General features: G+C 40.3%; 7 protein-coding genes and 1 long non-coding RNA gene across 20 annotated transcripts; 2 read left to right on the top strand and 6 right to left on the bottom strand.

Annotated features, from left to right (window-relative positions):
• Positions 1-446: 446 nt before the first annotated feature.
• On the bottom strand, positions 447-40,497 carry ARFGAP3 (ADP ribosylation factor GTPase activating protein 3). Of its 2 annotated transcripts, none has more exons than XM_054835829.1 (16): positions 40,226-40,497; positions 33,797-33,915; positions 32,513-32,585; positions 29,491-29,622; positions 27,368-27,451; positions 25,056-25,143; positions 24,597-24,653; positions 22,763-22,809; positions 20,461-20,606; positions 16,296-16,421; positions 15,593-15,715; positions 9,344-9,481; positions 8,021-8,144; positions 6,888-6,978; positions 2,923-3,044; positions 447-2,102 (listed from the first exon to the last, which is right to left on the bottom strand). In XM_054835829.1, exons 1-16 carry the CDS (start codon positions 40,292-40,294, stop codon positions 2,085-2,087), a joined length of 1,557 nt encoding a protein of 518 aa, XP_054691804.1. In that variant the 5' UTR covers positions 40,295-40,497; the 3' UTR covers positions 447-2,084. The 2 variants fall into 2 exon arrangements, with proteins under 2 accessions (XP_054691804.1, XP_054691813.1); XM_054835838.1 differs by lacking the exon at positions 40,226-40,497 and adding an exon at positions 40,009-40,142.
• Positions 40,498-50,099: 9,602 nt separating this feature from the next.
• PACSIN2 (protein kinase C and casein kinase substrate in neurons 2) lies at positions 50,100-123,595 on the bottom strand. Of its 5 annotated transcripts, none has more exons than XM_054829538.1 (11): positions 123,433-123,595; positions 89,018-89,129; positions 76,801-76,957; positions 75,825-76,060; positions 74,940-75,095; positions 73,745-73,920; positions 70,816-70,936; positions 68,563-68,687; positions 67,786-67,902; positions 66,633-66,829; positions 50,100-51,945 (listed from the first exon to the last, which is right to left on the bottom strand). In XM_054829538.1, exons 2-11 carry the CDS (start codon positions 89,075-89,077, stop codon positions 51,833-51,835), a joined length of 1,458 nt encoding a protein of 485 aa, XP_054685513.1. In that variant the 5' UTR covers positions 89,078-89,129; positions 123,433-123,595; the 3' UTR covers positions 50,100-51,832. The 5 variants fall into 5 exon arrangements, with proteins under 5 accessions (XP_054685513.1, XP_054685531.1, XP_054685505.1 ...); XM_054829556.1 differs by having other exon boundaries at positions 67,786-67,899; positions 123,433-123,568; XM_054829530.1 differs by lacking the exon at positions 123,433-123,595 and adding an exon at positions 122,695-122,818.
• Positions 123,596-127,546: 3,951 nt separating this feature from the next.
• TTLL1 (TTL family tubulin polyglutamylase complex subunit L1) lies at positions 127,547-156,653 on the bottom strand. 3 transcript variants are annotated; one of them, XM_054803198.1, is made up of 10 exons: positions 156,380-156,653; positions 148,569-148,701; positions 146,497-146,705; positions 144,531-144,711; positions 143,270-143,404; positions 142,993-143,101; positions 139,552-139,695; positions 137,704-137,790; positions 136,360-136,523; positions 127,547-134,795 (listed from the first exon to the last, which is right to left on the bottom strand). In XM_054803198.1, the coding sequence occupies exons 2-10, from the start codon at positions 148,679-148,681 to the stop codon at positions 134,666-134,668; spliced, it is 1,272 nt and encodes a 423-aa protein (XP_054659173.1). In that variant the 5' UTR covers positions 148,682-148,701; positions 156,380-156,653; the 3' UTR covers positions 127,547-134,665. The 3 variants fall into 3 exon arrangements, with proteins under 3 accessions (XP_054659173.1, XP_054659184.1, XP_054659190.1); XM_054803209.1 differs by lacking the exon at positions 156,380-156,653 and adding an exon at positions 153,279-153,400; XM_054803215.1 differs by lacking the exon at positions 156,380-156,653 and adding an exon at positions 147,199-147,361 and having other exon boundaries at positions 148,569-148,655.
• On the top strand, positions 152,351-155,827 carry LOC129196193 (uncharacterized). Of its 2 annotated transcripts, none has more exons than XR_008574093.1 (3): positions 152,351-152,652; positions 154,591-154,727; positions 155,515-155,827. It is a non-coding gene; the product is annotated as an uncharacterized LOC129196193 (long non-coding RNA). The 2 variants fall into 2 exon arrangements; XR_008574094.1 differs by lacking the exon at positions 152,351-152,652 and adding an exon at positions 153,533-154,009.
• Positions 156,654-170,021: 13,368 nt separating the features above from the next.
• MCAT (malonyl-CoA-acyl carrier protein transacylase) lies at positions 170,022-176,545 on the bottom strand. The gene is made up of 4 exons (XM_054828842.1): positions 175,966-176,545; positions 175,652-175,739; positions 175,153-175,370; positions 170,022-174,878 (listed from the first exon to the last, which is right to left on the bottom strand). Exons 1-4 carry the CDS (start codon positions 176,413-176,415, stop codon positions 174,456-174,458), a joined length of 1,179 nt encoding a protein of 392 aa, XP_054684817.1. The 5' UTR covers positions 176,416-176,545; the 3' UTR covers positions 170,022-174,455.
• On the top strand, positions 176,545-189,064 carry TSPO (translocator protein). The gene is made up of 4 exons (XM_054828880.1): positions 176,545-176,714; positions 183,883-184,083; positions 187,302-187,440; positions 188,330-189,064. The coding sequence occupies exons 2-4, from the start codon at positions 183,896-183,898 to the stop codon at positions 188,504-188,506; spliced, it is 504 nt and encodes a 167-aa protein (XP_054684855.1). The 5' UTR covers positions 176,545-176,714; positions 183,883-183,895; the 3' UTR covers positions 188,507-189,064.
• Positions 189,065-190,837: 1,773 nt separating this feature from the next.
• Positions 190,838-221,284, bottom strand: TTLL12 (tubulin tyrosine ligase like 12). 2 transcript variants are annotated; one of them, XM_054809694.1, is made up of 15 exons: positions 221,084-221,212; positions 220,358-220,481; positions 214,331-214,497; positions 212,086-212,284; positions 210,123-210,282; positions 209,343-209,476; positions 204,822-204,898; positions 199,640-199,756; positions 199,338-199,532; positions 197,405-197,516; positions 196,393-196,544; positions 196,227-196,308; positions 195,688-195,756; positions 193,313-193,451; positions 190,838-191,372 (listed from the first exon to the last, which is right to left on the bottom strand). In XM_054809694.1, exons 2-15 carry the CDS (start codon positions 220,397-220,399, stop codon positions 191,221-191,223), a joined length of 1,797 nt encoding a protein of 598 aa, XP_054665669.1. In that variant the 5' UTR covers positions 220,400-220,481; positions 221,084-221,212; the 3' UTR covers positions 190,838-191,220. The 2 variants fall into 2 exon arrangements, with proteins under 2 accessions (XP_054665669.1, XP_054665661.1); XM_054809686.1 differs by lacking the exon at positions 220,358-220,481 and having other exon boundaries at positions 221,084-221,284.
• A 6,117-nt stretch (positions 221,285-227,401) lies between these two features.
• SCUBE1 (signal peptide, CUB domain and EGF like domain containing 1) lies at positions 227,402-448,262 on the bottom strand. Of its 4 annotated transcripts, none has more exons than XM_054810335.1 (23): positions 448,090-448,262; positions 445,195-445,317; positions 413,865-413,993; positions 389,440-389,574; positions 337,820-337,945; positions 328,980-329,096; positions 326,012-326,101; positions 305,961-306,077; positions 284,934-285,056; positions 262,715-262,831; positions 258,045-258,167; positions 254,636-254,755; positions 253,050-253,142; positions 251,430-251,546; positions 248,903-249,061; positions 247,651-247,854; positions 246,079-246,240; positions 242,789-242,956; positions 241,738-241,899; positions 239,021-239,218; positions 236,403-236,555; positions 235,292-235,371; positions 227,402-234,159 (listed from the first exon to the last, which is right to left on the bottom strand). In XM_054810335.1, exons 1-23 carry the CDS (start codon positions 448,175-448,177, stop codon positions 234,007-234,009), a joined length of 3,057 nt encoding a protein of 1,018 aa, XP_054666310.1. In that variant the 5' UTR covers positions 448,178-448,262; the 3' UTR covers positions 227,402-234,006. The 4 variants fall into 4 exon arrangements, with proteins under 4 accessions (XP_054666310.1, XP_054666319.1, XP_054666336.1 ...); XM_054810344.1 differs by having other exon boundaries at positions 248,903-249,040; positions 448,090-448,249; XM_054810361.1 differs by lacking the exon at positions 326,012-326,101 and having other exon boundaries at positions 248,903-249,040.
• Positions 448,263-521,253: the final 72,991 nt, after the last annotated feature.

Below are 521,253 nucleotides of genomic sequence, written 5' to 3' on the forward strand. Positions count from 1 at the left end.
TCTTGTTATACTAGCAAAATCATCTCTATAGGGTGGGAAAGGAAAAAACAAAGCAAGTTGTTTATTGTAAAGCTCTACAAATTAAGCAGGAAAAATGCTTATCTTGTACTACTCTCAAAAAAGATCCTTTTCAGATTAATAAATCTAAACACAACAGTCACAAGAGAAAATTACCAGAACTGAGACTTAAATATAAGAGGCAGTCTAGAAATTAAAAAGCAAATACAGCTATACTATGTTATCTGTATTTCAATACAGTAGCTTATTTTTCTACCCCAGCCTTAGTGTTTTGATTTCTAAATCACTATTGCAATTTAATGAGAAAGCTAGTTTCACTAACTGAAATTAAAGGCTAATTTTACCAGATCATTCTAGAGACAGAATACAGATAGCAGTATTTAGAAAGCTGGAGACTGGTGTCTGCACACAGAAATTGAATTAAAAAATGAGTTCATATCAATTGTTTTTATTAGATATCAGCAGTTTACAAATTTGAATTAAGAAACAAGGTTACAGAAAGGAATTCGCTTGAGCTCATTCTTGGTTGTGAGGTTTTTTTCTTCAAGGTTATAATTGTTTTTATTCAGGATGTCATCAACGATAAATTCTAGACTGTCTAAAACACAGTCCCACTATATTTCCTCATTCAATATTTCATAATTTATCAAAACACTAAGATTGTTCTAAACATTTTTAACAAGTATTAACTGCTATATTAGGCCTTTAAATATTTTTATTTTGTCCTAGTTTCAGATGAAATAGAGTTAATTTCCTTTCTAGTAGCTGGTATAGTGCTGTGTTTTGGATTTAGGATGAGAATAACGTTGATAACACACTGATGGTTTTAGTTGTTGTTAAGCAGTCAAGGACTTTTCAGCTTCTCACACTGCCCTGCCAAGGAGAACGCAGGGGGCACTCAAGAAGCTGGGAGGGGACACAGCCAGGACAGCTGACCCCAGCTGACCTAAAGGACATTCCATACCATATGATGTCATGCTCAGCATGTAACTGGGGGAGTTGGCCAGGAGACAGGGCAGCTCAGGAACTAGCTTCGGCTAGTTCCAACTAGCATCAGCTTCAGTTGGTGAGCAATTGTGCTGTGCATCATTTGTTTTGTATTATCTATTATTATTATTGTCTTCCTTTTGTGTTCTGTTTAACTGTCTTTATCTCAACCCACAAGTTTCACCCTTTTTTTTTCCTTTTCGATTCTCTCCCCCAACCCACTGCAGGGTGGAGGGAGAGTGAGCGAATGGCTGTGTGGTTGTTTTAGCTGCCTGATGGGTTAAACCACAAAACCTTTTTTTTTCAATTTGCACACAATACAGATTTTTAAAAAGCACTTAAGGATTCTATATTGCAATTTTTTGTAACTTTCAAAACTAGGAATAAAAAGATTGCTCCCAAGACAAGATTAAATCCACTATTCAATATACCATGCGTCTTGTCTTCTCCATACCTCACATCTAAGCATACAATTTTCTAGCAGAAATATTGTTTTAAAACACTAATTCCCCATCATTTTAATGCACATCAATTTATGACTGCAAGAACTTCTACTTCCTGATAAGCGCAGGTTTAACTTAACTCTATATTTTGCTACAGTCCACTAAATACCACCTCAGCATATGCTTAATTTAAATTTTCTTCTCCACAGCTCGTAAAACAGTCAGAAGACAAGTTATGTCTGGTGAGTAAGGATGCCACTGCACAGAGGCTTCTGTTAGGAAGCCTCATTTCCAATGTATGCGTTCATCCTCCTTTCTCCTTCCTGCCTCACAGCCAAAACCAGTAATAAAATAAACTTCCAACATCTAACGTTAAGGTCGCTAAGAAATACAAGACTGTAAAGGAAAAAAAAAAAGCAATGTAACAAGTTGCTACAAGATTTCTGCTCTGTAAAGATGAAATAGCAGTAAGAAGAGGCTGAGCCAGAAAGCTGCACAAGTAAACAAATGTGCTTGGAACAATTAAAAACATCAACAGTCTTAAGGCAACCTTCATTCAAATCAGCAGTGTGATTACTTGTATATCTGAAGATAAATCCTTCTTTAGTGTACTTAATTATGTCGATATAAAAGACGTTATGAACCATATCGATCCTAGAAAAGTAAAAAAACAGCAGGCAGACATGAGTATGTTTTCCACTAAAAGAAATTAGTTTTACTTACATTTATAAAACAAGTAGTAGTTTAATTCTTAAAGAAAATTGACCAGTATTTCCAAGAACTGGAGTTTATGGTTAAACTCCAGGATAATCAGCCTGATTTTGAAATATCCAAGAGCTCTCACTGACCTCAAAAAGGAAATGCAAACTAACTGGAGCACGAAGCATGCTTTATACTATTGAGACCAAAATCTTAATTTTGTGCACAAACATGGATCAAAGGTGTCCTGCTTTTCAGCTGGGATAGAGTTAATTTTCACAAGAGGCTGGGAGGGGACACAGCCAGGACAGCTGTCCCAAACTAGCCAAAGGGATATACCATACCATATGATGTCATGCTCACTATATAAGGAGGGGGAGCTACAGTTGGTATTTACTGTCAAGGCAATTAAAAGCCAATACAAGAGTTGGGCTAGATGATGGCTGTAGGTCCCTTCCAACTGAACTGTTCCATTCTGAGTTATGAACCATTATTACTTTAAAAATAAAGTGACAGCAAGTAACTTCTATGATGGAATTTTTGTTTCAGTTGTAAGAAAAGAAATAAACTATATATTCTAAGGAAGGTGAGCTATCAGCTACAGATTTATTTTTGAAAAGATAGAGACCTACTGTCTATCATGAGAGGCCAACAAAGCTCAAAACCAAATTCATTCTCTTCTCCCTAAAGACAATTGGATGGCAAGATCCATGATACTAAATCCCTACAAAAAGACTTTAACTGATGTTTAATATATTGTAATATTTTTACTAACCTGTATAGACGTCATGACCCCATTAGCAAGTACAGAAAGTTTTCCAGCCACTGATTTCACTCCTTGTTTAAACTGAGCTATATCGGGAGCTGAAGGCAAGACATTTGTAATATTGTAGCTTCCTAAAAGGAGAACACACACACACACACAAGAAAAAAAATAGAATTTTATATTAAAAGCAGCCTTCCCCCCCCCCGAAGTACAATGTACTACTAGAAGCACTAAATAGGAATGTCTGACCAACACTGTAAAAAACACCAAGCATTGATCTCAAATTTCTTGAATGCATCCTCTTTTCAATTTTTTCAGTCATTCATCATTCCACTCAGAGTGTCAACTTCTACACTTTGTATTCCCAATTAATGTTTGGATAATATATGATTTATTCTGCACTTTCAATCTGCTGAAATGTTATTTGTCTTTTATCCTAAATAGTTGTTATTACCTTGCAATTTAAAGATGAATGCACTTCAGTGGTGGCTGAAGTGATGAACCCTATTTGTGTGCATGCAAAGGTATGCTTTGCATTCTGTATATACACGTGTATTTTGCATTACTACATCCAAGGCTTGTAAAATTCTATAGAAATTATAGTAAAAAAAAGTAAGTTTTAAAAGTTTTAAAACTCCAAAACAAAGCTGGCGATCCAGCTTTCCTTAAAGCCAATATAGTTCTGCCAGTAAGTGTTAGCTCTACTGCTATTATGAAAAGTATAAGCCTAAAGATAACAGAACTCAAAGATGTTTCAAAACTAACTGCATGATAAGTATTAACGTGCTAACAATTACAATCACCCACTCATTTGCAAAAAGAATTACTGGCATGCCTTAATATTAAATACCTGATACTGTAAAAGGCACAAATGGCAGTAAACCAGCATCACAGAACTATGGTATTGGGAATAAATGGGGCTCCTGAGAGGAAGCATCCCAAAGCAGACCATTTTCAAAATGGAGGTTGCAATCTGTAGCCTGAATTTAGGCATGTAACCGATAGTCATGACCAGTCGGGACACAACTGGTAACTTGTGAGCAGTTACTGAACCTCGGACGAGCTCGTCCAGCCACAGACTCCACAGTGCAGCTGCACACAGCATGTTGCTACACCCCGGCAGCCCTTTCTCCTCCTTTTTTTCTTTTTGAACAGGGGTGGAGGAGGAAGAGAGAGAGAACCTGTAGCTCCTCTTTTCACGGGAAATTAAAGGCACTTGCCTCATTAGCAGGCTGAGACAGACACTACTGTAGATAATTTGATTATCTAAGCTAAATGGCTGGTTCGTAGTGGCAGATGCATAGTCATGTTCAGAGCTTCCCACCCCGTTCTTTAAGACGGCTAGTAGCTGTTTCTACAACGCATGGGCACATTTGTTTATAGATTATTTTCAAAAATTCACTGTCACTGAGACAGCCCTATTGCTGAACGGTAATTCTGACTTCCTTACGATCTGTTCCACTTATCAAATGCTTCAGCGTTTTTGTCATTAAAGTCAGAGTCGTGGAAATAAAACTTGCAGATACAAATAAGCTGAGGAAAGCTCTAACCACTTCTCAGCCACACGAAATTTTCTCATGTTTTTCTGGTTATGTATGGCTGTCTGAAAAAATTCTTGTAAATGAGACAGAAAAGCAACTCCTTTTGTTGTGATTTCTTTCAAAAGCAGCATCTACGAGTCGGCCATCTGATGTGCCATTTTTCATAAGCAACAGGTCTGAAATAATGCGAAGTAAAAACATTTTCTTGCAGCCCCCTCTTTTTGTTAAATAGCTCCTACAGCATTCTGTACAAAAGCAAGTGTCCCAAAACCGTTCTACCCTAAAATCTCAGCAGTGCTTATAAAAACAACTTTAGATACAAAGGACATTTTATTCTGGCAAGGACCCCAGAACTACAGCAGCATTTTTATTGCCAGCCTCTGGTCTCCTGATTACCTTTATTTTATGGAACTAATGACGGCCTTGGCAATAGTTCAACACCAGACAAGCTATCGGTGCAGTAAAATTTCACCAAGAAGGGGCACAGTCAAAAGATCGTCTTTGGGGTGGGGGGGTGCAACAGAAAAACATGCAGGAAAGGAAGATTCTGTAGACCGAATATAGTCTGAATTTATAATATACAAACTAGTAATTCCTGGTGCATTTTTTCCTATTATTTTAGAGCAGTTAACTCACAAAATTTAGCAGAAGTTTAGTCTTTGTAATATAACTTTAAACTTACTGTTGGGTTACATGCCAGTCACAGAGTGTAACTAACCTCAAGTTGCAGGCAGGCATTTTACATTCCATTATTAATATCTCTGCATTCCCGCACAAGCCCCACGAACCTTTATGAGTAGTCAATGATGAATAATCATATGTGTAAAATTCACGTACGCATAGTTAACATTATATAATTGCCTGTACGTAGCCTTATTCAGAATATAGTGAGAATTTTATCACAGATCTATGTATGCGTACATAAAAAGGCACATTTATATAAATATATATATATGCACACACATATATATCACACAATTTGCCCCATCTTTAACTTATATTTGCCTTTTCCTATTTCATTGTCTTATTCATCATTACTGTGTAAAAACCCCACAAATTGCAAAAATTTAAAGGAAAAATTAATTCCGTATGAAATTATTTATATGCAAGAAAATTAAAAGAAAAAGGACAAAGAAAGTACTATTCAACAATAGCTAGGTAACAAAATAATATTTGTTATCACAATCCCATATATTACTGAAAACATCATTTACAAATTCATACAGAAACACCATTTCTTTGCTTATGCTCCATCATCTTTTTTAATCACAAGGATGACACCATGTTGCAAATATTCTTTCAAGTGGCTAAAGTAACTTATTGTGATTTCTGCTTTATGTCTCCTCCACTCCTTAATTTTTTTAATTTTTTTTTTTTTTTTACATTTCAGTTGACTAAAATCCAGTGTAAGTAACTGGTAACAAGAGGTATTTCTCTACTAGCCAGTGTATTCAAAACTTGCTTTCAGGGGATCAAAACTGAACAGTCACATGGCTTTTTTTTTCTTCCTACTTTTCCAAAGTAAAATCAGATGCTGAATACTGTTTGCTTTTCCAGCCTATTTATATAGTTACTCACAGATTTCGAGTTCTTCAACAATTCTTTTTTTTCATTTCTCTGCAAGTTACGGAATGAAACCCAACTGATCAGGTCAATAAAAAATTCCAGTATTTCTTACCTTTTCTATTTCACATTATTGCACTATCCAAAGCGAGTGCTGGAAAGAAAATGTCAGAGATTTCCAACAGCCTAAGGAGCTACTTTTCAGTCAATCTAATCTAATCTAATCTAATCTAATCTAATCTAATCTAATCCTTCTTCCTTTCTAATTTGATGAACTATACTCCCCAGTGTAAGGTGTTTCAACGTATCTTTTAAACAGATAAAGCAACTGCAGAATTTCCTTAATAATTTGGCAAGACCAGTGTTAGAAGCAGATATCGCAATGAATGGATGTGCCATGCAACCGATTACATGGGAATTTCAAGCCCACTAACATTTTATTCATGATTCCTTTTAAATTCAATATTATTATGACAGCTATTTTCACACATACAAGTTACTTATGGTAACTTAACAAAAAAAAAATCTGATAGTCAATTTAGGTGTTGTCTCATTTGTTTTTATAATCAAACACTACTGTTTTTCTTTGATAAAAATTATTTATGACAGTCTTTTATTTGCACCAAGTCACATTAAAAAACAGTATAAAATATTGAACTTACTGAACTGAAAATACAAACTTGTCTTTGTTGCTTTAAATAATGGCTACACGTGTCATGCTTGTTTGACCTAGTAGCAATACTAATGCATACTGCACTTTGCACACTTCTTGCAGAATTCAGCGACAGCTAGCTGATAGTGGAACTAAAAGGAGAGTACCAGAGCATTTCGCGCTGCATGCTACAGTTTCTCACTCTGTTCAACATGTACCTGCTGGTTGTTTTTTCTCAGCTTCAAACAAGTCAGCTGAACTTATAGAGGAGCTTCCAGAAAGTCTTTCTAGTCGAGCCCTTGCTTCATACTAGGAAAGAATTGAGAAGAAAAAGTGTTGTAACAGTATGCTGTCATCTTTCGAGGTCATGTCAGGTAATGCATGAGATTATAGATACAGTTTTAGAACATAGAAATCCAGCTGAAGTTGTCCATTCTGAAAGCTGTTCCCACTTTGTAGTTTTCACATGACTTACACAGTGTGAGTTTGTCATCATCTTAACTCATTTCTGAGTTGATTCAAGAGTGACATTTGCCACTGCAACACCAAGAGACCTACTCACTGTGAGCTACCCTAAAAAAGGGGATTGCTGAAAAGGCAGAGGAGAATGAACTACATAACCATTAAAAACAACTAAAAAATGTGAAATGCAGTGGTTGGGTAGGATAAGGAAAAAGCGCTGCAGTTAGCATCATGTTAACCCATCTAATCACATGATGCTTTTAATGCAACTTTTTCTGAGTTCCTTAGGAATGATAATTCATTGATGATATTTTTTACATTACCATTTACATTATTAATTTTTCATTAAAAATAGATATTTTTAAATGATTCCTCACCTCTGAAATGCAACATAATATTAACCTGTTTGTTATTCCTAGGCTGATTCAATTACATGTCATTTGTTCAGCCATTTATCTCCTTGCTTAGCCTTACACCAGCAATAATGGTTCCATGTAACAAATACAGAGGGGACAGCTGCTTTAACAATAGTTTGTTAGCATCAGTTTTGGTATTTAGAACAAAAGAAGTAAGCCTTCACCCAGCATCAGGCTGATTCTTTCAAAAATAAAGACTGCGGAATCATAGTCTACTGCTTCTATCAGAGAGCAATGAAGTTGGAGGTAAGGTCCTACTTGCCGCTGCAACTCCTTAGGAAATACAAGACTATCAGAGTTATGAGAGACTTGTACATGTCTATCAAACAAATACTCAAGTGGACGTAATTCTATAAGCTTACTAATTCTACGAATTTTAACTATGTATTGCCTTCTCTTTATACAAGAACACCGTGTTTATAGTCAAAGAATATTTTAATATTGAAAAATATTTATCACTGCTTTCTACTTACATCAGCATGATCTTGCCTTCCAAAATACATGTCTGATGAAATTGCTTTTACATTGCCAAATTTTTTTTGTGCCTCATCTGTGTTTAAAGGTGGCTCATATTCAGGCTTACGACGAGATGCAGGCCTAAAAGAAAAATAACTTTTATTTATATCACGGCAGAATGCAATAAATCAAGCAAGAAGCACTATCATCTTTGCTTTGTAAACCCCAGAATTATAATAGTAATTTGTTTAAATAAAAATTAAATCTGTATCAACTCAGGATAGAGAAATTGAGATAACTAAGTTGATATAGCAGCAAATAAAATTTCAGTGACAGTTTTCAAAGATGGTGAACATATAGTATTTCAAATTCATTAATGCTGTATCTTTATTTTCAGAGTTCATTTAGAAAGCAAGACAAAATTATGTCAACAAGGACAGAATATTTCTACAAAACCTCAAAAAACCCAAAACACAATGTCCGTGAAATTCAGATTTAAACGTAATAGTATAAAAAAGTTCAACATCCTTGAACTGTCACTAACTTCCACCTCAAACATACATATTCAACACTTCCCCCTCTCCCCTGCCCCCTTTTTTTTAAAAAAGAAAAAGTAAATGTATTCAAATAAAGAAGTAAGAGCATTTTGGACATGAACCCCTATTTTGTGTGATATGCATCACTGGTCACTTTTTAGGAAACAACAGAAACATGCTTGTGTTTAAAAAACAGTTGTACTTAAGTGCACAAATTGCATTTTACAGGTAAATGCAAAATACAGTGTTAAATAAGAAGCAGAAAACACCAACTGAGCACACAAACCTCCACATTCTTACATTTTTCACTTGATTACAAAGATAAAAACACAGCTGTCAAAGAAGAAATACATTCATTTTTAATCATCACAACAATTAGTCCTGTTGTTTCCAAGTATCTTCAATACCTTCATTCTGAAAGCTGAGTACCCTACAATTTCATTCATTTGGTAGCTGGGTTCTCTTTGGTTCATTAGGCAATAAACAAAGCAAGTAAAGCAAGTATGCTGTCAGAACAGTGCAAATATTTGAGTTTCTCTCCACATCTTTTGTCTAATTCTTTTCTTGCTGAAACACTTTGGAAATTACCTTCAGGATATATATTGTACAGCACTGAGCAAAAGAGACAGTGCTTAAAACGTAAACAGGAAATTCAGCTTACAAAAGAAATTCATCCAGGAAGTTCTTTGACTGCCAAGTTCTCCCTCTAGACTGAAAAAACCCCCTCTACTATGACCACGACTGAAATCATATTAACAAGCTTGGGCTTCCTGTACAAAAATCAGTTAAGTTTTCTTGGTATACCTCTCTGAAAATCCTTTACTTTTTGAAGTTAACATTATATCAACATCTCTACTATTATTTTCTTTCTTCCAAAAAGAATCTGAATTGTCATCCCATTTAGAGAAAGTGCTGCTCCTCAAATCTGAAGAATCATAGTACCTAAAATAAAAGAAGAAAAAAAAGTATTGAAAAAGTGGGAACTTTATATTGTTAGATAAATATTGCTATAGTAAGTGTTCACTAGCAAGTAAGTTTTCAGCACAATGATAGCTGTCAGTGAGTAATATGGATTTCATATTATGGGTTAGAAGCTTTATACAGTTGAATCCAATGGAGTTTTGGTTTTTTTACACACGTATTTGACTGCAAAGTGTGGCCTTTCTTTAGGCTGGATATGGTCATGAATAAGCAGTGGAATGCCTGAAAGATATGGTCCCACCAAAACAGGCAAAGTTCTCATTACTTCAAAGTCTTACATCATCTTTAGCGTGAGGCAAAGCACTGGGAAGAATATTGTGAAGATACCTGGCTGGTTTAAGAGCAACCCTAAGAAAACTTCAGGATGGACCCTGTGAGCAAGGCACCACGACAGCCCTACAAGGTAGTCTGCTCAGAAAGACCTGGTGCTCTTGACACTCCATGTTAAGATACCAGCTATGAAAATAAAGCAACCACAACTATCAAGGCACTTGGAACACCCCAGAGATCCAAGAGCACCTAAGCCATGGCGTCCAATTGTGCTGTGGTTCCACATGGGGTAAAGCTTTCTAACAAAGGGGCTGATAGTGGCTAATCTCACAGTTCCATCCAAGTCAATCTGTAAACTATGCAAGCAGAGAATCTCCTCCCATTTTCAGAGGCATCAACAAACATAGTTCAGAACAGTAAGGAAAGCCCTTGTCTCTGGTTCTGTATATTTCACACAAATATTAAGCACCTCTGAGTTTTGTAACATGTTTTATTAAAACTATGCCAAAGAACATATTTCTTAAAAGCGAGTCTTAATTTAATATGATAATCTTCTCTTGCATATCAAAACTGCAGGGAAAACACAAACAGAAAGAAAAGGGAAAAAAAAATGAAGCATGTTTGTCAGTTCTGGTGGTATGTTATCTTGACATTTTCCCCTTTGATTATCTAAACGTATATGGACAATACTTGAAAAAAACCCCAACTATTAAAATGCCAAAGATTAAGAATTTCCCCAACTATTAAAATGCCAAAGATTAAGAATTTGTGGTTAAATAAACTGTCTTAAAGTTTGGATATGACTAGGAAAGGGAGTAAGACGATCAAAACGACAGGAGGCTAGCAGAACAGAATCATTCAATAGAACAAGCATGGGATATTGAAGTCTGCATCCGTATTTTGTGAAAAGCACTCTTTAAAAAAAAGTTCTCCATGTTTGTGTTATGAATAGTCAGGACACTGTTTTCACAGTTTATGAGAAATGTGACACCTTCAGCAACAAAGTCTCCCTCCATTGCACATGGAAAACAGCAGGGACAGATCTGGAATGAACTTATACCAAAAAAAAAAAAAAAAAAGAGTTTCTCTCCTTCTCTCCTGAGGGACAAAAGGAAGTGCATTGAGTGCTCTCAGTGAAGACCTCACTGCAATGCAATCTTCATCTTCACAATCTCACCCCCCAGAGCAGATGCGACTCCCAGCAGATCCTTGAAGGTATTTCTTCCTGCTAAATGAGGCTTTTTACCCTCTCCACCTTTTAGATACAGGTGGAAAATCCAAAGGAAGAGTCATAGATATAAATTGAAAAGAAAGGAAAACCACAGAATACATTGTTTGGGGAACATTACTACACCAGTGCTATCTTTTACTGTTCCTGTGAGCTTAGGTTGTTTTCAGTGCAATACAACATGGAAAATAAATAAAAGGAAAGCAGAAACTCCCAGATGAGAGTGGTACAACACCAGAAAGTAGCTGGTCTTCCAAATTTCTTCATTCAGTTGCCTCTGTCCCTTGCATCAGCTTAGGAATATGGCAAGGCACTACATGCTTTCCTACAACCAGGGTCATTTTCTTTTGGCCTGACTTCTCAGTTTCTATGTTGTAAGTTCCTATGGTAGCAGAGTGTAGAAGCACACTACAAAACCTGCAAGGAAGCTACTAACTACACAGCAACACTATTATTCCTGCCCACCTAATGAAGAAGCCACAGCAATATTTAAAAGTTCCATATGGATGTGAATTAACAAACAAGGTGTGTGTGTGTATATATATATTTTTTTTTTAAGCTATCCTATCTCACAATGGCCATCAAAACCATGGGATAGGGCAGAGGCTACAAGAGCTGATCTGAATTACTTATTTTCTCTGTCCTTCCCTTTCAGATTTTCATAACTTTGCAAAATATTCTTCAGTACTTGGGTGGCGTGGAGAGAGAAAGAAAAACTGCATTTAATAGAAAATAAAATTTTACATTGTTATGTTCATAAAGATTCTATTAATCATAGCAATAAGAAAAAATAAAATCCAAGGATTTTGAGAGGGTTCAATTATATATCTAAACCTCGAGACATTTAGCTTGTTTAATTTACAGATACTTATCAGCACTCTAATATTCAGCATTATAAGATGATATTAAAGTTATCTCTATTTCAAAGTCACAGCTTGGAATAAAGGATAATAACCACCTTACAAACCCTACCAAGCCCAACGATCTGACTTTATATTTTCTTTAAAGAGAATGAATTTGTATACCAACTCCAGTTAGATTCTACTATTGCTATAAATAGACAAACAAGAACCAGGAACAGCTAGGTTACAATTTATCTTCTAATTATTGAACCAAAACACATAAAAAAGCCTCTTGCATAATTCATCCTTTGCCTGCTAGTAGGCTTATGAATAATTTGAGAGCAGTAACAGTTCTTTTCAAGGAACAAATAGAGAAGCACTGAAATGATACAGTTTATTTCACAAGACTGCCACCAGTTTACTTGGTACCACATTTGCATTTCTGCCACTAGTGATTACACTACAAAAAATGACACAAAAGCTTTTGTGTTTTTATTTGCCCGTCTACAAGTAATTAGGTACAATTTTTCATGTTTCTGTGGCACCAATCCAATAAAGGCAGTTTCTATCTATCAGTCCAGAAACAGCTGTTTCATTGCAATTAGCCACTGTAGGACTAATTACTTTTCTTCTCCCTCCCAACAGCAGTATTTTATGGTTTGCATTGCCTTTGTACTCTGATCAAAAAGTCATCAATTATTTTTTGCTTACATTTTATGTTCAAATACATAAAAGTCTATCAAATAAGACTGCAGACATCTACACAATACATAAGGAGGTGACTGGTGACAGCCAACATGGCTTCACTAAGGGCAAATCGTGCCTGACAAACTTGGTGGCCTTCTATGATGGGGTTACAGAATCGGTGGACAAGGGAAGGACAACTGACATCATCTACCTGGACTTGTGCAAGGCATTTGACACTGTCCCTCATGACATCCTTGTCTCTAAATTGGAGAGACATGGATTCCATGGATGGACCACTCGGTGGAGAAGGAATTGGCTGGATGGTGGCACTCAAAGAGTTGTGGTCAACAGCTCAATGTCCAAGTGGAGTATTGTGACGAGTGGCGTCCCTCAGGGGTCAGTAATGGGACAGGAACAGTTCAACATCTTTGTCAGCGACATGGACAGTGGGATCGAGTGAACCCTCAGCAAGTTTGCTGATGACACCAAGCTGTGTGGTGTGGCCGACACGCTGGAGGGAAGGGATGCCATCCAGAGGGACCTTGACAGGCTGGAGAGGTGGGCCCGTGCGAACCGCATGAAGTTCAAATAGGCCAAGTGCAAGGTCCTGCACGTGGGTCGGCACAATCCCAAGCACGACTATAGGCTGGGCGAGGAATGGATTGAGGGCAGCCCTGAGGAGAAGGACTTGGGGGTATTGATTGATGAGAAGCTCAACATGAGCTGGCAGTGTGCGCTTGCAGCCCAGAAAGCCAACCGTGTCCTGGGCTGCATCAAAAGCAGTGTGACCAGCAGGTCGAGGGAGGTGATCCTGCCCCTCTACTCCGCTCTCATGAGACCCCACCTGGAGTACTGCGTCCAGCTCTGGGGGCCCCAGTACAGGAGAGACATGGAGCTGTTGGAGCGAGTCCAGAGGAGGGCCACGAAGCTGATTGGAGGGACGGAGCACCTCTGCTATGAGGACAGGCTGAGAGAGTTGGGATTGTTCAGCCTGGAGAAGAGAAGGCTCTGGGGAGATCTAATTGTGGCTTACCAGTACCTGAAGGGGGCCTACAGGAAAGATGGTGAGGGACTGTTTATGAGGGAGTGTAGTGACAGGACAAGGGGTAATGGGTTTAAGCTGAAGGAGGGTCGATTTAGATTAGATGTTAGAAAGAAATTCTTTACTGTGAGGGTGGTGAGGCACTGGAACAGGTTGCCCAGAGAGGTTGTGGAGGCCCCATCCCTGGAAGTGTTCAAGGCCAGGGTGGATGGGGCTTTGGGCAACCTGGTCTAGCGGAGGGTGTCCCTGCTCATGGCAGGGGGGTTGGAACCAGATGATCTTTAAGGCCCCTTCCAACCCAAACCATTCTATGATTCTATGATGATTCCATGATCTGACACACAATACCTCAAAAAGATTTAATTTTTTGCAATTGGCATACACACAGTTAAAAGACATGCAACTGTAGTGTATCTATTATCAGACTTCGACACTTGTTAAATTGGAATTTGAAAGTTGAAGACAGTTGTATTGGGTTTGCGTGGCAAGGTTTTGGTAGCGGGGGGCTACAGGGGTGGCTTCCGTGAGAAGCTGCTAGAAGCTTCCCCCATGTCTGACGGAGCCATGCCAGCTGGCTACAAGACAGACCTGCTGCTGGCCAAGGCTGAGCCCATCAGCGATGGTGGTAGTACCTCTGGGATAACGTAGTTAAGAAGGGGGGAAAAACCTCTGTGCAACACCAAGAGCAATCACAGCCAGAGAGAGGAGTGAGAAGATGTGAGAGGAACAAGTCTGCAGACACCAAAGTCAGTGAAGAAGGAGGAGGAGGTGCTCCAGGCACCGGAGCAGAGATTCCCCTGCATCCCCTGGAGAAGACCATGGTGAGGCAGGCTGTCCCCCTGCAGCCCACGGAGGATGATGGTGGAGCAGATATCCACCTGCAACCCATGCCACCTGCAACCCATGGAGGGCCCCACGCCGGAGCAGGTGGATGTCTGAAGGAGTTTGTGACCCTGTGGGAAGCCCGCGCTGGAGCAGGCTCCTGGCAGGACCTGTGGCCCCGTGGGGGACCCATGCTGGAGCAGTCTGCTCCTGAAGGACTGCACCCCATCAAAGGGACCCATGCTGGAGCAGGTCGTGAAGAACTGCAGCCTGTGTGAAGAACTCCCATTGGAGAAGTTGGTGGAGGACTGTCTCCTGTGGGAGGGACCCCATGCTGGAGCAGGGGCAGAGTGTGAGGAGCCCTCCCCCTGAGGAGGAAGGAGCGGCAGGGACAACGTGTGATGAACTGACCACAACCCCCATTCCCCGTCCCCCTGTGCTGCTGGGAGGGAAGGAGGTAGAGAAATCGGGAGTGAACTTAAGCCCAAGCAGAAGGGAGGGGTGGGGGGAAGGCGTTTTCAGATGTGGTTTTACTTCTCATTACTCTGATTTGATTGGTAATAAATTAAATTAATTTTCTCCAAGTCAAGTCTGTTTTGCCGGTGACAGTAATTGGTGAGTAATCTCTCCCTGTCCTTATCTCGACCCATGAACCTTTTGTTAGACGTTCTCTCCCCTGTGCAGCTGAGGAGGGGAGCGATAGAGCAGCTTTGGTCAGCACCTGGCCTCCAGCCAGGGTCAACCCATCACAGAGAGTACCACAAGAAAGAAAAAACCAAAAAAAACCCCCAACACCAAAAATCCAAACCAAAATCGAACACAAGTCATTCTGACAAGAAATTCACTGGATTCAGTATACAGCAAACAAAAGCTCATATGGCAACTGTCTGTGCAAGTAGAGACTAGATGCTGAACAAGACAAAACCGGTAAACGTGTAATTCAGACTACCTTCTCCTCAGAAAAAGTAACTCCTCTTCTTTATAAATACATCTGTCATCAAGGTAAGGTCAACTATTTCACAACTTTTCTGATTCAGATGTCCCCTGAAAATATACTAGGTGTGTAAACATGTCCAATTGTCTTCTGTTTTGATCTTAAGTTCCAAATATATGGTGTATATTTGAATACGTAACTTGCATACACTTCTACCCCCACTCAAAATAGAAATCTTACGCATTACCTTGAAGTAGAAGAGAAATATGAATCTTCTGCATCGTCAGTGTACTTTTTCTTCGGCTTTGCAATGGCAGGTGTTTCCTGCTCTATTGTTTGCATATCTGAGGTTACTGAATGAGAAATGCCACTGGGGACAGGAAGAAAATAAGTATGTAAAGAGATGACAAAGCTCACACCCTAAAAAAAAGAAATAAAAGCCCAAATCTAGTTTCTGAAGCTTGCTGATAAAGCCCAAGCTATACAAAAATTTAAGAAGAAAGGAGGAATTAAAAAAAAAAAAAAAGCACCCTGGAAAACTCAACTGTAGTTCTCTGAAGTAGTGACAAGAGTTCTGAACAAACAGACCATTCCAACAGCTGGAAAACAGCAACGTGACTTTTTCAGAGTTTTGACTTGAAAAAGACTATAATTAGGTTGGTACTATGCACAGAAGGCATCCTGGCTACCATCCTCACAGCCAGCTAGCGAAGGAAGGCAAACACCCTACAGACATCCTGCGACTTAAGTTAACACCTCTCTGGCAGGTTAGGGCTTAAACCTATCAGAAGCAATCTTGCCCCTTCCCCCTGACAAATACTAGATGCTTTGATGATATTATTTAAGTTTCCATAACAGACTTCAGTATGTATTTTCATTTCCTAATTAAAATGAAGGATAACTGCATAAAGTCAGAGAATTTTAAATACAGTTTATAGAAATTCACATACCTTCTGTTGCTGCCAAACCCCATGCCAAGTCTCTCCAATTCATTTTTCTTCTTACCAGAGAGATTTAACTTTTCTTCTTTTGTTTTAATATCAAGATCTCTGTAGGCCAACCGCAAAGATGATACACTAGAACAAAACATACAGGTAACACATTACTGTAAAATGCCTCACTGAACGCCCAACCCAATAATATTGGTAGAAAATTAACAATATATGTTGTAGCACTGTATTTTCTATGTTCTGTGTTTACTGAAAATATTCATTATTAATTGGAATAAATTCCAACTATAAGGATGGGAGAAAGCCAGCGGAGAAGAGTGTCTAAATGGTACCCCAGTCTACGTATGAGCAGGTAGTCTTCTTCAAAACGAACATGAAACATGCTACTGCTAAAGTTCAGGAAACAGTTTTGCATCACCTTTAAGTCAACCTGAAAAAGTCTTTTTTCCGCAGTCCTTATTCCATGTGATACCCAAATAATTGTCAAAATTATCCAACTCTGACATGCTACAGTACTGCAGCATTCATGATAGAATACTAGTAACATTTTTCCCTAATGCACAGCCTGGCCCTGCTACGTCTCCCTCCCTTCACTCCTTTGTGCTCCTAGTGGTTTTAACACTGGCCATACATACACTCCTGAGAAGTGCTAGCAGTAGACCACACTTCTTTATCGGTGCTGCCAATTGGCCTTCCCTGTGGCCAAAAAGGTGTCTCAGAACATGGGAGGAGAGAGTCTTTGTACTCCCAAAATAGACTATATTCTGTATTACGGAAATTTCGAAGCATCCAAAACTTACTATTTTCTGCACAGTTGACAACACATTTTGTCATCGGAAACATCCTCACAATTCAGATATAGTAAGCTGTCTTTCTGAGATGCCATGAACCCTCCTACACCTCAAAGGAATCTTTACTATTTTCCAGTAATACCAGTGTAGTAGAGACAGTGGTTTTTAATCTTGATTACAGAATCGTAGAAATATTGCTTAAATTTAATTTCTTAGGTTAAAAGGGATACAAATAGTAATTTTAAGGAGCAACACAGCAATATTTTAATTCATAAGTTGTGACTGGCATAAAGTACAAATGAACACTATCAGAAAAAAGGTCAATGAGATTAAGGATGCTGCTGGTAGATGTCCTGCTGCAAGTAGAACGGAAGTACTTAAGTCTGAAAACCCTTGTAACTCTCCATCCATTCTGTGCAGAAGCAGGAATGAAAAGAAAAAAAGTTTTTGACCAAGCAGTATTTTCTTCTAGTGTTTTTCCAAACTATTTGATTACTGAAACAGGCTCTTCCTGGCTTGATTTCTTCTGGTCCCATACATACTGACTTAACTTCAACCAAGAGTACAAGATACCCCTACCAAAGATCATACCCTCCTGTCTTGCAGGAGATGAACTGGCTAGAATGAAAACGGCAGGGCCTCCGGTTGTCTTCCTTCACAGATAAGGGATGGAGGTACCAGACTGCTACAAGGAATGGGACATCACTCCTCCACTGACGAGGCATTTCAAAAAGGAGGAGAGCCATCTCAATCTTGTGATAAATTGGTATCCTTTGATTGGGGCTTTCAGAGGATTTGGAAACAACACTAAAAAAATCACTATGTCTTATGTTCAGATGCTTATAAAAAGTCAGATACAAGCCAGGGTGCATCTGTGGAATGACGTTTGAAACCAATAAATCACAAAAATGTATCTTCAAAGCACAGAGTATGTTCAGCGACATTTTAAATCAATTCTTACAGTTTAGAACCAACTGTTACACAGAAAATTGAAAATGTTCTCTAAAGTTCAATTCCAAACTGCTACTGATAAAACCTACCCAGCACTTTAAGTAGAAAGATTAGCAGCCCATCTTATGAAATCTGTTTTATGAACATCAAAAATCTTTGCTGTTGATTAAAACAAATAGGGATACTGATCAATTTTTTAAAAGTAACTCCAGTTATCTATTCTCTTGTCAGCACACAGCAGCAAATAAAGAAACTGTGTACCAATTATAAAAATCACATTTTAAGTTTTAAGTCTCAGGACTCTTTCTCCTTCTAAGTACTAGACTACAAAAGCATCGCTTCCAATCCCGCCACGGAACAAAGCCACATTGAATTAACTTACTAAAGCTCATTACTCAAGCTTTAAAATTAGAACCGCCACACAGATTAGCTGGAAGCAAATGAAATTTTAGAAGTATTCATCCTTCTTTAATTTTGGTATATACTGCCATCTACAGTTAAAAATCCAAAAAGTTAATCTCAAGAGAGATACTGTTATCTTGCCTCTACTGGGATCAGATCCATAAGCTGAAGCGTATGTTCACCCCTCATGTTCGCAGACATTTTTAGAAGCTTCTGGCCACTGCAGAAAGCTTGCAGAGAACTTATACAAAAGGTTGCCTTGGATCCATATAGATTTATACATTTGTGACACAAAAACTGAATCACTACTTGGGACTTTCTTCCAAACTGAATTATATCATTAAAGATAGTCTCATTAAGAAATAATAATAATTAACAATCATTTTTCTTGTTATTTAGGAGTCTGTTCCTCTGAGTCACTTTACCAGCAGTTTTTGGCAATCACTGAGAAGCATGACTTTGTAGTAAAAATACTTCAGGAAAAATGAATGATCCCCTTGTGATTAATATTTTTGATGCATACAAAATATCAATTTCTGCAGAGGCTACATAAAAGTGAACAAAAGGAGTAGGGAGCAGATTATAGACCAAAGAGCTTGGTACCATGAGCTCCAAGTGATCCTGTAATTATGTAGTAATTCAGAAAATTTCTCAATAGGTTATAAAAATGATGCATCTTAGCACTTAAGATGTGAAACTTTACAACAGTAAAAGTGTACACTAACCAACTCAATAGTCTAATTTTGATGACAACTAACAAAAAGTTAAAAACCAAAAACACGTAGCAGAGAAATGTAGTGCAAGGAACCAGGAACAGCACCCTTTGAGCTTCAGGGATGAGTCTCTATTAATTAAAATAGACTAACAGATTCGAGGCCTCAGGCAAAAATATTCAAAGGGTTTTGGTGAAAATGAAGGCAGCTCCCATATAAAACACCTGAAACTTAGCAGGCAATTCTAGCCATAATTAAACTATGCCCTGCCTTCGGCACAAAACCTCTTACCCAGTAAGTACAAATAAAGCTGAGTATGTGTATGTTCTCTATGCTCTTAGACTGTTTTAAATACTGTTCAGTTCACTACACCAAAACAAAATAAACCAGGTAACTAGCATGGGGTAAAGAAAGTTCAAGAGGCAAGAGTATTCTGTGGTAGTATTTAAATTTACCATATTTTAGATTAATTTCACATTTTATTCATATGTATCAGTAGAATTACTCATTTTCTGTGTTAAATAACACTAAGGTTATTTTTAAAGACAGCTTTGGGCTATTTCTATGATAAATTATCAACTGTAGAAATCTATACTTAATGGCCAAAAAAAGGGCAATGAGGGAATTACTGTTTGGCCCACCATCTATGTTCGGACTTTTTTTAAAAGCAAGAACTGAAGTTTTATTTGCATGAGCTAATCTCTGGTAGTATTTAAAATATTGTCCTGGTTTCGGCTGGGATAGAGTTAATTTTCTTCCTAGTAGCTGGTATAGTGCTGTGTGACAACACATTTATTTTGGTTGTTGCTAGGCAATGTTTACACCAAGTCAAGGACTTTTCGGCTTCTCATACTGCCCCACCAGCAAGGAGGCGGGGGGTGCACAAGAGGCTGGGAGGGGACACAGCCGGGACAGCTGACCCAAACTGGCCAAAGGGATATTCCATACCATATGACGTCATGCCCAGTACTTGGGGGGGCATGACTGCGGCTTGGGAACTAGCTGGATGTTGGTTAGCAGATGGCGAGCAATTGTGCTGTGCATCACTTCTTTCATCATCATCACCATTGTTATTATTATCTTCCTTTTCTGTCCTATTAAACTGTCTTTATCTCAACCTACCAGTTTTACCTTTTTTTCCCCCCTATTCTCCTCCCATCTCACTGCACAGAGGGAGAGAAGTGAGCAAATGGCTGTGTGGTTGTTTCAGCTGCGTCCTGGGTTAAACCACAACAAATGTTGACAATTACTTCATTAACATGAAATTAGGCTTCATGTTTTACCATTGTATATATAATTCGTACTTACAGTGGCTCTTCCTTCTCAGTTTTCTTACTGCTATGAAGATCCTCTTGTTCCTTCATTTTATCTACAGCTTGTGCTTGTTTTTCAATCTCGTTAAAGCTTTGGCTGCTCACTTTTTGTGCCCCCAAACCACCTTTTTTGGCACCGAGCTTGATTTATTGAAAAACAAAAAACAAAAGCCCCAACATTATAACTAAGACAATCACCTCAACTGACTTAACAGTCAACTTTGAAAGCAACAGCAAACACTATACTCTGTTTGGGAGCATATGCAAACAACAATGAAAATTTGGAGCAGAGAAAATATTTTTTCATGTTTTGTCTACATGCTTCTTCTACTAACTCCTACAAATTTCATTAGCTCTGCAATCAACCATCACAGGGTAATGAAATTATTATAAATTGTTCAGAGGTTGGCATGTTCAAATAAATATAATACATAGCATAACTTCAGTTTCTCAGTAATGATTTTGTTGCATAGGAATAACATAATAAAATTTGTTGCAATGGAACTATTTGCTGCTCATTCACTTAATTCACAATTTACATTTAGAACTGGCAAAGATTCTTGAATTAGTTCTCACTGGCCAGTGCTAGTGTGTTATCTGAAGTATTGATTTATTCATATTTTTAATAAACATGTGCATAGGTACTTACTGATTTATGGTAGGAGAGCAATATACAAGTTTTATATACATATGTATGCATGATTAGCCTTTGCATGTGACAAAGCATTGTAAACTTTTTTAGATAAACACATCAGCTGAGAGGTTCCAGTTTTGCACTCATTCCTTTAAAATCTATTTCTAGTTCATATTACTTCAATATAGGGATACATATTCTTTCATTCTGATTATCAGATTTAAAAAACACTTAATAGTACAAATAGGAATAGATACAATGATGCTGATTCGGATAGTGGCACAGCACCCAAACTGCTGTTCTTAGTCTCCTATGTGTTTAATTCCTCATCTGCAACACTGCAGCAATATTAATTTTCAGAATTCATTTATCTTAATCTTTTAATGCTTTAAAATCTCCATGTAAAAGCTCTGGCCTACGTACATACAGTTTTAGGTTCTGACACCACAGATCACAAACTGTATGTGCACCTGTGAATGCTGTTATGTTCTTCTTACTGTAAGGGAACATACCTGCGTGTACCACTTAGAGTAAGAAATTCCTCTTGCATATTAGGGCACTCTAGTGGGACTAAGAAATAATAGGTTTCAATCTAAATTCATCTGCTCCAATAAACCTTCAAAATCTTTTGCCTACAGTAGCCCAGACTTAAAAGAAGTGACTCCTTGTAACCTATCATCACCCCAATAGCCTAGTATTAGGGCTATTTTCTTGGGCCTCAAGAGCCATACATTCAAAACCTAGCTTTTCCTAGCTAACTTGAGTTAACCTGATGGTTCTTAGAACCATCATGCTGAGATACTCAACTCTCCTCATGCCTTCTTTACAGAGACCAGATGCCTAAGAAAGTGCTAAGACCCCATCCGGAAACAAGTCTGGAAACTATCTTGAAACTGTCTTAAATTGAATGCAGCTGCAAGTTACCTATAAATACAACCAATACCATACTGCTGTGTGGTATGAGATGAGAACTGCTCCAGAAATACAGATCTGAATGTCTCAAACTCACCTTGTATTGACAGATTATGCCACACATGCATATTTAGCCACTCAAAAGTGCTATTGGAACTCCCTCTGTTTTCAGGATTCGCTACAAAAAAGATCTCAGTGCCAACTAACTTAAGTGAAAGCCTGAAGAAACCCTGCCACCCAGTATCAGCAAGTGAGAAGAAAGGTTACAGGGCATCAGTGGAGTTGCAGGGACAATGGTTGTGAAAAGAACCGAAGTGGGATACAGACCTTGACATCAATATATGCTTTGACATTTTATTTTGCTCTTCTTTAAAAAATATCACCTGCTGTCCAGGTCCAGATAGCACAAAGAAAATATACATGTGGAAGTCTAGACAGTTCATTGAGCTATATACATGTAAATAGACTTAGAATCTATCTGAGGTCAGAAAACCACCCAGAGATCTGAAGCACTCTACTACATAAAACAGTAACCTGTTAGACAAATTCATCTCAACAATAATCCATTTTCAAACAGAGCATTGGCTGTTTTAATATAGAATTGTTTTTCAATTCCATTTTAGTTTCATAAATTGTTACCGATACAAGTACTGTTTAGTGCCAACTTACATGATATATTTCCATATTGCAATCTACATATTTCCAAATATCTACAATATAGTTAAAAATATGCATTATTTTATACACTTACCCCCTTCTTAGCTTGATTTGGCTTCTTTTTTATGAAGGTGGTGTTCTCTGCAAGGATTAAATGTACATTACTTGACATATAATTTTATTAATTCCAGAACTGCAGAAGATAATTTCCACAAAATCAACCTCAGAATAGTTTTTGGAATTTATTTTAATGCCTTGAAGTATTACAGTTTCTAAACTACAAGACTGAGATACTAAACTGAGTTACAGGGAACGGAGCTGTGAATATCTCCAAGAAAATGTGGGAAACTGCTTCTGCTTGAGGATATGGTATCTCTTGCAAATACACAATAGGAAAAAAATTACAGCTCAGTTTTCAGTTGTAGATACCTGCTAGTAAACAGAACAAGAATGCAGGACTTGCTATTCTGAATCAGACTAGAGGTCTACCTGATCCTGTACCATTTCCAAGATCGATTGTTTCCTGCCAGAAAGGTACTGGCTATGTTTAAACCCACCAATGATACAGATAAAACATACCTATATCATCATAAACAAAATCACAAGCATTATCAGAGATGACAACATACTCTTATCACTAGATTGAACAGCTTTGTTCAATTGCTTAAGTACAGTATTGGGAGTCTAGCTTTATACATAAAAGTTTGAAAGTTCTAGCCTTAATGTTTTGTATTAAATCTTGAAACACAGAAATGAACCTGCATTCTGCTCTGCATGAAGTCTGACACAACTCCTAATCTTGATATTTTTAATGAAACCCTAATAGGACTCCCTACATTCTGTACGGCACTGTATTGTGCCTTCTTGACGGGTACTCTGAGCCATGGTAAACCTCCCACAATCAAATGTTTTCAATCAATAACAACTATTGAATGCTTGTACATACAGAAAAACTGCTTTGAGCTGAAATTTAGTTGGAAACAGGCATACACAGAACAGAGATTCTTCACATAAGATAGAACTTGTGATGGCCAAAACAAACAAGAAAAGCACTTGTTTTATATGTGTTAAAGATACAAATGAGAAAATCAGGAAGGGTATGCAGTTAACTATTTTTCCTAGTCTCCAGCTGTCAAAAACCAAAAACCCGACAAAAACCCCAAAAGCCAACCAAGTGAATATAAAAACAGTGAAGACCATACCTTCCTGAAGTACTTAGTCCCAGCCACCACTTCTTTACTACCTCTATGCTGCTGAGTGTCAATACTCTCTATTCTCAGAAACGTGCTCTTGCAGGATGATCCTCAAAATGATAAATCACTGAGGTATTTAATTCTCTTCTATTTTCTTCTATTTTTTTAACTTACTTATAGTATGATACACTCTTCAGCGTTAAGTAAATTAAGACACTCGACATTGAAAATATTGTATTACAAATACAAGATTTTTCCAGTCTAAATTTTTATGTTCAGCTTTCTGAAAAGGGAGCAAAAACTACATCTAGATAGAAAGACTGACTTATTAGTACAAGATGTATTTGCTTAACATAAATAACAGGCCATTAATCACAGCACAATGCTCTTTTCCATCTGTGTGCTTTAAATGCAGAACTTAAAGCAATCTAACAGGAGGTCTAAAACATTAATGGTCACCTTTATTAGGTGTGATATCTGTAGCACTGAAATTCATCAGGTTGGCTAAGATAAGATAGATAAAACTAGAACAACACTGACTAAAATTAATTTCTTGGGAGGAGTACGCTGTTTAACAGAAGAAGTTGTAATACAAATTCATATCTTTCAAATAACCCATGCACACTGATACTAAACTAAGAATTCCACATCTCTTCCCAGTCATACATTCTCTGTACAAATGAACATTTAAGTACACTGTACTGGCTGCTACCTTCTGCTGCTTACACTCATTACCTAATGCAGCTTTTGGTGATGTACTTAGGCAATCAACACTTGGTCCATGTTCTGGTCCTAAAACATAATGAATAACAAGGGTAAGAATATTAGAAGGCTCTTTAGAATGCTTAAAATACCAAAACACAACTCACTGTACTCGGGGTACTGTTTGAGGCATATAGCGTAATGTGTTATTTCTATCACAGCTTTACCAGTTACTAAAAGAGCAGCAGGTATCCAAAGATTCATCGGAAGTCTTTTGAATCAAATTTTAATTTGGATTTCTATTAAACACTATTAAAGGAACATGCAGTCCTGCACATTCCAGCATAACCCTTCTAAAAAGTCCTTCCTCTCCAAAATTCTTCAGTTATTAGCATGGTTAGGTTATTTAACTATTAAAGTAGGGTAAAAAGAGCCTAAACAAAGAGACTACCAGAAAAATGCAGCTTCTTGTTAACAAAGAATCAGTCATACCTTCATAGCATTCTGGAATATTTTCTGAAGTTTTCTGCTGTAGAGAAACCGTCTCTGGCTCCGATAACACCCAGTCTGTATTCTTTGCCTTGAAAAAAATGACAAAATCAAAAGTGCACACAAGATGGAATACAGCAAATAAATACGAGCACTGAGCCAAAAGACTGCCTAAGCACCACTGATAAGTTAATATTGGATTCTTATGATTACCACTTGTAGGTTTAAACCCTGTTCTCAGAAGGGCAGTTACTAAAGTTACAAGAAATGCCTACCTTTATTAAAAGTGAGCTGGTTTCAAAACGCTCCTGAGAACCTGTATTTCCCGCCCAGAAATTTCAATATGTTTACCATCCAAAAAAATAATATGCATTTTAATTGTGCTTTAATTTATTGTATGCTGGCTATTAATTGTCTTTACTCATAACAGTAATGTAGTACAGGAAATGTGGATCATTTATTTACATATAATCACCCACAGCAAGCTCTTGCACTTCCAATTTTCTAACACTTAATTTAAGATTGTGAGCAGTCCTCCCACTTCCCTCAGAAACATCCTCCTCAACAGGCAGGTTTGTGACCTGGTCACAACAATATCAGCTTAGTATTGTTTTTTCCATCAGTGCTGTGCTACTGCCAGTTCATGCTTATTCTTCCCTAAAACCTCAATCTCAAAACTTCCTGAAATCTCTCTCAAAACATCCATACCCAAATAATCTCTTGCCCTGAGGTACATGGAGTGCTTGTCCCTAACCTCCTGCCTTTGCAGCTACCAATAAACTTTGCTGTGAAAATTTACTTTATCCTACCCATACATTCTATTAAGGGGGTTAGTATCAAGTTCCTGCTTCTCGTCCTCAACCACAAAAATATTTACAACACTTTTCTGCTTAAATTTCTCTTTAGCTTGCCTCAGTTTATGCTTTTCCCACTCAACTGCATGCGTTCCTCCAAGTTGCCTTTTGCAAACAGAAATACTCCATTTATTTTTCTGCTATCAGGAGAGATGATCTTCCGGTGAAGACACTAGACTAGAATTCACAATAACTGATTTTTTTGGTCTTTGCAATGAGCATTTCTGAGTAATACAGCAATGTTCCCAGACTGTAAAATGTAAAACTATTTCACTGTTTCAAAGATCTTGAAATTTATAAGACATTCAAATATTGGCTGCAGTAGAAGTTCCTAAATTAAAACAAATAAATAGCAATAGAATAAATAGAATTTCCCTTTAAAATGCACCATTTTTGAAACCTTACAAATACAACAACAAAGTTACATTTTGAAATGTCACAGCTGAATAACCAAAAGGAAAAAAAATTTTTTTCATTTAAATTACAGCTTTTTTCATCCTTAAGCATCTCATATACACTAGAAAGTCACAAAAAAAAGTGACGTCATTTTTTCTGTTCTTTACCCAGATGCAGATATCAGCAACTTGCATAGGTTTTTATTACCTGCTGCTAATGCACGTGCACGACCACAACATCACGACAGAAGAATTAACATGCACGTGAACTGGTGAAGAGTTTTCACAAGGGCTAATCTGATATATCCAAGCTGTTTGAATTCTTCTCTATCCCAAAATATGCCTCACGATCATATTTGTGTTTTAGGTGGTCACAGACTGCAACTGTACTAGAAGGCAATTCTGCTAGAACACTTAATATTGTTGCAATATTTAGGAATACTAGGTATACTAATAACTTATTTGCTCTAAGTTTAAGATCACAATTGCTGAAGTTGTTTTCACTGGTATTTTTCAAATACCAGACTCAAGAGAGTCTCTGAAACATTTATCTGTGAAACACACACAGCATCTATCACCTTGAGGAGGCAGGATCAAATAAACGACAACCAACAGTAGCAATAGCCTTCAGAAAGTTACTTTAACATTTTCAAAGAGGACGTAAGTGTTTAGGAGGAAGAAAAAAAAGCTTCTGCTTAGCAAATGTTTTAAGAACTGTTAAACTTTACTGATTAAACCCCAAAGTTATCACATAGTATATGTGTATATTTAAATCAGAGCACTTCCAAGGAAGGAATGAGTCCAAGTGGAATTGTATGCCTACAAAAAATATAGTACCATTCCACATTTAGCTACTATTTGGGTCATTCTAAATTACCACCTCGGAAAGTGGTTCATATCCAGGAAGAACTTTGAGACCTGCAGAAGGAAAAGCAGATAAATGTTAACTCACCAACCTACCCTTTCTCTGTAAGGTTTTCTTTCAGGGTTTAATCTTCATCATAGAGCACATAGTTAGCGTAAGTGTTTAGAAAGCTAACAAGAACCAAATAGACATAATCTATACCTTGGGAGAAACATGGGATGCAAAAAAGTCTTCCTCTTTGTTTTGAGGTGACACAGGTGGCATTCCACATCCGTCTGTCCACAGCTAGAATCAAAAGAGAGACAGAGAATCTTACAAGACAATTGCATGGATATATTTTTTGCAAATGCACTGATCTTAAAACTACTTTTTTTTTTCCCAGGTTAAAAACTTATTGATTTTTTTCCTGGTACATAACTTTTCCTTACAAATCTATGTGAGCTTCAATATATGAGATTCCTTTTTTTTTTTAAATTTCATACATCTTTGATGTGTTCTTTCACATTACCCACTCCCTTCCTTATAAAATGCTCAGTATAAGCTCTGCTATAGAAATACTGTCAATATTTAGTATCACTAGAGCTTTATAAGAAGTACATTTTTTCATATTCTCATATAAGGTAATTTCTCCAAAGCAAAAAAAAAAAAACCTGAAAATGTAACACTAGCAGCCATTGGAAACAGTTTTCAGAATGGTATCAGTGTGGTCTGGTACTCTGAAGAATTTTCCCACTTAGTCTCCAAGTCTCAAAGCCTCTGCTACAGCTAAAGCAGAGTTTTCAAGATGCTAACAGCTTTGAGCAATGCCTGATCTCAGGGCAGGCGGGAGGGCCCACAGTGCCGCAGATCATTCTTAGCATCGTGCAGGACAGGGCTATAACCTGTGATCTGCACTCCAAGGTTACTCATAGGCAAACCATTTTCATGGTTCTTTCTACTACGCGCAAAAGATACATGACGAAAAATAACGACCACTGTCCAAAAAGGTTACTGAATGTGCAACAAGCTTACCTCATCATTCAACAATCGACTTTATCAGTAAGTTAGAGAAGAAATTTTTTAAAATGTGACAAAGGAGGTGCTGGCTGGTATTACATCTAATTATCTGAATAATTTACTTCAGCAACTTAGATAGCACATAATCACTTAAGCTTGCAGTACATAACTCAAAAATGTATTTACTAAAATTTTTAAATAAGAAATACATAATTAATATCAAATAATTGGATGGAGTCTGTAACTGAAGCAAGATAATCACAGTTCTTTGAAGTGTCATTTGGAGAACTTACCATCAACTTAAATGCACATAGTATATTATATTTACCTGAGTATGTTTCACATCTAAACTGTTTAGTAAGTCAAAAGAAATAGTCTCTGAAGTTAGTGAATGATATTGTCTATATATTTATAATATAGAATTATTATAATCCATTAAATCTCATGCTATTTGATGCATAGATTAGAAAAAACCCCAAGCTTTCTTGCTTTTCTTTTAATTCCCACTCATCTGATCAACTTCAAATGAATGTCACAGACTTTAACAAGCTGAATTAAACAATCAAAACATGCTTTCTGTGTATGCAGAAGAGAATTGTTGTCAAACTTATTTAACACCTCAGCAAACTAATTCTGCATACTTTGCTAATAACTTCTTTCTGTCAGCAACCTAACAATGTTTTGACAGCATGCATGAACTGTTTCAGCATTTTTAATGGAGAACAGCAAGTTCAGGACATATCTAACTTGTTCATTTTTCAAATATTATTTTTGTAGGGAAAAAACCAAAACCACACATTTACCTGTTCAAATGAAATCCCACTTTAATCACAAATATTTTGTAGTTAATTCTATTAGCACTTTTACATTTTTACATATTGTACTTCTCAATAATAATTCAGTTCCAGACAAAGAAAAATAAAACCACTATATAGTTCATGGAGTGGTGCTGACATTTTTGTTATGCAATACCTCTAATATAATTTTGGAGCACATCTGCAAACAAAAGTTTCCATTTTGAAGAATACCTGGAGTTTCTGCCTAGATCTCCTATAAGTTACTGCAAATGTTAAAAATTAATGCTTTGAATAACCCAGAAATGATCCTGAAATACCCAGTTGAACTCTGTCTCAATATTCTTTTTCCAAACAGAAAAGGTAAGCTACAAATAGTTTACTCCCCAGCTTGCCTATTCACTGGAATGTGTATCAGTACCTCCGGAGGACAGATAATCTTTTGCATTACTAATTAGAAACTTAAAATTACTTAAAATGAAAGAAGATAGAGTTGTTCAGAAATCTTAACAAGATAGGATACACACTACTTACATCAGTACCATGCTTTCTTGTTGCCTGTGTTGCAAGAGATTTAATCTTCTCCTTGTAAAGCTGAGCACCACGACTGTTATATTTTGCATTGGTATCATTTGTTGTGCATCCATGTTGATGGAAAAAAGCAGACTACAAAGCAGAACACAGAAAATGCAATGAGAAACAGGTTTAAAAACTCATGCCATTTAACATAAAAATATATCCCCATGCAGCAAAATACTCTGCTCCTCTACCTAAATCTAAACTTTTAAATTACAAAGGCTATGTAGATCTTCAAAATAAAGAGAACTCCATCCTGGCAACCTCTTTACGTATAAATAGAACAACAGAAAAAACAAATTAGTGGGATGTTTTAAAAGCATATACAAATGCAAGCTTGCCATCATATACAAAGAATCCTAGTTTTGAAATTAAGTGTAGAAAGGAAGAGGTCAAATTGATTGCCAATACCTGTGCTTCAAAGGACATTCTTGATATTCTAAAAGGCATTGCTTGACTTCATCTCTAGCATGCTAGAGAGAACAATGCATGTTCAATAGCATCAAAATGACTGGATAAAAATGGTCTTCCTTCAAAAGAAAAGTGTGTGTATGCACATATATATGTACCCACATATATTTATACATTTATGTATTTATATAAATGTATAAATATATAAATTTAAAAAAATATTCTGATTTAGGATCTTAAACCAAAAGCAAATCAACAGATTTATATCAGAGTTCCACAAGTTGTCTGAAAGATAAAAAAAAAATTTAAAAAAATCATTTTCTCAGTACCTAGAATTGACCAGCAAATCATATCATACATTCTTGCACAGAAGAACATGTCAGACTATTACAGTAAAACATAACAAACAAGTTTCTGATAGGATCAGCAAGTCTAGATAACTTAAGGTTATGACCTCATATGCTGCAATTGCAAAGCATAAATCTAGTATACAAGTACCAGACTTCATATAAAAATTAAGCAACAACCATGCAGGAGAGAGATAATGCCAGTCAACAGCTGTGATTACAACAGAAAAAGCTGTAAACATCACAGATGTAAAAAAAAAAAAAGTGCATTTTTGTTTTAAATAGACACACCTATGAACTTGATACTCAGAGCTTTTTTTTGTAAACCCCAATCCAAATCATAGCAGAGATTTATTCTGGGGAAAAAAAAAAAAGGAACTAAGAACACTTCAGATTTCCTAGCTATCTGATACATAGCTACAAAGCTCAGGACTGCTGTTATCCAAGATTCATCATAATCAGGCAATTAGAGAGTACAAATGATTAAAGTTAATCCGAATTTGCTTCTAAAAAGTAGTTAGTAAAAGTAGAATTTGGCATTTAATTGGAACAAAAAGGGAAAATTTTTTAAATGCAATTAGGAGAAAAATGTTAATTTTACTTTTGAAAATGTCCAGACAGTTTACTAAACTGGTCTTTAAAGTTTCAGGTATTAATCTTCCTTGGTAATCCAAAACAGGCCATTGTGAATTTGAAGTATTTGAGAGGTGGCTATGGCTATATGACACCTCTTGGTACAATGTACGATAGGAAACAGTGACATCCAAGCAGAAAGATAAAACCTCATAAAATTAAATAATAAAGGTTTACTGTTATTCTTCTGGTAATATGCTTTCTAAGATTAACTGAAGTACTTTTCAAACTTTGCCATTTCTTCTTTCCAACTGCCTTAAACCCTTTGTATAACAAAGTTTATATAGTTAACCAAAGCTTTTAAGCCTTTGGCTAAGAAAGAAAATAGTTTTCATGCAAAATCTCCCTCTTCTGCGTAGTCAAAACCGTTATTTTTATGTACTAAGTGGCATAATAGCAACTCAATGAGCAAATTTATATAACAGAAGTATTTATACAGAAAAGTGTAACTTAGAAAGGATAAGCGGAAGAAAAAGAAGAAAAAGACACCAGGCAACTGCTCAGATCTGTAAGCCAGAGACAGTGACCTACTGAATGTCTAATTCAAAGAAAAAAGGTTGATTAGAAAATGCAGAAGTGGAAGATAATTAATAATGATCCTGAATTCATATTTTTTGGTATGGAAATGGGAAAAAATTAGAAAAAGCCAGCAGAATACTGAAGTGTTAAACTTAAGGAAAGCAAGAAAATTGTTAAGAAAAAGCCTATGCAAAGCAAGTTTGGGTGAAGTTTCGTAAAGAAACAACATTAAGGACAAAGCACAAATGAAGACAGATAAGGGGTAAGCATTCAGGAAATTAGAAGAAAAGTAGAAATTGCTTAGGGAAGTTGCATATTTCCACACTGGGTGGGTGGAAGCAATTTCAGTTATTGGTGGTCAATCTTTGAAAAAACATGGGAAAACAGACAAGATTCCGAAAGAGCTGACAAAGGAAAACACCCTCTTTTGAAAAGGAGATTGAGAACAATATAGCAGTCAACATAACTTCAATTTACAAAAATATTGTGTGACAAACTTATTTGTAAGTACATAACAAAAAAATCAACTAGAAAGTAACAGCCAATATGCATTGGCCCAAACCACTGCTATTTCCTCTCTGACAGTGTAGCACATCTTATCTTGACTTCACTTGTACCTCAGGCATAAGTCAGATCTTGACTTTGGTGTGACTTTTGACAGCGACATGATTTTTGGCATGATATTTTCATAAACCATGTAAGGAAATACGTCACAGGAAGATGCCCATTAGCTAGGTTTACAAGCTGTTGGAAAGCCATCTCTCAGCAGTTGTCAATGTTTCCCTGTTAAATTAGATACGTATTGACAAGGAATCTGATCTGGCCTTTTCAGTGGTTTTTCTTAATGGCTTAAAACATTTGCAGATTATACCAAGACAGAAAAGTTGCAAGTATGGAGGATGAAATCAGCATTCAAAGGAATTCTTAAAAACAAAAAGGGGGAAAAAAAAAAAAAGATAAATGGACTGGAAAAATAAAAATACCCCCAAGATATGAGCCAATAAGGACAGACAATAGCTTCCAAGCCTAACAAGCTTCAGTGTGCAAAGCGAATACTCAGGAGTACATACAGCATTTGCATTTCCTCCAACTTGCATGCATCTCAGCTGAAACCAAGACCAATTGGAATCCAGTTCTGTAGATCTAAACAGAAAGAAACATTTTTAATGTTAGATCCAAAGCCATTTAAAATCTCTCTACCTTTTTTTTTTGGTAAAGTGTTTCTCTACCCCCCCTTTTTTTTTGTAAAGTGAAAAACATGCATCTATAGAAAAAAAAATCTGCAGCAATGCACAATGTGCAAAACAAATTAGTAAAGCCATGTAGAACTGCCATGGTTTTTCAAAATGTAAAAGCTTGGGGGAAAAAAAAATGTACCCTCTGGCTGACAGGTTTTCCCTTTTAAAAAGCACCAGTAAGATACATTTTCTGGAGTCCCATTTGAACTCTGTCAACAGCAGATGTCACTTTGTCCGTTATATGTGATTGTCAATTCGAATGTCATATCACAACAAAAATTTGGGGCCTAGTGAGTATGAGAAGGAGAATCAATACTGTAATCATTAGGAAAGGATTCTTGAGAGGCCTCTTGTAATGCTCTTGTATACTGCAAAAAGCCATCAGAGGAAGAATTTTAGCTGATGGAAAATGGCTGCTTTTATCTGCAATCCATTCTTGGATGCATTCTTCTCACTCACTTCAAGCAGAGCCTTACATTTCAAATATGTAATTATTTATTAGGCCAGAAAGGCCCACAGGCCATCGGTTAGGCTACTCACCTGAAACGTGACCAGCTCAGGGTGCAGATTTACCGTACCAACTGATGGACTGAGCTGAACAGCTGCCAAAGGGGGTAGCCCTCTACACCACCCCAGTACCAGCATTCAGGAGACAACATAATGAACTACTTCAGGAAGCAAAGCTGGCAAAATGCTAGTGAGCCCTCTGAAATGGCTTGCTGGGGGTCAGGTTATCTTTATGATCAATACACTGTTACATTGTTGAGGATAATAAACTAATATTTACCTCGATCTTGATTTGGAGGAATGATAAAATACTTCAATGTGCTTATTCCATTCTTCATTTTTATCATCTTCGATGTAGAAACAGACTTGCCAACAAATGTGCAGTAACACAACAAGCAGGTAATGGGTGCAGGGTACAAGTTCTGCTGAACCCTACCTATTTACCTAATTCCTAAGCAGCTATCAGATACATCAAAGCCAATACAAACATTAAAAAGGGCTGAATTAGCAGTTGAGAGAAGAATGGGTTTTTCTTTCTGAGCAGGTATCTGAACAAACAAAAACATTAAAAGATGCAATTTTTACTATAAAAATACGCAAACTACTTACCGAATGAAACTCAAGTGAACACCAAGTGATCGATGGGTCCCTGAACAATCAATACAGAGAAAAACTCCATATGTTATGCTTGCCCAGCTAGGGTTCTTTGCTCCGCAGTCAAAACATACCTTAAAGAAAATAAAGATCAGTAACTGTACTTGAGCACAACCACATCTTATAGTTGTGTTATAGGTCATGCTAACACCCTTGCAGTGATCGAACTTAATTAACTCATCCTTACAGCATCTGATTACATGACAAATTCATATTATCCTAATTTTATGAATATAAAGAGGAGTTACACAATCGGCCCACGAGAGGACTACATGCTTTCCAGTTTTCCAACTATAGCCAGTGTACACAGGGACCACTGGTTGAGAAACTGTGTCAGAGAACCCACATCAGCCTAGTTCAAACACACATTCAACACAGTACTTCCAGCACTACTGAAATACCAAAGTGTTTAAGAAATATTTCTACAAGGGCAGACTTTCTTCATGATGTACCACTGAGTCTACTCTTCCCACACATGACTGCAGCTATCAGCAGCACTAATGACATCATTATCTACTTTCCTATATAGAATCCTTGGCCCTTACAGCAAGCCACTGAAGTCCAGCTCTATGAAGAAAGCACGCTGTGTACTGCTTAGCCGAGCGCTCTCTGCCAGACATGACTATTTGTATGATGTATCACATGTATTACTATATCAACCTTTTGACTGTCCATAACAAACTGGTTAAAAAGCAAACATGTCCACAATTACTGCATAGACAAAACCATTAATTTCTTATCCTCTGCCACCACATTAGATTCCTAACATTCAGCCAAAACTACAAGAGCTATCTGTGTCTACATCTCATATGCTTCGCAGGTCTGCAGACCACAACTTTCAAGTCCTGTTTCAATTATTCTGAATTTTGTGCTTCTTTGGCCAAGGAAAGCGAGAAGAAAAAATTTATCTGATACAAATCAATTTTCAAATGCAGGGAAGAACACAAATTTAAACAGAAACAGCTCCTCCTGGTTAATGCCACGTGCAAATGTCTATTCCTGTAGGAAAGCACTTCATTATCTGATCAATGCTTTTTCAGTGGGATTTACAAAGGCTGCGAAGATGGTCTTCTACTGTAAAAGCATCCATCTACAGGCATACTCAGTGGCATCTACTAAGAAATTACTCCACAGAGAGACATGCTTTTACACTCAAATCAATAGACTTTCAATCCGCAACTGTATCCTTTAACATTCTATAAATCTAATGCATACTCAGATAGCAAGTTCAAGCTATACACAGAAAGAAAAAGAAAAAATAGTTGCTTCCAAGTCAGCTGGGGACATACTGCACACCCTCCATGCAGGCCATAATGCTTCCAGCACCTCCTCATCAGGCTGCAAAAATAAAAGGTTAAGAAACCTCCTTGCTAGAAACTCCATCCAACTAAACAGAGATTTTTGTCTCTATTTTTTTGTACATACCCAGTCAAACAAGACCTGAGTTTGCACTCAAGTCAGCTCGCCTATTATCCACGCAAATTAATTTCAAGTACATATGCCCAGGAGCAGTTTGAGGCTAAACTCGTTTTAGTGTGGGTCTATTTAAGCTTGTACAGTCCAAATTTATCAGGCACAAGCAAAGTTCACCAGCAGATCCAGCATTTGCTCTTCCGACATAGGAACGTTTTGCGTCTAAGCTTCAGTCAAGCTCATGACCGGAAACACAAACAGAAAGCACAGAGGTCACAGTTTCTGCGTGTGCAAGTCCCCTCTTTCTCTCTCAACAGAGACTTAACGTTTATTAAGTCATTTATGTATCCCACTATTGTATATGGAAATGGGGTCATTCACTGACGTACAGCAGAAAGAAGAAATAAGACAAAGCTACACAGAATGAGTGACAAAAAGAAGGGTTAGAGGGAGGCCCTCAAACAAGCACAAATGGGAAAATGATAAGCAGGAAGTTAGGAAAAAAAGAGTAACTCTTCATATATACCATATTCTAAGAAAACATACAGCCTTAGTAGTCAGAACTCATTATATTTTTCCCAATTCTCTCCATTCTTTGAAGTAGTTCCTTAAAAAACAACATGAGCCTTGTCTTCATTTTAAATTGGCTATTTTCAGGCTTTTTCTTACATGGCCAAAAGGAGGATGGAGACAACAAAACAGGGGAGGATTCTGCTTGAAACCAAAGCTAACAGAACAGCCATAGTGTCACTTCTAATACAGGAGAGCAAAGCAGACTTACAGGCCTAAGTCTTGCGGAAATTCCCTGGAGCACAAACGGGAAATGAGAATCTTGAGTATCAGTGGGTGGTTAAAAAAACCAAAATTCCCGTGTTTTAAAAAGGTCAGTTATAAACATCCCTAAAGATTCTCCTCCCCTCCCCGGCACAATTATAAGCACTTCTTAATTTCACCATCTTAAAAGTCAATTGGCTAGCTGCCACAAAGCAGTATAGCTCAGTATCTTCACTCACACAGGACTCTCCATCAGCTGTTTACCAGACACCTGTGAAAATTATTTATATATATAAAAAACTGTATTTAGGATTGTGATGCAAGTAGGAACATCTCATTTTCTTGTGAAAGTAATGAAAGAACTGCCATTTCCATCATGTTATGCAACAGAAATAGAAGCATGTTTCATTAATGTTTAGACTCATTTTGCTTAGTTTTCTCAATTTTTGAAGTGCTTCCCACCACATACATTTTAACAAGAATTGGAGAAGAAAAATCAAAATCAACTTCAGAGCCACCCTGTGAAACTGTTTCCATTTCAAAAACAAATAAAGTATTATTTTCTGTACTGATTTAGGTACAACTAAAGTATCAAAATGATTATTTTAAAAAATCAATTTGAAGGATATGCTTAAATAATCTATTGCTTTTAAAATACACTTGCATTCTTTTTGCTTATTGTGTTAAAGCATTTCAGGATAGTGTAGACTCAGCAGCAGTCACTTTGGAAAAAAAAACAAAAAACAGCGAAAGTCCTAATTGACATGTTTGTACCAGGGCAAACACAAAGATTTGGGCATAATCCACAGCAAGCAGTCATTAAATCATACAACATCCACCTTGCACAAGATTCCTATGTTAATAAAAAAATATGGAATATATACTGTTATCGGATATGCAAATGTAATAGCATATAGCCTACAGAAATGTTAGTTTTGGCACTTCAGAAGAGGTGAGCAGGTTCAGCAAGCTCACTTAGTCCTGAGGTCACAGTTACATAGACACTTTCAACTTCCCATGCAGCTGGGCTACTGCCATGGCAGCCTTGTCTAGCGTGCAAGGCTACCATACAGCTGCATCAGCACTAAACCAGCTAGAACTCAGGAAGCAGTTTCACACTTCACAGAATTACAGAATGGTTTGGGTTGGAAGGAACCCTAATGATCATCTAATTCCAACCCCCCTGCCGTGGGCAGAGACACCCTCCGCTAGACCACATTGCCCAAAGCCCCATCCAACCTGGCCTTGAACACTTCCAGGGATGGGGCATCCACAACTTCTCTGGGCAACCTGTTCCAGTGCCTCACCACCCTCACAGTGAAGAATTTCTTCCTAATATCTAATCTAAACCTTCCCTCTTTTAGTTTAAAGCCACTTGGTTGAAGATGATCTAAATCCAAGCAGCTACTCTCTTAGTTACCAGCCACCGTATCCAGATATGCTTTTCTTCTTCTCTTGCATCAGCAATAATAATCACACTTGTGATTATGATTCCTACTGGAAGCCAGCACTGCACTGCTTTGACTCAGAGCAAAGGTAGGTCCAACTCACATCACAGCCACATGACCAGTAATGCCAATATAAGGGAGGGAATGGGAGTGTTTGCCACAGGAAGACAACAAGACTGCCTGTTTTGGAAGTGTCACAGTCTTAAAATGACTTCAGCAAGATATGACATACTACTACACTCTGCTCTGGGGCAACTCTCCCCCCCCAACAGACAGACAAACCACACCCATAATACACACTGTTATAACAAAACCGAACTGATAAACCACCACCACAACATGCACACTTAGTTTTCAGCCAGTTCAGATTCTTGATCTGGGTGTCCAAGCAGATATGTGACTACTATCATCAACACAAGAAAAAAAATAAAAAGAACCAGAGAGAAGGGAATGAAAAACTACCACTGTCAGCAGAATAGATTTATGCACCGCACAGCCTCAAAGTGCAAGTCTTCAAAACAGGTGAGCTTTACAGACACTCAAGTTAACAATACCAGATAGACTAAGGACTCTGAACATTTTTGTATGTACAAAATACATCCTACTGAATAATTGTAACATGCTTGTTAAATGTCAGCAGGCAGGTCTATATGAGGTAATATCCAAAGACACTACAAGAACTGGGAAAAAAGCTATTTCTCATGCTATACAAAGTAAAGGAAACTAAGATCAAATTACAGATATGTTAATTTCAAGACAATTAGTCAAATATCAGTTTAAACACACTATAATCCACAAATTAAACTGCACGTTTATTTAAATGAGAATTATTTTCCTAAGTTCATGTGCCCTAAGAATTACTGCAGAGCACCTAACACGGTGTAAAAATATACACGTGCTTATAGAAAGCAGTCAGTAAGCCCAGCTGCTGCACTGAAGAGATACCAGTTCTTCCCAATATGTATACATAAACACAATTAAAGCACATTACTAAGCTTTTAATACAGAACCTTTCCAATATTTGCACTTTCCCACATCTGTCTTTCCAAGCAGAAAAGCCCTATAAATAAAAGGAGCAGACTGCATAAGAACCACACAAGAGAAAGGAAACAAAACAAGACATAATCTAACACGACAGGATAACCTGATGGCAGCAACAACTTTTACTGAAGAAGACTGGTCCAATAAACGGGCATGGGAGACTTGTGAGATCTAAGCAGCTGACGTTTCCCGCTCTCTTTTCTTTCTGTCTTCACAGGTCAACAAGACCGGGCTTCACTGCAGTGTTACTATGAGTTCTCTGCATCTGAGCTACTTCTTTCAAACTGACCTAGTCTGAATGGCAGCACACGCTGTACCAATACTGCTTTGTCAACACTGGCACTAAATTTCTATGTAGCACCTGACATGACTGCAAGGAGAGACAGGTATGCCTGAGCAACCACAGGCACCACAACCACCTTATTAAGTCTAGCACAGTAACGACGAGTTCAGAACTGTTAGAGGCACTCCATCCTCGGGTTTGCCATCCTCACCAGCTATGGGCAGTAGCTTCCAATTCTCCTGTGATCCCAATACAGAAAAAGCATCACAACAGCGTTACAGAACTACTCAATCTCTTAAACATGGTGCCAGCGAATTCCAGGAGCCTGAAAAAGATCTTCTCCCTGACTCTCCCTGTTGTGACTAGGATCTTTCCTTGATGAACTTTTTACCCCATTGCAAAAGCAAGTTTTAGGAATGCTTGGGTTAGAAACTAGTTGGCGAGTGTTCATCTTTGAGCTACGCTTTCTGAGAAATCAGATGTGTGTCCATTGCCCATACAGTCTTCATGATTTGTGTTCAAAGCATAGAAATCAGTTTTGGACCGAAGACAGACCTCCAGACTCATGCTCCCAGAAAACAAAACCACGGTGTTTCCTCACAATTGTTTCCTAGTGTATTTTTCAGATACATTCACAGCACGTATCGTCATGCCAATACAACGGAGCAGACGCCACCAAAAAGCAGCACAGGAGCACACAGCTGCTGAAGGTAGTTCGGCCGCCCAATGCCATGTCACCTTGCAGCCTGAGGCACCTTTCCCAGTTCACAGCCAGCCACCACACACCTTCACATGTAACGGATACTAAAAAACCAACAGGGCTGTACAACTCTGACAAATTAAAATCGCCACGAGTCCAACGTGATGAGAAAACATCAAACTTTCATTGCGACAGAAGCAGCTGTGCCATAACAGGCTTTGCTACTTTGATTTAAAAAAGAAAGAAGGAAAGAAAAGAAAGAAAGAAGAATGAAAGAAAAACACATTCAACGCACTACGCTGTGGCTGGTTTAGAGCTTGCTTTTTATTTTTAGCTGAGGTGACGCTCCTTCCAGCAATCCTTAGACACCAGGTACCCGAGAGGAGCTGCGCTTCCCTAATTAAAGGCTTCACCCAAAACGCCCAGCGCGCCCCGCCAGCGGATCGCCCGCCGGGCCGACCGGAGGGCAGGCTGAGCTGCCCAGCCGACGGCGAGAACAGTTTCCCACCTTCCGGGACGGCCGCCCCCGGGTGCCGCTGCCGGCCTGGCCCTTCCCTCCTCTCACAGGGGCCCCCCGGCAGTGGGCAGCCGGGCCGGAGCTGGGGGGGCTCGGCGGGGCGTGGCGGGCCGCGGGCACTCCCCCTCCCCCGCGGCAGTGCGACGTGTCACAACGGCGGAGCGCAACCGTTGCCTTCCCCCCCCCCTCCCCGGCCCGGCGCCCTTACCTTGTTGGTGGGGACGGAGCGGAGTCGCTTGAAGATGGCGGCAATATCCTGCTTGCTGGGCTCGCACATAGCGCCGGGCGGCAGGTGGGAGCAAGGCGGGAGGGCTGCGAGGGAGAGCCGGTGCCGCTGCTGCCGCTGCCCGCTCGCACCGCCGGGACGTCCCACGCCGCCGCGGGACGCTCCGCTCCGCCCCGCCCGGGAGGTGGCCACGCAGCGCGCGCGCCCTGAGCCCAGCGGGGCGCGGCCTGCGATCGCCGCCGTGGCGCGAGGGGACGACTCTCCCCCGCCCGCCGCCTCCCGGTTGCCCTGGAGACGAGCGGCTCTGCTGCGTCAGCGCCTTCCGTTGGACACGCTAACCGTCACGGGAGGCGGGGGGGGGGAACCGGCGGAGCCGGGTGCCTGTGGCGGGAAAGGGGTGTGAGGCGGCCGGCTCGGGGCGGTGGGCGTTTCGCCATGAGAAGTCTCAGGCAAGGGCGGCGGAGGGGAGGGCATACCGCGGCGGCGACGGGGAGTGTGGGGCCCGGGAAGAAAAACGGTGGAAGAACACCAGCACCTGCTGCGTTCGCTGAATAGACTTGTTTCTGCTTTTGGGCTCAACAAGTAGGTTTCAAGCATTCTGTAAAAATTTTTCTTAAAACTATCGTTCCCTCTCTTTGCTTGCGTTAAAATACATAGCAGGGGACAAATGAGTCAGTGCCAAACCAGCAGAACAAAAAGATGACAGGTGTTAATTGCTTTTGAAAGCAGCATGTTCAGATCATAAATCTGAAGTCATAAAACCTCTCAGAACAGGGAAGAGAACAATAGAAATACAATCAGGAACTGTGTAACTTGCTGGCTTTCCTACTTCAAAAACCTTGAGTGTCTGAACCACACTGCACTGAATTTGGTTGCACGCAGCAAGCTTCTGTCACAGCTGTCTGCCTCACGCTCCGCCTTACAGGAGGGTTATTCACTTGGGGCATGAGGCTCAGCAAAGGCAGAGATGCCAGACTACCGAACACTTTTGCTGGAACACGGGCCAGGATGCTGCGGAGGTCCTGCAGGAGCCACCCCAGATCCCTCATGGCCAGCACTGAACTAAAGGTACTAAGTCCTTACGGGTGGCCCTTGCAAAACAGAACAAAGATAACTTTGTGGCTCTACCGAACTCAGCTCAGCCGTGGTAAGGTGATCCATAACAGGATCTTCAGATCATGGCATCTCAGCACACCAGGCTGTATCCCCTTCTCCCTTACTCTTCTGACATAGACAGGTAAGACTGCATAGTTATCTGTATGTGGAACAACCAGAGTTAAGACAAATTTCTATAATTCTACCATTTTCTTTCAGAAAAGTCTAGTTTGAAAGGCACCTCTGGAGGTTGTCTGCTCTAATCTTCTGTTAAAAACAGGACCATAGATCAAGTTATCAAGGTCCAAAATAGTCATGTTCAAGGATTTGCATGAAAATCCTGCTTTGGGCCCTCGGCCTCAACCCTGCATCACCTTCATGCCTCAAGTAGAAGAGGTTCACGGACTCCTAGAGCAGCTAACAACCCCATCTTCCTACCGGTCAGTGGCAAAGTTGTTCAAGGTGATGAGACCTGTTACTGCCTCAGTTCTGGCCACGCTGCATGAGACAGTCACGCGGTGAGCGGAGTCTTGAGTGCTGGTTCAGGGATTTCTGCTGGAGCACATGCTGTGTGCTGTCCCCATGCTGGGCCCTTAGCACTGCAACAGGCTGCTGTGACCCTGTTGTGACTTTCTGATCACTAGGAGTCAGTGACTAGTTATCCTGATGGGCAGCTGAACACATGAACATTTTACTCTTCTTATCAGAGTGTGGATATTTGCTGGCAGCAGACCTGCAACCTCTTTACTCCAGATTAACTTTGTTCAGTCTGGCACTATCACAGGTAGGGGGCCTGATCAAAGTATAGGATAGCTGTCCAAAAATCCATCTGTGTGCACATAGATGAGTAACATAGGGATGAAACAACATCTGAGCCTGTGGAGGCATAAGTTTTTGCCTATTTCATACCAACAAATATAATCACCCTCCTTCACAATCACTTGGGATCAAGAATGCGTAGGAAGAGACCTCCCTTTACAAGTGAAGTTTATGTTTAAGGAAGACATTGTCCATGTGGATGTAGGTGCTCCCTACAGCGCACTCCCTTCCAGAGATACTTGCTAAATCCCATCTGGCTGCATGAGGATTGCTGTCCCAGCCTGCAGCCACTGGCCTTACGGGGAGAAAGAGTTGCCAAATTTCCACAAAGTAAAAAGAGTCAGCTTTATAAGTACTATTAAAAAAAATTAAAAAAGCAGGAGGGGTACAATCTTGCCAGGTCATTGGAACAATTAACATCAGAAAAACAGGGTCATCCTGAAGATTGATCTGTCTGGCATGATCCTAGAAAAGGAAGAGCTTTATTGTCCCATACTTTCCCCAGTTGCACTGCTGCCTCCCCAGGCAAAGGCACACAGAGGCAGCTAGCTCCTGCCCACTGCAGCAACCTGGGAGACCCAAAGCATATCTTTGGCCAGTAACACCATAGGGGTGCTGGTTCTTCTGTCTTCTGCTGGCCTCCTGTTTCAGGAAGTGCTACCTCTCTGCCCCTGAGTTAGGATGTCAAAAAAACTGCTAGCTGTTCAGAGCCACCTTGCACACACAGCTCACGAGTCTCCATCCAGGAAGTAAGAAGTGTCTCAGCCCTTGACAGTGTTCAGAAACACACTGCACGTTCCCTCCCTGGTCTCACACAGCGCCTCTATCCTAAGGCCGTACTTTGCAATTCAACTATGTGGATGTGCACACTAGACAGATTCCTATTGCAGACTGCAAGCTCAGCTGATTGCTAGGAGATGAGTTCTAGATGAGACGGAAGAAAAGCATTTAGCACATGCTTATGAACCTGAGGGAGGTAAGCAGGTCCTGGAGGTAGTATTAGAGCAGCCTCTAGGCTGTGGGAGAAAGGTAATATAGCAAATGGAGGTAAGAGTGGAAGAAAGGGATGAACTGGTCCATCTGTCAGCAAAAAGGCAGTGCTCGTAATTCACTGGCACATCATGTAAATAAAAAAATTAAACACCCCCCCCCCCAAACTTACCTTCAAGGGTGCCTGTAGATTGGGCACTAGAACAGCCTCCACTTTGGCAAGCAGCTGTTATGTGCAATGCAGGGCCTTACCCAGTAGCAGACCAGCATTGTGAACAAGACTGGCTCCCCTGGCCTGACATTGCTTATGTTCTCAATGCTCAGCAGATTTTCATCTTGACAAAAAACTGTCCAAGGAGCACAGATTCCTTCCATGGCCCCATTATCCACAGCATATTGTGCTGCCATTTTCTGTGTCCATGAGAAAGAATGATGATGTGTTCAAGATACTTTGGAAATAGCCTCCATATCCTATTGTCCCCATAATGGTGATCTTGCCCAGTCCCGGGGGGAGAAGCAAACAGGAGTCTAAATAATGGCAGCCATCAGAATAAGCCCCAAAAGGTGATGAATGTTTCCAGAGAATAGGTGGGCCTCTTGTTCTTCAGCAAGTCTGTGGCTTGAGTGGATTGCAGAAAGAGGGAAGACACAGAGAGAAAATAGCAGCAGTGTTGGGAAAGCGAACCACAACTGCTGCTTAGCCAGTTATGCCTCAGTGTAATAATGTCATGTCTTGATAGTGGTTTCCAAGAATGTCCAAAATACACATCTTTCTATTACCAGTGCACACAGAACCATTTAAAAATTGCTTCCATGCCAGCTGGTCTGACAAAGGTATAACATGGAGGAAGACTGCTGTATGTGTACCCTCAGAAGCAAATGCCTGGCAAGTACAGCATTCCCCAGAAGGGCTGTATCACAAGCCCTCTAATCAGGTGCAAATGCAGAGTATGACACTGAGTGTTGCTGCTTCACAAATCAAAATCCAAGGGCTCTTATTCTTACTAACAACCCAGAATACAATTCCAATTTGATACGAAAAAAAGAAGATTTCAGAATGAGGAGAATAAAACATTGGAACAGTTTTCCCGGAGCAACTGAAATCTCTGTCCTTGGAGGTTTTTCAGGACCTGACCACACAAAGCCCTCAGCAACCTGCTTCTAGTTTAGTGTTGACTCTTTCAGCAGGAGGTTGGACTTGAGATGTCTTAAGTCCCCTCCTCTTTGAATGATTCTGTGTTAATACCCCCTTCTCTGCATACCCAGCCTAGGCCCGAAGCAGATGGGTTCTCCCTGTAAAACTTTCTTGACACTCATTTTTGGGTGCCAGAGCTACTCTGTAAGCTGATGCAGCATAAGCAAAGCAATCTGTTCCAATGCTTTCTCCTACTCTCACCTATCCAAATGCCACAACAAAAGTCTCAGACTCCTGGATCTTGCCAGACAGTCCCGCCAGGATGTATGAATACAAAGATAGATAAGGGTGATCTCTCCAGAACTGTCTGTTCACTAGGTCTTTGGCCAATTTGATAACCAGAGACAGGCACTTGCATCTGCATGGAGTTGTGTGGAATTACGGGTTCAGTGGCCACCTGCTGCCTCACGGCTCTAAAATATTTGCTGCCATTCCCAATCTTCAGAGCTTTTAGTTCTGTAAAATTCTAGTAGAGCCATTCTCCAGTTATTATCAAGCTTCTCATTGTTTGCTTTCTCCTCACATTGCTGCTGAGAAATGACGGAATACAGGTATAGTCCCAGGTCTTGCTAGCTAGATCATTACCCTCCCAGTGCCAGAGGTTCCCTTAGAGCCAGAGGATACGTATGAATTGTGCTTGATGTCCTTTGGAAAACTTGGTCACACTGAGCAAAACTTGGGGCTGCTCACACCTATATTATGCTTGATGAAAATGTTACCTCATCACAGTTGTAGCTCAAGGAGTTTTAGGCCATCCTCCCTCTGCAAATAACCTCAAAGACACAACATAGTCCCAGACATATATCATTCCAGTACAAATAAGCCATACAGAAAATCTGTTCTCTAGAAGGTCAAGCATCCAAATGCTTACTCCCACAAAATTGAAACAAAGTTTAGTAACTACATTAAAAACCAGTTCAACACATCAATAATACATTTTTACTTAGTACTAATGTATTGTTTGTACTGATAACATCAAGAAGCATAACCACTTCAAACAGGTGAGGTTTCTTGGAGCTTTGCACTCTTGAAAGTGGTCTACATCTCAACAACACGGCCCAGTACAAAGCCATAATGTTACTATACTGTAATTTACAGACAACCCCTCTACACACTCAAGACTCAGTTGGGCTTACATTAAGCCTGTTTGTATTAGCAATGCAAGGGACTTGCAAAGCTACAGCAAGAAATAGGTGGGGTTTGCAATGGGATGCTACATTTGCCACATGATAGCATTTCCATCTATGCCAGGGCAATCAAATTTCAGTGTTTTCTGCTTAGGCATTCTAGAAATATCTATCATAGTACTTCAAAATTGATACAGTTGTTTACCTCACAGGGTTGGAGATTTCATGGGTCATGTAGAAAGGTGATCTAGCTGAGGTAACAGGTGACTTGGATTTTCAAAAAGTTCACACTAATGTCCCTCATAAAAGCCGAAGTAAATTGCCATGTAAAAAAGGAAATGGTCATTTAATAAATTAGTTACTGACTACAGTAATAAAAAGTGGGAGGTTACCAGTGTGTCTCCCAGACAGATTCATGCTGGGACTTGTAGATTTGAATATTTATCTACAAAAAGGGCGAGTAGAAAGGCGGGAGTGTATTGATATTAAATTACTTATGATCACAGAAGTGGAAAAAAGCTGCAAAAGGATCTTGTACAGTACTGATTGACCAGATAAAGCAACAAGGGAATTTCAAAGTCAAATGCAAAATAAAAATACAGTCTGACCTCTCTAACGAGGTCAGAACTAGCTACTACTAAGAAAAAAACATTACTGGTTCTCTTTCTGGAATTGATCACAAGTTCTTTTCTGAACTACTTCATTTAGATCTGTATGAACAATAGTGTGGTGTTCAGTTCTTGCCAAAGCAGTGAACTGAATTTTCAAAGTTATGAGGAATTACATTTTTCTTATTTCATAGGACCAAAGACACAGATCATTGAAAGCCAAAAATAATATGGCTGAAGTATCACTATATGTTGTCCTGTTCCTACATGCTTTCCCAAGGCACCCACTACATACTGCTGGCACAAACCTCGCCTGACCTGAGAGGTTACACCTTCTCAAATGTGGACAGGTGCTCAGTAAAACTTTCAGATGTATGTAGGTACTCTCCCTTGAATGCAAGGTTCAAGAAGCACCTGAAGTATTTCAGAAATTTTGTGCTACATGGTTAATATAGTATCACACAGGAATCTGAATTTCTAACAGGAGAAAATAAGTAAAGCAAGCTGATGATACATACTGAACACTAGCAGGTAAACTGTGAGGTGTCAAACACACTGAAGGGATTGTCTACGGCAGTAATTGCCACACAACCCTTCTAGGTTCTGAAATTGATGTTTTAGTTCAAACAAAATGAGGAAGTAAAATTAGTCCAATAAAAGTGGGATTATCTTGTATTCTCTCATTCCAGGAACAGGATCTGCAGCTCTTCAAACTGACTATGAGGTATGCTTTCAGCCACAATTAGCAAGCTCCCCCTTCTTGTGAGGTGAATGAACAACTTTCTGCCAAACTGGACAGGTAAGAGAAAGATTAGGAAAATGATTATATAACCTTAAAGTTATTTTTAAAAATAACAGATGCAGCTCCAGGAGAACAGGAGGTATTGCTGCTGGACATCCAACCTTCAGTATACCATTATTTTTTCCCTTTTTTGTTTTACAGTAATATACAGCTAACAAATGTTATTTTAAAAATCACCAAAATCATATTAAATTAGTACAAAACCATGCCATTGTCATTTCCCAGTAGAAGCTTCAGTATTTCTCTTTATGTCCAATCATGAAGTCTACCTTAACTTTTGCTTTGCAAGTGTTATGAGTAAAGTCTAATTGGAGGAGGGAAGACATTAGAACAAAGAAAAATCAGCTCAGCCATGGTGAGAACAGTTTTAGTACATCAAACCAACTTCACAGACATCTCAACAAGAGATTACAGTAATGGATTGATTTATTACCCTGAGGGTATAGCTTTGGTTTTGGCATCTTGTATGTGTATTAGCAAGCATCTTATAAATCTTTTCATACTATAGCTTGCAAGTAAATTAAGAGGCAGTTTGGGGAAGTTGTGTTCAAAATTTTGCCATCAAGCTCTCATCCTCAGAAGTGACAAATTAAGAGGAATTTTAGTATTACTTTGGACTATGCATCAGGAACTGCTAATCCTCTGCACCTTCTCCAATAAAATAGCTTGTTATTTTCCTGAAAAGTTTCTCTTGCTATTCTATTTTAACTAGACGAATTCATCAGTGCTATCAATTACTGGAAATAAATACCAATATTACACTATTAAAAAAAAAAAGACAAAGCACCTAATTTGTTATCACTACAAATATCCAGATTAAAAAGTCAACAGCTTTTGTGAAACAAGGCGCTATGTGTTTTTAAAGCATTCAAGGAATACCATGCAAATGGCAAGTATTTTCATGCTGTAAGGTTGCAACATGGTCAAGGTTACAGCAATGTTCAGGTAGCTCAATCAGTACAATCAAATATACACTAGTAAGTTTTGAAACACACTATTTCCCTTCAGAATTTTAAAGGAAACAGAAGGGACAGGATAGGGAGAAATTACATTCTGAGCATCATAATACCTTGTAAATTTAATCCTGTGAAAGTAAGTATAGCTACCTAAACCCAGGATAAACTTAGAAGGAAAATTTCTCTACTGTTGCTCAACAGGCTTCATTACTTACTTTAACTAACTGTAGCAAGGCTTTTGACGCAGCCTCCCATCGCATCCTTACAGCCAAACTGGTGACTAAATGGACCAGATAGAAAATTGTCTGGCCTGTCAGGCTAAAAAGGTTGTGTTTGGGCATACAAAACCCAACTGACATCCTGAGGGACGGATACCAGGGCTGATATTACTTAATGCCTTTATAACCTGGGTGATGGGACAGAACATGCTCTCGACGAGCCTGCAGATGATACCAAATTAAGAGAGATCACAGAGGGCCGTTGCTCAGAGGGAGCTCAACTCTTGAGAAACAGGCTGATAGGAACCTCATGAACACCAAAGGCAAAGGCAGCGTCTTGTACCTGCACAGAGTTACTCCATCTCAACAGGACGGGCTGGATGCTGACAGGATAAAAAGCAGCTCTGCAGAAAAAGACCTGGGGATCTGAGTGAACACCATGAATCAGCAGCACGTCCTTGCAGCAAAGGCAGCCCCACAGCACACCAGGCTCTGTTAGCAAGAGTGTGGCCAGCAGGCTAAAGCTACATAATGGAAAAGCATAGAGAAGATGGTGCCAGACTGTTAAAGGTGCACAAGTGATGTGCAAGAAGAAACATGAGAAATTCTGATACTTATAAGGAAAAAAATTCCTCACAGGGAAAGTGATGAACCATTAAAACAGATTGCTCACAGAGGTGGTAGACTCTTCATCCTTGAAGATATTCAAGACTCAGCTGGACACACCCTGAACAACCTGCTCTAACTGGACTTGCTTTGAGGTCCTCTGCTGGGCTAGGTAGCCTCCAGAAGTCCCTTGTGTTCTCATTGTAAACTTGACTATGATGAGTATATTCAAATTCTATATACTAGATAATGAGATAAGATCCATGTTCCTAAAACAAAATTCTCAACTGAATTAATCTGTACAAAGTAAACAAAAATCTGTCCATTCAAAATGAGGATGAAACTAGGCATTTTCATTTGACCAAATCCAAGTCAGTTTCCCAAAGTTCTCACTGAAATTAAGCATATAGTAAGAGTTTCAAGCACTTAAAATGGCCTATTGTTTATACTTGTTTGTTAGCAAAACAACTTCTTTAAAATACTGTATTATTTTTTTAAATGTTTGATAAGTTTGCCATTAGCTTCTGCTACTATGATGGAAGACTTTGTACAGTTTTGGACACCCTTCCCATCTGCAGTAGTACTAGATCCCAATAAAGTTGAGCGAGTGCAGTGGAGGGACGTCAGGGGGATGGAGCACCTGCTCTGTGAGAAGAGGCTGAGGAACAGAGCCAGGATCCACCCAAGCACAGCAGAACAACACACAATCGTCATAAATTGCAATAAGGCAGGTTCTAACCACAAATAAAATGGAGGAAAAAATTATAATTAAGCATTGCAACAGTTCAGAGATGTTATGAAATCAGTCTTTGGCAGCTTTCCAGACTAGCTCAAAGGCCTGAGCAACCTGGTGTGAATGCAGAGTTGACTGTGCTTTAAAGAGGACACTGGACTAGATAGAGACTTCCCTTGATCCCTTCCACTTGGATTCTATGATGCCTTCACCAAACTGGACATCCAGCATTGAAAAAGAAAAAAAAAGGTACTTTATTTAGATTAAAAGATGCAGTATTGGTGGGGGAGACAAGAGAAAACTTTCAGCTAGCCATCACAAACACTACTGCATTAATCAGTGCCAGTCAACAAGAAAAGTCTCAAAAAGGCAGAAAAGATTCAGATATTATAAAAAAATTATCCAAGCTATATCAGGTTTGACTATACCACAGAAAGTAGCATCACAGTAAAGTTTGCATACCCATAAAAGACATGGTCTCCTCTTCTTCCACAAACATTTTGCTGGAATACCTTGCCAAGAGCCCCTGTGCACTGCACATCTCCTTTTTTGTTAACAGCACAATGCCACTAATATCATTCTCCTCTTTATGGCTCTTTTAGACAATGTAGATTTTGTCACCATTAATTGCAATGACATGTACAGATTATTTCCTTCATAAGACTATTTTCACATACATTGAAATAGTAAGAGGTGCATTCTGTGTATTTAAGAGATTAACAGATTTTATTGTTTTCTAAAATAGTTTTACAATACAGAGACCCAAGCCAGTAATTCCTGACAATTTTAGTAACCATCTTGTGGATGAACAATTATGTTGATAAATTTTCCTTGACAGACACATACATACATCCACTTCCTAAGCTTGCCCATTTTGATTCATTGAAAATGATGATTAAATATATCTAAGCTCAAAAAAGCAAACAATAAAGTCTAAGACTACCAACAGTGTTTTATAGTTACCTCAAAATAGATTTGTTAGCTTCATTACAGTGTAGCTTCCTAACATAGCATATCTACTTACCTGATACTTAAGGGTTTTAAAAAAAAAAAACAAAACACAAGTCTGCTGTAATTTTACAACCCAGTTTTAAATGTCACAAATGCATACTATTTGACACGATTACAGATGACCGAGTAGTAACTGCAAACAAACGTAGATTTTACAGTGTTCTGCTACAATAATCCATGTAAGGACTAAAGCTAGTTTATTTTTGACCCACAAATTTATCCACAAATATTGATTTTGAGTATGTTAGCGTATTTACTGTACTTCTGAAAATCTAGTCACAGAATACTTTGTCTATGGTACAGTAATGAATATGGCAGGAAAGCAGATTTAAATATACCTATAATTTAAACTCTTAAAACAGTCTAAATCTTATTGACATCAAAAGGCTTGATAAGTAATAGCCATGCTCTTTATGTTTTGGAATATCAAATTATATGTACATATACACAACATAGATAGGCTCTTAATAAAAAGCATTTAGTCTATTTTACAGTCTCTGTTCAAAAAATTAGTCTTCACAGATTTAACATTTCAAATCACCTAAAAATCATTAGCAGTTTAAAGGAGTTCATTTTTTTTCCCCTGCAAATGTGCGCTGGAAATAGCTACTATTCTGGGGGTTATGCGTAATTTATCTTTCTTTTGAGTGCCATTTAAGATCTAGCTGGAAAACTCTTTAGTTTAAGTGTCAAACCACATAAACAACATTCATAATAGAATCCCAACCCATGACACCTGCGGATATCCCTGCTACAAATAACCTTCTGTAACAGATATTTATTAAACACAGTATTTGTTTTACAACTTCAAGCCATGCTGACAACATAGAAAGATTACTACAACATGGAAAAAGTTTTCATTCAGTCAACTGGTGACTAAATCTATGTCATAATTTAAGTATTAATTGATAAATCCAAGCATACAAAAAGGTGCTTAGCTACATAGCATTTAAATAAAAAAATACTGCATCTTTCATACATTGCTAAGAACAAATAGAAAATTAACTATAATAATCTTTAAAATTCAAGTTGCAAGTTACTGAAGGTCACTTAAAATAACCGATTAAACAAAAGTGAGCATAAGCCACATACCTAGGGTAGGATGAGGCACAAGCATAGAAAATGCAAAAGTGTTTAGGAGTCACAATAGCAGACCATGTGGGAAGAAAAAGCTTAAAAAGTATTTTTCCTATCATACTATTTTTTCAACCTAACCCCTTTCTTTTGCATTGTGCACAAGTTGTGAAAACAACATCAAATTATTAGTTCAAACTTTTGTCTTTAAATCACCATGATTTCAGTATCAAGCTCTCACCTTTTCATTAAAATATATACACTCTATACATCATTCACCTTCCTCTTGCTTTAAATATATACTGTACAGGCCTACAGAGCTTTTGTAACACTTCTGTATTAACTTTGTCCTTTGTCACTGGATTGGTTCTACATAGTTTGCTGGGTATAAACCAACTTGTCCATTGTCCAGACGTCCTTTGCACCAACCCTGCTCATCTTCATTCTCCATTTTAGTTAACTCATCACCTGCAAAAAGAAGGAACATTGTTAAGTTGTCACCTTAGGCACAATAAAGAATGCAAACTTTTGAAGTTATATACAGTGTTGTTTCACTGTAAGATCAAAGGCTCCCTTGTGAACAAAAGACAGCTGTGGATAGTACAACTACCTCTAAACAAGCAGAATCATCCTACATTTTTGGCCAACAAAATGTCAGTGCAAGTGAAATAAATGTTTCATTAGGCATACTGTCAATATATACTCTTCTAAGAGTTTGTGGAACATAAGGAGGAAAATGCTACAAACATTAAGACACAGCAGTAAAATTCTCTTGAATTATACTTGCAGCTTTTCAGTATACCACTACTAAGTTGTGATGCAGGAAGATTCTTTTAAATCTTATACCTTACACTTTGTTACATATCTCTCTGACATGGTTTAGGCCCAGCCAGCAGCTGAACACCACGGGAGGCTCACTCACCCCTCCCCCGGCGGGATGGGGAGGAGAACAGAAAAACAACGGCAAAGCCTCGAGGGTTGGGGTAAGGGCAGTTTACTGGGACAGCAAGGGAGAGGGAAAACAATCGACAACAGTACTGATAACAGATATTCACAATGGGTGATAACAGAGAACAATTTACCGATCCCAGGAGACAACCTGACACTCAACCAGTCCAGAACCGGCCGAACCCCCCCTGCCCGACTAGCCCCCCTTGTCACATGGTATGGAATAGCCCCCGGCCAGCTTGGGCCACCTGTCCTGGCTCCTTGTGAAATTAACTCTATCCTTGCCAGAACCAGGATATCATCCACCCTTTATTCTATACCATCTACGTCATGCCCAGATTATTTCACAAACACCATTCTCTTACTCCATGGGCCATCGCTCTAAAGTGTACATCGAGTTCATTTAGTCCATGGCTTCGGGTTCCATCTGCCATTACGGGCTCTCAGGGCAGGAGCAATGGTGCATGCTGCTGGATTGTTGCACACTGCATCCAGAGTTTTCACGGCCGGTGTATCTGGTATGGTCCATGCTTGCAGTCTGGACGTCAAAGATGTGATGAAGTTCCTGGGCACCAGTTGAAGTCAGTTCCAGTTCCATCATCACGGCACTTTGTTCAGTTTCAAAGTCCATCCTTCATTAGTTTTGGGTGATTCTTATGGCCATACCATTGATACAGTATATAGCTATTAATATCATACAATTAAATTTATTAGCTATTTTCACCCAAAATCAAATCCCCTTGGGGTACACACCGGACTTCCCCATCCTTTCTCATCACCCACCAAGTGCACCCTGGTCCCTGAGCAAAAGCAATCCGGCAGATGGGCTTGCCTTTGCCTGAAGCAGGGATAACCCAAACTGTTTTTCCCAATATATTTTTCATGCGTACTGCAGGAACTTTATCCCCTTCTACTGGGCGTGGAAGTTTTGATTGGGCAGGGCCAGCTCGATTGGCAGATCCCCTAGTGTTAACTAACCAGGTGGCCTTTGCTAAATGGGTGTCCCAGTGTTTGAGGGTCCCACCACCCATTGCTCTCAGGGTAGTTTTTAGCAGTCCATTGTACCTTTCAATTTTCCCAGAGGCTGGTGCATGGTAGGGGATGTGATACACCCACTCAATACCATGCTCTTTGGCCCAGGTGTCTATGAGGTTGTTCCGAAAATGAGTCCCATTGTCTGACTCAGTTCTCTCTGGGGTGCCATGTCACCACAGGACTTGCTTTTCAAGACCCAGAATAGTGTTCCGGGCAGTGGCATGGGGCATAGGATATGTTTCCAGCCATCCAGTGGTTACTTCCACCATTGTAAGAACATAACGCTTGCCTTGGCAGCTTTGTGGGAGTGTGATGTAGTCGATTTGCCATGCTTCCCCATATTTATATGTCAACCATCATCCTCCATACCACACAGGCTTTACCCGCTTGGCTTGCTTGATTACAGTGCATGTTTCACATTGATAGATGACCTGTGAGATGGTGTCCATGCTCAAGTCCACCCCTTGATCACGGGCCCATCTATATGTTGCATCTCTTCCTTGATGGCCTGAGGTGTCATGGGCCCACCGAGCTATGAACAATTCACCCTTACACTGCCAGTCCAACTCCACCTGAGCCACTTCAATCTTGGCAGCCTGATCCACCTGCTGGTTGTTCTGATGTTCCTCAGTGGCCCAACTCTTGCATATGTGGGCATCTACATGACGTACCTTTACAACTAGCTTCTCTAGCCAGGCAGCAATATCTTGCCACAATGGGGCAGCCCAGATGGGTTTGCCTCTGCATTGCCAGTTGCTCTGCTTCCACTGCTGTAACCACCCCCACAGGGCATTGGCCACCATCCACAAGTCAGTATAGAGGTACAGTGTTGGCCACTTTTCTCTTTCAGCAATATCTAAAGCCAGCTGGATGGCTTTCACCTCTGCAAACTGGCTTGATTCACCTTGTCCTTCAGCAGCTTCTGCAACTCACCGTGTAGGACTCCATACAGCAGCCTTCCACCTTCGATGCTTTCCCACGATGCGACAGGACCCATCAGTGAAGAGGGCATATGGTTTCTCATCTTCTGTTAGTTTATTATACAGTGGGGCTTCTTCAGCATGTGTCACCTCCTCTTCTGGCAACATTCCGAAATCTTTCCCTTCTGGCCAGTCTGTGATTACTTCCAGAATTCCTGGACGGTTGGGACTTCCTATTCGAGCCCACTGTGTAATCCGTGCAACCCACTTAGTCCACGTAGCATCGGTTGCATGATGTGTAGAAGGAGCCCTCTCTCTGAACATCCAGCCCAGCACTGGCAGTCGGGGTGCCAAGAGGAGCTGTGCTTCAGTGCCAATCACCTCTGAAGCAGCTCAAACCCCTTCATAGGCTGCCAATATCTCCTTTTCTGTTGGAGTGTAGCAGGCCTCAGATCCTCTGTATCCCCAACTCCGAAAACCCAGGGGTCAACCTCGAGTCTCCCCTGGTGCTTTCTGCCAGAGACTCCAGGTAGGGCCATTCTCCCCGGCTGCGGTGTACAGCACATTTTTTACATCTGGTCCTGCCCGGACTGGCCCAAGAGCTACAGCATGAACTATTTCTTGTTTAATTTGTTCAAAAGCTTGTCATTGCTCAGGGCCCCATTTGAAATCATTCTTCCGGGTTACATGTGTGGTGGGTTGACCCTGGCTAGGGGCCAGGTGCCCACCAGAGCCGCTCTATGACTCCCCTCATTCACTAGACAGGGGAGAAAAAGTATAACGAAAAAGCTTGTGGGTTGAGATAAGGACAGGGAGAGATCACTCACTAATTATCATCACGAGCAAAACAGACTGAACTTAGGGAATTCATCTAATTTATTACTAAGCAAAACAGAGTAGAGGAATGAGAAATAAAATCAACTCTTAACACACCTCCCCCCACCCCTCCCATCTTCTTGGGCTCAACTTCACTCCCAGCTTCAACCTCCGCCCCGCTCAGCGGCACAGGGGGATGGGGAATGGGGGTTATGGTCAGTTCATCACACATTGTCTCTGCCGCTTCTTCATCCTCAGGGGGAGGGCTCCTCTCATCATTCCCCTGCTCCAGCATGGAGTCCCTCTCACAGGAGACAGTCCTTCACAAACTGCTCCAGCGTGGTCTCTTCCACGGGGTGCAGACCTTCAGGAGCAAACTGCTCCAGCGTGGGGTCTCTCCCACAGGGTCACAAGTCCTGCCAGCAAACCTGCCCTGGCGTGGGCTCCTCTCTCCACGGGTCCGCAGGTCCTGTCAGGAGCTTGCTCCAGCGTGGGCTTCCCACGGGCCACAGCCTCCTTCAGGTGCCTCCACCTGCTCCGGCGTGGGGTCCTCCACGGGCTGCAGGTGGAATCTCTACACCCCCTCATCCTTCCTCCATGGGCTGCAGGGGGACAGCCTGCCTCACCATGGTCTTCACCACGGGCTGCAGGGGGATCTCTGCTCCCGTGCCTGGAGCACCTCCTCCCCCTCCTTCTTCACTGACCTTGGTGTCTGCAGAGTTTCTTACATCTTCTCACTCCTCTCTCCGGCTGCAAAAGCTCTCTAAGTGTTTTTTTTCCTTCTTAAATATGTTATCACAGAGGCGCTGATTGGCTTGGCCTTGGCCAGCGGCAGGTCTGTCTTGGAGCCGGCTGGCATTGGCTCTGTCAGACACAGGGGAAGATTCTGGCAGCTTCTCACAGAAGCCACCCCTGTAGCCCCCCCGCTACCAAAACCCTGCCACGCAAACCCAACACAACGTGGTAGAGAGGGCTTACTATCAGACTGCAATTCTGAATGTGCATTCTCCAGAAACCCACACCACCTACGGAAGCCTGTCTCTCCTTTTTGTTGGTTGGTGGAGACATGGCTGCTATTTTGTTGATAATATCCATTGGGATCTGACGCCACCCATCATGCCACCTTATTCCTAAAAACTGGATTTCCTGCGCAGGCCCCTTCACCTTACTTCATTTTATGGCAAAGCCAGCCTGCAGCAGGATTTGGATTATTTTCTTCCCTTTCTCAGAAACTTCCTCTGCTGAGTTACCCCATACAATGATGTCATCAATGTATTGCAGGTGCTCTGGGGCTTCACCCTTTTCCAGTGCAGTCTGGATCAGTCCATGGCAAATGGTGGGGCTGTGTTTCCACCCCTGGGGCAGTCGATTCCAGGTGTACTGGACGCCCCTCCAAGTGAAGGCAAACTGTGGCCTGCACTCTGCTGCCAAAGGGATCGAGAAAAATGCATTAGCTATATCAATTGTGGCATACCATTTGGCTGCCTTTGACTCCAGTTCATATTGAAGTTCCAGCACGTCTGGCACAGCAGCAATCATCGGTGGTGTGACTTCATTCAGGCCACAATAGTCTACTGTCAGCCTCCACTCTCCATTGGACTTCCGCACTGGCCATATGGGGCTGTTAAAGGGTGAGTGGGTTCTGCTGATCACTCCCTGACCCTCCAAGTTGACGAATTAGCTTATGGATGGGAACCAGGGAGTCTCTGTTGGTGCGGTATTGCCTCCGGTGCACAGTTGTGGTAGCAATTGGCACCTGTTGCTCTTCAACCCTCAGCAACCCTACAACAGAAGGGTCCTCCGAGAGATCGGGCAAACTAGACAATGGTTCAATTTCCTCTGCTTCCAAGGCAGCTATTCCAAAAGCCCACTGGTAGCCTTTTGGGTCTTTGAAATACCCTTTCTGGAGGTAGTCTATGCCCAGGATGCACAGAGCCTCTGGCCCAGTCACAATGGGGTGCTTTTGCCACTCATTCCCAGTTAGACTTATTTCAGCCTCCAACAGAGTCAACTGTTGGGATCCCCCCATCACACCAGAAATAGATATTGGTTCCACCCCTTCATAGTTTGATGGCATTAGGCTACACTGTGCACCGGTGTCCACTAGGGCCTTGTGCTCCTGTGGGTCCAATGTGCCAGGCCATCAGATCCACACAGTCCAATACACTCCACTGTCCCTTTCCTCCACCTGGCTGGAAGCAGGGCCCCTCTTAATCCTGCTCATCATATTCACTACTCATCTCTTGCAGAAAGGACTAAGAAGTCCCTTCAAGAGGATCATAAGTGCGATCAGGCCTTTCACTTGGTCTGGGGGACTGCCCAGTGGAAACTAGAGCAGCATTCTTTCTGGAAGAGTCCCTTTTTACAGCTGTCTTGCCTTGTAGCTCATGTACACGTGCCCGCAGGGTTGAGGTAGGCTTCCCATCCCATTTCCTCATGTCTTCTCCGTGGTCACGCAGATAAAACCACAGGATACCTCGTGGTGTGTATGCTCCATATCCCCTCTCTGGAGCAGAAAAACACTTACTCCTAACAGCTGAAATACGGGTCTGTACAGGTGGGGAGTACGATATATCCTCTTTGAGTTGCCGGACGTCCTGGGACAGTTTCTCCACAGCCAAGACGAGGGAGGAAGAAAGGCTCTCTTCATATTGCCGGAGTCGGCCAGCCACTTCATCCACTGTGGGTGCCTCTTCACTTTTCCAGTCGATGACTGCCAGTGAGTTGGCGTACGATGATGGTACACTTCGCACAAATTTTCACCACATGGGTCAGGTACATCAGACTTCATCGGGGTCTGTGGGCAACTGTGCATTGTCTGGATCATAATAAACCATCTCCCACACAGCTAATTCCCTCAGATATTGGGTACCTCTCTCCATGGTGGTCCACTTGCCTGGCCGATATACGACATCTTCACTGAAAGGATACCTTTCCCTTACACTTGACAGGAGTCGCCTCCAGAGGCTGAGGGCCTGTGCCTTCTTCCCAATTGCCTTGTCAATGCCCCCTTCCCTAGACAAGGATCCTAGCTGCTTGACCTCCCTGCCCTCCAGTTCCAGGCTACTGGCCCCGTTATCCCAGCAGCGGAGCAGCCAGGTAATAATGTGCTCCCCTGGAAGGCGGCTGAAATCTTTCCGCATATCTCACAGCTCACTCAGGGACAGGGATCGGGTGATCACTTCTGGTTCTGACTCTTCTTCTTGTTCTTATGATGGTCCCGGTTCATCATCATCTCTCACTAAGCGAACCAATTTCTTTGTGTATTTCTATTTGTGTATAGGGGTGACTGATACTGGTATGGGTTGATCTTTTGGCTCGGCTACAGTGCCTGTTGCAGGGGCTTGGGTAGCTGCAGTGCCTGTGGGTCCGCTCTCTCCCTCTGGATGGTGCTGTCTACTATCAAGCAGTGTTTGATAGATTGTGGCCAGGGCCCAGCACAGCGCAGTAAGTTGTGTCTCTTTAGAATCCCCACAGCATTTTTCTTTCAAATATTCTACCATTTTATCAGGGTCTTGCAGCTGTTTGGGAGTGAAGCTCCAAACCATTGGGGGTGAAAAGGTCTCTAGATACCCGCCCATACTCTCCCACATGCCATGCCAGCCCTGACCATTCAGCCTTGGGGAAGATCCCTGGGTGGTATTCTTGAAACAATTTTTGCTACCCCTGAACAGGACTTGGAAAACATGCAGGAGACCTAGCAATAGGAATATACTGGCCTGAACATTCCAAGGGTATTCAAAATTCTCAAAAATTGTTGTAACCAACCAAAAGGGAAAAGGGGAGGTGAAAGAGTGGGAGAAGGTATCCCCCCCCCCCCGTCTTCCCCATAGATTGGGTGCAATTATTAATCAATTCTGAAAGATACTGACCGAGGTACAGGCATGACAGAAATGCTACATACAAGTACCAGCTCAGACTCATGACTGTCGATGATATCTTATAAGTCATTATCACACAATACAACAATATGAGAACAGGAACCCCTCTCCCAGAGGTGATAAACAGCACCACAGGGATTACACAGAGTAAACACAGGTTTACAAACCAGAGCCATGTGACCAAACAGAACATCATTATGACCAGCGACTGTTTCAATAACATTATAAATGCTTATAACAATTTTGTTTTAATACACTTGGGTCAGACTTGTCGTTATCACAACCCCTCGAGCCCCACGTTGGGCGCCAAAAGGACTGACATGGTTTAGGCCCAGCCAGCAGCTGAACACCACGGGAGGCTCGCTCACCCCTCCCCCGGTGGGATGGGGAGGAGAACAGAAAAACAACGGCAAAGCCTCGAGGGTTGGGGTAAGGGCAGTTTACTGGGACAGCAAGGGAGAGGGCAAATAATCGACAACAGTACTGATAACAGATATTCACAAGGGGTGATAACAAAGAACAATTTACGGATCCAACGACCGACCAGGCCTCAGCCTGTGCAGAAACCGCGCCGCCCCCCCCCCCGCCCCAGCCCGACTAGCCCCCCCTTTTATGGTGCACATGACATCACATGGTATGGAATAGCCCCCGGCCAGCTTGGGTCACCTGTCCTGGCTCCTTGTGAAATTAAGTCTATCCTTGCCAGAACCAGGACATTCTCTCTCATTTCCTCGTCTTTAAGACATAGAAGAATTGGGATTTAACTTTCCCTTTCATTGCTCTAGCTTTATACTGTTGGAAGCTGATGTTGTAGCTCCAGAAAAAAAATAACTAAGAATTTGCTTGATAACTTATACAACTGACACTGATTATCCATTCAGACATTTATGAACCATAACATAACCTTTACTTACGAACTATAACATAACCTCGTTTTGACTACTGTTTACATCTAATCTTCTACATCCTCAGGAAATACTTTGGCATTAGAGAGTTTGCAGACTCCAAGATGCTGTGTATGAGCAAATTAATGTCCACCTCAGCCAGGCAAAAAAGGCCAGACTAAGTAACTTATTTGTGTCAAATTATTTCCCCAGATAAAATTCATTTCTGTTTCCTCTTAGTTAGCAACAGAAAATACATGCAGAAGATACTAACCACTTAATATCATCCCAAATGGCTATAAATATACAGTCTTGTTATCATTTAGGAGAACAAAAACTAGCCTAGGGACTATCAATTCTTTGGTAGAAATGGACAAGCTTCATATTAAATCTTCTTCGATATATCTTCTATAGCTCCTTTGTTAGCTAAAAAACATTAAAGCCTCATCTCCTCTAGTTTGTAAGTTTACCAGATAACTAGTAAAAGAAGGTTATGAATGAATGTTTGGCACCATGGACTGTACTTAGCTTATAGAGATATTTTACATTTTTTTCCACCATTTCTAGCACTGCAGAATGAGAATGTACAACTTCAAGCTTTCCTGCCACTTCTATGGAGCGTATTTTAGTAAAGAGTGAAAACAATGACTATCAAAGCCACACTGTGTTAACAGTAATACAAGTGTAACTGCATTGGAGCTTAACAGCTAGGACTTGGGAACTCAGTGATCCTGGAGGTCTATGAAAGTATTACCACTTAAGTGTCATCAGCACAAACAGTTACAATGGAGACAGTCTTTAACAACTGCGATAAGGACAGCATATACAATAACATTTTGACAACATTGCATGGTCTACAGTTACTGTAGATATTTATTCTGAGCCATGACAGAGACACAGTACGGTGAGCTAGACATATGGTAGATGGTTGCATCCCATCCTGTTACACAATCATAAAACTTTCATAAGGTATGAATACACAAAGTTATTCTTCCTCTTTGGAAGCCTCCCACAGTTGTTTGCCAAGAAAAAAGACAGATGTATAAAGTGTTCTACTAATAAAAAGGAGTTGCATATATTAAAGTACATTTAACAGACCCTACACAGAGCATATATACTACAGCATGTACCTAGAAGTGATCACAAAAGCTTTGTAGGCAAATTCTTTGAATACCCAAGGAAATCTCATCTGAGAATATCCACGTACATTTAAACACATCCCTAAAACGCATTAATCCTCTGCTGACAGCTGCTTAGGAGTCTAGGCATAGTCTACATAGGAGTGAGTACATTTTAAATTGGCTCCTGCATGACCTGGTAAATTTTTTTCCTTAGTCTTTTTTATGTTCAGCGTAAACCTAGTCACACCAATACTTCTGCCTAAAACCTAAATAAGTTTGACTGCAGCCATTATATAATTCAGCTTCTGTAAGGGGATTGATAGCCTAGCACATGATCCCTTCCCTATGATTGATACAATCATGTAATTTGGTGTTAAAAACTACTTTAATGCTCTTCCTTCAAAGGTATTAAGCTATTTTTAAGTTAAGCCTACATACATCTCTTACAGTTCATACTTCCTGTACTTTATTTCTACAGACCTCACACTGAGAACCACTTGGTTCAACTAGTTTAATGCAAGTCACACAGCTGCTACTAAAGCACAGAATGCCTAACTTTGTATTTAACCATTACATCTGTGTGTATAAACATTGCATAGTTTTGCCACGGAAAGGCTCATGACTGTAAACCCTTGGAATGCTATCCTGTTGCTTGACAGCCACAATACATATATTTCAGGAGGATTAGCACACTTCCATTCCCCGCTGAGAAAAAAAGGAGCAGTTAAAGTCTAGAGAATGAAGAATAATTTTAGCTGCTGTGCATTCCAGAGAAAGCTCCAGATGTTTTGTTACTACTGTCCTTCTGTCGGGCACAATTCAGCAAAGTTAATGGACAAACCAACCCCTTTCTCCTTTCTGGAACCCTACAATACTTGTCTACAAAGATAAAGAATCAGATGCATAGAGTTTCACTACTACTACACCAACTTAAATGCCTCTATGCAAATGCACGTAGCATGGGGAATGAACAAGAAGAGTTAGAAACATGCATATGCCTGCAGGGCTATGATCTCACTGGCATCATGGAGATGTGGTGGGATGGCTCCTACGACTGGAGTGCTGGAAAGGAAGGATACAAGCTCTTTAGGAAGTACAGGCAGGGGAGATGAGGAGGAGGTGTCAATAACCAGCTGGAGTGCGTGGAGCTCTGCCTGGGGATGGATGAGGAGTTGATTGAGAGCTTATGGGTCAGGATTAAAGGGAGGGCAGGAACAGCTGACACCATAGTGGGTGTCTGCTACAGGCCACCCAACCAGGAAGACCAAGGGGATGAGGCCCTCTGTAGACTGATAGGAGCAGACTCACGTTCACAAGCCCTGGTCCTCATGGGGGACTTCACCCCAATACCTGTTGGAGGGACAAGACAGCAGGGCATAAGCAATCCAGGAGGTTCCTGGAATGTGTCAATGATAACTTCCTTCTCCAAGTGATAAAGGAGCCAATGAGGAGAGGTGCCATGCTAGACCTTGTTCTCACCAACAAGGAGGGGCTGGTAGGGGATGTGAAGCTCAAGGGTAGCCTTGGCCGCAGAGACCACAAAATGGTGGAGTTCAAGAACCTTAGGGTAGCGAGGAGGGTGCACAGCAAGCTCCCTACCCTGGGCTTCAGGAGAGCAGACTTTGGCCTCTTCAGGGATCTGCGTGGTACGATGCCACGGGACAAAGCCCTGGAGGGAAGAGGGGCCCAAGACAGCTGGCTAATATTCAAGGGTCACCTCCTCCAAGCTCAGGAGCGATGCATCCCAACAAAGAGGAAGTCAGGCAAAAATGCCAGGAGGCCCGCATGGATGGACAAGGACCTCCTGGGCAAACTCAAACACAAAAAGGAAGCCTATAGAGGCTGGAAGCAAGGGCAGGTAGCCCGGGAGGAATACAGAGAAACTGTCCAAGCAGCCAGGGATCAGGTTAGGAAAGCTAGAGCCCTGATAGAATTACATCTGGCCAGAGATGTCAAGGGTAACAAGAAAAGCTTCTATAGGTACATCAATGATAAAAGGAAGACTAGGGAAAATGTGGGCCCTCTCCAGAAGGAAACGGGTGACCTGGTTACCCAGGACATGGAGAAGGCTGAGGTATTCAACAGATTTTTTGCCTTAGTCTTCACCAGCAAGCGCTCTAGCCACACTGCCTAAGTTGCAGAAGACGAAGGCAGGGACTGGGAGAATGAAGAACTGCCCACTGTTGGAGAAGATCAGGTTTGAGACCATCTAAGAAACCTGAAAGTGCACAAGTCCATGGGACCTGATGAGGTCCATCCACGAGTCCTGAGGGAAGTGGCGGATGAAGTTGTGAAGCCACTCTCCATCCTATTTGAGAAGTCGTGGCACTCCAGTGAAGTTCCCACTGACTGGAAAAAGGGAAACATAACCCTCATTTTTAAGAAAGGAAAAAAGGAAGACCTGGGGAACTACTGGCTGATCAGTCTCACCTCTGTGCCTAGCAAGATCATGGAGCAGATCCTCCTGGAAACTATGCTAAAGCATACAGAAAATAAGGATCTGATTGGTGACGTGAAGCCAACGTGGCTTCACTAAGGGCAAATTGTGCATGACATTTTCTAGCCTACGGTGGGTTTACAGTGTTGGTGCATAAGGGAATAGCAACTGGTGTCATCTACCTGGACTTGTGCAAAGTATTTGACACTGTCTTCACACAACATCCTTGTCTCTAAATTGGAGAGACATGGATTCAATGGATGGACCACTCAGTGGATAAGGAATTGGCTGGGTGGTTGCACTCAAAGAGTTGTGGTCAATGGCTCCATGTCCAAGAGGAAATCAGAGATGAGTGGCGTTCCTCAGGGGTCAGTACTGGGACCAGTGCTGTTTAACATCTTTGTTGGCGACATGGACAGTGCGATCAAGTGCACCCTCAGCAAGTTTGCCAACAACACCAAGCTGTGTGGTGTGGTTGACATGCTGGAGGGAAGGGATGCCATCCAGAGGGACCTTGACAGGCTTGAGAGGTGGGCCCATATGAACCTTGAAGTTCAACAAGGCCAAGTGCAAGGTCCTGCACATGGGTCAGGGCTATCCCAAGTACAAATACAGGCTGGGCAAAGAATGAATTCAGAGCAGCCCTGAGGAGAAGGACTTGGGGGTGTTGGTGGACAAGAAGCTCAACATGAGCCAGCAATGTGCGCTTGCAGCCCAGAAAGCCAACCGTATCCTGGGCTGTGACTAGCAGGTCAAGTAAGGTGACTGTCCTCCTCTACTCTGCTCTCCTGAGATCCCCACCTGGAGTCCTGCATCCAGCTCTGGGGGCCCCTGCACAGGAAAGACATGGACCTGTTGGAGCAAGTCCAGAGGAGGGCCACAAAGACGATCAGAGGGCTGGAGCACCTCTCCTATGAAGACAGGCTGAGAGAGTTGGGGTTGTTCAGCCTGGAGAAGAGAAGGCTCCAGGGAGACCTTACTGTGGCCTTCTAGTACCTAAAGGGGGCCTACAAGAAAGCTGGAGAGGGACTGTTTACAAAGGCATGTAGTGATAGGACAAAGGGTAATGGCTTAAGCTGAAGGAGGGCAGATTTAGATTAGATATTAGGAAAAAATATTCACTATGAGGGTGGTGAGGCACTGGACCAGGTTGCCCAGAGAAGTTGTGGATGCCCCCATCCCTGGAAGCGTTCACGGCCAGAGTGGACGGGGCTTTGGGCAACCTGGTCTAGTGGAGGGTGTCCCTGCCCGAAGCAGGGGGGTTGGAACTAGATGATCTTGAAGGTCCCTTCCAAACCAAACCATTCTGTGATTCTATGAAAAAAAGGAGGGAGACGAGTGAAAGGTAGGAGCACCACCACCTGAGTTGCAGGGCTTTTTGGTTTAAAAAACACAAACTGCATTTAGAATGTGACCTGGAAATACACTGTTCTGAGCACCACCATTCTCCATAAGCAGAATGGAAGTCTAGCAGCTCTGTGATTAGCTACATCATTGACTTGTTTACTATATTAACTTTAAACCGTAACACCCATCTAAGACCCACTGTAGATGGTGTGGAAGTAGCATACTTCTTATGAACCTCAGCTGAAAGGGACGAAAAGTTTTCCTCAAACTTTCTTTCAAGACTTGAATCCTGTTTTTCCTCTACAACTAGGTCGGTCATTGTAAGAGAAGGGAGTAAATGACAATCAAATGGGAAAAGAGACAAGATCAATGAGATTGCCCATCTCATTTTCACAAACTGAAGTTCTGTATGCTTTTGCTAAACTACTCATGCAATCCTGTTCTGGAATTGCTAGTCGGTAAACTTCATGTGCAATTCTGGGCAAGACAGTAGAACAATTGGCTGAAATCAAAGCTGGAAAGGCATGGACAGGGTGTAGATTTCACCTTTCATCAGTAGAGGGTGCTGCCTCCGGGCTGGCCAGATTATGAAAAACTAAAGTCTCCTACTCTGGGGGCGGAGTAAACTGCCCAGGCACTCAGCACACAACGGCTGGTAGAACTGGCCCAGACAAACTGGAGGCAGCAGCACCCATGGCGTGCAGCTATCATACCCCTGTGCCAACTTCGTATGTGTGGAAACATACTGTGGCATGGGTCTCTCCTATCAGTTGCCTCTATTCTGTCCTCTCAACTCCTACAGCAGTGAGAAAAAAGAAACAGGGTTTATGGCTCAAGGGAAATACAACATCCTAAGAAGGGAGGTGTATAGTAAGTTTACCTTAATATAATGCAAGATGGAAAATAGTGTAGTGACAGGACAAGGGGTAATGGGTTCAAGCTGAAGGAGGGTCAGTTTAGATTAGATGTTAGAAAGAAATTCTTTACTGTGAGAGTGGTGAGGTACTGGAACAGGTTCCCCAGAGAGGTTGTGGAGGCCCCATCCCTGGAAGTGATTAAGACCAGGTTGGATGAGGCTTTGGGCAATGTGGTCTAGTGGAGGGTGTCCCTGCCTGCAGCAGGGGGGTTGGAACTAGATGATCTTTGAGGTCCCTTCCAACCCTAACCATTCTGTGATTCTGTGACAAAAACAGATAGAGTTACTGTGCTTAACATGAAGGGGAATGGAAAGAGAGAGGAAAAAAAGTTATCTGTCCATGGCTAAGTCTTCAACCTTAAAAAGTTAGCACTGTAGGAAGTTGGAGGCCAAAAAAGGGATGCTTCTAGTTTAAACAGGAAAAAAAATATCAGTTGATTAGATACTGTTTTAAGATTAGCTGCTGTAGTCTTCTCCTTTAAAAGAAGACAGCTTTCTGGGGTTGGCATTTCTAGACAGCTAAAAGCAGCACCTGTTACTGTCACCAGCTAAGAAAAGGAGATAGGATTATCAGTTCTGTAGCTCGTTTTGTTTAACAGAAGATAGTAAGAAAGGAATATCCCAAACAGATGCATCCCAACACATTCCAAAGAGATGAGAATTCAGTGCTTCCAAACAGAGGATACTAAGAAGTGCTATCAGGGGGGTAAGGGTTAGATAGGATCCTGTAAGTGGAGCTGTACATTCAGAGAAACAGGTGACTTCAGAAAATAAAAGCTGAAGAAAAAGCCTCCTCCTCCCCTCTTTTTCTCCTTTTGATAAATATTTTAAGTGAATGCTGTAAACTTACCAGCTTTAAAGCTGAGTTCATCTTGCTCTTGGCCCTCATAGTCATAGAGTGCACGTACTCTCACCTCCATAGCAGAAGAGGTATCTTCATCAAACGGATTGGTGTCTCCATTTGCATCAGTGGAAGAGAAGGGATTGTTGGACTCTTCATCAGACCAATCTGTAGGGTAGCTTTGGTTTTTTTCATAGCTGCTAACACTGAAAACAAATTTTAAAATTATTCTTTTCTGCTCTTAAAATAGGAGACTAGAAATACCACTAAGATATCAGTTCCCCTAATAAAGCTTAAACTCCGCTCTAAAGCCCAGTTTTCAAACTTTATTTCTGGTATCTTCTCACCTATCTTTAGCTGACAATGCCTTATTCAAAACAAAGAAACAAAATACATTTACAAAGTTAGAAAAAGGCAAAAGAAAAAACAAAGACAACCTCCCCACAAACTCCAAAAACTTCTCTATGAAGAAATCTATATAATCCATGGGATTATTTACTCTAGAAAGGTAAAAGGTATGCAGGTAGTAGATATGAGGAATTATCTCATTTAGGATAAGACATTTAAATTGTTTAAATTGCTTTGCAGAAACTTCCTCCCTAATCTCTATGCACCTTTACAATAGCTTTCATCACTTTTTGTATGTTGCAATCCACCAATAAAGAAACTTCATTACACTGCAACAACTTGATCATTTAAAGAAAAGTTCACTGTTAAGCATGCACATGCCATTTAAAAGAGTGCTATGACATCCCTAGTGTGTATACGGAAGTAACAGGCAGCTGTTTGAGAAGGTCCTAAATAAAAAGAAAACAGTCGTAAAAGCAGATTTATTCAGCGAGAACACACAGAGCAGTAAAGCTCCAGAAGCAGTTTCACTAGAAAAACACATCAGGTTTAACATTTTATAGGACTGGTAAAGGAAGGGAAAAAGCAACAGCAGTTCTGTTAGCAACTGCAGATAACCCCAGTAGTTTCAAACCAGAGATCAAGGCAACAGATATGGCATCTATTAGAAAAAACAAGTTAGGTTACAGTGTTGCTTACACAACCGCTTAAAACATGCACTGACCAGCATAGTGTTATAGAAACCAAAAATAGAAAACCCTGGATAGAGAAAGTGCAAGTGTGAAAACAATTAAAAAAACAACATTTCACCAACTTTTTGATCTTATTGTCCTCCTTTTCACTGACAGTACTCCCAGTATCTTCTTCATCTTCAAAGGGATTGTAACTTGATTGTACTGACTGCACTGTGTTACTCTGGACACTAAGACTGCTAATTTGGAAAAGAAAGAGCATTATGGTGACCCTATCTGTTTAAGAGTAGAACACGGTCACTGGTGACCCACTAAGCAGTTTCTTAGCAGACCCCTTCTCCAGCCAAAAAAACCAAACAAAAACCCAAACTTCTATCAAATGTAGCATAAGACCCAAGCAAGTTCGGGAAGTGTCACATACAATACAATCCTCCAGAACTAGAATATCCTTTGTGAAAGGTATTTTTTTTTCCTTACTGCCTGCAATAAAAGGCAGTGTGATTTTTCTGGCCAGTTTCACTCCTTTCGAAAGCAGCCAATGTTAACAGTTTTGTATTAATCACATCCAGAATTCTGAAGTTACTAAAAATTTTGCAAGCTAAGATTTCAAAGCATAATTGTAATTTCTAGAGATGGGATGATAGCAACAGACTAACCACCAGATTAGCTGCAGAACATTCAGTTTCTCATCAAGTTTGGTTTCTTTTAACTTCCAATGGAAAGAGAACTGTACAATGGAGAATAATTCCCAAAATATTTTGTAAGCTGCAGAAACACATCACTAGAAATGCTCACAGACAAATTAACATTTCGTTGGACAGTGACTTTTTGATCCCATAGAGCTTAGTGTACTTGGAGATAGCCCCTTCCAGTTAGTCTTTTTAGGCATAAAAAAATACCTGCTATGTTTGTTAGGCTGTGAGACTTGATCTCCTGTCTGATTAATACCAGTCAGTGTCACTCCATCAGAAGCCTTCTTCTTTTCTCTTCTACTGAGCGTGCGATTCAGATCTGCAGACCACTCCTATCAATGAATGCAAAATGTGATTGAGAAATTTAATTGAACAAGTAATTATCACATTTAATTTTCAGACTGAGTTATGGAACATACATCTATACATACAACAGTACAAATAATTATTAAAAAGATAAGTTACTCTAAATGTTTCAGTTATGGTTCTCATCTAGTTCCTACCCTAGCAATGCAGACAGATATCTGTGCTACTCACAAAATCCCAAGGTTACTGGTACTTCCCTGCTTAGCATTCTAAACACCTTGAAGACTTAAAATACCAGTCATCCAGCAGACAACTGGAGAAATCAAAGGACTTGGCCAGTGCAGCTCTTTAAAAGTTGTACTGAGAGGGCTCACTGTTTCAAATAATGCCAAGACATCTGGCTTTAAAAGGTAAACCTTACATTTAATGTAAAAAAGGTATTATAATCTAATTTAAGACAGGGCTTATTTCTCAAGAAGTGCTCCAAGAATGACCTACAAAGAAGCTCATTTTTAAATTCACTGTATATCACTTCTCCCGTCCCTAAAGATTTGAGACCTTAGGGTACTTCACTTTAGATTTAGTGAAATTTATTGTCCTTAAAAGCCATCCATAAGAGCTAAGGCTCAAATCAACACAGTTGTTGACAAGACTCATGATGTCATTTGTAAAGTATCCCCTCCTTGATGATTTGAACCATTCAGATACTTCAGAAGGCAGAGGGACAGGCATGATGAGACCTAAACACAACTTCTACCTATCAAGTCAAACTAAGCTGCATATTAATATAAAACAGGAACCAACGGAGAACAAAACTGGATGCAAGCAAATAGCCTATGCTGAGACATGTTTCATCTCAGAAACCTTAAAGGTAAAAAAAGAGTCAGGAGTAGTTTGCTATACACAAGATAGCACTTTAGATAAGGAAATGAAGATTTTGAGAGTTGCAATTACTATGGCTTATACACGTAGCACAGTCAGTCTTAAGTACTTCTGGCCAACCTTTCAGAGATCTCATTATTTTAACTTTGTACAAATACATATTGGATTTCTGAGTTACCATAGTTTAAAGACCACTGACCTAAGCATATTTGCAGTTTATAATGCAATTTCATATTCATTGGATCATGATTTTTTTTTTATTACTTACGTCATCCTTGTAGCATGTAAATGAGAAAAAACTTGATTAGAAAAATAGTAACAACAGTATTTAATCTGTTAATCATAATGCTTATGAAAAAGGATGGTTATTTCCACACACAGAAGTAACTTTAGTTCAGCGTTTCAGGCAAAGAAATTCAGTAGTACTATTATGAGTTTTGTTCTTCAAGCCTTCTAATCTAAAGTTACTCAATATTTTAAAAACAAGTGATATTTTCTATTATGGTTAATAAGGCAACAGTGAACACTCCAGAGTTGATGCTTCCACTCCATTAATTTAATGCCTAGAAATTATTGCAACTAAATGCATTATTCTGGTCAAACTCATCCCAATTCCAGCTATTCGATACTCTGGTAGCATGATCTACACAGATACATTTTGGTACTTGTTTCTTGTTAGCTATATTAGCAGAACACTACTTAAAAAATGTCCCTTCTTTTGAAGTTGGCATTCAGCAATAAAATTACCAACTGCTTAAAGCTGGAACTTTTTTAATATAACAGTATTGAAAAAACTAGTTGAGACATAAATACCAATTTTCAGGACTGACTGAAATATTTAGTTCAAACTTTTTCAAAGTCTTTGTTGCCTATGCTATAATTACCTGCTAACAGCAAGGAGTTTCAAATTGAAGTCTGACACCAAAGGGGAGAAGTAAAACATAGAGGATAACATATACAGGTGTCAGAGGTGTATCAACTAAACCAAGGCTTACTAATGACTTCAGTAGTGACTTTAGCTTAAAAAAAAAATCACTATATTCTGGTTTACTCCTTTTCTCTTTAAATAGGTGCCCAATATAATCACCTCCAAAAGCTGGGGATGAGGAAAGCCCAATGGAAATCAAGAAAAGAAAACTACCATGACTTGTAAAAACAAAAAAATTCAGTGCTGGAAGTCTGAATTTAAGTTACACCAGAAAGGAACATGATAAAAAGCAAAGAGGAAAAAATAGACAAAACAAGTCTGGGTTTTAAGTGCTCTGACCTTACCTCAAACTGAGGCCAGTTCATTGACATCCCTGGACCTTGATTAGCTCTAAACCACCGTAAGTCTTCAACAGCATCTGCTGTTTTGATATTCTGTTCCAGTTCACGGTAGATATTTTTGTAACTGCAAAACAAATTTGTCTTCAAATTTAATATAACATTTAGAAACATGGCAAATCCCCTAGTCAGATTTTTTTTTTTTTTTAAAAAAAGAGTATTTCAAAGTTCACAGTAGTATTGAAAAAAAAACTTACAGCAACACAGACTTTTTAACACTACGAGAGGCCTGTTAACTGCCGGTAAAAAAGGAAGAGTACTCCCAACAAGCAAGCTTGCTGAAAGTTCACAAAAACATAAAAGCCCTATTTGCCAGATTTTAGAATTAAGTTACATTACACAAGCTTCATAAATGGCTGTCATTAAATGGAGGATTTACATAGGAATGTATTTAAATTACTGAATGTCAGTCTTGGAAGTTTCTTGAATTTAAAAGCTTGTAGAGAAGACAGTAGAAACTGTTTTTGTGCTAAGTCCATAGAATTCTGTGAAAACTCGTGTGTTAATCCAATGAGAATTATAAGCCATTATAAAAATAAAAATCTCAAACCTGAAGCAGAGTTGAGTTAAATATTTTCTTATGCAGGTACAACATCTGCTAACTGCTTTTATTGTTTTAGGTACTCTCTCATTTTACTAACTGTGCTATTTCTACAAAATATCAAATACTATAAAAAAAAGAACCTTAATACTTTTACTTATCTCTTAGTCTACTTATTTTTTGTTGAAGTGGAGTTCTCATAAGTATGAAGTATTTTACAAGACAGAGATACAACTTGGATCCCCTGATCCTAGACCCCATACATGAGATATTCACTCTACAGACTGTGACTACAAATACAATTGCTTTATACAAAAAACCCCAATATGGTGCAATATGGAACACAGAATATAAAGAAGTCTTAACACAACAGCCACAAGGCTTAAAGTAGAAGACACAGAACTGCTAGTCTATATTCAAGCTAGAGAGAATTTGGGAAAATCTTTCCAGACCAAGTCACACAAAATTTAGAATTAGAATTCATTAATGCTACATTGTCAAGGAGTCAAAAACTTTCTCAAAATATACTTCCAAATTTCTCAATTCTATATATTACTTGACTGCTTTCACATGTATGCAGTGCATTTTTTTCCCACTTCAGTGGTTCTTTGAATGTATGTAAACAATAGAAAGGCATGTGTTTTGAGAAAAGGAGTAAGTAATTTTGAATGACTCACTAGCCATCAGTTAAATCAACAATAAACTGGAGATTATCTACATCTGTAGAAGACAGGGCAGTGTTATTTTCTGGACTGTGCTCCTCAGCATTAAAAGTCTTAAAGTTAAAAATCAGACTTCCTTTTAGGGTTTATTCTACATGTTTTATCTCTGTGTATTCAAAAAGACATGGATAAGGAAAAAGACAAACAGTTACAGTTGCTTTATCCTAATAGTTATTTTCTTTGTTTGCATCTTGTTAACATAACATAAGACACCACTCCTGAATGTCCTAAGTATCTTAAAAGGAAATCATTGACTCTTCACTTGGTCATCTTCTGTAGTCTTCCCCCAACCTTGCCCTTTGAGTCAACTATTTATCATTTATTTCAGTTCTGTAGTTTCTTTAAACCTGAATTCAAATGGGCAATCCTAACTATCTACTCAGAGTAAAAAGTACCTGTCTTCCACAGCAGTCCATAAGAACTCTGAGGCAATCCAAAATGATAATGAAGCCAAAATAAGTGATCTTGCCCTTACCTGTTTCTTGCTCTGTATTTGTTCTTGCCCCTATGTTACCTGTTTTGCTTATGCCAGCACTAACATTTGTATGACTGCACAGGAAGTCAATTTGGAACACTGATCAGGGTTAAAACCAAACTAGATTCTTCCTGCCTTATGTTACCTTGATCAGCTCCTTAATTCCACTGGTTGGACTACCATAACATTTTTGTCACTAGCAGAAGAGGGAACAGAAATGAGCAGCTAGCCAGGAGCACATTTTTCTCCTTTTAATTGAAGTGCTAAGCAGAGCGCACATGAAACTCTGCTATTACAAGTGGGATGTAAAATTCTACTAGTGTTACAGCATTTGCTGCAAGTATTCCAGTGTCTGTCTTCTCAAATGCAAAAGAAAAAAAACATTGTAACCACTGTCTTGCTGACATACCAAAGTAGCTTTGTATCAAAATGGCCTGTAGTAGTGGACAACATGCCACGTGGTCTGACAAAATAAGCTGCACGAGCTCTGGTTTGAGTTCTCTAGCAGAAGTTTAGATTTCTTGGAATGTAGTGAGGAGGGTCCAGGCACAAAGAACAAAGTACAAGGCATGCTTTATACATGCTACATATAGTATAACGAGCAGACTTTAAAATTAATATGGACAAGAGTTCAGCAACGGTCAACCAATGGATCTTTAATGTTTATCCCCTAGTCAAGGTAATTCCTTAAGACTGAGCTCTAATATTTTAACAATAAATGTGTTTATGCTACAACGTTCATGCTTAGTCTTATGCTAAGAAATTCTAGTCTGTTCTCCAATAAACGTGCAGGACACATAATACACCAAAACTCTCCTTTCCCAATCTTTGATTTAGCATTTTTTGATTCTAAGCTCTGAATCTTAATTAACACACATTTGATTATACAAATACAAAAAGAATGAGGGTTTCTTGGTTCATTTAACACTGTGTTAAATAAAACTAGCAAATGTTAGGGATAGATGCTAATTTGATCTTAGACAAAGCAAAGAATTGAGTTCTTTCACTTACACTTTAAACAAATTGAAGCAACACATTAGAAACAAATCCGATTCCAAACTCTGATCTACTTGAAGTATGGATTACTTTTCACTGAAAAGTATTAAGCATTAATTTTGAAGTCTTACACAGTTTTACCTTGCAAGATTAGACAAGTCAAGGTGTTTTTGAACTTCCAGTAACACTTCTCGAAAGAAACGTAAGCGTTTTTCCTCAAACTGCTGACACTGTTCAAATACCTGCTCCATGTTTTCCATATATTGAGGAGTAGCATTATCCAGTTCTTTCAGTGATTTTTCATACTTTTCTTTTGTCTGGGGGTGGAAAAACAAACCATTAGCAATATATTTTATTACTAACCTACATAACAAGCTTATCAGTGTAGTAATGGCCAATAGTTAGACCAGAAGTTCCCAAACCACATTCTTTTTTCATGACCACTGTACCTATCAACATGACAGTTATCTAACGAAACTGCAGAACAGCTACAATAAAGCTCTAAGCCTCTCCTCTGGCTTTTTAACAGAAACCACGACAATTGCCAATGTAATATACTAAAGATAAAAACCAAAGGAGCCACAGAGTAAATCAGAGCGGACAGTCTTTCAAGTTATAGGTCTCTTACTTAAAGATCTCCAAATAATTTCAAAGTGCTGTCTTTTCTCCTTCAGTAATTTACATAGTCCACTGAGAGTTATAACCAAAACCCCAAACATTATATACATCCCTGTGAACATGAATTGCACATGCTGTGAGCTCTGTTAACAGATAAAAATCTCAGACTATACAGTAATTTACGGAAGTAGTCCACAGACAGGAATTAAAAGATCCCACCCGATATAACACCAGCCTTCCAGATCACAGAACAGCATTCTCAAAGGGAAAAGATGATCTTGAAAAAAGTCACACAACAAAAGCCTCTTGGTAGCAGTTCACTAAAGAGATAAACCAAACTGGGCAATAGAATGGCATTTCCAAAAGTGTATTTACTTTTATTTAATGGATTATGACTACCAGTTTAGATGTCAGCAAGTTTTAAGCACCCATCTTGCAGCCTCTCAAGTGAAATAATGCTCACTACTAAATGAGTAAAACTTTGTCCTAGAAGTTCACTGTCTTATTCTGCTTTGTTCCCTGCTAAAAGTACTTACGTGGAATAGAGGCATTACGTTATTCATTCTTCACAGAAGAACTTAGTGATAACATATGCTTTGGAGAAAACTCTAAACTTTTGTATAGGACCATAACTGAAAGTGAGCTGCACTGTAGTCCGTGGCACATTCAGGAAGAAAAAAAAAAAGCTTAAATATGCATGTGTTAGCATACAGTATACCTTTAGTACATCCTGCTTGCTTCTCTCCACTTTGTCTTGTAATTTCTTAAGTTGTTCAGGATTTAGTGCTGGATCAGCTTTGCTGTTTGTTTCTCTGGATATAGCCAGTTTCTCCTCTTTGCAGGCTGCATGGTATGCTTTCTTTGCAGCTTCCACCTACAAAGCAGATTTGAATATTTGCATCTGGGACAGTTTATACAACAACCAACAACTGAATTTTTTAGCCTTATAATCATGTTGTAATGAAAAGAGTGTCAGGTTTTTGTTTCAGAATATTCTTTTTTCATTTTTTCTTTTTTTTTTAAGTTTTTTTTAATTTTTTCTTTTTTTTTTTTTTTTTTTCATTTAGGCCAAGGAATAAACAATACACAAGAATCAATAGAAGGAAATTATTGCAGTACTTAAGAATCAGCATTTTCTCACCATACAATAAATGTCAGCCATACAGCTTAGAGAAGTGTGGAACAGACTCAAGAAAAGGTTTACAGAAAGTCCCCAATAGAACGTTTTTTCCTCATGCCCATGTTCGCCTGCTCCCCGTCTACAAACCTGTTATTTAAGAATAATGTTACATGACAGGGAAAAAAATCCACAAACACTTTCCCCTGCTCATTCCTTTGAGCAATTCGTAACTTTCAAACACAGGAAATCAGATACTTTTAAAATGATAGCTTGAATTCCACTTTTGCCAGATTTTCACTGAAGTCACCAAGATTAGGAGAGACCAAGAGAAAAATACTTATTTTCAGAAGAGGACAGAAAGCAAGAGGTCTTTTTGAGAAAGGAGGGTCCAGCAGAGAGAATAGGGAGTTTACTCCCTTATAGAGATTTGAGACATTAATATATTGTAACACAGGATATCTAATACATAATCTACTGCTGTACCTCTTTCAGCTTTTTTGCCCAGGGTTTCTGAGCTTTCCTAAATCCATCTTCTGCTTCTTTGGTTTCCTTAAATCCTCCCATCATTTGCTTATGAAAGGCTTCCTTCTGCCAGTTCTTGATTTTTTCAAAGTCTTCATTCATCAGTGAACCTTTTACTTCTAGATGTAGTTCACTCACTTTTTCAGCTTCTGACATAAAAGCACACCAAGCCCTTTCTACTGTTCCATACTGTGGGCCTAAACACAACAGAAAGTGTCATTCTCAGTAACCATCACCCACATGGAACTTATATTCCCAAGAAACTACCTGAAGCTATTGACTTATATTCACTTGTAAACAGCAAAATTGATGCAAACCTAGAAAAGGGAACAGTTTCTTTTCAGATAAATTTAGATTATTACAAATTTTGACAACAGAAGAAATAATATTCAGTTAGTCTGGCCTCTTTCTCCCTGTACCGTGATTCTCAGTATTCCACATATTAGCTCCTCTTTGAACTGCCTTCAATTTCTCAACGTACTTTTTGAAGCATGGATAACCAGGAAAGGACAAACTAATTTCAGAATATATTAAAATGGTATCAGATTAGCCTTCCATTAGAACAATGCCTAGCTCTTTTATTACTAGTCTTTCCCCCACAACCACTGCCCCCTTATTATTCAGATACACTTTTCAAACTATGTTCTATACCATTAGTTACCTAGAAACAGCCAGTTCTCTAGAACTGACTCTATTTGAATACCTCAACACTGTAGGCAAGATTCATCTGCTTCAGTAAGAAACTACCAAAGGAGCAGGGCTTTGTTTTTAATCACAAAAAGCTTGATCATTTGTTACGTTACTGAGCCTTTTGCAAAGGCTCCATTATAGGCTAAAAAGTACAAAAATTCTACTTTGTACTTACCAAAACAAAGATATACAGAAATTTTTTTTCCATTTGAGAAAGTTTTCAGAGTTCAAAATCAGAATGTATTACCTTTTTCTACAAGCTGTTTCCACCTTTTTGCCCATTCTGTAAGCTGCTGAGCATAGACCTTCTCTATTCGTGCCCGTTCGTGAATACAATTCATAAGATCATTGCACAGTCTGTGACCATCATCAATTCGTTTTACTGTCCGCTTGTAATTTCCAACCTATAAAGAGAAAAATACTTAACTATTCCTGCTTGAAAGCTCTGAAAACAAGATAAATGTCTAATTAACACAAATACTGTTACCTAGGAGCAAGATAATCTACTAGCAGGAATTAATCAATTATAGCATAAGGTATTTTTCAATTAATCTTAAAACTTAACTGCAATACCACCACAAAGGCCACAAGGTCTCCTGTAAAAAACTTATTAAAAGTGAAAGCTTCATTATATTTTATTAGTCCTGCAATGTAATTATGGGCAGTCATCACAATTGTTCTACGTTATTATTGCTTGGTAATGTTTTAGATAATCAACATATTTAACACAAATACAGTATTCCCTCTTCCGTGTTTATTATTAAGTACCTAATGCCCTAGTTTTATGCTGTGTTTAATCTTTCAGGATTAATAAAACTGCAAAGACATGCAAAGGAGTATTGTAACATCTCTGTCAAGCGTAATATAGGGTTTTTTTTAAGAATGCAGTATGAAAAAAGTACAACCACTATATATACAGCAGAGACTGGATGTGCCTTTTGTTACAGCTGTGCTTCACTGCTGACAAACTAGATAGCAACTATTTCAAAAGTATACTGTAGCACTTAATGTGGGAAGATACTGACAACAATGACATGGAGTTCCCATACCTAGAATTAACTTGCAAATACTAAAGAAAAAACCAGTTACTTGACATACAAGCTACAAAAGGATATGGAGAAAAATGCACACTATACATCATGAAAATTCATTATATAATTAACATCTCCCCTTTCATTTTTGTGTACACACCAACATGGAATCATCAATCTAGATGACTGAAGGGGGGGGGGAAGCCTGATACTGCTCCCAGAGTAATATTTCCACTGATTTCAAGGTCATTCAGGTTGGCTTTTGTAAACATTAAACAAGAACTCTTAACAGAATTTGCACAGTCTATTAAATATCACAGTCGGTTTCTTATCTGCCCTAACCACCTGACTGAAAAATAAAGATTAGCAGTAAGGCAGTAGATTAAACATTCAAATACTTAAAGTATGTTTGTAATTTTTACATTTGAATCATATCCGATTCACCGCTTAAATACAGGAAGCCATCCAGCTTTTAGGCTTGCATTTGTTCAGAATTTTGTCAGCAGATGTACAGGCAAGCCATCTGCTTCAGGAAAAACTCAAAATATATACGGAAATACTCTTAAAAAGGGAAAAAAGCCTGTATTTAGTGCTGGAAAAATAAATGACTGCTGATAAATACAGACACATGTTAGGACTCCTCATCAAAACTGGGGAAAAAAATCAAAAACATCAATGACTGGACAAAACTGATTCCTTTAGACAGTATCCTGAAAACATTCATTTAGGCATGTTTTTGGTTTTGGACTAGATCCGTTTCAACAGATCAAAGAAATTTAGGTAGCATCTAAGAAAAGCGTTAGTTAGCAGTCAGCAATTTGTCTAAATCATGTAAAAAAGCACACGTGCACACACCCCCCGCACCTTTAAACATTAAGTCACAATATAATTGAAGATAAGAATCTACCAGCATCATGATGAAGCTGACACCAAAAATCAAGATAGTCAATGCATCCATGTCAAAACAGATTTCATTTATTAACAAGAAAGTATGAAAAATAACCTCTCATTTTCAGGAGAAATAGAAATTGAGAAGTAGGCAGTTTCAAACTAACACTGTACACTAAGATATATAATATACATATGTAATTAAAGTATTAAGAAAATTAAGTACCTCAGAGAATACTTTCTAAAGCCTTTGTAATGGAATGAAAAATCATCCATCTGCTCAAAATTATTCCAGCTGTAGGTTCACAGCCAAGCAGACTGTTAAAACAGGTTATGGTAGCTTGGCACAACTACTGAAGCCTTATATTAGCATCAATTTGTGTCTCCAGTTATGTACCCAGGGATTTATGTCTCTAGCACGAACACTTCCTTTCATAAATTTTCACTATTAAATTAGCATTTTAAATGCTAATATTAAATGGGAGCCGGCTGCCTCATGGTATTTTGAATGCTTTAATTTTGTGTTTCTGAGCAAATTCTAACCTCATGGTAGCATTTCATTGTTGCCAAATCTCAGGCAGGTATTCAGAGAACTGAGTTTACCTTACCTCTTGTGGTCCATTCATGATTATTGCATAAGGCTACCTTTAAAGAGCTACATGCAGACCACAGATAATTCACCCATGCTACTTCCTTCTCCACAGAAGGACTGAATGAACTAGCATCATAGTTTAGAACCAGTATAAACAACCACCAGGCCTACAAGGTTGTTGTTTTCTAGTATTGTATTCCAAAGAAAGCCTTTTATACTAGTATTTTCAAGGGAAAAAAACCTCACTTGATTTACGAAACAGTAGTTTTAAGTATATTAGACATCACATTCAAATTTCATGCCCTATGAGGAATGCTAGAATTTTGGAAATACAGCATTTTTCTGTGTTTCATGACACACAGAACATAATTTATATACTTGGCATTTAACATTCTAAAAACTTAGTGGTTTATTAAAAAAATGCATTTTAAGTCATAGACACTGCAATTACAAATTTTTTTGAGAAGTAGGATGTGCAGCCTGCCATAGGAGGAGGCAGACTCAGAGGTACGAAAGCACAAGGTTTTTAAACCGCAGAGCCAAGTGAAGGGAAAAGAGCTCTAGTCTTTATGCAGCCAAGGAACCACTAAGTTAACTGTAGATAAGTTGAAACAATTAAAAACCTATAAACACGCTAAAGACATCCTGAATGCTGGAGAAGAAAAACATGACTTAATACATTGTTTTATTCAAGACTATTTTCTCCAAGTCCTGAGGTAGACTGCAGACATGCAGCAAGACTTCCCCCTTACCAAGGAGTATTTGAGCTAAAACAAAAATGACAAAATTCTTTTATATGTAGCAACTAACCAGGAAAAAAAATTCCTGTGTTTCAGTCAGAGCCAGATTTACATAATGCCTTGCAATTCTCAGATTTCTCGATTAGCACTGTTCAGTACATGAATATATGATTTTGCTAGTTAGAATAACTTTCTGATCATTCTGAGCATTGGGGTATTCCCTGTTAGACAGACTGCAGACAACTACAACATGAAGTTATTAGTTTCCTTGTCCTACAAATGAAACATGTTTCAGAAAGGTAAATTGTAAAATTGTAAACTTTCTTACAGTTTCAAGAAGAATGAGAGATATTTAAAAACTATATCCTGCTTTTGTGATTTTAGCATCAACACTTCACCGATCTGAAAGAGGCATTTTATTACATGATACCAAATTCAGTTGCTATATACCCTTAGTTGCCAGAAACACTTCAAAAGGAAATAGCCCCAAGAATTTCTTCAAAATGCCACTATAGTGGTCACTTTCTTGATGCAATCAGTGAATTCTGTGGAAATTGTGATTCACAGTTTTGTGTCACACACACATCCCTTTTGTAAGTTGAGTAAACCAGTTTCCCCTTTTCCACTGCAAAAAATACTGAGCTTTGCTACTAATAAGTCTCAGTTGATCCTATTTTGCCTCATTTATCTTGCAGGCATTATAAGTGCCTTCAGATCTCCATTTTGCTTAGTCAAGAAAACATTTCTTCTCATTTTGATATTTCCTCTTATGCATGAACACAGTAATGTCACCTCAAATCCTCTGTCGAATCTAAGATTTAGAGAATCTGTAATAACGAGAGAAAAACCACACAAGCACACTGTGATGAGGTGTTTAGCATTGTATAGTTAGCAGTCCTGTCATCTCTCCTTTGTGACCACCAGTGTACTAACACAGCCAAGCACTGTCACTGATATGATCTTTAATGGGAATATTTAAGAGCTTACAGCCTCATTATTTTACAATTTCACAGCACTAAACACAAAGGGAGAGTCTTAAATTATCTAGGTTCCTTTACCTCAAGTAATAGACTTTTTTTTTTTTTTAGCATATTCATAGAGCAGGATGAAAGCCTATAAAGAGTTGAATACACTTTGCAGGTTTTTCTGGTACACTGAATGAAAAATACAGGTATTTTAATTTATTAGCAGCCCAGGTGGTGGCAAACGTTCAGCTATTGCTAAACTCCAGTCAGTTAATTCTAGTATATCATTATTGTAACCACAAATATTTCAGGAGTTTCAAATGCCTGAAGTAAGATTTTGTCAACTCTTTTTCCAAGCTTGCCTAGCTTATTCATAACTAGTCAAATGGTTCCAGTTCATAAAGGCTGAAGGAAAGTCACCATAGCATACAACAAGGGGTTTTTAATGGGCAAATACTCATAGGCAGGAAACACAATAATGAGCTTTGAAGGCTCATAGTCAAACCCATGCATAACGATGGCCAATATGGGGACAACACTTACTATTTCCAGCATTCCATTCAACCATGAGTACAATTTCTTTCCAACTATGTCAAACAGGAAGTTTCCAAACATTTCAACCACCATTACATCTGTAATACTGTGGGGTATTTTGCAAATAATTATCTTGGAGCATAATTAGCACATACACAGTCCAAATACCTATGAGCACTAGCTCTGTGTACTTAGATTTTGTAAGTTTACTCATATAAATTCACCACTGGTTGCAAGAAAAATCCTGAGGAAACTCTTAAACCCACAAAATCAAAAGCCAAACATACCAGTAAAGCAAACACCTGGCAATATAAATGGAGAACATTATGTTGCTCAATGTTAGAAGGAGGAAAAAAAAACGCATATAGGAGATATGACAGGAATCTACTATTGCAGAGTCCAAATATTTTTAAAATGAGAAAGCTACACAAAACAGCCTGCTTCACCATCAAAAAGCATTCATTGTGAAGTAACTGAAATCCCTCAGCATGGGAAGAACTTTTCAATAGTCAAGAGTGGGTTTTGGGAACTTTTCCCTGCATCCAACTCACGCTGCCTCAACAGACACTCATGTTAGCTGACAGTAGTAGGCATGAAGCACAGGTATCAGGAGCACTAAATGGGCAGGACCGAGACCATCTGAGCAGACAGCTTACAGTGCAGTTTGTGGGAGGTGTGTCCCAGATCAGCTGCCTCTGTTATGCAGTGTGGGGTTTGGGCCTTGCTTTGGGGCTTTGTTGTGGGTTTTTTTTGGTTTGAGTTTTCTGGGGTTTTTGTTTACTTGTTTGTTTGGGGGTGGGGTGGGAGGGGTGGGGGCAGGAAGGAATGGAAATGCATATGGTGGCCAAATTTGATTCATCCATACTACATAGGGGACCGACTTCCCATTTCTGAATAAGCTGAAAATCTTATCTTGCTAGTGGATCTCTCTGCAAATACTTTAGAATGCAATGAAAGCCATGTGCTGAGCACCTCAAAATGCACACCCGGTCCTGTCCTGCGAGAGAATCCAGTCACAGGCCTAAGTTCATACAGCTAATGCCAGTTGCTGGTTTAGCAGCTGTTCAGAATGACTATTTTTGTTTGGATAAGTAGGTGTTTTCACAGGGCAGTTAAACACCCCTGCAATAAGTGGAGAGGGTTCCATATTGCTGATGTTAGCAGAAAATAAGGGAGAGTAAGGACTCACATGTAGGGTATAAGTGGCACACAGCCTGAGAGGGACACATGGCTCATTAAAAATAAATGCTTCCACAGGCAGAGTAACTCTTCCTTTTGATGTCTTACCTTGCAAGATATGCACACACTTCTACTTTGATCTCTAGGAACGCTTACTCATCGTCTTTCTTGCCTTCACAGGTATTTAAGTGAACAATAGCATTGGTCTCATCTTGCTCAAGGCATTTTTCTTTTAATATAACCATGATTGTGATTAGCAAGCATAAGGCTGGAACTTAATTAACAAAATGCATCACAAAAATTGGCCTTCCATTTATTATTAATATACCAAATTCTTTCACATGCATTTCCACACTACTTCAAGGCCAATAAGGATCGTCCATTTCTTGTGTTTTATGAAGGCAGTACAATGTTGGAACCAACCAGTTTTGCCACAGTCTATTTTTGGATACAAGAAAGTGGCATGAATGATTACAACAAACTGAGATGTATTTACAGCAGTCATGCAAATGCTGAGAATTCATATGACAGAAGAGAAAGAAATACAAAGGGCTTCAAATTGCACATCAGGCTCCAAATTTTCCACTTTCCCTTGGAAAAAGTACGGCCATCCTGTTCCAGGCTATCAGCAATAACCTTTGCTTACCCAAAGCATGCTACCCTTGTCACCTAAGTAACACAGAGGAAGGAATTCCTTCTTGGAGCATATCAACAAGATTCCTCAGTCTTAAAAAAATTCCGCACCCAGAGACCGCCATGAGCTTAACCAGATACATCAAGGTAGAGTGAAGCTTGTTAGAAAGATGAATGAAAAAGAAGCTTCAATTTCTTCAGTAAATTAAGGCATTACAACTGAAATGTTGATGAAATCCTCCACTGTTATAGTGGCAATTATCTTTCAGAATGTTTTATTATTATTTTGCAATTCCTTGCTCTCTAAGCAAGCTTACATGAAAACATGTACAACATTCTCCATCTCCTAACGTACTTCTATGTGATAAACACCTGGACAAATTAGAGGAAAATGAAAGATCTGTTCTCCTGAAAAGGATTTATCATCCTGTTAGAAGACAAAAAACTTCTAGTAGTAGCTTGGGTTAACTAAATACTAAAAAAATTCCTTAATTTAGTTGCATAAGTTGCTGCTATTTCTATTTCATGCTAAAGACAGACATATATTTCTGAAACCCTAATTTCTTTCAGTTCTATCAGCTGTTCTGATAAAAGACACTACCTATGCCTAAGCCTTGTCCCACACACATTTTTTGACCGATATCTACAGTAAGTCAACATGAAGAACACAAGTCCAAACAGCAATTTCTCCAGTTCCCTTTCAACAAGACAACTATTTCCCAACCACAAATCTGTACCTGATAACAATATCTGTGTAGTAATAAAAAATACTAGTCTTTAAAGGAAAAAGATTACTATTCATATTGGATTTCAAGCATCAAGCTTGACTCTCAATGCCAGAACTGAAAGTTTCCATGAATAGTATTGAAATAACCTAATAAAAAAGCTTCATAGATGAAGTAACCTGCATTGAATTGCTCCATGGACAGCCTGAGTGTGTGCAACCAGACAAGGTTAGAGCAGTAAGTTCAGTACCATTCAATCATATAATGTAGACTCACATATTTAAATAAGATCATAGTGCTAGTAATCATCTTTGTAATAAGGAACCCTAGCAAAGGCAGTGACAGCTCCAAAAGAAAGCAAACACTTTGAGAGCCAGAAAAGTGATTAAGAACAAAGTGTTTTATTTCCTAAAGACAACACTGTACGAAATTTCTGTCAACAGCAATAGCAAAAACTTTGAAGTTGGTTTATCAACATTTTATTAAGTACAGTTCTTTTTATTAGCTCAACAGAACATCAACATTTCAGAAATATAAGTGGTTTAGTTTCAAAGATATGCAATGAGCAAGAAACAGTTTTCACAGTAAATTCTTCAGATAGGTCCCACACCCAGCCACCTCACTCTTTCCTAAATGTCTTTCAAGAAAAAAAAAAAGGGGCTTTGCAGCACACTCCAAAGGTAAATAAATTCGAGCTATTTTGGAGCATGAGGGAACAAACTCAAAAGCTCACCCTGCCAGACTGTCTCTTCTGTGCCATGGCCAAGTTTAAACACATTTACTGCTTTCAGCTGTGGCAGTAAAACATAGCAAGGTGGCTTTTAACAAACTGCAGGCTGTCTCTAAAAACAAAGAAAAAAAACCTATTGTGTAAAATACCTTAAAAACCTCTAATGAAAGGGTGCAAGTGACAATTCTGCAGTAACAATACAACTTCCAAATTGACTAAGAGTAATTTCCTGTTACCTGAGCCAAGAAGTACTGAGGCTGGCATTCTAGAGACACTGCATCTTTTCTAATCAAGTCAGACAAAACATTGATCAAAGTAGTTACCCATTTTGAGAAAGATTAAGACTAGAATTCAAAGTTGCAATCTTCAGAAACAAAAGAACCAATTCAGAACATATGGAAAAGGACAAGTTTTAGACTAAAATTCAGTCAAATTTAGTTTGGAAAGATGGCTGCAAATCAGAAGTACTTACCAAACAAGAGTTTAGGAACTGACAGGCTTGCTTTTAGTTTCTGCATGTCACTTAACACAGAAGAGTTATTCTTAAGTTAAATCTATTAAGACTTGCACAGGACTTCCTTTACTTTAGGTTTATGTTTTACCAACAGCAGAAGCCTGGCAAACCTCCTCCCACCTCTTACTCTTGATCACAAGGATAATTCCTGTCTTATTGTTTTGTCAGGCTTCTCTGTAGAAAGGCAAAGTTTAAAGTCAAATGGTACATTCTGCCAAGGCATTACTTGGCCTAAGCAAACTGCTGGATACCTTAATTATTCGCTTAGAGAGAAGTATATACAAACCAAATTACATTCCAGGCTAGTATCAGGCATGCATGTCAAAATGCAATTATTCTCACAGAAATGCAGAAGTGTAGAGTGCAGAGGTCAAGAAAACTATTCCTGGATGAAAGCAATCACTCAAAATATCCTGTATCAAGACTACACTGCAGCAGACAGCACAGCTTTAGGTACTTTACCACTTTTCCTTATGTTGTGCTTAAGTTCAAGAATTTTGTTCAGTCTGGGGATAAAAAAAACCCAACCAAACACCTTTCCTACCACATGATGCTACATGCAACTGTAAAGGCCGTCCACCAAAAGATAAGTTCCACATTATTCACATTTCTCACTATAATAGGGTATTGCAAAGACTGCCGGTCTTCTGAAAAGTTTAATACCCAGTAATAAGGAGTCATCCTATGATAAGTATCAGAGTGCAAAGAAACAGCAGTTTTTTGGCTAATATATTCTCTCAGCTATTTCCATTGGGAGAAAAGTTTATATAGATGTTTTTAAGACAGCTTTGTAAACATGTTTGCCTCAAACCACACCGATTCTAAGTTTACCAAGCATAGCATGCATGAAGGTTAAAATTCACTACAATGTCAATCCCTCCTGTTAATAGTTCAGCCTTACTATAAAACAATTTATCATCTATCTCTGAGTACTCTTTTTCATGCTTAGTTCAAAGTATCTTAACATATCCATAAAAGCTCAATCTCTGCAGAATGCCAGGGATGTCATACCACACATTTTTCAACTCTCCATGCAGTTACATAAACATTTAGGCATACCTACTACAGTCTTTCAGCTATACATACAGCACTTTTTGTTAACCTGCTGTATCTTTTAACTCGAACCAATTCTTTGTTGGTTTTTACCTTTTTTTTTTTAAACCACACCACCAATGTCAGTGGTGATATTTTAAGCACTAACCAACTGCAAAACTTTTACAGCCTCCCATTTCACTCAAATACAACTTAGTTTCAACATACTGAAATGTCAGACCATTAGTCACTTTGCTAAAATAATAACACAGCCTTTACATCCGTAGCAAGAACACAACCGTCTCTATTAATGTTTTTTAAAGAATCAGCATTTGTAGTCACAAAACCCCACTTGTCTGCTTCTCCTAAGAATCAAACAGCACAAAGCAGAGGAACAGCAAAACAAATAGTGTTTCCCACACAATTCAATACTCAAAACTACAAAATTCAGTGAAATATTCCCTTTTATATTGCTAAACTGTCAAAAGCTTAGTACAAGAAAATATAGGATTTTTAAAATTTTTATTTTTTTTAAACATAGTCATCAATTGCATGGAAAGTCCCATCTTGCTTTCAGAAAAATTGTTAATACTTTGAACATCCTTAAAGTCACTTCATTAACAAAGCCATTGACTTATCATTGGGATTCATTTTTTACTGCAGTCAAACCTTTGTTTCACTCCCTGGAGAGAGAGTATGAAAATGGTCTCTAGAATTTTTAATATACTCAACTCATTCCATGAGAATATAATTGCATCTTCAATTTTGAGATTACTTGTAACTGATTTTAAATGCTAATTTTCCCCTTTGAACAACTTGCACACCTGCTCTACTCAGCATTTGTCAACTATCAAAACATATTACTTTTTCAGCCTGAGGTACTCAAAGTTTCAGAAGAAAAATAAATTCATTATTCAACCTGAAATTTTACCTCTTGACCATTTTAACCTCACAACCTTTGTGGTTATACATCAAAAAAGAAAAAGAGCAGAGCAAAGAATTAAGCCTATAAGGAAAGAGACTGATTGCAATACTGAAGTCTAACTTTTTTTAATCCAAGGATAAATAAAGATATGCATTACACATTAGCCTACTGACATTGCTTATGAAACAGACCGCAGTTCTGACCTTTTGGAAGGAATACATAGAAAAGTCCAACGAAACAGATTAAGAAGTAGTGTTTACAAAATGATATAAAATAAGTCATCAATAGCATAAACACAAAGAACACCTCTAACCCACCTATAATGTGTCAAATACATTTAAGCTATGCTTTGTAAAGGTCTTAGCTTAGGCTAATTGCTATTTCCGATTATCTATCATCCTTTGATATTAATTACTGGAGTTCACATTTGTCCAAACATAATCATACTAGTTTACAGAATTCCCATTCTTATTCATTCATCTTTTATGCTTCCAGACACGATTACTTGATGGAAGACAACAGCTTGGTACAGAATAGCCAGCCAGAAGTCATGTTCTCCTGCCAAGTATAGGATGCCCAACACATTAAAAAAAAAAAAAAAATCCCCTTTGGTCCAGGATTCTTTTTTTCCTGACTGCCTCCTTATTTTGAGACTTCTACCAAGGAAGCTTGTCCAGAAAGTGGTCTCAGCATACAATAAAAAACACAGAATAATTGAGGTTGGAAGGAACCTCTGGAAATCATCTAGTCTAACACCCTGCTCCAAGCTGGTCTGATAGATCAGATAGCTCAGGACCGTGTCCCAGGTGACACCTCCGAGTAGAGGTCCCACATCCTCTCTGCAGTCACACTACAGAGTACCCCTACAACAAAAGGGGTTAAGACTTAGAATCCAGTAATTTTAAAACCATTTCTTTATAAATAGGATAGACATATTTAACATAATAGTAAATATATCTTGTCAAAAAGTGATAGCTGTCTGCTAAACAAGAATGTCACTGGTATTAGGTCTTTTATACGGTGTATCAAAAAAATAATGGGAGATGCAATATGCCCTCACCACCAACACAGGTTAGTGGTCTAGTAATGCTTTCATTTAAAAGGAAGCACATTGTTAGGTCACCAAAACCAAGCTGTCTTACCTAAGTGTCTGGTAACAGAAATATTCAGACATTTTCCCCCTAGCCATTTTCATGTTTGCCACAGTTGAAACTCAGAAGAGCTCCCAGTCACATGCTAGAAGTCTGCCCTATTGAACACAGTTCATCTGGACAGTGTACTTACCTCCAACTATGTCAGTATTGACACTGTAAAACCTTTCTTTTTCTTGCCAGAAACTTTTTTTTTTTTTGTAAAATGCTTTCTGATTTATCAAGTTTGCTCTCTTTAAAGCTTAATCAAATTATCAGAACATCTGAAAGTCATCTTCAGATTGGGGCAGCACACATTACTGATAATACAATGTGCTTTGTATTATCTTTCTGCATGTATGCTCTTACATAGAGATAAGCATAAGGTAACTTCTCTCAGAAAAGTTTATACTTATATCTAGACACAAACAGGAGACATGCAGTACATTCACACACTGTTCTTACATTTGTAATGTATGTACACTTACAGTAGCCTTTAACAGTTACTTTAGATTTAGCATTGATCATTCAACCTCCTTGGTAATTTTAAAAACTACTGACCCATACCCCTCTTCATCAATAAAAATTGACAAAGGTTCAATTCTGAATTGCATATCCTACCCAAATGTATGATCCTCAAGCTTGTTGCAGTTAAAAACCCTTGACAGAACTAGGTCAAAATTTAAAAGGTCATTTCTACCCTGAAGGCTATTTCTGCATATCACAATAACCAAAGGTGTCTTGTATTGCAGCTCTCTCCACAGTTTACAATGTACAAAAATCAGATTTTCTATAATAAGAGTAAAAAAAGAAAATCAAAATATTGTGATAAAACATTTGGGTTACCTCCCAGAAGCTATCACTAGAAACTTCTACTCCAACGGAATCATCGTATGAGCCAGACATTTCTGTGTATGAAGAGCTGGTAAAGTAGTCAGAGCTTAAACACCTTCAGAATCTGTAAAAAGATACAAGAAATTATTTATGAACATTATTAATGAAAAAACAGTTATCAAAAGAGAAATGAAGTTAGGTAACATCCTTCAATTTTTTTATATTTAGGGATGTCAAATAAAACCAAGAGGTAACCACATATGGCATGTAAATAAGTGTGTTTCGCAACAGAACACTGTTCTACCACACAAAGTTCTTGACTCTTGTCATGACATTTGTTGTCCAGAAGGTGTTCAATCCACCTGCCTCTATCAAATTTCACCAAACTATTGAATTTATCATAAAATTTCCTATTGCAATCAAAATAAAAGATTGAGTAGCATGATGCTTACTCAGTAAGTATTCCACTTCAAAGCATTCCATAAGAGACAATGAACTGACCTTTGCTACTGATACAATAACCTGCACTGCTTCCTATTCCTTTTTCACTGGAAAACTGCTATATAATGAAATCCACTGGAAATATTTAAAGCCAAAAACACTTGCTGATTTAAAGAAAAATAAATAAATCTTTTCAGAAGGAAAAAGTTTTATTTCTGTAAGAATTTTAGATTCAAATAATCTACTTGAAAGCTGAAGGCATCCACAAATGCAAAACAGAGCTTTCTCAGCAAGAATGTAAAGCAAAAACAAGGTGAAGAGCATTGCAGCTACAGAAGTCAAACACAGGAGACAAGACCAGCCACCTTCCTGAAAGTCTTAGCACTGTTTCTGATATTCAGACAGCCCCAGTTATCTTGCCCAGCCAGCTGTGACTAGATCTCTTACTGGGCTAGTAACTACCTGAGCTACTTGTTATTTTCTTGGCACTACTCATGTGCCTTTTAAAGCAGATGATAGATTCTAAATGATGGTATGATGCAGATATCTACTGTTGCACACACACCAAGTAAAAGGTTATAGGCTTGATGACAGAAGGTCTCCTTGAAGCTGACAGTTACTTTCCCTAGAAGTTGCAACTCCCACACCCAGTTTTACTGCATTTTATTTGTGACATGTTGCCATACTATTTCATTGTTTTCTTTTAGCAAAACAAACGGGGGAAAAAATCAACTCCAAATTCTGATCTTTATTAAAAGTCTGTCATTAACAATTCAGGCATTCTCACTTATACGGACACAGCTGCACGGAAGAAAAATATGATCTATACTCATCAAAGGAGATGACTGTTTATAAAGCACTCTGTATAAAAAATATTTAGGGTTACCCTAAGCTAACATTTAAGGTAAGTAATCAGAAACAGTACTGAGGCAAAAATTCAGGCACTTACATCCACAAATGTGGTTTGCGGGGTGGAGACCAAGAGGTAGGAGATGAAGAAAATGGCTCCCTCCCACAACACATACATGCAAATCCCTGCCTAATCTCTACAGATACTTCATCAAGTTCTCCTCTTTAGCTTTCTCCTATCAAGTTTGCCTACAACTACTGCCAAGGCAACATATGGGTAAATAGATTTTACCACCCCTTCTGGGATGAATACCTTTATCAGTAGACTATCAGGTGAAGCTCCCTCTCTCTTTTGACCTATGAATATTGCTTCCCTTCATGCAATAGGGCCACTTCAAAAGGGAGAGCAGAAAATGTCTACAAACCTGGCCTACCTTGCAACCTAGTGGTTATGACATGCTGCTGAGAGAAAAGGAATCGAAAGCCTCCAAGGACAAGCAGAATTCAACACTAGCTTACCATTTCTTTGATACTTTGAAAATAACTGTACCATAAGGGTAGGCATACGCCACTTGTTTGTAACAAAAACTAGCTACTGAAACAAAACAGTTGTTTGGACAGTTACAGCACAAACAGAACAAAGAACCACTGTGGCTGGTAAGACAAGCTGTTTCTCCTGAATAGTTTTTCATCCAATTCACATAAAGCTTAAATAACCTTAGCACTGAATACACAACTGAAAACTACAACAGGAACATCAATTATTAGATTTTTATTTTGAAAAGACAGCCAAAAATACAGGAAGGTTCTGCAAAATGGCAACAACTAGAAAGCAAGATGATATATTGAGACAAAGTATTTTTACATGTCAGTGTAACAATCTTCAACTTGTGTTATTAGTAATTACCAAAAAACCTGTGCTTTTATTGAACTAAGAGGGGAAAGTGCATTAAAACACTACAACTGTCAGTTTCTTAGCAGCACACTTTTACATGGAATGAGGTCTTTCCAGATAAATTTTGGCCCTTGCAATTCTTACAATACATCAAGGTAAGCAAAGATCACATTTGTAAGCGTTTATATTCTCTGATAGTCTGTCTTAGACAGCCATAAGCAGCACAAGGAGGAAGCAAAAGTACAATAAACTTGCAACTAGTTGGATAAACTCAAAAGAATAGTTTGACATTAAACAGCTTCTTCTAAGAGTTTGTTTGTTTTAAAGTTTTCACAAAAATATAAGGTTACACAGTGGTATCTTTAACCATAATTTCTGGTATTATTTTATCTGATCAAAGGGAGACCTAGAGTTTAAAGACAGCTTGTTAGATCAATAAACACTGCTAGCTAGATTCCGTTAACTGTTTGTGTCCTCTTGCCTTTTTCCCATTTAGGCAGCACTAATACTCGCACTACTCCGAAACCAAGTGATTGAAGCAAGTGTGTGACCCAGGCATGCCATGCAGAACAAGGGAAGGAGCAAGATTCGAAAGGTTCTCAGAAAGTATTATAGTTGGTTTTCTATAGTACACCAAGATCTTTCAACCGAAGTGTTTACTGCCATTTGGAAGAGATCAGGCAAACCACTCCAGAGTTCAGCATCTTGAAAAAAGAAACCCTTAGGCAAAAGTATACACTTAAAGTTTCAAGAAGTCACCCACCCCACCACCCCAAACCACACAAGAAGTATTTTCCCCCTCCAATTACAAAAAAAAGACAGTGAAAGTATTCTGAAGTAATACAGTCTCTGCTTAACTTTAACGAAATAGCCTAAATTATACCCATGCTGGAAATGTAATCTGAAAAGCTACATGAAAAAATTGGAAAAGCTGAAACAGAGGAACATTTTCTTAAATGAGGGAACAGGTCATGGGGACTTTTTTTAAACTTTTATTCCTCCTCCACTAAAACTACACAGTACACAGAGCTATCCTTTTTTTCCATAAAAGCATGAAAATGATCAGCACTCAGGAAATTCTGATGAATTTAAGGTTTTTATATGCCAAATACTACGCTGTGAGAAAGTATGAGCAAGCGTATTTAGGGAAATATTATGAAGTCATAGCAACAACTGGCACAGACAAACACTATTTGTACAGCACTACTTAAAAATAAACTGAATACTGAGATAGGAACATTAAGCAGTATGAGTCATGCTACCCTCATGAAACAGAATTATTACAGCAGCCAGTCCTTTAGCACATTTTTTGTTAGGGTTTGGTTCTCCCATCCTTCAAGTGATTTTACAGAGGTTTCATAATGAAAGTTCATTGCACTTTGATTTGCAGGGTCTTCCATTTCACTCTAAAAATTACATCTATGAACAACTAAGGCTGTCAATATGAACTCTGGGAAATTTAGATCAAAACAACAACAGAGATGAGTTCTCCACAGATTCTCTGCAAGTGATCACCTGCATCTCACAAAGCTGGGGGTTCTTTGGTCAGCTAAATTGTAAGCAGCAGAACCAATAACTTCATAGGAAAGCACGGTGCACACATCCAGTTCCTATATTCCCACAACAGTTTGGCTTCATCCACTCTGGCTTTTATCTTCTCATTCCACAACTCCAGGACCAACTCATTAGGAGTACCTACACTGCGTTTTTCTTGCTGAGCAAGTAGTAGCACAGTGCTCTAGCAGTTTCCACCCACCTTCACAGTGACTGGTAAACCAGCTCACCAAACAGGACAGATTATGACTGAGCTCACATGAAGATTTTCTTGAGCAGGCGCATCAGTTTAGGATTCTCCCATCCAGCTGCCAATTTTCACAAACCTGTTAAGAAATGTGTATCTCTATCTCTGCTCTTTAAACATTTGTGTCTGAAACTGGCCAATTGATTCAAAAATTATGGAAGCAGGAAGTTAGAGATGGCAAAGGAGATGGCCTTGTTTTCCTTAGAAGGCAGATTAAAGATCTTCACTGAATAGAAACCACATCTGGATCATGCTCTGTGCCTTTTCCTCAACATGTTCTTGGCCAACACAAATGAAATCTCCTAACTTTCATACTTCTCAGGCTATTTTCTTCCTCTGTGTCAAAGAACTTTGGAATTCCCATTAAAAAACAAAATGTCAATATTTTATTAATCAAGTCCAAAGGTCTTAAAACAAATTTTTACCTGTGTCACCATGGGCACGTAAACTACCAAAGACGAAGCAGCACAGAGAAAGCCTTACCAGTTCAGAACCCTTGTTGCCTTTTGTCATAAAAAGTCCCAGCACACATTAGCTAAGAAAATTTATATAGACTAAAAATAAACTAAAGTCTAACCGAAAAAAAGTAACTATATACTAAGTAGTACATCCTGTAATAGCTACAGAAATGGTGCGAACAAGCAAGGCTCAAGTTTCTTGACTTGGTTATTTTTAAGCAATTCTTGTAAATTAGGATACATTGGTCTTAGACACAATGAAACCAACCCATAAATAAATTAGACTTTTTTTAAAGCTTCCTCTTAGGGAACATGCTACCAACGCTATATGCTAAAGACCTTGAATTTCTTCTCTACTGCTAGTGCCCTACAACATGAAAAGAATTGCTATAAATATCCTGAAGGCTTGACACATGAGGATTTTAGAAAATATTAACGAGTACTGAGCAAGCAGACCTTCAGATACCGCACACAAAAACATCTGAATAGAGTATGTTGCCTCTGCTCTCAAGAAGTTGGTTTTGATGTTGTTACCTTGAAAGCAATTTATAAAAACCCTTGCTTCATTCATGTTGAAATACTTGGTTTTTTTTTTACTTCCTTTTTCTTCATGTGTCACGTGTTAGAGATTAGCACCACACATGACTTGCAAAAATCTATGCAACAAATGCAGACTTTTAAGATGCTAAAATAAACCAGCGAATCCTAAAGCTTCTCTTATGGTGTTTTCCAACAGGAAGAAGGAAAAAAAAAACCCAACAAAACACATTTAAAGAAACCCTTCAGTTTATCCCTCCAATAACTGATTAATTTGTTTGATGAACTCTTACAGTGAAAAATGTAGGGTTTGTTATGAACCTGTATGGAAGATGATGTTTATTTTGATTAGATACTTTGTTATAATTCAAAAAGATAGCATTAAAAAGAAAAAAAAAATCTTATTCAGGTCTCAGTGCTGCTTACTGAATCCTATGATGAGGAAGAATAGATTCCAAGTCTGATGTTCCAGCACAAAGAATGTCTGCAGACAAAACACTTTTTCAAATACTTGAAACATGAAGGCAATCCCACACAGCCTTGTCCTGCAAACCTGACCATCATTTCCCAATATGTACAATCCAGATGACAAACAGGAGACGACTCCTCATGCCTTACTTCAAGAACTTCACAGTTTCTAGAACAGAAAGAACTGACAGAAGTTCTTAGTGCCAACATGACATAATACTTATCTCTTCCAATTATTCTCTCATGTATGATAGGCTGCTTTAAAGCAAGGCCACCGGTAGTACTATAGGCTCTAAGTGACAAACTGGTCCGTAACAGAGAAAATCTCAGAATCACAGAATGACAGAATCATTCACAGCAGGGTCAGCCCTTTCTCACTCAGGGCTTTATACAGTCAGGTCTTGAAAACCTCCAGGGATGGAGACTGCACAACCTCTCTGTTTAGCTGTCTTCAAGATGAGAGACAAAGGAAAACAAATTATTCCATATTTAGAAAACCAAAAGATCTTTTCAGTCATTAATATTATCCTTGTGTTTTCTCTAAGGACTCTACAAAAGCAAGCTCAAAGACAGTCTACAAGCCTCTACTAGAGAAAAGCACCTGGTCACATTACCTTTTAAACTTATTTTTTGGACGACAAGATTTGTCACTATGGACCTGGCTCAGCAGGATTCCAAGTTTCATGACTAGGGAGCAAAATACTTATGTATGAGGATACCACTCAACTTGGATTAGCTGCTCATAAAAACTTTCAGTTACAGTATTTTTACCTGTTACTCACTGAAGTCTGAGGTTTTGTTCCACACAAAATAGCAAGAAAATGGGACTTCATTGTACAGAAGCAAACATGTCCCATGCTTTAAGTGCAAACCACTGTGGTTTGCTACCAAGTATAGCTACTATGAATATGCTGTATCTCGTATTCCCAGGTTAAATGAAGCAATTTAGACATTGCTTCCTTTTCTATTCTCTGCAAACAACTTACTCTTATAGAGTTCCCAGTTTCTTCAGGGTTGCAATTTGTTTACAAAAGGCAGGAAAAGAGTGACATAACTTCTTTAGCAATATTGTGAAATCATGTACCCAAACCTGTTAAGAATCACAGCTATTGACAGTGAAAAGTCAATAAATTAATACAAGAAGTAACTATAGGAAAAAAGGTTGCTTTTATTTACACATTCAAATGATACCAGGGAATACTAGCCTCCTGGATTCAGGGAACAAATGCATCAGACCATGATTATTCACTACTACTCAGTGCTGGGAAATGTTCTAATTGCAATCAGTAGATATGAGTGCATGTTGTTAAGGGAAGTCAGACCTTAGACTTTTGAAGGTAGAGTCTCAAATCAATAACTTTGAAGAATAAGAATTAGGCCAATCTATCAACTAGGGAGAATAGTACCCTCTTTCACAGAGATTTAAGAAAATCTCTTAGAGTCTGCCAAGAAAACAATTACAGCAACAAATATCAGAGAAAAGTCCATAAAAGGAAATTGAATCACTGCTTCCCAGGGAATTCAGCCTGTGTGTTAAAGTTAGCAGAGCCACACACCAAATGATGTTTGACAGAAGTTGACAGCAACCCATTTGGTGAACCCTATATCCTGAGCACCAAAGGAAGGTATCCAGGAAACGCACACCATTACAAACTGTGTAAGCGTATTTCCTACTATGCACGCTCCTCAGACTGGGAGCAGTATTTATTCTTATATTGTCTAGTTTGAATACTTGAGTATTTTGTCACCTAGACATTTTTCAGCTATCAAATAAAAAAGTGACATTAAATAGCAAGAAGCTACTAGCTTGTACTAGTCATTCATAACTGTAAGACTAATAAGAGATTCCTTGCACTTCTGTGGCACCCAGGCAGCAGGAAAAGGAGCAAGAAGTTGCCAGAAGCTGGTAAGAACAATGAGGGAGGGCGTGCAAGCTGCCAGGGCAAGAGAGATGGTGGTGGGAGCTGGGGAGAGGAGCTGCCTGACTTCAGCAAAGCTGGAGGATGGCAGAGCAAAGGGGCTTCTGCAGGTATGCAATTGCTTCTGCATCATGTCCCCTCCCTGGTCAATCAGAAGGTAGTGTTAAATGCCAGTTAAGTAAACCCCCTGAGTCAAGGCTGCTTAGTTCCTGACAACTTCCTCACTACTGGATTATAATCACCCATACTCATGTTTAAATGCTTTATGTGTAACATGCAGTAGAAAAACACTGAAAATAGCATTAATTCGCTGGCTAAATATGCAAGCAATTAACATACATTCAAGCCATAGTTCTAGCACACATCGGAAGATCACTAAAGCAGTTAAAATTTGCTTGATATTAACCACATGTAAAAAACCCACACAACTACAGTGAGAAGACTATCTCAAAATAAACTCTCCAGGCACATCAACACTGTGTGACTGAAATTTTACAACATATAAATGTCACAATGCATACTGTAATGAATAAGAACAGCTATTTTAGTAATTATATTTTTTAAAGTACGGTTTGAATATTTTATTAAATAAATGAAACAAAATTACTGGTTAACATTAATCATCTTTGATTAACACATGTATAGCACAGAAATGCATCTCTGAAGTGCGAGTCAATGATGCATTGTCAGACTCTTAGCCTCTGTATTATGTTTAATATATGCACAAGTGTTATCTCACTCTCACACTCTAAAGAAGATAGGCCCAAGTTATGAGCCACTGTTTCTGTCTGGTTTTATATTCAAAGACAATATAACTGAACCCTTCAAGCCTCTTGGGGAATTCTCTCTTGGAATCGCATGCCTTTACTGCAGGCATGAGTTGCAATGGCAGAGTGATGTAGCTGTCAGAGAGCTAGCTCTCATCTCCTATCCTTCTTCCTCTTAATTTGCTATTAGACACGCTGGATTTTTTGCAGATTCAAGACCTAGCTGTCCTTACAGGTTCCTACACACTGCCAGCCTCTCTCTGCATTTTTCCTACTAACCAGGAGATGCCTTAAATAGCAAAATACTGACTTTGGGGGAAAAAAAAAAATTATTCTCTTACGGGCCACTCTGTGTACAGGTATTATTTTAATTGTGCTTTTTTGTTTGTTTGTTTTAACCATTAGTTATTAATCACCTTCAGAGGCTTTGCAAAGATTTCTGATTTTAAGGTAAATGGACACTGACCACAGGAAATTATTAACGCTGCAAACTACAAGATTTAAATGGCATAGCTATATCAGCTAAGGACACAAAGTTGAAACACAGCCGCGCAGGGAGCTTTAAAATATTTGGATATACTTAAAGCAAACCTTAACATACTCAGATTATACTTTTTAGAGGTATGAGGATGATGCAGTAACCAGAATAAATCATACAAGGAAAAAAATATCCAGTTCTGCAGATACAAACTGCACCTGCATTTACAACACACTGCACAAAGCTGGATAGCACTGTTAAAATGCTCCTGCTGTACCCCAATCAAATATATGACCTCAGGCATGCCAACATTGTAAGTTTTTACTTTAAATCCCTAATACCAATCTGCATGGAAATTACCTCATCGCTAGGTTTTAGTTTTACAATATCCAAAGCTGTTAAAAGATTTCATTGTTTAACGTGCTTCTGTATTTAATCAAAAGTGTGATTTTTATCTTTTTTTAAGTGGTCACCACTACACAATGTTAAGTGGTTAAATTTGAAGGTGATTCCCATGCAAGTGTTCTGATAATTTTTCTGTGCCTTGAAAGTCAGGAATGGAAAAATCAATTGCAGAGAAGTTTGAGCAATTATGATTCATACCAAGAAAAATGCAAATGTCTATCTTCAGCTTTATTCAGGCAGACTTGTGAAGATTAAGTTCAGAGCTCTTAAAATTATTATTCCAGTGACAAAGTGTGCAATATTTTCTATTTTTCATTATAAACAGTTTTCAACTCCAGCAGCCTACCACTGAGCAAAACCTCCAGCTTTGCTCATTTAGTTCCACAAGTGGCTAGGTACTGCAGGAGAGATTTCAAACTACAGACTCAACAGTATTAATGTTTAAAAATGAAGACTTGTATTTCCCTAAGCCAAAATTTTACCATGCCAGAATTTCTGAAGTACTGTTTTGGCTTTTTTTTTCCTGCATTCTCTTTTCTCTGTAATGACCAATGAACTTCAGGTTACGGAGTATCAAGCATCATTCAAGTTACAGAAGAATGCCTGTATAGATTACATGGAGTGCTGAGCAGAGGCAAGGAGTCATCTTTTGCCTTTCCAACCTGGTATTGAAGTTATGCTTGTTGCTAAAGAACAGCTCCATGAATTTACATGTCATTAAAAGGAAAGTACATTACTATTGAAAGTGTTTCAACAAGGACAGACTTCCGTATGTACTCTTAACTAAAAATTGTGCATTTTCTTTTACTTTTTGGAAGACAGAGCACAAGATACTGTCTGAATACAAAATTATACTTATTGTGTCCTTAAGTAAGGAATACATCTCTCAAATTACTTAATACACTGTAAGGTACTTCCTCCTATTCCACTTTGTTAGGCCTATGCCGAAGGCCAAAACAGGGCCTTGAACACAGATGAAGACAGAAAACAGGTTCTGCAATACAGGAGCATTGCTACATTTCATTACAAGTTTTAAATGATGGAAAGGTTAAATATAGTAAGTTTCATCCATGCTATTTTATACTCTACGAAAACATTTGTGAACACCATCCTGTATTAAGAAAGGAAATATAAATAAAAAGCTAATCTACTTCATGAAGAGAAAGGATATGATAATCTGAGGATAATCATTTGAGGATATCATATGCTTATGAATACACACATCTCGGGAATGGGGGCTATCAGAGTAAGAAATATAATTAGAAAATAAGTTAAACAGACTGTCTAAAAGATCTGGAAGTCTCTCTCAAACACCTTCCAGATCATTTCCTATCTTTCAGAATCTACTGTAAAATATAGTTCTCACCTACATTTTTAGAGCTCCTTTAAAACAAGCAGTGTCAGAGAGCATTCTAGCTTTTACAGACTTAAAAATCAAGGTGTAAACTCAAATGTCTGCACAGTGTTAGAAAAGTGTGACAAATACAACAAAATAATTATGATTGCGTGTATACAGTTGCCACAAATTCTGTCAAAAGTATGAGAAGAATATGTAATACAAAATTAAGCTTCTATGAAATGTATTATATTCCTAGTACTTCCAAAACCAACAGTCATTTAAGATAAACTTTTATGATCTTGCCTAATATTTGAATTTTGAAATGATAATGCTTAAGTGTTTCTTCTCACAGAAAGCAACTCGTTTCAACAATTTTTTAAAACTTGATGGTATTAGTATTTACATCCAGAAAGAGAGACCAAAAGACCACTGTAGTTAAGAATTCAAAAACACGTCTGCTAAAAAGTTATTGAAATGTATCTTTTTAAAATACACACCCTGAAGTTTTCAAAGGATAAATACACCATTTAAAAAGTACTTTTCTGTTGTAGAGGTCAGCTTTAATTTTGTGTTAAAAAAACAATCACTAATGCCAAGCTATGACATGCATTTAAATTAACCTACAAGATAGCCATTAGGGGTTCAGAGCAAATTTATCTAGAACATCTAGCAACCAAAAAGCTTAATTTTCTTCTATAATTGCCCTCAATAGTGTATCTGATGCATTTACAGCATAAAAGGAACTGTGCAATTAATATGTATTAAACAGATATTATAATTTGTTTGATAAAGGATCTGATTTAACCCTTATTTAGCACTTGGGTTTTAGGCTAAAGTATTCAACATAGGCTTCTAAACTCTTGCATTACCATTAAATTTTTTAAGAATTCTTAAGATGAGGAGAAATCTGAACTCACTACAGGAATTAGCTGGAGCCAAAGGCTCAGCTATTTCCTTTCATCCCACTAGAGGTTAAAAACACCTCATCTGTTTGTACACTGTGCTCTAAAAATTAGTATCTTCAATTTAGAGTAGTTTTGATACACTATAGAGAGTTGTATCTTGTTTCCTGGATCAACAGCACTTCTTGGCAAATTAGTTCTCCCTATTGAAATCATTATTAGCAACATTTCCTTCAGGAGCCATCTGTAGAAGAAAAAGGCAAAATTAGTAAGACATCTGAAGCTGAAATCAAGGTGACCTTGATACAAGAAAAAACAAAGTAATTGCTAAGTCACATGAAAAGCCCCAAGCCATAAGCATTACGTCTTTACTTCTGTAAATTATAGAATACGTATCTTATCACAAACTCATTGTATATTTATCCATAACCATTGGAGGCAACTGTTCCCCAAATTCTCTCTCCAAATTTTCAGACTGATTTCTATATGACTGTTCTTAAAAACAAATGGAGACATTGTAAAATAATGGAATTTTAAAGTACTGTAATTGGGCTAAACCTCATTTTTTAAAAAAGCATCTCACAAGATTGTTTCATAATGAATAAGATGAAGACTGTATTACATTGTTTTGCACACAGACTAACTGATCCTGGCTTAAATCAATATTTAATTTTTGAAACAAACTTTGGAGGTGTGCTGTCCTGTTGAGTACTGAGTATGACCTGCAGATTCTTCAGGTAACAAGGGAAAATAGAGGGGAAAAAACCCACTTGAATAGTATCCTTCACTGACATTAGGTACAGAATCTAACTACAAAACATTAAAACAAATAAAATAATCTTCCAGTTCTGTTGAGATGCACAAAAGAGAATGAACTTAGGAGAACAATTTCACAGTAGACTTTTTGGTCACAACACACTCATGTTTTAGATTTCAACCCTTGCAACACTTTTTTATTATAGAAGAAATTTTCCATTCTAAAAGACTTACTTCTTGAATTTTAGATCCAGGAAAGGACTGTAAGGTACCTAGAGCCATAAGACCTAGGTATTATGCTATCTAGTATAATATTAAGTACTTGTCCTCTAAAAGAATCTTTAAGACTCATTTTCTTAAGAGCCTCAGGTCTTTCTGATCAAGGAAAAATCCACATTAACATTTTCTTCACTGCAGAAAAAAAAGCACATCAAGATTGGCTTTGAGTAAATTTTGCCAGAAAATCAACTGAAGAACTCAGGACCATTTGGCAATTAAAATAACTTGAAAGATCACAGAGTATTTTTTTAAGTCAGAGGCTTCCATTATTTAGGTTTGAGCGATTAAAATGTTAAAGTGCAGGAAAAACGTCAATTAGAAGTGTTCACTCTCTTCTAACGTTCACTTTCATAATTCCTGTAATGTCACCCACTGATTCACATGTCCTGTCAAAGTCTCCTAAAGTGAAATAAACCTTAATATTTTGGTATCTTCCCCAAATAAAGAAAATTGAGATAAATATGCCTTTAGGTTTGTTTCAAAGGAGCAAGAAAGGGGCACAAACCCACATGCCTTCAACTTGCAAATTACACATGGTAAGCATACAGTTAGCAAAGAATCTTTAAAATGCTCAGATACTAAAATAAAATAAAATAACCCTTTAGTTATTGGAATCAGATGGCTAGTTATATACAATCATAATGAAAACTTATTTTAACAAAATCTTAAGGTAAATACTTAAAGCATACACACTTAATATTTAGTTTAAGTAGAATTTCACAATGGTGCAAAACAAAGAATGGTGCAGAAGAATAGTACTGATGTATTCTCCAGCAGAGAAGACATGAAATGGCATTTACGGCTGCACTGACAAAGTAGCTGCTGAGAAAAGTGACATGTATACAACTGTTCTAAACCAGCATATAATTAAGAAGCAAAAATAAAACATTACAAGAAGCACTGCCTCAGACATCAAAACCTTCTGAAGATAAAAGGTGCCATGGCACTTATCTGACCACATAAATACCACAAAGCATGAACACTGCTGTACCTGAAAATAGAAAACTCCACAGAAGTACATAAACAAACAGTAATATAAAATAACCATTCTAGAAGGAGATGTGTGTTTTAGCAGACTGAGTCCAGAACCATTACTTCAAACATGATCAAACACACCCTCTTACATTCAAACACTGCAAAATATCACACTCACTTGGCAAAAAATACTTTCATATCAGCTATGACACAGTACAGTAAATTTTTGGTAGGAAAAAAAGCAACTATTAGAGTTGTTTGGCAAGTCATTCAATATACTGTTTGCAAAATACTTACCTTAAAAGACATGCCTTAACACACTTGCATTTTTTCCAAATATGGAGTTCAGTAATAGAACTGCAGAAACATCTGCAGTACCTGCACAGCTTTGCCTGACCTCCATTTCCACAAACACAATTCTCTCAGAGTATACTTCATCATTTCCTGTGGACTGATGAAAACCTTGTAGCTTAAGCTAAGGTTTTGGGTGGTTTTGTTTGGTTTTTTTTTTTTATTTCCCCCACACTGCAGCACTCAAACCAACACAAGACTTTCAGTCACATACATTTCTAATTAAAATAACTTGAAATGTGTGTGACTGAAAACCTTGGGTGGTTTGAGTGCTACAGTGTACATTTCTAATGGCTCTGTATAGCCGTAAAGTTGAATATTCAGGTTTACTACAATCTTTAGGAAAGACCACAAGTAGCTCATACTAAAGGAACATATTTCTAATCATGCTACTGGCTTTGGTGAACAGTATTTTTAAATACCTCAGTGAAACATGTAGGCAAATTTTGCAGATGTGTCACTTAGGAAGCAGCTGTGTTATTTTGGTGTTTCACAGTCAAAAGCAGTATTTTCCCATCTCAGGAAATATGGGTCTGTAATATTAATTAATGAAATACTGATGTGCATTGAATAGAAGCATGTCTAAACCCTTAAATTAAGGTGAAACAAGCTAGTCTTCCTGAATCTGAGGGTCACACTAAGGAGCTACTGTTGTTTACTTCAGGAGAGAACCAATTCAGAGACCTCATTTGAGCCAAATCTAGCCATGAGACTGTCTCCAACAGATACTTGTTTCCAAAGACTAAAGCACCGTTAGAAACTGTAAGTACTTGCATTAACAACATCTCAGCATACTTTACCTCCTATTATTCTTAGAGAGATACAGATGATTAATGCTTGGCAGAAACTAGTAAGACTGATTGGGGCAGGGGAAGCTGGTTGCACAGGTGGACCCAGACGAACCTGTGCTCTCTTCAAATATTAGTTAATTCCTCTCACTTTTTTGAGATGTAAATAAAATCAAGAAAAAAGGAAAATGGAAAGCGATTGTTTTCTTACCATGGGGAAAGCAAGAGAAAGCACAAACAAAAACAAGTCTTCCTATATAGCATCTCAGAAGGACATTACTGAAGATGACAGAGGAAAAGACTCCAAGACCTAGTAAAATAACTCAGTTTCTCAGATCACAATGCACTCATACTTAAAGCAGTGCAGAGGCACCATCTTTCCACACAGAATTCCTTAGGGCTGAACGGATTATTCTCTACTAGACAAAACCACCAGCTTTCTAGGATAGCTACTCAACACACATACAGTAACAGAAATATCCTATAACATCAGAAATGTTTTGCTAGTATAGCTTTTAAGGGACCAGCATAAGCTAGTACAGAACTGTACCCTACGACCCTTGGTAAAGCAGATATCAAATAACCACCACATAATTGTTGCATTAGTTCAACAATTATGTTCTACTCTAAACAGTAGTTTCAGTTATTACCAATTCTTTCTGCAGCCATTATCCCCTGTCATAGCCCTGCTGACAAAAAGCAGGTCAAATCATCATGCAACCTTGCTCAATTCTCAAAACACATTCAAGGGTAATTTAGTATGTCGGGAAAACACAATCAATGTAAAACTTGCTAATAAAGATAGCCTTACAACTTAAACGCAACATTTTCAGCTCTGATCACTGTCAGATAAACTTTATACATCACTTCAGCAGTGTCATTTCTGGAGCTAATACAGAACATATCAAACTCTGCAGGGTACAATTCATAAATGTAGAAAGAAAAAAACAGGCACACATAGCTTTGAGTATTCTTCCTTCCAGTAAGTTAAATAACCAATTATTCTTTGAGGAACAATAAAAGATCTGTTCAAGTGTTTCAAAACCAATGCTAACTGTAACAGTACAAACGAACATGTGACAATGTTTCATATATCAGATTAAATAAGATTAATTCAGATTTTAAAGTAAACTGAATCCAGCTTCTAAGGAACAGCTAGAAGCATTTAAATTGTTTGCTTGTGTTAAGGCAGGGAAGAAAGTTGCTTAATACTTAGTTTCATTAACATGGCCACTGAAAAAAGAAACTCTTGAATTCTGTTTAATCAGATTTTCAGCTCAGTAAATCTCAGGTAAACATTAGCAAGGACTCCTCGTGTTTCTACGCTATTTTCTGGTCCTGAAATGGTAATTACTGCAACAAGGACAGAAAACCTTTACTTACCACTTCGTAATCTGAACAACATGGGCTGCTGACCTAGTAGAATTAAATATCCTCTATAATCACTTTTTTTTTTTTTTTAGTGAATTTAATAAACTGCCTCCTTACCATGTACTAAACTCATTGGTTTAAGCTACCTGGAAGTATCACTCTCAAGTACTGAGGTCACAGATCTCATTTTATGGCTTTCCTTGTACACGTAATTTGACAAGCTAAGCAATAAGTAAGTTCAGGTTTTTTTGTGTGGTGGGTTTGTTTTCTTTTTCTTTTTAAAAATCACATACAGTACATTTAAATCTATTTTAACTCTAAGGCAATTGAAAATCTAAAGTTTTCAGTGTACAAAACAAGGTGCTGCTTTAAAACAGACATATGAGATCAATGTTAGGCAAACAAGGTGATGGAAGTTTTTCTTTGGTTCTCAAGGCTTCACTAATCTTATTAGGATTTAGAGAAAAAAACAAAAACAAAGTAGCCAGTCTTCTTTATGATTTTCAGAGATCTGGATACACGTTACTTGTTCTTAAATAGCTTTCAAACAAAAAATCACTCAAATGGAGAATCCCCAAATGTAGTAATGTGAAATGAATGTTTGATTTGGTCAACTAACCTCAGAAAAACTAGTCTTTTCTACCCCGCTCCCACTTTTCAGGAAAAGGAAAGCTTTTTATGCCATTTTCAATTAATGTTTGACTGAAGTAGAAGTAGGTCAGCCATCTACCCTACAATCTAAATTGGACTGAAGTTCAAGGAAACTGGGACAAGAGGCCCCATTACCTACCAGTTCTTGCACTTGCAATTACCATTGTGTTTTTTCAATTAATGAGGCTGTGCCATCACTGACTATGGAGCATTTAAACAGCAGACTTTAACCTGCATCTCAGCAACAATTAAATGAGAGATAAATAATACAAAGTTCAATCTAGTGCTCTCTGAAGATTAGAGTCAGAGACACCTTCGTGTTGAAAATTCAAGCATGCAAGACTACTTTTCAAATATATATGGTCCATGTCCAAAGTGGATCAAAGTGTTGAAGCAAAGTATTAGTAAGTAAGCACATAATACACAACTTCCTTTGTTCATCATGCATACTGCTGAGAAACTTGAGCATTTTAAATGGTTCCACAATGATTCTCAGAAACAGAATCAATTGCTACTAAAGGCAGAATTATACACCTCTCTTGCTTTGTGAACTAACTTCATCTAAATTCATGTGTCAGTAACCTCTACACTCATAAACTAGCAGTATGACAGTCATAACAGCTGAGAAAAGCAGGCACAAATAACTTCAGAATAAAGTGATCAAATTTCATAAGCTATTTAGCTTACTGCAAATCATTCTACACATTGTAATCAAAATGAAAAACTGCATAACATTAGACTCCAGAAAGTCTGGAGTCATTACATTCAAATGCAACATTACATTTTAAATTAAAATAGAATTCAATTGGTATTTTTGCATGATGCATAGTAACATGAATTAATCAGAATAGAAAGGGTTAGTATCATGGAATAAAATAATTGTGGAATTAAAATATCAAACTTGCACACACTCAAAAGGAATGGCTTAAGCCAAATTTCTATAATGTACTTTGTGCATAAATCGTACATATATACATAGGACATATATACATATAAAACCAGTCAGGAATGGAAAATAATTCTCCTCAATACCACAGAGTTTTTCTGCCCTTAGCCTAAAGCTATGTTTAACACATTGGGAATTTTCAGCAATCTTATAAAAGGTGCTACCAGGGCCCATCTCCAACTCAAGATTTTACTAACTCGTTAGTGATCTTGTGCTTATGAGTTTAGCTTGAATGTCTGAACAGATTACACACCATATTTCCTTGCGAAGTGCTGAATTTGTCCTCCAGGATTTGAATGCACTGTATTCGAGCTGACAGCTAGGATGGTATCACCATGCTTACTTCCAAGCAGGAGGGTGGGGGAGAGAATGACATATAGACAGAACTGCACCATGACACTATAAAGGCAGGGCTCTGTGTCACTGGTCACACTAATATCTCAGCCAATGTTCTAGAATAGTTTGTGGTTACTGAAATGAGTCACCTGTCTACATATGACTACAGTTACAAAGCCATATCTCCATGTGGCTCGTCAGTTAAAAGGTTGAGCAGCAAAGGAATCAAAAAAGAGAAAGATTGAATGGTTCAACAGCTGAAACAGCTGTAAGTTGAAAGCTTCAATTATGCAGAAATGCCTTAAAGGTGTCACTGAAAATAAGATTTTTATTTGACTAAATATTCCCAAGAATAAGAAAACCAAGCCATATACTTACTCAACAAATAATAAACTTCAAATTTAACTATCTTTAGCATATGGTAGTGCGAAGAATAAAAAGTATACAAGATTTTAAAATACTGCACAAAAAAGTTTAGACAAAGACAACAAAGAAAGTATCATAAAAATTTATATACAAAACTATGATTTTTACAAGTAACATATAATGATCTTGTTCATAATCATATTCTTTAATGTCATAGGTCAAGTCAAGAACATTTTGGCTGACAACACCTGTGAAACTTAACTACTGGCATTTTCCACTTCTGGTTCTGAAGGCTTAAAGCCTCAATGTAATTATCTGATATAAACAGCATTAGAAAAAGTAAGCCTGCATCTAGAAAGTCTCCTAAACCCTTTTCCTTTCTTGTTTCTGCACACCATTTTTCAATTTTCATGACTTCAGGATACAATGGCTTTACTGTAGGGACAGGCATTCTCCCTACCATAAATCAGAGACAAACGGTGATCTACCCAAATAGCAAAGCATACCAAAGCCAGGAGGCTTTAGATTGACAATAGCCCAACTAGACCCACAAAGCTAACATCAGCTCAAGTAATAAACAGCACACATTATAACACCTCAGTCATTCATTGTAAGCTTTCTTGGGAAGGCCGTAAGTTTTTCTAACCCACTAAGAGAATCCCTCCAGTAACTACACCTATGTTCTCGGTAACGTTTGTTTTTAATAGAGGCAGCTCAATAGCTGAAGAGTCATCATCACAAGTAACCTTCATACAATCAAGTCAGGGCTCAGACCACTATTGTTTTAGGAGCGCTCAACTGTCCTTACTCCTAAAGCTTAAGGGTACAAAGCACTCAAAAGAACAAAATAATTTCAAATATCTTTAAAAATATACTTTGGGGAATGTGTATTTTGATTTACTAAGATTATTTCACAACATGCAAAGATGTTTCACACATATGCATAATTCAAAACCAAAAACCATGAAAAAGCATGACAGAGACATGAGTCTAGCTATAAGATTTTTCTTGCCATTGAGTATTAGTAACCTCTGGTACAACTATCTGAAGGCTACACACACACACACACACACTCCTGTAGCAAAGTTTCTTTCTTTTTGTGAGAAGGAGGCTATCCTCACAGTAAAAGTAGGAATACCAATATTTCTGTTTAACTTGACGTACAGTTTATACCAAAAGACCTCGTACAACTGTCCATACCTGAAAGATAAAATAATAGCTGCTTCACTGAGGCAAAATGTCTGTATATTTGATGCATCACAGCTACTCAAAAACCCAGATATTACACTTAAAACATAATTGTATTTTACCACATCTAAAAAAACAGCATTAGTAAAGAAAGTGCTACATAAAGTATTCAAGAACTTAATAACCTTAAGTTGATTCCTTAGACAATATGCATTCTGTACCTTGCAATTTGTGAAACTGAAAATGAAATTACATTTGACTAACACCTTCAAACAAATTGCCTACCTCTTCGCTTCATAACTGCTACAAGAAATTTGAATATTCAGTATGTTTCATAGGAAGAGAAATAGTTTTATTACCTAGTTTACATTTGCCACAATATCTTAAAAAGCCTGTAGCCATAATTCCAACCCCAAATGCCAATTTGAAAACAAAACCAGCTAATGTTTCTTGATCCCCTCAAGGACTGATAACACTTTAGCACTGGAAAAACTTTGCTTGTCCAAGTCAAATGGAGCAATGAGCCAGTTAACTGTGACAGAGGACAGTCTACCAGATTTTGTTTTCAACAGGAAAGAAATCCCTTTCCTTTCAGCTTCCCAGAAAATCAAAGGTAAGATCTATTCACATACCTAATGCTAGATTTTTTGGGAAGTCAATGCAATAATTGATTAGATTGGCAAAAGATGAGGATTATAGTGAAGGGTCACAGTGATCCTGAAAACAAGATCAAAGTCCTTGGAGTTGATGAGGCTGGACTACACTATGTGTCAAGTAGGTCTTCAAAGAGTGTTCAATAGCCACACTTTGCTACAGTTATCAGATCCCATAAGAAATACTTCAGTGGAGTATTTGTCACTTTACAATGACCACAGAATCCCAGAACAGCTCAGGTTGGAAGGAACCTTGAAAGATCATCTAGTCCAACCCTTTGTGGAAAAGTGAGCCTATCTAGCACCCTGTCCAGTCGCATCTTGAAAACCTCCAGTGATGGGGACTCTGTAACTGGTATCCATCAATTCACAAGACATCTATCTTCAATCATTCAACTTTCAAAAGACAAAAACTAGATCACAATCACAAGAGCACCATTCTCAGTTGGTTACATTTCATTTGCTTACCTCTTACATACACACAACTGTAGTCCATTTTTCTTATGCTAAAGTAGAAGGATACACACTTGAATCTTGCAGCCAAAGCCATTAACTAATCCTTTACGAATTCTAATACCTGAAGGAAAAATTTCATAGTAACATAACATTTTACTGGTACAACACAGAAAATTTAAGCCATACCTAATAAATGATACAGGTTTTCCATTATAGTCCATTTTGCATAATGTACATTGAAAATACACAAGTAACTAATAGCTTGAAAGAACACTCATTTGGTACACACATACTCAACAAAATAGTCTTTGTCCTAGGCTTATTACATCCTGGTATAACTATCTGTTTCTTATCATATAAATATACTTCTATTGTAACATCCATTGGCATGAGGTTTGTCTTCTTTACTAACCCCCTCAGTATCTGCATTGTTATCTGTTACCTTCAGACAATTATTAAGTATTCAATTATCTGATCTTGTCCTTAATGCTGCTCTGAGAGCATATACATTAGAGCATATTAGAATTTGCAACGCAAAACACAAGAATGTGAAAAGAGTCAGTAATGATAAATGCCCAACTACATTCCTCAAAAAAGATACAGCTCTAAACCCAAAATATTTCAGTCTGGCATATTTACCACTGGCACCTAAAAACCCTTTCAAAGAAAGGCAACTATTCTTTCAGAAATGTATGTGCATTCTTATTTCTACACAAATTGAAGAATTCTAATGACACCAAACCAGTCTAAGTCTAGCCAACATTTTGTTAGAATATAGTATTCACCTGTACTTCAGCTTTGAGAGCTTTTTGTAAAAGAAGCTACAGTAGTTAACGCAAAAACCTTCTGTTGGTCTTCATTCTGAGGCTCCAAATAACAATACCTGGTACTAAATGGTATAATTTAGATTTGCAACAGAAGAAGTGTTACGTGATACCAGAAGAGTTCTAAGGGTTTTTCCATGCTCTCCCTGGCTGCTTGTATAGAATATATGATGAACTATATCCCTACAGTATTATCAAATAAAGAAGTTTCTAAAGATAGCCTTTGCAATGTAAAAATAGTGCAAAGAAGGCCATTTGAACAGGTTTACTGCCAACTCACAGCTTTGACTGAGTCCTAGCAAAATTATCATTGAAATTAGTTTTACTAACTCCATATGGTTCCAACTGACAGTCATAAATCAAAATGCAACACCACTCTCCATTTTCTAGTGTCTGGAAAAGGTAAAAGTCAATGGAAGCTAGCACCAAGTAATATAAGTAGGATAGGTAGAAAAGAGGAAAAAAAATCATACTAATATCACTGACAAAATAATCAGAATACAATGCTATAGAAAAGGTTCTTTTAGCTATGCAAAAAAATTCTGGCTCAAGGTTCAAGATATGCAAGTACAAATCCAGCACTGAAAGCTTATCCAAATTCTGAAAATCTCAACTCATCTTTTACAGTCCTCTAGTTACAGTATTTCAACAGTAATATTCCAAGAATCTATTCAACAGTTTCAGGATCTAGATGCAAGTTACCATCTGAATTCATTCACCTTAACACAGATAACCAGTAATTCTATGTTGAGTTTTAAATTCTAGACACAATCAGAAGAAATCCAATAACAAATTAAGTGGATTTTCAAGAAGGTAAGTTCTTGCTTGCTTCAATATTTAAGTTTCAGTAGGCTAGCTCTAGACAAAACTTTAAAGTTGTTCCATTTTCACTTCATGCATTTGACATATGTATGCCAAATCCCTACTTGCACTTGTCTTATGTCAAGATGAAGAAATTTTTTTTCCTTAAAACAGAAAAAAACATTCGTAAAGAATGTTAGCCAACTGGGAAGCAAGATTTAAAAATGTTTTTTTAAGCTTATGTGGTTAAATTTCCAGCATCCCTTTTGGTATTCATAGCTACATAAAGCAGTTAAGCACCTGAAATTGGGTGATGGTGAAATACACAAAAGACATGACTTGCATTCCTTCTTCTTTTAGGGCAGATACTATAGCCAGATTGAGATTTTTCACAGTACTCCAAATTTAAACAGGCACACTGACTCTGATGCAAACGCCTAGGTGCAATATGCTATTCCTTGCACTTTCCAATAATTCTCATGGGGCAGCATAGCTGCATAACTAGAGAAAGTAGCTCAAATTTAATTCAAAGATTTATGTAATACATTTTTCCTTGACAAATTCAAAACACATTTTTAGAGAAGCATATTTATAAAATCTTCAGGTTTAAAGAGCCAATTTGTACAACAGCTTTTCATGGTATTTTTTCCTACCTAATAAATTGCATTTCAGTGAGTATTCTAGCCAAATTAGATACTTTACACATCCCTGAATATTAATAATATCATAGAAACTTTATAACCTTCACAGTTTAACTACTAACATAATTCACAACTCAAGTAATCTCAAAAGATATACCAGTACAGCATTATCCATTCAAAACATGTAGTATTTTATCCATATGTATGAAATGTGAAAACACTACAAATGCAAAAAATACATAAAATGTGAACAATGAAAATACCTTCAGATGTACTTGAAAACATCAAAATGTGTTCAAGTTCTTAGCAGTTTTTACACCATTTCCAAGAAATCTTACTGCATCGCAAGGAAATAGAGAAAATCACTGTAGAACTAGTAATTTTGTTCAGCAATAAATCGGTAGGCATTACATGCTAACTTTAGCACAGTTTGTCCTTAATTACACAAAGGAAAGTGTTTCTGCAGTACTTAACATGTAGAAGCAAAGATGCTTCCTATCTAGCCTGTTTTGCAAGAAAGGGGAGGAGAGCAAAAGGGGCAGAAATATCAAAGATCTCCAATTGCAGTTTCAGTTTCTCTACAGGGCTAGTAAAAAAACCCCACTTAATTGCATCCTTAGAGAAAGTTAGACTACTTCATATTTTATTAGACTGATCAAAGTCTAAAGCAAAGAAGCTATAGGTTGTCTTGCATAACTCTAAAATAAATCCAGAATTAATGTATATTTGTTTTATCTGTTTGCATGTATCAATTACTGAACCGCTACCGACAGTGATTGAAATTGCACAGGACAGATTTTACTCATGATACCCATACAGCTCACGGGATTTACATTCTACCAGAAACTATGTAATAGCCTGATCTAAACCAAGTGCTAAAAATATAGTAATTAGATACAGACTAGACCCACCTATTGTTCTCTGATACAGGGATACTACAAGCCAAAGCAGAAGCAGCTGCTTATACGCTACTTTGGACAAAGGATTTCTTAGCCAAATTCAAACCAGTTTTAAGGTTCACCTACAGATCCTTAGAGGACAATCCCTATAGTTTTAAAGCTCCTCAAATTTGTGTTTAAGAACACACCTACCTCAATGAACAGACAAGACATTCATGATATCCAGTGAATGAACTTTCACCTTTCCCAATGCAGTGAAAAATTAAACTAAGAAAAGCACAAAGTGTTCTGCATACTGCTCAGTCTGCTTTCTTGGGAAGATGTTCTCTACTAGCCAATCTGTGCACCTGCTTCAAAAAAACATCAGGTGGAACAGTGCTTTGCTGAGAATAGCTAAGAAACCAGACCAGGCAGTATCATAGAACAAAATTAACAGGAGGATCCAACTAATTCTATTTGATTATTTTTGAGGCATGAAAAAAGCCCCACAAACAGAACAGGTTACAATAAGGTAGGGAAGTAGTTTTTCCAGTTTAGGAAATAAGAGAGCTGGCATGGTTTTTGTGCATACCTAGATTTTCCCCTGTTAAAGAAAAAAAAAATCTAAAAAACCCACTTGATTCTTTCCACAAGATTGACTCAATTTTGGAAATTAAATATTGAGTCAGAATTCAAAGCTATTGTTAAACCAGGCTTTGAAGAACTAAAGTGTTAAACAGGTTAACCTAAAGCTTCTGCTAGGAGTTTAAAAAAATTATTTAGCATTCACTTTTTTTTTTTTTTACAAATACAGCATTTCATTACATAAGAATATGTATCAGTGTTACACATTAGAAACATTTAAGTTACAACTGAATATTTTAGAAGTCAAAAGGCAAAGGCTTTTAGCTTAGAACTTGTTCAATTTTGAAAAGTATTTCAATTCTGTCTTCTAGTCATTCTACACTAAAATATTTAGGGGAAATTTAAGGGAAAAAATCAGCAAATCTATGAATTCAAGATAATTTGAAACATTACCTATTTATCCATGCATTTAAAATTGATAAGAAAAAAAACCAAAAACCCAAGAAACATAAGTTTAAATGCATGTTCAATTCCCTTCACTATAAATAGTTTAAGGGTACAGTCTCCAGGCAGTAAGTGTTAAATCTTACTCAGTTGTGTTTCAGCAGCTCACGTAGCACAGCTTCAGCTGCTAGGATGAGTAACACTGCTGCATTTATATACACTCAGTTTTCCTTACTTTATTACATCCTGATCATCTTTGGCATACATGGGATTATAAAAGCACTTATACAAAGACTACAACCAACATTCACTTTACAGGCTGACTTTATAGAAATTATTCACTGTACAGCTCATCTCAATACCTACTTTATTACGATATAAATTTGTTCCTCTGACAAAGATTGATCTGGTCTTCTCCCACATCCCTCCTGACCTATCCCTATGCCATCAATTCTATTCAGGAAGCCAGGTGCTAAGCTTTATCCAGCTGAAAAATACTCTGCCAAAAATAAAAAGTTGCTTGCTGGACCAGGAAACCAACTCCAGTCACAGCACAGCCACATAAATAGTGTCAACACAGAGCACGTAGCAAGAACAAACCAGGGAAAGAACCTGATTTCCCATATTAGTAGCAACACAGACTGTCACTGGTTTTGGAGTTACTTGCCTTATCACTGTTATCACTGTTAGTAGAAGTAGCAACAAGCTTCTGAGCTAGTTTAATGAGTTACAAGATGTTATGCTAATAAAAGAAACAAGCAAGTACACATACAACACAAAAGATACTATTCAGAAAGTCTGAGACCCTGAGAGACAGGCAAAAAGATATTTTCATTGTTTATGCGCAAGCAGTAGGCACACAAGAGAAACTAGATTTTTGCATTTGGGAACATAAATCAAGCCCATTTAACATCACTGAAACCTCACTGTACAAGTCACATGACTGAACAGTTTGTATGTGGTTATAACATAGGTAGAGAGGTCAAGAAAGGAGCGGTGCCACTTCTGCAGTAATATTCATTACTCGTTTGAATTATTAACAACTTTAAAGAATGCTAACACTCCACAGATACTCTGCAATGTCTTCCAATAGCTCATGCACCACATGGGCTCTAACTAGTGTCTACCCAAGACCACTAAAGTACACCTAACAACACAGAGCAGTCAGCTGCTGTGTGAAGGAGAATGCTACATTACTGTGGCCCCCTTTGGTCCCACTGACACGTTTCATGTTTCACTTTCCCAATTCTAAAATTGGCATGGAATTTAACATACTTATAGGTGACGATGCCCTAACTCGGAGCATGTTACATCCAATACAAAGGAACTCCATGTATACTGTACCTCAAAAGAGAATGGATGACAGAACTAAAAGAAGTTACTACCTGCATACCAGACCTGAGATGACTCAGCCCATTTCCAGCTTCAACTGAGAAGACTTAGATTTGACAATCTGATAAAAATATTACTTTATTACATAAGATTTATTTAATAGTGGTCCCCAAAACCACATTAGAAGAAAACAAAAGTAGCTACAGAAATAGCTATACCTGAAGTGGAAAAGGGGGAAGTTCATGGTAACAAATGTAACAAAACCTAGGAATGATGAAAGATGGCAGAAAGAACACAGAAATTGTTGAAGTGGTAGACCTCAAATATATTTAAAACTCCTTTATTGTCCTTATTATAACAATCTTAGTAACAACGTTATTCATAAGGTATCAACATTTTAATGTAGTAACAGAGGCAGAAGATCTATGAATGCTGACAAATAATCATATCTGAGTGATATGACTATCAGCTCTCAATTTAGAAATCAAAAGGGCTTAGCAGTCCAAACAAGCATGGCCAAATTAGTTTTTGTTCAAGAATTTTAAAATAGCATTCGGGAGGCTTTAAGTCATGAACTTTTAAGAAGTTTTGAATAATGGGGAAATTCCATCAGATTGGAGAAAAACTAATGTCACACAAGCATTTCAGAAGTGACATGGTTAGTTTACTAAAGACAAGTCAATTAAAATGGAACAAAATAGATTCCACTTGAGCATAACAAGTTGATTATTATTATTATATAGGTAAGAAGAAAAAGCAATATAACTAACTTCTTCATAGCATCCTCTTTTTATCACCATCCTGAGTGATAATGACTATGCTGAGGACATAGTTTCAACACAGCATTCAACTTGCTATCCCAAGGTATTTGGATTGAGACACAGAATTATATGAGCTCAGTCTGATACTACATTTATTTTAAGCTCTCAAAATACAGAGTCAAGAAATATTACAAAGCAGGATGTGTCCACCGAGTTACTGCTAAGCTATTTACCATTATTATCAGTGACGTCAAAAAAAGATCAGGAATCATGACTAATCTACTACACAGCCTATTTATGAAAAAGCCTGAGGAAACAGTAAGTAACAGAGAATCCAGTGCTGATAAACTTATTTGAATTGTTTGCTGAAATGAGCAAAAGCTAAAGATGCTAATTTGGAATTCACATTGGGCTGTACCAAGACAAAGTTTAATTTTCATATCTCAAAGATGGCCTGATATTTTAAGCATCAAGTTGGAAGAATTTGGAAATGGAAATGAATACTCACTTGAACGTGCTCAATTAATTGTAGGATGTAAACATGGTGCTGTGAGGTAGGCAGCTAGAAAGATATATTATCTGACTATACATCAGAGAGAGAGTACCCTGTTTCAGAAAGCAGGACTAATTAGTCAACTGGGCAACAAATAGGTTTATTGTGGACTGTACATCCATTCTGAAAAAAAATCTGCATCAAATCATGGCATGTATCAAACCAAAAGGCATAACTTCTCCAAGACAAACCTGCCACTGGCCAAGGCTGAGCCCATCTGCAACGGTGGTAGTGCCTGCAGCCCTAAAAGTTCCCTGAGCCAAAAACCCTGCTAGTAGAAAACAGAACGGCAGTAAAATATACTTAACTTGGTGTCAACCAATGGAAACACTAGTGGCCTACCATAATTGTGGACCAATACAAATAATCAATGAGACAGCAATACTCTTACCACAGGGCATAAGAGATTCTAAGAAATTTAATTACCCTGCCCAAAAGAGGAACAGCTAATCAATCGATTTCTCACTGTATTTGAACAACACAAGACTGGCAGAGTTCTTTATATGAAGCTCTCTCCTAACACACAAAAATTAAAGTTGTTTAAAGGAAATGGTTATCCAGTTTCAGTTCTCAGATGTGAAACAGAGTACTCACATTTGGAATGGAACCATCACCACAACCTGGAAAGAACTTGGGAATAATTCCCTTCAGTTACGTTCACCCTAGAGCTTAACCAAGCTGTTCAATGGCTCCTACAAGTTAGGCACAATTGTACGTTGACCAGATATTAGATTACTTAGACTGGTTAGATTATTTCAGGTAAATAACAAAAAAAAAGAGTTTTGAAACTTTTATCTGTAACTATTAAGGGACAGACATTGAAGAGTTTGGAAAAAATGCTTTTTAAAATGTTATTCAAGGACTGTGGAAGTAAGCATGCCTACAAGTTGATGTTGCATACATGTGGTTCCATTCATAGAATCACAAAATCGTTTAGGTTGGAAAAGACCTTTAAGATTATTGAGTCCAACCGTTAACCTAGCACTGCCAAGTTCACCACTAAACCATGTCCCTAAGCACCACATCTACACCTCTTAAATACCTCCAGGGATGGTGACTCCACCACTTCCCTGGGCAGCCTGTTCCAATGCTTGACAACACTTTCAGTGAGGAAATTTTTTCCAATATCCAATCTAAACCTCCCCTGGCACAACTTGAAGCCATTTCCTCTTGTCCTATCACTTGTTACTTGGGAGACCAACACCCACCTGGCTACAACCTCCTTTCAGGTAGTTGTAGAGGGTGAGAAGGTCTCCCCTCAGCCTCCTTTTCTCCAGTCTAAACAACCCCAGTTCCCTCAGGTGCTCCTCACAGGGCTTGTGCTCTAGACGCTTCACCAGCTTTGTTGCCCTTCTTTGGACACACTCCAGCACCTCAATGCCTGTCTTGTAGTGAGGAGTCCCAAACTGAACACAGTACTCGAGGTGCAGCCTCACCATTGCCGAGTACAGGGGGACGATCACTTCCCTAGTCCTGCTGGCCACACCATTTCTGACACAAGCCAGGATGTTGTTGGCCTTCTTGGCCACCTGGGCACACTGCTGGCTCATGTTCAGCCAGCTGTCGACCAACACCCCCAGGTCCTTTTCCACTGGGCACCTTTCCAGCTGCTCTTCCCCAAGCCTGTAGCGTTGCATGGGGTTGTTGTGACCCAAGTGCAAGACCTGGCACTGATCCTTGTTGAACCTCATACAACTGTCCTCGGCTCATTGATCCAGCCTGTCCAGATCCCTCTGTAGAGTCTTCCTACCCTCAAGCAGATCAACACTCCTGCACAATATGGTGGTGTCTTTAAATACAAGGAGTTACTTTAACATACCTAAACATGTTTGTTACAGATTTATCATTTCTCCTGACAAGAAAGCAGCGTTGTTCCACAGTGATCCAGGTATCTGTCAATTTGCCAAGGATCAGAGGCATAAGTCAAACTAAAAAGATGTCCTATTTGTCCTATGACTCGTGGCAGATCCTTTATTGAAATCTGTACCTCACATTATCCTTTTTTAAGAAGGACACATTAAGCATATTCACCCCACACCCTTTGACATATTAAGTGAAAAATTAAAAAAAACAAACACAAACTTAAAAGAACAGTGAAGTATGGCTGTGCATCTGCTACTGAGAATAAATAAATTTCTTATTTCAATATTCTCCTACCATTACTATGCTAAGTAAGAAGTTCTGTGCAAGTTGGTTTTGGAACCCAGAATCCTTGGCTATGCTCAGAAAGCAGAGTTTGAGATGCCAGGTACAAGAATTCTGCTAGTCCTTTCAGAGCTCAGTCAGTATACACCTTTTGTTGTTACAATCACCAGCTGACATGTGGGGAAGACTAACTTATTATCATACACAACAGTCAGATTTACGAGTCCTGTTTGTGCTACTCACAAAAGACACAATAAGGCAGAAAGAATATCACACTTCTGCAAAAAGACACTTCACAATGAAGATTACAGGAACACCAGTCATCCAGTTTTAATATTAGTAAACAACCCACTACTTTATAGTCAAAAGCTAAGAATTTGCAAGTACATCATGATTCAGCAATACATAATTCACAACAGGCATGAGAAAATATTTAAAATACATACTTGTGAACTCCTCTGAGTTCACATTGTCACTTAAAACCTCTGTGGCACTCACTCTCAGTGTGTCCACTGTGTTGCATCTATAAGTTTATGTCAAAAGACTACATAAAACCCAGCCTTTTTTGTTTCAGTAAAACTGAAATTAAATACTTAATACGATTTGACAGACTGTTCTTATCCTGATCATTTTTGCTGTTACATTGGAGTCTTGTTTGTTATTCACTGGTCTAGAGTATACAATAAAAGGGAAAGCAACTTGTTTAAAATTTTTGGTCTGTAAATGCCTTGGAATTAATTCTTAACTTCAAGCAGAGTCCTACACAAGCAAAAAGGGTTAATAACATGCATTGGCCCAAAACCAAACTGCAAGATACAGGTTTCCAACACTGTCAAAATATTTACAACATGTTGTGTAAGCCAGAACAGTTTTTAAATATTTGCATATTCTAAAAAGTTGAACCAAACGACATCACTTAAAGCCTTAGAGACATTTTCTTTTTGCTTCAGAGCTCATTACTGTGCAGTGTTACAGTATCCATGCTAGCTCTATCCCTATTTACTAATTAGGGCTGGGTACCTTCTCAAATATTGACACATCCTGTCCACCAAGATTCACAGGACTCTACCAATGCACACCAATTCACAGTGCCTCAAGCAGAATCACTCATGCTCCAAGAAGCACACATCAAGGTAGATTCTAGATCAACACCATCAGAGAAATTTTGACTGTTCCCTTGCCCCAGGCAAGGTACCTTGCAGGATAGCACATAAAGGAATGACATTCAAGTCTTGTGACAAATTCAACTATGACTGTAGACTGGGAACCAACCCTGGGATACAACAGCCTTTTTACTATTGACTTCAGGTTATTCTCCCAAGCCCAGTGAGCCAACTAGCCAGGTAACATTCATATTAAGTACACCATTCTATTCAACGACACACTCAGAGTACTTAGCTCAGTTTATCTCAGTACAGTTACATCACTGTTATTTCCTGCTTTCTTCCTTTTCATGTCCTGAGAACAATTCATTGTTACATTAAGCCAAGCAAAAAATCGGTAGCTAGGTTTAGTTGAAAGGAACAATGCCACTTCTTTAAGTTTTATGGCTTAAGTCAGAATTTTGAATTAAATCCTATGTTACAAAAAAATTGTTCGTTTCACAGACTAATCTTCAATTCAAGCATTAGAGACTTCATTCCAGGTCTCAGGCAACAAGTCATTAAATCTTATAATTTCCTTTAAAAAGCAGAGATCCCAAGAATGAACAAACCAACACTCCAATGTATTAGTTTACACACACGTCTAAACAAATCTGTTAAAAAAAGCCTTCAATCTGCATCTACCATTCTCCTGGCTTGTTGTATGAGAAGATGCAACTTTTTCCAGGACCTGCTGCTCCCACATTGAGAAAACCATGGACTGTCTCAGAAGCAGAAAGCTACCATTTAGCTAATCTGTATTACTCCCACAGATTCATACAAGCACAGGCAATTCTTGACTAGCAGCACTGCTAAGCATTTTATCCTTTGTCATTGCTGTGACAAGCACAGAAGTCTCTTATCCTGCGTTTACAGGCTACCAATTGAAGCCACAGTAACCTTTAGGCTCATTTTAACCACAAGCAGGGAAGCACAGAATTGACATAAGGACATCTTTAAGCAAGTAGCTCACTCGGCTCTAGAGAAGGAAAAGGTACCCATATGCTGTGTAAGCAGGCCGTGAGAACAATATTTCCTATGCCTAACACTAAATCATTGAAACATGTCACCTGGTAAAGATAACAGGTTCACAATACTGATTTTCAGACCAACATTCAATAAAAAAAAAGCAGACATCTACCCGTTAGAAAAATATATAATCTAGGTATTTTCTGAAAATATTAGTTACAAACATTCATAGATCAAAATGTTGCCCACAATATCACTGCACAGTAAGAAGGCCATGTTACTATAATACTATTTCAAATACTAAAAGAATAAGAAAAAAAAATAGAAAAAATACAATTAATATACACTACAAAGTAAAATGAAGTTTTGTTTACAGAGATGACTTGTGGAATATAGAAACTCTCTCATAAACCTATGACAGTTTAAAAAAGTTAAAGAACACTTAAGACCAGCTACAAAGACGCATACAGCTAACAGATCAACCACATGGACGCATACAGCTAACATCAAGCTCAGCAATCATAAAATGCCATCTAATTTGCCAGCTCGATATTAACTACTGCATCCACTTGCAGCACACTCTCTTCAAAATGAGAGAAAAAACATTCAGTAAAAAAAAAATATTCCAAAACAGTTTTGCCTAACAGCCATTAATAAACTATTTCATCGCTAACTACAATTGTGCTATGTAGCTTTCTTTAACACTGATATTGTTGCTTGATGTGTGGTATGCAGTTTAACCCCCAGGGCAGTTTTTAACGTTTATTCTAGTATGGCACTGCACAACACACAGACCCTGAGCCAAAAAAAATGACTCTAGAACTCTAAACTATGCACAGAGGGGAGTTTGGAGCACCTGAACACGGAACAGCCATGCCAAGGTTAACAATACAGAGGACAAGGTAGCATCTGCACTCCTCTCCTGCTTACCATACCTAAGCTGTTATATAGTATGATCAGAGATCTCTAAAATGATGCTGCATTGCGCTAATTAGACACAGCCCGTGTGCTAACACACGCTACTCTGTAAGCTGATTCAGTCATAACTGGCAGAATATAATCTACTATCTTTGAAGACAAATTGCAAGTTTGACAAAATATAATTTCAGGCAGGTACAGGTATGAAACAGCAAGCACATTAGCCCTTGGCGCTAATAATCTCAACAGTTAAACACACAATTAAGGAGTTTTGCCCTTCTGAAATACAGTTGGCAAATTGTTTTAGTTACCGCTCTCCTTTAAGCAGAAGTACAAGTCTTCCCCCCCCCCCTCCTCTCCCTCCCAAGAAAGCAATGAAGCAATGTTTTTATATTAGTCTTATCACAGACATATGAGAATGATCTTTTTGTTTCACTAAAACCAGAATGAAAACTCAGTTGCTTACATAATGCAGGCTTCACTATGACTATTATAGTAACGCACTGTTAATGTTTTTACCTTTGAAAAGTAGCGAAAAGGTTCTGTCTTTAGAGAAAGCCTGAACAAACTCTGGAATTAAATCCAAATTAGAAGAGGAGAAAAAAAATCCCCCCTGTAGCAAGAGAAAACAGTCTTACAGCAACCTTTCAAGCACCCTGTTTTGAGGTCCTGGAGTGCAACAGAAAAAACCAAAAATTTACAAAATTGTAAAGCTCATTTTTTACCCCAGTCTGGGTCATGTACAAACGATCAAACTTACCAAAAGAGGTACAGGAAATGTGAGCAGTGGTGTAGCTGTTTTAAATTATCCTAACTAATCTACAGTTTTAATCAAGAATGCCTACTGAGAAAACTGAACATTTAAAACTGCAGGATTACATTTCGTTTTCAAACGTTTGCCTTACAAAGGACAGCATATGTCACTCACACCGTTCTGGCTTCCCTTACTGCTAGGGCAAAAGGATGAAGCCTCAGAAGACTTGAGTCTATCAGATTCTGAGTCACTACAACCACAGACAGCCAAGCAGAAAGATGGATACAGCAAGCCAAGCAGACACTGTAGATACCCAGTCTTTTTCTAACCAGGTAGCCTCGATGCACATAAAGAGACTTCTGTCTCTCACACACTCGTTTCACTTTGGAACATGAGGAGATTCTTTCCGCAAGCCAAAAAAGGGAAAGTCAAGACAGAAGGCGGCAATGGCAAGACCAAGAAGCCCGACTTGGCTGGGTCACTACCGGTACTCAGGAGGCTGTGAGCCGTTTAAAACCTCACTCTCCCCCGTAGAAACACCTCCTCCCACCAAATCAGCATCGTTACCTGCCATCATCCAGGACGCCGGGATTTCAAAACCGGGAGGAAAACCCAATCGCTCAATTTTAGGTCCCCCTCCTCGCCCTCTTTTCCTTTTCTCGCTTCCCAAAATCAAAGCCGTCACCACTACCCAGTGGGTCACTAAACTTCCCCGAGCAGCGAGCTCTTCCCTCCTACAGGAACCGAGCCTCCCCACAGCCAGTGTCGTCATCCTTCGCAAGCCCCAGCCCTGCCCTTCCCCGCCAGGCGCCGTGCAAGGAGAGCTTCACCTTCCCCGCGCCCGCCGGAGAGGAAGCCCCGACACCACCGCGGGGCTCGCGGGCCAGCACCCCCCCAGCACACCCCCAACCCCCCCCGCTCCCTCACCAAGGCGCGCGCTCCTCTCGCGCCCACTGCCCCTCCGCGTCCCCGTGGCGCCTCGGTACTGTAACTCCCGTCCGCCCTCCCCTCCGTCCGCCCCCCGCCTCACCGCAGGGGCGCCGAGACCCCTCGGCACCCAACGGGGCCTTCACAGCACACCACCCGCCCCGCCTCGCGCAGCCCGACCACGCCACGGGGCACCGGCAGCACCGGCCGCCGCCAGCACAGGCGCGACGGCTCAACCAACCACTCTCCCTGCGCCGGCCGGTGGGACCCCGCCGCCTGCCAGCCCACGTCCCCCCGCAAAGGCTCCGACGGGGGTCTAAAGCCCGGCCTCCGACTCGAACCTCTCCCCGAAGCTGGGGCCCAAGGCGCCGCCCTCACCTGAAGCGCCGGGAACTGCCCGTCTCCTGTGCCCGCCGGCGGCGGCGAAGGAGGGAGGGGGCTGACGAGACAGCAAGAGAGCGCCGAGGAACGCGAGAGAAGACTCAACGCCCCACTCCCCGCCGCACTGACTACCACCCCCCGCGCCCGGCTGCGCCTGCCCGCCTCCCCCGCCCCTCCGATTGGCGGACGCCCAGCCGCCTCCCGATTGGGCGAGGGCGAAGGGCAGGCTCCCGAGTCGCCGCTGTCCATTGGCTCTTCGCGACTGCCAATTAACGCCGCTTCCTAGTCGATGACTGTAAGGGGCGGCGGGGGCGGGCAAGGGGTGGTGCGCGCGCCCGCGGCCGGTGCGAGCTCCCTAACGGCTGTCGGAGGCCGTTACCATCGAGTGCGCCTCGGGGTGGCCCGCGGCCCGTCCCCTCGCCGGTCCTGCGGGCCGAGCCCCCGGCTTGGGGAGAGATAGCTGTGCGAGAGGCTGCGGGCACTTCATGAGGGGGCTCTGGCTGCTGCAGCGCAGCGAGGTACCTGTCTGCTCCCGGTGGTGCCAGCGGCTGCCACCCCGCGCCTGCCGGGCAGCCTGCCCGCCCCGACCGGCTCGCCGAGAGGGCAGCCGCTGTGTACGTATAGATAGGTATATACGTGGTCGGAAACCGCTCACGATAACGCTGTGAAAGACAGCAGGGTGCGACGTGAATAAAAACACCGCGCTTATGTCTCGTTTCCATTGCGGGGGACCGTGAACGAGCAGAAGACTTCGTTTCCCGAAGCTGAATTTGACCGAGCCGATAGATCCTGCAAAGCGACAGGGACTTCTTAACGCCCGAAAGTGGCGAAGGCTTTAATTTCCCTTCTGATTCCGTGGCAGTCCCGCCGTGTAACGCAGTGCCCTCTAACACCACAATGCGGCAATGCTGGTGCTGCATTTATTACACTTATCCTCCGGCTCCTGTCTGTCAGCTGAAGCCGCGTCTTGCTGGAGGAGACAGCGCAGGACTTCGCGGGCTTGTCTGTCAGCTGCGTTTCAGACGGAGGTGGCTCAAGGACGGAGCCACCTTTAAAATAACATTGTTGATTTGGTTAAACCTCTGTACGCGGATGTACGCAATACTTGAATAGTATCACAGGCAGAACTGTTATTCCAGCCCTTGCCTATCTTTTAGACTTATTTGCTTTAGACCAAGGATTATTTCAAGCTCCCAGCAGCAGCCATCACGGTAACCTTATTTTGTCCCTTCAGCCTTTGCTTTCTCCACCAATTTCAGCATTTCCCTCCCATCTGCCCTTCTCATCATTGATCTGCCTCCAGCGTTGTCCCAGAGGACAGCCTGGTTTGAGGACAGCGAGAGCTCTGGATCATTGGGTAGGGCTACAAAACAGTCCTAAGAGTACTTTCCTCTTGGCCATGTTTCTTATGTAAGTCTGCATATAATAAGCATAGACGCCAAGTCTCCCTATACTCTTTCACTAAGTGTGTGACTCATTAACCTAAGGAGTTTTAAGTTCACGGGAATTTAGATTAGCTCAGTAGGACTGTGAGACCATAGCACTCGTGTAAATTTTACCTTCTGAAGAAATGTCCTTAAAACTTTGATTTGAATTAATTGCAATTAACATTACTGCAAAATTTGGTCAGGTTAGTAAGCTTTCTTGGATTTAACATTATTTCTCCCTTCCCTAATCTCCTCCTGTTCTCTCTCCTGTGTTGAAAGTTAAAAGTTGACATCTGAGAAGAGGAATCTTGATATTTATTGTTTCTTCTCTCACTTCTGACCACAGATGCGCTTTAGTTTTCTACACAGTCCGTCTCATTAACTATGAGCTCAAGCTTCTCATAAACCAGCTCTCTTTACAGATTACAAGTGATACATATAATCGTAAATACAGCTCTTTCTGTATGGACACGAATCAAGCTTCCGTTTTGCCTAGAGCATTGTCAAAGCTGGAAATCCTCCCTGCCAGAACACTTAGACTTTCTTCAACCTCAACATCAAAACAGTCATTCATCTCTTTGTATAGTCAAATAATGCTCAAACTTGTTCAAAGATTGAAGAAACAGAACAGGAATTCAGTGTAAATTATAGTGCTCCCTGGTAGAACTAAGTTCATACTGTGATGAAAGGGAATTCCATTTTGGCAGAGGACAGAAGTTCAACCTGCGGCCAGTGGTGGACTGACACAAAAAAAAACCCCCAACTATTCCATGCAGAGTCAATACCACCTTGTGCCCCAAAAATCACTTCACCATGCACAAAACCAGTGCCAGTCACATATATGCTACCGCCTGTGAAACTTGGGACTCGCATTCTTACATTAGGCCAGTACGGGGTAATGACTGAAAATGGAGCAAGAGGTACATATTCAGGCCCTGAGCCTGGTTCCAAAAACTACCAGTCTTTTAACATCAAGGAAAGTGGTGCCTTATTCTTCAAATCAGCTATTCCCATGCATGGACTTTGCTAGGCCTCTGTACTGCTTATATATTTTATATGTATTATATATCTATTACTTATTATTATATTACGTTATAATGTCCCACACAACATCCTTGTCTCTAAATTGGAGAGACATGGATTCCATGGATGGACCACTCGGTGGAGAAGGAATTGGCTGGGTGGTGGCACTCAAAGAGTTGTGGTCAACAGCTCAATGTCCAAGTGGAGTACTGTGACGAGTGGCGTCCCTCGGGGGTCAGTAACGGGACCGGAACTGTTCAACATCTTTGTCGACAACATGGACAGTGGGATTGAGTGCACCCTCAGCAAGTTTGCCGATGACACCAAGCTGTGTGGTGTGGCCGACACGCTGGAGGGAAGGGATGCCATCCGGAGGGACCTTGACAGGCTGGAGAGGTGTGCCCATGCGAACCGCATGAAGTTCAAATAGGCCAAGTGCAAGGTCCTGCACGTGGGTCGGCGCAATCCCAAGCACAACTATAGGCTGGGCGAGGAATGGATTGAAAGCAGCCCCGAGGAGAAGGACTTGGGGGTATTGATTGATGAGAAGCTCAACATGAGCTGGCAGTGTGTGCTTGCAGCCCAGAAAGCCAACCGTGTCCTGGGCTGCATCAAAAGAGGCGTGACCAGCAGGTCGAGGGAGGGGATCCTGCCCCTCTACTCCGCTCTGGTGAGACCCCACCTGGAGTACTGCGTCCAGCTCTGGGGGCCCCAGCACAGGAGAGACATGGAGCTGTTGGAGCGAGTCCAGAGGAGGGCCACGAAGCTGATCAGAGGGCTGGGGCACCTCTCCTGTGAGGACAGGCTGAGAGAGTTGGGGTTGTTCAGCCTGGAGAAGAGAAGGCTCTGGGGAGATCTAATTGTGGCTTACCAGTACCTGAAGGGGCCTACAGGAAAGATGGTGAGGGACTGTTTATCAGGGAGTGTAGTGACAGGACAAGGGGTAATGGGTTTAAGCTGAAGGAGGGTCGATTTAAATTAGATGTTAGAAAGAAATTCTTTACTGTTAGAGTGGTGAGGCACTGGAACAGGTTGCCCAGAGAGGTTGTGGAGGCCCCATCCCTGGAAGTGTTTAAGACCAGGTTGGATGGGGCTTTGGGCAACCTGGTCTAGTGGAGGATGTCCCTGCCCACAGCAGGGGGCTTGGAACGAGATGATCTTTGAGGTCCCTTCCAACCCAAACCATTCTATGATTCTATGATAATCTGTGTGTATACATTGTAAGTATTTTATTACTATATTTACAGATATATATTTACTATACTACACATTTTTAAATATATATATATAGGTATAGTAAATTTAGCCCTCATGCCACAGTGCAAAGGCAGCAGCATTGTTTTGGGAGTCCTCTTCATATGGAACTTTAGCTGGTTCTGCCTTCCAAGGGAATGGAGGGTGATCAGAGGGTGATCTGAAATGAGTACTTCATACAACATTTTTGTCCTAACAACTGGATTCAGATTTTAACACAACTTGAGAAATAACACTTGTGTTTTCCAACTTTTCACTTAAACATCTTTATAAATCTATTAACATCTTAATAAATGCCATGAAATTATAATTTTAAAGATAAAAAAGACAGGAATATTAATTGGAAAAAAAGAAAGTTTACCAAAAGACAATATATATGAACACTTTAATATTTGGAGGTTCCTCAAGGCACCACTTTAGGGAACAGTATTTGCAAGCTGCTGAGTATTATCTTCTGGTTGTTTCTTGTGCTTTTTACATTTAGATGAAAAATGCTCAGACTCCTTTGGAAGCCAATAAGTCAATAACAGCTATCAGAATTTTAAAAATACATATTTAATTGTAAAGTTTTTGCCCCTTTTCCAAGTGCACCATTTGAAACAATTCAGAAGCAACATTATTAGGGTCATCTTAGTCTACTTTTTGGATCAACACTATTGATCTTCCTGTGAATTACCTCTGCAGGCGAAAGAAGAATTTGTCTGCATTGGGGTTAATAGACATGCTGGTGCTTAATTTGACTTCCTTGTAGTAACACAGTTTAATGTATGTATAAATATATAGAGGCTTGAGGCCACATGCACTGAATAAATACATGTATGCACTTGAAAAAATGCTTGTAGAAATATACCTCTGTGGTTAACAAAGCACTATTTTTTTCAATTTATAAAATGTAAATTATCTTTATGCATATTCAAACACTAAGTTTTTCTTGTAGTGAATTAAGAGAGATTAGTGGTCTCATTATATCTATCATCAGTCATGCAACCTCCCAGCATGATGACCCTATTACGATGCCATAAATAATTTACTGATATAGTGAGTTATACTTTAACATATTCATCATTTTGATTTTAATATTTTGATATTTTTTCCTAAATATTAAAATTCAGTTGTTCTCTGAACATTTTCAGTTATATTCAGAATGTGACATCCTAGGAAAGATTATGTCAATCTTTTTTCTTTGAAGAAAGGCTAACAGTCTATGCAGCCTTGCTGGTGAGCATTTGATTTAGACTGTTAGGAACAGGACAGGAAGTTTCGGGGGAAAAAAAAAGAAAAAAAAAAGAAAAAATTCCTCTCTCATTTTAGATAAGTATCCCACGGTTATTTTTATTTTTAACACAATCTATTTTTAAATATACTTCTTGTGTCTTCTGCTGTCCTCAGAAATTCTGTGTGTCCTTTTAAGCACTAATACTTTCTCTGTCTCTTGGCTTCACTCAGTGAAAATTTTATTGGTGTTTCTTGACTCTTGCAATAATATTTCAGCATTCTCTTCAGAACATTTCTCTCTAAGAAAGCCCAAGTGTTATATAAATCTATTTACATTTTAAATCTAAATTTAAATCCTGAACCATATTTTGCCTGCAAACGTAATGCCATTAGTGATTATATATGCCAATGACACAGAAATTCAGAATATTAAATTTAATTCCACGCAAATCGATCAATCAATTCTACTATTTCATTGCCCAACTTTCACTAGGAAAGAACTTTATATATATGACGTGTTCTTGACTGAAATATCATTTATTATCTCTTTGTGTTTCACATTAATATTTTTGATTAGTGTTTCATACTGTCCAACCTCTTCTATTTCACAATTGTCTATGATTATCTCAGATGTGAATTATATGCTTTTAATAGGTACAAAATTTGAGAGTAATTAAGGCATAGAAGACTGTCAATGGTAAAGATATCCCTGTGTCATCATAACGATTGGAAAAGTTCTGGCTATGGACTGCTTCAAGTACAGAGGGTTTCTTTAAGCTTGCCTAAGCTTTGATGGCAGCTTAAAGTGGGAAAAAAATACATTCTAGCACAAACAACTTCCTACTATTCAGTGAAAAACAATCAGTTTTTCCAAGATACTAATTTATGTTCCTATTTCCTCCTAATAATTAAATTTTTAACAAAATTGTGGCTAAAGCCAGCTTTTCCCATCTATACACATTTAATTTATTTTCTGCAGAGAATACAGGAATACATTTTTTGTTTGTTTTTGTTAAGGAACCCTACAGGTTAGCATAACTAGCTATGGACACCAGTGTTATATTTTGATACCTATGCACCAGATGGCAGAGTCCTTCCCACTGACCTGAAGGCTTGAGTGAGCTATTTTAATAAAGCAGGCATAAAACATAAGTTGCCTCCTGTTTTTTCCACCCAAGTAAACTGAACAGTAACTGCTTCAGAAACAGCACTTGTTTGTAATGACAAGAGTAAAGCCCTTCCTTTACTACAGATAAATGAGCTCTGCCTGACATGTTCTGCTGCTGAAATGCAGGACTACATATCCTCTGTGAAATGTCTATTGTTTTGCTAAGTTTATAGCAGGAAGTGAATCAGGAGACAGGGACAGTTTAGGCAGAAGTTCTATTGTAAAGCCAACAGCAACAAAGTAGCTTTAGGGATAATACTGTTTCTTTTATTCTAATTAAATTCCTAAAGCCATATAAAGAACCTATTCTGTGGGAATCTTATTAATTCCTTCCATGTCAAGAATTAATAGGGAGAAAGGCTAGTGCCCAGGAAGCAAGCACCATTATTCAACTCTAGCAATAAGCTCCTTCTACACTGATGTCATTATAACAATTCCCATAGCTGTTTAGAGCTTGTCTATTTAATTCTTCATACAATACTGTCATTATGCCAGTGATCACTTGAGCATATGAAGAACAGTATTTTAGGACTGAGACGCACATTTATTTTAGCTCTGCCTGGCAAGTTATTACAATAGCCAAAGTCAGAACTTTTGAGAACTGTTATTTCTGATTTATTTTGCTCCACTGAAAGCCAAAACAGTTTCTTTATCCTCCCGTTAGATACATTTGGAGGATGATTGGCCTAGGGCCACGGTTAGTTACTCAGAACTAAGAGCTTGTCTGCTGGCAGTCACTCAGATTTAAGCCCATTTAAGCCCTCTCAAGTCAAAGGTAAAACAGTCTTTAATCTTTTGGAGAATTAGGCTCTGGCAAAACGAGCTACCTTACCTTTGAATGAGAGTGTCCACACAAGGTTTAACATCTTTTATTATACATGTTATCATCACACCTTTAGTCAGTTCCCCTTAATTCCTATAGTAGATGCATGGCCCAAGCGGTGTACACATCTCTCTAATCACCTCAGTTCTTACTGATAGCAGAGCGTGCCCCAGGCTGTTAACAGTTTGTATGCCACTTTGTACCATTAGTTCTGTCCTACTACAGCAATAGATTTAGTTAAGGATGCAGGAGTGAAAGGTTTAAGATTTTATCCCTGAGTAGGCAATTAAAGTTTTCATTTCCAGTTTCTCTTCCTCCTTACCAGATTTTCACCTTTACCTTTCAAGGCCATGTAGAAACAAGCATCTCAGAGGGTGACAGCCACATATTACCCTCCTCCCCCATCCCTATTAGAACTATTAGTTATAACTGCTTTTGTTTCCTTGTCATCCTCCTGAGTCTGCAGACAAGCTGCTTCATGCACAGAGCAAACTCTCATTCCAGCTAACACAGAACATGACCCGTTCCTTATTCAAATTCCTTCAAAGCAGCATTATATTTTTCAACAGGTCTTACACAGAAAAAATAAATATTACATAGCAATGGATGTTCCTAATTTTGAGTTTCTCAAGAACATTCCTTATGTACATGAGGCCTCAAGTTCTTCATCAAAAAGGAAGACTTCCTGCTTACTTACGGTTTTTGGGGGGTTGGTTTGTTACTGATAATCAGAAAGCCAATCTAAGTCATCTAGAATTTCACTTATTTCAGTTTTGTTCCTTAAAACTCCCTTTGCATATGTAGGTTTTTCATGTATTTGAAGTGAAAATATAGTTAGGCCTTCAAACTTCAACCTCTGCAAAAAAGCCTGTTGGAAAAGGAAATGAGGAGAAAGCAGCCTGATGTATCTAATCACTAGTCTATTGTTTTTAAAAAGAAAGTGGAATGGGAGCAGGAAGAGAGGGTCACTGTATCTGCAGTCTCTTTGACTTTTTGCTCTTTAAAGAAGAACATTGCATGACTGAATTCATGTTTGGGTCAGCAAGATAAACTGCTAGCAATACATTGGTTGGAGATTTAACTATGTAAAATGCAACATCAACATTTGAAAACTAAATTCTAGTTCTGAGATTAAGTACTACATAGCCAAGGATTCCTATCAGAGCTTTTTTTCTTTTTTTTCCCCATTTAGTAATATGTTAATGTTTTGATATTGTAGTAGTAATGACAATTTACTAGATATTTTACAGAGATATTTCATCCTCAAGTGTTTGAAATATGCTTTCCCAATTCTACAGTGGCCAGAGAGTAGGATTCACTTGTTCCAAATTGATAGCTCTGCTACAAAAGTATTTTCTGTATGAAATACTGCTCTGCAAATACTATATGTGAACAAAACATATCTGCTACACATTGGGACAGAAATCCTTATTCTTTGAAGGCAATAGGAAGCCTTCCACTGATTTAACATAATGACAATTTTTTGGAAGTTAGGACTGGAAGAGATGCATTGTTATACTGAGTAGTAAGAGCACAAACTCAAATGAGTTGACCCTTTCCAAGCCATTAGAAAACCCCCAAACAAATAAATAAGAATATTCAATTAGTAATATTACAGGTAGTGCCATTCCTTTTCTGTCTTGCCAATGTCTCTGTTCTGCAGGCCCTGGCTCAATTCGCTGCCTAGCTGTAAAGACACCATGGCCAACATAGAGTACTGCCTACAAACAAGAACAAAATTATGTAGATGCTACCATCAGTTTTGTTTCATTGTGAAATTACAGTGAAAAGTATCGCCTGGGTTAAGTTTCCAAAGCCTTCTACAGTAATAAATCCTAATAACTCAGGCATGTTTTTGCTTTCACATTAAGCCTTACCAAAAGGGAGACTAAAAGTCACTGCAGCTCATTTAGTATGTTATGACTTCTACATACTCAGAAAGAAACAGCGTGAAGTTGACTTTTTTAACAGGATCTGCATTTCTCAATACACTTCTTCCCAATAAAGTCCCACCAGTGTAGGCTGCATGAACAGGAAAGATAAAGGGAAGCAGTAATCATTCTGTTGTAGCCATCCTTGCTAGTGCTACTGTTACGATAGAACAAGACTACAACAGCATCCTTTGTCCAAGCTACTGAAGAAATTAATTACAAACAGTGGAAACAAAAGTGAGAGAAAGCTCCATGTTCCTTCTATCAGAGTATCCTTGTTGTGTTGCCTGTCTGTAAGAAATATAACCATACTACAAAATACTATTTACTACAGCCTCATAGTTCCTAAGGCTGTCACATACTTCCTACTAACAGGCAACTGGGGCTGGAAACATCTGCCCACTAAATATCACATCATTAAAACAACACTTAATATCTGACCACACATCTACTTAAGAGTAGCTTACCCGTCAGGGTTCAAATATACAAGCAAGACTCACACTTAGGAACTAAAAAAAAAACCAACCCAACAACAAACCATACACAAAACCCCAACCCCAAAAACTATGAGAACAGGAATTGAGATGAGCTTTACTATCATGCAGTAGTCATCTTTTCTTAGCCTTATTTCAAGAGCCAGCTTGAATATGCTTTTGTAGAGGCCAGTGAGAAGATTCAAGTCTGATGACCAGAGAATCAGTTGAATTTTGGTCTTTATTTTAATGGAATATACAAGATTGATCAAGATGAGGATTACACTTGGAGTGACTCATTCAGTCTACATATTTCACTCTTTACTGCAAGGATGAATCCCAGATCATGTGTAAGGATATTGGTCAGCCCAGCCCACATCTGCCCTCCCTCCCCAGCCCAAACTGCTCTTGCCGGATTGTATTGAGACCGAGAGTCATCAGCACTGACTGTCCCAAAAAACGCAATTTGTGAGCAGCTGCCCTCTTCTAGGAGGACGTACAACAGCAGGAAAAGGACTGACATTTTCTGTGGTGCAGGCGGCCTGCTTTACGCGTTTGAGAAACTCAGAACATTTGGCAGAGGTTAAGTTTACTTTGCATGTGCTTTAGTGGCCTGCCACATAGGAGGGCAAAACACGTAGCCTGCTGTGGCAGGCAGAGATTGAGTATTGCTGCGCTTGTGGCATCCAGATTAGAGTGTATTATGGTTACATGGGCATTTGCAACTCTCAGCCTCCTTCATCTTTCTCTCCACAATACTCCATCATCAAAAAACAAAAACAACCAAAAAAAAAGGGAGGAGGGGGAATGAGAATAAAGACAACCAGAACTGCACATTGACGTTTATAAATAACTGCCCCATAACTAGTGGAAATGCAAGTGGGAGCAACAGCCCGTCACAGACCCAACTAGTTTATTTATGCGCTATGCTGTTAGAAGACCGAAATACCTATTTTTAACTTTTGCTCTATACATTTTGGTAGCTAATCATCACAACTTTTGTTATCAGAGCTACCAGAAATAGCTTACCACGTGCAACAGTATTTTTGTTACAGTGCACACAAAATATACAGATATTCTATACATGCATAAATACACAGAGATTCTGATGCAAATAAGGATTTATCATCGGCTTCAAGCAATGAGATTTATTACAGTATGTAGTTGTTCTGTCTGTTTTTCCACAGACATGCATTATCTTGAAATAAAAATTAATGGCTAGTGAAATAATGCATCAATATACCATTTGAAACACTCAGTCCATGAAACTCTCTGTCTTTAAAGAGTTAGCAGCTACAAACACTTAAAGGAAATAAAATAAATTAAAATCCCCTCAGCATAGAAAGAGTTGCTTCCCAGTTTCTTAATACTGGTTATAAATCATTAGCTGCATTAACTGACAATAGCCTCCATGTATTGCTACTTTTTCTAGTTACTCTTCTTTTACTAGCAAAAATCTGAACCATCATTGCGACAACGTTAACCTCACTACCATCCTTGTACAGAATCCATCCCTCATTTATTATAGGGAGTTAGGGACAGGCTACTACAGGAAATAAATTCTATCCAGAATGGCAAGGGATTTCTTTCAGAATGCATATTTTGAGTTGTTGTCTTTATAAAGAAAGTTTTTAATCATTATTGAGAGAATATTAGTTCATACAAAGCATATATATATATAAAAAATAATTATATACACATACATACTACCTATTATTATTGTAATAATCATCAAGTCAGTATGTGTCTAGTACAGTTCCTGGGTTTAGAGTGTTTGTTTCATTTCTTTTCAAAGCCTGTATTGTCCTCTTTTAATATCTCCCACATGCAATGCAGAAAAATAGACGAATCTGTTCAAAACCTGCATTTTTATTCATGATGTCTTCCTACCAAGAGTGCAGCTGTTTTTTCAGTTATCACTTCCAGGTGGTGAGTACAGGCTTTCCCGAATCTCTTGCTCGATTTCCTTTTACTCCAGTAGATTGCCCAGAACGACTTCGCAAGTCACGATCAGGCCCATCGCTTTGTGCCATCTCTTCATCATATCTGAAAATAAGATAACCTGTTCAATGCCTTGTCCTGCTATTCACTACACAAACAAGAGTGGGTCCTCTCTATTCTATTTTGCTTAATATCTAGCACTGAAATTTAATACAAGCTGTTCTACACATGGGTTTACACATGCATTGTTTGATATGCAGCTATTATTCAACAAAATATACTACCACATGATGTTACAATACAGATCAACTGACATATCTTCAGCTGCTTTTTGAAAGAAACAAATCATTTGGCAGCTTTGGTTAAACTCCTGAGTTTGTGAAATTTCACGCTTGTGAAATTTCACGCTTGTGAAATTTCACGCGTACTTCTGTATTTCTCCTCACTACGTAGGTCTGTGGCTAAGCAGGAACGTCAGACTGCTGGCAGTTTTAATAAAGTCTTATGCTATTGCTTCAAACAGAGGATTGTTAGCTGCGGTGTTAAAAAACTCCACTGTTGCATCAGAGAACAGATTAGGGAAAGAATGAGGTGGACAAACAACAATGTGCTTAAATTAAATGCATTCAATGACACATATTTTGTAACACTTAACCACAGTGACAAGTAGTTCTTTAAATATCTAAGCATATTATGGCCTCAGATAACCTCAGTATAAACTTACCTTTCAGCTGCTATGCAAATTCCAAGCAGAAATTGGCTATAGATGCACAAGTGTAATTATCAAAAGATAATACTACAGTATTTTGTACAACAGTCATAATATATATTTAGTTACACTATTGTATAGGTATTTGCAGCTACCATGTATAGAACACTCACTAAAACTTAAATCATAATTCATCCAACTTGTACATATTTAACTGTCTTTCCTAGTATATAGAAAGAGTATTTAAGATCAGTATGAACGAGTGAATCAACTATGTACGTAACCGCATTCCTGACATACTGAACAATTGCACCACTAGTGCTAGAGAATCTATCTGAACATTTTCTCAAAAAATACAAGAAACCATATCATCAAAATGGTATTTAAATCAGTGTTCCTTGGCATAAGACCAATCAATCCTAGATGAGTCCTTCAAACACTCCAATATGAAGATCTCTGTCTCCTTCATTTCTCCCTCTGTAATACAGGTTGGGAAATTTAAAAAAAAAATATCTGACAACTCATTATTACTACACGCATGACTTACAGGAGTCAAGTGGCACCATTTCTATGAACTGTGAGAAAATTTGTATCATAAAGCTATTATACCCATTTAACTACCATCTATATATTACACTCAATACAATTAAAGTTCTACACATGTAGAAGACAAACACACTCTTTGCCTCTATCCCTTAAATCTAGCTGGAAGCTCAGAAGGTGCAGGCAGGGGCTTATCAGACAAGTAACATTGCCTGGAGATGAGGTGAGGCAACTCTGCTTTAATGCACTCTCACCTCCAATGCTGCTATTGCAGCTCCAAAAAAGTGATGTGGTACTTTGTGCCCATTTTTCACATCAGAATGAAGTTCACCTTATCTCTGTGGTCTACATTAGGCATCCAAAAAGTGAGGTGACTGAAACACATGTACATTTATATAGAACATTGATAAAACTTACAAGACTTCATAATTGCCAAGAACCTCTTTTGGTGGAGATTTATTCCATTTACAGTCTGGAATTTCCCCATTAGGCACAGCAATGTTAAGCGTGTCATTTATAAGATTATACTTCAAGATGCGATCGTTAGCAGTACTGGAAGTAAGAGAAGGGGAAGCATTAACCTACAAAAGGAAAAAAAAAAAAGCATCAATTCTTTTGAGTGGTATATAGTTCTCCAAACAGCATGTGTGATGACTATATGTACTATTTGAGAAATTAAGACTAAGTGTCTGAAAGCACATCTTTCAGTTCCTCAGACTGGAAGGAATCCCCCACTGGGTATTTTTCTTTTTACTTAAAGACAAAAACACCACACCACTAAGTGCAGCATCAGCCTAAAAATTTTTGTTGAAACTAGATTCCCCAGGGTTAATCAGACAAGACATAGGTTTTTGTTTAATTTTCTAAGCTTACATGGATATAAACCCCATAAATTTCAGTGCTTACAATTTGCCTGGTTCACTCCAACAGCTGTTATATACAGGAATCTGTGGGTTTCTTCTAGGTAAACAGCTTTTATTTATGTTCTTAATCTGAGTTCTCCTCTGTAAAACTGTGAGCTGGAGAAACATATATGTGCTCTCTATTCAAAGCACTACATTGCACCTTGTTTTAATTAGAACTGGGGTTCAATTAACATATCTGTTGTGTTCCACATTTATTATGGAGAAGTGGTATCAGAACAATCAGAACAACAGATTTTTTAGTATTTTCTTTTTATAAAGTCCATTTACCTTTGATCTTTCACTTCCAATTAGATTGACAAGGAAGAGGGATGGATAAAATTTATGTTGAACGTACAGACTCAAAATTAATACACTAAAGAGAAATTTATGGGGGGGGGGGGGAAGAGGGAGAAAGCCTTCCAAATATCCCAATTATCTTTTGTGTGCCCCTTTTATTTCATCTCAACCTGCAACAGTAAGGCCATGACAGCTTTTAAAACTTAAGTTCGATGTTATGCTCCATCAAGCCAATGCCAATTTTCCAGCTACTGATAGGAGTATCTAATAGGGCTGCTACATTCAGACTGCCTCTGCAGTGCAATTGTAAGAATACACTGGATTTAAAAGATAAAACAGAAAGCCTCAAACAAATGGAAACACCAAACAAACAGGAAACAAAAGCACATGCTAGCTTGGTGATTGCATGGCCTATTTTACTTCCAACATTTTTCTTAATCTACTTACCTGAATAACAAAAGATATTGTTTCAAAAGAGGAAATACTACATTGAAATCTACTTAGTTTTATTCTGTGAAATGAGAAGAAAGTGTTTTTCCTGTATTTTATATAACTTTACCTCAATTAGCCATGGTTTAAGCTTGTCATCAATGATAATGTCATATCCATAACACTCAAAGCAGTGTTTATCATTATTCATTACAGGCTAAAAAAAAAAAAAAGGACAATGTATGTATTAAAATCAACAGTTCAGTAAGTAACCTGATTACACGCTTTGTTTGCTAGAAATCACGTCATTACATTACAAATCTCCTACAACAGTTTTCAGTGTTGTAACTCTAATATAAGCTTGCTAAATAGTAAGTTCAAGATTGCCTCTTTTTTCCAAGCTATATTTCAATATTAATGATTGCATTAATGCCAAGTACTAAATTACATTAATTTTCCATTATGTTGTCATATTTTGCAAAAGTAATAACAATATTTAAAGCCTGCATGCATCAAGAGAAATCAGGAAGTTTTACAATTTACATAACACAGCTTCACATAATTGTGAATTCTTTAAACTTCAGAAAAAGGAGACATATTCAAAGATATTTCTTTTATTATGCTGCTGGAACTATGCAGACATCTGAGGTCAAGCAATTACCAGATACATTTAAAAATTATAATTAACTCAAGTCAACTATGAACCCAAAAGCCAATAGAGACCAAGGACCAAGTTGTCCTTAGATGCACATCCTCTAGAGAATCTGTAGTTTCCCAGCATCTGCTAAACATTTGCAGTATGCACAGTAAGAGTTTTCTTCTATGCAAATCTCATCAGATCTTTTAAGAAACCTTTGTAACAAGTTAGTGAGATGTTTTCCCCTAGACTAATAATGAAAGCTTTTCAGTTCTTCACGGAGTGAAAGGGGGAAAGAGGAACAAGCATCTCTCATTACATTTGCCGTTATCAAAGACAGAGGACCAAAACATTTCATGCTCAATAATTCTCAACGCTTTTTCTCTTCTCTTCTAAGGTTCTGCTAACATTTGGATTAAATCCCTTTTCTTGTCACATCTGGTTTCAAATATAATTGCACAGCAGAGGCTGAGTTGAGCCATGCTTCCCCACCTCCCACTGATCCTAGCTTCACGACATTGTCCCTCTTTCTCATGCTGATTCTGGCGTTCATCTGGTCCTTCAGTGAGGTGATTCAGCTTTTTACACTGGCAGAATACTAACCCATCAATAAAATGAGACAGTAATTGTCAGTTGGGTGAATGAGCTGATTCAGCTCATGGTGGTGCCAGGACCAACCCAAAAAGAGATGACGGGTCCATGCACTTGGTAACAGGACAGTCCGTGGCACCAGTAAGCTATTCAGTTACCCCAGCTGACCCACAGAGCGATACCTGCTCTCTAATGTAATCATGGAATATTACCCAAACACTAGAAAGTGACTCAAGCAGAAGACTGGTTGCTACTTTTTTTTTTTCCTCTTTTTTTAATAAGAGTTCATGATAACTGCATGACTCGTGTATAAAAGAGGTGAAAGTAAGTTATGTAACTCTGCTGAACTAATAGCCTTACGTTTTCTTTGATAACTTGTCCTCCAGAGCTATTTTTTCTTTGACACATTTGTTATTGCTGCAATGACATCACGCGCCTTGGCAGAGCTTAACGCTATTCACAAGGGCAGTATCAAGCCATATTAAATAGTTCACAGAGCCCTCAAGCAAAGAGAATCGTTCACTTCTTCAATATACACAGATAGCCCACCCACCCACTCACCCAAGATTCAAGTTTGCTCAGCTAAGAGAAATCAAGAAAGAACAGAATTGCAGAAATCAGCATCAAGACCGTCAATCAAATAGCAAGAAATAGATTTTAGGGGTTTTGATTGCAAACTCACTTTCATGGTTTATGAGAAGCCTGCAGCTGTAATGCTATCGCTGGCAGCATTCCAGGAACAGTACTCACCGCAACAGCCTTCAGTGACTGCACGATGATCCAGTGAATTTCATCAAACAATTTGTTTGTGACTTCCTTTCCACGGGTGCTCTCCAGATACAGGCGTAAGTTACTCACTGTCCACTTGCCTCCATGGATATGATTGTAATCATCCTGAAGAGTTAAGGAGTTAATTCAGTCTAAGATTTTGAAATTGTTCAGCAGTTTTGTTTCATTCACACAAAAAGCCCACTTATACTTCTATACAAGTATTGCTCTAAAAACCAACTAAGCAAATTGGTTTTACTCTATTTCACAGCTTTAAGACAACTTCGGCTTTACTTTGAACTGCCCTTTATATAAACAACTGTTTTTATTATAGCTGTACATGTTTATATCACACATTGCAAATCAAGTATTAAATCTTTCTTAGAAGAAAAAAACAACTAGTGCTTTGACAGTTTTATAGTAAAACTTAATTTATGATTTGGAAATACAAGTTTTAAAATGTGAAAAGAAAGAATTGAACTTTTTCATCCTTTGGGGATAAGGGAGAAATAATTAAGTGAGCAACAGCTAAATTTCACTGAAGTTAGCTGTTTTAAAATGCAGCACTTGAAAGCGCTTGTCTGTGTTTATTCATTTAAAATGTGACTTGTCTGTTCACCAAAATGCAAACACAGTATCTTCTTAATGGTGCTGCTGAAAACAGTTACATCCAAGAAGACAGTGAAATGACACCTGAATTATTTTTGAAGCTTAAATTTTCAAGTAATTCAGTATTTTGATATAGAAAACCCACTAAGTGCTACCGAAACAGAACGGGGGAGGGGGGGGGGGAAAGGAGGTTACATTCCATTTGTCTTTTCAGGGGCTATCAATGCTCTGCACTATATTCTCTTTAAACGGGAAGAGCAAACTAAGAGTATTCTTACTGATGGAAAGACACACATTCAGCTCTCAAATAACTCAGGAAAATTCTTCATCCCTTTATAAAGGTACTCACACCATTTTTAAGAATTAATGAATGTATGCCTGCTAAATTATAAAACACAGAATACATAGAGCAGAAAAAGTTCTCAGAGGAACAAAATCTGTCGCCCTCTAAGACAAGGTCAGAGAAGCCTCTATCTATTTTTAAGCTTTTTCTACAGCTCCCCCTAAGTAAATCTGGAAAACTGGACTGTACAAATAAAGATCTGAAACATGGTTCTCAGGACTTGCTGCATGGAAAAAATGTCTTGAGACCAGATTCCAGCAAGGGAACAGAGATCAAAGTTTCAACCCTCTTTGCATTTCAGAGCAAGTACTCCAATCAAAATAGATTGCAACTGGGTAGTGCTTTACGCAATCACAACTGTTTAATTAAAAATATTAAAATAAAATATTGCAGGCTACATAGAAGATCACTAACTGAAAATAATTAAGTAGAAGAATTAGTGTTGCTTTGTTTGTACTACACATGCAGTGAATAATGACTTAGAACTGCATTTGCCAGCACAAACATTAGGATGGGTATACTGACTTACCCTCCTTCCTTCATTTTCCCCTTTCCCTCTCCTCGATACTAACTTGTACACTTTTCAAATTAGGGATGCTTTCCCATGAGCTTGTAGGGTACAAACACACCAGAACTCTACAGTTCACGTAGGGCTTAGAGTAGAGATTAACAGCTAGAATTTAAAGAGTTTTTCCAGACCTCATCATAATTTTGATAAATTGCTTAACAGTTCAAATTAGGTTGTTCTTCTAAAACTGTACAGCCTAAGTGCCTCCAAAAGTGACAGGGTGGCTTTACATTAACAGAAGGACAGATAAGATGGACAGGGTGGCTTTACATTAAACTACTCTCATTTCTTTCTGCAAAACTCCACAGATATTAGTGGGTCAGAATTTATAAAATGTTTTCCAAATCCTCGAGTAATGACTCCACATTTTTAAGCTGCTACTTCTATACCCATTTCTGCTGTCCTTCCTTCTCTCAAAGTAAGCTCACCATTACTTTCACTTCTACTTTTATTTGGGAGAAATCTTGAAGGCCATTCTTTAACTGGTAGAAAAGATGAAAGGATGCATAATAATGGGATAGGCAACATATCACACGCCTCATCTCTTCACTGCTCCTGGCAACAGCACCGTTATTTATCCTCTAAGTTGTATGGAATCTGCTTTTACCACAAATAATTCTCAGTGTGCCCTGTCAAACCCTAACGTGTTTGAAGCACTTCACAAATCAGCACCTGAGCAAGAAAATGTTTGTAGTACTGAAAAATGCAACATTTTAACACTTACTCTGGTTTATAACTACTGCCGTAAGTGACATGTATAATTCACATTGTTGTTACAGCAATATCCAGATAAAAACAGTTCTGCTATGCTGCCCATCTTACAGAACAATAATAGACAGGGCACATTTAGCAAGGCTGCAATTTCAGATACATTATATGTATCTTGTGTGTGAATGTATGTGCATACACATATGAATATATAATGCATGAGTGTATGTGTGAGTGTATGTACCTACATGTTTATTTTCCGTACTCTTAAAATAAAACCTATGAAATTAGGAAGTGCAACAATAGAGTTTTAATTACTGTAACAGAGGCACCGCTTATAAATCACACACATCCGCTAAAAATGCAAAAGGGACAGTCATCATCATCAAGCGGATTCCCTGAAGAAACAAGGCTTGGAGAGTGATGGTGTATGCCCATCTGCTCACATCACCCCTGACCCACTGGCCTTTCTTCCCACTGGTGAACTTCAGCCTATTTTGACATAGGGAAGCGCTGTCAAAGCTATCACGTTTCCACATGTTTTATGAATGTCAATGGCAAATTACAGGACAGAATGGGTCTGCAGGCAGAACTACATCTTTGCCCATTCAAGATGAAGCCACCGTCTGGCCAGACATCAAACATTTATCTCCAAGCTCGCAACTGCACATTCCCTTCCTTACCCAGAGAAGGAAGGGGGGGGCAGAGCAAGGATGGGGGGGAAACATAGGAAGAAGCTGGAAAGTACTGTGATGAGTAAGTGCTGGAAATAGGAAAGCTGAATTAAGGGCATGGGAGAGAGAGGGGGAAAGGGAAACCAGGAAGGCGATATTAAAGTGCTATTATAAAATACAAATCCACAGGAACCAGGCTTCATTAATTCCACTGCTCCCAGAATCAATTGCTAAGTGAGCATATTAGCATTTAAATGACAGGAGGCCTGAAGAAAAGCCCTGCTTTCAACAACTGCAAGTCAATACTGAAGATATCACAGTCTATTACAGAGCTGCAACTCATTATCTTGCATACTTTTGATCTGCAGTCTTCTAAAATTTATTTATTTCTAAGTTCAAGTATTTTAATTGCGAGATGATGAAGAATATGACAAATAAAACCTTTTTATTCTAAGTTTTGGGGGCAATTTAAGAAAATGAGTCTTGCTGCAAAAGAGCACCTAAGAACTCAGTACACTTACCCCATGTTTCTGAATGGCAACATTTGTAAGATGTACAAACATGTTATCCAATTCACTTGTACTTGGTGTATATTTTACTGTGCAAAACCGGCAAAATCCAAGTTTATACCTTAAATGCAAAAAGTCATTAAAATGTGTTAAACCCCAATAAGAAATAAGGAAAAGAGCATCCTAGGATACCATGTACATGTTAAATTTCTTTGTGCAACAAGCACAACATTATTTTGACTACATTAAACACTCTCTCAAAACAAAATACAAATATATACAATCTTACATGTAGCATCTCAGTGGACGATAAGTAGATACTAAAACATATAGACGAAGATCAAATTTCTTTCCACCAATAAGTAATGGATTGTTGATATAGAGTGAAATCACATAGGCTTCTTTGGAAGACTGAGATACAAACCTGAAAAACACAAATCATGTTTCAGAATGTGACAATTGCAACGATATCATCTGATGAGTCATTGTCTTCTTTAGAAGCAGTCTGTAAACTTTGGAGTGACTGAAATCTTGCACCTTTTGCCAAGACAATGTATAAATTTGTAGTGGTTAATAATACACATTTGGCATCAGACGTTATATATAAAAAAAAAGTTAAAATACTAAACCAATAACCAAGATCAATTAACCATTTAAAATCAGTTTTGAAGTTAACAGGGTAGCTGATTGAGCCATTCAGAATGCAGCTCTACAAGCCACTTAGAGCTTGGCATAGTTCAGACAAGCAAAGAGTATGAATTACATTACCTTCATTAGTCAAGGTCTTATACTCCTAGAATGTTTGTATTTACACTTGGTGTGCAATTGCAAGCCACTGTGAAAAGCTAAGATAACTTTTAGATTGGGACATTCTTTAGATTCCAAGTCAAACAGGAAAAAAAAGAAGACAGGAAAAAAAAGAAGACAGGAAAAAAAAGAAGACAGGAAAAAAAGAAAAAGACTCAAGTGATATTCAGCCAGTCGCTTCATAACAGGAGAAAAGGTAACATTAGTTGTGTGATCAAAACTTTTACTAGTCAGAGAAAAACAGATTGCTAACCTGTTTCATCCATTTGGAAGTAGATTGCCAGCATGAGGTGTATTATTTTGTACTCCAAACGGATAATGTATTTCTTTCATATGAATGCATTCTTTCTTTGTACTAATTTAAAAAGTGATTTAATATATATTAAATAAGATAATTACTGAAATTGCTTAGGGAAAGGTTTTTCTCTTTCTTCCTGTTATTCAATACTATGAAGCAGAACAATTTTTTTTGTGCAACTTTTTCCCCAACAACACTGAAAGCATTTTTATAAAGAATAGTTAATTGAACAGTTCTTTCTACCTCCTCATACCAAAACAAATCGTATTAAAACCTGCTTGAAGGAGGAAGTCAGATAACAGCTGAGATTAAATGCAAAACTAACTATATAATGACAAAACACTAATAATGGAATACTTTTCTCATGCATCAGACAATTAGCATGTTGATGTGGTTCACCTGATTACAGAAAGTACAATAAAGAATTTGGCTTTTAAGAACTTACGAAGATGTTTTGCTATCTCGAGACCATTTTTTAATTTGGGAGAGTTTATTGATTAGAAAGATTCCTTTTCCTTGAGCTTTGCCACAAGGTTTCATAATCCAAGTGCTGGAAGGATTTTTTCTGAATTCTTCAACAAAGAGATTATAATCGGCAGGAAGCATAAAAGTAACAGGAACAAAATCTGAGTTAAGGGGGAAAAAAAAAAAAGGTGCACAATTAAGGACACTATATCTGATAAGGCTGTTGACACATATAGACTAAGAAAAAATTTCTGTCTTTTCAGTTTTCCAGTCTGGTATTATCCACCTTCATTAAGACTCATGTTGCTTTTTATCTCACTTGAATTCTAGCTTTAAGTTTTTACTTAAACAAACACTTGCAAAATACTGCATGCTGCTAACTTCAGATCAATTGATCTTAATTCACATGAATAAATTTTTTTCTTCTGTTTATATGCTATGAAATTAGAGTATTATATACCATTCCAACTTAACTTTATCAAGCTTTCTCAATTTCCTATGTCAGTTTTTACCATTCTGCTTACCACCCTATCATCCTCTGTGTGTCCAAAAATGTGAATGTTGATGTTGCTTCCTATTTGGATGTGATAATTTTTATTTCCATGTAACTTGCATTAGTCATTCTTATTTGCTCCCACAATTGGTGTTACCATGCTTACTGAAATCTAAAGAAAAGCATTTCTTGCTTTTTGCTATCAGATTATCTTCCTTCCATCCATACCAAAGTGCTTCTTTCTTACACAGATGAACAGTGCTTTCATTTCACTTTCCCAAGACGTAAATCAACTCAACATATCCCCATCACTCCAATACTTTCTGACCTCCAAAACAACTTTACTCTCCTCATTCCTGATCTATTATTGCTAGTTTCATTTTGGTTTTGTTTTTTTAATTTTATTTCCTAGCAGTCAATACTTGTCCTCCAACTTCCCCCAAATTTCTCCTCTGAAGAGTTTGTTCATTCATTTCTGACTAGAACCTTCCTGCAAAAGTTTATTTTAGTTTTTGCTCCAGTATAAGATTTCTAGATAATGTCTTTTTTTTCACTTTTGAATTAAAGAAACTCCAACCCTGTCTCATATGAAGTTCCAGAGCCCTTTGGTTTCACCTTTAATCTTAAGACAAAGTACCTTAATCTCCCATTTTTCCCTCTTCAAAATAATTTTTTAAAAACCCAAACAAAAAAACTTAACAAAAACCCAACCAACCCCTTCCCTCCCACAGACTCTCCTCTCAAACACAAAAAGCCTCATTACAAATCTATTTCTGTACCCTTACAATTTAAAAGTAATAATTTCATTATCACTTTATCTAATGTTGCTTCAGCTAGTGCTGCACTGTTAAATTCAGTCCTCTTTAAGGACCTTACTACTTACAAAACTAAGTCTAAATACAACTTCCATGGATACAAACTGGATTTCTTCTCCTCCTTGAATACTAGCGAGTACACAGTGGAAGAATTGGGCCTTAGTGCTGTGGTAATATGACATTGAAACAGAAATGTTCAATATTTCATTCCTGTTTCATTTCTAATTTCAAAGATCCTGAAAGAGTGGCATCCCCTCTGTTCCTCTCAATTTGTAAAATATTAGCCATTATCCTTCAAAGCAAGGTTTGTGAAAAGCTTAAAAAATGTAGTATTTCATATGAAATGTTCACTACTACTGTTTTCATTACTTTCCCAATTCTTGTGTTTCCTTATGCTCTAATGGCAGATTTGAGGGGAAGGAGAAGACGACAGGGAGAGAAGGCTGTTAGGTTTGCAGAAAGTAGCAAACAATTTTAGGATAAAGTGCACTTCATTTAATTGACAGGGACAGAGCATTTCAAGATAGTCACTTTAACACTTCAGAGGTTCACTGCTTTATGCACAAAAAAGCTAGTTCAATTCCAGGTTACTGACCACAGAGAAAAAAAGATTAATGCTGATAATGAAAACCACATACCCAAATAAATATATTTCCCATTTTCATCCTTTTCAGCAAGAGGACTTCCTTCTTTCTCAAGTTCTTTCCTATATCGCTTGATATTCTTTACCATCAAATCTTTTCTGGTTAGTTCATAATGGTTTGGGAAATGATTGACAATTTGGTCATCAGAGAGACGGTAACCAGTTTCCACACTGAAAACATTTCTGATTGTTTGGACGCTCATCCTGAAAGCAAAGACAGATACCAAATGATTTCTCCCAAGAAACACAACTCAGGAGGACAAAGTTGAAATTTTTTATTTGTTACATTCACTTCACCTTTTCTCTCTCATTTCTCTTTAAAGTGTAATATTTCGCTGCAGTGACAATCCAACATATCCTGAACCTCTGTTAGCAAAACCAATGAAATCCCGCCAGAGGTTTTACTGATCCCTCTACCAGTACTGAAATTGGGGCAGACAGTGAGGAAAGTGACAACTTGGCCCTACTGGACTCTGTTGATAGTCAGGTCAACCCCCAGCAGGGCCTAAAAATGACTGATATGCACTCAAATGCTACAGAAGCATCTTTCTAAATCCATTACTTTGCTCTCTGGAAACTCAGCTTTCCTCTTAAAAGCTACAAAACAACTTCCTACTGACTACTTTGCTATTCAGATTGCAAAGGACTTTGAGCATATGAATTGAAAACAGTGATTCAGAGATTTTGCTAAACACACCCGTAAACACCAGATCAGAGGGCTGCAGTGACAAAGTCATCAAATCAGTTATCTACTTCATTTTTCACATAAGATAGTAGCAGGGCCACGAATACGAAGACTTTTCTATAGTAGATGTCTCACGTTAGAAATTTAAGGATATTTTCTGAATGCCATCAATCTGCTACGTTGTGATTTCAGGATGAAAAAAACAAAAGCAAACAAGCAGTCACACAACAGTTTCCATGACTGCCCTTGTCCCCCACTGCCCCCAACTACATTCCAAAAGCATGAGCAGATTACTAGCTTCCTACCCATTTAGATAAGTGGTTCAGAAAGGGTACATTTGGCAGCATAAATTCCCATTCTGTCTTATTTGAAAGGGACAATACAAATTGTTTGGTTTACTTGAAGAGTATTGTTTCTGCCAATTAATAGATTACTGTATTCTAGGACAGCATTTCATGGTCTTATATTAGACAAATGCCAAATAAGAAGCTAGATTATTTACTCTCATCCTCCACCATTATCTTGATTTAATTTCACATTCATTCTCAGTATTGAAATGTTGAATAATTAGTCTGCATATAAATCATTATCACAAAGGAGAAGGAAAGTACAGTTCTCAAGGCCTTTATTACAGGAGCCTGCACTCTGGTAACAGGACAAGCCTCCGTCACATTGATAAAAGAGTATTTTTTCCATATATTGGAGCTGTGTACTCTTGGATTATTTTGCTTATGCTGTGTTGTCAGAAAATTTTGGGAAAAGACACATCCAAAGATTCCCTTCGGGCCTCAAATCTCTTTCAACAGTAGAGGAAAAATTCTCCCTACTGCCTACAAAAAAATTTTAATAAAATCAGATATCACATTTCAAAAACAAACAACACCCCCCAAAACAAACAAACAAACCCCCCAAAAACACACACACACACACCCCCCCAACCAAACAGACAAACAAGCAAAACCCCCCAAAATCACCAGCCTTTCCCCTGGGCTTTTTACAATTGGTATTCCCAGAAGTGATCGATATCTTGCTAGGTCAGTGACTTTCCACTCCCTGACGAAAACCTTTGGCAAACTGCAAAGATACACGACATCAGTAGCATGGGAATGGATCCATGCAGATGGGACTTTCTGCCCTAAGGAACACCAATGACTTTAGCAGACCTGCATGGATACAGGAATCTAGCAATACAAATCTGAACAGAAGACTAGCAACAGCATAAGACATTACAGGGGCAATGAAACAATGTTAGACTCTTAGGAGCACTGCAGTAAATTAATGCTAATTTGTGCATCTTTTGGTTTTAATATGTGTTTTGTCAAATAATTAATGGTATTAACATAATTCACAAATTTAGAAATTGGTATTTTTTATGTACTTACCAATAAAAATTCCAGTCTTCATTTTCTGCCACTTGAATCCAGCCTCTTTTTTCAAAGTTGTTTATTAGAACAGATTTTTCTATATCAGTTACCCACTTTACTTTTCCTGCCATTGTCCTAATGCAGAATCAACCTGTTAGTAAAGAAAAGTTTAAAGATGTGAAGTTGAAAACAGGAGAGAATACAAACCAGGAAAGTCAGAAGGGAAGAAAAGTAGCATCTAGAAAACACTAAGTAAGACAGAAGTAAATTAATTTAAAAATCAAGAAAAATAACATCATAGGTTCAGACTGAAACCCTGCATTTGTCAAGTGGACAACTACAAACAAGGACACTAGTTACAAGGATCTTTTGCACTCCCCAGCCAATCCACCTTTTATGAATAGGCACATAACTCATGTTTCCCCTTAAATACACTAATGATGGAAATCACCATTGTACACTTACTGGATAATGGTTACAGAACCAAGCATAGAACACAGACATTTTGTTATTTCTAACCAAGACTTATATGCATATAAGTTTTTTTGCTTTGTTTTGAAGTAGGAGAGTTCGAACAAAAATAAAATGATTCCAAGAGAAACCCTTACATGCCCTATCAAGAACCATGATTTGCTATGAAAGAAACCAAAGTAATGTTACCACCGTTGTGTTGTCTTCTCTGTATTTCATGCAGCCCTGGTTTTGCCTTCTGCTCTAGCTAGGGCAGGGGATAAACTGACATCATTAAACCCTTGACAGCAGGATTTCTCCAAACCTAAGGTTGCTAAAGCATTCCATGTAAGCTGCATTTCAATTCATGACACCTAGGTGTCACTTTCTACATCAGATCTCTCACTTGTCCACATCAGCCCTTTCTGTTTGGATCACACAATCATTCTGGTTGGAAGGGACCTCACCAGGTCTCTTGTCCAGCCTCCTGCTAAACACACGGTTAGCTATGAGGTCAGACCAGGTTGCGCAGAGCTTTATCCAGCTACATTTTGAAAACCTCCTCAGCTTCTCTGAGCATCCTGCCTCACTGTTTGACTGGCCTCATGAGGAAAAGGGTTTTTTCCCCATATATTCTGAACCTCTCTTCTTTCAGTTGATGCCTGTTGTCTCTCATCTTCCCACACTTCACCATGCTAAAGAGCCTAGGTCTGTCTTCTTTATAACCTCCTCATATGTACAGGCAGGCTGCTGTTTGGTGACCCCAGAGCCACTTCTTCTCCAGGCTGAAGTACCACAGTTGCCCAAGCTTCTCCTCACCAGACAAGTGCTTCAGCCCCTTCACCATCTTGGTAACACTCCACTCTACTTGCTCAAACTTATTGACATCTGTCTTGTTCCAGGGGGCTCAACTTCCTTTTGTCTGTCCTCTGATATATAGTGTTACATCCTTGCCCTTTTTGTTTGAGAGAGACAGCCAAGTCTAGCAAGGTGGGAATGCATGACAAATGCACTGAAGAAGGACAAGCCCAGCACCCACAATTGCTATCTCTCTGAAGGGCAGGCTGAAGCTTCTGACAGCAGCAGGCACTCACCTACTTGCACTCCCCTTTACAAGGGCTGTTTGGCAAGATCCCCTTCACACGGTGTCTCATATCGTGCATTAATGTAATACCAAGGAAGATGGGGGCAAAGAAATACAAACTGAAGCACGTCGTCCTTTGTGTATACATAGTCTAGAGCCAAAAGCCCACAATCCAGCTGATGTGGACAGAACACTACACTGTATACAACGAACAACATATTTACCCCATCTCTAAGTAAATGGTGAAGCCCAGCCTCCCAGGATCTAGGCCTGATTGATATACAACTATTAAGCAAGCTAACATATATTCATGAGCAAATGATAATAACTGATAAAGTCAAGGGTAGACAGCTCTCATAAGCAGTTTCAATGTTGCTGTTTAGTCTTTCTGCAGTTCATTCCACAAATTAGTTTTACAACCGCAACCTAGTGAATTTTCATAGTTACATTTCACAGATATCAACTGCAGAGAAGTGCTAATTCAGAAGAATATCTCTTTGGGCCAAAAGCAGATTCTTTGGCACACACCTCTCCCAGGAACAAAAACTGCCATGCAAGGGAGTGGGAGAGAGTGGAGTCACACACAGATGTGTAACACCATCTACTGTTCCCTCTACATATACTTTTCCATTGAAAAGTCAATTAAAACTTCAAATCAACTTTACTAATGCAATAATGTAATTAATACAAGTAAGTATTGAATGCAGTTAATGCAATTTCTGCAACTAAGATATTGGACTGGAATTCAAGGGGTCTTCAGTTTCCAGGACTAGATGTGGAGATGTACATCTGTCAGCAAGCTAACACCCCTTCGGTTTCTCTCTTCCTGGGAAGCAGACCCCATTATATAGTGCTCCCACTTTTTCCTTCCTAGACTATTTAAACTGCCAGACTCCAGAAGGCAGAAATATTTACTATTAGACTTTAATTTTAAAGAGTTTGAGACACACTTATTTTTATTCACATTGGTAAAACAAGTTGAAATCAAGCTTAAATAGACAGATAAAAAAAGAGTATATGCAGGCTCAGGGTCTTTTTGTGTGTGATTATACAACACCTAGTTCTACAAGGTCATGATCTTTCTCTAAGCCTTCCAGATACTACGAAAACAAAAATAAATGAATCAAAGGCATTCATTTATTTGTATTGAAGTATGTATGATTCACAGTCAGTGACTCACTAGTATCACACACCACCTTGTTGTGGTTTTAAATGTTCAGGGATTAGTCAGCTTGGAATAGAATTGTCCCTTCAAAAGGAAGTGCGTTAAATGCTACAATAGCACTAATGAAACACACCATAAAAATCTTCAAGAGGCCTTAAAAATCTGTCCTCCACATCTCCAAGCTACTCCGTTAGGTTTACCAACTTCCAATGCCAATGTTATACTGGCTGTGCCTCTGTCTTTATAGAGGCACATAGCTGCTGCCTGGCAAAGATTAAGAGACCGGGTGCGCTGTCACAAGCAGGGCTACTTTGCCAACGCTTCTAATGCTGCAACCTCATTTCTACCCTGGGATGCAACAGCTGCCACAGCATCCTTTCTATAGGATTCTTTATGAAGAGATTTCAATGCATGCTGCACATCCTAAGGCAAGGAACCCTGAAAAGATTGCATGTACTGATCCAGCAAGTCGATTTTGTGGTAGCAAGTGGGACTGTTCCATGACTAGTTGTGCTGTCTGACTTCCAGAGAATTGCACTGCTTGATTTCAGAAGCCAGAGACAATTCAACAGAAGTCTCACCCACAGGAAGGTGAGTTAAAACTAAACCAAAGCTAAAAATTGAAAATAACTTCTACTGCGAATAAAAAGAAAATTACAAGAATGTTATTCTTTTCCTGTTTTGGGAACTTCAGGCCTTACAGATCCATCCTGCTGCAGGAGGACTGAAAGGATAGCAATACAACAGCAGGCCGAAAAGTAGTCCTTGGTTTATGTGGCCAGATTGATCATCTCAGAAGATGTTTAACCAGCCTGTAAACATAATCTTCTGGTTTTGTGTAATTTAATTACTGAAACCCACAAACAAGAAGTCACAGAAATATAACTTACATTAAGCTGTACCAAAAACTTTCTTATTTTCCATAATACAATGTTAAAGCTACTTAGTTTTCCATAGGACTCCTCTAATCTGAAATTACGTATTCTTGACAATTTGATGAGATTGCACAAGATAACCACGCATACAAACTTCTGGTCAGCTGAGATCGTTAGCTTCAGTAAACATCAAAGAGCTACATAACACAGCCCTAGCCAGTGTATAGTAAGTCCTTCTCAGAGCAGCAGGCCTCCTACTCAGGAGACAAGAAGTACGTAGTACGGGCACAGCAGGCCTGACACTTCTCCAAAGCACTGCCTTTGCTGCACAGACTGGTCCCAGGGACAGCACATAAATGTAAAACGTGAAAGCCTGGCAGCAGCCTAATCCAAGGTGAGTGCTTCTTACCCTGGCACAAATTCACGAGGCTTTTGCATCATGGTGAGAACCAAAAGCATCCCGGTCATCATTACTACCGCTATGGAAGCTACTCATGCTGATTGCAGACCATCTTTTCACACGGCAAGGTAAGTGTAAGTAAGTGATGCCGATGTCTACAGCACCTGGTCTAACAAGCTCTATTTGCTTCTAACAGTGGAAAACGTTAATTGTGGCTCATTATTAAGTTTATTACTGGAAAATCCAGTTCGACTGATGTGGTCATGCCATCAGAGGGGACCGGGAGGGCCTGCCAGAGGGATGCCCAAAACATTAGGGACAGCAAGGAGCCGAGGACTGAAACAGCCTCATCGCTGAGCTGTCAGAAACCAGGAGCCCGGGGGAGCAAGAGATCACCAACCGCCCCAGAAGCAGACGCGGGCACGCCACTTAGTGGAGGCAGCCGAGCTCGGGCCTCCACCAACGCCTCACCAGCGGCGCGACCCGCCATGTCGCGACAGCCGCACGACCCCGGCTGGCTTTGCCACAGCCCTTCCCAGGCACCCTCCGACACTGGGCCCGCAGGGGAACCTGGGCGAGACGATTACCTCCCCCCTCCGTCTCCCAGGAAGGGTCGCGATCCCACAGGGATCTTCGGCTGTCGCGATAGCCCCGGGGTGGAAGGAGGCAGAGCGCCTCCTCCGACGGCAGAGGGCGGTTGGAGCCCGCACCGCGTGTGTGTATGGGACAACACAACCCACGCCCCCACGCTCACCTGCCGGCGGGAAGGACGGCCGCGACTCCCCCTCACACCCAGCCGTCCCCGCCGGCCGCTCCCATCGCCTCCGCCGGCGGCTCCGCTGCGCGGCCACAGCCAACCCCTCCCTCATCCTTTCCGGTGCCGCTCCCTAGCAACCGCGACGCGCCGGGGGCGGGACTTCCGGAGAGGAGGCTATAGCGGGGGGAGGGGGCTCGGTTGCCAAGGAGAGGCACAGCGGCCCCGCCTCGCGAGCGCCAGGGGCCATCTTGTGTTCGTAACGGGGAGGCCTGTGGTGTCTTTTCGCTGCTCAGGGCTGACAACCACGTCAGTCCAAACGCTCGGTAGCGGCGCTGCGAGGAAGGAGAGGTGCGGAGGGTGCGTGGAGAGGCCGAGGCCCAGCACAGGCCCTGAAGGGAAAGGGGTGTTCCCTTTAGGCCTGTGCCAGGCCCCGGCCTCACCTGCCTTTTTCCGTCACCCTCTGCATGCTGCGAGGCTTACAGGAGGGCCCTGAAACCTGCCCGACCTTTTCGCCATCATCCACTGTGCCTGGGGCGGTTTTGATCTTAAACTGCTGTGGCCTGGGCCTGCCCCATTGTCAGAAAAAAACATCCCTGATGAACATCTGATCATGAATAAATGGAGGTTTGCGGAAGGTCATAGCATGACAAAACAGATGTTCCCAGAATGCCTAAAACAACCCAGATCACTCAGATGGTGAAGCTGAAGTTCGTGTTCAGGCGCATCAGGTGCTATGAGTTTCATTGCTAAATGGCTGTAGGAATATCTTTTTTTGTACTGATACTGTTCTGAGGAAGTGTGTGAATTCTCCCCAAAATGATCAACAACTATATTAGAAGTTACGGCATTAGTGCCTGCGTAGAGAAGCCTGGTTTACACACACAAAATTCCTTCCAAAACAGATTATTTTAAGATACCTGACATATATTGAGGTTACTGACATTTTGTGATAGGCTCAATATAAAACAATAAGGTATTACATAATGAACTTCAGAGATTTGAAGAGTGCAGAAGAAAATAGAAGTAAAATAAATTATTAATTCAGTAAGACAAATTACTTATTAAAAAATAGATCTGTCAAGACAATAGCTGGAATATGCAGTTTGCAGTGTGTTGGCATACAGCAAATAACTGCTATGAATCTATATTCCCTAAGAGCCTTAATTCCCCAAATGTTCTAAATATAATAAATATGCTCTCTGATTTACCATATTGTCCTATGGTAATAGCCTCAGTTTCAAGGATGCAACTACAGAGAAACAGTTAAATTTAATAATTAATATAACTGGAGGTATTAAATATTCCCTAGTTTAACTACAAAAGGAGCCACAAAATGCAGTGTATCTTCCTTCAGTGACGTGTGATGGAAATTTCCTGGCACCACATTATCGCTGGCAACAGGAGACAGCATGGAGCAGCCTTCACAGCCGTCTTTCAACCAAGAAGGTACGTCTGCTGTGTGACAGCTGGCAACAAGAAAAGTGAACCTGAATCTTCTCCTTGCTATTAATCCTTTTTTGTCCCTGCATCCATCATACCTTGGGGGAAAGCTGAAAAAGTACTGCTTTTTAAATGTATTCAATAATTCATTAAGGACAGAAACAAGTTGTTTGGGTTTTTAATGTTAGAGTCTTTTAGCTTAATTCAGCAGTCCTTAATCGAAGTTGTAGTTCCATGGTATAAAAAGCTGTTGTTTTGCTGTCTCTGAAAATTACATTGACAGTATTACCTCACGGCTAATAATAGATGCTCTAGTTTTTAATATTAATGCATCTCCACTTTGTAACATTATTGTTGCAACAAGGTAAGTCGGGGAGAATTTGAGAACAGCTCAGTTATGCTTACTATTATTATATCAGGAAATGCTGTAGCAGCATCGGCGTGCTATCTTTGTGACAGAAATTGCTCCTATGATGACATTTGCGTATTTTATTTTAAGCTTGAGTCAACTCACTGAATCAAGCACGATTACCTGTATGTGCAAAATTAAGCCTGGTTTTGTGAAGGGTACTATTATTGATTTGAAGCGAAGTACATACAAAAATTGAAATATCAGAACTGGTAAATAGGACAAAATCTTGCAAGAAATGATATTACTGAGGTTAATTTCCCTTTTATTGTATTGCACTTTCGAGGCAATTTTCGTTAGCCTATTGCACGTGTAAATGTAAACACCATCCTCACAGCCCTTAGCATGAGTTGGACAACAAGCATTGTCATGTTCCTTTTACAGATGAGTAAACCTCATGTGCAGAGCTCGGAAGATGAGAGGAAAACATCCATGTTACAAGGAGGATTATTACACATAGCGCAAAAAAAGAAGTGCTAAGTGTATACACACACACAAGCACTTTTCTACATTTAAAAACTTAGATGCGAAAGTCTACGGACATCCCAGCTTCAGGTGGAGTGCTGTATCTGTTCCACTGTTCTGCTTCTCCTGGTGTTTACCTTCACTCACAGGGAGATGAAATCATACTATAAATAGAGGACAAAGTCCACTTTCAAGCATTACCCGATAAAGTCTCCTGTTTGACATGACAATAAAGTGTGGAGCAACAGGGGGTTTTGGTTCTTTAAAGCTCTTCTGCAGTAAACTGTGCTCTCTAGTGATGGGTGATACTGACTGAATCAGTCACCACACTGTTATCAACAGCACAAAAGAAAAACACTCTAAGTCCCATGACCTCACTAAACCTTTTGGGCAAGAGGTCAGTAGTGTTTGAGTAGATGGCTCGCTCTCTCTCTCTCTTTAACCCGTCAGTAACTCTGTGCTGGCAGTGTTGCCAGTGCTGCTCCTGCTTTCTGCCCTGCACCCTTCTTCCTCAGGTACCCTCAGGACAGTTGGGGATGTGTGCACCTCTCTGTTGTTTTTGCTAAGCTGAACAAACTAAGAGGAAAAGCTGCTCCTCCCTGCTCAAAAGCGAACACCACCACATTTCCAACATTTTAAAAGACTAAATTACAAAATGCATATTGAAACCCAAAGGGATTCTTGAGCAGCGTTGATCTCTGCCACCAAAACCACGCTGAAGCTCACAACCAGTGTGGGCTCCAGCACACTCAGGGTGCTGAAAAAAAAAACCGCGTGGGCCCACCTGCAGACAAGCGAAGCCGTTTGGAAAAGGGGTACTTCGGCACAAGGGGACTGCAGGGCCTGGCCGTGCCACTTGGCATCTCCACCAGTGCACGGAGCTCGTGCCGTGGTGGCCAGAGTCCCGTCACGTCCCATCACCGCGGCAGGGGCCATCCCACCGCGGTGGCTAGTGTCCCACCGTAGGGTCGCCCATCCACGGGACGATCCCGGCCTCGCCGGCTCCACCTTGGCGCGGACGGCGCCCCCAACCCCGCCGCCACAGCCGCGCCCGCCGGCGCCAGCCCGGCCCCGGGGGGGCGGCACGGCCCCGCTCCCCCCGAGGTGCTTCTCCTCCCACCGGCAGCGGCCGCCCGGGCCACCGAGCCCGACCCAGCGGGGGCGGCGGGTGTCCCCGGCGGGGCGGTGCGGGGCGCGGAGCGGAGCGGGGCGGGGCGGCGGGCGGACAATAGGGGCAGTCTGCGAGTGACGCCGTGGTGAGTGGCCGGCGCGGTGGCGCGATGGGGCCGGGGCGGGGCGGTGGGGACCCCCTTCTCCTGACGACGCCTGCCTCTGTGCCCGCAGGGCGGCGGTGGCTTGCAGCGCGGGGCGCCGAGCCGAGGTGAGCCGCGGAGTCCCGGCGGGAGAGGGGAGGCGCGGCGGCGCCTTTCCTTGAGGCGGGCGGGGAGGAGCGGGGGGAAACCGACCGGGCTCTCCCGGGCAGAGCCAGACCGCGGCCCCGGGGCGGTGCGGAGGGCGGCAGGAGGCCGGCGGTCCTGGGACCCGCCGCCTCACCTGCGCGCCTGGTCCCGAGGCGGGGATATCCCGGCCCCGTGGTTGGGTCCCGGCAGGTTTCCACAGGCAGCCCGCCCCCACGCACCTCCGGCGGGTCTGGCGCCGCAGCATCTTTGCGCTCGGGAGGGGGGAAATCGGTGTTTTAAAAAACACGCCGGACGGGGGTGAACACCGGGAACCGAGCGAGCGGCCGGAGCCGCCGGTCGCAGGCAGCGCCGTGCCCGCGGGGGGTGGGCACGGCCGGGGCCCGGGGCGGGAGGCGCCGCGGCGCTGAGCCGCGCGTCGGCAAGGAAGGACCTGTCCCGGCTGCTCAGCCTTCGGGAGGGACGTGGGTGCCCTCCCAAATGATGCTGTGGGGATCTGTGTGCTTTGTACTCAACTGCTATCTTCTAAGCAAATGAGGAGCGGAGTACGTGTACTTTCACTCTTAGCAAAGCAGGAAATAAGCTCTCAAAATAAGTCTAAGATGTGTAGCAAAATGTGCCACCGATAAACATTATTAGATGTTCCTGAATAACTCCTTTTCTATATCTGCATGCATTTACAACAATGCTACTGATAGTAGGAATGATGTGCGACAGCAGAGATGGATAAAGAAATCCGTAGGGCAGTAAATACTCAGTAATGTTTAAGTCATTTCACAGGAGTGATTGCACGAGCGTGATGAGTTCCGTGATTAAGCAGACTTCTAGGTGTTTAAATTGCAAAGTGAGTATAAGCCTGCGTCTGCTTCTCTAGGCTATATCAGAAAGATATACGTATAACAAGAAGATAGAATGGTCACCATTATCATTTTCTCTGACAGGTACATGGACAAAGTTATTTTGAGTTAATGTATTGTGGGTATGTGATTTTTTTTTTTTTAGCCATTCAATGCATGTCACTTGAATGGGAGTTAGGATTGAGTATAATGAAGAAGAAAATCAATGTTTAAGGTATTTGATCTCTTCAGATGTCAAAATGTCACTGCTGTAGAGACCCTGTCTCTCCGAAAGGAGAAATTTAAGAAAATTGCCTGCTTCACCTGGTCAGTAGGTGTCTGTGATGGCTCTTTTTAAGGACTTTTGTATCAATAGACCATTGACCTTAAGACCATTTAGAGAGGGCTAAGAAAAATTGAACGCGTTCACCTTGTGCAGGGTAACAGCCTGCTGGCCAAAGGAAGAGCTGGTGGTAGGATACCAACTGTGAGCTTGATCCTGCAGTTACCGAAGGGAGTAGTAAAACCCCTCCTAATGCAGTATGGATCTGAAACGAAACTAAGAAGCCAAATACTGAAATCAAAATTTATATGAGTAAGGGCTACAAATCTACAAAAAGGAAATCAATGAAGAACACATCGCATTTGAAGAAATACAGTGCTGTATCGGGGCAAAATGAATCCTGTGCATAAAACCTTCTTCGTTTGCTCTTCACAGTTGGTTTTATACATTTGATCTATTTAATAAGACAACTTATTTTTATTGTTGGTTACACTGTCTGCAAGATGTGTGAAATATACCTTACCAATGGTAACTTGGTGATTTTATTATGTAAAAATGCCACTAAAATATTGTGGTTGAACTAGATTTTTAAGTAGTAGTCATTTTATTGCAGTGCTTGTAACATTGTTCCTATTAGCATTTTACCCATACAGGAAGCCCAAGTAAAACTAAGAACAGCGTGGCATTTTAATTCTTTATACTGACATGCAGAAAAAGAAAGACAGCATAAATAGTGAGGTAAATTTGAGATCTTAGACTTAGAGTTACACTGTACCTGCAAATCAACAGTTTCTCTCATCTTCCCAGTCTGGTAAGTGGGATCTCAGAGGCACCTGTAGGAGAAGACCACCAAAGTTCATAGAAGATGCTGAGTTTTCTGACCACAAGTCCAATAAAGTGTCCTTGTTAAATGGGGAAGGATGCAGGTGCGAGGTGGCAATACACAACAGCATGCGTGCCGTGCTGCGCAGTGCTAAGGGGGCAGCCCGTAGCTTCCCAAATGTGCCAGCTTTTTAAGAATGTGAATGATCATGTTTAAATTAACAGTATTATTAGGTCTGTTGAAGATACGCATCTGCCAAAGTATTTTTCTAGATTATGACCTTGGTGATCAGCATCCTTTAATCCTGAATTTAATATCAAAGCATGAATTCCGTAATCTGCTTGCTGAGGGTGCCCGCAGGCTCATTGCAGGTACTTCAGCCTTCAAGTGGATGGGATGGTAGAACAAGGTCTCTTAAGTATATCAGATATTTTTTTTCCCCCAATTTGACTGAACGAGTGTTAATATTAGATTGAAGTATTCTAATTTTATTAGGTAACTGTATTAATAATTATGAGCATTGTGTCAACTTTTCTGACTACCAATAACAACTTTTCTATCTGCATCACTTATTTTAGGAGCTTTCAAAAATAAAAAAAAATCTAAGATACAAAATCTTAGAATAAATGTGAACAAAGAAACATTTTTCCATAGCTTTCATTCATGGATTACTGAACTATATACATTGTCATACAACTTGGCCATGCAATTCAAGTAACAATTTTAAACAAATTCTTTTTATTATAAAAGAATCTTGACCTTTTGGTGAGACTGAGAAGTGCAAAGGGCAGAAGATGTTTTGAAAAGGAAATGTAAATGTTAGAGCAGAAGCTTTCTGACTTAATCTAAACCTTAACTCTTTGTGAACAAGTAGAACAAAGGCGACATCCCTGAGATACGTAGTGCTGTCACAAAACAAAAATCTGAGTGTGGCAGAAAAAGTATTGGGGATTTTTTTATAATAGAAATGGCTAGTTTCAGTTTGGTATCAATATATTTTTCTCTTCAATGTTGTTAGTTTTTCCCATAAAACTTCTTGGGAATTGAATGTTTTCCTTTTAATAAAAGCAAAACCTCCTCCTTTCTCTGAGTATTTAGTTAGAAGCCATTGAAATAGGCTTGTGAGTGCTGAAGGAATCAGTAGACTCTTCAAGCAAAATGATACTTTGTAGGCTTATCAAATCATGGCTTTTTAATGCAGATATAACTGTACTATCTACTTTTTAAGGTGGAAACCTCTTGTTCTCTACACTTATACATTAAATGTCACAGTAAGGACCAGTGCTTTCTGAGTGCTCTAACAGACAACATGCAAATGCTGATGATGCATAAAAATCTTGAGAGATTCTCAAAGAATTTCAATTTCAGTGACTCAGAATTTCAATCAGGGCCCCTTAAACATTTTCAGCAGAGACTGAAATAGAATACCTGTGCGGGCTCTTTACTTCAAAAGGTTTCCTCCATTTAAAGTCTGCTCTATGCATTTCTTTCACTACCGAGGTTACAGGACTTGCTTAAGGAATACATTTTTTTATTTCTAAATATAATCAAACACTTCATTGCTATCCTGTTTTGAGGTAAAAGAGCCTGTGTTAAATTCCCAGTGAAGGCATGTTCTCATACTGACTTACTGAGCATAAAATACGTAAATGAAATACAATGTAAGAAGTAGAGAGTGTATTTTTTAGATTTACAGAAGTGTGCCTTTAATAGGTGTTTGAGGCAATATTAAGAAGTGTTTATCCGTAAACAGTCTCCAAGGTCATTGATGTTAAGCTGACTGGGAACACAGTATGAGACAAAGAATTAATTTATCTTTGCTCCTTGACCCGATACTGATTTAAGAGTTAATCCAGCAACCCGGCTTAACTAACCTCGCACTATTCAAAAAACGAATGACGATGACTTAACCTCTCATCCTTCTAAGAGAAACCGAGGTTGCCGATGGCTGCCTTGCGCCGCTTTGCCAGAGGCTGCGGTGGTTCAGGAGGTGGTTCAGGAGGCAGGCCTGCGGCAGCCCAGGGGTCCCTACGAGGGAAGGGGCAGAGAGATCCCGTAGCCACGGCTGCGGTTCCCACCCGGCTGCGGTTCCCACCGCCTGTGTGCTGCCCGTGGCTTACGGCTTCTGACTGGCAAGGGAGGAGGGTCAACAGCCGAGGGCAACCGCTGCTAATCTGACAGGGGTCATAGGAGGGCTCGGAACTTGAAGAAAACAAAACAAAAAAACAGCTGGGATTTAAAAGAGTGTATTCTTTCTCGCTGCGGCACCCTGGGTGCCCAGTATTCCCGTTGCTCTGAAACCTTAACTAGCTCTTAATCTTCGGTCATCTTATCAAAGACTTGTCCTTGTAAAACGGCATAGAGATTTGTATTTGCAACAGCGAGGATGATGTCATGTTTTCAAAGAGTTGGCTATGGATTGGAGGTATATATGCAAACAACCAAGCCTCTATTTGTTTTTCATTTAAATTTAGTTTGCATGGGCAGCTGGTAGAATCTGAAACAGTTTGAGATATGCTTTGATACCTTGGGGGTAAAGGACGAGGGTCCTATCTGGCATTCCATATTTATCTAGGTAGGTGCTGGGAATTTTGAGCCTGAACATTGGAATTAGATTGTCGGCAGTAGTTTTCTACTTTCGTAACCAGCTTTAAAATGTACTAAATCACATATTGTAATTATTAATAACTTTACCATGTCATATCTGCATAAAATACGTAAGATTGTATGCGTAAGACATAAAGTGCACATAAACTATACTAGAGATAAGTCATAAAGTACATAAAGATAATACATAAGCTATAATTGATGCATTCAGTGCATTATACTGAAGTATCATTGTGCCTGTCGCCTTGAAAAATATTACCATAGCAAATCTAATTGAACTGACAGCAACTAAATTTCAGGACCTTTTGTTTTCCCCAACTCACCTGCCGCATACTTGGTTTGGCAACGCGTTCCTTTTTCAAGAAGATTTTCTGTTCTCTTTTCCTAGGTAAAAAAAGACACAAAGAGAAAAAAAACTGACTATGCAAAGTAAAGATAGCATCAACATACTCTTTCTGCCAAAGATGCTTCATTATTCAATTGTAATTGTGTTCATAAAAAAGGCATCATTTCCATCATATAATTAGGCGTTTAGAGGGCCGGTTTTTAAATTTGGATCTAGGCCTCTATTCAGCAAAACATTAAGTATGTATTTAACTTGAAATACATTATTTATTCTGCTGAAGGCATTTCACCATTGAAACTAAGGTTTTAGCTTGCTTAGTCAAAGCCTTAGAGAAGAGCATGAGCTTTTTTGTCTGGCCTGTAGTTTGGAAACGATCCCTGTCGCTGGCATGGGATCCTTCTGCCGCCTCCTCAGGTGTCGCGAGGTTGCGGTCACTGCTCTCTAAATGACAAACCGTTACTTACGCACACGTACGACCTCTTGGTTTCTGTAAACCAAAATCAGTTTGCCTTTTCTTTCTGTATAAGTGAGAGAAGGAAAGCGTGAGATGAGTGGCAGAAGATCGACACATCCTGCTTTGGAGAACCGGGAGGAGTGTCATATACATCCTCTTGTCCAGCTCTGTACGGATTCAAACTTGAGAAATGAAACAGGTCCTTATTAATGCAGCTTTCATGTGCGTGTCTATATACCCCTCCATACCCTGATTTTAAAAAAGATGACAGAAATCCGTAAATAGCTTCAATTTGTTCCTTCCTTGCCAAGAAGGCAATCGCTGAGCTTTGCTTTGAAACTAAATTAGACCCATCTTGTACGTCTTCAAGACAGTAGCCCTACCAGACCGCCTTTGCCCCAAGACTATCCGTCCCGTAAAATACATTATAAATCCCCTTTTTGCTGGATTGCCCTCACTCGAACATTGAGACAAATTGGTGGGCAAAGCCAGCACACCAGGCTGCAGCTGAGTTGTGGAGAGCATGACCCAACAGCTACGACAGTTTCTTTTTTAGCCTGTGGGAGGAAGGTATTATCATAACAGGTGTGAGGTAGCATATGTTGCGCTTTGGGCTTTTGTCCTGGTATTGTATGGTTTGTTTACATCTCTGAGTTCTGTAGTGCGTTGACTTATTATAGGTCTTTTTCAGAACCCAGTTTTCATCTCTCACAGATATAGACGTTTCCATTGTGTGGCCCTGTGAATGTGAAACTAGCATCTAGTCTAGAAATAAGAAAAAAAAAAGGAGAGAATAAGAAAACACCTTTTTTTAGATTTTTTTTTTCACAATGCACGGTTGTAAAGGCTAAGAATAGTTAGTATACATGTGCAATAGACAGCTGACTTTTTATGCTGAGTTTTAATAAATTTTATCCGCTATAGTACTTGTTTTACTAGAAACCTTTAACGACTTTATAAGCTGTGAAGAAACACAATGAACACATTTCCATTTGTTTGAATCTCCCTGTGGGACCCACAGGCTACAGGAATACATCACTACATACCTAGATGTTTACTTTGTACGTGTGAGCACACGGTTGGGTTGGTTAACCTCAAAAAGTCCAACACTGCGTGCTTTGACTGTTTCTCTGTGTAGTCCGCCAAGACTGAACTGCATCCAAAGAACTCACACTTCAGCATCCCTGGGATCCTCCAGACCTTGCTCAACCATTCCCAATTTCCCATTCGTGGACCTTCAGGACCCCTTGGAGCTCCTGTCTGAGCTCTGGTGGAGTTCTCAAACCAGAAGCTGCCTTAGGTCGTCCAGTCCATACTGCAACAGCGTAATGTGTTGCATCAGACCTTGCACAAAAAGTGGACAGGGATGCACTTGTGGGAATCAGTGCATCAGCTGTTGACCACCACTACACCCGGTAGCTCACTGGTCTAGATGTTCCCCTGGGAAATAGAAGAGTTGGTACAAGTGCCTGCTCCGGTGAATATGGATTTATTTGAAGTGGAATGGCTTCACTATGGGGTACATAGGGAGCCTGGGCACCTGATGCAGAGCTACAAAGTCCTTGGGGTGACTGGGTATCTGGGAATCAGGTATGGTGCCGGAACGCCCAAAGTCCCTCTACGGACATTACCCTTTTTTGCCTGATTTTTGCTTGGACTGGGGAGAGCACTATACATCAATGCATAAAGGAAGTGTTTAAAACAGGACACGACATCTCTGGAAGCACATCTAGCACCTGAAACTCTCTTTTTTAAAATATGATTGTATTTAATTTTAACTCACCTGTAAAATATGTTCAGGTTCTGCTGCTCTTCCATACAAACCCATAGCTGCCCCCTCAGAAGAGCGAGCTGTGGTATTTCCCCTGACAGAGTCAGGTCACACAACTCCCTCATAGCCGTCGCAGTGAAATTCAGAAGGCCTGACCCCAGCTCCTCTTTGTCACTGCTAAACTACACAGCTCTTCAGAAATCTGGGTATATTTAAAATCCTAGATTATAAACGTCTATATGAGTAAAGCAGATATGCTACAAATAAAAGGAGAAAAACCCCAGAATATTAAACTATAAACTGTATGACACATGCTGTTATCTACCCAACAGAAACTAGTCCTTTGCATGCTTTTCCCCAGCCACATTAAACATCGGTAAGAGGAGCCTTCACTTCTGTAGCACCAAGTACATTTTCCTTTATTTAGTATCACATTTCTGTGTGTTTGCTTATGCAATAATGTATATACATTAATTATGAATAATTTAGCTTTGTGGAAAATGTAAATTTCATCTAACTATTGAAAGAATATCAAGGTTCCCTCAAGGCACAAAGGTCCCTACCTCATCCCGAGTATAAAACTTGAAGAAAAAGAGTTTACAGGACTGCAGAAATGTGGCAAACCAAATCCCCGCCAAGCAGCATTATGTCAGATACCATTTCCTTGGTTCAGCTCCATCTCTGAGAATGTTGAGAATGTTTTACTTGAATTTTATTCCTTTGACCTGCAGACAGCGTGCTTAAAAGGAGAAAGGAATCCAGCCGGGGGGGAAATCCCCTTCATTGTCGTCCAAGATCCATTGACAAAGGGGGTCAGTTCTGTAATGATGGAGCTGGGAAGCAGAGATCATAAAAGAGACATCCAAAAACATGCCAGATAAAAATGGAGTATCTTCAGAAAACGGTCATTAAGTTCATCATCTGGCACCCTTAAGACAACGGGCAGAGCCTCCCGCCGCCGCAAACATCCAAGGGTCAGAAGGAGTGTTACCTGTCCAAGGGCATGCGTGTAGCTTGAAATAATCCCCTTGCATAGCTCTGATGTCATTTCTCTTGATAAGCCAAATAAAACAATCGTAACGACTACAAAAACATCAGCTTTACTCCACGCTCTGCTGCTGGTGAACTGAAGCCCTTTAGTGCTTTCAGGAAAGTGTTATCCAAATACTGGCACCATTAGAGACGCACTGCTTGTGCTGAAACCCGTTAGTTTTGCTATTTATTTTGCCAAGAAGAGGACCACCTCCTGTGAGGTGCTTATGTGCTAGAGCCTGGCTACTGGTTGTAAATAACTTTTCCATTAGCGGAGCAGGCAGCTCCTCTGATTTTAGCGGTTCCCACTGTCCACTCTTCCATTTGGAAAGCTATTAGTCTGTTTTAATCATTGTTATATTCTATTTCTATGGTGAGCTGCTTATGGTGGCGGCCTCCAGCTGTAGATGATGCATAAACTCAGACCTAAATTAAAGACCTAGGAAAACCTGTTCAAGTTGTCTGTTTTAGGTACTTTGCTGCCCGGGGATCTCCATCTGTTGGAGTGATTTAATGCCAGGCAGGTCATTGCAAACAGCGAAGGAAAGCATCTTGTACTAAGTGAAACTACTGAGAAACTATACTTATCTACTTCAGTTATATTTATCTAGATTTTCCAATTTCTAGGCTGTTTTGAGCCAATATGAAGAAGCAGCAGCCATGTAAATGCTGCACGTTTGAATTGCTGTACATCTGTTGGGTCACTGAAACTTTCCTTTGATACTCTCAAAATAGTTATCTTAGCAACGCTCGCGCTCTGACTGGAGAAGTAAAAAGGGTAACTTTAAGAGCGCTGTAAACAATTTCCATCTAAACTGAAAAGATGCGTATTTGAAGAAGCCAGGGGGTTATCTCTCATGATTCGTTGCAGAATATGATGTCTCAAACGAGGAGAATCCCCAGGCACTTTGTCCTCTCCAGCTACCGCAATGGAGCACCAGAAGAGGAAACCTACAGTAACCTCCGAACAATCCCAGACACCACAGAGCAAATGGAGTTCAATATCAGGTATCACGCCGCATTAATACTCCTTCTGTCCTCCCCGGCCTCCCCCCTCAAAATACAAACCCTCAGACTTTCAAGAAGACTCTTTGCTAAGCCAAATAATCACAGTGGATACTGTTGGAAGTGGAATAGATGCAAGTGCAGATAACCTGTAGTGCTTAACAGTGACCATGCAAGATTATGCCGCATTAAATGTCTGTAAGTTTTTATCCTGCACAGGGACGCAGATGTGGCTCTTCATTAGAAACCCACCTGTTATAGCGAGCAGCTGAGGAAGCCATTTTTACATAATTCTCTAGGCGCCTCTCACAACAAACTGATAGTGCTGCTTTGGGTTTTTCTTAATCCTGTACATACATTTTTTCCAGTTCAAGAGTCAGGGACTGCCTTTTCCCCCATCCCTGAAAATTCCTTTCTGTGTGTTTTTTTTTGTTGGACTGACCAAGCCAACCCCAAGTTTTTTTAAGCAGATCTCTAGAATTAAGCTCTTAAGCCCACTTACTGTTCAGCATATCTCATAAACAGATCTCAGCAGAAATACAAGTTAAAATAAAATTGTGTAGTCATATTGTTTTTTCCTACCAAAAAAACCCCAAACCAAACCAACAGGATGTGTGCCTAAGAGAAGCTAAATTTCACTGGAAATTTTCATCAGTAAAGCGTCACCAGTTTTCAGCATTAACATGTGCCACAGGATCTGCACGCCCCAGGACCTCCCTAACAGCCTTTAGGTTTTGGTCAGGTCATACCCTGGCACCACCCGTTAGCTGGACCCCCGCGCTGCATCATGGAAACCATTGGAGTAAACCTGTTGGATGACAAAGTCAGCACTTACGCAATACAAAATATTCTGAGATGTCTGAAATCAAGGTTGTTTCAGTATTTTTGACTTTGAGAACTCCCTCCAAACCAGAATTCCATTGCCTTGTATAAAGAAATTGGGCACCTAAAACCCCAACATGTTTCTTCAAAAGTGCCAAATATGCAGCTTTTTATGAAAACATCAAAGCACTTCTGTGTGCCTATAGGCTTAAGATGTCTAATCAATGAAACCGTAAATAATGGGAAAAACCCCACCTTAACATTTTGCTTTTACATGCCCAGCTTAGTCCGACTGTTCGGGGAATAACTGTGCCTGATGTTTGCCGAGTGCTTTTTAGAGGGCTGCTGTTGCAGTGTTTTCCTCTAATGTTGCACACCCCGAATGCCTTTACAGCTCGGCTACCCAGGTTGGCCATCAGCTGGCCCTGATCGGGGATGAATTTAACAGGATGTACCACAGGAAGTTTGAAGATACACTGCTTCAGCTGGCACGTGGGTAAGTTACCTTACTGGCACCGTCAGTCTTCACATCCTTTTAAAAAATGTTATTAGATAGATAAACAGTGATGTTTTGTTAGATAAACAGTAACGTTTCGGTACACAAAGTAAAAAAAATTAATTGCTACTACTGCTGCTTCATACAGAACCTAAAAAACAAACTGCAGCTTGTTTTACAAGGAAGAGCTTTATAGTGTAAATTTTTTCCACAGACTATAGCCATTTACAGACAAAAGATTAAATAGTTTCTCGGTATTTGAAATTTCACCGTAGTTTTCTAGGTTAGACAGTACCTTAAAGCACCACCGAGCGATGAAAGGTCTGCAGCCTAGTAAGTGTGACGCTTCAGGGATTAACATGTTATTGCACGTCAAATAACCCACCCACGCACATACAATAAAACATGGCTGGACTGGTTTGAATTGCCTTTTATCTGCTGTGAGCTGACAGGGTCCTCACGGATAGTTACTAACTGCAGATGAACTGACACGCAGCGATGTCCTAACCCGAGGTACACCATCTGTGTCTGAAGCCCCAAGTACTCACGTGCGGCTCTACCTCTTCTCTCCCTGCTTCAGGGAGAGGACAGTCGCCTACTGCAGACTTACAGAGAGTGCAGTTCAATTACATCTATATTCCTGGACATAACACATAGTCCCATCATGTCCAGTAAAGCTGGATTCACGCTGCAGAGAGACCCTGTGGGATTGCTGTGTCCGTCCTGTATCACTGCCCCGAACTCTGAGGCGTTAGAGGTCAGCAGCTCTCGTTGGGTTGCGCTGGTCTAAGTATGAAACAAGAGCAAAGGCACAGCAATGCTGTTCCGGACCTCTGCTGCACGTCTCCTTGTGTGATGTTAGTGATCAATTAACTCTGGAACCAAATTACCTTTAGCTTTCAAAGCCCTACTAGGTCATCAGGTCTTCTTCCTAAATATTTAGAAAAATATACACATAGACTTTCAGGAAGGAATACACTGGAGCTTTGAGTTTCTTTTTGTAGTTTTCTAAACCTTGGTATTTGATTTGCCATTTTTTAGAATAAATTTACTATCCCCATGCTTTTATTTTCCACTTTGTTTTATTTTTTTTCATTTAATCATTAGGGTTGCTATCAGTGTTTTCCAGACATGGAATATTATTAAAAGTGTTATAAGAAGCTTTGGAAATATTTTGAACAATAACTGGACGAAGAGGATCATTGGTTATGGAAGCTGGGTATGCTCTCTCCCTTTTCTCCCACCTTTATGCTGACAAGTAGGTAACAGCAACACCTAACTCCCACGTAAGTGTCAATGAGTAAAGCACATAATGCAGCTCTAGGCTTGGGTTAATTCCTTAGTTTGTGGGTGTCCCCCCGTTGCCCCATTTTTTCTTTTTAGGCTGAAATTTGTCATTTACAGGCAGAATATGCCAAACACGTGCAAACAGATGCCCAAGTCCCACATAACCCCTGGGGGCTGCATGCAGAGGGAAGGTATAAGGGTCTACTCTGGGGGAGATAAGCAGGACTGCTACTGGTGGTGTTTTACCCTGTGCTCACCCCGGAGAAGAGAGAAGGATTATTTAGAGGCTGGACACGACCCTGTCATGGCAGCAGTCACCGAAGCCACCAGCAGAACTAGACCCCGACGCGCATTTCTGCAGAACTGGACTGTATTCTCCATTTCACACTGACCTCGCACGCGGGCGTTCTCGTTAGCTTTTCTGCACCATCTTTTTCCTGCTTCTTATTTCTAATTACCTTCCCTTTTCTTCCTGCAGATTTGCAAGCTTCCTTTCAGGTGCGTCTGCCAGAAGCTGGTGCCTGCAGCCTTGCTGGTTGTGGCCTTTTGGTGGGCCGTGAATTACAGACTGCAGAATTAACAGAGAATTACAGGAGGAGGTCATTGCTGGACTCTGACCAATATCATTAACACCCAGGTGGTGACAGTTGGTTTGTTTTTCAAATTTACACTGATAAAAATCTCTTTTATATTTAAAACCTAGGCTAGTGCTGGGTCACTGCTGTTTCATACCTTTTTTAAAAAAGAAAAATGTTTAAAATAAGGAGGTTGTTGCTGGATAACTGCCTGACTTGCTAGTTTTGAAATGTGACTCCAGGCGATTAGAAAGTCTGTCTTTTTTGTGTTTGTTTTAATACAATATAAACTGTCTATTTCATATAAACGAGTTTCTTAAAGAGATTCTGGATGTGGGGAAGACTGAAGGCATGCTGGACATCCTTTAAATTTTAACACTGTAAAAGCAATAGCGAAGATTAAAACCATGATACTTTTTTTAAAAATTAAATTGTTGCTTCAAATGTTTTGCAGTGTTATCTACTTTATTTTCCAAGATTGTGCTATCACATTAATAACAAAATGTATGAGACAAGATATTGTTATCTAAGACTACAGGACAGGCTTTTTTTGAATTTTATGTAGTAAAATTAGCCTATGAAATGATAGCTTATTGGAAAAAGAGTGGTTCAGAGGAGCTAGCAAGCAAATGGTTGGGTTGGTACTTGAGGGCCACTCAAGCCAAGCTAGTACTTTTCTAGAATTTTTCAAAAATTTACTAATAGATTTTATATTCTTCTGCCTCTTTTTGAAGTAAAACTTTGAGTTGCCTAGAAAAGAACAAGGATTTGATTCAATTTGGAAAAGTTGGGGGGTTTTTTATGACACATGCCTGTTTCAAAGGCACGTGCTGAGGGGGAAATAGACAATTAAGGGAAACTTGAGCACAGCTTACGGGATGGAGATTGTGTAGGTGTCACTCTTGCACACCCCACAGGCAGCTCTTAGGATGCAGTTGGGTTTCTTCTCTTTCGACAACACACCCCAACCGTACCAAGTTATTCTCTATAACTGGGTGCACCTTCCCTACTCTTTGCTGGTTTTCACTGTATGCAGTTACAGACTCTCTCTCAGCGAGAGAAAACGAAAGTGCATCTCTGTGGTTTGGGTATTCCCCTCAGCAGAGGGGATACCTGCTTCCTTGCCTAGTCAAGCGAGTACTACAGTTAGCGCACTTTTGAAACAGGAAAATAGAATATTTAATGGCCTAGTGATTTAAGCACTCATCTGAGAGGTTGGAGTTTCAAGTTTGAGTCCTTGCTTTAAATCAGACAAGGAATTTCAATCACTCTTTTCTTCAGTGGAGACAAATGCCAAACCCAGTCAAGCTTAAGTGGGTTGAGGAAAGTGCTTCCTCTTTCATGAATGCTTCCCAAATCCCATTATGATCCTAACTGCCCATCTCAAAAAATTCTTTTGGGGGGAACAAAAGAAAAAAAGAAAAGGTTCAACTACAGTATTTCATTCAACCTTTTCATATTAAATTACTTTGAAATACCTTTTATTAACTTGAAATGCACAGCAAAAAGAAAGTATGTGAACGTATGTAGAGGGTGATGGCTCCAGCATACCCCCAAAGTTCAAGCAGCAGCAGCAGCGCATGTTCTAGTGTCACCTTTTTTCAAAACGCCCTCGAGCCGATTTGCCCTTTAGCAGCAGGTAGGCAAGTTTTTCCTAGAAAAGCACAATTAGCACCTGGAACTTTAGTCTCCCTGAAGCCAGAAGGCTGAACTGCCCATGCAACCAAAAGCCAGGCCAAAGTTTCATCAGCAATTTGACTGCTCTGCTCAACTCTAACAGCAGCGTGATAGAAAATATGTTAAAGTTACTACTTGGTGAAGGGTAAAAATTCCTATCAAGAGGGTCTAATAAACAATCGATGCAAGTGTAACAGAAGTACCAGCTGCCAAAAAATTGATTCTTCCTGGCTGAATCACTTTAACACTACAAAATAATCTCAGTTGTTTCTAGATAAATAATTTTTATGCACAGGGAAGCAATGATAAACAGCAGACTGCCACACTGCCTGTTCTGTCTGAGAGCTGCATGGGATGACTCTGCTTTTTCACGCTCTTGCAATCAATAATGTAACATTTTGAATCACAAGAGAGGGGAAGTTCAGCCTCCAGCGTGCACAGACCAAAACAGAGTCTCAAGGAATATAAAATGCAATCACACCGGCGAAGCAAGCGAAACACACAGCAAACAGCATCTGCAACAAGAATTAGCACCAACTGGAGTACTGCAGCGAGCGGTAATGACCAGGCTCCCCTCTCACCTGCAGAGCTGAGCAAAGAGCCTCTTAGTTAAGGCTCTGCGCTGTGACTCAGGAGACCCACATTTAATTCTTTTTTTTTTTTTTTTTTTAACTGCACACTTCCTCATGTGACAGAGTTTACAGCACTTGATTTTTTCCCACATCCTGCTTCTGTTTGTTCCTAGGTGAGGGAACCGTGCCGACTTTTCACATCTTAAAACACTTACAGAAGCAGAAGGGATAGATGAGTAAGCACATAAAAGAAACACAGATAACAATACTAAGATCCAGGATTCTTAATTACTCTGCGTGCCGCACTCCGCCTGTAGCCACAGACAAGTTTTACAACACGAGACACCCTTCCGCTCATGTACAGCCATACACCAAAGTGACGTCATGCTACCAGGCGCTACAGGAAAGCAAGCCCCGAGCGCTCTCGATACAGAGGTACAATGACCTCCATCACGCTTTTTTACTCGATGTAAACTGCAACAGCAACACAAGAATACGATACCGCTTGGCTTCTGGGTTTGGAGACACGAGGCTCACTGGGGAGCAGCCTCAGCAACGCACGGCTTGCTACCTCGGCTTAGGCTCAAACGCCGCACAGAAGGAAAGCAAACACCTGCACAGTGGCTACAGTTCCTTCTTGTCACTAGTTAAACGGGGCCCACGAGGGTGGGATGCTCTTAGGATACAGACATCATCCCTTCAGCGCTCTGCACCTGATGAAGGTGCAAACGTTATCTACTATTCTGCATTTGCAAACAGAGATTTTTAGCAGGATTCTCCCGAAGAGCTTTTATTCCAGGCAAAGTGTGCAACAAAGTGGAATGCGGAAAGAAAATAATTAAATATATATTTATAGTAAGAACAATACAAATAGAAAACAGGTCTCAAAAATTTCCACCAAAAAAGTAAAATAATTAAAAAAAGTTCAGAAACTATAAAGCACTATGCTAAAACCAAAATTAGTGCCACCAACATGCCATGCTTAGTTCCAACTATCATAAAAGCCAATTTCAAAGTCACTAACATCACATTTGGTCTTAAAATACATAGTCAGAAACTTCTAACACAGCACACAATTCAGTGTTTAATAATACGACTGGCATTTGGTTGAGCTATTCTAACCATCTAGCGATGTCTTTAGTATTGCTTTACTAATTAATTAACACCTTACCTGTAACACAGGAGCCTTCACTGAAACAATTTTCTTCACAGTAATCCCACCTGCCTTAACTGGCAGCCTCTAATAGTCCAATGATTAAGCTGACAAATTCTTCTGTATTTTACTAATAGTTAGTGTTTACACATGCCAAAAGTAGAACTTGGACTGTAAAGGTAGGCTCAGCTGCCAATTTCAGTTCACAAAAGAACTGTTTAATAATATGCTCCACTAAGCAATCATAATTGAGGCTAGTATTTTTTAATTCACTTTCTCTTTCAGAAATGTGAAATTATGAAATGATTAATACTGTAATTGGAACTTACTCTGCATTTCATAACAAATTATTGAAGACATGCATGGTCATTTAAGTAATACATCCTAATTTTTTTCCTATACATCTGTTAAACATACTATTAAAATACCAAAAATGAAAAAAAAAAAAAAAAAAAAAAAAGAAGTGCTAGAGTTCATTTGAAGCTTCTGGTCACACTAGAATATGCACAATATAACCTCTCCCTGCTCGTTTGCACATGATTCCCTAGCAAACACTGGTGTCTCATATTTCCTAAAGCTTTCAGTACCCCTTACAGACAAAGGGCAAACAAAGCAAGAATACATTTTCCGTGCACCCTGCCCTCACGTGTCTCTCACAGGCAGCACAATGTTGTAACACAACAAAACACAGTCAAAAACATCAGAGACAACCAAAATACCGACATTCCAATCCTCCTCCCTGGCAGTCTGTTACCACAGGGTTCACCCTGTCCAAAGGTGTCCCCCAAAAGATCTTTCCAGAAAGCTTCCAGTGCTGCTGTTTTCTGCTCCGTCAAGAAAAGTCACGCAAAGGGACAACTCAGCCCACACAGCCTCAGAGGCCGGGTCCGGGACAGCACAAGCCCTGCACCTCTGGGGAGGTCAGGAATTTCGGCAAGCTGCTTCATGCAGCGAAACATTTCTTCTCCCTTTGGTAACTTGGCACAACTAAGGCAGAGGGAATGTTACTTCCATCCACGAGTGGACTACAGGCCAGTAATCATGCACTCCACAGCATTAAAAATATCAAGAAAAGCTTTATAGTTTATTTATAGTTTAACCTTAAGAAAATCATGTACCTAATAAGATCTTCTGCCTTACCCGGCTGCTACCTGGCAATACGGACACAAGATAAAAGAATTTTTTACACAGATGAACGTCCTACAAGTCAGCAAGTTAGCAAACAGGATCACCAATGTACCAAAAGCCGTACCAACCAGACGGCTTCACTAAACGCACCCTGCGCAGAGCCCTCCGTAACTCAGAGCCAACAGCCTGGTTCTACCCCTGTACCCCTGAAGAAGACCTCTGCACCAAGACAGCCAAAGCTACTGACTTCAACTTGAATCCACACCCCCAAAAAATAAAAATAAAAAAAAAAAAAAGAGAGGGGAAGTTGGTTGTAGGATTGAGGCCAAACAGGCAGCTATTTGGCACGTTTATTGGCAGTTTTGCAGTCTCAACACAGATGGAGGAGCCAGACTTTGCTTCCCCCTTCCACACCTGAGGCACATGGGGAAGGAAAACGTTCATTGTGATTATGCACACGGTGTTCTTTTCATCATGAGAAGCCGTGAGTGTTTAAGACTTCCTCTTTTGGGAGCACAGTTATTTTTAAATTAGGCAGAAAAAACAAGTTGCATGGATTTTTCACAAAAGGCTACTTAGGTCTCTGCTGCTTCCTCATCTTCCAGAGCATCTACATGGTTATACTGTTTCCAGGCCTTTAAATTACATTTTTTGAGAACGGCTCCTAGTTGCTTCCCGGGCCCCACTTCGTACGTGTAAGGAAATTCTGTTCCTTGCTTTCTTTCATATACAGAATGCATGGTCTGTTCCCACATAACAGGTGAAACCACCTGCTTCACTAACAGCTTCTGAATGTGCTTTGAGTGCATGTACTTTTTGCCATCAACATTGGAATAGACACAGAGCAGCGGTTTCTGAATCTCAATCGATTTTAGGACTTCAGCCAGTGGCTCTACTGCTGGTTCCATAAGTCTGGTATGAAAAGCCCCACTGACCGGAAGCATTTTTGTACGTGTAAAATAATATTTTCGGGCATTCTCCTGCAAAAACTCCAAAGCCTATAAAAGAGAGAGAGAAGTGAGAGTCTTGCACGGCAAACGTTTACTCAGACACCCCACAAGAACCACCTCACCAGACTTACCGCGGTAAAGGGATTTCTTTCCCTACCCAACAACTGAGCACACGCTGGAAAAAAAACCCCCACAGATCAAATACTTTTGTTTGGACAAACTAAGGCCACACAGGTTAACCTCCACACAGAACTGCAAAGTAGAAGTTTTAAAAAACGTAACGTTAAATTCAACCAAAGGGATAGTTATTCTGAAGCAATACCTGTAAGTGTCCTGCAATGACTCTGCTGTCTGGAAACAAATAGTTTGAAATTTCACATACGGGGTTTTCTATACCCAGCGATTCACAGTGTTTACGGGCTTCCAAACAGGCAAATTTGTAATTTGCCTCTCGCCGACCGATAACCGATAGCATTCCACTGGGGACAGCTTCCGACGCCTTTTGCATGGCTTCGGCACGCACTTTCACCGCGTACAGCGCTAAGGAGAAAAACAGAGATGCTCGGTAAATATAAACCCCGAGAAAACACCGTTAAAGGCACCTTGCATTTGCACGCAAAAAAGGGTGGCCGTTTAGTCTCATGAAACATCAAAGCTTTTAATGCCGTGTTACGCACGTTAAAGTGAACAGTGTAAGTAAAAAGTAAAATTTATTCTCTAAAAACAACAAGCGAGAAGAAAACAGTGGGAACAGGCGATGCTTTGGAAAAAAGCACGGGGGTGGGGATCCTACTAAGGGGTTCAGCACATTCCCCGGCCACCTTCGGCAAAGCCCAGGGCTCCAGCGAAGACCAGCGCCGCGAACTCCCCCACGCTGTACCCCGCCGCCGCCACGCAGCTCTCCACCACCTGCATGGAGACAGACCCGAGGCCAAACATCAGCCGGCTCCCGCGGGGGAGGCCCGACACGCCCCGTGTTCCCATCCCCCCGGGGGCCACCGAAGCCATGCGGGAAGCGCCTCGCAGCCGCCCAAGGGGGCCGAGGCCCGAAGCCAGGCCCGGCCTCACACCGAGGAGGCCGCACCGGCCCGGCCGGGTCTTCCTCCCCCAGTCCCCGCCGCGGCGCGCCCCTCACTTTAGGCTGCTGGTGGTTGAGCTTCTCCACGGCGGCCAGGGAGGCGACGAACACGGCGGGCTGGCAGTGCCGGGTGCGGTCCAGCTCGTCCTGCGGCCCCTCCAGGCAGAGGGAGAGCAGGTCGTAGCCCAGCACCTTCTCGGCCAGGCGGTACATGTCCCGCACGGCGGGATACCGCAGCAGCCCGCGGCCCATCCCCACGAACTGGCTGCCCTGCCCGGGGAAGAGCAGCACCGTGCCCTCCCGGGGGGACCGCCGCTCCCGCCTCGCCGCCGCCGCCGCCGCGACCGGCTCCTCGGCCCCCACCGAGCTCTGCAGCAGGTCGCTCAGGGTCGCCGCCCGGTCCCCACCGCCGGGGAGGGAGCTGCCCCGCCGCCGCGGTACGCCGTGGAGGCCGCCGCGCGCGCTGCAGCCACCAAGCCGCCATGTCGCCGCGGCCCAGCTGCCCATGACCGCCGCCCGGCCGCCTGCGCCGCCGCGCCCCGCGTTGCCACGGGAACCGGGCAGTCCCCGCCGACAACCGCCCCCCCGCCGGGCGCAGGGAGGGGGGGGATAGGGAGGAAGGTCGGCCAACCGGCCCCCGCGCTCGCCGCCCTGGGCCCAGCCCGCGCCGCTCCTCCCGCTCAGCGCCGGACGTCCCTCCTCGGGGCGGGCCCCGCCAGCGGGAGGGACCCGGGCGGCCCTGGGGGCGGGTGCTGCCGCCTCACGGCAGAGGAGGCGCGACGGGCGGCGGCAGCGCGGGAGCGGAGGTAACCCCGGTGCTGTCCTGTGCCCCCCTGCGGGACGGGACGGGACGGGACGGGACCGGACCGGACCGGACCGGACCGGAGAGCCCGTGGGGGGAGGCGCAGCCCCGCAGCGGCGCCTGGCAGAGCCGCCGGAGGGGCCGCTGCGGCCGGGCCCGGGGCCCACCCGTCCCCGCCTCACACCAGGCAGCCCTGCGTGGGTGCCGGTGGCTCCCGGAGCGGTGCCGCCGCCGGGACCCCGCCGCGCCTCCGGGCGGCCCTCGCCTCCCCCGGGGCCGGCCGGACCGCAGGGCGGAGCGCGGGCTGGCAGAGGAGTTCGAGGAGGGCGTCGTGTGGCGAGCGCGAAGCAGCTGGCGGCAGCCCCGTGTGCCCTGGCCAGCAGGTCCCTCGCGGGCAGGACGGGACAGGCCGCGGGCGCTGGATGGAGACACCGCCCGGGAGCACCCCGCGGCTCATGGGCAGAGAGGGTTTAGTCAGGCAAACGCTGACTGCTTTGCCATGCCGCCGTTTGGCATGGAAAGTGTTGTGGGTTTTTTGTGTTTTTTTTTTTTTTTTTTTTAAAAAAGGAACTAAACAAGGAAGTTTATTATTAATTCTGGTTTTGCCTATGAGTTTTCCAGTCGTTCACAGCTGTCCAGCTGTGCAAGCACGCAGCCTTGCAGCTCTCAGTCAGACACGGTGACTCAACAGGAGATGCACGCTGCTCGCTTACTCCTCTGGTCTCACACAGCAGATGCACACTGCTTGCTTACTCCTCTGGTCTCACGGGGACCAGCAGTTCTGCCATCTCACACAGTGCGCACTTACTCTGTGCACTCAGGTGAAGATTATTGCAGGCTGCTATTTAAGTAAAGGTATTTTCTTTCAGTGTCGCTGTAATTTGTTAATGGGACATTTCTTTAAGGGTGAAAGAAAGAGCTTGGGGTTTTTTTTTGTTCTGAATTTCCGAGTAATGCTTATAAATCAACATGAAATACACTTTGAGCATTCAATAGTAGGATTATTTAAAAAAAAAAAGTGAAAGTTGCCATGCCAAAGTTGCAGTTGTGCAATGACTTTGCATCACTTAAGGTTATGAAACAGTATCAAGCGGTGAGTCAGACTTCTACATGGAGCAGTTTCATAAATTAGATTGTATGAGTTTAACTCAGCAGAAGGAAAATGGATCAGAATAGCAAGAAATTCTGTTGACTTTTTATCCAGGCTGATTCAAAAGGATCAAGGTGAGCAGGTTTTGCTCCCTTTTCTGATCTCTATCCTATGCTGCTCCATAAGCAGCCTCCAGGTAAAATACCTGGACAAGCCAGTGAGCTTTTCAAGTTAGCTGAAATATATGGGCAGTAATAGAGGATATATATGACGTATGTATGACCACATCCCACTCTGTGGCTGCCTCTACCTGTAATGTAAGCGGTAATACCTCTTCTAAGCTGAGAGGAGACGCTGGGTGGCAAGCTGTCAGCTGGGCCGACTGAAGTAGGACCTCAGTGAAAACCCTGTGAGTAACTGCTGCTCTCATTGCCTTTAGCATGTGTGCTAAGAGCTTTTAGGCACCCTTACTATCAGCTGCCCCATAAGCCCTGACAGCAAGGGGCACCCCTTTTGTGTTAGGCCACCAGATTACAGTTCACCCTATCAGACACCTGTCAAAGCCCTGCGAAGATTCACAGTCGTGACCTGCACATTTGATGCTTTCAGAGGCAAAGCTCAGGGCAGAGTCCAGTTCCTGCAAAGCACGGCAGCAGCCGTGTAGTAACGCTGTGGCTGTGAGCATGCCTCAGCACTGCCATTTTATCTCTGGTTTGCTGTGAAGGGCGCAGACCACCTGTAAAGCGCTTGAGCATTACCAGCGGTGACACCTCATGAACGTCCCACTGCTATTAAAGCATCTCTCAGATGTGGTGCTTGTCACATTTTTACCTCGTTAAAAGAATACCCGGCAAGCTGAAAAGAGTCGCCCACACTAGGCAGCATTTAAACTGGAATACCCAAGAGAAGCTTAACTTTTTTTAAGAATAGATGTGGATGACACTTTCCAAGTGGGTGGACAATGAAGAAGAAAAACCTAGAGCAGGAGGTTGGGTAGCTGTTGGGAAGGAAGGCAGTCAAAGGGATATTTGATCTTTAAAGTACACTGTGTTCAGAGAATTTTATACAAACATATGTGGGGAAAATTAGAAGAGATTGAGCAGTAAATGGCAAATTATCACCTGGGAAGATTTTGTTCTAGCGTGCATTTCAGTTCGCAGTATGTGAATCTACAAGAAATCACAGATGTATTTGCACAACTTGTGCTCTGCCATTTGATAAGAAGTGTAACCTGGGCAGTGAGATTTGTTGCCTCTAAACCTGATGAATACACCTCATATTATTTCCTTAAATAAATACCATAATTTTTAGTTATAAATACATATTATAAACATATGCTATACTTATTTGTTAGATATTTATATTTTATTTCTATTATATACTATATACTGGTTTAAGTTTCTTTATTACTTGAGATTAGATAACAAAGACAACACTGCTTTTTTGTGGTAGCCGTACTCTGTGTCACAGACTGTGATACAACTTCTAGTGTTGCGGTTTCCCAGGAGTTAAAGCCACAATAGACATCAATACTTTATGAATATAAATTAAGTATGCACCCCTTAATTCTTCAGCTGTCTCAGGAAGAAGCCTTCTCCTCAGGGAAAAATCTGTATGCTGCCTCTTAGACCTGGGTAGAAACTTATCTGCCCTCAAAAAAATATACAGAAGAGGATGAGAGGGAGAGTATATACCTTGGGGGGACAACCCCCCCAACCTCCAGTACTTTCACAGCTTTGTGAATCTACGTCAAAACAGCGGGGACTAGAAAACCCAGAACTGCGTGGGTGATTCAACCCTGCTGAGAGACTTTCCTTCGTGTTTTTAATGCGATAGCTATAATTTAAGCCCCATGTGATTGGGTAGCTAGCACTAAGTTGCACAAGAAAGGGATTATTCAGAGGTTTATCAGAACAGAGATATAAGAAAATGCAATGAAAGTAGCCTGCCTGCCTGCCTTCCCCTTTTTCCTTCCCTTTCTTCCTGGGAGTGCCCAGGGAAGGGACCCACCTGCCTTTTGGGGACCTGCTTGAAGCAAGTAAGTGTTTTAGTTCATTTTTCATCAGGCGATTTTTCATCAGGCTGAAGCAAACCAGCTCCTCTGCCATGATATATTTAGACCCTGCCCCGGCATACCCCTTCCCTTTTTTTTGGGTGCACAATGTTTTTCTCCAGAAAGAGGAGGACACAGAAAGCTTCTGTTTGATTTCCTGCATGTTGTGCCACCACAGAGAAACAATGTGCAAAAAGATAGAAGCCCATTAGGCAGCAAGTTGCAGTATTGGGTCCTGTCCCCCTGCTTTATGTCTCCTGTTACTTTATGTAGCTGGAACCAGCTTTGGGCAAGCTGGATGTTTTGAATACCTAGAAAAAATATTTTAACAGCTTTGTAAAACAAGCTGGCCTGCTACAGCCCTCACTGCACTGCTGAAGCTGCCTGAAGTCAGACAAGGGCTAAATAGAAAATGGGCAGGATGATGAAGAAAATGTTGCAGGGCAGAGAGAAGAGGTAGAAACAGAAATAAACAAGTTAAGTGTATGTGTGGAGAAAAGATTTCCAACTGTGGTGGTTCTTACAGACAGATACCTGCCAGGCATGCTGCAGATACCATCCACAGACATCCAGGTTTCTTCAGTATGAAAATCAGGGTGCAAAAATATTGTGCAACCAGATCTCACTCTGAAGTGGGGCTGGGATATGATCGGGAACGTAGTAATTATTTCTAGGTTGTGTAATACAGATGCAGCCAGAGGGGCTGTGTTAGCAAGCCTGTGCTGTGTAAGTTATCAGCAAATAATTTCAGGATTGTCAACTATACACTAAAAGGAAGTCAGGGCTGATAATCCTTTATATATTCTGTGATTACTTTCAAAAAATGTACTGGGTGTTCTATAAACGTTGCACAGATCTAGTGCTGCAGAGCTAACCAAACAAGCACTGACCAAATGCACGGACTCTCCAGTGCATCCCTACCTTTTACTCTCTCACCAAAGACCTACACTACATAACCAGAGGAAGACAGACATGGCTTCTTCCAGACTCAGCTAGTGCTGCTCCCAGAGTTAGCTACTGCTTTTTATGGGAAACTGATACTAGTATTTAATTTATTGGGAATTAAAATACAGGAACTCCCACTGCTGATGGTCAGCTGTGGTCTACTAGGCCGAGCCTACCAGCACATTCTGGTCTTGCTGTATGGCTTCATTCCTCTTTCTCCTTGGTACTATGCAAGAGAGTATTTTGCCATGCTTGGGAAGTTCTGAGAAATACTATTGGTATAGTATATAACCAGTAGTAATAGTAGGCCAAAGACTGGGACACCAACATTCAATTCAAGCCAGTATGTTCAATATCTTCACTTCCATTTCTTCCCCTTTCCTGTTCCTGCACAATTGCACTTTCCCCCTTTGTGCCTTCCCCATACCTGATTTTCTCTCGTCAGTTAAGAATTACTTCAGCGTTCTTCCTCCAACATGCAGAGGGACAGATGCATAGCTACATCATTCATTGACTAATGACTGCAGCAGAGCAGTACTTTTCCAATTTGATAGCATTTAGCACATTCAGCTTGCAGAACAGTTTCAGACTTTCTTCCCTGGGGAGAAGCTGACAGAACTCCTGACAAAGTCCAGTTGCTTACTACCTGCAGGAAACCACCCTGATATTGTTATGTCCAAATAAAGCATAAACCCCTTTGGGTCCTTGCTTATCACTTAAAAAAAATAAATTAGCATTTGACAGCTGCAGTGGAGCTGCACAAATGGCCAGCACTTAACAGCATGTGTAGAGAACTAAGCCTAGGGTTCTCTCTGTAGGCAAAGCAAGAGTGACAGAGTTAAGAATTAGTGAGATCTTAGTAACTTTAAATTTCTAACATAACCTTTGGGAATTACTTATCTGAAGGCAACCAAAGAGAATCATTGTACTTGGAGCTCTTGTTCCCATTAGACCTTGTTGCTCCTGCACACAGAAATTCCTTCACGTCCCAGTAAAAGCAGAGCCTTTCATGCTGTCAGTAGGCGTGATAAGTAGTGTATACTGCACCTGACAGCCTGTTCCCTCAGGAAAGTAACAATACAGATCTAGGCGTAGGAGAACATGTTAACTCCTTTGCTCCATTTAAGCTGCTCCCTAGTAAATAGCAAGTAGAATCCATTAGGCAGGAAGTATGGCAGCAATGACTATAGCAATGAGCTATGCAGGGTTTTTTCTCCCTTCCTTGTTGTCTATCCTCCAGCCAGGAACTAACTGATACTATTCCAGCAGACAAGCACACTCGTTCTCCTACTCCTCCCCAACCTTAGTTCTGAATTCTTCCCTGTTTAGTTTTTCTTTCACTGTTCATTCTTTTGTTCTGTTTTTGACTTTGATTGTTACACCACTTTGCTGCCTTTTTTGTGTGCATTCCTATTCGTTGCCCTCCCACGATTCTCCCGAGGCATGCCCACAGCTCAGCAGCCTACATGCCCTTTCTTGTTTACTCCTTACAAACTTTTCTACTCCTGCGTGCTTTACCAGTCCCTCCACACTGTTTTGCCTTCAAAATTCTGCTCTGCTTCTATCACCAGGCTTTTTCTTGATCTCATGCAACCTGGCTTGTGGTCCCAGCCACTGAAATCCCTTCATTAAATCTGCATAACTGTACGGGCAGACCCTTGAGTACAGGGACAAAAACCATAATGCAAGAGAGGTCCCTTGCTGGCCAAGCTTATACCTGTTCTCCAAACACAAATCCACTGTACCAGCAGAACTGCGACAATGCAACGTCATCTGTGTGCCATTTCCTGTCAGTTTAATCACATCTGTTATGAGTGGGATTTCCTCTTCCCTGCTCCCTGCCTCCTCATCTCAACAGCCATAACTATAGCAATAAAAACTTTTAGACATAGGCCAAGACAACACCCAAGTCAATAAGGCACTTTTCTTTGACAAGCCTCTGAAATGCTGGTTGCTCTAAAACTTTATTTTCCCTCCTGGGGCTTCCACAGTTGCTCTTTCCCCACTGCTGCAATTTCTCCTATGATTCTTTCCTGCCACCTCCCCCTCTTGCATAACAGATGAACAGGAATTGGGTGTATTTGTCTACCATATATTTGAAAAGAATAACACCTTTCAGTTCTGCCCTTTTTTATCATACCTCTAATCTGTTTACATTTTAAGCAAGCTAAACACAGCTCTTCTGTAGCTTTTGGCGAGAAAGTCTGCAACGAAGCTTTTTCCTGATTACTTGTTTACCTTTTTTTACTGCCGCCTGTACTCTTAACTCTAGCAGTGCGGCCTACCAGAACAAGGCATTATTTAGTCTTACTTCTGTAGGCAAGTTAAGCAAGTTTAATCCAGTACACTTTATGGGCTTGGCAGCTAGGATTGCTGCAACTGATTGAATGCTTCATGAAGCCACCACAGGCATACTCCCCATTTGTCCACTGAGATCTCCTTTCTTGTTTAACAAGACAACGTATAAAGTACTTATCTTCTCATTGTCCTCCCTGGTGTTTATTTTCTGAGGCAGCTTCTTAAGTGTCTGCTACTAATTCACATCACTTTTACTAGCTATTGAGCATTCTTGGCACCCTTTGGAGGCTAAAAATGCAACGGAAGGTATATAATTATTTTGCTTGAGCACAAGGAAAGCACACACTCTTTTCTTAGCCTTGATTACGCCATTTCATTGAGTGAATGTAGGCTTTTTGGTGAATACAGAAATACATACTTTTTGTGCATTTTTTTTTTTCCCAAGTGCAGTTCATATAATATTGAACTGCTTTATTCCTCTGGCGTACTTATGGGTGAGGATATTTATGTAGGTAAAATTCAGTAATCTTAGTGCATAAAGCTGAGAGGGAAGTAAAGGCCTCACCCTCCAATGTAAACAATAGGTTCCTTTATGGGGGTGAGTATTGTCCAGCCAACCTGGTACAAGATCCATTAATTTCCACTGTGGTCTTTCTCAGTGACAAGACTAGGCTGTGGATCAGATCCTACACAGATGTATATTTTTAAAAACTGCTACAAATGGAAAATATGTGTAGCTGCATTTTAAAATTGCTCTGCCAATTGCCATGTTTGGGTTTGTTTCAGATTCACTGTCTCAATGGAAGTGGTACCAGCCTGGGTCCCAGCAGTGGGTTTCACACTCCTGCCCCATGCAGGAGGATTTTTAGGAAGCAAGGTAACCAGAAAGGAAATCCCAGTGTGGTATGAATCTCTACAGAAGCCATCCTGGTGTCCACCAAACTGGGTGTTTGCTCCTGTTTGGGGAACTCTCTATACATCTATGGGGTATGTTTTTCACGTTGCTTATTGTATAATGCTGGACCAGAGAACTATTATTGTATTCCTGTGGCTGTGTGTTTGTAAGAAACTGTGTCAAACTGCCTGTTTAACAGGTAAAAACATGTTTTGGGAGTTGTGTGTGGGTTTGATGGGACATTTTGTATGCACAAGCATCCACATCAAAAGTAGGAGTTTGAAAAGCTGCCATTAATTTGCTTTCCTCATTCATTCTGAGGGGAAGACCTGCTGAGCTGGCAGCAGTGGAACACGGCAGCACTGGGATTTCTTGTGTGTCCTCCAGTAGTTTTAGGAAAATTAAAAAAAAAAAGGGGGGGGGGGAGAATTAGGATAGAACTGTTCTAACAGCTCAACTAAAAGAAACCAAAATCAAAACATACATGACCTTTCAAATAAAACTGCCAGGCTGTTAAACCGTAAATGTTTCAAACATCTACTGTCTCCTTAACTAGTTTAAAATACCTGACAGCACAGCAGTTACTGTCAAATGAACAAGGAGTCACAAGGCCAAATACCATTCCCACAGGAACCTTAAAAGTTTAATAATACTGTATTTTGGCAGCTGTTGCTTTTAATAAGATGTAGCAAAAATATTTATAGAGGTAGGTTGTCTCAGGAGATTGGGCAGTTTTGATACTCCTCAAAGACTGCTCTAGAAGCTGTCCATGCAACGTTACGTGTCTTTATGTTAACTCTGGTGAGCTGTGCCACAGAGGAAAGAGCACTCTGCTCCTAGAGCCTCAACAGAGGTCAGTGCAGCCCTCAAGCATGTGTGGTGCTTTGTCCCTCTCCTGCACTTGGTCATTAAGAGCTAGCTACATACCAAGATTCAGCACCTTTTTTCCTAGCTATCAAATACACATTGTGCTAACCCCAATAGTAATAGTTTTTAGGCTGCAATATGCCTTTTATGGCTCACCCCTCCTATTTCTTCCATCATATCAGTACATTTTAAGTCATCTGTAGTTTGCATGTAGTGCTAGCTTAACTATAAAATTTTAAAAAGACCAAATCATTTCCAAGTTAACCTGCAGGATGACTATGTAATGTTATCTTAAATACCACACCACCTGTTGCAAAATACAGCAATGATGCAATGTCTGAAACTGTATCTGAATGCTAAATTGGCGCTCTCCCATTCTCTCATTTTGGTTTCATTTTCTTTCCAGAAAAGCTTTGTAATTTTTATAGCCTCACATACTGTCCCTCCTTTCCCATCCGTATTCTCTTTTCTTTGTCCTCTTATTAAAAATTGCTCTCTACTCTTGTATATTCCATGAGTTAGCATTTGAATCAGGTCATTACTGTCCTGTGAATAACAAAAATGCCTTTTATCAAAGGGACAAGAGCTGAGTGGCTTTCCCATGAAGGGCTTCCTTCAAGTTGACTGCACACTTTGTAATCCTTTTTCTGGATTCCTCATCATAAACCTGGATATCAAGTTAAATATTTTAAAAATCCAAATTGTGACAGGTTATCACTTTGATAAGATCAGAATCAGTGTATTCTCAAGTGGATGGTCCCAGTTATGTACTATACATGTAGCTCAGTGAAAAGATATTTATTACCAGGCCTTTTCTTCTGTAAGATGTGCACACACTCCTTGAACGATCAAGACATCTCATTCCTTTAGAATCTATTGAATATATTAAAAGCAAAAAATAACTAAAAGATTTAATAAGCTTACATGCCTTTCTTGACAGTTAGTTTCCTGGCTGATCTTGGTCTGAAGTCCAAGTTAGATGTATGAACAACTGTAAGGCCACACTGTGGCTCTGTAAATCACTTAGGAAGAGATTTGGGTCCTGATGCCTTTTACAAAGATAAACTGCTACATTTCTAATGCTTCCCCCCTCCCTTTTCTTTTTTCAGTAGTTTCTGCAATCGAACTGCCAAGATACCAAAGCTGCATTGTTCAGTCCTTATGAAAGTAATGGCCAAGAAACGAGCTTTGGTCACTAACTGGGTTAAACGAAAAAAAAATCCTCCTCGTACAACCTACAAATGAAGACAAACTCCTTGCAATTACTCCTATGGATGTTTGTCAGCTAAAAAAAATAAATAATGCTTACAAGTTGGTCTCCATCTTTGCTCTACTGCCAGCAGACATATGCATGAGCCCCCTGCTGTCCATCACAGTGCACAGTCCAGCTGACATTCCTACTGGGATGGAATCACTATTGTTACTAGTTCTGAAACAAGGGTATGATTCCAGGTGCTGGTATTTTATCCAAGGATTCTACTGTAGTCGCTTGGAACAGCTGTGCAGTCAGCCAGATTGAAATCTGGCTAATGTCTAAAGGGAAAAAAATCAAACAAGAGCAAAAGAAATAACCTTAGGTGATGAATGCTCCCTGTTCTAATCAGGCTTCTTCAGTGCAAAAATAAACCTTACGTTAGTAAATCTCCCAAATCCTGAGAATTCCTTTTTAGCAGCTTGGATTCTGGGATCCCTTCAGGGAACTGTTCTTCTGTGGCATTAAGAAGATTTGTTCAAAGTCTTCAAAATATTTTTGGCAGATCTTTCAGTAGCCAGGATCCTGCAGACAGGAAGGGTGCTGGATGCTCCTTGTGGTTAATTCTTTCCACAGAACTCCTAAAATCTTTGTTCTCCCCATCTTCACCCCCTTCCTTCTGAAAAGTGACTATAGGGTTCCTCCTGCTCCAACACCATCCATTTATCCCTATACTCACCTGTGTTTTGGGATGCCACTTAATTCCTACTTCTATATTCATTTAATCCATTTAAAGTTAGTGGGTTGTGGTTTTTGGTTGTGGTGAGGTTTTTTATGGTTGGTTGGTTTTTTTTTTTTTTTTTTTTAATTTATTGTTAAAGCACCATCTCCCAGTACCAAAATTAAGTTTCTTCACTATTTAGAGACTTACCTTTTACTGTTGCATCTTAGACTTGCTTCCATATGAACAATGCTTTCTCTTTAAGACTGAAATGCAGTAGGTCATCTGCTCCTCTGCCCCTAGGAGTCAGAAGGACCTCTGGCAGGACAGGGAATTTCTCTCTCTCCATATTGTTATCTGCAGTAGGGGACCAACCCTGTGCAGTCAGTCACTCTGCCAAGTAGTACCTGGATATCTACTTTTCCAAATGAATTTAGACCCTAGCACTGAAGCAATTCCATTTGATCAAGAACGTGCGGTTGCTTTCTAACCTAAAGTACTGAATTACACCTTGCATTTGCTTTCTCCAGATATGGCTCCTACCTGGTATGGAAGGAATTGGGGGGCTTCAGTGAAAAGTCAGTGGTTCCTCTGGGTCTGTATGCAGGGCAGCTGGCATTAAACTGGGCATGGACTCCAGTATTTTTTGGAGCTCACAAAATGGGATGGGTAAGTAGAAAAGTAAGTTTCTTAATCATTGGCTTCTGCTGTCATTTGCAAGGTGCTAAGATAAAAGTTTTGTGTCATTCTTTTCTCCCTGAAAATGAGCCTGAGTACAGAATATGGCTCGCAGAAGTTTTCTAAAATTCTATTTAATGCATCCTAGCAGCCACCTGAGAGAATTTACATATCTAGAACATCCTTAAATGTTTAGATTTCAAGAAGCTCTTTCTGCCACCCTTTGATAAGAGCTTTGTGTGACTAGAAAATGTAAACATTCATGCCTCACTAGAATTCCTAGGTATCTCTGGCAAACAGCAGTGACAAGAAGCTTATCATAACATTACTCATTAATTGGCACCCATTTTAGACAAGACATTTTCTGCAGTCTGAAGAGAAACAGCTTGCCTCAAAAATAAAAATCAATAATAAAAATAAGTATTTGCCTGGTTCTCTAAATATACATGCAGTGCTGTAACAGTGGAAGACTTTGCAATCCACCATTGATTCATTCATGCCACATCCCTTCAGGTGGCTTCTATGACACGAAAAGACTGGATAAGCTTACTTAGCTAAGTGACTTGCTCAAAGTCACACTGGGCTTGTAGTGAACGTGGCACTTCCTGCTACCAAAAAAAGAGGGTACGGGTGAGGGGGATTTTATTCTCCCTCTCCTGCTCCCAGCTGCAATGCCCTTTCCTGTGACTGTTGTATCATTTTATGAGACCATTCCACCCATAACTCAGCAGAAATCTATCTGGCTGGTTTTCTGAGAAGTAATTAACTCACACAGGGATCCAACAAGTGCCAGAGCTAAGTGGAAAGAGCCACACAAAGACTATCTAGTCAAGAAAATGCAACAAGTAAAACCAACACTAACCACCTTCCTGTGTTTCAGGGGTTGGTGACTCTCCTGCTTACGACTGGTATGGCAACAGCTACTACTGCTTCCTGGTATAACATCCACAAAACAGCAGCTTATTTGATGGTTCCTTATTTAGCTTGGCTAACCATGGCTTCTGCACTCAATTACCGTATCTGGAAAGACAATCGCAACAAGAAACAACCTGAATAAAGAGTTCTCAGCCAAAAAAACATTTTTTTTCCATAAGAATTTTCTAAATAAAGTTATGGCCTTAATTTTATTTTTAGCTAAACTACTTATACAACTAGTTTGCTAATTACAAGTTGACAAAGCAGTAGTTGTTTAAAACAAATATGCCTTTACTAGGCATACAAGGGTGTATGTGTGACTGGGTTTTATAGCAAACTAAAAGCGCTGATTAAAAAGTACTAGTTTTCTATATTACAGCATTATATTTTATATGACAACAGCATTTTAACTGTTACCAGAACTCCAACTTCATTATGTTGAGAGGAAAAAATCCAGTGATACATCAACACAGGTTCCAGAAAGCTGCTCCTAACAGTAACAGGCATGATTGTGGCCTGCATCTTTCATGGCTACCACTAGACACAGTGCTTTAATGCTATGATGTGTCTCACTACAGCTGCCAGATACTTATCTTCTGGTTATTGTACTCTGGAAACATTTAAGATTTATCTTGTTCACAATTTTGTAGCATTGTACAATCTAGCATCAGCTAAATGCATTAAACTACATGTAAACTTACTAACCTTGTTCCTCTGTTTTTATTGTTTTTTAAATGGTTTTGAGCAAAAAAATACTGAAGGCAATAGGATGCTATAGCCTTAAAGATAGCCCCTTCATCTCTTCTCACCATTGCAATGGGAAAGACAACAACGGGAAAGACAGACAACAACGGGAAAGACAGAGCAGCTGGACAGAGGGCCCAAATATTCAGCAGCCCCCTGCACACACCTGAGGCATCACCGGCAGCACTGGCCAAACAGCACTAACATACTTCACCTGGACCCTCAGTGTGATGCCAGTTCACCACTACACCTTGACAGTGAAGGTGGCAGCCAGGCCACAGGTGGGTCTGTTGCCCAGCAGGGCAGTACAGTTCACCATAGCTACCACTGTCTCCTACCTGCACCTTCTCTCTTTAGCTGCTTAGAAATTGAAACAGGGTTTCTCCTCTTCAGGGTTATGGTAGCTGGCACAGTAAGATCTGGGATGCTTAGTTCAACCAATTGCTTCCTATAAGATAAAACCATCTCTCGTCTCAGATCAACAACAGACTATTTTTGCCCACAGCTTGTGGTCCCACTGCACAAATCTGACTACTTTTAAAAAGTCATTCTTCTGGTTTGCTAAGCGTGACATCACTTTTTCTTTCGTGATGAGGGAAACCTTCCCCTTCACTCTAGATCCACAGGCACTTTGTTACATGTTTTCAGGTACTTGGAAGGCAGAAAATGCCTTTTACCTTCCTACAAGTGACAAATGCATCTGCTGTGCAGCACTGCATGTCCCCTTACATCCAGTTTCAAGCACCTGTTACTATATTCTGTATCACAGGCAAACATTTTCCCTGCATCAGAAGTAGTCACACCACCTATGTTAAGCACTTCATGTTTTTTTAACCACATTTAAGGAGTTCTGACTCATGACCAGGAGACCAATACAGCTGTCTGCACCACTTCTGGCTGTGCAATCCAGCTCCACCTGTGCAGTGACTGAATCTTCATAAGACACAGATGGTTTATTTCTCCAGCCTGTGTTCCACTCAGTAGAAAGAAGTAGGTTTCTGCAGACCAGTCTGAAATAGCCTAAAATATCCCTCTCCCTTCCTGATCATGAATTATCACATTGCATATCTGCAAAGCTTGAAGCAAGGTTTAGAACATTTATACAGTTTTACAACTATACTTTGCTCTCAAGTGGATCCTGATTGCTGCAACTAGCTTAAAAAATACCACCCACATAAAATACACCTGATAACAGACAGCAATATTTTTGCAACTTGTACATACAAACAACACAACACAAATACAGCCTAAAATTGCTAAATTTCAGCCAGTTACCCTGATTTGAGGAAGGAAGAGAGATTAGGACTGATTAATTTCAAACTGACACCCCACTCCCAAGTAAGTCTATCTTAGGTCATAAACTCTGGAGTCCAAATACTGCTTGGGGCTTCTAGCAGAGTTTCCCAGGTCCCTTTCATTCCTTCAGGCTTCTGCATTCCTGTGCTGCTCTAGACATTCCATCCTTCTCACTTCCTGCCTGCCCCCTTCTCAAAAATCTAGTTTCTTTAAGGGGCAAGTTAAGGATGACAGCCAGCAGTACAGGGTTCCTAAGTGCGGTGAGTTTTGTTTGCCTTTTTTTAAATGAAAAAGTGGGAAGAGCCATCAAATCTTCCATCTCATTACCCTAGTAGTTCACTGGACTTAAACAACATACTATGTTCCCATCAGAACATTTTAGATCTTTGTATAAGAGAAGTAGATAAGACAGACATATACAAACTCCAACATGGTTCAGTAAATTATAGTTTTAATGTTGACATAGGGAACTTATGGAATGTTTCCCAGCAAGCAAGCAATCAGGCTACCTGAGAAACAAGTCAACTGCTCCAGTTACTGTCCTATTTTGAGGTCTCCCATATTCCATAAACAAGACATTTGGTCAACACAAACTAATGATTTATAGAACTAAGCAAGACAAGGAAAATGCAGACAAAATGATTATCAATACAGTATAATGGTATATGCATATTCTTCTGATCTGGTTGTTGGTTTTTTTTTTCCTGGGTTACCAGTATAGGAAAATAGTTGCATCTGCAGCTCATAGAACTGAAATATAAATCTTGCTGTTAAGCATATCTGGGAAGGAAATTAATAGAATCAAGCCTCCTGTGGCTAGACAATGCACGTCACATGGCAGCTGTCTGTTTCATCCAGAAATAGGGTGCTGAAGACGTCATTAAAAAAGGTAGGGTGGTATTTGCAGGCTCTATCACAGTCAGGATTAAAGTTCACCTCCAAGATCTGAGGCTGCATTATTCTTTTCCCTGTAAAGGAGAACACAAACATTCCCTCTTAATACAAGCTCTATAGAGATCCTGAATCACTACCTGTCTTTAAGCTAGAAATTACAGGAAATGACTGGAAAAAGCCATCTCTTATGGCCCAAGCTGGCAATTTGGTAGGGTGTTTTTATTGCAGTGGGTTTGTTGTGGGGTTTTTTTTTTTCTTCTTCTTCTTCTGAGGGTCAGTGGTCTGTTCTACCATCACTATCCAGAGGACAATTATCCAATAGATTCTGCAATCACTGTGCTAATCCAATGCCTTATTTAGAGTGAGAATTTGCAGCAATTTAATATGATCTTCCTAATACAGCTGTCTTGCTTGACAGTCTGAAACATCTTCCAGAAAACTCTGCTCTTCCTTTCACATTTCAGTACAAACCTTCCTTTCTTAAAGCTCTTAGATATCTACCTTTCTAGTTCTAGCAGTCCTGTTCCTTTACACTACAGCCACTCCCACCTGCCACTTCATCTCACTCCTAGAAGGAAATCTGGAAGTTTAATTTTCTCTTAAAACTTCAACAGTACAGTTCAGAATCAAATGCATTCTGTACAAAGAGAAACAAAGGATTTTATTTCCTGTCTGGTGTTGAGATCGTAAGTGAGGGTACAAGTAGGTAAACCATACTCTGCTCTGCACAGAAGCAATTAACCTATTTGTCCACAGGCTGCCTACGGCATCTCAGCTGTGGACACCCATGCCCCCATCTCCAAAAGGCTAATGACCTGGGCAGCTCATGTTCAGCCAGGGCTGTGATATGAGGTTGGTCCTTTTACTACAACAGTTTTCCTCAAGCTAATAATAATAGTGAGTTGCTTTGCTTCTCCCATTCAAGACAACTCTCAGGTGAAAGAGCATTCAACATGGATGTAGCAGACCTAAATTCAAACTCTTGCTCTACCTGATCTGAACAGGAAAGGCTCAATTCTACACCTCCTTTTTCTCAATCATTTCCCTCCATGAAAGTGATTTGATATTTACAGAACCAGCCACTACAACAGCGGGCTAGGGACACCCACCCAACATACAACATTGAATCACTCCTCCAGCAAACCTGGGCACAGGCAATTAATTTCTTCTGTGTCCCAGGGACTACAATGTCACAAGAAAAGAGTACACTCAGTTCTGTTTAATACTCCCCAGCAGTCCTTCTTGCGTTGGTGCCCCTGCTGCTTTTCTACCTACAAGAAACACATCTGGGCTGAGCACACTTACAGAACATTTTTGAGCCTCCTAGTAAGATAATAAAGAATTCACCCTGTTTGGCAAATTTTGGTACCAGTCCTCCACAACTGGCTGGAAGAAAGGCTCCAGGTGGTTAGTGCTGTGGCACTAACCTGAAGCAGCTTCACATACATGTTCTTGCCGAGACTTGACAACAACTGAGTGACAGTCATGAGGACATCAATGGCACCGAAATGGTGAACGTGGTCCCTTCCTTGCTTTAATAAGTAATTGTGCATTGAAGACAGTGGGCCAAGCCTGGAAGCCACAGATAGTAAGATGTCTCTCTAAGGTTTTCATGGAGACAGGTATTTCAGACATTCTCTCACTGTAAATGGGAAAGAAAACTTGCTGCTGTCAGAGTGACTAGATTGCTGTACAGTTGGTTTTTTTTTTTTTGGGGGGGTGGTGGTAGGGTTTTGTTTGTGTTTTTTCAAACAGAGAATGGCAGTAGCAGGGACACAAGGGAAGCTAGGACTCAGCCAAGCACAGTTAACAGCTCCACCATTAGCGTTAACCAGCATGGCAGATGCTAACCCCACAGATCTGCAACTCCAGATATGCTTTGAGGTCAGCAGGAGGCACAGAGCACACAGCTCACACTGCTTGAAAAGCAGTAAGAGTTCAGACAGGAGAAATAAAGTTCTGAAAATGTCCACAAATATAAAGAATTCAACATTCAAAGAAATGAGCTTCTCACCATCTCTGCTGGTGTCCCATTTAAGCATCAAGTCAATGGCATATATCGCTCTGGATGACGGATAATCACAGATGCCAAGAGGCGCAGGTTTAGCTGAAGCAACTTGGAACAATTCAGCAAATGCCTTAAAAATACTTGCCTAATAACAGAAAAAGGTCTCAATGAGAAGCGAGAGTCTATAAGAGCAATAAACATTTTTAATCACTTTATTCATGCAGCTTTTTAAAAAGTGTGTATAAATTACACTAGCCAACAGATGAAAATCTGCACAGTATTAGCTTCAAAATGTGCATTTACACCTCAAGACAACACAGGGAAAGCACCGAGCACCTGGCAATATCCACGGACTTTTCTGGGGATCAAATCTGTACTACGAAAATCCTGAAAATAGGGCATTTAATATTAGAATTAACTCTCTACTCAGGCATTATGTACAATATTGCATTTATGGGCAGAGGAGGGAAAAAAAGAAAACCCAGGAGAGCTCTGTGAACACCAACGGTACAACTGTGATGTTCTGACTTGCCTGCCTATTAAGTTGTATTCTAACTTCATTTTGTTTTGCAATGAAAAAATCTTCTACCCACTTACACTCCTCTAAAAAGGGTGGTGGGGACATGGAGATTAAGAACCTGCTACATTGGTATGTCAAGAAACAATCAGATGTCCAACATGAAAGTGAAATAAACCAGAAAGAATATACAAGTGTGAATTTTAGCATTGAGTCTATACTGCAATGAACCATTCCTTCTGCAAATGAAAAGATGGTGTAATACTTCGCAGTCTGCACACAGGGCAACTTTGGGTAACCTACAGTACATATTTTGATGTGTCCCTTTTTCACCCCTGCTAGTCTCTTCCAGACTATTTTAAACCTAATGCTGCAAAACCCATCATACTTGAGTATCATTGACTGGATAGGAGGTTCTAGTTAAAACTGATGTAAATTGTTTATGGAAGTCAACCCAAAGTTGGGTAATTTATTCACTTTTGAAAGCATATGCACATATAAATGGTCAGCTACCATTCATTCTGCATCTTCTACCCCGATAGACATGGAAGAATGCAACAATTCAGTTTTGTGCATGTTTCTGAACCATCTCTTCACATTCAGCTTTTTCTTTCAAGCATGAGTTAAAGAAAAAAAAAATCAGCGAGAAGGCCATCATCAGCTGCCTTGCACATTTTATGGAACTATAGTATTTGGAGCCTCCTCTTTGCAGATAAAAGATGCCCTAGTATTAGGGAACCATCTACTTTCTCATGATAAGTCATTAATGCAACAACCAGGGACAGGGCTCTAGCCAGCTCACTAACACAGAGAAGCTGGGACAGCAGCTGGAAATTTTGCATTGCAGTCAAGATTTAATTTAACAAACAGGGGTTCTAACTCACTAGCTCAGAGACAGTACATTGGTGGAGAAAGGTCTTCAAGAAAAGGGAGACAACCAGCCTAACTTGTTTTCTTTTAAATATCCTACAGTATACAAACACAGCCTCTTCACCACCCAATCTGGCAGCATAACCCTTCCAGCATAGTACACCTGGAGCAGGGGCAGTGCTTATTTCTATCAGCCACTTGGGCACAGCTGGGCACATCCTTATTTTGTGAGTGAGCAGCAGTGCACTGCACAGCAAGCTAACCTGAAGCGTACAGGGAAATCTTGAAACTGACAGCTCTGCTTAAAATAGATAAATCAAAACCTGTGATGCCATTCCACTGAGATTACTATATACTGTAATTTCCTGTTTACTTTATTTTCCTACTTGTTCTGACAGCTCCTTATCTGGTGAAGTCATTTGGAACAAAGGAAGAAAGAGCCCAAATACTTCAGTGGTTCAGCTTTTCAGAATCAGAGTTAATATTCTGTTGAAGAGTAGTGAAGGCTTTGAAAACAACTTTTCCACAGTCATGTGAGCAACACCTGTAGTTATTAGCATGCTTTATATTCTGGACTTCCCTGTCTTTTCTCATGAAATACTAATTCTTCACAACCATTGGCTTAGATTATTGGCAACCTTCTGCCAAAAAGATGGAACTCCCAAGAAAAAAGATCCTGCTCCCAGGATCCTGAGGGTAGTCAGGACTGGCTTTATTACTAAGTCCAATATAAAGAATTCTCATAGTCTAATCATGAAATAAAATTCTCAAATGCTAACAACAACAAAATGTTTGAGGGGGAATTACGCTAAGTTACTAAATGCTTCTGAACTAAAGGTTAACATTTGCTGTCCTTTGTGGAACTGATACATAGGAAGTATGTCTTATGAATAAAAAACTCAACAAAAAACAGCACTGCTTTTGGAAAAGCTAGTTTGCTGAGTAAAAAAAGATCTATGAATATTTACAAAAGAAACATGAATTGCTGACTTACTTGTACCATTGTCCAAGGATATTCAGGATATTGTTTTTCAAACAGAGGAATAAATTCTTCACAGTGTACCTAAAACAGTTTAGCAACATCAAAGACTGTTTCAATTGGGAATGACTGAGCTATCACATGACAAAGAGAACGGATCATCAAGTACTTTTTTACCAATCATACAAACCCAGGCAGAGAACTAGAGAATTAGACAGTTCCTGAATACTTTTCTTGTTCCAGTATTTCTTGTCATAAAAGATTACACTGAAGTCTTTGACGATTATTAGCTGCCGTTTTAAAAGTTACTTTACTGATCTCTATCAATATGGGTTATATTTAGGATGTATGTTTGTATTACCTTACATAATCACAGATGACTGGGGTCCAGAGGGGGAAAAGTCTAGGAAAATATTTGCTCAGGGTACTTTCAACGCCCTCACTGCTTGTTTAAGTGGATGTGAAATAGGTTATTTAGCAACGGTCACAGAGGAGGCACTAGAAGATTTTCTAACAACAGAAAGGTGAGGGAATGTTTTGGACTGTTTTCTTACCTGTTTTAATGTTACACCGGGAACATAATTCATGACTGTGAAATGCTTCTCATAGTCATCCAAGTCATCAAGTGAAAATGCCCTAAGGAATAAAACAATTCCTTAGTTTCCAAGGTATCAGATTTAATTCTAAGCCCCTCCACACTAATGAGGAGAATGTAATTACCGATTTGAAAAGCGCAGCCAGAATACATCATAGGTATACAGCTTGAGTGGTTTTATGGACCGCAGCAATACAACATAACGGATGTCAAATTTAACCATCCCCACATCTTCTCGGTGAAACAAGACTGGATTCTCGATATATTTGCACACTACCTATAACAAAGGAAAAAACACCCACAGTAAACATAATTCAGCTGAAATGAAAACAAAGTGTCACTGGATCTTGATGACTTAAGGTATTCTTGTACACATTTCAGTTTTTCTTTAGAAACGCGCACGAATACACAATGTTGTTAGGCATACAGGTACCTTTTATCAAACTCTTTGATGTCAGGGTAAGGAAAGTGGGAGGCCAGAACATCCCCATTTTTCAAAATCACAAAATTAATTTTATTTATAATTTCGGTGACCTTATTTTTTTGAACTAGAAGTGTGAAGCAATTCTTTGTGCATTTCTCCATTCTCAAAGATACATGCAGTCCACCCACCAACAGAAATAAAGCTGAAGCGACACTCTGACATATGACCGCATATTGTAGACTGCCTATAAAAAGCTCCATAATTCATCTATTATTGGCAAAGACGGTACTTTGTGCCAATGAGCAAAGCTGTGGATCAGCAGTAACAGTCAATGAGGGGACAGAAGCAATAATGTTCCAAAATTTATTACCAATGCTAACTGTAGCTAATGTGTATTCATCTGCCAGCCTGAAAATTAGCATTAAAGCAGCAATGGACTGCAGTATTCATTACTGTCAGGGCAAGTTTTGGGGTTTTTGTTTGTTTGGGGTTTTTTGTTTTTAAAAAGAAAACACCAGGCTTGGAGTTCATCACTGCAACAAATGACCAATTCAAATCTGAATCAATTCTGAATTGATTGAAACTGTATGCTTATGGCCAGCATATAAATTTTGAAGAAAATAAACCTTCCTCCTTTGTATTTTTAGACCTTCTATGAAGGTACTTTTTTAAGCTCTCCCCTTTAAATCACATTCAAAACCATGCTCTCTAACCTTTGGGCTGCTTTCCCTATGCCTGATGATATTATTAAGGCTGTTGGTGATGTGCGTATCCAGGCTTCTGGCCAAGTTCCATGGCTTGCATATCCAGTGATTGTCTTCTCCTCTGAGAGGGGGAGAAAGAGAGAGAGAGAAGCCAACACCTGTAAGTATCCACCTCATTCATCTGTCAGAACATCCACTTGCCCTGATCTATGTAGTCCCTTGAATAAATATATTATAAAGCTATGGGCTACAGTGCAAGAAGTAAGGATTTTTGACTGACAGCTGGGAGCGGTAAGCCTGTGTAAAGGAGACAAAAGACAGCGGTAGCTTTCACTGATCTTTTCAGTTAGGATCTAGCATGCTTTCACTATTTCCTCCTTCTGCACCTGATTCCTTCCAAAGGGTGACAGAGCACTGGAAGAGGCTGCCCGGAAAGGCTGTGGAGTCTCTTTCTCTAGAGATATTCAAAACCTGCCTGGACACTATCCTCTGCAACCTGCTCTAGGTGATTCTGCTCTAGCAGAGGGGTTCGACTAGATGATCTCCAGAGGTCCCTTCCAACCCCTACCGTTCCGTGATTCTGTGAAAAGGAGAAAACAACCCATCAGCATGGCAGCATCATCACGAACACACACAGGTCACAGTGCGGAAATCATTCTGCCAGGAGCCCGAGAACATTTTGGCAGGGTATCGTGCAATTTTGCAAGTTGATTCCCTACTAACACCTCCAAATCATTCACATTAAATGACACCCTAACTCATCTCTTTGGGAAGCAATCACACAATATCTCCACAGTTCATATTGCAAGAACGGTTGGACTTGATGGTCTTAAAGGTCTTTTCCAACCAAAATGATTCTATAAAATGAAAGCACACCACCACCTTCTCACTGTCTTGTACCTAGTCACATCAAGTGGCAAAATGATTTGAATTATCCTTGAGGAAAAAGGGGAACATGCTGGCCTTTCAGTGTATCTTTCTGAGTAAGGGCAGCATGACACTTGATGTCTTCCTTTCCTTAATCTAGTAAAGCATCCTGAGCATCTTCTTGAGCTTCATGATAAACAGCATCAACTGAGCCAAAGTTAGCAGTGTTAACTTAAGAGGGTTTGTTTTGTTTATTTGAAAATTTGTATCTCCTCCATTCCCTACATACACATCGCATTCACAGCCAATCCTTGATATTAAAAAGGAATTAACACACCACACAGTAAGGGATACATGGTAGGAGCGCTCTCTCCTGGTTATGCCAGTCAATAACAGAAAATGTAGAGCAAAGAATGGCCAAATGAAATGCCTGGCAGGTGGCACCGCAAACAAGCCTCACCAAAGCAACCTTTCAACCAGAATACTCCATGCCAAGTGTAAGACATTATTCCACTAGTAGTACCTAATGCACTCTTACCAAAAGAAAATCTTAGTTTCCATCCACTCCAAGGCAGCTGCAACAGGATAAAGAGCGTGGATTTAAAACCCTAAAGCTCCACAACTGCTTTAGGCTAACACTAAAATTCAATTCTACTTTCACAACCTTATAGAACCCAACTACTTTAAATATTTTCCACCCCAGCTGAAGTGCAAGAACAACTGCTACTGGTCCCCCAGAAACTCCCTCCAACATTTGTTGCAAACACACTTCCATCCTTTGTATATCTGCTAAATACAAGAGGCAAGATCTTGACTAGACAAAAATCAACAGCCTTCAAATCTGTATTCAAATCATAGTGAAGTTTCTGTTTCAAAATGCATTGCTTAATTACTCTTACATTAAAGAAAATACCTAAATTTTACTTTCCAGGTAAAATTCATTTGAACATAAAGAGAGCAAGAGCAAATTCATGGTGATGTAACAGCTGCCAAGCCTAAAAATGCAGGCTAGTGGTCTTTGACAAAAGTGGGATCAAGAAAACGCAAAATGTAACAAAGTGGAAAAATGAGACACCTTCTGTCACGTTGCTGAAAGTAGCTAGTGAACTGAGGCAATTCTGTTTGGAGGTTAAAAGTACGAGGCAACCATCTCGGCCCATCTGGTCCTCCAGCTCGTCTAGAGATAGATGCCAGGCAGTCTTTGACAGTCAGGAGGTTCTCACACGGGAACTGATTCAGCATTACCTCAGGCCTTTCCTCACTTAGCTTCCTACAAAACAGAGAAGTTGTTGGGTGAAGGAGGCAGGCTGGGGAGGCCTTTGGGAACAGTCTTTATGGCAACAAAAGAATTTATATTATCAGGGGAATGATTGCAACCTATAATCTTTGAAGTGTGAGAAGTTGTAGAGGATGTCTGCTTCTCCCTCGTTGTCTGTGAATACAAAACGGGGATGCGTCAAGTTGTTGAGGACTTGCTGAATGTCTGTGAAAACCCTAGAGGAAGAAAAAGGCATATGAAAAAAATGTAAGTTTGGTTTCTGAAACTGATCAACTCTTGCTGGAACAGAAAAAAGCTTGGCTTCCTACCAGAATTACGCTTTACCAATACACACTATGCGTGACAATCTCTTCTTAACCTACAGAAATGTTTTAAATTCAAGTGGGATAGATTAAAAAAAAAAATCGTGTTCTGAGACAGAAATCTCAAGGATAGTTTAGCTCCTACAACTTTCACAAAAATAGCAATTCAGAAGACAGTGACTAAGTCCCTGACAGAGAAGCACTAACATGAATTCACTATTCTACATGAACAGTCCTTGAGTGAAAGAGACCTTACAAATGCCTTTGTTGCTGGAAGAGCCCTAAAAATCAACCTGCTGTCATTCATAAACCCAAAATTAATAGGAATTCTTGTCAGTCAATAACTCAGTAGCTTCAGACGACTATCTTCAGAACTTCACACGAACAGAAACATTTCCAAACAAACAAAACATATGAAAGTATGAACATCACTTATGTGCACGAAGTACACACAACTTTGAGGTTTAATATAAATCCCCTCCCAGTCCTCTTAAAAAAACCACACCAAAACCCAGCCCAAACCTGATATACATTACAGTACATAACCAATAACGAGGCAAGATGTTGCACATCTTCGGAAATTTCCCTCTCAAAATCAGTGGCTTGGCCATCTGACATGCTACAACTAGCAGATAGCAATATAGGTTATTTTGATGATTTTACAGTTTAAAGTGAGGTCACTTAATTCAGAATTCAGCATGACGACTCAAAATGCAAGACTGACATAGAAAACAGTTCTCATGGTAAGGGAACATTTGAACAGACTAAGCAACTGCTAATTTTTTTCCATAAGAAACCACTATATTCTTTCTCCTCTCCAGACCTATTCTTATCAGTTGTGTAACTTTCTTCTCCTCCTCTGCTACTAACCAACTGGAAGACGCATTCCCCTGAGAGAGACTTCTCTGTAATGATGAACTGTAAAAAGTAGCCCAGTCACATGACTTAATTGTAGATGAAGAGAGTCAGCCTGGCATCCCTGTTGAAAGAAGTCACCAATCTTTCCCCACTGTTGCAAGAGAGCAAAGTTAGTATCTTCACACAGCCCTGCTAGAATTTCTTTCTGCAATATGTGGTTTCTTGGCTTCTCCTTGTGAGTCTGCACACTAGGGGAAGGTACAATACCAAATTTGATGTACTAGATGCAGTATAAGTTCCACCAAACTCATTTCATATACAAGCTATCCAAACATCCACTGGTTTGGAGCAACTTTTAGTCCTTGCTGAAGGAAGAGGGAATCAAAGCGGTGACCTGAAGATAAAAGGCCTTACAATACTCTAACAGTCTTGAAGCTTCCAACATCCCCACACAAATATACACACAAGAACACACACAACACATGAAATACTAGAATTTAAGTTGCTCAAACAGTCCCAGATCAGTCCCTTACAAACACACCCTACAATACAAATTATCATCCCACAAAGACACTAGTCCTGTGTAGCTGGATCCAAACTTAGCTAATAGGTCTTAGTAGCAAGAGATCTACATAATAGACCCATGCTGCTTGTTAAATCCACTCAAATGGGATCAGCAATAGTTTTTTTCCTTCTTGTGATTAAGCCCCTTTAGCATGGTATGGAAATATTTTGCCAACACATTAGACAATTTTTTGTGGCAGAGTGCTGGAATGCTGGCCTTCAGGATTCCCAGCTTTTGCTCCAGGCTATGTGAGCAGTATCTGGTTTCCAGCTCAGGAAAAAGGGTGAAAGTAACACAGCCAAGTACAGAGTTTGGTACACCAATTCTCAAAAGCAATATGGTTGGATAAAACTTGTATAATGTTATATATTTGGAGTACAGCCACAGTTAGAATTGGGCTAAGGCTGTACAATCATTTGGTTAGTTATCTGCAAAAACACTCCCCTCCACCACCTTTTTATTCCATGTTTCCAAATATATTAGTTAACAATACACTCCCCCACTGCTGGCTGGGCACCAGCTACTTTTCTCAGTTGAAGAGTAGAGTGTTCCTTACACAAATTGAAGATTCATCTGAGATAGGTCACCTCCTTTTGCACATCCAAAAATCCATTTGCCCCACAGTGGCAATTCACTTAAACGCTCTATATAAGCTCTACACCACACAGAAATACAAGTAGTAACCTGCATTCAGGCACTCCAAACAGCAGACTTAAAGATAGATTCTGGTACTCCCCCCCCCGCCCTGCCCCAGTTAACTATTAAAAACAAAGAACCCCTTCCTAAAAAAATAATACTTCTCTTTCAAAAATTTCCCACTACAACACTGCTGCCTTTATAGATACACAGAAGATAACTATATATTATAGAAGATACCACTATCAAAGACTAATAGAAAGACTTTCATTTTTCCCCAGTAGCTTGCAGTTATACACAAGATTTCACGGAAGTGCTACTCACGTTAACAATAAAAAAGCCTTTTTTCTTAATCTTGAAGTCTTGCTAAGAAATTCGCGTGTCAGAGCACTCTGGATTACGTATCTTAAGACTTGCTTATACAATACAGAAATGCAGCACAAAAGAAATGGGAATTCAATCTATCTTTGCTAAATGCAGGAAGACTACTGAGATAAACTGGTGGATATTAAGATTAGAGGGAAAATAAGGCCATTCCACTCACTCCAAGTTAAGTTACACCATCCATTCTATACACAATCCTCTTACCATAAAAGTCTTGGGACAGTCAAAGGCTCAGGAAGACAGAAGATTTAATTTCAAGAATGAAGATTTCATAGAAACACTATATAAAAATTAACGTATTTCACTGCCAACACCTATCACTGAGTTTAGTGGTCAGATTCCCTTAGGTTCTTTAGTATATCCAGTATTAATGCACACATTTGAAAAAATCAGACCTCTGCACTGAAGAACACAGACTATGAGGGCAGGCACCTGACACATACTGTGCAATTTCCCCCCGCCCCTGTCATATAGAAGTCTAGTATGGATGTTATAAATTCTGGGATGAAAGATGATAGTATTTAGTGGAATTGTGCAAATAAGTTAAAACATGTTAGATGTTATTTAATTTACTCAAAGCATTTAAAGCTAAGAAGCAGTTATGAGAATCAACTCCCAAAGCACAGAGCTGACAAGACCAATCAAAACAGAGTTGTCATCTTATAGCAGCTCTTTGGGCATCTTTAAAAAAAATGACTGATGTAGCTGAAGAGAAGCATGAAAGAGAAGATCAAGAGAAAACGATGATCAAGCCCAATACATGAATTTTGTCTTTGAAACATTTAGTTCTTTTATCCACCTTTTTTTCAAGCCAGCAAATCAGCACAGCTGAAAAGAATGATCTCCCTAGGGCAACAGTTACTATTAATGCTACAAGACTTACTTGAACCTATAATTTTGCTATATCAAACTACATGTACTTGCTCCTCTGCTTTTCAGGATTCAGGATAAACATTTATTTTATCTTCCCATTCTCTTAGCTCTACCTGGAAACAAGATGACTGAGAATTTGTCCCAGGTTCTAAACTTTTCAACCTCATGCTATTAATTTCTTCTGAATCCCCTAAAACAGTGGCAATGTCTACCCAGCTTTACACATTCCCATCTGCCTGCCCATGGTGACATCCTTAAAACCTTTAAAGCTTTGAAAGAGGCCAAGAGCACTGGAAGACTGCAACTCCCACTAGGCCACCTGGACTCTGAAATGCTACCCTGCTCCTGAAGGAACTTGGGTAGATGAAATTCAGAACACTAGAAGGACCTTCCGGCCTCCTGTGGAGGCTAAGCTGCTCTCCTTTCTCCTCTCCAGAAAAGAGCTCAATAAAGATGACAACAGGAAAACCCTTAGGAGTGCATGGACAGGGTGTTGATGACATTCCTTAGAAGCAGAGCAGGAAGAATTTAGCATGTGTTTTCCCCTCTTCTTCCCTCCCTGCCTCCCTGATGTGAATGCCATTCACCTGAAATATGAGATGCAAAATAAAGAAGTAGCAATGAAAAGTCAGTCGACATTTCCCAACATCCTCACTGTTTCTTTCCATTTCTATTAGAAGGGCTCTACCTTTGACTCCCTTATCTGAAATAGAAGCAAGTACACTGGATGAAAAAATAGCTTTTTCTTATCCTCACAGCCTTTTAAGCAGAGATTTCAACTGCATAATGAAATCTAGACTATCACTGAGCAAGTTAACAAATGCCTCTCAACTCAAAGTTGACTTTGATTGTCAGTAGTTCTTCTCAAGTAAAGTTGATCTAGTGAATAACAAACCCCCTCAAAACAAGAAGCTGGGGCGTGAGTATACCTACCAAATATGTTTTAGCCTAACCTCATCCCTTAAGCAAATCGTTGCAAGCAAGAACTCAAATCCCAGTGTCAGACTACAAACACCCTGGAGTGCAACTCACAGCAATGCTACATAATATTGTTTTTCTGGAATAAAACTAGTAATAAGGCAGTCTAGCCACACAGTGCCACTGCTTTTGCTCACAAAAATCCCTTATCTTTGCACTGTTCTTCCAGCTTTCTTCTGAAATAGTTTCACACCATACACTCCATTTTTGTAGTAAGGCACATATCCAATTTAAAACATCTCAAGTTTTGACAAGATTCCTCTTTGGCAATCTCATCTGAACAAGGGGAATAGTCTGTTATATTCACACAGCACAGAGAAGCACACGTACCCCTACAGACATACATAGTATAATGCAGAAGTCTTTAGTCTTTCTTGTATACATTATACTCCTTAGCAAAAACAGTGTTACAACATTATACAACTTTTCTGTGGCCTAGAAGGTGGCACTTATTAAAAAAAAAATCTAAATTTATTTTTAGAAATTCTGTAAGCGACAAACCATTTACTCTGAAGAATCCAACAAGAACAACTAGTAAGTCAGAATCTTAAGCAAGTGGCCACATATAAACACACCTTCAACTTGCCTCTGTTGTTCAAAGCTGGAAAAGGGTGTTCAGCCTCAGCACACTGCAATTATTATACTTAATCTTGGTAAGAAAGCATTTTGTTTGCAGATACGTACTTGAAAACTTTGTCTTTGTCATAAACTGGTGGGTTTATTGCTATAGGCAGTTTTTCCTTGTTTTCTGCTAAAATAGCCTAAAAAAACCAAAACACACACAAAAAGTTAATACTAGGCAGAATATATGAACAGCCATAGGTAAAACTCCACAATATTGAGCAGGTATGAACAGCAGCTTAGCCCAAACTGAATCTTAAAATGTGCATAATCAGGTTTCTTAAGAGAAACAGGAAATTCCTGTTTCTTCTAAGCATTAAACAAAATATTAAATCACAGATGATCATATGCATTAAAAGAAAAAGTTACAGTATTTCCAACAAAATAGAAGATTGACCATTTCGTCATGATGATTTATTATAGATAACTAAAAAAATTATAGGAGGCTGGAACCTAATTCTGTGAAAATGAGCAAAATGCTTTTTGCAGTCTTCAGCAGTAAACACGCTTGAAAAAATCTCACTTCATCTTTTACAACACCTCTGACTTATAAAGGAAAAATACACATTTGGATCATTGCTGATACCCTGCCAAAGGAAGTAGCTCACAAACTCTGGGATGGGAGAAGTGCCTCTTGAGAAACCAAAGTAGCTGCTGTTCTGCAACAACTCCCTGAGTTTCAGCTGCTGCAGGCTGTCCTCATAATGTGTAGTGGTACGAAGTCTGCCCAGCCAAAGACCTATCTCTTCACCTTTAAGGCTGTTATAGGGAATACAATCATACATAACTGGTAAGTGTAAACAAAACCACAAGCATAATCAAGGATCTTAGACATCACCTCCTACAATAGATTGGACAATACGAAATACTCCTGCAGTCACCTAAGAAAGGGAGCCTGTACCTTTAAGAGGAGAAGACTACAATTCTCAGAGTTACCAAAACATTCATTATTGTCTTTTCTGCAACTCCAACACAGGGAGGTGTTGCAGAACAGCAATTACTCTACTTCTTCCATCCCAGACACTTCATTAGAAGCTGCCTCCCTTGACACTGGTTTCTGCAATCATTGCCCAATCATTACCCATAGTACCATTTAAGTTACAGCCTTTGTGGTCTGTGTTGGAGACCAGAATTAGGTAACAGAACAAAAACCAGGTAAAAGTTAAGCCACAATGTTGCTGTAACAACTCTGTGATTCTTTTAAGTAGAACACTGAAGTCTTCAGGTTTATTTAAAGGAAAGTTAGAATAAGAAATATAACATCCTTATCTGTAGTAAAAACCAATAACACAGCCCATTTAACAACACATGATTACTTGCACATCATAGTAAAGCAGTTGCAGAAATTGTGATACAGTGATAGCAGCAAATTATTTTGAAACAGTATGACTTGCATAAACATTTAGAAAAATTTTCACACGATTGTATTTCCCTGCGGAACTGCTAGGTCACATATTAATGCTGTAAACAGATCTCTGAAGTTGTACTTTTTGCGTGCACAGCTCTGTTTATGTGAAGACAGGAACTGGAAGTGTCAACAACATGGTATCTCTTTGTAGCCATCTCACTTGGTGTTTAAGTATGTGCTATGCCCTAAGCTATTCTTCACTAGTCCGTCACCAGTTAAGACTTTAATCTACAGCTAAATGTTCTAGAGTAAAAGAAAGCTCTGCTGGCTAGGTCTAGCATCAATATTTTGCTGTCATCTCTTCTCAATAGCTGAGTGGCATAAACACAGTAAAAGAAAAAAAATGATGCTTTGAGAAGACATTTTTAAGGTGGGGTGGTAAAGGATGACTCTGCTTGTCCAATCACAGTTCTTTAATTTGACCCGATCATCCCAAAACAGAATTAAAACACATGCAAAAAAACCTGCCTTATCTGAGATCCAGGCACTTTCACCAAGAGAATACCTGTAAGACATGAACTAGGGGTGCATTGCTGTTCCTCATCTATAAATGCGAAGTACATCTATCCTTCTTCTGAAAACGCAAAATCCCAACCAACCAATCTGACTTAGGTTACAAGACAGTCTACCTATTTTGAGTGTATACTTTTATTTGTCAGAAGGAGATTAACTTCATTTCTGACTAGATATTGTTAATCACAAGCTGGATCTAGCACTTTCTATCTATCCTCTATCATAGAATGGTTTGGGTTGGAAGGGACCTTAAAGATCATCTAGTTCCAACCCCTCCCGCCATGGGCAGGGACACCCTCCACTAGACCAGGTTGCCCAAAGCCCCATCCACCCTGGTCTTAATCACTTCCAGGGATGGGGCAGCCACAGCCTCTCTGGGCAACCTGTTCCAGTACCTCACCACCCTCACAGTAAAGAATTTCTTCCTAATAACTAATCTAAATTGACCCTCCTTCAGCTTAAACCCATTACCCCTTGTCCTGTCACTACACTCCCTGACCATCTCTCCTGTAGGCCCCTTCAAGTACTGGTAAGCCACAATTAGATCTCCCCAGAGCCTTCTCTTCTCCAGGCTGAACAATCCCAGCTCTCTCAGCCTGTCCTCATAGCAGAGGTGCCCCAGCCCTCCAGTCAGCTTCGTGGCCCTCCTCTGGACTCGCTCCAACAGCTCCATGTCTCTCCTGTACTGGGACCCCCAGGGCTGGACGCAGTACTCCAGGTGGGGTCTCATGAGAGCGGAGTAGAGGGGCAGGATCACCTCCCTCGACCTGCTGGTCACACTGCTTTTGATGCAGCCCAGGACACGGTTGGCTTTCTGGGCTGCAAGCGCACACTGCCGGCTCATGTTGAGCTTCTCATCAATCAATACCCCCAAGTCCTTCTCCTCAGGGCTGCCCTCAATCCATTCCTCGCCCAGCCTATAGTTGTGCTTGGGATTGTGCCAACCCACGTGCAGGACCTTGCACTTGGCCTATTTGAACTTCATGTGGTTCACACAGCCTGTTCTCAAGCCTGTCACGGTCCCTCTGGATGGCATCCCTTTCCTTCAGTGCGTCAACCACACCACACAGCTTGGTGTCATTGGCAAACTTGCTGAGGGCGCACTCGATTCCGCTGTCCATGTTGCCGACAAAGATGTTAGTGCCAGTCCCAGTACTGACCCCTGAGGAATGCCACTTGTCACTGTTCTCCACTTGGACATTGAGCTGTTGACCACAACTCTGAGTGCCACCACCCAGCCAATTCCTTCTCCACCGAGTGGTCCATCCATGGAATCCATGTCTCTCCGATTTAGAGACAAGGATGTCGTGCGGGACAGTGTCACATGCCTTGCACAAGTCCAGGTAGATGATGTCAGTTGCCCTTCCCTTATCCACCAACGCTGTAACCCCATCATAGAAGGCCACCAAGTTTGTCAGGCACGATTTGCTCTTAGTGAAGCCATGTTGGCTGTCACCAGTCACCTCCTTATTTTCCATGTGCCTGAGCATAGTCTCTAGGAGGGTCTGCTCCATAATCTTGCCAGGCACAGAGGTGAGACTGACTGGCCTGTACTTCCCTGGGTCTTCCTTTTTACCCTTCTTAAAAATGGGGGTTATGCTCCCCCTCTTCCAGTCGGGGGGAACTTCACTGGACTGCCAGGACTTCTCAAATATGATGGCGAGTGGCCTGGCCACTTCATCCACCAGTTCCCTCAAGACCCGCAGATGCGACTCATCAGGTCCCATGGACTTGTGCACCTTCAGGTTCCTTAGATGTTCTCGAACCTGATCTTCTCCTACAGTGGGCGGTTCTGCATTCTCCCAGTCCCTGCCTTCCGCAACCTGGGCAGTGCGGCTCAAGCATTTGCCAGTGAAGACTGAGGCAAAGAAGTTGAGTACCTCAGCCTTCTCCATATCCTGGGTAACCAGCTCGCCCGTTTAATTCCAGAGGGGACCCAGAATAAAACACATAAGAAACACATAGCTGGGGTATAGATTCATCTTTAGAAGCTGCACTTTGAATGCTGTTAGTGGCCAGTACAGCATCCTCATAGGCATCAGGTTTCTTCATTTTTGTTAAAAAGATAATCTCATGCAAACTTGCTTCATGAAAACATTAATTTCACATCCTTAAAAATATCACAAACTTTTAGTAGAAAGGCAAGCTCACAACAAAACAGACAAGTACTTTATAACAGAGCCATCAAATTAAAGATGTCTCTGCTCCGATATTTAATGGTTCTAAACCATGACATTGAGTAGCCAAGCTGAAAAATACAACCACTCCTAAAATACTAAAAGAAATCTCTCGAATTCAAGACTGACCAGAAATGTTACAATAATAAATCCAATCGGTAAGCCTATCAGACAATGTATCAATACCTAACTGGAAGATGAGTGCCTCATACCAAGTACCTTGTAGCATGCTTATTAAAAAAAGTGACACAATACCACAGTAACATATTAGAACTTATTTGCGTTACTTCAGTTTTTAAACAGTTGAATATTATATGTAAGACATTTCTTGTCTCACCGTGCTTTGAAATTAGTTTTTTTAATAGCTATACTCTGAATCAATCATTAAACCTTAAAAGAAGCAAAATCAGAACTCTTGCAATGTTTGTTAGACACAGTCTCCTCTTAAGAGACATAAAATATGTGATTAACTTGTTAAAATTATACCTGGTAATGCTCATCTGATGGCTCTGGTGTAAAACAGTTGACATCCAACACTTCAGTAGGCACCCATGGTAACAAAATACACTTCCTGATCAAACGATCTGTTTCTCCATAAGCATAATCACGAGTCACTTCATCTGCAGCAGAACAAGGAGAACCTTTAGGAACTGCCACTGAAAGTCTTCCTCTGGCATATCATACAAATCACAGTTGAACAGTTAATAATACCACAACTTTTGTGATTTAAATGTAAAATTAGAGATAAAGAACTAAATAAAAAAGGATATTATTCAGGGTGCAAAAATTAGTCTGAAACTATCTGACCTATGTCAGTTTAGACAGACAGCTGAACCCTTAACGCCTCCACACGATGGGGCCATAAGGTGGCCCCCAACCAAGATTACAGGAGTAAATCATTGGCCTGGCATTTCCCAACTTCCACTACTTGACTTCCTGATTCCAAGCTACAAACATGGACTTTCAAGGAATTTTTTTAAAACTCTCAGATGACTGAATCAGTAGTTTCACTGAGACAGTGATACAAGATTTAAGTTCTCTGTCAAACAAACATTAGCAACATTTTTGGACTGATAAAGGTCTCTCTCTGTCACATAAATTATGGAAATATCAGGCAGAAAACTTAAATTCGATAGCATTACAAATATGCAATCATTTTGGTCTTCACATATTTGTTCTACTGTGAAGTGCTCGATAATTTGTAAGAGTGTGGCCCATCTTCTATTGTGAGCGTTAAAAAAACCAACCACTCAGACACACACTTACCACCAGTTTCAAGGTCTCTCAAAGGCCAGAGAACAGTGTAAGCAATTTGTTGAGGCATATAAAACAGAGGTGCTGTTGCAAAACTAGGCTGATCTGAATGCTGAATGCGTGATCCAAATTCATCCATAATGTACCAGACAGGAACCTTCTCCTCCGCAGTCTGTACAATTAAAGAGAGTGAGACATCCTGCACATAGCAATTGCTAGAAAAGCACTGCAAGACAGAAGGCACTGGCAGCACCCCATACACCATTTCTCTCTTTCCTAATATAGCCAAGACTGCGAGCAGGTGCTAGGTACAGAGTAACACTCGCATCCCTGCAACTCCGAGGCTAAGCCAGCCTAGCTTCCAGCCACTGCTGGGAACAGCCTGTTCCCATCTCAACTGCACAGTCCCATCCTCTTTCTTACTACTGCTATTGCCTACCAGACCCACCTCCCCTGTACCAAACTAGCCAGTTCAGGGAGCTAAATCAGCAGAAGGCTGTTTGGTAGAATTATTTTTCCTTCAGTTTCTATCAAAATCAGTTGCTAAAAGGAGTTTGAAGTTTACAGCTTAAGAGTGAAGGACAGCAGGACCATCTCCTGCAACAACAGCTGGCTGTGAGAGTGCTGAGGTTGCATCATCAAAGCACCCCTTCCTGTAACACTTGTCATGATAAAATCCTGAATGAATGAAGTTTTAAACTGCTTTGTAGCACTACCGTTGCCTTTTTACAGAGGCAGAAATGGAGCATGGAGATTAGACTTAAGATATTCAAGCAATCCAGTGTCAGAAAGTGGAACAGAAGACTGGTTCAATTACAGGTTGAATTAATCGTCTTCTAGGAAATCACTTTTCAAGTAGTAACACAGATAATTCCACCTGACTCACAAGCCATTCATGACAAGAAGATGGGAAACAAAGACATAGGGTAGAAAGATTGAGAGATATGGTTCAGATCTGCCTTTTATTTAAAGAAAAAGAGAAAGCAGTCACAACAAATCCCTTTCTTGCAGATTTTTCAGGCCTGATACTACTGTGAGCTAAACTAATACCTTAATTGATAAAGATACCACTCCAGAGAACAACCTCAAGCCCCTGAGCTAATAGGTGCAGGTTGGTCATGCTCAGACTGCTCAGGGTTTAGCCCTGCCCATTCTGCACAGGGCTTAGCCCAAGGAGTTCACCTTTCTCCTCTTTAATCCAAAAGACTCACAATAGCCTAGAAGCTACTTTGCAGACCCTACAAAAGGGTTTTTAACTGAGCCATCAGGCTTGTATTCCCTCAGAAGTGGCATGTATGCACTTGAAGGCTCAAGACATGCTCGTACATTGCTGAAGGACTACATAGGGCAGAGGGACCAAACCTGGTGTGGCCTTATCCACACTACCTAAAAGTAGCAGCCCTTGGAGTAAGCCATGCCTAGAAACATTTATGCTCCACCTTTAAGCTAGCTGGTTTTCACCTGAGCTTGAGCTAACATTTACACAGTATGGACAATCAGTTGCCAAATACAAACCAGGAAGTTATTTGACAGTATAGATATATGCCTGGTATGTAAAACACTCTATACAGGTGAAGAAAACCTTGAACATAGCTGAGAAACACACAATTGTATGTCAGACAGTTGATTCATAAGAGGTTCTTTCCTTCTCTTTCTATGAGAAAGTTTGAGTAGAAAAACCCCACTAACATACAAACAGATCTCCCCCTTCTAGACCCCTTCTTCTGCAGTAGACTCTTCCCCTCTATATAAAACCCCCCTCAAAGTTCTCATCAGAAAGCTGGCAGCAAGCCGCCGGACATTTTAGCCCTACATGGCATTTGCTCTCCTTCCAAGGAGGAGTTTATTCTGAAATGCCTGTAAAGGACTTTCTTTTTATTGAAAATGTATCTTTGTTAATAGACATATATTGAAATGCCTTCATTCGGGATTGCTCAGAACGTTTTAGCACCCTAATTAGGCTTTAGAGTCTTACCCCTTGAGAAAGCTGGTAGGTCTGGTTGTACTTCCACATTTCCTGCAACACTTGCTCAATACTGCCCTCATCTGGGATCTCCCCATGGAAATCGATTCCCATGAGATTTGTCATTCTGTGCAGTAAACCAGGTACGTGAAGCAGCTGCTGGCGGGCATGTTCAACACGGTACGTCCAGGCGTGGTCAATGAGGAAAATGCTTAAAGAGAATTTTGGTAACATTACAACGTGGTTTTTTTTTTTTTTTTTTACATGCATATAGAGAAGTGTTCTGCAAATAAGAGCTATGTTTCCTTGTAGATGGTTTGGTAAGTCTTCACTTGTTCCCAAAGTCACTCCTAGAATACACATGGTGACATTACAGGTTAGGAACAACTTCCCAGCAATAACTTACACTGGTTTTGTTCTAGAAAGCTTATTTTGCATTAGTTAGTATTTCCATGAAAAGGGGGAGCGAACACAGAACAGGGCACTCAGTCTGTAAGACCAGTTCCTTTAAAGGCTGGAAACACAACAGTTTCTTCCCTTTTGATCATTATTACGTCCACTGTCACTGCATCAACCTGATACTCTTGCCTGAAGAAGGAAAACAATACATTATTTTGCAAAAGCATTTGAGGATCTTGTTAGCAATGAGCTCCATGACAACTACTGTCATCTGTAACACTAGGTGGATAGGTCTGATCATCAAAAGCCTGTGTCATTTGCTATTAAAAAAAGATGACATTTTAAGGGTTTTTTTATTGTTTCTCTTTGGGGTTTTTTTGGGGTGTTTCTCCCATGCCCCTAGTCTTTCTAGAAACAATGCATTGTTTTAAAAGAATTACCAATCTAACCCAAAACAAAATCATACACAACTGGCACAATTTCCTTTGACAAGTTTAATACTTGTTTAGGCTACATGATTTTTACAAAAAACACATTGTTATTCAAACAGAAGTCTTCTCCACATTTTGATTTTATCCTCTTAGAATTCAGACTTTTCTTAGTTCACTACTTGCTAAAAAAACCAAACCCAAACAAAAAATCCAACAACCCTGCCCAAACAAAGCCATCCCACCACCCATATTTCAGAAAATTAAAAACATGTCAGCTGTCACGCACACCAAGTATCCTTGAACAATTATTCTATCTCAGATTCCACATACAAAAGAAACCCCATTTAATTTTAAAATTAAAGGCCCCAAAGAATGCTAAAGGTCAAGCTCTTTAGAATTGTTAGCAAACAGGCGTGTTGGTGTTCTGCTCCTACATTCACACACATCTGAATGCTGCGTGGAAGCCCAAGATTATCATAAGAGCTGTTTTGAACTTTATAATTTAAGTGTGTTCTCAGATTTAGAAAGACAATGACTTAGGTTAAAGCAGGCATGTAAAGGCAGATACCTATGCTCTATGATGTTTTTACTCAATAAGGCTAAATTTAGATCTTTAGAATTTAGACTTTGTATGTTCACCTAAGACTTAAGAAGTACGAAAGCTCTGGCAAAGGAAGTTTTAAAGAACTGAGCAGAATTGCGTTTAGATCGCCAGCAGAGTTGACTTCATCTCACTGCCATTTATTAATATATGACAAATAGCCTGTTCTATGTTTGAAATCAATAAGAACACAAAAAGCTGTGTTGTAGCATTAAGTTGTTTCTTATGCAACTTTTTTCTAGTTTTATAGCTGCATACCAGTCTCATATTCATGAGAGATAAGCAGATTCTGAAGAAAGCCAACAGGAACTTGACATATTCATTTATGTATGCATGCAAAGCATGCAGTTACACTCGTGAATTGTATTTTAGCCAACTGGAGAAAATTTAATAGTCCATGGATCATTACTTTGAAGCTGCTTAGTACCTCCTTAGCCTGAGATTTGTGAAGGTCACAACTATTTCTTCAGGTGTCCCCGCCCCCCACGGGCACACAGTCTTACAGATACAAATTTTTTGTTTTATTTCTGCAGAATTATTTCAAGGTTACCTTTTCTGTATTTTCTCCCTCAGTTTACTAAAACTGATTTCTAAGCATCTTCCTGCATGGTTTAAAGGGAACAACGATAAGACACTTGCATTTCTAGTATCCTTTGCAAGATATGCCTCATAGTACACATTTTTCCTCAAATGGGCAGCTATGCCTTACAGTAAGAAAAGAGGATTTCTGAAAAGGATCAAACAAGTTTTAAAACAAACTGTCGGTATCATTTTAGGGTTTAAGACCACCCAAAGACTGAACACTAGTTCTGAAATCACTACTCACCTATTGGGATTGGAGGCTTGAAGCCCATTCTCATTTGTTACGATAACTTTGAAACAAGGTTCATTTCCAGGATTTGGTTTCTTTTTTAATTCTTCCATTTCTTCATCACCTTCTTCATCCACCTCTTCTACTTGCATTATCCCAAAGTAGTCACCAGCATCAAATACCTGAGATTGAAAGCATACAAAGTATCACGCACTTGGTTGAGGCAGTACTCTGATGTGCGTAAGACAACTCTGAAAGGCAGTTGTAGATAATTTTCACCAATCCTATAAAAATTGGCATTTTTAACTTAACAGCTAGATGAACAACAGCATTTATTCTTTCACATTTTAATACAGCTGTTTGTTTGGGAAGTTTCTTTAGCTAATATTGGCAAGAAGCTATGTTGGTTTCTTTGGTAGCAATAGGTCTACTGATAATCGTCTATTAGTTTAACTCCTCATAAAGATTTGTAGAAGCTGAAAACAGAATATCTTTGCTCAACTTTACTAAAATCAACAATTTAAGACCTGCAAAAATACAATCTCTTTTTATGGCGTGTAAAGCTTAAACTCTGACGTTACCCAGGCTCTGCATCTATACTGAAGTACATTAAGGCCCCTAAAGAAGGAAAAGAGCTTTTACCAATTGAGTTCTGAACCAGTTAAAAAAATCTCAGCACGTCTCCTCCTTCCTTCTTTCCCTGTGCAAGGAACTGCCCATGCTCACTCACCTCCAGATGAGTTGGGAGATTGCTTATACTGCTGCAAGTTAAAGTCTATATGCTTACCTCTACCAATGTGCTGAAATGGGTTTGTTTTCATCATTTTTGCCTACTCTGGACACAACACCTTCATCTAGAACCTACATAAATTAAGGAGGTCACTACACATGTTTCCCAAAATCCCAATTTTTTCTGCCCAAAATCTTGCCAAATGGTGGGCTTGCATGTTTCATGGAACCAAGACTCTGCTGACAACTTTTGTGATTTCCAAATGAATATATGCTTTTAAGAAGAAAAAACACATGTAAAGTCTCAGAAGAGAGACGTTCAAATCCTTTCAGACAGAGTTATTTTGCTATGTCGCTCACACATTACATAACAAACCAAGCAGGAGCAGACAAGTCATTTATCTCAATCCAACAGGAAGGGAGACAGGTCTAGAAGTGGGACCTCTAAAGTTATGGTTTAACATGTCAAGCCCAGGTGCACCTAGCATCTGATGCCGCATTATTAGAAATCATTACTTCTACACATTGACAACTTATGAGCTGTAAAATCCCAGTGGCAGCAACAACCTTTTATTTGTTTGAGTGTTCTTCAGGATAATTATTTCTGCTAAGCCCCAAAAAGAAGGTGAAAGAAATCAACTCCACACCTGTAAAGCAAGGCCACCTACACAAAGTAGATAGCTGCCCAAAGACAGCTAGCAAGGGAGGAAGGTGGTGGGAAAACAATACCCAGCATGATATCACAGATCAGATCCAAGTAGAGAAGTACCTGAAATTCCCCTCAGAGGATCAGAGGGTGGTATTTTCCTTTGGGCTCTGTGTGCGCACGTGCAAAAAGAAGATGCCAACAATGTGTTGGCTAACTCCACGTATACATTTTTCTTAAAGTGAAGAAAATTACATTGTCAACAACCTCACTGGAGATTAAAAATGCACCTTTTTTTAAAAAAAAATTAGGAACTGACTTACTATCACCCACTTCAGCGGCTATCAAAATACCTAGCAATTCTAATTTATTCCTAGTTTTCCAGTTTTGCTAGAAGAGGACGATTTTACTCAATAGTAAACAATATCACGACCTCTTGCTTTAACAATAGTAGCCACCAACATTTCTTCAAGTCTCTGCTCGGTTGCCTGTGCAATCTGTAGCCATTCTAAGCTGAGGTAACGGCAGGCGGTCCCAGCAAAAGGAAGAGTCCTTCCTTGTGCAGCAGTCAATGGCACTCACAATTGATTTTTCTCAGATCAGGTCCCAGCTGGATCAGCTCCCCGATCTGGCTCACCGCACAAGTCCTAATCCTGGCACGTGGCAGGCAGCAAAAAAAGTGCACCAGTGCACACATGTTCCACTCCTCCCTGAAGTAAGAAGTCACTACTGCTGCTGCTGGATCAAGAGCTATCCTCATCAAGCTTATTAGCTAGCAGAAGAAACCTCAGCTAAGTGACTGGAAGTCATTAGAAAATTCAAACTGTAAGTGTGATTCACTGGAGTCCACTTGACATCTGCTACAGTATGGCACTATGTATACTTTCTACACTTGACATTCTGTCTTAAGGAGTTTGTTAGAGTGGGGTTATGAGGTGAGCCAGCTGCTGACTCAGAGATTAGCCTTCACCTGCCACATGCTCCACCTGTTTACCAAACACCCATGATGAATGTTAGTATCAAGTTCTTCAACTAAGGGAAGCTGTTGGCTTTATATTTTATTAAATATCAACTCAAGACTTAAAAATGAAGGGACTCCCAATCCCCTAAGCCAAAGTTTTGATCTGTCCCTCCAACAGAGCATCAGCTGCATGAGATCACAGCAGTTGCATTTAGCAAAAATCTCTACTTTTAATACCTTTTCAGCAGAGGTTATCCTAAAGATAACTTGAAAAAGTGAATTAGGTGTATTTGTCATCTGAAGCAATTCACACTTGTTGAGCAGCAGCTCAAAACCACCTTAATCAGTGGCTTTCTGTGAGGTTTTTGTTGTTTTTTAAATTCATAATTGATGATGCAAACACTTCAGTAGTGAACTGATCAGTTTGGCAGAAGTGCCTTGTCGGCAGTGTGGACACAGCCTGTTGAGTGGGTGGATGACACTGCTGTCCTCCTCTCTTCCTCCCTCCCTTTGACAGAGTCTGTCATATTGTGAACCTACTAACACAGCAGCTCCATTAAAGGAATCTTAAGCTACTTAAGCAAAAAACAGCTGGATAAGATCGTGCCACCAATTTGAAAAGTATAACCTTTTGCTTGAAGCAGAATAGGGAGAACTCACATGAAGTACTCCACTAGAGTAAGTGATAACCTCTAGAAGTCAGCAAAGGGGTAGCAACACATTTCAGTGGCACAACTATTTGCAAGCAAAACAGGCTTGGGCAAAATCACTCCCTCTTCATATTCAGGTGCAGCTCCAACCTAACAAATCTAATGACACAGAGAATGTGATAACAAAGCAGGCACATGTCATGACAATTACCATGCACAGGCATCTTCAGCAAATTCCTTTTAGGCACATTGCAAACTGCTTTGAAGATAGCCTCTGAGCAACAGGCTGCCCTCCCTTACTCTGGAAAATAAAGTCTAGTAGTATTGATCATGCTTCATTCCTTCTCGTAATTAGTTAAAAGCCTCCATTTCTAACTGAGATGAAACTCTAAGCAGTCCTTTGCCAGTGATATGTCGGGGCCACGAAAATCTTGCTGCAATACACAGAAGCCTGCCATATAACTTAGCATAGGCGAGGAACAGAATAAAAAAAGATTATGAATAAAAGTAGATGCAAGCGCTGCATTTTTCTGCATATTTCCCAGGCTTATAAACCAGACTATACACAGTTTCTCCAGTAACATAAGAAACAACTACTATATTGGAAATATAATTGTAGGGTTTATAGTAAATTATTACACATGCATGTGTTTTGTTTTTCAAGTTTCTGCCAGAAACACAGAAAATGCAAAATAAATAAATAAAGGCAGGTTAATTGATCTAGCAGATATACTGTGTTTTGAATGAGCAATTTAATTCATAGTTATATAATGCTCTCAGAAGGAAACCTGCTCCAGCAGATCTCAAGGTAAATGAAAAAAAAACAAAACAACCCCACACTTCACTTCTCTCACAGGCATACACATAGGAAGGAGGGTGCAGTCACTCTGTATGTCGAAGCACGTGTCTGTGTTGGAAAACAGCTGCCTGGGCTGGCTCCTAGAGGTACTGATGTAAGAGATTTTTATCTGTGTTATGGATGCAAATTTTCCAAGTTCTATGCTAGAAAGTTTTAATCTTTGCAACAGGTTAGGACAAATGAAAAATTCCTCCCACCTTCACCTGTGAAACACGAAAACTCATGCTCCACGTTGCACTGACTTCCCCTCCCACAGTTTTTCTTTATTACTTAGACTCCCAAAACACTTTCATCCTTTCCCTTCACCTCCTTGCTTTCTTTACTGCTGCTCCTTCAGCCACTCCACATGGTCCAATTCTAAGTACTGTAGCTCTGTCTCTACCTCCTCAAGAGGTCATCCCAGTCCACAGAACTCCTCACAGTAATTTTCCCTGGACATCCCAAACATCTCTGCATCCTTTTGCCCTTCTTCTAGATAAAAGCCAGAAGCTGCAACAGTAGAGACAAGTACCATCAGCAGCCTAATTTATCTTCCTAATCACATTGAAATCATTAAATCTCTCTCTCCACATGCACTAGAACACTTAGTACCAAAGAGCATGCTCAGCCACCACTGCAAGAAAAATGAAATAGAAGGAACAGCCCGCCACCTTAGGGCACATGCTTTCTTCATCCTGCCTTTCTCCACCCTAGCCTCTGTAAAAAGATCAGGACCATAGGTCTCCTCTCACTCTACTGTCTTATCTTCTAAATTTCACACACCCCAAAGTTGGTAACATGGAAGGATATCAGCCACAGAACACAAATATTAAGCCTGCATTATGTCACAGCACAATTCCATAGTTTGCCAGCTACCTCTAGCTTCATAATACTGGCATATGGCAATGCAACAGCTTGCAACTTCGTGTTTCCTTACCAGCTTTATGCTGCCTTCTATTTCATCCTGTTCTAATACATCCCCTCTCACATCTTCCTATTTAAGCAGAGCAGTAGCTACTCCCTGTTCCAAGTCACTTGCACATATGCTTGTTGAGAAAGGTATAATACAACTGGAAATTTGTGACTGGGCATATACTTGAGTTATTATAGATTTATTTTCTCTGTAATACATATGTATTTCTGTTATTAGAAGTACCAGACACACAACAGTTAGAAAGCAGCAAGAACATATGCAGACCCTTCCTGACTGTATGTTCTATAAACACTCAGATTATATCATGACTTCCTATGCTTCCTTCCTGTCGCAACTTTGAAGTTGAGACAGGGAAAAGAAGCATTCAAGTAATTAGAAATTAGTTTAATTGTACAAGTGTGTTAAACTACAGTCTCCTCTCGTTCCCCCTGTCCAAACTTCTCATCTTGCTTGCTTCTCCACTGCTCATCATGCCCTCCTGCACCCCACCGCTAGTTTTCTCCCCATACCTTGAGGTTCATCAGATCTCTTTGTCGCCCCAGGACTTAAAGTTCACCTCATTGTTATTTCCTTCTCCAGGTAGACTCCTCCAGACTCCCTGGAGCACTCTCAAGTCTCCAGATGACTAGTTTCGGGTTGTGTCTCTTTCCTGCCTTAGTTCCTTGTTTCTTTATGCCAACAAACCCAAGACAGCTTTCCTCACCACTGAGGCTGGCTGCGTGTGTGCAAAATGAAAAAGACTCCTAAATTCAACTAGTGTCTTAACAAGCTCTTTGTCCAAAATAACTCCTTTTCTCAACTTTGTTTCTCTTCCCTTTCTTACCACAAAGCTCCAGGGAGCAAGCGGATAGTTGCTAAAAACATGGGTGAAAAGGGATTCTCCATCCTGGAGTGTGCCTGTGCCCCCATACTCACTCTAGTTCAGGGCCAGGTCCAGAGACTCCTGGTGTCAGCTTCACCTGAAACATATCCAGCCCCTGCAAAGGGATGGTCTCTATGCTGCCTGTGCAGGGCTACAACAGGGGAATTCAAAAACACTCACAAAGGGCAATGTCCCCAGATTTATGTCATTGCATAAATGTGGCAATTTTACGAAGGCTTACAACTTACACAAAATTTGGCCTGATAAAGTCACACAGCACCACCACTCTGAGATGTTCTACAAAGTAGTTCTTGCATTGTTATTATTTTAATCATTGCCAGAATGTTCTTCTACCATAATCCCCATTCTCTGAAAGAGCTGAACAGCTTCTACTCAGATAAGGAATAAATGAACAAACCAACCAGCCAAAAACACTCCCAGAAAACAGCCCGAGACTTGTGCATATGCAAGATGAGCCGACTGAGTTAGCTCTGCACAGTTATAAGTGACAGAGAACAGGGTAGACCAGTGTGGAAGTGAAGAGAACTGGGAAAAGAAAAAAAAAAAAAGAGAGATCATGTAAAGGCCAACCCAAACTATAGTGCATTAACATATGACAATGTCCTGATTTTAATACTACCACTGCAAACTCATCACCCCTCTCCAATATTGAATGTCCAGTTACCAGGATCCCCAAGCACTTTCCAGCTTTACGCTGACAACAATAAGATGAAATCAGATACACACGATACACCTAATCTCTTTTACAATCCTAAACTGCTGCTTCGGTAACACGACTGGCACGAAGCCTTTCCCAACCCTCCCCTGCTGAGCAACCTCTTGGCTCTCTTCTCCACTCGGGCTAGGAAATGGGGACCCGCTCCCCCCCACGGCTCGTGTGAGGAAAGCCTGCCCCCCGCACTTCCCTCACCATCGCGGGGGGGGGGGGGGCGCTGCTTCATACCCAGCTAGGGAAGGGAAGAGAGCGGACCCCACGCCCCACCACTGTCTCCTCACTGGAGGATGCCCCTTCGGCGAGAAACACCGCGGGGGGCGCCGGAAGGGATCCCCCAGCCCCACGTGGTGTTTCCCGCCGAAGGGGCTTCCCTCAGCGCTGTTCCCCGCGGCAACGGCCCGCGACCACCTACCTCGCCACGCAGTTTGCGGCACAGGCTCTCCCAGTAGCACGCCGGGACCCTCGACGCGCGGAGCGCGGCCCCATGCAGAGCCACGAAGGCCGCCAAATCTTCCTCACCATCTCCCGACATGGCCAGGCACCAGCACCGCCGCCTCCGCCACCCGCTCCCGCTGCCCGCCCCGGCGCAGACCAGAGCATGCCGGGCGGAGGCGGCCCCTAAGAGGGAGGGAGAGAAGGAGGGAGCTGCGCGCGCGTGGCGGGGCGTTGCCAGGGGCGGGGCTTCGCCGCGCTGAGGGGCGGTTGCGGCTGTCGGGGTTGACGGTTGAGGGGAGGTGTTGGTCGCCTCGGGGAGGCTCCGGCATCTTTCCAGTCACCCCCGAGGAGAAGGAGTGTGAGGGGGTTTTGGTCTGTTGAGCAGGCATGGGTTCTGCTTGTGCTTTGTTCCTTTCTTGCCCTTAGGCTTTAATAAAAGCACAACATTCGTGGCGCAGTGCTGGCCACAAGATTTTTGAGTTTCCCAGTGTTTTACAATGAAGGAGTCCTTTTGGGCCAGCCTCATCCACGGGAAATGCGCTCTTCAAGTTGTGTGTGCAGAGGAAAAACTAACACTGTGTGTGGTGCCAGTCGTTTTTTTAAATTAAAACTTAAAAAACCAAAACACCAACAACTTTGACAAGTGAATGTTAACATTAGGCTTCCTAAATATCTGTCAGTTTAAGAAGGAAGTGTGCTCTTCGCAGGCACCTGTAGCAGGAAGGTGGCTTCTCAGTATTTTTCTTGGGTTGTTTAGAAGACATTTCTAAGAAAATCCCTTCTCAGATTTTTTAGGAAATAGCCTAAACCAGTTTAACCTGAGGCTCCCTAAACATTGCTGGTAGCTTTGGTCTCAACTGAGGTATGGTTATAAAGCTACAAGAACAAAGCAAGGTGTCTGATGCTGGCAGGTGCTCCGATTGCAGGCTAGGGCTTTGCTGTACCTGCTATTGTGGCTAGCCAAGAGCTGCTGCTGGTGGGACAGCCTGCATTGCTCCTTCTGTGGGTTGTCTGCTCCAGGGACTATGGAAACTGCTTTTCCTGCCAGCCTATCCTCAAATCAAGCCAGGTTTGGCACCACTCTGGGAGGGACGTCCTACAGCCCTGCAAATAAAAGGCAGGTTCTAGAAATAGGAATTTAGGGTCAGTAGCTGGTGAAGAAAGACTCAAATTCACAGAGTGCAGTCACTGTAGAATGTACATGAATGCCACATAGAAGAAATACCTCTCCGCTCACTGCCCTGTCTTGTGTTGCTGGACTGGTATACTATGTAACTACCCCGAGCAGCAATCCCTCTTTCCACATAAGGACAGAGTTGCCAGGTGGAGGGTCTGTAAATTAAAGTGCTGCTAAAGAAAGTAGAGACATTAAAAATGATGCCTACGTGCTGTAACTATACATCACTGTTCTGCAGTCGAAGATCTAGCACGATCCTCAGGTTGGATATCTGAATAGTAAATGCAGGCAAATCTTCCTTTTTGCCTGAGGCTGTGTCTGTGTCACCACGTGCTGTGTTCCCACACTTCCCAGCGTAAAGGCTTTACTAGGATATCGCTAAGGAGACCTACCTGGTTAAACAGCAGAAGATCAAAAAATAGTTGTATTTCCAGTGTTCTTGACTGGGTTCCTGCTATGCTACACTGAGTCTGAGGATGTCTTTGCTAATATTGTGGTTTGGAAAAAGAGGATGGCTGTGGTGGTGATCTTGCACTAGTATTATAGAATATGGAGACTAGATCACTTACCAGTCCTCATGGGGACCTTGCTTACTGAAAAGGTTCCCAGTGCCACTCTTCCCTCATTTCTGTCTTTGCCATAGACTCAATACATGATGGCAAGTTATATATGCACACAACAGGATACAGTTCTACACAGCCTATATCGACTATAGCAAGTCACATGACTTGTTTTCTTGCATCGAATTTGTTCACTACACAAAATGTTGTCTCAAGCTGGGAGTGTTTACTACTGCTAATTTGAACTGGTTGTTTGTTTACTTCTTTTTTTGCCAGATGACTTTATAAACATGACAAAGTTCCCAGAAAATATGTAATAATAATTTTATAGTTGTCATGGTTTAACCTGGCAGGCAGCTAAAACAATGACACAGCTGTTTGCACCTTCCTCTCAGTGGGATGGGGGAGACAATCAGGGAAAAAACCCTAAAACTCGTGGGCTGAGACAAAGACAGTTTAATAGGACAGAAAAGGAAGATAATAATAATAATAATAACAACAACAACAAGTGATGCACAGCACAATTGCTCACCACCCACAGAACACCAATGCCCAGCTAGTTCCTGAATCATGGTCTAAACCCCCAGCCAGCTTCCCCCAAGTTATATATTGAGCATGATGTCATATGGTATGGAATATCCCTTTAACCAGTTTGGGTCAGATGTCCTGCCCAAGTTTCCTCCCAGCTTCTTGTTCACTCCCAGCCTCCTCACTGGTGGGACAGTATGAGAAGCTGAAGAGTCCTTGACGTAGTGTAAACATTGCCTGGCAACAACCAAAATACGTGTGTGTTATCAACATTATTCTCATCCTAAATCCAAAATACAGCACTATACTGGCTGCTAGGAAGAAAATTAACTCTATCCCAACCAAAACCAGCAGTTAAACTTTTTAATTACCTAAAAAAAAAAAAAGTCAATCTTTTTTCCCTAGACAGACCACATAAGAGAAGTGGGATGTATTTTCATTTCTTTCTTCAGTAGAGCCACAGTGATCATGTCCTGTCCAGAGGCAATGGGAATGTGATCCTGCTCCAACATGAGATTTACATAATTCTTGTTCTCACCAAGTGTAGGCAGGTGTTTTCTCAATGCTTGTTTGCACTTCCACCTCACTTTGGGTAGGAGTTCTGGCCACTGGCCATCTGTCTGTGGTTCCAGGCTGTTTGGGTGAGTTTGCAGGTCTGGGGGCAGGCTACACTGCTGCTGCTAAACTCTGAGTAATAATAAAACAGTCAGAATCACTGGGGTTAAGAGTAGATAAGACCTTGAGACGCAGAAGCAACCCAAAGTGAGCTGTTCTCTGACTTTGTCTAACAGTTACCTAATGCAGTCTTACTCAACTGCCGTCCTTGGCAGCCTACCCCACTTTTTTGCTGGTTTTCTACAGCAGGAGTAATTCTTGGAGCAGGGCGCAGAGTCCAGCACTCACCACTCTCCTGTCACCTCTTCAGCCGCCAGCTGCACAGTGAGGCTTTTGGGAGCGGTCCTTCCTACTCTGTGGCGTAGATCACCTGTGATGCCAGAGCCGTAGCCCAGAGATACCACTCTCAGCCTCTCATTATGAAAGCAGGTATTTGTGGATAATCTTTGTAAAGAAAAAGTTACCACAGTATATTACTCTGATTGTTTTCTTAGAAGAGTGACTAATTTACAGTGCCTGAACAATGCAGTCCTTACTCAGGCAAAGTGCTTGTTAAATTTAATGGGTTACATTACATAGGTATTTGCAGAGAATGCAAAAAATACTCAGTGAGGCTGAGCTTCCTAGCACTATCCTGGTCTAAAATAAGAGGACTTAATCTTCTGGCACTATCTGTAGGGGGCCAACTCATGCAGCCCTTGTGCCTCTCTGTCACAGCAGTCCTGATGACTTATCCACCACTACCTCGTTTAGTTCCTGCCCTGCAACAGCCTGTAGCAGGAATTTATCATGAGTTAGCATACATGAAGCAGCAGTTGCCCCCAACAAATACAACTAGAGTTTTACAAAGTTTTGTGAGTCTGGCAGTTTCTGGCTTTATTCCACACATTCATGGCTATCTGATACCAATAGATCTGATGTGCATTCCCTGCTTCATTTTCCTGTTGTTTCATGTTAGAACCTTTGGCAGCATGTCACGGAAACCTTCTTGCAAAGTGAGGTAGGAATGTAAGGGACAGAAGAAACTCTCAATATAATAATAAAAACGAGGTGAGGGCACATATTTCTGGTGCATTTTACAATAAGTGCTGTAATATGTTATCAAAGAAACCATTTGCTTTCAGATAAACAACTTTCTCAACGACAAAACTGGAACTTCTAAGCATGGAAAGCTGAGATGGGGACTTAGATGAGAGCAACATCATTTGCTGTAAATACTTTATCATAGCTGTATCTGTGAGCCTAAAAGCTCATAGATGGCTGTTATAAGAATGCAAAATGTATTCTTCAGCATCAAAATAGCAGTGATTGTGTGTAGGTTTTGCTTACCTGCTTTTGTGGATAGGTGTATTTTTGGGAAGTGTGCACATGAAGCTAACACGGCTGCAGTCTGCTTTTCTCCTGCCCCTGTGTGCATCTTGCTGCTGCTGTTGGGAGTTCAGGCCCAGCTACATAAAACAGAGGGAGAAAGAAAATGCACCCAGGCGGAGGAATGTCTCCTAAAAATGCCCTGGGAATTGTCTGGTCTGCAACTTACATTAAGATTTGAAGACCTGTTCCCAGCGATTCGCAGATGAATGCCCGTTTAGATGTTATTTTTAAGAGGCAAAAATGGCCATTTATGATGATTGTACAGGACAGACCCCTTCTGTGACAGCAGGAGTCAGTCAGTGTTGACGGCTGAATAGAAAGAAAAATAAGTCTATGATGACTCTGCCTTTACTTACCTGCTGAGTCACACTGGAGTGCTGTTCCTTAGGTCGTTATGTTTTGTGAGCTTGTTGGGAAGTCATGGAAAGATCTGAAATGAGAATGGGGCCCTCTGTGATTCCCGCTAGGCAATGCCTATTTCAGTAAACTAGAATCTTGTACTCAAATGTGCATTGTCACAACTTCTGAACTTTCAGTGGCTTTTGCCCTTGTATGCAGATACTTCATTACCAGTAATTAATTTGACTTCCAATGACCTTTAGGAACTTCAGAGTTCAGCTTTTCTCCACCTTTGATAGGACCTCACTTTTCCTACTACTCCTTTAAAGCTCTGAAGCTATGAAGATGGCTGAGCTCCATCTCACATGGTGCCGTCTCTAGTCTGATAAAAGTGATGCTGTATCTTCTTGGAGTGTAATGAGGATAACAACCCATGCTACCTAAGTGGATTGCTACTAGCTGAAAAAGGCAATAATTGATTTTTTGCAGCCAGTCAGAATGTAGCTGTGTCTCTCTTTATGCCTTTCAAACCTATCGGTGACATCAATAGTCACCAGTCATACTGGTAATATTTATATAATTTACAACATATATAAAAGCAGTGGAGCATACTGTCATACAATAAATGCTTTCTCTTAACAAGGTAAACTACTTACATGAGAGTATCAGCAGAATACTATGCACCGTGCTGGTATGTATATGAGGTCTCCTGCATATTCTACAGTAGGTAGCTGCTGTAGCATTAACAACGCTCTGCAGGCTATGCTCACCTCCTAACAAGCACTGCTTGCTGAGTGGCAAACCTGTTACCAGGTGTTATCAATGGAATTAGTAACATCTGTGCTTTTTGTCTGGTCTAGTGTGCTGTGTACCCTTAATGACAACTTGCACTTCTTAAACTGCAAAAGATGATTTAAATCAGATCTAACTGACCTATTGATGTCACTACAGATAGTCTATTTTCTGTCAGTCTGTTATCATTCATTTTCATCATTATCAGGAATTTCACATGGGCCACCGACTGTACAAATGCTACTTGCTTAGTAATCTTGGACTGCAATAGTGAAACCATCATTGTAAAATTCAGCAGCAAGGCGGGCTTGGGCAAATACACTTTTTCTACAGCAAGGCTACAGCGGGAAAGGACACTTTTGATCTCTAAGTCATCATTTTGGGTGCAAATGTAGTTTCCTCTCAACCTAGTCTTCAGTGGGACAAGCAGCAGGTGAGTTTGGAAGTCACCAGTCGTCTTGGCGGCTTGTGGTAGGATAGCCCATCAGGCCACCAGTGGAAAAGAGCTGCCGCCTCTTCTTTCTTTCTTTGAGGCAGTTTCTCAACAGGGGGACATGGGAAAGGGCATCTGCATGATATACACATAGTAACATCAGAGTTATTTTAAGAAATGGTTAGAGGTCCTGGAGGGGTGTTGGTGATGTGGTACTTTGCTGTAGCCAGGATTTCTTCTTACTCTGAAAAACTCTCCTTGAAGTGTATTTGGAAGGAACTTAACTCATTGTCCAGCACTCTCAAACTCCAGTTGTTCAATGAAAAAGCTCTCTGTTGCCTAAAGATTAAAGTTAAACCGAAATATGTAAACCTTATCAAAAAAGAGAAGTTCTTTTCTGATTCCTCTCTACATTACACAGGTATGTGGAGCCTTTTCCATGTACACAAATAAATGGCAGGCAGGTGTATCCATTCCATTTTACGTTTATTATGAAAGTGATTTTAACAAAAGTTTTATTACATGCTTCATTTTGAGCTTTGACATAGAAATCAAAGCTATTAATATACAGAGGCAAAAGGAAATGTATTTTCTTATAAGGTACATTTACAACAACATTTTCTACTACAAATCTGACAGTATTGTTAAAATATTGGTAAAGCTTAGACCACTGTATTTTATTTTCTAAGTATCAAATTTTGTACAGTTATTCACTATCTTTGCTCTAAACTATCATGGTACATTTCATATGGAAATAGCTGTTTGTACATAATTTACATTGGTAATAAAGCTCAGAAGTCGCAGCAGCATCTACAAGGGTTTAGTTCAAAATGTCACTTGTGCCCACTGATTTACATGGAACAAATTGGTACAGAAACGAGTATTACACATATAGGTATTTTCCCCTGAAATCTAGTCTACCAGAAATTCCTGCTTAACACATGATGGACATGATCATAGTGAACTTTATGCAGGTGAAACTACCACTGACCTCAGTGGCAGTTTTGCCTAGAAACAGCTCTATGATCTGATCCAAATCAAGGTTTTATCACTTCCACTGCTGCCTAGGTGCACAGAGATACCACACCTTTCCTTGTCTTTACACTGTATTTGGGCGTAATCTTTTGAATTCCCTTTTATTTCTGAATTTTGTGTTGTTTCTTATCCCAATAACGGAAGAAGAACTAGCATTAACTTTAAAACACACATCCTTTATATGTTATGAAGATGGTAAGCACTTCAGAATGAAGCTTGAGAGTCAATTCTATGAAAATTAGGAAGTTAAATTGCCTCAGAAAACTCTTCCTATGATGCCAGTGAGACTGCAGAAATTAACAGGAGCAGTAATCTGGAAGGATGAACCTGACTACTGACCACATCCACCTCAGTCTCCTAAAGTACCTTTTTACTCATCGTGTTGAGTATCTGCTGCTGTCAATGCAAATTAATGGTCTTTCTAAGGTATAAAACATAGAAAACAATATTTACAAAATAATTTTAAAGAAGTAACAAAAACTCTAAAAAAGATATTTTCACAATCATTAAAATAAAGTTTAATTAAGCAAAGCCACTTCTTTTTCTAGATATTGAGAAATTAAAATTGAATTGCAATTGTTTGTATATCTTTAAACTTGTTATCGCTGCTTTCTGAATACAGATGGTTTAAATTATTACATCTAAAGGTACTTCTGTACATTTTACTCTTGTATATTACACATTAATTTTATAGATTAAAAGCTTAGTGATGAAACAATAAATAAATGAAATAACAAACTGGAATTGTATATATTCAGATACATAGATAACAGTTTTTTGACATTAAAGGTTTACTTCCCAGTCTGTTTCTATTCAGATGAAAAACATTATGATAAAATGTGAGACTTTTCACTGAATCCAAGTCTCGTACTGAGGAATAAGTTTGTATAACCTTATGGAAATTTCCTTTCTTCCATAAATTCTTATGGGAGACAAAAGTGAGTCTTCCCCCCCTGCCCCCCCCAAGTGCTTACAACGGTCTCTCATTCTAGAAAACTATTTCATTAAATTCTCAAAGTATTGAGAGTCTATAGAATGTCTCCAGTTACTACCGTTCCTGTCAATCAGTGGTTTTAAACTATGAATAAAATGCAACTACTTGAACCCATGACACAGGTACAAGTAACTGTGTGTGTTGCTCATTCCCAGCATTAGAAAACAGAAAATCCAGACCTCTGAGGTGGCCAAGAATTTTGTCACTGGATTCAGTTGTTGAGGATTTCACTCCAGCTTCTTTTTTAAGAGCACTCAAAGGTATTTGGAGTCCAGACATGGGAACTGTCACAGAGCAGTTAGGTTTTGCCGGCAATGACCCATCAGCAGTTCCTGTATAAGAGCCCTGCCACTAGTTTTGCTCCTGATGTTTGTAACTTGTTTTCCGCAAGATTAAGACTGGGTTGTTTATAGGTAAGACTGACTTGAGAAATTTGAATCTGTTGGGCATGCTTACAAAAGGACAAGGGGTGGGGTTTGACTCTCCTCTTTGAATGTTTAATGTATGTAAGCATGTTTCTAGTTCATGTGGCATCATCCTTGCATTCTGCTTACAGGCAGAGGACTACAAGTGAGCTGTGTTCTTTCAAAATCAGCTGACAACTCAGAATGTGGAGACTCTGAAAACTCTGCGACCAAGCCTGTATTTCTTTAAGTTAGTCGAAAACTAAACTAAACTTAAACTAAACTAAACCTAGTCTACTACGTAAGCTAGTTTTAAGTAAGCTTGCTTACTTTTAAGTAAGCTTACCCTAGTATGAAGCTGATGTGTTGGAAAGATCAGTCTAAATCTTCAGTAGTTATAACACCCTGTGATTTAACTTTATTCCACAGGGTAGGCACAATGAGAAAATACAATTCTTTTGAAAAATTGGTCTTGAGGTAAAAATCTAATGTGTGATGGAGGAGGGAAGGCAGGGCAAGGAAATGGGCTGAAAGAAGACTTCAGCAGCTTTAAAACCAGTTTTGGTGAGCTAAATCTTCAAGCAGAATAAATCTTGCTATTTCAGGCAAGATGCAGGTGGCAATCTATTGAACACCGAATCCTGATGCTTCCTGTACTCAAATGACACATGCAAGAACCTTGCCCACAGCAATCACTAACACAACCTAAGGCTTGATTAGCAACTTCTGATTGTTGCAGTCTCCTGGACTGCAGCAGGTATGAAGGCAGTGATTTGGTGGCACATGGGAATGTTTAGGGATGAGTCACCACCACCTCACTAAAAATAAGTGCAGTATTTAAAGCAGGAGGAGAGGCTTAAAATGGTAAGTGCTACAGGTGCAGCTTTTCAGCATACAGGCATTTGCAAATTGAAAATAAAAAGCTCAGTTTGTGACATGGAATTGGGCAATCACAAATGGACACTTCTTCAGCCTTCCTGTAATAACGCATAAATATGTTGTTGCACCTATCCTGCATACAACATGTAATTCTGTAAGAACAGATACAGGGTTGCATTTATTGAATATGTTTAAATGCAGTATTTCATGTTTAGGGTAAGCCAAAATTTTATATTCTGCAATGTATTGATGAATTTCATGAAGCTGGTTTTCTTAGAGGTGGCCATATTTCTCCTTGATTTTTGATTCCCAAATGTGTCTAGGTCTTCTCCATAGAAGACGACATTCCTTGTTGTACTGTTACAATATAGTAGCAATATGTTCTCTGACTTCTGACAATGAAGACATCCTACACCAACATTAAAAAATGAAGAGCTGAGCTTACCTTCTATTTCGTGACTGACAGTTTCTGTAACTATAAATCTAGTGTGGAAGTCAAAACATTTTTAACTTTTAGAGCTGATGTAAAAATTCTGTGCTGTTGTACAAATCAGCTGAAATTGGTTCAGTCCTACATACCACTTGTCATTACTTATTTCATTAGAAATTTCCACGTCCAAGGGCATTTCTATGCAAAGCTGCAAACATTCAAACCTGATTAATTTTCTAAATATATCCCATATGAAACCCCTATATATTCAGAGGCATTTCACTGTATACTTTTGAAGGCTGAATTATTATCTTTCTTTCACTGCTCTCAGCAACACAAAGTCTGCATTTGCTATGGAAGTCCCCAAGCGCCTTGTCATGGCTCTGGGGAATATGAGCCAGAACACATTCTCTGGTTGTCTGTCAGGATGAACTAGACAAAACCTGGTTTTGTCTAATGTGGTTGTAAGTCAGGGCGAGTTGTACCAGAGCTAAATGCAGCTAGTCCCTTCTGTATTCACCTCTCACAGCTCTACCAAGGTCCCGCTAACAGTGGCCACAGCTGGGACACGTCCCTCTCGTAGTTGCTGTCTGGCACTGGATTCTCCATGTAGCTAAGAACATGTTATGGTGCTGCCAGTGGTTTCTGGACTCGTAAGGCAATTACTTACAGGGCTTGTCCTGCTTGGCACCAGTGTCATACAGTGGTATTATGTCCAAACATGTGGGTTGTTAAACAAAAATTTTAGCAAGGATTTTACTTAAACTAAACTCACTGCACAGCATCAGGTTCCAAAGTTCACTTACTGAAATTTGAAATACTGAAGATTGCTGTAAATTGTTCAGCAAATGAGGAAGTTATTTTTCTCCATATCTTTCATATATTTTCCTTCATATCTGTCAGTAGCTTGGCTGCAATCCTGACCCATTCTAATCATTCTGGATAACCTATCAGACTTTGAAATACTGTTTGGCTGAAGTAGTTTTTTAGCTATACACTTATACATGACTGAGTGCCTAAGAAGATTTTTGCTTTTTTAACATTTAATTTTTTTCTACAAATAACTCCTGTTAAGGAAAAAAATACATGTAACTTTTTTTTTCGTTCCGTTCCAAGGCATCCTTCAAATGTCCACCTTTAGTAACCCATAATGTGTATTTAATAAAAGTAGTTTCCACATCCTTGTGAAAAGTTAAACGGTCTTTAAAAAAAGTACTTTTATGGAGATGTTACATTTTGAAATAAGGGTTAATATATAAATATATATATTAAAGAGAAAGCTCATCAAAGACCTATGATCCATGAGTGAAAAAAAAGGAGTTGTTAGACCCTAAGTTGAAACTGTTCAGGCATAGAAAGAAAAAAAATTATATTCTTCAACAGAAAAGGAAGGAAGACAAGCAAAATTACAAGACGGCTAAATAGAAAAACTCAACAGACTACTTAAGGTGTTTCTTAGAAATAGAATATTCAACCACTTGTAGCCAACAGAAATCAACTTTGTAAATTTAAACAGTACCTGCTCAAAGACAAAAAAAAGTAAGAAGATAACCATAACCACCCTTAATATATGTCTTTGAGAGCATCCAAGGGTATGTTAAACTACAGTGTAGATATGCAAAAAAAAATGCAGTGAAGCAAAACTGTATGCTAGTCTTTTTCTGAAAGGAAGCTGGCGTGATAGTCAATTTCTCCATGTAATAAACTTGTAGGATCAAAAGGGAAAAATGATATACAAGAGAAAGGGACTTAAAAGTAAAGAGGCTGGAATACTAATAAAAAAGCTACTCTCTCATTGAAATTAGCTCTTGTGCCAGGAAACAGCAGGAAACAGAGAATTTATCATTATCTTAGCCCACCAGTACCTGTCACTCTGTGAGGAAGGCCTGGCCACGAGGCTAACGCTCTCTTGCAGACCATACAGTCCCCGTGGCCGATGGGCACTGCCCTTGCAAATTCGTGATAAAAGGGAGCGCCAGGTCTCTGAAGACTGCAGGGCCTGCCCTCCAACTCATCTGCAAAACCGTGTCCTGTTCACCCCCTCACTCCCCATAGAATCTGGGCCTGTGACACAGGTTATGTTCCCAGCATTTTAGAGATGGCAGGTCCAACAAAGATTCCTCCTTGGTGAGCTCCTCTCATGCGTGTCGTTCGCAGGGGTAACACTGTTCGTCTGCATGTGAGGGGTGCACAAGGAAGAGGCAATAGCTAGCCCTTTACTGGACAGCAGTTGCATCTTAACGGATGTTATTTTTCCTGGAATAATGTACGTTGAAATAGATTGTCCCAGAGGAAACCATTATCCAGTATTATAAAACTCCAAAAGGCTTCAGTTTGGTGTTAACGGAAGTGACAAGCACTTGGAGAAGTCATTTAATCATCTAAGCAAAGTTACAAATAGATATGAGTAAATAGGGTGTGTGGGTGTAAAGATTTAAGCATGAATAATATTTACAGTAACTAAAGATAACATTACTAATGTACCCACAAATAGAAGTATATATTTATATATTTATATATTGTACTTAATTAGATGCTCTATTAACGGAAAGAAAAACAAGACTACTACTGTTGTTGTTGTTCATTTCTCACCTATCCTATTGTAAATGACTTCAAAGGAACCAACTGGTGTACGGAAATCCAGAGCTAAATCTGTTTCAGTGAAGTAACTGACAGTGGCAAACCTCGAAGAAGTTTAGAAAAGGACAGATAAAAACATTAGGACATTAGGGCATGGGACTTAATCTTATGTAATTCATAAAACAAAATTATACATCTGCTTTTTTTTTTTCTTTCTTTTTTTCCCTTTTGATTTCTACTTGGACAGAGGTTCCACTAAGCCACAAATGAGCAATAACAAAATTTAGATCGTTTTGTTTACTTCTAAAGATTCAAATATAAACTTCAAGTGCAATTCAAAATCCAAATATTATTTATACTACATACTTCTTTCTACAACAGAATATATCTGCAGGTAGTTTAATTGGACTTGAATAGATTCCTTCTTTGCTTTGATGAAAGTTATTGTTGATGAACAATGAAAAGCTAGCAAGAATATTTTCTACATAATGTAATTTCAAATGGATAGTGAAGATACACTAGTGCAGACACAAATTTGGATCTTCAACTAGATGCACTCGGGGATGCACAATTTTTTTGGTAGCAAAAATTTCATTCAGAACATTGGCTTTTAATGATTATAAAACATTATAGGTATTCTTCAATATACAATTGAAAACAAAGACTGCAAAAAAGAGCCTTCAAATTAGCAAATGTTTCTACCATGGAGGAAAGACAATATTTGACAGGAACACAAAGTAATCAAAAATTGAATACCACTAGACTATTTGTATGGTCGTAGAAATCTGGAAACTTTTGATCGCAGTAGCTTTATAAATGATCTTGGAAACATCTCTTTTGACTCTTGTGCTGTGTACTTGAAATAGTTTTGTGGGTGTGCCAGTACATCAAAGAGAGCTTTAATCAGTTTCTTGTCCTATGGGAGAAAACATATATTAGATAAAAATAGGGTTTGGATTTAGTGTCTGCGCAGCTTTCAAAATTAATGATCAACAATCAGGGGGTTTTTTTGCAAAACTTGATTGTGGGTAAAGCAGGGTAAGGAAACTATTTCGTGTTGCTTTGAACTTTTATACTGATGAATTTTTCTACTGTGCTGGATGTTTTTCTGCAATTAGTGTTCCTGGAAGGTCCTGAACTGAGAGGGTAGCAGCTGGGTTAACCACAAGCCGGCTGCAGAAGTTAGGCATTAGAATTGCAAACTGCCTCTGACAGCCCTTCCAGCCTGTTTCATGCTGTCGTCCAGGGACTTCCCTCCACAAACAAGAGAGAAGGCTGGTCTTCAGTGATGCTGAGCTCTTTAAGGACCTTCTCCTCTACCTTGGTACAGTCTTGATTTAGAGCCTCAACTGAGCCTGTGCCTGACTGTATACACTGCAGCTGGGACCTGAGCACCCTCAAAGCTCTAGTGAGAGAATCCTGGTGGGGCTGGGGCAGGGATGGCCAGGGAGGCTGGCTGTTAATCAGTTCCTGTCCTTCCAAGCCGTACATTTACAGGGCTGAATTTTGCCTTTCTCAGTTTTAATGAGTTAGTTGTTATAGGTGGCAGCCCAGCAGCCTTCCTCCACAATTCTCTCCAATGTGTTACTTGTGCCTTTGGAAAACCATTTCATGGACAGCTTACAATGCTACATTATGGTTATGTCTTGTTGAGGCAGGACAGTGATTTAGGTAAATACATTTTTCAATGCACAGGAAATTCTAACTTAATGACTCATTTAAACACATGCCAGACTGAGGCTGAAGAAGGCTCATCATACAATAGGTTCTTCATTCTTGGCTGACTAATTTTTCTAACATACAATCATGTTAGCATACATTTTATTTAGTTCCTGATTCAGCAAAGGACGTATGCACGTGCTCAGCCCAGCTGAGCTACTGATTTTGTGCTACTCCAAATACCAGCATAAACCTCAGAAGACAGAGAATTTGGGGTCACATTAGAGGTTTAAATATTATGACCCTGTCAGGGTAATGGGAACTATCTTGGGAAAATATTTAGTAAAAGGAATTCTTGGTTATCCTCAGATAAAGCAGAATTTTCTTACCTTTAGAATTTCTTGATGATTTTCTGATGCATATAATCGTCCATCTCGAACAATATCTTCTATTAGTTGTTGGTAGTCCTCTGAAAAATAAAGATCAGTTGAGTGACAGTTTGTGACATCCTTTGGGAGGATAATAGCCAGACATTAGCTAGACCTTCTCTTCAAGACAGAGCTGAGACATTCAGTACCCAGTTAATTATTCAGTGTCTCAAGCTGCTGTAGTCTAATCACATTAAAATTCTGTACTGCTTTAGAACAGTAATTTTGATTTATCCATATAAATACTAACTTAGCCCCAGAAAACTACTCCCTCCAGATAATAATGCTTTATTATCTGCATTCTAGAGATGAAGAAACAGGACCAGGGATATGAAATAACTGCCAAAGTTTATACGTGAATTCAGCAGCACAGTCAGGAACAGATCCTCGCTTTCTGCCCTGAGAACAGCTCTCATTTTGATTCCTAAATGAACAACTTAATACAGATTTTCTCATCATTCACAAAATTGCACTGGTGTTTGGAAAAGAGGTGGACTAACAGCTGTCAAAGGTATCACAGAAAAGTCTTTGTTTCATTAGAACAGAAATCACCCCAAAGTCCAAAATACACTGTTTAATGCATAATTTATATGACAAGCCAGACATTTATGAAAGTGGTTACTGAAAGGATATTTCTTTTTGCATTATTGTTTTTCTCTGTTGGACTTGTGATTTTATTAATTTATAATTTTCAAAATTGAGTGGGTTACCAGTAGGACTTGATGAAGGGGCTTCCTAAAATGCACAGCAATTAATGGTATTCTCATTATGCATATGATAAATGCCAATTAAAAGGAGTCTCGTTGAATACAGTGGGATAAGGATTAAGTTTAAAGAATTCTGCGTAACTTGCTGTCCATCCTTAAAGTATTAGAAAAAGTAATAAAAATAAAATCAGGTATTATTTCAAAGTCTTTGCAACTGGTTTTAAACTAATTCACTGGACTAAAAATGAGTTACATCAAGTTTTTCCTCATTCTTCTCTCCCTGTAATCAGTGTAAGAGAGATTCTAAAGGACAATTTTCTGTAATTCAGATATAACACAAAGATGGAAAACAATCCCATTCTCACCATCGTAAGTCACATAGGGGACCTGAAATCCTTTGCCACTGTTTCCTTCATTTGACTTGAACTGAATCCAGAGCTTCCTCGATCTTGAGGTAAACGCAATAGGTCTCTCGTAGGTCTGACATGTTTCATATGTAGTAATTGAAGTAGGAGAAGCTACAAAGAAGTTTAAATAAAGCAATGTTCTTTATAAAATAACTTTTTACACCCTTCCTGATCTAGAGGTCAGAAATGTCACATTGACAAGACACTTCTCAGCTGATGTATTCCTGAGAGCAGAAGTTTTTTGTGGTAGAAGGGATGTAGTCTCTACCTGTCTATAAGGAGAAATAAGTTTTTCCACAAAGGTGAAACACAGCAAGAACCTTAAGTAGACAGTGAGGTGCTGCAGATAATTTTTGACATTTATAAAATTACTATCAATATTACTTATTCTGTGTACTATTCTAGCATTGAATTCCAGGGCCCCTGTATGCTGGGCCCAGATAGGTAAGAACAAGTCAGCTGCACCCCAGGCAGATGTGGTAACCAGCTCCTTACGTGCCCAGTTTGGGAAGTTCATCTGATAGCAATAAACCATCAGAATGTATTAACCTGGTGTAGTGATTCTGACCAAAAGACCATTGCACACCGAGAAGTTAGTGATCCACAGAACAGTTAACCTGGGTACGGCCAGGCCTGTGCTGTGCTGCATGTCCAGCGTGGCCTTCGGGCCTGCGTTGTGCTGCACAAATCCCACGGCTGCAGGCAGAGTAACCTCAGCCAGCTCACCATAACAAGAACAACTTGCAGGCAGCTCCCACCTGGTACTGCTGGTTATACTACTGTGTGGCCTTGCCTTTATCTAAAAGTGCAGCAAGAGGTGCTTATGAGAACTTTGTTTCTGTTTGACAGTAGACACGATAAATAGAGTTGTTTCCTTGTAAGAAAATCCTGTAACAGCTTGAATGACTGAAAGGGAAAAATCTCTTCTATGGATTGGGTCTGCCCAGCATGCTGTGTGTGGATTAGAGGCCCCTTCGATGCTACACTGCCTATAGTTCCCACCATCTAAAGGGATTTAAGATTATCCATACCATTTTCTCTTATAATGATAGCTTTAATTAACAAAATTTTAAATGATACCTTACAGAGTCTCAGTGCCTTTCTTACTGGGGTCATAATGGACCAGCACCTCTCAGTGCAAAACACCTCATTGTAGGTTTGAAAAGAAAATGCCATGTATCTATAATGAAACAGAGCTAATAGCTGGAAGCCAGAAAGACCCACATTTGCCCCTAAATAACAGATGGAGGGTGCAGGATGTCTTCAAATCATTATGAATGTATCATGAGGCTCCTCTAAATTGAAATGAATTTCGAACAAAAGGAAAAAATAGCTTCTTACCTAGTTAAAAAACCCCATTCCATAGTCACGGGATAATTAGGGAAAATAACAAGTGTAACTTAAAATCTGAACTTGCTAGGACTGATTCAACTTTCACCAATGTTAGCAAAAACAGACCTTTTGAACTGAATGGGATTTGGATTCTTGAAGTGCAAAAATGTGGATGTAACTGTGACTCTAGAACTGCCATTGTTTTTTCCACAGTAACGTTAGCAGCTGACCATAAATGAACTATGATAAATATTCGTAAGATCTACTCTTATGATGCCAAACATACAGCGATCACAAAGCATGACTCTGAAAAACTCCCCTCATTTTCCAGTGTTCTTGTTTTGGTACTGCTATTGGAACTGAAGCAGAAGTCAAACTTTTCCTTGATGTGCCTGGCTTTATTCACTGTTGGAACCACAGTTTGGGATTAGAAGGACAACTGATTTGTTGTGCTACAGTAACTGCTTTGCTTTTAAAAAAACTGATCTGGACAGATATAATTTCCTTCCATCTGTAATGAGCAGGTTTCTTCTTCTGATATATAGAGATGTCAACGGAAGCCCTCAAGGATAAAAAATTGAGAAACCTGTTTTAGCAAATAAAATACACTGTTTTAGCAAGTAAAATATGGTGTTTTAAACAAAGCTCCATATAAACAATTGCCTTTCCAGTTTGGAGATTTAGCAACAGTCCACCAGAAGCTGGATGCCTACATAGGACTGAAGGAGGAGTGCATCTCACTGGTGTCTGAAGTTCTTGAATTAACTTCATAATCAAATACACATGAAGTCTCCACTCCACATAAAATTGGGAAAACTCTGGATTTCTTGAGGGTGTCAGGTGTACCAACCTGTGTCACTGCACAGATTTAGCGATAATTGCGGCATATATATACTTGCAAAAGATGAGTGAGAGCACAGTATGTACAGATAACAGGAGATAGCTCTCCCACTATGACTTAGCATAGCTTTGTTGACTTCTAGAGTGGCAGTGATTTATCCCACGTGATAACTGGGCCAGACAGAAGCCCATTAACTGCTTTGTGATTCAGCTAAGACACTTGAATAATTAATATCACTGTTAATTGTTATTGGTACAGTGTTCTGTTTTACCTTGCTGTGCCAGTTCATTCAACGATCTTTTTAGAAACACTGGATAGATGAAGACAGTTGTCCCTTCAATATGAACTTTCCATTCAGTGAGTTTGCAATAAATATTTATATAACCCATGTCTAGCAACTTACCGCTTTTTCTCATTACTAAAACATCACCGCATTCATCTTCAATTGGGAGAAATATCTCGGGTACTACGATGAGTATTCTCCTCTTTGGGGGTGGATTTATATTCCAAATACATTCAACATTAGCTGGGTAGTCTCCAGGATAGTTGGGCGATTCAATGTAGCCAGTATAATCCCCAAGTTCTCCTCCACAGTGCTGGTCTGTGGAGAGACATAAAATAGCATTTGTGTTAGCTGATTAGCTAATTTGACGTGTTTTTCTAGATCTGCCAAGAGCAAGTCTAAACTCCTCCTTGTGGCTTTAGAAATGCATACATTCTCCAGCTGCCTCTTTGTTTAGCATGGAAAGCCTTTAAAGGAATACTTGATCTGCAGGGCTGCTCCAACTGATTTGCAAAACTGTGTTGGGTTTGCGTGGCAGGGTTTTGGTAGCGGGGGGGGGGGGGGGGCTACAGGGGCGGCTTCTGTGAGAAGCTGCTAGAAGCTCCCCCTGTGTCTGACAGAGCCAATGCCAGCCGGCTCTAAGACGGGCCCGCCGCTGGCCAAGGCCAAGCCAATCAGCGCCTCTGTGATAACATATTTAAGAAGAAGAAAAACACTTGGAGAGAGAGCTTTTGCAGCCGGAGAGAGGAGTGAGAAGATGTAAGAAACTCTGCAGACACCAAGGTCAGTGCAGATGGAGGGGGAGGAGGAGCTCCAGGTGCCGGAGCGGAGATCCCCCTGCAGCCCGTGGTGAAGGCCATGGTGAAGCAGGCTGTCCCCCTGCAGCCCATGGAGGAAGGATGAGGGGGTGTAGAGATTCCACCTGCAGCCCGTGGAGGACCCCACGCCGGAGCAGGTGGAGGCACCTGAAGGAGGCTGTGGCCCGTGGGAAGCCCACGCTGGAGCAAGTTCCTGGCCGGACTGGTGGACCCGTGAAGAGGGGAGCCCACGCCAGGGCAGGTTTGCTGGCAGGACTTGTGACCCCATGGGGGACCCCATGCTGGAGCAGTTTGCTCCTGAAGGTCTGCACCCCGTGAGAGGGACTCCATGCTGGAGCAGGGGAACGATGAGAGGAGTCCTCCCCCTGAGGATGAAGAAGTGGCAGAAACACTGTGAGATGAACTGACCGTAACCCCCATTCCCTGTCCCCCTGTGCCGCTGAGGGGGGGGAAGGTTGAAGCCGGGAGTGAAGTTGAGCCCGGGAAGATGGGAGGGGTGGGGGGAGGTGTTTTAAGAGTTGATTTTATTTTCTCATTCCTCTACTCTGTTTTGCCTAGTAATAAATTAGATGAATTCCCTCTCTAAGTTTGGTCTGTTTTGCTCGTGACAACAATTAGTGAGTGATCTCTCCCTGTCCTTATCTCGACCCACAAGCATTTCGTTATGCCTTTTCTCCCCTGTTTAGTGAATGAGGGGAGTGAGAGAGTGGCTCTGGTGGGCACCTGGCCCCCAGCCAGACTCAACCCACCACAAAAACCTTAATCTCCGGTGTATAAACCGATTCAACACTTCATTCAGGCTGCTTTAACATTTGATTAAGAAACGAACACAGCCAAGTAAACATGATCCCATTGTGGAGGTACTCACACAGTGGTTACCACTGAGACCATGCTGACATGCAGAAGGTATTCTGGTTTAACTTCACTTGTTTTTTAACCTGATTTAGCTGAATGAGTGTGATGATCCTAGTAGCCACCCTTATCTTGATTACAGATCTGCCTTGCTTTATCTTAGATTAAATCTCAATTGATGGATCAGTTTTACTTTCTTTCAAAACTCCTATTGAATTTGCCACAGAAGCCTGATTCAGTAAGTTACCTCAGCTTGATCTCTCCAGGCCTACTCACCCACATAAAAACTGAGATATATGTTAAAATATTTTGCTTAATCCAAGCCTCAAAGATTATGCAAGGTCAGAAATTGGCTGGAAAACAGGGAGTATCTAAGACAGCAAAGCAACAAGGATGGTTTTATTTTATAGGAAAATCATCAAACTTCTTCAAATTCCTTACAAATATCTAATTTACTCAAATCACATTAGAAATGATGAAGAGTTTCAAAGACACATAGCACATAATCAGAATAGAAACTTACAACAGACTTGCACATGAATAGTTAGTTTAGATGACATTACCTAATTATTATAGAGACTTTCTCTTAAATTAGCGTGGTAGAGGGGAAAAAAATTGCTTGCCTAAAGAATCAGTAGTCCACAAAAAATCAAATAAGATTGCGGTGGAATCCCTGGGGATATTTAAAATGGTAATAGAATATGAGGCTAAGTACTGCAAAAAAGCCTATGAGAAGATTTCACTGCCATGAGCAATTACGTGGCAATTGCAGCATGCATGACCGTATCTCCCAGTATTTTGTAAGTATTATAAAATGGCAGTTATTCTGATAGAAGATATTGTGCTCTAAAGAGACACAGAGGAATATGCATCACTGCAAGACAACTTACAGGATCTGGGAAACCAAAAACTCTGTAGTTTTAACTTGTAGCTGGTACTCTGCCAAATTACATTAAAACTAAAACTATCATATGCATCCAGTGGTACTTTTCCAGGTTTTCTTCTCATTGTTTTCCCAATTTTTACTATTCCCTCTGGCAGCAGATAAATGATAACTAGCAAATACAGAATTGAAGTCCAGCATGACAGACGGAACCTTCAAGTTGCAGTTCAGATCTGAAGATACACTTCATCTCCCAACTAACATAACTAATAAATGCAACTTACTTTTGCAGTGCGTAACATTAGTGGAGCCATCAAAATCTGTACTTGTGTTCCCAGGGCAGGTGATGCAGTAGTTTTGACCAAACTCAGGCTGGTATGTTCCCATAGGGCATCGGATACATCTGTGTGTTGTGGAATTGTAGTAGTGTCCAGGAGAACAATGAACTGTAAGGTATGAGGTGTATTATTTTCAGAAAGTAGCAAGCTTCAGTGCAGACAGAACTTTCCTCTACCCTGGACATACCTCATGATCCCCATTCTGCAATATACTTATTAGGCCATAAAAAGCAAAAAAGACACCAGCTCTCTGTATTTCCCATTACAGAGGACCTTCTAACTAGAATTATGTTCCAAAGAGTAGAGCTAAACCCTTACGAACTAGTAACACGTGCTACATGTCTCTCACTGTACTTAATACAGTGGTTTCCAATGAGTTTGTAAAAAATGGAAGCTGATCCATATCTGCCTCAACAATAAAAACGCCTTTCACAATAGCAGGAGAGAGGTTTCCATTAGTGTCTGTTTGCCAGGGCCAGCATGTCATTCCAGTAACTAAACCAAAAGGCATTTGGGCAGATTGCTTCTTCGTCATTTACGCTGCAAGTTGACGTTATGGAACACGCAACATGTTGCACGCTTACGGTTTCTGCCTAGACCATTAATAACCAATCCTTCATACGATTTCTGCAATGTTTAGTTCTTCTAATTTGGTAAATAAAAACATATAGGATGTGAAGGCTAAAGCACTGTCTAATGCAAGTTTGTCTTATTTCTTGCGATGCAGTGGGGCTGATTCACTTACCAGTTGCAGCGCTGACTCTGTACCTGCCTGTGGTAATTCCAAAGAAAACCATAAAGCCTGTTCAGTCTCCGCAACCTTGGGAGATCATTCCTAGTTTACAGATTTCCTGACCATTTAACTTAATCACAGACCGTGTTTCTACATGCAGTGACTATGTTTGTTTTGGAGCCTTTCAAAGCCCCTTGGCATTGAAGATTACAACCGAAAGGGCAAGCAGCAGGAATACGAAGTGTGGAAAGATTTTAAATTCACCTTTGGTTTCACAGTCTTGAAAGGAAACAGCACCTTCATACTTCGTCACAAGCCCACCGCCACATGGAAAGCAGAGGGTCCTTCCTGGTTCAGGCTGGTATGTACCAAGAGGACAGACTCTACAAGGTTTAAAACCATCTGAAGAATAGTGCCCAGGAGAACACTGCCCTAGAAAGTGAAAACGATCATCTGTATTAGTGAACAACTTTTCTGGACAAAGTATAAAACCCACTAGTAGTTAGCAATGCTTCCTTTAACTTAAACACGTGACATCAAGACAGCTGCAGATCAAATTCTAATCTTACCTGCTGATTTTGTATGTTCATGTAACTGTTTCCTAAACCCAACAATACTAAATACAACTAGTTTCTTAATAAACTTTTTGCTACCTATGTTCCTGTTGGCTGGGCTTTTTTAGCAAGGGTTCTATTAAGATATTGTTAGAATACTTTGTACGTTCACCAAGTGTTTCATCTGAGAATTTCAAAGTACTTTGTAGGAAAAAATGAAACTTTGCACCATATCTATGAAGCACGTAATTGTGGGATTTTTTTATATATGTGCATTTTATAGACATGGGAACAGTGGATCATGGGATTTACCAGACTGGATAGGACCAGTCCAGCACCCTGTCTATGACAACAGCTGACACCAGCAGCTTTCCAGGTACCTGTGAAAACTAGTGCTTGTCAGAAGCTCTTCTGCCAGAAAATGGTGATTTGTGTAAAGCAAAGCACTTTGTGAATGGGTCTACTGACAGATACAAGGGAGTTTCAAAACTTGCTCTCCAGGCAATTTCTGATAGGCGTTTGTCTGGCTTGGTTATTGCTAGCTTGAGTACTTTACTCCTCAACAACCTACCTGAGAATCAGGATGTCAAGTCTTTCAAGATTATGGCATTAATGCGTATCTTCACACCACTCCGGCCTGGGAGACCAGCACTTTGAGATGTTAGGTGTTCCCTGAGGTTGCCTAATCCAAATACTTTGTAACTTAGCTTCCCTGAGAACTGAACAGCAAGCAGAAACAACTGGCTTGAAAACCTGAAAGTTTAGAGATGCTCTCAGTGGGGTTGGGGTCTCTTAAGAACCCTGATACTTGCTGGGGAATGTTGGGGGCATCCGGTATCTTGAGTACGTGACACTTAGGATGAACTAGAGCTCCTGAGTGAACTTCAAGTTCTGTCCCCACAAAAGTCAAACTCCTATGGACACCTGTGGGGCCAGGATCTCCGGGATTTAGTTATGTTTCCAACCCTGCTGGCTGGAATATGGCTGTACAAGCTGGCTGTTGACACACAGACTCTGAGAAAGATGATGATACTACCAATTTGAAGACAATTCTGCTATTGTTTTTGTAGCAAAACGGATCCATCTGGTCTGGTCCAACTGGTCGCTGGACTTTAACATGAAGGGAGTTAAAGAGTGGATCTGGATTTTAGTGTGAAAATTAAGGACTTGTGAAGTGTGGCTTACAGATATCCTTTTAAAGAAGCGGTACAGCTGGGTTTTAATACTGCTAAATTCACAGTGCTTTCAGCACTAATGTGTCTCAGTCCTTACCTGTATATAAGAATGAGCTAACTTGCTCCCTTCTTGCCTTCTGTATTGAAATTGCCAACAAAATAGATTTGAGGTGATTTCCCCGAGAAATGCCCCAAACGACTAGGTTTTCTAATTGTGTTTTGGCCTTGTACCCACATGGATCACATGTAAGTTAAGTATCACAGCATCTTATTTACTTGCAGCTACAGCATAGGGTTCTATGCAATAGGCACTTAAAATCTCTTACGTACTTGTATGTGCCTCACCTGTAGGGATGAGGATTTCAGTCATAGCTTATTTGTTACTACACAGGCATTACTGCTCCAGAAGATACGATGCAAAAATACTATTGATCACAGGTAGTGAGTACATTTCTAACAAAATACACTGTTTCATCATATATGCTGTCACGTTTTATGGAGACATACTGATTTTGACAAAATCTTTGACAGGGAGGTTTATGAAGTCCAAAGCATATTCTCTCTTGCCACTTTCAGAGAAAGAGAAAAAAATGAAGAGTTGAGCAGAAAAACAGACTGTTGTGATCTGACAACAAACATTTTGAGACAGATCCACTCTGCAAAAATAATCAGAAGGGTTTCTTTTTGTTGTTGTGCAGGACAATAATTCAAATACAAGCCTTGAAACAAAACAATCTTTTTCCTCTAGTCATTGTGCTGCTTTGGTCAGTATACTATGGTCAACCTTTATAAACTCAGATTTCATTTTGATAATATATTCTTGTTGGATTTGGGGTAAATACAAATCAACATACAGGTGCACGGGCATTTTGAGAATTTTCCTGTGATAGTTCCTTCATACAGTAAATCAGCAAAATCTACCATACGTTTGGACTGGAGACACTAGAGTTATTTTTTATTCAGTGGATAGGGAGAAAGCAGCAGTTTCTCAAGTGACATTCATTGTGTGTTCACTCTAGATATACTTGAAGAAAGCATTAATGTAAATTACACGAATGAGTTTTAAAGTTAGAACTTGTGTTGCAGATAGGATAGATTTCTGTCAAAGTCAAACAATGTATCTGCTATAAGCTAGATTTTGCCCATCTGTAATGACATAAGGTAAAGAAAATCATTAACAGTTGTGTCTTAAAACCTCATCTTGATCAAGTTACAGTAGAAGCACAGCTCTCTTCTGAAACCAGGTATTATCATCATTATCATCTAATTCATATATCATGAAGTTGAGTCAGAGAGGCTACATCACTTGCCAAAAGCTGCAGTGAATTCAAGCAGCGTTGAAACTTGCAGTCATTAGCTCTGAGTCCGGGTTACAGATCTCTGCAGCACAACTATCTCAAAATTATGATTGCCACTGATTAGACAAGGTAAACTGCATCTCATGCAAAACATTAAATCAGCAGGTTCATTAGACTCACCAATACCAGTCCAAAGTAATCCATCCCTTTGGCTCACAATATACCTGACGAGTCCTTACAAGTCAAGGTATGTCTAGATTCCATACCTGACTTGCAGCAAAGTGCTTTGCTTGGCTTGCTCATTTCCACACCATAACTCACATTGCTGCAGCAGGTCCCATCTTCTTGTCAGCAATGTCAGCAGATGGAACAAGCCAAAACATTTTGTGTATTGCTTGTAAGTGCACAGAGATTTCTTCTGTTACCTTTACAAGACAGAAGTGTGGAAGGCTCTCCCCTCTTTTAGCCTCCGTGCCTCACAGGCTGTGTGGCAACACCTAATCCTTTTATAATCAAATCAAACTTGCCTCCACATTCTGACACATTCCGAGCGCCCGCTACTCCCTGTCCATCGTTACTTGGGCAAGGCTCACAGGTAAGTTGACCTTCTGTGTCTTGGTATGTTCCTGGTGAGCAAGGAACGCACTGATTATGTTCTCCGCTATAAAAGGTGCCCGTGCTGCAGGTAACTGAGGAAAGAAAAGGGGAATCTACATAAGGACTTTAATTTTGATCACGTTATTTGCCTTTATATCAAACATTTAGAGACAATGGATCTCTTTGGCCCCAGTATTATAGTGGTATATGTTTTGCATATGTTAGTCCAGGATCCTCACCTAATGTAAACAGGCCCATCTCCACTGCAGTCTGGGTCAATTTACATCAGGGCAAGGTCCTCCTCCTATTGTTTAAGCTATTAAAAGGCATTGTACTGCACAGAGTGCTTATCAGACATAAGTTGTTAATAAAGCTGATGCAGTCTTAAGACAGTATATTGCAGTTTAATTAAAACAGTGGTGCATAACATGTGGGAAGTGATGCAAATTTTTAGTTTACACTAGGTGCATTTATATGTTGGTTTTATGGCAGACAACTACAAAAAGTCTGTCTCCTGAGATCAGTTCTAGAGATTTCTCTGAGGGCAATGTATCCCATGTAATATTTTATGTCTCTTGACACTGAAATACCCTGATTGGAAAGCATTTTAAATACAGATATGAATACACATGCTTCTCTTGCTGCAACAGGGCATTAAACATTTTTCTCTGCTGGATATAGCTAGTTAAAATGTATGGGTTTCTAGATGCTAATAGCAACTGTCTTTGGACACAGTTTCCAAACCCTGGTTCCTGTATGATGAAAACAGCCTCTGAACCATCTCATTAGAGGCACCTATCAGATCTGCACTTAACTATTTCTTTTTGCTTGTAAGTCACTTGGTCTCTAAAAGAAGCTGGAAAAATAGATATGCTGAGTTTGAAAAGATGCCTCTCAGTGATTAGAAAGCGTGCAGTGCTGAGAACTGCCATTCATAGGTTTACCCTAGCACCTTGCCCCCAGGAAAGCACTAGAACCTGATAACCTGGGAAAAGGCTTAAAGAAATCAGGTATTTTACATAAAGTTCAAATAGATTTCTATAGGTTTTTTTTATTGGACCTCTTGAGTGTTAAATATAAATATATCCATGGGTCATAGATTATTTGGTGGTGAGGAAAGTGAAAGAGGTGATACAACACTAAATACACAGCACGTAGGCAAACACCATATTGTTGTTTTACAGAAGTATAATTATGTTTTCCTAAGATGCTGGGAGCAACTGGGAACTAATTGCCAACATTGCCTTGTGACAGGCCTTGATACATACCAGCTGACAGCATGGGAATGTGTGCCCGTATATGCTGCTTTGGTTTTCCTGCAATCAACTAATGAACTCCCTTCAAAGTCTTATGAACCGTGAGTGGCCCATGCACATATGCTGAGTAATATTGGTCTAAATTGTCTGTTATCTCATAGACTTCCTCCCTGGCTCACTAGGGACAAGATAATTTTGGATTGCTCATTTTGGGGGATATGGCTGAATAGAGTTGTTGGGACTTACCGCATTTTCCATCCTGCAGCACTTGCCCTGTACTGCAAGCTTCATGCCCTTCAGTAGCTTTAGCTGGCTTCTGAGCCACTTCATATTCTGTCCCAGAAAACTGAATGTAAAATTGCTGTTTATTAATAGATTTCCTCAATGTTTTGATTGCAGTTTGCAGCTTCTGCTCCATCCTTTTCCGAACACAGTCAATGTTACAGGTGTCTAGATGGGAAATGATAACAAAACTAGAAGCAATTGAGATTCATGTTTAAAAAGAGGTGCTTAACAAAAAGCTTAGCCTGCATCACACTATGACACCTCTGTTTGTTCCACTGTCTTCTCCAACACACGGTAGAAGCAGCTCACTGTATTCAAAATCAGACCTTTTAAAGGGACAAGACAGCACACCGAGGTCCATCAAACTGAGTTTCAGAGTCTGTAAGTGTACCCTGAGTGCTGATATCTTATCTCTAGCATTAAGAAATCTGGTTATACTGAATGCACAGGGAGAGGGCTGCAGAAAACATCAATCCCACTGTGTTGTACTTCCAGATATGTGTTCAGTCTGCCACCACTAACCTTTCCGAATTTTCTCTGCCTGTGCTTTACTCGGTTGATTAGGAATTCTTCCCTGACCAAAATACCTAAGTGGCACAAAGAAAGGTGCTTTCTGGCACAATTACTGTTTGAATCACTTGGCTAGTGAGGTACCCCTCAGGGTTAACAAACCTGCCTTCGAGGACTGATGTGTTTATATTCAGCCCACGTTTTCTTTGGCTGGATTTTATAGCATAATATTCCATCTCGTCAATAACTTGAAGCAATTCTTTTTCTTCCTGAAGTTTGTTATGAAAACATGAATTTTCCAAATGTGTAATAAAATGTTTGATTCTCAGACTGAAGTTTCAGCAACTTACGTTTTGGAGGATATTTTTATTGTCATTGCTGTAGAACTTCTACCTAATCATTACGTTCTCTGTGCATCAATTAGCACTTCTGCTGTTTAAAGAAATCAGACTAAATTAAAGTACATGACTTAACTCGAGACTTCAAAGGAATTTTATTGCAGGCTGAATCTTTGTTCCTTTGGCTTAATTTGATACCTGAATCCTTTCAATTAAATCTCTGAAACTTTGAGTTTGGAAAGGCTGTTCAATGACACTTGTGCTAAAAGGTTTGCATGGCAGCTTGGCAAAGTAGCAAAGAGATTCTAACAACACACCGAGGAACTGAATTCTGATTTCTCTCCACAGACAGATCTTTCACAAACCTGAGACTTCTTCCGACTTCATCTCCACTTCAAACTCTGCGGTGATATGGGATACTTCTTTTGATGGTGACTTGCGACCTCGGCGTTTTTTCTTGGAGGAATCGCACTTGAGATTCACAAAGGTCACCTGGCAGTTGTCTGTACAAGGGAATTGACCTCCTTTGCATAACAGAAGCAACATAGAAAAGAAATCAAGTAGCAAAGTAGCAAGTGACAGGCTAATAAGCGATATCTGAGCTGGGCTATCATGAATGCAGTGACAGGCTTCATAACATTTCACATGCATTGTTAGACACCTCCTCCTCTGTGCAATTTTGGGTTTGCTCATTTTGCTAGTGAATGCAGGAGGCAAAAATACAGCGTGGTGATGCTGAGCTGCACAGTGGTACCTCTAATGCCTATAGCTGCCTGTCTCTTATCTGCATAAGGATTAGAAAGCTCTTCACAGAAATTAGTTAAGATCAGCAATACTACAGTCAGTCATTTGATGGTTAAACAAAGCAAGAGAGTCAATTTTCATAAATTCATGAGCACAGCAGGCCTGGGTCTCTAGCAATGACAATCACCAGACATCAAAAGGTTTAAAAGCCTTTGATTGGGAGGTTATGACAATATATTGGAAGGCTTTATCTGAGGGGAAATCACAGAAGCATAGAATCATTTTGGTTGGAAAAGACCTTTAAGATCATCAAGTCCAACCGTTAACCTAGCACTGCCAAGTCCACCACTAAACCATGTCCCTAAGCGCCACATCTACGTGTCTTTTAAATATCTCCAGGGCTGGTGACTCAACCACTTCCCTGGGCAGCCTGTTCCAATGCCTGACAACCCTTTTGGTGAAGAAATTTTGGCTAATATCCAACATAAACCTCCCCTGGAGCAACTTGAGGCTGTTTGCTCTTGTCCTATCTCAAGCCACAGGAACTGAATTGCCCTTGTCAGTTATGCGTAATCAACTGAGGAGAAAGGCCACAACCTGTTAGGACACAATCACATAAGCATACTCTCCCTATATAAAGAAATCTATGCAAAAAGCATCCTTTTTGTGATAGGTGATGAACCTTCCAGGTCAGGGAGAAATTTCTAGCACTCAAGCCACCAGAAGGATTTCATTCCAAGTGTGTGATTGTATGATATAATCTTACTGTTAGACCCAGAAGTTCAGATGACATAACAAACACAAAGCAAGCAAAGGACAAGGAAATGCATCCAAGAAATACATTCCCATGGTGACTGTATGGGCCAAAAAAAAAAAAAAATCAACTTCTATGATTTTAAAAATGAGTCTGATAATCACATCTTATTAAAAGAAGACAATACGTAAGGACAAGGTAAGCATCTTGACAACTGAGACTTGTTTTAAGCCAATACTTGGAAAATTAGAGAGATAAATGTCTAGATTGCAGGGTAAAGATAAAATATGAGTCTGAATTTTAAAAATAAAATCTTTAAACCATTAGTATTTTTTTAGGATAGCTATTTTTACTCTTCTCTGTTCAGGGCTCATACATGACTCTTCACTCACTAGCAAAAGTGGTGGTAAGGCAGATTCACAACAGAGAATATATCACCAGTAGACCTTTGCTGTAAGCTGTTGAGTTGCTTTAAGCAACAACATGGGCTGTTGCAATGTCACCAATACTGTGTATTAAAATCCGGAAAATTTCAAGTTTCTATTAAGTTTCAATGAACTCCAAATATTTTAAGCTGTGGAAATGCACAGCAATAACACCCAAACACTCTTTAATTGTCCCTGTCATGATATCAAGGGGATGCAGGACAAGAAATCAATGTCACGAAGATCTGTTAAAATATATCTCCCTTTTAAAATCACGTTTTTGTTCAATTTTAAAAGCAATGTTCAAAACCAGTAATAATAAAAACACATACCTAGTCACACCAAGTTTTAAAAACATTTTATTACTTCGATTCAGCCTGACACAAACTTTTTCATTTCAGATTTTTGGTAGTTATGTCTAAATCTTCTAAATATTTTTTCTGACAACATAACTACTCACTCCAACATAACAAAAGACCTAAGGCTGTGTAGCATCAGATTTTGATTATAACTTTCTCACTTAGGCGTTGTTTTTGTTGCAGCAACGGGATCTTAATCCAGCATAAAGCTAATAAATAATAGCTTTTGTTTTCTTTTATAAATCTCATTTGGGAAAACTAAACCAAACCAAACAGACATTGTTTCATGTAACTTTGCACTGGTCATAGCTTTTTGTCTCCGGATATTTCTGCCATTGCCAATGCCAGAAAAAGGATCAGCTTAATTCCAAACTCTTGTGCTCTGGAACAAAGATTTTTCAAAGCAACTGGTGACATTTCAGCACTGTTAGATCCAAACCCAAGGCACTGTTAAGCTAGAGTGTAAACCTTGGCCTGAACTTAAATTCAGATCCAAATATGAAAACCATTAATTTTGTTTCTGTCTGTAGTGCGGAAACAAAATATGCAAACAAGCAAGCAAAGAGATAAAAATTAGAATGCTGTTTACATGTTAGAAGAAACCACATACCTATACCAGCTTGCTTCCCAGAATCTTTCGTTTTTTCTTTGCTGCGAGGCCGTAAATGGCACTTTGCGTCTTTAATTTTAAAACGAGCTTTCTGCTTGATTGGAGGCGCTAATGAATCTGTTGATGTAAAGTAAAAAAGCTATCATTTGGGATGCAGATGAAATGAAGTCTGAAACTTATTTTTAAAAACAGACTCAAAAGTCTTCCTGAAACACAGAAAAGAGACAGCCCAAGAGTTATACACCTTGTACAAGCAGATCCATTTCGCAAGTTCGTATTTTCACGAGCACTTACTCTTGAGCCCATAAAGATGAATGAATTGCTAGTATCACACATTCTCCGCACATAACGCTTCCCCCCAACCAGGCCTGCACATCTTGGTGGAAAATTTGTGTGAATGTGTCTCTCATGATGAAAAAGTTTAATTCCTACCTTTTTTCCCCTGACACTTTTGTCTGTGATCTGCCATGTTACTTGGCTATAGTTCTGCTCTTGCTAATGACAACTAGGAGTAAGATTAATTTAGTGGAGCTACGCTGTTGGCAGTTAAAAACCATCCAAAGGAAATGTCTTTATTTGACTGCGGTCTGTGGCTTGCAAACTTTATTCTTCAGCTTCAAATCCAAGCCAATTATTGTCTTGTGACTTTAAAGGCTGATATAGAGCCATGCCCTGCTTAGAAAACGTAGCTGCTGGCTGATGTCCTCACAAAGCCTACGGGACCCGGGGCAGGCGGAGGGTGGTCGCAGTTAGTGCTGCAAGGTGGGTCCCTCTTTCCTCAGCAGGGCCTTGCCGAACTGCAACTATAGAGGTAGCCTGCCCCTGTGCCACAGGCAGCCACGTCTGCTGCCGTGTTACCTCACTCTGCAGCGTCGTACCTCCTAATGTGTTCCAAATATATAAGAAATACGTGGTTAGAGAGCTGGCAAATCAGAGAGAAGTACAGCAGGTAATGGTACATAAAGCGGGCTGACACTTCCCACCGCTGGATGCTGTTTCAGCTGCTTCTAATTTTGCCAGACTTCAACCATTTTGAGCTGAACTTTTTTTATGCTGAGTATCAGCTTTAAGACCCATTTTGAAATGTCACTGCAAAAATAATCCAGCCATTCCTGAGAACAAGATGAATGAAACACAGTATGTGCTCATAAAAGTCTCATAACCTTTGTATTGGGAATGCCCAGTAGGAGGATCTGTGCTCCCAAGGATGGGCTTTGCAGCTGAGGGCTGGGACCCATTGTAGCCTTCTGCTCTTGTGCTACTGACGGGCCCCTCTGGCTCACTTCCACGTCTGGGAAGAAAGGCCATTTTGATATGCTGGCTATTGCCTTACTGGACTAGGCAAAGTAAATTATTCTAAATAATCTGAATATAACTCAAACCTCCACTGCTCCTGCACTGACCTACCAACACAATGCCACACTGGGGGGCAACTATGCACACTCCAGCCCTCAAGGAGGGGCTGCAGAAAAGCCAGCATGCGCATGATGAGCCACAGGCTACCTTCATTCTGGCCTCGTGTAACTTGAGAGCTGTACGTCTCGCAGCTCCCAAATGGTCTGGGGTACCTCCACCACCTACCCGCTAGACGCCAAGGCCCGGGCGAGCAGGAGCACCTACCTGCGCAGCTGGGCAGGGTCGCGTTGCGTTTCTGCTGAGCCTTGCCTTGCTGGATGGGAACACCACAACTCAGTGTGTAGCTGTTCTCTGAATCTGCGGGGCAGAATGTAGAGTCAGCGCTGTGGCAACAGCCTCACAAAGCATTTGCTCCCCTCGTCACCCCCAGCTTGAACAAACTTATTAATACTGCTAAATAAGGAGACCTTTTAAGTGCTGAACTTGGATTTTAAATGGCTAAAATAGTTTGCCAAAGGCTACCACTTCACAGAGTTGACTACAAGTTTTGTTTCTTCCAGCACTGAAATGTTAAATTTTATAAACAATTTGGCATGAGGTTAGCTGTCAATAATTCTATGGTGCACAAGTAGAAAATATTTTGTGTTTATCCATGGCAGAGTCCTTGCGCTTTGATCATCTCTATATTATAAAAAAATGAACCATGTACTTTCATAATAATTTTAGCTTCAGATTCTGACAGAATTTATTGGCAGAAACAAAAACTAACATAGAACCCTAACAGGGTTTACATACTGCACAGATAAAACTGTGTATCAGTGCATACAAAGTAGATAAATGCATAGTTCCAGTAATCTCTGCTAAACTGAAAATAAAGTGTGAACAGCTCTACCGCATATAATGCCAGGGCTCATGTGAGAAGTAGAGACGCTCTTGTGGAAAATAATCCTGTGTCAGAACCAGAACATATAAGAAAAAGCAATAGCAATCCCCCCCGCCCCACCTGCCCTGCAAAATTGTGTAGATGACAATTACCTGTAGCAAATGAAATGCCTGAGCTTCTCTAAATAATACTCAGCTGAACTATTACCAGCAAAATTTATTAAAATCCAGCCACTGCAGTAACTAATACGGAGAGATCCTTTTTGCCGTACAGCCTCCTGAGACTGAGATTTAGTTGTATCCATTTTGTATGAGACAGTAAGACAAGTTTAAAGCTGTTGCTAGGTCATCCTTTGCTCCACAGTGCCCCAGGCTGAGCTGATGGAAGTTTTATGCTACCCTGGCTGGCGTGGGAGCTTGATCGTGTCCTGTGGCAGCCACAGCATCGAATCTCCCAGGGCGTCCCACCTGTCCTTTCCTGCCCCCGCCTCAGACTGTTCCTCTCAGGGACACCCTCCGCTTTGGGAATCGCTTCTGCTCAGTCACACAATTACAGAGTATTTCAGGCCATGAGTCCATCATTTTAAGCAGACGGTACTAAAAGTTAGCAGGAATTCACTGAAATGAATTTCATTTTTTCCCCTCGCTTTCGACATAGAAATTCAATATATTAAAAAAATTTCTTTTGCACCATCCTGGTTAAGGTAAACATGTGTCTCAAGTTTTTGTTAGAATTTCCCCACCCCCGCAAATGACACCTCAAATTAAACAATGAAGAGCCAAACCTCTAATGTAACTGACAATCTGATATTTAGTGATGTACATGTCTGGCCTAATTAATTTATAATGATGGTTTTGCTCATTTGTTGTCTGTAACAAAGACTGAATGCAAGAATCATGAATAAGTTAGCAGGGAAAAATCATCAAGTCATATTCGAGTCTTAGGAGGACAAATACTTTGTACAAACCTGGAACAAAAAGAGTATTGGATGGGCATGACAGGAAGCAGCTCTCTATGCCTCCTGTCTTACTACACACTAGCTGAGCCTTGGGAGCTGGTTTGGCATTCGGGAGACATTTCACCATCTCTGAGGAGAAAAAAACAAAAGAGAAATGAAAAAAAAAAAATCAGACGCTGCCCAACCCAGAACCTTGTGCATCCACTTGCATACAGTGGGGAGGAAAGGTAGAAGCGGGAGCAAAGCAAAATCACAGGCCCAGGCATTTCTGAAATAAGCACGTATTAGTGAGAGAGGATCTGGATCTTGAGCTTGGACTTGAAAATGAAACTCCTTCACATTTTTAGACCTAAACTCTAGATCAGTCTTTCCTTCCTGTCCTCCACTTTGGGACTGTTCAGGTCCAGACCTGCACTCTGGAAGGCAGGCTCTCTAGTTATGAGCACAATTCTGTGTGCACATCTTGATCTCAGAAGCAACAGGTAATACTAATGACCCGAGACATCCTCTCCCCGCTTTTGGAGGCACAGCTCTCTGGTTTAACAGGCCAACACCACGCCCTCACAAAGATCTGTTTATTTAGATGACCGCTAAAATGGTATTTTCCACTTCCCACTCTCTCACAGACTTTTTAATTTTAGCTCCATGCTCTAGCTTCCAGAAATAGAAAACTCCTCAGCCAGGCAGGCAGAGGTGAGGCAGGACATACTGGGATGGAGCTGGATAGTCCCACCGGTCCTTTCCGCCACTGCTGAAACGCCACAAGCAGTGCTAGAAAGGACACTGTGACACATAGACATCAGCCATTTGTCATCAGCACCCATCGCCCGAGGCACACTGCAGCTTGTGCAATGGAAATATCCAGCTTCTCCTCTTGGCTTTGTGGCAGGATGAAGACGGAGTATCCTGCAGGTCTCACAAGCTGCTCTTCGCATTTGGGTGAGGGACTGTTTGTGTTTTAGCTGGAACTACATAAAGCTGTTACGAATTGTTGGACCAGTCTCTGTGCTTCACCCTGAGATGATGGTATGCCACTGATAATTATAATCCTGCATTTATTTTTATTTGACATCTTTAGGGACTGAAGTGTTACTCAACTACATTTTTCTCCACACAAACGAGGAGGTTCGTTCTCGGCTGCAGCTGGCAGGTGCCATCACTCCCTGCTTCCCTCCTTTCCCCCAGAGATTTTACCTCTGCACCGACTGCTGGCCAAGTGCAGCTGGGCACCTCTGCAAGCAGCTGTGTCACACTGCATCAGCTGGTTAAATCCCAGCCAGGTGTCTGTTGAGCGGTTCTTGCTTCAGCCCCGTACAAACGCCTGGTCAGGTACATCTGCTTTTTCTGCGACTGTTCCTTGCTACTCTTCCAAAGATGGACTTGGCTGACTCTTGTTTTGCTCATGGCTGATTGTGCTACTGCAAATGTCATTTTTCCTACCTGTCAGCTCACCACTGAACCAGACCAAGGTAGGGGGCAGATCAGAGCTGCAGCAGCCAGACTGGTTTGTGTCCTCCTGGGTTTGGGAAGAGCCCAGTAAAGCTGGGATGAAACAGGGCAATTCAAATGTGGTAGCTGGAATGAGCCTTGCCTGGCTTGGCTTGAGTGCGGAGGAAGGGTCCCAGCAGCTGGTTTGCATTTCTGGCCTCACTGCTGGTTAAATATAAATATATACAAGTCCCTTAAACACGCCTGATGTTCACATCTCAAATATGGGAATAATCATCCTCCACTTACCTCCCTGCCAAGGTCTCTTATGTTGGTTTGGTGAGGTTTTTACAGAAATTATTTCTTTGGATTGAGGAGACAACACAAGCGCAAGAAGTTGTTACTGAGCAAAAGAGGATTTTGTTACTGCAAATGTCTCCAAATCATGTGGCATTCAGGACCACTAAATATAATTCTCCTCCTTTTTATTGTGCTTTTATAACAATGTAGAATGCAGTTTCCTCTAAACAATGTTGGTAATAAAGGCAGGCGATCAGCAGGGAGATGACACTCATTTTAAGCCTCATTAAATTCATCAAACAAAACCGCATATATCAATAAAGAAGCGTGATTTATTTTCCATCTTCCAACTGAGTATTACAAATAATGAAGAGAAATTCACAACTAGGAAAATATTTTCAATACAGACCCTTACCATGGGAACAGCATTCTTAGTAGGTTGAGAGGGAACATAGCACAAAACTCCTGTGGTCTAAACCCTATGCCAGACCTCAAAATATTTTAGTCCCTGCTGTTAATTTACAAACTCCTTTCCAGAGAACTAACTGGTACATTGCAAGGGAGACCTGGTAGATAACTGAAAAAACAGAGTTAACCATGCCTTACTCCTACAGTACTTAGTTCTCTCTATAGCAGGGAAGGTAATATAGGTAAAGGTAAGCAGGAAAAATGAAGTACTTAGTTGTGGTTGGGAAGAAAGTCAGTGGCAATGGCTGAAACGAAACTTGAGATACTCCCCTGCCACTTGATCATGCAAGAGGCAAGTGCGGTGCTCTCTACTCCAGACTATGGTGCTTTCCCTCAACATGTGCAGAGATTCCCTTAAGTAAGGCCTCCCCCTTTCTTCTTCTGTCTTGCTCCCAGTAAGGTATTAGGCATCAGCCTCAAATATATCTATGAGAAGTTATTAGTCGTTAAAAGAACCCCAATCCAAACAAAACCCCCACAACCTAAATTTGACTATGAAAGACCTAAGGTATGCCATTCCCATTAAAAACGCGAAAACGGAATTAAAATCTCACAGAAGATACCTTGAATGGCTGTGGCCATGGCCAAGATTTGCCGCGCTTCAAATAAGAACCCAGAAAAAAAGTCATCTACTTAGAGGATACAGAAGTTCAGATCTGCCACAACATATGCAGCAAGTGCCATAATTTTAGCGGTCTCAGGATTTGTGCTCATTGCAATTAATAGTTTTGATACAGGTAGCAGCAGTGCTTTATATTAAGCAGGATTCCTTTGGGGATAACTTGAAAAATTGGGGTATGGTGCTGTGAATGTAGATATTAACCTGAATACCATGTCCTACTTGTAAACAGGTAAATATTTTGAATATTCTAAATTAGTCTTAGAAGGAAATAGAGTTATAGCTGAGGTCAGAGAGGTGGACAAAGGACAAAAGTATAAAAACCATAAAATAAGACAAGTTAGACTTGTGTGAATGGACTTGTAAAATAAAAAAAAAAAAATCCAAATAAAATCCAACATATTGCCCATTCTCTAATCCACTTGCAGTTATATCCTAGCCCATGGATCCCCATAGGATCAGGTGTTATCTGAGTTTATAAAATGAATTTGGGGATCTATAATTTGAAAATGCAGCATCCCTCAGACAAAACCATGGGCTTTCCCATGCTCCTGGAGAAAAGGAGCATCACCAGTCACCTCTGAGTCAGCTTCCCACACTTACCAACGCAGTCCTTTTTATTCCAGTGCAGTTTCTTTCCAGGTGGACAGACACACTCATAGCTCCCCATTGTATTAAGACACCCATAGTCACAGCTACCATTGCTGATGCTGCATTCATCGATATCTGAAAATGTAATTAAAGTTGAGAAGAGTATTAACCATACGTGCACATGTATAGCATGCATTAACACATTCTGTGTGTAAGAGTAGTTGTTTCTACTGTATCTTTTATATTTAAGTCTATATAAACATGTATAAATGCAGCTAATATGTCAAACAATTTTAGTGCATATTGCATGTATTTGTCCTTAGACACATGTATAGCTCCTACCCTTTCAGGGATTTATGCATATGATGATACAATTTACTTGCCAGGACTAGTTACACTGAAATTCTTGGAAGTACTCACAGGATACAAAACACGCTCGAAAGTCTTCGCAGCATCTGGACAATAACGTATATTGCATTATATGGAAAAATGTCAAAGGCATAAACATCTGTGAGATCAGATCACTTCTGCATAACAGGAAGATAAATTTTCCACAGCGATTCACAGTGTTTGCTTTCAGAAATTATTCAGATGAAGGAGGAAACTATCTATTTGATAGGAACCTAGCAGCTGAAGTGTAGTTTATTTAGTCTTCTACTCAAATAAAAATGAAAAGTAAAAGCTTGCAAGAAGGCAAAGCAACTACCGGACATGTTATCACTGATATTCCATATAAAATCTTTCAACTTTTGATATGTTAGAAAAGCATTTAGTCAATATGAGATGCATCTTTTTTAGTCTGTGCAATCAGCATACGAGTGCCGACACGGTCGATCTCTCATCTCCTCTCGTCCCAGCACCAGAAAGGAAGTTTTTCCACCATGCCTAACAGAAGCGGTGCTGCCATGTACTCACCTCAGGATCACGCTCGGGCGCATTTGGGACACTGGGTGTCACAGGCCAAAATTGTCACAGGGCGCCAGTGAACCATCAGTTGCACATTGCTGCTCCAGACTCTCTAATTTACTAGTACAGCCATAACCTAAAAGCCATTGTTATGAACCACAGCCCCGTTATTTTAGGCACTGCACTAACCTCAACAACAAGTGGTTTCTGCCCTTTGAACGCAGCTGCCCATCTGCTTGCTAAAACAGTAGCATTACTGTAACAGAGTTTTACAAGGCACGCAGGTCGTGCCATTTGACAGAGGCTCAAATGAGCTGGAATGACACCAAATCAACAGGAGATACACTGGATTGCTAATACTCCGGCCTAATGATAGGCCTCAAAATGTAACTGCAGAAGGAAAATTGTCAATTTATTTCTAAGGGAGGTCTAGCCGTAAAGGCTCACAGGCTGAGTGTCTCGCTGCCTTTCCAAACCACACCTGAGTCCAGGCTCGAACTCCGACTGCCACGTGCTTGGCACCGCGTGAACCCACAGGTTTGCAGGAACACAGTCTGAGTTCAAGCCAGTTCTCCCCAGGCCCCTGTTTTGGAGCCCAGTGACCCCACCTGAAGCCACAGTGGGAGGTACAGGTAGGAGATGGGGCTGATGCGGGACTGGGCTCAGGCACACACTTTGGCCCTGCACGGGTTCACAAACGCAGGCTCACACACTTAGCCAAGTTCTCCTCTGGCACCTTGGGGCACTTGATGGGAATGTGAGAGTATTTCCTGGGGCAGCTGCTGGAACCCAGAAACAGCTTGCTTTTTCTGATGCAAGACTTTAGCCTGCGCGGTTAAGCAAAAATCTAGAAAACGAGGAGTACACGCATAAAAGAAACTGAGAAAGACACCCTAATATGACAGGCATGTCTCTAGACAACATTATGATTTTTGGGTCAGAGTCAGGACTTCTGGAGCTTCTGGGCCAGCAGTTCCAAGAACTGACTAGGGAGATAGTCCCAAAAAAAAAGGTTTTTTCTGGGAAATTTTGTACATAGTAGTCAAGCTTATGCTGAGTGGGATCTACTTGTGAACCCATACTTTGAAACACACCCTTAGTCCAGAGTGCTCCTGCCACCAAGCTCTGGCCCAACTGTTTAAACCTGAGCTCTTGCTCTCAAGCACCTCGGCCAAGAACCAAGCTCCTGAAGCAGCAGCCAAATTCCCAAAGGTGTTCAATGGTCCTGCAGATTCTACTGACTTTCCTGAGGTCACTGAATGAGCCAATAAATACTGTGAGTGAGGCTTTACATGAACAGGTGGTGCAAGCGCTAGCACTGTCCTTCTAAAAGATTCCCTTATGACACACAACTTATTACAAGAGATGCCGTGAAAAGGATCCCAGAGAGCGAGCAACAAGGGTTGCCCCTCACCATGGAAGGCCCAGAACAAGGACATTGCCATGTGGTTTATTAATTACTAGTAGAGGCGAAGCAAGATGGAGAGAAAGCTTACTAAGAGGCAAGCTTGCACCAAATCTTTTTGAAAGTTCTCATTATTTCTCCCTAGTTTTGACTTCTGCTCGGTGCCACATGGATGGCAGCCCGGGTAACTTATTTGTTCCACTGAAAACATCATGCTCCAGGGGCTGACCAAAACTAATGATAGGCCCGAGCAGGAAAGCTCAGGGCCTGGGCAGGTCTGGATTCAGAGCTGCGATTTTAGATCTGCCCATTATGGAAAAAAGCAGGAGGTTTGGATCTGGTTATGTTCTTGCCCAAAGTTCAGCACTGAGTATTTCCAGTTAGAGTTTTGGTCCTACTTCAGTCTTATTTAAAAGACTGAGGCTGAAGATTATTTAAAGACTGAGGCTGAACCCCAAACTTTGAGGCTTTTCCTAAATTACTACATGTATTAAGTCATTAAGGAATTAACAGTGAAACTGACGATCAGTCTCTCCACACCCCACGTTGCATAGGTCCCCAAAACTTTCAGACTCTGATTTTGCTTTCAGAACTGCTCTCAAGTGGAGTCTTTCTCCAAACTCTTTCCTTAGAGGGACTCTTATTTCTCCTCCCGCCTGCCTCTACTATACAGTGAATTCATTTGTTCCTTATCCTGCCCTATACAAGAGATACCAGCGTAGACTTCCTACGCCTTTCTCCCAAGGAGAAGCCAGGCAGAGACATCAGTACCAGTGTCCCACGTTAACCCTACAAAATCAGGTGAACTCAGCACTTGGACAGAAGCGAGGGGCTAGCATCTGTTTCCGCTACATCAGTTTGCATGGCACAAACCGAAGCTCACGGGAACGGAAACAACACGAGCCTTTAACTGCATCTTTTTGGCTCAGTCTGTAGCACGATTTAATTAAGAAATGCATAGAGGACAACTCTTGCATATAATATGTACCACAGTGCCTGCGCCACACATGAAGAGCCATTAGGGCCCAACGCTGTCCTCAGCAATTCCTCTAGCATGCTTTCCCTCCGCTGAGTCTGACTCCGATCAGAACCTGGCCTGAATACACAGCTTTTGTGGATTTAAAGTCAGGGCTTTGTTTATGGTATGATGCAAGCTTTACTTAGTTTGTATCTTCAATAATTTGAATAATTAAATAATTTCCTATTAACTGTCTTTTAACTAAACCAAACCATGTAGTTTTACATTTAAAAATAGCATGGAAAGATTCTTTTGTGTCAGTATTTTCTAACAATTAATTTTGATTCAAGGCTTTCAGGTTTTATTATAATTTTATCATTTCACTTTTGCTTGTGTAATGCTGGCCTGATTGGTTAAAAGCGTAATTCAGACTTAATACACTTAACAAATCCCTCAAAAAACCCCTTTACTCTCCTTTCACCAGTGTTCTGAACACCACCAAAAACCCGCCCCACTTATTAAACACTCAGGCAGGAGGCCACAGCGATACGTGGGGGTGCTAGCCAGGCCGGTGGCAGCCAGTCTGGTACTGTGATACCCCTGGCAAACACTGGACTTAAAATCTGAGTGCTCTGAAATTCTCTTACCTTGATCAAGTAGAAGTTGTAGATCTAATTTGGTCATTTTGGTAATATTGCCCTATGATGCACTTAAAAAATATCCCTCTCCTGGAAAACCAAACATTACAGCACTGATTCTTTCCAGTTATGCCAAAAAGGTTGAAGAGCTGAAGTAGCTGCACAGAAGACAAGCAGAAGGTACCCCACAGCCTTTCGTTATGAGTTTCACATGCAGTTTGTGTTGCAGCCCAGTAAGGACAAACACCAATAGAACCAAAATTTGTAAACTTTGTAAAACTGACATCATTCTCCTATTCTCTTCGTTGCCCATCATTTGAAGCCTTCCTTCTGTAAATACAATTGTGACTAACCTCACTCCTGTGGAAGTACCGGTTGGTACTCTGTGCTTGTAAGCTCTGTAAGGAAGCCTACCACGTGTGCGAGGAACCCCAGCCACGAGGCTGCTTTGTGACAGTTGTGGAAGAACGGCTGCATCCATGCAGGAGTGGATGTAAGCGTCACAGCTGCAGGTTTCTCATCTGTACTGAGGCTGCTATGTACCACCATTAAAAAATACCAGGACATTGGGTTTTATTTATGTCCTTCTCCTGGGAATGCTTCAACAAATTTGAGATGCCGATTTTAGTCACACCCAGCTCATGCTATTTTAGCTTTATTTTAAAATTTATTCGTTTACCATCTTCAGTCCTAAAATCTTCAGCTAAAAGAATGCGTGAGTCGGTAAACAGTTCATAAAGTAAACAAACAGATAAGCGAATCTCAGTTTCCAAACCTCCACAGTGCGTCAGTCCGTACAAGGTGTAGCCTTTATGGCAGAGACATTCAAAGCTTCCAGGGTAGTTGATGCAGGTGTGATCACAGGTCCTTTCGAAGGAACACTCATCTATATCTGAATTCATAGAAAAAGCATTAAGAAATTAGAATTCCATTAAACTGAACAGCTAGAATTTCACATTCAGTTGCAACATCCCGTTACTGATAAAGTATCAGGTATCATCTCAGGTAAAAATCTGAATAAAATATAATTCTCATTCCTCTAGTGCCTTATAAAGAAAAGACTTGCAGGTACATGGAGAAAGGTAAGAAAAAGTAATTTATGAAAACCCATGAAGACTGTATTATATGTGTTCACCATTAGATGGCAACCTTTAACTTCTGATGATATTTACCCAGAAGGGCTGTGGGGGTATTAAGGTTGTGGGGGGTTAAGTTTTGGGTTGAATCAAGTCATTCTCTGTTTCACTGACCATTCCTCTGACATCTTGCCCACCAGGACAGGGAGTTGCTCACAGATGTCTGCTCTGCCTACGCAAGACCGTACAGACTGTTGCACAGGTACAAGGGGGTAAGCAAAACACCGCGCACCAGGAATGGACGGGCTACACTTAAGACACAGGAAACCTTAGTCCAAAGTCCACATTCTACCTAATTCAAGAAAATTTGAACTCTTCCCCTTAAAAAAAGTCAGGCGTCTCTAATTATCACTGCTCACTAATGTGAAACCCTTATTTACGTAGTCTCTTCCACCCAGCAGCCTACGGGGAAAGCAATTAACAGGACATTGCTTCCAAGACCGTACAGAGGTTTTGCTGAGCAGGGTGATGTAAAGGTTTATCTGATGGCAGTCATGACGGAATGGACTTGCTGAAAACTGCTACATTAAAGATACCTTAAATAGCAATGCGTTCAAAATAGTAACACTTTTGAGTGCATTTTATCCTCAAACAATTTTTTTAAAAAAAATCCTCTTCAGCGATTAATTTTTCTGTTAAAAGGTCAGAGAAATTAATACAATGACGTTATTGAGAGTAGTAATTTCAAGAAATCTCATTCCTCCAATATTCCTGAGGTATAAATGAATGGAATAGTATTCCTCTAATAGTTTGCACACTTTCTAGAGTTGCTTATTAAGAACATAACCTGAGCAACACCATTACTATATGTAACTTGGACTTTCAGATTGTACATGCTTAGAAAGCTGTGGGTGCTTGAAAGAACTTGAAAACTCACCAGTACTTAAGGGTATGCTACCCAAATCCTATGTCCAACTATTATTTATACAGTTTTGATGCTTAATGAAACACTCTGTGTCTCATCCTGCTATTATAAATGCAAATACTTCAAGAAGTCTAAAACTAAGATCCTGTGTTTGTGCACACAAACCCAAAATCTGTGTGAGAGATTATGCAGAAATTTAGAGTGCTACAAACAGCTCTGTTTTATATCATCTCCAATTTTAAGTGTTTCAAAACATTCACACAAAAGAGAATTCACAATGTGGAAAGCAACTGTCCAGGCAAATATGTAACATAAAATGAAATACACATGATGAACACAAATCTACACTATCTGGTTTTATGTGTGCATCACAAGCACTTGATATGATCAAGTAGCAAAAAAAGGACAAACAGATATTTTCTCTTTCTTACCCCTATTTAGTTTTTAAAGTATTTTCCTATGCATTTTAAAAATATCGTTATTTGAGTTTGGAAAGTAATTTCTTTTTAAGGTTTCCTTTATAGTCTTGGAAATATGCAGCTTTTGAATACACATAAATGGCAAACTGTTTCAGTTTTCTCTAAATAAATACATAAAGTAAAATCATGTGGGAATGAACACTGCAGTTATAGTTTTAAAGGATTTTTAATGCATAAGAAGCCAAATCATACATCGTGGTTTCATTCACGTGTAACCTTGTTCACTGTACGGCATTGCAGGAAATTTACAAAAGCAGTTCGTTTTCTGGCCTCTGACTTACCGTGGAAGGCTCTTTTTCAAAAATAAGTTCATCTTTCTCAATAGCGATCGTACCCTGTACTACTTTAGTCAATGGGATTTACGCGTTGCTTTCACACATACCGCGTTCTGTTGTTACTTATTACGGCTTAGGCCTTTACAGGTTTTTCTTCACATTAAGAAGGATGCATATCCCTCTTTGCCTGTGGAAACAAGTCTGCCTAATAGTGTGACCAGTCATCTGCTGGCCAAGTAACAGGCACTTACGATGGACAAATGCATTTCTATTACACGAAATATCAGCTACTCATAAACTTATATTGCTTACACTGGCTGGCAGAGATGCTGAAACAAACACTTTTATTACAATACAAAGACTGCTATTAAAAGCTTTTTCACCATTTAAACCCCTCATCCCGCCTCCTGCTGCTGTTCTCATAAATTCAACCTCTGCTGAATTCAGCATCTTGCTTTGGCTGGTGGAACATGGAAAGCCTCCGCACAGTTTTTCCCTCGCTTAACAGCAAGCCCCTCGGCCCCTCTCCTGCTTGCCTGCAGAAGGCAGGGCCAGGCACTGCCCGAGGGCCCTATCTGCAGAATCACCAGTTCCCTGAGGAATTCAGCACTGGTCATAGAAAAGGGAAAAATATGCACCACATACTCTTTGCTAAAAGAAACCGGTGGTGCGATACAGGATGCTGAAATCTTCTCGTGCCTTTCCCCCCCCTCCCCTAAACTCTGACATCCCCTGACTCCCAGAAACTTTGAAACTGGCCCTCACGCCTTTGTGGTGCTCCACAACACTTCTCCATATTTAGCCTGAAAAGATGTGCTTATTTCCCACCACCCTCAGGATACAGGTAACTCTCGTAAGGGACTGAGGAGCAGGGAGTTACACCTGGTTTCACCTTCACAGCCCTGGGTTTCAAATCCTGCTTACTACACACCTGGGAACGAATAGGTATATAAATTTTGTCTCCTCTGTACAAACAACACTACGCAACCTGGTAGCATTATCTAGTGAAGAGAAGCCCAAAAATACAAAAGCAGAGATGTGGCAGGTTACAGCTAGAGAACTGAGAACAAATAATTTCTCTTTCAGTTTTGTGGTCAACCCCCGCCCCACCCCCAAACTCATGTACATGAACACACACACATTTTTGTATTGGGTTGCTCTGAATTTTCCCACTCCCAATAAATACACCAAAATAAATACTGAGAAATTAACTTTCTGCATCTGAGGTGCTCTTAAAACGATTTAAAGTTATTTAAGTTTTTGAACTGTTTTAACATGAAAAGTCAAAATGTTCTGGTTTTGAGGAACTGCAGTGGAACAACTTCAACTTGAGGTTGAAGTTTCTATTCTATTTTTAGTTGAAATTGGTGTGAATTCACAAATAGTCCAAGCTGTCTCAGAACATTTCAGGTTTGCTAATGCACTTATTTGACATCAAACACATTCTTTTTACTTTCACTTAGTCAAAAATGCGTATCACATTCACCACTGTAATCAGCATATTAAGAGACACCTTCACAGCTGAACTGTTTGAAGCTTACAGGAACTATGGGGCTAAATTAATCTCTAGTAGGACACAATTAGTTTCCTGCCAGAGGTAGGGGTTTCTTTTAAGGATTACGAATGGTACCATATAAATTCTAAGATGAGGGCCTCCCTACTTCACCGCAGATGGCGCAGTGGAAGTGCCAAGTTCAGAGGGTGGAGCAGATGACCTCAGAGGTCCCTTCCAACCTCCACCACCTCCTACGTGTGTGCCCGCTGGCAGAGCCAGCCCTCTCAAGGTGCTCTTTCTGGTGGCCTGTGCTGCCGAGAGCTCTCCTTCCAGTCGCTGTTTCTATGACATCAAGGCATCATCTCGGGCTGAATAAAGTCCAACTTCTCTTCTATCGATCCACGTTCTCATCTCCAAAGAGAATGTTTGAACAGTGGAAGCACTCCTTTATTTTTGCCTAGAAGGGATTCAACTCGAAGAGATTGTTCAATGGTTTAATAAAAGAGCAGGATTTCCCTGTGTTTTTGAGGAAAGCAATTGTTGCCAACGATGGTCATGCTTGATAATATTTGTTTGGCTCTGTTCCTATTATTTCAAGTCAGCATTTGGATTTTATTGTTGATTTTTCAATCATACTTGGCATTATTTTTTTTTTAGTTCATGCTTTCAAACATTAAACAATCCCATAATGATTATTTTTTTTTCTCTCAAATACAATGTTTGTCAGTGGGTGTCAGATTGTCAGTACTGGAAAGTAAAGTCTTCCATCTATCTCCAGAAGGGAGCTACCAGAGATCAAATTTCTAAGTTTCCTCACACAGATGTGTCTCAAAGGTGACCTGAGGGAGCAGGGAGAAAACGGCTCATTTTCCATGCTCATTCAAGTCCCTGCCCTTTCCACTCACGCTGCCAGGAGACTCCCAATTACAGTAGCACCAATTGTTCTGGTGGTTTGTGTGATGTGGACACTGACTCATTTGTGGACATAGAGTGCAGGGCACCAAGTAGCCATCACACAGTAATGATTTTTGCTAAGGCTGAAGCTGAGCTGGATTCCTACCAGGAGCTCTGAAGTGAAAGGCTCCTTTCTGTACTCTATTTCCAGTCCTCAAATGCAGTCTCCTTGCATTCTTGATTGTCATTACCTTCTTCTCTATAATAAATTTCAGAGTAATTGAAAGAAACCAATGATCAGGAAATTAAAGCGCAATGCAGGACATTTCCAAAAAGCATTAGCATTGCACACAAACATACAGGTGAGGCTGGTGAATAGCCCTAGATTTAGAGATGTTTTGAGGACTGCAAATGGATGTAGAAACTGCTATGACTCCCTGACAGAACGTACACGTGCAAAATTCACTCACACAGAGGTACACGTGTGATTTGGGGGCTGTGGTTATAGAACTGAACAATTCAATGCCCAGTTTGCCTAATCTCACATCAAAAATTCACTGCAAAAATAAAGAAAGAGAGGGCGAAATCCTTAATATCATTTTGTTTGTTAGTATTAATAACAAGCGAAGAAATTGGTTAGAGAAAACTAACCGTCACCATGACAGCTTTTGTCTGAGACATACATTAAGCATCTAGGTTAATTTATGAAACTGGGAGCCTCCTTCCAAAACACAGGCCACATACGTTGCTCGAGTAAGAGTTTGGTCATCCTGCTTGAAGTATTTTTCATGTGGTCTAAAAATAAACATGGCAAGGGGAGATCACCGTTGTTTGATGATGCTATCGTGTTACAGAGAACAAGGGGCTCAAAGACAATCAGTAAAAGCTATGACAGGGATTTGGGACAGACTGCAATGATTTTGGACACTGTAAGCGAAGAACCCATCTTCTATTTGATTTGTCTGTGTTCAGTGAGGCAAGACATAAAGTATACACTAGACCACTGCATATATGCAATATATATACACATTAAATTTAAATATACTATTTCAAATAGAAATAAACCAGAAAATAAATACTTTTTGCTTAGGAATAGAAAGTAAAATAAAAAGAAAATGAAATAACTATCTCTACTATCAATTCCTTCATTGGTTTAAGTGCCTCATGACACCCTGAATGCTGGTAGATCACTTCAGCCAAAAATGGTCACAATATTACAGTAATACTTTGAGGTGCTATCACAGTCATGACTCCATACACTCCCAATACTTAAGTATACCTTCATTATAGCAGCAAAGGTTTATATCTGTATCTCATAACTGCTGCTCAGGATGCTGCAAAGAACACACAGAGCAAGGAATCTGTGGTTTTCAGATTCACGCGTGTTAGTCGTGTTCGACCCCCCAGGCCAGAGCGATGGCCCAGGTGTCCCACTGCATTGCGCACAGCAAAGCCACCGCTCAGTACAGTGGAGTTATCTCCTAACGTGGCCACATTGTCCTAACGCAAAAGTCCACAATACACAGTTTATTTGGTCCCTCTCACACACCCTAGGTTTATTTTTAACCCCCCAAGCCAAATGCAGACTCAGTGTGGAGTACCCCACTCAACTGCTCATGCACACAAGCCAAACTCAAGGCTGGTCAGAACGTTTTGCGTTCACATTTCTCAGCTTCCAAGCCATCGGCTCCTCTGAGAAACAGAGCCTTGCCTTTTTCTCATTCATTAAGCACACATACATAGAAACTCTAAAGAAGTGTTACATGATGTTTTTAAAATAAACACTAATGCTTTTTTATATGTATTTTGGCTGAAAGTTATTTTCTGTCTTCCCCTCCTCCCCTTTGATTTCTACAGGGAACTGATACCACCCATGTAATGTTGTTCACCTTACAGCCCAGCCAGCGTGGTTTCCAACAATATTTGACAGACATTAGGGAAACCACATATCTTAATCTGAGTGGTTGCTGGACCATAGGGAGTCATGATTCAAGCTATGTTCTCCAACAAATGCCGGTTTAAATTCAGTATTGGGAAAGATATTATTTTGCTACAGCAGCGATATGATGGGGTTTCCACCACATCTCACATTTTCCGATCCCAGCGACTTACCCCTGTTCACAGTCAGTAAAAATGCATCCTCCATCTGAGGACGTAACTCTCTAATACACATCCAGTACCGACCAGAAGGAACGGCTTATAGCTAACCTCTTCTTATGTTTCAAAGTCTACAATAATAATAACACCAACGAAGAGGAAGCAGGGAAAGATGTAGGAATATACAAACCTTCTACTTCATTACTTTCCCACTGAGTGCTTCTGGAGCAGGCTAACACAAAGGGGAAAGAAAAAAAAAAAAGCCATAACCCCAAACCTTTAAAAGTAATTGAAAACCCACACCCATTTAGACTTCCCACTGCATTACTGACTCGCAATCAAGTCAACTTGTTGCTGAGACTTAATTGTTAACAACATACTAATGACCTGCAGGAAAACCAGATCTGGCATTAATTGCTATACTTTTAATGTGAATGTAAGTGCCTAAGTAGCACAGTCACATCTTGTATTTCAGAAATGTAAGTGGGAAAGTGTCCATTATGACTAATGTTGACTTGGACCAGAGCATTTATTTATTTAAGAAATTTATTGCTCACAGTTAACTATGTGATTAGTGAAGACCAAATGTAACACACTAATCAGGGAATGAAAGACTTCTGAAGGAAATTGATTCTGCTCGCAAGGAAACGTGCTTTTTATTAGAGATGATTTGTTCTTAGAATGCAAAGTGGTAGTAAAACAAATAAATATATATAAACTGCAAAAGAAACCTGCAAAATATACTTGAGACAGAGGCAATAAATAACTAGAAACCTGTGACTTATTATGTAAGCATCCTACAGAGGAGGTATTTCAAGGATTTAGCAGTACAAAATGAAATGACTGTTACTCAGGGATAGGCATACAGTAGCAGTCCGTGACAAATTCTGCAGACTATTTGGTTCCTACCCCCTCTCACACAGGTAAGACCACTGTTCCATGCATTATTTAAACATGCTGCTATGGTTCAGTTCAGGAACAGAAATCTGCTTGTGGCAAATTAGAGCTAATTTAGTTTCCCCAGGCCAGACAAAGCATTTAATTGCACCCTTGATTCACTCGTACCAGTATGCCTCTGATGTCTAGCAATCGATTTAGGCAGTAATGCTACAAGCAGGTCCATGTCTTGGTCCACACGGGAACCACGGAAATCCATGAGGACCTGCGATGGCACCAGGGTCATGCAGATATACCTCCACTCACATTCCCACTGGGGGAATCAAGTTAGCTTCTGCTCCGCAGAGGTTGCAAGAGGTACTTGCTGCCCCAGAGGGCAACACTTTGTAGCACGGCAGTGGTTTAACACGGACTTCAGTCATTAAGACAAATTCCTCTGGGTTCAACACACTGAAGTGGCTGCTTTCTTGTAAGCTACTTGGCAGCTGAGCTTCCGCCACAGCAGTAGGGTCTCCATGGACCTTGAGCCTGCCAGCTCTTCCGGGCTGGCTAAGCGAGAAGTGCTCTGCCAAACCTGGAAGATGCAACTAGGCCCCAGTTTCCATTTGTTTAATCCAGCATGGTATGCAACACCTGGAGTGGGAATCCTATCCCTTCCAACCCATAGCTGTACTAAGGACCATTGGTGTTATCATCTACCTGGTTCTACCTCATGGCCTTGGTATCCCTTTACGTCTGTATGTTTTCATTCAGTATATAGAGATCTTGGAAACAGCTCGTCTTCATCTTCCTCCCAGCCTATCTGTACCCATAGTAAGTTCAATAACCCAGTATCTCTGTTCTTGAGGCTGTCAAACTGCTGATCACTCTTAAGAGAGGCCATGTCTTTCTCTGTCTATACAGTACTAAATGCAGTATTAACACTCCATAGCTCAAGTGGCAAGTGCAGTTTAGGGAGCCACAGTTGTCTCTGATGTTTATCATCATGGTCTGATGATTTTAGATACTCTTATTTGCTCTAAGGAATATCCAGGCATCACTAATTTCTCCCTTTTCTGTGCATTCTTGCACTTCTGCTACATGTCTGAAGTTGAATGATGTCTTCCAAGTCCTAGCAGCGTGGATAAAAACTGGATGTTTATTTTGATAGAATGAGTATATTTAATACTAGCAAGATGACCATACTCATTTAGTCTGACCTCCTGCACTTCAGCAGCCTCTAGCATTTTGCTTGGTAACCTCCAAGAGCACTTTTGCTCCTGAAAGGATTCTCTAGACATTTTCCTGGACTGATCTCTTAGTCTCCTCCATCAGTTTAATTTTTACAATTCAAATTGGTATGATCCTTTTAAATTGCTAAATTTAGTAAAGGCTGAATAGTTTCTCTTAAAAGAGTGTAATGCATACCTGATCCTTGCAAGAATCAGCAGGTACCTCTTGATACATTTCTCAGATTATTTTGTTGGGTCTGAGGTTACACACAAGAAAGCAGGATTCCAACTAAGTAGTTCCCTTGGGCCGGCTGGCTGCCTCTATTAATTCCTATCACCGGAGCAGCTTGGTTCAGAAGACAGTAATCTTTCACTAGTCCCTCCAGCCGTTAGAGGAACTGCGGTAGTCAGATCCTTCTTTGATGCTATGCACCAAGGGGACAACTCTTAACCCTGCAAACTCATCACTCTCATTAACATCAGAGCGACTGGTTTCCCACTGTTTACCTAGAAGTTACAGCAAACGGAACTGCCGGAACTGCCGTTGGGAAGAATAAGACAGTGCATTTGGGAGAGTCTTTAAAGGCAAATGGCAGCTCATTTTCTTTATCTCTGCTATCAGACCTTATCAAAAGAGACCAGTTGCACTTTGTGGGAACCACTGTTCTATCTCTGGGATGTGAAAACAGAAGGAAAGCAGGTTAAAAAATGAGACTTGGCAATAAAATTGTAGGTCTAAACTGTTTGCTCCCTCTCCAGAGTAAATACAATCCTTTCTTTAGGAACTCTTCCAAGGGAGTTTTATGTGATCTCACGTACCAACAAATTAATTTTCCCTTCTCTTTTCAGTTTCTTTCAAAAATTCCCTATTTAATTTTCTTCCACGCAGAGTCCGCAAGCTTGTTCTCTTCCACAAGCTCCCCTCAGGGCTTCCTCAGACTCTGCAGAAACGGGGCTGCAGAATGACATCTTAATGCAGTAAATACCTCTTCCCTATGTGTTCCCCTTAACGCACGTGCCAAGTCAACTGACCACCATACATTCCTCTTCCTGTCAGCACTGCAGAGCCAATTCTGCTCCCAGTTGGTGAGTATGGTTTTGTTCTGCCTCATTCATCAGCCATGGAACTATTTGCTTGCTTTTGGATCACCAAAAGCTTTGCCTGAGGGGCTAGGAAGATTTATGGTTTTGGATGGAAACTGCAGAATTTGGCAATTTCAGCCAGGCAAAAATTGGCAGCTAACTTTGGGGTCTTTGGGGGTATCTTTGACTATAGTTGGTGGGATTTGGCCCAAGGTTTTTTACATTTCTATAATGAAATACATCATCATCATCATCACCACCATAATTATTACATTATTATTTCTCTGCTGTTGGGCAAAGAAAAAGGTTTCCAACATCTTTTTCCTTTAGCATTATGAAGGACCCCACCACCTTTTTTGTAAGCAGCACCAAACTAAAAAACAGAATAATGGTAGAGGATTACCTGATAAATTCCCTTTCTGGCAGATAATAATTTCTTCTAGTATTTTAAATATGGTTGTGCAAAACTACTTGCTAAATCTCAGTGCTGCAAGGAGAGCTGGAGAACAGCAGTGGCAGCTTTTGCCCATAGGACTGCTGAGGAGGAAAATGTGCCCGGCCTCCTAAGTGCCAAGCCAAGCTTCCCTCTTCCTCCATTTCTTCAGCTGAGCTGAACTGCTCAGCAATTCTGAATTTGGTCAGCTGTCGCAGCAGAGAGAGGAATGAGAAAATCAGTGCTGGGTCCCGAGGCTTTCTGAGTGGCAGGCAGCAGTACATTTCATATCTAATGAGGTAAGCTTGTTTCTTCTGCGCAGACACTTCCACTTTGTCACTCACATCAGAAAACACATCCAGAATTCTCCCTAGCCCAACGCTCCCTGATGCCTCTGACCATATTTCAACTAACCCTGCCATGGCTTCTCCCCAAGTCAGCCTGGTGTTCAATTTAATGCCCAGCAGCACCGGATGTGTGAGCATCTGGAGCTGGGGAGAGGCCACAGATCTGTGCTGCGTCCGAGGACACATCACCTCCTGCGAGCCTGCGCTCCAAGGAGCCTATACATCTGGCCACGTGGCACCCTCTGTACATCCTCTCTGTGCAGACACCTTCTAGACACCCCCAGACTGAATATGCATGTCCTCCAAGAGAAGAAACTTTAGGGATCCCCATCTGCTCTCAGATAGGGGAAGGGGGCAGAGAGAGCAGAAGAACCTTCAGTTAGGGTCGTCTCCCCAGAGGGTTTGCAGAGAGATGCACCGATCGCCAGAGACAGCTCTGCAGATACTTTCAAACAGAGAAGTTAAAAAAAGAAACGAATTATTTTTGCAGGTAAGAAAGTTTGCTGGGTCTCCTATGGAACATGAAAAAAACCTACTAATAATTAGACACAATGGTATAAAATTAATAAGTCTGCCCAAGGCTGCAGACACAAAGGGAGCCAACGGAGGTGCTCTATAAAGGCATTTGGAAAGGAAGATTTCAAATCATTACTGGTTTTCGTTATCAAGTGCATCGCACTTAGCCTCACCATAAGCTCACGGCAGTTCTCTCATCTTACTTTTTCTCCTTACTGTTATCCTTGTGAATAAAAATTGTAAAAAGGATTTCTAAAGGATTTCAAAAAGATTTAAAAATGTACTATAGGGATCTGAACCTGAGTAAAGCACCACTATCTTCTAAATACAACCAAAGCTAATAGTATTAAAAATGCATATGTACATTTAACAGTATTGTTCATTTTTAGAACCTATTACTGTTAAAATCAATAGAAAACGAGTGAGCTAAGCACTTTCTCAAATCACAGTTTTTTCCTAAGAGCTACAAAATCTACCCACTATTGGATGAGGAAGGGCTGGAACCACTTGGAGAAAGGCCATGTGCCAAAGAAAGTCGAAATACATTTGCAACCTTTCCGTGATGGCAAATCAGAGAAAGGTCAACACAGCTGTGATAAATGAGCCTGACTTAAAACTGTACCTCCGAATGCTTAGCCTGGAGAATGAAAATGCAACTACAGTCGATGGGTATTTGTGATAAGTCACTTCTGTTATGTACGCTAGCACCAACAAAGCTGCAGCACTGTGGGCATCAGGATGCGTAGCTCTTGGATGACAGCTCTTCTCAGGGTTCTGTATGAGCACTTTGGTGATCAGTCTGGGCAACCACATCTCCATTGTCACGTGAAAGGTGCACGCATGTGCTAAAAAATGCATCGCTCGGCAGATGTGGAGGACCACCATCCCCAACGCATCTCAGAAATTCACTTTGTTCATAGCCTCCCCACATTATGTACAGATTGTCTTTGAGACAAGATTTTTGAAACAAAATTATTTATGGTATGAAAATAAAGATCCTCTTGAGTTAACTTGCTTGTATGGGTATTTCTACATGTGACAACTGGGCACAATCACTTAGCAGAAACATAAGGGCCTCCAAGCTTTGAGAGCTGAATCTGCTGTGATACGAGGTGAAAGAGATGTAGAGACAAGAAAGGCAAAAGCCCAAGTTTCTGTGTGATGAACATCTTGAAACTGGAGACTGAAGTTGTGCTTAGACTGTCTGTAGACTTCCCAGACATTACCCTTGCTCTTGAGTCTATGCTTACCTGTCCTAGATCTTTCCCACCCCTCCCACTCCTCTACATTACATGAGGGCTTTGTTGCGCTCAGGTTCCTCTGTTAATCTGAGGAACCCAGTAGGAGGCAATTGACTTTGGCTCCTATTACGTTTATCCTCTTACCATTGTTTTGCTAGGACAATCTAAAATGCAATTAAAGTCAATACTTTCCCAACGTTTTTTAAGAAAACAAAGTACTTCAATGAAAACATTGCCAAGATTTTATAAGCAAACATGTATCCTTTTCCAAAATCAATCATTTTCCAAGGCAAAGGCAAGTTGAGTTATCTACTGCTATTACGGCAATAAACTGTGCTACTACTTCAAGTGCTTGGGGTAGGAGAAGCCATACATCAAGAGTAGAAGTGCATTAAAAGAAACTTCAGGCAGGTTTATTTGTTTTCCTACAAACATAAACATGTTTAGTAGTCTGCACTCTGCTCAAGCCACTATTTACATAGCAACTCTGTAAAAGCAGCTTAACTGCCTGATGAAACAACATAAAAAAGGCTTTACCCTTTCTGTATCAAGCAAGGAATATTCCCTCTATCCTGCAATACATTTGATTTCTAGACATATTTCTGAAAAGAGGAAACTGTTCTCTTTGCTAAGGTGTTTTGTCTCACCCTTTACTAGGAGCTGCTAGCGAGACTTGAAGGAACAAGGGACTAGTCTGGGTAAAAATGTGCCCAGTGTTATTTGATGGTGCTGAAAGAGCAAGTACAACAACACAGTTTCAGTGTTCATCTGAAAACTCAAATGCAGCACTTCACCTCCTGTGGACCTGATTGTGCATTCCCAGCTAACTTCAAGCTCTTGCTGAAGTCAGTGGCCACTGAATATACACAAGAATTGCTGTTCTCTGGCTCTGCTTCAAGGGCTTGTTTAAAAACTCTGCCCAGAAAGGCCTCTGTGGAGTCAAGAAACGGCAGGTATGAGTAGTAGTAGTAGTTCATAACATGGCTACTGGAAGAAAATCATGCCCCTTTGGTTCAATAGGTTAGGCTTCTGTTCCCATTAGAACAAAATAAACAAAACGTGGCACTTTTAAAAGGCCCAGAAGGGTAGATGCAAGCACAGGAAAATGAAAATTTTCTGAACATTTGGGATAGGGTTGTCGTTTTATTGCAATTCTGTAGAGCACTTAGTGTAAAGGATATCTGACTTTAATCAATGTGATTAAATGATTGAGTGCAGTAATATGGTGTTATCTCAATGTGCACCAATGCAATAGTGGAGAATATATATACATATAGTCTTTCTCTGGTTCTCTTAAAAAACAATTCCTATTGAATTACAGCTTTCAGCACTATTTATCAACAGATTATTGTTTGTGGAAGAATGCTACCTTCCTGCTCAAACTATTCCAAGACTGACTCATATCCTGGTAATTCATTAATACATAACATGATTCTAGTCCAGTGAAATCATTTCTGCACTATACACATCATAAATCCTACAGCATCAACTGAAAAATATACCTGAAAGTCTCTTTCTAAACACTAATGGAACGTTTTGCTTGGCTTCCCACACACATCATCGAGGGGAGGGGGCCAGACAGAGCTGTAAAAAGCAATTTGATAGCAGTATACTTTATAGAGTTTAACACCGGAATAAAAGAGCTACCATACTGAATGAGACCTGAGGTCAAACTAACCTAGTACCTTACTTCCAACAGTAGCCTGTGTCAGAAGCTTCATGGGAAAATAGAGGTGGAATAATCTGTCCCATCTGCCCTCCCCACGTTAGGTCTCATCCCATTAGAAATTGATTTAAAGCCTAGATTGTGAGGTTTAATATTCCTTCCAAGGAGCAGCAACCAAAGAAAATTTGTCTTTAACTTATGATAACACTGCGCTGCAGAGAGGAGAACTGGAGGGGGGGGGGGATGTATTTGTTTTCATGTTTCAGCAGACTTAATTGCTACAACCAACATGGGAGATACTATCACTTGGCAAACAAACTTGTACTGGCTAGAGCTGTTTCTACTTCATGCCTGGGGCATTTATTGTTTCTGGATATGATCTTGCAACCCTTTTTTTCTCACAGAGGCAGACTGTACCACTATTCACAATCTCACTGACACCAAGAGGAAGCACCATGTGTAACAGAAAGGATTTGAGAAGTATTCCTTTTATTGACAGTGTAACATGTTGCTTCCCAGCAGAGTATTTTTTTAATCTGATGCTAGAAGCAATATGGTGCTTGTCATAAGCAAGATATTTTTGTAAGGCTCAGTGACACAGAATGCCTTAGAGAAAATCTACATAGGGAATGATCATCATCAGTGACAGGGAAATCATCTTGAATTTTCTTTCTGTGAGCTAGTCTGATTTCCACAAGCAGCTCCCAATACTCCTCCAGTGCACCACCAGTTCTCACTGGTTCTTGAACTACATTGGCAACTGAACTGGCACCGTTGTTTATATACCAAGTGTCCACACAATTAAACAGCTGGACTGGCTGAAAATCAGCCTATATCAAGTCAACGTATTTTATATCTGACAGCATGCCTATCTGATGTGGATGAGCGTATGAGTGCATCAAGGCAAAATCACTCTTCTTCATGGGTATGACACAAATGAGTTGATAGGGGAATGGCTTCAGTCCCTTCATCCCTCTCTCTCCCCTCAACCACCCCCGCATTGGCACTAGCTCACCCTGCTCAAGTGGTGTAAGAAAACAAGGACCAGCAGGTTCCCTTAGTGTGATAGCCCTGTAACTCTCCTGAGCACAGTAGCCTTCCCTCTGATGTAAGCAGGAGCAAAAGGAAGCCCTGGGTATTTCCTCTAACTGCTGAAGACCTCAAACTTACAGCAAATGCTCATGCAAACTCAGGCAGAAGTCAGCGAGTGGACTCGTCAGCCTGCTTGCTCCTCACTCCGGAGAGCAAACAGGCTCTCTGGGATCCCTGCTACCTCCCTCGCAAGGACACAGGCAGCAGCACCCTCACGGCTTGCTGACACTCTCCACCTGCTACAGGTCAGTCCTGACCATAAGGGTAACAGCCTCAGTGAGAGGTTTGTGTAGGTTCAGGTAAAAATGAATTTTAAATATTAAGAAAAACCCCCACACCAAGCAGTAAAATTTCTGCTGATGTTCTCTTTTTGTCGTCTCACCTGGCTGTGAAGCTGTATGTTATTGCCACTCCAGAAAGAAGGGGAAGGCTAAATAATGTTACTTTTATTGAACGTTTCCTTCTTTTACGTATTTAATGTGGAGAGAAAAGGAAAGAGAGGGGTTAGACCAACAACAAAAGTTTCCAACAGTTTTCACTGGAAAGTTGGCCAAACCATAACGCCAGTGCATTGAATTGGAGGGGTCTAGGCCTCACCCGTTGTCTTTTAAACTGCCTTACATGAAGCATTAGTTCTAGCACAGATACAGATTAGCTGAAGGGTTTAATCAGTCTCTTTAGTGCTGAATGGTGCAGCTGTACCCGTTTAACATTTCTCACAGCTCACTGCCTCTAGGACTGCACTAGGGTATACTCAGCTATAACTCAGAGCAAGAAGAGTTGGGGGAGTAGCAGTAAGGTAAAAAGATAGCTTGGCTTGGCTGGGAGAATCACGACATAAAATTCCCCTGTCCTGCTATTCCAAGGAATTTCCTCAGGATTTTAAAACTGGAACATAAGACATGGGATTCTCCCTGTCCTCCATTTTCATGATGCAATGAGAGATAGAGAGGGACAGACACTCCAGCCCTGACCTCTACCCATGCATTTAGTTGAATAATCTAAGACTAGTGACTGCGTCCTATATAAATCAATGCGCGGGGTTTATCCTCATCCTGAGACCTTCATCAGGTTATGTGATTGGGACAAAGCCAGTTGCTTTGCCGGGTTACGTGATCAAATGTGGGTGGCAGGTCACTGTCATGTAACCCAAGTGAGCAAATCTTTTATTTTTTTAATTTGGTCACTCTCTGTCAAAGATGTCTGGTGATTCAGTGCTGCCAGTGTGGATGCACTCATTTATTTGGGATTAAACCGGTCCTGTACAGCCATATTTATCATCAATGGTTCCATACAGAAGAGTATAGTGAGATCTTTGTAGCTAATCTTTGTGGGCTTCTTTAGGCCAAAAATAATTCCCACAAACACTTTCTATCTGTCCTTCCTTGTATGATTAATCCCTCATTTCATACCCATTTTCAAAATGGAGATACCATGCTGGGAGATTCAAATCTTGCCCTTGGAAGGCTAATAGTGCATATTTTGTACAAATAAGTGAAAAGGTGGATGTTATGAGAGGGGATTACATATCCAGTTAATATGGCAATGTTTCAAAACCAGGCCTGTAGGATCCTTGGATCATAAACAGTTACTGTATTTTTCAAGGTGCTATTTTTCTTTCTCTCATTCTGGAATGAAAGAAGGCTTATCTTGACAATTATGCATTGGGAACCCTATGAAAAGCATCCCTCTACCAATAGATCGATTGTAGGGTCAGCTAGGTCTATAATCACATCAAATTCTCTGTAATGACGACCTATTTGGCAGTAAAGAAAGGTCAGTCTCTCATTTAACAGTATTATTTTAGGATTGCATAGATTACGTTTCTCTGGTGCAGTGGGTTAACACAGAAGGCCTGAGGCTGGGTTCAAATCTTATTTCAGATCGTAAGTCAAAACCAGTTGGCAAGAGCTGGGAGGTATATCCCGTAACACATCAGAAAGCTATCACAAAACTTGCGATGCTCATCAAGTCTGCTCAGAGACAACCTGAGAAACAACAAAACAGAGGTGGACAAGGTTTGAGGTGTTTTGCAGGTCAGCATTGCAATATGCTGACAGAGTTACTACAAAAACTGCCTCAATATCTGCTCACAGTATCCTTGGCTCTAGCCATTACTTCTAGTTGCTCCACTCCAGGAGCATCATGTTTTTGAGGAACACTTGTCTGGAAGTGAAGCTAAGGAAAGAAGAAAGGGGGATACAGTGGGGCATAAAAGGAACACACTTGTTTTAAAAGAGAGAATGAAAAGTCCAAATACACAGATATGATAGTGGATATGCTCATGTCTCTCTCTTGTAACGAGAGGAAAAATCCACCTCAAATCAGCTACCTTGGACTTCTATTGGATAGCTTTGTAGTGTTATAAAACCCCAAACCTCTAGCAAAATGTGCTCACAGCAAATCACTAGAGGGAAATTTCAATATATCATAAAGCTAGGGGGGCAAATTCTGCTTGGGATCTCCTGTTGTGTAAACCTGCATCACTGGATTTCCTTTGGACAGACACCAGCGCTACCAACAGCAGACTATGAGGCCCTGTATTCCAGTACCTAGTTACAAAAGAGTCAATCAAAGAGTCAATCGCATTTGTTTAAAATCTGGTAGGAAAGTAGTAAAGAATAACCAATAGTCAAACAGGCAATACATCAAAGCAAATAAAAAATGCTGTCACCTACTGTGTGTGAACACATGGCTTTAAAGAAGCCCCCAAAATGCCAGATGCCCATGCAGGTATTCCACATGCCCCAGAGGTACTTTCTCCTGGTGGACAATCATCTTCGTTTACAGTAGCTGTATCAATTCAAATGGTTGGTGAAAAGACTACTTGGGCAGACTTCATTATGGCTGAACATCATGACTGTGAGATCTAGCAATCATCAAGCCCCACTTAAGCCTGCTTTGGAGACTGTAAGTGGACTAGACTGATGCAAATGCCTTGAACTGCCACCTGCAAAGTTTAAATTCCTCATCATAGGAAGATTTGGCTCTGTTTTGGACATAAGTGGAAGAGGGGCAGGGGGCGAAAGGGTAGATTTAGTAAGCCAAAGTATTACATGTTGATCCCTGGATGTTCCCACTAAAAGCATTTTTTTTCTGAATGTAACTCATCTTTCCAACTCTCCCACTCCCTGGAGAGAGCTACGACAAATGCATAGGGTGTCTCTCCTTGTCTTGCTTTGCAAAAGGCAATTCCTACAGCAGGAAGAGAAAATTATTTATGATAGAATTTCACACATTTTTCTGGGTGCTTAATGAAGCTTGAACTTGAGTGGAGCAGAGAGACTGCTTATTGTCGAATTTTTTTCGAGATCACTGCACAACAAACAGAAACTGAATAAGCAATTAAGTTAACTGGCTTTAAAACTCATATTGGCTGAGGATTAAGGTAATTATGTCTGCGCTTACACACATTCATTGCAGCTTTAAACAGTCTTGCTTGCTGTTTTGTTGCTGATGTGGTTCTAAAACTAATCTGAGTTGTTGTCCTGCTGTTAATTACCACAAAGGTTACAAACACAAGCTCTCCTTGCTATAAATATAGCCATGTTATTTGTATTACATGCTCAAAGGAGATGCAGGCCTCTTTTGCTAGGTTTATACAAACAGATCCAACCGTTTCTTCCTGTATCAAAGAATTTACAATACCTTAGACTTAAGGGATCTGTTAAAATAATACACAATAGATGGGTTTGGTATTGTCATACAGTGATTTCACCGTCAAAGCAGGAAAAAAATCTATTTTTAAGGTTGCGTGAAAAGAGAGACTCTGGGAAAGTAGTATCAGTCTCCACAATATCACTGGCAGGGCAATGTGGATTCTTCACCTTCTGGGTTACAAATAAGTTTCCTTTTAAATGGCTGGAATGCAGGGGAGGGGAAAGGAAGGGAAACCCCCACATTCTCCTTGTCTAACAAGGAGCCACAGCGTGAGAACCACTCCCTGGCAGAAGTAATCTGTGATTGACAATGGTTTTCTTTGCAGCCAGGGCTAAAAATGGTTTAGACAAATGCAGAACATTTTAACGCCCTTTACAAACGCAAGGGCTGCTTACACAAGCACTCCACACGCAGGATGGCTAGGTAGTGGCACCAAGCAAGCAGCAAACTTCAGAGTTCCTGAAAACCAATGAATTTTCCTATCAGGGTATGAGCACAAACACAGGAGAAAAAAAAATTCTTGTAATGGGCAGATTCACAGAGAGCAGATTCACAAAAACTGGAGGTTTATTCTCCAGGCGGTCCAGGCATTCATATGTGTGATCTTAGGCAAACTGCTATATTTGGCTTCACCCTTCCTGCCTGAAAAACTGAGAGAGAAATACTTTCCTCTTCACAGAGAGGATGAATGTGTGTAAGGCTCTTGTACGATGGGGTGGGAGCTCTGCAAACAACCAGAACAAAGTCTGAGACTTTGATACAATTTCGCTGCAGTCTTAAAGTCAGCTCTGAGGTCTACAATGAAAGGACATCCAGGAAATGAGGTGAAGTGGGACAACCTCAGAATTTCACAGAGAATATGAAGGAACCTTTTTATTGAAACATGTAAAATTGCCTTGTGCTGAAATTAATGATCATATGAAGAAAGTTATGCAGCAAGAGCTTACTTGATTTTTCAACAGTTAGAAAAACGTTGCTAACGTGAACAGTATCTCTGTGGCTTTGTTCTTCACTGATTCTTTCCTGTGAATCAGACACAGTCACAGACTTATCCAGGGGTTCTGCAGGTTGTAAAAGGGCAAGTTTACCAGCTGTTTCCACAGGCATTTTGCCTAAGGTTAGCAAAATCTGTTCCTTGATGTTAGTGATGAGCTTATTTGGAGGTGAACTCCCTATACCCTAGGGAGGCCACCTGAACTAAATAGGACTCGGCCCCAAACAATGTAGATTTCTAAGGTCCTAGATGAGTATTTGGTAAACATGTTGATTTGTAACTGAAAGAAATCTTTATTTTAAAAATGAAAACCAGAGGAGAAAGGCAATGTTGACAGCAAGATCATAAGTCATACAAACTCTATTATGAATCAAAGCAACAGATGTAACGTGAACAACAGCATCTTTTATAAATACAAATTAGACTTTTCTATTTCATGCGTCGGAAAGGCTAATATGCCTCAAATAAATTTCCCTGAATCTCTCAGTAATGTTCTATGGTCAGTGTTGACTGGCTGTTCCAAAAAAACCCCATGAATGATTTATATTCCAGCACAGCCACTAACCCCAAACCACATTTTTCTGTCAGACCTGACATTAATAACTATAACCACTTCCACTAACTATATTCTTTTTGCAGCAGAAGCAGCAAAGTACAGGTGATTCATGTATCAGTCATTTCCTGATCTATATTCACTTCCCTTCTGTCTTTATTAGCAGGCCTACTGACTGCATGAGTCACCAATTATCACCTTAAGCACCAGACAGGAACTAAATTATCACAGTGTTCCCTCTGCAAAGCAGGCATCATACCATGTGTGCTGTAATCAGTCTCTGGGGCCCAAATACCTCACACTTCAAACAGGATGTAACTTTGTCCTCCCCATTTCACAGTATGAAGAACCAGTGTTTCTGGGACCAGAGGAACTTCTCCAGCCCCAAAATTCTCTGGGCTTGCACTAATCTATCTGTTACAGCAACAGATAAGCTACAGTTGATAAGTCAGTCAAAGTACCATGTAGAGGCAGACACAGTGCCTGCCCTTGCTCACTGACAATGGAAAAAGTAGGGTGGCCAGATCATGTTTGTATTTCCACATTCGATCACACGAGGGAGAGGAGAAGATCACCTACTGCTTCATTCTTTGCATGGTATGTACTGTTACCGGCCACTCAATGGTGCAGTAGCCCAGGCACATGAAGAAACAAAACTCAGTTGAACAACATTTACAGAGCTGCTTCTAGTTTCCCATTATCATGATAGATATCTGATTATTTATAGGTAGCTTTCAAAGTCTATTGCTACGACTTTGCATAACGAACTTTCCACCAGCTCTTGCCTCAGAATGCAGGGCTTGACTTTTTTCTTGAGTTTTTCAGTGGTGTAATTGCAATTACTTCAGTGGTGAAACCCCTGAGTGATACCACAGTGAGAGTATGTCATGACACATGAAATCAATGAACCAGAAAGTATTCCTAACTATCTCTAAATACATCAGGAAGACAATGTTACTTTTTAACATTTGGGTACCTTAAAACCTGGTGACTTACCCTTGTCTACAATGTTATTTCTGCCTAGTCATGCAGCACTAACTGTGCCACTCTCAGCTCTTCCCACCCTGTCCCAGCTTGAAACCAGCCTTGCGCTGACTCCTTGGTGTCTAATCACACAGTCAGGGTGCAGTAGGCGTCTCAGATGATGGCAGTACCAATGGGATGCAATGGAAAGTTTTTTTGAATGGCACATGTATCTTCAGACCTTGGTTTCTCTTTTGTTGATGAACAAAGCAGCCCTAAAATACTAATGCTGTTTTGGACTTCCTAACTTTTACATGTTCAAAACCCATGCTAATAATTATGTATTAATAGAAAGGCAATTCCTGCACAAAATTTTAATTGAATACATCCTCCTTCCCCTTCTCTCGCTACTGATGCATGATCATCTTTCTAGCCTTTCTTAGGAGGCTTTTAAGAGTAAAGTTACAGAGCTCAAATGCTTAAAGTGTCATTTATCCAAATGTAAATGGTTAGTACTGAAGTTGGAAATGGTCATGCACTTAACTAGTCATAGAATATATAACATCATATGACTTGGATAACAAATCATGACAGGCACAGCAAACGATATAAAACACACTTCATTTGAATTCTCACAAAACACCTCCATTATCCCTCCAGAAACAGATTCCATCAGGCAAAGGTGAGCTCACAAATTAGACTCTTTTTTCAGTTTAAATGTTGCAAATGCTCTATTCCAGTAAGTTACTCTAAACGACTCCAATGTAAATTAGATAAGCCTCTGCTCCATTAAGATCATACCAAATTAAAGGTTTTGAACATAAGGCTCTTTGCCTGAGTCTATTCCACTACACCACGTGGATTTTCACACTTCTGCAGGACACTGGCATTCCTACTAGTAAAAATATTGAAACAAGACATTTCCAAAAATCTTCTAACCCCACCTCAGAAAATGGCAATATCTAGTAGGTCTTTTCTAACTTTGCTTCCTATGACAGTGCAATTAAACCTGTTGTATAAATGACTTAATTAAAAGAAAAAAATCCACTGAAAATAACATCCTCATTATACAAAGAGTAAAATAAATGAAGTATTACCTTGGCAGGTCCGTTCATCTGTGAGCAGTTTATAGCCTTTCTGGCAGCTGCACTCAAAGCTGCCAACCGTGTTTCTGCAGAAATGGTCGCAGCCACCATTGTTTACCAAGCACTCATCAATGTCTGCAAAGAATGAATGGGCAAAAATTTAGTTCATAACAGCAGTTCAGTAGTTCAGGGGAGGAGTAAAGGAGTTTCCTCAGATCCCCAAGGAGGCTGCTGTCCCTGTTAGGAATCAGGTTGGTCAGATGTATCCCTTCCCAAACCTTTCTCGCAAGGCTTACAAAAGAGCTATGGGCTGAGTTGTTCTGGAGACAGAGGTATTTCTCTCAGAACTGGAACTGCAGGATGACCCAAGCTGAGGCACTTTGATGTTAAAGAACATTCAGGGAAGTTTTTTTGTAGACGTAGCGGTCTGCCTGGCAGAAGACTTCAGCCTGTGTAAGACGTGAATCCCTCACCTTACACAGGAACTATCAAAACCCAAGAAAGTGAAAAATTGAAATAACAACAGACACAAAGCAAAACATATTTGAATTCTGAAAAAATACATCCATTATCCCTACATAAATGCAGGGATACATTTGTTCGGAATTAGCATTGTATGTTAGTTTGGCCATTATGAATGCAGTGTCCCTGAATATCCATTTTCATGTGTCAAACTTTTTTGATTTGGTATAATCGAAGAGCAACTGTGAGTGCATGTGAAACGTTGCTTCTTCAGTTGTTCTGAAGGCTTAGCACTTATTGCCTTTATTTGAAAACCATATATATGTATGAAGGACAGGATCAATGACTCTTACTTTAAATAATCATTACAAAGTGCATTGGTGAACTTGATAAAACCTCTGTTTTGAATTTCAGCCTGATGATTCTACTTCCTCTACCTTACAACTTCTCCCAACGGTGTTGAAGAACTGGAACGACCAGTCCCTTTTCCAACCCATAAAAGCTTGTGCAAGAAGTATATAATAGGTCACAGAACCTCATTTGAAATACAGGGCATCTTTCCATCCTCCCCCACTTATAAAACCACGGATCCATGCTTATTTGAAAAAGAAAAAAAAGGTGGGGTTTTTTTTGAGGGGGAGAGAAGAACTGTGCCAAAAAATATCTCTTTAAGGATGCATACAGTGAAGAAGTAATATGACATAGAGCCTTCGCTGCCCACTTCCAGAAGTGAAAACCAGATCTTTCAGAAAACTGAGTGATGTTTCCTACTGAAAAGCCTCTTGCTGTAAGAGCTTTGAAACTCTGAGGTAACAGCTGGCTATTTAAAAAGCAAATCTTGCAAAATGCAAATCTAGGTGCCAAAAGAGCTAATATGTGGAGATGGAAATTTATCAAAGACAGCATGATGCTGGTGAATGAAGGGCACATTTAAAAGTGATTTGAATTTAGAATGACTTTTAGTGGATGTCATTCATTTATTTTTGAAAACATATGATCACAGGCATGGGAGAATAGTATGGTTCTTACTACGTTTCTGCGTGTAAAATATAAACAGCAGCAAGATGAGTGAGGAGGTAAATCTAGAGATTCTAATAGCTGAGAGGCAAATTCAGCTCTCTCTTCTAATTGGCACTTTGCTGCACTGACATTGACAGAACTATGCTCAGGAAAATGTACTACTCAAATAAGCAAGAACAGTGTATATTGCTATAAAGGTTTGCTTACGAGTTGCATTTGTGGCAAAGAGAAAGCAAATGCGCTCTGAGACCCTCTGAACTAATACTACTGCTTACTGCTTTTGTGTCTGGTTCTGCAGAGAAGTGGCTTTTGCATTCAGTCCTATTAAAAGCATGAGGTTAAAATGGTGGGTAGCTGCTGCGGTGGTATTACGCCCCGAGTGCTTTGCACAAAGCCAGCTCAAATCTTTATGTCTTGGGTAACGAAGTTCTCAAAGTGATCTGAAACCAGGAGTCATGATTGTTGTCTGTGGTCCTCCAGTTTTGGTGATTAGGCTAGCCAAGAACAGATAACCTTCGGCTCCCAACCTGATAAATCTGGTGAAGAACACACTGAGGGTTGCTCTACATGATACCATGAGGCTGGAGGCAGCAGCTCATTTGGTTTCAGCAGTGATCACTAGCACAGGTCAAGATCAGCAGTAAAAACACAAGACTTCTTGGCCCAAATCCTGCAGGCTGGCATTTCCATTTGTAAAAGCGGTTCCTCCCAGCTCCAGTATGTGCAGCTGGGACTGTGTTGTAGGTCTTATGACGGATTACCACAACAGTCCTATCCTTCTGCACAGCACAGCTGTACCAAACTATAGTTTAGCTTGCCCTTACAAAACTGTTGGACAAATGGAATTGTGAATTAAAATTACAAATATATTATGCATCAGAAACACAGAGCAGTCATCCATCATGAAGAAGATCTCTTTTACCCATGATAAGAACAGCATGACCTTTGGGCTACTCTGCTGCCTGAGACTGCTTGAAGCAGAAATTACTTGCAGCCTGTCAAACACCATTCTGAAGTAAGGATTGATGTTTTAAACGATGGCCCCTGGATTTCACATGTTAAATTCCAAATTCCAGTCTCACTAACTTTGTTTTCAGAGTCTCTGAAGACCATAAGGGACAAAAATGAAACCCTCCTAGCCTTACAGGGTAGATTGGAAGCTGTTAATCATTGCAATTCCACTGACAATGCAGCATATCAGTTTTATACCAGCTATTCTTTGGAATAATTCTGAACCAGGATCTGGGTAAAACCTGGGAGAGTCCACAGGAAAAGAAAGTATTTATTCATTTCTTCTAGCTGGAAAACATGACGTGGCCTTTTGAAACCAGGACCATCAAAACAGAATAGAGGTCAAAACTGTTAGCTGCAAAAACATTCTAAATAACACAAACAGTGCCAATGTCTCTGCTTTCACTGTATTTCTTTCCACGGCCATAGCGAGACTGACAAGGCATGTAAAAATTATTTCACTCTATGGAGAGCAGTGCATTGCTGCTTTTCACTTGGAAGAGAGCAGTATCCAACCGTATCATGTCTAACTGGTTCACAGAAATTGCACCAAGTCTATATCCCCACTATTTTTCTTTCTGTAGCTATAAATAATTTGTGTTATGAGCCATGTGAAAATAAATTATTCCACTGTCTGAGAAGGTGAGGCCCCATTTATCTTTAAACTGACTGGTACCCAACTTTGTCAACTGCCTGTCTGAACTTCACAGAGAGTATGCACATCTGCCTATCATGTAGGGAAAGAAAACACAGTGGAAACCCATCATGGTATCTCTACCAGCTTTTAAATTATTTAGTCAAATATCCCCATACTATTATTGGGACTGTCCGTAGAGGAGTCGTAAACCTGGTGTCTTCAAACATAGTTCTCAAGTGGCTCCTTTTCAACTGATGATGCAGGTGGCAGAAGAATGGCTCAAACTTTCCACAGTGCTCTGTTCCTCTGTATCCCCAGAAATGCAAAAGTATATTAAGAACTGTATTTCTCCATGGGGGGGGATGTACGTAAAATGCCCTTATGATCCGTGTTCAGACAACGCACTGGTCATTTCAGACTGGGAGGTTTGATGGGCTTTCAGTGCATTAGTAATGAAATCCCAAAGGATTTCTATTAATGCAGTAAGTCAGTATTGTTAAACGATACCTTGCTCACACAAGCTGCTGATGTGCTACAAATACGACATGATGTGCCCAGCACAAATGGGACACATGCAGAAATGGAAAACACAGGCCAATGAAAAACCACAGAAGCATTAAAATTTACTAATCAAAATGTCAGGTGAAGGCAAGGCGTAACAGGTAACTAAGCACTCAAGCCTCCCATTAGCCCTGAAAATGGCTCATTCCCCTTCTCCCATGCAATTAAAACCAAACAAAAGCAAACATACGATTTGCACAAAGGCAGCTAAAACCTTTAAAGTTGTAGTATTTGGGGGGGGGAAAGCAATCGCAAATATTAGTCTGGAGATGGAACATCACAAAAGCTGTGGGCCCATCTGAACCCAGAAACAAACCCTGGGTTGTCTTGCGATTCACAAATAGCGGGGAAGTTCCACTCCGGCTTCTGTGAGTCGCCGCCATCTCTATGTGCATTGTTAAATGTAAGTCCAGGCTTGCAGCAAATCCCATAAGCAAAGGCTTGGCACCAAGACAGACACTGTGGTGAAGACAAGCACGACTACTCTCTGGATCTGCTTACGTGACCCTAGAGCCTTGTGGCATTTGCTGATATGTCATGGTTTTGGTACACAGATCCAAGTATTCTTTTAAAATGCCCATTCTTTGTAGTTATTTCGCAAAGCTCTCTATATTGTTTTGAACATTCCAAAGCTAATTTCAGAAGAATGGAAGGGGCAATAGTTTTAGAAGAATGGAGGAGGAATAAATAAAATATTTCTGAAATAAGTGATTATCCTAAGTTTTCTGAGGATCTCAAAATGTGAGGTAGACAGTGGAATCAGCTTTAAATGAAGCTTTTCAGCTTTAAATAAAGGAATAGAAATGCAGATGCTTTGTGATAAGTTGCATAGCCACAATTTGACTAGAGGGAAGAGGCAGTCCATTATTTTTCTTTTCATGCCCTTGTGAAGATTAATGGGAATGACTGCTCCTGTTCCACTTGTACCTTTCTAAAATCTGCTCAGCATAATTCATATTTGGAAGGACCTGGTTCTGATCAGGGGGGTGTACATACATGCGTGTGTGCATGTGTGCATATAAACTCACAAAGATTTGCCTTGCTGCATACAAGTCAGAGAACAAATGAAAAAGTAGGGATTTTAGGCAGCCTAGAATTTAACATTTCACATAAGCTGCTTAAAGGCAACTGAAAGGGTAATCAACAGGCAGGCTTCACTTAGCTGTTGAACAATGATGGGTACGGAGGCTTCCAAAGCCCCATCACAGGCGGAAGTGAGGCTTCTCCTTTCAATGGCTGGACAAATATTTGAACTGATTGTGTCTGTCTAATCCTTTGCAGTTTTAAAATGCTACTTAGCTCCAGGAAAATCATATACTCCCAGACCAACCTAAAATAATTACAGAAACTTCATATTCTTCTTGTTTTTATTAACGACAGCACGTTAGGATTAATAATGCTATTACCAGCGTATAGTGGGCATTAATATAGACAGATTTTCTGCAAAGTGGGCTAGTCTGCTAGTTCTTCTTACTCCCTGCTTTCGTAATTTTCCTTTGCTTTTCTTTCCTTCTCTTTTCTCATGCTTCTACAAATCACCACTGTCCCCTGAACCTTATAACTAGTGTTGCCTTGTTGACACAGGTATTAGTTCCCTGATGCGCACAGACCACAAAGTACTTTATAAAGCAGCCGCAAAACTTTTTAACCCCATGTCAGAGGTGGGGAAATAGAGGCACAGAAAAACAAACTAATCCATCCACGCTTGAATCCAAGCCCAGTGCACAACCCAACAGGCTACCTTGCTTAGACGCTCTGTCAATCAGCACAGGCTTGCACAAAACATATGTTGTTCTACAAGTTGCTCTACATTACAAATATTACCAAAGTCACCAATGCTGAGATTGTAGTTTTAATATTTGCCTGTCACTTCGCAATAAAACTTGAAATATATTAAGTAACTCAGGATTAACGTAAACATAACCTATCAGGCTGCACTTGCAATGCTCTAAATAACATTTTCTGTAGTGTTTTAAATAATATATGCCAGGGATATTTTATTAAGGTATAAAGATAATTTCATATCCTCAAACTCATTGGATTCAGTGCCACTGTAAGAAAATCTAAATCAAAATAGAACTTAGATTCTGCTGCTCCATCCAGAAAACATCAAGCCAGATGCTGTCTGGTAGTTTACAGGGAGTCAGAAGTCCTAGTTCCAGTTTTCCAATGGGTTTATGGGCAAGTTGTAACACCTCTCTACTTTGCTCCATCTGTATAATGGGTATTGGTAATTATAGTTCGATATTTTCAGGACCAATACTTTAAAATGTCTTATTTTAAATCAAGAAAGCATTTTGAATCAAAGCCATTTACTGTCAAAAATTTTTACTCAAATTGCAGTTGTTTTTAATTTGTGGTCTGGGCTTCTGAACGGTTTGCTACAGCAGCCTGTTCCACATCGGCAGTGTTTTGCCCTGGAAGATTTTGTGAATATGTGTAGAACTGTACAACCGTCTTTTTTTTAGGAAGGACGTGTGCTGTTCCACCACTCCACGTGTGACTGTGCTCTCCCAGTGTAGTTCATTGCCTCTAACATGTTTTGCATGTTCAGGGAGGAATAATTCCATTCATGCAGTGTTTTCTACTTGATGATTTCAAAGGCCAGCATCTTATCAGCTTCATTACATTAAACCTACACAACACTTCTGCAGGAGAGATAAATTTAATTAATTCTCCTTTAACAAATGTGAAACTGAGGCAGGTAGGGTAGTATGTGACTTCCCCACATCAGATAGCTACAAAATGAAACAAGGCATAATATTACAGCACCTCTAATTTGAGTTTTGCACTTCAGCGACATCCTCATTTTCCCTCCCACAGTGCTAATTAACTGTAATGTATGATAATCATTACTGAACTGAAGTTCCACTAAGTAGCAAATGAAGGTTCTCTGTTTAATTAGCTTTATGGCTAGGTTGTGGGGCAAGGCATTTTCCTAATTAACAGAATTAAAACTTGACTGGGCAGACAGGAATGAGTGTAATTAAAATTTAATCTCCCTCATCCTGAAAACAGGCAGCCCACAAAATAGAGAGCTTTGTGTAAACGCTCTTAGAGCATGGAAAGGTTGAGGCAGGTTTCAACACATTTCCTTCATGTCACTTTCTCCATTTTCACCTGTTATCTTTGCAATTTTACGAAGAAACCTGTCTTCCAACACAGATGGTAATCTGTCACATATGGATTTAGGTGTCAGCTATTCTCCTCCAGGACATATCCACTCTGACATTATCCACCAACCAATCAATAGAAGAGTCTGCCAGGCTGCCAAGAGATCAATCACCTTGTAAAACAAACATTATGTCCCATTATTTTCTTATTACAGTTAATTAGATTTATAAAACACAAAAAGCTTCAAAAGTGAAAAACTTAGAAACGCTGTCAGAATAGTTTAGGCCCTGATTTCTCATTTGCGAAAGGGAAGGGATTTACTAAATCTAATGTGAAAAGAAAGGATTTTCATTTAAAATTTTTGCTGAACACTGAATTCTTTTTTAAACTTAAAAACATGTTAGTGCAATGCTACGAACCCAAACAGTGCAAGCTGTCTTAGGCTGTGACACCAGTATGTGAAGTGGACTGGAGACATAAAGAAATGGACTGATAGAGTATTTTACTATCAAGGCTGAGGTAAATGTAAAAACTATCCCCCTACCTCCAAAACCAAACAAACAAACAAAAAAGCCATAAGAATCCCAGAAAATAAAGTTAGTTTTCCTCCTACTCTAACATTTTATCAATCGAAACGCTTTTTCATAAAACACTGGAGAGAGAAATAAGTGTGCAGTTAAGACTCCCATCTGTACTTGGGGACAACAAATAACGTCTCTCAGATTTACAAAGCACGTGGCAAGAACAGTGCATCAGACTCTGGGAAACTCACAATTCAGATGGTAACAATGACCATGAAAGTACCCGCAGACCTGGAGGCTGTGGTTAAAATGGTGGTACAGAACTGTGCAAATACTTTGGGCTGACTACTCATCTACCTTAATTATGCACACAGCCACTATGACCATGATAATTCTATGTTTAATGTTTCCGCATTTTATGCAGGAGGAGCTGAGAATGAAGAACTATATGGGTTGCTGAAGGTTACGCACAATAGCAACAGTAAAGGAGTCAATCCAGTGTTTCTTGAGGTATAAATCAGATAGAACTGGGGAGCTGACATCTCTGGGTATTTTCTCTGTACTAGATTGCACTAAAAAACAAGGCCTTGCTCTTCAAATTTTCCATGTAATCTCAATAAAGAGCAGAGGGGCAAGTGAGCAAGCTGTGCACTACTGGACAAAGATAGAAGAACTCCTAGACTTAGTATATTAACTCAATTTACCTTTACTCATCATTTTTTTTTCATTTCCCCCCCTGGAATTATTATCTGCCCAGGAAAGCTGTGCGCTTATTTCCAAGAATCTCAGCTTGCTTCTAAAAATTTTAATTAAATAAAATTTACAAATAAATGTGGTATTAAGGACAGTTGAAGATACTGGTGCTCTCTCTAAAATCCTATTGAAACTACGCTAGCTTCCCTGTGATAAAACTACTCCTGCTGAAAAGGACAGCTGAATACAATTAGTCCACGATAATTCAAATGCCTCATAGCTGATAATGTATCATAGAAATTTCGCTGGTGACAAAAAATGAACCCTCCAAAACTTTTTGAAGACATTACTTCAACCAACCAGGGATATGTTCTGTACCAGGGAAGACAAATACTTCCCTGAGAGTAAGATCTAGCCATATAAAAACCAAGCTGTATTTTATGATGAAAAAAAGCAACAATAGAAGAATGAAAAAAATACTCTAAGTTTTGAATGTTGGTAGCTATGATTATGTGAGTAGTCAACTCCCAAATCACAGAAAGCACAGCACACTTTTACATAATAAACTGTGGTTGCTGATCCTCAAGGAGCTTTATATTGTTGAATAAATGCAAGGTCTTTTCAACAACTGAAATGCAAAATATGACCCTCCCAAGCATTAATTTAAAGGATTTGGCATTTTCAAAGGGAAGGTTCACAAAGACAAATAACAACTGCAAGTTTCCAGGGAACAGGGATATTGCCTAGTCATGAAAAAACCCTAACTCAGTGCACATGAATTTATTTTGTGGGGATAGATGGAACCCTTGGGAGGGAACGAAACTGAATGAGTTACATGGCAGCTGACCCAAGTCTGCAATTTTTTAATGGAAGATAATCTGTTATATTATATTTGTCTGTCGTGAACTAGTCTACAGCAGACAAATGAATTGTATGTCTTTAACCTAAAAAAAAAAAAAAAAAGGCAGCATTCCCCCCCAAAATAGGGAAGGCACAGTGAAAGTTTCACACACATTCTGGATTAGATAAATTTGCAGCAACAGTTAGAAGGCAGATGTTATCCACCGTTTTGTTTCTTGGATTCTGCTCTCCACCCTCTCTTCCTTTTTTTGTCTTCCATTACATTTTCTTCTGACAAAATTCAGTTGTGTTGGTATCCAAAATTTGCATTTCCTCTCATTTTTTAAAATCCCATGGGTTTATGATTTCATTTTTCCTCTCTGTGGCCTGGAACTTCAATTCTCTCTTAGAAAGTCCGCATCAAATTATGTTTATGTATCTAAAATTCACCATTTTGATCCCCAGTCGACATACATACCCATCAGTGTCCAACTGCTCATTTTTCTGATTCTCTCACTAGGATTCTGACCAGAATCCACCTACGACCAAGAGGTTTGTATCTTTTCCTCCCCCAAACCCCACACATTTTCTGCTGGTGACCAGCATCTTTCTGTCTCTCCTATGTCTCCTCCACCACCTATGGTTTTACCACCAACTCTGCTGACCCTTCTCTCTCTGTGCCTTCCTCTGCCCCTCAGTCAGACGCTCTGTCCTCTTATCAGACGCCAGATTTGCCCCTGCACCGACAACAAGTCAACTCCCTCTTGTCTTTAAAAAAGTGGGGAAAAAATTAGAATCCTAATTCTGAGTCATGTCCCAATCTTATCATGCCTTGAAACAGTTGTTTCCAGGGAGGCAGCACTGGGCCAGATGACTATGGCCCCCTCACTGGCCATGACACAGAGCTTTCTGCTGAGCTGCTGCAGCTGCCTGCCAGATGCTGTTACCATTTTCCTCACATTGGGTTGATCTTATTTGTTCTTTGTCTTGAGACTGGATAACATTGATGTAATCACATAAAATGACTGTGGCCTGAGCAATAAGGCTATTGCAGACAGGCCTTAATGTTTGCTCCTTTAATCCACATTTAGGTAGCTATTTTGAAAGTGGTTTTTGTAGCTACCTGGGAGCTCGTGCTCTTGTCTGATTTCTTAGTCTTATCCATCTCTTCTAAAACAAGCAGCTCTTTTGATAAACTGAATTTGCCCATTACTCTTCCATCAGTTACTCAGTTTTCCCTCTCTCAATCCTGATCTTTATGAGTTGGGTTTTTTTAACATAGATCTTGCATCTTGCTTGATTCCTATGAAAACAAAAATAACCTCAAAACGGCCTCTGTTATTTAATATTCCCTTTTGGTTTTAGTCTTCCATTTGTCACTCCTATCAAATAAATTTAGAAAATTTCCTTTGCGCCGCCTTCTTTCACCAACTACAAGTCTACCTGTTATCTCTGCAGCATAGTCCATGCATATGTTCATTCATATGCCAAAGAATTCCCTGTAGAAGCATTTACTGGTTGCACTATAACAGAGTCTTCTTGCTGCTTTCCCAAAGAGGTTACAAAGTCTGTGTTCTCAGAAACTTTTGCCAGTACTCAATCACGGAACAGGACCACTGTTTTCATTATAAAAGTCCTAATTTTCCTCTCATTTAATGTTATTTTTGTTACTTTTTTCTTTGGTTAGGCAGCTGCATCTATTGTTTCATAGTTCTAAATCACCCGCTGACTGCCTTTAGTTGCTTCTTTGGCACAAATGGTTCTATTTTCTTAATAATATGGGTTTTGTCAGAAGAGGAGGAGTATTAGGAAGGGTGAGAGACAGGAAGATCCTTTGCTGCTGCTGCAACATCTACGCAGAAAATCTGTTGGTTTCTGTAAATCATTTGAGCAGTTTGAGATTCGCACAAATCTGCCTTTACCAAGAAGCTATCTGCTTCCTTCCTGAAAATGGCATGTGATCTCATGACATTTTAACTATGCAGAAGCACTGGAAAATTGTCAGAACTTGTTTGTCAGAAGGCATTTTAAAGAAAATTCAGCTATTTTAATTGGACATTTAATAGCACATTTAATCTGTGCATCACACATACATAGAAAATGACTATTTTTGTTCCTCCTAAAAGTACTGGTCTAGTTACTGGAGGACCCACATTTGCATTACCATCATTCTTCACATCACTCTCATGTTCATGAATTTATTTTCGTGCTGACTTCTCATGCAAGGCAAAGACATTCCCTGTCCAGTCTCCATTCTGTGTTATACAATTTATGCATGTAAACTTTTCTTTCTTGTTTTTAGGATAAAAGATGGACCTCAGCCACAAGATTTGTATTTGCCTCGTGTTCAGTGTGGAGAGGGCAAAGATATTTTTTGTTTTGATTTGTGGCTGTAGTGGCTTGTGATTGATCTTTTCTATTTTCTGATAGCTCTTTGCTTACATGTACAGAGAAGCAAACTCAAATGGTGTTTATATTTGAACATGCACTTATTCCTAGTTACAAACACTGGGAGGGTAAGTTGTTGTAGCTTGAAAGCAGAGTCATGTAAGAGGTCTGATGGAAGTAGAGTTGCTGTATAATGAAACATGAAAACTAGATCTTGACTTGACTATAGGGAAGTTTACTCTTGGTTTAAGTTTATGAGAAGCAGGGAAAAAGCCATCAGGGAGAAAGAATGGCTCAAAATAAACCACTTCAGTAAACACTTAAGAGTTGTTAAAAGACAACACATACTTTAATTTCTAAAATTCTGTCCCTTGACTCCAGACAGCTTGTGGACTGGCTTTGACAAACAGGCTATGGCCTGCTGTTGATAAAAATCAGGGAAGTCTGATTCCTCTGGAGTAGGATGTCTTACTGAGGGAGTGACACAGAAGATAGAAGGAAACCAGAGAGGGACTAGCATTTTGTCCTGCACTGACTTTCACATGTGAGTGGAGAACACGGGCCTCTTTGCACTGTATTAGCATCCACTTTTTTCTTACATTTTGTTTCTGTTGTTGAGATCAAGAAGAGTCACATTATTCCTCACTGGTTAGACTCTGAACGGAAGTGGAATGGGTAACCCAATTTAGAGATATTTTTCAAGGCAAGTGAAGTGGATACCCTATAGGCTGGGATTAGACTATTTGCATGTGCTGATGAGCGCGTTATTGTGACAGGATATGAGTTCAGAGGGTACCAGCTGTTCCATCTTATTTCCCAATGCACATATCTTTAAGCTTGTGCAAATAGGAGGTAGCTTAGCCATATGATGTAAGACCTCTAATCCCATCAGGAATTACCAAGGTTGATGTGCTTATTTTTCCTTGGGGTCACCTATTCTTCTGACCATATTCTAAAAAATGGGTCACTGTGGGATTCCTGAGAGAAGTAAAAGGCACAAGGTCCAAAATCAAAGCTGATGCCCACTGAGAGCTGATGCATAGAAGAGAGGACAGACATTCTAGTTCGGTATCCATGGCAGGGGCAATATGGGCCTTGGGGATCAAAGGAAGTGTCACAGAAGGTGCAGGCTATACAAAGGCCTGAGGATGACCACCTCTATTTTAAAAAATAAATAGCAATTTTCAATGCCTTTTTTTCTGAGGTTCTTGACTTGAAATCCCACAAGGATTCAATTTTCTGAAATGTCTGAAAAATTTCCCTCTAAAAAGCCAGGAGTGTATCTGGCCAATCACCTAAAAACCTTGTATCACTTGCCACTCCCAGGAATCATGGTGAAAATCTGCTTGGGTCAGCTTCTTCATAGAGGGTCTAAGCACTCAGCATATCTCAGTTGGTTTCCATTTGCAAAGTTTTGCATTTTTTTCCAGTGGAGATACCAAAATAGTAAATTGAAGCCCACTGAGAGTAATCCTGTCTTTCCCTTAGTTACTTTTGACAGACTCTAAGCAACATGCATACTATTGCTCTGGGATATCCCAGAGCAATCCAACCCAGATAGCTTTATTTATGTACAGTAAGCAAAGAGAAGCTACTTTTTAGCCTAAATGAAAAGCTGCTCTCACTAGTTGTCACTGTACCTTTGACTGAGAGTCAGGCTAAGGGACCACTTTCCATATGCTACTTTCCAAACCAAAGTCTGAATATAAGGCACCATATCAGCAGAATGTTAACAAAATTTAATGTGCTGTACACCAAAATACTCTGGCATCACGCAGCAACGGTATGAACCAGTATTAAGAGTTCAACAGCTCTATTAACTACATAAATTATCTTAAAGATATGACACAGAGTAAATGGCCATTTCAGGTGCTGCAGTTATCGAGGGAAATGTAATCAGAAGAGAAGGGAATAAGATAAGCAGGTCTCTGCCCCTTCTGGCTTTGCCAGATGTCCTCTTCAAAAAACCCACTGTTGTTTGCAATCTTGTGACTGACATTTATGCTGACATTTGCTGCAACCACAGCACTTCAACTGCAGTGTAGGTGATGACTGCCAGCAACTTACTTCATTTGAGTTTACTGTTTCGCACCATTTGCATGCACGTTTCTTCCCTTTTTTTGAGAGTGCACTGGAAAATACTAATGGCTTGCTATGGCTAATGGCTAATGCCTCATATGTTCCTCAAAAACTGTATGTGTCTAATGAGGAGGAATCTAAACGGACCTCTTCACACATGTTTGAAAAAATAGTCATGTTACTAGAGAAAGGTGAGCTCGAAAAAGCTCTTTTCGTATGTGCCAGGACCTGCTCCGGGTGCAAATACAATACCTATTGACACTAACGCCATGTAATGCAGAGCAGGCATCAGTATCCCCTTCACTGTGTGGAGTATCACAGATACCACACTAAAGGACACTGGTAACGGGAGATGCACAGAAAGTAGACTGCGGATCTCAAGTAGGAGTAGTCAGGCAGCTATGAACAGATTTGCCTCTGTAAGCAACCTCTAGAAGTTTAAACTCTTGAAGAGATCATTTAATTGCCTTTTAATTTAAAATGCTATATATGTGAATGAATTCAACAGGGAACATAATTCCAGCTTTATAGTACAGCATCTTAGTGATTCTAATGCAATACATTCCTCGAAGTTATGCAGAAGCTAAATATCTAAATTCTGCGGCTGTGCACCTTCGAATGTAAGTTACATACTTCAGCAGGGAACTTAGGTTACCTTTCAGCGTGTTATTATAGTGATGTCTTCTCTAATGCTTCTTATGCATTTCTGAAAAAGTCATGTACACCTTTGGTAAAAGGATGGTCTCACTTAAATAGAAACCTAAGAATTTTCTGTAGCAATCTAAATGAGGAAAACTTTGTGTTTGGGTGACTGCTTTCAAGGAGGTCTCTTTATAGCTATGAAGAAAACTAGAACAGTGCCCAACCAAAAAAATAAAAGAAGTTCATTCACATGAGTTCATTTGTGCCTGTCTTTGAATTTGCCTCTTAGGTGAGACAAATCTTAGTTCAGAAGACCTGCTCCAAAAACACACAGACTTGATTCTAAAGGCATTGAGACGCTTACATGATGTGAAAAGTGTGGTCGTACGTGCCACTGAAGTTCTATCTGCCTTGGTGTAAACTTGACTGATGCACATATTTTACAGAGGTTATCTTGCACAGGGATATATTTTACTGTCAAACTTTTACTGGCATGTAAAAAAAAAAAAAGTCAAGGTGATCAGGGATATTAACCAAACAAAACCTGAGTTCATCATAGGTAATTACTCCTGCTGCAAAAACTTCCCCGTTTAGGCAATCAATGAAAAAAAAATACCACTCTGAAACTTATCCAATCAATCACAGTCAAAGAAAGGTAGTATCACAATTCGAGCAAGCTAATAGTTGATGTACCAGATTAACAACTGCATCTTACTAATAATAAAGAATAAACATAACCTGCAACTCCTTCTGGTGTTCCTTTCTAAAAAAAAAGAGGAAACATTTTCAGTTTCATATGAATTGATCGGGACTGACAAGATGCAATTCTAAAAGCTTTAGTCAATTTAATCCAATTTAGAGAAAAAACCTAAAACAAATTTTAAGTAATTTCGACTAATGGAATGATGGAGGAAATCATAACTGTTCACAGATATTCTGTACCCAGGAAATGAAGCCAAATTGGCCAGCTAAACTGTTCATTGTGAGCTTTTCATTTAGTGTTAGTGTGTTCTGAATGAAAAGAGAGGAAAGCCTTCAACATCTGAGTCATATTCTCATACCAAACTGATGTCAAGCATTAATTTTAAACATTTAATTTAATGAAACCTCTCAGTTCATATTAACAAAACATGACATATTTTGCTTCATTGAAACTCATTCTGTAACAAACTCTTTCCTCACAGAAACAATTCCATTTCCAAAATTTAATTCACTTTCAGGATCTCATTTTTTTCTATCAAAAACCAATTTAAAATGCATTTTCCTGCTGTAATAGGCTGCCATTAAGAAAGATAAAAAAGAGCGATTACTATGTCAGCTGAATAAAGCCAATGCAAAAATTCCCTTTTATTTCAATAAACTTTGATTCAGTCCTTTGACTGAAACTGTTAATTAGTCTCTATGCTCCTGCTCATCTCTTCTAGATTACCCAATGATGAGGAAGGTTACAGAGTTGAGTTACTGGACAAACCATTCAACGCTAAGGCATTTCTGATGCTCCCACCGCAGCACAGTCAAGTATCGAAGCATGTAAGCGCCACATTTCTTTGCTGCGTCTGAATGCAAAAGGATGGGGGCCTGTTTCAAGGAAGTAGAGAGCACACCACATTGCTGGGTAACCATGACAATGAGACAGCAGGAAGAAGAAATGTTTGCCTAAACAGCATCCAGTCACATAACCCCAGCGTAACACCGCTCTAGTTAAACAATATGCCAGAGGGCTGAGAAGGGCTTCCTTAGTGTTGCACAGTAAATAAAATGCCCCATCTCTAGGTGGAGATGTGCGGGGACCTTTCTGTCTCCTAAATACATGTCCCTGAGATCACCTGGGCTTGGCAAAGATCTATTCGTGCACATGAATTAAAACTGCTGTGTTTAGCCATGGCTGATGGCAGATTACCAATGTAACATCACGTTGCTACTAAAACCACTGACATCCTAGTCCAGCTGAGTATCTACCTTCTCAAAATCCCACTGTCAAGGTTACCTATGAAAATGATGCAAAATAGAAAGTAAGCTAAACAAATTAATATGCTTCTTGCTATTACAAAACACCTACGGGTCATTGCAAAGTTAGGTGGCACTTTATAGATGTTTACGGAAAAGCCATACTTGAGATGTGGCTTTTGCTCCGTAACCCTTAGAAATCCAGTTATGCTTCTCTTCTCCTGCTTAAAAATTGTATTTACTCTGCCATTTGATTCTAGGAGTTCAGCAAGCACTGCACGCTGCACAGTTCCTCTGTGTCTATGTGTACAGTGCTGGGAAGCTGCATTATTCCAGGGCACAAGAGTGCCTCGGGGGCACAGTTTCTTTGTTAAATCCCTGAGGTGGAGATGGAGCACATCAGACACATGGTCCTACATTTTACACCATGCCAGAAGCCTGTGGCCCTTCCTCTTGCTCTAATTCACTTCTTAGAGAACCCACAAAGAAAGCCCCTGTCTCTCTCAGATGTCTTTTGCAGTCTTTCCCAGCCCTTCTCTACTGTTAGTCCTGGAAGAAGAATGCTCCCTTGCTCAGCTTGCCTCCCATCCTTCTGTAGCTGCCCTCGGGCAGACGAGCCCTTTATTGCTTGATCCAGTTTGGCAGCTGGATTTAAACAATCTTCAGAAATCTGTGCTAAGTCTAATCTAGTCTGACTTCGCTCCTCTTGAACCCCACAAGTTTTCTGCAAATTAGTCTCCTGCTTTATCAGCTGCATAAGTTGTATTTAATATAATTAAAATGCTAAACTGATGGATCTTCTCACTGAGGGCTGGATGCATGAAAAGAGTACTCAGCAGGAAGGATGCACAAAACCAACGAGCAAGGGAGCTAGGGACCACAGAACCCCTGATACGCACAGTATAGGGGATAATAAAAAGTGGGTAGGAGGCAATGAGCAATAGGCATCCTGGGCCACTGTACCTTAATTCTCTGGCTCCCTTTCTGTCTGCATCAGCTGACTTCTGCGGGATGACTTGGTAGGCATTTAAGGAAATTAACTACACTGTTTTGTCATGTGTAGCACAATAATCGACAGCATCAAATGAACTCAGCATCAAGCTGGGATCACCCAGTTACAATTGTAGGAGAAATTAAATAGCATGAATTAGAGGGAGAATATGGAACGCTTTCTGCCTGGGATGCGCCTCTTAGCTGACAAAAACCTCCATGGTTTGGCTTATTAAGAGCCAAGCTGATAGGAAAGCTGAAGGGAAAAAAGGAGCATTCTCCATTGTGTGCCAACTCAGCTGAGGGACGACTTGAGTTTGTGACTGACTTCTGAAGAACCACAAAAGGTTAATGAATTTTTATCCCAGCCACCATTATTACATCTGAAGGTCCCTCTAACTAGACCACAGACAGCACTTTTGCTCTTATTTCACTATGAGATCAGGTAAGTAATCTATGTAATGGAGAAAGAATCAGAGATAAAAAAGACTTTTTCAGCTTCCAGAAACCAAAACAATCTTCCACTACAGTAGTCTTCCTACTAGCTATGCAGCTACCTGTACATAGTCCATGCTAAAACTTTCTCCACAACATTTTTTCCCCTATTTTACTGACACTTGATATAAAGCAGACTGCACTCTGCATTAACAAAAGGAGCTTGATTCTTTGAGGTATAATGAACTCTCATTTCCCACTGAGCCTGTGAAAGAGGTTGACATGCAAAACTGCTGAAGGTAAGGCCCTTGTATTACTTGGAAATTGCTTTCCTGCACCCTCCGTTCTCCGATCCATTGGGAAAGGGCCAGGAGAAATACCAGTTTCAGTCCTGACTCAGTTCTGTAGTCTGTGGTTTGAACCCATCCCAGCTTTTATGATAGAACTATAGGATATGAAATATGATATTGCAAAGTGTAGAACAATCAGTTACACTTAATAGGGTTTATTTGCCATCTTTTGGCAAATAAAACATGTTTGCATATACTCTTTCTTAAAAAATTGCCTTTCCTTTTGTATGCATACTTGCTTTTTTTCTATACTAAACAGTTAATGAAATTCCAAGCTACTAAACAGAAACCTGTGAACATTCTGGACAGTAAACTCTTTTTCCCATTATATGTCTATACAATGCCTAAAACAGTCTAGTCCTGATTTTTGAACAGAACCATCTAGGAATTTTTGTTATCTAGAAAAATAGTATTTTTATTTATTTCATTAATTTTAAAATAAAAATGTTCTTTAATTTACCTGATTCCCTTGTAAAAAATAAGGATGAAAAGTGGCAATAGATTTCCATAAAATACCACTATGGTGAACGTGCACTATTGAGGACATCACCTACAAGTGAGCTAGCATTGAATAAATTACACAATATCCACCTCGAAGTAGTCAAAAGTTCAGATGTTTCTTTGAGTCTTATTTAAACCTCTTCAATATAAGCAACTACATAATTTCAAATAGTAGCTGCACTATGTAAAGTATCTTAGAGAGGAAGATGCCAAAATGGACTGAAAAATCGTAGACTTTCCAATGAAAACATTCCTTTTGGTCAACATTATTTGCTAAATTCAACCTAAATATATTAATCATTTTGCTCAACCCACAATTGCATTTTTTGGTTAATATATTAATTATCCCTCCAGTTTCTCTCAGCTTTTCTTACATGCCCTTCCTCTCTACTTTCCTTTAATAAATAATGGCATATCTTTCTCCCCTATTTAAAAATATAACCTCTCTTAGGATGATGCTTCTGTGAAAAACCTCACTTGGAGATGCTGTGACGCCTGATGGACTTGCAAACTCTGCCCAAGAAAGACAGGATGTGACAGCTGCATGATCCCTGAAGATGCTTTAAAGGGAAGCCAATAGATAATCCATTTCTCTTACTACCCAGACGTAATGTTACAACTAGAGGGAACAATGAACTGTATATCTGAGGGCCAGTCAAATCAAGGAGAGTAAAGAGAAAAAAAAAATAAAGGAGAAAACTTGAGCTGATCACTCTTCTCTTTTGTTTCCTGTACAACTCAGAGGAAGGAATATATGCACACTGAATTTCCCCACTCCAGCCTTTTACATACTTTACCTATAAGCAAGAGGAGCCCAGAAGGCATCAATGTCACTCCACCAAAATGATCACTTTTGCACTCAGAAGACGTAAATCTCAGAGAGCAGTCTTGACTAAGGGCTGCCTGTGACAGCTATGGAAGAAGCTTCACTGGTCAGTTTAAGTGCACGATCCTTTATGCACAGATTTAAATGGGAAGTTACTTTAGCTCCAGGGAAGCAGAATCTAGCCCAGAAATCTCCCAGTGCAATACATTAGATAAATATTATTAATTACAGTTAAATTAAATGCAAAACATATATTTTACCATTTTATGATGAAGAGTATTTCCTAAAATGTCAATGAAGGTTAAAAAGAAATGGCCTGGTTGGTTTGTTACACCATGCGAGTTAATTTCCAGTTGCTGCTTATTTTAAGAAAGTAAGAAAGAATCTGCAGCATCATAAAAATACAGATTCTGTTTCTTATATTTTCTTCTCATATAAAAGGGGAAAAGAAAAAAATGTGAAAGAGCTTAGAGCTAGGGTATTTGGTTTGAGGACTGAATATTTCATTTTGTCTGTAGCACTAATTATAGACTTGATTATTATATAAATATTGTTTCATATTAGTTCTATGGCCAAACTTCTAAATTTAGAATTAATCTTTTTTTTCATGATGCAGTTTCAATAATAAACATTATGATCAAGTCTAGGTGTATTTTACAGTATAAAAATGCCTCCTTTTTAAGCATTCGGTGGAATCACTATTACTGCTCTGCTATGGCTTAGCTAGTCTGCCTGTAAAAATGAAGATTTATTTTTATGTGGCTTGAACTAAACCAACTGATTTTTGATGTGTGCTCACCCTTAACTATTAACATTGTGTGCAATGGCAGTTTAAATGTTTTATTTTCAAATAAACAGGCAAATGGACTGTTATTTCTATAAATACTAACAGGATCATGCCCAAGCACTGGGATTTTTCAGCCTGGAGCAAGAGGAAACCACACATTTTCTGTTTATTTTTGTGGGTTTTACTATTTTAAGTAACACCAAGCCCTGGACTGAAGATATTCCAACATTTCTGGTTACTCTGAAGGAAAGAAGTCCCAATAGTTTCTTACAAGTTATGTCAACTTACACTAAATCACTGAGTGATGAAAAAGTATGGTCTGTGACAACAGTATATGCAATGTCCTCCTGGATGTCCATCACCAAGTCTCTTGCAATGCAGCTCAAAAGAAATACATCGGAAGATGGGAAAATGGCCGATGGAGGGCCTGGTCCTACTAACACGCATCCGAACCTACTCACATGCATAGTGCCAGTAAGTGTGATTCTGCAGGGATATTTGAGAACTGTCCCTGTCTCCTTAACTGAGAACAGATGTTGACAGTGATACCAGATGCTCTTTCCTGTTCTCTCTTCCCCTGACCTCAGTTTTAACACACTCATGAAGGACAAAAAGCCAAGCAAGGTTCTTGTGCTGCCTTTGGAACAGTAAAATCTGAGCATCAGCTGTATGGTTTAAACCTGTGCACCAGTCAATTTTGTTTTGTTTTTCCTTTGCAGCTGGCTACTTATGCTTTGAAAGAGCAGAAAGAGACAATTGTCTGGGGTTTTTTGAGCCATATCTTGGCATCTTTTGCTTGGCTTCACTCAGTAATAACCTGTTGATTATCTGCAGGTAACAAAGTACTGGTTGAGAATTTTAACTCGCTTTTTGAACAGACAAATTCAGACACCATTAGATGACTGAAGTTTTACAAGGGTATCACACTATCCTTTGAAATCAAAGGCTTTTTGCAGCCCAGAGTTGTTCCTCTACATCTCTGGTCAGTTTGAAACAGTTTGACCTCTGTATCTCATTTCTTTGCCGTAATAAAACCCTCTAATACATATAGAGAAAAATGATTGAAATAGGTAAATACAGAAAAATTAGGGAAGGAGAAAGCTAATGAACTCAATTGCAATCACTCTGCCAGTATTGCCTTAACTTAAAAGTATTGATTAAATAACTGAATATTTACATCTTGTACTGGAGGCACTGAAGGCAAATGATGCATTGCAAAGCAAACAGAAGCTGACCTTTGCACGTTTTCCCATCAGGCTGCAGGGTAAATCCAACTGGGCAACTGCATCGTACCCCTGTCGCGGTATCCTTGCAAGTCCGATCACAGCCTCCATTATTGACAGCACATGTTTCTGCAGAATGAAAGAGAAAGAGAGAGAGAGAGAGGGAGAAAGGGAGTGTAATGAAATGTTCTGGGGGAGGGGAGAGGCACCGACTCTTTGGGGCAACATTACAATGTTATGAAAGCAATCTAAGTTTAAGCAAGCCAACCGAAGCAAGCTCTCAAGGTCATCAGGGCCCAAGTACTGGTTTTGACTGGTAAATCATTTCCACAAGTCATGATTTCTTTCTCCCCCCAAACTGGTGGTTTTATTTATGATATTTAGTTAGTGCTTTTGAACTGTCTTAGACAATAGGATGGGTTATTACATATGAAACAAGTTTAAAAAGAAAAAAAAGTGATTGCCTTTAAAAGCAGAACCAAACATTCAGTCTGTTTCGTATCAGTCAATGTCTAGCCGAGGCTTTTTAAGGTTCATTTTTTTAAATGATGTTGTAGGCATAATGAACTTTAAAAAGCAGTAGAAAGCAAAGCAGAGTGCTAGACTTGGAACTAAGAATTTAAAATCCTTAGTTAAGAAAGAGTTAATGGAAAATGAACTACATATATCACTTTGACAAGAATCTACATGCCCAATCTGTTCTTACTGAACTACAAGCAAAAGGCATCTGGGTTTTGTCCACTTAAAGCTTTTTGCAAATTGAAAGGAGTTTGGAGTGGGTGGGAGGGCATAATTGAGGTCACTGAACCCATTCCAAGCTGTGTCATTGAAATTTCCCAGTGCTTGTAGTATGTAGAAGGGTGGCTGGGCAAACACAGGCAAGAGAAAGCTGCAATACTTCTGAGCTTTTACAACAGTGGGCAATGACTATTAGGTACCACTACATTAAAAAAAAATCTTCAACTTCATTACAGAAAAAGCAAAAACCCCTCCCTCATTGCCATTATTTTCTGTTACTTGCGTGTGCACATGTGCACACCGTCGTACACATACATACACACACATACCCACACACATCCATAAAACAGATAAAAGGCAAGCGAAATGATTAACTTTGCTTTGATCCAGGGTATAGAGTGGATGTAAGGATGCCAATTTAGCACATCAGTTTGAACTGTGCATTTATCTGAAAAGTATTTACTTCAGAGAGCAAGTCCTTTTAATAGTATCTTTTTCAGTTGCTCTGGCTTTGATTAAATTAAAATACCCCCCTGCCCCCCAAGACTGCCATTATTCTACTCAGCTCACCTCATTCTGGCTTTCCCTAAAGAGGCTTTGTCATTACTTACTCAGATTTACAGACTCCTATTGCTGAATATTCACAGCCTGTGTCACAATTGTACCCTGTGGACAGGGTCTGACAATAAGCTATAGGATATGCTAATCAGGAATTGCCTTAGAACAGTACATTGATCAAAAATTATTTACACAGAACAGAAAAGGCTTTATCTTTCAATTGACTAGTACTAAAAGATTTTTATTTTAAAGCAGTCTCTGCTAATGCCCTCAGGGTGAACCTTAGACTGGCCCTTTGGAGGGACTTCACTGCTTCAAAATAAGAGAAAAAAAAGTGTAACTGGTTGGTTTGGTTTTTTTTCTTTCTCCTTTTGCACTGGCACAGACCTCTACATCAGTTGTGGAATAAGCTGCTGGCACTTATGAAAAAAACTCAAAGGAAAGGGTTGGGGCACGCATGCATTAACGGCATGGGACAGAACTCTGCCGTCCATATACATTCACACATGCTCTACTAGATAGATTTTAAATTTTTTATGCCATGTGTGCTATGTAATAACATCATGTGGAAAAAGCAATCAGTATACAAATGGATTTGCATATAACTGCCAGCAAGCACAGCTAACAAATGGATTGACATGTTTTCTGGAACAGCTTTCTGAAAATGGAGCTGAGTCTGCAACTCCACATTTTCAGGAGGAGCTCTTGTTCACCTCAGGTATGATTTGCAGGACCTGAACCCAACTGTTTAAGTAATATAGTTCTGAATTTCATTTACTCCCCTGGGAAGGACTATTTTATAGACTTAGAGGCTGACACTGCTGTTTGTTTGAAGAATTCTTCTGTATATGACAATACTGGCATTTCCATTTGTATGCAAATGTGTGTGTGTGTCCTCATAGGCCAACATATCAAATTATTTTGTTTCAGAGAAGGGAAGAAGTTTCAGGTCATTTAAAACTTTTTTACTTGGGTACAGTTTAATGGTAGGATGATTTGCCAGGAGTAAAGAGTTAAGGTTAAAAAACAGGAAAAAGTGCTGAAGATGTACGTTTGGCATGGCATTGCAACGAGCAGTAAATCTCATGTTAGCAGATTAACTTTGGCGTATGAAGAGTCCTTTATTGCAGTTCATCAACACGAGATGAACATAAGCAGTAATATTTCTGCTTTCTGGATGACATCCAGTGAAAATGAATAGACACAACAATTTTTTTTTCCCATGGCATGGATGACTGGATCTATAGGGTAAGGGTCATTCAGTGAACAAGAGTTATTTCTATGTATAAATAGAGGGAATCAAGCCAGCTTTTCTTATTTTCACAGAGATTTAGTAAAACAAACCAAAAAGGATAAATACCCTTCAACTTTCCCGGTGACTCTGACTTTAATACATGACAAACTCTAACAGAATGAAGATGCAAGTGAGCAAGAAGACATCTGACAGTACATCTAACATTTTGGATAATCGGAGAGATGTATTGATGAAATTCCTTAAACTCAAGGTCGTGAGAAAACATTGGTAAAAGAAAGCGAATGTGAACAGCAGAATGTGGGAAAGAGGTATTACAAGCTACATCAAATAGAAGAGCTGAGGCCTATGTACAACACAAACCACAGCACGTCACCACCTGTATTTCTGTCAGAAATTACTTCAACTCATTCTTCACCTCACCACTACCAAACTTTAGTATATATTTGAAATGCAAATACAAGTTTTAGGTCTCAAATAAAGAGCAGAAGCAAATTACTTATTTCCAAGCTATCACGATGGAGAAGCTATACTTATAAGCATGTAGTGATAGGACAAGGGGTAATGGGTTTAAGCTGAAGAAGGGGAGATTTAGATTAGGTATTAGGAAAAAATTCTTCACTGTGAGGGTGGTGAGGCACTGGAACAGGTTGCCCAGAGAAGTTGTGGCTGCCCCCTCCCTGGGAAGTGTTCAAGGCCAGGTTGGATGGGGCTTTGAGCAACCTGGTCTAGTGGAGGGTGTCCCTGCCCATGGCAGGGGGGTTGGAACTAGATGATCTTTGAGGTCCTTTCCAACCCAAACCATTCTATGATTCTATATGGAAGGGAAAGAACAGATGTTCAAAATTTGGATCAGATCTTCACAGTGATATTGATCCTACAAACCATTTTCCACTATTTTTTTCTCTGTGAAAGGCAACCTCAGCATATTTGCAACTCTTTGTTGTTGTTGTTTCAGACTTTTTGGCACATTTCTGCTGTTATTTGTTCTGATGAGGGAGCAGAAAAAGAACTGGAAGACACAAATAAAGCAGTATCACGTAACTGATATTTAGATTCCTTCTGAATTGTGATAAAGATCATAATTTGAAACTATTAGACTTTACTGTGAATTTAAAGTGATGTTTGCAGCCGCACTGACCTCCTTATTGAATTTCCACCAGAAAACTCAGACAGAAACAGGGATCTAAAGAAAAGGACATCTATTTACATAAGGCAGTCTGGGACAGCTTACACTGTGTTTTTCCACTGTAAGCTCCTACTTTTGGAACAATCTCTCATGTATCTGCTCCCTGGATCTATACACAAGAAGTAACCAAAATCATTACCAACATGCTATACCTATGGTTTGCTCAATTAGGATATTTATTGTTTTAACAATAGTCCATTGCACTATGAGATATGCACTGCTTCTAGATATTAAAATATCCTATTAAAAAGCACAAGTTTGAGCTGTTGGTCCTTCAGCACTGGATCAGGTGAAGTTAGATGGGTATTCAGTCCTTTAATATGCCACTTCAGTGTCTGCAAGGGTTTAGCAGTAAAAGATCAATTCTCCAGGTTCTAGTTCTGAAGTTTTTGAACTAAAGCAGAATCTCTACCAGCTGGCAATACAGCTTGGTCACTTTCTTAAAAAAGAAGACTGACACCAGACAGGATTTATTTGGTTTAACCTGATTTAACCTGACTGCCTTCTACAATGACATTGACTTACGCTGTGGATAAGGGGAGAGCTGTGGATGTTTTTCACCTTAAGTTTAGCAAATGCTTTGACATGGTCTTCCATAGTATCCTCATGGTGACAGTGGTGAGAGAGAGACCGGATAAGTGGATAATACAGGGAGTGGAAAATTGGCTGGACAGCTAGACTCAAAGGATTGAATCAGTGCTACAAAATCCAACCAGTAGTCTGTCACTAGAGATATCCCTCAGCCTCAGCTAGTGATATTAGGGCCAATACTGCTTCATGTCTCTACCAACAACCTGGACTATGGGACAGATGGCGCTTTCTGCAAATTTGCAGATGATACCAAATTGGGGGAGTGGTCAATACACTGCAGAGCTGGGCTGCTATTCAGAGGGGCCTTAACAGGTTGGAAAAAATGGCCCGAGGGGAACGTTATGAGCTTCGGGGAAGGCAAATGCAAGTCCTGCGTATGGGATGGAATAATCCCATACAACAGAACAGGCTTAGAATTGACTGACTAGAAAGCAGGTTTGGAGAAAAACCTGGGGTCCCCGGTGGACAAGTTGAATAGAAGTTGGTAGTGTTTTCTTAAGGCAAAGGAGGCCAACAACATCCTGGCTTGTATTAGTAAGAGTACAAGCAGAAGATGAAGTCACCTTACCCCTCTCTTTTGTGCTTGGAGTAACAACATCTGGAATGCTGTGTCAAGTTCTGGGCACTCCAGTGCAAGACAGACATGGACATACTAAAGTAAATTAAGTGGAGGTCTACCAAGATCATGTTTAGGGGACTGGAGCACATGACGAGGCCAAGAAGCCGAAAGCTGCTCAGCCTTAACAAGAGAATGCTCAGAGGGAATCTTATTTCTGTTTACAGCTAACTACTGGGATAATATAAAGAAGATGGAACAAGACTTTTATTGGAAGTGCACAGTGGAAGGACAAGAGGTAACAAACAGAAAACAAACAAACCAGCTTGATACAAGGTAAAAATTTTTCATCATGAGAGCGGTCAAACACAGGAATAGGTTCCCAGGGAGGGAGTGAAATCTATGTCCTTAGATATATTCAAACCTCAACTGGATATGTCCCTGAGTAACCTGGTATAGTTGCCCTTTCTTTGAACAGAACGTTGGATTAGATGACCTCCGGAGGTCCCTTCCAACTTACATGAGCCTATGATTCAGTGAAACTGATTCACATATCCTACTGAGACTAAAGAATCTGAGTTTCACTTTTACTTTATTTCTGATAAAGAATACTCGAGGAGAAGAGGGAGAAGGGAAGTAGCATGAACACAGCAAACAGCATGTCAAATCCAAGGACACAGTTCACGTCTACTCAGTATCCTATTCAAGCTCACGATCTCTTTGGAATCTGGTACATTCATAATACCGATACGTATCGCTGATACATATCTGATACTAAATGAGGAGGAGCTGTGGACTCCCTTGAGGGTAGAGAGGCCTTACAGAGACATCTGGACAGACTAGAGAGCTGAGCAAACACCAACTGTATGAAATTTAACAAGTGCCAGATTCTGGCAGGGGTAATCCTGATTATACGTACAATATGGGGGATGAGAGCTGGAGAGCAGCCCCACGGAAAGAGATCTGGGGGTTTAGGTTGATGGTAAGTTGAGTATGAGTCACCAGCGTGCCCTGGCAGCTAAAAGGTCCCAACCGTGTCCTGGGGTGCATCTAGCACAGCATAGCCAGCTGGTCGAGGGAGATGATTGTCCCACTCTACATTGCGCTGGTGCGGCCCCACCTCAAGTACTGCGTGCAGTTTTGGACACCTCAATATAAGAAAGACATCAAACTCTAAGAGTGTGTTCAGAGGAGGGTGAACAAGATGGTGAAAGGCCTCAAGGGCAAGACTTAAGAAAAGCAGCTGAGGTCACTTGGCTTGTTCCGCTTGGAGAAGAGAAGGCTGAGGGGTGATATCACAGTCTACAACTTCCTCAAGGTGGGCAGTGGAGAGGGAGGTGCTGATCTCCTTTGTCTGGTGCTCAGCGATGGGACAGGAGGAAATGGAACGAGCTGCATCAGGGCAAGTTCAGACTGGACATTAGGAAAATGCTCCTCACTTGAGAGGATGGTCGGTCACTGGAACAGGCTCCCCAGGGCAGTGGTCACGGCACCAAGCCTGTCAGAGTTCAAGGAGCATCTGGACAATGCTCTTGGTCATATGGTTTAGTTTTAGGTAGTCCTGCGAGGAGCAGGGAGTTGAAATCAATAATCCTTATGAGTCCCTTCCAACTTGAGATATTCTATGATTCTATGATATTTCCAATAGGAAATTCTCATGTTCAGAAAGTTAGAGCATGGAAGTAGAGACCTAAATTTCTTCCCTAGCTTCCCATAAGCTGCTATGTCACCCCTGGCAAATTGCACTGGAGCTCACAAGAAATTTTGTGATATACTAGTCTCCTCATGTAAAATAGATGCAGTATTCCCTATCCTCGTAAGATGTTTTGAAATTCATTAGCACACATGCCCTATAAATATAAAATACCATTGTTTTTATTGCTACCAATAGTACAGAAATAACTACCCATAGTACCAAAATTAAAAGCAAGACTTGACACGCCCCACTCTTAATTTACTTTTTGCCCTGATAATATTTATTCCTCTGTAAATGTAACTTTTTACAGGGATAAGAGAATTTAATCTTCTCTATCCACTCTTAAATTCCTTTAGATTAGCATAACATGCAACAGGATTAATATGAAAAAGCATTATATAACAGACAGGTTGGTGTCTCTGTTTCATCTTAACCAAGGTCAGTCATTTTGGATTGGCTCTAATTATGTTCTACTTAAAAGACTAATCCCATAAACTCTGGAATGTGTACATACACCTGCACCTATATGCAAAACTCTGCTTTCCCAGTCTCAGTTAACCTGCTAAAACATTTGATAATAGTGTTCAGTGGGATAAAAATTTGCTTAAGATAACATAAATATTCAAATTTTTCTCTTCAAAGATAAAATGTTTTTAAAAACCTAAAGATGCTGTACATGAGTGTAAGGAATGAAATGGGCAAGTAATAAAGTGATCAATCATATTCTTTAAGAAGACCTAAACCAAACATGAGCTGCTTTGAGTGGTAGGCAAGAAGGTAATTTCAGAAAGAGGCAAGCACCCTCTTTGCACTGTAAAGGTATAATCCTGCCCATCACACAAGAAGGCTGAGCCAGGTGGCAGTCACAAAGAACCCTCAGGAAAAGATGCTGACTATACCTTGGGCTTGTACTATTACTGTCTAAAAGCACAAATGCCATTGTTCAGTTACTGTGCCATTGTGCAGACCACCGAGATACTTGTCAATGTAGTGTATTTCTACTTTGTTGACCTGTGCTGCTGTATCCTGAGCAAGATACAAGACAGAGGAGTGCTATGTGGATCTCTGCGTGAAGAAGGATGATCTCAATTTCATGTTATGCCCCAAATGTATAAAAAGTATAGAAATATTGCACTAGTGATCAATTTCACTTCCCTTTGTCTGACCAATATGCAGCTGTATCATGAAGAGCCTTTCAGCCACAAGGCATGAAAGCAAAACCAAGCCATCTAGCATCAAGGCGTTTCCTTTGGAAATACAGCGAAGTGATTCTCTGATCTTTTCTGTTACCCAGCATGTCAACAGGATCCAGAAGCCCTTTTATTTTCCAATTCTTGATCATGGCTGGAAAGAGTGGAGAACAACTGTAAATGAAAGAGCTGTTTTCAACAGTTCGTGTATCAATATGCAGAGAAGCCTTAACAGAAGATCAAAAGTGGCCAGTTGTAGTGAAAAGAAAAGAAATCATATATAGCCTCAAGTGAAAATGGAGAGGGAAGCCACTTAAGTCATCACTTAAATTCATGGAAGTCTTGCAGCAGCTGCTGTCTTGATCATCTGTCTCTTAGAAAAAGCATGAGAGGAACAGTCAACGGTACCTTCTTCCACAGAAAAAAGTTGTTCTTGGAAGATATGAAATGTAAAAATTCTGTATAGCTAATGATTGCCATCTCCTCTAAATCAGAGAGGAAGGTTAGACTGACCTCCTGTCTTAAGGCCTTATGCAGAGGAAAAGGATTTTTTGCAGCAACAGGTAGGTAATAAAAGATTAGGTTTGGTCACATCTGCAAGTTTATGACATCAAACTCCGAAGACAGTGGAATCCATATACTGCAAAATGTGGAGTGTGTGCCCTCTTTTCTCACTAACTATCACAAATTCGTAATTCGTAACTGATTTGAAGGTAACTGCTGTTGGAAACTTGGAGAGGCAGGTTTGTGCCAATTCTCAAACTGAAAAGGCCGTTGAGGTGTTTAATGCTGTCTGAAGACACATATCTGACTTTAAGACAAAAAGGAGAAGAAGAGATAGTAGTCCCTCAAAACAAAGAATGTTTCCTAAGTTTGGCAAATTTCTGTAAACCATTTAGGTTGACATGGTAAGAAGTAACTACAGCTGAAAGGAAGACATCAAAGGGGAAAAAAATGCTTGTTTTCCCTACCTAGTTCCCATGATTGGCCAGATGATAACACTGACCATAGGGCAAGTTAAAGCAAACTAGCAATTCAACTGCCTTTCATTTGGAATTCATTTGCAGTAGCCTAAAGCTCACTGGCATGAGCAAAAATAGGGTGGTTGGGCTTTGCTCCCAAAAACTGTACCACGTTAGAGAAGCTTATTTTTGACCCAACTTTTATGCCCGCCAAAGAGCAATTCATGATGGAGCAGTTCGGAGCTGTGAATTTCAAGTAGCTACCAGGTCCTATCAAGTAGGCCATAGCCCAAGCAAAGGTATGAGTAATAATACTCACAGTGTAATGGCATCCACTTCACTTGGTCTGAATTTTGCACAAGATCTGAACAAGTATCTGATACTTAGAATAACTGTCTTAAATTCAGGGCTCAGACACACGAACAAATCAATCTCAATGTAACTGAAAGCTAAAGGTTGCAAGCAGAATAGCAGATTTAGAGCACTCGCTGTTTTAGCCAGTCCGGTTAGGAGGTATATGGATTACGTTAGACCACTTTTTCCTAATGAGTGCCTGTGAAGTAGTATTGCCTGGCAACTGCAGTGGCAAAAAGGGATAAACTACTGTTCCTCAGAAGATGTGCTGTAACTTAAGCTGCTGTAAACTGCTCCTGTGCCTGAATCAAGAGATAACCTGTTTACCTATCCTAAACACATAAAAATGAGTTGATCTGTCTGTATTTAATTCACAGTGAAACACAAACTGACTCTCCAGGCTACGTGTACAAGACAGGAAAACATATATTTGAACAAGTAAGGAAAGATTAAGGATATGGGTGGAAAAAAAGCTGACTATCTGGCAATCTGCAAGTATGAATACTGAAAAGCTGAAAAATGCCCTGTTAGTGTTCATCACCTTGATAGCTATCATAAGACTTGCCATTCTCTCCTCATTTACTTTATGTCCTGCACCAATTCCCAACAAATTTTACAGTACGTCTCAGCAGAAATGAAATTGCAGGACCAATCCTGAATAGAGCAGCCAGGATATTGGTGAGTCCTATCTTAAATTTAAACTGGATTTATTTTTTTAAGTGAGATTTCAAAGGAAACTGCCAGGAACTAGCATCATACTCATGATAGTTTTTATTTTGAGAAGGCCTAATCTTAAAACATTAATTGTCATCATCTGTAATGATTCTTTGAATCACTAGCATTTTGGAGCCCTCATAAGGACCAACACCAGGACTCCGCTGTGCCAGCTACTATTAAGTTACAGTTACGAAACAGTGATGATGCTAAGGTATTAGAGCAGTTCTACGGGAGGGCCAGATCCTGCTCAGCTGAGTGGTACTCAGCTTAAAGAATGCTGAGCTCATTCATTTTAATATAAAAAAGTATCTGGAATCATATGAGCCCATAACTTGTGTATCATCTCCTCTCACACGCGAAAACGCTCTCTGCTCAGTCTGGCTCAAAGGCAGCCTGGGCTGCCATCTCCTCTGTCTCCTTCAGGTTGGAATCACAGCACAGTCTCCACCAAACACAGCTCTTTCTGAACTCCAGGTATACTGGGTTTGTGCATAGTGCACTTCTCTTCTTGACATTGACGTTATATAGGAGAATCTTACAGAAATAATTTTACCACTAGTGGCATCCCTGCTGTAAGCACATGAACTGCATGACCGTGCCACAACAAAGACTATCTAACTGGATAAAAACCCACTCAAAATCCCACTCAAATTCTGACCAAAAATACACAAATTCAGAAAGCCTGAAACTTGGAAGAGATTAAAACTTAACTTGGGAAAGGCAATTTTTTCAAAAATATTCTGTTGATTATACCGATAAGCTTGCCTTTAAGTGAGAGGGAATGTGCAGCATGAGTAATGATGCAATGAGACAGAGAACACCTGATAAGACTGCTGCTGCCACCCATAAAAAGAATTTTACTGCAAGCAGCAGTACATGCGGTAAATGGCATCAGATCAGGGTACAAGGAGGGACCCAAAGGACAACAAGCACAAGGAGAAACTAAACACACAACTGAAATATTTGAATTTTCAGTTAAGTGAGAACTATGTTATTCTCATGCAAATTATGCTCTGTGATGCTGAAAGGATAGAGAAAGAGCATTCAGAAGAGTATAATGAAAGAAACAAATAGCTGTGAACAGATGAAGGAGAAGCTGAAAGAGCTTCATATTCAGGGAATGAAAAAGGTGAGACAGAAAGGGTAACTTGCAGGATGTGGAATTCTTCACTCCGTTATGCTTGTCTCCTCATTTCCTTGCAATTTCATGATTGGTAGAATTTTATTTGCATGAAAATAGGATGAGAATTCTGCACTGCCACATATGGAATGTGTGAAGAAACGTCTAAGTAAATCTTGCACTGAATCAGGAATCCCACAGCTCTCATTTCAGAAAAGTTCGATTCCTCTTCAGGGAACACTACGTCTTTAGGGAACGTCGCTTCATAGATTGGATCAGGTGTTTTATAAGCACCAGATGAGTCCAGTCCAGTCCCTTAAAAATAACACTATTAGTTGCGATCGTGGTGTTTTTTCTAAACAGAGAAGCTGCATTTAAGAAAAACTGAAATAATCTGAACAGTGCTGAGGAGCATTATGTCCTGACCTTGGACAAATCCTTTCATTTAAAATGGAAAAGCAAAACAATGGAAGGTATTGGTAGGAATTCTGGATAAGGTCAGGGTCTTTATCATCAGCAAAGGAATGAAGAAAAGGGATTTTTACAGGAAATAGCACACCATTCACAAACTCAATGAATAAAAGTGACGATAACTCAAGATGAAAGGATCTGCCCTTGGGAGAGAGGGAATGCATGAATGACCTCAGGGATTCCTTCCCCTTGTTTTCTATGATTTCATATAGCAAAGTAGAACTGACAGAAAGAGTTAAAGTGAGGTCTTGGTTTCACAGTTAGTAACTGAGTTAGAGATCCTCCTGGCAATACGCCTCTTAATAATATGTTTTAAATGCTTTATTGATTAAAGCACAAAAAGATTGTGATGCATACAGAGCAGCACACTTGGCTTTCTGACAGTGAGCATTTCTAAGTCAGATAAAAGCCATTCAGAGAAATAAAGACATATCTTAAATAATTTGAAAGAGTCCTAGGAGGCAGTACAACACAGCTAGGAACTGAAGTACATACTGAAAAGATGCTCTTGGCTTAAAGTGATCCTTGGTAGGCTGCAACTATGATAGAAGTTAATTGCTTTGGAAGAACACTTGAAAACAAACACTAGCTTGTCCATCTCCCTGGTCTTTCAGACAGAAAACCAGAAGTAGGATCACCTGGAAACTCTCATTCCATTTTGAAAGAGAACCAAAAATGAAGTCTGCAGAATCCATTTTTAATTCACATTGGAATAAAACAACCTAAGGCTTTTGGCATTTTCTAATGGAAAATCAGAGCTCATAACACTCTTTATTTCAATGACTTTGTAGTTAGGGCATTACATGCCATGTTAGAAAGCCAGGTCGTCCCATTTTCTATTCTTTGATGTTTATTGAAACTGAAGAACCCCAAACCCGTATCAGGCTACCGGTTATCAATACAGGCCCCAAGGGCACAGCACCTTCATGAGGCAATAATGACTTGGTCTGACTTTACAGCTCAACATTCCCCTTGAACATGGGTGGCAAATCACCATGAAAGGGTCTTCAGTATAATTTCCTCACAATTCAAATGAATGTTCTAACCAGACTACTGTGTACATTCTGTCTCCCTACTTCTGAAGATTGTTCCGGGTAAAAGCACTGTGAAAACCAGAGTCTTCTCACAAAACCTACTTTCAAGAAAAAAGAAAGGCTTTTGCCAGAAAACTCTCATCAGATTAAAGGATTTTTTTAGGTAAAGAATGCATGGCTTCAGTGAGTTCTACAGCTCCTTCCTGAGCTGCAAAGGAGCTAAAGGTGGCTCCACCACAGAGTCCTGAAATCCAGAAAATGGTAGACTTCCATATGAATTACACAATCATTGTGTGTTTTATACAGTAGTTCAAGACAGAGGTTTGACTTTGGAGAAGTTATTCACAGTGAACCACCAGAGGAGACATCTTTGGATGAATGAAAAAATGACCAAGGAAGGTTTCCATATTGACATGATGTCATTTTACACATGGCAGGACAAAAGCAATTTAATTATGAGACTCTGGTAATTCTAGTTAACTTTGTGGGTTCTACTTTCCTGTAATCAAGAAAGACCTGTATGTCTGCTGAGAAGAAAACAGTCATTCAAAGATATGAAGTCCTGAAATTCCTAACAAACAAAACACCAGACTGAAGGCAACAGCTTGGGTCGGGTAGGCATAATGGACTAGAAAGTCCACAAGAACGGTTATGCTATGATTCCAAAAAACATAAGCCATAATACCTCCTTGCTGTTCTACCAAGCTCATGGTTTTAGTAGAAAAGGCTATAACCCTCAAATTCGCAGTATGTCATAGGGAGAGGTGGAAGTAAAAAGAAGACTGCATACTAGAGAAATTAGGGGTTTATCTGTTATTCACATGCATGTTCATACAGGGCATAGATCCTTGCAGGTTAAGACCTGAGATTTTTTAGCCTTAAGACCACACAGTCCTGTACCATCAGTTCTTCTCAGCTCTGGAATCCCAAGAATTTCCAGGTGGACTAGGAGAAAGAGGGGGAGCAGGGTGCCTGACCATATAATGTGCATACTGACAATGCATCTAAAGTGACCTTGCTTTCTCCTCCCATGATTATCAATATGAAGTTCACATGCTGGGTGTGTGCCCTCTGTAGTCCCCATTTTATGCAAGCTACCTGAAGGAGAATCTTGATTCATCAGAAACAGGGAATGTAGAGGACTGCTCTGCTAAGAGATGCAGAATAGCCGGAAGCCTCTGTGAAGGGCAACTGCAGAAGCAAGGATGGTGCTTCAGATGACTTTTCTGCCTTGAACTCCTGGGGAGTATGTTCAGCTCACACCTGATGTTTCTACCTCTGCTCACTAACAATCCGGCCTGACACAATCTGTTACCTGCAGTGATAATCTAGGGTGGAAATAGCTATAACTAGGTACCTTCCTGCCACTGAGGCAATCGGGAGAGGGGTGCTCCTATGGATCTGCTCACAGACAAATAAAAGTCAAAGCATGCTTGATGTCCAGCATGAATAGGGTAGCCTAATCCTTAGATAATTGTGGTTTAGGAAAAAATATCATATGATTGATTATTAAGCTCAGGTGACTCAAGATATATAAAGTTGAGTACCACTTTAGGTTCAAATGGGTAAACCTAATGAAAGAAGGATCAGCTCTAAAGTTGTAAATCTCTCTGACTAATGTATTTGCTGCAACAGATGATAAAATGTTTGCCTTTGCTGCAAATGCAGTAAATCATGACCATAACCTCAAATTGTGGGTTTTTTTTTAATATGATGTTAGCAGCTCATTAAAATCCATTGTAGGTACTGGGCTAAAAATCTCCTGGAATCAAAACAGCTTTGGCCAGGACTGGATAAACATGGTTACCTTGGCTGATGTTTCTAGGTACCTTCAGAAGGCACAAGACGGGATGAAAGAGCTGACCAGCACACAGAGAAAGGAGTGCTGGCATGCCATGAAAGTGGCCAAAGCAGGACCTGCACTTGTGATCTACTAGTCTGAACTGGCTCTGGCTATATCTGCTGCAACGTTTGAGATCCTTGGAGTTGAACTGATAGTGGAAGTACACTTTCTAAAGCAAGCCCACATTAAGGAAAAAAAAAAAAAGAGATGATTCTGTCCCATATAATATGCAGTGATGTTCTCTGTCATAAGCTAATCCATGGGAGAAATGCCCAAATTGCAATTTCCACAGCTCACATCTCTAGTGATTGCTGTGGAGAGGAAGTGGTCTTAGTGGACTGCACTCCCAGCTCTCCAGGCAAGTAGCTTGGTGCTTGTTATAAATGGCTTGAAGACTACTAAAAACGGAAGAGGAGCCATCTGCAGAAGTCAAATGATTCTTGCCACAGCAAGGGAAAATACAGAACTAGTGAAAATACAACCTTAATTACTGGTTATGTGCCATGAATATAGACCAAAGCCCTGACTGTAAGCCACTTAAGAAATCAGGGATGGAACGTAATACAGGTGCACATATACCATATCCTAGCCTGGCAAAGCTGGTCCTCATTGGTGTGATTTTCCAAAGGATTTGAAGTGCTTCCTCTACTACAGAAGCAATCTAGGCAGAGGTAAACTTTAGCAGTAACAAAGTCCAGGACAGTTCCAATGCACTTTACAGTTTATACAAGCACTTCAATTGACAGTAAAATAACTTGTAGGTATCTTGGGAGCCAGCTTCAATGGAAGGGAAGACAATTACCTTCCTGTATCTCAGGTGGGCTGCAAATAGCCTTATTGATGACCCAAGAAATCAGTGTCCAATGGCAAAACTTTAAGCTGTCCTGACATGCAATGAGTTGAACACATCTTGCGAAGGAGTGAATTTCAGAGTAGAGTTTGGGTTTCTGAAGACACTTGTAGCGATGGTATTACTGCCATTTGCACGATTATCCCGGCCTTAAACATGCAAGGGAAATTACTGTGCTCCCTTAACTTCAAGATGGGCTCAATGTCCTGTTACTCTTTGCTATACTGAAAGGAAATTTGTAAAACTCTTCTTGAGACGAGAAGGAATCAACCTTACATCTTCTAAGGCCACAGGAAGAACATTTTATTGCCAAAGTGAGTTCCTACAACAGTGATCTCTGGAAAGAATGGAAAAGGTGGACTGAAGGTGAGGGAGAGAAATGTAGCCTTTGCAGTTGTTCTGAAGTCACTTGGGTTCAAGCCCAAATGAACCTGATCCATTTGACTACTAAAGAGTATAGGAAGGTAAATGAAACACGGTGAGAAATGGGTCAGTCTCACCTCTTCAAAAAGTGCTGATCAGAGGATAAGATCTAAGAAACACCCTGGAGAGAACATCATGGTTATCTTGCTAAAGTACCATAAAGATTCATGCAGGCTAGTAAGGCCTGTCATGATGACAATGTAGCAAGTGACTGAATTTTTAAAGACAATATAAAAAAACATATCAGAAAATTTGTTGATTCTAAGAGTTGATGTAAAGAGTAGCTAAAGAGCAAAGCATTACCTTGGATTAGGAGAAGAGGACTTCCTGAATCTTAAGACCAGACAGTTCTGCATTTCTGGTTCCTCAAAGAGGACGTTTTCAGCTGCCTGTCACATCTTTGTAAGCAATTGACTTATTTGTAATGAGGCAGCCCAATGGCCTATCTGATGCTATAAAATCTATTTTTGTGTCCACAGTATCAAGTTCTATGTAAAAGAAAGCTTCAGGATATCAACAGACAATTGCTTTATAAAACTCCTGTAGCCTTTTCAAGCAAAAGACAGCACCCAAGAAGAGAGTAACGCTAAGCTAGTGAGACTTGATAATTTACAATATATATAATGATAAAGTGCTAGACTACTGGATGACTCATCTTTACAGTTGTAAACTGCGGGGACACTGGACTTACGAATTCTATCCAGGGCCGCAACAGCAAAAAGAGATTTGGAAACTGGATACATGAATAAAAGCAACTTCTGTTGCTGAAGATGTCACACTGGACAAAATATTTTGAGGATATGTGTATTAGTAGGATTGAGTGGAAATTCGGTACTTCTAAAACTGTGTGCCCACACTAGAATGGCTTTCATCCAGGTAGGCAGGGCATGTCAAACTGATGCTGGATTTAGACTGAACAATATGGGAAATGCATTAGTTCACTCCTCTAACGAGGTAGGGCAGTTTCATGCGATGATGCTATGACAGGAAAAACAGTCCTGACAAATAGGTTCTCGAGAAAAAGAAGGTAAAGGAAAGTGGGGAGGTCTCTGTCACTGCTCCTATGAAATACTTATTCTGAATAAGTATCTGAAATATTTTCAGATAAAACTGTGTTGTACCATACAAAACAGAGATTTGAACATAATTTTAAAAGCTGAAAGGAGTGCTCAACTAACTGCAAGATAAACTATACCATATGTTTAAGACCTGAAGACATTGGTTATGCCCTACTGATTTATAGTACATGCAAAGTGTTCTGCAACATCTGCAAGGTGGATGTAAACGCACCTTACAGATAATGGTAAGAGTCCGGTTTTAAATGCTTGGATACCTGCACTTCTGCAGGACGAATGTGCACTCTCCTTCCTAATCTACAGAACGTACACGGCTCAACATCCAGTTTATAGCACCCACCACAGAACTCTGGCAGATGGCAGAACCTCACCAGAAGCCCACCTGGAGTACAATTAAGGCTGCACCCCTTTCCACTCTACCATGGCAATGGCCCAGGGGGAAGTGAAGAAAATGTAAATGAGCAATATGGTGCAACATTCTGTGATCAGAGAAAAGTCATTCAGTGCCATCTCTTTAATGAGAGTGCTCTTTACTCTGAATCCAAGTGTTTTGTTCTGAACAAGGGAGATAAAAGACAGCTGGAAGCCCTCAGGGTCTTTCCAAACTATGAAAAAAGTTGGATGAAAATTCCTAGGAATCATTGGATGGCTCTACAGGAAGGTTTCTTGCAGATCATCAGAGAAGACCAGTTTCTTGTCTGCCCCACAAGATCTAGATAAAAATGCATCTAACAGGAAGGAAGGAAGTGTATTTATCTACTTTTCTCTATTTAAGATTTAGCCACAAGTCACAGGACCACATCATGACTAGGACACAGACCCCTGTAAGAGTCAGTCTGAGCTACAGAGGTGGCTGGTCTTGCTGTAGGAAAATGAGTGGCATAGGCAGTCATGTCTGACAGCAGACCTGTTCTCCTAAAGTTATCTCATGCAAGCTTATTCTTAGCCTTGGCTGATATTAAGGGTTATAAAGATCACAGTCATTTTAATAGCACGCAGGAAATGGCAGGGGACTAGAAATTATCGTCTCAGGGCTTGCAATTGAAAGCATCTTTCATCAGACTACTAAAATTACATAAAGTCATCTACTTTTCCTACTCTCCCAGGACTGTCTGCAAGAGGGTCAAAAATCACAGTCCATTTACAAAAGCTGGTAACAAAGTTTCCTGAGGAGCGTTCCAGTACTTTCTACAACAGCTGTTTAGAAAGCATCTGAAGACGCATGGAATTTCATGGAAATGCCACTACACTTTTGAAATATAGTAAGACTCCATTAAAAAAATAAATTGTGGATTTTCTGAGCATCAGAAATCAGTAGAAATAAACAAGTAGAAAAGTCCCTAAGTCACCCACCCAGTTCTCACTAATTAAATATCTTTTCAGCTCTAGTTAATGTTTTTCTAAGGAATCAGTTGTTTAAACACAGCATGTCCATGAAGTCTCAGTTCTTGGCTGATACCTGCTAGTACAGGAGGTACTGAAGAGTTAAATAACATATTTCACAAACCGGATTTTTAACTATCTCCCTAAACCTGTTTCTAGAGTCTATGTTCAGCTTGGAACTTGCAGACCTGGTGTAACTAAGAAGCTTGTGGCTAATCATAACTTTTTAATTCTATTTGCCTGGACTCTTGTAAGCAATGTGAGCTTATTTTCAGGTTGGATAATTACTTCTATCAGAGGGTGAGGCAGCAACGCAGTGAACTATGTTACTCAGTCCCTCTAAACCATATTGCACATACTGTTAGTGGCTGGGCAAACTCACCATTTAGACCTAGAGGACTGGATTTTCCAGTGGTCTAGAGGCCCTCTGCACATTTTCCTCCTGACTTCCTGTAAGACTATGGGTCTTACTGAAATTACAGCTAAAAGTGTTAATAGCACCTTTAGAAAGCAAGATGAGCTGCCTCACAGCTTTTGTTAGCTTAAATTAAACAGTGCATCATTAAACAATAAGTTGATACGGGTCACTTGCTAGGTCTGCAAAGTAAATGCAAATTAACAATCAGATAATCTAAGAATAAAAGAACATATGCCCAGGTTTTCACATGAGGGAAAATATTTTACCTCAATATTATCATCTAATACCATTTCAGAGTTAGAACACCATGCCATTTCCTACACAGTGGTTGGATGCGGGCCTACGGTTAAGCGGATGGTTTGTCATGGGTGATGAGATACAAGTGATATGGAAACTTTATAAATATTGTCACCTACTGCAAGTATTAGCCCAGCAACCAACTAAATATTCAAAGTGAGGCTTCTGGCCTCATAGAGCTGGTTCTTCCATATAGGTGTGGATGCTTACAGCCAGAGCTGAGCTTGCCAAGGGCTAGCAGGACAGAGTCCGCAACGGACTCAATGGTTTTAAGACATGAAATAGCAACCAGGAGGGAAGAGAGCAGAATCTTGTCCTGCCAGAATCTCTTCCATGGGTGAAGAATCCCTGTCTTGCAGATGGTTCATTGGGTACCTCTCACCAATGCTCGCTATATTTAAAACCTAGTGGAAATAATTATATGTGGTGAGTAGGGCAACAGAATGGAAAATACAGAGCAATAAACAGCCTGAAAACCTCCAAACCGCTGGCATCATTCAGCGGTCTGTGCTACCCTGTGCTCTTTGTAACGTGAAAAGTTTGTCAGAGGTCCAGCCATGCTACCCTTTCTATTCCCCAAAGGTCATTCTCACTAATGGCCATAAATGTTACATGAAGAAGACAAGCACAAGGGTGTGCAATGGGTTAACCGAGAGTAGAAGCTAAAGAATTATCTTCATTGTTCAGTGCAATTCCTCATCCCTTCCACTCTCAGGCTCCAACAACACAGAGAAACAAGCCATGCTTCAGTCTTGAAAGAACGTACGGAAGCTCACTAGTCACTAGGGAAAGATCTTTCAGTGGTTACTAACATAGCTGCACAAAGGAAATAAATGAATTTCCAGTCATAATATTTACATTTCAATCAAAAGCACTGCAAATTTTAAGTAGGTAAATACGGTTGTTCATTTAACACCACATATGTAATAGAACATTATTTTATATCATCACCATCATCCACTTTTAAGTCAATAGGCAAGTCTGCAACATGAGATTTTTCAGGAATGCTACAGCAACACATACACACAAACACACACAAATCACATGTAAGAAGTAGCTTGCATAAGGTAAGTAAGGTTAATGGCAAAAGCTTCTTTCTATGCAGAAGAAATTGAACATTAAAGCTGCAGCATTAGGAAAAAAAGTTTAAAAACAAGAAATGAAGTCGTACAACAGATGAGAAATTAACAAAATTGGTGACCTTTCCACGCAGATGAAGTCAGGTTAAAAAAACCAAACCAAACCAAAACCAAAGGGACCAAATGAGACCAAAAGAGAACCTCCCCCCCACACGCATACAGACAAAAGTGAGAGCACAACAAAGGAAGTGGAAGAAAAGTGTTACCCATAAGTAGCCGCCGTTTCACCCGCTTGTCCACATCAGCTACTGACGTGGCATTGTACTCAGAACTCTCAATTGCAGCCTCATCCTTCTCTAAAACACAAGTAAGGGACAAACATGGAGCAGTTGGTTAATCACAAGCCCAATTTTCCGCTGCCTAAGACAGTTTCTTGGCATGGCACAGCCAAAGCCAAGAAGCAAGGCATGAAAGCACTAAATCCCCGTTAGAGAGTTAATTCCCTTTGAGATCCCAGGAAAAAATTAAAGGCTGTTTAGGGAAAGGAGGAAGAAAGAGGGGGAAGTGGAAGAATGGTCAACTATGAAGTAATTAACCACATACAGGAAGCTGGATTCCTACTGGAGAACAAGACAGCTAACATGAGTGCCCCAGGGAGGTGTTAATGATGAAAATTAAAATTCAGGGGTGCTAGTTAAACAAACTACCAAAGACAAACTGTAAAGTGATTCAGGCTGGTGGTGGCACCAAGATCTGAAGGTGGCAGGCAGAAGACCGAGACAGACAGAGAAAGCTAGAAGAGTCCGGTGATGGATGGGCATGGATGCACCATAGTCTCGTACACATTGACACATCGTGAGGAGAAACCAAACAACAGCATGCAAATTAAACAAAAAACAACAACAAAAATAAACAAACAACAAACCAAACAAACACAAAAAAAGATCAATTTGGGCAGTGCTGGTTGCCTGCTTGTCTATGAAACACTACTAGCTAAACATTCAATGCTAGGAAAGATGTTGCAAGAACAGGGTTTAGTAATTTCATAAACATGCAGTAAGCAAGATGATGTCAGCAAAGGTCATTTTACAAGGTAGTCTCTGATATCCTACATGTAAGAGTTTCATACAGCATAATGAGGACTTTAGTTTGGTTATGCTTCATTGGAAATACACAGAAACAGTCACAAGTGTGGGAAGAGATGATCAGTAAGTGAAATAAAAATAAAGATTTCTGATACGGTAGAGTGATGGAGAAGCAGCAGCTGGGTAAATAAAATAATTTATACAGAGAGGGAAATGCTTATTAGGAAAACAAAAAACAAAAGGCAAAGTGGGGACTTTCACATGCAGCAAACAAAAAATAAAGTAAAATAAAAGGCTAAGTCAAGCAAACGAAGACAAAATATGTTAGACAAAGGGTCAACAAGTATTTATCTGGCATTGCAGAAGTTTGCATTCTTGCAGTGATGCCTGGAATATATACACCACTGAAGACAGCAAACACTGGAATCACTGAAGTGAGGAGGAGGAGGAGGCTGGCAGGTTTTGTTTGTGGCAACACTACATGGTTGAGTGGTAACAAGAAGTTGTTTTGTTTTGTTTTTAACAAGTTCTAGATGGGATCAGGCTGCAATAGAGGCTTTTGTTTGAGTTTTTTTTATTTCGCTCTGTAAATAATTAATGAACGTCAGTTATCAGACAAGACAGGCAATCAGGAACCATCACCAGAAAGCAGGAATAAAAATGTAAAAAATAAATAAAAAAATTTAAAAGTATTCTAAGAGAAAGAACTACTCAGAGGGAAGAAAATCAGCACAGGCAGTAATATGTGACTTACATCACAAGACCAAGGAATGTAACATGGAGTTGTATGTATTACATTACAAAAATGGAAAAAAAAGTAAAAAAACAGGTGCAGTGTACACAGCTTTTAAAATCATTTTTACATGCTGGACAAAATAAAACATCAATCTGAGGATATTAGTGAATGCTAAGAAATAGAAGATCAATTATCCATTCAATAAAATCTGCTCTTAAGGCCCTCACTCTTGCAAATTCTCTGCATCTGGAACTGCCACAGGCTTCAGGGAGGGTTATTTAAACAGAGGGACTGTACGACGGAGCCCTCTCTGTTAATCAAAAGTGCTAGCTGAGAGATCTTGAAAACTGAGACACAGCTTGTGTGTACAGTGAGGCAGAGTCCAGCGCGGAAACTTGTTCAGCTCTACCTCTGGCAGCATAACCCTCACGCTACCGCATCATTTGTGCAATCAAACCCAACACAAGTGCGTGAGGCTCTGGGCAGCCACAGAGTTTTGTGCCATGGATCTGACCAAGGGATCACTAAAGATAACTGACAGATTTCCATGGGTTTCAAGTCCCCTGTCTTGCAATATTGATAAAGGAGAGAAAAGATGATAAATGTGTGTCCATTCTTTTTTAACCTCAGGAAATTACTAGGAATTTGTAAGAACTTGAAATTAAACAAACCAAAAAAGTCAACATGACCACAATGCTAATGGAAACCATTATGCATTTTAGGTTCTGATCTGAGAGTAAGAATTTCCAAATTTTAACTTGCATTATGCAAAAATATCCTTTTTATTAAAAGCAAAAAAAAGCAGAGTGGAAAGAAATGGTGTTAAGCAAATAATATATTTTATAAACATAAATGTTTGCATAGCATCTCCCAAGATGCTCCATCTCTTGAACAGTTTTTTCCTACTGATAATCTGAGTGAAAGCTTATTCACTACAAGTGCTCTAATTTTTAGAATCATAAAACATACAACAGGGAAGAAAGCACATCATGATGATTAATTTTCCTTAATAACAGCTTTGAAAAGAGGATAGTTTTCCTCACCTTGCTTACGCAAGGAGGTCTTAACTCATGAAAGTGAACAGAAGAGCTGAACTTTCATTCATAATTATGAATGTTATACACCTTTTTACTTCAAAAATTACTGGAGTTATGGAAAGAAATAAAAGTTGCAAAGGAGTAACAAAGGGATACTTCATTAACAAACATTTTGACAAAACACGCACAAATGCTTCTCTCTCTGTATAGCATGACCTTAGCTACTGTGGCCAGGAACTGCTGTTATACACTTCTCTCAGCAATGGTGCTAGACGCCTGGGAGATACACACACACACGCGCACACGCACACACATATGTGCACATATATATTCTATGAGGAATACGAAACAAAATGCGCTGCAGAGAAGTACTTACCAATGCAGGTTCGGCCATCTGAATGTAGGGCATACTTCTGATGACAACCACACACAGGACCAGTATCTGTGTCATCACAGGTGTGTTGGCAGCCTCCATTCCCATAGTTACAGGTTACTAGTTAAGCCCCAAATGAATGTGTATATATGTATATATAAATAAAATGACAATGAAACCAATTAGTCTTGAGTGCCTTTCAGAATACAGAAGAGCAGTAACAAATCAAGATATAAGGCAACATCACATTTGTATTTGCAGTTATTTGCATTTCTTATTCTTTCTGACCCCCTTATCTTAGCCATGCTCCTGTCTCCTGCCCTACTCGCAATCCATACAGTGAAGAAAAAAAAGGGAAAGAAAAAAAGAAGTATGTGCTACTTTTTCCCAGTCTATTTATTTTCATAATTTTAGTATGAGTGGTTAGCCAATTCCATCTCTTCCTAAAAGCTACATGCTTCATATCCATGATGTAATGGCATGAAGAAACGAGCAGTCTACTAATACAGACGTAGACTTTCAACATTTCTCTTTTCCTTCCCCTTCATTTTCTAAGTGGAGGAAGCAGAGACCAAACAACAAAAATAGAACCATGTAAGTCTTGAAATCTATTTTTTCAAGTACTAGTCCTCCTAGAGAAGAAGAATGTTTAAAAATAAAATAGGAAACTTTTTTTTTCTTTTCTTCTCGGAAACAAAAATATACACAGTTGTTATGGCCCTGCAGTGCACTGGCCTCAACTAGGACGGAAACATTGGAGATGTCACTTTCATTTCCAAGCACACAGTGCAAAATGGCTTTTAGCAATTAAAATGTCCTTAGGTGAAAAAATACTAAACATACATTAAAGCAAACATTTTTCATGACAGGTGGAGTTTTGACGTTCACGTGAATTAATAGATCAGATTCAATTTCCTTTGTCACACGATGGATTTAATTTCTGACTATTAAGACAAACCGTTTTTTAAATATTAAGCTGGCTAGCACCATTAACAATGCCTCTCATTTGCCCCTGTTCCATTTAATCCTTTGTAGTCGCATAGCTTGATGCTGAATGACACAATTCTGATCTAACTGAATACTGAATTCAATTTACTGTCTTCATATACAGGTAATTTGGACTAGGTTCTTTATTGGTGTATATATACACTGGCAGATACGGGGGAAATCCAGTATACCGTTATTCAGTTCTATGATACTCATCATTTCAGAGGACTTCAATATTTTGAAATGTTACAGTAATTTAAATACTAACTACAGTAATTTAAATAGTGACTCCTACTCATCAGAAGGAACTTCCTCACATTGGTCTTAGCAGAGTTTTCCTTCTAGATGAGAAAGTTTATGAAAGAGCCAGGGTACCAAATTGTAATATACAGTAAAACTAAGACAATGGTTTACAGGATTTTAAAATCATGTATCTAAATCTAAACTGAGGTTCTATCTAATCCAAAAGGGCTAAGCTCATATAATTTCCCACTGATCTCAGTGACTCTGCTTTAATGCTAGCTTCTTAAAATGGAGTAGACTGAAACTTTCAGACACAATAACTAGAAATGAACTATCCCACCTCTGGTGTGAGTGTCCCAGTGCTGAATAGTCCTGCCACTCTCAGTAATCACTTCAGTATTTTGCTTAAAATTGAACAATTCTACAAAAGCAACTGAGGGAGACCCACCACAGCATATTCCCATTAAAACCTCCTGCCAGCACAGGAACTGCAAGTTTACGTCTTCGGTCCCTGAAGTCTGGCAAAGCTCGCAACAGGAACTGTCCATCTCCCAGGCGGCTACAGACCAGAGGCCACTACGGGTACAAGCATCCTTGGTCCTTCACGTTGTACACTTTGAATCACATCCCTGTGCTGTTCAGAGACAGCGAGCGAATAGATCCACGGCCTAGTGGTATGACCAATCCCTGAGAAGAGGGCCTGCCTGGATTCCCAGCTCTTCTCCCAGGAATATTGCTGTTTTATCCAATTGGAAAGAATGGCAATGAGAAAGATGGAGAGCAGCCTGATCCACATTCCCTTACTGGAACTTGACAGTTTGGGCATGAGGCTGGAAAATGGGAATTGTGGGTTCAGTCCCACCAGACAGAGGAGGGAATTGACCTCACATACCCCGAGTCATAAGAATCCTAAACTGTCAAGGAATTACATTAAAGAAGCCCCCTAAGCAACAACAACCCTCAGGCATTCTTTCTCTTTCTCTAGTTTTATAACTTAGCTATTGATTTCTTTCTGTGAAAAAATACACGAAGCAAACCATTCTGCTTTGCACCAAATGGAAACAACATTTCCTTCAATATACAGTAACATTTTAGCTTTTATTTTTAATGCAAAACAAATTAAAATTTTACATCAATTCTCCATTCTTAAACCTCCCACCTTTTTGATGCAGTCATGCTGAAAAATCATTTCCTTGCTTGACACTATGCCTGTCCTTATTCACCTCTCTTCTTTTTGCTCATTCTTTGATTTGCAGTGTTTTGGGGTTAATCTGTTTCTTGTGGCTCGCCCTCTCTGCCACATTACGTGTGCAACAGTAATGTCTTGGTTCATCTGGAGGCAGATGAAATACCAGTTTGCAGCCTAGCTGAGAGCTAGAGGAACAGAGGTTGTTTGAATCTGCTGGCTGCAGCCTGACCTCAAACATGAGCTCTCTTCTGGCCGGCTGCGTCTGGGATGTGATCAAGCAGGGCAGTAAGTGGTATAGAAGGCAGCTGCTTGCAATATCCACAGTATTGGGTGCACACTGGCAGAGCTAATCCAGGATAAGGTGATTTCCATCTACCTATCCTCCCCTCCTTCCTCACCCTCTTGGACTATGTGGAGGTTCATTCCATGTCTCTGTCCCAGTGGGACTGCAGTGCCATCACAAATTAACTTGAAGGTGTTGTTTATGCCAGATGTTTAAATACCTTTCTAGCCAACAGGATTTTTATTGAGGATTTTAAAGTGCAATCAGTAACAAAGCATATCTTTTAAACAACGTGACTGCCGTGATTATTTTTGGCATTGCTTGCTGAAAGCCTCCACTGGCAGAGATGAATATATCTTAACATGGTTGCTCTGATCCATGTAATATGAGGGACATTTCCTTACTATATTTATCTATGAAAAATCACACTAGACTGATGGGGTTTATAGTAGATCCTGCTGAATCACACCCTTCTTTCATAGTTTAAAGATACTGGTTCCTGTTCTACTCAGTCAATGAACACAGATGTAGGTCAGTTCCTTTTCCTGTCTCTTACAAATACTAGTAAATCATGTTTTTGAAGGATTTGAATTTCTGCCTAGACCACTATTTATTTATTTATTTATTTATTTATTTTTAAGCAACTTGAGCTAAAATTCTGGAGCTTGACAGCTCTGCAGGCGAAATTGGTACACAATCCAGTTGTAAAATATGTCATTTCAATTTCCTTCCAGCCCTAATTCTGTGGCAGTGACAGAGTGAGAAGTTTCTCTTGCTTAGGGGAAGAATACCAAAATTATTGAAAAGCAAAGGGACGTCCAGATCTACTCCGTTTTTTATCAGAAAGCATTAAAGCAAAATTAATGAGAAATCTCAAAGTGTTTTTTTAAAAATTATTTCTGATAAATTTGGACTCTACAGCTATGCAAAAGACTGTGTGCTTACTCAGAGTCTTTGACATTAAATAGGCAAATAGAAAGAGGCAAAATAGTAAATTCTGACAGACACAGATCACCTTCAAATATTATAAATATTACAATAAAAGAGATGGGAAATAATAAGTTTTGGGGTTTTTGTTTTGTTTTGTTTTTACCAAAGGAGAATATACACGTGTCTGTTTGAACTCAGATATACTTATCCCCACACAGCAGATTTAAAACCAGAGTAACACCATTGTTTTTGACACTGCTTCAGCATTCATGTATGTCTTTTAGTGCAACCAAAATTCTGGGCTCTTTCCCTTAGTGGGAGAAATGTCCTGTACAACTGGCTAAACCCAGCGTCTCATAGAGAAGACTTTGCTCATGTTGGCTACAAACATGACTAGAAACAGCACACAAGCCCTACCAAGATGCACACCATCTATGTGAGGTGTCTAATGCTGGCGGCCAAGTTACCAGTCTGTTCTCCCAACACTGTTTCTACTGTGAAAGAAGAGCTATGGGGCATCCTGAGCCGAAGTCCCGACACTGATGCTTCAAATAGCCTTCAAACAAGATTAATTCTTTTCACTGTCTGTAATGCTCAGGCTTATGAACTGGCCAGCCACCTTTCAGGGCCTGCAGGCTGACAGCGTGGCATAATCTCCCTGAGTCACCACCCCTGGAGGTACTTAAAAGACGTGTAGACATGGTGCTTAGGGACGTGGTTTAGTGGTGGACATGGCAGTGCTAGGTTAATGGTTGGACTTGATGATTTTAAAGGTCTTTTCCAACCAAAACAATTCTATGATTCTCTGAACTGCCCATCTGCCTAAGCTGTAAGCAGCAGCATCTACTCAGTTTGGCTGGGCTGAGCTTAGCATTCCCGAGACCCAGCTTTGCATGTGGGCCAGTACTTGCATCCATAGAAATACATGGACTAGTCTTGAAATGACATTTTGATGATGAAAGACAAGAAACAACTGTCTAGAAGAGGAATGACATCTTAAAGAACAAAAGGGATTTTAATGTACTTATTCCACTAAATAATGATATTGATGTTCCATGCTAAAAATCCCCAGAATATAAAAAATACCAGAATTCAGCCTCACTCTACAGGTTAAATCCTGCTTTCAGTGCTTCTCTGAACTTTCATATAATCCTTTTTCTGGTCTCTTCCATCTGACATGCAATGAGTATTTCCAAACATATGGCCAAATATTAAATCTAGCATTTAGTACCCACTAACCCCAAAAAATCCCCTAAGATCTCTTGGTTTTGTAGCACGGCTTTCTGCGACAGTTCGAACCAGCACATTGTAATTCCAGACCCATTAAAAATTGCACTGTTTTTTAACTAAATTGGCCATTAAATATACATTTTATATAAATATATGGACATCTCTTTCCGCATGATAAAGCTGTGCATGCGACATTGCTTGCATGACTTATTCTAGTATGCCTTTACATTTTTAACATTCTGGTGATCTTTGTACTGACAGCAAAGAACTGCATGAGAACACCGTCAGCAGGAGCTGAAAAGCTGCCACTTGGCATAGGTGGGATGGCATTTTATTGCAAACATACTAGACAGAATTTTTAGAATTATTTAGCACTAGCCCTCCTGCTCACTTAAATCATTATTATCAGAGGGGGCAGACAGAAATATCTGTAGTCAAGGTTATCCAGCATTTTTCATGAAGAGATTCAGCTTTCACTTGTGTATAACTCTGCCAGAATTATTTCCTTCAGGTTGCAACTTGCAAGTATGTGTTATCTGCTTTAGGTTTCTTCTTTCTTTTTCAAGTTCCAGCTAAACAGATCCAGCTAATAATGAGATGAACAAAAAATGTCTTAATTTGTTCATGTTTGGGGAAAAAACCTTCAGTTTATCAAAAGTTTCTAATGCAATCATGCTCAGCAGCAGGATCTTAAAATCTATCATGGATGCAGATATAGAAAGAGGAGGTCATTTCCCATATTTTTCCACTGTAATCTGGAACTCAATTCACTATTCCTAAGTGTCTTCTTTCTGCTGTCAGCAAGTATCTACAAAAATCACTGACAAAGCGTATTCTTCTTCTAATGGCTTGTGTACACAGAAGATGGTAGTTTACTGCTGCTTTGGATCTAAAGGGTGCAGCTCTTCTGAGGAATTATGTATGGATCTGTATGATTCTGCTTGGTGTATTTCTAGATGACCTCTTGAGGTCCCTTCCAGCCTCAATGCTTCTGTTTTAGCCTAGCATGGTGGGTAATTTTTTTTTTTTTGTAACTGAAAAATTCCATGTTTAAAATTTACACTAAGAAACCACTTAGGCTGCAATATTAAGTACTCAAAAAATACATAATACCAGACTTCTGGTACATAGACTTATTGTATCATGACAACCATCCTCAATGAGAAATGCAGAAAACACTCCTGTCTTATTCAGCACACAGTGGAGCTGGGACAAGTCAGGTCTGTGGAAACAGCTGGAGAATCTTGTCTCATTTGCTGCAGAATGAGTAGTAAGTCAGAAAGGGACTGTCAAGAATGGATGGTCTTGTTCAGACAGTAAATAGAGCCCTAAAAATCTCTAATCTGCCCCTGCCATGGAATTCCTATTTCAGGCTTGGCAAGTCACTTGAATCACATCTATTGCAAGTTACTAATATTATATTCCTTTCTCCATGGCATTTGCAACTACAGCTGGGGCCATCGGGAACTTGGCTTTGATCATACTAAAGTGCTACAAATGCTGAGCTGGGTTCTGGGTGTTTCTTGTTAATCACCTCACTACTAAATGACTTTGACACCAACATCTTTATACTCATTTCCCATTTGTAAGATAGGCAAACCAGTACTTTCTAACTTGACAAGAATGTCCTGAATATACATTACCAATGCCTACACAGCACTTTGATATTACAGTAATGAGTATCATGGGAAAATCCATGAGGAAATTAAAAATTTTATGTTCACAATAGGGTTTAAATAGGAAAGCCATGACACTGAATTATGGAGAGGAAGCTGTTGAACAAAAGCCTTTTTAATAAGCACTGACCATCATGTATGCTGACTGAAGCAAGACACCAATAGTGACTGCCTTATTAGCATGTGATGATATGATTGAGTGATATGTAATCATATAATCAGGATGTAATGACAATCTTGTAATGCATGCATAAAAAGCAGGGAGCCTCCCTCCAATTTTTTTTATGCTTTCTAATTTATGTTAACATCTTTTTTTCCTTCGAGGAACACATGTCTCATTACTAGTGGACTTGGGCCAATACATCTGAAAACCTCTCCCGGTATTCTGATTCTATTGCAAACTGGCTGATAAAAATTCACGTAGTGAGGTACAGGTTCTCTGCCACTTGTTCATATAAAAAAACAGAGAAGCAAGCTCTGACAAACCCTGAAAGGCACAGTTTCCTGGAGGGATCATGATAAATCAGAATAATTGAGAGGGATACAGGGATATACTAGGAGTATATCAGACCCTACCAGTCCCTGCTATACAGGGCTGCAGACCCAGTCCAGGCTGACAAGGGGCAAGTGTCTTTTTTTCAGCTTTTCAACATAGCTGTACTCAGTACTTGCAAAGCTGCACCTCAAGATTTAAGCCAATTCCACTGAAATAGTTAGCTGTGAAGAAGTTTTTTTTAAAAGTCAAGATTTGGTTTCAGAACTAGACCTTTAGAAATAGCCTGCTGTAATCTCACAATTATTGTCCCAGGCTGTCTGGCTACAGCTTTATACATCTTTGTGTTAGGAAGGGCTAGAAGTACAGTTATTTTAAATAAAACTCTGGAACATATTTGCAGAATGTGCTGTGGGCGTAGGGGTCCGTGTACTCTGCAGAAAGCTCTGTGGCCTTGAAAAACTAAGATTCCCTACTTAGAGGTCTGTCAGCAAAAGTTCGTTTTACTTCCAACTACAATTTGAACACCACAGGGCACAGAGTAAATTCAAGTTTTTCTCTCTGTTAAACCTTGAGGTATCTAGAAATATTGTTCTAGAAAAGGCTCTAATCCTCCTGTCACCATCTCACTATGAAAAAGGATAATGTAATTCCTAAGGAATGTACAAATTTGTAGAAACAAATAATAAACGACATAAACATCCTCTCCCACTTCATCAACGTAGCTGATGCTGCACTGCAATTAACAGCACGCAATGTTCACTTCTAATAAACATTGAGAATGAAAATTACCATAAAGGAAATTTTTCTCTGTGCTTTTGCCTTTGGCCCTGTGTAGCCTCCTAATACTGAGGAGCAATCAGGCTGTACAATATCCTGAGGCATTTCTTGAGGTGATTCTTTTGACTTTGTACTTGGGAAATAATATAATTTAAGCATGTTTACACAGTGAAGATCTCAGGAAGAAAAAAACTGAAGTGGAAGAAAGACTATCACAAAAATACTGGCCCTATGCAAAACACAAAATATGTTTCCTGCAGTTTTATTGCACTTTTTTTGTCTCTCACAAAGCTACCAAGTAGGAAAGCAAGCTATTGGAGTCAGATTTAACACTCACTGAAGCCATCAGAAAGAGTCCCATGCAATTCAGAAGCTTTCAAATGATGAGTTACAGAGGGTCGATTATTTTAACCTGTACAGAACAATTTCCAATTTTTTTGTGGGCTAATGAATATCTGTATCTTCAGCATCCCAGCTTCAAGAATACATCAATCAGGATTTTTCTTTGAAGAACAGTATATATGATACAACTGCATGTTTTCCAAGTAATAACAGGAAAAGTAGACTGTGTGCAGTGGAATCAGGACTAGAGTAAACATTTCTATCCTTTAAAAAAGAGGAGTTAACACTCTTAATTTGATAGCTCTGGAGGCTTTATCATTAAATCCATTAGCAGATTTATCGATGCATCTATCATTGTGGACCTTCAAAATATTGCAAGCCAGAATCTTCCATGCTTTATTTGTTTTGTTTTACAAGGAAAGCCTAGATTAAACTGATCCCTCACCTTTCTGCATTCATAGCAAGGTAGAAAAGTTGTTACTATTTCGCTAAAAGAGTGACTGCCAACATTCTGTTATTCAATCCCTCTTATCCATCCCCAAGTACACCTTCTCCAGCAAAAACCATGTTACTAAAATTATAAATCACCTTTGGCCAAAACAAAGTTGATTTCTTGGCTTCTGGAAAATAACAACAATGAAGAAAATAAGACATTTTGGGGTATTTGAAATTTAATCTTCATCTACCTACATTTGCAGTCCTTCTGGTTTTTGGCAAGTTCAAAGCCAGGCCTACATTCACAGGCAACCCCACCTTTGGGCGTCTCCCGGCAGATGTGTGCACACCCATGATCTTTGTTCATACAGTTCATACCCTCTGTAAAAAAAAAAAAAAAAAAAAAAAAAGAAGAGAAATAGAAAATATTAGTACCAAAATAAAATTACAAAATAATTATACACATCCAGTCCTCCAGTAATTGTAATTGTAATTTTTATTTTGCATCTGGACTGTGTTCCACGGGGCAAAAGAATGCAGCTGAAAAGAGGTGTACAATCAACACAACAGTCTAATAAAAGACAAACCTTCTTTGGGGCAAATACAGTAAGTACTACTGTGGAATATAGGGTGTCTCTGCTGCATGTAGAAACTCAGGACTTGACATTTCCCTATTCCATATCCATACTCTAATCCTTTTTAAAATACCATGGATTTAAAGGATACTCCGGGAAGTTGTCTGTCCCACAGGTGATATCAGAGTTTAATAACTGAGCTTACTGTTATTTTTTCCTTGTATAAATTTAATGGTTGTTACTGTCTGGTGCCTTTTTATTTGCCTATTAATGTGCTTTATATTTTCTAACACACAAAATCTACCAAAGATTATATCTGAGCATTTTTGCTTGGATCTGTTTCTTTGCTATTTGTTATACATCTCAATTATGTGTCATCCACCATAAGTGCAGCCCATCTCCAACAAACCTACTATCGCTTTTCTCTTTGATTATATTAAACAAAACATACCAGCTGTTCAACAAACGTCCAAGTGCCATGGCTGGATTCCTGTTAATGTTTATGCCAAGGAGCAGTATCGACCAGCTTTCTTTTAATCATCACAGGGCCAATTTTAGTTCTCTAAACCACGTAAGTGATTTAGACACTGAATGCACCTTATGCTCTTAGAGGCTTTCATTACTGAGTTAATTCAAATCCCACATATTCACAGAAATCTTGAACTCAGTCCTTATGGGTCAGCATCTAGCATTCCTTGTGTGAAGGAAGGCTAGCTAGATTTGCATTACAAAGCCTTCCCAGACTTCCCCTTGGATATCTGACCTGGAAAGGAGAGACAAATTCTCTCAGTGTACACTGACAGAGAATTCACAGCGTAACTCAGCTTACCACCATGAAAACAGCATGTATTCCCCGAAACACTGGTGCCTGCAGCACTGGTGCGGACTCAGCAGCTCATCTGTCACTTCGTAACATGGCTACCCTCGCCTATTCTAGGCTAATTTCTCAAAACAGCTCCAGTGTAAAATGCTCAACTTAAACCTACAGTGACAACGTACTGTAAATGAATGGGTTTTTTCAGGGCTGTTGCAAAGTTTTTGCTTCCAAAGGTGAAAACGATCACCGCCCTCCCTTTCCGTTGTGACAGAAGCTATGTGAACGTACCTGCCACCTCCAGCATCTACCGACGCACGCTGCCTTTAGGCTGGGGCTGGCCTCACACTAGCAAATACTTGAAACCAAGTCTCAAGGCTTTATGATGAATTCGAGCAAAAGTTTCTCTGCATACAAAATAGTTTTTAACTGAACACAAATTAGCGTATAAGACAGCTACTAAGAAACTTGGTGTACAAAATGCTGAGGAGGAAATGCTGCAGAAAGTCAGTCAGAGATTCCTTCAGGCTGACAGAAGCTACCACCTTCTGAAGTTATTTGCGCTGCTCGACTTTACCTCAGAAAGGTTCATCTGAGCAGAGCAAGGAAAAACATACATCACCAGCCCGAGTGGGTATTTTTGTTCGTATCTGCTACAAAAAATATCAGGATCTTAAATCTCACCACCCGTGAAAACCAACATTATAAACAACGGATGTATTTCTCTCTTCTAAATCGCCCCCTTGATGAGTCAAAAAACTTGCCAAAGCACAAAACAAGTTACTCTCTGTAAACTGCAGCCTGGACAACAGATGCTATTGGAAGATGTAATACATGCTATATGCTGTTCTATACCATCCTATACATCGCAGTGAGGTATGACTGTTTTGTTTGGCTGAACAGCTGTAAGAAACCTGGGAACTGCCTTATTGAAGGTTTCGAGACATTTTATAATCTCTTTCTCTCCACTTCTCCCAACAAAGGATTTCAGACACAATGTGTTTGACAAACTGCATTCCTGTGTACTACGCTATGTTCAGAAAAGGATCTGGGAAAGATAACACATGCCTGATTGAGTCACACTGCTGAGGCAATGAGAAGAGAGGAATTAGATAGATGAAAGAAGATATTTAATGGCCCAGAAGTGTAATGAAGCAAGTGATTCTCAGTGTTTACTTACAGATAATGAATATCTGCCATTGTTAAAATCACTTGGGAAGACAGAAACTGTGTGCTGCTAAAAATATCGGGAGAAATTGAAGAACAGAATTATTACATTTTGAAACAAAAGTGAAAGACAAAGCAGAATTTTATGCTGGTATTTGTGTTAAGGCCACAATACTGCAGCTACTGCATGAATCATTTCAGTCATTGTATTTGTCAGGTAGTTCAAGCTGTAGAAAAACTATTTCAATTCCATGTTTAGCTGGAGAAGAACACCACAGAAATCTAAGCCTGAAAACCATTAGTTGAGAAAATGTAAGTTTTTCTGGTGAAATCAAAGACTATTATTTTTCAGTCAAGAGCAGGAACTCATTCACAACAAAACATCTCATCTATGTTTTAGTATTTTTCAAAATCCCTAAGAATTAAATTACAAAAAAATTCCTAAACAAAATTTTATTTAGGCCTGAAAAAATTATTTAAATAAAACCACAGCAAATAAATATTTTGGCTTGTTTAAAAATGTAAGCTAAAGCAAATTTGTGCTAATTTGCAAATAGTTTTAATCATTCCATATTTTAATTTTTCAGCAAATGCAGTATTTGTCCAGATGTCTTCTGTATCAATCTACATACACAAATGATTTATGAATCATTGTTGATGCATAAGATTTACTTTTTTTGCAAGCTGACTCTTCAGACAATACTGAACCTTTTATGATATAGCATATAAATCACACTAAAAATACAAAAACATGCTAAATACCTTCCTAATACTAGTTCAGTTGCTATACAAATGCATATAAATGGGAGAGAAAAATACTCCTAAAATTACTTTGTTCAGTATTGTCTTTAGCAGGATGTGGTCCAAACTCTAAAATGAACTAGAACTACATAAAACACACATCTTTTCCTATACTGGAACTGGATGGAGTGCACTGCTGTTAGTAAAGTAACTGGTCTGCTGCCTGCACACCACTGCTATCATGGAAGTAGTAAAATGTCTGAGTTACCATCTCCCCTCACTATCACCTCCTGAGAAACAAATTTTTGCCTTCTTTTAGTTAACATTTAGCAGCCACCTAACATGCACATCCTTTTTATATGAGAAGCAGAGAGTGTGAATAACAGCATGGGAAAAATTCCCCTGATGTTAAAGGGGGATGTTTCTTAAGAATCTCAGTGCCTGCCTTTGGCGTTCAGCCTCCCTCGGTCCCAGGACAAAGGGTGACCCAAACGGGAGGCAGGCAGAGTAGGAAACACCCACGGAATTATTCTAGGCCTTTCCCAAGGCAGTACAGAATTATGCAGATTTACGTCAGGCAATGGATCTTCCACCCAAGCCTTAACCAGAAAGTGTTTACAGAACTACCTCGTTTACTACACAGCCTGGTGGCCCCACTCCCTCTCCTGTCGTGTGCGCAACCGCATCGCTCTGGTTTTGAACACAAGTTGCTGTTCCCGGCTGCTTCTCTTGATTTTTGCAGTGATCTGTGTGTCCCAGCTTCTAGAATTGATGTGACCATGGGTCAAGTAAAAAATCGTAGCTCCCAAATCAAGGGAAAGGCTACATGTTGATAAAAGAGAAGTCTGTACACCAAAAAAATCCTTACTTTATCGTCATGACACTAAAACGTCCAACATTGAAAGGTTCTAGGTTTTTCATATTAACTGTTAATAAAAGCAGCATCTTAATTCCATATGGTGCTACTTAAGGTAGTCTCTAAAGCCTAGCACAAAAGTGGGTGCACGTTCTCTTTGGCAGTGATGGTAGACAGTAAAATAAACTTTTCAAACACAGACACATTCTCAGCAAATTCACCTTACAAAAAGACAGCAAAACAGAATCCAATGGGAAATATATTATAAACAGGAAGAGAAATGCCACTTGAGAAAGGAAAACACTAATCTAATTAAACTAAATCCTCTCTCAGCATTTTAGATATGACTTGAGAAACTCTCTCCTGTTGCATTCCTGGATTTTTTCTGTCTTTCAGTCACAAAAGATTGTTCATGGGAGAGTGGCAGACATTGTTATATGACCCGCAATCCACATTCATTTTTGTTCCTGGCCTAGGAGAGATTTGAGTGTGAGTCTACTACATTAATCCAGTCTGCCATCTAGTTATTCCAAATCTCTTAATAGTGCTGTTCTGCAAAATGTTCAGTCTGATACAATGACCTCTCCATTGTATTAGGCTCTAAAAATGTTTTCAGCTCAATGGCTCTGAAAGTGCTTTAATCAGGTTGACTGTGACAACGAATGTACTGCTCAGCCTTTATTTTTCATTAATACTGCCTGCTCTCATCTTAATTAAGACTTCTAGCAATTATTTTACTCTGTGGTTCATCATATACGCTTACATGATCCTCTATGTTGTCATAATTTCACTTAATCTGTATTTGTATTGCTGCTATTTTTTATAACTTCCAAATAAACATGCTGACTCCAAAGCCAATCCGAAAAACACTACTTTAAATTACACCAAAGATATAATACAGTAATAACTTTTAGAATATTGTCAGAGTATATGTGGTTGAATACGGTATGCAAATACAAGAAATCTTGAACTTAACCCATATATACACACTGACATGCACAGTAGCATGTACATCACTTATAGTCAATCCTCAAAAGTACATAATTGGATTCTCTTTTTTGTTGATAAGTTAATTTTAGCACCAGATACACAGTGAAATCTCTTATTACAGTCGCATCCTTATTTAACAACAAAAAAAGAATCTTATAAGAAATAACAATAGAGTTGTAAACATGATCTACAGAATTCATACATCACACATAATTTGTATGATTCTGTTCCAGTAACTTCCAGTAATAGTTAAAAGACATTAAATATAAGTTATATGCAAGTCACTGAATTGTTGGACTCAGATAAGCCACAGTGGTTAATTATTTATGAACTATTTTATACACTTTTTATGAACATACCCTGTATGTAAAGTAAAGCATAAATCTTTATAACACAAACAACAAGCAATTGTTGTGGTTAGTTTCTCTCCATCAATCTTAGTTATAGAGGATAATTACTTCTGCTTGGGTAGAGGATCCATGTGGTGCTACAAAACTGCTACCAGGGATATTCAGTATTTTCAGGACTTTTCTTTTTCAGAGAACTGCTAATGCAAGGAATGGTAGAGTTTGACCATATTAGGATCAGTTGATACTGTTCAACTGTATCAGTATGTATTACATATCATAGCAAAATATAATAATACCAAATATATTGTAATTATAATAACCATGAAGTAAGAAAGAGAATGTAGCATGAAATATAATGTCCTTAGCACACCTGATTGCCACTTATGAACATTCCCTCAATGCCTGGTGCTAGAAAGAGGGGAATATATCTTCAGCAGCAGAGAGAGGAAAGAATACAAGAGGAAACAAGCATTCTCATTTTAGTTGTTTACTGAACTATTAACATAGTGGGATTTTTTTTGTTGTTTTCTTTTTAAAAATTCATGTGAGAAACTGCAGTGCTACAATAAAACACACTGGTCAATGACGGAGCAATTTAGAAGACTGACAGAGACAACTCCTCTCCCAGAGTTTTTGTTTTACTATGCTAGGAATGGAAGCCAAACAAAACACACTAAGTTTCTGATGGAGACAGGAACATGATGTTAGTGAAAGTGCAAGATGATTGTTTCAAGCCAAATGTTACATTATATATTTAAATTTTGGTCATATAAATGAAGTTAGATGGTTGACTATCCAAAAAAAAGCATATTGTTAACTTTTCGGCTGGCTTGTGGAAAGCAGCTCGCTGCTTACACCTGTGAGTGTCCCTGCTTTGGCATGCTAACTCCAGCATCTTGTCTGCTTCACAAGAGTGATGAAAATCAGCATTTGGCTAAACCACCCAATTATAGTCAACAAATACATATGGTCAGATCTTACCTCCATTGAAGCTGGAAGATTGTTTTCCATCAGCCTGGATCTGACCTTTATGCTGCACAGTTGCATCAGATCTTCTGGACATTTCTGGCTCACTAATAGGGGCCTGATTCTGGGACGTGAAGAATGTCTGGGTGAGCTCGGCTCCCCAGTGTGAGCCAAAGATGCTCGCATCTCAAAACGGAATATGTCCATACATGAGCATAATAAAACCCCACCAAGACTTGTTCTCTTCAGCAAGAAAATGGAGGATGAAACTAATTGATAGAGGCAGCTACCCTTCCTCAGCCAGTCACGACGTCATGGGTACAAAGCATCCATCTAGGAACAGACCTCTAGGGCTAAGTGAGAAACCTTGCACTGGGTACACTGGACGTATAATAATCTATGTCATGGTCTAATGTTTGTCACGTTGTTAATGAACACAAGACTTTCTTTCCGTCTTCATTCCTGAAATAAGTTGCTTGGTTCTGCCCAAAGCTTTAGGAAAATACAGTTGTTTCAGTGACTACAACTCACCCCAACAGAGGTTGAAAAGAAAAGAAAACAAATAAAGCAGGCAAACTGACCCAAGGAAACTGAATTCTACACTATTAAGTAGGTTGGCTGGAGAAATCCTGGACATCATGCAAGAAAACAGCTGCTGGCATATTACAAAATAAACAAATTCAAGTTTGTTTAGCAATTACATGTGTTTTCAGTTTGGATATAAAACGTGCTTAGGGACAGCATCTTCAGCAGGCAGGCTTGCAGTCTGATCTCTGACAAGATGTTCCTGTTCTGAGTGGCAGCCAGAAAACCGCCTGTGTCATCCAGCCCTGAAGAGGGGTTTTGTCTTAAGATTTAGAAACAGGCATGTGTCAGAAATATAACTTCATTCTGTCAGCAGTAAAAGCAAAGACTTGCAATTTTGCAAAGGTACTGTAATTTCAGAAAAGAGGATAGAAAGATTAAGTGAATGATGGGAGTGAATGGACCAAGTTTAATTTAGCAGAAAAACCACGCAGGTAGGGAAAGGAAATAGATTCAAAAATTTCCAGAAAACGTCAGCCATTCCTGTGGGACAAGAATAAAGAGTAAGAAAGATTGGCTGAAATCCAGCCCAGGTTGGTCGTGATCAACTTATGATTGCACGATGGCTTTTTGGTGGATGACATGAAAAAAGTTTGGCAACCTCAGTCTGTTTCCCACATTGCAGAGCTACCAGCAGAAGCTGGTGCTCACTGAAACCCCTTCCAATAGTCTCTGTTACTTTGTAACACATCGGTATGGTTTCTCTCAAAGAAAATTCAGCAAGACAGGCCAGGGAACTGTGTGTGGCTGCTGCTCTGGCAGAATCAAGGCTGTCAGTCTCTGCCGGTATCTACTTGGCACCTGGCATTACCACTGGTTTCACAAAAAGGGAAATAAATGGCAGGGGAAGAGAAAGACAGGGACAAGAAAGGAAAGCAAAACAAAACACAGTCAACGCTACTACAAACTGCTTTTACGTTTGCTTCATCTTTAAATCGCAATTCCTTAAACAGTAAAGCAAAGCAAAAAAAAAAGGTGGGTTTTCAATGAGTCACTGCCACACAAAGTCCTTTGGCAGATGGAGGTGACCTGAGGGCAGACAAGGCCATGCAGGAGGCAGAGGTGAGAAACGAGCTTTCTCCATTTGAGTCTTCACCACCGCTGTCGTATTTCTTGGTGCCTTGGTGGGAGCCAATAAACCTTGAGTAGTTCTGATGTCCTGGACCCCAGAGATGTGGTGCTACAGCAGAGCTAGCAAATGACATCATCATCAAGGCATGCTCAAATACCCACTGATGGGTAGAAGCTCAGTAACAACAAAAAAGTCCCAAGTTGTCGCAAAAATGAGAAACTCCCAGGTTATTTTTGAAAATACTAGGCCTTTGGGCCTCATTGCATACTAGAGATATGAAAACGTGGTGCGCTCGTTTCTAAAAAGGTTCTCTCTAGGGATAAAAAGTGCCTATTTATAATATGGGAAAATTGTAGAGCATTAGACCAGACAATGGCAAGAACATGATTTTTCCCTCCCTGGTCACATGAAAACTCAGTATTCAAACAAACACTCTCCACCTCTACCAAGTGAAACTTCTCATAAAGATGTTGCAAAGTTTTTAGTCCTCCAATAAAAAGGCTTCAAATAATCTCAGAAGGCAGACACTTTCCACAAATACAAATAAATAATTTCATTGAAAATATGGCTTTTCATTAGTGTTTCATGAGAAGGTTTTGATCTGGGTCTAACCAAAGTTTAAATCATTATAGGATCACTTTTGTAAAGATAAGGCAAGAGATGGGATGATGGGATTAAAAAAAAGAGTAATAAAATCTTGGGGTTTTTTCCTTCTTCTGAAATCTGCACAGCTGACATGAGACAGCCTTGGTTTCCAGAAAGAAATATATCTAATTTTTCTAGGGCACTTTTTCAAACACATAGAGTATATTCAAATAGAAAACCAGTGAATATTTCAAGAACGCTTTGCTTTGCAGAACTCCTTCACATCCCAAATTCTTCCCAGGAAAATTTCATAACTTCTTGCAACATCATGTAATTAAACATAAAATGAATATGTGCTTGATCAGCTCCTTTGGAAGCAAGAAGAGATAGTTAGCAGGTTTACTTCCTGACTCTGTTATTTAAGATAGCTGTGTAGTAAGTAAACCTTGCAAAGCAGTAAGATGAAACTTATTGGGTTCCTATTAAACTTTAGCTAAGACGCCTCATTCCTCATGGAACCAACTGATGATGAAGGGCCCTGGATGTGTGTGAGGGTTTACTTTCAAACTCCAAGTGGAAGAATGACCTCAGCAATGCCTACTCCGCATTGGGAATATTCTCACAGCTCTCAAATTCTTTTTCAGGGAAGTGACAGTCTCCTGTGGCCTTGACTTACAGCACTACCTTTCTAAGGCATAGTATAGCCCAAATCAGACAATGTTGTCTGAAGAAATCTGATACTAATTTGGCTATTCTAGTAAGATTATTTTATTACCATGAACACAACACATAAAGACATTTCTAAGTGTTGACGGCTGGAAAAAATTTCATACGTGCAATAGATTTTTTTTCCTATTTTCTTTTTTTTACATAAACAGAAAATACATTGTAGGACTAAGTAGCAAAATGATTAATGATATTATATTTTAAATAACTGTACATATTATTTACTATTATAGATATATGTATCATTATATTTGTAGTAATTTTGATACATGTATATAATGAATATTCATAATTATATATAATGCTATATGTGCTAATGCATATACAACCTATTTAAACCCAAAAATATGTTGTGCAAGAAATGAAGGCTGTCCACTGCTCTACAGGTAAATATGGAGCACAGATCAAATTATTTTCTTACATCAGGCTTATCATTTTTGTAGGGCTAAACATGACCAAGATTCAAAGCTCATTCTGTAATTTTGTTCCTTACAAAATAAAACACTGACCATGATGTCAAGGAACTCATAGACCTGCCCCTGTGCAGAGAGGACCACGTAGCACAAAGGTGTTCATGTTCCTCAAAGGCATAAAGCAATAGAGTTTTTAACCTCCTGTTCAGTTTTTTGGGGGTTGCTTCAGCTCTAGAAAGCTGAATGTGAAGCAATATCCATATGTAGCTATGCTATAGTCCCCAGAGCTTCACATTTCCATCAATATTTTGACAGTAGAAAAATCCAATGGTCTAAGTTATTGCCCAACAACCAAACAGGTGATTTCCACCAGCTGTGGCTACTTTCAGAAATATCATATACAGCCTGGAACCAAAATTTGAACGGTATATTTGGAGCCATTGAGTCAACTATAGTTTCTCTCAAAAATGAGACTGTGGATATACTTAAGTAGCATGTTTGCACACACGTTCTTCTTAGGTGCTAAACTTTCTTGTGTTCAAACCTCAAGGTTTGTACAGCCCACTTCCATGCACCATTGGTGTGCAGGAAACAGTTTGTCCCTTGGGGAATTCAAAGTGGAAGGTGTACACTAGGGTGCAAGAAACAGCACCACAGAATGCAGAATGGATTTCAAACTTGTTCCCAATTTCAATACATTCCCTTCTTTTTTTTTATTTATTTTTTTTTTAATAAAAACACATACATATTTCACCAATGAGTATCAGAGAAACAGAGTAATCCAACTCAGAACTACAGCGGAGTCAAGAATGAATAAAATGATACTATGCCTTGGAAAATGCCATCACTTCTAAAATGTTATTCTAGCAAGACTGTCAATACCTGAGGACAACGGAAGACTGAATACGAAAGGCAAAATATATGTTTGCAAACTGCCTTGTGAACGGAAAATTCGATTTCCTATCAAAGTGTTTTAAGATGTGTGTAGTGGCTGGGGTAAAACCTATGTTATCTGGAGTACTGTCATAACTAAATAACTAATAAGCTCAGAGTGTTTGGCTCCTCCATTCTCCTCTCTCTTGATTATTTAGTGGGTCTGGTGCTAGAGCTCATAAATTTCAAAATTCTTTCAAGTTTTTTTTGTCTTTCTGATCAAAGAAATGTTTATGTATCCTTCCCATACTGTGTCTCTTTAAACCGTTGGCTTTTTCAAAGTGTTTTTTTTTTTTAACACCATAATGTGATGTACACAGAGAGGTAAATGATGTCAGAATCCTTTCTGCCCCAAACCAGTCTGTAAATCTTCAGAAAAGCAAAGTTCATGGGTGCATTTAAAAGGGGCACAATCTGTTTGTGCTTAAAAGAAAGTCCCCCTTTTTTTGTGTGTGCAGAATAACAATGCCAGAATGTGTTATTCCAAAGAACTGTTGCCATGGTGATGCCATCAATAACATCATTTTCTGCATCCTTGTCCTTTAAACACATAAGGAACGCAACAAGCATTGGTAAATGTGAAAAAAGAACAATTACCTTTTCTCTCTCAACAGCAGAGGAAGCCTTTTTTTCACCTCATCAATAGAAAATTATGTAGAAAGGAATAATAAAGACTGTTACAAGAAGCACCAAGAAGCCTATTAGTGACAAAGGCTTTTTTTTTTTTCTTTCCATGAATAATTACAGCTCTTCAAGAAGAAATCAGCCCAGGCTAAGGACCCTTTGCAAGCTTTAGATGGTAAAACAAACATTTGACTATACAAGGATTTCCCTTTCATGTACCTTTCCAAGGAAAAACAACTAAAATCCAGAGTGAAATGGGAGAGAGAAAACCCAGAGAAACATCTGCTGCAATTAAATTTAAAGAACCCTGCACATTCACCTAAAAGACTCATATCAAAAGCAACTAGATTAGTGACAGAATCAATATAAATTTCAAGCCAGCAGGCTAAAGTTGTCTGTGGTGGGAAAGTTTGGCTTTTTAAGTAGTATAATAACAGGAAGCTATTCTGATTCTATACGAACGGGGGAAAACAGGATTTCAACACTAGATGTGTTACCAAAGAGTTGTAGAACACTGTTAAGTTTTAAACCTCAAAGGCCAAAGCAAAATGGTAGATATGCTTACTACACCAAGTCAGTTCATAAATAATGGAACCTTTACCAAAGCAAGATTTGACTGCAGGGACTTTTAAGAGTCATGCGACATAGAATTAGGGAGCCTTTCAGAAACATTACACTTTTGTCCTGACTCTGATGGGCAACGTGCAAATGGGAGCTCCGAACGTGCTGGCTGGTGTTTTCTACACAAAGTGAAGGTCAATGTGTTGCGCAATGGCTTGTTTACATCTTTTGGGCTTTTCCCTACATACCTATACTAGGCTCAGAGGCTGAAGATGACGATGGGAAAATCTGTTTCTTTCTCCTTGCCTCTCAGTAGCAAAATGAACATAAGTAAGAGAAAAGTGTGCAGGAAAGGAAGAAAGGAGTGAGAAATTTTAAAGGTAGTTGGAGCATGTGATTTGGAGATGAGAACAGGAGTTGGTAAGCTCAGACACATATGACCTACAGAGTTGGACCAAAGGGCTGTTAGGGTTAATGACAGCAAAGATACATAGCAAAAAACTTCAATCAGGTTTAAAGCAGTAAAATGAATTTATTAAGATGATGCAATTCCAAACTCTTTAGCTGAATGAGAATGGTCTATGAGTAAAAGATAACAACCACATGGCTGCATTTACAATGGGAAGTCTGAGCCAGTTAGGAAAGGGAATTCAAGATGCGTGAATTCTTTTCCTGAACACGTTATTGTCTTGTGCTGTCCTTTGATTTCTCACTGCTTCTGTCTCTCCACCTCTAAAGTGAGAGATAATGCTTGCTCATTTTGGATAGCTCCTTCAGTTCTCCACTTGTTACTGTGGAAATCCTAAAGGAATTGTGAGCCAATAAAGATATGGAGATGGCGGGAACCAATTCTTTTCCTTTCTGTTTTAGAGCCTCTGCAATGTTTCAAAGTACTCCACTATTCAATTCAGTTTAAATGCTAACACTGACTGGGTTCTGCTGCATGGAGAAAAAGCTTCCACGTTCTGTCTAGATTTCAACACATTTAAGAATTGTTTAGAAAGCTCTGTTGAAAGGCTTTAATAGGGCAGCTAACGGGCTAACTCAGCTTATCAGAGGGGCTATTCACCAAATTCCCCAGAAAACAAAAATTAGTGAAATCTTTTTCTCAGTATCCAAACATTACACTTTATCTCTGAAGTCAAAGGAATAAAAGACAAATTCTTGGAAGGAAATGCTATGATTCCCTTCCCTTCTGGTTTGCCTGAGACTTGGAAAGAAAATGTCTACTTTTGTAATTTCCTAGCTGGACTCAAGAGGCTGAAAGCTGAACGGCAATTCCCAGTTTACGGGTCCCTCAGATCAACGCTCTGGCATGGTTGTCAACAAAACAAACCAATGGTTTTGATGAATTGGTGAGTCTCTTGAACTCCTCTGAGATACTTTAAAGGCCATTGCAAGTTTATATGCTTAATTTATGGAGTAAGTATTAAAAGTGTACGTGTGTTTTGTTAAGCAACAGTTTCTTAACTCTGTTGGACTCTGTGACTGGAAGGACACTCAGTAATTTTAATTGCTTATAGGTTACCTCAGAACGCAAGCAATACATAAGAGTCACTTCAATGTGAACACATTCTTGCACAGATCTGTGAGAAAATCTTCTTTAATTTTTATTCTGAAGAGAGAAAAAAGCTTCTGAGACATTTTTAAAGAATATGACACTGCTTGCAATATTATTCTCTTTCATCAGTAATTAAAAAAAATAATTAAATTCCTCACGATAATAAGGCAGAGGCTAAATCATTCTCTTTTTCCATCCCCTGAATTCTCAGATGGAATTTCCTCCACTTGATCATGCAAAAATGGAAAAGCAGAAGGAATGATGTCAAAATTTAAACTTCCCTATGCTAACATATTCTGAATACTAATGGTGCTTCTCAAAAGAGAATGATCTTTCCATTTTAGGGATGCCTGCAGAATGGAAACCTGAAGATGAACCCAGAAGTGTGCCTTTGTGGCTATTTACAACTAATAAAACTTCCACTGTGGCAAAAGGCAGACTATCACAAAAAAGCAAACTACATCATGCCATATCCCAATTAAAACTTCACGGCCTCTGCAAGAATGCATCCACCTCTACATTCCCACCATTTCTACTTGGATGGGTGCATTTCCCCTACATTTAATTCACAAAAGTGTTTTTAAAATGTTCTCAGAGATAGCACTGAAAAGCTTTAGTGACATATTTCTGGCCACAACCTGCACAACAAAAGCTAGCAAGTATGTCTTGCAGCTGTGCTTTTATCACCACGTAGGTAACAGGGTAGAATTTTTGTGACATATCTTTGCTCAGGAACTTGCCAGATCCTTGGCTGAGAGAAAAAAGAAAGCTGTGAGTGCGTGGGCATTGCTCAGATGGAGAAAGCAGATGAGAGATGGGTCCTGGAGAAGATGCAAACTAAGGAGATGAAGGAGGCTAGACAGGAATGAAGGGTCAGTCAGCCATTGCCACTGAGTCAGAGGATTTGAACAGAGGCCAGTGAGTAGAGGACATGAGTAATAATGCTGGCACACAGCATATAAGCAATCAGGAGAGAAGGTCTCGGGTCACAGTCCCATGCTGGAGAATGAAAGGGAAGTCTCGTAAAGGGAAGGAAAGCAAAGCTGTTTTTGATGAAGTCCTGGAAGTGATCTAGTGTGGATATGGAATAGAGAAGGCGGTGTGCTGAATAGACTAGTAAGTTAAATTCCTCGGACCTAGAATAACAGGGAAAAAAAAACACATAGAAAGAGTGGGATAATGGAGAAATGAATGGAAAGGATGGCAGACAGATGGAGTCAATGAATACAGCCTTCAGGCTTACCAGAAAAAGGTGTGCCACTGTTTTATTCCATGTTCCTCAATGACATTATATGACAATTGCTTGCATGCCACTGAAGTTCTTGGCTTGAGAATATGTACTTTTTCAGCATCTCTAATAGAGTTTTGTGGGAAGGCTTGATTTAATCTACTACAATCTTTCTCACCACAGCTCTGTATAACTAGGCTGCTTGTGGGGTGACATCAGACCAAAGAAACATTATGAGCATTCCTCTCTGCCATTGGCATAAGGACCATCATTATCAATATCCAGCAAAGCGTAACAGTGGAAACTCTATACGTTCGGAAGCAAAGTACTGGGCAAACAATCTGTGATACAAATAGGAGTTTCAGTCTCCAGGTGCTATACTGGATGAGCTTAGCATTCTTGAGTGATTAGAAGTAAAGTTCTTTGTGTACTCAACAATATGTTTCTTATTTTACACCCCCCCCCCCAAAAAAAAAAGAAGCTATAATCAGCTGTGTTATTACCATAATTTAGAATAATTTGTGGACCTGGAAAGTTGCCACATGGTGTGGGTTGTATGCCACTTTAGAAGATGTTGTATGTTGGTTTGGGGTATCACTGATGCACTTTTTCTACACTCATTGACACAATAAAGGAGATAAAGAACATGCATTTAGTCCTGACTTCAAATTTAAAAATCTAGTTTGATGGTAATCCACATCCTTAAAAATTACAGGGTACCATAATCTGAATTAAACCCAAGATATGCACAACAAACTCCAGCTACCTCACTTGGCCAGCTAAGGAAGAGAACACAATGCTACTTTAGGATATGCATGTTTACCGGATTGGAAGCACTACCCTCCCTTTATGTGTAGAACTTGTTCTGCCAAAAGGAATGAAGAAGATAGGCCAAGTGGTGGGTGCCAGAAAGCGAAACTGGGACAGCACCCTAAGCCCCTCAGAGACGCTACAGGAAGCCTTTCTCCTTTCCCTATGCCTGCAATTCTTCTGTGGAGCTGCTTTTATGACCTCGCCTTCACAACTCAGACACACAAATTTATAGGTCTGGCACATCTGCTAACCAGGATTTGTACTACCCAGTCTAACAACAGTGAGCTTCCCAGCATTAGGAAGCCATTTTACATTATTTATAACATTGCTGCTCCACACTGATGCCACTGAGTTTCCATTTTCAACTTCATGGCATGAGCAAAAGGACAGAGATTTTCATCCCATCTACTGTTGTGAAACCCTATTGGCAGCCACTCTACTTTTTTTCTCCATGATGGTAATTGCCAGATTTCATAAGTACTGAGAGGGTTGCTATGTTACTTTTGACCCTGACTCTTGTCTTCCAGGTCTTCTCTCATGCATGCACGTTTTATTAATGTCAATGGCTTAAGAAATAATAAGGAATCAGACTAATGTTAGGTAAAACCACATAATCTTATAAATAAATAGTACTTTGTAAGAGGTTTTGCACTAATGTGTTTTTCTAAGATGACATTTGCACTTACAGTCCTACAAAATAGGGTTTTTTAATGAAACGTTGAGTAATCAAAGATTGATAATTTAGATGAGTCATTGCTCTTTACATGGAATTTATGATGTTGCAAGAGCTTTCAGATCCAAAAGCTATAGTACAATGCAATAATGACTGGCAATCTTTTTACTCAGCACGGAACCACCATCTTATTTCCTTGTTAAAGGAGTAGCTAGGAAGGGGTCTCCATTTGAACAGAAAACTGTCATTAACCCAGTTGCACTAGGGATCCCAAGCCGCTAATGTCAAAACAAAAATGAAACTGTTTGGAAAATGATTTTGTGGTCATTGATCACAAGCCACCCTAGAAGAAATGCCTGAGGAAAGTGTATGAAAGGACTTCTAAATGCAATTGCCTGTTTGGACAGAAAATGATACAGGTTCCTTCTTCTAAGATGATGCAAACATGCTATCTATTTGCTGAATGATTACTGCAGCTATTGCTTCCATGTGAATGAAACAATGGATTAATTTATTGTCATGCTGTATAAATTACCATTGTTGCTGTCATCGAAAATTATGTGACAGGGATTGTGATAACCTGGAATGGCTTATTCAGCACAAATCCTGAAAGCTTATTTTTTAATGATGTCCTCTGCATAGGTACCTTTTCAAGAGCAACAAGTTGTGGGCAGATCTGTTATCAATTGAAAGTATTATATTTAGTTTAATATTGAAAACAACTTTGGTTCTGTAACAACTTTTCAGAGTTTAAAACTGAAGAGGTTACGGTCGAAGGCCTCAAGTGCTAAACTTCATTTTTTAGGAGTAAGGATAAATTAATGTGCATTCCTATGCCATGCAGCGACATGAAGAATCAGTGTTATAGGAACAATGTCAAACAGAAAATCCAAAATAGGAAACATACCTAATTTAGCTGGAGTTTTCTAGCATTGTTCAGATTGCTTCTTGATAACTATGCCTGTTTTCAATATCTTCAAAAGCTTTCCAAAGATAATAAAGAAGTTTGAAGAAAATTAAACAGCATTGTTCTCATAGCATTGTTCTCATAGTAAGGCCGGTTAAGTCAGCGATTTTAAATGCTACTTCTCACAGCAAAAATACTGCTTCCCAGAAATCTCTAAACCAACTGCATCTTACATGAACAAACAGTAAACCCACATTTAAACTGCTTAGATTACAGGAGTACTCTGAAGAAACTAAGGGATGTGAAAGTGGGAAGTCTGTATTTTTACAATCCATCTCAAATAGTTTCTGTCTAAAGTAGGAATCCAGTCTCTGTATTCTCCCTGTATGGTTAAGGAGAGAAATGAACTCCCCTGGAAGTCAGAATCTCTCTTGGACATGTGACATTAAATGCACAGAGACAATGTGACTATCCCTTGACTACTTCAACCTCTTAAAGAATTTGCAGGTGAACTGCAACTTTTCCAACATAGTGTCAGATGAATGTTTTTTGAAAGATGATTAAATACATTCACTATGCTGGATAACAGTCAGCTATCATGCCAGTTTTATGTCTCACACACAAAAACTGCTTCAGCATCACAGACTTCTTTGGTTCTGACTCCACAGATAGATGAGAAAGAAAATAGAAACAGTATAGCCATTTTGAATAAAATAAAGCAACCCACTTCCATAGGCTGTCATGAGCAAGAAGGAAGGCAGTCTGCCTCCTGGTTAGACTCATATGGTCTGTGGCAAAAGGCGTGAATGACCTGATCAGCTCTTCATAGAATGGTTTGGGTTGGAAGGGACCTTTAAAGGCCATCTAGTCCAACCCCCCTGCAATGAGCAGGGACATCTTCAACTAGATCAGGTTGCTCAGAGTCCCATCCATCCTGACTTTGAATGTTTCCAGGGATGGGGCATCTACCACCAACCAGAGCAACCTGTTCCAGTGTTTCACCACCCTCATCGTAAAAAATTTCTTCCTCGTATCTAGTCTGAATCAACGCCCTTTTAGTTTAAAACCATTAGCCCTTGTCCTATTGCTACAGACCCTACTAAAAAGTCTGTCCCCATCTTTCTTATAAGTTCCCTTTAAGTACTGAAAGGCCACAATAAGGTCTCCCTGGAGCCTTCTCTTCTCCAGGCTGAACTCTTGGCCTTTCCTCACAGGAGAGGTGCTCCAGCCCTCTGATCATTTTTGTTGCCCTCCTCTGGACCCGCTCCAACAGCTCCATGTCCTCTAATACTCTTCTAATACGGCAAATAGAAAAAAAGACTTGGACTGTATGAACAAATTGTGAGGAAACATAACTGAACAGTCATATGACTAAGAGACTAGAAAAAGTGCGTGTGGAATTGTGTGCAAGTGTCTGGCTAAGACAACAGCCTAGCACATGACAACCAAAGAAAACATTTTTTTTTTTCAAAGGAATATAGGGTTTTTTTAAAAAAAATACTGCCCAGCATCTAGATTACTGTGTTCAGCTTCAGTTAAACTATGATATTCTTGTCCTGTGCAACATATAACCTGAAGAAACCTGCTGGTTCTGAGAAGGTCCGAAATGCGGTAAGGGGAACAAAGATGTCAAGACTACTTCTGATGAAAATGAAAAATCTCTAAGTGTAATATACTGGCATAGCGGAACAAAAAACTGATTAGCAAAAGACTTTAAAACCTAGACCTACGAATTACAAAATACAGCAGAAAAGCTGACAAATCTACTTCACTCAGAAAATGCAACAACTATACCTAGAGAATCTATCAATGTTTCCTCCCAAACTTCAAAGTACTTTCGTCCTACTGTTCTCTGCCTTTCCTGCCACCAGTATCATTGGTGACCATTTATGCCATGGCCGTGCCTCACCTTTATATGTTCATGTCAGTCTATTAAGGTACCAAGAAATATAGGTATCAATTATCTCTTAAAGTTGTTGCCTTTCATTTTGGAGATACGTAGAACCTTTCTTCAGCTTTCAGCCACTGCACTTTATTATATCAAGTAGGTTCTCTTTCTAAGCTGCCATGTGCAAACTTAAAAATGAAAGCTGGAAGGGCAGTACTGAGGGTGTCAGGTTTGCTGGCTCAACTGGCTGTGCTGTCCACAGGGACTGCAGTCCAGAAGCGTATGATACTAGAGAAAACAAAGAGATTAAAACTACCTGCATGTTGAAGGAAGTGCCAGACAGGGAAGATGGATGGCATGGAAGGTTTTTGACCCTTCCCTCAGGACCCTCCTGTGTGAAAAGTGGTCTGAGCCCTTCCTCTGGGCAACTGCAGTAAGGATGCAATGGGAAACATGAGCTGAAAACTCAACAAACAGAAGAATTCTGGGAGAAAACCCATGACAAAAAATAATGGTAATACTTTAGACTAAGAGAATGAGTACAGAGTCCTGAAGTGTATTTGACTTATGTGGTAACTACACCACGAAATATCATAGGTAGGGCTTCACAATAATGACAGGGCTTCACAATAATGACATGTCCCCACCTGATAATTACTCTCAATTGAATCCCTAAGTATTTACCATGTATCTGCTCTGTGGTTTAGAAGATGAGATAGTTATATAATTTGATGTCATTTTTCAGGGCTAAACCCTACTACTACATGGTGCAGCACTTACCACGAATCAATCACCAGGATGGTCTACACAGATGTTCGTTCTGAGCAATCAAATTTTGCATGATTGGAGACCTGAGTTAGAATGCAATAGATACTTTTTTTTTAATGCCTAATGCACATCTGAATTTTAAAATAAACGCCCATGAATGTTGCATTGCCTTTTTAGGCATACTTTCAATGAATTTTGCATAGATAATTTGCTGGCAAAAGCATTTGCTGAAACAGCAATTTTTTAGCTGGAATTACACATTATTTATGAAAAGAAATATTTGCAGTGTATGTGAGTAAAAATTCACCCCTAAGCTCTGATTTTCAGAAATGCATTTGCCCACTCATGGAAAAATTATTTCTTGCATGATCTGTGCTCAGAAATCCATATTAAATATAAAGAAATTGTGAACAACTGCCAACAAAAAAAGCTGCAGATAAAGATGTATTCAGATAAAGTTGTGCGCTCAAAGGCTGCCCTACTGGACTGAGTACAGGAATACAACTCAGGAAGCCTGATCTCTTGCAATGCCTGAAGGAAATTCAATTAAACTCCTAGCCTCTGTTTCCCTCTTTGGTCTCTTCTGCCTATTTAGATGGAAAGATCTTTGCTTCAGATCTCTTCTTGCTCACTGCCTGAATGAATGGGCCTAGCAATGCAGATGCAGGAACAGACTCACCGCTGCTAATCATCATGGTAATATAAATCATGACGATATGACTTCTAATGGAGTGTGTGCATGTGGACAGAAAAATCTGATTTAATCAAATAGCCTGTTCTTTATGAATGAAGGCTCTGAGCTGTAACTACTGGAGACTAAGCCTTCTCTTTTCTGCTACTGCAGCACACTTGAGGTCTGATAAAGTACTTCTACTAATCTTCACTACTACTGGATTACAGCTGGGCCACTGAATCCAACCAAGGTCAACTTCCTTTCAGAATCCATTACCTATAACCAGGGAAAGAATCCCTGCCCATGAGTTTACTGAAGATGATGAAAAACATCCATCTAAACTTTTTTTAAATAATAACAGCATATTTTGATCTAAAAATAATATGTTTTTCTTTTAACTGTTACAAAAGATCTGCCTACCAGAAATGAAAAATAATGGTTTTCAGCAACAAAATGAAAGCATAGAGAAAAAAGGCCACAGAAACAGTCCTACTTTGCAGGCTTAACTTGAAATACTGGAATATTACAGTTGTTTACAAAATGTTAGTAATCACAAAGCATGTTATAATTTTGTAAGCAGCCACTTCTACATCTGAAAGTCCAAATGGCCTTTCTGCTAATTATTTGGCACAATTTCTGGGGGTGTGAGACAAGTCCTTCCAAATGCTGGCCCCTCCAAGCCCATGTAAATTTGCTTTCAGGATGTGGCAGTGTTTCTTTTAGCCTGGAGATAGTATGTTGAAGCAAAAATCTTGTAAATTTGAAGGCTGTTTACTATTTGTTTACGCATCTAGTGCTCAACATGGTCATACCTGAGTGAGCCCGGTGAAGAGTTATGAATACGTTTAAGTGGCTGGAGAATTTGACATATGAGGAGAAGCTAACACAGTTGGGATCATTTAGCCTCAATAATGGAAGGTTCAGGGGGATCTTACCAAGGTGTATAAACACCTGGCAGGGAAGTAAAGAAGACAGAGCCAGACTCTTCTCAGCGGTGCCCAGTGATAGGAGAAGAGGCAATGGGCACAAACTGAAATACAAGAAATTCCACTGAAACATAAGAAACGCCGTTTTTACTGTAGGGGTGATTGAACACTGACACAGGTTGCCCAGACAGGAGGTGGAGTCTTCATCCTAGGACATATTCAGAACTTGACCGGACACAGCCCTGAACAACTTACTCTAGCTCATCCTGCTTTGAGCAAAGGGGTTGGACTAGATGATCTCCAGAGCTGCCTTCCAATCTCAACTATTCTGTGATTCTGTGAAAATTAAGAGATTCTATTGCCATGCAGAGCTCATGGAACTTGTGCTATGCTTTACTGACATGTGCAAGTCTTACTGAAAGAGATATTCAAATAATAAAATAAGAAGTTTTGATTGTAGATCTTTAAAACAAAGACTTCTGAAGGTGGACCTGAAATGAACATATTTCATGTAATATTGATCAAGAGAAAATAATGCTGTGCATAGAGCTGCACTACAGACTGAATACATCTATATGTCTCTATGCATTCTTACACAAGATGTACGATGTATTTTCTTCTTTCTTAATAAGCCCTTGTCACAGTATGACATGCCTGCAACATTCCAATCTTTCAGCTAAGACTGGAAAGGCCTGAAAAGGGTTATGGCTGGCTCACTGCCTCTGGATTTAAGGGAGACAGGAATGGCTCCCTGCGATGTAGTATCTAACGCATAGGCTGTGCAGTCTTTAAAAAGAAAAGCCATATGTGGAGAGTTTCAAAATAATTTGTATGCTATTTTAGAATTTGCTTTGTAAATAAATTAAAAGCATTGAAAAGTTGTGGAAAAGAACTTCACATAGCACCCTCATCTGGGAATGGAAAGCAGAAGGGGAATGCATACTCGGAAATGTTACCTTCACTCCTTACATCCACTCCTGAACTAAGAACTGATCATTGTATGTGGTGACTCCAGTGTAAGAGTTTGTAAACAAATTTACCCTAATTCCTGAGCAAGACATTTGAGCTTCAAGGTCACTGGGGAACAGTTTCAGTGTTATGCAGCCAGAAATAATTTTTTTCTATGTTCATTCGGGGCAATTTTAGAAGCAATTACATAAGCTAGGTGTCTCCAAACAATTTTTAAAAAGTTTTGACATCTTTTTTCTCCCCCCAGCTCAGTGCTGGACTTCTCCAAAAAGAGACCAATATGAACAGAGAAGCACGGCACATTATTCTGACTTGGTTATACACATTCATTGTGAGGTACTTCTAGGCTTACAATTGCAACATAGATCCAGAGAACACTCTTCTAGCCCAACCATTTTACACACCTCCCTATCTACGTACTTACCGTCATATCATCAGAACACCAATTACAGTAAGTCTTGCTGTCATAAAATTATTGAATAATTGAGGTTGGAAGGCGTCTTTAAAGATCATTTGCTCAAAGCTTCAAAGTTAGATTTTGTCTTGCATTGCTGGATTTTCCTTTTGCTCAGCACAGCAATTATGAACCATGTTATGCTTGGTGGAATGGCTTTTTTAAACATTTGAAAATAATTCTGAGTATTTTTATAATAAAATTGTCAGCCATTGGTTATGCAATTACTACTGAGTTCATGGTGGTGATATTTGTCACTTGTACTTTTGCCACCTTAGCAATACGCTTTTAGAAAAAAATATTAAGTAACAAAATAAACCAAGTTATCTGCATGGAGGAGATACTGAAACAGTATCACCTGAGGAACAACTACCACCTTCTTTCTCTCTTTTCTTGCAGTGGAGATAACGACCTTACCACCCTTTCTTCCCCTGCTCACTACAGCCAATGTTCCCCCTCAGTGCATCTAGTCAAACATGGCACAGTTGTGCTCAGTTCATACTTACTTTTGAACATTCTTGTTTCTATTCCAGACCTGAAGATTTTACATGCTCAAAACTTGCCAGGTTTTCCATGTCTGTCAAGTAAGTCTGAAAAAATACTGACTCTTTTGACAATCCCTGCCTTTCTTATGCCATTAGATGATCCCAGCTATGACTGCTGTACTGTTCTAACAAAACATCTGCAACACGCTGTGAAGTCCTCCACAGTCTGGGTAAATCCTCAGCTTTATGATACTGTCAAAATTTGGTGAAATTTCAATATAACTAAGTTTTCACTGTTGACGTTATTTTAAATCCTCCCCATATTTTGCTTAGAAAAAGGATAGAGAGGGTTTCGACATCTGACTCCAGTCAGCTCCCGTTTCTGCGAGCGAGGGCATGGCCCTCAGATGCCTGGAAGTCTGCCAGAGCAGTTGTCATCGGGGGAGAGCTCAAGCGCCCCTTGCCTATGGTTAAACTCTGCTTGCAGGGCGATGAAAGTCAGAATTAGAAGAGATCCCCAGGTGTGAAAAGAAATTTGCAACTGATCATCCTAACTTAAGTATTAGATCTGCACTTCCCTGTCCCTGATGCTGCACCGGATTCACGATCAGGAAATATGAAAGCTGTTATCCAAAACTGAAGTGCTGTTTTGGGGAAGGGGAGTTCTTTTCTATGTCTTATCTATTTGTGGGATATTCACTTCCATTTTGTTTCTTTAATCTGTTCCAAATACTAGGTCAAAACCGTGTGCATCTGATAAGAAACTTCCGGCAAGTGAACACACGCTGTGGTAAGAGCTTTATCCAAAGTCATCTCTATTGTTTATGTGGTGGAAGAATATAAAAAAAAGGACACTATTTCTCTGTGCGTATGTGGCTAGGTATTTAGCCATGTACAGAACTGGCTCACCGGGAAACTTTTCCTTTATGACCACATAAATCTTTTTCATTAAAATCAGAGTTATTTATGCCTAGGACTACCTGTGCTTGCACCAGACCTGGTGGGCCAGAAGAAAACCCTGCCAAGACCACAGACTAACCCAACTCTCCAGGGATTCCTAGTTTGCCATAAGGAGTGGCTTAAGAAAGCAGTTTTTTGAAGTCAGGTTATGAGTCTCTGTGGGCCTCCTGCTTATTTTATAAAGGAAAAATTCATGCTACCTCTTTACCATATAACCCAACACCCATAGACAAGAGGAAACGCTTTGAGAAATTTACAGAAACTTATCTTTGAAAATTGCAGAATGTTGTACACCTTGCTCATGCTGCTGCATGTCTGTTAAAGAAAAAGACAACTCCCTAATATTTTGTCCTGAAGAGTATCATTCTAGGAATGAAATACAACAGTGGACATTGAAAATACAACATTCATAAAATCCTGAGCAAATATTTGTGCTAATGAAGGTTAAGGAGTTGGCAGTCCTGAAAACTGTAGTCCTCTATTTATCGACAGTCTAATTTCAATGCAGGCAGCTGGAGTGGAAGCGTCCCTACACTGGCCTGCCAATGCTTTCAACCCTGACCTAAAGAGACCCTCTCTAGAAGCAAGAAATAATTCATTCTTTATGCTTGTTTGGCCCTGGATTTATTTCAAGCAAAGGCTGCCAATTCCACTGAATCTGTACACAGTGGTTTTATAATATGGTCTACAGTCAACTGGGATCTGAACCGAGACCACCTAAGTCATTCCATTAAAACAACACGCTGTAGTAGAAATAGAGTGCTGGGAGCAAAAGGCCAGAGCTGTTATCCACTTCAGCTTATTTTTGTGATTGGAAGGTGGTTGCAAAGGAAGGGAAAGCAAGCTGAGTCACACCTAATAGCCTTGAAAATTGCATAATAAAAATTAGGAGGAAAGGTCAGAGAGCACTAGAAAATAGTTTGGACCTTTATATACTTGCATCACCTATTCTTGTAAACACAAATATTCCCTGTTCCTTTTATGAAATGAAGTGCATTCTTCTTGATGTCAGAATTCACTTGCTGTGGGCGTGTTGAGTCTGATGCAGCATCCATTAGTAATATGTAGACTCAGATAGTGACTTATTGGCTCCTTTTTAATTTAGGCCAGCTTTCAGAAATGGATGTGTGAGTATTTCAGGATCTAAGTTTTGGTGTCTGCTTAAGTAGTATGATTTTCAGAAATTACTAAGCATTCTCCTTCTGAAAATTAGCCCATTTAATGCCAGGCTGTAGCCAACCGGACTTACAGGCACATCTCCTTCTAAAAATCAGAAATTCAAATGGCTCCAATATGAAGCTCCATCCTGCTATTTTTGAAGCTCTTGGCAAAACTGTTCATAAGAGATTGTGTCAAAAGGCCTGCATTAGACAAACATTATCTGTGTCAGTCTCCAATACCGCCTTTAATTTATTCTTCCTTAAGTGTGCATAGAAATAGAAATTTTCCACTGTTCAAAAGGGTGAAGAGTTTACTTGCATTATGCCCATGCCGTCTGCTTTAGCAACACACCTGCTAATCTAAAATGTCAGCTGAGAACACAGTTCTGTTTTATGAGACTCACTCCTCCAGTAGTCAGAAGTTAATTTCACTGCTGACATTTGTGAAGCACAGGCTCATTTCATGATATGACTAGAAGGGGAAAGAATCAGGCGGTCCAAAAAAATGAGTTATTTGCAAAAAATGGTTTATCTATATCATTGGTGACAACATCGATTGCTTTTGGAAGCGTGCTCATTGTAACCTATTACACTTGACTAGATCATATGACAGGAATTTGTAAAGCAAGCAAGGTAACACCACCTTCCAGTAGAATAGCATGAACAGAAAAGATCCTGGAAACTAAACAAAAGGTTTAGTGGTGGTTATGTGTTTAATCCTGCTAAATTCAACATAAAGATGCATTGATATCAGTAGTGTTGGATTAATCCCATAACTGTTTTCATTTGCTCAGAAATATACAGTTCAGATGGAATTCTTAAAAAAAAAAAAAGAACAAGAAGAAAAGGACAAATTTTCTTTTTTTTATTTTGCAGATCGTTTCTATAGTTCCTGTCTTCAGAACTGATTAGGTGCATGACAGAGGCCTGAATTCTATCTAGAACACAAGCTACTAATACAGTCAGAACATGGCTCCATTCATTTTCCTTTCTAAGATTTTACATCATAGAAAGACAACTGTGCTAACTTTGACCAAAGAATCATATTGATACCGCCTTAAATGATCTTTATGGAGTAAAAGTAAGTATGCCTCTAAAAGTTTGCAAGATTGGACCTAAACCAACGACTTAGTAAAAGGATAATTGAAATTTATTTCTGTAATTCAAACAAAGGAGTGAACACCACCCCAACGTGGCATTTCTAATGACGTATTTCCATCCCTTTTCCCTGTTACTCAGACATCCTGACACAGTTAACAAGTTCTGCTACTTGTATTTTCCACCTCATATCAGTACAGAGCTGGAGCTTTGATACTTACTCTAATTGTTTCCTCTTGCCTCACCCACACCTGGATCCACTTAACATCTCAGGAAAGCAACAGAACTGTAGAGTATATTGCAGAAAATGGCATGCTTATATTGAAAGTAAGACCATAATACCAGATATGGAATTGTTAGGTAGTATGGCATGATGCAGCTGGAAGGAAGAATTACCAGCCGCAAAGATAGTAGAAAGGACCAAAGCGGTATTCCTGCCTGGTTACCCGTAACTGGGCAGAAACTATTTTTAAGAAAGGGAGAAAAAGTGACCTTTTTGTACTACCAAGGGCAACAAAAATAATCCTTCTTAATAGTAAGCCACCCACACGAAACAGAACTTTATGTCAATTAGTCTATTTGGAGAGAAGGAAATATAGTCACAGATTTTTTTCAGTTACGTGCAGTAATTACTTTGAAACATATTCGATGTTTTTGCTAAAAAAAGTCCTGTTCTAACTATTCAGAAATCTCTCTAATGCTTCATATTTTGTGTGTGTTTCAAACACAGAATACCATGTAATCCTCAAGCAAGCAAACTCCCACTATTTCTCATCACTCTCTGACAGACATCTACATGAATCTACATTATTTTGGATTCACCCCTAACAAAGCTGAAATCAAAATCAGGAAGAAGCATCCACTTTTACTCATTATAATAAATCTAGACTGGCTTATATATGCTGGAAAGTTTAAACTATAGATTTCACCTCCCGAGGAAAAAAATAAATTCCACTACTGAAAGAAAATCCCAATCAGAATAGTACCCAATGGGCCTCACCTTCCCTTACTTACACAGACCCCCTACTCCAAACCCACAGCTAGTAGCAAAACCTTACTGCATTCTGATAACCAGTAAGTCACTGGTTAGATATGGGTGGCAAATGGTGTCACATGCAAGTAAAATAACCAGCTCTGTTTCACTGTGGGCTGTATTTCCAGGCTGAGGATTAACTAAGCTGCTGATCAGTTCAGGTCAGACTGGGCTAACTGCAAAATCACGTAGTATTATATGCTCACAAGGTCGTCTTCTGTCAGAAGCAATCTGCCTATTTTTGCATGCTGAGCTGTTAGTAAGATTGACTGTACCTGAGCTAACTTCTGCAGAGGAACTCGCAAGTCTTTGTACAGAACTTGTGATTGCTCTGGAAGGGCTTATGGGCTTGTGCACATCCTGGCGTGAATGCACGGGGCAGCCCAAGCAGCTCACCTGAGCCTGGACGACCTGGCGAAGCAACTTCCTCAGCCCCCAGTACAACTGTCGAAGGGGGGGGGCACACCCCTGCATGGCTCTGCAGCTGCTGCTGGGCTCCACGGTTTTTTTCACCTGTTCCAGCCAAGGGCTGCCCATGCCAAGGCTGGACAAGACGCAGTGATATTAGAGTGAGGGGGTGCTGTACAAGTCTGCAATATCATGAATGAATGCGGGAGAGTGCATACAAATCAACAGTTCTCTTTCTCTCCCACCCTGGGAACAAGAGGCCACCAAACGGAGGGAGCAGGAGCCAGGATGAGACAAACAGGAGATGGCAGCTCTTCAGACCAGAGGCAGTAGGCCTGCGGGCCTCCTTGCAAAGTGACTATATAGATTCAAGGATAGAAAAGAAGAGTATGTGTAGGGGAGATCCACTAATGGCTACAAAGCAGACAAACCACACCAGGCTTAGGAAATCCCCCTAAGCTGGAAACAGCGCCAGGAAGTATCACATGCGCCTGCCCCGCTTCTTCTCTTCCCTAGATACTTACGGCTATTACTGGAGACAGGATGCCAGGCAAGATGGACCCGTACTCTGAACAAGTACCACTCTTCTTACTAAGAAGAGTCCCTCTAGAATGTTCCCTATGGTCTAATACTCTGCGTTTTTTCCATTATTAACGGATTATTCCGTTCCACACTTTTCCTGGATAACAAAGAAATTATTTTACTCATAAGGCAGATGAAACATTGCTTAAGCCCCTTCCTTCTTAGTCTTTCCGCTGCTAATTCCACAGAAATAAAACTGGCAAGTAAGCACCAACTCACACACTTGCATATTTGACTCCCCTTTACTTTTACCAAAAAGCTTTCTGACTGAAAACAAGACCACTTTTTTAGATCATTAAGGGTGGACTAGAGTCATAATAAGGAACACAAAGTTAGGTATGTACATTGGAAAATACTGGCAAATATCTTTTTTAAAAGGCTACGCTGCAAGAGTTTTAAATAACTTTAAACAACTTGTTACCATATAAAATAAAATTTGCGGTGCAATGGAGTTTTATTTCAGAATTTAAAAGGAAAATGTATTTTCAGTTTACTCAGTGACGGTTTAATCGCCACTGAGACAAATGTTACACGCATGCTATACATTTTATACATCTATGCATTCTGCTTATATCCATAATACCGGTGGAATAAATCCTGCTCCTTGCTGCCTTCGTAGACCAGTAATAGGATGTGCTTGGCTTCTTCTTCAAATAGAAGTAAGCTGATCTTCACAGCTCTTGACATTACATTGCAGGACTGAATTCACATCAAATTCAAAGGGAACAGGATGTATTTGCACTATTAACTTTTGCATATAACACCAATGTTCCTGGTGACCTTCTGGAGATGCTTTCTGCTCTCCACAGAGAGCCTCAGCTCCTAAACTCAAGTGCTCTGAATCACTTCTTGGTTAGAGTTCATAGTCATTCCTGTTACTGACTTGAGCCTGAATGCTGAAGCTTTGGGGAACCTCTTTCCCTCATACCCGTAAGGAGGGTGGGCTTTGTGCATCAAGTCTAAAACACTTCTGGGTTTTGTTTCATTTAGGTTCAGCAGACATTTTTTTCAGTTTTCTTGGCAAAATGAAGCATCAACAGCTTAATTTAAAGACAATCAAAATAATTTTGTAATCTGCAACTATTTCAGGTATTTTACCCCTTTCCCCCTAAAATCTGAATGAAATGTATGTGTATTGAATTTCAAAATATTGTTTCTCTGTCTAAGTTTTCTGATTTCTCTGTGAATTTGCTTATCATTCCAGATTACGTAAACATGATTTTTCAACTAATGAACAGTTTGTCTGTGAAATCTTGCTCGACACCAGTAGTGAAGGCTAAAAATCTAGTGGGCTAGAAATCAGCAGGCAGCATTCTCTCCCGAGGGAGGCCAGCTGAATACCATGCTTCCCTGCCTGTAAAATAGGGATACACATCTTTTGTCTATCTGAATGGCAAGGGAGAGCCTGAACCTCCCAGTCTCTCTCTCTGTAAAGAGTGTAGAGCAGTTAACACAATAGACCCTGATCTTAAAGGTACTGTAATACAAATTAATACTAGTTTTCCACAAGCACGTCAGTAATGCTGCCTAAATATATTTTTTGGCCACCGTACCATCCACAGAACAAATACATTGCATTAGGGATTTTCACCACTTGTATTGCAATTACCACAGTGAAGTAAGTCTTTTAAGAATCTTAGTGGTATAAAAAGAAAATAGCATCATCTTGTTCAATGCCAACTCCTCTGCTGAAATATTCATCACCTAAGTGATAGTTACGTGCTTTTTCAAAGTGTAAAATGCACAAGCTTTGCCACTGGCAGACTAAGTTCTTACTACGTTTAAACCTGTGTAGAGCAGCCATAATTATTAAGCATGGATGGCTGAAAATTACAATAAATTGAAAGAATTTAATTTATTCAAGTTATGCGTAGAACTTTTTAAAATGAAAATTAAGAAAATCTCAGAATTGAAAAATGCAAGCCTAGGTATCTGAACTTTTCAAGTAGCCATTACTTTAAAATAAAATGCAGCTATAGTTACCAAATAAATGAACTGATATTTTTATTACTTGTTACTATTGGTTCAATTTGTTGTTATTATTATTTAATGGCTATTTGCTATTATTGCTGTTTACAAGGAAACAATGCTCATGCAAATGTGCTCTCTGTCCATCTGTCTGTCCTTCCACCCAGTCACTTTTTAATCCACTGCGCAAACCCAAGTCACTTAGCTAGAGGGTACAGATAGCAAAGGTAATTACATTCCTATAAGCTTTGGGAAAATTGGCAACCAAATAGAGAGGAGAGAACCAGTCTGGTATTGCCAGCCAGGAAAGACCACAACGTTAGGACAAGAGCTACCCGCTTTACCTGGCATACCGCCCGCTCAGTCAGCATGCAGGAAAAAAATAGAACTTATTGACAAAAGCACAGCTGAGAACCCACCACAGGATACACAGCGTCTGTCTTCGTAGGAGATTGGGGACACTAGAGGGGCATGGTTGGGGTCAAGGTCATACAGGAGAAAGAAGCAGCAGGGGTTATTGTGCTAGTGTGGGGGCATGGGCAGGGACGAAGTGTTCCACTGACCGTGAGACAACAGGTCCTAAACCACAGTTATTTTCTGGCTCCTGAATCATTCTTCTTGATAACAGACCCATAATGAAGCTTCTTTATGGACATAACCTGAGCAGTTTTACATAAGAAATCAGCAGAAATAAAATCAGCAGAATGTTTCACTAGATAAGCTGCTGGATCAAGCAAAAAGTTAAGGCAACTTCTGAAAGAAGAAAAAAAAAAGGGATTGATGAGCAGAACTTGGGGGTGTGTGGTATTAGATAAAAGGATTAATTTCAAATAAAGCATTCTGTTACATCCTCGTTGGTCATTCTATATCCATAAAGGAGATGGAATTTATCTTATCAGAATGACCAGTCTTTTGGTATTTGTCTTTCTTGTAAAGCCTGTTAATCGCTCTGCTGCTTCCAATGATGCAGCAGTTAAAGGTTCTAGTGTCATCATTTCTGCCCCACACAAACACAGATAAAGCAAAGAAGATTAATTTCATGAGCAATTTTCCCTTGAAAGGGCACTGACCTAATATACTGCTGTTTGCACTCCTGCCAAGAAATCCTGTTCATTTTGGGCCAATGCTCTAGAGATTCATAGGGTCGAAACCTTGTGGCTTCAAGATACAGTTCCAAGGGCTGCATGAGATCTCATGAGAACCAAATGACTCTGCACCTCTCTGCAAAATTGCCTTAGCTCCACTCTACTCAGGCACTCTGCCCTGAATCCCACTATCTGCACTGACCTGGTTCTAGGGATTCTCCAAGGCATGCTATAAAACTCCTGGCTCTGCTTAGGTATGTAGGAGTGAAACAGAGCTTGTGATTTGGTAAGATGATGTAGAATGCTGCTTAGACTGGGTGGGTTTTATTGCTGTTACAATAGCTATTCAAAGCACCTGCCAGTGTATATTGGTACACTCTCTTCATATTCTGACCATGAGATTTAGGGACAAGAGGAATTCTTACTGTAGGTCACTTCAAAAGCGATCGTTCTGGATCTGCTGTCTTTTATAAGCAGGCACAGAACACTAGGGTTAGCTGGGAATTTCATTTAAGTTCCCCATGACTTCAAGGATCTAGGGAACTGGCAATGGCCTGGATTTTTTCTTTCTCTTATGGTGGTAAATTATAGTTGTGGCTTTGGGGGTTCTACTCTAACTTTTGAGTTTGTTTTGCTGACAAGCATTTTGTGGCTCGTGGTATTTAGTTTCATCTGGAATAGATGTTCTCTGAACCCTTTCGAACTATGTATCTCTTGCAACTGACTTCAGCTGATGGCCCTGATGGTCTTTTCTAACCATGTATTGCTATACTCCTGGTATTTGTTGACTGAGCTTGCTCAGACACCAATTCAATGAGGTGTCATGCTACAGAAGTCCCTGGAATTTAAAGAAAAAATAAATCTAAAAGTTTTACAAGAATAAAAGGATCATCGTGTATATTAAAAAACTGTAAACGGCAACTACTACTGTAGCTAAACACAAATAACTTAGTTATTAAGCAACTGTATTTCTTTTTCCAAGTATATTTTTCCTTTCTAATTTTTTAATCAGTCCATCAATGCAGAAATTACTTAGTTTTGCATTTGTGCTAAAGAAAAAACCCCAAAACCCAGAGCCTTGATTGGAATAAAATTTCAGGTCTATGGGATTTTTATTTTATTTCAAAATATCTTGCTTTGAGACATATTAAAACACTCATTGTTTCAAAGCACGATGTTTGATGTTTGTAAAGCGTATTAGACAGATACTTACACCCTTTATATTAAAAAGGCAACGATCGGCTTCACAAAGAGCCATACAAATACCTTTTTAATTGAAATCTTTCCATCTCCCCTACTTTCAAGTCCCCAAAGGTACCAAGCTATGAATTTCAATGAGGGCTCTGCAAAACAGTATTTAATTAGTGCTTTTCTGTCAGCCTTTCTTCCGTCACTCACCTAACCATTCTTGTTTCTACAGTGACATGGAACAGCAATTTAATACCATACAAAAGGAGCAACATTCTTTAACAGATAACAAGAGTCTGAAACATAGCGGTTCAACCTAATTTTGATATGGCTGTTTTTCAAACCTATAGGTAATAGTGTCTGGTTTTACTATTATGATAGCAGACCTTTATTCATTTAAAAAAAAAAAAAGTCATTCCTTACCTGAAGGAACCAAAGGTTTCAACACAGAGCTACAAAGCATAATCTGAAAATTAATCCCTTGTTTTAGAAATGCATTGCTGAGTAGTTCCTTGTAACGGAAGCAGTCTGTTCTATTACTATTGCATTTCAGCTGTCAATCTAAAAGTATCACCAGAAAGAGTGTGACTAAAGCTGAACCACAGCAAATGATGCAGTTGGACACAGGACAGGATTCTGACCAGCTTGCAGACACTCTGCAGTCTCTTTTGATCGAATGTTAATTGGTAAGTCTTCTCCCTAGCTGAAGAAGCTTCTTGCGTTCCTTGCCACATAAAGCCCAACACAGCAAAGTTCGCAATTAGCACCTGCTATACCTTCTGGCTAAAAAGAAGACTGGCCACTAAGCCTGGCTTCAGTAGTTCATGATGTTCTCCTCTTTCAGTGGGACCACAGGAAGGTGATACACCCAGGCTCAAACCCTTTAGTGCTTAGGAAAGCTAGTGCTGCACTACATAAAACTGCAGTGCATTACCTAGATTAGGCATATCAGACATCCCCTCCATTTTCTACAGTGGCTTGCCACCAAAGTGCCATCAAATTCTTGTTTCTTATCTTAAATGACTTCTACACCCAGTTTCTCATTATCTTCAAAGGAATTAGAAAATCCCTACTCTGAATGCCCCAGCTAAAAACTCACTTCTTCACTGAGGTGCAATTCTCCCTAAGAAAGGTGAAGTTGGGTTATGACAGAGACACATCATTCCTGAAGGTGAATGGAAGAAGGAGAAATTAATCATGAGAGCCTGCACACACTTCTGGAAAAGATGAGAATACAAACAAGTAACATGCGATAGAGATAACTGCTATTGATGATGTAGATTAAAATTGCAGTGGGTTTATATTAAGACGATTAAGACTCAGTAGCATATATGGAATGGAATAGCATCACAGCAGACTAATGCTGTTTGATCTATACCCTGGAAATGTAGGTTCAACTCTTGAAGTAAACTGTAGAAAGACATTATTCAGATGAATGTTCCCATACAGAGTCTTCAATCTAATTTCAGCATGACTGACAATTTCTCGCTCAGACAAGAGGTCAGAAATGGAGTAAAAGGGATGCTACCAGCAAATAAGAATGAGGAATTTTGGGAGGTGTGATGAAGTGTCCTTACCCACACTACACCTACCTTTTCAAAACATTTCTCCTTCTTTCAAATACGTTCTTAACATTACACTATATACATTGAGAAATCAGAAGATTAAAGCAATAAAATATTTTTCAACATCTGATGGCAGGCAGAATTGGGAAAAGATGTGGTAGTATCCAGCAATAAGAATAAGACCCAGGAGGAAAGCTGACAGCATCACATGAATTGCTCATTACGGTATACCTTTCTGTCCTCAGTCTTGGCTACAACTTGTGAGTGAATATCAAGACACTAATTTTGGTAAAGAGAGCAGAGAAGAAAACGAAACTAGCAGTAAAAGCGACAAGGCACCACAGGAGGGTGCTACACACAGTCACTGTATTTATCTAGCAAGAAGAGTTGAAGGCAGCATGACTTTATGCTTTTCATAGCGTGAAAGCAGGAGTAAGTCCTTCTCCCTCATAGCATCTCCGAGTGAATCCATTTACTTGTAATCAAAGACTCAAAACAGAAGGACAACAGTAGCGTTAGCCTGAGATCTGTGTGGTCGTAATGATACTGTCAACTGAGGCCCGTTGCTAACATTGTAAGGGGTGAGAATTAGCTAAGGAAATGACTCATCCAATGCAGAGAGTTTAATGATGGTATAAATATTTTATTGTGCTTACACTGTGTTAGAGAGTAACTCCTGTCTACCTCAAAACATCAGCAGTTATTCTTTACATGCATAGTATCAACACATCTTCAGAATGTGAATGTGAATCCAGGATTCTTAGAATGAAATTGCTGTGTGAAGGGATATATGCTTTTGTGAATCAGCATGTAACAATACACTGACTGTCTACAAGTACAGATATATTTTACCGTGCCCGGATATGTTTTCTTTCACACTCCCCACTTACTTCTCAGTGGATAAACAAACCCACAGCACTGTACTGTATATAATGCAACACAGTTACCACTAACTACTTTTTACTGAGGCTGTTTACAGCAATTTGAAAGAATAATTTTGAACTACTCATCCCCTTCCCCTCTCAGCAAATGAAAGTCAGGTTGTATTGCTATATAGAAGCTGAGGAACATAACAAGGGCAGAAAGGATCCCAAGAGATTTCTCCTAACTTTCCGGGATATAAGTAACTCCCTTCTGTATTCCAGTGAAGGTACGAGAGCTCACCACAGTAATCTGATGCATCTTGCAAGCCCTTGGTAATACAAAAACTGCATGTACTTTCTTCAAAGTATCTTCTAGCACAATGGAGGGTCTGCTGTCCAACTGACCAACTAAGTATGACTTATCCTCCCCAGAAACTGTCTCTTCATTGCCCCATCTCAGTGGGGTGTCTGATCAGAGTCCTTGGGTATGGAAAAAAGGGTATACTAACCCACAGAGGTGGCTGAACTACTTGCCTCCTCTTATGCAGGGAAAGGGAAGATAATGCAAGGGACACTTCCAAGCAAGGATCTGGACTTCTTCCTCTTCCCTTCCACCCCATTGCTTTAACATCACTCATCCTGTTTTCTTCTGTCATTCTCTGACAACAATCTAGTTACATCTTCCTGAGGTATCCTCCCTCTTTCTGTTGGTTTTCTTGCTAACTCCCTTAATCATAGAATATCTCGAGTTGAAAGGGACCCATAAGGATCATCAAGTCCAGCTCCCAACTTAATGTAATGTTGGCCAACAGCTACTGCATTGCCAGCTTTCTTCTGTCATAATATCCCTTGCAAGTTACCGCTCAAGTTTTCCTCTTTACCTACAGAGTAGCTACCACTTGCAACTTTGCTTTCTCTGCAAACCCCTCTTTCCTTATTTCTCTCTATGGCAGAGCTTGCACTCTTGAAGCAATGAGTTCATCTGCTGTTCACTCTTTGCCCCTGGTTGCTTGTTAGCATATCCACTCTATGTAACACCAAACCTAAGGCTTTTGCCTCCACCTGTGTCTATCCCCTCTTAGTTGATGAGTTCCAGTTGTTCTTCAGAGAGATGTTGAATGGAAAACAATCCCTAGCTCCTTCTTCTGTTCACTTGACTCCAGTGTTCATCATTATTGGGAGTATTACAGTTTGCTTCCAGTAAAACCCAGAGAATGCTGTATGTACATCCCATACTTTCCATGTCTTCAAGCACCTCCGTCTGGAGGTAATGGCATTTCCTAGGATCACATCTGTAAAGCACTCTGGGATACTTCAGGATGAAAAGTGCTCTGTTAGAAAACAGATTACTACCTCAGAAGCAGCACTGTGAGAAAACAATACATACTAGTACCTTAAAATTAGTGCTGGTCTACTCATCTAACTAGTCCACACAGGAATTCCAAGTTAATGCAACCAAGCATTGGAGACAGCATCACGATGCAGGACAGAAAAAAGCCTGGCAGGCCAGGAAATAATGTCAACATGCAAGGTAGGATGCATTCACCAGCACTGCTTCCTGCAAAGTGGAACTCTGGCACTATTGGCTCTACTGGGGCATGACCTTGCTTTGAGAAATCCACCAAATATTATTCAAAAGTGGAAACCAGGACCTGACACAGCTGTGACACGAACGGGCTGGTGCCTGACAGCACATGCCACATGAAGCAGTGCCAGTGGAAAAGTGGAGATACTCAGCTCGCCTGGGCAATTTGCTACTAAAGGAGAAATATCAATATACAAGATCACAAATAATTTAGCAAATTGAGAACTCATCTGCTGCCTAATATGTTGTACATTTACAAACATGTATTTTCCCAATTCACACACCACTGTTGAAATTTCATTCCAAAGGAGAAATTTGCCAGAGAGATGCACAACTACTCTCCCATACTCCAAGCTGGAAGCACTGAATTAGGTAAATGCTTTCAGAGAAGTTTCTGTCAGCCTATATTGAATATCACTCTAATTATGTGGCAGCTAAATGCTGTTTCTAACACTGTCTGGGACATACCACGAGGAAAAAACCATTCACACATTGCCACTTTCAAAGAAGAGAAGAAAGTATGGCAGCAGTAGCCACCACATATGCTTTTTCTTTAGGGAACAGAGTTTGGATGGGAAGAAAAGGGGAAGAGAATTCATCTATCAGAAGGCAATGCAGAACTATCTACTGAGAATACATTTTTACATATAATTTCATAAATAAAGAAAGCAGGCTGCTGGTCACCCTATATCCTATACAAATACTGGAAATGCAAACTGTCTGGAAAGAAGAAATAGAATGCTATACCCTGGTATGTGCACTAATTCATTAACTGCTCTGTGGCTCCAATCCAGCAAAACACTTAAGCACATGAATAGTCCCAACAACAAAGGCCTGAAAGCCTGACCATACATTAAAGTAAAATGCAATGTAGGCACAAGCCTCTCCCTTGCTTTCAGAAAAACCTACAAAACCCAGAGAACACAATCAATGCTGCCTCCCTTGGGTATACCAGGCAAGGAATGGGGTCGCAGCAGTCACATTCAAGGACAACTTAGAAAAATGTATTTACAAAATGCATATGTATTCGTATATACAAATTTTAAATACATACATTGGTGGTATTACATATTGTTTTCTAAGCATTGTAAGAGTCCAGCATATCTGTGATACTAAAGGACCATTTAGCTATGAAAACGCTTCCAAGCTTTTTACTGGCTTTGCTTTTACAGGAAGACAGTTTACCATTCTGTGGAAATGGAGTATGTTGCTCTGTTTTCCCTGAGTTTTCCTCAGAGAAGGAATCTGAATAAAATGTCAGCCTGAGACATGCAGCAATCCTAGCTTACACAAATCAAATGTCAGGGTTCAAGCCAGCGTGATGATAACATTTGGTGGGGGCACGAGGGAGAGAGATGAGTGATTCACAGTCTGGAAGGCGACATTGCAGGGTCTAGGTCAAGGGAACAGTGAGAGGTGCTGGGGAAAGATGGGCATGGAATGGAGATGATGAATATATTGCTATTTGATAAAAGTTACCTGCTATCATGATTTGCTCAGACAGTGCCATTAAGGCATTCAAAAAACATTTTCCAGTGACCTCAAGCAATAAAATCCCTCCTTTATTATCTGAGCAAGAATATTACCAAAAGAACCGTTTCAAAGCACATATAATTCCTTCTTTTACCATTGTTTTACCATTGTTCCTTCTTTTACCATTTACATTCACCAAAATAATCCTCTTGCTTCTCTGTTCAAATGCTACAACCAGCACCACAGACACACAGTGGGCATGTAGGCAAACACATTTTCCACACAGCAGCAAATTCAATCCCATTCCTGTCACAAATGGTTAATTTTTTTCTGGGGCACTCAGCATCAGATTTCATGTGGAGGCACCTGAAAGAGCAGTCCTATGTTATTAGCCATTTAAACCCAAATGCTATCACCAACACAATGAGTGGAAGACTAATCTGCAAGTTGTAGTTCAGAAATGAACGAAGTGTTTATAGGGCAATAGTGGTGTGAAAGTGGAAGAACCTGCTTCTCTCAGAAGTCTACATGATCTGCTGGCACATTTAGGGTGAGAAACATTCAGTGTGTACACAAGCCACTCTGTTGCTCTCATATCATTGCTCTTTTTCTGTGCATTGAGGCTTATTTGTCATTGCAGAATGGTTTCTTCATCTTAAAATTAGTCACTTTGGCACAGAAGAAAACATGCTATCTCAGCACCGGTTTATTGCTTTGCTACAGGGCATACCGACTTCTGACTACAATTACAATCATTAGTAGCGTTTGGGATTAGTAGACTATGTAACCGCCCTGCAAGCATATTCTTCAGTACTGAACTGCCTTTAATCTACTTATCACATATTGGTTTCTTTCTGGCACTTTTTACCCTCTTTCTCAAAGTTCTGCATAGGTCTGAGAAACAGTTCTGTCCTACAGGTTAGTGAAATGGTTTCCTTAGGTCTTCCACAGGAAGTGAAAAGTTTACGATGGTAGTAGTTATTCACAACTTTCTTTACCTGTGCAATGGTGTAACTCGAAGAAATAATCGTAATTTGCATCACCTTCTGATTCAATCTCTGTTGTTGGCAGATGTTCACAGTCTCGTGACGCCGGTTCAAATCCTAATGAAACTGCTGGGAGTTTGTGGACTTCTGAACTGGTTTGATCAGACCTGCATCTCATCTCCACTTCAGAGAGAACACTACAGCTGTGACTGGAGCTGTCTTTAGCCTCTACAGATTTCATGGTTTAACAAAGCTACGTTATGTCGTCCTAGTCTCCATGTATACACCTAACTGGTATTCCATTTTTCAACAAGAGCAAGGAGGTGAAAGGATAGGACGAATGAAGATGAAGATACCATTGGCAGAGCTGCACACGGAAATAAGCATGACATCTGCTAGCAGTGTATCTGGTTTGTAGCCATCCATGGCTGTAATGACCTAAGAAAATAAAGGTGAAGAAAATCCTTTGGAAGCTATGAGCTGTTTGCAAGAAGTCAACAAGACTTTGAGGCAGTAAGTGGAGTGCAGTCAATATAGCTGTGTAAGGGTGAACACAGAAAAACAGAGTTCTTGATAAGCAGCTCTGTTTGTTTTCTATACTTTGATGAAAAGCTAAACACCGAATATGGATTTTAATTTGGGCAGTATTTGTTGGTGGTCAAGGTAAGCAGGAAAAAATGGCAGTGTTTTTCCTGATATCAGGTCATACTGGAAAGCAGGGAAATCCTGCTTCTGCCTGTAAATAGACTGTGGAAGTCCAAGGAGAGAATAAATACGGAACAGGAAAAATGGGATGTCATTCAACACAGCCACACTCCTGACCACAATGTTGCTTTTGAGCTAGCTCAACTTATTATAGCTCAGCACAGAAGTATCTCCATGAAGTGAGTCATAATAAACACTAAGAGAAAATGAGGCCTTTACAGGTGTTTTTAGAGGAAACAAAGCAACAAAACAACCTCGTAAGATATTTAACCAAATGACACATAAATAAACTTTCAGTGCTTGGAGATATTTTTACATTCTGGGTTTGGGCACTTGATAGCTAATAGCTAGAAGTAAATTTGACACATGCTCCGAAGTGGCACCATTTACACTAGGTCTAGAAAGCCTCAGAGTCGGGTTTAAAGACATCCATAGTCTGGACAAAAGGAAAATTCTTTTAGCCACCTAATGTCCCTCTTCCATGAAACTAATGAGAACAACATAAAAAAACCCACAAAGGGCCTCTCCTGCTCCCACCAAGGCTCTGCTTTTAAAGGACTGAACTTCAGAGAATTATCACTGGTGTTCTTTGATTTTATTGTTTTTCTGGTATTTCACTCTACCGTGGGGCTGTTTCATGGAGCATTTCAGTGAGCTCCTGACAGGTAATCCTCCAGATTAATTCAGAGTTCATTTGGCCGGTAAGTGATCAGCTTCTCTCAGAGATAGCACAGGAATGACAGCTCACTATCTCTCTGTGAATTCTCGGAAGATTGAACAGTACAAGGTATTTTCAACTAATGCCAGCTGAAGACAAATGGTAACTTACCCAAATGCTAAAAAGTCATGTTGAGATCTACATAGAAAGCCTTTTCAAAATAAATCTCCAGGTAAACATACCATTCAGGATGCAAGAGAGAGACACAGATTAGGCTAGGAAAGTATTGCTCACCAAATCCTGGTTTAAAACAGCTTATTACGGGCTTTTTTTAATGATATGTTTTTCAGACTCCAATTAGAGCAAAGTAATTAAATGTCCATTAAGGAAGCACTTAGGCCAAACGATAGCTTTTCCTGGGAAGCTTAGAGGGAGTTGTGAAAGCACGTTGTCTGGAGAGGCAAGGAGCAGAAACACAGAACTGGGGCAGAGCATGCAGCCATGCAGCCACCCGGCAGGGCAGGGCAGGCCAGTCCCACCTCAAGCACAGCGCTTGAATGCTGCCCTTCCGCAGAGCTGGCAGGACCCTTTTTTTGTTTGGTTTGGCCTTTTTCCTGGAAAGCTCCCCCAACACTGAAATATTTCACCTGTGAAAGGAAACAGGCGATTCAGAAATGCTACCTGGAATACGCTCCTTCACCTGGCAAACCAGGCTTCATGTGTGAGCTGTTTCTTGTACGAAGTGCCCAGTCTCCCCTGTCGATAAGGGGGCTTTCATGGACATTTACATTACGGTGCAATATGACAGCTGCCTACGGAGGTGGATGAGGCTGCCTAACAACCACTACCACATACTGCCAAGGACAATCCCTCCAGGTCTAAATGTTTCAGAGTTTTGATGGGTTTTTTCTATTATTTTTTTATATGTATAATTATTATTATTCCAGGAAAAGCAGCTACTTCAGAGAACAAAATTTAGTTTAGTGGGAAAAGACACTTCTTGCAAAAATAATGTTGAAAATATTTGGTTGACTTGTACAGGTAGTTGTATTCCGCCTCACTTTTCAGAACCTACACATTCCCAGTGTCAATTTGGCTGCCTTCCCGGTACGAGGGCGCAGTGCAGAGAGTCAGCAGGCATCCTGAATTTCAGTAAGAAGTCAAGCTGCCTGGCCCCATCAGAAATTGTTCAATTTACAACAGTGAGCCAATAGAGAACAAACAGGACAAAAAGTGGAGGGAGGAAAGGCGGCAGAGGACAGGATTTGCAAAATGCACTGTTATCCACCCGGCTCCCTGTGCTACACTTTGATCTCCAAACATGTACGTGTAATTCATCAATCACTGATGTTAAAGTGCACCAGGGATGAAAGAAGAGAATTAAATAATAGACTAAAAGAATGGGGCTCAGGATATCTGCATTCTGTTCCTAGTAGGAGCAGGTATAAAAACAGATACTAAGTTTTACAAAACAGATTTGGCAAAATCAACATAGTATCAATTAAACTGCACGTTCTGTCAAATGATTCCTTCACAGCTTTTCTGGAAAGCTCTTGGGATTTCTTCAGCTTTCCTCTGTAACTCTAGGCAAATTATTTAACTTTTCTGCCTCCCGTATCTGTAACTTACAGCACATGGCATAATAGCTCTTATTTCAGAGGGGGTTTAGAGTCCTGAGGTAGTTTTTGTAGACTCCTGCCACATCCTCCAGTGAATTAGCAATTAGAAAAGCAAATAACTAGGAGTTCACTTCTGAAGCAGGCAGAATGAGAAACGCATGGCATAAGAACAATTCACATCGCTGCTTCCCCATCTTGGCATTTGTAGCATTCCAAACAAATGTCAGTTTAAATAACCAATTCTCATTACACTAAATACTGAAATGCCAACACCAATCATGTGAATTTCTGTCAAAAATTAATGTTTGACTAAGAAGGCTCTTAGTTTTGGCCTGTCTAGTACTTTGCAGTTTGATATGGATTGAAGATAGCAGCTATTATATTATCCTCAGCCCATGTTAACTGCAGGGAGAAAACCTGCCAACTCTGGTAAATCACCAATGTAACACAACGCTTGCAGCACACCGTACTGGATACTATTGGCTTACATTGTGCATGCAGTGATTTAGTCAGCTATAAACAAAGAGAAGAACTTTTAAAGAACGTGCTCCATATCAAAGAGGAACAAAAGTGCTGTTGCTTTTACTCAAAGGTGAATGCTTTATGCTGGAACAAGAGAAGAAAGATTATTTGCAGCTTCTAAGCAGTGATAAGGCAGGCAGAGCCTTTTGAAAGTGCTCAATCATACTAAGCATCATGCACAAAAAGCAAGTAAACTGATTCACTGCACAAACTCAATGCTCTTATCAATGGTGATGATAGTTCAGAGAGTAACTCCAACAGCACACGATGCTTGTCTGCCTGTTACACTTAACGCCTCTGCTTCTGCATTTCTTGACTCCAGGGAGAAGCAGAGGAGTTGAACCCTTGCAAGGGTATCATCCTGATCACTTGCGTATGATTGCAGGTTGGCCTTGCAATCTCAGCACATGACCCAATCTGCTGAGAAAAACATTCGTTTTCAAAGACATCGCTGCAGTTTGATTATACTATGACTATACTGTGGTTTATACAGGAGAGGAGTCAGCTAAATGGAACGAAAACTATGAGGGATAGAATACTGAAAAGAAATGGCATTAGTGAGCCAGGGAATTAAGGAGACAGAGGAGAAGTATAGATTTTGCCTTGTGCTAACTGTTTCATACCCTTCTTTTCCTCAACCTATTCTCCTCCACCTCATTACCACTTGGCTGGCTCCCTCCTTGTCTTTCTGTTTACCTGACGTACCCTTGTCTCACTCCCTTATTCCTTTGCGCCCCCTCCTAAAAATATCTCCCGGTGCTACTACAATGTTTCTGCCATGAAAGCATTCACAGTGACTATGTGTTTTGCGCTGTCCTCTGCCCTATGTTTGCCTTGTTTACTTAGGCTGTAAATTTTCCCAGTATGTACGAGGTCTCACACAATCTGGCCCCATTCTTGACTGGTGCTCGAGTACAAAATAATCAAAATACCATCAAGAACAGTGACAAAAACAACATTTTATGACCCAGATACTTCCAAGATATAAAGCTTAACAGAGCATGCAAGTATTCTTAGGCTTGAAAATATACACGGCTATTAAATACAAGCATCTTCTTATTTCTATTAACTGCTACATTATTTCAGAATACCTCAGAGCAACCTCAAACATAATTACAGGGAACTGAATAATTAATAGAACTCATTAAATGCATAGTATGTATACCACATACAGGAGGGTAACAGTACATATGAAAAGGGTATTTGGCATTCATATCTTGAATTTCTACTGGTTTATAGCAAAAAACACATTGCTGTATAGGCCTTTAGAGAGTTCCTGCTAGATCCCATCTCTGAGATTTCTCATGAATAGCAGCAAAGAGGAACAGTGCCTGCAACACAGTCTGTGGCTAATTTCTCTGCATAGTCAAAAACACAAGACATACACAGAGAGACCCAGAGTGACTACAGTAGGTATGAAAGATGATGAGCAGCTTTACACAGTATTCAGAGCATGCCCTGAATTCATCATTGTATCCCTGATGGCATGAGAAAGACACATCATGACAAATACAATGTATGGTATACTTAAAACAGAGTCCATTTGTTGTGTGCATGTGTGAATGCCAGCTTTTTTCCAGTACACTCTGGCTTAATATTCTTCCCAGATCTTTCTCACCTGATGCTTCAGTCAACTGGATGCTAGAGGCCTTTAAAAAGACATGTCAGTTCTTTTATTTAGTATAATCCTGCTCTATCCAGAGCAGACAGTATGAACAGAACATTGGTTCACTTCCAATGCTATTGAATGATTGAGTGTGAAAGCTCCCTTTGCATATTTTCTCTCTCTTTTTTTTTTTTTTAAATGTACTACTTTCCAGTGTGTTTTCCCATTCGTGCATATAGCTTTTCCCATCTTGTCAGCACTGCCAGTCAGTCAGTTGCTGAGCTACAGACTGTTTGCTGCACTTTCTGTCACACAGGTGTGGAGAGATTTTTGATCTGACTTACAAATTCCCTGCTCCCCCTGGCAAGCTGGCTGGCTGTCATGCTGCTGCAGGGTGTTTCAAACAGCTGCTCTTTCCAAGACACACTTCTTTGCATCTCCAGCTTCCTTATTTCTTACACACTTCTTTTCCCCCTTTAGTTTCATCCTTTCCATACCAAAAGGCATTGGCAATGGAGCCGTGCAGAAACAACTAATGTACCATTAAACCATTTCAGATTCTGGCTCATTGGGAAATTATCTGCATGTCCTAGTTTATCACTTAGTCATGTTCAGCTCTGCATCTACTTTTACTACTGTTCAAGCACTATATGCAAATTACACATGTGACTTCTAGATTATTTACCAGCTGGTGTTTTCTAGTACATCTAGGCTTTTTTTTTTGTTGTTGTTGTTATTTTCTTTCTTTTTTAGTTTTAAAATATTTCTGTCTGTTCTGATCAATGCACTTAATCTGGGACCTGTTACAGGACAGTTTACGCTCTTAGAATTCAATCCCAGACTTTGGCAAAACCTGGCAATCTGCTATTGCTCCTAAGCATCGGGAGATTTCTCCTTTGGGTTTCAATGAACTCACCACCATTGCATCCTGCTAACCAGTTGGTTTACTAGTGCATTCAAAACTCAGCTGAAGCAAAGCAGCAGAGGGTATTGATTACTCAACAAAATTTGGTTTTCTTTCTGAATTAAACTTGATTCAAAGTCCTAGAAAATTTTGAAGCACAGTATTCTTCCTTCAAAAGGCAAGTGAGCTATAAAACTAAGGTAGAATACGTAGGGACATCATCATATTTTGTTGAGTATAAGTATGATATGAGTCTGAACTGGTCCCTAGGAACTCAATGAGGGCCTGCAACCAATTCTACTTGTCTGTATTTAACTCTGCAACTTGGGATATACCAAAACTCTATCTTTATTTCATATCTTATATCACTTCCTCGCATCCTGATTTCCATCTGGACTGCTCTGAGGAACAGGACTGCAGCTCCTCTAATGGAGTGAATCTATCCTGCAGTTCAGACACAGTCACAAGAGCATTAGACAATACTGTAATATTTACACCTTGGTATTCTTACCTACAAAAGGAAGATTACAGCCTTAGTTTTCAGATGCATTTAAAATTTTTGTAAGCCAAAAGTAACAGGCGCCTCCAATTCTATGACAGCCTAAGCAGTCACCATTTAAGCTGACATTTATTGAAGGCCTTAATGTGGAAAGCTGAGGGGGGAAAAAAACAACCAAAAACTACTGACAATTTTGATACATAAACCCCTGCTTTTGCAGTTTTATTTGGACAGACCTAGTTTCATTTGGATAGTACTTAAAGGGCAGCTACAAAGAGGATGGAGGCTCTCTTTTCACAAGGAGCCACATGGAGAAGACAAAGGGCAATGGGTGCAGGTTGCACCGGGAGAGGTTTAATCTTGACATCAGTAAGAAATTTTTTACAATGAGAACAATCGTTCACTGGAACAACCTCCCCAGGGACATGGTAGAGTCCCCAGTTCTAGCGGTTTTCAAGATGCAACTAGACAGGGCATTTAATCTCATCTAGGCTCCCTTTCCCACAAAAGGTTGGACCAGATGATCTGTCGAGGTCCTTTCCAACCTGGGCTGTTCTATGATTCCATGAGACTACTTATTTTCACATCTACTCCTAAACTTTCACTTACTATTTTTTTATGATTATATAATTACTGTTTCTCCTCACAGCTGAACTTAAGTCAGATTTCACTTAAACTAGTTTTACATCAGTGCAACTTTACTAGTTATAATCATGATAAATCACTGATATGTGAGAGGAGGGAGATCAGGCCTAACAGAGATTACTTTTTACTTATACCAGGTGTCCCCACCTGTTGCATTTTTCCTCCAGACAAATTATAACCTCCTTCCATTCCAGAGGAATGGAGAAAGCAAACGTGCAGTGCCCTTCACATGGGCTGCTGGAACAAATAAGAATCCCTGAAACTGAAGTACAGCAATTTTTGTGGGTTATGCACAGTTTTAATGTGTATATGTGACTTCTAACAGGTCACAATGAGATTTAAAATGGTTTATTAAGCCTTTTTTTCCTGGATACATTCTGTATCCTATATTCTGTGAAAGATAATCGACTGAATTATTTATTCAAAATGTATCATGGGAATGTATAAACAGACAAGTTTCTGTTACACTTAGGTCATACTGTGTGCAGTTTTTGGAAAAAAACTTCCAAGATTGCAGTATGCTTGTCCAGATAAAACTTATGCTGCCTGAAAGGTTTTCTTATTATGTTATCTAAAAGCACATAAATTGATGTCCTTACAATTTACTTTACACATATTCCTCTACTTTACAATCATATTAGGATTCCAATTTAAAAAGACAAATAGGACTGTTCTGCTCCAGTGAATGGATGCCTGTACTTGGGGCAGCTATGGCAAAGTATATTCGAGTAATGGAGTAATTTAACTGGTTACATCATCATGAAAGAGCTTTCATAGTTGAGATGAGAAACGCTGTACTTCATAAAGTCTGGAACGGTGCTAGCAACACTTAATTATTTAAAGTCACCCTTCCATATTAATCTAAATATGAATAGATTATTGTGCTTTCTGTAGAAAAAGCACCTCTGTCCTCTAAAGTGCTTTGCAGAAATTCTGAGTCACAATAACCTTCTTGCCCAGAGTCCCACAGGGCACCAGAGATGGGAATAAATTCCAGAACCCCAACCTGTAACCTTTCCCGCACTGACTGGGGATCATGCTTCCTCCCAGGGAGTCCTAACACATTATTCTACCACTATAAAATTGCACTGAACTAAGGAAACAGGTGAGGAATAAAAATAAATCATGGAAAATAAGAATGAAAAAATTGAACAAAGGTGGTTTTATAATCCTCAGAACAAGAAACTTGGTAGTTTGATGTCAGCAGACCGAAGGACTCCTATGCTACTGCCGCAAAATTAACAAGGGTTTAAACATACAATCAAGTTTAACAAGGTACTATGTATCAGCACAAGCACGGTAAGCCATTTCATAAACTCACTTAGCCCGTGACAAATGCACGACAACTTGGCTTAGCATGTTTCCCTTTCCTCTGGGACTAAACTGTTACACTTTTAGTGCAGAGACAAGCTGGTTTTGAGACTCTGTAGCACAGTAATTTGCTAAGTTGTGGTAGCTTGACTTTATGTCAAACTCCCTAACTCTTAAGAACATAAGGCTAATGGGATAAGGGGAAGTGAAAAAGCATTTCCTTGCCAAATGTTTTTTTAACAGGCTTGAAAATGATGGTGACAACCGTGTAAAAAGCTTTTCCACTGTTTGACCAGACCATCATAATTTCCAGCCTTCTATAGCCTGGTATTTCTACATCTCTTCTTGTTTCCACTTCTAACTACCACTGCTAATTGCACCTGCCTTTTTTAGTTTACTTGGCACTAGCTGTATAAAACCACTGGCAGTGAACGATTAGCAGATATGAGACCATTAATATAACTCTGCTTTAGGCTGACATTCAGGGGATGGATTCTAAAGCAACAGAAGTCTTCCTAGCCACAGAACTCCTGAAGTATCCGGCTTGTAAGCAAACACCCTTTGTGCTTCAGAAGACTTGCCCTCTGGAGGTGGGACAGCAATGGCTTTCTATACCGCTTCAGCTGAGAATTTTAGCTGGCGAGGCAGTTTGTAGCCAGAGCTCCTGACCACAATACCTATTACAGTTGTAATGCAAATGGGACATACCATAACCTTCATTCTGATCATTCCGAACTCCAGCGGAGATACAGGCATATAGCTAAACTCTGCCTATTTTGATGCTTTTTAGGCCCAATTCAGATTTTTAACCAACTTTGGTATCACTAGGAGTTTAAGGATGTGCCTGGAGGCTTTGCTGAATTGGGGCTTCTGGCTTATCATCAAATTAAGGGAAAACATGCTGTAACCCACTCACCTGACTCAGTCACAGCTGTAGTGTACGATACTAATCTCCACATTTATTAAACACATGCTCCCTCTGGAGCTGGAGATGATACAGTAACAGCTGTTTTATTCTGGTTTCTTTTTAGTCATGAGGAAACAAACAGAAATGGGTGTCTGGTATAATTCACAGTGTTCACACCTACTATTGCAATTAAGATGTACTAAGATAAGTATCTGTTCAGTTCTCCTTATCTTTTACAATCCATTCTCCCTCCATTTCTCTCTCTGCTTTGTTGCCATCATTATTGTGAGTAAACTACTACTGAAATCTGACTCAGCAAAGGGAAATTAAGTTTTATGCAAAAATAAATGAGGTAAGTTGTACTGGGCATAGTATCCTCCCAAAAGATACCGAGACTAAACAGAAGAAATCAGTAGGGCTATAATGAAGAGAGTGAAATAAAGCAAACACTGGGAAACCAGGGTTTGCCCTGACTTTCATGTCAGCCTGGCCTCCTGTTGGCATAAAATTCATATTTCTCTGTGGATCATTAATCCTTTTTGTCCACAGGAAATAATAAGAACACTTCTGGATGGCAAGCAAACGTGTCATTTGGGACACAAGGTTGATATTAAAAGCCCCTCCCATGAACTCCAATGTGGCTTTTAACCACAGCTTGCAGGTAGGAGCACAGTGGTACAATACACCCCTGAAACACTGGGAGAGGCACAGCGCTTCTCTGGAAGCTGAGGAAATTCACACAGCCACTGACAATTTTAAGGAGGGTGCCTCATACCAGAAGACACCTTTCCCTTGGCTGGTTAGTGCAAAAAGGGACATATTCCTTCTTCTGCTCAACCCCCAAGAGACCATCCAATGCCCTTTTTCAACTCTGAAACTACCACATCTCTCGAATGTGGATGGAAAGGTGGTAGTGAACTGCATGAAGAACCTTGTGGTTGATTGTTTTAGACTAGCTGAGTCCTTGAAGAGACTTTGGGTCATGCCAAGGACACCAAGATTGTGTGACCGCACATGCATTTTTCAGAGGCAGAAAAGTAATCCCACTGCAATTAATGGATCTTATTATGCTCAAAGTCAACAAGCTTGCTAAAAGGGCTTTGGCAAGTCAGCACCTTTGTGTTTGGCTTGCAGTGCTAGCTGTGCAGTGTGCCTTTGTCCACTTCAGCCTTGTTTACCAACAGAGGTACAGACACAATCCTGCCCTAGGCACAATTCTGGCTAAATATGTTGATGCATATTTTTGCGTTCCAACACCTTCTGTAGTGGTGCTTACAAGTGAGACAGATGAAAGTGAGTAAACACAGATATTAAAAAAGTCCTTTACTTTCTCACCATATTTACTATTTGCAGTTCAGTCACCTCTGACAACCGAAACAGATCATTCAATTTCATTTCCTTCCTCCAGCATACCTACCTGATGTATTTGTGTGTGGGATCATGGCACTACAGTGTAAGGTTTGATGTGATTGCGAATTGACTATTTTTTAAAAGCCACAAACCTTTTGTTCATTAAACGCTTTGCAATCACCATTGGTCTATTTGGTGGGTTGCTTGTTTTTTTCAGATCTAAAATAATTTGAAGATGTTGCTTCAAATTAAACGTCCATGTCTTATATGACATTTTCTTTGCAAACATGTTAACACAAATATATTATTCCCGTGTGTATTTACTACCTGCATACAGCAGTCAGCCTTCAAATCTGCTCCCCCAGACCTTCCGGCAAACCAGGAATCTTCTTTGCCATAAGACTTACCCTTTTCCCTCAATAAATCTCTTCCTTAGAAGTAACTGTTGCCTTTAGAGTCTCATTTTTCATTTATTTCATTAGTTTCCATCCCAGATAACTAAATTCTCTTTTATTACAGCTGGGAATTTTTATAATGTGCAAATTGAAATAATGATTGTATCACAGTACTCTGCAAGTGGTTTTCATTAAGCCTCCAGCTACTATTGCTTTCTCTGTTGGATATCTTTGTGTCAGGGTTACTTTATGCTGGACAGAAATTTGAACAATTTACGTTGAAAAGAATGACTAAAAACCTATTAGATAACAACCTTTAAAATGCACTGGTTGATAGAGCTTAATCATATGTTCTTGCCATAATTAAAATACCTCAATTGCTTAAAACTTAACAATCATGCTAAAAAGTGGACCTGTGAACATAGTCTGGAGATTCAGATTTCTGAAAATCAAAATTACTACTTGTTTTTACAATTCTGTGTAAGCAGACACACAGTACCAGAAATAAATTTATATTTCTGAGATGCTACACTACAACGTTTTGTTTTCTTGTCAACAGAGTGACTAAATTCATACTCTACGTTCAAGTAGGATTTTCTGGTTAATTTTAGTGACTTAAAATAGTTCAGCACCATTTGTGTGGCTTGTTGAAATTTACAGCTTGCTTATATTGTTGATCACCAGACTCATCTTGCTACTTTGTCATTCTGTATTGCCTATTGGTAAATGAGTTTGCTAGCATATATTCCCATTGCTGCCAGGGTCACCAGAAGTCTGAATGAACACACAGAGTCCACTTAATTGCAAAGATTTATAGCTATGCTGTTTTCTCTTCTCCCTTTCCACTCAAACTTGTCTTCCATGTCTGTCACGTATAGAAAAGGAAAAGCTGGTTATTCTAGTAAAAATCGGCAGCAGACAAGGATCACAGTTTTGCAGGGATTCTACTGCTAGTGCACAGGCAACAGAGAAGCAGTTTTCTAATCCACCCTGGACAGGGTACTGAACCAAAGAAAAATGCTGTGTTAATATACTATCAGCCATCATCAGTCTGCAACGAAGCAATGAGTTACATGACTGGCAAAAATCCATAACCTATACAACTTCCAGCAGCAACAAGCCAATCATTTTGATTTAAGATACCATGATCTCTAAGGTGGAAGACAGGTGAACTATTACACAATAAACCGATGAGAATTTTTTAAGTCTTGGAAACTCAGAAGCAGAAAGTTGCCATTTGAAAATCTGCCTCTGTCTGCCCAAAGAGCCTGCTGTTTGAACTATCTGTAATTTCTATGTCAAACTAAAGCCTTTTCCCCTGTCTTATTTACAGCTCTGCTACAAGTTTGGGTAGCAGAGGAATCAATCAACTCCAACCAACCAGTGAAACGATTTTTGGGAGCTCTGGGGATAAAAAAACCCTCCCAAAACAGTTTCTGCATTTCTGATTGAACATAGGTATTCTAAAGAGCAACAATTTACAGACTGAAAACTTACCAATGGAGCGATGAATGCAGGTGTGCTGGTTATCACTCAGAAAAAAGCCCTCTTTGCACTGACATTCATAGCTGCCCATAGTATTTACACAAATCTGCTGGCACCCTCCATTGTTATCCTGACACTCATCCACATCTAGAAGAGAGAAGGAAAAAGAAATGCAAGGTAATGTACAGATTCAGAACATATATCTAGAACAGCAAGGAATCCACAAAAAGGCACACTGTAAATTAAGCTAGTGAAAACTACCCAAACCCCACCAGAGTTAATCCAAATTAATCCATCTAATTATTTCTCCTGCATCCCAGGTTTAAAGTTAACATAAAAAATCAGTGGGGAGGGGAATCCAGCTAAGTCTCCATGCATTCTGAGCTGCAAATTGATTTCCAAGGCACAATGAATGTTAACGTCCTAAAAAGGCTGTGACCCCATCTGCCAAGTGTGGTGTTGCACTCTGTCATTCCCACTCCACTTGGAAAGACATACCTCAGGCCTACAGTAATTTCTAGCAGGGGTAGCAGGCAAACACAAAGGGCATTACTGGGTGAAAAGAGTCTTTATAGAGTTCTGGTCTTGAACAGAACAGCATGTTTCAATTACTGGAGTCATAACCCCCTACTTTGTCAGTTTGTTTAATGTTGTTTAATGAAAAGAAGGCTTCTTAAATCTAAATGTTCCATGTCTGTATTGTCATTTTAATAGGCAAATATATAAAACCACAAAGGCAGCATTAGCTACTGGCTGTTTTGAGGATCCCTGCCTACCCCCCATCACCTCTCTTTGGCATCAAAGTTTTTATGCTGTTGTGCTTAACAGAGACATATGTTTCAGCATTTGGAAACCACTGCCACTAAAAGATATCTGACCCACATTCAACCTTGCAGCTCTCCTGTTTTGCTCATAAAAGGTGTATCATATCCATGTTCTGTTTTTTCTTTGGGTAAAAGCAACTTGCCACTTGAAAAATCCATGTCTTCCATTTTTACGGAGACTCTGCAACCAGTTAGTTATTTCACAGTATGTGCCAACATGTCAGCAAATGAGTTGGTGTGTGTTTTGCTTTCATTTTATTTTTGGAGAGGGGTAAAAACACAACAAAGCTAAATGATCCACAACATTCAAAACCTCAGAAGAGCTGGCACAGCTCCTGCAGAAATTAATTCTTCCAGGACTGGACACAACAGACTAAGGTAAACCCAAACTGCTTTTGCCAGTACTCTTGTAGGCACGGCCAGGAAGCTCTGAAATACTGGAGAAACTCAGCCGGTAACTAATGCAGGAACGCCGGCTAGTTGGGGCAGCTTGCTCGGCTAAGCCTGCTATTGCTGTTTGTGCTGGCGTGCTGCTGCCCGCACTTCATGTGACAGAAACTGTAGCTCTTTCTCACAGAGAAAAAAAGCTCTAGGGTAATTACAGCAGCACCCAGGGAAACCAGGCAGGGTCCTCCTGTCTTGAACTACAATGCAAGTGCATAGACAGTCCTTCTCCTTTTTTTATTTACCAGGAAACGTTAAGCACTATTGCCTCAAATTTTCTGTATCAAAATCCTCCCTGCCCTCAGTTCTTACTCTCTTTCAGATTTGAACCTTTTCATAACCCCATTAGAGCAGTTTGGGAGGGCACAGGAAAAGGAGAAGTGGAGACGCTTCTTGCCTACTGCACTACGATAAGGAATGATAAATGAGATAACTTTGTGAGACCCTTCCTCTGTGAGCAGGCCTTGCTGCCCTATTAATGCCAACTGAAACTTGTTCCTTCAAAACAGCACGCTGGAATCTAGATCCTCCTCTCTGGAAGGAAAACGTCTCAGTTGGTATACGTACAAACCCCAAAATTTTGCTACAAAGTACGCAGCTTTCCCAGCATTCTGTTTATAGTACCACAAAGCAACTTCAACAATTGCCTTCCAGCTCTGATGAATAATCTGAAACAAATGCAATGATTTATAAACATTCTTTTCTGCTCTTGATAGCAAATGCTGGTGATTTACCACTCTGTAAAGAGACAGTTCAATTTACCACCAAGCCCCAAATCCATATGCTGGAATAAAAGTTATTTAAACTCTTTAAGAAGTTTTACTGTGAGGAATTTCTTCTAATTGTTTTCAATTACTTGCCTCAAAATTATTTTAATATGCATTCATGAAGAGAAGGAGTTGAAGAAAGGGAGCAGCTGGGATCTAGGACTACTACATCTCTATCCCCATACTACATGCCTTCCAATAAATCTTGGCCTGGTGGTGTAGGATTAACATTTTCTCTTCTCAGGCCTCAATCCTACCAGGGTCAGGCTTTTAGAAGCACTTTGTATTACTGCAGTCTTAAAAGGCGGTAGTGCTTATTATCCACCATACCAAGCAATCTACTGGACATGGCTGCCTGGAAAATATTTACTAATTATTTACTTGGTAAACTTTCTTTCCAATAAAGTCACTTTATGATCTGCCTATTACTAACCCAGTTTAGAGAATGGGGTAAAAAAAGGCTTCTGAAGTTGAGAGAGAGAACTTCTTCAACTAAAATGAGCTCAAGCTTTGGTAGATCTGGCAGAATAATTCCTTCATGTGCCTGAATTTTTTCAAAGCTCACAAATGAACTATCTGCCAAAGAGACTTTTTCTTTCTCTCACTGTTTGTGCAACCCTCGTTCAATGCAGCTCAAGTTACCCAGCTGAACGTGTAAACATCGTGAGATTGTATTTTGGACCAGACTTTCTAGAGATTAAGTTCCCACATAAACACCAAAAGAAGTAGCCAGGTTTTCAATAAAGCTCTTCTGGCTCCAGTTGTGGAGGCTCTACATGTCAAACTGGGCTGTTGACTGTTTTGAGAAACTGAGGGTGGATCCTCAGGAACTTTAATTGTTGCTACTCTGTGTGGCAGTTCACACCTGCTGCAGACCTGCACCCCAGGGCCTAACTCTAGATACAGGAAAAAAGTCATGTATGACGTAAAGTCCCTTCACTAAAGCATCTACTCTAAGCCCCAACTAAACCCATTTTTAAAAACTTTAAAATGTATTGAGCACAAATACAAAGCTCTACTCTTTATAAAAAGGATTTTTTAAATTTTTTTTTTTTTTTTTTTAGAGCAGACAGACATGTCTTCTTTGGCAGCCTGCTGCACAAAATCTGCTACCACTGGTCATCTTATCCAGGACCAGGGTTGTCTCCCTGAGGACAGCAGCCCCAAGGCAGCAGGTGCAGGTCTCCCTTCCTTTAAACTGGTGTATGGAACTGAAAGCCATTTCCTAGGCTCCTTATCTGGCAAAAGTTCCTTTGTCCAGCTTGGCCTCGCCACCTGACAGCGTGCTGATTCCTGGAGTACATTATCCACTGCTTACGGGAGAGCTGAGCCTCAAAATCCTACTGATGATCCCAGGGTAGAAGGTGGAGCAAGGTTTCAGCAAACCTACACAACCCAAACTCACAGAGAGATGGAAAAAGGTTCTCACCCGAGCTGAGCTCAGATGGATATCTCACATGGCTGCTCCAACCCTCATCCTCAAAAAGAGGAGAAAAACCAGGAGAAAGTGAATATGTGTCCTTAAGCCATTCTCTGTAACACTCATCACAAAGAACTGTCCTGTGATTGCATCTACCAAAGACAATCCCTGATGGAAGCATCTAAAAATAACTCAGTTTCCACAGCCCTTAACTACTCCTTACCAGCACAAATAAATAGCTGAGATGACAATCAGTACAAGAGCTAGAATTGCTTATACAGAGTTTAAAGGGTTTTTTTGTCACCAGAGCGACAAACCTACGTTTCCAGGGAAGTGAGGGCCTGGACTTCAAATTGGCCAGTCATCATCAAGGACAACAAGGAGTAAGCGAAGAGCCAGCTCAGGGAGAGGCTGGGAAAGGAGAAGTATCTTTCAAAAGAGAAGGAGAGATAATGGATGCATATATACATACATACATAGATATACCTATATATTAGGAGCACTATGCAAATTGATGCATATCTGAATTTGCATAAGACCTCTAGCTTTTTGGCCCAGCGCCTTCACATAATCAAATTTGTGTTCTGTATCTGGAGATCCTCTAGAGAGCAGTAGTGTGGAACAGTATCAAAGGGTAGGAAACATTACAGTTGATAAAGACAGATGTTTTATTTATTAAATAAACAAATGCTTTTGGTTTCTCGTTTAATTTATCTGATGAACTTTTCAAACTAGCTCCACTGGTATTTCATCCTGATCTGGCTCAGAGCTTCCCACAGTATTTGGCCTAAAGAAGCTATTCTGATCAAGTGTCCTGTTTGGATACCATCAAGGGAGAAAGGTCTGCTAAGGGTACCTGAAACCAAAACCACAAACAGGAAGACACAAAAGCAGAAACACTACAGCGAGTCAATGTCAAGAACAGTATATCCACCGCCCACTGCCTCCCATGATCTTCTCTTCCTTCCTTCTGACATTTTTCTTTCATGTCAGCATTTTCATAAGCACCTAAGCCCCTCAGAAATCCGAGTCTCATCTTTAAAGTCTCCAAAGCATTTGGGAGCCACAGTACAATTCACTTACTATAGCATTAAGATTCTTTGGAGACTTCTAAAACCAGAACTTTGACTCATGATCCAGGGAGATGATCTGCTAGTTTTTCTCTAATCTACTCTTTGAAACTTTTGGAAGATTTCCCTAAGATGCCTATTTTACCAGTGCAGAACAGCATGACAGAAAGATGAACTACTGAATGCAATACTCCAGACTTGCCTCAATGTTAGCAACAAAACACCACTGAGGATATCTTGTATTTGTAAGAGAAATTATTAGCAACCACAAACTCAGAAAATACAAGTGCCTGATTTTGGAATTTTAAAATCATTATTTTCTGAATATTTCTAGTCAGAAAGCTGGCTAAAAGTATCATTAAAAAAATCACATTCCTGGATTTACTATCGACATAGTTAATCTTATACCGAAAGAACATCTAACCCAGCATCCTGTCTTTGATGCTGCCCTGTAGTTGATACTCAAGAGAAGACCATAGAGATAGGACAGAACCTTTGCTGGCATGCTCTCCCAGCTTTCAGCGCTCACGTACCTATTAACCTTCCTAAATCACTAGTAGCTAGACCATTTTCACTGCTGGAACTTTCCTGTATGAATTTGTCTAATCTCTTCTAAACTCAACATGATAGGGCAATTACTTCTGCAATTTAATTACCAGTTCCATAAAAAAAGACATCCTTTTGTTTATTTCAAACATGCTGCTTCACAGTCCGAATGAATGCCCCCCAATCCCATTATTGTGAGAAACAGTAAAAATTCATTCCTCACTTGCCTCTTCTGCATCTTTCTTGATCTTACCGATCTCCCTTCAGCCTCGTACTACTTCATCTACTTTGAGTCCTGAAGCGCAGCAATACACAAATATGATAATTACAGAGATAATTCGAATGACTTCAGTATATCATGTTTAAAACAAAAAGTGCTCATTTCTAGAAGTTAACCTTAATGACAGCAATATTTGGCACATATTCTTCTCTATTCCATTCCCTCCAAGTACCATGATGTTCTATTGGAGTGGGTGTCTTCGAAGATCTGACTTCAAGATAGCTGTGGAAGCCCAAACAGTAAATCTGGCATGTAGGAGTGAAGCAAGTGGTATCAGATTAGAGGTTGTAGGCAGGTGTTCCTGCTGGAATGGTCATACAAGCAGCGACACGCTGTCAAGGTAGGGAGGGTGATACATTGCATCAGCTGAGGGGGCCATGGAAACAGGAACCACTGCTAATTGAAATAACTGCTAAACCATCTTTCTTAGACCAACTTTGTATGAGCATACAAAGGGAAATATTAGAAGAAGGAGATGCTACTACCTATGTGCATAGCGTTCATATCTCCAGGAGGTCTGAAATCAGACTTCATCAAGAATTTAAAAGCACGCAAGGCTAGAATTCTGCTTTTTGTCCCCTTCTTTCAGAAATTGAAAAATGTGGTGAATAAAAGGAAAAAGAACACCACACCCTTGAATCTAGTACTTCATTCACTACCACAGTTGCAGAAATCTTCACTACAGCCCTTGTTGAGAAAAGATCCACTTGCAAAAAAATGGATCCTACAGCACTGAATGCTTACTGGAGTAGACATAAAAAAACCCCCAAAAGTGTGGAAAATTACCTTTCCCTGAAAAACAAATCCCATTTTATGGAAGAGAAACATGAATTACTAATCACAAGGATGCTCTTGGGTGATGAATACTAAAACCATTCTAAAATGATCAATAAATTGATCCCTAGAACCACTCTTTTCTTACGTACAAGGATGCAACACCTAAAATGATGCCTGTGACCTGTCTTGGAGAATCCCGTCTCTTAATGGGCTACAATCACCTCTCACCTCCACACCCACTGACCAGGTTTCTTGTTTGCCTGCACAGTTATAGATATGCGCAACTTGAAAAGGAATGTTTAAAATCTTTTTTCTGTAGCTATTTTGTGACATGGAGTGGAATTCCTTAAATTTCACACTACACAAACACAGTGTAAATGCAGCTGCAACAGACTTCTTTGCTATGTATAGCATAGGAAATATTCACTCAACACAAGAGCTTAACTCTGCTGCATGTGATGCCTGCCCATTTGCTGAGCTGAAGTAAACAGCCCAAGGGACATTGCGCGAATGTTGCATCGAGTTCAAGTCTCTTGACGTCACTTGTTTATTCCTTTCTTAAACAACTGGGCACCACTGGCTGTCCTTTTAAGACACCAAAACCCTTTTCGCAGCTTTTAGCATTTCCAAAATAAACATCCAAGCCCCTTACTGTGACATCTTAGTTGTAGCTTCTATCCTTTCACTTGGTAAGCACATCTATTTTTTAGACAGATACATGCACACAGCAGCCTCCTGACAACAGTGCCTAAACACAACAAAGTTCCCAATCAATTATTTTTTAGTAGGTTATCCATTCTTCTGATACAGGGTTTTAAAAGAACATTGCATGAATTTAGTCCTGCTTCTTTTCATCTACACCGCCACTGTCTAGGGAATGCCAGCAGCCTCCAGCTTGGAATGAGGCTCTTACTGGGAGGCTCGGGCAGCCCCGGCCCCATGAGCAATAAGCCTGTGGTTCCCACTGATGCCTAGCTGCATGTAGGGCACTCCAAGTCACAATGCTGGATTAATGATCCTCCATAAACTAGAAGGAGGGAAGTTAATTAGAGATGCAAACAAGTAGCAGTCCCGATCACTTGAAGGAAAAATTTGGGACAAGTTGAGTAAATTATCCTGTCTATTATCATAACGTCCCTTACTTTGTCTTACCCCTGGGCTTTCTCTGGAGCATCGTTAACTGCTGCAGGCTCAACTGAAGCAGTATTCTATATCCTTCTTCCAAGATAACTACTGCTTATACCTGCTTCCTTTTACATCCACTTACAGACCCTGCCAGGATCAGAAAAATCTGGTTTGGATTAACTCAAACTGGTGGGGTTTTGTTTGCTTTGATTTTTTTCTTACAAAAAAATGAAATATATTTTGCTGTGAGTCAAGCAAAGCATATAACTTAATAGGAAAAATGAAACAATATTTTCATTTCAAGTTGGTAACATTTTCCAGGTATATACAGTATGAAGCATTTTGTTCCTGAGGTCTGGTAATAAAAGCCAAGGAAATGGCTAGATTCATGATTATTTCTGTTATCAGTAACACAGTTAAGAGACTCTCTAGATTCAGATGAGGGATTTTAAACTAAGCATTGCAGCATGCAGTAGACCATGAAGTCATTCTCACTATATCGATAGTACTTGAAGTCCATGAAAAGTGGAAGAAATGAGAGAGTCTGAAGCACAACCTCCAACACACTGAAGAGAGAACTCTTATCAGAAGTTGAGAAACACTGGCTTAGTCAGGCACATACCTATGCATTAACCTTTTGGGGAACAGCAAAATGCTGAAAATGTTTTGCAAGTGCTGGAATTGCTCCTGTAGGTCATATCAAAACAATTAAATTTTCCTGAAAGTATCTCCGTTAGTGAAAAGTGTCTTGTAGATATAACCTCAGTTTCCAAATAGTTCCAGTAGGTACATTTTCAAGAAAACGCTGCACTTGCACAGGCAGCGGATATCGTGACTCGTATCTGCTGAGCACATAAAAGTTTTGATGCACTGGGACCGGGGTGCTTAGCATCCAATATAACCAAGCCCCAAACGATTCGTAAGTCACACGACAAAAGTCTGGCTCCCTGTCCTGTAAGTGCAGCTCCAAGCCTATCGCTATAAATCATTAGTGGGATCAAGAACCCATTCTTTGCTGTCATATTAGTTATTTTTATTGTGTGTCTGATTAATTTCAGAAGCAGGTTCTTAGTTATGCCTTCAAAATAAACTACAGAAATAATTAAATAAATGAAGTTGTTCAACTTTTTCAAAGGAAATCATTCAAGCTCACCAGTTAAGTCTAAATATACTAATGTATATACTCATGATATCGAATTGCAAAAACTATTTTTCAGAAGGTAATACTGAAATACTGCTACTCTTTATTTGCTAATATGTATGTGAAAAAATTGAGTCCGGTTCTTTAATATAACAGTATAAGTTATCAGTAGAGGGAAACGTTTCAGCCTGTATTGGTCATGATAGAAATACACTAGGAACACTTGCAAAAAATCACTTTAGGGATTTTTTTGTTTATACAGATACGCAAAGACACATCACCTCACTTTCAAGTTGCTTGTATACTTATAAACACACTACATTGGAGAAACTCTGTAGGAGGAAAAAATCTTGTAGAAAAATATAGTTCTTTCCCATTCAAGCTTATTTTGTTGAAAAGAATTATAAAAAATTTCACCTATGAGTTTTCTCTCTTTAGTATGTTGTCTGATACAATAGCTAATACAAGAAAAAAAATTAGCATGAAAAACTGTATGGTATACCCTACACTTAAAAAAAATACACTTTTTCCCCCATGAACTATACAATTTTATATTCACAATTTTCAAAGTAAAGCCAGCTTTCAAGGTCTTGCAACAAAAATCTTGTCCTCTGCACAGCTCTTCTTATGAGAGGAGTAAAACCCATGAAAGTATGCTCAGTAACATATGACCCAGAGTACAAAAAGCTGGAGGCTCCCAGAACTCTGGATGCCCGACTCTTGCTGAGGAGCGTCTGTAACACTGCCATCTAAACAAATTCAGCAAGTACATCTTTCCATTCTTTTATACTCTTCAATTCTAATTCCATTCTGGTTTAACTAAGGTATAAACACTCTGCTGAAGAGGCTGTACTATACCCTAATACTCAATGCTGAAGCAACTTTCTCTTCAGTTGAAATTTTCTTTTGTTAAGATGGAGTGGAAAAGCTGTGCCCTGATTCTTAGTTCAGCTCCTGTCCTACAGCACAATACCATATGTCCACTCCAGTCTTATCTATTTAACGAAATATATTTCAATTGTTTCCAAACATTTCTTTCCATATCCCATAAGGTCTCTTAATAATTTTACTTTAATCTTAAGCCTTCCAAATTCTATAAACAATCATTCTTGTAAACTATGTCCAGTGATTGTTTAATTGTTTTAATTAGTGAGTAATTATTATTAAGATATTAGCTACAGTCATATTAAAATATACTACCATCCAATAGTCCATGTTCCTTCCTGCCCCTCTTTTATGCAAAACTACACCTTATGCTCTGATACAATTGCAGTAAGGAACGTCTACACAAGGAATATTTTGAGATATTTGAGAAGGATCTGGATTGAAGTCTGCAGAAGGCAATGGAAGCAGTAAAAATAATTCTCTGTCTTGGTCATGCAGTTTGATTCAAACTTTTAAGTTTGCACATCGTACACTGGAGTCAAAAGGATAACATCAAGATGCAGAACTTAATGGAAAGTATTAGACAGCAAAAGCAGGGCACTCCAGAAAGCTGAGACCCTGGAAGCTACTTAACAAGGAAATTCACTACCGACCTTTCATCTGGGACTCATCCATACTGGAAAAGAGTTTTGTTTAATTTTCTAATACAGTAAGCAACTATGCAGCAGCTATTCTTTTCGATGGCTATTTCTTGACTGTATAAATCATACTGTTTATCATAAAACAACACTGCCAAGAACCGATTGCATTCTAAGCATAGTGACTATATTTGAAATTAGAGACCAGATGACCGCTACTCTCCACTTTGTCTGAAGTCTTTTTGTAATCCACATGAATTCAGTGTTTTAACAGGATCTATGTAATTTCTAGGAGTGACAAAGACACCATTCCATGATGGAAGGCTGGAATGCCATAAACATCTGACTGGTAAACACAGCCATTATAGGCTGAAATCCTGCACTCTCAGGTGAATACACATTCTGCCTTGCTTTAAGTAACTGCTAAACACAATGTGGTTCCCAAAGCTTGATTAATTTGAATATATTTTATAGTTTTTCTCTTTAAGTTATACATCAATATAGGCCACACTGGCTTAGAAATTTGCGATTATGAGAAAGTTATGATGAAGTAACGAAAGATACAAAACTAATACAAACAAGATAAAGCAGTAAGGATGCAGAATAAATAATGCAGAATAAACCTCTGACTTTATTGAACTAAGACACAGCCATCTACAGCCATATCAGATCAAATAAGAGCATCCATAAGGGATTTAAGTTATACATATTAACTTCACACTCTGAGCTGATTGTTCTTTACTTCGAGTGTTCCATGTAGAGAAATCTTTACTGTGATTGATTACCTCCTCTAGGGAGCAAGTATTTAAAAAAAAGAAAAAAAAGACAGACTCAGACAACAAGAAGACTTGCAGGAACAAGAGACTGAGATTGATGCTGCTGTCACATAGCTCCCAGTTTCTTAATTTATTATGACAGTCTGAGAATCTAACTTCATTGTTGACAGCGACCAAGATTTATTCTACACTTTTGATTATTTCCCCATACCTAACAAAAAACCTTGGGCCTATGCTGATTTATATGCTCACTTGTTTTGGTACTTCTCAGATCACATTGGCTTAAGAAAGCAAACATGGCAAATTAACATGTAAAGAAAGTTATATCTCATTTGAACTCAGAAGATTAATGTGGCGTGACCAAACATTAAAGTACTTTTGAAGGGCAAAACTTTCAGATACAGAAATAGAAAAAAGCAGGATAAGAAAAGCAGTGTGTTCAGATCCTAGCTTCAGAGAGGTCTGGGTATCAGAGGCCTTTCCTTCAACCACAATGAGAATTCCATACTTTTATTGGATTTCCAGAGTGAACATGGACATATTTTCAAAATCAGTCTCTCTCTCTCTCAATTTTGGGCTCTAAACTTCTGATAGTGACAATCCTATTTTCAAAGGTGTTGATTAACTGAAGTCCATGGGACTGCATCCATGAAAAGACAGGGAGCAGTTCATCTGAGCTACAGTAAATATATACTTTAAGTTGAGGGCAGTCACACACACAAAATATGTTTTTTTTCTAGTGACTCCAAGGTGAGTACAGATAGATGGCTTATATGCAGACATTTACACTCCATCAGCTGAAGCACAGCCTATGACATTAAAAGTAAGTGATTCTTAATTTGAGGGCTTCATAAGATTTATAGAAATGTAGGGCTTGACTTCTTGGTTGTTAAATGTTTTTCAAATTTGTATGCAAACACAAATGCATGTATGATAACGATTCTCATCCATCTATCATGGAATCTGCCATGAAGAGAGGAGGCTGCAATGGCTCAGAGTCTGGAAATTTCTACAGTTACCAGGTGCCATAAAACTAAATCTGAGGTTTAGAAGAGGAAGATCATCAGAACTAACACATTATAACCCCATCTCGAAAGACAGATTGAACTTACTTCTACGATTGTCTGCTACCACTGGCACCATGAAGACACTCACAAGATGCAGGCAACCAAGTAACAAAGGTAAACACATGTATACAGAAGTTTTATGTAAACATCTAATACCGAATTATCTACAGAACATTTACTTATCATCCTAGCTATTCATATTTGCTCAGCACCTAGTCATCAGTTAGCAGAAGGCATTGTGGAATAGTAGTACATGTTACAAAATCTGATGCATGCCACAAAAACTGGATACGTTGAATTGCTGTGATGAATCACAGCTGTTATCATTCTCCTAAGGTACAGACCAAGCAAGACTGATAAAAGATCTGAAAACAGTAATACAGTAAAAATGAGTTTCCTGGAGAAACATATCAGAAAGTAACTTTGTCAGTTAGGCTTGCATCTGAAAAACAAAGAACTTTAAAAAATGCACTCAAGTTTTTCATCCCAAAAGAATGCATTCGTCACTACAATTCAGTTAGTTGTGCAATTGGCATTGTAGATTTTTGTGTACGCACCCACTGCAGTTTGTCTGGGGTAGGCTCAGTAGCGTTAATACCTCTGGGCCCCCATTTGCAGGGGTCCTCTACTCCCTCTGCTCCAAGGACCCCATGACTGCCAGCCATAGTTTGCAGAAATATAGAACACACAAAGGTTTAAAATGTACAGATACATCTGTTGTTAAACCTTGCATTTCAACAGTTTTCATCCTGTCTGTAAATATATATTACATAGGGCCCCATCTTGTGCCTGGGCCCCTAAACCATGACAGCCCCCCACATTTAGAATAGATCCCCACTACTCAACCACTGAGCCCTGATTTGGGAGTCTGGCCTCCTTCTCTTAAGACATAAAACAACTGCCAAGTCCTGAAGTTCTGCTCAAGCAAAACTCTCACTGGAATCACTGGAAATGAGTAAGAACTTCAAGACTTAGATTAATAACTTTCTCTACAAAAATACCATAATTTTACATGTGTTTTAATAAAAATGAAGAGTTATGAAAAGAAGGCTATTGGCTTTATTCAACCCTCCTCCGTCTGCCAAGGAGCTTAAGATTAGCAACCATGAAAATCTGGAAGACAGTTTATGACTGATAATATTATTTGAGGCCCTGCTGATGTGCTAGAGGAGGACAATACTTAACTGTCGTCTCACCTAATAGTTCCCTGGAATTAGGAAAGAAGTGCAAGAAAAACTGGAAGATAGCCAAGAAAACGGACCATTTTTCAGCTTCTCTTTAAAATATTTGATTTTATGAAACTAATTTTCCAAAAGATGTTTAGTTTTACAGTAAAAATGTTCACATTAAAAAAACCCCAACCTACTTGAACTGTTGGGAAACATAAAGAAAAAGAAATGTCAGTATTAGAAGCATTCATTTGGAGTTCAAGTAAGCAACACATTTTGCACAGCTGTCTGGAGAAGAAGAAAAATAAAGCTAAATTAAAAGGAAGATATTGGTCTCAATCGTACCAGTGATTATGCAATCCTAAATGAGTTATGTACCACTTCTTGACATGTTACATCTGGGAGATTTAGAAATACATACACTTCATACACTTGCAACTCTCCTCCCACTTCACGTTCATAGGCAGATCAGGCCATAATCTCCCGTCCCAGTGTATTCATTCAGACAAACAGAAGGGTAGGAATAGGTAGATTTTGGGTTCTAACTGGTTTGGGTTTGTTTTGGAAAAAAAAAAACACAGAGCACTGGAATATTCACTGAAAGAGGATGACCAATATGATGTGATATACATACACATGTGTACATAATAATGTTCTTTCTGTCATCTGAGTCAGATTGTAGATTACTACTACCCAGTCAGGAAGTAAGCCTACATGCCAGGGTTAAAACCTCTCCTCTCTTAAAATAAGCCAACAGATTTTAAAGGAGCACTGCAAGACAGGAATTTGGGTTTAGATCCTAACCTCAGACCTTAGAAAAAAAAGAAACTGTATGATTGCGGAGTTCCGCCTGGGGATGGATGAGGAGCCAACTGAGATCTTACGGGTCAGGATTAAAGGGAGGGCAGGAACAGCTGACACCATAGTGGGGGTCTGCTACAGGCCACCCAACCAGGAAGACCAAGGGGATGAGGCCCTCTGTAGACTGATAGGAGCAGACTCATGTTCACAAGCCCTGGTCCTCATGGGGGACTTCACCCCAATATCTGTTGGAGGGACAAGACAGCAGGGCATAAGCAATCCAGGAGGTTCCTGGAATGCGTCAATGATAACTTCCTTCTCCAAGTGATAAAGGAGCCAATGAGGAGAGGTGCCATGCTGGACCTTGCTCTCACCAACAAGGAGGGGCTGGTAGGGGATGTGAAGCTCAAGGGCAGTCTTGGCCGCAGAGACCACAAAATGGTGGAGTTCAAGAACCTTAGGGTAGCGAGGAGGGTGCACAGCAAGCTCCCTACCCTGGGCTTCAGGAGAGCAGACTTTGGCCTCTTCAGCGATCTGCGTGGTACGATGCCACGGGACAAAGCCCTGGAGGGAAGAGGGGCCCAAGACAGCTGGCTAATATTCAAGGGTCACCTCCTCCAAGCTCAGGAGCGATGCATCCCAACAAAGAGGAAGTCAGGCAAAAATGCCAGGAGGCCCGCATGGATGGACAAGGACCTCCTGGGCAAACTCAAACACAAAAAGGAAGCCTATAGAGGCTGGAAGCAAGGGCAGGTAGCCTGGGAGGAATACAGAGAAACTGTCCAAGCAGCCAGGGATCAGGTTAGGAAAGCTAGAGCCCTGATAGAATTACACCTGGCCAGAGATGTCAAGGGTAACAAGAAAAGCTTCTATAGGTACATCAATGATAAAAGGAAGACTAGGGAAAATGTGGGCCCTCTCCAGAAGGAAACGGGTGACCTGGTTACCCAGGACATGGAGAAGGCTGAGGTATTCAACAAATTTTTTGCCTTAGTCTTCACCAGCAAGCGCTCTAGCCACACTGCCTAAGTTGCAGAAGACGAAGGCAGGGACTGGGAGAATGAAGAACTACCCACTGTAGGAGAAGATCAGGTTTGAGACCATCTAAGAAACCTGAAAGTGCACAAGTCCATGGGACCTGATGAGGTCCATCCACGAGTCCTGAGGGAAGTGGCAGATGAAGTTGTGAAGCCACTCTCCATCCTATTTGAGAAGTCGTGGCACTCCAGTGAAGTTCCCACTGACTGGAAAAAGGGAAACATAACCCCCATTTTTAAGAAAGGAAAAAAGGAAGACCTGGGGAACTACAGGCCAGACAGTCTCACCTCTATGCCTGGCAAGATCATGAGATCACGGAGCAGACCCTCCTGCAAACTATGCTCCGGCACATGGAAAATAAGGAGGTGATCAGTAATAGCCAACATGGCTTCACTAGCGGCAAGTCATGCCTGACAAATTTGGTGGCCTTCTGCGATGGGGTTACAGCATTGGTGGATAAGGGAAGAGCAATCTGGACTTATGCAAAGCATGTGACACTGTCCCGCACGACATCCTTGTCTCTAAATTGGAGAGACATGGATTCGATGGATGGACCACTCGGTGGATAAGGAAGTGGCTGGGTGGTCGCACTCAAAGAGCTGTGGTCAACGGCTCCATGTCCAAGTGGAGAACAGTGACGAGTGCTGTTCCTCAGGGGTCGGTACTGGGACTGGCACTGTTTAACATCTTTGTCGGCGACATGGACAGTAGGATTGAGTGCACCCTCAGCAAGTTTGCTGACAACACCAAGCTGTGTGGTGCAGTTGACATGCTGGAGGGAAGGGATGCCATCCAGAGAGACCTTGACAGGCTGGAGAGGTGGGCCCAAGCAAACCACATGAAGTTCAACAAGGCCAAGTGCAAGGTCCCGTACATGTGTCAGAGCAACCCCAAGCACGACTATAGGCTGGGTGGAGAATGGATTGAAAGCAGCCCTGAGGAGAAGGACTTGGGGGTGTTGGTGGATGAGAAGCTCAACATGACCTGGCAATGTGTGCTTGCAACCCAGAAAGCCAACCATATCCTGGGCTGCATCAAAAGAATCATGACCAGCAAGCCAAGGGAGGTGATTCTGCCCCTCTACTCCGCCCTCCTGAGACCCCCACCTGGAGTACTGTATCCAGTTCTGGGGTCCCCAGCACAAGGAAGGCATGGAGCTGTTGGAGCGAGTCCAGAGGAAGGCCATGAAGAAGATCAGAGGGCTGGAGCACCTCTCCTATGAGGACAGGCTAAGAGAGTTGGCGTTGTTCAGCCTGGAGAAGAAAAGGCTCTGGGGAGATCTAATTGCGGCCTTCCAGTACCTGAAGGGGCCTACAAGAAAGCTGGAGAGGGACTGTTTACAAGGGCATGTAGTGATAGGATGAGGGGTAATGGTTTTAAGGAGGGTAGATTTAGATTAGATATTAGGAAAAAATTCTTCACTATGAGGGTGGTGAGGCACTGGACTAGGTTGCCCAGAGAGGTTGTGGATGCCCCCTCCCTGGAAACATTCAAGGTCAGGTTGGACAGGGCTCTGAGCAACCTGATCTAGTTGAAGATGTCCCTGCTCGTTGCAGGGGGGTTGGACTAAATTACCTTTAAAGATCCCTTCCAAGCCAAACCATTCTATGATCCTATGATTCTATGATTTCAAACATGAACCTGATTTTTATACTCATTTGGGATCCCAAGGCCCATTTTATAACAGGCAGATGTTACTTCAAGGCCTGTGACCATCTGCTTCTGGTTTGTCTCAGAAGTTTCTCCTTTAGCTGCAGGCTCCCAAATACATTGCTGTGATTGTTGCTCTGTTCCACCTATCAGAGCTGGCAGACTTGTACTACTCCTGGAGCAGGTTCAGTTGCTCCAGGGAAAGTGCCACCTCTCCTTTCCCACAGGGACTTCCACATGACTTAGTCACTTTGTCAAGAAATGCAAAATAGCACCTGAGAACAGACAAATAAAACAGTAATGTCTGTTTTTCAGGCTGGAAAATCAGGCCTTCTGCCCAAAGCACACCTTCAAGATTGTTGACATAACCAGAACTTTGCTATTCATTTATTTGCTACAGAATTCACAACTGACACTGTGCTTGTGTTTTTGTCTACTATACTGAACATTCAGGTCCTGCAGAGAGCTCCATGGAATCTATAATGCACACTAGTAATTGCATTTCTGGCTTGATTTATAATCAGAAGTTCACTCTGCTTCCCAGGACTCTTCTCAATCAGACACACGATTAACTGCTGAACCACCATAAACTATACTGGATCATCAAAACCTACTTCTGTAGTTATTTTCGGGATGTCTGGCATACAAGAGAACTAATTTAGATTTCATATTATAGATGTCCAAATTTATTAATTGGTTTCTCTTACAGAAAAATAACAAAGTTACACAGAACATTCGAAATAAGAGCTTGTAAGCAGGGATTCAGAAGGGTAAGGATTCTATTCTTGGCTATGCTGCAGACATCCAGATATCCTGTGTGACAACTGAGAAGTAACTTAATCTGTTTGCCCAAGTTCCTCATCTATAAAACTATGAAAATTACACTTATTTTCCTTACAGGATTTTCTGAGGATGAATCTATTAGTATTTACAAGGTATTCACATATGTTCCTATATCACAGCAATTAATACCACAGAAAAAACTAAAAACAAATATGTCTTTGAATATATTATGACAAATTTTTTGTCCATGCTCCTTTGTATTTTTTTGATGGTTTCTAAGAAGAGTTTACAACCTTCTTGAGCACACTTACTAATTAGAGAAATTATAAAGAGCAGAGGACTTCATGAAACCTATGCTAATCTTTAGAAGAGTTAAGATGAGTGCAATCTGGAAGCAAGAAGTGTTTTTGAAAAAAAGCAATGCTTACTCCCTATTAAAAAGGGACTATCACAAATCAGCACTAAGGAGAAAATAAATTTTAAAAAACCACAAAAAAGAGAAACAAGTAGCATTTCATAGGTATTCATATTTATATCTGAGTAGATAAGAAAAATAAAATCATCACTCCATGCAATTCCATTCTTTAACCTGAAATATTTTTCATGCCCAGATTTGGTTTGACAAACAAAACCCAACGACTTGTGTCAATTTTTTAGGAAGAATTCCCTAACTATATGTACACAAAAGTCTGCCTCTGGGAAAAAAGGACAGAAGAGCAGAACGTGGAGGAGGTATTACATTGTTTTCTTACATAAGAACCAATGACAGTCAGCTTTTGTTGCTACATATCTTGCACACTCTTCATTCCCCATTTTTTCACATTCTGATCAGAGACAGGTGAATTCCAGAAGGCTTGGAACAACTGGAGTATCGGCTGATACGTGAACCCTTTGGTAAGGAAATTTTGCAAGGCAAGGCTCTCCGCTTTCTGATCTGAATAGTTATGGCACTCTCTTCCACTTTCTATTGGCAGATGCTGAATAAATTTGTAAGACAGTCATGAATACCAGCAAGAACTGCTTTCAGCAAGGTTTCTAACAAGCTTTTCCTGCATGAATCCCAACATTTAGTAATCCATGATAAGCTTCAGAACTCTCTTCTTTGGTGATGCTTCAGACCAACACAGCACATAATACTCTCCCAGGAAGCTTACATTTTTATACAGTAGGAGAGAGATTAATGTAAGACAATGGCACTCCACATGAGAGTCCTTCAGGAGAAGGGAAAAATAATTCAATGTTCTTTCTGAATTTCCCAAGTGGAGTAACCGAATAGTATTGCACTACCTCATTCACTTCTGCGGGGACACAAAAACAAAACACTAAAAATCTAATTCTTCATAGCAGCCTTTTTTGGATTTGATAACTATTGCATCTTCTTTTTCATCTTCTCCTCCCTAGAAGAAAACTATACCTTTTCTTTCATTCTTCTGGTATTAGCAATGTTAGACTTCATGATCCTTATAAGTCCCTTCCAACCTGAGATATTCTGTGTCTATGTTTTCCAGATCACTCATTATTCTCACTGCTCTCTTTTGGCTTCATCAAAGTGCAATGCCCTAAACCGAACACTCCCCCACCAGCTGAAGCCTTACTGCTGCTGAAGGAGCAGAGGGTTTCTTTCCATATGACAATTTCTACCCCAAGAGCTTGAAAGTAAACTGAAAAAAACAGGAAAATTCTCTTGTACTCTCCTGGGTATATTCTGGAGTTGCCATACTGGCAGATACGCCGCGCTCCCCCGAAATTCTCACTGCAAAGAAAGACAAATTCTCAGGCCTTCTCTATGGCATCCCCATCCATCTTGTATCTCACTTTGTACAACACCCAGGCTTACAACACCAGGCTCAATCTACCTCCTCTGCTACCTGTCTTTCTGAAAGCCTCAAGGAGGGCAGGAAGACAGAGCACAAGTATACCCAACTGCCAAAGAGGCCTCCAATCAATAATGCACTTACACATATGCAAAAGTCCAGTCTCCTGACTTAATATAAACCAAGAAAGTAAAAAAACCAAACTAGGCAAATTAGGAACACCTTTAAGTGAGTGCTAGTTTTGGCTGGGATAGAGTTAATTTTCTTCATAGTAGCTAGTATGGGGCTACGGTTTGGATTTGTGCTGAAAACAGCGTAGATAATTCAGGGATGTTTTCGTTATTGCTGAGCAGTGCTTACACAGAGTCAAGGCGTTTTCTGCTCCTTGCACCACCCCACCAGCGAGGACACTGGGGGTGCACAAGAAGTTGGGAGGGGACACAGCCGACCCCAACTGACCAAAGGGATATTCCATACCATATGATGTCATGCTCAGCAAATAAAGCTGGAGGAAGAAGGAGGAAGGGGGGGAGATGTTTGGGGTGATGGCGTTTTGTCTTTCCAAGTAACCGTCTGATGGAGCCCTGCTGTCCTGGGGATGGCTGAACACCTGCCTGCCCATGGGAAGTGGTGAATGAATTCCTTGTTTTGCTTTGCTTGCGCACGGCTTTTGCTTTACCTATTAAACTGTCTTTATCTCAACTCATGAGTTTTCTCACTTTTACTCTTCCGATTCTCTCCCCCATCCTGCCATGGGGGAATGAGTGAGCGGCTGCATGGGGCTTAGCTGTTGGCTGGGGCTAAACCACAACAAAGTGTCACGCTGAATCAGAGCAGGGAGTGTATTTTGAATAACCAGTTTTAATGGCATAAGTCTTATCCATTGATACTCTGTAGTACAGATTCACAGATTTTACCAGATATCTGAGAACAGACTCTGGTTTACTACAAGTGAGACAGGTAAAGTGTTTGGCACTAATAGGAAGGGTGATCATTTATGCCATAATCTCTCCTAAAGGCGGGAGAGAATGAAAATTGATAGCATATCTCAATATGTGAAAGATACAAAGAAGGAAAAAATCAATTTATCAGTAAGATCATGGAGAAAAAAATGATCAAACAGGAAAGAACATCTGGACCAGTGAGCTAATTGCTCATAAAAAAACCCCAGACTGTTATTTCATCTATGAGAGGGGAAAACATATTTCATGACTGGTTTCAAATGAAGGATAAAGAAAATCTATTGCATGAGACCAAATATTAGTTTTGCACGCGCTGAGTAGAATTTAGAGCAATTTTGAGAAAGAACTACTGCTGTTTCAAGTGATTACAGTGCGAGAATAAATTATTTTTAGCCAGACAAGAATCTCATCATAGTTTGAATTCCCTGTGGTATCATTTCATGTTATATTTGAGAAATTCCTCAATAAAAATGTCAAATAGAGAGTGAGTTGAGTTCCCCTGAGGACAGTTTTGGACATTTTCCAGTACAAATTTTAACCATGAATTCTTAACCAAACACCTCCTCCCAACAAATAAACAAATATGAAATTTCACTTGATTAGAAATAAATAAATAAATGTTGAAACAAGAACTCAGGAAACCTGTCAACTGCATCTGATCTAATTAATTGTGAATACTCCAAGTTTGCTATTTATAAAGAAGATTTTAATCATCTTGCTATACTGACGTTACTGGAAAGACATCCAGTGAAGGTTTAAAAAGGAATGTAAACCCCGACAACAAGAGATAGCTTAAGATTTTGCATAGACTTCACTCAAGCCAGAGATGCAGAAATCCTGATATAATGGTCTTGTCCGTTACAACCCGTTTCCTAGATGGCCTACAAGACTATCAGTGAGCGATCATGGGGTCCCATCCCTAGGCCTTCTATTTAAAATCACTAGACAAAGATTTCTGGTGATGTGTGTGTGATAAGATGAGGCCCGAGTCACTGAGAGAGCAATTAAGCTGTCTAAACATCGGAGTCGGATGCTGTTTTAGATTCCTAATATTATTCCATCTAGCCTCCATCTCATGCTCCAGATCTACTCCTGTAGATCTCTGGACTCAATGATCCTTATGGGTCCCTTCCAACTTGAGATATTCTATGATTCTATCATGGCACGTCACATCTGCCAGCTCCAGGGTGCTCGCACTGACATGAGGCTCCTATGTTCAGGCAGTCAAATTGCCCCCGTTCTTGCTACCTGGCTCCCCATGTGCTGACAAAATGGACCCCAACGGTAATGCCTGGAAGCCCAAAGGATGGGGGAGAAAAAGGAATAGTGTAGCGTGATGTTGGGTCACGCCTAGCAAATCTTCTGTCCAAGCACATACACATCCATGGTGCTGTATGCGAAGATGGTTCAGGCAGGGTTTTCAAAATCAACCTCCTGCGAGGTTTATAAGCTCATCTACAAATTTGGTGGAAGTGACATAATTCTATACAAGATCCACTACAGCCCTATTTAATGTGAATACAGACTTAATTTCAGCATGCCAATCAAACATTACATGCCTTTTCTATGATGAACATAAACTTGATACATAGAATATATGATGCGGTACCTAACTAGCAATCTTCATTTTGACAGTCCTGTAAAGTCCTATACAGGCTGGGGGGCGAGGGAGGGGGACACAACACATGCAACAAGGGGGGAAGGGGAAAATCATTAGAAAAATGCATTGAAAGGTGAAAAACATTGCCACTAAACTTGTGAAGAGTTCTTTGTCTCCTTATAATCCATGAAAAATAAGTGGTTTCTCAAAAAGCAAGAACAGGTGGAAAACAGTGGACTCATCCAAACTTTAATTCCTTTCAATGCCTAATTTCCTCATGGGAAAAAAATATATAACTTTGGAATAAATTAACCGGGTTTTACATGCTGGAAAAAAGGTTATAGAAATCCTAATTCAAACATGTGCAAATACTAGGTTTGTTTTTGATCTGAGATCTCACTGCATCCTCTTAAAAACAGCCAACTGCATTTACACATTTCTGGTAGCATAAGTGAAGGGAAATACAACTACTCCAGAAGGGAAAAGACTAGAAAGTCTTCCTTTTCCAAACTGATACTGTGCTAAAGGGCACAGTCAGGCTATCCCAGCAGTCAGTATAATTGTTAATGCCAGCAACCAGCTAGGGACCAAATGATGACAGAAAAATGAAGTTCTCTCTTTTCTAGCAACGGTGTCCCAAATCTGAGTTAGCACACAACAGGCAGTCATAGAAAGATTTGCACGGCCACTGTCAGGATTAAAACCTTCAGTCTGAGACCTTACAACCAGACACTTTTGTCCTCAGTAAACTCACTCAAATTTTAAAAAAGGGAGAAAGAGGAATGGGCCTTGATTCCCTTTTCAGTGCCTCTAAGTAAAAGCAGCTATTTTACTGAGACATATCAAAGACCATTCACTAGTTGCAAATATTCAATCTGCATTTGAGGAACAGAAACTTCCCCAGTCTGTGGTCTCAGAATTAGAAAGGCAACTGTGACCTCTTTTAGTGTCCTAAAGTTGCACACTGGGAGAAAAGGAGCCTTTTGCTATTATTCCCATTCATGTGTTCACTGAACCTCTTCTAGAAGCAACACGCTTCCGAACTTTTTTGGAGTAACACAAAAAGTCAGCTCAGAGTAGACCATGAATATGGACATACACCAATTCTAAAAAACCTGAAAGACCTCTTGGCATGCTTTGGATCAATACTTTCAACCGTAGCCACCTGTTTATATTATTCTAGGCCTTTTTTTTTTTCTTCCCCTAAAAAAAAACAAACAAAAAACCCCAACAAGTGGCTGAAGAGAAATTAATGAAAAGAAAATTAGAAATTTGGCTATCTCTGTAGATCCAGTCTGTATGTTCCATGACCAGAGAGCAACAACACTGACAGCAGGGGTCAAAAAAAATCCCACAGATCTCCTGAACGGTTCATCCTTTATTAGGTCACTCCTTTTGCTGTTCATATTTGCTAACCTACTTTTTCCTACTACTATGGGAATCATAGTATGGGAAACAATGTTGAAAATAGCAAGCTGTTTGAAACAACGTATGTGCACAGTTATTTGAATTCCAAATAGCTGAACTATTTGATTATGTTTGTGTCCTGTTTTATTATATTTATGAACATTAGTATAGAGTTTTCCATTCTTTTTTAAATGAATGGCTGGCTGCTTTTTGTATAAGAAATACCTCTTGCACAATTAATCATTTGACCACCTCAGGTTGAGGCAAATAAATCTATTCAGTCTATAACAAATAAAATTTGGAAGTTTGAGTCAAAGGCCTGTCAATGGTCAGGATATATAATCCATCTGAAAAAATATTACTCAGTTTGAAAATGAATGCAGTAGGAAATACATCTACTGAAAGGCTAACCAAATCCTTGCTCTGAAATTCTAGTTGTTCCATAGCTTCAGTGAGTGCAGACTGGTGTCACTGGACTTTATTATTTCTGGATCACTACATGATTTCTTGTATTCCAGAGAGTCTCAGTTTTTACCAAAGTAAAGGTGTTGTGTGACACAGAAAAAAAATACTGCTTTTCCACACTGTTTTATAAACATCACCTTGAAATGAATTTGGGACTGAACCAAACACTGGTCATTGCATTTACATTGGGAATATTGAAAAAGATAGTCCCTGGGGACTACGATTTAGCTAAAATGACTACTAAGTAAGCAGGTATGGGAAATTGGATGTAGTAGTCAAAGTTCATTTCCAGGTAATTGGTGTGAAGAAATTTCAAACCAAAACATATACTTTTTTAGCTTATAAGATAAACCCAATCTATTTAAACAAGAGCAATGGACATGAATCAAAAGAACAGATCCCCAAATCCTCAGACTGCTGAAGTAATTAAGATCCTGCTCTGAATGTGGCTTTGTACAGTTAGTGGACAGTGTCCCTCCCCTTTGTAAACAGCTATTACTGATAACTGTTTCTTCTGCCCTGTGTTATTGTCCAAGAATTCCTTCATAACAGTTGCACTTTTAACATTCTGTAATTTATGTTCACACAGCACATCCTAGAACTATGTTACCCTAAAAGGGAAAAAGGGGGAGGGGAAGCTCTAAAGATATGACTGGAATCACAAAAGTTGGAAGAAACACACAAAATATATTTAAGTGGATGGGTCAGATTATTTTTCTTAAAAAAGAAGTCCAAACATCCAGCACAGGCTTCGGAGGTCAGGGGTTTATTTTTGCAATGTTAAAGATGGGCAAACTGATTTGAGTATGTTCAGATTAAGAGCGCCAACTTTACGGGTCTGGTCTAAACCACGCTGGTGTCAACGGATAAGTTTGAACTGGATCAAGTCTTTACTGAAAGCATACCAGATGACAAAATGCAGCAAGCAGATCTGGCCTTCTTACCACAGACATGAAACCAAACTTTCTTGCCAGCATTCACTACTTACCAAGACAGTTGTGGCCATCATGGGCTAACATGAACCCATCATAGCATGTACACCTGTAGTTGCCAGGAATGTTGATACACTCATGGACACAACCTCCGTTGTAGAAGTCATTTTCACACTCATCGATATCTAAAACACAAGAGGATGAAAAAGAAGCTTTTGTAAAAAGAGAATACTAAGAATACAGAAAAAATGTCTCCAATCAAGCATGGTTTTTGAATATATGCATGTTCCTAATCTTTCTATGTACTCATATTGCATATTTCATCCAAGAGATGGCTCAGGGAATTACTGGCTGAATATATCAGGGTCATACATGACTGAAAAGTGGCAAGCCAATGCATAGCACATTCCTTCCCAAAATAATTGTAGTATCATCACAGTAGACAATGATATGTTGTCAAAAATTAAAAAAGAAACACCTGATTTCAGTACATTTTTTTATATTTAAAATGTAGTTTTTGTCTTTTGTCTGTAAAATAATCAAGCAGACAATGAGTTAAATCTTTGACTGTTGTAACAACCAACTATCTGAAACGTGCTATTGATATAGCATAAGACAAGAGCAAAAGTATGCCTTGTTTAACAAAAAACTGTCTTCTCAGAACAACGAAGATCTGGTATATTCCTGACAATATATAAGGGTGTAGTTCTGTACAACAAACCTTAAAAACCATCATTTCTGAAACAGCTGTCACAGTCCACTGAGCTCTATGAAGTTACTACTGATAACTTCGAACAGTTTTGTCTGTCACTCCCCCATCCCCCTCCAAAATAAGCCCTATTATCATTTTCTATATTAATTCACAAACAGCAACAAGTCCAACGTTTTATTCTTAGAAGGTATGCTAGAATTATTTTTAATTTTTTTTGGTACATTGGCCTGTATCTGAAATATCATGAATGGTAAGAGAGATGGATTCTGCTTCAACTACAAACAATCTTGTTATGATCTTCCCTCCCTCATACAAAAAAATCACTTCTTTACTCATTGAAGACAGTGCAAACTTTCTTCTTTTTACAGATTGTATCTTGGCTTACACATGGAATGTCAGCATCAGTCACTGCTATGAATCATTCAGTGGTGCACATCAACCAACTAAAAATACACAAATAATTATAGACAGCCTCATAGCTTGATAACTAAATCTTGATAACTAAACTTGACAGCTAAATCTGTGATGCACTAGACCAAAAACCCCAGCTACAATGCATGATAAACAGATAAAGTCATATTTTTTTAGAAAATCACCTGTTAATACATCAGAGCTATCTTGGCTGTACATTTCAAACGTGCCTTCCATTGCAGGGGTGGTTGAAATATTTCTGAATTAAGTTCACGTTCACACAGGGGGTTTTGTGTTGCAGGTTTTTTTTCAACTTTTCAAAGTACCTCAGAAAAAGCTTTGCGTACACTTGTAATCCCAAGACAGTAAGGTAGTTTGGGAAAAACAGATTCTTCTGAAAAGCCAGCTCAGACTCAGTCACTCAACGCTTTCAGTATTTCTGGCCCTTGGATTGAGTCTGGCAAGGTTTGTCCCCCCTTGCACAATCCTCTGATAAGTTTGATCTGTCAGAGCAGGGACACGCTTCCTCAAAGCTGTTTTGCAAGCCTTCCTCCTCAGGTCGTTCCCTCCCAGAAACCTTTCTTAAACTCAAAATAGCCCAGGTCTCCATCCACTTCCCTCCAACAGCTCTGAAGCCCCCCTTCTACAATCTCATAAGCAGCTTGAAATGGGAATTACAAATTTGGCTTTATCTGCAAAACCAGTTAGCTTTTTTGTAACTCAGCATTCGGCACCACAAAAACGCTGGAAATAAGAAGTTGGAGAAAGGATCTTCCTAACAAAAATACAACCTGCTGCTTAAATGTAAACTTCCTAGTCTTTCAACCACTGCTCTGTTTTAGAAAGTTCTCATCCTTCATTAACGATTTCCACCCATTAGTTGTACAAGTGCTGAGTCAGCACAGCCTGTGGATGTGCTCTACCTTCTGCAGTCCAGCATGACAACAAAAAGATACATTTGTGATTTTTCCTGAAAACAATAACCAGCAAGTCAATTACTGCGTGTTGGGCTCGTTCCGAACATACTTGCAGCATGGCAGTGCAAAATCCCTGAGAAACTGCTCTCCTTCATTTACAGCCCAGCGTGCCTGGGTGCATATTGCCAAAGCGTTCCAGTGAGGTTTCCACTTAGCAGATATTTGTAGCTTCCATAACTATTCATGAATATTTCCAAAAACTTCCAATCTTTCTCAGGCTACAGGGACAAAAATAGAGCTCTACAGCAATGCCATGTTTTAACAGGCCAAGCAAATAATCAAAAAGCACATAATGTGGTTTTGCTGTCAGTCATGTCGGGTATTCCTTCAGGACACTCAGGAAAAATGGTAACTTCATTTAAAGATTTGCTCTTAACTTTTATCCAGCACTGAGTTTCTTCAGAAGAGGGAATTCAGATGAAAGGGTTATCAGTTGTTATGTTACTCAGCATCAGACTGCCAAGGGCTGATCAATTCCTTCCCTTTTTTTTTCAAACAATGAATCAAATAGGACTATTTGTTTAAATAAGCAATGGGAGAGCCTTCAAAAGGGACAAAAAAAAAAAAATCAAAGAAATGTGAAGCCTTTTGAATGCCTGCCCTTTATATAATACTTATTTCTAAAAAGCTGTGCTGTGATTAGCAGCACAAGGTGCTGATGTAGTACAAATACTTAAGTTCCAGAAAGGGTAATCTAACAGATACATAAACCAGAAAAATAACAAAAGGAACAGATTCTTTTCATCTTTCTCTCTCAAGGAGTTCCAGTTACGTTAAATTTTGCAAAAGGATTAGATTACTTCTCCCTTTTGTACCCCAAGAGCTGTACAAAACTAGGAGTGGAGCCAAATATTCTACCTATTTTAACGAATCATGTTGTAGGTTTTTTGGTGTTTCTTTCCCCTCCCCCAAACCACATTGCTATTTAAGAGACTTCACCTGGCAGGCTGACGAGAATTTCTATCTCCAGTATTGCTAGTAAAACACAAAGGAGATAAGACTAGTGAATTTAACACTTTATTTTTTAAAACAAAAAAACCAAAAATACCCCAATCCAAAACCAACACCAAAAGCATGCACAAAGCCTTCAAAGTCCAAATGTTGAACTTTTTTCAAGCTCCAGCTACATCAAGAGAAAAGCAGACAGCGTGCTGGCAAACAATATGAACACCACCCCATCTTCTCTTCTCGTATATCTGGAGGAGGACATTCTTTCAAGAACACCTCAGTGAAAGTGCTGAACAACTAATTTACGAGCAGAATATTATATCTGACATGGCAGGATATGGCTTCCTTAGTAAGCTTAATATAGTGATAAAAACAATAGCAGTACATTCAAACACAAAACCTGCAGGCTCGCTCTGAATTTTATCTATTGTAAAACTCAAAATTTGCAGGGACCAGCTATATTCATTTCCTTCTGGGTAGGTCATCTCCTATTACTCTTTTTTTCGTGAAATTGATAGAATTGGGTGTTAATCAAACTCTTGGCTCCAAACACCTCTAACTCAGAAAGTCAACTCTTCCCACTAATTTTGTAGCTTCAACTATTCTTAAGGTTTTTAGTGTTTCATCACTTAATAGTGTCTTTCACCGTGAAGGAATCACCATAACACAAAAACTAAACAAGAGAAACATAGAAATGTTGCCATCCAACCATGAAATTGCTGTGCTGGATGCAGATGCACATACTGTTGAATTAGCAAGGTTTACTGCAATCCCGCTCTCAATGGGAAACCTAATTTTTTAATCTATGCTGGCAAAATATTTACCAAGTTTTCACTCCAGTAAATTCTGCCTGTGCAGACAGGCAACTCTTGGGGTGTCTAGTGAAGAAAACACCTTAAAAAAGTATTGCAATTTCCCCTCTAAGAGGAATTCATTTCATATGGTATCACAATGGCAGCATTTACAGGAGACCTGGAAAAAAATTAAATGCACCAAAATTATTAAGGCGGCATAGGGCCATTTATAATAATCACACACACAGAATCACACAGACTGGTAGGGGTTGGAAGGGACCTCTGGAGATCATCTAGTCCAACCCCCTTGCTAAAGCAGGATCACCTAGAGCAGATTCCACAGGATCGCATCCAGGTGGGTTTTGAATACCTCCAGAGAAGGAGACTCCACAGCCTCTCTGGGCAGCCTGTTCCAGTGCTCAGTCACCCTCACAGTAAAGAAGTTTTTCCTCACATTCAGATGGAACTTCCTGTGTTCCAGTTTGTGCCCCTTGCCCTGTCACTGGGCAAGAGTCTGGCCCCATCCTCTTGACACTCACCCTTTAGATATTTATAAGCGTTGATGAGATCCCCTCTCAGTCTTCTCTTCTCCAGGCTAAACAGACCCAGCTCTCTCAGCCTTTCCTCATACAAGAGGTGCTCCAGTCCCCTCATCATCCTTGTAGCCCTCCACTGGACTCTCTCCAGTAGTTCCCTGCCTTTCTTGAACTGGGGAGCCCAGAACTGGACACCATGTTCCAGATGTGGCCTCACCAGGGCACAGTAGAGGGGGAGGATAACCAATCTTGACCTGCTGGCCACGCTCTTCTTAATGCACCCCAGGATACCATTGGCCTTCCTGGCCACAAGGGCCCATTGCTGGCTTATGCTTAACTTGTTGTCCACCAGGACTCCCAGGTCCTTCTCTGCAGAGCTGCTTCCCAGCAGGTCAACCCCTAACCTGTACTGGTGCTTGGGATTATTCCTCCTTACGTGCAGGACCCTACATTTGCCCTTGCTGAATGTCATTTGGTTCCTCTCCACCCAACTCTCTAACCCATCTGGGCTGACTGTGTTCAAATGAGACAGCAGCTCCTAATGCCAGAGCTGGATGCATACAACCACATCTGCAGCTGTTGGTTAGCTAGTTTTGACCATCTCTTTCTGGAACTGGTTTGGTAAATCTCCAAAATCCACTGCTTGTTTCAATAGTTTTAAAGGACAAAATAATCAGGAAAAAAGATAAAAAGAAGCTTGCTTACTTGGGTATACTAGTAACTGTACTGGTTCAGCTATTTGCCAAGGTGAAAGAAGTTTGGAAACTACATCATAATTCCTTCTGGAAAGGAGAGGTGAATCTTTCTGTTATAGCCTGGAAATAACTCTCTCTCAGTAACCCTAGGGAACACAGCACTGCTGTGCTCTGCTGTTGTACTCTTCAGTGAGGAGTGGTGTTACTTAAAGAGTACATACTGTATGAGACTGCAATTATTATATAAGCATCCAAGAACTTTTTAAAATTCTCAGACAAGTATTGGAGAAAATCCGAGCATTTGTTACCGTGAGGAGTGCTGTAATTTACAATCATTGTATTGCAGTTATAGGAAAAGAATTTGAAGTTGTCTTAAGTGACCTAATTCTTTTTAGCCTGAGGGGACCTGTATCTACCTTATACAGATTGGGGTTGATTCTTCTTTCACTATTACAAGTGAAAGTGACACTAGCCCACAAATTTGTTTCATTTGTGTATTCTGCAACAAAGGGATGGCACTCTCAGAAGTCTCACAAGGCCACCCTGCAGAGAAGCAGCTCTTCCAGGAACACACACAATTTGACTAAGAAATGTTCAAAATAAAACAAGAATCAATTTCTTCTGCTTCCATTATCCCAGTATTTCAGCTTTCTGTTTCAGCAGAGAACAGAAGACACACCAGCATGCAATAAGTAATGTCCAAAAGACAAACCAAATTGCAAAACAGAGTGAGGAAAATGCAAGTTCCCATTTTGTCTAAACATTTTCAGCAGCATCATGAAATTTGCTGCATGCTAACCATCTTTTCCAGGCACTAACAATCTTTGCTAGAAGGTGGTATAGACTTTATGCAAGGAAAGTAGAAAATGTATCTCCAGCAAAATCCATTCCCACTCTTCATTGTACTAGTTGCCATCCATTAAATTCCTGAACGTCCAAAAATCATTACAACACATATAACAGAACTTATTTGTCAGCACAGCTACAGATCATTATAGGCAAAGTTACTGAAATCAAAGCAAATGTCTGCATGGAGTTGATGAATTTCGGATCAGTGTTACAGCTAAACTGTCACAGAAGCCTTATGCTATTAACATGCAAATGAAAGAATGGCTGAGGCCTGGAAGTCAATGAGCCAAATTCAGCTTTTAGTGTTGAATTCCACAGATTTCTATAGAAAATGAGAATGTGTGCATTGACACAACCTTTATCCTGGCATCTGTCAAGGCCATAGTTCCCAACACTCATGATGCAACACAAGACGTTCAAAATAGGAGTAGAATTAGGTAAAATCTGTGTTCGTTTTAAAGTATTTCTTGACTGCTAATGTAAGGGGAAGATCTGGAGTTAATTTAGTAAACACAAATTTCAATTGACTTTGAAAGGAATAATTTATGTGCTTGGACATTTTAAAACAAATAGCCAAAGGAAGCTGTCTGCCCACATTAGTTTCTTCTAATTTAGAGAACCATAAACAAAACTTAGCACACAGGTATATTATGCAGATGTGGAATATTTCCTAAAAGGGCTGGATCCATAAAATAGCTAGAAAAATAAATATTAAATTCTTTGTAAGTGTATCTTGATGGATAAATCCACATATTTATTCAGTATCTGAAAAGAAAAATATTCGTCTTTATCTATTTATCTAGCTGCTTTAAACAAAATAGTGCCAAAGAGGCATTACGGAGACAGTAAATAACATTGTCCTTACAAACTTACCAGCAAAGAAACTGGTTTTTTTACCTTCCGGCTCCATGAGAGGTTGCTGCTAGCCCCCTACAGAGGACAAAGCATACCACTTGCAGAATTCTCTATTATCAGTCATCTTCTGCTAAAAAAAGTCATACTCCAGTTCTGCAATTGCTGCATGTTGCCTGCTTATCCAGAACTGGTATGCAGCAAAGGACATTGCAAAATGCTGGAACACATATTTCCATGTGGTAATATTTTGCACTTTTATGACTTCTCTCTTAAAAGCTTTAAAAAACGTTTACTGATTCTTTACTGAGTTTTGGTCACTGTTCCTCCTAGGACTAATGCACTGTCCTAATTTCTACAGAAAAATGCAAGAGAAAAGCCCTACCCTAGGTTCCAAATCCCACACAATTAAGAATAGAGCTGCAGCACAAACAGAGCTGTCTTCATCACTGCAAACTTGATCTTGGATACTTGGGAAAGAAATGACCTTGTAGTATCCAAAAGTGAAGTGCCCTGAGGTGAAATTCCAATCCTACAAAAGTCAAGAGGCATTTTTGCCACTGGCTTCATGGAGCCAGGAAGACACATTTCCTGGGACTCACAGTAAAGAAATATGCAAGACGGGATCAGCACTTAAATTTCTTGTTCCCACTTCCAATTCAGAACAAGCAGTAGTGTAGCATCGATGCCATTACTTTACCTTTAAAGAAACACACAGAAATGAAGTAACATGCACACTGACAAGAATACAAACAAGTTCAAGGCCTGGATCATGATCAGATGAGCATCTTATTCTTTTTAATGACTGGATTTGGGGACTGTAAAAGCCATTAAAATAAATAAAACCAACATGGGAATATTTATATATTCTCTGTTTCTTTGGCAGAGTCTACATTTAATATACTTTCAGCAGTTATACACACACACTGGCTAACCTGAACCTAAGGCATTTGTATTTCTCATATCAAGTTGCACTTTCCTTAAGAAGGGAACCAGCTCCAGATCTAAAAGCAAGAAAAAAAGCTCACAGGTTAAAGACCGTTTTGGTTAAGTGCAGGCCAAATTTGCCAAAAGTTCAGCTCTCTGGAAAGCATTCAACCTGAGCAAGAATACTAAAGTTATTAGATTCTCACGAGGAGTTTAGCATCAGCACGTTTCCACATGTTCAGAATTATCTGAAGTCTCCTCAGTTCTGCTCTTAAAATTTGCAAGAGTTGACCCAGCTAGAGGTATGAAGAATCAGCTAGGAAAACATTATCGATTCCACTCAACCTGACCTGCTGAAATACTGCTTCCTCTGTGAGTTTTGCAATAGCAGAACTCAGCATCTACTCCCAAGTCCAAATTTTATGAAGAAAATATTGACATATCAAGATTCATTCAATTTTTTTCTACCCCAAAGCAAACCTTGACCTTCATCTCAGAGTGAAATCCATTTCTGAAAACCCCTACCCATGAAAAGCTTCATAAGTCACTTTTTCTATAAGAAGAAACAAATTAAAATCTATCACTTGTTACATCTGGTTCTTCCTGAGATACTTTATTTTTTTGACTCATAAATGTTAACATCTTTATTCTTTTGATGGTGTGACCTTAGAAATGTTACGATTTAATGAATCAAAGAGGAACACACAGTGCAGGTTTTACTACTTTCAAGTTGTCATGATGTTTTCAAGACGCTTGTGCCCAAGAAAACTGTAAAATTTGATAGCCATTAGGACTACTCTGAGAGCCAAGGTCAAGGGTGAGCAGGCTGAGAATAGGGTAAAATCAAAAAAGCAGCCTGATGTTTTTCAGTGGAGAAAGGAAAAACAATAGGTAAAATAGGTTGTTTAGCATGAGGGTGTTTTCAGTGTAAATCCCTCAAGAGCCTTTCTCCTATGGGTACTGCCCCTCCAATGTTTTTCCCATTAGTGTATCCACAAAGAAGAAAAAAATAAAATTCAATTTTACAACTACCTTCAAAAATGTCACAACCCTCTATTTTCCAGTATAAAAACAGCAATAAAATGAAAATGCCATGCCAACTTAGCAGAGATGATTTGGATGCAATCTGTGGTATTGTTGGGGTGTTTTTCTGGAAGCCATTTCACACAGTTTCCAAAAAACATCAAGTACTCTGTAGCAGTTTTATTCTTCTTCTTTTCTTCTGTGATGGCTGAGCACAAAGTTCAACATGCTTTATATTGCTAAAGTTCTTGTCTGAAAAAAGGGGGGGAAAAACAGAATACAAATCAAACTATGTAGAGGTATGTCTAGCTGGTTAAACAGCACATATATTTTTAAAGTGTGAACAGCTTCATATTTAGAACTATCTTGCCTAAAAACATTTAGGATGCATCTGGAAGGCAGATGAGAAATCACCCCATTTATCACTGGCTGTAGGATGGGACTTACTTTCTATTTAATATTTTTTTCTCTGACTGGAATTATTATCTCCTAATTTTAGAGGAAGCACAGACACACCTATCACAGATCCTTATTTAGTCCTGTGTCTGAATTTGTTTCCTACTGTTACATTGATCGTAGCAAGCATGAATTAAACTGCCCGGGAGAAAGTGGACAAGCTTTCAGACCCACAAGTCCTTCTCTAAGGACGCAACGGAGTACATGAACTTCTGAGTTTATCAGCTGTAGAAAAAGTAGGTGTGCTTAACTAAAACTTGCAAAATAACAACTGCTAATGACCTTCAAATATTGTTTATTGTACAAAGGGAGAATTAAAGAGTCACATTTAAAGACTAGTGGCTAGACAGTGTCAAGCACCCAATGCTGTAAGCAGAATTCAGCTGATCCAGCTCACACATTGTTAAATGAAACAAGGCAACAGACTGTGAAAATCCAAACTTTCTCCAGTAGCTGAATGATTATACTTTACATTTTTGGTGAATGACTACCACGTTATTCACTCATTGATATGAAATACGGTCTCTAGAGACTCCCTTCCCTATATTTTTCTTAAATTCACCTTCCTTTCCTCAGTTTCCCATCTTTGTTCTCTTTCCTGTACATTTCCCTCCTTGCTCAAAGAGCTAGGAGAACATTTTTAATGGCTGGACATTGATATGCCAATCAAACTGACAACAGACAAAAGGATCTGCCCCTTCAATTCATTCCTTCAGGATGACTGCAGTTGGAGGCAGGTATTACTGCTTCAGTGTACATCTACTTTGCCAATGGAAAGCTGTCACTGAAGTACAGGGGAATAAAAATTATTAAAAAAATAAAAATAAAAAAAGAACACAGAAACTGAAAGCTGAGATTCTGTATGCACTTGGTGCAATTTTCCAGCCACTTAAATACTCTTTATGGTGGCATATATAACACTCCAGGAGCAGGAATGGAGAGGAAATCAAATAAATGACATGGAACACTCTTCATTTAGGACCTTACAGAGTTTTTGACTGCTTAATTGACAAGTCTTCCCACTGCATTAACATTAGGTTTACACAGTGTTTTTTACCTAAAGTACCTTTTGGGGGTCTAAAACCTTTGGACAGCTACAGTCATTTATGGAAAAAAATAATTAAGCAGAGTTCTTTCCCTGGGGAAAAAATCTATTTTTCTATTCATATACCTGAGTATTATCCCTGTGTGACATTTGCTATCTCAACCAGCACAATGGAAACTTATCTGGGACCATTCCAGCTCCATGGAAAAAATATTCATGGTTAATATAGTATTTTCCCAGATAAAACCAAAATTATTGTTATCCCGCATTACACACCTTGAACCTTCGATTAGTTTGTTGTGATTTGACATTTTTCTTAATTGATATTTAAACAGATTGGCTACAAGTTCTTTGAACTGCAAGTGAGATACCCAAATAAAGATGGATACCTGCAGAGCACATAACAGTTTTAGAGTCTGTCTTTATTTAGTAGTTGCCATGCCCGACGAGCTCAAGCAGAGAGATTTCCTGTTCACATGCTGTTATGAATGCGAAACATGACATTTGACAGCATTTTCCCCATTACTTCTAACTCACAGCCATTTCCACCACAATTCCCTCTTTAAATATAATGGGAAATGTTTGATTCCACATCTAATCTTGCAAGTTCTTGGAGATCTAATGGGAGAATATGTTTATGTGCCTTCCTGCCACAACTGGTGCGCATGCATCCTAATGATTATCATTTCAGTAAGTCATGGCAAGAGGTTATTCCTAGATCTTTAAACTGAAATATGCATCTAAAAACTTCAAGGGTGAGGTTTAAAACAGTGAAACTAGCTGATTGATACAGACATCATTCACCTGCTTTTTTTCCAACCCCTGTAGGCATCTCCCTCATTCTCAGATTCTGTACCTCCAACCTTCCTTTGCATCTCATTTTTAATTTTTGTCCATTGACAGAAGGAAACAATCCCAAGCTTCAATTCTGAAACAAATTTCCTTATTACCTGTCAGTGGATGAACGTTAACTTTTTTTCTGTGGCCCTGCATGTGGGAGAACAGAAGGTGGCTATTCCTTCTTGCTCATTTCAGAACGAGTCAGTGGCAGATCACGTACTGTAAAATGGAAGATTTCTTGATATCACATAGCACATGCTTCATTAGTCCCTGGCAGATTAACACTACTTCGGTTTCAGGCTGAGACAGCTAAGGCCACAAGCAGTATGAGAGGCTATATAACGGTAGTTTTCAACCTTCTTGTGTATGAGGAAGTGTTATGTTTTCCAGCAGAGATGCAAATCCTGGTATAGCAAATTTACATCTTCTGACAGCAGGCTTACCTTTTCAAACTATTTTTTCCACATGTGCTTTAGCAGTAGTCCTTGGGCTACTGCAGACTCCTGGCTGAGAAGTGTTCTGCTGTGCTGGCTAACCACTAAGGAAATATAATGTAATTTATATCATGCAGGATTTGTAAAATGTAGGGCTTCCTGTCATCCTGTATTACTTGGTCAAACTCCCTACTTTATATGGGACACGTATCAGACATTAACTTCACCAGCCTACAAAAACTCCCATGACAGTACCATACAACTAACTTGTCTATGAGCAGAGCACTCCACATTATGTGCACTGCTGTGCACTGGCAGGAGAGAATCACTGCACATCCTCAAATGACCTGTTCAGGGCTGCCTTTCATTTCAACATTTACTAAAGTGAGGTGGCTACTTCTAAACACGATACACAGGGGATCCATGGATTTGTATCCCCTGCCAACGCTGGACCTACTCATTACAAAACCCAAGAAGTCAACTCCGCCTATTATTTTGTCACCTGTTCCCCACACAGACACAAATTCATACAGTTCCCCAACAGCATCCTTTATGAAGTGAAGGCCTCCCAGCATTTTGGTTTGCAGAGAACAGCAAAGAGCAGCCTGTAAGGAATGCCACTCTAAGTCCAAGTATGATGACTGTAACTCCTCACCTATTAAACAGCCTCTGACTGGAGAACAACTTGGATGATCAAAGCACAGATCCTTCTTTGTTTCAGAATCATTATTTTTGCTGTAAATAGTTTTTCCAACTACAGAAGTGTTTATCTGGACTAGGAAGGTCCACATGATGGTTCTGTAACACACGTAAAGTGTACTGAAAAGTGAGAGTATGGATCATTCATTAAAACTTAATGAAATAAAAGTCCCTTACACCTCGCGGTAATTAAGACTCCAGAGTAACTTTGGCAAGAGTAATATATTAATAGCAGCATGTTGCCTAACTTCCAGTATCAATCATTTTACATTCTACTTCTCTTATCCAGGAGATAGTACTAGGGATTTCATATTTTCCTTCTCTTTTCTATGGTGTTGTGCACTGACAGTAAGTCTACTTAAAAATTACTTCAGTGCTCCAGCCTAGATACAGATGTATTTTCTATATATAATTTATGTTTTCACGAGAGTGGTAAGTATTCATTTTTCTTATGAGTCCCTTGCACAGCTGTGGGTACTCAGCATCTTTAGGAAACCCATTGAGTAAAATTAGTTGAGATGACCCTACATTTAGGAGAAATGTCTCCTTTATGAGCTTGACACATTTGCTTCAAATGATCTGAGAAGACAAAACTGAATAGAAATTAGACCAAAGATTTACAAGAATCTTTTTAAAATCCAAGACAAGCTTACAAAATGCTCAAATCATTTTTGTCCAGCACCCTTCAGTTTTGTGTACCGTATAGAAGGTAAAAAAGTTACTAGGCTGCAGATTTTGTTATTATGCAAGAGTTGAAGATGATCAAATCACACTATGTTTCTGTAATGACAAATTCAACTTGTCACAGAATTGTGTTTTAGAATCTCAAATTTCAGCAAGTTAAACCTTATTAAACCTGTGATAATAAATATCACAGGCACAAGGCACTGTCTGAGATAGCTCTTAGGGCTTTGAACTGTTTCAATCAGAAGTCAGTGGATTTGGGAACTGTACAATCATGAAATGTGGAATTATTTTCAAAATGCCAAGACATTTGGCGATTTTGCTGCACAACTCAGAATTCCGGCATAGCCTCTCAGTTTCTTAACAATTCTATTGCTACAATGTGCAAAGTACCTGCCATGTAGTTTTGTTTGCGTGTACAGACCGAACATTTTCCTTTTTTTGAAAGCGTGACCCTGGACAGTATCAACAAGAAGCCCTAAATGCTGTTGTAATAGAGCAATGCAAAAGGGTTTTATTTTCAAATAAATGTTACATTAATGTGATTTTTGGATTCAAGTTTTTTATTGCTGAAACTGAGAACCCTGACCTACTGATACATGCTGACAATTCTAGCATTTTTTTTTTCACAAAGGGAGTTAATCAGTTACGATGTAGGCTCTCCTAAGTGTTCTAAAAAGCCACACAGAAAGTGGTCTTGCAAGCCAGAGGTCTATTTATCACCAGAGACAAAAAATAATAGAGAAAATCTGAAACCCAGTGGTAAGCAGCCTTTGGTTTTTGACCTGTGGATGTGTAAAAATTGTCCAGCAGAGACACACATCTACAGATAGTGAACACCACCTTGGAACCCATCAGCTTTTCCATCATTACCCTTTACAGACTCCTCAAAATCATTGCCTGGACACTTTGGCCAGTAGAGAAGTAAGCAAGAGCAGGGGCTCTCTGAACAGGAACTAAAGAAGTTACACACTCCCCCTTCCCTGGCACGCAGGGGTGAGGGTTAGATGAGGCCAGGGCAGGCTGCACAAACACCTATTTCATAGTGAGAAAAATCCAGGAAAAGCGGTAAGTGTGAAATTTAAAATTCAAACATGACAAACACCATTGCTGACCTCTGAATCATCAAATATTTTCAATTATAAGCTGTGCTCACATCTAATATTTGGACAAGAAAGAAAGACAGAGCAAACAGATGCAATCAGCTAGCTTTGCCAAGAAATTAGACATTTCTGCTCCACTGTTCAAATATCCTGTACTAGAAAGCACACACAGCTTCCAGCATTGTTAATGCTATTCAGTGAAAAAAGAATGAAACTACAGATATGGAAACAATAACATGGGCATTTGCTGAAAATTGAAGAGAGCTCATATTCATAGCCTGGAAATTTTCCTTTTGTAATTTTATGTAACTATATTTGTTATGTTGGGGGGAATGTTGGGTACAAAGAACCAAAGAATGCCTACAACTTCTGTGCAGTATTCTAATAATAATATGCATTTGACAGAACATACCACAGAAAGCCAGGCAGTCTAATTGTACTGCCCTCCTCCCCAATAGTAGAGGGATAAAAGTGGATAAGTTTATATAAATATTTGTTTAGTCCTGTAGAGTTATTGCCAATACTCTCATTCAGATGATTTATCATGAGCTGCCTTTTACAGCAATGCTACTTTATTATGCAGAGATAAGCAAAATGCAGCAATCTCTTGACTAAAGACTTGATAAACAATTCAATAAACAGTTTGCTGTTGGTTTGTTACTGTTTAATTGGACAGTACATCCAATATAAAACTACAGATTAGAGAACTCTCTTTTTTAAAAGTTCTTGATGAATTCCCCATGCTTCTCCTTCCTCCTTCCCATCTCTCTAGACAATCCCTCCTTTAAGGCAATATCTGGTGTACATTCATAGTATTTCTAAGACATATAAAACAGAAGTTCAGGGGAGAACACATTGCAACATCCTTCGTTATCCACTGAAAACAGGGCACCAAGGCCTGACTAGTTAAGTCACCCATGATTAATACAGGACTTCACCCTCAGTAAAAGGCTCAAAATAGGGTTATGGGTGTTTATCCATGGCACCTAGTTTAGCAATGTAACCATCTAAAGTTAGGTTAAACATCCAGATCAAGCTTTTCAAAGTACCTAGTCGTTTTTCACAACTGCCTTGAGACTCTCCTTAACAAAGTCTCATTTTCAGAAAAGTAGGAAGGCCTGTCATTCTGAAGATGTTGTTAGTTGCCAAGCCAAAAATTAATATTTGGGTTTATAGGCTTTGGTCACGTAGAGAAACATGATGTGACACTCATGGTGAACAATAGTAGATGAGAGGCTGAAAAGAGACAGGTGTATATGACTACCTGTTCCTATACAATTCTTTTCCAGTATACTGAGCATGGCTAACACCTACCTACCAGCTGTGAGTTTTGCAGAACACCTGCAGAAGCAAAACATACTAATTTTCTACTTTTATTCTGAAGATGCCATTAAACACAGAGATTTGAATGAGACTTCTGGCTCAAGAAGTCTCTGAATCTCTAGCTGCATTCTTCCATATGCCATTTTTTATCATCTGCCCTAAGCATCTGCTATTGGCCAAGGTCAGAGACTGCACATCGAGCTAGAAAGATCTTTAGTCAAACTCTGTCTGGCCAGTTTGCACACTTTTGATATTAAAAGATAAATACAGATAGGTATGTGGCATGGGTAGAGACCAGAGTTCTTTGAACCCACTGTAAAGAGCCCTGATATTACCTGCTTGTAATGTGTATAATTTAACAACCTTTGGATACTCCATCAGCACAGTACAACAAACTGGACAGTAAGGAGACGTTCTAAAAAATGCTTAAGGGGTATTCCAAAGATCTGATAACTGAGCAAATGAGACTGACATTCAAGGTCTGTCCATCTCCATAACTGGCACAAGTGACTTTTCTTAGAAGTTACTTTTAAGTGCACATAAAGGTCTAGCAGGCTTAGTGTAAAGGACTCTTAACCATAAGTTCACTTTCTGCAAGCATACAACTCAGTTACTGGAATTAAAAGCAATGCAATTTAAACGAAGGTATGATCACATAGCCTAGCAGTGTTTCCTAAAAAAACACAATTAAAACAAACAGCTTTTTCCTAAAATAAACTTGGGGGGGGGGTGTGTGTGTGTGAATTGGGTTGGGTTTTTTTGTTTTTTGGTTTGGTTTTTTTTTTAACTATATGCCTTTGCTGGAGACGTTGGGGTCTGTTTTAAATGAAAAAATAAAAAAAAAAGTAAAATAAACCAGGAGGATGAATTTCAGAATGATCAAATGATAATACTCCAGCTTAAAAATCCCCTGTCCTGGTTAAATTCAAAGGACAATTAAGTACAGAATACTTTCCATTAATTTCAATGGACTTTGAATCTCATAGCTGCAGGCTCTTTGGCCCAGATACACTTCATCCAACGTCACACACCTACATTGTAGACGTCCACATCTGTGTTAGAAAGAGGTTATTATTTTCAGGACATGATTTATCTGACCTATTTTTGTCTCCATTAATACAAAGTGAACTGCATTAAGGAAATTCCTCTTTCTCTCCATCAACTACGAAGGGAAAGCAAGGCAAACCTCTTAAGTGTACTGATCTGTACTACCGAGATCCATATTTGGACAGATGAAATCCACCCTTTGTCCTCTCCAGATACCCCAGAAATGAACAGAAACTCCACCAGTATCCCAAATGCTCAACAGATAGAGCCAGGGCCTCCCTCCCAATAGAACAGACTTTATTTTTACTGGAAGTTAGGTCTCAGGAAGGAGTGCAATGTGAAGCCTGTAATCAACTGTCTGAGCACAATTTAAATGTTAAACCAAATGAATTATAGGATGTATTATTATCGGTTGTAATTATATGCCTAGTACACCAATTAATTGAAGCGACTGACAAGCCTTCACTTGAGGAGAGAGAAATGCAGGAAGCTAATATTTGTATTAATTTGCATGTTAATTGTGTAACTTGTGACCCCAGAAAACTTTTAAAACAAAGGGCAGCTACATGTTTTCAAATTACCACAGGAAAGGTGAAGTAATCCCACCCCCCACCAGTCAAACAATTTTACAGCCAGCAGAAGGCACAAAACCACATGGAGGAGATATTTTTAATTAAGTGCAATAGAAGGAGAATAATGGTTCCCCGTATTTGGTCTAAACAATTATTATCAAAAGGGCCTTAGCATTTTAAAATAAGCCATTTGAGAAAGGCTTACTGTTTTAAACATAAGCTGTTTCCGATTATAAAGTAGAGCTTTTTAATTAAGATTAGTAAGGCCTAATTCAAGCTATAATTTGGTTCCTTCAGTTAGCAAATGTCTATTAAACCTGAGCAATTAAGGTTAAATGGGTTGAAGCATTTAAAGCACTCCTGCCTGCTTCAAATACTATAATAGAAGAGACCACGTCAGTGACTAATTCAGACCAGAAGACGTCTATTTTCCTTAAGTTTTATACTTCCTTGTTGATCATAAAGTTTATTAAAGAAGAATCCATTGGTAAACTAGATTTTCAGTGGAACATAACATTGTTATATGTTTGTATGTTACAGCTTACCATGCGTAATTTAAAAAACAAAATAGAAGATACGAATTCTGTAATTTTATAAATATAGTATAAAGTTTGCTCCTATTATGCCTTTTCTCCCTTAATTTTATATAGTTCAGTAATAAAAATATGTAGTAAACTTCCCAGTACAATATGTCCCCCTTTTGATAGTTGTGGTCATACTTGGCATAATGGTCTTAAGTCCGTATGTTGTGTGCGTACTTCTGACAGGTAAAGATAGAAGTATATTACGATTTGTACTACTTACATAAACCACATCGCCACCTCATCTTCCACTTCCCATTTCCACAGCTTCTTCAAAGACTGAAATTCTTCATGCTTGGTCTCATCTTTGCAACGAAGTTATTTTAGCAAGTCAAAGCAAAATCAGCTGAGCAAGCTGGAGATCTATATTTCTGACACACACCCACACACACCCCTACCAGGTGTGTTGAAGCCCTCACCCAGCGGGACCCTCTGTCACACTCACACCCAAACGGCAAACCTCTCACATGTTTTTCTGGACTCTTCAGGACACCCCACGAGCACGGAAATCTTGCCTATAAAAATCAGATAACGTGATCAAGACACCAGGCTGTCCTTTTCATTAAACACGAGACCTACGGAATACGCTGTGTGCAAACAGGATCATTCAGGTGGCTTCACAATTACAAACACCAGGACTTTCCTCAATGAATGGCAACATTAACAGAAATACACTAGTCCTTCCAGAAAGCATCCCTTTCAGGCCTCCATCCCTTGAACTCAGCCTCTTGCTAACTCAAGCAATTAGATCACGTAATCCTACTCAGCACAAGGATTGATGTTGTCTTCCCATTGCAGAGTAGGCTATAGCAACTGTGTGTTACCTTCCATGCAGATCACCAAAACACTTGTCTGAAAAACACCTAGAAATTACCACCAGTGCCTACTCATAACATCAATAATAATGGTAATGACTAAAAGTCTTTCAGGATAAGCAGTACAGGAACATACTCTGGTAACTCTGTTCTACTCAGATACGGGCTAACATAACTTTACAAGTTGGAATTCCTCATGATACTTAAATATATTATAATGATATACTTTAATAAAGGTTTTCTGAAGGAATATGGGCACACACAGGTATTGATATATGCATATGCGCTCACTTTGTGCAACAAAGTCCAGTGAAAGCTCTCGGAAATGTGCATTGGAAACTTTTGCATTAGCTTAAATTACATCAATGAGCTATTTCTAGAAAATGGATGTAATTGCTGCTGCTATCCTGAATAGATTTGTGTGTATTCCATATTCAGCATAAATGCTAAAGCTGTTGGGTTTTGCTTCATAAGACCATATGTAATGCAGTTCAACTGATTTTTTTTTTAAATAATGCAGCGCTCACACTTCCCTCAAAAAAATTTTTTTAAAAAGACTTCAAAAACAGAAACAGTGAAACGATGTAAAGTGCCAGAAGCATAAAGAGGAGAAATAATTTTTATATAGGTTTAGAAGTGACTGTTAACATAAAACTTCAGTGACAATACCTTGGATTTTATCCATATCACAAAAAAGTTTTTTCCTAGTCAACTGGAATGGTTAATCATACTATGAACAACAATTTGAGGGGGTCGTTTTCATTGTTAAAGCTTTTGAGAGAACTGTAATAGAAAAGTTCTTCCATTCTGAAGCCATAATCTCCTTAGATGTAAAACTGTATAAAGAATAAGCCACTTCCATTTTCACATAGTGAAACAGTCTGTACCTAATGAGACAGACGATACCCAATCAAGCCATTTTAGTCTTCAGGTTTTTATTTCAGCAAAACAGGCTGAGGTTGTCTGTTCCCACCTTAAACTCATTCCCTGGCTCACTCTTACAAGTCAAAACAGTCACAGGTCAGAGTAATTCTGGCAGCCCTTCTTCCCTTGTTTATTCCTTGCACTCTGAACATGTCTACACACTCCAGCCTGAACAGAGGTAAATTCGCTTTCCTAGGAATTCAAGCCAAGCAAAAGCCGCAGGGCTCCGCTTGCGTCTGCCCTCCAGTAGCCAAATAGCTCACAGCTAGCCTCCCTAATGAACCAGTCCCATGGCTTTGGGTCAGTCTGCAGCACAGGCCAAGCAAGACTGCCTTTCCCCAGTATGCCCATGCAGACAAAGCCACTTATGGGAGCCCTTGGGAAAATCCGATTGCAGTCAGAAGTGGGAGCAATCAGTTCGGAGCACTTGCCTTTCCAGTGTGTGGTATACCGAGCCCAGTATTAATGATCAGGTGAACTGTACCATTGTGCAAGCAATAATTGGGCTGGTTTAAGAGAAAAGTGGTGTGTAGGGGGAAGGACGTAGAAGGAGGAACTTTGATCACATTCATCTTTAGACAGGTTGGAATGCATCAGAAAAATGGACATTTCTACAGAAAGTCAGACTTTGGTGCTTTGTAGTTAGATAAAAATATAGGTATGTCTCCAAATCACAATTTTTATGGAATCCTTTTCAAGAAACTTTAGCAAACAGAAAAGTGCAAAAAAAAATAAAGGCCCAATTCTACTCAGTAAAGACACTACCATCTCTAGAGGTATGAAGTCAGATATCAAATTCCTCCTACATACGTGCTGCCAAAAAATTTAGATATGCATTACCTACACTTCCCATTCGGCAAAGTAGATATGCCAAGCACTTTTTCACTGTAACAGGGAGACAACTTGCCTGAAAGTTTTGAATCTAGCCTCCACTTCCAGATAATGGAAATCAGAACAAAGGCACTTCAGTGCCATTTCCCTCTGACAACAGCAAGAACTAGGATGCACCAGTGGTTATGTCCTGTAGTATTTTCAGCAATGGTATGTCCAACAAATAACTACTCCTACAGAGATTCCCATTCTCTGGTCTCCAAAGCACAGTCTGCAGCAACACCGCACCCCCCAAACATTAATAATCACCAAATCAGTATTATGCATCACTTTTTTGTTTTTTTTTTCCCCCCTCCAGTTAAATTTTTGATGTTCTGTGAGCATGATGCCGTGTTAAACATAAGGACTGACAGTGGTTCATGCAGGCTAAGGCATGGGAACAATGGTATGCAGAGTTTAGCAATCTCAAGCTGAAAGAGTAAATGAAAATTAGCTTTTATATTCTCTGAGATAAGAGTTCATCTGCTTAACAAATTGATTAGGAATAGGAACTATCTGAAGGTAATTTTGTCTATTCAATATTTCTGAATCTGTGGCTGTACTGTAAAACATAATCAATAGTTGTGAAAGCATGGCCTTAAATTTGATACGTATGGGGCCTACAGCACCAAACAAACTGCTCATGTGTTAAACACTAAGTTCATGTCTAAAGCACCTGCAAGATGAAGGTCTGATATCAGCTTATTAAGTGATCGAGATCTGTTTTTTTTTTTCTTTTAAGATATATTCCTTGGTCACTGAAGGAAAAAAAAACTGTGATCTTCTACAGCTCCAGAGAAGGAGCACTGTAAAGTAAAAGACGACAGTATCTTCAATCTAATAAAGCACTTAAAGAGAATTACTTTAAAGGGTAACAGCTTCTTAAGATTAAGCACATGCTCAAGTATCTGATGAATCAAGGCGTTCGAATAAAACAACTCATCAAACCGTAATGCCAGTGTATTCCTTTTGCTGAGTATCTTAGATGTGTAGAAAAGTCTTGAAAATTCAAGTGGGTCTGTCAGACCCTATCTTCAGTTTCTTATAACTCTGCCAAACATTTATGTATGGGCTAGAATATGCAAGGTATCTGCTTCAAAGCAGGTCTTTTTTCAGCTGAAATTTAAAACAAATACATACATAGTAAGACAAACAAAGAAAAAAATCCAGAAAGCTGGCTTTTTTCTAAAGTGATTATATAGAAAATTCACTGCTTTACTATGTTTAAAAAAATCTCTCTCAATTACTTGAACAGATTTAATGCTCTCAGATTTTGTCTCTTGTAAGGAGGCGGGAAGTTACCTTTCAGTAGATTTCTTGGGACATAAAAAGCTGGCCAAATTACAGCTAAAAATTCACTAAACAAGAAATAGCCATTTAAAAAAAAAAATCATTTAAAAAAGAGATCACAATCAAATAAATTCATAAGTTCAGCAGGCATCTGCTGAAATTTAGGTAGCTAAAGGTTCCAAAATATCCTTCTTCGTTGGTGTTTTTTCAGCCTTAGGTTGTAGTTTCACAACACAATGGCTCCAGAAACTGTGCCAGATTAGGAAATCTATTCACCTTGTCCCCCACCACCTGCTCCCCACCATTCGTTGCAGCCTCTATAGCCCAGTTCATTGCCTTTTCAGTGTAGAACAGCTTACAGAGCAATGCTGTAATCATTTGGGTTTTCTTCCACTTTTGGGGGGATTATTTTTGTGATATTCTTCACAGTGTAGCTCCACATCAATTGCCCCTGTGTAAAAAAACCCAAACATGCTCAAGCAAACAAGAACTTCCTAAACCAGTGCACTGAGGAAGTAGAGTATTGCTCCTTTTTCCAACCAGACTGTACGCACATTTTTCCTACAACTTCCTGGCATACATCCTCCATCCTGGGGCTACCTAAGGCTTGGTCAAACTTGCCCTACAGTTAAGGCTCCCAGCTATCCTGGTCTGGAATGGGGTTGCACTAGTACCATGGGTACAGAGACTGTATCCTTCATCCTCTTCCACAATACAGAGACTGTATCCACCATCCATGATTCCCACTACCTCCACAGTGGATGTAGATGCTACGTGGCTCAAATGCAGAGGAAACAAAAGCCACATTAGCGGAGTCTATTTGGGCAAGGTTTAGGGAAGTAGCAGAAGGTCACATTCCCAACTCCTCTGCCATCATCCAACCAGAGGCTCCCTGACCACATCACGCATCAGCCGACGTTCAGCCTCAGAACAAACAACACATATTTAGGTAGTGCAATGGACGGACATGAAGAAAATCCCCATAATCGAATGGAAGCTGACAAATGATGGCAAACAGCCATGCAAAGATGTCTTTCCAGCCGGCCACCCGAGGAAAGAGCCATGGGTCTGCAGGGGTGGAAACAACAGGGAACGTGCTGAGGGACAGGTGAACTCTGAGCTGGTGGTGGGGGCCAGGAAAGAAGTGGAGAAAAAGGAAGAAAAAGGGAAAACTCTGAGAGCTGGAGGGAGCTGTTTTGACTTGAAGACAGAACTCAAGGGAAAGGACCAGTAAGGGGTCCTCAGAACTTGCAACTACCAGCTCTCCAGTCCCAGAGGTCTTGCTGTGGGACACTGGCTCTCAGAATACTACCGCTGTAACTGCAATAAGCCACTAAGAGAGCGCACAAGGGAAGGAAAAAACAAATAAAATAAAAAAGAAGCAGGTGAAAATACACTAGGAGAGGACAAAAGAAGAAGTAGGATTTGCAGCAGGGAAATGCAAGGTTAAGAGACAGCTGAGTAACAGAACATACAAGACAACATAGCAAAGACTGCAAGGAAAGGGGACTGCACTGCAAGTAAAGGTGACAGGTGGGAAAACAAGGAAAACCGGACAGTATCTGGCAGATGTGTAAAAACTGAAGACAAAAGAAGGACAGACTCTTACATATTGAGCTTAGTACATTCTATTTATGCTCCTTCGTTTTATTATATTTTTCCTGGCAGATAATTTACACTGTATATTTGGGGGAAAGAAGTTCCTTCTAAATACCAAGTTTACATCACCATGGGAGGCCACTCTGGGCTCTGCAATTTAACAACTGTTGAGACTGATGAAATTTTATATATATTTATAAGTTCCCAGAGTACCCATAGACTATCCAGCAGACAGGGAGCTTATCAACTATTTAGAGAAGTGTCCTTGGAAAAAAACATATTTTTTCCAAATTGAGAATTACATGTAATGCTGCTGAAGAATGAGGCCATATTTCTAGCGGTACGGTATTTGTTTATGCAAAATATAGTGATATTTGTATCCAAGCAGCATTTCTGAGGGGGAAAAAAAAAAAAAGTTGGAGCAAATGTTCTTTTTCTAAGTAAAAATGGAAGATTTCCAAATTGGACCACCGGGGGAGCTGTTCACTGAAGCAGCACTATGGGCTGCCAGAAAGTAGCTCTGAGAGGTAGGACAGGGTAGAGAGGAAAAGAGAAAGGAGAAAACAATAGGCTGAGTGACACATGGGAACTGACGGCACTGTGGGCAGTTAAACGGGTCATGTCACCCCATCTAAGGGATATGCTGGTTTTATTGGATAAACTGCTGAACAAAGTCAGGAAAATAAAGAGATCTGAAATAAATAAATAAAACCAAGGCTTGACCATGGCCAAAACAAAAGCCCTATTCAAGGAACAGAAGGAGTATGAAGGAGAAAAGAAAAAGTTATCATAAGCTGTTAATTCATTTAGGCTGTAATAAACATTTATTACAGAATGTTCTGCTCAGGAGTATTTTCTTGCTTGCTATCTCTTCTCCATCCCCTAAGAAACTCCATTCCCTGAAGTAATCCAGAAAACTCAGCAAGCTGAGAATCAAGTATTAAATGGTACCAGACAATTAAAAAAAAAAAAAACACCCAACACAAAAAACCCACCAAACCAAAACCAACACAGATATAGAAGATCTCAGAATTGGATTCTGGGAAACATCAGCCTAAAGCAAAAAAAGATGCATCAAGTTACCCAATCAAATGAGCAGAATTTACAGAGAGAAAAAAAAAAAAAAAGTACGCAGTTACTAGCTCAAATCAAAGAAGTTAGTTTATATTCTCACCACTCCCCCATCCCCTTTTTTGACAACATGTACTGCTTCATTCTGGAAGCTGCTTTCAGTGAAATCAGCACAATGGCTCATCTAGAGTAAAGCTATAATCCACGTGAATAAAACTGGGAAGGAAGATTTGACTCCGAAATAAATATCACCACAAAACTGAGAGGTGGCGGAACATCTCTCCCTCTGTGCTCAGATGGGCTGCTGCAAGCCAACAGGACAAAACCAGCATCACAGCCTTGTAGCCACAGACCTCATCCAGAACACAGCCATTATGGGAGGGTGACATGAAGTTCAACACATGACATTAATGTCATCTGTTAAGGTATCATTACTGTAAAAATAGAAAGCACAGCAACTTCAGTACCTAATATTCACTGTGGACCTCAGGATTACTGGACAACCAGTTCCAAAGTAACTAGATCAACGTCAAAGCCTCAAGCATTAAACTGAGATCAAGTCAGGAAATGGTTATACAGAAAATAACAATTAGAATAAGGATATGAACAGAGGACGAAACAATTTTAAGGAAAGATGTTCACATTCCATCTTCCTGCAGCTTTTCAGAACAGGCAGACAAAGGGTGTAGATATTTGTGGGGTTTTCAGGGGAGGGAAAACTCAAGACACCAACACAGAGCTATTCAGAAAATCCTTTGTTCCCCTGACAGATACGTAGTGGGATATTATTAGTAGGTATTATTAGTGGATTTGACCAAACCAACTTCCCAGAGCACTTTTTTGCAAGCAGTAACAGCAAGACTATGGATGTAGTGATAATATCCAGCCTGAAATGAGTCGTTATTTGCAAGATCCCAGAGGATGACCCTTCCTTGAGAGAATGAATTCACCTTCTATTGCAATTAGAAAAATCGTCAATCAGAAAGAAGTCACTTAAGCTGCTTTGTTCAGCGGCATCACTGTTACTCAGCAGCGAGACAGACAGACAGCATAGGCCTGAGCCCACTAGAGTTGTGCAAGCATCAAGGTGCCCAAGTGCCAGAAACGAAAGGACACCCAACAGCATTCATTTACTCTCACACAGCATCATTGATAAAGATGGTCCACTAAAGAAAGAATTACTGAGAGTGGACTGACTGGACACCATGGAGCTCTTAAAAGAAATGGGATCGTTGTTCCATTTAAAAGACATCCAGAAGCCCTGTACTTACTTATCCCTACAGATAAGAGGAGGCTTCAGTGTGAGATACTGGACCAGGAGCTGGGAAATGAGAACTCTGAAACGTCCTGTGCTGTTTCCAGGTTGATTGAGTCAGAGCAGTCCTCTCACAATATTTGGATGCATTTTTGAAGAGCATGAGAAGAACATAGCAAATATTTGAAAGACTACAGTAAAGTTAAAATCCAATGAGGGAGACCAGTTTCTTAAGAAAAAGAAAGATAATACATGTGAACAAGATGAAAATTATAAGAAGAATATTAAGTCAAACCTAGAGGAACAATCATTATTATTCAAATGGGAGTGATGAGGAGATAAATTTTCTGTATGTTTTTCCAATTGTTAAGATTTGTTTAAAATCTTTTAGAAACAGATCTAACAAACAGGTATAAGAAAAAAACTTGGCCTCACACCCACAAAATTACTGAAGATGGTAATGAGTGGTTTATCTATACCATTTCTGATTCATTGTAAATGCAATGAGCTATCATTTTATACTTTAGTGTATTGCTGCAAACACTGTCAGCAGTTTAAATTTTGGCTTAGGGACATTATTACACCTGCAGCATGAAGACAGAATTGCATGTGCTATCACAAGAGTCTCAAACATATGCCAAAGTAAAAAATTCACTATCTTCTTGTTTCCACAAAATTAGAATTCCTAGTTCAGAAGAGGGGTTTTAGTTAAGAGTTTAGAGATGATGTGTACAATACTCTGTGCTTTTCTGCCTGCAGAAACAGGTCGTGCCAGAAACAAAGCCAAACTCACAGAACATCAATGAAAATAACAAAAGCTAGGTATATCGATGCAACTATTTTTCCAGATACAGTATTATTTCCATTCACTGTACACAGACAAATGTTAGGAACTATGGCAGAAGTTGTGATGAGCATGCAAGGAGATTAGGTTGTTTGGCTGTACATTTTCCAGAAGATTCCTTCAGCTAAGCCCTTAGATGAGCACTGAGGATCAGAAAGGACAATTAGCCTGTGTTTCCAAATGGACACATGCAGAATATAACCTGCTGTGGGGCTGAATATATCCGTGATTGAGGCAGGAACGGTTTATCTTATTTTGAGATTGCATTGTGCTTAAACCCAGGAGGTGCTATCACTGGCATAATCCAAGAATAACAGCCCCCTTTGCAGATCACCATGATGACCCGCCTGTTTACCTGGAATGATTACTTACATTAGGTAAAGGACTGCAAGTACATCAACATATGACAAACACCACTAGAACTGCACAGGCCTACTCCACTAGCAGTCAGGCAGAACTGCTGCTGATAGCACAAATTTCCAACACAAGCAGGAACCTGAAAATTACCCTCTCAAGGCAGACTCTGCCAAGATACTTTGCCATGGCACATGTAAGTTGCCCTCAGCAAGAAGTCCATCAACAACATATAAAGCTTCACAGCAGGAATTAAAAGAAAAAAAGTACATCTGAAATTTGTGAGCATTTCTCTTCTGTACAGAGAGTTCAAGAAACATGACAACAACTGTATGAGACCAATTATTAAAAGACCTGAAGAATAGTTATGCAAATACTAAGAAAGACAGTAGAAAAACTGCACCAAGAGGAAAATCTTATTCAATATGGGAAAGCTCGGAGCAGAGTTTTGCAACCCAGAAGCAACAGATCCCAGTGAAGATCTCTTAAGGAAAAATCACATCCACTCAATCACATCCTCTACATACTGTAGTGAATGAGTCCTACATGTAAGGTATCATCCAAAAGAAAAAGAAGCCACAGCAACTCACTGAGATCACAGTCACACTGGGGATAAACAGTAGGCTGAGGGAAAAAAAAAATATGTTTAAAATAGAGAATAAAGTTAACGCACTAACTGGATATAAAACGGGCACAGATAAACATGAACCAGAAATTATACAGAGTATTTTAACCATTAATGGTATGAGGGTTTGCAATAGCCTGAGAAGTAATGTGAGAAAAAAAAAAACAAAACATGAAACCCAACTAGGTTTAAGAACTAAACTCCTTCATAAACTGTGCAATGAGAGAGTACCCTACAACAGCAAACACACAACATCGGCATCGGGGACAAAGAGGCCCTGTCAAGGCCTAGGGAACCTCAGGACTTGGAATCCTTTTGAACCCTCTGGAATTTCCATTGCTTTGACACAATTTTCCAGCTAACAATTTTATTGAGATACCAACCTGTAGGGAGACCAAAAGTCAATGGAGAGAAGGTAAGGACAAAGACCTAGGGAGCATGAAAGAGTGTGCTTGCAGCTGAATGCAGGCCACTGCATTTGAGATACCGACTAAAATCACAACAGGGAAGATTTCCTAGGTAATGGTAGGTCTGTCAGGGCAACTGAATCAGTTATCAATGAATACATTTTGTATATTGAATAGAAATGGACAACTGAAAGCAAATATTATTTTAAAGATCACCTGGGTTGGCGACATTATTCTGTCCTACAAAAACACCAGCTAGAGAATCTGTGGTCAAAGGATATTGGTATATTATGTAATATGGGGAAATATCATCACGGCAATGCTGACCATATGGCTTGACAAAGCATAGCGGATAGCTGGTTGGAAAAAAAGGTAAACTGAAATCTACAGATGGAAGCAGGAGACAGGACACAGGAAGAACAAGCACCTCTTCTGTCTGGAGAAATAACTGTGCTCTGCGGAAAGAAATAGGTCAGCTGGTTCAGGCAAGAAAGAAAAAAGTTAGGGTAGATCTGCGAACTGAGAAGTCATCCCTGATTCTCAGAAACTGGAAAAACCCAGTCCAAAAGACATTTTGGGAGAAAAGCAAAGTTCAGAAATAAATTCCCTGCTAAAGAATTTAACAGACTGTCAAGAAAATGTTTCATTTAGCTATAATTGCTGCTAGAGCTTTCCACATGTCCTTAAAGGAATGTTTCTGTCTTACGTATTTCTCCCTGCCCTTTAGGTCAGAGCAGCAAAATATGCGCAAAATCCTGCGCAAGTGGCTGGGTTCCACATTTCCTGCATTAGCCTAAAGATCCCGTTTTTAAACTACTCATTTTCTTTGCATAAAAACTATAAATAAATACAAGAGTATTTAAAATACATGTTCACATACTGCACGTATTTGTACAAACATGTGCTCCACTGCTTTTATAAAACTTAAGAATCGTCCAAATCATGTTAGTTCCCATACTGTATCCCTTTCTCTAAAAATGGATTTTAAGTGAATAAAAGCAATATTTAAGACTGATGTTTAAAGCAAATTAACATGCACACCTTTCTAAATTAGTTGTAATGCCTCAGTATAATCTAAACTGGCAGCTCAAATTTATTAGAATAAATTGAATCAGATAGTATCATTTGTTTAAGCTCATTGCAATTGCAATTCTGCTTGTTTAGTAAAATCTGGCTGTATATAAGAGTCTGCACTATAAGGGAGCTTGTTATACTATAATGAATGTTCTTTAGACATGAAGCAATACAGGTAGATTGATACTAACTTGTTTAGAAAATCTCAGTTATAAAGACCCCCAGCTTTGGTTTTGGCACAAAATCACCTGTTTGGTGTATTTCATCTTTGTTATTACAAGCACAGTCACTTTTATCTCAAAAGATAATTTTTAAGGCCTGATTACTGGTGTTGTCTTGTGACAGAATATTAAATACTAATCAATACTGCTAGTCTGTTTATATCCGTAGGTTTTGAATACTTGACCTTAAGATGCAAAATAAACCCACGCTATGTGAACAGCAGACATGAGGCAGATCTCAGGTCTGCCACTGACCTGTATGACCCTTCCTTCACCTCTATAGTTTTGAGTTTACCTACTTATAAAAAGGACATAATGGTATCTGCCTGCCACTGAAGGTACATAACTTCAGTAACAAAGTACTTTGGGATCAAATTAAGATGTACTACATAAGTAATCTAAAATAAGCCCCCAAAACAAACCATCAAAAACATTTCAAGCTTTCTGCTTATCCCAAAGTTTAATATCAATTACAAACTTAAGTTATAGAGCTGATGCAAAATCTTTAGAACTGTTACTGTAACGTTGTAAAAAAATTATATTTCACACATAGCAATACCTGGTTTAGACACCTTACATTCATTTACCTAATGCTCAACAATTAACATTCATGCAGAATGTGTTGCAGTCTGCCCCTACTTATTTACTTATCAAGCCTGTCAGACACTAAATTCCATCAGAAACAAGTCTGACATCAGCCACAGAAATTCCATGATTCTGTACATCATTCCATAGAGAAATCTGATTTTTTTTGCTACTTACTGAGCTCTCTTTTTTTAACTGAGCCAAGGTAAGTCATGCAAAGAGAAATATGTGTATTAAATAAGCATGAGTATCAGCCAGGTATACCATTAAAGAGAGTTCAACAGCTAAAATATGAGTAGTTAAAGCTTAAGGAAACTTTTGATGTGGAAAACCAATACAACAAGAAGTACCAATTCTGAGAATGCTGTATAACCTCCACAGCTGTGGCCTTGAGTACATTTTCTCTGCATAGAGCTCTTTCCCTGGAAGGGATGAATAAGAGGAAAAAGTGGTGCTGAATGATTATTCTGTTTGCAAGAAAGAAAATATGGCTTCCAAATGAACAGCAGCTCAGAGATGCTAGAGCACCAAGAGGTGGACAGTAGGAATTTGTCTCTGTCAATTTAAGACCAAGACAGAAAAATATGACAACCACAAAAATGCTTTATGAGGGCACTTGAACAAACACTTTGGAAGTCCATGGAGAATAATAAGTGGTTTCAAATTTTTGTAGACTTCAGCAAAGTCATTTCTAGGTCTTTAATCTTTTTAATGGACTGGCAATATACATTTTGAAAAAGTTTCAGTTTGCCATAGAAAGACAGAGACTTGGAGAATTTTTATAGCTGCTAAGCATCTACAAGTAGAAAAAAAAAATCTTGTATCTTTTATTTGTAAGGCATTCTGCTGTGATTACAATATTAGTTCTTTTCACCAGAGAACGACCTCTCTGCTGAGGTTCAACAGACAAGATGGAGTTCATAAAACCCGAAATATGAGTGTACACGGTGCCTAATAAAACATGCTAGGTCTTTTTCAATTGCAAGGATTGATATAAGGACATACAGAAGTAAAACAGCTTTTTTAAGTCTGTGTAAGCACAATAATCTGAAATACTTCCTTTTAAAATAGTGTTCCACAGACCAAAAACATAAGATCACGACACATGCATAGTGTCAAAGAGAAGCAAGCTCCAGTGTCCTTTTCGAGCTGATACAGAAAAACACCTACTGTAACTGGACCGGGGGCAATGAGGCTCTCACTGGGTGAGAGGCGTGACAGCAAACCACACATCAGCCAGACGGAAGGTGCAAGCTTCCCTGTGCCTCGGAGGGACCCGAAGAGAGCGACCGGGACAGCCCCCAACGCCGGGCCGGGGAGGCCGCAGGCAGGGCGGCGGGCGCGACCCCGCGGCTGCGGCGCAGAGAGGCGGCCTCGGCTCCCCGCAGCCCCGCTGGCTGACCCGGCGGCAGGAGAAGGCACGAGGCCTCCCCGGACGCCTGCAGCCGGGAGGGACGGTCACCCGCAAGCACCGCGTCCCCGGCTACTCACCGCGGCCAGCCCTCCCCGCCCGCTTTGAGCCGGGTGCGAGCCGGGGCCCCAGCCCAGCCCGGCCCGGCCCGGCGGCCGCCCCCAGCCGGGCGGGCCCACGTGCTCGGCGCGGCGCTTCGAGCCCCCGGCGGCAGCGGCCCCGCACTGCCCGGGACAAGCTGGTGCTAACCCGGGAGTCGCCTCGGTAGGGAACAGCCCCCCTGTTTTCTTTTTTTTAAAAAAATTTTATTTTATTTTCAAAACTAGCCTGGCGGACACGATGTTTGCGATGCCGGACAATTAGCAAAACCAGCAGGGGGATGCTTGCCAATAAACACCGAGATTTGAGGCTAAGCAGCTGTAAATCTGCATTAATCGTTTCAGGAATTCAGCTATTTACAAAAGCTTTTAAAGAGCAAACAAATAAGAGAAGGGAGGAGAGGCGAGATAGGAGAGGACCCGAGCTGTCCTTACCTTCGCATTGTTTCCCTTCGCCTTTATAACCTGGCTTGCAGATGCATTTGTAGGATTTTGGCGTGTTTTGGCAAATTGCATCAATGTGGCAGTCATCCGTAGCTTCTGCGCACTCGTCAACATCTGGAAGCACAGAACGAACCCCAAGGGGACAGATAAGAAGGGAGACCTAAGACAGGGAAAACCGGCAAGGATAGATACTCCCCTTGAAGAAGGTGTTTGCTGGCCTGCCTTCCGAGTGTCATCCTGGAAATGGGAACATCTAAGGTCAAATAACTGAACAAACCAACGTGTTATTCTCCTTAAGGCATTTATAAGCACTGGTCCACCAAGCTAGAGGGGCTCGGTCCCACGTTTCTGCATTAGGAAATCATTAAGACATACTAGAAGTTAGCATCTGCTGTATAGGTCTGGTACTGGAGACCCACATCTTAGTAAAACCAGTGAGAGTTTAAATGACCTATAAGAGGAGGAAAAAAAAAAAAAAGAGCCTATTTGCATGTTCTAGCAAAGAGATCCTCTTAATTTAGAAAGATAGACCCTAGTTTAAATAAACTGTGCTGGCGGGGGAATGAGAAAAAGAAATATTTGAACAGCAAAACCGCATTAATCCTTTTTATTAAGAAGCAAAAAATAAATAAACGGAAGACCATATGAAACTCGGTAAGTCAGCGTGGAGAAAAGCAACCTGCATCATCTACATGGACTAAAAGTCATTTGGAAGGAAAAAGGTCCCAGCTGCCTTCCCGGCCGCTCTTCGGGCGGGTGCCTTACTGGTGAGCCGGACTCTGAAAGGGGGGACCCAGACCGCTTTTCTTGTTTTCAGGGTAGGAAGCCTTTACAAACATTTCAGCGACGGGCATTCGTTTTCTCCCCCGGATTTAAAGAGGATGGGGGAGGGAGGAGGATGAGAGTCGAGATTCGGTAGTCGTGGGAATGTTAATGAAGTGAACATGGAGGGGGGGAAGCTCCGACCTATTCAGGGATGGGGTGTGCTGTTAACATGGGAACATTTAAAGCCCTGCCTAACCTGCCCTGCCCCCCCCGCGCTCCCTACAGACGGTCCCTGGCCACCCCGTCACCCGCAGCGCCCTACGCGAAGGGCTGCGGCGGCGGGGGGCCGGGGCCGCTGCGGGGGAGGCGATACCGCCGCCGTCGGAGACCGGCGCTGCCTCGGGGAGAGCGGCCGGGCCGGGCCGCCCGCCACTGTCAGCATAGCCGCGGTGTCAATAACGCACCTCACACGGATTTCCTCACCATTTCGGGCGAGAGCCACATCTGGGGCTCCCGGGAGGAGAAAGGCAGCAGGCAGGGGAGCGCTCTGCCCAGCAGGGGCGGGTTAGCAGCCGGGTAACAACTAGCAGGGCTGCAGAGAGCACAGCCTCCCCTTCATCTTTAGGGGAGAGGGGGGCAAACAGCGAGGGACATGTGCAGCTGGTTTCATGCCAATTAGATTAACACATCCTCAAAAAACGTGCACTAAAGTGAAAACAGTTTTATTGTTAGCTCGAAATCCTAAGGCGAATTGGTTCAGGAGTGCTCACTCAACCACCTCCAGTGATAAAACACGGATCCTTCAAAGTCACCGAGGGCAGGAGGGGGCTATTTAGAGAGCGGGGAATAATCAGATATTGTGGCATGGCGCACACAGCAGAGAACTTCTCCGAGAGGTGCAGCCCAGAACGGCCCCGCGGGGCACCTCAGGGCTCCTAGCAAGAGAATTGCCTGCACTCGGTATTGTTACTATTTTTTTTTTTTTTTAAGAGGGGAACAGTTTCCCCTTCCCAAACGCAGAGCGTTGTATTTTCTGGAGAAACGCAGGGCTCCTGTAATCTGTTTCCTTCTTTCTTGTCCATTCGTTTATTTTAACCGCTGAGCCGGTTCAGATCTAGCTATGATTTACGTGAATTAGCTTAGGGGGTCCGAGGGTGTTGCCCAGATCAGACACAGATCCAGTCAAGCACAAAAAGAAAAGCAGTTTTTCTAAAAAAATGCTTTGGTTCATACTTTTGACTCATTAAACCGGCACCCATCTCCCATCAAGATCAGCAAAAGTGACAGCTGGACTCTTTATAATGCCGTCAAAAATTCAAACTGCATTGAGCCAAGGGGGACATTTCACAGCAACCAGAGGATGCCTGGGAGTCAGGCGTGAATGCCAATGAGTCAAATGAAAGGGCAAAACCAAATATGAGCCCCTGCTCTGCTCCACATCTCACATGGCATTTCTTGGACTTTAAGAACTTCTACACTGACTTCGTTCATTTTGTTGCATTTAAAATCTTGCATCAGAGGAAAAGGGATTTCCCCCCTCCCGTTTCCCCCCCCTTCACCCTAAAGGATTTCTTCTAGCACAACTTCAGCGACTGCATACACATCTTTAAGAAATTACTTTGGGCTTACAACATTCCTAGGCAGATGGGGGTTTTGGGGTGGTTTGGTTTGGGGTTGTTGGGGATTTTTTTAAACACCGGAGCAAAGACTTAATATCATTAGTGCTATTAAAGAGATACGAGCGCAGCTGTTAAGAAACAGCAGGTCTTTGGGTTAATGCGCGGACAGGGAAAACCTGTGACGATAGAACAGCCAACGCTTCCCCTGCGGAGTCTCTAGGGTTCAGCACAGATTTACTTTCCTTAAGTGCCTACGAGATAACTTTTTCTTCCCAGTCTCTCCCTCCAGACGTCCCTTAGCTCCGGCAGTGTCAAACACGTAAGAAAACGCCTCCCCACCACAACTTCCAACACCCCCGGCACTACTAGCAGCAAGAAGTGACCTCCCCCTCAACACCTTACACCAGGGAGAGGAGAGCGGACAAACACCGTCCCCCCGGGGCCACGGCTCCGCGCCGCCCGAGCCTGGGGAAGGCGGCACGGCGGCGGAGCCCCCTCTTACCTGCGCCCCCGCTGCCTCCCGCCAACCTGCCGGCCCAGGCGAGAGCGAAAAGCAAACAGCAGCGCCGCGAAAAGCAAACAGTGCCCATGATAATGATGCGATCCCCGGCCCCCGGTGCCTGTCTGCGATAAGGGACGCGCTCGGGGCCGGCCGCGCGGAGCCGCCGGCGCTGACGCCCTGACAGCGCCCCGCTGATTCGCCGGGACTCCCGCGGCGGGGGCGGTGCCGGCCGCCGGGGCGGGGCGGGCTGGGCCGCCCCCGCCACCCCCGGGACTGCCCCCGAGCCCCACCGCCGCCGGGGGTGGGGGGTGGTCGGCGAGGCGGTGAACTCTTCCCCGCCCCGAGAGATGTCTGTTAGCCACGCGTGTGGTGCTTATCGGCGTGATGCCCGCGCCCCTGCTAGCTACCGCTCACATCTCCCAACAGGTAGGAAGCCCGCAGAGACCCGTTGGGGCCGTTACCGGGCTTCATCCTCGGGCTTCCCCAGCTGCTCGAGCCCTGAGCTTTGTTCCCCTCAGGGGCCGGGGCGGACCGTTAGTACTCCCCCCCACCCCCGCGAGGGCGCCCCCTCCCGCGGCTGGGAGCGGCTCGGGTGGGGGGGGAGTGCACAGCCCCCTGCCCATCGCAGGGAGCCGCGAGGAAATGCCCCCCCCCCCCGCCCCGAGCTGCGGGCTTTGAAGGCAGACAGTCCGGCGAACCTGGCCGCCCATCTCCTTGACAACCGCTGAGAGGGATTTTTCCCCCTTCCTGGGCTCAGGCTAAAAGAAAACTTTTTTTTTTTTTTTTTTTTTTTCTGTCCCCCCTGCCTTCCTCTCAGCCTCGCCTCACTCCTAGCGCTGCCGTTCCCACTTGCCTCGGGTCATTACCAGTCGCTGGATTTCTCTCTTGCCCCTCTCTAGCCGGCCACCCTGGCCAGCCTTCCCCTAGTCCCGCTGCACTTGAGGCAACCCGTGCGGCCTCGGCCCGGGTGATACGCTTCCCAAAATCACCAGGGAAGTTGTAACTGCCCCTGCTGCAGACGTGTTTATGAGTGTCATTGTCACTACCACCTTGAAGGAGAAAATCCTTCGGTTTTAAACGCAAACATGAGAAGTTTGCCCCCTCAGAGGCAAATTTCATGACTCCAAAGTCTTCCAGACTGGTTACTTTTAAAGGACTGAAATAGCTTGCAGATATCCCACGTTATGATTTTGCACCCCTATCACTTCACACCTTGTTTCTTTCACAGACACCCACCATCCCCCTGTCCCCCCGCCACTGAAATGCTTTCCTACTTTAGGTTCTAAGCCCTCCTAATTCCCCAGCGAGGCTGTCCGTTGTGTGTGACATCCACTTATCATCCGGATAATAAATACACCCCGCCATAGCCTCTGATGCCTCTTTTTGTCAAGTTCCTCCCAAATGTTTCAGTATAATACACTTGCCCAGAGAGTAGCGCTATTAAATATCTTTAAGCCTGAAGAGATGGGAAGGAAATGTAAGAAAAGTTGCTCAGCCCAGCTGTTTGGTTAGTAAAAGTACACACCACTATCTTTTTCCTTCATAAAACTAACTAGTGCACAGTGCAAAAGCTGTTTGCTTTCTGAATGTTTACACCTCTGCTTTGGGCATTCCCGTCTTTAATCCTTTACGGGTGGGGCAGGGGTATTATTATTTTAATCCCAGTCCCTTATTTTTGTGTGAATACACTGAGATGCAGTTGTGAATTCCATGCTCGAGTCTTCCCATGGATACACTGAGCGTTTCTTCCATGTAGGTCCCCAGAGGGATTACCTGGTACCTTAGAGCTCCACCTAGTGAGTTTTATGGCATGTTGTAGCAGAGCGACCATCTCAATAATTATATCTGCTGGTAGGGTGATCTTTTACCTTGTTAACACCACACTTCGATCTTTCTGGAAAAGCTCTTATTTTCAAAGACTTTGTAAGTATGAGTTTTGTCCTAGGTGAAAAATAAAGCTAAATCTTCTTACTAATTTTTTAAAAATATTTCATAATTGGCCTTGTCATTCCATTTCATGAAATCATGCTACAATTTAGCATGGGATAAATCGTCCAAAAGATTTATTTTCCATGAAGGAATTCACTAGAAATGTCTAAAAGTGAACTACCTCAACTTTTTAAAAGTCACAGTGTAATAAAAAGGCTTGCTAAAGCAACAAAATACTCCAATACTCCAATTGCCTTGGTGACTTGCTCTCTAGCATGTATTATTGTGTCACGTGAACTGCATCTGTGAAGTTACTCTTACAGAAATCACTACACTTGCGCCTTTTATCTTCCCTGTTTCTATATATTTATAATTGCACAGCACTAACACTACGTCTATGGCACTTGGGAAAGGGAGTCACCTTGATCCAAATATCACACTATCTATGTCCTTGTACGCTCCAACAGTGGCATTCAATTGAAAGCTAAAGATCCTTCATGTCAGGTGTTCCTCTCCAAGCAACCTTGCTTTTTTTTTTTCTTTAGAACCAAGTTCCTGACTAACAGAACATATGAGGAAATACAACAGTACAGCGTTCATCAAAACAGGGCCTGAACCTTAAGTCAGGATCATCACATACAATAAGGATTATGATCTACAGTGCCAGTCTGAATATTTTCAGAAGGATCTTCTCAGCAGTTTTCCTTGCCAAGGGCCACATCTTAGAAAAAGGATCCTTGTGGACTTTCACCTTTTCCACTTGTAATCATCTAACATCATCCCTATGTCAATTGCACAAATGCTTCCATGAAAAATTTAATACTAGTAGTAATGACCAAGCAGCTCCTTCCAATGTGGAAACTAAGAGCCAGATTCATGACCATAAATCTGCTCTGTTTAACTGGGGTAAGAGCTCCCTGAACTGAAGGTGGAGGGGGCCTCACCTGGAACCACTGCCTTTGTTTAAGCTCTCTACCAATGTGCTTCACCTCTGCCTGAAAACCTTTGGGCAGTCTGCAGCAACAGCTTGCATTTTAATGGATAGCATTGGCTTCTAATGTTCTTCCATACTAATGTCTTTAAAGCTTTTGGGGAATATTCCAATAAAATAATCATCATCATAATAGATATGTTTTATTAGGACCTATCTCTTTACAGAGAAGGTGGTACACGAACACCTGCATACTGGGAAGGCCAAGGGCATAAATAGAAGCGTGGCTGCAGAACACTTGTCTCACCTTTGTAACACCTACCACAGACCTATACCATTCCAAAAATACTTTAAGAAGACAGAACAGCATCTGCAGAATTATTTGGTTTCCCAGTTTGCTGTTTACGAACATCCATATATTGAGGCCATCGCTGCCGCAGAAGGCAACACAAGCTATAGACAGGGCTAGGAATCACAGCAGCCACTGGACAGGCTGTGCAAACTTGAGTAAATTGCTGTACCTTTCTGTTTCTCTTTCTTCTTTCTGTCCATCTTGCCCGTTTACAGGGCAAGCCCACTGTAGCAGAGCCTGTCTATCACTGTATTAATACAGCACCTCGCAAAACAACATACTAAACTTATTTTGTCTGTCTCCCCAGTTAGGGCTTTCAGGAGGCCAGTGAGACATATAAACCCTGACAGGAGAATCCTTTCATTTAACTTCAGTTCTCCTCTTTCCCTGAAGTTTAGTATGAAGGACTGAGTGAAACCCGGCTCCCTCGGATAGGGTACAAGGAGGCCATGTGCCAGAATTTGTGCAGGCAACATATCCACTTTGAACCCCGGACCATGTATCTCCAGACTCCATTTAAATCTTTTCTATTAGGAAGAAAGGAACAATGTAAAACCAGCTCTTCAAAGCAATATAGACTATTTTGCATTTCTACACGTACTTAGGGGAAGCTTTTGAAAATAGAGGCAATGGACATGCATAGCACCACATGTTCAATGCTATGTTACTTCTTTCCACGAAAATGCAGTATCTAAATTTCCCAGAAGTTAAGTAGCAGCATGCAGCTGAAGTATTTCAATGATTTGTCCTTGTACTTGGGAGAAAAGAAAAAAAAAAGTCCACCACAATCCATAATGAAAGTTTTGTACAAGAAAATTCGGTGTCTGAGAAAATGAGGCTATTTTTCCTTAGAGAGGATGGGGAATTACATAGCAGCTGCTGTAACCATTAAAAGGGGATATTTATTCCATAGCTTTGGTGAGATTACAACCCATTTTATCTCACTCTCTCATCAGTGAGACAATGGTTGAAGCGTTGTGGAAGTAGTGGTAAATGTGGATATTCTGGTCAAAAAATTGTGTCAGTCAGTGCCAAACTTTGAAGAGATACATCAACTCATGCTTGACGACAGCTACTCTCCTATTTCTACTGTGATGTTACCTTCCTCTAAAACATGTCACCTGCTTCACCCAACTGACCCTCCCCTTTCACTGCCAGGGTGCCAAAAGAGATTTAAACTCATGCAAAAACATTTCCTTAAACCTGTAAATCTTTTAACATGGTGGATCATGATATGCCTATTGAGTGTTGCATATCTACAAATTCATAAGCTGCTTTCCCCTTAACTGTCTTGTTTTCCATTCAGAAAACTGCTTTAGCAGCTAGAGAGGGGGAAAAATGTTACTAGAAAGAGTAATGGAGATTTTTTTTTTTTCCTTCCTGCTTGGATTGTAACTACAGAGAGGGAAAGATTATTATATTAATGAAGAGCTGGAACATATCATCACAAATATGGTGAGTAGATCTCCCATTACTGGTACTCACTCCATCCTAGTAAAAGGCAGGTTGATGAAGGTTACATCTCAACCAGGGGAATGAGGACTTGATGCATAAAGAGCTGGGTAAAACTTCATGACCTACATTATGCAGGAGACTGGATACAGCAGTCTCCTTTAAAATGAATAAGGGACACCTACAAAACCTGCAGGAGGAATTGCACAGAACAAGGTCGTAGGTACTACCTGTACATACCACCAAGCAGGTGGAAGAGGAGGACAAGAGCCTGTGGAAACATGCAGCTGAAAAGGATACTTTTCTTAAAGTCCTGTTTGTCAACTCTGTTGCCAACATACTTTCAGAGATGGTGATGTGTCTTTGTGTTCACAAGGAGATGGGCAGCAGCATTCTGAAATGGTTTGGGTTTAGGAAGTGAAGGCATAAGGAACCCAGAAGGGAAATACCAAGGAAAAACGAACAAAAAAACCCCCAACAAAACAAAAAAGGAAGACTAGGGAAACAGTAGCTGAGTGTTCATATTTCTGTGCCAGTACAGTAGACGTTATAGAGAAAGAGACTGAATGGTGAAAACACCCACCCATTTAAACAAAAAACATACCAGCTCACAGAAGCTAAGCCACAGCGTATTTACCTGGACTTCACAGAAAGATGTAGGAGGTGCTAAAATGCAGGCATCGAATCCTATCCTGACTACAAAGGGGGTGAAGTGAGCAGCATCCTGTTACTCTTTTTCCATCTACTAACTTTAGACCAGAGTAGGATCAGAATTTTAACTCAATGACTCCCCCATAGAAGCCTTCAAAACAGTGACTTTATGCTAGCACAAGCTCTGCCTCCTGATCTGGTGCAGACTACTTACCAGTATATTCTTATCACTGGCAGCACAGTTACTCTCAAAATGAATTTCACTGATTATTGTAATTGCAAAGAAGTATGTCGTATTGCTGCTGTTTTAACGTGCTATCCTCTTGAACACCCAGGCAACTCAGCCTCAAGCAACTCAGAGGAAAGTACTGTCTTGAGTATTTTAGGCCTGTGCCAGTCATTTCTAATCTTAAATTCTGATTAGTCATTAACTGCTCTGACTGCATAGGACAGCAACAAGAATTACAGTGACCCAACAGATGAGAAAGCTTTTGGGTTGTTTTAGGAGACATTTTATGACCAGTTTTTTTAAAGTGAACTTGTCCTTCAAAACTGGCTACAGCTGGCTCTGATTTCTTCTTCAAAGCCCTGATTAGGGCAGTCAAACAGAGGTACTTTCTGTTCCCTTTCTTGCCGTTATCCACAATCTGCAGTCAGTTACCCGTGTGCTTTTCCAGTTTAATCAAGGGCCTACATATGCAAGGAACACTGAAGCATGTACTTATTCATCAGCAGGACTACTCTTGCATATAGACTTCTGCAAAGACTGTCTCAACAGGCTCAGAATCATATATTGCAAGATAAAGAGAAGGGGCCATGGCCTCTACTTGCAGTCCCTTTATCCTTCAGCTTAGCTCAAAACCAGATGTGGGGAGTAACATGGCTCTAATCCACACAGGCAGTCTTCTCTGCTCTGTAGAACTTACCACGACAGCAGTTCAGAGGAAAAAGCTGGTTCCACTTCAGAGAGGACGTAATGTGAAATTTTATTTTGTTCCAATTCAGAGCCCTGCATACCCCCCAAAAAAAGACCCAAACAAACCACTCCCAGAAGCTCCAAGACTTCCAGAGGCTGCAAATTTCAACTGCAGCCTAACAGAGCAGCCGCAGAGGTGGGCAAGCTGGCAGGACGTCTTGCTAAGTCATGGTAGGATCCTGTAAGACCCCTGCATCACTTCTTTTGGACCTTTCCTGAACCCAAAATGTTTCAGTTTGAACATTAATAGCAGCAACAAGACTCTAAAGAACTTCTGTTGGAATTTTCCTAATCAAAATTTTTCCTGACTCCACAATTTTACAAACAATTTAAGGTTGTTTCTCAGCACACCTTTATGCAGACAGGAAAGAAAACTAATCTGTAATGCAGCCTACTCCTGCAGTTTTCCTCCTTCCCCACCCACCCATCCTGCCACTGAGGGTGAGAGGGAGATTTGTGTATCAATTTGAAATTCTGCATTCTTCAGGGAGGCCCACAGTACCAAAGCTACTCTCAAGACTTTCCCTTTAATTTGTCATAACACAGAAAGGGTCCAATGCTGTTGAAAATCAGATAATTTTGTATGGCAGCATCTGTTCCATTTACTGCAGGGAGAAAAACCCTTCCGTCAAAAACATCTGGAGGATCAATCCCTTTATCAACCCAAGTCCTAGCTATCTATGTAGTGGCAGAGATTTGCATACAGATTTCCTAAAACCAATATGCTTATTTTAGCGCAAGTATATATATGTACTTATCCCCTTCTTTATTTGCAATCTTTACTGCACATGATCCACAGTGTAAGAGCCCATTGTCATATAAACTTAATCTTAAGCAACGAGTATGTTGCTGAAGAGATGCTTTAGATCAAGCCCCGACTTCACCCAGCAAGTCTGGTCTATTACGAATAACAACTTTTATCCTAGACAAAACTTGTGTTGACCAACTTGATTTTTATTCCAAAGTAGATGCCTATATTGAAATATAAACACATGTAATTCTTCGTACTGTAATTAGATTAATTTAATTATTCTATTCATCTAACACAGCTGAACTGAGATCTGATCACCTTTGATGAGGGAGCTGCGTCTCCCCTGCTTTGACTGCAGCCTAGGCCTCTTCAGCTGTGACAAATGAATATAAAATACTCCAGCTGTCACCTGGAAAGATGAGTATCAGGTAGATAGCAGCAGAAAGTTAGGCCTGTAGTCTTGTAGCATGAGGACTGTGGTGTTCACCTGATGAGAAATGACTCGCAGAGCAGCGCTACAAGACAAAGGTTCAAAATGAGAACAAGCAAGGTCCTGTCTCCTGTAGTAAGCAACTCTGTTGCCATCTCTAGCTATGCTCATATTAGCTAAGGATTGTGACAGATAAGAAGTTTCAACCACTTCCCAGTAAACAGAATAGCGCTTCTGAACAGTGAAGTGTCCGAAGCAGGGAGAAGATAGTTTTCCTCAGTGTCTTTTAAGAAAGAAGGAAAAAAGAGACTGTCTTATCTCATAATAGGATCTTTATAAGAATACTTGGATGAAGCTTCTTTAACTACCAGAATATTGTTTAACTTTTAAGAAGACAGAGCAGATTCTTTTATGGAAGGATAAGCTGTGTTCCTTACATTTTTAGATATTCAAACACTTAAAATGTTGATGCTGAGCACTATTGTGAGCATTACCCAGGGAAGATGAGCATGTTTTAGTCCAAAAGACTAGCCAAAGTAAATGAAAAATTAAAGTTAGACCTAAGAATACAATTGTGTGCTTAGGGTTTTAATGGGCACAACACAAGTAAAAATCTGTTCCCATAGAACTATGCAGCAATAGGCAAAGAGCATGTTTTGAGTAGACTCACGCTGCGCTTCTCAACACACCAGACAAATGCGACGAAACAAAACTAGCATCACCATTCATTGTGGTTTAAGAGAAACTTCCAACAGAGAAGATACTGCAGAAAATACCCAAGCTTTAATCTTTGCCTCAGAGTTTTCCACAACACCAACCAATGCCTCCCCCTTCTTAAAAAAAAAAAAAAGTCTATACACCCATATGTGTTGATATTTGCAGGTCTTCTGAGTTTGCAGAGACTTTATCAAAACAAAAGGTCAGCAAATCTTCATTCCTTCTACCACACTTTCCCCAAGTCCCAGGATTACATTTCAGAGTCCTATTCTGACTGCAGGTGCAATTCCAGTTGCTGTCAGGGACCCTGTGGCTCATGGGCCATGCTCAGACAGACACCAGCCTCTTTTCCCAATACTGCTGTGAAGGACTCAGCAGTGATCCCCTCTCTAGCATAGAAAGTAAACACTCCTCCCCAAACCCTTCATGATGAAAGCTTCTCTATGGTAAAATGCTTCTCTCACACTTACATGTTTTCCCAGTAATCATCTTTAAAAGAACCAGGAATCAGGGTAGCCTACTTCACCCTTAAAAGCACAGCCCGCTCGGTTACACGCTTGCAAAGGCTTTAAAAATACATCATCCTATCCAAATATACAGCGACAATTCCAGAATCATTTGGAAAACCCAATTATCATTTTCTGCTAAATGAGTTCTTCTCCCTAAGGGGTCTCCAGAGGAGCCAATGCTGTAGTGCGCTAAGCTACCTATGAGATAGCTGAAGCTCAGACTAACTCAATTCCAGGCAGCTGCAGTTTCAGGTGGTGTGAAAAGGCAAATAAAAGATTATCAAATAGAATTAAATGCAGCATCCTCAGGAGGCCTTAATATAGAAAGGGTAAAATTCCACTCACTTTAATATTGCATATCATCCTGTTCAACTGAATGGGTGTAGCTGTATGAATAAAGAGAGCAGGATTTGGTCTTATATGCTTAATGCTTCTCTCTTCAAATTATATGAAATGCCCAGTGAAGACCTACTAATAATGCTGCCGTTTGTTAGTATTATTATGTCAATAGAGATGGATTGCATTAACACAGGTATACTAAATTATAGTGAAAGTAGCTTACAGAAGAGAACAGGATGGTAAGACGGGTTCACAAAGGTGTGCTCAGAAAGCTCATGAAATCAGGAAAAATGCATACTATCCCTATGTGAAAATACAGGAAGCAGAAGCTACTGACTGCTTGAGAGCTCCCAGATAAATTCTCATTGCACTTCAACTGATCATGCTTTAATTACACATCTAAAATAATCTGGAATTAATTTTAATCAAATACCTACAGTAGAATTATAGAAAAGCAAAATCAATATTTGTCCCACCGATTTCCAAGTGAACGTAAAGAATCCTTGGGCACCAAAAAGGCTGAATTTGGTGTATGTAGATATCTACATGGTCAACACCAAGACTGCTCATGCAAGAACCTGATGTTCAGAACCTGCTTTAAACACAACTCAGGTTTCTCTCTTTATACCTAGAAATAGACAACTTGATCTACACATAAGTGTTTATTGAACTGACACTGAACATGGATCTACCCTCTACAGCTTTCCCTGTAGGTTTTGTCTTCAGCTAGCGTGTGAATAAATGTTCAAACAAGGTCTCAATTCTCATCTGCTTTCTACCTCTGCACATTCAACCCAACTCAGAATAACTTAGAGCTTTCTAGTGGCTTTATTCGGCCTTCAGTTATGCATTCAAGTTTGCACCAAGGGCGTGCAAACCCTGCCAGATCTAAACAGCAAGACGAACAACTTTGTAGAGTGCAAAACAGTAGTGTCAGCCCTGTGGGAAGCTTGCACTGCATGTCCTAGTTCAAAATGAACACAATGGAGGTCCAGTAAAGCCTACAACTGTGTCTGTAGTGGAAAGATACCATGAGTAGCTGGGCAACAACTGCAAGTGCTGCCAGCTGTGCCAGCCAGAGTCATCTGTCCATCACTTTGTGCTCCCATTGCTTGCCAGCCACGGCTTCTCAGCCTGGGACTGCATGCATTGTTTTGGGAAGAAAGCACAACAGGAACTTTCTCTCTAGGTACCAAAGTTACATAAATACTCCCCACAAGGAACTGATAGGATACAGCTCAAGAATGACTCCTATACCCAGCTATAGAAACTCCAGCAGGTTTTCAATTTGCAATTTCAAAAATTATTTATGATGAAGTCGGTATTGTACAACTCTCTTCTGCACAAAGGCATTGATAAATATTCATGAATTAGGTCTCATAACACAGAAAAGGGGAGTATTATTCTCCCCTAGTAAAGATAAGGGAAAGAACATACAGCAGAGAGGTTCACATGGGAAGTTTGGAAACCCAGAAATAGAGTCAGAGTTGAGACTTTTGAAGAGATTTCAGGTGTCTCCATCATACAACTCAGAGCGGCTTAACGCAGTGACTGCAAGCTCTGTGCATGTTTGAAATCAGGCCACTCGAGAGGGTCCACAGGCAGGCAACCGTTGCTGTTAATGACCTTGGCAAACCTTAGTCCATATTCTTGAGTCCTGCTCCACAGTCTTTGGTACTGCAAATCACAGTGTGCTGTCCTACCAAGATACAGTGGGAGCTAATTAAAGACTGTAACTTATCCTCAGCCACTCAAAAACTAAAGCTCCATGTTCATTAAGCACTGTTTTGTTTTCTAATCTGATCAATGGAGCTTAAATACGTTATTTTTAGACTAGAAATTTGGGAGAAGTCCTGGGTTTTGTAGAATAGTTATGCTCCAAGAAATCCTTTCCCTCAAAAATAGATGATTACAACAGTTTCTATAAATATAAATTGTTTTACAGAGAAAGACATTACAGTTTGTTCTAGTTTTCACTGAAATTAAGCCAGCAAATCTCTCATGCCAATACTATAACAATAATCATGCTGATAGTGTTATTTCACTTTACTGAAGCCAAAATCCAATACGCTACAAATTAGATCAAGCACCAAATAAAATTAAGCAAAAGATAAGTAATGCTAAAGGAAATGAATACTAATAAAAAATGAAATGTTTACATTTCTTTGATGGGTTCAGATACAAGCTCAACATATACAAGCAATCTTATGTTGAACTATAGCTTTATTTCCCCATGTCATCCACTCCTCCCCCCTTGTTTGTTTTTTAATTTTTTTAAAAGCAGATTTTGCAGACAGAGATATTATAACAAAGCACATTCTGTTTGTAAGGCTACTGGTTTTAGGAGAAGGGAAAGAAAACAGGGCTCAGACCAATTAAAAGCTTTAGAGAAGAAAGGCAAATCAATTAAAAATGCCAGAGGGCAGACACTGCTTAGAAAGAGAAGAGACTTTGACAAATTTGAAATAGCTGTGTTCTACAAGGTCCATAATGGCAAACGAAAATAAGTTGCGTTCCTACCCGCGAATATTCACGGGAGAATAAGGCATCTGATACATAATACAGATCTATGCTTTTGCAGGCTGAATAAACAAGCCACATGACTGAGTTAGTGTTTGGTGAGTACTTTGAAGATGAAAAGCAATGTATAAAATGTGAGGTGTTATTCTTAAGACACCCAAGGCAGCCAGCCTTCAAACTCAGCTGCTGAATTATTAGTCTTATTGATCTGGCATCACATTATTTTTTACACCACAAAACCCTATAGCTACTCAATAGAACACAGGCACTGAAAAGACAATAGTCATAAAAATATTTGTAATTTGGGACTTCAAAAAATTATATTCCAGTTTTGGCAACTTGCTAGGAATAAGAACCCAAACTGCCATTGCTGAATGTATCCTTTGACTGTAACTATAATTTAAAAGCATTGTCCAATGTAATTTCTTCTTTTTTCACACAGTGATTCCAGGCCAATTATTTATCCCCCCCTCCCTCCCCCCCCTAAGAATAGTGTTTTGAAGTCAGCCAATGAAACATGTTTTATTTAAGGACTATATTCCTAGAGCAATGGATTCTTTGGAGACCTAAAGGTTGCAGAGCACTTCATTAGTTCCACATAATGAAAGAATGGTGCAATTGAAGGAGGTCTCTAAGGGAGAATGGTGTGAAAATTAGAGACCCGTCTGCTCACTTGCAAAAAAAAAAAAAAAAAGAAAAAAGAAACAAAAAAATTTAGAAAAAGGAAAAAAAGGAAAAAAAGGGGGAGAAAAAGGAAAAAAGGAGAAAAATGAGAAAAGGAAAAAAAATTGTGGATTTTCTAAATAAAGCACACCGTCTCCATTCAGCCCACGGAGAAAGGGTGCCTACTCAATCCTCTTACCGTTGACAATATAATAAAACCAGAGGAACTTTTTTGAAGTAGATCTGCACATTCCACATTTGGATTGAGGGGCAATGGACTGTTTAAATTGCTATTTACATTTCCAGCTGTTTTACCAGTGATTTGCCCAACTTAATAGCTCTTTAAGCTTTTAAACAAGAAAATAGCTATTCTCACGATTCAAAGAAGAAACCATGGTTATTTCAGACTGCCTCTATTGTAAAAGGCTTAGACCCCTCTGTCTTTATAGATGCCCTTCTCTTTATAGTACTTCCCTTTTCCATCTCCTCCTACTTTCTAAATCTTCTTCCATTTTTTAGTTCACTTTTTACATTATATACTTTTAGCAACATAATGCATCTTTGCTGATACTGGTGATTCAAAGAAAATGTTTGCAGGCAGCCACCAAGGTTCCCAAGAGAGGCTTAAGTTAGCAAGAAAATTAGATTTGCGTGTATAATCTTCTGCTAGTTACTGGGGAGACAGCCAATGTTAAACAAATGCTCTACAACTATTGAAAAATGTGTATTTATTTATCCACTTTCCTCTGGGGATGTATTAAAAAAAACTAGAAGTGTGTACAGGCATAACATAAACTGTATTTTCTGCTTATTTTTCAGGCAAAGTGGAAGAGGAGGGCAAAGGGGCAGTCCACAGATAAGAATGAGACTAAGATGAAAGGTTAAAAAGGGGAGGGGGGTATTTCATAGTGCCTCTTTAAACCTCTGCAATTATTTTGTTATAATTTGAACCCATTAGCTTGTTTAACCTGGCACTAATAAACAGTAAAATCATGAAGAAGAAATTCAAAAAACAAAACCCACCCCCTCCTGCTTTTCCCCTGATCAAAGCTTCAACATTTTCCTTTTATTAACTCTAAAAGTCCCCTGTGTTTACAGATGATTGCAACACTAGTCAGATAGCAGGGCAAACAAATCCAAACCTTGCAGAGAGTGGTAGCAGCAACTCTGATTAAAATTTTTGAAGTTAATACAGTCCACTAAAGAAAGTTATGGTAATGCTTGGAAAAATGTAAATTCTTCTCTCTTTAGATTGTATCCTAACTTAAATCTTTTGAGAGAAAGGAATTGCAACTGGTATAATGCTAAACATCTGTGATTTTGTTTTAAAGGTAACACTTCATATTTAGCAGTCAATATATCCTAAACTAAAATTCCTGGTTTTGTAAGGCTCGTAAAAGGTAGTTTATGATCCCCAAACTGGCATTTTGGCTGCTGATGAGCAAATGTTAGTCCTGGTGTCATGCACGACCACGTCACTGACAACATAACAGTTTCACTAGGCAAGACAGGACCAAGAATCAATGTGTATTTGAATTACTGCGGTTATAAGAAAATTGGCTTGTAATTGGAATATCTGGTCCCTTCCAAAAGGAAGGGAAAAATCTGCACACCTGAGTCACTGAAAGGTGACAAAGTTCTAGAGAAAGCAGGTTTAAGAGTAATCAGGTGCTATCTTTCCTTGCAAGGAAAAAAAAATATTATCAAACAGCACAAAAATCAGGGTCCAGTAGGGACTAGAAAAAGCTGGAAAAACATCCAATAATTCTAAGTACAATTAGACTTTATGAACTTTGTTAGTGAAAATAAATTCCATTGACTTCTAGGACTCTGCAGGAGGGTTGAAAACAAGCAGTATTTGTCAGAAATTTTTCTGAAAAACTGTTTACTTAGATTTTGAAAATTCTGAAGCAGCTCTGTTATTAATGCCAAAAAGAAAACAAATATACACTGGGGTGGGGGGCAGGAAAACTTTATAAACTTCTAATGTGACAAATCCAGCCCTGCTTGGGAGTACTGGTGAAAAACCATAACTCTGCCTAAATATATAGAATAAGAACACATGAAAATACTGCAAAAATGGCTTGAAAGGAAGTTCCTTAGAGCAGCCATTCATCTTGTGGCACTCAGTTCTAAGAAACTTGATGCTTTCCCACCCTACACAAGACAGATTTTTGGTTATACGTAAAATAACTTCTGTTTCTGTTACCATTGTGTAGCAGTAAGAAAGGAAGACTGCAAATCAGATCTTGTTCTGTGCCAAGCAGTTGCTCTGTGAATTTAGGTACACTAGGTATATTTCCCTAGCCTTGGTTTCAACGACTAAAAGTAAAGCTAAGATTCATCTTCATGGAAGTTCCTAACAAAATAAGAGGAGAAAAGCTACTGTGTACCAAGTGAAAAGAATTAGCTTGTGGTCCAAAGTCTACTAATAGCTAAAAAACCTATGCAGTAGAGTAGCCACCGGAAGTCATGCTTGGAGTAAAAAACTGTTTGGAAGTAAAGCTTTCCAGCACTGGGTAAGATTAACAGCAGATGCACTCCTGTGAGCAGCTCCACTAAAAACAATTGTTTACAATAATGAAAATAGGTACAATAACAGCTACAGGATCAGGACTCATTCCTGAGCTGCTGGAGCCCTGTATTAGAAAAAACACTTGTATTAAATCACTGTGACTACTTTATCACAAAGACAGAAGTTGTACTGCCAAAGGAACTGTAGTAAAGGGCCAATGACTCAACGCAAGAGCTCTGCACCATATGAACGGTTGCACATTTTATGCAGCATTTAGCTGCCACAGCCACCAGATCTCAGTAATGCCTCCTGGCAAATCTCATTAGGCTTCTTCCTGCTCCATTAAAATAACTGGAGGTTAGGAAAAAAAGGATCAAAACTATTTTGTGTTGCCTGAGGATCTCTTGCTGCAGATCCTCAGGTACAGGTCTTTATACTTACCTATTTACTCACACAGGTAAAATTCAGCTCAGAGATTATTATTTCTTTACAAATCTGCGTAATGCAGATAGATCTTAGTGCCCATAAGGTAGGAATTAATCTGATACAAGCATGTTGTAAATGTGGATTAATACACAGCTTTGATACCTGAAAGGCACAGCAACTCCGAAACCGAAAGCAAGCACAAGACTGGCAAGTTACCTTCACCTGTGATCTCCTCTTCCCATTTCACAGTCTGCCTTCACCACTCAAAAAAAAAAAAAAAAAAAAAGCACACTCCCAAGGCCAACCAGGGCAGAGCAGGCTCTACACCCTTCTCCCAGCAAGGCTGCTCCACAACCTCTTGCCAACAGCCTGCCTAAGCATTTCTGCTGGGCGTTAACACACCAGGTGTGGCTGAAGCCACTCACCTCCCCAGGCTCCTGCAGGCTCTCCCTGCTGTGCCTGGGCCTACACACCTGCAGCCTGTCTATGAGGGGGCCTGAGGGTGCCTGGAGTGGGGGTGTGGAGGCTGCTACGCCTACACAGGCTATACAAATGCAGCAGCAGAGGTGAAGGCTATAAGAAACTACTGATTATTTAATGTAGATATTCCCATCTTGGAATTTTTTTGGTATTGTCTTCCCCAAATGATGTTATGACCACAGAAAGGGATTTACAACTCCAGAGATGGTGTTGCAAGCAGAGAAGTTTAGAAACAAAGGAGTTATTCTAATCTTTATTACAGGTTGTTACATTCCCAAAGCCTCTCAGGTACTAAGAGATTGTGTGAAGATGAGGGATTCTCTGATGAGACACACCCAGCCAGCCACGCTCTCATGCTGCAGGAGATGCTCTGAGCAAATGAGCAAACCGCTTCCCCTGGGTACTGGAGAGAGGAGTCTCAGTATAACCCCCGGCTGCTGCAAGGTTCACCAGGGAGGAGTTGGTCTCTAGGCATGGCCAATTTCCAGTGCTTCAGAGGAACTAAGCAAACACTAACACAGAGTACATCTGGCTAATTGTATAGTGGGAGAAAAAAAATCTTTCTTGACCCCAGTGGTTACCCAGCTAAACCCCTGAAGCACAGGCTTTTATTACAACCATTATCTTTATGCAAATGATGATCATGCCAAGGACTTATTCTGCTTGTTACGTATGAAGGAAAGAGCTGAATGAATGATACATTCTGGACAGATTCCTTGGCCAGAAGGGACCATTATGCCAAAGCCAGTTTGAAAGAATATCTTTTAGAAAGATATCCAAACTGCCTCTTAAAGACTCCAAGTGATGTCAATCATGCTGCCCCCTTCGTCTATTGTTGTAATGTTCAGTTACCTTCACTACTAGGACGCTATCTGAAATCAATGTAAAATTTATCTAGCATGAGCTCTTCCTGGTCAGACCAGTTTCCGCAAACCTGAAAAGCAGCGATAAACTGCTTGGTTGCATTGCTCTGTTAACATTCCGACTGATGGCAGTTTTGTAAAGAGCTCTGCCAGCCCTGAACTGCTCTATTTGAGGCTTCAGTGGGATTCATAAGGTGTCAGGAAAATTCTCTCTCAGATGCCAAAAGTTATGCAAGGGAACTAGGCAAAAACAAGTTGGTTTTTTTTCTTGGATGGAAAAAAACCAGACAGACATACCAGAAGCAAAGAAGCAAAATGAAAATGACTCCAGTTTACAAGCTATGGCACAGAGCATGGCTGCAAGGCAAACTCTTTTATCCTTACTTATGCCTCTGTCCATTCCAGTAATATATACTGGCCACACACAAAAAGGCTGCTTGATCTCAACCTACCAAAACGGACCCTAGGAGAAAGCATAAGCAGGGAGAGAAAAAACAATTAGTGCAACAGTAAGTGGGATTTCAGACAGCAGGACGTTTCATGCAGCTATTGCCACAAACTCAGTGTGATGGCTCAGAGCTCTGAGTGCCAGAAAGGCACAAACCATCAATCTAATTGTAATGGATAAAACGTGGGTTCTGGCCAGCTGGAGATATTGCAACCAAGCATAGCAGAGGCCATCTTAGTCTATGTCGTCTTGTTCCAGAAATGTCCAAGACAACAGAGAAGAGCAGCCACACACATCATCTGGCATTACGGAAAAACAGCTCCTCAGCAGATCTGGGATGTGCTCAATCAATAGTTGGAAAATACTATTTTGTTGAACATTGAGTAGTAGCAGGTGCACCTACTACGCAGCTATTAAAATGCCTGTTCCCCCAATCAATTCCTTACACGGATACTCCTTGGCCCACAGACGTACCAGTTTTCAAAAGCTCTGTCACTTAAGGCTTCGCTTGTCTGGCTCTTTTGCCACCACCACAGCAGTCACACAAGCACTCATGTGCCTGGGTTAGGTTAATCACTGTGCTTCCTGTAGAACACGCTTCATTTTTGCTGGGTGACAGATGCGTGAATGCAGCTTCCTGGCTGTGCCTGGTGCCTTTCTGCACTGATTTGCTTCTGTCCTTTACTTGCTTCAGATTGAACAGGTATAATTTTTGCTGTTCACGCAGTCACCCCACACCTGCTGCCCTGCTAGGTGCACTTCCTTTCAACTGTAAACAGCCCCATAGCTAACAGCGAATTGACTGAAAACTCTTTCTATGCCTGCTTCCTTGCTGGTGTCTGACTCACGTGTTGAAGTAAGTCTAAGTACAGTACATATAAGCTGAAAAATCTTTTAGTCTCTAAGGTCTGAAATGCAGTAAAATTTATTTGTGTTCCTTAACATTAGCCCACCCAACATTACTGCTGAAAGGCCTAAGCTGAGAGTCCAAAATACGAGGGTCTGTAGAAACTGCCTCCCCTAATTCTTTTTAGGAGGTTCAGAGATTGGGAAGCATTAGCTGAATAAAGATGACAGGCAAAGCGAAGACTTCTTACTGTGGATCACACTGAATAGTACCATTCTGTGAGTTTCTTTTTTAGAGCATGAACTTCAGTCACTGAAAATACACAATGTGTGTCTGCATGAACAGCTTAACCTGCCTTCAAATGCTCTGTGTCTTAATATGCCTCATGCCTGCATGTGAAAGCCTTTCACAATTTGATTCCCAGAGTCTAAGTTCTGACCATCTGTAAATAAGTAAAAATGCTCCAAAAAGACGTAAACACATAAAAATGCTCAAGATTAGAGCCCTGAAACCCTGCATTATATGAATGCAAATATAGCCAGGACTCTGGTCCTCTGCAGGGACAAATCCTAAATTTGTTGCATTCAAAGAACCTCAGCCTCAGAAGGCAAATTTACATAAACAAACTGTTCCACTAGCTGTGCAGAGGGGAAGAAGCATGACAAGCTGTGAGGTGTAGGTGCAGCTCCATGAGGCTGAGAACCAGAAGGGACATCAGAGCTCGCACAGCACATCTGCGTAGGTGTCACCTGCATCCTGATACACGCATGCTGTGGCTCTATGGAGCAACATGGCAGGAAAGTTTGTTCTCTGCCAGAATCTCTCTTAGCAGAGATGCTACAAGGCAGAACAGTTTCTCTGGGGCCTAGTATTAACATTTTGGCAGACGGTCCTTTACACTGTTTGTGAGCGCTTCTGTTCTGAGGCTGGTATATATATGTGGTATATATGGCATCAAGACTAAATTTCTCAACACTACCTTGCCTTCTGGTGGGAAGTTAACATATGCTATTGCTCAGCAAAGGACAACATTACGTTGTAGTTCCCTTATTTAAAACAATAACAACTGTCTCCTGCATAGAAAACTAATAGGCCCTGTCCCCAGATGGTGTAAATTAGCATGGCACCACTAATGTCTGATTTATAACAACTGAAGATCCAGCCTTCCCAATATACCACATGATTAAGCATGCACTTTACTAGCCTGGAAATGTCTTGAGGGCCATGTAATTGTGTGGTAATGAACTAAACTTTTAATTAAGTTCTCATTTTGAATTAGAATCAGTAAGTCAATAAATAGCCTTCACTTGATTTAGATGATAAATATGCACAGCTGAGGCTGCACTCTATGTCCTCCCTAGTTTTCAGGCTCTCCTTTCTCCTCCATATGTCAGAATCTAATGAAGGAGCTCTGAAGTATGGTCCTAATATATTATTGTCACACATGGTGATAATACTGGTAGAGTTAGGAGACTGCCAGGTTTCTATTATAAATCCTGTTCCCGAGGTTTTATAGCATGCGTGTTTCAAACTGCAGTCAGCAAAGTTGTTTTTACAAGGAGCTGTCAGCCCCAGTGTGAATTTTTGTCAAAATAAAATTAAAAATGGATTTGATTGATTCAACCTGTCAATTTTTCAGGATTTCTGAAGCTATTTTTGCTAACCTCTGGCATAATATGCCTTAGATTTGAAAAATGCAGTTTCATAGCAAGCTTTTAAACAAGACTAATTGCTGATTTTTTTTGGAAGGAGAAAAAGGGCAAATAGATTTGCATGGTGGTAATGACTCTTACACTTTAAGACTAGACAAGACCTTTCTGACCATCTAGTCTGACCCTTTGAATAGCTAGGTCACAGAATTTCACCCAGTAATTAACACATCTGTCCCAGTAACTTCCAGGTTGAATTATAGCAGATCTTTAGAAAGCTATTACCTCTCACTGTAGGGAATGTCACAGGCAAACTATATAATCCAGTACTTGGAATGGCAGAGCAGAAGTTATCACTTCAGACTTCTACTCTTCACTCTGATTCTGACTCACTGTGTGGTCTTAGGAAAGTAACAATTTGTCTGATTTCTCCATTTTTCCATCTTCTGCAATGAGGAAAATAATATTTAAAAGCCTCAGAGAGGCGGTGGTGAGATGTAATAAATTATTTGAGGAATGCTTTGAACTATTCAGATAAAAGATGTTATTCTGAAAAAGTAAAGCAAGCCACTACCGTGTATTCAAATTTGAAGACTGATTACTTTTCAGAATGTGTTCTTTCTCTGCATTTGTGGCATGTTAACAGCTACTGCAGAACAAATCTGGTTAGGTGAAGACTGAATCTCACAGTCCATTGTTTTGAATATTTTAGAAAGAAAGAGTATAAAAGTTGGTTTGGATATTTTCACTCAACTTGTAATACTCTTTTTCTAATAGAAAGGATGGTTTTCATTATGACCACATTTTGTCTTAGTTTCCACTACATAAAGCACCTTTCAGTGAGACTCTCTCGGGGTTACAAAAACTGTCCCTTTCTTGGGTGTCCAAATAACTGGTAGAAAATTAGGTTCTGGAGAGCAATCGATACCTCTCTGAAATTAATGGGGCAGTTTCTACTCTGGACTCTCACTGTGACTGAACACTCAAAAATTTGAGGGTTTCATTTTCAAGACCATGATAATATGCTTGGCACTGGCATGAAGAGTAATTCAGACTATTATGTCTTAAAAAATATCTGGCATCATTCAACTGGAATATCCAGGACCTTTTTCAGAGTGACTTTTACAACTAAGTTCCAATAATAATCCTGATCATTTAGTGGCTATACCTACCCTGCTAAACACATCTGCTTCAAAAAGTGATCCTTGGCACTTAGGCCAGTGACGCAGAGTGACTTGAACACATACTGGGTATCCTGCTGGTCCAAATTGGCAACTCTCTGTCCCTAAGAGATTATTATTTTATTGCAGGTCTCTAATTCAAAGTGTCCAAAAAGCAAGGGAGAAGTAGGACAGTGAGGATGGTAAGGTCCACCGTCTATGGTACTGCAAGGTGCTCAGCAGAGTAAAATTAGTCGGCCCACTGAAGGACCATCACAATGAAAACCTCAGAGATATGTGCTGAGGACATCAGCTCTGCACATCTCAGCTATTCACCAGGACATTTCCTGTGCAAGAAACCACAGCTGGAGCATAATGAGTCCTGGAGCAGTATTTCAATGGAGAACACGGAAGAGAGATGAGGAATACACCGAAGCAGTCATTGTTGCAGTGTGGTCAACCACTGCTACATACAGTGACTTTCTTGCAAGACAGAAAGTGTAGGGGGAATTCTCCCAAAATAATGACAAAACTTCAGACTTACAGAAGTGGTAAATTTGGATTAATGGAGCTATGTAGCTGGTCTTAACTTGTTTTCCAAGGTCTGTACAGTCAGGTGCTTTAGAAGTAAAATTTCTATGGTAAGAACCTATGATCTTTGCCTCTGTGTTTTTCCAGCTCAGTTGAATTAGAAGCTCAACACCAGTTTAGAGTTCTCGAAACCTTTGTAGGACTCAAGAGAAACGTGTGTGATGGTTTGGGAAGTCTCAGGCTCTGAATCCTGGTCACAGAGAAGAACACTAGACTGAAATCTAAGTCTAGGAACATGCCCTGTGCTCCCAAAGTCAAAACTAGTGACCAGCCTCTGCCCTATCTGAGTGGGCTGAGCTAACTACAGAGAAACAGTGGATGAGACTGTAGAAGTAGCACTGACAGCCTGATACAGCTCTACTAAAGTCAGCCTTCACCAGCAGAAACTCTCATCCTTCATCTACAAACAACGGAAGAGAAAGAAAAGCAAAGCTGTTTATATTTATACTTCAATTGGAAATTCTTTAGCAAGCATAAGAAACAGCTTTCTAAATTGCATTCACTAGTGCTTCAACACCTACAGCAGTTCTGCCTGACTGCACACAAAAGCTTTAGGAGGGTGGAGGGGCAGGGACAAAGCCATTAGTAATAATCTGATAGTTGAAATAAGCACAAGTAGCATTAAACAGCTACTATGATCATATTCAAACAATGTCTCAATGAAGGAGGTCTTGATGCATCCTGGTTCTGTCTGGAACGTGCTACAGCAAGCTTCTGGGCAGCAGGAGCTGCATGAAAAATATAATTTTTCATACAGCTGAAGATCAAGTTTTCAGCAAAATGAAAATTCTTGTGGGAATGATCTGTTTGCTGTGATAATTTCCTATTTTCAACAGAAAACTCCAAACTCGAAATCTTTTAAGACAATCCCTACAAAAATGGGGTTTCAATGGTATTCAGTCGTTTGCTGGGTACTGACATCCTCCACAGAAGGAAAAAAAAAGTCAGACACTCAACATCCAGGCTGAGTGTATGTTCGCTTTTCCCCCCACATCTCTCTTGCTCTCTGTCCAGCTGCTGTCAAGGGCAGAGCCACAACTTCAGCCATAGTTTATAAGGTACTTTTGAAAAATCTGTTGTCTGCAAAAATACCTGGAGGACAACAGATTGTCTTCTTATTAGGAATGAGAAAAGATCTGCCATTAAAAATGCAGAAAACGGAATAATCAAAGAGAATGGAATCAAACATCAGGGGTAACATGAGACCTGCTATGCAGGCATTTGCCACAAACCCCCTGATATCCCGTACTTTGTTACAGCACTTGCATATTGCATAATCTCTAGTTCACTGTAATGCTTGCTTTTTGCATATTGAAATGTTATCTGCCTGGTGAGAACAAACAGATGCAAGCTTCTCTGCACAGGTTCTGACCTGGCTGGAGAGGAGCATCCCTGGTTTAGAAGCTGGGTTGGCACAGTTTTGCATTCTGAGAAGTTTACGTTGCCTCATGGCAAAATCTTCAGGGTGGTGATTATTTCACACATGTTTGTATGAAACACAGCAGGACTGGTTTTGGTTGGCCTTGCTAGCTTCAACTACACAAAAATAACAGATAATGTTTTTGTTCACACACAATTTCAATGTCTTTTAGCAGTTTAAATGTGGTTGCTATTAGCAGGGACCAAAAAAGAGTTGGGAAAGGGCACTAAAAAGTGCGGATTAGCAATTAAAACTTCTTGAGCTGGAGAAAGTTTAGATTCAGGACAATGTTAAACACAGGATTAAACATCCTACATGCCATGATTTCAGCAACCACTTAGATACAATTTACCAAATTGATTCCTGATTTATAGTATTACAGTGGGGTTGTAGCAAGAGGTGAATTTAACATGCTGACACTGTTCAGTGAGAAATGCATAGATATACAAGTAAGCATAATGAAAGCATTTAAAATTTCATTTCTCAGAATGTTTTCCTGTCCCTTTGGGCATCAATGGTAACCGGAAGTACACTGGAACAAAGCTGGTCAGCAAAGGCTACAAATATAAAAACACAGAGGAAGAAGAACCAAAAGCCATTCCTTTAAGTGAACACCACTGTTTTGTCACAACTACGTTCGATTATCTACAGTCTGGAGTAGTTCTGAGCGTAAAAAATTACCAGAATCACCATTCTCTGTGAGGTGAAGCTCACCTTTGTCACAGATAATTTAAGAGCATAAATTGCCACAGAGTACTTATTCATTGCTGGCTCACTATTGAGTCAACATCATTCTCCTTTAGCCTCTAGAGTTGAACAGTTTGTGAACAGGGTGACACAGACTGTGGCGTTGGGATAGAACACTGAAAAAAAGAATGAGAACAACCAAAGGGTTGGACAGTTTTCCTGAGGTACCTCCTGACTCCACAGCTGGCAGCTGCCAGATGTATGCCTCAAATTTCAGAGTACGCCAAGAACCAGCCCTTATACGATACCAGAGGATGACAGTGGCTTTCCTGGAGCCCTCTCTTTCACTGTATGGTAGACACAGGGTTCCTGTAAACATCAGCTTAAGCAGCTCTTGCTCCCGCCACCAAGAACTGAGGTTAGTCAATAGCTCCTGTGCAGGCAGAACCACGATACTAATCACACGAGATTTGCCTACGCAGGGAAGCACACAGGCCACAGCTTGGCCAGCACTAATACAGAACGGAGAATTGAATTTTACTCTCTTCTGGTTACAAATATGGGGTTTATTGTTGATATGAGGCTTTGGGCAACCTGGTCTAGCGGAGGGGGTCCCTGCCCATGGCAGGGGGGTTGGAACTACATGATCTTTGAGGTCCCTTCCAACCCAAACCATTCTATCCTCATTCTACTAGCCTTCATATTGAAACTAGTGTGGAAAGAGAAGATCATTCCACGTATTATACACAAATGTGAATGTTATTGCACGAGGAGATTCACATCACAGTAAGATTCTTTGCTGTAATGTGTCACATTAACCAACATGCAGAAACCATATCCAAACTGCTGGCTACCAGCTATTACTGATGAGATTTTTTTTTAAATGTATTCAGGCTTGTGAGCAGGTGTCCCCCCCACACCTTTGCACTAATGCCAGTTCCCTTACAACGTGGAATAGCTCCCTTTTCTCATTTATTGACGTGTAGCAGCAGATGGCCAGAAATAAGTGGGAATCTTCAGAGCAGCCATATGGGACTAGGTACAAAGAAATACAGGAAGGTAACTGGACAGCTAGCAAAACATGGTAGCACAGACGAAAATAACTTGATACTCAACAGTATTTATTCAACTGTCACAATGCTACTAATCTCAACAGAATTAAAAGCTCCAGAGCATTTTGTCAATGATGTATGGCACAGATCTCTTTATACTTTGTTTATATACTATATATATACCCTATATACTCTGTTTAATGGTTGGACTTGATGATCTTAAAGGTCTTTTCAAACCAAAACAATTATATGATTCTATGTTCTGCTTAATATCTTTATCCATGTTCTGGTGAGGGGGCTGAATGCACCCTCAGTAAGTTTGCAGGTGACGGACACCAAGTCAGGGGGAAGTGTTGATCTGCTTGAGGGTAGGAAGACTCTACAGAGGGGTCTGGACAGGCTGGATCAATGGGCCGAGGACAATTCTATCAGGTTCAGCAAGGCCAAATGCTGGGTCACAACAACCCCATGCAATGCTACAGGCTTGGGGAAGAGCAGCTGGAAAGGTGCCCAGTGGAAAAGGACCTGGGGGTGCTGGTCGACAGCCAGCTGAACATGAGCCAGCAGTGTGCCCAGGTGGCCAAGAAGGCCAACAACATCCTGGCTTGTGTCAGAAATGGTGTGGCCAGCAGGACTAGGGAAGTGATCGTCCCCCTGTACTCGGCAATGGTGAGGCTGCACCTCCAGTACTGTGTTCAGTTTTGGGGCCCTCACTACAAGACAGGCATTGAGGTGCTGGCACGTCTCCATAGAAGAGCCACAAAGGTGGTCAAGGGTCTAGAGCACGAGCCCTGTGAGGAGCAGCTGAGGGAACTGGGGTTGTTTAGCCTGGAGAAAAGGAGGCTGAGGGGAGACCTTATCGCTCTCTACAACTACCTGAAAGGAGGTTGTAGCCAGGTGCGGGTTGGTCTCTTCTCCCATGCAACAAGCGATAGGACAAGAGGAAATGGCCTCAAGTTGTGCCAGGGGAGGTTTGGATTGGATATTATGAAAAATTTCCTCACTGAAAGGGTTGTCAAGCATTGGAACAGGCTGCCCAGGGAAGTGGTTGAGTCACCAGCCCTGGAGATATTTAAAAGACCTGTAGATGTGGTTCTTAGGGGCACGGTTTAGTGGTGGACTTGGCAGTGCTAGGTTAACGGTTGGACTTGATGATCTTAAAAGTCTTTTTCAACCTAAATGATTCTATACTGATACAGTCAGCTTTTCACCAGCATAAACCACCCATGTAGACAAGCCCACCGCAAACACATAGGGTGTTTACAGCGGTTGGCCTGTCATGCAGATTAAGTGTGAGCTGGAGCAGCCAATTGTTTTGATCTCCTGGCAGCGTGCAGGGCAGATGGAATATTAATCTTCTGAAATATCATACCATGCAATTTATAATAATCAGGGGACTGATGAGAAAAATCCAGATTGATATTATGGAAAATGGGCCATTTAATAATCTGGTGTCGCCAGACTTAGAGAAATGGGTAAGAGATTCCAGACATATTTGAAGACTTCGAAGGCACCAAGGAAATAATCCATTTAATTCAATAAAAGTCCAGTCTGGAATTGCCTCATTCGCAGCTTGCTTGACATTTGCTGAAATTTTTGGTGCCAGTACAATAAAATTGCTCTTTCAGTATAATTAAAGCACTCAGTAACATATTATTGAATGAGACATTCAGTGTCTGACTAAACTTTTTGTCTCAAAACCTCAGACATAAAACATTTTAACATAAATGGGACATGAGAATCAAGTAGCAACATTTGAATGCAGAGACTGGTCAGGACTCCTCTACCTCTTAAGAGGCTCTACCATTCCAGGCTGGGTTCTCCTTGCATTATAAGATGCAACTCTTGCTGTGCTCTGCACTGTTTCAAAATCACACTTAAAAAACTTCAATTCACAGTGTATTTTTTTTTCAAATGGGTCACTGTGACACCTCTGTCCAGAATGGAAGCTTGTTAGCTACATTATAAATCACATCACCACAGAAGCAGACGGCCTGTGGGTACATGTCACTTTGCACATGCTGCAGCTCCCTATGCCGTGGCTGGCTGCAGGGTCGAACCATAACACAATACTAAACCATCACACTAATATTTATGACCTTATTTTGTCTTCCTAGACCAATGGGTATAACCTAACCTCATGTTTCCACTGATGAAATGCATCCTCTGACTGGACACTGAAAAGCAACGACACAGGTCTTATTCAACAGCCACTGCCTGTAAAAATCTCACTAACAGCAAGAAAGGAGTCACGGCCCACAGCCAATAAAGGTCAAGAGCTTAGCATCCAACACAAGCACAAAGACAACTTGGATACTCCTCTCTCACCTGTTCAAGGCAATGGAGCAAAATATCTTGTCAACACAGGTTGTCAGTGTGCTGCAGCCTGTCCACGAACTGCCATCCTAGTACAGCTAGCTGGTATTGTACAAAACAGTGACCGCACAGAATCATTTGCCTGGTTTGGTGTAATGTAGTGCTTTCACATTTGTTTGCCAGGTCGTTTGTTTGCAAATTGGCCTGTTACTTCACCAGTGAAATTGAAAGACAAATCACTATTAGTACAGAAAGTACAGAACCTGCAAAGTGTAACATCAGGGCTATTTGGCATTTCAGGTAAAAGGAACACATTGCATAAAGATTAAAGAAAAACTGATTGAAGAACAAAGATGACAAGGAATGATACAGACCATTTTATTTGCCTAAAAGTGAAGTGCCCCTGACAGAGGATGAATGGATTTGCTTTTACTCAGAAGCACCATCCAATTCTTGAAATGCCAACAGAAAAAATTCAGGAAGTACAAATGTGGTCTAATGTCAAACAAAAGATGTAATTTCAAGTCACAAAACAACAGATTTCAGTGGAATGGCACATCCTTCATTTGGTCTGCAGATTGCGCCACAGCTACAAACAAAGCAGTCCCTAAAACTTTGTGGGTGGCAACACTAAGGAGACAGAGACCCTCTGGATATATTACAACATTATGGTACAACTCTGTTTTTTAAGTAAATCTTTCATTCTCTGCTTTAAAATGTCTACAGCTATTTTCCTCCTTCCATTCTCCTCCACTTCAGTTGTACAAATTGATTATTTGAACAAGTCTAACCCAAGTCACCATGGCAGCACCGAGGCTGAAGCTCAGCTCTTTCCCGTGGAGGTGAAGAAGGACATTGCAAAGCTGCAGTGCTTGTCCCCTCCCTACCAAGGGGCTGCAAGGCTCCTGGGAAACACCCTCAACAGATGAGGGCTACCCAACGGTATATTCCAGTCCCACTGGCTTCTAGCTGTTTCCATGCAAAGAAAATAGAGGGTTTACTGGGTACCTTACCAAGGTCTCATGATTTCTGTCCCAGGGATTGCTTCTGTCAATGAAAGGAGGCTGGCAAAGAGCTCCAACACTACTGCCTTGTTAACAGGAAGCCACCTGAGCAAAAGACCACCCTACAGGAGCAACTGCCCCCCACTGTAGGGATGACAGTGATGAGAGGGGCTGAGCAACGGTACAGGTTGATTCAAACTGTTTGCCCTACAGGAATTCCAGCCCCTTAGACACACTCTTCCATATACAAGAGTAGCAACACTTTTCTCTGTTTGTCCTTTTTCCTTCTTGTCTACTCCCAGGTACTATTCGTAATTTCAATTCATATCCTAAAGCATTCCACATAGGCATCATTCACTACCTTTCAGAATACAGTGATTAAAGTCACGAACGAGGAGATTTTTCTCTCTCTTTGAATGCTTTTGCTGTCACACATAGCTCACAAGGTTTGTGCAGAGTTTTTTTGTCGTAATTCTCACAGGAAAATGAAACAACTTAAAAGCATAATAATAGAATGATGGTGATTGCAGTTTGTTGCTGACCTGCTGAGGGGTGAGTTACTGCTCAGTAGTTAGAGCTCCAAAGACCACTCTATTTTTTTCTGTGCTTCACTAGCACTGCTACAGCATTGCTTCCTGCTCCAACGCTGATGATAATTATTTGTAAGACTGCTTTCTAGCTATCCAGATAAGATGTGCTGGTTAAAAAAAGTACATCTCAAACATCATCCTCGTCTTCGAAAGTGACTAAAGGAATCATCAAAATGCATGTCACCATCTGGATTGAGTCAGGATTATTTTTGGTTTGTATCACTTGCCAGAGAATTGTTAGGTTATAAACACAATTGAACATAAACTGGCTATCATAAGGAAAGGCAAGGAAAAAAAAGCAAACACTTTAGACAGATGTGCTCCTCTAGCCCTGACCTTTATGCTGCCAATACAAATAAAAATGAGTAAAGCAGAGATGGCTGTAATTGGCAGTCCCAGATATTTGAGATCAATAGAGCAATAAAGAATGTATAATGCAACTTTGGGTTAATTGCTTTACTTGGTGTGGCCAGAAGTCACATCCTTCTGCAAGTACAATAATTCTCATTAGTTGCGTAGGCCCAGGATACCCTGGCTTGATCCATGCATAATACTGATATATCTGATAGAATCACAGAATAATACTCAAAAACCTACCTGGTGATTTCTCATTCTGCCAACATTTGACAGTTCTACGTCAGCCTCAGGAGACCGTTGAGCCCATTCAGAGTAAGGCGCGGTGTGTTGCAGTGTATTATTTGAGTCTTAGCTGCAGAGCTGTGGTGTCTTCCTGGTTTCAGAAAAGATACAATAGCTCCATGTGAGTTGGGGATATGACACTTTCAGGATGACCAAGGCAATGACATTCTATATCTGTGTGTCTCTAGTTTTTAAACCAACAACAGGAAAAAGTCTTTTGATGTTGTTTTTGGAACACGTGAACAATAGTAAATGATGTGGAACACTCCAAAAGGCAAAGGCCAAAATTAATAAGTACTTGACCAGGCTGCAGACTTTTGCTGCTGAACTTAAGGCTATGCATTCACTGACATCTCTTTCCCCTCCACCCACCCAAAAAGGGCTGTTATGAAACCAAACTAACAGGAGAGACATTGACAGAGTGGAACAGAGGGTAGGGAGTTAAAAAAAATATTAAAAAAAAATCCTTTGTACCCCAGTAAGATAGTCTCATCACGATCTTCAGTTTGGACTGGTGATCTCATTGGAACACTCTGCACAGTCTCAAGGGGGTAACATATGAAACCACATTCAGCTAACCGTAGAAATTGAGAAAGAGCCTTCAGATAAGAACTGCAAAAATATTCTGAATTGTCACTTCAGCTGGCCCGTTCTTAAGACTATTTGTAGAGGTGCCAGTGCACACAACCTTGGTCCTGCAGCCAGAATCTGGTTTTCCATCCTAGTGATGCTGCAGTCAGAAGGGATTTCTCTTCTTCACCGTGCTGTCTCTCATCGAGACTGCATGGAATTAAGATGATATTTTTTCCACAGCTACTTGAAAACCACCATTCTAGTAAATAATGTTGTCTCATTGAGGCTGCATGGAGTTAAGATGATATTTTTTCAACAGCTACTTGAAAACCACGACTTTTGTGAATAATGTGGTGCACTTTGTATTAATTTGACACAGTTTAAGTTACAGGTATTAAAATACAAGGCAATTGCCTCGAACGGTTAATTAAGAGGTGTCTTTCAGCTGAATACGAATTTAGGATTGGTCTTAACCTCTGAAAGTTACCACCAATATCAAACTTACAAAAAACCCCCCAGGCTAGCAGAAAGCAGCAGAGCACAGCAGTAAACCTGCAAAGTTATTCGTCTTCTAGATGGCTGTTACAAATACAGCAGAAGCTGATGGATCTACATAATCTCAAATGTAAAAAGTCATACCTTTCATTCAGAGGAGTGCTTTACAACTGTTAATTAAACTTCATGACACTGTAGGTAGTTAGTAAAATGCTAATACCAGTTTCGTAGATGTGTAAATTAGCCCGTTTATCACTTGATATTTGAATGTACTTGATCGCATCCAGGGGAAACTGAATTGGAACCTTTGTATCTATTGATTTTCCTATACTAAAAGATATGATATCTCCAGAGACTTAGAGAAGGAACGTTCCATTTCAGAAATGAAATTACTTGGAATAGTAAAGACCGTTTAATCTTTTACCTTTCCCCAACAAAATTTAAAATAAATATTTTCCCTCTACTGTGCCTAACACTTCAGAAAAAAAGATATACAATTTAGGAAGGTATGAAATAAATTACTGTTTCTCTATTTTATTTGCCTACTAAACATTTTCAAGAGTCTGCTTCCTGTAGAGGTAATCAGAAATAAGTGTGGTTAAATTACCAACTTACTTTCAATTCAACCCATTCCTAGATGCAAGGAAGTACTGCTAGTGCACAACAACATATGACTATGATTTCCAAATAGAAGGGAAAGGAACATGAGAAGTAAGTAAATTCTGATTTTCAGAGAATTTAGAAAACCTCAAGTCCATTTGCTCTGGATGACAAATTCAGTTAACACTGGAAGCTTTCAAAAGATGAGACGCATTGAAAAAATAGATGGAATAAAATACTTGGTGTTGTGCAGCCTCAGTGCCACATTCGGTAGAGGGTAATAAAAGATGTCTGGCCTCGGAAGTCAATAGACACTTGAATGAATGGCAAAAGGACTGGTGATATCTCTAGCATATGGCACTTTTCAGAAGTGTTAAGGAAGGCCTGCTCTTGTAATTTAGTGGGCAGGAAAGCAGCTGAAGCTGAGTGGTCCTAAGGCTTTCAGCTCTCTGCCCACTTCCCATCTGTTTCAAAATCAGGACCCAGCAGAGAATACAGTGCAAAATAATCACGTAACTGATCACACAAAATTACATGGTGCCTCCCCATTGAGCTGTATCCTATTTTGGTTGTAAAACCTTTGGGAAAACGTAGCAGACGCTGAACAGGTAACTGAAGGAGACAATGAAAAGAGCTGCCAAAGCAGTAGAAGACCGAATATGATTGCTACTAACATTACAGCTGTACAACTTACTAAGCCAGGGGTAATCAGATCTCATGTTCTGGACAGAAAGCCGAGTCCTGCACCACCTAAAGCGATGCTTACCTCAGTTCTCTTCAGCCTTAGTTAGTCATGCTGTGCCTAGGTAAACTTATCCAACTTCCTTTGAGGCATCATGTTCTGACAGCTGCTAGGAACAGGATATCTGACCTGATAGGTATAGCAAATCCTAAATTCCTGGAAAGGCCTCCTTTAAGCCTACTCTTTGCTATTTCCTTTCCTGTGGAAATGGGCAGAACTGTCAACCTCCTTGGAAACTGCAATTAATCCAGGGTAAGGAGCTCCCTCAAAGATGCAGACAAAATTGTTTTTTCTTCTCAGCACGTCTACTACTCAAACATTCTTGTCAAGCCACACACAGTAGGCTCGGCTTTGAGCTTGAAGCCAGAAAGTGCTCCAAGGCTGTGCTCTTGACTGTGATGCCTACTATAAAGTGCTGCACTAAATAAATATCTGACATGTATCCGGGACTTATTCACTGGAAGGATCCCAAAGTGTTTTGCATGCTATATATAGGAATCACTTCATCTGCCACCAAAATGTGGTTCCATCTGAAGTGAAAGGGAGATTAGAGAACAGAAACACTGCAGCAATGATGTGAAAAATAGATCAGCTAATTTTAAAGGCAGATGAATTGTCATTTCTTGAGCCCAAATCAGAGCCTTTGAATCCCATTTACTTAACAGAAGACATTGCAAAAATCTTCAGCGATGCCCTATTGTAAGATTCTTGGCTCCCTGTTACTGCACAGCAGCTCTGATGTGCATTTGTGCTTTAATCATAATATCATTTTAAATATAACTGGGAACACCGGGAGGTGACACCAACTCCAAACACTGGATATAAGGCAGCGCAGAAGGAAAGAATGATAATAAATTACCTGACAACAGATATCCCTGTAGTTCCGGTGCTTCAGAGTCACTAATGCATTCATCCTCACAGCAACCCTGTGAAGCAAAAATAATCAGTTACACAGAGGAGGAACCAAAAGCTCAGGAAGACTCACATCCTCCACCCCCAGCAGCTGTTCTTCAGGTTAGACCACAGTGTCATAGCCTCATCAAAGACTCTAGGCAGAGGCTGAAGATTGGCCTCTCTCTCCTTGGGGACAGGACAAGCCTCACCAGGGTTTGGGGCCTCAATTGCTCAGGCCTAAAGCACTCTCAGGGTCATGGAATAGGACTGACAAGGTGCAGTTTGGCGATTTCACTTCTGGCTGTTGTGGTGGGACTGAAGTGCATTCTAGGACATCTTCCTAACTGCTGCGAGGCTGTGCCCAATCTTTGAGTTCCTGTTTATTATCAGCCATGGAGCTGGAACTCTCCTTTGGTGCCTCCCTAATGCCACACACTCCATCTCACCCTGGAGCATCTAACCCCTTAACAGCTGGCATTGGGAATGAAGCATCTCCAAAGCAGCAAGAACAATGCTGCTGTTGGACAAGGAAGCCGGTGGCTCACCAGAGCTTTACACCATCAATGGCATCAAATTGCTATCATTCATCTTCTACCTATAACCATGTTTCAAAGGGACTACACAGCTCACAGCTCTGTAATCATTTCTGGAGCTTTTCACCCTGAGGTTACAAGTTCACTGTCTCCCTCAGTTAAGACTGAAAGCCACCCTTTGGTGCTTTTAGGCCTGTTGGTTGCAGGACAGTTCTCTCTACCCGTTTCAACAGAAAAAGTTCGTTTGTTTGTTTGTTTTTAAATAGAACAGCATTGTTTGGGTGCAGCAAGAATGGGACTACTACCCGGGGAAGACCATGAGACAACACAAGGTGGGCAGTGACCTCACCAACCAGGCACAGTCCCTCAGCACCAGGCACAGACAAGCAGAGCAGGATGGTGACAGCAACAGGTCCTCCGCAGCAAGCATCAAGCAAGGTAACAAGACAGGTCCAAGGTCAAGCTAGGGAATCCAAATGACATAGGAAGACCATTGCAGACAGGCAACCCAGAAGCACAGCTCAGGCTAGGCCTTCAGTCCCAGCCTAAATGGGCAGAGGATGTGGTGGAGACTCCAGGTGAGGCCAGTTAGGGCTACTAAGACCCATGGTATTATCCTGGAGTGACCACACCTATCAGTGTTCTCAGGGCCCTGACAAACATTTTGGTTGAATGCTTCCAAAAAAGGTGTGTTTTTATAAAAAAATCTGAAAGCTTTTCACACAGATCAATTTTGGAACTGTAGTGTTGAGAAGCATATAAAGAAAATCTCTGCATGTGATAAAAATGCACTATATTCTTTAATGTTTTTGCTCTCAACAGAATTTTATGAGGGATAAAAAAATACAAAATATTCCTCCTTGTCTTTCCCAAGTAGACGGGGGTTGCAGAAAGCAAATCTAGCACTGTGTTGGATAGAAATTACTATGAAGAGAGCAAGATCTTTCTTTCCTAACTCCAGAAGATTAGATGTTAAGTCAGTGAACCTGTGAGAATAGTCTAAAACCCGTAGTCTTAAGAGGAATGTGGGATTTCCCACATTGGATCAACTGACTCCTCAAGCAAGAGGAGCATTTTTGCAAATACATGGTGCTGCAAAGGAGCTGAGAAAGCTTACTTGGAACTTCTCCCATGAAGTGAACTTCAGAGGCAGACTGACACTTATTTCAGAACAGTATGAAAGAAATAGGTGCTGCTCCTAGCAATGAGATACCTCTTCTGTAGATACAGCTAACGGTTATAAATGATGAATTCACCTGCATTAAAAAAAAAACCAAAACCAACAACAAACCAACAAAGTGAGAATATGTCTTTTCTCTGAAGGATACATTTAAATTCAAACACTTCTGACTGAAGCAAATGCATAGTTTAAATCTTCCTGGCTTGCCCATTCTGCTTTATTTAAAGCATTTCTGACACTGTTTCCTAGCAAGCTACTCTAAGAATATAGATAGTCCAGAAAAATTACATGTAGTTGAACTTAGTGAAGATGTGGGGTTTCAGATGTCCTTCAATATTTGCAATTTTTTTCCCCAGACCCACCTTTCAGGGTCATGTGAGCATGCGAAAAATCTCAACTTCCATTTAGAAAAAGGGAAAAAGCAAAAAGAAGTAAGTTTTCAGCCTCTGTGGTTGCAAAGGAACATTTTGAAAATATGGATCGTAAATTCTCATAAGTCATTAGACAAACAAAAAGAACCTTATGTTTATTATTTTAAAAATTTAATGATTTTTAAGCCAATCACATAATTTGGGGGGTGGGGTGGGTGTCTGCTCCATGATACTTGATTGCCTGGTTTGGAAATGTTGGACTTTATAGTATTATTATTTCCTACCTATTTTATATTTATAGTATTGAGGCCTAAAATTCCAGGTTTCAGCAAAGTAGAATGCTTTCTTCTCCTGAGGTGATAAATCCCTGAAAATAATGGAAATACTGACAGAACTTTAACTATACTGTCTCTAATGAGATACTGTGATTTTTAGTTTCTAATTAAATGCATATTTCTTTCAAAATTGGCTCTTTTATAACTTGTAAATCATCTCAGTGGCAGTTCATAGGGAAATAAGGGGAATGTTGATCTTGGCAAGCTTTATTTTGGCAAGAAAAAAAGCATTTTCATCTGAACTTAAAATTCTTAAAACCTCTTATCCAAACAATATATATACTGGGTGAAAGAGTTCTTTAAAAGGAAGAAAAAAACCCAACAAAAACAAGAAAGCATCAGCCAGTTTAAGCTTGCAAACAAATTGACAGGTATTCTGCTGCCTCCCTGTGGAGACTGAGATGCCTTATCTAGAATTTCTTTTGAAACCAGAATCAAGTGCAAGAGCATTTTTAGTTCAAGCGCATCTGCAAGAGTGTTTCTAATTACTTGTCTGGTTAATAAGTACAAACAATGCACTGGAGCAATACAGATGAATGCTGAAGGATGTCAAAGTACTCACTGGTCAGCCCACAGGAGGAAATGCCATTAAGGTATACTCTAGTGCAAGTGGCTGCACAGTCCCCAAGCTCTCTGTATGTGTTGCTGGACCAGGGGATAGGGCTGCACTTTGACCAAAGAACTGCTGTGGCATCCTGCTACGCATTCCCACTACTCCTAAACTAAGCTTAAGAAGAAAAAAAAAAAAAAATTAGTTTTCTACTGGTTTAGCCCCAAACTTGCTCTCTAGAGAGTTAGTGCAAGTAGGGAAGCAGTAAACTGGCAGCAGCACTGATTTAGATGGGCTCAAATTGCTATGGAAATGTAACTTCCACTTTGGGTCTCCCTCATCCCTTTCTGTTTCTTTCTATTCTGTGCCATTCCTGAGGAAAAACTATGGAAACAAGTAATTCTGATCCTTCATTGAAAGAGGAAGACAACACTCATTTTACAGAAGACAGTAGCACAGCCAAGAGGTTTTGGAGGAGTCTGCAGGGAGAGAAGGATGGTATTGCCCTAGAGTGACCAGGCACAGAGCAACCGTAGAAGGAGGTGATGGGGCACCAGCTGCACTTCTTGGCTAGCACTAGGCGAGATATGAGCTGCTGTTGACTCAGAAAGCACGGCCTGCCAGAATAAGGTCACGTCAGCAGGTCAGCATTGCCCTGCCTGCCCTTCTTTAGCACTGGAAGGACCGACTGGATCTTTGTTGTTCCTCATCTCATATGTCTACTTCCCAAATTTCTTCAGCAACTGGTACCCTCACTGCCACGTGACCCAGATGCAATGGAGCCTTCACTGGCATTTCTACTGGGGAAGAAAGAAGAGGTGATGATTGGATTCCACCTCATCTCAGCCACCTGAGTAAGCCTAACCATCCTATGGAGATGCACTGCTCCTTACTTAAGAACTGAATTACTGTTGGGGGGATATTCCTCTACTGATTATAAAGGAAGCTCAGGGAAGCTTCTTGATTAATGTGCCTGGAGTTATAGGGGATTAATAGCACCCGGATAAGTGAGGACCAGGGGCACAGCCTACCAACTCACTAAACATATCCCGGACAACATACCACTGCCTATATCAGCTTTTCTGTGGCGCTCTCCCAGGAATCATGATAAGGCAAGCCCACAGGAGTGCAGGTCCAATGGGGAGTTATGCCATTTGTCCTCTGCAAAGTGGACAGTCTGCTGTCCAGGCCCAGGCCAGCCCAGGCTATGAGATTGTTGTCTCACATTCAAGTCTTCCAACAGATCTCAATGAAGCCACTAAAACTGCAGAAGGCCATAATGTATGTTCTGCCAACAGTTAATGAAATATCATTAAGAATAGGTATTCCCAGCAATAATTTCCCATACAAATTTTCTGTCGCATCTTTCTCATATGGCTTTAAACATACAAGGGCATGCCTAGTCCATAGAGTAATAATGCAGAGCAGGACATCACCCAGCTCGGAAACTGCTTAAGGAGGTATCAGAGCTATCCACCTGCAGAAGTAGCTTAATCTTCAAATATTCACAATCTGTTGTTTTATTAGCATTAAATGTTGCAGCAGGCTGAAAAATTATCAACTCCTAAAAATGTAAGATTGCCTTTTTGGCACAGAGAGCTTCAATCTGTACTTAACTCTTTGTCATATCTCTGACCACACTGACGCACAAACATTAATTCCTGTTTTGCTTCTCCCTTTCCCTGATCTTTTTTTATTCCTGTGAAGGTGGTACATTCTCAGAGAGCTACTTATTCTGTCTAGGATAGCATCATGTCCAGGGCTGACCTGGACAGTCCTGGAACAGGCCTTACCTAGTGACCACAGCCCCATTGAGTTCCTAATTACAATAAGAGCAAGATGGACATGGCATCTCACCTGATTTACACCCTACATGCTGATTGTGTGAATTTACTCATTGAGACCAGATGTCAGTCAAGCAAGAGAAAGCAGCACCAGCGATGGCTCCATTTTCCACTTCATGTAACTATGGAAGCCAGTTGGCAGGATTTCTTTCTTCCTGCCAAATTTCTCACAGGTTGTTTTTTTTTTTTGCTTCTGTTGAAACCCTGAAAGAAAATTTCAGTTTGCAGATTTTGACAAAAAAGCGAAACAACTTCTACAAAACAGCAGATACTTCAGGGAAGGGGAAAGTTATCTGAAAACTAAGAAAACCACTACTATAATTCCTAGTAACACTTTTAAAAGCACACATTTTTAATGTTATTTGCTACCTTACATCTGTCTTTCTCACAGGAAGAAATATTTGGAGGAAAAAAAAAAAAGAAAAAGGATTTTTGGAGGGGATTTATTCCAGTTCTATGCTCTCTAAACCCCTTCTTCTCAAAGAAAAGGGCATGGAACTCAAAATAGAGTGTGTGGGAAGAAATGTTCTATCACCATTTTTCTTCTTCCATGGAATAAAAAGGAAAACATAACAAAAAGCCCTCTCATTTACTTTCTTCACACCCATTCTCCATCAAAAAAAATTGGAACATAAGCCTTCTCTCACATTTCAAGTAAAACAAGGAAGGCAAATCCCTTTTCCAAGGGAAAAGATAAATTATGAAGAAAAATGGTTTTGGGTGCTTTCTGTTGTTTATGCACTTTTTCACCTGTGGGTAAGGAAAAAGAACAGGAAAGTCTTAAAAAACTTCTGCCCCCTTTGCCAAATAAAAGAATATGCCTATTTTTAAGGAGTCAAATGTTCTTGTTTTTTCAACAGCCTCAAACACTGTCTCAAAAGCTTAAAAAAATCCATAAAATATTTACTTTTTAATAAATCACTTCTGAGGCTGTGTTAGTGATTAATGAATGATCTAGAAGAAGATGCCATCTAATAACTGATTTATAGATCAAGTGAGCAATCTATGTTTTTATTGGTCTAGCTACCTACTTATCACATATCTGAGTATGTTTCATGTACAGATGTTTCTTTAGCTTGTGGCTGTCAGATCAGTCTCTGTGCTTAGCATTTTCACCCAAATTTTTAAAATAACGGGCCTAAAGATCCAGAGCTTGATAGTGGTAGAGATGAACTACAACTGTGTGTGGTCTTTAGCAGGTACTTGAGTGCATGTTTAAAGCTTCCAGGACTGAGGATCTAAGCAGTGCCATCCTCCTCTCTCCCAAGTACGATGTACAGTTACCTGAAGAGTGCAAACAGGCAGAGGATGTGTGTATTTCCTTTCATTGGAAGGAGGGCATTAAACTACGGGGCTTCTTTTCATAAGGCCCCATTCCCACATAGGGCAATTTGTTGGATCCCAGTTCTAACAGATGAGCACAGGGTCCACAGTTCAGGCAAGCAAATGGCCAAACATCAATGTGAGACCGTCTGAGGCAGGCAGTCTTTCCAGTTAGCCTGAAAAGGAAGAACCATTTTTGGGCTGTAGCCTGTATGTAGTACAGTTCATTTATCCCCTTTCCTGCCTCTTGGGAGGGGAAGAAAACAGCTCAGTTTCTTTCCTCACCTACATGTATGATCTAGCTGGGGAACTTCTTGGCCCCACCAGATTTTGGCTAACTGGCACTCAGGCAATCGGGTGCTTTAGAGCAGGTTACCGTGAGCAGAGGATGACAACAACTGCCCCACGGAGAAAATTTCCAAGAAAGCACCTCGCAGGGGACACAAACCTGCAGAGCTGCGAACCTCTCAAGCGAAGCCGGGAAGAGATTTACAGCAGAGCTGTGACAAACGTCGTTTTCCACCCGCCCCGCGGCTCCCTGAAGGAGCGCGTACCCGCGGGCCGCGGCCTGCCCCCGACTCCGGGGGTCGCCCACACGGCACGGCCCCCGCTGCCGCAGAGCTCACCCTTCCTGTTCATTGTAGTTTGCAACGAGCCTGGCCGACCTCCCTCGCTGCCAAAACATGCGAAAGCGGCTCCGCCGCGGGCGGGTCCGGGCGGCTTCGTGGGCCCTGCTCCTCACAGCCTCGGCCGCTCGCTCCCGCCGCCGGGCTGAGGGCAGCGCGGTGGTTCCCGCAGCGCGCCACAAGAGGGCGCCGCCGCCCGCCGCAGCTCCGCGGCGAGGCCGGGCCGGGGAGGCCGCCGTGTAAAAAGCTGCCGCGTTACCTCGGGGTTTGGGGCGAAGTTGGGGTGGGTTTTGTACGTAAATCCTCCCTGCGAGGCGGGAGGGGAACCTCTGCCGCCCCGGAGCTCCTCCTGCCTCTGCCCCCGCACGACCGGCCGTAGGTGAGGAGGCAGCTGCCCGTTGAAGTCTTCCCGTCGAGAGAGGAGCGAGGCGCATGTCTCCGTAAGGCACCAGCAGCTGTCACAAGAGATGGGAGTTTGTATTTAGCAGAGTTTTTGACTCTTCCCCCCCCCCCCCCAATCTTGCTATGGGTCAGAGTAAACCCAGGTATTTTCAGTACCTCACAGGAAACACCTTCCAATGCCCCTCTCCCGACGAAATATCTCGAAGAGCCTATTTAAAACAAACACGCCACCCCCCCCCCCCCCAAAAAAAAACCCAACCTCACAACAAAAAAACCCACCAAACAAAAACCCGCCAGAGTTTGGAGGGGAAATGTCTTAAACACACTTTGTTTACATATTTTTATTTTTTACCTTGGTCCTAGGTATTAGGAAGAATGCATGATGCGAACACTGAGTCATCACCATGGTACAGGAGATGCACTTCTCTTTCACTTAAAAAATAATTAAGAGTAGCTATTTCTGAATTCTGATTGAAACAGCTTTTTGTTTATATTTTAATGAAAAAAATTGATATTTTTACACTTCAGTCTAAAAAAAAAAAGAGAGAGGATTTCCGTGACTACTACTGGCTTGACGTAACATTAAGAGTAATACATAGAAAAACAGAAAGGCTGATAAACAAAGCCTGTGAAATAGATCCTTGATTTTTTTTTTCCCCCCAAAGTGAAAAAGATCATTTCACTCATTAAGTATTGATTTAAATGAAATTGATTTCAATTTAATGAACGAAATTAGATTTTTTTAGAAGAAGTTCCGAAATGGCAAATTTCTTGCCAGCTCTGTCAGTTTTGGTCTATCTGCAATAGTCTGCAAATTTCTCAGTTTCAGGGAATCTTCCTTTATTTCTTAACACTTTTGAAAGTTCGTTTCTCTCTACCTAAATAAGAATGCATTAGTTATGGCTATGCTGAAGAGAGTGGTGGAATACGAGCTTCCATGCTTTCTCTGGTTTAGGTCTATATGTTTCCATCCATAGGTTTACACATCTAGATGTATAGATGTGTTTGGAGCAGTTTAGACTACACGGAGTTTCACTGAGACGGGCGGATTAAAGTCACGGCTCCCACTTCACATCTCTGCTGGGATAAGTCTGTGCTTCCAACTCTGCATATCAAAACTGCTTGCTCTCAGCAACACTACTTTTAATGACCTCAAGCTACCCTAGAGAGTAATCAGTAAATTCTACATAAAACTGTTTGGAATTCTTGTTCCAAACCTTTCCTGAAATAAAACAAATGATGCTTCAGAGAGAAACATGTCAGAAAAATAATTCAAGACACTGATTTTTCAGCACAATCCTAAAGAATTCTTGAAGAGGTTAAAACCACTGAGTTGAATCAGTTTCTTATCTTCCCTTATTTCTTTTGAACAAACACATACCTAAAACAAAAGAGTATCTGCTTAAAGGAAGATATTAAAGAAAAAAGCCCGGTTTTTAACTTGCCTTTGATTTTCAAACCTTTAGAATTTCTATATTCCAACTATTCTCTGCAATCACAAAAGCTGAAAACCAGCCATTTTTGAGGGGGGTATAGTCATGATTCCAGCAACTGAGGCACCAAGGAAAACGCTACACGTTGTGATGAATTGCGAGAGGTCGCAGCGTTCACGAAGGGATGCTCAGATGGTGTGGAATGGCAGCAAAAGCCGTGGCAGTACCGTGCTTTGCTGCCAGTGGCTGAAAAGGCAAAAATGAAGGAAGAAACAACGGACACGGGCCGGTGTCCACAGAATGAGTCCCCACATAGGGCGCCCTGGGCCGGCAACGGGACAAAGCCCACGCGGGGTATGATGGGCAACTTTGTTCATCACCAGCTGTTTCACAGAGAGCACGATACTGAGGGAGGTGGCCCTAGTGCCTTTTGCTTCTTGGCTCCTGGTTGCTAAACTGCCCTCAAGTTTTGCAGGTATTTATAAGCACTGTTGTTTTCAAGTGGGGCTGGGGACCTCTCTTTGGAAGAAATTAATACATTATTTAATTTGGAAAGTGTACTAAATTCCTTTTTTAGTTCATTATGCTTCACTCCCCAGTGAAAGCAGCTCTGTCATTACATGTAAAACTGCTTTGATATTTACCTGAGCTCAAAGAATGCCATTTCTCAATCTTACTAAAGACGACAAGTAATAATTAGGAGGGGGAACACTGTCTGAGGAATAAAGGATAATAGCAAAGGCAGCATTGCATCTGTTGTTAAAATACTGAAGTAAAATAAGACTAGGCTTGTACCATCCCATTTTCTTTTACAAATGGTATGGATTTAAGGCTGATTAATCTCTTGTATGGCATTATCACCAGCTTTAAATGAATGTTCTTGCCAGGTCAGGCTTGGGAGATGAAAGGAATATGTTTATTTTTAATTTTCTGTCATAACAAAGTTAAAAGAACACGGGTACCTATGCGTGCACCTTCTAGTGAATCATGGATCACACTCATCCACTGCCTCTGCTGAATCTGTAGATAGAAAAGATGAAACTTTCACCAGGATCACAGGCTGTTGGGAGAGTAATTCCAGAGGAAGGCAGCATGTTTCAAGAGAATAAGGAACAGGGGAGGCAGCAGCCCAGAACTCAAGCACTGGCTTTATGTTCCAGGTATGAGGTAAACACGGACATACTTCTCTGTGACTCTGTTCAGTCATCATCATCTGCCATAACTATTTTATCATAAACTCTTTGCATGCAAGGACTGTTCCTCCCCACGAGTACACAGAGTGCCTCGGACATGGAGTTTTAATATCAGCCTAGGCTTCTGTGCTCTACTCTAACGCAAATAATAAATGAAAAGCTTATTGTGCCTTTACACTGAAGGCAGTGCCTCAAACACGATCACGATAAATGCCAAACAATCTTTCTCATTTTATCCAGGTCTCTTTTTGTTCTGCCAAAACCACAAACAGAGCAGGAAAGAAAAAGAAGGTAAAAATAGCACATTTAGTCTTACATTCCTGGTGGGGCTTTGATGACAACCACACACAGTGGATTATATATACTTCGTTTCTCAGCTTATAACACAAACCATTCATTCCTTTCCAACAGACTATACATTCCAAAAATATTTCATGTATGTTTAATATACTGATTATTTCCCCATCATGTTACTAAAGGCAAATTAAATATACCTAATAATCCCTTCCAGTTCTATAGTCCCTTTCATCCAAAGGTCTCAAAGCATACTACAGTTGTTAATTTGCCATGAAAAACACCCTACCATGAAGCTGTGTGAATAAATGATTTTGGTAGCTGAATCTAATATACTTTTGGGTTTCAGTATGACCCATGGTAACACTTTTGGCTTTAGGGAAAGGGAAAACATTCCTTTTCAAGTGAAAGGAAACATTCTGTTTGACCTGAAGTGTTTTATTTCTGAAAAGTGGAAATTTGGAAAGAAGCGGCCAGATTCATAAGGAAAGTTGTTCAAATAAAATGGAGGTTATTATTTGCCCTTCTGTAGTTTAGTGACTAGGACAGTTTTGGAGAGAAAGGAAAAATAAGACCCATCTTCAAGTCCTCTCTATTTCGGAAAGTTATCTTCTCTTTAGCTAGGGCTTTTCCAGGAAAGCAGAGAATCCATTAACTTCCCAAGAGCCAGGCATCAGAGGGATGGACTCAGGTTTACCCCACAAGTACTTTAGGTACAAGACAAAGTTTAAGGGCACATATGAACATTGCTTAGAAGTTGTGTTGCGCAACCCAAATCACTCAATTTCTCTCCTATTTAGATACATTTTTGCCTGTTCCAGTAGTTTTATTCCTCTTTTTCCTCCTCCTTCCCCCTAGAAAATATTTTAATTTTTTTTCAGGGGAAAAAAGTTCACCCTGTTTTATTCTTCATTCAGTTCCTTTGTGGTCAAAGTAAATCAAGGCACAAGAAGATTGTGTGACTTGAACCAAGTCACTAAACTCAGTGCAAGTTTTAACATTAACATCAAAGTTGGACAGCATCCAGAATCCCATATTGGCGGACCCAAGAGACCCAGGAGTCCTCCCTTGCGGCCTTCTGCTGTGACCTCGCCACAGCACAGATGCCACAGCACAGTTGCAGAATTAACAGGTTTAGGTTTTGTTATACTTTCATTTGGATAGTGATAAGTACTATTCACTTTGTAGACATTCTTTTATGTGGTTTAACATTGTGGGAAGTAAAGAAACAAAATTAAGGAGAGTAATTAGGAAAAATGTAAACAAATAAAGGAAGCTGGAAATTATTGCCTAATATACATGCAGAATGTAATACAAATTTTGTATACAAAGCCCCCAACTTTGTAAAGTCTTCTGACTAAGCATCCCTTTAGTGGATTTAAATGTAGTATGTATGCAGCATGTTTAATAACATTCTGTCAGATGCTATTACTTTGTGATTTGGGTGTCTTGAAAATTCATTTATCTTCTAATTGCTCCAGATCCATAATTAGGGTCCTTCCATTAATCTGCGCATGGTGCAAATACTGAGAAGGAATCAGACCCTGCCCCATGGAGCTTACGTGGACACTGTAACTCCGTCTTGTTTTCTTATTTAACTCTGAATTTTAAACACTTCTTGTTATTGTCCATATTTAGACAAAGCTAGTTCTGTAGTTCTTTATATTCACAGTAAAATCCAAACAACATGAAGGTTACAACATGTACACAGACCTCATTTTACATTGTCCCATTACAACTCATGCTTTGTTATATAATTACACTTTAGCTAAAGCCCTAACACAATCAGATATTGGAAAGATGTTTTTATGCTGCTGTCATTTCATCCACTTTAGAGAAATCACTCAAATCTTTTTACCCGCTACAGCTTTAGAAAGTTGCAGTGCACCGAGTTCTTGCCTTTGAAAGGATTTGCATCAGTGAAACAAAGTGGAGATTCTTCCAACTTCCAGATCTATTTCAACAGCTACCAGTTGTACTGCCCTGCACCCATTTTGCTTTGTGGTTTGAATAATGTCCAAATTTCCATGTCTCAAGTGAGATTTTTTATTTTCTTTGTTTAGTCTTGCTTTTTTTTTTCCCAACAAAACCAATAAAACTGAGAAAAGAAGTATCCAACTTCTCCCTCTACGCACACTGGCACAGAACTATTTTTTCAATTGTCTTATGCTAAGTTACAAAATCCACAAATCTACAAACTAGTAGAACTTCTTGAAAGCAGTTTACAAACATAATTTTATACGTTTAAAGGATACATACCCTAGTTTCTTTGCAGACCTATTTTGGCAGGTGATGGTCTGAACAACAACAGAAAAGAGAGGGGAACACCTGATGCCATCTACAATTTTATACCCATGTAAACTTAATCAAAGGAATGCTTATATAAGAATGCATTACACCTAATAAAAGGTGTAGTAGGTGAGGCAACATTACAAGGGATGACAGTAAGATAAACAACAAGGTCTGCAACAATAAACCATCCTGAGATTAATACTGTGCCTGCAAACATTAGAAGCTTCTTTCTAGTGTTTTTACTGGTGTGATCATGTTCTTGGTGTACACATGCCCATCTGTCCCTCCCAGAGTACCTCTACAAGTCATGAACAGCTTTTAACCAAATGTGTCAGACAGCAAGGGTTCCAAACTGAGTAACTGAATTCTTACAACATGAATTCAAGTGATCAGAAACCCTGCAGTTGCCTCTGTTGAGAAGAGCATTGCTTAGATTAAGGTATTCTTAGACACCAAGTATCCTCATGTGGGAGTGACCATACAAACATCTCAACCATGAAAAAAATTTCAAAAATTGCTCTTCCTTAGACACCATAGTCAATGATGAGATGTACATCCCCATAAAGCACCAGAGTAGTTTAATATTTAAGGCATGGATTGCTTCTTTTGGACATTTAGTATCATTAATGTTCAGAAGAATGGAGAGGTTACTGCAGTGCAGCTGAGGGGGGATCTGAGGATAAGCGAGGCTGCAGGGCACAACATCCAACCCAACGTTCTAGGCATGTGGGTTTGGTTAAAGGAAGGATAGCAGAGAAGGAAGATGGTCCATACCAGCTTGTAAAAGTAGGGTGTTTGCTGGGTTCAAGCTGATGGATATGTCAGCAGACAGGTGCCGAGTGCTGAAAGGTGACAGGAACGAGTTTCTGCTCGGTGTGAAAAGCCAATGCAATGATTTAAAGTGGGGAGGGAAAAAGACTGGACTATGAGACCAGCAGGCAAGGACTGTGGTTTCTAATGGCTTAGCTTGGGTAAGTGAGGTTACTGTTATAAAGCCAAAGGACAGCAGATTGCAGTATCTATGACGAGCTACAGCACCATTTTAGCAAGAGGAGAAATCAATGTCATGTTTTGAAGAAATATTTGGCAGAGTGGGGAGGAGAAGGAATGAGGCGTCAGACCATGCTTCAAGTTGTGAACCCCTTGGACTAGTTTGGCTCCAGTTTGCTTGTTACCCTATCTCTGCATATTATATCACCTTTCACACGATTAGCAAAAGCAGTGACATCACCTCTGCTTGAAGGGGAGAAAGTCAAGCATATGGCATCACTCTCAGAAACAGGAAGGCGCTTAAAGATTCAGTAATTGTCTAGCAATACTACCAAGTCTACCTTTGCTAGGGGGAAGAAAGAGGCTGTTACAAGATTTTAGCCACATGGGATGACTGCTGAAGCGTATGTATTGGGTTTTGACCAACAGTCATTCAAAGAGTAGAAAAAGCTACTTGAAAAGCATATAAAAAGTAAGCGAGTGAAAAAGACGCGACTTGTGGAATTATCTACTTTGAGAAGAAAGGGAAATTTGTGCAGAGAAAAATGAAAGGGCGAAAATTAAAAAAGGCAAAAGAGCATATATTGAAACTAGATATTCAGGGTGAGATTTCAAATAAACACTTGATTTCAAACAGATTGCAGGAAAATGTCAGGGAACGTAGGTACAGGAATACAGTCAATCTCCGTTGTATGTATGCACAGGGAATTGGTATATGGGAAAAGTAACAGGGAAAACACCAAATGTGGCAGGCAGCCACCAAGTAGAGAAGAGGACATGAAAAGAACAGCCACTCGAGTTCAGTAGTATGAAGACCACCTCAGTCAGAACCAACTTGTAGAGCTGGAGTCTTAGAGATTGCCAAGATGTGGAATTAACCCAAAGCAGCCCAATTTACACTTGGGTTTGAGAGTGCACAGTGGTGGAGAGGGATGTCGTATTGCATGGGTTATACCAGACAGTGAGAAAAAAGCAACCCAGTCAGAAGGAGCAGGCTGGAGAACTGAGACCCTTGGGAGCACACAGGAGATTTAAAATGGCCAGGGGGTTAAGGATAAGGAAAATGCAAAGGGTTGAGCTTTTGTTCTATCAATACCTGGAGGGGGAGGACAAAAATAAATTAACATAAAAGCAAAGAAAGATAAGAAATTCTCCCTGTAAATCACGAAAAGCAACAGAAAAAGTAAAGAGGTGGAGCTGAGAAGACTGAAGTAATGCATGAAGCAGAAAGGGGACAGATATTTCAGGTTCAGCAAGGAAAGATATCTTGGGGCCTCATTCTGAGAGACAGTTTTTGTAGGAAGGACGGGAGAATATCTGGTGTGAGAGCGATTTAAGCAAAGTAACAAGAGCCAAACTTTTCAGTGTAACTTGCATACCACGGGTAGGATTACCCCCCGTCTCTTCTTTGTTGAAGCCATTCTTTTAAGAAACAGTATTCTTACACCTGGCTGAGCGTTGTAACTCTGAAAAATGGATGTGTGGTATTTTCTGCTAGAAGAAATACAGTTTTCAAGAGTGCAAAAGTGAGTGTAGTTAGCGTTCTCCCTCGTAATACTATATAAATAAGGTTAGCTTACCCGCCTACACATAGTACATTTAGCATGTTGAAGACAAATTGACTCAATAAATTCTCTTGTCATAGCAAATAGCGAGAACAACATGTTGATGACATTGAAACAGTAAAAGATTGTATTGTAAATGTTCCAACATCTTTGACACATTATTTCTGAGGTTCTAACATCACTGGCATGAGATTCCTATTTTCCAAGCTTAATAGTATCATCTTTCATGCTTTTTCTTGGCACTGTGAACAAAAATGTTCCTACTGTGGACTCTCCTCTGTGCTTGTCCCAATTCCTTAACTTCAGCTTGCAGGATCCACTTCTCTCTGTGCCAGTACTTTCCCTCCCCACCCACCCCCCCCGCAATGTCCATTTGCAAACAACAACATGACAGACTAGATCCATACGCTGAATAGAGGAGAGAAACTATTTTCTAAACCATCGTAACTATTCTAGCAAGTAACACATACGTGTTTTAACCTCTCTTACCTACTGAGTCACAACTTTGGGTGTTGCAGGTTGTTCCAGTTAGGAGGAGAAACTGGCTGCTGGAGTAGTCAGCTATTTCTCTGATGCCATCTGCTTGCCGGAAGGGAAGAGGACTCAAATAGCCAGAGACTGCCTCTGCTTATAATGCCAGTCATCTGACACAGTTCAGCCCCAAAACCTCTCCTTTGGCTTTTTGTTAGGACCATATTCCCAATACTTGTCTACTTGGCTTTCTCATCTATATTTTTCACACACATGCTGCACTGCCTTCAAAGGGATTCCCACTGAAGACTGTGGCCACATACTGTAAATTCCTGAACAGCTTTTTGTATCTTTGGTTCTGGACAACGAGCTTTGGATTGAAATCTCCATCACTTCTGCTGCACGGTTTCATGAGAGTGCTTTACAGCTTCTTATCACTTACTAGAAGTATAAAGCAGCAATTATGTTCAGATTCAAGGCAGTTCATAGCCACATCTCAGTTAACCTCACTTACTCACCACTGCAGCTTAGGACAGAAGGTTGACACCTATAAGTCACCTCCAAAAGGAAATAAAAATGAAATCATCTTTACAGAAGATTCATTACAAATTATATAACTTTAAGCAGGTGTATCCTAGCTTTTATTAGGATGTTTTCTTGTGCTACTCCAAACCAATTGTATCTCCTTGTATCTGTCTTTGGAGTTTTCCATTCCTCACCCAGATTTCTTTCAGGCTACTTGGAGGGACCCCTTACAACAGGCTCCAGAGCAGTGTCTGTTGTATGAGTGGAAATTGCTGGCTGAGGCATCCCACACACTGTGCCCTAATGGATGGGGCTTCTTACTGAAACAGCTTGTGCAATTTCAAGGTTGACAGGTATTCTCTCCTTTTGTAGGATGAGAAAGGGAGGAGAGTAATCTTAACCTTGGAAATGCTCTCAGTTGGACATGACTGTTTATTTCCAGGATTGAACCCCAAATGATCTTCAGTCACGCTGCTTATATTCCCATCAGTTCTATGTAGGGACCTATCCAAGGTTTATCCAATTTAAGGTTTTCAATCAGATCTGGCTCAAAAGCAAGATTTGTGGTTCAATGGAAATTTGAGGGGGCTTTTCGGATTTGATTTCAGTCCAAATCAAATCTAAGTGAGATATTTTCAGGAATTCTTCTGAACTGGAAGTTCCCCAAACCATTCAGCTGCTCAGTGATTATCACAGCTAAAATGAGCATTGACTTCACAAAGCAGTGATAGGGACTCAAACTCCCAGTTCCAAGTAGTTCCATCTGTGATTTGCTCTGTGGGGAGGACACGATAGTCTCCAAAGTTTGCCAGAAACTCAGGAACTGTCTTAGATCCAGTGAAACTAAACAGGGCTTGAGATGTTTCTAACAAGTCATCTCTGTTTCAGGAATGATGCTGTTGCTACTGAAAAAAGCATCATCTGTGGCACACCTTGCAGTCCCAATCTCTCCAGTTGAGAGACTCCAAGCTTCCTTTGAATCCCTCAATGAAAAAGAGTATGTAAAGCACTGGTGTACTCTGGTCCTTGTCCCAGCACAGCACCCACACCCAACAGCAGGGAAGTACTCCTGGCTCACACACTAGAAGCATCAGTAGTATATAGATCCGTTTATCAGAGGTTGTCTTTAAATATATGCCAGCAAGCACAGGACACTTTAGTTTCTCCTTTTGGAATTAATACTTCTGAATTATCTAAATATTGTTACTTTACAGGAACTCCACACAGAAGATTTGCAGGAGTCTCCAGCCCCCAACCAAGAATGAGGAGCACTAGCCTCCACTCCTACAAGTTTAAAAGGAACAAGAAACACTAATTCCTGCCTCTTGTTGATAAGAAAGCCAGCCGAACTGCCAGCATCCACCCTGAATTCCTCCACTATCTCATCAGAAGTTGGTGTACTGAGATAGTAGTTATTTAATAGATTTCCTATAGTCTCACAAATCTACAGAAACACTTTTCATTCAAAATTTCTCCCTGACCTGTGTATGACCCAACCCAAAAATTCCCAATCTAATTAATTCTCTCTGCTACAGCCTGCTCTACTTCATATCTGTTCCCTAAAGGAAGGTGAGCCAAAGGGAATACTAGGGCCAAGGCAGACATCTCACTAGCCAGTGCCCATCCCACAGAACTCAAGGGATGTAGTAGGACAAACCTAGAGATCATGACCAGGTCCAGCCAAGAATCCAGATCTTAAGGCAATACTGTGGTGATAAGGCAGGTGCTGGGTCAAGCTAAAAAGTCAGTCCATAGGTCAGGGTTACCATCAGGTCCAGTGATCACCAGACAGGTCCACAGCAACAAGGCAGGTCCCAGGTCAAGACAAGGAGTCAGCCAATGGGTTGAGAGCCAGATCAAGAGGCTGCCAAGCACAGCATCACTTCTCCACCAAAGCTCTGGGATGAGCTAAAGGGCTGAGGCTGAGCTTAAATAGAGCTCCTGGCCCCATAAGTGTGGGTGGAGGCTTCAGGTGAGGCTGGTCATGGTCATTAAGACTTATTAGTGCCCTCAGGGCCCTAACAATGCCTTCCCAAGTAATCTTTATGCTGTTTTGTGAACTAGTTCAAAAACTCCAAGCAAATAATAATTACTAGTCCTTGTTCAAGAATATCAGGAAGACATGCTTAGCAAAGTACTGCCCCACAGAGGTTTCCCCTATCTCTTAACATTTCCTGGCTACTTCTTCTACATCTATTTTGTAACTCATGCAAAGGAAATCACACCACTTTGCAACCACTCAAATATCCAGCAGTTTTTAAACGATGACATTAGACTACAGCCGCCTTTTTTCAATGGATCTAGAGACAGCTAATAAAGCTTATAATCTATTGCTTTCCTCCCATCTTTTATACAGAACTTAATCATAAACCCCAAGCCATTCCACTGCGAGCACAGAGTTTTCACTGAGGTATGCTAAGGGAGGGACTATACTCCAGTATAGCTGTTGCCAACGGCACAGTACTCTGGTATCAGGTTCTCTCTGTGGGAAACGCTTGGTTTCTTGGGAATCCCTGTAGCCACTCTTCCACCGGATTTGCACTTCTGCAAGACACACGATGGGAGGAAAAAATTGTCACTTCCCAAACATGCTTATTCCTCTGAATTATCGATTCTTTATTCCTTGCTTGTTTAGACTGGCATTTGCAATCAATCCCACAATGAAGCTATCTGGACAAAACATCAATAGCAGTCAATGCTAAGCCTGAACCCATGCTTTTGGGTTACTACGACCACAGTTATTCCAGTCTGCTGCTGATCCGTTCCCATCACAAGCTTCTTTCCATACAAGTAGTTGTGAACATGTTCTGTAGTTTTAATCACTGGCAGAGCATACGGTAATTTTTCCCAGGAGAATTTAGCCATTGACTCTTAATAAACTGTCATTCTCTCAAGTCATTTACATTCCTGTATCAATACGCAGTCCATAAACACTAGCATCTGTGTCTAATTGAAAATGAAGTTTGAAGCCCTGGTCAGTTAGCAGAGAAAAAGTCAGAAGAACCTTTTCATCTCTGAATACTAAATCACACACTGACCACTGAAATAACATTCTTTTCCTACCCCTTTTATGCAAATGTTACGTAATATTGTGAAACATAGAAATAAACCTCCTCTGGTTGGATTAAAGTCCCACAAAACTGCACATCTGGGAGTCTCTGGGGAGCTGGCTGGTGTTCAAAGGTCTTAGAGTAGAATTTCCCTCCTCACTGTTCTGTGTGCCAGACCTAAATTCATTCTTTTTCACACAATTCCTATTGCTTTTGGTACAGTTGCAGACCAGCAGCCCTGAGCTGATCCCAGCCTATTTGTAAATATATCTAATTTTGTTCAAAGATACTATCACGTGCCCAGGGTATTATCTAGGTGTAGTGAACAGGCCAGGAGTAGTTCTGGACCAAAGTCTCCCCTGGTGGTCCCTCAAATATAGCTGCCCACTATGAAAATCAAAAGCTATCACATTGAAATGCTGCAAACCTTGCTTGCAATAAAAGCATTTGTTCTCATTTTTAGGGCTAATTTCTAATGCCAATCTTTGCTTGATATTTGGTCCGAAAAATCAGATTAAATTTTTACAGGGTCTGGGGAATCATCTATTGATGGTCACTCATGGTCACTTAAAGTGTTCAAGGTAGTTTCTACACAGGAACCAAATCTGCCATTATTTTATTTTCCTAACAAGAATTCTGGTTGGCACACAAGAACAGCTGAAGGCTCAGTTATGCTCTTCCAATACGTTTTTCCCATGTCCTTTGTGGCCTCTTCTTTCTTTGCTTGATGGCAGAAACAGATGAGGTGGGTGTTTGATGTGCTGTTTCTCCCTCTGATGGCCTGGAGCTGGCTTGGAATACTGCAGCCTCGATCTATGCTGAATCAAGGAGAAAATCGTGACACTCAACCAAAAGGTCTTTTGGGCCATTTTGCAACTGCCTGTTTAAAGCAACAGTACTATATCAGAACAAATCTAACAGAAACCTTCAACTCCATCTCTTTAGCGCTTCTCCTATACACTATTCATTTACTCTAGTGGGTTTACATGTTTATGTTTCGCATGCGTCCCTTTTTTCCTTTTTGCTGTTCACTACATGTTATCGAACATATTATCAAGCATGTAAGAATTCATTCCTGCTCCAGATCTACTAAAAATGTAATACACAAGATCCTGCTGTAAACTTTGTCTAAAAGATGGTTTCAGCCAAAGGTTTCTTCCTCTGGAAGACTATCATCATACTGAACTGTGTTTAGTGTTGTAGGACAGTTTGTTCACAGTGGTAAATTACTTACTCCACACTAACAGATCTTCAGAGAATTTGGCACAGGCTGGATTTATAAGGTACCACCTGTCAGCTAACAGTCACTATTAGTCACCAAAATTGCACAAGCAGACAGACCCATTTAGAGTCTGTTTGGCCAGGCTGGCTTAATAATTGTCATGTTTGAAGCTGTGTCTACTTTGGTCAGTAACCAAGCTCCCTTTCTTGTTGCTAAAACATACGCTGGGGAGGGTCCTGGCTCTTCCATGCTTTCCCTATTGAGTATGGTGCCCCTGGTTTCTGGCTAGCTGTATAATAGTCTTTATTTTCTTCTGTCTGCATTTAGTCATACTATTTCTTTGCATTACTGTAAATGTACTTTGTCTTATAAGCCAACTGTGTTATTTTTATTGATAGCTTGAAAAATGAGACAGGCTATCATGCCAGCATGTACGCCAGCCTCAGAGCGGGGCTTACAGAGCTCATGGCAGTCAGTTCTCAGCTTCCTTAGGAGCGCTTGCTTCCCATCCTACAGCACTGCAGCAAGGAATGTCAGGTTAATGGGCAAATTCCATTGCTTTCCTGAGGGCCAGCAGCTTCTTCACTCGCCTTGGTCCAGAGAAACATATATAAATTAATCTACTGACAATTGATCTACCTCAGAAATGTTCAGTGGTATCTGTGCATTCTACAAACCTCCACAGTCCTCTGCAAGTGAGGTGAGGACTCTGGTTTCTCCCTCTGCTCGACTCTTGGCTGTCCTCTGACCCCCACAGACTTTAAACCAAAGGCTCGCAACTTCCTCAAAGATCAGCATAACGCCACCTCCTTCCGGTGGGTAAGGTGTACAATGCCGTTCAAACTGTCCGTTATGACTCATATCCTTTCTGTTCCTTATCCAGGTGTCCCCTACCAGGGAGATAACAGATCATTTGAAGGAGAAGCTAATTATTCCCTTTAGGCTTAAACCAAAAGGTGCAACAGAGAGGAAACACTTGAGGCCTTTCACCAGGCTGCAACAGAGTGGTTACTCAGATGTTGGCCATATCTTGCTGAAGGTCAAACACTGCAGTCCCTGTAGTGCTACGAAAGGAAAAGGAGACTCGTTACTCATGCTTTTCCCTAAGTGGTAGATACACACTTCCCTTACCTCCGAATTTCCTTGTCATGATGGGTTTATTTGACTGTATTGTGTGCTTCTGTGATTTAATTGTTATGTTATTAGGGCGAGTAAAATAAAGCTGCAGCTTTTCTTTTGCTGTATTAGTGCAGTTTAATTACATTTGGGAAAGGCGAAAAGGAGAGTGGGAGCTTGCCAACATTAATGCTGTCTGTCATTCACAGCCCATTGATGACAAGGAGTTGAAAGCTTGGCAGTTACTCTGGTAATCAGCAACCTGGCTGATGACGAATGGAAAAGATTATGTGAAATTTCCTGAAAGGGAAAAAAAAAAAAAAAAGAGTTCTCCAAAGAAATAAAATACAAAACAAGAACAAAGGGCAAAAAACCCCCAACTTCTAAACCCAACACTAAATCCTTTTTAGAATGTTTACATGAAAGACACTACATAAAGCAGTTATAATAAATGAAAATTTTCCACTAGTAAACTGTGTTTAATGTCTATAAAAGGGATCTGTGTTCCTAAAATAGGGGCACAAATATGTCCACTTGATTGCTGAAATGGACTTTTTCCCCTGAGTTGAAGGATACGTATCACTGGTTAAAAAACCCAAAACAAAACCCACCACCTTTCATCGCTATAGATGGCATCTGTGTTATATTTTTAAATTTAAAGCACTGAAAAGAAGCTCATCTTTAGAGCTGTTCCAAATATATAACTCCAGATCTTTCAAAATACAAATACTTTCTGTTTTCATTTTTATTCACTCTACTTAATTTTCTCTTTTTAATACAGGAGAATGCAGACATTTCATCTTACTATTAGTAACATAAGCAACTGCTATCCAGTCTTCATGGTTATTTGTAGTAGTCCAGCTTCTGACACTGTAGTAAACTTCAAGAAAAGCTCCAGTTAAATGAAACTGGGAACTACATCAGTGTTTAAAAAGGAGAAATGCTGCAGTAGTTACGTGGGTTTGCTGTGACCTGTACAATGGATGATTTGTGACATTTCTCATTTGTCTTCATTAAAAGCTGAATATAATTCCAAACCTATTTTTGGCATCTTTGGGATGAAACAATGCTGGCTTGTCTGAGGTTTTGTCCTGTCATTTTTCTGTAGCTGCTGGAAATACCTACTCAGTTTCACAATTCACGTAATTGTGCTTTGGGATTCCAGACTTGAGCTTTTCATTTTGCTCGTGATGGGCAAATTAAAAGGCCCTATGGTATCTATAGCATTACTAGACCATAGCTTTAAGAGTAAGAAAAACCTGTACAATTGGACAATGTACAATTGTTTGCTTGGTATGCAAGCAATTGTGAGACTTTTGTCTTTTCTATTTTGTCAAACACAACATAACACAAGAAAGAAACAAATGGCTTTTAATCATGATGTTAAGCGACTCAGGCAATTTAAAGTTTACCGGCAGGTAACGTTGACCACGCAGGACTGTGAATAGGGGATTTCTCTTTTACCCTATTGAACAGATACATCACTACGTGGCTTCAGGCTTTTTCCCCACAGGCAGAGTACCGCAGTTCCACATTTTTATGAGGAGTTAGAGGGAACACCTCACCACAGTTGAAAGATCATTGAGGTTTACTGGAAGACTACGTGAGACTGATTTGATATGTTTAGTGTTAAGAACTAGCTATGTATTTATTAGATTAAAAGTGCAATGCATGTTAGAGACCTACTCCCTGCTGAAGAAACGACAATGGGATATTAGTCATGCATCAGATCCAGTTTTAAATTTCTGTGGAAAAGATGTAAAATTTAGGGTAAAATCCTAAATTCCACTGCCCAATTAACAGATCTCTCCATTCTGGACAATGAAGAGGTAAGGCTACTTTACAGACAAGGCTTCCTACATACGTCATTCTCTCCACGTGGTAATTACGCCCCAGCACAACCTGATGTTTCTCTGTATTTGTCCACGTTTTATGGACATACAGCAATTCATCTGAGCTCATGTACACTAACTCAGACTTGCATGCTATATATTCAGGTGTCCTGGCTAAGACCACACTGAATGTATAGATCAGCTGTTATTTGCACACGTGCATTAAATCTGATCCTTCAGGAAAGCATCACAGGAGCCTGAGTCAGACAAGTTTAGGAAGTATTGACTTTAGTGCATACTAGCTCTGCAGTGCCTGTGCAGGAAGTCTGACATGTCAAAGCAGCAGAGAGGATGGGAAATGGATAATGTAAGGGAGGATGGATTGCAGATTTCAGAGCTATAGGCTGTCACTCAGCAGTGGTCTACTGTTCCTCTTCTGCACTGACACTGTGCTGACAGAAGTCTGATCTGTAAAAATCAAACTGCTTGAGAATCATAAAAAATCCTAAAGTAGACTAGATCACGTCATGGGTGGTTTTGAAGTACAGGTTTAAATTAAACTACAAATAAATAGTTGTCAACCACCGAAAAGCCAAATTAAGTACAAAAATTCAGCAGAAATAAAGTGATGCACTGTTATACAGGATTATATTTATTATTCATTTCTGCCTTCCCCAGTGATCTCCTGAACTTCATTTGCTCAACTACTTTTCACTTTAGATAAGGGGATCATTTGCTCCCCTATCACTTGAAATTATTTTTTGTCCATTGCTATGTAAGTGAAGATTTACAGAGAGCACTTTCTGTCCTCAAAACTAATCAGTCAAAAAATAAGATATATAAGCTTTTCCACCTTAAAGTAACAATCTCTTTGTACAATCAAAGGTAACTGATTAGTGGTTCCTTGCTTCATTATTCCATGAATTTGATCACAATTCTATTACAAGTACTGTCCTAACTGGACAACATTATTGCATAATATTTTCCCCCAAAATTCATTATTTTAAAAAAATCAAATAACCTTTTGTTGACATTTTATCTCCATCTCTTCAATTTATACTTGATATTGCAACTAACTCAGGTTTTATACTTGTTGTTGTGTTCTGACATGAGTTAAGGTAGTCAATGAAAAAAGATGTTTGCTGCTGAAGTTTTGAAAGTGATGTCACCGAACTGACTGAAGTCACTGGCTAAACAGATGGAACAGGATGTAACCGATGCAGGAAAGCCATTTTTGAGAGCAGCAGTTCCTTCTGCAGGCAGAGTGAATATCTTTGTTTCAATCCATTCAAGTAGTTCAGTTAAGAACTATTTAACTCAAAGCTGAAAAATCAATGTAAGAGTAGAAAAAGTAAGAATGCCTATTTTCCTCTGTCAATCTACAGCTAAACCTAAGCATGAGAGGATAAGATCTACCTTCTCTAAGACTGTAAAGGACTTGACTACTAGAAGCTTCCAATTTAATTCCCATTCTACGGGTCATTATTTCAGTTGTTTCATAATATATTTTAAAATGCAAACATGCTTTTGAAAGGCATCAAGCATATTTAAGGTAGTATCATGAACAATTTAAAATACTTTATGTAAATTTTAACTGAATATCAGTTTTCATCCAAACAGAATTTGATGCAAATCATAAAAAAAATAAGTAAAAATGTAAAGTACCATTCACTATTTTGTTACAATAAAGACTGAGAAATTACTATTCTGAATAAAAGACTTTAAAGCTAAAATAGTTTAATTCAATGTGTACATATATGAAGTAATCTCTGAGTTGAAGACTCAAAATAGCCAGATTTGGTAATACTGATCAGTTGCAAATTTATGTTTACATGTTCACCAAATAAGGAAAATCAATTTCTCTTCAGACAGACAGCTACAATTTAGAAAGTAAAAAAAAAAATTACTAAGATCTTTTTTTTTCTGCTTGTTCTTTTAAACAATAGTTAAAATGAAGGATTTACATCCAACCACCCTTACCCTCCCTCGAACATCTGATCAACAATTTTTAATATTAAAGACAAAAATAAATAAGAACAATGCTTAGCACATTTGCTGCTGCCTTTTTTTTTTTTTGTAGGAATTTATTACTCATATTTCCCATGGGGAAACTACACAGCCTCAAGATTTCCAAAAAAAGGTGCCTGTAATTACTTTGCTAAGCTTGTATTCATGCAGCTGAATAAGTGAATTGATTGTGAATATGTTCTGCAGCTTCTAATAGGTCCTAACCATTAGGCTGATCAAAAATTTTTCAAGCACATTTATATTGTTGTAAAAACGCTGACATGTCAAAATGCAAACTTTCAAGATAAATACATGTTTTGCCAGTAACAGAAACTGTGCGGGAGGGTTCTTGGGTCCAATTTTCGGTTGCTGATACACAGCCCAGCCTCATCTCCATCTGCACGCAGCACAGATAATAGCTCTGTGGGTAGCTGAGGTATTCCTCTGTCTAAGTGGAGGCCTGTGTTTAAGTTTGGTCTCCGCTTCGGTAATACGCTGACTGTGGGGCTAGGCGAGATGCATTCCTTTATTTCCTCCAGAAAATTTCCTAACGCCGTCTGTTTCACTCAGACATAGAACAAAAGTCCAAATCACAATTTTCTTTTATAGAATGGGTGTTTTCCAGCTCAGGACTTTCAAAAAGGCTGTTTGATCAGTGGTAAAGTCACCACGTGCACTAAAAGCAGATGTAACTCCACTAATTGTTGCTAGATATCCAGCATGCTTCCTTGCCTAGTAGGCAATACAGGAACAAGCGTGCAGGAATTAAATTTATTCTTGGAAGGATTTTAAAATATTTCATTTTAGAATCACTCAACAATTGTGCAGTAAAGCCCTTTATATGTAATTTGCCTTTCCTCGATGTATGCATTTAACTCTCCTGCTCTCTACTCATAATATCATAGGAGGGTAATATTATATATTTATGATTCTATCATGGCCTGATTTTGAAGGGAAGCTGTGCATGCTCAATGCCTCTGAGAAATACACCAGGCTCTGGCAAGGAATGGGGCCTTCCCTCACGACACCCCAAAGTTCCCCAGTGCCATACCATGACCTCACATTGGACCGGACCTCCGCAGCCCACCCACCCGAGAACCCCCGAGTCCTCCTCGCCCATCACCACCACCACCACCTGCACTGCTTAAGCCACGGCCAGCGACTCCCGTGGCCCCAAGGCGCCGGCCGGAGAGGAACATTTCGGCCTCGGCGCGGACGCGGGCTCCGGGCATGGGGACAGCTGGCCCTGACCCCAACGGGCCGCCCGCCCGCCTAACGGTCGCCAACCCGCCTAAGGGCCGGAGCGGCGCGGCGCGGCCTGGCTGCAGGCAGGCACCCCTGGAGCCCCGCAGCCGAACTTCCCCCTGATCTCTGAGAAGGAGGGCGACCGGACACAGGAGGCCGGGACCCCCTCTTCGCTCCCCCCCCCCCCCCAGGCCGGCGCGGAGTTCCTGCCTCCCCCACCCCACAAACACACACGCTCCCTAGGGTGCTGCCTCAAGTCTATCCCAGAGCGGGCAGCCCCGCCGGCGGGCTCCCGCGGGTCCCTCAGGCGGAGGGCCGGGGGGCGCAGCCTCCCCCTCCCGCCGGAGGCGGCCCCGCGCCGCCCCCCGCTGACCCCCACCCGAGGCGGGAGGGCGCCAACCCGCGCCTCCGCCGCAGCGCGGGCCGGCAGCGCGTCCCGGCCTCGGCCGGGGGCCATGGAGCACCGCGGGCCCCGTACCCGGCCGGGCCGCCCCGGCCGCGGCTCGGCCGCAGCCCCGGCAGCTCACCGCTCCGGCGGCGCGGGGCACGGCCGGCCGGCGGGGCTCCCCGGCCGCGCGGGGAGGAGGGGAGGGCCGGCAGTGGGGGATTCCTGGCCCCCCAAAGGAGGTGGGGGAGGCGGGGGAGGAGAGGCGGGGGGGAGGGGAGGCTGGGCTCCCGGAGAAGGAGACGATCGCTCGCACAAAATCCTGCGTCTTCAAAGCAGCCCCAGCGGGCAGGGTAAGTATTTTGGGGGAGCTCCTTCCCCTACTCCCCCCCTGCCCCTGCAGGAATGGGGATCGGGGGAGGGATGCGTGCGGCCGCCCCGGGCGGGGTCTCCCCGCCGGCTCGGGGCGGGGGGATTGTGCGCAGGGCCCGTTCCCTGGTGCGGGATCGGTTCAAGGCAGCGAGGTTCAAGCCTCAGCGCTGCCTTTCCCGGCTGGGGAGTGAGGAGACGAGGGGGATGGGTCTGCTGTGTTGCCGTGCGAGGGTCTGAAACCCCCCCAGCCGCCCCCCCCCACCTACCCACCCCCAAGCGCGTCAGGGCTTTGCTTCTCCCAACCAAGCTTTTCCGTGGCTTCTCTTTGCGCCTTAAAAAAAAATATATGCCCCAAAGCTAGAGAGAGTGAGGCGGTCGGGGGGGGGGGGGGCGGGGAAGGGTTTCTCTGAGGAGCGGGAGAGAGGCGGAGGTAGAGCCGCCGAGAGCCTGGCAGCTCCCCTTACTCTGCCTTAGTGCCGCTCTGCCGGCGCTTGCCTGCCGCCGGGCGTGAGGAAGGGGGTGTGTGAAGGTAAGGGCTGTCACCGTGCTCTCGGGGAAGGAAGGGCTGCCGCTGCCCTGCCCGCGCCTGCCGCTCCGGCCGTGCGAGTGCGCGCTCGCAAAAGCGGAGAGCAGCCCCCTGCCTGCCCCACGCGTGTCCAGCCGCCTCCCGCGACCCAGCCGGCAAGTTACTTTGTTCGCAGAGTTGCCGCGGAGCCCCGGCTGCCGCGGACGGGCGGGAGGGCGGCGGCGACCCCCGGACGCCTGATACCGCTGCTAGCCCGCCCGCTCGCTCGCGGGGCGCCCCGGCGTGCAGCTCTCATCCCCTCGCGTTCAGGTGTCACCAGCCAGGAGGGGAGCCCCCGAGGAAAATCCGTGTGCGCCTTCCCCGATAGCTTCCTCTCGCCTAGCCGGGGGAAGGGGTGATGGAAGTGGAAGAACTTTCCTTTGTCGTAGGAAAAGATTTAGTGACCGCCAAAGTTTTGTTCCGGGAGGAAACCATTCGATAAGTTTTTCAGGATTCGTGCTAATTTTCGTGTAATCTGTGGCGCCGTTATTTGGTATCCAGCACGCTCAAAGCAGTGGAGCAGAGAAAGAAAAAAAAAAAAAGATTAGGGACGTTTAGTTAGGGATTTCATTGCTTTTAATACTTGCTTTTTAATACCTGCGTTTTATATTTTGCACTTCCAGATGGGTAGCGTGGAATAAGTTTATAAATGCATATACTTGCCTGTGGATAACACAGAGGATAAAGATGGGGAACACGCAGAAACTAGACAGATTTTAAACATTCCATTCTCTTTGGTGGAAGATCAATAGTTGAAGATTTCTGCATACACAATCTATACCTTGACAATATCATAATTAAGAGATCTGTTGATAATGTACGGTATTGATAGCCATCTCAACTTCAGTTAAGGCTTAATAAATTTAGTAGGTAATTTAGACTAATATAAAGGACCTTTGGATTTTCTGGATAAACTGATAACTAGGCAAGATTATTAAACTTTGTGATTGGCTCCTGATGAAGTGAACTCTCAGTTTTTCAAAATAATATCAGTAGATATTTAAAATACAAGACTACATTTTAAATGTGCATGTCTGAAACTTGACTACCAAAAAAGAGTGTGTCTTTTGAGAAGACCAGTTAAGGAGTCATTATATGACGGTAATCTGTGTTGCACCCATTCCTAATAAACAATTTCATGATGCCAGGCACTGTAAATTTTCTGTTAGTGCACTACACAAATGGGTGTGTGTGTGTAATTTCTATTTTACATAGAGATTTTTTTTGAAATTATTAAGTGGAATGGCTGTCCCATGTATGATACATACATGAATTGATTGATATTAATTATTACCCATGAAATTTTAATGGTGTGTTCAAACAGATTTAGCTTGGCTCTTCTGTTTTATTTCATTGTCTCAAGCAATCTGAGTCAGAAGAATCCGAAAATTTCTTGCTTCTACATTATTCCCTCTATCTCTTCTCTCCCTGCTCTCCTTCGGTCTAATTTAAAGCAGAGTAACCGCTGAGAATACCTGTACATGCTCATGTGAAGAAAAATGTCCATTTTAAAGACATACAAATCTTCTTGGTAGATGAGAGCAAACCCCTTGTGCCCTGTACGAAAACGTATTGAGCTAGTATTAATAAGATACTTGTTTTGGTATTAGTTTGTGATGCCAAACAACAAACATGAGAGAACGCAAAGATAAAGCTGGCGCTCTGATCTTTGTTTAAACAGGTCATGGTTTTTATTTAATGCTGTGTGCTCATTACAGGAACTGTCAGCAGGAATGTAAAGCAGACTGGAGTTCTGATTTGGCATACACAGCCGATTCTGACGTTGATGTTTCTGCTTCTTGAGTTAATGGTTCATAGAATGTAGTGTGGTTTGTGATTGTATTTATTTAATTGAATTTATTATATGGAATTAGAAAAAAATGTCCAGATTATGTCCTTTTAGGAACCAAATATGACCAGATCTGCTGCCTCAGGTACAGTCCTCCTCACCTGATGAGTTACACAGGAGTGGATTCTTCTGTATAGTAGAACATGTAGAGGTGTATAAAAAGGTTACTGTTTTTTAAGTAAGTCAGCCAGAGTTCTGCCACTGAATTACAAGGAAGGAGACTCAAATCCCCTGAAACCAGGTAACTGCTTAGTCAATTATCCAGGCAGTTTCTTTTTTCAGACATATGGAAATAGTATCAAATAGTAAATTAGAAACTGTGTTTATAATTGAAAATTTTAATATTTTTGTCCATGAAAACAGTTGTCATCTCAAATGATTAGTAAACACAGTAAAAATAAATCAATGCAGTCCATTTGATTATTGCCGAACCTTGTTTTGAAGAATTTAGAGAGGATGTGTAAGGTAATCTGAGGGAAGAGCCTTTTCACATGTTCCTGTTACATTAAGATATATTAGATTATTACAACATACAGTTTGAGCTCTCAGAATAAGACTAAGCATAGTGCTGGAAACTTTAATTTGGATGTTCTGGATCGTACACCAGTTTGGATTCTGTGATCATTGTCCGTAGGTAAATTGGGTCTGTGTGAGAGTGTCTGAGAGCAAGGTGGTCCCTAATTGTTATTTCTAACTTAAATACATGCTTCTGTTTCGATTCTGGATATTTTAAGTTATGTTTCAAAATATAAGCAAGGTTAGTAATTTAAGAGGGTCCTTTAAGGCCACTGGACTGTTTTCTTTTGACTTCTTATTAGAAAGTCATCTTTTCAGGCTGATGTTATTACAAATAAAATAACACATGAATGTAATGCTTGGGCAAGGTTGCAGAATGACAGTCCAGTATAAGATCTATTGCAAAAAAGGAACAGAGCTGTTCTGCTAATGGCTATTCACCTGCTTCTGCAGTGGCCACCTCTGGAGGCTAAAGCAGTTCATTGTTTGTGACTGCTCACTGCTTGACCTCATTGTTGAAACTGTCAACAAGTGTGACAGTTTTGCTGTGATTTGATACGACAGTGGAAATTGTATTAGAATTAACAAATAACCATCACGGCATATATGTTGTAACTTGCAGTCATAACTGATTTGGGATTCATTACGCTAACCTAAATACAAAATGCTTAGTGTCTTCCATTCAGTCACTATTTAAAATGCCATTATTTACCACGGGAGTAAGATTTGGTTCATAATGTCATTTAAATATGCTGTATTGTATGTGACTATGGAGAGCCATACTAATATTAGTGTAATAAGGACTCATCATCTTTTTTGCACAGATTCAGAGGTGTAATACAAATGTATAATACATCTCAATTACAAGTATTTGCCCTTACTTGTTATATAGTTTTGATTTATACATTTCTACTAAAACCAAGATTAGTATATTTAGCATGTATCACTTTTTTGAAAGCTATTTTTTATGCGGCATGCCCTCTTGACCTTTTAAATTCCGTTCCTTTGCTGTATAGCCAGTCCAGCTTCACTTATGGCAGGTGAGGGTCTTGCCATTCCACCAAACACTGAAGCCAGCAGAGCAGCTGTAGAAGCAGCATATGAAGGAGACTGATGGTTACTGATATTTTTGACTGTTTTTTCTCTGCCTTTTCCTAATTGGCTGTTTTGCTCAAGCTCCCTCTGCCAGCTCTCGCAGTCACATCACTTAGCTTAACGTGCTGTATAGCTCAAACATCCTGCATGCCACTTAATTTCTTATCACCTTTTTCCTCCTCTCACTGACTCTATCATATCCCATCTTCTCTCTGCTTCTGTCTTTTGTGACTTATTTTTTCCTTCTCTGTAGAAGAAAATTGAAGGAACATAGTGATCTGCCATTGCACTGATCATTTCTCTGCGTTGCTGTATTTTTCTCCCATATCCTTTGTTGAGCTTCTGGCCACTGTAAGCTGTTTGGGGCAGAGACTCTGTGTTACTGCATGGTTGTACAGTGCCTAGCATGGTTTGCTGTTGGATTTCACTTGGTCTGTGGACACTCATATAATAATAAATAGTAATACTAGGATTATTTCAACTTGTGGGACAGCCTTTCTTCTGGTTCCTGGGTGGTAAGCAACAAAATTTCTTACTCAGAGCTTATCTTCACTGTATTTCTGTTCTGAGGTATATCTCAGTTTCGCCCCTCAACACTTTGTCTCTAGCGTGAGTAGTTTTTGGTAAAGTTCAAGATACCTTGCCTATTGCAGCAGGGGTGGGATGGATTAAAACTCATCTACTGCTAGTAGTTAACAATCTAGTACCTTGAACAAGAACCAAAAGAAAAATTTGATGCTCTTCAGTGGAAACTTCAGATTTGGCAACACCAAAAATATGTTCTGGTTTCACCAGGTTGGTTAAATAAGACAGAAAGGAAAAGAAAACATAAGAATGTGTAGTGGGTTCATTTCATTACTTTGATAATTTCCTCCTATGTATTTCTTCATTTCAATTTCCCTTTACTTTTTACCCCTGAACTATTTGGCTTTGGGTTAGCATCTTTTGCATGACATGAAAATTTGTAGTCAGTCCAAATAAAATTTCCAAAAGAGTTTTTCAAGCAGTTGACGAATCAGCTGACGTACCGTGCGTACAGCTCAGAGTCACAGGTGGGAGGCAGACAGCCCGGTCACTGACCAACTATTCCTGTCACTTGGCACAGCCCACGCTGTGTTTTGCAGCGTGCTAGCTTCCACCTGAGCTAGCCTAGCTGCCATGTAGTGCCGCGAGGGCGCTGTCAGCGTAGGTCTTCTCCTGAACCGTGCTTTGTTTGTCAGTAGCCTCTTCAGCTTCAGGGAGAGCAGTGATTTGAAGCATCCCTGTGGGAGAAAGGTACTGTAGGACTGGATTCTTTGCTAATCAGGAGGATCCATTTTAGGTCTGAAGAACATCCAGAGGTGTTTGACCTGAAATGCTCCCCCTTAGGACTGTGTGTCTGGGACTTCCCCCAGACTACCTTTCCTCTCTCTTTTTCTTTGAAGCAAAGGGTTTAGTTGCCTTTGTCTTTGTTTCCTGTGGCCATGTAAGGGGGCTTTTTGTGGACATGACTTTATGGGTAGGAGGAGTGAGTGGCCTAAACAACTGTTGAGTATTTTTTCCTTGTATCAGTCCTGGGAGGAGACCTGGAAAAATAAACAGAACAAACCCAGTGACTCCCTCCCTGAACATTAATCAGATGACATGAAAGATTTCAATGGGATGGATGCAGCTAAATGAGTGAAAAGTGGAAACAACAAAATTATTGGGACAGTATACTTAATTTTCAAAGTTCTGTGTCTAAGAGAAAAAGATATAGCTGTTAAGGATTTGCTTGATTAATCCAAGCCTTAATAGAAAAAAGATATACTGATCTCAGAAGTAGTATCACTATAAATATATATACATGTAAGCTGTGTTCTACATTCCACCTTATATATATTTGTGTGCTGGTACTTTGGCATTTCATTCATCTTGAACTAGAGGAATAGATTGGCCACTTTTATTTTCCGTTCATGTGTATTGACATAGTCAAGATCAGGAACATTTCAAGAGCCGTTAGTGTTAGATTTCTTTCTGAAATTACATGAGAATATTGGCAATAGAAATTCATCCGCAGCCGAGAGGTGCTGCTGCACAAAAAGGGAAGAACTGTGAACTGTCTTACCAGTATTAACTTGCCTGTGTGTGAAGCAGCAGCTCCCAGCTCCTGCTAAACTCAGAGCAGAGGAGTTGCTGCCTCTGCTGCTGGCTGTTCCTGGGGTGCTGTGTGCCGTTCACCTCCGCCCTGAGCCACCCCGGCACCTCTGCTGTACTTTGCCGACCCACAGACTAATGCTGCTGGTGACCAACGCTGATTTTGAACGCTTACATGAAAACTACTTGAACTGTCTACTAAAATAATCATCTGCTCAGTATTAGACTTTGACATATTCTGATGTAATTTTGGGATTGGAGTGAACATGCTAAACCAGATGGGATGTATTCTGCCCTCAGATATGCACGAATGATCGAATCGGTCAAATTCTGTGCATTTATACACAGTTTCCATTGAAGTCGGTTTGAATAAAGTATGTGTCACAGGCAAGTGGCACTAGACCTGGCGGTGCATGTACGGATGAAGGTTAGGAAATGGGTGTGAGGCCACTTGTCACAAAAGGGGGAAGAAGAACATTCTTCAGTTAAAAATTAAACCAAACTGTTCCTTAAATATGTAGTGTTTCAGTACTTAGATAGTCTTATCGGTAAATAGTATTTTAGGAGATTCAAGAGCTTAATCAGATGACATGCCCAAATTGCAGACTGAAATGTGGAATCAAGTCCCCACAACCCTAATTTACTCCTGTTGGAATGTTCATTTTTGATCATTTTCCCACATAACCTGTATTTTTAGCTATTTTCCCTCAGAATGCATATAATCATTTTGGGACTTGTAGTTTGTATTTTATGAGTGTATACTCATGATTTTCAGTAATGTAGATTTTGAAATACTGCCAGAGATGAAGGCAAATTTTTTAGAGTGAGAAATCAGTTTTGTGGCTTTTAGATATTTATCTAAAATTTCCTTCCCTAGAAGTGATTACTTAAATAGATTAGCTACCTCTGCAGGTATTTTGGGATAAATACAGGTAATATTGAGCCAAATCAGTATATTTTTCAGGGAAAAGATTTGGGTTTACTTAAGAAAAATGTATCCATTTAAATATTTTATCCAAGTATAATGTTTTATACATTCAGGCAAGACTGTATGTAGGATTCCAATAATGCATTTAGCCTTGAGAAATGTTCAGTCTATTTGTAAATCTTAGAGTATTGCAGTGTTTAAATCTAAAATATATTTGATATATTGTAAAGTGGAAGTTTTAGGTGAAAACAAAGCAATATTATTAGGTTGTGTTTATTTTTTAAATGGAATAAATAAACAGTTATTTGTATGGATGAGAATTTGGTTTAGAAAATGATACTGCTGATGAGCTAAAATAAAATTAAATCTTCGTAAATAGAATATTCAGTTACTGTAGTTTTGGGAACCTAGGTAGGGAAATGAGAAAAAGTCATTTAAAATCATAATAGTCATCATTCAAAATAAGACTAGCTAAGAAGGTTTCTAAGTCGTAACTGCTTTAAATAAATACAGAATTAGATTTCATAGGCAAATGTGCAATTTTTGTGTTTTCTGAACTCATTCATCTATCTCTTTTTCTGGATGCCAGGTCAGGACTTTGGCATATAGTAGGTACAGTATATTTTTGGAGGGAACTCCACAGAAGTGGATGTTAGGGCATAGTTCCAAAAGACAAATAATTTATCTCATTTCCTACGTGCTGTGCCTATATAATCTTCAGGCTAACAAGTACATTAGTGTTCTTTATAAATAAAGTAATGAGAGAAACGTATAATATTTGTGTTTGAAAGCAATGGAAGAAAGCTAATTTGAAGAAAAAAATGAATTTCAGTGAAGAATTTTGTCATACCATGTTTGACAGGTCATTATAATCAGGAAAGGAGAACAATGATGTGTGTTTTAGCATGGTGAGAAATATCTTGGGGGATTTTATTGTTTTGTGTTTTTTCTAATGCAGGTTAAGGTAATTGTAATTACAGAGAAAGAAGAAGTCTTATTTAAGTCACTGAATTTTTTTCACGTTCCAAACCAGATTGCTCAGTGCCCTGTAGATCTGCAGTTGACAAATACTTGATATATATGATGAGGCACCGAAGTATTCACTGATAGGTGAAATAGGAGATTCTAAACAGAAGAGGATAGATCTTGCATTTCTTTTCATTGAAGTCAGTAGGATTTTGAGGCATATTAGTAACTCAGAATTATGCCCTCTGGTTTTGGTTATATGGGTGGGAACAGCTCTGACTTCCAGGGAAAAGATACGGTCACAGAACTGAGTATTATTTGACTAGCAAATTTAGATTTGCTGGCACAGAAAAACATTTCAGATGTGTTTTAGAAGACTGCCCAAAGATCGTCCTTAATAAATCGTGGGGATGGTATAACTTCTTTCAGCAGAAGCCACCAAAGAGAACAGGGACTGAAAAATGGGATGCTTAAGATCTCTTTCAAATAAAGATAAACCATAGGCAAAGGTTTTGGAAAATACCATAGTGGAGCATATGTGCTGTAGTTACCAGATAAGGATTGTGAAATCTGTGGTAAAAGCCATAATAAAGAGGTATTTGTAAAGGCTTTATTCCAATTTTTTACCTTACAACCACTTTAGAAATGTGCAATATACCTACATGTTATACAGGGGGTTTGGAACTAGATGATCTTTAAGGTCCTTTCCAACCCAAACCATTCTATGATTCTATGATTCTCTACCCCGAGGAGCAGATGGAGCAGTATGTGTTGCCGTCTCATGGTACCCACAGAATGGATCGGTGACTGTGTTCCTTCCCCCCCCCCCGCCCCCGAGATGAATCTGCGTTACAAAACTCACCCTCATTTGTACGTTGATCTGCTGCTTGAAAGCGGGGATTTGTTCACGTGTGTGGCGATGGAGTCAGAGCCGCCCTTCAGCTGTGGTCTGTGTGGCGGAGGCCCGAGGCCCGCAGGCGGGCCAGGGAAGCGCCAGGGAAGCACGCCAGGCCCGTGCGGGCGCCAGGCCCTCTGTGCACGCTCTCTCTGCTGGGGATGGAGGGCTGCAGGCTCGAAGGCTGTCACCCTGGCACGTTTCACCACCGCTAAACTGGCATTTAGAAAAACTAAGGCTCTCAAATGCCATACTGCTTCTGTAGCTGAAGTAGCGTTAGGTTTCCCAGCAGGATTTCTAGGTCGCTGCAATCATCATGAAGAACTCTGGGTGGTTTGTAAGGACCTTAAATGACACCACATATTATGAGATTCAAATTCAGTTATCCTTGAGGAGTCTGTTGAGTTTTTAACACTGTTGTTTACTTCTCATTGACAAAATTTGCAGGTACATAAGTGCATATTTCACTTCAATATGTTGCAGTTTTATTTGTTTATTTTTTAAATGCAATGGGAAATGTTTCTGTCTATGACAAACAGTATTCATTTAGAAAGCCTAATGATTCCATCAGCAGAAATGTGCATGTTCGACCTTAAAGTCTGCAAGTGTCTTGATGACATTTGATTACGCTGCCTTCACTTTAAAGTCCTCATTTGTCAAGTGAGTCCAAACCAGTCTGTAAGGGAAGACTTGGTGGTTTTGGTTTGCCAGGACTTGCATTCTGTTTCAGAAAATGAAGAGAAGGAAGAGGAGAGTGTTTCCCTTTGGAAAAGCTTTCATCTGCAGAGTGATTTGCCTGGCTCATCCTTTCTCACAGAATAATGCCTTTTTAGGCTTATTTCAGTATTCATTTCCTGACAGCAGAACTGAAGATAGCAGACTAATTCCATTGATTTGCTTCTATCTATCTCGAGTATCTGAAATGGGTATTTTAGACAGTAAAAAACCTTTAGAATTTTCAGCCTATTTCTCACAGCAAGTGATTGCTTTACTGATTCCAGTATGTTCACCCATTGCTGGTCAGTCTATAACAAGGTTTTTTGGAGGGGTTAAAACAAAATTAGTAATTTGTTATAATGAAGCCAATCACTAGTGATTATAGGAATGTTACTATGACAATTGGGACCATTGCTGCAGAATACTCCAGTGCGTTTTTTGTGTTTAAATAAAGGGTCTACTTCCCCATGTCAAGGATGACCTGACAGTTTATGAAGAGCATTATAGTGCAGTATAGGGGAAGACCTGAACTCTTGACGAAGCTCTTGGAAGGGTTTCTAGTTAACAGTATCCAAGATATGCACAAGAAGCAAGTGTGTCACTATGTGGTCTATCACAAACTCTCACGCGCTTCTTTAAGGTATTTTACTGCTGTTGTCTTACAGGTTTTCCCTGAAAAAATATGGCTTTGATGTTTTATAGCTGCATGAAAACGTCTTTTTTTTTATACTACATTTTGTTTCTTCATTGCCTCCCCAAATCCCAGCTTGTCAGACTGAACAAAATAACATGTTTTCTGTAGCTACCTGTTTGCCACTGATCTTGGTACTGCTGAAAGTCCTAGCACCTTCTTCTTTCTCTGTTATTAGTGCAAAATCTGGCAACTGCATCTCTTCAACTTAAACTTTGTGCTGGGGTGTGCTATAGCCATATTGTGCTTTTGACCTCCAGACTTTTTGTAACCTAGTGAAGTTCATTGCTCAACAGATAACTCCTCAGTTTTCTCTCTTAAGTTATAACTTCTTTTTTATTATCATTATAATCAGTATTTTATCTTGGTTTCTAATTACTGTTTCAGTGACATCTGCTTGAGCCATGTTGTTTTCAAGTCTAGATTCATATTTTGTGTTGCTGGAATAGTTTTCAAGAACTCTCAGCATAGTTTTTAGGCTCGAATCAAAGAGTAGATGATGGGGGGAACAGTGGGGACAATGGAATGAGGTATCGTGAGAGACAGTGGACATGAGAGTGAACTGAGGGATGCACATAGAATAAAGCAGAATCTGTGAGTGACAAAGTGAGATTAAAATAAAACGTTGGCTTGAAATGGAAAAAAGAGAAATAGAATGCATAAATAGGCTGGAAAATTCACGTAAAAGAGGGAAATAATTATGCCAGCTATACAAGAAGACTGTGAGATGAAAATACCAGAAATTTCAGGCTGAAAAAGTAAAAAAAAAAAATCTTCATACAAAGGATTTAAATATACATCTGGGTTGAAGCACCTGCCTAGTCCAGTAATTCCTCAGGAGAGATGTTGCAATCCGCATAGTTTATGGCCAGATACAAAGCCTTCTGAAGACGATGGAGCAGTGTCCATTGTACACAGTGGTCACAGCTCTGTGAACATTTGAGCACATGCTGGAGAAAGCAGCAGAAAAATAATGTATGGAGAACATTCCTGCCATCAGTAAGAAGATGGCTTAGCTGATTTAATAGCTTTTTCTCAGTCTGTGATTCTAACAGCCAGGTTTGTGATATTTATTTTAGTATTCATGTTCTTGCAGTCCTTTTTACATTTCTCTGTTTTTCGCTGGCAGACATCCCGCAGCTCCATAAGTCTGGGGGAAGAGGATGGTTAGCATGTTGTTGCTGTGGGGATTTGAGTCTTAATGCTCTGTGTTGTTAATGCTGGGCATATAATTTTAAAACTTGCATGTTATAGAAGCAGATAATTATTTCCCTGCTGCATTTCATCCTTTGGTTTGGGAAAGGAAGAAATTTCAGAATATTAAAAGAAAGAAGAAGTTACAGTTTGGGGGACTATTGAAAATGGAAACAGAAAGAGGGGAGTAATGGGTGTCAGTCTGGTTATCAGTCAAGCTGGAAAGAGACAGCTTGTTCTGTCGAACACCAAGAATGTTTGTAGTCAGCCAACCACTTATGCAGGAAGAAAACCCTAGACTGAAAGGTAAGGTTCAAAGACATTTGTGTATGTTTCTGAAATGAGCTTGAATTAAGCTTGCTATTGAATTATGCTTACTCATTATGTGTGTTACATATCTAATTGTTGTTTAGCACAGGCTATTCATATGATTGCTAGCTATTTTAATTTTATTGCAAGATCTGGCTCTTTCTTCTCCAGTCTTGGATGTTTTTTATGTGTCCAGGGTTGATGGGTAACTGTCATTTGGCAGAAGGCTTAACAGTGCTGTGGCATCTTTTTTTTCCCCCTTACCTCAAGTGAAATATGTTTCCTTCCCATTCTCTACATGTTCATATGGTGAACTTCTTGCTGAATATCTGTGACTAGCATCCACTCAAGCTGGCCTAATGGTGTGATTCACACACTCTCCCATGTGCAAGGATTGATTCCCTGCTTAAAAGAACTCTTCAGCACTAAAGGGTATATCAGCGGTGTGCTGGCTGTGGTTTGTTTCTGTTTGCAAACAAATTTGTTCTTTTTGAGTTAGTTTGTGTTGGTAAGTGATATTTTCCACTTACCCAGAAAGAGGAAGCAGAGCTTAAGAGTGGATATTGGGGTACGTGCATGCATCTGCTGTTTCTGCAGCAGATTTGATGTGTAACTTGAGAGAAGTCATAAAAGACACGACCCAAAGAGGAGGCTGACAGAAGACATTTTCTCAGCTGCTGTGATCTCCTGAGAACTTAGGAAGGCCAAAGAGAGATTCTAGGTCTCCAAGGCAGCGCCTTTGTAACTGCAGTTTAGTTGTGTGGGCATAATCCCTGAATTATAAAGCAAAGGCTGTGTTTTTCAGGTAGTTTGAAATCCTTATGTAGAGCTGTGGAATCATAAATTATTAATTTTACTGGAGAATATTTCTAGAGGTCACCAGTTCTAATAGTTTCTTTCAAACAGAAGTAAGTTCACTTAGAACAGTTTGCCCCCTATAAAATCTCTGACCTTGCCTATTCAAACTTCTTTACAAATGCATCATTTAACACAGGAAGCTCCTCAGGGAGGGTTCTTCACATCTGCCATCATAATTTCTTATTTCCTAAATGCAGCAATTTGTACTTGATTATTCTTACAGGGATCGTGCCTCCCTTCCCTCCCCCTGCTCTGGCACATTCCTTTGTGCTGCTGCTTGTTCCGTAGCCTGAACACAGCATCTGAGAGTGCTTAAAATCCAAAATTTTCTTTGTTGTTATTCTACCATTCCTTTACCACTCAGTTCTAGGGGAGGGCATGAAGGAATCTGGTCTTTTATTCTCAGACTGTTTTCCTGTAGGTTGTTAGTGACAGCAAGTTGTCATCTTTTTACAGCCATTCAGCAAGTAACAAAACTGAGCTGAATCTCTCATTCCAGTTTCCTAAGGACAAGATTTCCCAAAACAAAAATACACTGCCACTTCTTGGAGCACTTAACATCTCTAGTAGTTAAGCAGAGGACTGAAGCCCAGATTTTTAAAGATTCTTAGGTGCTTGACTGCCACTAGAACTGAATTGGACCAAAGTACCTGTAAATAGCTTTAAAAATTTGAGTGACTATGAAGACCTCACTCATCCATCACTCTTGGCAGTGGTCCCTTCAGAATGGAGGTAAGGCACATCAGCAAGGTCACATGAAATACTTGCAGTCCAGCTTTCCAGAAACTGCACGTATTAAGTGAATTGCTGCATTCTAGCATGGCTTTTCATGAAATACTTCTTCTGAAGCAGATTACTTATATTCCCTGGAAGAAAAGAGCCCTTGCTTGCATGAAAGTAAATATTTAAGACAGACAACTTTTAAAAAGGATGCAGAATTATACTGTAAAAATACCCACCTTTATAGCTTATAATCCATTTTTTATTAAAACTGGGAAATAAAAGTAAAATTCTCATTTAAATTACTTTCTGCTGTTTCTAGGGGATACTCTTTACATTCCAGTTGGTTTCACTTTGCTGTTCTTCTACCCATTTTCAG

Source organism: Grus americana, chromosome 1 (genome assembly GCF_028858705.1).
Source record: "Grus americana isolate bGruAme1 chromosome 1, bGruAme1.mat, whole genome shotgun sequence".
In the NCBI taxonomy this organism is placed as follows: domain Eukaryota; kingdom Metazoa; phylum Chordata; class Aves; order Gruiformes; family Gruidae; genus Grus; species Grus americana.

Bases quoted from the DNA above. Each gene is read 5' to 3' on its own strand.
- ARFGAP3 (XM_054835829.1), bottom strand. From the start codon at position 40,294: ATGTGCGAGCCCAGCAAGCAGGATATTGCCGCCATCTTCAAGCGACTC. The intron at 32,586-33,796 runs GTAAGTAGTTTG...CTTTCTGTTTAG, and splicing joins GTTCACTTGAGTTTCATTCG to ATCTACAGAACTGGATTCCA. The intron at 16,422-20,460 runs GTAAGTACGAAT...GTTTTGTTCTAG, and splicing joins ACTGAGAAGGAAGAGCCACT to TGTATCATCTTTGCGGTTGG.
- PACSIN2 (XM_054829538.1), bottom strand. From the start codon at position 89,077: ATGTCTGGCTCATACGATGATTCCGTTGGAGTAGAAGTTTCTAGTGAT. The intron at 75,096-75,824 runs GTACAGCAGTAG...TCTGCTTTGTAG, and splicing joins GGGCAAAAAAGCTGAAAGAG to GTGGAAGCTGCAAAGAAAGC. The intron at 67,903-68,562 runs GTATTTTTTTAT...TTTCCAAATTAG, and splicing joins CAGCCTAACAAACATAGCAG to CAGTCTTAGTGTCCAGAGTA.
- TTLL1 (XM_054803198.1), bottom strand. From the start codon at position 148,681: ATGGCAGGAAAAGTAAAGTGGGTAACTGATATAGAAAAATCTGTTCTA. The intron at 144,712-146,496 runs GTATGTGGTTTT...CCCTTAACTCAG, and splicing joins TGGGAAATATATTTATTTGG to ATTTTGTTCCTGTTACTTTT. The intron at 134,796-136,359 runs GTAAGTTTTATC...TCTTATTTTCAG, and splicing joins CTTGGCAATTATGAAGTCTT to ATATGATGAAGAGATGGCAC.
- MCAT (XM_054828842.1), bottom strand. From the start codon at position 176,415: ATGGGCAGCTGGGCCGCGGCGACATGGCGGCTTGGTGGCTGCAGCGCG. The intron at 175,740-175,965 runs GTGAGGGGCGCG...GTCTCCATGCAG, and splicing joins TCAACCACCAGCAGCCTAAA to GTGGTGGAGAGCTGCGTGGC. The intron at 174,879-175,152 runs GTATTGCTTCAG...TCTCTTTTATAG, and splicing joins TCATTGCAGGACACTTACAG to GCTTTGGAGTTTTTGCAGGA.
- TSPO (XM_054828880.1), top strand. From the start codon at position 183,896: ATGGAAGTGGTACCAGCCTGGGTCCCAGCAGTGGGTTTCACACTCCTG. The intron at 184,084-187,301 runs GTATGTTTTTCA...TGCTTTCTCCAG, and splicing joins ACTCTCTATACATCTATGGG to ATATGGCTCCTACCTGGTAT. The intron at 187,441-188,329 runs GTAAGTAGAAAA...CCTGTGTTTCAG, and splicing joins GAGCTCACAAAATGGGATGG to GGGTTGGTGACTCTCCTGCT.
- TTLL12 (XM_054809686.1), bottom strand. From the start codon at position 221,203: ATGTCGGGAGATGGTGAGGAAGATTTGGCGGCCTTCGTGGCTCTGCAT. The intron at 210,283-212,085 runs GTAAGACTCTAA...TTAATTGTACAG, and splicing joins CCTACCAGCTTTCTCAAGGG to ACTGCGGAGGAGAAGGTTCC. The intron at 195,757-196,226 runs GTAAGAAAACAG...AAACTGTTTTAG, and splicing joins CCGGTGTAACATTAAAACAG to GTACACTGTGAAGAATTTAT.
- SCUBE1 (XM_054810335.1), bottom strand. From the start codon at position 448,177: ATGGGCACTGTTTGCTTTTCGCGGCGCTGCTGTTTGCTTTTCGCTCTC. The intron at 254,756-258,044 runs GTAAGTGTGGGA...TTTTCTCCTCAG, and splicing joins GAATAAAAAGGACTGCGTTG to AGATGGTGAAATGTCTCCCG. The intron at 251,547-253,049 runs GTAGGTGCTCCT...TTACATCAACAG, and splicing joins GACCCTGCCCAGCTGCGCAG to ATTCATTAGCGCCTCCAATC.